Here is a 570481-nt window from a genome sequence, read left to right as displayed (position 1 = left end):
AATTTTGGGGAAACAGACCTATATTATAGCTCCATGGCTCCTCCTGTTTGCCAGGTTCAATGTGGTTCTACTTAAATTCCCATGGTCTAAGGCACTATTCTGTTGCTGTGAAGAGACCCCATGACCAAGGCGATGTTTTTTTTTTGTTTGTTTGAATTTTCTTTTTCATTCATTAATTTATTTATTTACTTTACATCCTGATTGAAGCTTCCCCTCCCTCCCCTCATTCCAATCTCTCCCTCTCTCCTTTCCTTTCTCATGCCCCCTCCCTTTCTCCTCAGAAAAAGGGAGACGTTCCCTGAGATATCAAACCGCCTTGGCATATCAAGTTGTAGTAGGATTGGATGCATCTTTTTCTATTGAGGTTTGTAAAAGAAAGCTTACATTTAATTGAGGACTTGCTTAGAGTTTCAGAGGGTTAGTCCATTATCATCAAAGCAAGGAGGCAGGCATGGTGCTAGAGACAAAGCTGAATGCTATATCCTGATCCACAGGCAGCAGGCAGAGGAGCCAGCACTGGGCCTGGCCTGCCTGGGCTTTTAAAACCTGAAAGTCAAGAGCCAGAGGTGGAGCATGCCTTTAATCCTAACACTCAGGAGGCAGAGGTAGGTGGATCTCTGAATTCAAAACCAGCCTGGTACACAGAGCAAGTTCCAGGACAAACAGGGCTACACTGAGAAATCCTGTCTCGAACCCCCTACACCCTCCCCCCCCCAAAAAAACCCACAAATCCCACCCCCAGTGTCATATCTCCTCCGCCAAACACACATACTCCAAAACGACCTAGCCTTCTAATCCTTCCAAAGGGTTAATAGCTTGAGAACCAAGCCTTCAAAATTATGACCCTATGGCATTCTTATTCAATGCACCACATGCATGAAGAATTTTGTCATTGTTTGTCTTATTTATGGTGCTGTCGACCAAACCCCCGACCTCAGGCTTGGCAAGCAAGTGTTCTGTCCCTTCTCATAAAGAATTTTGATTAGCTCAGTACAGATTATGCATTGATTCTTAGGTGTCTTAGTTTCTCTACCCCTCCCCCTATGCCCTACCACACACACACACACACACACACACACACACACACACACACCAACTGCTCTGCCCACAGACAATGTCAGGGAACAGGTGAAACAAATCTTTTATAATTTACTCCTTTCCGCACAATAATAGCAAGAGTGTTTGAAGGAAGAGGAAGAGAATGCACATGGATGTTAACGCCAGGATACGCAGTGTCTTGGCACTCAATGAGGTGCCTCTAGATAAGCTGTGTTAGTGTGATAGCTTTAGAAAAATGTAGAAGTTCTTGCACATCAATGTTTACCACATCACTATTCACAGTAGCTAAGTTATGGAGCCAACAGAACTGCCTGTCAACAGAGGAACAGATAAAAACAATGTAGCATATACACAAGGAATTGCATTTGGCCATAAAGAAAAATGAAGTTACGCTATTTCAAGGCAAATGACTGCGACTGAAGGTAATTAAGCCAGTTTCAGGAGGTATGGCATATGCTTTCTTCAGTTGTTGATTCTAGATTTTATGAAGATACATAAAATCATGTATGTACAGATGACTGAAACTGTCTAGGGAAATATAAGGGACTAAGAGGTGGGAGGGGAGAAGGAAAGGGGAATGGGGTTATGCTTGAAGCATATTATATGCTTGCGTGAAAGCGGCCTTTTATAGCTCCTCTTAATATGATAATAAAAGCAAAGAAGGAGAAAGTCAGAATTTCAAGTCTCATCTCAGAGTTAATGAATTACATTTGCCGTTTACTAACTCTTCTGAAGGTTCAGATATACAACAAAGCTGGAAAAATCACTTACTTCATCATTATACTGTGCATTAAGGCCACATAATCAACCCCCTTCCCAGACACATACACTGCCACCACAATCACCATCATCACCACCAACCACTACCACCACCACCACCATCACCATCATCACAACCAACCACCACCATCATCATCACCACCAACCTCCACCACCACCACCATGACCATCATCCCCATCATCACAACCAACCACCACCACCATCATCATCACCACCAACCTCCACCACCACCACCATCACCATCATCACAACCAACCACCACCATCATCATCATCACCACCAACCTCCACCACCACCACCATCACCATCATCACAACCAACCACCACCATCATCATCATCACCACCAACCTCCACCACCACCACCATGACCATCATCACCATCCTCACCACCATCATCATCACCACCAACCTCCACCACCACCACCATGACCATCATCACCATCCTCACCACCATCACGACCACCACCACGGCTTCTCAATTCTTGATCTTCATCTTGTCTCAGCTGAATATTTTGCACATTTTGAACTTTGACCACACCCAGAACGTCAGCCTGTCTGCAGTAAGTGAAGACAGACCACTGGTAAGCCTTACCAGCTTTCTCACTCTTACAGGTCTCTCTCTGGTCCTTTGGTCTCTGGCTTTCCTGATGGAGCCACACGATGTTCACTTTCTTCTGATTGAGATTCCGTGTTCTTTCACTGTACTTCCTCTTATTACATATCTTCATTTCCTTTTTCCATTTGTTTTACTACATGTGTGCAAAAAGTCTCCTGAGACGTTACCCTGGCTTCTTAGCACTTGTGGCCAGACGTTTAATGAAGATGGGGAGCTTAGGACTCCCCACTGGACTGCCAGCTTCAACTGTGTGTTTAAAGATACATGAAATCCTGTGGTGCCTAGGCAACCCTTTCTTACATCTATCCAGATGGGAAAAAAACACAACCCTCACCTCAAAGGGATTAAAAGATAATTTACTCTAGGGTCAAATTTGGGTCCCCATGGCCTAGCAACATGGATATGTTACCCCAAATTCTATGTTCCAGTATGGAAGCAGTTTTAGGAAAGTCTATAGTTTTACAAAACAAAGAATAGAAAGTCATTATCCTCTGATATACCCATTGGTGGGCAAGCGCACGCACATACACACACACACACACACACACACACACACACACACACACACACACCACACGGGGGGGGGGGGGGGGGAAATAGTTCAACTTTTCCTTGCTTCTAAGGTATAAGCTGAGTGTTTAGAACAATAGTCCCTTCAGGAATTCTGTTTAATTTCCTTAGAAGGTGCATCATGTTCCTAGTTAGCTTCAGCTGTCAAATTGATACCAATCTAGAACCTCTTGGGAAAAGGGAACCTCAACTAAAGAACTGCCCAGATAAGAATGGCCTTTGGCCATGTCTATGAGGCACTTTCACAATTGCTAATTGATATAGGAGAGCCCAATACACTGACTGAGGTGCTAGCCCTTAGCAGGTAAACCGAGGCTGTGTTTAAAAAACAATAGATGAGCAAGCCTGAGGGAGCAAGCCTGTAACTAGTCTTCCTTCACGCTCATGTTTCAGTTCCTGCTTCTCAGTTCCTGTTTGAGTTCCTGCTGTGACTTCCCTCCATGATGAAGCGTGAGAGGGAAGTGAAAGCCAAATAAACCATTTCCTCCCCACCCCCAAATTGGTGTTGGTCTGAACAGAGGAAGAGAAGCAAGCCAGGGCGATCAGGAAAGTGTCTTCTTTGATGATAAAAATGCTGTCTGAGGAGAACTGCCTCCTAGATGCTTTCCTGGAAGGACATGATGTCTGGACACGATTTCAACATCTTATGACCATGATAGACTGCCAAGGGTATCCCAGGGAAGACAGCCAGTCTAAAACTGTGACCTGAATTTTTCCTCTGGCTTATAGGTTTGTGGTGTGGTTATGTGTTTCCATGCATTTGTGTGTGCATGCGTGGTGTGTGTGTGTGTGTGTGTGTGTGTGTGTACTGTAGTGTAGGAGGGTCCCTCTTAGGTAAGTCATCTTTATTTTGGTATTCCTACTAATACAGCTACAAACATTGATATTTTTAAAGTCAAAACTTTTTTAACAAGATGTGTACAGTGAGTACTACCGACATCTACTTCCTAGCTTTCCATACTTACCTCAGTTCACTAGAATCAGCTGTATGTGCACAGTCCCATAAGTATTCTCCCATGAGAAATCCAGGAAAAACGCCAATCCCAGGGGGCATTTTTAAAAAGGCCTTCTCATGTCTAGACTCTTGGCAGCACTTGGCATTAACGTTTAGTGTGATCTTATAATCTTCTCTGTACATCTCTTTAATGTCATCCCTCAGGGCTCCAGTCTGCAGCTTTTTACTCTTTTCACTACATACTTTGCAAAGTTAATGATTAATACACAAAATAAGCTTGGACCCCAGCAGCTTGCCAGGAGCCATACAGTTTGTAAACCACTTTTAGAAATCAATACAAATAACTATTAACTTCAGGTGAGACTTAGGTTTCTGTTTTCATTGTACCGTAGAGCTGTCTTGGTAGGAAGCAATGGCTCTGGCAAGACATTTACTAGCCTGAGGCCGCACATCAGACCTATGAAATCAGAATTTCTGGAGATAACACTCAAACATCAGTATTGTTAAAAGTTCCCCAAATGCTTCTGATTTGTGGCCAAAATCGAGAGTCACTGACTAAAGCTGGCCTCTTGCTGACTGCAGATCCCCAGGTCATCCTCTGGCAAGGTGCTAGCATAAACGTTTAAGTTAACAGACGGAATCATGGTGAACCCTACTTATCTTGGACCATTTTCATGTCAACGTGACATATACTGGAGTCTTCTGAGAAGAGAGAATCTCAGTTGAAAAGAAAGCCTCCATAAGATCTGGCTGTAGGTAAGCCTGTAGGACATTTACTTAATTAGTGATTGATGTGGGAGGGCCCAGCCCAATGTGGGTGCCACCACCTCTCAGTTATAATTCAGGCTAAGCAAGCCAGGAAGCAGCATTCTTACATGGCCTCTGCATCAGCTCCTGCCTCCAGGTTCCTGCCCAGATTGATTTTCTGCCCCAACTTCTTTTGATGGTGAATTATGAAGTGGAATCCAAGAAAAATAAGCCCTATCCATACCAAGGAAAGTTATGCTTTTGATCGTGCTATTATATCACAATAACAGAAACCGTAAGATGGTACCTTTCTCTTACTTAGTTGACAAGAGTCTTTTTTTCAGTGCTAATATTAGGTAAGTGCTCAATTCCTTTTCTGTATCTCTAGTGACCTAATTTTTATTTTTGTGAAACTATCAAATACTAATTACCCCATAGAATTTTGTGAAAATTTAAAAAAGAACCTACCTGCATATAGTTAACACTGTAAATTATGCAAATGATGTGTGCATCTAGTAAAATAAGCCTATGTCCACTATAACAAGATGGAGAACATTTCATTTAGTGTTATAGGGGAAACATAAACACAGTGCAAAATTATTAAGTTTTAGGTCTAAATATCAAAAAAATGAGCTCAAGATGAACTATAGGAGGATTTCTGGGGGTTAGATACAAGCCAGCATTTCTCTGAAGCTTGTGAAATCATTTCCCATCTGCCAAAAAAGAGTCATTTCTCTTACCTGGCAGAAAGGACATGTGATTGTCGGTGGTGCCTATCAGCCTACCAAAGTCCATGCTGGCCTCCAGGCCCCCTCAGTGTCACATAAGTACCTATTAAGCATTTCAAAGTCCACATTAACACCCTGGTCCATTCCTCCCCACAGCTACTCATCTTCCTTATAATCCACATGATGTGTCCATGCATTTCTCTCTACTCCCACTGTGACTATCCCCTCTTCTCCACACCCCCTCCCTTCTCTGCCTGCCCTCTCTCCCCCCCTTCTCTACTCCTTTCCTCCCCCCTTTCTCTCCTCTCTCTCTCTCTCTCTCTCTCTCTCTCTCTCTCTCTCTCTCTCTCTCTCTCTCCCAACTCTCCAGATGCCTCTGTATATTTTCTCTCCCTTACAATAAAAACCTTCCCCCAATAATGAAGTGGTCATGCTGGCAGTTTCTTTACTGTACCCCCTCACACACAAGTCATGCATGCATATTCTGACATAGCAAAAACACGTTTAGTCTGTGCTATTTGTTCATGGCATAGAGCTCCCAAATGCCTCCAAATTCCAGGTCCATATAAGGCCTTCTGTTCTAAGCAGCTGTCTCCCAGTGGGGGCATAGGTAGCATCAGGATGAGGGCTGGTCACCAGAAAAACACCTGGTCGTGGTTACAAGTGTGCAACTCCGAGGAGGAAGTAGTAAAAGATCACACTTGCATGACGAAGCCTCCATAAAAGCCCTAAAAGAAGTTCTGCATCAAGGCTAGCATGTGCCCAGCATAGCTGTTCGCCCAGCTCCACAGAGGCAGGCGTTCTGCATTCTCGCCCCTTCCAGACTTCACACTAAGTATGTCTTCTTCATGAAGCCATTCATCTGTGTCACATCACATGCCCCATCTGTAGTCAAGGGCGAAAGTACTGAGAAACTGAAACTGAAGTGAAGACAAGGGGGGTTCTCAAAGTCATTCCAAGAAGAGAAACAAACAGGGTGAAAGAAAAACTCAGAATTTAACATCTATCAGTAAAAGTTACCCTGGGTCGGGGAGGAACAAGTGACCACATGAAATCTGTCCTCTTTTAAATTTTTTATCATTGTGTTTTGGTGGTGGTGGTGGTGTGTTTTGGTTTTTTGAGACAGGTTCTTATATGGCCCAGGCTGGCTCTAAACTCACCATGTAGTTGAAGGTGAACTTGAGTTTCTGGTTCCCCTGCCTCCACCTCCCTAGCTAGAATTGCAAGCATGGGCGTCCACTCCCAGAGTTATGTGGTGGCACTAGGGATAAAGCCCAGGACTTCATGAACGCTAGACAAAGACTCTCCCAACTGAGCTACGACTCCAGCCGACCGCAGGTAATCTTGACTGGTGACTGAACTGTGTCAAACAGCAGGAAGGATTTTGGCAGGATCACACTCAAAGCAGTTGTGAAGAAGCGAATGCTCTGCCCTGCTCTGATGCTGGTGTGGAAGGGTGCAAGGAATTCACACCTGGAGAAGTGCCTGAGGTTTGCTGAACTGCTCTTTCTCACCAACCTGCTGTGTCTCCCCACAAAGCAACACTGTCTCAGAGTGTTTCTGCACTGATTAAGACTTACACAGCCTCACTCAGTGGACCCCAAGAAATAAAATAATAGAATGCAGTCTAGGAGAACTGAATGACAGACACAGTAAGTATAGAAATTGAAGAACCTGTGCACACACCTTCTGCGTGCCCCTGACAGGCAGGCGGGCAGGGCCTGGGAGCCTCCTGATAACCTTGCAAGTAAGGCAACTACTTTTGGAAAAAACAACTCCGTCATTTGTATTGGTTTTCAATGCTAGTAGTCAAGCCTGTCACATGCTAGCCAAGTGCTCTACCAGCAGCTCAGTAGCTAGGAGATTCCAATCTGCTTTGCCCTGCAAGGCTCTGGTTGGGTGAGAGTTTCCTTCTCTGTAAGAAGAAAGGTTATAGATTAACTGGCCAGATCTAAAGTGTGCTGCCGTGCCATGAGAATAGAGGGACTACTTTTTTGATAATGTGTATGGTACAGAGGGTATGACAAACCCTTTCTCCAGCATCTGCAAACATGGGCATCTTAGAAAACAGCAGCACATGTAACAAGGCTAAAGTTCAGTGGTCCTCTGTGAACTATACTTCAGACTCTACTGGAGCTGCTGTTTCTCTCTGAAGCAGATGGACAGTAAGAACTACAATCCTGAACAGCTCTCAGAGTAAGGAAAGCCCCCTCTCTCCCAGGGCAGTTGTGCGAATTAAGTCAAATGTAGAAGGTAAGCTGTGGTTTTATACTCTGAATTGCTAGTCACCAGAACAGCCACAATGGGCGAAAAGTAATTTTTTATTTTTTTGAATGACTGGGTTAGTCAGCATTATTTCTGACAATGCACATAAAATCCACATGCACTAATTACAGTGTCAAATGCTGAAGTTTGCATAGAAAAGCTAAATTTTTTAAAATGTGTTCACTGAAGCCAGTCCTTTTGTCAGCCATATTGGAAAGACACAGCCCTGTACTATGTCAGCAATATGTCACTCCTAGGACATGTCACTTGGGGTAATGTAGGTCCTGGACTATGCTACAGAAAAGTTTCAGGACTAGTCAGAGTAAAGCAACTTAAACATGGGCATTGACACACATACACACACACACACACACACACAAAAGGAAGGACACAGCCAAGGCCTCTTGTGTAGGCCTCTTGTGAAGGGTGTAGGCTTCTTGTTCAGAGAATGGAATTTTAAAGTTGAAAATTAAGCAAACTAAAATGGCGAGTTTTGTAATTGCGATTGTAAGGTTGTTTTTGTGAGGCATGTTGTTTACATTTAAGGATGAGAGAAGAAGGCATATACATCAAACACAAGGCCCAAACCATTCTGGGTCTAAGTGAGCAGGATTCATCTAATATTTGGGAAAGAGGACATTGCCATCTTGGCTTTATCAATTGTCTTCAAGGTCTTTTTACTCTTAGCCTCTGGGAAAAGCAACTTGTATCTCTTAGGTTGAAGGACTTTCTCCTCTTTCTATCCTGTCCTACTATCAGCTATGGCCAAATAGGCTCTTGAGCAGACCAATTAGAGAAACTCCCTTCCCCTCCTCCCTCCTCCCTCCCCCCTTCCTCTCTCCTGCACTCTGTGTTGAGGGGTGTTTAAAGTCACTTTCAAAAGCAATTTCCCCATTACAATTTGATGCTTTGTACTGAAGCACAGCACGACACAGCGAAGCCCAAACCTGACAGCCTTGCTGTAAGCAACTGTCCCTTCCCACATAGTCACTCTCTAAACAGACACAACAATGGAGCAGTCCCAAGTCTTTTCTTAGAATAACGCCACCAGCCTATTTTTAGGATGACATGGGAATACAATCTTGTTGCTTAAAAACCAACGTTCATAGTGAAATATAAATGAATATGAAGAATAAATGGTACTGCTTACCATATTGTCATGTTCAACTGGGTCAAAATGCACAGAATAAGTGTCTGCACAGTGCTCAGCTCTAAGTGGGACATCTGCATCACATCTCCTGCCCCTAAGGCTCGAAGGGAGAGGTGGAGAGACTAAGGAAAACTACTGCAGAGTCTTCTAAGCATGACAGGCTGCTACACTCACAAACACAGCATCTGCGGCTGCCTGCAGATGACCCAGTGGGCAATGTAGCTCAATGATTTTGTAAGTGTAGAGATACAACAAAGTAGTACCTGGGAAGTTGGCTCTGTGGGTACTCAAACACGAGGACCTGAGTTCTGATTCTTAGCATCCATATAAAAAGTAAGTTGTGTGTGGCGTGAAATACTTATAATCTCATTGAGGAGGCAGAGGCAGGAAGGAGTTTCCTTGGATTTCATTGGCCATGCCACCCAGTCTAGCTAATGAACTCCAGGTTTAGTGAAAGATCCTGCTCCAAAACTTAAAGTGGAGGGATATGACTTTCTCACGTACTCTGGTGCCTCACATTTGACCATGTCCCCTGGAGGGGGAGACCTGGTGGCACTCAGAGGAAGGACAGCAGGTTACCAAGAAAGAGACTTGATACCCTATGAGCATATACAGGGAGAGGTAATCCCCCTCAGGAACAGTCATAGGGGAGGGGAATAAGGGGAAAAAGGGAGGGAGGGAAGAATGAGAGGATACAAAGGATGGGATAACCATTGAGATGTAACAAGAATAAATTAATAAAAAAAATAATTCAGTTGAAAAAAACTTAAAGTGAAGAGCAATAGTGGAAGACACCTGCTATTCTGGCCTCCATACTTGCACATACAGATGCATAAACACAAACACATACATGCACAAGCATACACACATGCACAGATAAATACAGAAAAGTAAAACAAAGAAACCCAGAGTAAAAACTCAGTATTTTGCCTTCGTTACTAATGACTTCTTGGATAAGGGTAAATAAAGCATAAGACAGGTTCAAGGCCAATTTGTTCCCTCTTAAGAACCACCTTTGAGAGGCTTTTAATTCTTTTTTTAAAAACATTTTTAAAAGATTTATTTATTATGTATACAGTATACACCTGCAGGCCAGAAGAGGGCACCAGATCTCATTCTAGATGGTTGTGAGCCATAGTGTGGTTGCTGGGAACTGAACTCAGGACCTCTGGAAGAGCAGACAGTGCTCGTAACCTCTGAACCATCTCTCCAGCCCCTGAGAAGCATTTAATTCTTAAGGATGATATGAAGGTTGGAAAGTAAAACATAAAGATAGCTTAGTGGTTAATGTAGACCTGTAGTTCCTTGTGCTCACACATGAGCACTAGGGAGACCAGGAGTGTCAAACATGTGCTATCATCTCTCCAAAGGGAGAGATGTATAACCTGTTTTCCACCCAGAAGGCTCTGAGCAAAAGTAGTTAATAGCCTGGTGACTTCTGCCCTATCTGTGTGGCCAGTACATACCAGGTCCACCTCTATCTTGTTCAACTCTGTCAGTGCGGTCATCACAAGCACTGTTACCTTGAACCTGCTTTCTCAGCTAATCTGCAGAACCTATCTTTCTGGAAGGCAGCACTTGTACTCGACAAGAGTTTTGTTGCAGGATATTTGATCACACTGTGATACCTGAGAGTATGTTGTTCACTGGAAAAACAGGTTTCTAATTGTGGTGTGGCTCAGCCCTAAGCACGCACCTTTAATCCAAGAGCTTTCTGTTTGAATAGTATAAACAGGACTAAAGTCAACCAGAGATCAGGAGGCAGAACAAGCAACCAGTGGTCAGGGAGTGAACACAGGAAAGAACCACAGAGAGTAAGAGGAAGTCAGGAAGATGAATAGAGAGATGCAAAGAAAGTGGAAGAGAGGGAAATCCAGTTGAGGGGTTTTTTGACACAGCATGGGAAAGGGTCTTCTTTTGGGATGTTGGCTGAGTAGGAAGGTCAGCTGGGTGCTTTCTCTGCCTGAGCTAGCAGGCTTTCACCCCAGCATCTGGCTCCTGAGTCTGAAATTTGGTTAAAAACAACAGAGTTTCAATACAGTCATGTCTTAAGCTTTGTTGTACACATGATATGAAGTGGACTGTCACCAGGAAACTTTCTGTCCAATTTGTCTGTGCTTAAATATGCCTAAAATAAAGTCCCCAATGTCAGACTCTTGAACTTTGAACCAGCACCAGAAACTAAGTTGTATGGAACCAGCAACTTCCTTCTTGCCTTTCAAGGACTGACACTCTGCTGGCTGTGGTGTTTGCAGAACCTCTACCCGAACCCACCCCACATACACAGGTTAAGGGCATGTACTACTTTTGCAGAAGAGAATTTAGTTCTCAGCACCCATATCAGGTACAACAGGTTACAATTACCTGTAACTCCACCTCCTGTGGAGCTGAGTCCCTCTTCTGACTTCTACAGGAGCAACCCTCCTACACACACACATACACACACACACACACACACACACACACACACACACACACACACACAATCTTAAAAGAAACTATCTTCTAATTTGTCCAACGGCATAAAATTTTTTTTCTTAAGTTATTTGTCTTCTGAGCAGTGAAAATATTAGCACCACTCCCTGTGCCCCTACAGTGAGAGCAAACATCTGTTCCTGAGCTTTATTCAGAGAAAAGGTATTAGCGCTGAGAATACAGGTGGGGAGAAACCCCATCTTTACTACCCAGCAGGCTGTTTTCTCATCCTATTCTTAAGACCCACATGAGCACCATCTCTAAATCTCTAAAGTAAACAACTTCTACCAACAGGTCTGCTGACAAAAGACCTGCCATCCCAGACCTGTGATTGTGGCTGTGAGAGGAAATGTACTGACAGGGTAGAAGTTGCAATGGAAGAATGCTTGCCTACCCTATGTGCAACCTTGAGTTCAATCTCCAGTCCGTCTAGCCCTCCCAATAAAGGGGTTCTGCAGTGGGAGAGAAAGACTGGCCTCAGTTCTAATGCATTATGATGTAGGGATTTAGAGCAAAGGAGCAGAATGGAGCTCCGTGAATTGAAATTCCCCAAGTAGTATTATCAGGAGTCAATAGATTAAACAGCTACAAACTGGGATAGATTCTTGCTGAGGAGAGACCAAGGTGCTCAGACATTACCCAGGTTTGGCAGAGAGACCCAACCAGTGAGGAGCTTAGATATCTAAGGTTGAAGATTTTTAAACTAGGAAGCAGAATTTTTCGTTAGAATTCAGTTTTACAAAGAAATACACAGATGGATGTGGGAGAAAGTTCACGAGCCTGAGTAAAGTTTTGTGAAACATCAAAACTTTGTTAACAGTGATAGATGGACTATTTAAATCCTCCCAGAATTCATATGGTAAAGATGCAATCCCAAGTGTGATTCTATTTGAAAAGGTGGCCTTTAGGTCGATTGACTCATGATGGCGGACCCTTCTTGAGATTATCTCTCTGCCATGGAGGATACAGCAAAGCAGCCATCTATTGAGCTAGGAAGGGGCCCTCACTAGAGTCTAATCCTGCTGCCACCCTGATTACAGGTTTCAGCCTCCAGAACTGTGAGGAAGATGTTCATGTGGCTGAATATACAACAAGAAGGAGCAAACCAGCTCCATATATCAGTACACCAACAAAGATGACTCTCACAGGCCTAACAGGCAGCAATAGCAACCCAACAGGGCACAAATTTGGTGGATTTGGTGCTGGATACCTCAGTGCCCAGTCTGAATCTCCTCAGGCCCCACACGAGCCCAACTTCCAGTGAGTTTCTGTTGCTAAATCCTGTGCAAGTGCTCAAGGGAAAGTTAGAGGTGCTGGAGACTACAGATGAAGAGGGAGAGAGAGCCTGTAGCTTCTTCCCCACTTGGGCTGCATGACTCTAAGGCTTAGGTTCTACTTTGCCTCTCAGAACCGCTTGATGTGGCGTAGCCACCCCCTGTGGCACCTTCTTTGATATCTACCCTGTTCTTGGCCTGTCCTTTCTTATCTCTGTTCCCTACTCTCCTCCAAGATTACTGTGACTCATTAACACAAATGAACCACTTGCAATAGAACGCCCCTCCAGAGGCTCTAAAGCCAGGCCTCTGCATGTGTAAGATGTGCAAAACATAAGAAGACTGGCAACATACTATAAAGAGGAGACGGATAGCTCAAGGCCACAGAAGCGAGAGCTAGACTGTCTGGATTTACATCTAAGGGCTGTAGGGTTTTGAGTTGGTCACCTAACCTTTCTGAGCCTTATTTCCTCACCTACTGAGTAGGGATTATAATAATACTATTTGCCTCATGCGATCGTTGTAAAGCTTGGGGTTAACATATGTGAAGGACTTAGATTGTGCTCCCACAAGAGAAGGGCAGCCCCCTGCTGTGGCAGCGAGGCTATTGCTGTAGAGGATACCTACGTCATATACAATGGCATACGCACACTGCACATGCAATCTCACCACAAGTGAACCATTAGCACAACAGTTCAAATTGTGGTCAATTCAGGAAGTGGAGGAATGGGCCAGACCCAGGGAGGAACATAGGAGAATCTCAAAGACATTACTTATATTCTATTTTTTAAATCCTACTTATAAATTTAAGAAGTATATTGTTTTGTTGGTATGTTTCATAATCAATACAAGTTATACATTTGTACACACAAACATTTCACAATTTTTGTAAGTCTGGGGGGAAAATGAAGTCTCCATTTGAGTACTTTCAACTGTGCGAGCACTTTGCTAGAGTGCTCTGCTCTCCGCTCTCCTCTGCCTCAGCTATAGTTGGCCTCCCAACCCCAGGAGGCCCTGGCCTCCCTACCCTGCTGTGATGGATGACTCCCTAGGGAAAGCATTAATTAGGACACTTGTCTCCTAATTTCCTTGGAGCCACAGTTCCTTGGAACCCAAATCTTGGCACATTTTCATAGGATGTTGGCAACCTTGGGCTGTTGACGTTAACAATCTTGTACCTTAAAATCTGCACAACACTTAACAACATTAGTATTCATTTATTTATTTATAAGAGAAAATGATAGCTTGTGGAAAACATATATTCATACCACCGTTTTGCCATAGACACAGCTATCCTAGTGCATTTTCTTATGATCCATTCCCCCTCTTACCTTGAGGGTACTCATCTCCACCTCCTCCACCGACTGCCTAAGGTTTTCAGTGCTTCTACTCCTTATTCGGGGCACTGAGACGGATAGAGTCCACTGTGCCGTGTGAGGGCAGGGATTTCTGATAGCAAGATTAAGACTAGCTACTCTGGGATAGAGGTCCATTTCAAGTCCATTTACCCATGCTTGCAAACAGGCCTCCCCTTTCTCCCCAATGGCAGACCCTCAGGATAGTGTGCCTTAGCTAACTAGAATTGCGCTGCCCTCTCATATACTTTATCCATCACAAGAACCTTGGTTTTCTTTCAGGATTGTCTTAAGGGTGCGTTAATTTAGCATGATGAAGTCAGTGAGAAGCTGATGACTAAAATTTTAAGAATGGACACTAGACGGGATACAATAGTGCGTGGCATTTACCAGCAGTATTTTTTCATGACATTTTGTTCCCAGTGTGTTTGTATACAGCAGTGCATATGATATTTACCGACTGAGACAACACTGCAATTCATGCCCATGTGTAGAGCTGCACCAGTGGGAGCCAGCTGATCTTTGACCTCTTATGGATGGGTTAAGTTGTAATGTAACATTTTTATTTTTTAAATAAAGTCAGGTCAAGGGTTTCAATGACTGAGGGCCAGTGAGTGAGATCACTCAGTGGGTAACTGCCCGCTTCTATGCCTGGTATTGAGTTCAATCCCCGGGACCTGGGCAATGGAAGGAGAGCATTGACTCCCACAAGGGTTCTCTGACTTCTACATGGGCATTTTGTCACATTACTGTGTGTATGTGTGTGTGTGTGTGTACTGTATTAATATACATAATATGATATGTAATATGTATTACAATAAATAAATTTTCCTGAATTCTCTTTATACCTGCCACCCACCACAGCCTCCTTCCTTGACTGTCCTGCTGCCATCCCCACTTTCCATTCCCCCTTTGTTGTGTACCCACACCCACACTTATAAACACACATACAACACTGTGAGGATCTGTGTATGGGAGAAACCGTAGTTGCTGAGTTACCCTGCTTAATATATTTTGCATATCTATCTATTTCTTTTGCAAATGTCATTAAAATTTTTACAGCGAGATAAATTTCAATTGCGTATGTATACCACGTCTTCATTGTCCAACTTGTCTACTGTCAGATACCTAAGCTGGTTCCATTTTCTTACTATAATAAAATAAACATGAATACAAGCCCTTTGGGCATATGTTCAGGAGATATATCCGGGTCATAAGGTAATCCTAATTTTAATGTTTTTAGGACACTTTATACTGGTTTCCATGGATGTAGTAGATCAGACTCCTAGCCATCTGTAAGGGTTCCTCTTTCTCCACATCCTTACCAGCATTTGTTATCTCTTTTCTTAATGATAGCATTTGACTGGGGTGAGATAGAGTCTCAAAGTATTTTTAAGTTGCATTTTTTTCTGGTGGCTAAGAATGTTGAACATTTTAAAAGTATTTAATTGACTATTACATTTCTTCGTTTGTTGACCATTGTCTGTTAACCATTCTTGTCTGTTAACCATTATAATTTTTGAATTTTCTTTAAGTGTTTCTCAGCCATTTGATATTCCTCTGTTGAGAATTGTCTGTTTAGCTCTGAACCCCATTTCTTAGTTGGGTTATTTGGTTTGGTAGTGTTTAATTTCTTGAGTTCTTTATAGATTTTGGATATTAGTTCTTTGTCAGATGTAGGGTTGGTGAAGATCTTTTCCCAGTCTGTAGGCTGTCTCTTTGCTCTGTTGACAGTGTCTTCAAATCAAAATGACTCTGAGATTCCATCTTACACCCATCACAATGGCTAAGATCAAAAATTCAAGTGACAGCACATGCTGGCAAGGATGTAGAGAAAGGGAAACACTCCTTCATTGCTGGTGGGAGGGAAAACTTGTACAACCACTTTGGAAATCTAGCATTTTCTCAGAAAATTAGGAATAGGGCTACCTCACGACACAGCTATTCCACTCCTTGTAATATACCTGAAGGATATTCTACCACACAACAAGGACATTGCTCAACTATGTTCATAGCAGCCTTATTCATAATATCCAGAATCTGGAAACAACCTAGATGTCCCTCAGTCGAAGAAGGATAAAAAAAAAAAACCTGTGGTACATTTACACAATGGAATACTACTCAGCTATTAAAACCAAGGAAATCTTGAAATTTGCAGGAAATGGATGGAGCTAGAAAAGATCATTCTGAGAGAGGGAGAGAGGTAACACAGACCCAGAAAGATACACATGGTATATACTCACTTATAATTGGACACTAGCCCAATATGATGTCCTCTGAGAGTCTTCACTTAGTGGGGGATTGGGGCAGACGCTGGGACTTCCTATTGGAACTCCAGCCGAGAGACATATGGGAGAATGAGGAAGTAGAAGGATCCAGAGGATCCTGGAACTCTACAAGAAGACCATCAAGGCTGGCAGATCTGGATCCAGTAGGGCCTGCACAAACTACTGTACCACCCAAGGACAATGCATGCAATAAGCCTGGACCCCCTATTCAGATCTGGCCAATGGACAGTGCATTCTCTACAGCTGCACAGTTGTGTGGAGAGCAGGGATTGGCTCTGACATGAACTCTAGTGCCCCTGATTTGATCGCTTCCCCTTAGTGGGAAGGCCTGGTGGCACTCAGAGGAAGGGGAAGCCGACTACCCAGATGAGACCTGATAGGCTGTGATCATACGGTGGAGCATGAGGTCCCCTTCTGTCACAGGTCTAGGGGAGGGGAATAGGGTGTAAGAGGGAGGGGAGGGAGGGGGAACAGGAAGATACAAGTGAGGGGATAACAATTGAGATGTACTCTGAATAAATTATTTAAGTAAAAAAATTTAAACCCATTATAATTTTTAATGATTACATATGTGTCAATATGCTGGGATTCATACAACTCTTGCTTTTCTCTTCTCCGTTACTCCAAAGGAATATAATCCATACCTATACGTTCTGTCAATTCTGTACCCTGATGATGTATTTCTCCTCATCTGACATACAAGCTCACGCCCACACTCTCCATCGTTTAGATCAGAGGGCTAGAAGGGGGGTAGAGTGAATGGCTAGGAACATATGCTGTGCTAGACTGCCGGGTGAGATGCTGACTGCCCCGTGCTCTGGGCATGTGACTAGATTACCTGCTAGCTCTGCACCTCAGCAGCCCTTTGTCTATTAAGATCATGATAACAAGAGTGGCTCTCTTGTAGGATTGCTTGCAAAATTCAAATGAATTATTTTATATACAGTATTAGACATGTGCTTGGGATACAGTCAATGCTTAATGAAATGTAAATGACTGTTATGTAGGTTGTGTCCACCTGTGATGCAAGAAACATTTTTGTAGTGAAGTCTTTGGAAAACAGACTTTATTAAATCTACTTGTAGAAGTGTCATTGCTATGCTCTAAGCGGATGGAAGTAACTTTAAAAGGCTTTATTTTGGCTCATAGTTCAGAGAAACGTTCCTCGTGGTAGGGAAAGCAGTATGACAGCAGTTTCAGGTCACATCTATCCACACTCGGGAAGCAAAGAACAATGGCCGCTTATCCTAAGCTTGCTCCCCCTCTGTTCAGTCTGGAACTCCAGCCTACAGAATAGTGCCACCCACACACAGAATGGGTCTCCCCGCCTTCCGTAACTGAATCTAGATGGTCTTTCACAGACACGCTCATAGGCTTGTCTCTTCAGGAGGTTTAGGTTCTGCTAAGTTGACAATCATGGTGGGGGTTATGTGTCTTTTTAAGCTTTAAAAGAATTTTGTTAAATTACCTATTTGGCAGATTCTTCATGTGTGACCATTTCCCACTTAGCCTTTGTAGATCTTTAATCTCCTGCTCTGTCAAACACAAACCCTACACAGCTACCGCCAATGCAGACTTGAATGAAACAGATTCACACCACAGCAGAGCTCTCCAGTGATTCCGTAGCACACTTATCCAGCAGCTGCAAGAGAGGAGGCATCAGAATGAGCTGCTCCCTCCTCTGCTTTTCAAGGGCCTTGTGGCATCCTTCCAAGAATTCGATAATTGCGCAAGGGCATTTACGTTTCTATCCTTCTTATGATTGCTTTTCTCTGTTGCTCCTATGTTAAAATGTTCTTCTTCTCAAAGAAAAGGGAGAATCTTCATATTTCATAGATTTCATATACATCTATGGTTCTAAAGGGGCTTGCTCTTTCATATTCAGGGAGTATTCATAAGATACCAACTGTGTGCCAGGCATGAGGAATGGAAAATTTATATATACTAAGAATAAAACATTTCCTCTTGGGCCATGAAGTTAGCAGTCAAAAGAAAAGAACATAGTGAGGGATGATGCTTTGGAGCAGGATCCGAATCCCAGATTCCAGGTAGAAGGGAGTATAATGAGAGTCCCATCTTCTCCACTTAAGCTGGTACCCTGCAGGGCTACAACTCCCACTGTAAATGTAAACCAGAAACAGCTGGCTTCTCCAGGGAGACACAAGGAAGAACGATTGTTCCAAACCACGATGTCAGCTGAAGGAAAGGAAAAGCAAAAGCAGGAAGAACTTACAGTCTTGACATGCCCTTGGCAATGGGATCTGAGCCTCAAAATGGCATCACTAAGGTTTGCTGGGTGTAAGTCTGATTCTAGGGGAGCACTTGCTGATATCCCCTAATACTTGTGTCCCCAGAACAAAGACTTGGACCAGGGACACATGCATAATTATAGAAATAGACACCTTAATTATATAAAAGAATTCCATTCCCTGGGCCCTCAGCTTTGCAACCTTCTGTAAGTCATTTATGCAGCATCGCCTTCTCCCACATTTGAGTATCGCAGGCTCTTCTTGTGCATGTTCTCCTCCTCACGTGTAGCCCTTGAGGGGAGAGGTTACCAATATTTCTGCCAGCTGGATTTTTTTAAAAAAAATATTGATGCCTCTTTTCCCATGCCCTACTTTTCTACCACAAAGACACGAAAAACACTCAGAGCCGGAATTCAAAGTGGCTCTGGTTAGCAGTGCCCTCAGGCTTCTGGCAGGTAAACATACATCCTCCTGGGAAGACTATATCTTAAATTCAGGCCTCTATGAAACCCCAAATATAAAGTTTCAAGAACTGTCAAAGACTTACAACACTTACTAGCCACAAATGAGAACAGGAAATGGACAGACACCAGGCACCAGACTGCCCACCACCCATTTCCCTGCCTTGAGGAGCAGGGGAATCCCCAAGCCAGTGCCTGCAGATGGAGAATCTAGATCTTCTGCCCCTTAGTGAGAGAGACTAAAGCTTTGGATTGTATCACCAGCCAAGTTGGTGTGGGTACAATAACATCTTTGGCTGTGCAGATCCTTGAAGAGTTTCCTGTGTAACTCAGTTTAGCATGAGCCCTGGTAGCCAAGGGATGGCTGTTACCAACACTACCCTAACCTCTGGCAGCACAGTGGGAAGGCAGACACCATAGCAAAAGGCAGTAAGCATGTAACTTTACCTCAGAACTTATCACCAGACTGGTGAGACCTAACACTGAGCAGCCCAAACACTCGTCCCACCTGCAGAGGAAGTCTCTAGGAAAACCCTCATGTCAAATGTAGACTTGAGGCTTCAGTAGATCGGCTTTCTATGTGAGACAATATCACCTGTGGCCACTGTGGGAGCATGGGACACAAATCCATCTCAGCAGTAGGAAGACCAAGTTGCACTGGTCTTGGTGGGCTGTAATATCAGGTGTGACATAGCACAGATAGCTACCCTTGTGACATAGGAGGCCGGGCTGCTCCATCTATTGTGATGCAGAAGTAGGCATTCTCCAACAGTGCTTACCCAGCCCCAGGAAGAGCCTTCTGGTGCCCACTTGTGGCTTTGGACTACCTTTTTTTAGGTGGTCTGCCAGCTTCTGCTGATTAATATACTCTTTATCTGTGACAAGTCTGGGCTTGGTTAATCCTCTAGTGCTGTGACAGCACACTAAAAGACGTACAGAAAACCAGGATTTAGGGTACCACCTACAGGTGAAATGGGGAAAGAAAACAAGCAGGCTGCTTAGGTTTTCTGGAAACACAGGGAATACACAAAGGCAAGCTTAAATACTTAACAATTCTGTGTCCTGATCTACTATACAGGTAGCATCAAGACCATTCAAAGGAGTTGGGAGCAGTGGATGTTGTTTGGGTGGGTGTTGCCTGCCTTCTGGTACTCTAGTGGAAGGGTGTCCGTAACTCCAAGAGCTAGGAAGGTATCCCAGCCCTGAAGTGGGACAGTGTCCTGAGGGTATCCTGAGGCACTGGAGTCCAGGAACCTCACAACTCTGGGGTGGGACAGTGTCCCGAGGGTACCCTGAGGCATGAAAGCCCACGAACCTCACAGCTCCGAGAGGAAGCCTCCTCAACAGAGACGATGCAGCTCCCATGGGAGGTTGCCCCAAACCCTGAGGAGCTGAGGAACCTTGGAGCCTGGGCTCTACTCCTTCTTCATTTCTTCTCCAAGGAGAAAGTCATAGCATGCAGTAAATCTCTTAAAGGAGATTTACTGGCGGGGGGGGGGGGGAGAACAAATCCAGGAGTAGCAGCCTCTGCTCCTGGGAGAAGAACTGGACAGACACAGCCTTATATAGGGTCTCTTAGGGGGCGGAGCTTTCTGCGGCAGGGATTTCCAGAGTGTGGATTGGTGGGATTTCAAACCTGAGCTGGGGGAAGCTCAGGGATTGGTGAGGTTTTATCCAGACTTCTCATCCTAAATTAGCATAACCTTGGATGAGTCCTACTGAGGGGCTGGAGACGGCAGTATGGAGGGGAGTGGGCCGCTGGAGCTTTCTCAGGCAGAGGTCTGGCCAATATTCTGTCTTGAGGGGTAATAAAGTGTTACAATGTTCCCAAAATTTACACAGAGTCCACTGTAAAAGCAGTGGGCTGAAGCAGAAAAGGTCATTGTCATCATGGACAGCTCCTATGGTAGAGGCAGCAGGCTTTCTGAGGCAGAAAAGGTGTCAGGTTTTCATAGAGTGGTCAGCTGAGGCAGGAATAGTCACCACGGACAGCTCCCACTGATGGGCTGACAGGAGCTGCTCCCATTTTTACAATTTTAATTAATTTATTCAGGTAAGTGAAGACTTTCATGGGACATGCCCCTTAGGCTAGTGTCCAATTATAAGTGAGTATATACCATTTGAACCTTTCTGCTTCTGGGTTAACTCACTCATTGTGATCATTTCTAGTTCTATCCATTTGTCCACAAACTTCAGGAATTCCTTGTTTTTAATAGCTGAGTAGTATTCCATAGTGTAAATGTACCACAGTTTCATTATCCATTCTTATACTGAGGGACACTTAGGCTGTTTCCAGGTTCTGGCTATTATGAACAAGGCCACTATGAACATGGTTGAGCATATGTCCTTGTTGTGTGCTGGAGCATCTTCTGGGTATATTCCAAGGAGTAAGGACATCCTATTGGGACTCTAGGTGAGAAAAGTATGGGAGAATGGGGAAACAGAAGGATCCAGAGGGTCCTAGAAACCTACAAGAAGAACATTATGATGGGCGGATCTGGGCCCAGGGGTTCGACTCAAACTATGGCACCAATCAAAGACAATATGTGCAGTAAACATCGAACCTGTACCCACATGGCATACAGGCATACACACAGACAATATACCCATATATAAAATAATTTTAAAGGGAAAATTAGAATTACCATATGATCCAAAAATCATACTATTGGGTAATATAGCCAAAGAAAATAAAATCAATGTGTTGAAGAGACATCTGAACTTCCATGATTGCAGTACTATTCTGGAAATTGGGGATGAAGGGACAGAAATAGTCTCCAAGTGATAAAAAGATAAGAAAAATGGTTCATTTGTATATGTAATACTATCAAACCCTAAAAGTGAAATTCTGTCATTTAAGACATAGATATAATCAGGTGACTTTACATCAAGTGAGGTAAGCCAGGCAGAGAAACACAAATGCTGCACTCAAGGACAATATAAAATGTTGGAAGAAGTTGAGAATTAGAATAGTGGTTACCACAGCCTTTGGTGACATACTATTTAATTACTGCGGTGACCAAAAGCATGACAACAGGCAACTTGGGAAGGAAGGATGAGCTGATCTGTTTGTTTTTGTTTGGCTCATAGTGTGAGGCCCATCATGGCAGGCAATGCAAGACGGCAAGAGCGTAAGACTGATGGTTAGGAAGCAGACACCAGTGAACAATGGTGCTCATCTGCCTTCTTCCTTTTTCTCCTGTATTTTTATTAAGTCCAAGTCCCAGACTGTGTGATGGAGCTACTCACATTTGGGATGAGTCATACCTCCTTAGTTAAGCACCTCTGAGAACACCCTTATGATATACCCAGCAGCGTGTCTCTTACAGTGTTCCAAATTCAAACAATGTGACAGCATGATTAACCACCACAGGAGACAGAATGGGTAAGGAGAGAGAGGTCACTGGGTACCGAGTTACAGTTGGACAGGAGCAAGGCATCCTGGTGTCACTGCACAGTAAGACAATAACAGATAATGATAATGTACAACACAGTTCAAAAAGCCAGAGGAAGGGGTTTTAAAAGTTCTCATCGTCATAAGTAAAGCATAACTATTTAAGGACACAGGTATATCTAGCCTGATGTAAATATCAGTCCATGTACCCATTTACAAAAACAGCACGCCACACCCCACATATAAGTACAAGTCTTAGATTCTGTGTTTTAGTTAGGAATAAAATTAATATAGAAACACTGTCAGACAAATATCAAGTAAAGTCATAATGTTAAGAAAGTTGAGAAACTTGCCTAAGAATGCCACTGTGTATCAGAGCCATCCTCGTTCTGAAATCAGGTCTGCAAGATACTAAAGACTTTTAGTTTCTTTTCAATATTATTCTTAATTAATTAATAATAGCATTGTGTACATGCCTTCTCCAGCTTTGACAATGCTTAAATCTTCACAAGGCCATACAATAAGTTTGGTAACACTGAAGCATCATTCACAACGTTTCCATATCCCTCTCCCCCCCTACCAAACCTCAGAGCTGTGTGATGCCCCTGGCATTGTCTTGTCATTCTTCTGCCACTTGCTTCCCCCCTTTAATAACGTTTTGTAAGACTTATCTCTATATATTCATGGACTACATTTATTTTGTTTAACTAGTATATTGCATTCTATTATTTGAAAACTATACTGTAATCCATTTATTTACTTTTCAGCTAATGGAAATTTAGGTTATCTTATATGTTGAATGTATGTGTGTGTGTGGGGGGTCTCTTTGCGATATACCAAGGACAGGAAGGAATAAGCCTCTTAAACCTTACTAAATATATTCAAGTGGCTATCTAAAATGGTCAAGTGGTCTCTGTTCATCAGAACAAATTTGTCCTTAACAGTGTTTAGTACAGACATCCAAAGTCCATACTTATCACAACGAATGCTTGTGCACACTTGTGCCAGTCATTGATACTTTAGACATTTTTTGTTTGTTTGTTACCATTACAGGTTTGAAGCTGTCTTATATCCAACTGTGTGGTAGCTATTGGGCCCTCTCTTTAGTGACTTTCTTGTGCAAAGCCTTTGTGGATGTTGTTCTTGATCTCTGTCCTTTTCCTTATTAATCTGCAGCGTTCCGCTACTATATTTAGGGTACCGGTTTTTGTGGGTAATAAGTGCTGTGGGTAGCTTCCCCATTCCTTAATACGTCTTTCTCATTCTGTTTTACTCCAGTGGTTTTTGGTTTCTTAGCTTTACTATAGAACGAACCATTATAAACTTGGGCTAAAAGGGAGCAATGGTGCCAGTGAAACACAAGACAGCACTTGAAAACTAGCTCAGGCTGCTTAACATTAGAAATGTTTTTGCCCGGTGGTGGCACACACCTTTAATCCTAGCACTTGGGAGGCAGAGGCAGGTGGATTGCTGTGAGTTCGCGGCCAGCCTGGTCTACAAAGTGAGTCCAGGACATTCAAGGCTACACAGAGAAGCTCTGTCTCGAAAAAACAAAATAAATAAGTAAATAAGTAAATAAATAAATAAATATAAAAATAAAATTTTGCCCCACCTTATTGTCTAGAAGTGTACATAGGCATTGTGATAAGCCTGAATATTGGAATTATTCTGCGAATGGAAGAAGAAAACTGGTGCAAAAAGGAGCCTCTGAAAGGGAAAATTTTTAATTAGCATTAAAGCAACCAGAACAGCAGAGCTCTCTAACTCATAAGTGCAGGTCGACAGGTATGCTAGCCCAAGGTCCCTGATGATAAGTCACAAAGAATGCGGAGATAGAAGACAAAGGCCTATTGAGTGTTCCAGGGACTGGCTGGCCATAAAAGATAGGGAGAATACACAAGGACAAATTCCTGAGAGAAACAGGTACCGGACATGGTTGAGTGAGTAATGAGCCAAGACCCCTCATCCGATCTTATGGTGTCTGCTTAATCCCTCCCTTGAGGCCCGCACACAATGTTCCAGGTTTGAGTTTAACCAGATGTGTCGTTAGCTCAGATAAACATCTACCCTCAGGTTCCAAGAAAGACAGAAACCAAGGACTGTACCCATGTGATTAAGTCTGAGCTTACCCCAGATCTGCCTATGCAATTTGCTGATGTTCAAATGTTTAAAACAACCAATCGTGTGTGGCCGCGCCAAAACTTCCCACTCCCCCCGACCCTTGCCCATATAAACCCCTAACCCCTGGGCTTCTGGGTCGACCCCTCTGTCTCCTGCGTGAGATACGTGTCGACCCGGAGCTCCGCCAATAAACTGTCTCATGTGTTTACAGCAAGACGGTCGTTTGTGTGTCTTTGGGTGCGCGCCATCCTGAGGCTTGAGTGAGGGTCTCCCTTCGGGGGTCTTTCACCTCCATCACCTGAAAGTATGAAGGGTGTGAATATTCATCCCACTACTCAGCACCAGCTGCCTTTCTTGCATGCTCCTCTCATACGAAGGGCAACTTGGTCCTGTCACTCTGTCCCTTTCAAAGCCTCTGTCCCCTGCACCGTGGCCCCATCTCTAGACAGCATCCTGGCGAATCTCTTTGGAGGTAGCTTTTCTTCTTTTAGGGTCTACTTTTTCCTGAGTCTGAGAGGAGACGTTGATCGCTCTGTAACACCTCCCTTTGCTTCGGTCTGATCTGACAGCTCTAGGCATATCTATCTGCCTTTGTCTTGTGATAATCCTTGTTTTAGGGTTTTACCTGTTGGGAAGAGACACCATGACAATAGCAACGCTTATAAGGGAAATTTTTTAACTGAGGCAGGCTTACTGTGTCAGAGGTTTATTCCATTATCATCATGGTGGAAAACAGTGGGATGCAGGCAGACATGGTGCTGAAGAAGCGGAGTGTTCTAAATCTGCAGGCAGCAGGAAGAAAGAGAAACGCTTGCATTGAGCATTTCAAATTTCAAAGCCACCACACTCCCCCCCATCCCACCCCACCCTGGTGATACACTTCCTCCAACAAGGCCACACCCACTTTAACAAGGCCATACCTCCTATCCAAATATTTGAGCCTATGGGGCTATTCCTATTCAAGCCACCACAATTTTCTTACTCGAGGCAGCATGAATGTGGCTCTTACTCTCTAGTTGCTTTAAAGATGGTTTATACAAAGCTTGATATCGAGACTTTATTGCTGGCAAATCCTTTAAAACAATAACTAGGTTGTTTTCATTTGCCGAATCAAGATGATTCATGTTGGTTTTGTGTTCTGGCCTGTGCTGAATGTCACACAGTCCTCAAGATTTCAGAGCATCCAAGAAGAGACTTGATACCCTATGAGCATATACAGGGGAGGAAGTCCCCCTTAGTCACAGTCATAGGGGAGGGGAGTAAGGGGAAAATAGGAGGGAAGGAGAAATAGGAGGATACAAGGGATGGGATAACAATTGAGATGTAATATGAATAAATTAATAAAAAAAAGATTTCAGAGCATCAGTTCTACTTGCTGACATCCACCTACCGCCATGATGAATAATCATTTTCACTTAAAGGTTTTGGAGGCTTCATTTCAAGAGGGTCCTTGAAAGAAGGTAAACAGCACAATGAGAGAAGAAAACACACCTGGTGAAGACTCAACTTTGTCAATCAGTCCAGTTCCAAGTACACAACAAAGCTTAAGGTGTGACTACCAAGAAACTCTTTTACAAAGCATACGTGACCATGGCGGTGGGTTCTATAGGTAAAAAGCCTAGACTCCAATGTGGTCTCTGATCCATAGCACAGGTCAGCAGGCCCTCAAGTACATGTGGCATTTCCCCTAAGGGTGGGCAATGGTTTGGGATAATCATTCTGAGGGATTGGCTGCGGCTGCCTCCACAGATAGCAAAAAGGTCACCAGGTCATTAGCAACCTCCACTCTCAGCCTTTAGATGGAGTGCAGGGATTTGATTTTGTCTCTTGGTTCTCTTAGTGCTTCTGTGAGTACAAGGACCTCTGTGACCCCACTATCTTTTGATGCACAGGAGTTTTAATTTTGACACGATTCACTAATCTTTTCCTTAGGGTTTGCTCTTTATGTGCTTTATTTTTAAAAGCACTTTGTTATTGTTGGTGTTCAAGATCCCACGATGCCCTTTCACACTTGACTCGGACTTTCAATTTTGCCTTCTGCATTGGCCTTTAGCCTATCTGGAATATGTGTTTAGCTTTGATGTGAAGTGCAGATCTCATTTTATTTATCTCACAGAAGTACCCAACTGCCCGTTCTTCCTCCATGCTCAACCATGTTCATAGCTGCCTTATTCATAATAGCCAGAACTTGGAAACAACCTACGTGTCCCTCTATAGAAGAATGGATAAAGAAACTGTGGTACATTTACACTATGGAATACTACTCAGCTATTAAAAACAAGGAATTTCCAAAATTTGTGGACAAATGGATTGAACTAGAAATTGTCATAATGAGTGAGTTCACACAGAAGCAAAAAGAGCTAAATGGTATATACTCACTTATATCGAGACACTAGTCCAAGGTGTACGTCCCCATGAAAAACTGTACCTACCAGAATAGTGGGTAAGAGGGGAGGACATCCTATTGAAACTGTAGGTGTGAGAAGCCTGTGAGAAAGAGGAAATGGAAGGACCCAGTGGGTCCTGGAAAACTACAGGCGAGTCTGGGCCCTGGGGCCCTCCGCAAACTGTGGCAACAGCCAAGGAAAAAATAGGCAGTAAAAACCTTGAACCCCTACCCGGACTAGCTGATGGACATTCTCCACTGTTGAGTGGAGAAGGAGATCTAACTTTCACACAAACTCTGGTGCCCCATATTTGAACATGTCCCTTGGACGGAGATGCCTGGTGGCACTCAGAGGAAAGATAATAGGTCACCAAGGAGAGACTTGATACCGTATGAGCATATTCAGGGGGAGGAGGTCCCCCTCAGACACAGACTTAGGGGAGGGGAGGGGAGTAGGGGGGAAGTGGGAGGAAGGGAGGAGTGGGAGGATACATGGGATGGGCTAACAACTGAGATGTAATATGTATAAATTAATAAAAATGTATTAAAAAAAAAAAAAAGAAAAGGAATGACTCACAACCTCAGCCACAGCCAGGACAATTATCAGAATTTGGGTGAAATGATTACTAAGCTCCCAGCAACTGCAAGGACAGCACAGCCAGAGGACAGCTTGCTCCATATGGAACAGGGAACTGAGTAAAGCACCCTGACTTACATGGAGAGGAACAGGGAACTGAGTAAAGTACCGTGACTTACATGGCGAGGTGCTTTTAATTTTCTGCACTGTTGTTCACTTTGTCAAAAATTCAAGGGCTATTGGCCCTTCGCAGGTAGTGCAGTGGACAGTGGTTAATACAGAAACTCACAACTGGTCAAAGTACAGAGAATAAGTATCTGAGAAGTGTTCTACCAAAAATGGGACATCTATATCATAGTCCCTCCCTGCAAAGCTCAGGGACCATCCCAGAAGAGGACACAGAACGACAGTAAGAACCAGAGCTTGTGGGGAGGGGCGGTCCATATATGGTGGGTTTGGCAGAAGCATTACATGTAGGAAAAGTAAATCCACAACCAGAATAAGTATCTATTCCAGTGAGTACAAATTATTGTCCTTCCCATGGAGGAAGCAGTTCAGTGCAGCCAAGCAACCACCAGGATGCTGGCTGGTCATCCCAGGAATGGTACCGTACCTGAGGCTCAGTGTTACTCTATGCTCTTGACATGTCTGCACTCAGTAGCAGTTGTAGCCAAGTCAACCTTGGTGAGTGGCAGTCCATGCTGTCTAGTTGTCTAATCCCCATCTCTGCTACCATGGCCACTTTGATCATGGGGCCAATGGGCAATGGCAGGAATACATAGGGAAAGAGGATGACGGGTCATCCTATCTACTTGATTATTGAACTCCTCCTCAGCGAAGTCATCTTTTGATGAGCATTTACATGGGACGCAAGTATCTTCACATCCTTCACCCATTTTCAGAGATCTATCCACATACTTCTTCCTCAGATGTTTTTCTCACCAATTTTCCAATCATGTTCTTTCCAAGCCCTGGCCACCCAATCAATCCACTCACTAGAGCCCACAGTGAATAATCACACATTTGGCCATCTCTTCCTTCAAATGAAATGTGTGACCATGTATAGTGCCCAGAAGTCTGACCACTGTGAAGATTTCCCTTCATTGGTTGTCTTTCAGGGTTGTCTCAGAAAGGGATTTTAATGCTGTAGCTGTCTACTCCTAGGTGGTGCCTGTGTATCATTCAGAACCATCAATAAACCAGGCTGTAGTTTTCTCTTCCTCAGTCAACCAACCATAGAATTATACATGACTCCTTAGTGGAGACTCTAAAAGCTAGAAGGGTGTTGGCAGATGTCTCACAGATTCTAAGAGACAACAGATGTCATCCCTGACTATTATACCCAGCAAAATTTTTAATCATCATAAATGGAGAAAACAAGAAATTACATAACAAAACCTAATTTAAACAATATCTCTCCACAAACCTAGCCCTAAAGAACATACTAGAAGGAAAATGCAAGCTCAAGGAGGTTAACTATACCCAAGAAAACACACGAAATAAATAAATACATTCACACCATCAAATCCAACAGAAGGAACGAACACACACACACACACACACACACACACACACACACACACACACACACTACCATCACCAACATCAAAATAATAGGAATTAACAATCATTGATCATTTGTCATGACCCCTCTAGTGGAGTTTGTGTGACAAATATTATACAGGCCTGAGGCAACGATCCCCAAAAAAGGGGAGAGTCTCCTGGACTGGGGCTGGTGTTTCTGTCAGGAGAAATTGAATCTCAGGTTTTTTTCTCATTGTGTTGGAATCTATTTTTTTTTTCTTCTTAACTCTACTTCACTCCCATGTCAGGACTTCTCAGGCCTAACCACGGTCGCTAGGAGATGACCCTAACTCGAGACTGCAGCCAGGGGCTGTTAAGGGCTGGAGTAGTTCTGCTTCACTTCCATTTATTAAAAGAAACATGATTAGAAATTAATCATTAGTTAATGAGTTATATTATGGCTTATCAGGAAAGGGAACTAAAGGAAAAAAACTGTCTTGGCACACAGGTGCTGGGCACAAGTTTCGTTAGGGAAAGAACATTGACCCTGGACAAAGGAAGCACATGTATTTGATATCAAGCCAGTAACTTCAAAGTGATGACATCTTTGCTGTGTGTTCTGTACCCTGTATTGTTACACTCAAAGTTGTAATTCAGAATATGACAACACAATGACTTTGCACTCTCTACCTGTACTATGTATGCTTGATTGCTCACACACTTCCTTCAATCTGCTCTGCAGGAAAATGTAACCTCAAGCCCCCCTGCTTTTGAAATATATGTTTAAAAACTTAGACTGCTTAGCTTCAAAATACACTCAGACGCAAACTCATCTCTGTGGTTGTGTCTGTTTGTCACCGCCTTATCTTTGTCCCAAGGACCTATCCCCAACTGAGCTGGTCCGTGACATTCATTAACATCTCTTAACATCAATGGACTCAATTCCTCAATAAAAAGACACAGGCTGACAGAACGGATTAATACACAGGAGTCACCATTCTGCTGCATACAAAAACACACCTCAACATCAAAGATAAACATTACCTCAGAGTAAAGGACTGGAAAACAATTTTACTAGCAAATGGCCCCAAGAAGCAAGCTAGTAGAAGCCATTTCAACCAAAATTAATCAAAGAGATGGGGAAGGACATTTCATACTCATCAAAATTATGTCTCAGTTCTGAATATCTACGTCCAGAATGCAATGGTACCCATATCTGTAAAAGAAGCATTGCTAAAGTTTAAATCACATATCAAACCCCACATAATTAATAGTGGGAGAGTTCAACACCCCACTGTCACCAATAGACAGGTCGTCCAGATGTAACCTGAACAGAGAAATAACAGAACTAACAGGCATTATGACTCAATTGGACCTCACAGATATCTACAGAACATTTCTGTAAAATTTAAGGTTTCTTTTCTGTGCCTGCTATAGCTCCCAAATAATGCCATGGAGACCTCTTACATAATAAGATTCAAGCACTATACCTGGGCAGATACTTATTGCCTATTCCAACCTGACTATGCTAGCCTGGCCTACTTCTCAGCCACATGTCCCATTACTTGCTATTTATCTCACCCTGGCTGTTCCTGCTCCATCCACGTCCTCATGGAGACCCCTCTCATGGCAGCTTTCTCCTTTCTCTCCTTTACCTAGGACCCCCCTCAATGGGATTGGACATTCTGCCTTAACTCTCCTCCTACCTAGCTATATGCAGTTCAGCTCTTTAACCAATCAGAGGTGATGGAGAACTATTTTTACACAACACTGAGACAGGAGATGCTTCAGCAATAAGGACAATGCCAACTTCCAGACCGCATCCAGATTTCTAGGTACAGACATCAGCATTTGAATACACAGCGCACAAAACCATCCCCAACACATTGCACCTAAACACAAAAGAATATGCCTTCTTCTCAACACCTCACAGAACTGTCTACAAAGTTCACAATATACTCAGCCACAAAGCAAGTCTCAACAGATACAAGAAAATTGATATAACCCCCCGCATCCTATCAAACCACCATGGATTAAAGTTGGACTTCAACAACAACAGAAGAAACAGAAAACCTACAAGCTAATGAAAACTGAACAACTCTCTACTCAATGACCACTGGGTCAATGAAGAAATAAAGAAATTAAAGACTTCCCAGAATTCAATGAAAATGAATGCACAAAATACCAAACTTATGGGACACAATGAAAGCGGTGTTAATAGGAAAGTTCATAGTACTAAACGCCTTCATAAAGAAATTAGTGAAATTTCATACGAGTGACTATCATCACACCTGAAAGCTCTAGAACAAAAAGAAGCAAACACAACCAAGAGGAGTAGACAGTAGGAAATAATCAAACTCAGGGCTCAAATACAAAGAACCAAGAAAACAAAGAGCTAATTCTTTGAAAAAAAAAATCAACAAGCTAGAGAAACCATTAGGCAAACTAGCCAAAATGTAGAGGGGGAATAGCAAAATTAACAAAATCAGAACTAAAAAGGGGGATATAATAACAGACACTGAGGAAATCCAAAGAATCATTAGATCTTACATCAAAAACCTGTACTCCACAAAATTGGAAAATCTAAAATAAATGGACAGTTTTCTCGATAGATACCAATTACCAAAGTTAAATCAAGATCAAGTAAACAATTTAAATAGACCTATAAACCCTGATGAAATAGAAGCAGTCATTAAAATCTCCAAACCAAAAAAAAGCTCAGGGCCAGATAGTTTTAGCAAAGAATTCTACCAGACCATCAAAGAAAAGCTGAAACCAATACCCCTCAAACTATTCCACAAAATAGAGACTGGAAAAACATTGCCAAATTCACTTTTTGAGGTCTTCAGGGAGGAATCATATAAAGGGAAGTAGGTGAGGTGCTTCCTGTAGGCAGGAGGAAATTTAACAGTGCCCAGTGTAAGGAGAAGAGTTCTGCGAATAGGGAATGACAAAATAGAAGAGATTTGCAATCCAATGACGGTAGAAAGAGTCCCCAAACAGTGGGAGCAAATGCAGAAGGTGGTCAGATGAAGGAGTGACCTCAGAAAGCAGACAGCCACCTTAAAGAGGACAGGCAGTCATGGAAGTAAGGTAGACAGACCTGCTGGGCTTGTCCTACAAAGACTGAAGCCTAGAGCCCATGAGCAAGGATATACCCAAACCCCGAGCAAACAGACCCATTGTTAGTTTACGGTTCTGGATCCTTAACGGAGTTTCTGCTTTTCTCCTCTTCATTTTCAGCACCTGCAAACTGGAGGTAAGAGAAGAGCACATAGAGGTGGCTGGTTCTATAGGATGTATTCAATGTATAGGATCATGTTCCATTGCTTCATATAGGTCATGCTCCCTACTCTGGGTCGGATGCGTGATAAATGACATCCTCCCAGCTCTGCCTTTGCTTTCATGAGATGACTAATAACCGTTAATGTATTTCATAGCAACTGATTATGGTTTTCCTTAAAAGGCAAACTAAGATAGAACCTTAAGGAAATTGTAGAAGAAACAGCAGTGATGATGCTAGGAAGGCAAGTGGCAGAGTGGAAAGAGCAGAGATGTGAGAGTTTACTGCAGCTGGCATTGGAGTCCTAGTTCTGAAACCTGTCTTTTTGGGCTACTTTCTGATTGTTCTCTATTTTTAAAGTATTAGGTTAGCAGCATCTCCCTTACAGGATTAAGTAACACATACACACCCACAGTGTACAACTGAAATCAAAATGGTCCCATAGTGGCCAATAACATTAAGTTGTTCGGAGCAGTTCTTAGTTTTTTTCCATAAATATTCATTCAAAGAATTCCAACTACTCCATTAAAAAAGCAGAGATTATTAATGCAAGCTAAGAAGAAGCCTTCATTAAGTGCCAACCAACTGAGTTTGTCATTTAATAAAAAAGAGTTTGAGCAGCAGAAACAATAGCACAGGAAACAACCATACACCCGTACCACATGAACTCAGCACGCATGTGTTTGCTTGAAGACATCTTAATTGGACTGTAGACTGATGATGTGGCTGAGCATTTGCTTCCCACAGAGAAAGTACCAGGTTGCATCCTCACCATGGCCAGAAATAGACCTTTCTCTTCGACTGTATAACCAGCACCTCCTTTAATTGGAAAGATGACATCTTTGCTTCCATTTCTAGCTGTCAGTGTCAACTATTACACCTATTATAGAAGTCTTCCCTTGGGTTCTTCCACTGGAAGCATAAGTTGATTTCATTTAAAGTGAAAACATAAATTCACAGGTATTTGTGAACATGAAGAAGATCCATGATTTTCTTATTCAAGAGATATTTACAAGAAACTTGGTTATAGTCTTTTTCTTTAGCTGTTAGGATTGAATTCTACAACAGCTTACTGGCTTCAACCTGGTAACTATACTGCATCTTCACCATCTCTATTAACCTCAGAAAGGGAGCAGAATAATGTGAATTCATTTTCCTCAGCTCTCAGTAAACCCAAGAGCCTTTTCAAGCCCCCAATGTTAGGGACACAGCTGCTTCATCACTTTCATTTCTGGGAATAATTTTAGTGTGTGAAAGTGGGGCATGTTCTTTTTTGGCAAATTAATGAGTCAAATCATTCTCCACGTAACCATTGCTAATGCCACGAAGAGAAATATGTTTGGGTTCACTCTGGACTGAGACACTGATTTAGGGATCCTCCCCCCAAGTAGAGTTAGAAAATCTGATTGTTTAATTTTAATCAACACAGAACTACTTTGCTCCCCCCATTTTTTTATTCCCCCAAATAGGAATGTGGCATGATTTAAGTTTTAAATTACATAAAACAGTCATCCAGGAGTGGGTTTCATTGGCAGTTTACACCTACTAGAATTCAGTGTTATTGCAAATGTTTTCTATTTCATTTTTAATATGTTCAGTCCTTGGCTCAAAGAGATACAACTTCAATCTGCCTAGCAAACTAATTTATAACTTTTGCTCTTTTAGATACGGAATAAATTTGTACTTCAATTGATGCATTTTCAATTCACATTTTAATTTCTCCTTGCTTCAACTAACTGAGCATTCATTCCTTTTTATCTTTAACATCAAAACAGCATCACGGTCCTTCCTTCCCTAGTGGGCAGTGTATTTAACAAGCCTGAAGGTTGAATGTTTCTAATGAACCTGGAAATACTTTTGCATTCCCATACAATGACACCCAGAACGTACAAAAAGAGCTCAGTAAAAGCACCACATGAGTTTCAGAATACCAACAGTGGCCTTGGAAGCACTTTCAAACTTCAACCTGTGTTTGGCAAAGATTTATTAAGAGCACACTTCTTACATCATGTTACAAATGAAGTAAATTTTCCTGAAATATAAAATAAGGTTACTTTTTTGGTTTAGTTTTCCAGGGAAGGAAGGGAGATTTTAGTGGCTTGTTTACATTTTATTTATCATGGGTGTGACTGTTACAGAATGTGTGTAGACAGCAGAGGACCACTTGGAAGGGTAAGTAATCTTCTCCCTCCATGTGTGAATGCAGGGATTGAATTCAGGTTTGGTAGCAAATACTTCTATCCATTGGGCCATCTTGCAAGCATTGGAATTTTGATTATTAATTGTACGTAGTAAAGGTTGATGAATTAATGGCAAAGGCACAGATCAAATATATCCCTTTAAGTTTTTCTCAATGATCCCATCAGTCTGTATGTCAAGTGCAGAGTCACAATCCAGTAAATCATATGGGTTTGGGTGGGGCCTTTAATTCATTGATCAGTATAACTATTAAAGATCTGCAAAAGACACACAGAAGGAGCAGGCCATCTGGACCTCTAACTTGAAGCCAGAATTCTGGATGGTAGCCAAGGAACACTGAAGATTTCCAGCAACCTCTGGAAAGTTAGAAGATAGCAAGGGATCAGTTCTCCTGCACAGTCATCAGAACGGACCAAGCACAGTGACTCCATGAGCTAGGATGTGAAGCCTCTGATGTGCTACATTTCCCTTGGTGAAGCTGCCCATTTGTGAACTTTGTACTGCCAGTCCTAGCACACGGTTACACTGGAATAGCCACATGCTGCTTTTCGTTTCTAGTGTTAGGAAAAGCGTTAGTGTATTTGCCTCTGCCTTCATCCTGTAACCTAGGGTCTCACCAGAGTAAGACGAGCAGCAAGGCCTATTAACAGTCTGTCATGGTGGTCTCTGATTGATCATAGTAATGAGGAGCCCAGTGGATTTTTGGTCCTAAGATATCTCCCTTTGGATGGGATATGCACTGAAGAAAAGATCTGGATTAACGTGTCCCCTAATGTTTCAGCATGCTAGAGGGAGACGGAGGGGGAAAGGGAGAGGGAAGGAAGAGGGAGGAGGAGGAGAGAGAGAGAACTGTGAGTATGTGAATGTGTGTGTGTGTGAGTGTGTATGTGTGTTGCTTTGTTTCCTTCTAAAGAACCAGTAATGACTTAACATGGAAGTTATGCACTTTCTAATCAGCACTGTCATCTACCTTCAAGTCTGTTTATGGAGCCACAGTTGATTAGAGGATTTGATTGAGAACCTTATGTCTCATCAAAGCAAGGGCCTCCTGATGGATTCACTGATGAATTCTACCAGATATTTAAAGGACTAACTACAGTGCTTCTCAACTATCCCATAAAATAGAAAGGTATGTAATGCTACCAAAATTGTCAAAGGATGAAACCAGCATTGCCTTTGGTATCAAGTATTGCCTTAATTCCAAAACCAGATAAGACACAGGAAAAAAAGAAAAGGAAATTACATCCAATCTCCTTAATGAACAAAGGTACAAAATTCTTAATAAAATACTTGCAAATGTAATTTAACAGTAGTAGTTAGAATTTCTATTAATGTGATAAAGTACCATGACCAAAATTGACTTGGGGCGGAAAGGGTTTATTTCAGCTTATAGCTTATTAATCCACCACTGAGGAAATCTGAGGCAGGAACTAGAAGAGAAATCATGAAGGAGTGCTGCTTACTGACTGGTTCCTTATGACTTGCTCAGCCTGTTGTAAGACCCAGGAACAGTGGCCTAAAGGTGGCACCACTATTAGTGGGCTGGGCCTTCCCACATCAAACATTCATCAAGAAGATGTCACCCAGGCTTGTCTAAAGGCCAAGCTGATGGGAGCATTCTCTTACCTGAGGTTTTCTCCTTTCAAATGGCTCTAGCTTCTGTCAAGTTGACACAAAACTAGCCAGCACCGACTACATCAAAAGATATGATTCCCCATGATCAAACCAGCTTCATTCGGAAATGCAGAAATGCCTCAACCAATAAATGTAGTATATCCACAGACAGACTAAAGGAAGCAGTCACATGATTATCTCAATATACGCAGAAAAGCTTTTGACAGAATCTAATATTTCTTCATGAAAAAAATCCCAAAGAGACTATGAATGGAAGGAATACCTTAATGTTAGGGAGGTGAAGAGAGAGGATTAGAAATTCAAGGCCACCCTTCCCAGCATAGCAAGTTCAAGGCCAGTCTGGGCTACACACGACCTTCTCTGAAAAATAATGAAGTTCTGCCATTCACAGGGAAATGGACACAACTAGAGATAACCACATTAATCAAATTAAGTCGAGCTCAGAAAGACACACATTGTTTTTCCCATTTGTGGTGTCCAGATTTTTACCCAGATATATAAAAATTACAAATATCTATATAAATAAAAAGTAGAAATAACATTGTCCAGGGGAACCAAAAGGACTAACAGGATGAGGGATGGAGGAAATGAGGGAAGGTGGGTATGGGGAGAGTATGCTCAAAGTACATTTTATATATATATATATATATATATATATATATATATATATATATTATATATACATATATATATCTTTTATAAATAAAGCACCATTTACAGTAAATATAAAAACAACTCAAAAGATTACAAACATTCACAGTAGATTTTCATGAGTCTCAGCAGCTATATAATCATTAACTACAAAATACAGTAATTATAACAAAACAATACTAGGAATATCATAGAAAATCACTTTGATTTATACATTATGATTGTTGATATAATATTAATAGTATAATTTTGATATATAATACACACTATTGTGAAGAAAATGTGAGTTTTGGATTAAAAAAACTAAACAAATATATAAAAAGCGTTAATACAAAAAAGTGAGGGTGTCCTCATAGGGACATTTGCTAGCATGCAGTACCCATGTGCACCAGAAGATGTCACTTCATCACAGCCAGCACTTGAAAGAGAATTTCCTCTTTAAACTTTCAGTTTTCTAAAATCACTTTACAACTTGATCGAAACACTCCCTTATCTTCTCTCCTTAAAGTCCCACCCTCACACCCTTCCCCCATTCCCTACCCCCTTATCCTCAGAGAAGGGGAGCCCCCCCCCCCGCAAGGGTACCAACCCACCCTGGTACATCAAGTGGCAGGAGGGACTAGGCTCGTCCTCTGCCACTGACGCTAGACAAGCCATCCCAGCTATGTGAAAGGGATCCAAAGGGAGGCAACAGAGTCAGAGTCAGCTCCGGCTCTAATCATTAGGGGACACATATGAAGAAAAAGCTGCACATCTGCTACATCTGTGTAAAGGGCCTAGTTTCAGGCCACGCATGCTTTGGTTGGTGGTTCAGTCTCTATGAGCCCCTTGGGCCCAGTTTAGTTTATGCTATAGGTCTTCTTGTGGTGTCTTTGACTCCTCCAGCTCCCTCAATCCTTCCCCAGCCTCTCCCACAAGACTCCCTGAGCTCCTCTAGTGTTCGGCTGTGGGTCTCAGCATCTGTTTCCATCAGCTGTTGGATGAAGCCTCTCAGAAGACAGTTATGCTAGGCTGCTGTCTATGAGCATAGCAGAGTATTATTAAATACTGTCAAGGGTTGGCTCTCTGTCCCATGGGGTGCGTTGCAGGTTGGGACAGTCATTGGTTGGCCACTCTCTTGATCTCTGCTCCATCTTTATCTATGTATTACTTGTAGACAAGACAAATTTGGGATGTTGTGGGTCGGTTGGTGTCCCCTTGTCTCCAGCGGACTTGGCTTGGCTACAGGACTTGGCCAATTCAGGATCCATGTCCACTCACTTGTAGAAGTCTCAGTTAGGGTCACCCCCATAGTCTTTCCCATCCCAGAGATACCCCACCACTGATTTCTGTTCTCTCTCCCAGCTTCCCCCCAACTCCCAGTTCCCTTCCTCTATCTACTCCAGATGTCTATTTTATTTTCCCTTCTGAATGAGGTTCAAGCATCCTCCCTTGGCCTCTCCTTGTTACTTGGCTTCTTTGGGTCTGTGGATTGTAGCATGGTTATCCTGTACTTTAGGGCTAAAACCCACTTATAAATGATAAGTTGATATTCTTTTTTTTTAAATTAAAAATATTTTCTCAAACAATGCTTGGGTCTAAGTACACAGAAAACAGGAAAAAGTTTGCACTAAACTCAGAAGGGCAGCTGCATGTATGAAATTTATGGGAGCTGGTTGAAGAATGAGTAAAGACTTGGAAAAGGAAAAGGGATTCTGACAGCAAGCATAAGACCTGAACAAAACCAAGCCAGACAGAACATCACATATGAGGAAGATGGTCACAGTGTTCCACTTGAGATGAGACACTAATAGCAATTTATAGCCATTGGGAGAGGGAGATTCAATTTTCTTCATGGGCGAACCCCAAGATTGTATCTGTGCTTCAGTGAAGGTCCTACACCCATCAGATACTGGCAGTGCTGAGTGGACTTGCGAGGTGAGAACAACAATTAAAATAGAAAACTGGAGAGATAGCTAAGAGGTTAAGAGGTCCAAAGAGCCTGAGTTCAATTCCCAGCAACTACAGGGTGGCTCACAACAATCTATAATGAGATCTGGTGCCCTCTTCTGGTGGGCAGGTGTACATGCAGACAGAGCACTATACATAATAAACAAACAAACAAACAAACAAATAAATATTTAAACAAACCAAAACCACAGAGTTAGAAAGAAATAGTAAGAGTGTTGGTTCTCTCCTTGCACCATGTGGATCCTGGGGGTTGAACTCGGGTCTTATAGCTTGGTGGCAGGTGCCTTTCCCCACTGAGGTATCTTTTTTCTTCCCCAAAATAATGTTTTTATTGATTCTTTGGAAACTTCATCTTATACACCCAATCATACTCACCTCATAGTTCTTCCATGATTGCTCTATATTTGTGACCCCCCTGCAAAATAAAAAATAATACACCCCCCCCCAAAAAAAAAACACACCAAGTCCAATTTGTGTTGACTACACAGTCACAGGATCATGGTCAAATTTCCAGTAGCCTGACCCCAAAGAAAACTGAGTCCTTCCCCATCTCCACTCCAGCCAGAGCCATCAGTTCTAGAGAGCTGCACCTCAGCATCCTGGCACACTATAAAAAGTTCTCTTTGGTGGCATCCTTTTTAGGCTGTTGCTTTTTTGGGGAGGGGGGAGGTGGGTGTTGTCACAGTAGCCTTCCCAGTCCCTCTTTCTCATTGTGTCCCTATGAGTCATCGCTATCACTGCCAAAGTAGCTTCCTTGCTCTTTACACTCAGCTGGAGCTCAGGCCATGATTTTTCCTCATGGCTTACGGCGACAGCACAGACCATGAATATGGCTCTCAGTCACATTAGGACCGCAGACCCAGGCAACACCCTCGGCATTTTGTTTGAGAACAAGAATTAGGTGTGAGAAGCTCATTTAGACTGGGCTTAAGGGCAAGTGCAAGGGGCTAGAATAGCCTGTTGTCTCCAGCTTGCAATTTCTCTATTCCAAACTCCCATGTGGCAGAAAGTCGCTTACCCATAAATGTCAGAAGCTCTTTCAATAAGTTTTGTGTACAGTGATGTCACACTCTTCACACCAGGATGCTTGGCCTACTCATTCCCATATGGACTTTCCATTGCTTGTATTTGTTCCTTTGTTCAAAAGTTTTCCATCAGATATTGCCTTTTTTCTTCTTCTTCTTCTAAATCTTTACTCCTTCGACCAGCTCCTATCATTTTAAAACAAAATGTCATAATATTTTTGCCTATGCCACTCCTGGGTGATCTCTTAAATATCTATTATCTATGACTTTCTTATAGAATAAAGGAGCTATAACATGATATAATGTTTGCTTTTATTGCATTTATGACATTTTATTTATATGTATCTTGTACATTTATACAAACTATTAGTCTACTGGCATCATTTATTGTTATGTTCCAAAACATTTACTGAATTCCTCATATGTATCATATATTATCTTATAAATTAGTGTGTACATGGAAATTAATATTTTAAATATATTGCAAAATATAAAGTAAGATGTTAGTCTAGTGGCTATTTGTATATTTCCTAGAGAATTACATTAGAAAATGTTAATATTCCTGGAAACTCTACATGACTGTCAGTATTTCTCAGGCTTCACATGTTGGGGCATGGCAATATGATGTGTGACAAATTCTTACTAACAGAATATGAGAAAGAGTAATGCCTCATTCTGCTTGGAAGCAAGGTAGAGATTATAGCTCCACGGTTCAAATGAAAACCTGTGAAACAGAGCTTTTAAATCACAAGAAAGCTGTCTTAGTGCACACTTTAGGGGATTAGCACCAAAGACCATGAGACCTGTATCACATTGTGACATGAGCGGCCATTCTTCACTGTGTGAAAGTCATCGAGATTTCCAGCTTTGCTAGTTCCTGAAACATGCTCTTTCCATCCTGATTATTGCAGAACACTGATTTCACTTGTGTACACTGATAAGAAAATAGATTGTTAAAGCTGTTTGAGCCACATTAAAAGCATTTTTTTTGAGAATTTCATATATAAGTGCTCTAAGTCAGCTTCCTCTTAACACACAATACAGCAGTTTCCACACCCAAGTGCATAATTTCATAGTGTTACTACCCAGGTGCATGTTCTCTCTCTGTGTCTCTGTCTCTGTCTCTGTCTCTGTCTCTGTCTCTGTCTCTGTCTCTGTCTCTGTCTCTCTCTCTCTCTCTCTCTCTCTCTCTCTCTCTCTCTCTCTCTCTCCCTCTCTCTCTCCATATACAAACATATGGAAACTTTCCAAAAGGAGCAGGAGATAGTGTATGTTTTGCTTTCTTTACAGATACGTCCATTGTTGTAGGAAACTCAGGCTTAGAGAATGAACCTGTCAAAATTCTTTGAAAATATGAAGTGAATATCTGACATCAAAGAGAGTGCTTCAGAGAAATGGGACAGAGTACAGTGACTTTGCCAGCAGGACTGATGTGGTGAAGGCCATAGTGAATACAAGTGACAGGAACAAACAAAAGCGTGTGCTCAACCGTGACAAAGTTTCACTCAGATTATATTTTTCCTTCAGGCTTTTATAACTGCATGGAAACTATCCATGCAGAGAAAAAAAAACCCACATGCTTCTTTAACCTATTGCCTTGTTGTACTCCAGACAGAGAAAAACAACTCTTTGACCTGCTTATCTGCTCACAAAGATTAGCGTTCAAGCCCTGGTCTGTGCAAACTAAAAACAAAGTGGCTGTTGGTGCTTCCGATGGACTTTGTAGCTGGTGGCTATCCAGCAAGGTCATCACTACTATTACTGGATGAACTCTCTAATTGTTAAATACATATCGAAACATTAATAGGTTCTTAGGAAGCTTCTGGAAAGAGAACGAACAAAACAGAAGAGCCTTTGCTCTGGACAGTGATGCTGTCTGCACTAAGGAAGGGCTCCCTACTGCTGAGGCTGCGCTGCAGAGGCAGTTCTTAGCCTCTGTGTGTGTTTAGACTCTGTCAGCTCTAAGAAGGCGCTGAGGGTGTGTGGCGGGTAAGGTAGAGATCCAATAGGACGCTACAGGAAGAAGGCATATGTCCTCCTTCCCACTCATTAAGACTCTTCAAATACCAGACGGCAAGGAATTTCACAGTCCCCCTGGGGCCCATCTGATAAAGCTTCTTTCTTAACCCTGTTTCAAAACTTGGGAAAAGCATACGTATGTAGGACACACTATTGCCTTAGCATGCCCTGGAGACAGCATGGAGGTAAAACTGAAGCTCTGGCAATGGTCACCCTGGTTACTAATGAATAACCTGTACTAAGATGCTAAGGAGACTTGACGTTCTTTCTAAAGAGCATAAATACCAAGACAGGGAGAGTGATTGCATCCAGAAGGGCTTAACTATTTTTTTGTTTTAATTTATAACATAGGAACCATTGTGAGAAGTAAATAACTTAAGATGTTCCCCAATACTGGAACTTATTTTCATCACTCACACAGCATCAGTAAAATTATTCACACTAGCCATCTGTTACTGATATTATTGCCTCTAAAGTTCAGAGCATCTGTACGATAAAGTGCTCCAACTGAGTGAGATCTAACATCAGATCTGTTACTTAAAAAAACCTGACCTGGGAATAAGAAAGGGTCAGATAGAAGACATGAGAAACTATCACTGGTTATAGGAAGCCACCAAGTGTAGGGAAGTTTCTCACATGGCAGCAGTCACTGAACAGTTTGGGAAAAGGCTAAAGCGAGGAACCAGCTCCTAAGTCATTTAAGCTTGTACTGAAGAAAAGTGAGCCTAGGCTAGATTTTTCTCTAAACTTGTTTGAATATATTCTTGGGACAGGCAGCACAGTGTGGAGTCACTCTAACAGCCTTACCGCTGTGTGTTGGCCATAGGTCCAAAGGACAGGGAGTGTGTTGGTCAGTTTTCTAGCACTGTAACCATTACCCGAGGTGATCAACAGGAAAGGGCAAAGGTATGGAGCAGTTTTGGAGGATTTGGTGCAGGGTCAATGAAGTCATTGCTTTGGGTCCCGTAGGAAGGCAGCATACCAGGATGGGAGCACGGGCAGAGAGCTGTTCATACTGTGGCGCTGAAGCAGCCGAGAGACCGTTCAGGGTCACAGCCCCAAATGTCCTTTGTCCACTAGGCTCTGTTTCTTAAGCACTCCATCACCTTCTAATAATGCCATGGCTGGGGACCCGGCCTTTAACACAGGGGCCTCGGGAAAACACTTTACATCTTAGAAAGTATAGCAGAAAACGACTAAGTAAAGTATTTCCCAAGATATCTCAACTCTAAATAAAGAACTACAGGCCACTGAGCGCAGCAGGGAGTGGGGGAGGTGGCCCTCCCCAGGGAGGAAACTTTGAAGAATCCTTTGGTTGGTCAGTACCAGACCATCAGCCCTGAAAACATACATACAAATTAACACTACATGAGTAGGGCTTGTTTTGTTTTGTTTTGTTTTTTGAGATGGGGTTTCTGTGTGTAACAGCCCTGGCTGTCCTAGAACTCACTCTATAGACCAGGCTGGCCTAGAACTCACAGAGATCCACCTGCCTCTGCCTCCCAAGTGCTGGGATTAAAGGCATGCGGCAGCACTGCCCAGCCAATAACACTATATGGACTCAGCAGGCTACACTGGAATATGTGTGTGTATACAAATATACATATGCATGCAGTAACAACTGATGAAAAAGAGGCCATGAATTTGAAGCAGATGGGGGGGATATACAAGAGGTTATGGGGGAGAAAACTGAAGAGAGAAATGTTGCAATTAAAATACACCCTCAAAATTAAACAGCAACAAAAACTATTTCCATCCTTCTTCGTCACATTCCTGGCAAGCCTGGTGACAACTGTCCCCTTGACAAACGTGGTCCTCACTCATGCTAGGCAAGCACTCCACAGATAAGCTCTAACCCAAGTCTTCTTCTGATTTTTGAGCCAGGGTCCCATTAAGTTGCCCAGAATGGCCTCCAACTCACTCTGTAGCCCAGGCAAACCATGACTTAACAATCCTGCTCCGGCTCCCAAGTAGCTTGGAATAGAGATCTGCACCACCAAGCCTTTTTGGGTCCAAATACTCTTTGAAGCACAAAACCAGAACTTCAGGTTCTGAGCCAAGCGCTTTAATGAGTAGCTATCTAGATTATCACTGCGTTAACAGCATGTTTTGGTAGGCAGGGGCTTCATTCTACTGGAACACTTCACCATCATTATCCACACGGCTACTTCCCAGGACCCTGTGGCTAAACAGTGGCACGGTCCTCAATTCCACTGTTCCTCCTGTATAAGAATTTTAAAACATTAATCCTATAACTCAAACAAGGATCTTATTTCTGAAAATCCAAGTTTGGGGTTTAAACATTTCAAGCAAGTTCTGACACTTTTCTTGGCTAACAAACTGGATCTCAGAAGTAAGCTGGCCACATGACCACACACAAACATACACATACACAAATATATACATAAACACAACCTGCAGCCGTACAGGAAAATACAGAAAAGTTATGTCAGTCAAACCAGAGCACTGAGAAAGTTATGAATAAAGAACAGATTAATATTAAAGCCACCTATTGTTGGAGCTTGCTTCCTGTTGCTCTGATAAACACCATGAGCTAAAGCAACCTGGGAAGAAAACGATGTCCCACCCAGCAGGAACCTGGAGCTAGGAACTGAAGTGGAGAGGAACACAGCAGAGAAAGCAGGGAACAGTGCTTTCTGGCTTATCTCCATGGCCTCCTCAGCTTGCTTTCTTATACCACCCAGGACCACTTGCTTAGGGATGGGAATGCCCACAGTGGGCTTGGTCCTCCCACTTCAATTAGCAATCAAAAGATGCCCAGAGACATGTGCCCAATGCCACGCTCACTGGCCAGTTCACTGGAAGCAGTTCATCAATTGAGATTTCTAGATTGGTCTAGGCCTGTGTCATGTTGGCAAAACCTAACCAACACACCTATAATCCAATTCGAAGGACATTAACACAGCATGGGCTGAGGTCATAGGGGTCAGTCAGCTGGCTATGCAGTTTCAACCAGGTTTCTTTCTATAGGCACAACAGACTCATGGAAAGGGAGTGTTGCTGTCCCGGCTGTAAGTGACCAACTTAGGAATCATGTGCCCTTTTGTTTAGACCATGCACCCTATTGGAAGTCTACCACCTGGCCTTACCAATCCAGATTCTTCCAGGAAGGACCCACCATACCTACCAGTCCCCTACGCACAGAAAAAACACATAAAAGAAACCCCATGAGTCATTGCTATCATTTATCAGTGTAGACTACTGAACAGAAATCACCTGGAGACCTTGTCAAACAGGATTTGACTCAGCACTTCAGGCTTGCTTGAAAGTGTAACAAGCACAGAGATAGCCCAGACACCAACTCACCGACTCCTGACACACACGTTCAATAGGAAAGGCCCAGCATGTTCTAAATCAGCTTAAAATGAAAAACAACAAAAATTCATAAATTTAAAAATGAAAAAAAAGGTTACTCGTAAACCCTTTACCCTCTCCCCTCCTTTATTATAATTTTATTTGATCAGATCTTGGGTACAACCAGAAGTTTCTTTGATCACTGCCCCTCTTTCTGAGACGTCCCCTCCCAAGGTTCATCTGATACAATGTTTCCAACTTTGAATGGCGTTCTTTTGCATTCTTATTACAACATTTGTAATTAGTTTCCAATTTGTTTTGGAGTTAGCCTAGCTCCTCTGGAAGTCTATAACCTGTCAGAACACGACATTCCTCTTGTGCACTCATTACTAAAAGCTGCCACAGCCACAGAACTGGTGCAAAGCAAATTGCATTTACTTGGCTCGCTGAGTAGAAATCCAAATAATAAGGCCCTATTCATCCACCCTGGGTGTCACTGGAGAAACAAAAGCAATGCAGGGGTGGGCGATCTAGAAACTAGAGGACAGTTTCAAGTCACAGCACATGTGATTAATTGGAAAGGAAAAAGAAAAAAGAAAAGAAAAGAAAAGAAGAAAAAAAAAACCAACCAGGAGGTAGCTGAGGACAATTTGTGCGCAGACAAGCTCTTTAAGATGTGTGTGGCAAGGACAGGCAGAGGGGCTTGTTCGGATTTCCAGGCTCCCGTGTAGTGTTAAGCAGGAGTAGCCCCAGAGAGCAGCCGAGACTGCTGCCCCGTGTCCCTTCTTGCCAGCGGGTGCAACAGACAAAGCCATCTGTGGAGGGCAAGCCCCAGGGCTTGGGAGACAACCAAATGAGACAGGAATATGGGAAAGTTACTTCCTTTCTTCCGCCCATGCAAGAAGGAAGACAGCTTTTTCCTCCTAGGGGCTATTAATAAGAGGATTGTGAGAGACGTTATAAAGATTAAGTCATATAGGGATGGTGTAGCAGTTCTTCGGTTTGGCATTCACACTATTGTACCCTACTGGGTATATTGCAGTGGCCACCAGGCACCTATGGCAGTCTTGAGGACTGCTGTGTAACTAATTTCTCCAAATTGAAACATTTTCTCCTGGAGAGAAGAGAGGACATCATCTAAAAAAACAAACAAACAAAAAAACAAAACAAAAAAACCAGGAAGTAAATAAAGCTTAGAGGTTCTGGAAGTTCAGAAAGTTGTAAGACTCACAAGGCCCAACTGCAAGGTTATGTGAGCATGGAGCAATTGCTACAGAACAGGTGACTCTTCCGTGGGATTACCTGCAAGACTGGCAGGGAGGTTCTAGGAGGTCAGCTTCTGTGAGTTGTCAGCCACGTTGAGGGGGGGATCTTTTGATCAGCTGCCTTTGAGTCAACCATGCCCATGTAAGCAATCCCGTCACACAGCCTTCATTACTCAGCTAGACATGGGTGAAATCACTTCTTTGATCTGTTTGTGAGTGTCCTGTCTAGGCTAGCTAGATGTGTGTTTCGTTCATATAGCCCAGGAAATGATGGGGTGAATCCCTTGTCTAGAAGTGTGTATGGAGGTGGTCTGCTGGCCGTGAGAGGTGCGTGCGCCTTACTCATAGAACAGTCACAATCACACGGATTGAAGACAGGAGAAGAAAAAAAAAAAGGCCTCAATCAGATTGGCCTGTGGCCAGATCTGTGAGACTGTCTCGAATAGTGATTGAGTGGGAGTGTCCGGTCTGCTGTGTGTGGTGCCACCCTCAGGAAGGTGGGCATGGGCTGTGTAAGTAGCTGAATATGAGCCTGGGGGCGAGCCAGTGAGCAGCTTTTCTCCACAACTCCCGCCTCTTCTGCTTGAGCTCCTGTCCTGGCTTCCCTCACTGACGAGCTGTGACCTGCAGCTATAAGTCAAATAAACCCTTTCCTTGACCTCCACTGACTTTTGGTCATGGCTTATCACAGTAACAGAGAGCAAACTAGGAACCTGTTGTAGTTTTTGTTTGTTTGTTTGAGAAAGGCTGACATCAAAAATCTTCCTGGTAGAAAGCATATAATTCACCAGGCTACCAAAGCTAATTCTTATGAATGCTATACCTAGCCCATGGTGGTGGCTCAGGTAGGCAATTGTGTTGACATCTTTGCCCATTTTATTATGAACTGACTGACTTGAACTTACTTGTTCTTGTTAGTAATCGACAAAGAGAAACTAAGTTATAACCACCCTTGACATTTCCGTTGCCATGGAAACAACATCTTGGGTTGGCTGTGTTAGAAGATAATGACCTTTCAAAGAGACAGTCAATGTTGGGCCTTTACTTTGGTCCTACTTCACTGTGACTGGTATGCTTTCAAAAGAAGATGTTATGACCTAGAGACATACTCAGAGAAGCTGGCCATGTGGCAACGCTGTGGAAAAGCCACAAAGAATGACTTCAGAAGAAACCAAACCAACAGACACTTAGCTTTTAGACTTGCAGCCTCCAGACTACTTGTGGCTAACACGGATGTCTGTGGTGTTTTGTCATGGTGGCTTAAGGGCACTGATGTGGGCAGTGGGCTTTGTATCTCAATCACATAGAGATAATTACAATATCTCTATGTAATTAAATATCAAAGTGAATATTTATTCTTTTCAGTGTTAATGATCTTCTATGTCATTTTCCTATCTTTTGGGGGCAAAAGTTCAGGAGAATGATCATTATTTCTCTATATTTCAAAAAGATTCCCCCTGGACTTTGGACACCTAAACTCAGACATGGCAATGTAAGCTGGAACTAACTAAAGCTAAGTAAAATTGGATTTTGTAGAATAACTTGCCATAAGCAGATAGAGTGAATGAGAAATCAACTGAGGGTGAGATGAATTCTCATGTGGCTCTAAAATGTGCCAACATCCTTCTGTGAACTTCCAAGGTGAGAGCTATAAGAATATGAACATTACTTCAATTTAGACTAGAAGAAAGAATGTAATGATAACATTTTCATGAGGTAGAAAAAGAAAGAGAAGAACAAACAGAAATCTCTGTAGGGGCTGCAGCACATGCAGCACGAATGTGAGAAAGGTTCACCATCTCGGTGGAGACTGAACTGTCAGATGGAGTTCAACAACCTCACCTGTGTGTGACCACTAGGATGGAATGCACATGCTGAAATGCTGAAAAGACGAAGGACAGAAGCTGCTCTGCCACTGTGGTAGCATCCAATTATGCTGTCTCAGATGCTACAGGGAAGACATTAGTAAAGCCTTTTAGAAGGTCACTTTAGGAATACAACCAAACCAACAGTAGGCAGCTGCAAGCTCTTATGCCCATGGAAACAGTCATCTCCAGCCTTATTAGAACTCTGGAAACAACAAGCACTGCATAAATGCGAGCCAACTTCAAACCTCCAGTAAAACCGGGGTAGTGTTACCAACCTCTCTCGCTCAGTGACACTTTTGAGGACAGCAGCTCACATCTCCACTGTGAGATCTTCAGAGAGAACAGAGCAGATGTTATTCACTAGTTTCTCTGACTTGCCCGGGGGCTGCCTGAAGGACTGAGGTAGCATGTTTTCCCTCCTCTGCTTTCCTAATTTGAAACTTACCTAGGCTAGAAAAGGGCTTTGCTCAGAACACCAAAGAGTAAGAAACCTACAGCAGCCTAGGGCAAGGTTGTGCTTGAAAACCACAGTGGACCACTTCAGGACTGGGAGGAAAAGTCCTGGAGAGAATTTCTTTGGAAAATGGGGCATTTAGAAAGTGAATTCAGAGCCAGCCATGTTGGGGTATGACATTAATATCATTATTGGGAGGGGTCGAGGCAAGGGAATCAGTGGCAGTTCCAGGCCAGCCTTGGCTGCATGACACCCTGTCTCCTCCTCCTCCTCCTCCTCTTCCTCCTCATCTCATCCTCATTTTCCTCCTCATCCTCATCATCAAGCAACAACAACAACAAAACTGTAAGTTCAATTAGTTTCCCTTTACTCAGAGGAAGTCAGGAAGAAACACACATGGTCAGGACAAGAATTACGTTAAGCGCAGAACTGAAGGCTTCACATCAGCAAATTCCTAAGTCTCAGAGTTGAGGATGAGTCCCAATAGAGAGCCTAATTGGAAAAACTAAGACAGGAGCCCCCTCTCTCTTTCTCTTCCTCCTCCTCCTCCTCCTATCTTCCTCCCTCCTTTTCTAGGTAAGCAAAGAAATTTATGTCCTCAACTCTACACCAAGAACTACGAGCAATGAAGGAATGCTGAGATTGGGAGAAAATAGCCTTCCACAGAGAATGGTACGCTGATTGGTTACCCAATACCAAACGGTCAGCCCTGAAACAAATGTGAGTAGGTTAAACAGACTAACAGGCTGCATTTCTGTGTTTAGGAATACATCTCAACATTTAGCATAGGATATAAAACCAGCATAAAAACACCAAAGTAAGTCTTCTTGACTTGACTTTGGAAATAAACCATCAGATATGACACCAAAAGCATAAAGAAAAAAAGTCAGTGTAAGGAAAGAAAAGAAAAGCCAGCAACTAGACTTCCATCCAGGAAGAATTTAGTTCCCAGTCAGGTGAGACCAGTAAGAGGTGGCACCTGTAAGAGAGGCACTTAGTAGGAGGCCACTAGGGGCTCTTCCCACAGTAGGGATTAAGCAGTTCTTGTGAAATGATTTAAAGGAGCCAGGTTGACTTTTCCCCATGTCTTCTGGTCTCACTGTCATGCTTCTGTCAAGATGCCATTTGTCATGATGTGATACTCATGGACCCAAGAGGGCCCAAGCAAAGAGGGCCAAGCTTTTCGAAAGTTTAGTCTCAAAAACTGGAACTATGGTACATGGCAGCAGGTATTTCATTTTAGAAACAGAAAGTGTATTTATATAATAGGCAGTGTGTGTTGGGGAGATCTTAGACGACAAATATGATAATGATTTAATATCTATAAAATGAAATATATGTTTATATATGGAACAAAACAATGATATCAGTGATAGAAAGGAAAAGAAAAAAAGAGAGTTGGAAAGAGGTAGAAAAATGGTCAGCATGTCCCCTGGAGGGGGAGACCTGGTGGCACTCAGAGGAAGGACAGCAGGTTACCAAAAAGAGACTTGATACCCTATGAGCATATACAGGGGGAGGTAATCCCCCTCAGGCACAGTCATAGGTGAGGGGAGTAAGGGGAAAATGGGAGGGAGGGAAGAATGGGAGGATACAAGGGATGGGATAACCATTGAGATGTAACAAGAATAAATCAATAAAAAAAGGAAAAAATATCTGTATGCACAATAAATATTTGTGAAGTTACTCTAAAAAAAAAAGAAAGAAAAGAAAAATGGTCAGAAAGATGGCTAAATCTTAGGTTTTCTTCAAATTAACTCAGAATGAAAACTAGATATAAAACATAAGATCATAACATTTATAGGGATGAAAAGGGGAAAAAAATCTCCAGAGGCTACAACTTGAGTATTTTGGTGATAGATACTAAAATATGATCTTTAAAAAGAACATCTGATAAATTGAACCAGATCAAAATGTTAAAATTCTGTTCTACAACAGACTTTATTAAGACATACAAAGCCTGGAGATGTAGCTCAGTCGTACATGGCTTGCCTGGCATGCATAAGGCCATGCGTTTAATTCTTAGTATTACAAAAGAGGAATAATAATTTTTTAAATAAATAAACAAGATGATGAAAAGGCAAATACAAGAAATGCTTCTAGATCATGTATCTGAGAAGCTGTTGTAAACAGAATTTATAAAGGCTTAGAACTGTAGCTCAGGGTTGGGGTGTGCACCTAACACACAGGAGGCCCTCTGTTCATCCTCAGGACTACATCCACCCACACAGAGGAGTACAAAGAATCCTCAAGACTGAATAAGCAAAAGACAAAAACCTCCTGAGGAAGAAGCACAGTTCACAGGAGACATTTTGCTAAGAGAATACACAGATGGCAAACGTAATATTAACCATACTCATAAAGGAAACACAAGTGCAGATAGTAGCAAAACCACTAAAATACCTCAAAAAATAGTCAAAATTTTGAATACCAAAAGGGGTGGACACAAAACAGAACCCAGAAAACACAAAATCAGAAATTATAATATATAAGCAAAAGACCTGAAGAGAAAAGAAAAAAAAAAAAGTCCGGGCAAAGCATCATGAGACAATGAGGTTTCCAAAAATATCAGTGAGATATGTCTGTGTGTGTGTTTGTGTGTGTGTGTCTCTGTGTGTGTGTGTGTGTGTGTGTGTTTGTGTGTGTGTGTGTGTATGTGTGTGTGTGTGTGTGTGTGTGTGTGTGTGTGTGTGTGCATGCGCATGTGCATGCACTAGTGTGTTGGCCATCTACTGCTGGGTATGGTCTTCACCCTGAAGTGTCATTGTATACGCAGTGAGATTCCACTGGAGAAAACAAGTTTTTCCTTTGCAAGTGGATGGCAACTGGAGATAGATTACTGGTTAGGGAGAGATCTTGTGCACTTCCTCCTCTTAGTCCTTGGACCATATCAGGCACTGGCTTGCTGCCATAGTGTCTGTGAGTTCATATGAGCATCTGTCTCACAGTGTCTAGAGAACACTGCTTCCTTGGTGCCCTCCATCCCCTCTGGCTTCTACAGTCTTCCTTACTCCCCTTCCCTAAGGGGAGGGGTTTGAGGAAGACATTCCATTTAGGACTGAGTGTTCCAAGGTCAAAGAGAGGCTTCTTGGTTGAGGGATAAGAGCTACACTCACCTGTGGGTATAAAGGATGTAATTTAGAACGTAGTAAAGAACTGTGTTGATCTAGCAAGTGTCAGTAATAGTGTCTCTTCTAAGATCCATGGCCTCTATGGTTGACAAGGTTTGGCATCCATGATTCTCCTGCTGTTGAGTTGCCTTGGGTCCAATTAGACAGCTTTGGTTACAGCCAATATATGAGTGCCACTTTTGCACCTTTAGGGATATCCTGCCATGCTGGCCATCGCTGTGGTTCAGAGGCATCTCATCTATATAGTACTATTGATTGCTTCTCTCCTTTGGCAGCTTGCTCAGTGCTTTCTAGTATTATGGAATGTGGGCTGCCAAAAGGAAGGTTGGGGGTGAGATCCAGACTGAATCATCTGAGTCCTGTGTTCTAAGTTTAGACAACAATTTTTAAAAGAACAGAGTCATATACATAATAAATAGACCAGAGATCATAAGGAGCTGTGCGAGGCAGGCAGAAGAAAAGCAGAAGGGAAATTACTCTATCAGAGATGGCACAAGGGCATTCCTCCTGGTGACAAAAGAGTCCCGTACCTTGGCTGCAGTGGTGGTTATACAAACATATAACATGATGAGAGCACACAGAACTATATGGTCACGTTGGTTTGATGGCAGTGTCCTGGTATGGACATGTACTGTGGATATGTGAAATGTGACTACTAGAATCTAGGGAAAAGGTCCTTCTTGTGTGGCTCAAGTGAATCTGTGTTTATCGTAAACTAAACACTTTCATGCTTGCCTCAGCAGATAAAGTTTAATCGACTTCAAAATTACACAAGCCAGTAACAGCCTATAAAGCAATAGAACATAGACTAAAAACCGTAAGATTAGGAAACACATCTGGTGAACTCTAGCAAATATTCAAGGTAAAAAAAAAAAGCCTTGTTTTATTCTAACTTGTAGAGAACAGACAAACAGAAAGTAAAGTCCATCTCATTTTATAAGGACAGCATAGGCTGGAGACAAAACTCTTGAAAAAAAAATGCTGCTGAAAATTAAGACTGCAGGGCAATGTAATCATGAACATAAATAAAAACTTCAAAGCAAATTTAGCAAACTAAATGCAGCAATGTGTAGGATGGTTACATAGTGACCCAAGGACGAGAAGTAGAAATTGGAAACAGCTCCTCATGCCTGCCATTTCTTTCCCGCGTTAGACTTCGATAAGTGTGCTTTGTACTCTCTACAGATGGCAGCATTTCCTGATTCCGATCCACTTTAATCATATTCTTAGTCCTTTGTTAAGAACCTTAGAAGTGAGGATGGCAGCAAGAAAGACAGACAGAGGACACGGCGTGAGAAACAGAGGGCTGAAGAGGGACCCTGGTGAAAATAGAGGTGGAGAGTCAGGGCACAACAATCGAGGTCAAAGTGATGCAACTTCTATTTTATGCTAACCTTTGTAACAACACCTGGCACAGGTAGGCACTCAACAGAAAAATGCAGCCTGATTTGTATAAAACAATCCTGAATAAAATTTCACAGATACCAGGACAATTGTATGGGAGATGAAGTATTAGTCAGTTCTCAGGGAAGACACAAAGGGATAGAGATTGAGAACTAAATAAGTGAACATGAAGGAGATGATTTCCAAGGTATCCTACAGGGATAATGTCTTATTATGATGTGTACTTAGTGTTCAATTTTCCTTAAGTTTCAAATGTTGTACAACTTATGGTCCAGCCATTTGTCTAACTTAAAATCTACTGTATCTCTTTTCAAAAATAATTTGTATCAGTAGGCAATGTGAGATATGAATAATAATATTAAAATCATCAAGCATGTTAGTATTATCTGAAAAAGTAAAAACCAAAATAAAGGTAGAAATAAACGGGGTCTTTCAGGATGATTGAAGTTGAGAGTGACCAGCAAGTCAGGCTCCTTGATTAGTATTATCTTCATGTACTTTTCCTCAAAAACCCACAATCTTTTCAGAGATCTATGCCTTAAGGTCTCATGAATGAGCAGAGTCCCCAAAACCCACTATATTTTATTCCCTGACCCCCATTGGCTTTTCACTAGATCATAATGCAAAAATGTATTCTGTCCAGCTTCCATAGTTCCCACAGCCTTCCGGTCTCAACACTGTTTAAGTTTGAGGTTTAAAGTCTTGTCTGAGAGTCATGGCAATATCTGAACTGCAGCCCCTATAAAATCAAAATCCAAAAGAAAAAGTAGATGACATACTCCTAACATACAAATGTCACGGACTATACACTATCATTCCCAAAGGGATCATAGCGAGAAACTGCTGAACCAAAGTAAGACCAAAACCCAGCTGGGCAAACTCCAAACTTTGCATCTCCATGTCTGACGTCAAAAGGCTCTTTAGATCTCCAAATCCCTTCAGCTTTGTCAATTGCAACACACTTATTTCTCTTGGGCTGGTTCTGCTTCCTGTTAATAGCTCTTCTCAGCATGTCTCCCACAAATCTGGCATCATCAACATTTTGACATCTCCAAAGCAACCCAGGCTTCACCTTCACAGCTTCACACAATGTCCTCTAGGCCTCCATGTAGGGACACCACTTACACACGCCTTTCCCCAGCAGTTTTCCTTAGTCATGGAGGGAAATTGTATAACTCCTTCCTTGTATCCTTGACGCTAGTGCCAGGACCACATGACTGAAGCTGCCAAGTTCTGCTGCTTGCTAGGGCTGGAACATACATTTCAAATATGTGTTTCATACATGTTCAAATGCATTTTCAGTAGCTTTCTGGTTTGATGGTTTCCTTAACTGCCTAAGCTTGGTTATCCTAGAACTCAAACTGTAGATGAGACAGGCCCCTACTAGAGCTGGAAGCCATGCCTCAATTGTTTCAGTTTTCTGTTTTGATTGTTTCCTTCACTGCTTAAGCCTTTCTCTAATTCTTTTTCATAAGTTGGAAGCTTAGCTGGGCTGGGGTCTTTCCCTGAGGTCACCACTCCCTTTATTTCATTTAGCATCAAGCTTTATTATAAAAAAAACTTTTTTTTTTTATCTCCTTGAGCATTGGACATGGCTCCACTACACTTTCTGGGTCTCCTTTTCCCCCTCACATTGTGTACTTTTCCTTGCTCAGCTTGCTCCTTTTCATTACGGATCCGCAGAAGTTACCACTAACAACCATACATCACAATCCATACTAGGCTGTCTTGAAATCTCTGCTGTCAAAAGTCACTAATCCAAAAACTCTTCAATCTAGCCTCAGGCAGATATCTAAGAGAATAGTAGAAAACAGGCACATTCTTTACCCAAAGATGACAAGAATGGATTCTAGCCCACTTACTAGACTCCTCCCCATCGCCCTCAGTGCCAGTCTCTGCCATGCTTCTACTAGTATGGCCCATTAAGCCCCAACTAAAGCATCCAGCAGCTCTTCAAGCACAGAGTTCCAAACTCTTCCTCACTCCTTCAACAAACATCATGGTCAGACTTGTCACAACAAAATCCAAGTCCCTAGTACCAACTTCTGTCTTAGTCACTGTTCTATTCATGTGAACAGATACCATAACCAATACAATTCTTATAAAAAAAAAAAGAAAGAAAGCATTTAACTGAGGCTGGCTTCAATTTCAGAGGCCTGGCTCATTCTCATCATGGTAGAGAGTATGACGACGGCAGGCAGGTGTGGTGCTAGAAAGGCAAAGGCAGGGAAAACACTGGCTCTGGCGCCCCCAATGACACTTTCTCCAACAAGGCCATACCTCTGAATCCTTCTTTAATAGTGCCTCTCTTCTGATGATTACACATTCAAATATATAGGCCTCTGAGGGATGTTTTTCAAGCCACCAAAACAGAGGCTTAAAACAGCATGCATTTTTATTTGTTTCATTATAAGAGATCAGAAACTAAAAGCCAGTGTTAAAGGCCTAAAGTCAATGTTAACAGTGTTTCATTCTCTCTGAAGCCTCAGGATGATCCTTATACAGCTTTTAGAAGTCACCTGCCTTCCTTGTCATGGGGCACCCTCCCATCATCAAAGCCAATAACCACATCACTGCAGTATGTTTGGCTTTATGTCAGTCTCTAGGCTTTGACTCTGCAATAGCCACTCTTGGTTGTCTTCCCTGGGAAGAGAGAATCTCATTTGAGAAATTATCTCTATGAGATTAGCTGTCTATGGACTATCTTTTTGATTGCTAAATGATGGAGGAGGGCCTAGCCTACTGTGGACAGTGCCACCCCTGGACAACAGATCCTGATTGTTCAATGCATCTAGTTGAGTAGAAGCAGAAAACAAACCAGGAAGCACTGGACCTACACGGTCTCTTTCAGTTCCTGTCTACAAGTTCCTGTCTTGAGTTCCTGTCTTGGTTTCCTACCATGATGGACTGTAATCTGTAAGCCAAATAAATCCTTTTCTCCTAAAGTTGCTTTTGGTCAGTGTTTTTATCACAACAGCAGAGAAGCAACGTAGGCCAGGCTCAGTTAAGCACAAGTATTAACCAATCCATTAACTTCATAATTTGTGAAAAACTTCTGCTACTGTAGATTACTACTCTGTTGACTTCCACAAACGACTAAAACCTTAGCCTTTGTACCAACTAGCTACCATGATATTCCCATGGTTTACAGGGCCAGCTGCTCGTTGCCAGGCTGCTACTGCTGCCCAATGCCCCTTTCCACTGTGTATCATACACAGAATTAACATAGGCAAAGCCTGCTTATGGACAGAGATTCCACGCATGGGCACTGCATTGTTGCCTGTCCATATGAGCACTGCAATTTAAGAAAGGGAGCAAGGCTGGGAGGTTACATTTAACACAAATACATCGAGTATTCTAATGAAAGCTGTAGCCCCTGTTTGAGCATTACCAATAATTCAAACAAACAAGCTTCAGAGGAACCATGGACCTTCACAAATGCTTTACAGTTTCCGATTCCCTCCCCTCGCTCTATCTTTCTGTATCTCTCCGATTGTTTATCTCTCTGTGTCTCTATCTCTGTATACATCTATTTGTACTTTTCTTATGGGAAGTTTCATAACTTCCAACATATTTTAACATATTCTTGTTATAATTTTGAAACAGCAACACACAATGTTAAATACATATATTTGAACTTCTTATATGAAAAGCCTTTTCTTTCTTATTCAAGGAATAAAACATGAAATTAAATATGAGTATATAATATATGCATTCTACTATGTAAGACACTGGTGGATATATTCTCCCAATGAAAACCATTTTTGACTTGGTTAGGGATAGCAGACAGGCAGGCAGGCAGGCAGACACACACGCATAAACACACACACACACACACACACACACACACACACACACACACACACACACACACACACCCTAGACTGTATACTTTAATTCTGGGATGCTAGAATTTTTAAATGAAATAGAATACACACACACACACACACACACAGTCTTCTGTGGTAAAAGAATGGCTACAAATCCTACCTGCCATTTTAATTTATTTTTTTTTAAGACAAAAGTTTCTCTGTGTAGCTGTGGCTGTCCTGGACTCACTTTGTACACCGATCTGGCTTTGAACTCAAGGCAATCCTCCTGCCTCTGCCTCCCTAGTGCTGAGATTAAAGGCATGTGCTACCATGCCTGGCTCCATTTTTATTATTTACACAAATTATTTAAGACCCATAGACAGGGATATCTTGGTTCTGGCCCCTTCTCTATCACTTTTTGGTTGTATAATTATAGAAAAGTCTTTTAATATTTTTGGGATCCTGATGATTGAATCTTTATAGGGATGATGGCACATAATCTTTCTGAAAGCAGGATACAGGACTATATGATATGCTGAGACCCCTGATATAAATATATATGTACATATAGTATGTATTTGTGTGATTTATACACACATGAATATCTGTGTATAAATTATGCAGTTGGAAAATGCAGAAGAGTGAAAAGAATAAAATATTCCATACCCAGAGACAGTAAGTCTTACCTGGTATTTTTATTCACATGGAAAAGTCCAAGCAACACCAATTTAGTTCGGCACTGTCATACATACGTGGGGTGTGATTGTAATAAAATGACACATAGGCTGAGTACAGCACATGCCTGTAGCCCCAGCTACTTGGAAAGCTGAAGAAAGAGAACCACTGCGCCCTTGAGCTTAAACTCTGCCTGGCAACATAGCATCATGCTGGCTCTTAAAATTAAGTTGGATATGCCCTACACTAAATTTCATTTAGAAGTAAAGATTAATACAAAGGATAGCATGAAGTGTGTAACTAATGACAAAACATAAATTTAACATGCATATTTATATAAGGAAAATGTCAAATATATCATTTATAGGAGCTATACATTTGCATAGTGTGATTATTATGTTTTAATATGAATGTTCCACCATAAAATACAATAAAGAATCTCTTTGGGTTGCCAACTTCTTTGGGCTGTCATATCCATGGAAACATAAAACTGGAAAATTCAGAATTGACTTATTGTTCGTGTCCTTTTTATCACTATAATGCATGCCAAAGACCAATGCTCAATAAATGTTTATTTGTATGACCTTTTCCCTTTTCAGCTAATGAAACAAAAAGAAAGAAAATAGGAAAAAGGGAAGTAAGGAAGAAAGGAAAGAGTAAAAGAAAGAAAAGATAAACAGAAATGACCTTTGTACACACTAAAGCAGAGTCCAAAGTACTTGGAATGCTAACAGACTCTGACTTGTGGCAGCCAATGCTAACTTGTGTATCAACTTACCTCATCATAGCTAGTGGTTGTCCCAGTTAGCCAACATCAGTAGCACAGGGACTCAAGGACAAATAGCAGCTGTGATGTGTCATAAAGATTACCAAAAGGAAAGATCTGTGAAAAAGCAGGTCTTGTAGACAGGTTGTATCTGATAAGGAGAAGGAAGAAGACGAAACAATGAGAGATTTTGTTCACATTTGTTCATAGGGAAGGGGCAGGAAATACAGGAGATGTTGGCATTGCTTTGCTTTCTAAGGGACTCTTCTCAGTTCTCTATGGTTAAAGTGTCAATCATTTTCTCACTGCTATGCTTTGGGTGTGCTTTAGAAGCTTACTTGTACTTGGTTCCCAGTACAGCACTATTCATAGCAGGGCCTTTGAGAAGTGACTGGGTCATAGGATCATTAATCATTAATGCATTAACCCACTGATGAGCTCATGGTTGAGTAAATATTTAAGAGGATAGAAACTTGGGGTGGGAGTAGCATGAGACACCAAGCACTGTCTGTGACCCCTTACTTCCTCTCTCTTCCTGACCACTGTGAGTAGCTTCACTTCATCATGAGCTCCCTCTCATGAGCTCATTACAGGCTCAGAAACAGTCAAGTGACCATCAACTGAAGCCCCTGAAACCTTGAACCAAAATAATTACTTCATTATGCATTTTCTCAGGCATTCTATCACAGCATCACAGTAGTAGTGACTCCATGTACACTCCATTTTCCTTTGTGATTTCTGTCCTGTGGGGGATATGTTACAGTGACCTCTGCTATAGGAAGTTCACTAGGTATTTCTCAACTATAGAGTATAATAGATATGGACAAATGCACTGGAGTTTACCTAAGGTAAATGACTGAATTATTTAGTGTGAAAGCTCATGTATAAGTAGAAGAACTAGAGTTCTAGACCTGTCTATGACTACTTCAACTATGCTACCCTGTCTCATCCTCATTCCTACTATTGATGATGATGGTTATGATAATGATCAATTAGAATTGTCTTGCTGTGGAATCTAGAGACTCTCCAAGGTATCTCTGAAATCTACTTACATCAATTCAATCAGGCATGTGGTTCATGCTTATAATTTTAGCACTTGAGAGGCTGAGGCAGGAGGATTACAAATTTGAAGGCATCCTAGACTGTATAGTAAGACATTGTCTCACAAAATAAAATCAAGCCCCCCCCCAAAAAAAAACAAATCATCAAAGCAAAATGATGAACTAAAGCCTGAATGGTTTTGTGCAGATAAGTCTCAAAACCCAGAAAAGGCACAGGAAATAGCTCAGGGATTTGCAATACTTTATATGCAACATATTAATTTTAATGACACAAGAATACAGCCAGGTGTGGTGGCACATGCCTTTAATCCCAGCACTCGGGAGGCAGAGGCAGGCAGATAACTGTGAGTTGGAGGCCAGCTTGGTCTACAAAGTTAGTCCAAGAGAGCCAAGGCTAAACAGAGAAATCTTGTATCGAAAAACAAACAAAAACCCAAACAACAACAATCCATGCAGGAATACAATGTAAATGTTGATACATTGTTGTGCAAACTCAAAATTAGAACAGTGGCTTCATGTTTTCTTATTGCTTCATGTATATAGCCTTGGATATAGCCCTAGATGGGCCTTGAGGTCCTTATCCTCTTATCTTGAACTCCTGAGTACTGGGATTAGGCATTCACCACCAGACTTAGCTTATTTATTTTTAAACAGGATCTCAGGCTAATTTACAGCTTCCCCCACAGCCCAGCTTGTGTAAAAGTAACTTATCTGCCAGATTTAAGTGTCCTCTTGGAGGCTTACTGCTAAATAAGCTACCCTTTCTAAAGCTTTTTCTGAACTCTTGCTGGCTGCTTCAACTCTGTTGTTCTGGCTCAAAACTCCCCTCCAAGCTGACTGATTCAAACTGGCTTCTCTCTGCTTCTCCTAAACTGCTCTGCTTCAGAATTCCATGAACTAAACTGTGTTGAACTGCACTAACTCATCTAAACTCAACTGTACTCAACTGAACTGCACCACACTGCCTATACTATACTATACTGAACTCTACTGTACTGTCTTCTCTACTCTGTCTCTCTCTACTGTACCTGACTTTCCTGTCTCAAGTCTACTGAACTGCTCTTAAGTAGCTTTTCTTTCCTGTCCTCGTGAGAGTTGGAAATATTCTACCTCTGACTCATTCTGTCAAATCTTTCTCTGATTTGTCACTTTGTCTGTCCCCCAATTAGATGCCAATGTTTGGTATTAAAGGTATCAACTAAGGCATGTCTGTACTCCAGCCAGATCACATAGACCTAGAAGGTCTTTAGATATGATTCCTTGCCAGAGCAGCCACATTGCTGGATTGAAATTCCTCTACAGGCTTGCAACCAAATTCACAATTCTCAGTCTCCAGAGTGTTGATAGTATAGGCCTATACTCCCCTGTGTAATTCCTTAGGCTTCTTTGATGTTGTTAGTGTTTCAAGACAATTTTATTTTCATTGACTTAAGAGCAAGTCATTTGAAGTTTTGTCATAAAAATTCACGATGTAAAATTTCTATTTCTCTGAAAAATTTTAGAAAGAGTCATTATATTTCCCCTTTAATGTGTGGTTAAATGTAATGCTTCCTCAAAAATATTTTGTGTCAAATAGTAAACATAGCACTAAATATCTAACATGGGGAACTGGGGAGATGCTTTAGTGCTTTGTAAAAGCGCCTGTGCAAGCATAATGATCCCATGTATATGCTGGCTGAGCACAGGAGCCTCCCTACAATTCTAGTTTCAGAAGACAGACTGGGATTTTCTAGGGCAGGTGGCTAGTGAGACCAACTTTATTAGCGATCTCTGGGTTTGAATGAGACACTGCTTCAATGAATAAGATGGAAGAGTAATTGAAGATGATTCCAAACCTCGGGCCCCCACTTACACACACACAAGCATTTGCATGTGTACCCACACAAGTGTGTTCACACACTGAAAAAAGCATTCATCTCTCTCTCTCTCTCTCTCTCTCTCTCTCTCTCTCTCTCTCTCTCTCTCTCTCTCTCTCTCTCACACACACACACACACACACACACATACACACACACAGACACAATGTAAAACAAAACAAAAAACCCAAACCAAACAAACAAAAATCCCATAGACTCATTCATAAATATGTTTTCCAAAATATGGGTAAAGGCATCTTTCAATGTTTTTCACTTTCCTGAAATGACCCACATTACCCGAATATAATTTCTACAGGGCCACAGTCCTGTGCAATCCCTGCTCATGGTCTACCAAGTGCCAGTAGCACTTATTCTCCCATCAGTGGAATAATCAATAGTTTTCAGGCATATCAAATGTTCTGTAATGGACAAAATGACCCCTTTGGTAGCCATACCCAGGACATCAGTTAAGCTGTTTTATAACAGGATTTTAGTTAACAAGATAAGCTTGCATTATACCTTATGGACTCATGGAGCTTTCTCTTATAGTTCCTACATCACTTACTTTTGGAAATTCAAGTTTGCTCCAACTGAACTTAAAGAACAGGGGAACTGTCTTCACTTTAAAAAAAAAGGGGGGGGGAGCAACTTTATACCCTAAGGTATAGGGAATGCATTACTCCTGAGGCTGAGTTTCAGCTATGAAAGTATTAAAGTCTAGGAATCAAAGCCCCCTTAGGCTCACTGAAGTAACACACACAGTTAAAATTAAACACCTCATGCTAACATGGGATGTCCCATTTTTCCTATGTAAACTGTCATTTTCCTATGTGCCCAGTCTGTCTCCTCCTTATCCTGGGGCAGTCCTTTGTCCTACTCTGGGACAAATATCCCTTCCCCCTGTCCCTTGTTCCTTCCCCTTTCCCTTTCCTCTCTATCTCCTATCTTTGTCTCTTATTCCCTGCCCTTTGTGCTGAGAACTTAGTCTTGGGGGTCCTGGGCCAACAATGTTTCATTAAAATATCAGCAGCAAGTTATGAAGTAGGAATGAAAATCATTTTATGCTTGGAGCCACTGCAACACAGGGAAAGGCCAAGCATTAGGAAGGTGGAGAACAGCTGGTCTATGCCTACTGTGTATCCCATGTGCAAGCGGACTTGATATAGCCCAAAGGAAATAAAGTAAAACAATAGCAAAATAGAGAAGAAAAAAAAATTGGAGATGATATAAGAAAATGCCCCATGCTCATGGATCAGCAGGATTAGCACAGTAAACATGGCCATCTTACCAAAGGCAATAGCAATCTACAATTCTATGCATTTCCCCATCAAATACCAACACAATTTTCAGACCATGAAAGAACAATTATAAACCTCATATGGAAAAACAAAAAACTAAAAATAGCTAAAAACAATCCTATATAATAAAAAAACTTTTGGATGTATCTCCATTCTTGATTTCAAGCTATACTACAGAGCAATAGTAATAAAAACTGCATGGTACTGGCCTCAAAATAGACTGGTTGATCAATGGAATCAAACCAAAGACGCAGAAATTTGCCAAAACCATATAATGAGAAAAAAAAAGCATCTTCAAAAAATGGTGCTTGTCTAACTGGATGTCAGTGGATTGCACTGGAGACAACTTCCATGAAGAGAATACTAACAGCTTAAGTACTAAGATTAGCATTGATATAATTAATATATAGCACCTCTTGAAACCAAGAAGTTTCAGTAAGGCAATAGTTCAATAGAAGAAAATGGCAGTCTACAGATTGGGAAAAGATCTTTATCAACCCTAAATCTGACAAAGGACTAATATCCAACATATATAAAGAACTCAATAAATTAAACATCAACAAACCAAATAATCCAATTAAAATGGGGTACAGAGCCAAACAGAAAAATTTCAACAAAGGAATATCAAATAGCCAAGAAGCAATTAAAGATATGTTCAATATCCTTGGTCATCAGGGAAATGCAAATCAAAATGACTCTGGGATTCTATCCTACACTCATCAGAATGGCAAAGATCGAAAACTCAAGTGATAGCACATGTAGGAGAGAATGTTAAGAAATGGGAACACTGCTCCATTGCTGGTGGGAGTACAAACTTGCACAACCACTCTGGAAAACAACCTGGTGCTTTATCAGAAAATTGGGAATATCTCTACCTCAAGACTCAACTATACCACTCCTGGGCATATACCCAAAAGATGCTTCACCATACAACAAGGACACTTGCTCAACTATGTTCATAGCAGCTTTATTTGTAATAGCCAGTATCTGGAAACAACCTAGATGTCCCTCAACTGAAGAATGGATAAAGAAACCGTGGTACATTTACATAATGGAATATTACTCAGTTAATAAAAACAAGGAAATCTTGGCATTTGCCGACAAATGGATGGAACTAGAAAAGATCATCCTGAGTGAGGTAACCCAGACCCAGAAAGACATATATAGTATGTAGTCAACTATAAGCAGATTTTAGCCATATAGGACAAGATAAACATACTATAATGCACAGATCTAAAGAAGATAAATAACGAGGAGGACCCACAGGAGGATGCTTAAATCTCACTCAGAAGGGGAAACAGGATAAACAGCAGTAGTGGCTTAAGAGAGGGAATGAGAAAAGAAAGGGAGTCAGGAGAGAGGTGAGGGTGGATATCAGACCTGGGAAGAATGGGGGCGGGAGAACAGAGGAGAAGAAAACAATGGCCAGGGGCATCTCTGTGACAAGCTGGATACTTAATACAGGCTAGGCTTGTGAAAGACTCTGAGACTCCTAGTAGCAGGAGTCATGGAGACGGAAGACAACACCCTCTAAATAGACAGGACTCACAGGGGAACACCAACCCACCCACAAAAACCTCAAGGCAACATTTACCCTTCCTATAAGATATGCAGGAATAAAGATAGAACAGAGATCGCGAGAATGTCCAACCAATTCTTGGACCAACCTGAGACACACTCTATGGGAGACAGACAGCCCCTGACTCTATTAAGGATATGCTGCTATGCTTGCAGACAGGAGCCTAGTCTCTGTCCTCTAAGAGGCTCCACCCAGCTGAGGATCAAAACAGATCCTAAGACTCACAGCCAAACATTGGGGAAGCACAGGGAGTCATGGAAAAGTCAGTGTAAGGATATAAGGACCAGGAGGGGACAAGAGCTCCACAAGAAGACCAACTAACCAGGGCACAGAGGGGATTGTGGAGATTGAAGCACCAAGAACCATGCATGAACTGGACCTAGGCCCCCTACACAGATGTAGCCGATGGGTAGCTCAGGCTTCATGTGGGTCCTCTAGTAAGGGGAGCTGGGGCGTCTCTAACATAGACTCTGTTGCCTCCTTTTTGATCACTTCCCCCTGCCAGGGCTGCCTCACCAAGCCACAGGGGAAGAGGATGCACTCAGTCCTGATGCAACTTGATGTGCTGAAGTGGGTGGGACTTCCCTTTTCTGAGCAATAGAGGAGAGGTAAAGGGGGGGAACAGGAAGGGAGGGTGGGATTGGGAGGAGAAGAGGGAGGGAGATATGATGGGAAATAAAACCAAAAAGAAAAAGAAAAGTTAACCAGGGCTGGAGAGCTGGCTCAGTGAGCGTTTGTTGTTGCAAAGGACCTGGGTTTGACTCCCAGAACCCACATAAGGGCTCACCACCTCCTCAAGCACCAGCACATGTGGTACATAGACACATATGAAGGCAAGACACTCATACATATAAAATAGTAAAAATAAAATTTAAAAAATGTAACTAGTGACCAGACAGGAAATCTTTTCAAACAAGGTATTGGTATTAAATTAACCTCAGTAAAATTATATCTCATTTGTGCACATTTCAAGGCCCTCACATGTTAGAACAATATGTTGAAGATGAACTTGACATGGCAGAATGAGGGGAAATTGGACTGGATTTCACAAACATGGAATGATGGGACTGCAGACCTTACACCGTGTCTGTGCACCTCTGCCATGTAAGAGACACTGTCAAAAATAAAAGCTATCATAAGCAATACAGCTCTAGAGCTCTATAAAAATGGTTTTCTGTCTCTGGTTCAGAGCATACATCAGCAAGTGTGTGTGTGTGTGTGTGTGTGTGTGTGTGTGTGTGTGTGTGTTGCATCTCCTGAGGAAGTCTACCACACAACCATTCTCTCCTCCTACTATCTGGGTCCCAGACATTGAACTCAGATTATTAGTCTTGGCATCAAGAATACTTCCTCACCAGCTGAGAATTCTAGCCAGCCCTTTACATTGTTTTAAAGTTATATGACTTGGGCCTGGAGAGATGGCTCAGTGTTTAGGTACACTTGATGCTCATGCAGAGAACCTATATGCACCTATATGACGGTGCACAACCATTTGTAACTCCAGTTCCAGGGCATCCAACAGCCTCTTTTGGCCCTGTTTGGGCACCAGATGCACATGGTTCATGTATGTACATCCCTACACAAAACACTCATGCCCATGAAGTAAAATAGATCTACTTAACTTTAGGGATGGCTCTATCCCATCTTATGGCTGATGTAAGAATCCTTACTACAGGGTTTTACGAAAGTACTGGGTAATTAAAAACTTAACAATTTTAGTTACATTAAACGTAAGGGGAAAAAAACTAACAACAACTTAGAGATGGTATAAGTTGTTTGAGGTGCATGAAAGAATATTTCTGTGACTTGATGTGTTCCTCAAATTTCACCTGTTGTAAACTCAAATTCCTTTATTACAGCACACCAGGTAATGAGTCATCCAGTGAGTGCTTTGAAAGGAGGCTCTTTCTTTCTTTTTGTTCTGCTTCCCCATTGTGATGTCTTGCACTGTCTTGAGTCTCTGAAAAGTTCCCACTAGCACAAAGGCTCTCTGTAGAAGACTCCAGAAGTGTAAAGAATAAATTATTCTTCACAAATAACTCAATCTGCAGTTCTCACTACTAATAATAGAAAACAGACCAAGACAAATATGATGCCTTCTCCACTTAATCAGGGTTTCTTTTGGGATAAGGATTATTTTCTGATATTGTAGTGACAGAAAACAAAGAAAAAATGATGCTTAAGTATCCAGAAGTTTTTAAAAAATAATTGAATAGCCTCAATATACTTAAGAGAAAACATTCATGCATTTTTTTGTTTGTTTGTTTTTTGAGACAGGGTTTCTCTGTGTAGCCTTGGCTGTCCTGGACTCGCTCTGTAGACCAGGCTGGCCTTGAACTCACAGCAATCCGCATGCCTCTGCCTCTTGAGTGCTGAGATTAAAGGCGTGTGCCACCACACCCGGCTTCATGCATTTTTAATATACAAAGGATAGTATGAAATATAAGGCATGAGAGCCAGGCGTGGTGGTACACGCCTTTAATTCCAGCACCAGGGGGGGGGGCAGAGGCAGGTGGATTGCTATGAGTTTGAGGCCAGCCTGGTCTGTATACAAAGTGAGTTCAGGACAGCCAAGACACACAGAGAAACCTGGTCTCAAAAAAAAACTAAATAAATAAATAAATAGGAGGCATGAAACAAGTTATACTACAAAATCTAAGAAGATGAAATATTTGTCTTAGTCAATGTTTAATTGCTATGAAGACAAATAAATGTCCAAGGCAACTCTTATTAAAGCATTTGAGGGGAAGGTAAGACAGGGGTTCTCTGGGTAGCTCTGGCTGTCCTGGAACTTGTTCTGTAGGTCAGAGTCGCTTCAAACACAGACTGCCACCTGCCTCTGCCTTCCCAGTTCTGCAACTAAAGGCTTGAACCACCACATGCAGCTAAAAAGAAAACATTTAATTGAGGGGCTTGTTTACAGTTCCAAAGGTTTGGTCTGTTGTCCTCATGGCAGGAAGCATGGCAACAGGCTGGGCAAGCACAGTGCTGGAGAAGTAGCTGAGAGCCGCATCCTGACCCGCAGAAATAGAAGGAGATTGTGGCTTTGGCACTGACATTTGAAAACGCAAAGCCCACCCCAAATGACGCACTTCCTGTAACAAGGCCACGCCTCCCGGTCCTTCTCTAATAGTGCGACTCCCTCATGACTAAGCAGCCAGATAAGTGAGTCTGTGGGAGCCATTCTTAGTGAAACCACCACAGGCTACTAGCTGAGGATAAAGCTTCAAGGCACATATCTTGACTAGCATGTCTGAGGTGCTAGATTTCATCTCTAGCACAGGAACAAATTACCAGAAAGATGACAGATTGTAATCACAATTAATAGCTGAAACTTTTCTGAGTGCAGCATGATAAACTGGAATTGTCCATATCGCTACAACTTATGTTAATTTAAAAGACATACATAAAACTTGAGAGAGTATTACTAAAGTGTAAGATTATGCAGGTCTGAGAGAGAACGGCAGGTAGCACACACCTATAGCTCCAGTTACTTGAGGACTGAGGACAGAGGATCGCTTTTGAGCTCATGAGTCTGAAAATGGCATAATCAACAGAGTCAGACTATCTTACAACAAGATAAACAACACAAAAGTCAGGTTCGAATGTTGGCAAAGAAGATGTACTGTAATTAGGCAGGCAACCCACAGTTCCATGGGTGACTGTTTGCTGAGATGATTTTCAAAGTTAGATTTATAATAATGTCATATTCCTAGATATAAAATGATTATTAACATGAAGGTAAATGCATAAAGTTGATATGGCAGCAGTTACTCTTTAACCAGCTATTTCCCCAAATAATCATATAGAGAGACTGTAACGTATAAATTAGCCTTGAGCACAATACTGGGCAATTATTACTCCATCCTAAACCTCCCAGCTAGTCTAGCTTGGTCCCAGCCAATACCCCCATAATACTTGCCTTTGTATGTGTGTGTGTGTGTGTGTGTGTGTGTGTGTGTGTGTGTGTGTGTGTCCTTTCTTGGTCCAGCTCTCTTCTGCTGATGCTTCTTGGACCTCTCCTCATGGTTCAATTTCCCACTTCTCTATTTCTCCTCCCCTATATAGATCGCTTGTCCCACCCTATTTTCTCTATTACTCCATATTGCTCGGTTAACATTTTGTTGGCAAGTCAGAGAATGAATAAGGAGCAATGTTTAAACAAGCTTGAGACAGGAGATTGTAAAGGGGGCGTGGTTTTCCTCCCACCCCTTAGCTCCTATAATTATGACTCATGAGACTCACTAAATATTATACAAATACCTAGGCCATAGAGCTAGGCCTTTCTCTGACTATCTCATACCTTAAAATAGCCCACTTACTCTGATTTACATTCTGCCACGAGGCTGGTTACCTGAGCTCAGGCACTGTTGCCTTCATCTTCCTCATATCTTGCCTGCTAAATCATGAGCCTGTCTCTGTCCCAGAATCCCTTCTGCCTGCTGGAAGTCCCACATATTTCCTGCCTAAGCTATAGACCACAGGGCTTTTAATTGATAGGTGTTATAATACACAAGAGATTCCTTCTACAGGAGTTTCTTAGAATAAAAATAACAAAGCCATGTCTGGATGGAAACCAGATAGTGGTTTCAGATAGAAAAATCAGCATTTGAATCAGGTAAGCCATACACAATGCACAATAACATTATTCCAATACCAAGGAACATATGAATTGTTGACTAGCCTCTACTATGTTTAAATATACGGATGATCACTGTATGTGAGAAGGGTAAACCACAGTTATTTCAACTGAAGCAAACACAACCCTGGAACATTGCATGTTGGTCTGGTGATAGATATGTATTTGAATGCTAAATGCTGGCCCCCAGGATCTGGTTGCAATCCAGATGAGCACATTCTCATGTACACCAGGTGATGTTGTATAAACCTCGCTCCCCAATTTAAAGTTTGTTGGTTAACACAAGTAGGGGACAGACTATAGCTGGGCAGGAGAGAATTAAGTGCAGCTCAGGTTCCCAGGCTTGGGGTCAGATAAGGACGAGGAGGTGGGAGGAAAAGAGGAACAGGAGAGAAAGCCGGAGAGAAGGAAGTTGGCAAGGAGCAGTATTGACCATGAGCACTTGGCCATGAGGGCTGGGCTGATGGAACAGAAGCAGCCCAGGCAGTAACAATTATGGCAAGTAACTTAGGGTGTGTAGGTGGGAAATAGCAAAATAGCTAGAGGGTTGATACCTGCCCAGTTATGGTGCTTTAATGCTTATTTGACTAAAAGGTCTCTGTCTTGATCATTTGGGAACTAGCCAGGGTAGAGAAGCCCTCCATAGTCTATGTCCCTTCCAGGACACTGGAATCTGTTTGAGGATAAATAGATATAATCTTCATTAATTTTTTAGGATATCTATATGTACTGGGATAGTACTTAGATCATATAAGTTTGGATATTATGCAACATATGGAGGATGAACGAGATGCTATTAATACATATTCTTACCAGTCTTTACATTGTAAATACTTTTATCTTTATAGTAATTACGTAAATGAAGATATATCTGGGTAATAGTGAGGGAAAAAAAGAACACTTACAGCTCACTGAGCAGACTAGATTATCTTCCCAGAAGCATAATGCACCCAAAAAAGTCAATATTTATATTCAATATGAAAAATAAATATTATATTCTGGAGTCTCTTGCTACATTGTAAAATGCTGTGTCTTGGGAAGGTAATGGATCCTGAATAACTAACAGCTTTCAAAGAGGAAAAAAATGTGGAGGTCTCAGACAAACTGTGTTGGATAAGAATTGGCACATGTGTGAATCAAATACATCTGGGAGCCCATACACAGTCTCTAACATTTTAGGGGTTTGTTTTGTTTTGTTTTTGTTTTTGTTTTTTGCTTGTTTTCCAAGACAGGGTTTCTCTGTGAAGCCTTGGCTGTCCTGGACTTGCTTTGTAGACCAGGCTGGCCTCGAACTCACAGCAATCCACCTGCCTCTGCCTCCCAAGTGCTGGGATTGAAGGTGTGTGCCACCATGCCTGGCTGACTCTAACATTTTTAGAATAATGTTTTTGGGCCAAAGGGATCACTGGGCAAAGAAGAGTTTTTTTATCAGGTGGTCCTGGGACAAATGTAATTTCTACACACAAAAATAGATTTGTACCACTGTTTCTCTCTCTCTCTCTCTCTCTCTCTCTCTCTCTCTCTCTCTCTCTCTCTCTCTCTCTCTTACACACACACACACACACACACACACACACACACACACACACACACACAACTATAAACACAGAAAATCAAAAGCTGGCAATGTTTACCTGATGGGTGGATAAGCAGTATATAGTATATCCATACATACAACATGGTATCATTTGGCCTGGGAAAATAAAGAAATACTGTTACAGGCTAAAACACAGATGAATCAAACACATTCATCCTCAAAACCCTTCCCACTTCCCAAGGTTTCTATGTCCCTATTTCATACAAAATAAACAGCCTAGCATCATCTGTTTTTTTATCAAAGATCATCTGATATTCATAATTTATTCTGGGGAAGGAAGGGCTCCCCTTCTCCCCAGAGAATTCTTCTCTGGACCCCTGGAGCTTGGCTGCTGGTCAGTCAGCCATGTGTTGCTGGCCACTGTGCGCTTCCACCATTTACCAGTGTGTCAGCATGGCTCGCTGGACTCTGCTCCTGTTGGACACAGAATGACAACATGGCAAGAAGGAACCTCAAGAGAAAAATTAATTACCTTCATCACATTGGCCCATGCCCCTCATTTTCTGGATTGATGACTTCCTGGGCAGATAGTTCTGAGATGCTAAGAGAGCAAGCTGAGCAAGCCTCAAGGAGCAAGCCAGGAAGTAGTAGAGTTCTTCCATGACCTCTGCTTCAGTTCCTGCCTTGGCTTCTCGTAATTGCAGACTAGGATGTGGAGGGGGTGAGCCACATAAGTCCTTCCTTCCTCAAGTTGGTTTTTCAAAGAGGCTAATAACCCCCAAATCTCCAGGTGAGCTGAGAAGCTTTGAACAGGAAGGGTAGCATACTGCTAATAGCTTCTGCAGGCCAGGATCTGGGGTGCTCCAGATAAGATAAACACAACCTCCGCTGCTATCTGCAACTTTGAGACAGTAAAGGAACAGAGCAGGAGAGACCTCTACCCTTCACTGTTCTAGACATAGGACCATTAACTTCTGTAGAGGTCTGTCTCGTCTCCTTCCATGTTGTGTCCGTCAACCCTGTTCTAAAAGAAGAGGTCAGTGTTTAATAACAGGAACTGATAGAATATTAATAGAGACTGCATAATTATAGATATAATTAAAACATTTATTTATACATTTTAAAGGAGTATTTTTGATATGTAAGTTACATCTCAATACAGCTGTAAAAATTTAAATACTCCGGTTAAGCAGTAAGGAACTTGTCTGGGGTATGAAAAGGTCACAATTAAGCTACACTTCTCCTAGGAGTTGGGAGGCAGACTTCGACATACAACAATATCAGTAATGGCAATCAAAATCTACCACTACTGTTAAGTGAGCCTATCTGTATGAAACAGTATGCATGTGTTCTTGGTAGGGAGGAATAATTTTTCGGAGGTCCCAGTCAAACACCACAGCTAATTCTTAGCATACTTTAGTTTGCTGTTGGCTGTTCCTCAAAATAACAACACCTATGCTCTCCTCTCTCATTAAGAGTTAGAAAATGTATTTCTTCAACATGCTTATTTTAGATAAATTTAAGTTAGGGATCTATCCCATAGATTATGGCTACACTCCATTACTTATTAAATTTACAAGTCTTATCAGGAAGCTAGCTATGGAGATAGAAATAAGAACTTAGAATATTCTTATAATTTTTTGTAGTCAACTATACCCATTTTTGTCTGCAAAGGCCTTTTAAATTTGTAGTACATTGAGAAAGAGCTACACTGAAGCGACTCTAGCCAGCCCAAACATGGCAAACATGGCTCTGGCAGGCCTTGCTCTTCTCCCCCCATGCCCCCCTTTCCTTCTGCCTTGTTAAAAACCGTTAGATTCCATTACTAAAGCTCCTCACCAAGGTCTCTTCCCTTATCCTCCTCCTGAGGCTGACTAGCAAGGCCCAGCTATCAAAGTATTGAAGTCCAGCATTCAAAAGCCCCCTTTGGCCCAGCTAATTAACATGCCCAGTTAAAATTAAACAGTGCATCCCAACACAGGGTTCCCCCCTTCACCTTTGTTTTCCTACGTGCCATGTCTGCCTCCTCTCTATCCAGAGGCAGTCCTTTGCCATCCGTGGTTCATGTATCCCCCACTTTCTCCTCCTGACCCCATCCCCCTTGCCCCACCCCTACACAGATACCCCTCCCCCTCCCTCACTTAATTCCCTTCCCCTTCTCCCTCCTCCTCTATCTCCTGTCTTTGTCTCTTATTCTCTGTCCTTTGTCCCTCTGGGCCAAATAAATGTCCTTTGTGCTGAGAACTGGGTCTTGGGGGTCCTGGACAGATTCAAGTCCCTCCATACACTGTACTACAAGTGAAGGATTTTTTGTGGAAATGTTAAAAACTTACAATCATCACTAGTCAATTTTAAGTCTCAGGACAATTTGTTTGACATACTCCAAATGCCTGAACATCTTCCTCACCAATGAAGACATGTCTATCCCATGTTAAGAAACCCAAGTTTGTTCAGTTAATCTGAGTGCTACATAACTTGAAATTTGACATTAAAATATTTATGATACTTTGGAAGAAAGTATTTTGAAGAATCTGCTTGTCCATTTTTTTTACATAGATTATCATTTTCCTCACATACTCCATGTTTCACTCATTTTCTTCAGTCCCACAATTTTCCCTTTCTGAAAAGCCACAATCTTTATATAAACATTTTGTTTCTATTTAATGAGACCAGGAAGAAGAGAAAAGTCAAGTGGGGCTAGGATGTAGCTCATGGGTAGAGACCCTGTAAAAAGGCCTGGGTTGATCCCATTACTAAACACACTAAAATGGAGGAGGTGAGTGATCCTCAATTCTTTCCTACTAGCAAACATCCAATATGCATAAACTCTTAAAGAGGTGCCAAATTTTTTTACAAAACAAAAAGTACACTGAAGTTTTCTGAGAAACCTAATCAGTTTAAGAACTTTATCTTCAGAGGAAGGGTAGCAGGCTACCAAGAAGAGACTTGATACCCTATGAGCATATACAGGGGGAGAAGGACCCCCTCAGTCACAGTCATAGGGGAGGGGAGTAAGGGGAAAATGGGAGGGAGGGAGGAATGGGAGGATACAAGGGACGGGATAACAACTGAGGTGTAATATGATAAATTAATAAAAGATATTTTTAAAAAAGAACTCTATCTTGTAAACAATATTTAACGTTATCCAGAACGTACCTTGAGGAAAATAAAGTTCTTTAACACACTGTGACTTTTGACAAGCTTAGAGAGATGGTTCAGCTTGATTATGTAACACTTCTATTAAGCTATACAGACATGAATCACATTACTAATTCTGAAGAAAACTCAAGACTATTCACACCAAGTCCTTCAATGACACTTGCCTCAACTCCGTTCAGGGCAGTCTGTACTACCAAAAGGAAATCGAAAAGTCTGTGGGTTTTGATATACTAATTTGAAATGAGTTCTTTAAACCGTGTTGGATAACTAGGCTAGAGCATTCAAAATATTTTTCCTTCCACAAAAACCAAGAAGTGGTAGAAATAAACAGTGTATGTAACATTTAAATTGTAACAATTTATCACGGGAGCTAAACAAAGCATGCATTGACTTACGACACTAAATTAATAGTCTTTCTCTGGAACTTGCCCAGCTCCACTCTGGATTAAAAAATTCAGATCAGCCTCAAGTTTGGAATATCCCTAGAGACTCCAACGGCTTATAGCAGCAGAGGGCAGGGAGCTGGCGAAATCTTACTCTCAAAGAAGGCTACGAGGCCAAACCGGATCTGTTCGCCTGCTATTCTCCTGCCAGCACACAGGGTAAACAATAAAATGCCTCTGCAAGGCTCTGGTATAAATTCTTGCTTGGGCTCTGCAAAGGAGGCTCGCTGGGAGCGACTTGAGGAAAGAACACAGAGCCAAACCGCGAAGAGTTTAGGTGAAAAGCAGGCTGAGCCCTGGGAGTCATTACCCATCCACAGGGCTGTGCCCTGCGTGGGCGGAGCTTCCTACATCTGCCTGGACCAACCTCCTGCTGCATCCGGCAGGAAGCTGCTGTAGCTGGACTGCAGAGCACTAATCGGATTTTCTGCTCACGTTCTCGGGATCTGCAGCCAAGAATACAACCAGAGCCTGGGAAGCTGGCGGGGGCGGGACCAGGTCGCTGGCTGCAAGCCTGGACAGCCCACTCTCTCCAGCGCGGGGTGGGACCCTCGAGGCTTTCCGTCCAATCCCATTCCCTGACGCGCGTAGGGCGGGACCTTCCAGGCTTTCCAGCCAATCCTGTTTCCTAACCGCGCGTAGGGCGGGACCCTCGCGGCTTTCCGTCCTTGTTGGGCTTCGGGGCAGCATAGGGCTGGCAGGCCGACCCGGCAGGCTACCGAGCGGGGAGGGCAAGACCAGGTGCTGGAGGTGAGGATTCGAGTGCACACTGCACACTCTCCTTCCCCTCCCACAGCGGCGAGGGGTACTGCAGTTGCGCGGAGCCCAACTGAGTTCTGTGCACAGACGAACCCCCGTTCTTGGCGTGGGCGTGATGTCCCCAGGCATCTCGAGGTGTCCCCAAGTTGCGCCACCTTGCTAGAGTGTCGGGGTGCTTGATCGGTTGGTTGGGCTTGTGTGTGCATGTTTCTTGGTTTTTCTCCATTTGTCCTCATCCACTGTGCGGAGCTGCCCTTAGGTTGGTGGGTAGAGTTTCTGAACTTTGCTTCTAATGCCACATCTCTGCGGTGCCCTTCCGGTGCCTGTGCCCCTTGGGTCGATCTACTAGGCTGCTTGGAACATGGCTAGCTCTATAGTAATTATAGCAGATGACCATTCTCTGTGTGTTTCCAGCCTCTTTCACTATCCGTTTCCCCCTCTTTCTGATCTTACTTGAGCGCATTTCTTCCTTCCCACAGTCACCAGTTGTTCAGGTCCCCGTGGTTTCAAAACAGAATTGTTCAAGCAGGCTCCTGGCAGTCCTGAGCACTTCGTCTTGGTTTACTGGTATGTGACACTCCTGTTTGTTTACTTACTCTTCCTGGTTCTCTCTTCCACTTCCCTTGAGTTCACATTCCCTTACTTCCTGGAAATCCACTCTAATGAAATCCATTGTATGCTATTGGAATTATTTAGCTTGGTCTATATGGCTGAAAACTTAAAAGACAACTCTTCTAGAACCTGTTATTACCTCTTGCAGAGTTTGAGCACCGCATCAGGCATAAAATTAGTTCTCTTGTTGGCTTTGTGGAGTCTTATTAAGTGACAAAGACGTGCAGAGAGAACAGCTTGACGGAGCTCGCTTGTGTTAGTTCCGTATTGCTGTCACAGCAGATAACCACAAGCTTAGCCACTAAATGAACACAGACTCCGAGCTTCTGGAGATCTGAAGTGAGAGTGAGCTTAGCTGCTCGCCCTACGCGGAATCTCAAAAGGAGAGATCAAGCTTTCTGTTACCAGTTATTTTCTGTAGCTTTCAGGGGAGAATACTTTTTCAGATTCATTCAAGTTGGCAGAATTTAATTCCTGCTCACTTGCAGTAGGGTTAAGGGTCCTGGGTCCTGTTTCCCTATTAGCAGCGTTTGTCTCTGAGTCCATTAAGGTCATGGATGTAGACATAGAGGCGGCAGCAGCATCTCCGCCCCAAGCACTCAAATTAGGCTAGGTCCTCCCTATTTTAAGCTCTTTTTTCTTTTCTTTTTTCTTTTTTTTTTTTTTTAGGTGAAACCCAACTGTAACTATAGGGGTAATGATCTCCTATCATAATGACAACTTCTGGGGGCCTTTCTAGTAGATAGGAGTTGAGGTCATCACAGCAATTCTGCCTACTATAGTCCATAATTAGTTGTTACAGGATGATTTGTTTTTCTGGCATGCTTTTTTAGGACATTAAAAATGACTAATTTATATGCTTATACATTCAAAGATAAAGAGATTCAATTAAAGTTACCTGCCTAGAGCTGAGCGGGTGTTGGTGGCACATAACTTTAATGCCAGCACCAGGGGAGTCAGAGGCAGATGGAACCCACGTGAACTCAGCCAAGCCTGATTTCCAATAGCTAATCCCAGGCCTGCCAGGGTTATATAGTGCGATATAATGTCTCAACAACAACCAGACAAACAAACAAACAAACAAGTTTTGAGGCTGGGTGAGATGGGGCATTAGATATACCTGCAGCCAAGCACACAAGGTAACCCAAGTATGATCCCTAGGACCCACACAGTAAAAGAGAACAAGCTCCTGCACGTTGTCCTTTGGCTTCCATGGGTGTGCTATGGCAGCCCACCACAAAAAAAAAAAAAAAAAAAAAAAAAAAAAAAAAATCCTAGGAGCAAATGGCTAAACAGTGGCTGAGTCTATATTTGGGACCAAGAACGACATTTCCATTAGGTCCAAAGCTGTTTGTCAATATTCAAATGAGATGTCAGTGAAACTGTTTTTAAAAAATAAAGGAAGAGGCAGGACTTTGAGGTCCTGTGGACTGTCTGACTGTATTAGTGGAATAGACTAACCTCTTCTCTGGCAACAAAGCCAACAATAAAATGGTATTAGTAAAACAAGAGCAGCTTTATTGTTGCTGTTTAGTCTCACTATATGATTCAACTTGACCTTTAACCCCCTGGGCTCCAGCATTCTTTCTGCTCCTGTAACTAGGCACCTGGGCCGCCTCCTCTCTCTGTTGTCCTTTCCTTTCTCATTTGGAAGTAGGACTGCAGGGCTAGAAAGGTGATTCTGACAAAATGGCTCTGTAAGTGGGTCCAAGGTACTTGTTCCGGGTGGCAGCCACCTGGTCAGCACTGAGAGGAGATAAAGAGCAGGCAAAACGTATGCAGAGCATTTGAGAGCTATGACCCAGGAGGTGACAAGTCCAGAGGGCAGGAGAAATAGAGTGAGGTCGTGATATATACAGCAAAAATTCTAGATTTTGTTAAGAACGGGGGAAAGGTATTAGCCAAGATAACCTGCCGTGCCTTTGTTTCTGACAGTCTTAACTTTTATAACATGAGTATATGTTTTACTTAACTTTGCTATTTTAAAATAGGATGTGAAAGGGCAGAAGTTTTCAATCAATATGAATTTATTGTTCTCTTAGTGTTTTTATATGGAATTTATAGATAATTCAGAAGTCTTTTTTTTTTAATTAAATACCAATATACCCTATTCATATATGGCCAGGTTAGCTTGATTTTTGATGAAAATTACCACAATGTAGAAAATATGCAAAATTGGCTTATGATCCTCAAAGCCAATGTGATTAGGTCCCATGCCGTCTGCACAGTTTTAAGTCACATCAGCTTGTCAATTCTTAGTGTCTATACTATTTTATGGCCCATTCTTCCACGCCTCTGCATATGCTTTACAGAGTTTCTCAGACTATAATATTGTTCTACTAATCCAATCCTACCCGCCCAGCAAGACTCTCTTAGGGTTCCCTGATGCCCTGTAATGTTGCCTTGTAAGAGGGGAGATGATAAGATAACACATCTGTGTCTGAGTACCAAGCATGACCTCTTACACCTTTGTATATGTAAAGTGACAGAGAGCGTTACCTTGAAGGGTACCGTGAAGGTTAGGGAGTAAGTACGTTTCCTATAACACACTGCCGCTATCTGGTGCTGGATGATGATGGCTGCCGGTCCTACAGACGATGCTTTGATTGCTAGCCTGCTAAATTTACATTTTTAATATTAAAGTTGGTTTTCTTAATCTGGCAAGTTTACAAATAATGAGGTTAAACTTGTGACTGATCTCTCTCTCTCTCTCTCTCTCTTCCCCTCTTTTCTTTTAGTTTTCCTACTGCCATTATATCATGGAAAATCAATTGGCTAAATCAATTGAAGAACGAACATTTCAGTACCAGGACTCCCTGCCATCATTGCCTGTTCCTTCACTTGAAGAATCATTAAAAAAATACCTTGAATCAGGTATGTCCACAACCTTCTAGTGTAGATTAATATTGTTAGTAGCAAAGAAACGATGTTGATGAGGGTCTAAAAGCTGATGCCTCTAGGCTCACCTTAAAATATGCAAAGCCTTTAAAGATGCTTTTCCCCCCATAGTTTGAAAAGTCAGATAGTATTAATAGGCCTGCAGTGCAAACCTAAATCCTTATCTCTGTCAGCTTGTACAGTACCCTCTTAGGGCAAAGATTGTGAAATCATCTCTGTTTCTTTTCCTATCACCATATTCTAAATAATCTTATAGTTCCTGGATCTTGTAATTGTAGATATTGTAAGTTAATCCCTTAAAATAGTTGTGTAGTTTGCTCCCTAACGTCTGCCCTGAGCATATGTACAATCCTTCATATCCAAATTTCCACTCTCGTTCTTACTATTCATATATAAAATCACTTTAATCAGTAGCCACCTGATTTCAATACATCTTTAATTCGCCTGGCCATTTAGGGCTTAGAGCAATGGTTCACAACCTTCCTAATGCTGCGACCCATGCTGTCCCTTATGTTATGGTGACCCTCAGCCATCAAATTATTTTTGTTCCTACTTTATAACTGTAATTTTGCTACTGTTATGACCCATAATATAAATAGCTGTGTTTTTCAGTGGTCTTAAGTGACCCATGTGAAAGGGCCATTCGACTCCCAAAGGGGTTGTTGCAGCCCCAGAGGTTGAGAACTGCTGGTTTAGAGCCGTATAGTGTTCATAAATGAGACAGTCATTTTACTTTACTACCTGTTGGCAGCATTTCCTTTTTCTTTTTCATTGCTTAATCTTTTCCCTTTTGTATTCATAATGTATTCCTAAGCACTTGAATAAGTGAACACACATGGATACAGTAAGGCATTATAAATCGGGTCAGTTTTATTCCCTCTTTAAAAAGTGCTTTGCGGAGCTGTCTTTCCCCATTCTTCCCTTTCTGCCTCTGTCTCCCCCCTCTTTTCTCAATGAGGGGGGACTTGTGTGAGCTTGCTACATAGCTGCTGTGCAGGGCGCTCATTTGCCAGCATTCACTTCTCTCCTGCGTTCTCTCTTTCTTAGTCTACTTTCTTACATTGCTTCGCCCTTGTAGGTGCCCTCAAAAGAATATTTGGCAAGGCAAAAAGAGCTAAATGCTTTTACTTGATTGTTTAGCTGAGTGTACAATTCTGAATTGGGTTTGCTTGAAGAATTTTGAAGGCCTTGTTTGGGCCTTACGGGAATTATAGTGCCATTCTGATTTTGGGGTCCCTCCCACTAAAGATCATAGTGCCTCCTATCTCATCTCCTTCTCAACTTCATGTACCTTTTAAAGTTATTTAACTAATGCACAGATTCCTTTAGTGCTGTCTGTATGAGTATGTGTCTCCCAGTAGGGCATGGGGAGCCAACTAGATGCTACACCCTTAAACAAAGGTAGCTCTCCATCCGCAGCTTCTCCTCCACCAGGGGTGAAGCTGTGGGAGCTACTCCCCGCTGCGTGCTGGAATTCACTCTCTCGATCTTGTTGCTGAGTTCATGAGTGCGTCAGCGATGCCCTGTCCAGAAGACAGCATCTCACAGCACTCCTTTCTACGCTCCTGCGCTGGTACTCACTCCAGCTCCTCTTTCTTGGTTCCTGAATCTTGGTGCGGGAATTGAGAGAGATGTCCTATCTACAGCTGAACACTCAGTCACTCACTCTTACACTTCAAACAGTAGTGAGTGCATGCGTAAACTGCTACCCACTACAGTAAGATGCTTCTCTAACCAAGGTAGGAAACAGCACAAATCTATGAATATAGTTAGAAGTAACTGTGACAATATGATTATTTTGGAGACCATCAGTAGGTTCTCTTCCCTAGGGCTTAAAATTTATCAATGGCTTTTAATTATATTCACAGGATGAGGCATAAATTTTGTCTCCTGGGATATAAAGCGGGTGGTTGTTACCCCATAAACAGTCTTGCCTCTATTGCAACAGTGGTTACAATGTTGCCTCATAGCTTGATAGTGTAGCACACAAATCCCAACACTGGCTACGCTATTGATGTCTTTTATTCTTCATCAGACTACATGGCCCCTTCCTGCAATATGCAAGCTAGACAGCAGCAGGAGGAGAGTTTCCTGGTCAGTTCATTGATTTCTCTGTGCCCTGCAGCCAAAATGTGTGCTGTTCTTAGTAATAAGATCATATTATCTAGTCATTGTGAGCAATAAAAAAAACCAATGGTAATAGCCTGTGTTGTTTTGGGTGCCTCTCTGACCAGTAATTCACTGGGAGGAAACTCGCACCTTGAGCTGAGCTTTTCATTTAATAGCCAAGGTTTAAGAAATCAGAGCACATGGTACCTTCAGACACGAAGGGAAAACGAAGGGAACAGCATCGTACACTCATGTATGGCACCTTTGGTCAAACGCCCCCTTTTAAAATGTACGTTTGCTTGGGTTTCAAGTTAGTGAGGGTTCACAAATCCTTCGTTTTGGTTAACCCACTGGTCTATGCCTCCTTCCTTCTACCCCATACCATCCTACTTAAACCCTTCACTCCAGTGTTCCTTCCACACCCCAGCACACCATGTGTGTTCTATCCTTGTATTTTTTTTACTTAGATTGCAAAACCATAGGTTCCTACATGGTTTCCTCGTGCGTACTTCAGTTGGTTACTTCCTCCCTTGGTCTCTTATCCTGTGCACCTAACTCCATTTGAGTGACTCAGACTGGTTTCCATTTCTGTTACTTTTCTTCTTTAATCCCCCCTTTAGCACTTTATAACCCTAATTTCCATTACACCCTGAATCACTGAGATCCCTTAGGTTCTTTCTGACCCTGTAAAGATCGTGACTCGTCATTGGGGTCATCAAAGCAGCAAAACCCCCACAACAATCCCAAGGTGCATGCCGATTAGCTGCCTTTTAACACAGTGCCCTGTGTCTCGGTGAGGAGGGTGTCGCACTGCCTCTCTCGTGCTAGCCTCATTGCTGTCACTTCCACCTCGTTTGCCCCCTCACCTTTGTTCAGTTTCTTGAGCTCCAAGACTTTAGGTGTCAGGTGTAGGACGGATCGAATTTGTGCTTTTTCTTATGCCCCTTCAGTCAATCAAACCCTGGTCCTCATGCTAAAAAGTAGCTATCACCTCAGCCCTGCTTTTCAAATGCCTTCTTTTTCTTTCTTTCTTTTTTTTTTTCTACTTTCATCTGAGAATACTACTTTATTTTAAATTCACGGATTATTGACTGCTTTTTGAGTATTCATGTTATTTATTATCTGAGTACAGCTATTTTTATATTGGATTTTATATCGTTCTAGATAAGATTTTAAAGGGACAAATATGAAACAAAATGAATATATTAATTTGATTTCTAACAAACTTTAGAAACTTTTTTTAAGTAGCAAAGTATTTTGCCGTTAGCCATCCTAAATACATATTACATTGCATATGTAGGTGTCATGGTTCTAATTTGAACATTAATGGAAAAATGCTTTGCTTTCTTCTATTTGTGGTTAAATGGGACTTACTTTCTATTGCAGTAATAGCTACATACTGGCTTCACCTCTTGAACTATCATCTAGAATAATTTGGAGATAATCTCAGATTATTCTGACTGCTTTGTACAATATCTATTGTTTTATTTCTTCTTGGAAAAATAATATTTTGCATTGTAGTTTTCATGTTGCAAACTGAAACCTTATTGTGTGCTAGTCATGCTTAGATTTGTATAAAAATGATTGATATAGAGACACTTATTTCTAAATAATCCTTTTTTTATAGTAAAACCATTTGCAAATGAAGAAGAATATAAGAAAACTGAAGAAATAGTTCAAAAGTTTCAATATGGAGTTGGTAAACAGTTACATCAGAAATTACTTGAAAAGGCTAAAGGAAAAAGAAACTGGGTATTTATTTTATATGCTTAAAATTGAAAACTTGATATTTAAAGGAGAATTTAAAATGTACATCTTTTTTTATTTAACTAATTTATTCAGATTACATCTCACTTTTTATCCCCTCACTTGTATCTCCCATTCTCCCCTCCCTCCCTATAAAATGTAGATCTCTTTTGTGTTTAAATTACTGCTATAAAATGCTTGGAGTCATTGTAATTATGGTCACAAAAGAATGATTTACTTAATTGCAAAGCATTTATTTTATAAGTGAGCTTTTTTCTTACCTAAGAATGTGTTAAAATGCAGGTTTCCTGGAATCAGTAATTTTTGACTCAATAAGTCCATAAAGGGCCCAGAAAGCCTTATTTTAATTCCTCTGAGTGGTATATGTTTTGGCTAATACTGGTGATAGGACCCAGGGCTATGCATGCTCAGCAGGCTCTCTACCACTGGCCATATAATCACCAGTCCATGCAGCTCTGGTGCAGGGGATCCATAGACTGTGTTCACTTTCCAGGCCACTAGGTGGCATAAGCGTATCTAAACCGAGCATGTGAGACGTGGGAAGTAGGTGGCCTCACTGAGACTGAAGGAGAAGCATTCTTTCCTGACTCCTTTAGCTCAACCATTTTTCCAGGACATGAGTTACAGGGTAACTTTTCATAATTAGGAAGCATTGCTTTAGTTGAAAAGTAATCATGGTACCTTACAACTTTAAAGAGAAAAAGGTCAGATTTTTTTTTCATGAGGCATTGACCCTGATGATGAAAATAGTAACACTGCCTGCTTCCAGATTCCTTTATTCCTAATTTTGAGATTTTAATTAAAATGAGGGTAAAGGTAAAAGAAGTTGTTGTTCCGCTTGTATTTGATTACTCGGGTTGTTTTCTGGGTTACTAACTACAGTTTGTACCATCAATTAAAAACAAACAAACCAAAAAACAAAAAACAACTCCAGGTAATCTGATACTATCTACATACTTAGGTAAGACACTCAGTTACTTGCTGTGAAATGGGGCGCATAAAAAGGACTGTCAGAGAAAAGTAAAAATTACTTAGAAGCACACTGAAGGGCCTTGTATTTCTAACTAGAAGTTCATTCAGGGTTTTGTTCGTCTTGTTTTGTTTTGCTGAAGGAACATTATACACAGCTTAATCACTGTCTCATTAAAAGATGCTTCAGTGAATGTCTGTTATGCTCTAGGAATCACATCAGTACCTTGTTGGTAATAGGGAGGGTTGGAAAGTAGGATTTGTTAGTGGGGTTAAACCAACTAATGTTTATGAGTGTATAGTTCCAAAAGTGAGAAGGAGGAAGGAAGGGAAGTTATCACAGTAACATTGTAATTACCTGTGATGACTTAAAATGTGGAACCGACGTAGCATGCTCTCTTTACTTGCTAGCAGTTGCATACTCAAATATCTTGAAGAACAAATCATCTTAATTTCTTTTAGCTGGAAGAATGGTGGCTCAATGTTGTCTACCTAGATGTGCGTATACCGTCCCAACTGAACGTGAACTTTGTGGGTCCTTCTCCCCACTTTGAGCACTACTGGCCTGCCAAGGAAGGCACTCAGTTAGAAAGAGGAAGTATAATTCTTTGGCATAACTTGAACTTCTGGCAGCAGCTAAGAAGGTAAGAGTGCTAAGGACCCTGGCATAGGGGCTGAGCCATGAAGTTACGGGCACTAAGGGTCCTTGCATGTGCTGGGCTGTGAACATAAGCGCACTAAGGGCCTGGCACAGGCTGAGCCGTGGGCTTGCCTGATGCTGTCGCTCCAGCTCAATTACTTGGGGGGGGGGAGAATAATAGTTTTCATGGCTTGATAGCAAGTTTTATCCATGACTTTTTAATTAAAATGCTTTTTTTACTAGGGAAAAATTTCCTGTACATAAATCTGGAAATGCTCCTCTAGACATGCACCAATTCCGAATGTTGTTTTCTACTTGCAAGATTCCGGGAATTACTAGAGATTCGATTGTGAATTGTTTTAAGACTGGTAAGTCAAAACATTGGACATAGTTGGGAGTTTTTGTTTTGTTTATTTGTTTTCTTTTTTTGAAAGGCATTGACATTTGGGTAGTTTTGCTGTGATTTCTAAGATACTATTTTAAACAGTTAGCTTTTCATAACTTCAACAGAGACTTCCTATGAAACTATCTTTCTCCCATTACTAGTTCAGTGCTGTTCGTGATGAGTTTAGCTTGTAGCTACGTGTAATCCAAGGCATCATTTCCTTCACCAGAACCTTTATTTCTACTCCTCAGCAAAGTCTTTTCCTACAGACATGGCCCAGACCCTGCTGGGTCAGAACTCCATTACCTGGGATGTTGCGGTTTCCTCTATGATTTGGAGCACCTACATCCATCAGTGGTCCACTTGGGCTGCTTTTGTATCCACATTGTAATACACCATCTTATGGACCTGCTGTTCTGTACAGCTGTGCTCTTCCTTCTCCTGTGGACCTGTAATATCTTGCTACAATTGCCAATTTATTATTGTACTAAAGACAGGACTGTTTCTTGCCTTGTTCTAAGTGAACTCCTTTTTTCCCCTGAAGGAATTATATTTCCATTTATTTGCATTAAGGCAAGATTAGTTCTGCTTGTTTCTGATGCCTTGCTTCCATAAGTACTTGTACCTTCCCCTTCTCAGGAAAAAAATGACAAAGTATATTAACGAACTCCTCTGTTTTACCTCATGAAGCAAGGACTTGAGAGTTCCTCACTTTGCCTCCTCCTTGGAGCGAAAGTAAATCCCTTAGCCAAATCTATATCTCTCTCTGAGTAAATGGAGAGAATCTGCAGGCAGAATCGACGTTTACTTAAGCTGCCCAAACTGTTTTACCTCTGTCCTCCTAAGACTGGAGCAGGTGGGAATAGTACCTTGTTACTTTTCTAACTTGTGTGAAAATGCCTTGAGTATGGTTTTATGCCACATGGGGAAAGTAAAGTCAATTATTTTGCTGTGGTAACTTTGTACAAGGTGAGGGAAAGATGGCATTCTTTTTATCCTTCCTGCTCTGTATGTCGCATGTCTTGTTCTTTTTGTTTAGCTTTCTTTCCCATGCACAGAAAAGATTCAGGTCGAGTATCCTAAGATAATTAAGCCGTCTATTTGCTGACAATTACTTCATAAAAACTCACATAACCAGAATGATCAGCCTATCTATGGTAGGGAGAATAATAGTCCTATAAAGATGCCACATCCCAATCTCTGGTGAGGAGGAGTTAAGGTTGTTGGCCTGGAGGAGATGAGGTAATGCTGAACTAATTACATGGATCAAAGAATTACACGGGTTCTTAGAAGAAAAACAGGTGGCAGCACAGGCAGGTTGTGGTCTTCCCTTGCTGGCTTTGAAGCTGGAAGAAGGGGAGCTGAGGAAGGAAACAGACCCTCTCTAGAGCCTTCAGAAGGAACAGAGCCCACTGTCCTTCTGCCATGGAAAAGCATACTTTAGATTTATCCTTCACACACCTAAGATGATATGTTTGTGGTGTTTCAAGTCACTCATGGCAATTTTTTCAGCAGCCATAAAATATTCACCCAAATATTTGCCCAGTCTGTTTTCTTGTATAGCACAGCTCTGTACTTCACATTCCATTTTTAATGTAGATGATTAAGACGCTGGGGTGTAGCTCAGTGGTAGAGCACTTGTCTCGCACATATGAAGCCCTGAGCTCAACCCACGTGGCCACGGACAAAACAAACCTTAAGACAACCCTGAGTTTGTATGTGTTAGAGCCTACTTTCTGTTTGTTCATTTCCTTCTCCACTGCCTTACCAGCTTTTTGTTTTAGTAGGATGCTCCAATCTGTGTTATCTTTTATACTAAAAGAAAAAAAATAACTCTTTTTTTTTCCTGCAAGTGTCACATCATGGTCAAAACCAGTATGACGCATGAAGGTGCAAGCCTGTAATGTGAGACAGGTTGGGAGTCCAAGGCAAGCCGGGGGTGCATAATAGAACCTGCCTCAAAAACAGCCAAGCAACCAGCCTTATATCTATGTTGCTTGTTCTCGCTTGAACTATTATTACCTACTAGCTGATGTGGTTACGCTAATTCTCTCCACTGATCCCATTCCTGTAGCCCTTCTTAAAGTACTGCTCAAATCATACAACCCCTGTCCTGTGAAAAGCCTTCCATTAGCTTCCTTTCCATCATACTTAACCCTGAAAGCCCTTTCTGAGTCCCAGATGGTCCAGCTCAGCCTGACCTATCCCTCTGTACCCAGTCTCTATTGATGCGTCACTGTCCTTTTTTGCATTTAGCAATCAGTTGGCTTTCGTCCTAGTATCTTTACAGTTTCCATTCCCTCTGTCTGGTCCTCTCTCTGCAGATTTCCCGTGGCTCATTTTCTCATTTCATTCAGATCTCTTTTCACATTTCCCTGTAAGTTTATTTTGAGGTACCACACACTTGTTATACACTCTTCCAACTATTTTTTTGATTAAATAGACATCAGGTTTATTCTCTTATTTTCCTTTCATGCCCTATGTTTTGGAAACGATGCCGGGGAATCTGTGGTAAATGTGAAAGGATCTGGGGATGTTTGAAGGAGTCAGAGAGAAGAAATGGCTTGGAAAATCCTCAGGAGCTAAAATATTTACCTCCCCAATACTGAAGAAGTAGGGTATAAAAGCAGTAATGGCATTACCAAGAGATAGTCTTTCCTCATAGTAGATAAATAGATGTCAAGAAATCATGTGCATTGAATAAATTCCAACCCATAAACTTTGTTCCAGTGGTACTGTGTGTCTCATCTTTCATCCCTTTGCACTTTCCTGTCCTAGAGACAAGGAGCAAGGACATAGACTGGGAAAATTCCTGCCCTTGATGCTCAGGCATATAATGATTTTCTCTACAGAAACATTTCATTGGGGAATCATTGCTAGATAGTGCTGCAGTTAAACCATCCCCCGTTCAAGTACTAAATTCTCAGGCCCAGCATTTTAACCCTCCTCTACTTTGTGACTAGATGAGAAATTGGGAAGGTTCAGGGTCCTATAGCTGTAGTTGGCAATTAAATTATCCAATGAGAAATTAACTTTCAAGTAATCTCAAGGAGGCTGAATGAAGATGATGCTCCAACATTATAGAGAGTTTTGGGAGAATGCTCAGGTAGCAAACTGTCTCTGTCATCTTCTCCTTTGGGAAGCTTCTAACCTGCACTTCCTGTATACTCAGGTAATTAATTTTATTCCTTCTGAAGTCTCTGATGGGGTTAAAGACCAGATAGTTTAGTTTTACAGTTAAGCTTAGTTGTTTAAGGGTTAAGATGTTTTTAGGTCTAGATTAAGATGTTTTAAATTGATAGAGATGAGATATGATAGGTACTGATTTACATTCAGAATTTTAGATGCACCAAGATAGGAATGCTGCCAAATACAAATAGCCAAAACACTAAGGATAACATTTATATGATTCCTGATTGTGTCATGGTTCTTCTTGCTGTAGGCAGTTTATTGTATATATGTGTAATAATATAAAGGTATATGTAAAAAAATTTTAAAAATCTCAAAGAGAAACTTTTTCTCTCAAGTGGTTCTTCCAGGATTCCTCAGACCCCCTTCTTTCTTTCCCATTCTCTCAACTACAACTTAAAAACTCTCATAGCACTCTGGTGTTTCTCACCATACACAAATACTTGAAACTTAAGGAGCTGAAGATTCACATGGGCAAATTTCAAGAGCTCTGTATTTATAGCCTAGTAAGAGAGATTCTGTTAATGTATGGTATCTTCCTTGAGGTTGTAGCGATCACACTTGGTCTCAGGCGTGACAGGCAAGCAATCTACCACTGAGCTACAACTATAGCTGTGCGGTTTTTCTTAAATTGTGTTTTCAGATAAATATAAACATAAAAGTTGTATATTGTACATATTAAAGGACTACCATATGATGTCAGTACATTTCTATATTGTAAAGTCAAGTAAAGTGTGCCCGTCTCCTCAAGCATCTGTCACTCTTTATGGTGGGCTGAAAGTTCTTCTGTCCATCTTTTGGAATACACAGTCCACGGCTGTGTGTCTGCTTACCTTGCTGCGAACGAGCACACCAGGTTTTATTTTCTGATCGTAGCTTCCTGCTCAGGGACCGTCTCCTCATCCTCCCCTCTTCCGTGAGCACTTTGTCCAGGTGATACACTTTATGTATCACATATGATCTGATAAATATTGGAGGAATGGTATTCTCTTAGCTGAACATAGCTGCACTAAGTCGTGTGTTCTCTGTGTCCTCTTCCAGAGAGTGAAGGGCAGTCTCCTACCCACATCGCCGTGCTGTGCCGAGGCCGAGCGTTTGTCTTTGATGCACTGCATGAAGGGTGCTTGCTCACCCCACCAGAGCTTCTCAGGTCTTTAAACTACCTTTTAAAGAAATTATGCATCTCTAATCAATTAATTTTGTTCTTTGAAATTCTTTTACACATATAGAATGTATTTTTATTCTTCTGCCCTTGCTTTCACTTCTCTCTTTGCATCCCTAACATCTCTTCTTTTCCTATACAACTCGCTTTCCCACATTCATAACTATTTGATTTGTTGTGACTCACGGAGTTTGACCAGGACTGTCTCATCACAGGTCAGCAGAGGACACACAAGTAAAGACCCTGAGACTGTATTGCTTGGGAGTGTTTCTGGGACCTTCCCCAACAGCAGCTCCTATGGAAGTATCCACACCTCTCACTAGGACTTTTAGTTAGTGACCTGTTGCTTCTAGAGCCAGCATTATGTAGCTTGTGGGGTATCTCTCTTCAAATTTGTTTTTGTGTTTTTAATTTGGATACAAGGTAGTAGACTTCCATGGCTTTTTCATACCTGCTTTTAAAAAATAGCTATATCTTTTGAAATTAAGACACAAGTGTGTTATCTTCCCCCTTCCCTTTTCTCTCTCTCTGACCTCTTCCCATGCGTACCCACACTCCCTTGCTCTCTTTTAAATCTATGGCCTCTATTTCTTTAATTGTTCACACGTGCACACACATGCATATGTACACACACATGTGCATGCACTCACACACACAGCCAATATCATGTGGTCAGCCCTGAAATTATTTGCATACCTGTTTTGTTTTAGTTAACCGGCCCTCTCGTGTCCCCTGCATTCCTGTTTAAACCTTCGTGGTCATTCCAGCAGGAGGGTCAGGATTTAAGGCATTCAGGATCATGCTGGCCTTAGCCAGCTCCTGATGTACTTGAGCTGTCTGAGGAGACCCTCAGACCACTGTGTTAGGTCCCTTAGGCCTCAAGCTTCTGCTTGGGTTTTTAAAAATAGGTGTTGAGAACTTTCTTTAAAATGACACTAAGTTATAAAATAAGAGTTTCATACATGCTTTTCTTAAAAGAAGTTAATTTTTCAATTTTACTTGGAAAAATGAAAATATTATATATACTATCAATCCCATCTCCCTACTCTATCCAGAATTAATTACTATTATTAGTTTAGTGTGTCCCATCCTTCCAGATCAATTGAAGTAAATTTACTTGCACTGTTTACTATTATTATGTGCCTTTTTACGGTATTACACAAAGTTTCAAAGCATAAAGAGACCCAGTCACCTGGGTCTCAACAGCTTAGCTCCTAACTGCAGTTATGAATATCATCACATTTTCAACTATATCTTATTTTTATTGGCTTATAAAGAATTGGGTTTCATTTTGATAGTTTTCAAGCACAATTAGCTTTTGCTTCTCTTTCCCAATCTTTCTTTTTCATTCCCCATTCTACAAAGTGAGTCCAGGACAGCCAAGGCTACACAGAGAAACCCTGTCTCCAAAAACAAACAAACAAACAAAAAACAAACAAACAAACCAAACAACAACAATATACATCACCACACAGGTGATTACTCAAAATAGAGTGATGAAATAGGCTACTGGGAAAACCGTTATACAAGACTTAGGTGTCTGAGTTATACTCAGAGGACTTGGCAAGTCACGGGCTGTGATTCAGGAACTGCCGTGGGCAAGGACAGGTGCCCAACATGGTTTTATAAATAAGCAGGCTGGCTGGTGTATGAATGCTGTAGTGCTCTGTACATGAGAGCGCCATCTTGGATTGGTGTTTTCTGCACAGGATAGGACGAGGCTGACTTGCCCTTCTGCTTATCAAAGCCAACCCTTAATTAGATAAACAGCCTTTAATTTGAATGTTATCCAGCTTATTAAACCTTTCCACATGAGCTTTATTTTTGTATTCTTTAATTTTTTTTTAATCCTCTGAAGTAAGCAGGGAGAGAGGCAAGGCAAGCTCTCTCATAGATGCAGGTGGTTTGATGAAGAAATCATGTATTTACAGAATACTATCAGTTTGAAAACAGAGCTGGATGGTGGTAGCGCACACCTTTAATCTCAGCACTTGGGAGGCAGAGGCAGGTGGATCTTTTGAGTTTGAAGCGAGCATGGTCTACAGAGTGAGTTCCAGGACAGCCAGGACTATGTAGAGAGACCCCATCTCAAAAAAGCAAGAGAGAGAGAGAGAGACAGAGAGAGAGAGAGACAGAGAGAAATTTTTGTTGCGGGTAAATTGTTTCTGCATTAGTGTTAAAATACAAATAAACAGAAGAGACTGTGCCCATCATTTCTGAATGATGAAATCACAAATAAAGAATGCAACTGCCGCTGTTTATTAACCATTTATTTAGCAACAGTAATCTTTTGTGTAATCCCTGGATATTTTAAAGTTGTAGCTTCTTATCACGTGATATGAAAAAGAAGGGCAAAAACTAAAGCTCTGTTGATTGTTGACTAATGAAAGTGTCTTCACATGCAAACCCTATTATTCACCTACTATATGTTTAAAGATAGATGAAACACTTTCTCCTCACCCAGTGGAATCTTTAAACAACATGAGCTTCTTCCCGCCCCCCTTATTTAGTCTTTTTTTGAGAAATGAGGTATTGTCCAGACTGTCCTGGAATTACAGTCCCTGTGCCACCATACATAGCTAAGTCTTTAAAGTAATATTGTCAGCGCTAATACAATGATACTTTATTAAACCATTCAAAATTGGCTACGTGATACTTCCTTTCTGGATAAAACAAATAATAATTGAGCATACAGTAAGTTCTCTGGTTTTATATATGTGCACACAACTTTTAATTACAAGTACATAGTAGCTGTAAGATTACCAAAGTACTTTTTCAGGTTCTCCCATTGAGAAGGTATTTATTTATCTGAACCCTGGAAATATACATTTCAATGTTTAAATTATATCATTTAAGTTTACTTTTAAATATATTATATTGTCCAATATACTTTTGTTATAAACAGAATACATAATCACTATATATATATATATATATATATATATATATATATATATACACACATACACACACATATTTGGTGTGTGTGTGTGTGTGTGTGTGTGTGTGTGTGTACAGGCTTCTGTAGCTCCTATGGGTCCTGTCCATGCTCTTTTTGAGTATGTTTTTCTTTAATTTTCTATAAGACAACTGACGCATATTCACAAGAAATGCTGCAGTGAACCTGCTGGACCCAGTATAGCAGCGTTAACTAGTGAGGAGCGAACGCGATGGGCAAAGGTAATAATTTATGCTGTTCTTTTTGTATGCTTATTTTATTTTTTGTTTTTATTCTTTGAGAATTTTAAATAGTATATTTATATCATATTCTTTCTCATCCCTCAACTCCGCCCAGATTCTCTTCCCCCTTTCCACCTGCCCAACTTTATGGGTTTTTTCTCTCTTAAAAATGAAAACAAGGGGCTAGAGAGATGGCTCAGGGGTTAAGAACACTGACTGCTCTCCCAGAGGACCTGGGTTCAATTCCCAGCACCCGCATGGCAGCTCACAACTGTCTGTAATTCCTGTTCCAGAGAATCAGACTCCTTCATATAGACATGAGCAGTCAAAACACCAGTGTACATAAAATAAAAGTAAGTCCATTATACAAAAATTAAAAAGCCACCAACAACAGAGTCACATTTGTGTTTGCCAACTACTTCTGAGCACGAGGCCTGCATGGAGTGTGGTTGACCCACTCCATTGGAGACAATGGATTTCCCTCTCCCAGAAGTTAACCTTGGTGCATAGCTTGGTTGAGGTGGGCCTTTGTGCCCCCTTCCCCGCCATCATGCTGGGACTTTGGTCTGGCTTGAGCCTGTGCAGGTCTTGTGCATGCTGCCACAGTCTCTGTGAGCTCGTATGTGCATCTGCTTTGATGTATCTGGAAATTGCTGTTTCCTTAAAATTGTTCAGTATCTCTGGCTCTTACAGAGTTTCTGCCTCCTCTTCTGCACAGACCCGAGCCTTGAGGGGAGGGTGATAGAGACGTCCATTCAGGGCCGAGCATTGCCGAGGCTCTCCCTCTGTACACTGTCTTGTCATTGATCTGTGATAGTTACAGTCTTTTGCTGCTCTTAATAAACCTTTTCTAACAAACCCTTGACATTTTCTAGATTTTTTATATTTAAGTTGTAATATTTAATAATCTCATTGCCCTTTAGGCAAGAGAATATCTGATTGGTCTTGATCCGGAGAACTTGACTTTATTAGAAAAAATTCAAACCAGTTTATTTGTGTATTCTATGGAAGACACCAGTCCATATGTAACTCCAGAAGATTACTCCCAGGTAACTGTCCTGTTATGTTATCTTCTTACCCAGGGCTCTGGGGGACTCTTATTATCTGTTGAACATGAGAAGCCTTTTTCTTTTTTTAATCAGAGTCTTAGAATTTTTCTCATCTAGGAACTGCATTATGTATCAAATTGAAACCCATACATTGTGAATAGTGCTCTGTAAATACTTGATGTTTAAGTCTGTTTAGATGTATTTTGAACCTTGTTTATAGAAGTGTGACTATTATCTGCATACATGTTAGTGTTTTCTAACCTTTTCTATCAATTACACACATAGAATATTTGTATGGTACACGGAGGCAACTTACCTTGTCTCCACAGCTGATATAAGACTCTGCCTATAGCCCACACCAGTGAACCTGCACCAATTGGGGTGGGGGTCTATCTTAAGAATTTTATCACCCTTGCAAGTAATCGGTCATATCATTCAGTTTTATTGCATACACTGACTGTTTAAGTCCATTTAAGTACAAATGTGGCTTATTTATATTTCTTTATTTTCCAACCCTAGATAATGCTTTTACCTCCTGAGAAACATAGTCGCCATATTACTAAAGTCTTGTCTTTTGGAAGAATTTGTTATTTCATATTACATTCATCAGTATTAGATTATAGGGGAGGAAAATCCAGTGGTAAAAACCTTGTAGTTAAAAAAAAACAAAAACAAATTTTTAGCTATATTTTAGAGAGGAGGGAATACTTGAAGTGCCATGTAAGGAATAGTTGAGTGTTATTCTAACCATAGTCTATACTTGGAAACACACAGAGTGTAGCTCACTATAGTTAATACATACACACACACACACACACACACACACACACACGCGCGCGCGCGCACACACACGCACATGCAGGCATGCACACACACACGCACGTGCGCGCGCACACACACGCACATGCACATGCACATGCAGGCATGCACACACACACATGCACACACACACATGCACACACATTTAATTGAACTCTCATAAAACAGTGACTATGTTTACTATCTGTCATGTACTCTACTATTTCTACTTTGCTTTATTGTGTGTAAGGAATATTATTCTGCTGTGAATTGTATCATGGCTCATTAGTATGCCAAGACCTATAGTTTGAAAAAAATTGTCTAAGTAGCATATGAGTTGTTAAGATATTTTACTTTTAACTCATTCTGCTTTTAATTATATGTATGTTCTGGGAACATTAATGAATAATGCATTAACATTTTATTTTCTGGTTAGATTTTCATGTCTTGAGATTTGAGAAATAGCTGAAGCCAGACCCAGAATTATTATCTGTTGAATCTTAACAAAACTACCACTTTATTAAATTTGGTTATTTAAAAATAAAAAGTAAAATGATATGTAATCTTAAGCCTACTAATAAACCAATGTCAAAACATTTTTAATTTGGAAAAATAAAATGTCTTATAGATTTTCGAAATGCTTCTTGGTGGAGATCCAGGAGTACGCTGGGGTGACAAATCCTATAATTTGGTTTCCTTTGCTAATGGAATATTTGGCTGTTGTTGTGATGTGAGTATGTTGTTTAAAAGGGTGCTAACCCTCCTCTTTAATTTATTACATTAACTCGAGAGTAATAAACTACAAATACTTGTATCATACTGTGGTGTACTGTAAGTAAACACCTCTTTAGTTTTATGTTGTTATAATGAAAAGTTTTGGTCTGAATTGTCCATGAAAACAGAACATAGGTTAACTTCTTCTGTTGTAGGCCAATAGTTTGGAGCATGTCTGCAGAAAGTATTTTGAATGTCATTTTTGTGTGAAGTAAATTCTTAAAACTTATGGTTATCAAGTAGTTCTCCCCAGGGAAGAGCACACCAACTGTCTTTTCAGTAACAAATGGTCATCCCTGAAACATACAAGTGACATTATATAGACTAAGTAGGTTATAGTTAGAAATACATATATATGTATGTATGTGGATGTATACGTATATACATACATACATATATATGTGCAGATATCAGCCGTTAATTAAAAAGAGGCCCTGAATTTCAAAGAAAGAAAGGAAAGGCATATGGGAAGATTTGGAAGGAGGAAAGAGAAGAGGAAATGATGTAATTATAATCTGAAAAGGAAAGGAAAAAAGACCAGTGAAGAAATTGAAAACCTATTTTCTTGCTAAAATTCACATCCTAACTTGAAAGATACCATCTGGGGTTATATACTTGTTATTTGTTTAGCATAAGGACTACATAGCTGTTTTCCTAAAATGATTGGATGTTTGGATCACTAGACTATGAATAATAAAAGGTCTAAAGATTGCTACCATTTTACCATTCTAAAAACAAAACAAAAACGAGTGCTTTCCTTGTCCCTCCTTTTTCGTTTCCCATGGACTTGACCAGCTCTGTCCTCCATTTGTAAGGAAAAGAAACAAAAGAAAAATGCAAAGCCTCAGGCTTGCAGTGGGCATTTGTCTGTTTCAGGGGTGTGTGGATCAGATTGAACAAAGGCTTTGTGTGTATTCCCGGCAAGAGGTCTACACTGCATTACATCCCCGATCTAGTCAGTGGCTTTATTGATCATAACTTACTCAGTTTTGTCTGATGAAATTTCCTCTGGTGTTAGCTTAAAAAGATGTTGGTGTAGTTATATTCTTAGATGTGGATAACACAGATATAGAGTGTCTAAATATTTTCACTATAAAGATAGTTCCTTGTTTTTGCTATGGGGCTGTTTTTCAGGTGGACTGCCTGATGTGGTTATCGCACTTACAGCTTTAGGGTCACTGTAGCTCTCCTAGCTGTGTGACTCCAATAACAAACATGTCAGGAAATAACCAACCTGTTCCAGTAGCTCCAGAAAAGGTCCTGAAGTACTTCTCATTGTCTGTTATTGGCTTGTGTGAGACACAGTCCTTAGGACTATGTGTGCTCTCAATAGTCTGGCCTAGGCCAGTTGGAGTCTCATGGGCAGAATTGTCTCCATCAGCTTCATACAGAGGGATATGGTGCCTAAAGAATGGTGAAGTTGCTTATCCCAGAGGTAGGTGGAGATAAAGGAACACAGCCCATCTCTCCCACAGTTGCTTAACATTTCCAGCTATTTCTGCAATATCTAAGCATGTATGTGGGTCTGTACCCAGTGGTACTGCTTTCTAGCACTTAGTGGTTGTCTCTCAGCTAAAGGTGTTCGTGCTCATCTTAATTGCCATAGTCTAGCGTTCTCACCTGTTTACTACACTGTTCTTATAATTCCAGAATATTCTCACATGACACAGGGTGCACCTTCTCCAACTCCCAGCAACTTCTCTAGATTGTGTTTACTGTTACACATCCAAAATTCCAAGAGTGCTCCTATGTGCTTTCAGCTTTGAACACTTGTGTTCATTTTTCCCTTGTCCGGAAAAGAAGCGGATCTTATTTGGTAGGACAGAATTGTATCATTAGGAAGCCAACTACTGGAAGGTGGGCATGCCTTAGTCATTAAAAGTGAAGAAAGGAAAAAAAATGTCAGGTCATATTTTAATTGATACAAACGCCACGGAATCTTGTGTTCCCATTTCAGCATGCTCCTTATGATGCAATGGTTATGGTGAACGTTGCCCATTATGTTGATGAGAGACTCTTAGAAACTGAAGGAAGATGGAAGGTATGTCAGAACAGGCCCAGCATCTTTTTCTGCTAGTGTTGTTTTTCCCCCGCAGATATATTTAAAGTCTTCTCTTTTCAGGGTTCAGAAAAAGTCCGGGATATACCACTTCCAGAGGAGCTGGTTTTCACTGTGGATGAGAAAATACTAAATGATGTCTACCAAGCCAAAGCGCAGCACCTCAAAGGGGTAAGCTCAGTATTCCTTGTACATTAGTAATGTGTTCTCTGCCAGCTGCCATGGATGAAGAGGTGGCTACTACCCAAGCAGGCATCACAAAACATTTTAAAAGTATAACCTCAATACTTTTAATTCTTTATGTCTGATTATTAATGCAAATAATAATTTCATTCGCTTTGAACTTTCAGTTTGAGCTTTCCGTGGTTTTTTACTGCTCTTGTTTAATTTTCTGTTAGGTGTCTGATGTACAGATAGCATCATATGCTTTCACACCTTTTGGCAAAAAGCTCACTAAGAAGGAAGCACTTCACCCTGATACGTTTATTCAGCTTGCACTTCAGCTCGCCTATTACAGACTTCATGGACGGTAAACCATTTCTTCTCCTTGTTCATACCTCATTTCCTAGGGTGTGTGTTTCACAGGCCCATTGCTTCCTAACTCCGTCGTGGGTTCTCTCACCTTTCCTTTTCTTTGGGGGTCTCATCAGTTTAGTAGAACCCCGTCCGTGATAGTTGTGTGCGTTTATCCCATTGATTCCTTGTCACAACCGTTTGGTATTCTGAAGGATCCACTTTCTAAGAACGCTTTACCATGTGAAAGCATTGTGCACATTGCTGCCTTGTAAACAGTCCCTACTGTTCTGTAGAATGTCATTTTCCCTCTTCAGCACATCCTTTGACCCACACAGTTACATTTTGATCCAGTATAGTTTCTTTTTCTTTTGGTGCTTATCAGCAAAATCAAACAAATCCAAAGCAGTGACGATTTTCCTATTTTCTTCTAAGCTTTTAAAGCTGTTAGTTCTCACTGTAGGTCTTTCTTCACACCATGTAAGGAAAGAGTCTATATGTTAGGATTCTTCACGGAGTCAGTCTATTTTGTGTAGGCCTGGGCAGTTAAGGGATGACCCTAGCCTGGAAATGGCCTTAACATGGTTACAGAGGCAGTGAGGTCCCATCCTGAAACAGCAAGTTGTTGCTGTGATTCCATGTCAGGACACATTCTTGCAAAAGGAGGCAAACGACATGTCCAAGTCCAGACAAATTCTAAAGGCCCAAAGACAGGAGCTCCAGTGTCCAAGGGCAGGAAAAGACAGATGCTCCAGCTCCTATGGTGATATTTTCTATCCTCTGAGTGGAGCCTGATTCCACCTGTGCTCTCAATACATGAGGTGATGCCCCCAACCCATAGCAAGGGCAAACTTTCTCCTGCACACAGCCACTAATGTCATCTGAAAACACCCTCGCCTTCTGGGCATGTGCTCTTCCAAGGATGTTAGTACATGAAATTAATTAGCATGGGGCCATGCCTTTTCCAGTGGAGATCCATGCTCGGTGGCACTGTGGGAGACACTGTGCTTTCCCTGGTTGCATGGGCTTTGTACCACTTTTAAAACTCAGTTGGCCTGCATGCCTACCTTTTTTTTTTTTTTAATTAAAGGCTTTGTTATAAATTTGTAAGCTGAAAAGGTGATTTGTTAAATATTGCCCTTCTTTACAGGATTATTCTTTCTATTTTGGATTTCTTAAAATTGTGTGTAAATTTTAGAATGAATTTTTCCACTTTTACAAAAAAACAATATTGAGATTTGCATGTAGTTTTTAAGCTACTTTTAGTTGTACTGCCACCTAGAATGTAGATTTAAGTCTTCACTTTTTTTTTCACCAGTATTTACTTTTGAGTGTCCAGTCCTATTCAGTTCTTTACTTTTAATCTTGATAATTTTACTTTTCTTAAGTGGACTGGTTTTCTAAATTTCTGTTCATCACAAATGTGAAGAAGAAATATAGTTGATTTTTTTTCTGTTGATTTTATACCCTCAGATGTCATGGTATTAGCTCTCACCAAATTTTGGGGGAAAGTTCAAGACAGAGTTTCTCTGTGTAGCGTTGGCTGTCCTGGAGCTCACTCTGTAGACCAGACTTGCCTCGAACTCACAGAGATCTGGTTGCTTCTGCCTCCCGAGTGCTGGGATTAAAGGCATGCGCCGCTGCTGCCACCACCACCATCACCACCTGGCTGCTCTCACCATTTTTTCAAGCAAACTTTTTTTGGGGTTTTCTAGATATGAAGTCAGCTGCTCTTTGACGAGTGGTGGTTTTCTTTATTTCCAGCTTGGGTGCTTTCCTTTCTTTCTCATGATGTGTGGTGCAGATGGAGGTGGAAAAGTAGATATCCTCTCCTCCTTGTGTTAGCTGGATTTTCATATATACCCTTATGATGCTGAGGAGCAGGCCTTTCGAGTACACACTGTTTTCAAATGCTTTTCTGTATGGACTGAGTGACATGGATGGGCCTCTTTGTGACCTTGGCCGCTCCCATCCTGTCTGTGTCACCCTGGCTACCACAGACACCATGGAATGCCTTGTTCAGTGTCTTTGCCTTACTAGTAACTTCCTGCTCAATTCTGCAGTCTTTCTGTTCATGAATCTTAAGAAATATCAAATTCCTTAAGAGAAGAAAATAGCAATAAACAACTTCTCTAACTCAAACTATTTTTATCTTCTCTCCATATGTTGGTCTGTAAGCCCTGGCTTTCTTGACAAGTTGGCAAAGCTGTGAGCAACCTTAAAAAAAAAACCCCACTTTTCTTACTTCTGTAAGATTGGCTTGCTGCACACTGACTCATTACAACCAGCATTGTAGATGTCAGACAGCATGCCTGTGTGAGCGTCCACATGTCACACTTGGTTGGTCTGTCTTTATATATTTAAGCATAAAAATTTTATTCCTTGTCTTCCTTCTATTGCATTTCACTTAATGAAGAAAGTGGGTCATTTCTGTGTACTTTTGGTGGTTTCCTGAATCCCCTGTGTTCTCTAGTGTGAGGCTCTGTCTCTTCACTCTCTGTGTAGCCCACTCCATAGGGCCATTCCCACCATGGTAGTTGGCTTTTTCAGAGCAAGGAAGTAAAAAAGAGAACTCTCTTCGTACCCTAAGAGCCCTTTACTTGTGCTGTATTCCCTGGAGGTCACTAACTCCAGTCCACACTCAGCATGTGCCAAAGCATGACTAGCAGGAAGCACAGGCCACTGGGGCCGTCTGGGAGAACGCCTAGCATAGCCTGTGATGCATACAACCTGAACACAGCTGAGCCTTTGAAAACAGCGTATGGTAGCTGTGGTGGTGGCGCACCTGTAATCCCAGCTCAGGGGGTGGGGCGGGGGTGGGAGGGTGGGGGGGGGGGTGGGGGGTGGGCAGTGGCAGGTGGATCGCTGTGAGTTTGAGGCCAGCCTGGTTTACAAAGCAAGTTCCAGGACAGCCACGGCTACACAGAGAAAACCTGTCTCAAAAACAAAACTAAAAGAGAGGAAGGAAGGAAGGAAGGAAGGAAGGAAGGAAGGAAGGAAGGAAGGAAGGAAAAGAAAATAGCCTATATTATCAGACTGTTTTCTTTCTTTTGGTTTTGAAAACAGCCTTTGTTGAAAGTCTCAATTCTGGACTGATTTGTAGGCTTAGTCTGTGATCAGAAAATTGCTTTACTATGTAACTGTATTTGAAACATTAGACCATTTTCTTATGGTACTCTTAAAATTGTTTTAGCCCTGGTTCCTGCTATGAAACAGCTATGACAAGATATTTTTACCATGGCCGAACAGAGACTGTGCGATCCTGTACTGTAGAGGCCATCAGGTGGTGCCAATCCATGGAGGACCCCGCTACCAGTGTGAGTATTGGAAAGAAAAAATGCACAGGATTGGCCTTGAGTTAGTTTGCTTCTGTTCCCTGGTTCATTTTAACGCATTTTCCCCCTTAAGTTTGCCAAGTATTAATTTGCCACTGAAGTATGTACCCAGGCAGAATAGGCAGCAGATCTGAAAAGCCCATTTGTGTCATTTTCTAAGGCAGAAGTCTTCAGCACCGAGTTTTTCAGCATTGTTGCTCTCCCTCTAGACCAACATCAGTACAGTGCAGAGCTTTCCACACCTTTAGCAGGAGGCTTTCCATCATGTAGCTGGATGTCTAGTTCTTTGAAGTTACTAGGACCAGAGGTGGTGAATGTGTTTTCTTTTGAATGTTTTTAAGTATTTAGACAACAGTGTGTTTCTTCCCTGTTATTTTGAATTTTTGTCTGTTTAATTTGTAGAGACATAATTTACACAGGGGTTATTTTTGCAGTTATGTTTTAATTTTGAGATTCCAATTGGCTTACTAATATTATAAGTATCTCAGAGCAGTTACAGCACTGTTCTTTCCAATTCTAGGAAGGAAGAAAACAAAACAAAACAAAACCCCAATGCTTTTGGGGCAGGAAAGGCAATGGGATTAAGGAAAGGCAGATGTATAACCCTGAGTTCTACCCAGGAATCTTCTCTCTTATTCCCCGTTATCCCAATTCTAACACAATGAGTCTAGTTGCCTTTTTTGATGTTTATTTAGGTTTTAAACAGTTATTGACTTGATTTACATATTTGTTTTCAAAATTACTGTTTTCATTCTTGACACAGCTCCTCGAACGGCAGCAAAAGATGTTACAAGCTTTTGCGAAGCATAATAAAATGATGAAAGATTGTTCAAATGGAAAAGGTACTTAAGCTTGAATTGTTCTTGTTAAAAAAAAATCTTTCATTGGAAGCTCTTTTTCTGACTTCAGGTTTGGGATTTCATTGCAGGATTTGACCGTCACCTTTTAGGTCTCTTGCTCATAGCAAAAGAGGAAGGTCTCCCTGTCCCAGAGCTGTTTGAGGACCCACTCTTTTCCAGAAGGTAACCTGGGGGAGTGGTCCATCATGGGCACCGTGGGGGTCTCTCTGGGCTAGTGGTCCATCATAGGCACCACATGGTTCTCTCTGGGGGAGTGTGGTCCATCATGGGCACCACATGGTTCTCTCTGGAGGAGTGGTCCATCATGGGTACCACGTGGTTCTCTCTGGTGGTGTGGTCCGTCATGGGCACCACATGGGTTTTTTTTGTTTGTTTGATTTTTGTTTGGTTGTTAAAGAAATGCAGCATCTGCAGTCTAATAACATCTTTTCTTTGTTCCACACAGTGGAGGAGGCGGCAATTTTGTTCTCTCAACAAGTCTGGTTGGTTACTTACGAGTGCAGGGAGTTGTGGTTCCCATGGTCCACCATGGGTACGGGTTTTTCTACCATATCAGAGATGACAGGTGAGCCCACTCCCCTTGATTCCCAGGGTAGAGTAAGAACTGTGACACATGCATTCAGTAGTGTTCCACACGGTGACTTGACTCATGTTTCCTGTCCTTTACTACAGAAGTAGACCCTCTGTCACCTGGGTATTTAACATGCATTGATATTTCTCTACTCTGCTCTTGAGATTCTTGTAAAATCACTCTATGGGGACATTTGTGTGGACATTTCAGGATGTTTCAATTGCCATGTCATCATCTGTGAAACCTGCACATTTAAAAAAATACAAGATATTTTTGGCAAGTTAGGATTCATAACAGTATGTGTCTCTTCATATGCGTGTGTCTCCTCTGCAGACTGGAGTCAGGCTTAGGGCACTTCATGTGAGGTGCAGAAACTGGGTAATAGTATATGTAGACATTGGCATTTCAGTTGCCAGGATTTTGTTTCCATGCATTTCCTTCTGGATAACTGCATTAGCTGCTTTGTTGTTGTATGATGTGTGCACAGTTAGTCATATAAATGACACTTGTCACTGTTGGCCACTGAAAGCCTGGATTGTATAGCACAGTAGGATTCAGTTTGTGCACACTGATATACTAATTAAAACTTACACAACAAGTTACACATGGATCTTGAAATTTTTTCACAAAAGAGTTCAAGGATCAAAATAATAATTGAGTGTAGATAAACATCTTTACATATTCCCTGAGAAACAATAGGTTCTGTTGACACCCAGTCACCTGAGGCTGCTTGTGGCCTAATTGTCCTAGGGTTTGTCTAATCCATTAAGGCAAGGATTCCAATGCATTGTGTAAGCGTATGTAACTGGGGCTTTGTCTTCTTGTGTCAAGTTATATATACCTAACATCATCAAGAATCCACATTTTATGTGTGAGCAGCCAGATGGAACATCCACATTTCAACCTAAAACCTATGGCGTTGACCATTTGTGTGTTGTGTATTTCGCAGGTTTGTGGTGGCGTGTTCAGCCTGGAGATCATGTCCGGAGACTGATGCAGAAAAGCTAGTTCGGATGACTTTTCATGCTTTCCACGATATGATGCAGCTGATGAACACTGCTCATCTTTAGAGAGATTTCAGAAACTTGGTACGGAGAGTAGGATCGTGGTACTACGCAGGACGAATGTTGACTTAATGGAAACTTGTTAAATGTAGGATTAGTACATGCTCTCTAGGTTCAATCTGCCTTAGAAGACAGAGACATCTTAAAGCCTCCTGTGTTGCAGCGACAATGCAAAATCAGACTGAGTGAATCCAGAACTATGCAGTGTTTAACATAAGCCTCAACAATGCAAATTTGTATATTTTAACAATGCAAATCCTACCCTAATGTTAAAATATCTTTGTTGGCACATGTATAGGTTGCAAGTCCTCTGTGGACATAATGATAGAGTCTACTTTCTAAGCACTTTAATATTTTCTTATCGCCAGAGGGTAAAAAGCACATGGTTAGATGCTAATTTCCCTGACATCAGTGCCTTCCACACCCAGCACAGAACACAAGCCTATTTATTAGGCTTTGTGGGAAAAACACTACTATTCCGTAGTGATCTAAAATAGCTCCTTTGAACAGACAAAAGAATCAAGTTGTATTGGAAATTTTTACACTAACACAGAAAACAATCTTAGCAAAACTCATTAAGATACATTTAACTCATTTTGTGACTAAAATTAAGGCACTTCCATTTAAACCTAATTGTTAGAGCTGGTGACTTTCAAAGGGTTAAATGTCAAATGTGGCTCTCAGGACTTCACAGTGGTTTCACATCACTGTTCCAGTTTGTGGCTTATATTCTCAAAGAATAAATGTCCAGAATCCTGTAGCTTCTCAGCTTATGTTGGGGGGTGATATTCCTGTTTGTTTTCTTTGCATTTTCTCATGTCAGCTAAATATTATGTAATAAACCACTTACAACTTAGTGTCTGTGTTGAAGAGATGGCTCAGAGATTAAGAGTACTGGCGGCTCTCCAGAGGACCCAGGTTCAGTTCTGTGTGGATGGCAACCCTGAAACACTTGGAAAAGTCAGATGTGTGTAGTGCATCCTTTGAAGTGAATGTGAGACCTTTCCAATCATCAAGAAAGAAAAGGGGAAATCCTCCCTTTGGAAGGGGATCTCACATCTTGTAGTGTGTGCCCAGGGTGCTACAGATGGAAGCCATCTTTGGAAACGAAGTATTTTGGACTGGTTTAGAGGTCCTCTCTGAGATTACAGATAGTACTGGCTTGCGTTAGCTACCTGTGACTCCCAACCTGGCACGGCAGAATGTGAGAAGTCGGAGATAGGGCACTTGTCATCTGAGACCAAGGATATGATCAGCAGTTGACAGAACTGGCCGGGGTTAGGACTGGAGAAAGGTGTCCCACTTCCCTCACTGTGCTGCCATCTGTGCCCCGCCTGCAGGTGCCTGCTCAGGGAGAATTAAACAACTCAGTAGCTCCAGCTGTTGCCCTGACAGAAATGCAGAGCTTTAGAAAGGAGGGTGTTCCCACAGCTGTTATTTTATATTTTGTTTTGATATGGGGGCGCATTTTGTTTGTTTGTTTGTTTGTTTTTGAAATGGGGGTCTCTCTGTGTAGTCCTAGCTATCCAGGAATTCACATATGTAGACTAGGCTGGCCTTGAACTCATGGGGGTCCACCTACCTCTGCCTCCTGAGTACTGAGGTTAAAGGCATGTACCATCACAGCTTGCTCCAAAGCAGTCTTCCTCAGCTCTAGCCAAGCCCCGCTGTTAGAAGGCCAGTACCACGAATGGAGCACAGAACCACAGTTCTTTCTTGCAGGATATCTGGTCAAACTGTGAACCCTGAGACTGTCTTCTTTACTGTGTTCTTTTCTAGTTGTGGTATGGCTCATCCCTAGCACACACCTTTAATTAAGAGTTTTCTGTTTGAATGTTGTAGACAGGATTAAATAAAGCCAACCATAGGCCATGATGCTAAGCAAGCAACCAGCTGACAGTGAGTGACCATAGGAGAGAACCATAGAGACTGAGAGGATGCACAGGGCATAGAAGGGAGGGACATTAAGTTTGAGGGCGTTTTGCGATGGTGTGGGAAAGGAGGCTACCCTTTTCCTTCTGGGATGCTGGCTGAGGAGGATGGTCTGCTGGGTGCTTTCTCTGCCTCTCTGAGCTAGCAAGTTTTCACCCCAGCCTCTGGCTCCTGAATCTTTATTGGTAAAATTAAAAAGATTGAGATTTTGTTAAAAACAACAGTTCATGCTGCTGCTGCTGCTGCTGCTGCTGCTGCTGCTGCTGCTGCTGCTGCTGCTGCTGCTGTACCTTAAGTATCTAACTGATAGGGTAAGAAGAACATGGTTTCCACTACTTCTCTGACTGTAGGGGTGTCTGAGGAGCCATAACCAGCTTTACAGCTCCCACCTCTCTTATTTCTTGATGCCTGCTACAACTGAAGGAGTCAAAGGTGGAAGAAAGCCCTAGCTCCCACCACCACTCTGCCAACACACTGGCCCGACAGGGCTGAGTGGAACAGGGCCCATATCAGCCATAGCCCTGCTCCTGGATGTACGCTGCCACGTCAGAGACGAACCCCACAGTGCCTCCTGCTACATGCACAGTTCTTGCTGCATCTCCACCATGCATTTCAACAAACTGTACTGTCAGGACGGACAAGCACTGCTGGGGGCGGGGTGCAGTGTTTCTTGTCACCGCCACATTCCATTAAACTCTTCCTGCATCCATGCCACTGACTGACTCGTCAGAGGAGAAGTGCTGCAGTAGCTTCACCACGCCGGAGGCGGCCAATAGCAGAGGCCCTTGCTAGTAGCAGAGGTGGCACAACTGTGCTAGAGGAAATGTCCCATTGTTCAGAGAGTCCATCACTAACACTGTAAGGCTAGCCACACAATGGGCCCTTATAGCCAGAACCTGTTCCACACTTCCCAGGACTCCACCAAGGTAAACACTCTGCCCTCAGATCGAACACAGCTAAAGAAGCCATATGAGCTAAGACTATGGTACCCACCTGGAATTAAAGCCAGCACTACAGCAAATCAACACCCCAATATACATTTTCAGGAGTCAGCTGCTAATGGCAGCCGATGAAGGAGATACTTCATCTACCAGGTGTACAAATCTCGAAGCGGCTGTGAAAGAAACAGCGGAAGCAAGGCAGTGTGGTTCCAAAGGAAAGCAAGGGTAGGACAATATTCAAGGGGACTTAGAGGGACAAAATACCTGGTAAAGGGATGGAGACTGGGGAGATAGTGACGCACTTGTCATGCAGCAGCAGAAGTTCAGTGCTATGTAAAAAGCCAAGGGTAGCAGCATGCGCTCCCCAGAGCTGGAGACGTGGAAAAGCAGAACCCTGGGCCTTGCTGGGTAGTGGCCCTAGTGTACCTGGTGAGCTCCAGACCAATAAAATCCCATCTAAAAGGGGAAAAAAGGAGGAAAGAGCATTGAGCAACACCAGAAGTTAATATCTGGTGTTCTGTTGAGTGACTTTTCCTGGAGATGTGTGAAAACATGTTTGTTCACTGCAGACAGGGCACTGATAACAAAAAATGTACCCAAGTTAACGTGTTAAATAAGTGAGTTTGTGGGGTTTTTGTTTGTTTTTACAAGACTTTGGATAAGAAGCTATTTACATATACATATATGTGTATATATACATGTGTGTATGTCTCAAACACAGCAAAAGCAGTGAAAAGCCCACGGAAGCATATGATGGCTCAGCAAAGCTGTGTCCCTGGAACACTCTGTGTGACTTGCTATGAATCTTAGTGATTTAAGTGAATCTAGTCAGAGATTCATTTTCCTACAAAAATAATTACTGCTTACATAAACCTGAGGAGGGGCCTTGGACATCTCTCAAATTCAAGGAGCGTCCTGAGATTTCTAAGTTTGCTTACTTTCTGAGTCTTCTAGGTTTCATTTAGTTCCTGAGTGTTAATAAGCCCCCCCACACAATGCAATGTTTTAATCGCTGTACACATCTTGTTCATGTATGTATACAAACATATACAAAGATAATTTAAAGAAATATTTATAATGCTCAATAAAGTATAGACAGTAACATGAAATTAGGAAGGCAATGTGTGATATGAATGAGAAATTCAGCAGAGAGGTTAAAAAAAAAAGCCTGAAACCTCAAAGCATTCAGTGAGTTAAATAAAAATGTACTGTTGAAAATGGCCACAGACTAGATCAAGAAGAAGGAACAATATCTGAACTTGGAGATGGGTTTTTAAAGAAGCCTAGCAAGAGGAGTGAAGTTTAGAGGAGGAAGAGGAAGGAAGGAAAAACACAATGAATAAACAAAGACTTGATAAGATTTAAAACATTGGGCATTGTGAAGCAAACACCTACATTTCCAGAATAACTAAAGGTGAAAACAGAAGTGAATGGCAGAGAAGGACCTATTGAATTAAGTCATAACAAAAGAGTTCTAATTAGGAGATGTATGAACATTCATGTATAGGAAGGAAGATTATAGGAAACCAAATATATATGGCCAGAAAAGATGTTCAAGCAAGGCATACTGTATTAAAATTGCCACAAGTGTAAAAGAAATAACAACAAATTACAACATTTGTTAAAGTCACGTGAGGATACTTCTGTTATATTAACATTTCTCAGCAGAATCTCTTTTAGCCAGGAGATAATGGGATATCGCACTGTAAATCCTGAAAGAAAACTGTCAGCCAGGAATGTCATAGCTGCAGCTTTGTGTAATTCAGTGGTAGCACTTGCCTAGCATGTACTGTATAGCACTATACTCGGGAAGGGTAGACGTGGTATAAAGGAGAAATAAAGTCCTATCACAATGAAAACTAGAGAATTCGTGACTGCAGGAGCCATCTTACAAAGAATACTTAGTGGAGTCCTGCAACCAGAATTGAACAATAATTACCATCATGAAAGCATGTGGAGTATAAATCCCACCAGAAGAGTAGATGCACGAGAGAGAGAGAGAGAGAGAGAGAGAGAGAGAGAGAGAGAGAGAGAGAGAGAGACAGAGAGAGAGAGAGAGAGAGGAAGGGAGGGAGGGAGGGAGAGAAACGTACGTCTTGGGGGCTGGAGAGAGGTTCAGGGCATGGGCCACCTTTTTAGAGGACCCAAGATCAGTTCCCAGCACCCACATAGTAGGTGATAATCTGTAACTCCAGACCCAGAAGTCTGACAACATTTCTTGGACTCCAAAGGCACCAGAAAAGAATGTGGTGCACAGGCACACATGGAGGCAAAACAAACATATGCATCAAATAAAAATTAAATTAAAAATTAAATATGTAAACATTTTTAATACAATAAACACTAGACTAAGCCAGGCATGGTGGTACACGCCTTTAATTCCAGCACTTTGGAAGCAGAGACAGGTGGATAGCTGCCAGTTCGAAGCCAGCCTGGTCTACAAAGTTAGTCCAGGATAGGCAAGGCTACACAGAAAAACTCTGTCTCAAAAAACCAAATAAATAAATAAATAAATATTTGACGATAAAAAGGGAAATCTGGGAAAAGGAACAGGGCATATTCAAAACAAGTAAAAAGGGTAAAAAAGAAGTCCTACATATCAGTAATAACCCTGAATGTAAATGAAGGGATGTTTCTAATTCAGAGGCATACATAGGATAAATTGATTAGAAATACAAAAGAAAAAAAGCACAGGCAGGGAAACTAACTGCAGATCTTCACTCTTCCTCTACTCCTCCAAATCCACTCCTTCAGTCTCATCCCTGCTCTTCAAGAGACCACCTGCTAAGGCTTCCCTTCACCTTCTTCCTCCATCCCCAGTGGATCACATGATGGATGGTCCCGCCCGTCTTCGCTCCTCACACCCACTGCCTTATCTCAGACCCTGACTCTAGCAGGCATTCCCTGGGGAGCTGCAGGCCACTCCAGCTAGTAGAGCAGGCAGGCTGCTAGATCTTCGCTCTCCCTTCTCTTCTCCAAGTCTGCTCCCTGAGTCTCTTCTCCAAATCTATAACAGACTACCCGCTTCGGCCTCTCCTTACTCTTGGACCCCAAGTAGATCATGCCGGAACACCTGCTTTCCTCCCTCTCTCCGGCTCTGATAGCGCACCCCAATTCTTAATAGTCAACTCCCAATATAACACATTTTACCTGGAAACCAACCCCCATCCCAGGTATATACCTCTCAGGATATGCCTCTCAGAATTCCCTACTAGAGAACACACAGACACCACACTCTTTTAAGATCCAGGGAGGACAACAAAACACCCACTCTACAAAGGCAAGGCCAGCGATCAGTACCTAGAATTACAATCATCCCAAACTCAGATGCTGAGACTCCAGTGTAAAACCACAGTAGCAGCCAGGACAATATGTCACCACTAGAGCCCAGCAACCCTACCACAGCAGCCCCCAAGTACTGCAACATAACCGAAGCACAAGAAAAAGGCCTTAAAATAGCCTTTGTGAATTTGAGAGCTGCTCTTAAAGAGGAAATGAATAAATAAATCTGTTAAAGAAATATGTGAAAACACGAACAGTGAAAGGAAATTAATAAAAAACAAGACCTGAAAGTAGAAATAGAATCAATAAAAAGAACTCAAACTGAGGGAAATCTGGAAATGAGAAACTTAGGAATTTGAACAGGAACCACTAAGGCAAGCCTCACCACAAGAGAATCTCAGGCACTGGGGACATGAAAGAGGAAATGGTTATATCATAAATCCTGGCACACCTGTTGGGTACAGTGTGTGAAGGTGCATCTCTGTATCTTCAGTTGCTGATTGCTAAATTGGCAGAAAGCTAAGCAATAGCCAGATCTTGGTATTGTTACTTCTGTGGCCCATCACTAGTCTGTAGAATTTATTTATATTATGTAAATATTCCTCCTTCCTCCTTGTCTATTGGCTGTAATAAAGAGCTGATGGTCAATAGCTGGACAGGAAGTAGAGGGTAGAACTTCTGGGAGAAAGTGACTATGGGAGAAAGAAAGCAAAGATGAAAGGTTGGCCAGAGGGACACATAGGTGACCCTATGGAAGTGAACAGGAGGTCCACACAGCTTCTCAGTGGAGACTCTAAAAGACAGAAAGTCCTGGAGAGATGACTTTCAGACTCTGAGAGACCACAGATGCCAGCTCACAATACTGTACCCAGCAAAAATTTCAATCACAATAGATGGAAAAAATAAAATATTCCATGACTATATATCTACAAATCTAGCCATACATGAAGCACTTAGATGGACACTCCAACGTAAAGAGGTTAACCATACCTAAGAAAACACATACACACAATTCCAGACCAGCAAATCAACAGAGGAAACACATGCACACACATACACATACCCAACTACAACAAAGTAAAATTACAGTGTGATGGCTGTTCTTGGTTGTCAACTTGATTGTATCTGGAACTAACTGAAACCCAAATGACCGGGCATACCTGTGAATGACTTTATTTTTTCCTTAAGTAAAACATTTGAAGTGGTAAGACCCACTTCTAATCTAAATCTTTTAGGTGGGATGATACACCTTTTATCTGGAACACACACACACACACACACACACACACACACACACACACACACACACACCTGCTAGCAGCCTATGTATAGAAGACATGGAAGAAGGAAGCTCTCACTTTCTTTGCCTGCTTGCTCTCACCCTTGCTAGCAAGTCCGTTCCTTCACTGGCATTAGAACCTGCTTCTTTGGGATTCCATCATAAACATCCAACCTTGTAGAAAGAAAAACGCATGGATACTTGGACCTTCCATTGGTAGACAACCATTGCTGGACTAACTTGACCACAGCCTATAAGAAGTACATATATATATTCATATATATATGAATGTGTGTGTGCATGGTTTTTTTTTTTCTTTCTTCTTTCTCACCAGCTCACAAATAGTTAACAAGCTCAGAGGCCTTAGCTGCCTGGCAGCTCTGTGCTGCCACTTTCTGAGTTAAAGAGCTGCAAGCTTTAAGTAATTAAGTTTTTCACTATGCAGAGAAAATTCTGCAGAGTAATTAATGTGGCCGACTCTGCTTACACCTTTCCAGTTTTCCCCCTGCCCTGTCAAATCTGGACTTCGGCAGAGACAGGTTTCAGCAAAGGAGAAGGAAAAGAGTCAGAGACTGTGGCTGGGATCATCTCAGAGGAATGGCTTTAGCAAGCAGGATGTCTCTTTATTTATACACATTCTACAAAAGAGGCAAATCTATTATTTAAAAAGAAATACAGATCATATTACTTTGTCCCTTGGCAAGTTTCCAAGTAGAAAGAATAGGTATTACCAACCTCAAGTCATTTTAGACTACAGAAGTATTTGTGACATATGACGTTCTATTCTCCAGGAAAGTGAGACATGAAAACAGACAGAAAAATATCTGAACCAGTCTAGGCAAGTTTGCAAGCCTTGAGAAATGCATAGTGGTTTAAGTATAACTTGTGAGTTAATCTAGCCCAAAAGTTTGAGGGCTCTCCCAGGCTGCAGGCTGACTTAGTCTATTCATTTGCTTTCTTTGATTTTTGTTTTGTTTTGTTTTGTTTTGTTTTGTTTTAGTTAAAATACCTCACTGTAACTTAATGTGAGCCAGTCTTCTTATGACAGGCAAATTCTTATATTAACTTTATATCATATATATATGTATGATATTTATATCATATATATATATGTATGATATTTATATCATATATATATATATATATATATATATATATATATATAATCAAAGGTTGTCTTAGGCAAACTAACTTTGTTGTTAAGTTTATTTTTTCCTAGGGGCAATGTCATGTAGACTACATATAGGAGGTAGCCTGTAATCTGATCTATTGCCACATCAACCATTTCTGAGTTTGCTTAGAGGGAACTATGCCAAGAGAACTCTGGGGCTATCCAACATTCTTGTGCTTTTCACAATCTCCATGGTAAGGAATATTCCCAAGTAGGGCCAGATCAGGTTACCTCTTTGAGTGCAGAGATAGTTTTCTGGGGAAAAGACATAAATGAATCATAATGTAAAATGTCTCCCACAAATGCAACATGTAGACATCAGAAAGCCAAAGTGACAGACAGAACAATGGTGAAAACATCACTTGGCTCAGCATTGATGGACTGTGTCAAACAGCTGGCTTCATGGCTCTCGCAGCTTTCATTAGTCACGGCTGGGCCACTCTCCCAGATTCAGAAAAACAAATATGGTATGGTATATATTCACTTATATATGGATATTAGCTGTTAGGTCAATGATAACTAAGCTATAATCCATAAAAGCACAGGGGGTAGGTATAGGTACGAAGTAGAGGTACAGATAGATCTCATTAGGGAAGAGAAATAGGATAGTTAAGGACTGATGTGGGGAGCTGAGAGGAGGATCAAGTAGGGAAGAGGAGGAAAGAGGGGAATAGGTATTATCAACCATAGGTATGGAAGAAGGAAGATAAAATTAAGATTCCTTTGGAGGATAGTGTGGAAACTTAATAAAATAGACTCTTTCTAAAATATATACAGATATAAAGATGATCTAAATTTAATTGCCAATTGATGGGGGAGGCCATTGCAACTGGCCATCTTTTGTCATGTGATTCAGCACATCTAATTGAGTTGTTGGCAAAAGGGGTCCCTTGGGAATCGCCAAGCAACCCAGGCTGTTGCCAAGACTATAGGTTGTTCTCCACAAACTGAAGGCAAGACCTCATTGCTGAAGAAAACACGGACACGACTCATTGAGCATGGAAAAGTCAAATTGGTGCTCACGTAGAACATCCACCACTACATTATAGAGTTTTTGGTACAGAAAGGTACTTTGCACACTACCTAAAAAGAAATATAAACACCAAGTCAACCACAAACCCATCTATTTACAGTGATGTCCTGCCTTCAAGACGTTCTAGGGGCAGTGGTGGCACAAAGCTTGTTGGAGTAATCAGCCAACATCTGATTTGACTTAAAGCCTATTTCATGAGATGGAATACATACTAGACACTGCTTGGGTGACCAAGAAACTGAGACTAGATAGCCCAGGGACCTAGGCTAAGACCAAAGTCTACACAGAAATAAAATAACTCCTAATGACGTTCTACTATTCTCATAGATCAGTACCTTGCTCAACATCATCAGAGAAGCTTCCTTTTAAAGCAAGTGTGAACAAATATAGAGACCCACAGCCTGATATTATTCAGGGAGTTATAAACCTTGGACCACTCAGCCTTAATTCAATCAAATCTCTCTTCTCAGGGCTCAGGGAACCCTGTGGAAGAGGAGACAGAAAGAGTGCACAGGCCAGAAATAATGGAGGCCTCTAAAAAACAAGGCCTTCTAAATTAACATGAGCAAAGCTTATATGAACTCATAGAAACTGAAGCAGCATGCACAGGGCTGGCATGGGTTTGTACCAGGCCCTTTTTATGTATGGTATGGCTTCCTGCTTAGTGATTTTTATGGGATTCCTGAGTGTGTAAATGACTGGTCTTTGTTTCTTTATGCCTTCTTTTGGAATCTTTTCCCTCTGTTTGTTTGTTTGTTTTGTCCAATTCCAATGTATTAGTTTTTGTTTTGTCTTTTTAAAAAATATATATATTTATCCTTTAAAAGCCTATTTGTTTTCTAATAAGAGTCAGAAAGGAAGTAGATCTGGATTAGAGGTGGGGAGGAACTGGGGGTAATAAAGGGATAGGAAACCCTAATCAGGATATATTATGTGAGGGAAAACAAATCTATTTCAAGTAAAAGAAAAATCACACCCTCAATATTCACCAATATGATGCTTGTAAGAAATTGACCAGTAAAGCTACACAGAGAGACTGAAAGACAAAGGATAAAAAAAAATATGATATTCCAAACAAATGCAAGCAGAAAAGGCTATATTTACATCAGAAAATGCTGACTAAAAATGCTGTAAGAGACAGTTCCCACATATTAAAACTAACCAACTGTGTAAAAAATGAATTATTACAATACTTCATACATCTAGAAGACCAGGTTTTATAAAACTAACACTATTAGACCAAAACTGAAAGGGAGGGTTCCATTACAATAGGAAAAGGAATGTCAACAGAACAATTTCATTAATGGACCAATCAGCAGTTGCAGCATACCCATTATTACAACTGCATATGGAACTTCCTCAAGAATGGACCATATTTAGAGCCATAAAACAGGTCTTAAATTGAAGTCCTTTTCTTTTCTTGATCACAAAGGAATATAGTTAAGTCAATCACAAAAAATACTAGTAGTTACACAAATACATAGAGTCTGAGTGGTACACTTCTGAAAAGAGCAAATTATAGAGAAAGTCAGAAAGGAAATTTGAAGTTTCTTGAAATAAATGAAAATGGAAATAAAACAGACCAACATTTATGAGATATGGCAAAAGAAGTGTGGAGAGGAAATTTTATAGCAATTACTGTAGATCTCACATAAACTACCCAATCCATCTTAAGGACCCAGAAAAGCAAGAAGTAGTCAAAATCAGAGTTAGTAAAAATAAATTTGAGAACCAATCTAGAGAAATAAAGATACAGAGCAGTAAGAGGTCAGTTAAGCAGAGTTGGTTTTTCCAAAGGACAACTAACATCGACAAGCCTTTGTTTAGCCAGATTAAAAAAGGAAGGCATAAGAGACACAAACAAAGTCACAGGTGAAAATAACACAAAAATCGGAGGATGATCAGGATTATTAAAAGCAAATGCTAAGGAATTAGAAAAAAAATCTAAAAAAAAAAAAAAACCAAGACAAAATCTTGATGCATATAACTTACTAACTTTGAACCAAGAGGACATGGAAAAAAATTGAACAGATCAAAAATATTCCTTCACTACAGTATCATCAACACAGTCAAGGCATGTTTGCACATCCAGCGCCACACGGAATGGGGGAAAAGTAAAACTATTATTTATGAGAAGGAAAAGGGGTATCCACTCTCACCACTCATGGTCAATACAGTGCCAGAAGTTTTAACCAGGGCAAACAGACCAAAGAAATAGCCATTAAAAACAGCACAGATGGGGAAGGACTTCACAAGCCCCACCCCCACCTCTAACTCAGGAATTTTTGGGAAGTCAGTGCCGTCTGGGAGATGGAGAGTCAGTGTTTTGGAGAAGTGTGGTGGATTGACAAGACCCCCCGTGGATGAATCACACAGGAGCAGAACAACTCAAACTTGACAGGTTATTAAAAATGAGGGCAGTGGGGATGGAGATGGGATGGGGATGGAGGTGAGGATGGGGATGGAGGTGAGGATGGGGATGGAGGTGAGGATGGGGATGGAGGTGAGGATGGGGATGGAGGTGAGGATGGGGATGGAGGTGAGGATGGGGATGGAGGTGAGGATGGGGATGGAGGTGAGGATGGGGATGGAGATGGGATGGGGATGGAGGTGAGGATGGGGATGGAGATGGGATGGGGATGGAGGTGAGGATGGGGATGGAGGTGAGGATGGGGATGGAGGTGAGGATGGGGATGGAGGTGAGGATGGGGATGGAGGTGAGGATGGGGATGGAGGTGAGGATGGGGATGGAGGTGAGGATGGGGATAGAGATGGGATGGGGATGGAGGTGAGGATGGGGATGGAGGTGAGGATGGGGATGGAGATGGGATGGGGATGGAGGTGAGGATGGGGATGGAGATGGGATGGGGATGGAGGTGAGGATGGGGATGGAGGTGAGGATGGGGATGGAGGTGAGGATGGGGATGGAGGTGAGGATGGGGATGGAGGTGAGGATGGGGATGGAGGTGAGGATGGGGATGGAGGTGAGGATGGGGATGGAGGTGAGGATGGGGATAGAGATGGGATGGGGATGGAGGTGAGGATGGGGATGGAGGTGAGGATGGGGATGGAGATGGGATGGGGATGGAGGTGAGGATGGGGATGGAGGTGAGGATGGGGATGGAGGTGAGGATGGGGATGGAGGTGAGGATGGGGATGGAGGTGAGGATGGGGATGGAGGTGAGGATGGGGATGGAGGTGAGGATGGGGATGGAGGTGAGGATGGGGATGGAGATGGGATGGGGATGGAGGTGAGGATGGGGAAGGAGGTGAGGATGGGGATGGAGGTGAGGATGGGGATGGAGGTGAGGATGGGGATGGAGGTGAGGATGGGGATGGAGGTGAGGATGGGGATGGAGGTGAGGATGGGGATGGAGGTGAGGATGGGGATGGAGGTGAGGATGGGGATGGAGGTGAGGATGGGGATGGAGGTGAGGATGGGGATGGAGGTGAGGATGGGGATGGAGGTGAGGATGGGGATGGAGGTGAGGATGGGGATGGAGATGGGATGGGGATGGAGGTGAGGATGGGGAAGGAGGTGAGGATGGGGATGGAGGTGAGGATGGGGATGGAGGTGAGGATGGGGATGGAGGTGAGGATGGGGATGGAGGTGAGGATGGGGAAGGAGGTGAGGATGGGGATGGAGGTGAGGATGGGGATGGAGGTGAGGATGGGGATGGAGGTGAGGATGGGGATGGAGGTGAGGATGGGGATGGAGGTGAGGATGGGTCTGGGAGTTAGGGAGAGAAGTGGGGGGGGGGTGGTAATATGATCCAAGTACATGGACATTCCCAAAGAATAACAACACAATTAAAAATAGAAATTTGGCACCAGAGTTCATGTCTAAGTCAGTCCGTGCTCTCCACATAACAGTGGAGAATGTCCTATCCATTGGCTAGATCAGAGTAGGGGTTCGATGTTTACTACTTGTACTGGTCTTGGATAGTGCTTGGTCATAGACCTAGGGGGAGGGGAATAGGGTGAAAGCAGGAGGGAGGGAGGAATGGGAGGATATAAGTGATGGGATTAAAAATTGAGTTGTAATCTGAATAAATTAATAAAATAAATACACAAATTTGGAAACTCAAAAAAAAATTGACAAACAAATTATCCTATTATCAGGCAATAAATTCTATGCAGAGAAAATCCCAAAGCTTTACCCAAAGCCTGTTAGAACTGACAAATGAATTCAGTCAATGTCAGGGCACAATTGTCAACATGCAGAATCCAGTAGCCTTTTTATCTGTGAAGACTGAATATCATAGAAAAAAACCCATTGACAACAGCCTCATAAAAACTAAACTGAACCAAGGAAATAACAGAGTATGCTTATGGAATTATGAAACACTAAGAGTATCCACCTTCATGAATTAAAAAAAACATTTTTTTAAAGTCTATATAAACCAAATTAGTATGTTTTTAGTGTGGTCCCCACCACAAGCCCAATAATATTATTTACTTTAACTAATAGACATAAGCAAGGACTTTCTGAAAAAAGACTCTACCTATATCGGAAATAAATTTAGGTACTGACAAATAGGGTTAAATGAAATTTAAAAAGACTCATGAAGAATAAAGGGAACAATTATCAGTGTGGAGAGATAGCCAACAAAATGTCAAATTTATGTATTCAACAAGATATTAATATCTATTATCTCCATATAATTTCAAAACTTAAACACAATAAAACTCCCAAATTAATGAATTAATAAAATGAAGAGACAATTCTAAAGGAGGAAACACAAAAAACCAATGAATATTTGAAAAATCTTACATCTTTACTCATCAGGGAAATATAAATTAAAAGCAGATTGAAGCACTAGGCGTGGTGGCATATATCTTTATTCCCAGCACTTAGAGGCAGAGGCAAGTGGATCTTTGGGAATCCCAGGCCATCCAGGGTTACAGGGCTACACAGTGAGACCCTGTCTTGAAAAGAAGAAAGCCCTACTGCCATTGAAGCTGGCTGTTACAGTTGACACATACCTATAATTCAGCATTCTCTGGGATTATAAGTTCAAGGCTATCCTAGGCTAACAATAAGTTCTAGGCCAGCCTGTACTACATGAGACCCCTCACCACCAACAAACTAAACTACACTGGTATGCCATCTCACCCTGCTCAGTGCGCAGTCATCAGGAAGGCAGAGAATAAAGGATGACAAAGATCTACCTCTACAAGGAGACCTTGTGCATTGTTGGTGGAGATGTACACTGGTATAGCCACAACGGAAATCAGTATGGAGGGTTCTCGTAAAGCTAAAAGAAGAACTCCAATACAGTCCAGCAATAGCACTCCTAGGCATACGCCCAGAAGATTCTAAGTCCACAAACAGCACACCACGGAGAGGCTATGTCCAAATTTGTAGTCATACTCTTCTTTTGGTTAAGACATAAAATCATTGTAGGGGTTCATCAACCAATGAAAGGATAAAGAAATCATGGTGTGTATACACAATGAACCTGCCTTCAGCTCTAAAGAATAAAGTGGTGATATCTGTAGGAAAATGAACAGAACTGGGAATCATTAAAAAAATAATAAAGCTGAAAATAAATATTGTTTGCATTCTCTCACATACTGTTTCTAAAATTCCTTCCCTGAGGGAGACAGAAATAACACCTACTCCTTCTCCTAATATCGATCGCAGTTTCAAACTGAGATATGATTTCATCAAAGTTCACACAGGAGAACCAATAAATTAGAGTTACTTACAGAGCAAGCAAGTGAGGTGTTGCAGGCAGGTGCACCATTGACCCTAAAGCAGTCTCCCTAAAAAGTTTGCATCCAGCAGGGCTGATAGCTTCCCCATGGCCGTGTAGATGGAGCTCCCTCCCTTCATCTCTTTCACCTGTATCCCTTAGCCCCTCCCCCAAGACAAGGGGCAATTAGGGCAGAATTGCATACAACTCTGTTGGGAGGCTGGACAGACAGGTAAGGATCTCATGACCCTTCTCGACCCTTCTGTGTTGGTTTGTTTTTAACGTTAACTCAACACAGGTTAGAGTCATAGAAGAGGGCACTTCGGCTGAGAAAATGCCCTCCATTAGATTGGCCTGTGAACAAGCCTGGGGTGCATTTTCTTGATTGATAATTGGTGCGGGATGGTCCAGGTCACTGTGGGCAGTTCCTCCCTTCCACAGGTTGTTCTCAATGCTACAAGGAAGTAGGCTAAGCAAGCCGCAAAGGGCAAGCCAATAAGCAGCACCCGTCCCCCACGGCTTATGCTTCAGTTCCTGTCTCCAGGTTCCTCCCTGGAGTTCCTTTGATGATAGGCTTTGATGTAGAACTCTAAGCTTGAAATAAACCCTTTCCTCCCAAGGTTGAACAGTCAACAGCACCAGCTGTGACAGGCCTGAAGATAGTCCTACAGCACACATGCGGAATCCAAGTAGGTGTGACTACGTGTGTAGGTTATGAAGATAGGAAGCAGAAGTTGTGAAAAGGGCATGAAGAAGTTTCTAGCAAGGTAGAAGGTCGTTGAATATATGAAATGAAAGAAGAAAAGCCTATCTAGAGAGAAGAAGCAGAGGGTCACGGCATTTCTCATAGCAATAGAAAAGTCAGAAATGTAGCACTCCGGATATGCCCATGAAGATAAAAGCAAGGGGACCATTCATGTACTGCCGGTAGAAATATATTTCACTATTAAGAGGACAGGATAGATGTTACTCAAAAAGATGACACAAGAATCATCATGTGATGCAGCTAACCCACTTCTGAGTGTATACCCATGGAGTGGGAGCCAGCATGTCTGATGGTCCATCTTGGTTGCCAGTTGACACATCTGGGAGGAGGAGCCTCAAGCGAGGGATTGCCTCCTCCATCGGATTGGTGAGTGGGCATGACTGTGTGGCATTTGCTTGATCGATGATTGCTGTGGCCCAGCCAGTGTGGGTGGGACTATCCCTGACCAGGTGGGCCCATAGGCTTAGTAAACCATGGAGAGCCAAGCAGTAGGCAGCATTCCTCCATAGCTTCTGTTTCAGGTCCTGCCTCCAGGTTTCTGCCTTGGCAGAAAAAGCAAATGAAAAGCAAATGAGACAGCATGCAAAATATATACCCATGCGTCTGTGTTCCCCTCATCATACTGAGAACAGCTAAGATATACAGTCAGCCTAGATGTCCATCAATAGTTAAATGCATAAAGAAATGTGCTATGTTTAATAGTGGAATATTATTGAGTCATAAAGAAGAATGGAAGAAAGCCGGGCACGCAGCTCAGTGCTGGAATGCATGCCTACCCTAAGTCTGATCTCTAGTAGCATAAGGGGCAGGGGTGGAACGCCAGGAAAATGAAGTCATTATTTGCAGCAATATGGATGGAATGAGTAGATGTTAAGCAAACTAAGCCAGACAGAAAGATGAGTGCTACATTCCCCACTTATGTGAAGCTGAGACCTGACCACCTGCACATAGTATAGCAGCTACTAAAGACCGGGAAGGGATTGTGAGGTGCTGGAAAAAGGTGGTTGGTCCTGCCAGTGCATAGTCCAAGTACAACACCACACTGAACCCCGTTAATATGTAAGATCAAGTATGTTAACAAAAATAGGCATTCGGAGAGTGAATTTAATTTTCTTCTGTCCTCGGAAACTCATTCTCAAGCACCCTGTCACATACCTACCTATTCAGAACCATGGAACTTGTCCTAGTTTGGGATTTCTATTAATCCTTCCCATGTGTGTATGTGCCTGAGCTTTGCTCATCTCTGTGAGTGATGTTGGTAGCTCAGGGAGAGAAAGCCACACTGTTGTTCTTATATTTTGTCAAGGCAGATGTTGCTTCCAACTCTCCAGTTTCAGATGCCGGAGCACAAGCATCAAGGTGTTTGCTTCAAGCTGATGTGGAACGAGATAGCTCTATATTTTGTAACTTCAACGAGAAACTTCTTTTACACGTCATAAAGTGTAAAATGATTTGAATTTATTTTTAAAAATATACGGTAACAAGAGTTTATAAGTTCTGCGTGCCAGCCTGAATGTTGACCATTGAGGAATAGATGCCTTTCTGTGCCAGCAGCTGCTGGTGGGTGCCGTGCTCCTTGATCTTGCCATTCTCAATCACCACGATCAAGTCTGCGTTCTGGATGGTGGACAGGCGGTGCGCGATCACGATGCAGGTGCGGCCTTCCCTGGCTTTGTCCAGGGCCTCCTGGACAACCTGTTGAAAGCCCAACAAGAGCGTTGTACTGAGACTGCAGTAACAAGTGTGACTATTTGATGACATTTAAAACTTTACCACCCTCATAACATCAACTGTCATTCCTTTTCTAATCTCTTTGAATGTGGCTTTATGTGTATTTTACATAGCTGCCACCTTAATTACATCACTGTTTTGCTTTGTAATTATAACAGAAACAGGCTTTTATGATACAAATGACCCTCACAAGTATTTAAACTTTCTTTTTTATTTTTTGTTTTTTTTTAAATTTTATTAATTTATTCAGATTACAAGTCACTTGTTACCCCATCACTTGTATTCTTCCATTCCTCCCTCCCTCTCACCTTCACCCTATTCCCCTCCCCTAGGTCTATGACCGAGGGGGACCTCCTACCCCACTATATGGTCATAGGCTATCAAGTCTCATCTTGGTAGCCTGTTTACTCTTTCTTTGAGTGCCACCAGGCCTCCCCACCAAAGGGAGGTGGGTCAAATATGGAGCACCAGAGTTCTAATTACTATGTCATCTTATTAAGTTCCTTTTTTTTTTTTTTTGCCCTTTTCAGTTTTTCATTACAGCTACTGTACAAAAATTGTGATTTTTTTTTTTTGCAGCTTTCCCCCTTTGAGTGCTTCTTTTATATTTAGAAAATGGATGTGCATTTGTAGAAAAATTGGAATCATGCGTTCTATTACTTCAAAATAATCACATCTAAATCTAGTGTTCGCTTTTCTCGTCCCTGTTTCTGCTAGGTTAGTAAGACAGGTGGAGGCAGACCTTTTCGCTCTCAGTATCCAGAGCCGATGTGGCTTCGTCCAGCAGCAGGACCCGAGGCTGTCTGATGAGGGCACGAGCGATAGCGATCCTCTGTTTCTGGCCTCCTGACAGCTGAGTCCCCTTGTCCCCTACTCTTGTTTCATATTTCTGAAAGTTAATCATCAATAAAGGTAATATAAATCAAAGCTAGTCATTTTTACAAGGAAAAAAATTAAACTGACAGATATTTCTATAGTGAGATGTTTGTGTTTTTAGCAATTTATTTTCAGGTCCAGAGACTGTCTTCCTCAAAATTGAACTAGAGCATGTGCCTTTAGTTTTCAACAGTATTCTGTCACAATAAGTTGAATTATTTCACATTCCTGCAATGCACATTAATGCCATTTATCTGATTTCAGTGGAATCACAGCTTAGACTTACAAAGATTCTTTTTTCTTTGTTCTTTTTCAATTTGAAGTAGCCACATGACCCATGTAGAAACTAGCTTACTCTCTTTTAATAGTTTAATAATCAATATCTACTTAAATGTTAATTAAGTATCATGTAACGGAATACAAAAGAAAAGGGAAGAATGTGAGAATAAGATGGAAGGAAGATTTTTAAACGAGGAGATGAATAAAGGAAAGACATTTTTGCGTATTTTAGGAGGCTGAATTTTTTTTGGGGGGGGGGGAGCCCAGGATGGCAGATATGTATTTAGTTGGCATCTCTGCAAAGCTCAGGGTGATCTACATCACATGAATTCATCTCTTGAGGCCCAGTATCAAAATCAAGGAAGAAGGTCAAGATTTAAAGTTTTTCTGTTCACAGTCACCACTACTTGCTTAAGGTCAGTGCCTAAGCACCACAGGTTAGTCAGGCAGTCAGCACTTAAAGTTTTAAAGTCATTTATGTGAACTCACTTCTAATTCCCAGCATAAAAGAACAGAAATACATAACTAAGCACTTCTGCAGTTGGCTCTTGAGTTCTGAATGAATTTGTAAAATGAATTGCCTCTACCATCACCCTAATGGAAGTCATCTCGCCATCATTATGTATGGTTCAAATTACACGGTGTACAGAAGGAACCACACACACGAAGGTAAGATGTAGAACAAGCAGACTCTTAAAACAGAGACCATCTTTCGGACAGGAATGTACAGACTTCATGACAGAGTTGACATCGGAAGCAAGGTGCGTGAAAGGAGAATAAACTCACTAAGATGAAAAATACTGCTCTGTAAAGTATCTGCTTGAAAGAAAAAAAAAACAAATTATAAACTGAAGAAAATATAAAATATTTATCTAAAGGTCATTAATAAAAGACTCAAAGATCAATAGTTTTTTAAAAAGGAGTAGAAATTTGTAAAAAAAAAAAAAAATAGACATATCACCAAAGAGGTTATATAGTTACAAATACATATTAAATGACAGGGAACCTCACTTTACCTTTAGGAAATGCATATGAGGACCACTGTTATATACCTTACATTCCTATCAAAATGTTACAAATAAAAATCTCATAAGCGGCCAGGCAGTGATGGCGCATGCCATTAATCCCAGCACTTGGGAGGCAGAGACAGGCAGATCACTGTGAGTTTCATATTAGCCTGGTCTAAAAAGCGAGTCCAGGATAGTCAAGGCTACACAGAGAAACCGTGTCTTGAAAAACCAAAAAAAAAATTAAAAATTAAAAATTAAAAAAATCTCATAAGCATGCTAAATGCTGTCAAGTCTGCATCCCTCACACACGGCTGGGAGGGCTGTAAATGGTGGCTTACAGGAAGCCATTTGGTGGATGGTTTTGTGAAACAAACATACAATTGTTTTATGTATCAATGATTGTAGTCTTGAGTGTTTATTCCAGAAATATTTGAACATATAAGATATCAACACTCAAGAACTTATAACCTTATAACCTTACATTTAGATGAGTTTCTTCAGGAGAAAGGTAGCCTTGTGGTTCAGCCATGCGTGACATGCCATTCAGCAAATAAAAGAAGATGGCGGATAAGTACTTCGGATAGAAGCTGAGTAAGAACCTGGCTTACAGGTTCCCACATTATGTGTCTATAGTATCCCTACAATGGCAAGTGATGTGAATTGAGAATAGATTAGTATTGCCAGAGCTGTGGAGACTGAAGTGGGAGAAAGGAAATATAAATGTAAAGATGGTAGCCCCAGAGATCTTCCTGGGATGGAAATGCTCTGTATGTTTAGCGTCAGTACAAGAATGTGCACCTGCACTGCAGCTGCACAGAAACACACGCGAACACACACGCGCACACACGCACACACACACACACACAAATGTGAGTAAACTGGTCTGGATGACATCAGTAGAGTATCTCTGTCAGCATCCTGGTTGCTGTTGTATTATAGTTCTGAAAGAGACTTATCATTAGAGGAGACTAGATAAAGGATATATAAAATCTCTGCATTCCATACAACTGTGTGTGAACCTATAAGAGTCTCAAACCCAAAAGTTTAATTTGGGGTGGGGGAAGTAGCATATGGATGTCACTAAACTGTAGTTCACATGTAGTCCAGATCACTAATGTGAGACCTGAGGGAAGGCACTTTGAACTTAATCTTACCTCATTGGTTTCTCACTACATGAAGGTGATGAAACATCCTGTCATCAAGGCCACTGTCTGCCCCAAAGCAACCATGTTGATACATCACCCCAAGTTCTTCATTCCAAGACCATTGGAAGAACTCTGAGAATTGCCTCAGGGATAAAAGAGCCTGCCTTGATTTCAGCTAAGAAGTTCAAGTTAACTCACTTGGGGCAGTGTCTCAATGAAGGGGTGGATGTTGGCTGCCATGGCTGCCCTCACAATCTCATCCTGGGACACGACCCGGCTGTTGTCACCATAGGCGATGTTCTCTGCGATGCTGCAGTCAAACAGGATGGGCTCTTGGGACACAATGCCAAGTTGAGCTCGGAGCCACTGGACATTGAGTTTCTTTGCTTCTTGACCATCTAGGAGCTAAAGAACAGAAATCCACAAATTATTAGGGCTTTAAAAGAAAAAGGCAACAATCCTAAATAGCAAGCAATGGAACTGTGCAGTGGACTGTTGAAGTGTATACCAGCAGTTATGACATGCCAAGCCTTGCGTCTAATATCAACATGCTGAAGAGAGCATGGCTAACAGAGTGACTCTTATGACAAGCCTCTCTTATTATTGACTAGATGGGAAAAATGTAACACTGTTGGCCATATCTTTCAACATGTCTTATGTCTCCACCTGTCCTCCACCAGGCATCTGCACCATCTGCCATACAGAAGTGTGCATCAAAATGTGACACTCAGATCTGTTGTCCCTAGAATGACCTTATTCCTTCAACTTGACCCTCCTGGCTGCCCTAGGCATACCAGGAAAGGAAAGGAGCTGATCGGTAATACAGCCCTAGGTTCTGCAAGTTGGTTGCTGTTCTTTCAGTCTATGAAAACCACCAGCTTTAAACTCCCCCCGTATTTTTATGTATGTGTGTGCATGTAGGTGTCTACATGATTCTGCATGTACACGTGCATATATCTTCACATGCATGTGCTAGAAGTTGATGTTCTGTATTTTCCTCAATCATTTTATTCACCTTAGTTTCCGAACCAGGGTCTCTCACTGAACCTGCAGCTCAGTCATCTGGCCAGATTGGCTGGCCAGAGAGCTTCAGAAATCTGTCTCTGCCTCTCTAGTGTGGGATTACAGACAAAAACCTCTATACCAGACTTTTTAAACTTATTTTTCATTACAAGTTTTTGTATACAATATATTTTGATAGTATACTTTCCCTTCCCTAACTCCTCGCAGCCATCCAGTCTCCCTAGCTACCCAACTTCATGTCCATTCAAATGCATGATCTCTTGAAAAACCAAACAAGTAAGGTTAAAAAAGTGAAAATCACAAAACCCAGTCAGACAAAAACAAAACAAAAAAATGCATACATGACAAAACAGAAAGCATGGCATCTGTTTTGTGTTAGCCAAGTACTTCTGGGCATGAGGTAGGTCCTAAGGATTGAACATAGGTCCCCGTGTTTGAACAGCAAGCACTTTGCCAACTGAGCCATCTCTCTAGGCCCAGATTCCACACGTTGACAATATCAGTTCGAGGCAGAGCCTTACTCAAAGAGGACAGCTAGATACCACAAACCCATGACAACAGCAAAATGTGAATGAGCTGGAGGTGGAGGGCCAATCTCAGAAAGCCTAGAGTTCAAGGTTAGAGAAACTAGGCAAAGCAAAAGGCAATGAGGCAAGAGTAAGTGGGCACATGCCTATTCTGAGAGTCTATGTTGAACTCAGCAAGTCTGTGATCGACTTTGCGTTTACACTTCTCCTTCTGAGAGGTGCCAGTCTTCAACTTCACCCTCTTCTCTTTTTCTCACAATTAGTGGAAAGCAAAGAAGAGGTCTGTGGAAAGGGAAGAGCTATAGAGAGCAGAGCGAGTTTTACTGGAAGTTACGTTTCTGTTTGTTTACTGTGGGTGAAGGATGCGCTCCCCTTCCTGCCTCCAGAAGCTAGCACAGGTTTGTTAAGAAGACTGGACTGGGATCCCAGCCCACAACTCCAAGAGCAGCTCCCTCCTATATTGGAGGTCACTCTAGTACCCAGAACCCCAAGTAACATACTGCCCACTGCCTGCTAACACTCCTTAGAGCCTCCTCCCCCACCTCAGGTACAGCTGTCTTGTTGTACTCAAACAAATGAAACCTATCCTAAGTACTGCCATTTTGTTTTTAGACTCCATTTTGATCATTGTGAAATTAAGTTCAAGTTCCTGGGCGCTTGGGGGAGCTGAGGACTTTCCACACAGCTGGCCAACTTCCTCCTAATTCTTCTTTTGTTTTCCCAAACGTAATGATTGTTGCTAACTCTGAAAGAACAAGTGATTATGATTGATAGAAAATTCTAACTGAGGCTGGAGAGATGGCTGAGCTGTTAAGAGTACTAACTACTCTTCCAAATGACCCGGGTTCAATTCCCAGCAGCCACATGGTAGCTCACAACTCCCTGAACTCCAAAATCTGACACCCTCACACAGCTATACATGCAGGTAAAACACTAATGCACATAAAATAAAAATAAATTTTAAAAAATTGTAACTGTATCTTGGCACAGATGCTTGTGGGGTTTGTGATTTTTTTTTTACTTAAATAATTACTAAGATGATACAGTCAGCTCCCAAGGCTATACTGTTTTAAGTTTCTACTGCCTAATTCAAACAAAGATCTTGCTTTACATGGACTCTTATGCCTGCTTTGTTTTGGATTTTCAGGCCCCAACAGTCTCCAACATTACCCCACAACCTTGGCTCCATATCCCAGCCCACAACTCCAGCAGAAGCCCCTGCTCTAACAGAAGTTAAGCTGGAACCCAGAACCCCAGAGACCACACTGGTACCTGGAAGCCCAGAGACCATATTAGTATCCAGAACCCCAGAAGGCCCATGCTCTGCCAGAGTCAACAGCCAGTTCTCAGAATCCCAGAATCCCAAAGGCAATGCTGATACCCAAAATCACAGAGGTCCCACAGGCCACCAAAACACCAATGGAGATAGCATACTAGACCTGAGGACTCACCTGTCACCAGAACCATAGACCACCCAGGCCAGAAGATCAGAGAGGAAACAGAAGCCAAGGGAAAAAGCATCCATCCAACAAAGATAAACTCAGATATCAGCACCTAAACCTACAAAACCCTTAAATCCTAGGTGACTAGAAGCCAGCATAAAACACACTCAACAACAGTGAAAGCAATAAGGCCCTGCCAGAGCCCAGCTATCCTAGCCCGGATATTCCAACTCAGTTGAAGCACAAGAAAATGACCTTAAATTGTTTTATGAAGATGATCAAGGAAATGAATAAATCCCTTTTTGAAATCCAGGAAAGGCTGGGCAGTGGTAAAATATGCCTTTGGTCCCAGCAATTGGGAGGCAGAGGCAGGCAGATCTTCAAGTTTGAGGCCAGTCTGGTCTACAGAGTGATTACAGGACAGCCAGGGATATACAAATAAACAATTGGAGGAAATGCATAAATCTCTTCTTTAAAACTCCAAGAAAAAACAAACTGGTGAAGGAAATGAATAAAACTGTTCAAGACCTGAAAATGGAAGTAAAAACAACAAAGCAAACACACACTAAGGGAATCCTGGCGATGGAAAATCCTAGGCAAGAGAACAGAAACTACAGACACAAGCCTCACCAACAGAATATAAGAGATGGAAGAGAGAATCTCAGGCATAAAGATATGATAGAAGAAATTGACACATTGGTCAAAGAAAATGTTAAATCTAAAAAATTCCTGACACAAAACATACAGGAAGTCTAGGACATTATGAAAATACAAAACCTAGGAATAATAGGAATAGAAGAAGGAAAAGAATCCCACCTTACTTAAAGACCCATAAAATATTTTAACAATATCATAGAATAGAATTTTCCTACCTACAAGCATGGCATGTTTATAAAGTGTAAGAAGCTTACAGAACACCAAATAAAATGGAGCAGAAAAGAAAGTCTCCCCCCACAATAATAATCAAAATACTAAATATACAGAACAAAAAAATAACGTTAAAAGTGGCAAGGGGAAAAGACCAGTGAACATATAAAGGCAGACATACTAGAATTACACCTGACTTCTCAACAGAGACTCTAAAAGCCAGAAAGGTCTAGGCAGATGTCTTGCATCCTCTAAAAGAACATGGATGCCAACCTAGACAACTATACCCAGCAAAGCTTTCAATCACTATAGATGGTGAAACAAGATATTCCATGGCAGAGTCATATTTAAAGAACACCTATCCTCAAACCCAGCCCTATAGAAGGTACTAGAAAGAAAACTACACCCATGAAAATACAAGAAATAATATTACACCAGCAAACCCAAAAGAAATGAAACACACACGGACACACACACACACACACACACACACACACACACACACACACACCACACACACACACACACACACACACACACTACCACTACATGTAAAAGCAACAAAGTAACAGAAATTAACAATCAAAAGTATCAGCAGCACTATACTGCTGCTGCTGTATAAAAATGACAAATGGGCTGAGAAAGAAATTAGGGAAACAACACCCTTTACAGTAGCCACAAATTTAAAAAAATCTTGGAGCAACTCAACAAAGCAAGTGAAAGACCTGTATGACAAAAACTTCAAGTCTCTGAAGAAAGAAACTGAGTAAGATCTTAGCTAATGGAAAGATCTTCCATGCTCATGGGTTGGTAGAACTAACATAGTAAAAACGGCCATCTTACCAAAATCAACCTACAGATTCAATACAATTCCTACCTAAATGCTAACATAATTCTTTACAGACCTTGAAAGAACAGTATTCAACTTCACATAGAAAAAACAAAAAACCAAGGGTAGATAAAACAATCTTGTGCCTTAAAAGAACTTCTGAAGGTATCCCCATCCCTGATTTCTAGCTGTACTACAGATGTACAACAACAAAAGCCACATGGTACTGGCATAAAAATAGACAGGTTGATCAATAGACTCAAATCAAAGAACCAGACATAAATGTACACACCTATGGACATCTGATTTTTGATAAAGAAGCCAAAATACAATGGAAAAAGAAAGCAACATCAGTAAATGTTGCTGGTCTAACTGGATGTTAGTTTGTAGAAAAACGCAAATAGAACTATTTCTATACCCTGCACAAAACTTAAGTCCAAGTGCATCAAAGACCTCAACATAAAACTGGATACACTAAACCTGATAGAAGAGAAAGTGGGGCATAGCCTTGAACTCATTCGCACAGGAGACAACTGAACAGAATACCAATAGTGTAGGCACAAAGATCAACAATTAATAAATGGAACCTCATGAAACTGAAAAGCTTCTGTAAGGCAAACGACACAGTTAATAGCACAAAATGACAGCCTACAGAATGGGAAAAGTTTTTTTTACCAACTCCACATGACAGAGGTCTAATATCCAATAATACACACATATATGTTCACATATGTCCATATAGCCATATGTTCATTGAATATATACTCAACTATGTTCATAGTAGCTTTATTCACAATAGCCAGAAACACGAAACAACCTAAATGTTCCCCAACAAAAGAATTAAAGAAAATAAGGTACATTTACAGAATGGAATATTACTTAGCTACTAAAAACAATGAAATCATGAAATTTGCTGGCAAATAGAACTAGAAAAGACCATCCTGAGTGATGTAACCCAGACTCAGACAAACAAACATGGTCTGTACTCACTTATAAGTGGATATTAGATGTAAAGTAAAGGATAATCATGCTATAATCCAAAGACCCAGAGAGGCTAAGTAACAAGGAGGCATCAAAATGGTGTCACAAATCTCCCTGAGATGGGGAAGTAGAATAGATATTGTAGGTGGACTAGGGGTAAGTGGATACAGGAACAGGAGGGATAAGGCAGGGGAAGGATGGAGGGAGAGAGTTCTTGGACTGAAATTGGGGGCATTTCAGGGTCAAGGTAGAAACCTAGTGCAATAGAAACTCCCATGAATCTACAAGGGTGAGCCTACTAACACTCCTAGTAATGAGGGATACACAGCCTAAGCCAGCCATCTTCTATAACCGGAAGGTAGAGGGACTGGGACACCAACCCAGATACAAAATTTTGATCTGTAATTTGTTCTGTTTGCAAGATATGCTGGAGTAAAGGTGGCACAGCAATTGGGTGAGTTGCCAACCAATGACTGGCACAGCTTGAAACACATGCCATGGAGGGCCAGGACCTAGAGGCTGGATAGCCCAGAGACCTACAATAGAAACAAACACAACCAACCCCCCCTAAAAGTCAATGAAATGCTTCCAAATGATACTCTGCTGTACTCATAGATTGGTGCCTAGCCCAATTGTCATCAGAGAGGCTTCAAAGACCCATAGCCAAACATTAGGTAGAACTTGGAAATCCTATGGAAAGGGCAGATAAAGGAGTGTAGGAGTCAGAGGTATCAATGACCCCACAGGAAAACCCACAGAATCAACTAACCAGGGCTCATAGGGGCTAACAGAGACTGCACACCAGTCAGGGAGCTTGCATTGGTCCGACCTAAGTCCTCTGCACAAATGTTATGGCTGTGTAGTTTAGTCTTCTTGTGGGACTCCTAAGAGTTTGAGCAGAGGTTATCTCTGACCCTTTTGCCCACTTTTGGGCCCCCTTTTCTCCTACTGGGTTGCCTTGGCCAGCCTTGATATAAGAGGAGGTGTTTAGTCTTATTAAAACCTGATATGCCATGTTTGACTGATATCCCTGGGAGGCTGCCCTTCTCTGAAGGGAAACTGAGGAGGAGGAGTTTAAGGGTTAGATGGGAGGTGTGGGGGAGGGGACTGGGGGGAGAGGAAGGAGGCGAAACTGTGGTTGGGATATAATATATGACATAATTAATTAATTAAGAAAAGATTGGACTGGGACAAAAGGCTCATCAGAGGCCAGAGATCAATCCTATGTTGGTATCTTTAGTGTAATACTTTCTGATATTATGCCTCAATGGCCGCATATATTTGATAGAGGTGCCAGTGTAGCATTTATAGGCTGTGGTTATTGCACCATATAGGATTTTGGTCCTTCATTCAACTGTTAGTCTGATCACATGAAACACAACCTTGCATCAATTTACTAAGAAAGCGTGCTCACCACTCTCCCGGCCATGGGGTCGTAGAACCGCTCGAGCAGCTGGACCACTGTGCTCTTCCCGCAGCCACTGCTGCCCACCAGGGCCAGCGTCTGTCCCTTCTTCACCTCGAGGCTCAGCCCCTGAAGCACTGGGACGTTGGGCCGAGTGGGGTAGTTGAACACGACGTCATTAAACATCACACTTCCTTCAAACTTATCCTAAAAAATTTTTTAAAATAATTTTTTTATTAAATTGATCTCACAATCATTGGAGATAAAGGTATTATTTTAAAATCTTTCCCAAGAACAATAGTAGTGAAATATGAAATGCCCATTTGGTATAGCGCTGGCACCAGTTCACACTGAGAGCAATTCCATTATGAGAGAAGATGAAATATGAGTATAGATTAGACCAAAAGTTACTACAAAGACAGGTTATTGAAACTCACTTTCTGATTTGTGTAAAATAAATGCTGAGCCAAGGGCTCCAAGGCTTAAGAAAAGCTGCAGCTGTGTCTAAAGCTACATCGCTAACTGCATCATTGAGACTAAATAATATGCATGTATAAATGACTAAGCTATTATCAAAGTTATTTGGATTCATTTCTTGTTTGTAAAGTTCTGTTAAAATTTTTAAATGCCGTAAAAGCGGTGAGATGCTAGCCACGGAAATATCACAACTAAACTGAGAGCACGATCCGTTGTGTCGCTGTGGTCTAACAGAAAGAAAGCCTTTAGGACAGAGCTCAGTCATCCAGCCAGAGAACACTTACAGGCCACAGCCCTTCTCTACTGTAGCTGTCAATCAGAGGTTGTCTTTCGAACAGGCTGAATAAGTGTGCGGCCGACAGCTTGGCTTTTGCATAGTCCGGAGCAAATGAACTGGCATGTCCTAGAGCGACTGCACCAAGCACAATTGCTGAAAACACCCTGGACGGAAGTAGAGGGGTCCAAATCAGCTCCGTGGTGTTCAAAGTGCAAAGGCAAACGGTTAACTAATATTAACATGTCCTTCCCCAAGCCCACATACATTTCTGTGACATTCCAGTAACAACAACAACAATTTAGAAGGATGCGAGACCCACGGTCACAGGCTGGTTTTTCTCGGATCACTTTTGGCAGTAGAAGGTCCGGTTCTGAGAGTTAATGTGACCTTCCAAAGGTTTCCACTCTCCTGATTGGCTTATTGTAGAATCTGATTTGCCATCTCAACTCGTCTTAGTTGCCAGGTTGCCCTTCTTAAGACTGAAAAAAACCTGAAGCCCAAAGTACCTAACGGGTTCAATGATTGGCAGAGTGAGTGAGTGGCACTTAGTTTAGAGGCCTGCATCCCAGCTTGTGGTTTGGTCAAGCCACATATGATAACAATCACTGTAGTTTATAATTTTTTTTTAAAAAAGGTCACATACCCTTTGCTTTGCTTTGTTTTTTTTTTTTTAATGATTTATTTATTATGTTTACAGTATGCATCAGATCACATTATAGATGGTTGTGAGCCACCATGTGGTTGCTGGAAATTGAACTCAGGACCTCTGGAACAGCAGTCAGTGCTCTTAACTGCTGAGCCATCTCTCCAGCCCGAGTTTATCATTTTTATTAGATATACATTTACAGACTATTTCATCTAACACATTCAGAGTATACATTCTTAGCAGTTCATGGAGCTCTCTCTAAGATAGACCACTATCACATTAAAAAAGCTGAAATCTTTTCTGATCACAAAAGGAGATGACAACAACGAAAGACATTTTAAAAGGTTGATGAAGTCAGAAATAAAATATCAATTTCCTGAAATAGATGAAACTGGAAACACAGCCTACTAAAACTTGGGAGCTTGCAGAAAACTAATACCAGGAAGAAACTATATAGCAGTGAGTGCCAACATCAAAAGAAGAAAGATTTCAAATAAACAACCTAAAAAATGCATCCCAAGGACTTAGAGAAGAGTAATGTCTAGGGCAAGGGCCAATGGGAAAAAACATGTGCCACACATAAGCCTGAAAGAGAGAACACGATTTGCAAAGTAGAGCCCCAATCTCCTGACCTCCATGCGTGTCCATACGTGGGGCAAATACATAATCACACACACTCTCTCTTTTCCTCTCTGTGTCTGTCTGTCTGTCTGTCTCTCCCTCCCTCTCTCTCTCTCCTCTCTCATCCTCCTCCCTCCTCTCTTTCTAACACATATATACACTAAACAAGAATAAAAGAAATTTTAAAAGGAAAAGCGGGAACAGAACAAAACAAAACTTCAAAGATCAGAAAATGAACAAGAAACAAAATCAGTACAAAAGATAAATGAGACAGAGTTAGTCCTTCAATAAAATTTAAAGAAAATAAGAAACCTTGAACTAGATTAGCCAGAAAAAAAAAATAGAAGACCTACATAAATAAAATCCGAGACAAAAAGCTACAAACTCATCTAATTCTTAATAGCAACAAAAATAAATAAGTAAATAACATTAGATTAAATTTGTCCAAAGAATGGAAAGGCTGTAATGAAAACACTGATTATAGAAATTGAAGAGAATAAGAAAAGGAAAATTCTTCCATCTTCATGGATTAGAAGTATGTTGTGTAAAGCTCATGTCACCCAAAGCAATCTACAGATTTAATGCAGCCAGTCTACACTGAAATACTAATGACATTATTCACAGAACTATACAAAAATCTTTAAAATTGTATGGAATCATACACAGAAAAAATGGAATACAATCTTGCGCAAAAGGAATAAAGCTAGACACATCATAATACTTGGTTTTGAGACAAACTACAGGGCCACAGTAACCAAGTCAACATCATAGTGGCATAAGAATAGACACATAAACCAGGAGAATACAGCAGATATCCCAGAAATAACCCCACGCATCTATACCCAGTGGCTTTTCAACAAAAGCACCAACAGACAACAGAAAAGGGTAGCCCCCATAATAAATAACTCAGGCAACACTGGGTGTCCACATATATAAGACAGACACTTGACCCCTGCCTCTCACCTAGTTAGTGGAAAGAGTAGATTTGCCAACTTTAGTCAGACATTCCCATCCCATTGTCAAGGCTATGTTTGCGTTAGAGAAATGTAACAAGCTATTTAACCTAACCCTGTTTTGAGTCTGCTATCTTCAACAACATCCTAATTACATTCATACAACTTTCTCTGCTTACATTCTGTCCTGGAGGGGTTCACATATACAACCATCTCGTGCTTTGCAGTCAGCCTCATCAGCCTGATAAACATGAGACCACCAGGATGATGAAATTGCTCGGTATAGTGACCAGATCAGATTTCTGTGCCTACCAGAGTAATGGCTCCGGGAAACTGAACTCCGTGATCTCATCTTTGGACAGTTGTTCTTTTCTTATGCCACATGTTTGCATAAGCCTATCAAACCCTTATTATAGAATTAGTGTAATGTAATATTAATATTTTCAAAGCTACTTACAGAATGACGTCTTTAAAGCGCATATGTCCATTCACAATTAGGTAAGCACCAAATCGAAAACAGCCAGCATAGGAAAAATACATAAACGCCTGTGAGATGCTAAAAGTGATGCCATAGATGTGTGCCTTTTGCACTGAATTCCTGAAAAACAAATTATGTATTCAAAATTAACATTATTCAGTTTCTCTTGCCCCCTGTCTAGCTGGCCAAGCAAGCTGAGTCTGCTCAACCTGGGCTAAATTCCTATCTTAAAAGATGATAGGTTAAACCAGGTGTGGTGGAGCAGGCCTTTAATCCAAGCACTCGGGAGGCAGAGGCAAGTGGATCGCTGTGAGTTCAAGGCCAGCCTGGTCTACAAAGTTAGTCCAGGACAGCCAAGGCTAACACAGAGAGACCCTGTCTCAAAAAAAAAAATAACAAAACAAAACAAAACAAAACAACAACAAAGTTTAAGAGGAAACTAGATTTGACTTAGGGATGTCTCTCTTTTCCTGTATCTTTCTTTTGTAGGTAAGGAGATAGGAGCTGAAAAGAAAGGGAGATACAGAAATATAGAGAGAGGATAGAATAAAAGGTAGATTATTGAATCTACTCCTCATCTCAAGGCCTTAATTTTTACAAATAATGTTATTTTTAATTCAATGGTATTAAATTTTGTATATTGATGCAAATCATGGTCATATCAAAACTAGTGTAATTTTATCACAAGAATATATATCCTAGGTCTAATAGATATGATTCTATTGATATATAAGGTAAAATAGTTAAATAATATCTTCAAAAGCCTCAGAGACCTACAGAATACGGCATTTTAAAATGCTTTTATTATTCTACAGATTCTTTGACAACAAGACAAGCTAACTCCTGGCAACACCCAGCCTGCCTCAGGGAAGATGATGAATATCAAGAACCTCCTTATGGAGATGGCTTCAAGTGTGGCAAACCAGCCATTGAGCAAATGTCCTCATTTCTGCCACAGACAGAATTCTTCCTAAGAATGGGCAAGTTTAGATGCAGGCAGAGTCTATGGCCAAACTCTGCCAAGACCGAGTAAGCAAGTCCTCAATAGTTCCTGCCTCACAAATATGTCTGTCAGATATATTGGGCCAGAAGGCTGAAGATGATGCTCCAACGTTATAGAGAGTGTTGGGTGACTGTTCAGGCAGTAAACTGTCTCAATACTTTTTTCATTTCAGAAGCTGATAACCTGCACTTCTGGTTCACTCAGATATTTAAGTTTTATTCCTTTTCAAATCTCTGATGGGTTTGAAAACCAGATAGTTTAGTCTTTCCATTAAGTTTAGTAGGTTAAGGGTTAAGATGTTTTTAGATTAAGACAGATGTTTTAAGTTAATAGAGATGAGATATGATAGATATTAATCTCCATTCAGAAACTTAGACCCAACAAGATAGGAAAGATGTTTACTTCAAGTTTGCCGAATACAAACAGCCAAATTTCTATGAATGTAACATTTATATAATTCCTGATTGTCTCACGGTTCTTCCTGCTGTATGTAGTTTATTTTATCCCTGTGCAATAACATAAATGTATATGATAAAAAGAAACATAACAAAAATTATTACAAAAAGAATAAGGTAAGTCAGTGGATCTCTGACTCATACAATGAAATAGTCTCTATGATGAAAAGTTGTTTTGAGAACTAAATGCAGTAAACAACACAAATATCCATCATAGTACCTAGCACACTGTGCATGCTCAAAACATAACTGCTATTGTACATTATTTAATAGTAATTCAGATATTCAAATCATAATATATAATAATTGTGTCAAAATACCTAGGATGCCTTCATTGAAAATAGCATTTGTATTACTGTATACAACATATTCACATGTTATTATCATGGGTCCTGTAAATAGCTATAGTTACATGTTAAAACTCATTTCCATTTCACAAAAGTTGGATAATTGATGTCTGAGGTCCTCCAAGCTAAATCCTTGCTAGCCCCGTACACATTTTGCTTTACATTATTTCTAATTAGAACTGTTGCTACATTTTATTAAATTTCTATATTTACTCTCAATAATTTCCTTAGTTGTAAATCAGGAGGTTCTTGGCAAAGAAAATTCATTGTATTGCTGGTTTGGGTAGTATCATGGTGTATATACTGTGTATACTTGTAGGCTGTGACCATGGTGTTTTGCTGATTTTGATAATGTCACTTGTATACTGTGGCCATAGTGTTTTGCTGATTTGTTTAGTGGAACCTGTATACTGTGATTTGGGCATTAACTTAAATACTGTGACTAAGAAGCTATACTTAATATCATGAAACCATTTTCAGTCTTCAAATTATGATCAAATCAATAATTTTTTGAACTTCATTTTTTGAAGTTCAAAATATACCATAAAGTAATGGGCAAGTGGTGCACACTTAAATCAGCCTACATACTAAAGCAAATGAAGGTTTGGACAAGTCCTTCAGAGAATGCTCATGCTTAGCCATCCAGCTGGGTTACACCACCGTGACTGAGTTGTCATGCAGCGCTCGATAATTCTTGGCCCTCAGAGACCTAATCTCACTATATTAACAAGAGAAATGAATAAGTGAATGCTAAGACTTGATGAGATAATTATTGGAGAAAGGGCATGATCCTTGTTCAGAGCAGAAATTTCTAAGTGTTTAGGGAAGAGTAGCACAGCCCTGGGAAAGCAGTAGGCAGCAATCCTGGTTATTACCTGTAAGGCCCATGCAATTTTTCAACATACATTGACTCAAATTTTCTTTCTTGGGTCAAGGATACAACGGTCCGAATATTTTCTATCACCTCTGTTGCAATCTATAACAGAAAGATCTTCATTAGAGATTGTATGTTTATTTCTGAAATGAAAGGGTCTGTCAGATATACTCTAAGTGTTAAAGTCCCTCAAATAAAATCAAAAGGCAGACTATGTTCTTTAAGACCAGATCTCTAACAAAACCGGCCTTCGGGCTGTGCACAGAAGAGTAGTTAAGTCTGGGTGCTCATGGAGGCTGACAACTGAGAGCCAGAATGGAACATATAGCCCTGCCCTCAAGCAGTCATGTGTCTGGATTTAATCTCGGCCCTTTACTGACCTTGCTTTTTTCATAGGGTAGGCTCTAGAAGATCTGATTAAGCAATGTTTCCTGTGGGTCCATTGGAAACAATGGTCATTTTTACCCTGGGCGCACCCCTTCTTAAACAAGCTGTCTACTCACAAGCAGAAAGGAGACTCCAGCTGGAAATGGTATGACCCTGCTTTATATTGATTCCTATTTACATGCAGGGAACATGCTTGATCCTGCTTAATCAGACCTGGTTTCCTGGAGCTGGGGGAAGTACCTGCCTTGCAACAGGATTCAGAAGGAGAGCCAGAATTTGGGGAGCAAATATGCAGATTGGTAGGCGAGGAGTGAAACAGATGTGCAGAAAGGGTTAAAGAAAACACAGCTTATGGGCCCGAGAGAGAGAGACATATATACAGAGAGACTCAGAGATAATATAGCCTGTGGGCCTGATGGACAGACAGCAAGCACACTGTTACTTGCGCTTGAAATACATCCTTTGTCAAACTGCTTTAACCCAAGGCAACCAGAAAGTTAGTTGTTTTGTTTTTTTAATTCTTATATCCAAGCCACCCCTTGAGCACGGTCTGTGTGTGACTAGTCTAAATCATGTCAGCAGCTGGAGCATCAAATCTTAAATTTTATGTTTTCATTTCATTAGCTTTAACACTTGTATTTCAGCTCCCCATTGGAAGTAAGTAAAAGACAGATAGTAATATGACAGTAAGTAAAAGACAGTAGGTAATAGGACAGATAGCAGAAGCAGATAAAATGTTGTCACATTGAAGGACACAATTTCCTTTAGCCTCAGGGTAACCCTGTGAGGTAGTATTACTGCTGTGTTCATAGATAAGGAAATAAGGTGCAGAGGTAGTTCCCCACAGGCCTGAAGCCTCAGAATTAACTCAGAGCACAAGGACTGCCAGGCCACTTAATACCATGCTGCTCTGTCTATTTTGAGATTTTGCACAAGGAGAAACAAGTTGTAAACAAGTTTACTATCAACCCTTAATGTTCTGGTCATGGATTAACTTTGGGGTCTAGACTCCTAAGCTCAGTAAACTGGGTCTAGTCAAGATCATCATGATTTGAGTTTGTTATTTGGGTTAAAAGGGATGAGCTGGTGTAACTAATTATTAGGCTGTGCATATATTAATGTTGTATTTAGAGGACTGTATTACAAGTATAAATATGATATGGCTATAATCTTATTGTGCTTTCCCTATACTACTGCACAACAGCAGATGCTCTTATTAATAAGCTATCCTTGGAAAATTGAAATGTGACTATCCCAATTTCTGATATATTTTATCCATTAATAAAAATTCATACCCAAGTAAAAGGGCATTGCTTTTTCAACAAGGGATGGGGAGGAAATTACCCAACGCCTTCTTTGAGCCCAGTCTCACTATGCTGCTCCATGGGGTGGAATTCAATGTAGACCCCCATTGGTCTTAAACTGGCAGCAATCCACCTTCATCTGCTTTGTAAGTACCAGGATCATGAGCTACTTACTACATCACATCAGAAATTTTAAGTTTGTAGAAAAAAAAACCTGAACTATGATTAAATTGTTGGAGATTAAGATTTTTGTAATCCCTCACATTTCTCAAACCTAGCATTAGCTGTATTATAAAGCCATTCATCCTTTGATCCCTGAGATGAAAGCTTTAGGAAGTTTATGAAGCAGCCTGGACAACATCAGGATAGCGTCTCATTTCACCAAGGTAGAAAGGCCATTGGAACTGGGAGAGTTCTCTCCGGTATCATATGGTATGAACAGAAGGCCAAACCAAGAATAAGAGCTTTTATGTATTTGACACACTACTCAATGCTCACTGCCTTGCTACTGTCAAGTAATGTCAATGCTAATTTCATTGCTATCAAAATATTAACTCTCAGCTGGGTGCAGTGGTGCATGGGAGGTAGAGGCAGGTAGATCTCTGTGAGTTTAAGGCCAGCCTGGTTCTACAAAGAGAGTTCAGGTCAGCCAGGGGTACACAGAGAAACTGTCTCTCAGTGGAGTCGTGATCACTATGTTGGGTACAATCAAGATGTTTTTATTTGTGTAATTTGTCTACAGAAAGTTTATTTTCATTCTGACAACTTTCTCTTAAGGAATGCGGAAGGACTAAAAGATGGTGGCGGAGGAAACAAAGCTACCGCTTTTGGTGTTGGGGGGGGGTGTTGTTTCTTTGGTTGATTGGTTGGTTGATTTGTTGTTGGTACCATTGTTTTTGAAGGCTATGGCACCCAGAGAGAAGAAAACACCACCCTATGGTACCTAAAGACAGTCCATAAGGGAGTGTTCTGCAAGTGGTAAACTTGAGAACAAAGTCCAGGACCCACAACACACATGTTCCCAGGGAACTCCATGGGGCGGCAGCCATGGCCACTTACAGGGGGAAGTCACAGATCTCAGCGGACAGAACCTGTTTAGGGGAAACATGCCTCTCTGCAGGCCTGGTCTTGGCTTTGTTGTTTATTTGTTTGTTCTTGTTTGTTTGCAAGTTTTATTTTGTGATAGTGTACTGCTATGCAGCCCAGAATGGCCTTGAAGCAATGGCAATTCTCTTGCCTCTAACTCTTGAATGATAAGCGTACAAGCATGCGCCCCCACAACCGCATTTAATCTTACCCTTTCATGCCAGCCACACCTAGGTAGTCATTAACACCAAAGCCTGCTTCCTCCCTCTTAAGGTGAAGACACTGTCTCTTCTATCCCAACACACACACACACACACACACACACACACACACACACACATACACACACATACCATACCACACTACACACACATACATACACATACAAATACACACACACAAATACACACACACACACACACACACACACACACACACACACACCATACCACACTACACACATACGGCTATAATGAAAGTGTCCATAAGAGAATTATAAGGCTGCTGCTGTAGGAACCATCTGCTTTATCTCTTAATTTCTCATTAAAGGGTGATATTTACATCCACAAAAACGGATATGTCCACAAACACAGTCTATGCCTCACCATTTGAATGTATGTGCATTGCAAAGCAAATGCTTACATAACTACTGAGAGCATAAAGTGAGGGCTTTGGCTTAGACTTACTTCCTGTCCACATCTCTACATTTGCAAACCTGAAGGGTCTGGCTCAGCAGGTCAGAGTTCTTGCTCTGAAAGCGCAAGGACCTCAGTTCAGTTCTGCAACATGCATGTAAGAAGACTGCCGTCCCATCAAGAGGTCATCTACCACGGAAATGGCAGAACGTGTTAAAAGACTATACTGTGTGGCTCTAGGGTCTTAGTCACTTGGCAAGAGTGTGTACATGAGTGTGTGCATACACACACACACATACACATGCACACACACACACACACACACACACACACAAATAAATGAGGTAGTAATATCATCTGCCTCATGGGATGATATTAAGAATAAGTTCCTATATGTATCACATTGTCACACAGTCTCAATTTTCACTACACATTAGAACCACTAAATAAGTAATTCCTGCCATCTGGTGGCTGCTAACTTTAACAATAAAATAACAGCGGGGGTGGAGGGCAAGTACAGACAAGCTTCAGATCTTGAATAATTCACTTCTATCTTCTGCTTTAAAACTCTTATTGGTAAAAATAATAACATTTGTTCTATCAATGACATCGGGATATGAGGTCAAGGTGAAAAGTATTTGGGCAGTTTAGAAGATCTTTATAAAAAGTTCAGTCCGGAGTAGAAGTTTTACATGAACCATCTCATTTTCAAGTTCCAGATATTATCAATACAGTAAAACAATTTGTACAGATTGGAAATGATCAGTTGTAGTAAAAGAGTATAATGTGACAATTCAAGCAAGGCAGGTCTACAAGCGGCACTTCTGTTGCCTGAAGTCCACTCAGCTCACCTTTCCAGCAGCCTCCAGCTCTTTTTTATCTCTCTTGGCATTTCCAGCCAGCATTTTCATTTCAACAATCCCTGACACAGCAATGAATGGAACAACTGATAAGAGCAAAAGCGTCAATTGCCAGCCGTAGATAAATGATATAATAATACCGGTTCCAAGGTTGGCTGTGTTCTGTGCAATTAAAGCCAACCTGGTTCCCGTGGCCTGCAAGAGAAAAAGAACGGGGCAGCTGGATGAGATGCCAAAGCCTACGGGTTCCAGGTTTGGGCTTTCTATTCAGACTGTGGGGTTCCACTCTCTCAAGAGACCCTCGGCTTGTGCCTAACTCACAAGGCTCAGCAGGTTTTGCTCCCATCCCTCCAGGCCATGTACTCTATAGGCTACTGTAGAGATTAGCTGTAAGAACACACACTTATCAGAAGGAGAACCGAGCCCCAACCCCAGTGGCTTAAATACCCACTTGGATCAATTGTTCAGGCAGAAATTTACACTCTCCTGAAAACCATGCTACAAAGTAGTCACCTCCAAAACCCACTATGGTTCAATTAATTGTTTGTACAGTTCAGAAAACCAGGACCTCTGTCATGGACATTGCTGTGAACTCTCTGGTGTGCCCCTTCCCTTAGGTCCAGAGGGTGGACCTAAGCTGGTCAGAGAACAGCCTTCTCTTGAGATAGTTACTGGCTAAGGCTTGGACATGTGACCTACGAGCTACATCAAGAGTTATGGAAGAGGTAGAGATGTGTGTCCTTCCCGCTCCTTGTACACTCCAGGTAAGCTATCCACCACTGAGCTATGCACCACCCAACCCCGCCCAATACCAGCTGAGAAGAGCATCTCAGTAGATGGAGAGCAAGGCCATGCTTGCTTCATTAAGGAAATGACTAGCAGGGGTCAGTCTACATACTCCTTGGACTTGTGCAGCATCTGTGGCGAGTCTTGTAGAAAGGGCACCAGTGCTGTTTTTGTGATCGTCAAACCAGCTCATGTCCTGTGGAATTAAACACATGCTGAAATTAGCTCACAATTAGAACCAACAGAAATAAAACAGTCTCTCAGTGCTACAGAGAGGAGAAATAGCCACCCTGAGCATGGCTATTAAAATTCAGCGGAGACCTACTGTACAGAGTGGTGGTCCAGGCACAACCCTGAGCACCACACTGCAGACACACTAGGTCACATGTCCTGACTGCTCCCTGTAGGAGGAGTTCTCTAATCAGAGGGAGGAATTGTGCCAGCTCCACCCAAGGCTGGGCTCCTGTGGGTGTTCTATCTACTAAATTGCCACAACTTGCACTTGTCACAACCTGCATTGCAGACACCTTGGCCCCCTTGGGTGTCATCTCTCATTAAGAGATAGGCCTTCCTCATATACTGTAAACACAGAAATTAAATGTTGAGTCCTTGCTATGATTTTGTTTTTATTTTTTCTACACAAAGACTTTCAAAGTATCTTAGATTTGATATTAATTATAAATACTTACTGGTAGTATCTTTTACTTTCATATAAAGTTATTTCCCCCAGATAGCAGGAGCTTTAAAAGTCCTCAAAAGAACTCATCAATTCATATGTGCTCAAAATATGGTGCTTGCTGTGTGCCCAGTGTGAACAGGGATGTAACCAATCCAAGTCAACTGGCTTTCTTTAGTATCTTTTTTTTTTTAAGGTGGAACATAGGTTTACACATTTCCCATGCACCCTACCCCAGAATGTGGCCTTATATAATAAGTAAAGTTGCAATAAGTTAACAAGTGAATTAATGTGAAAACAGAGTTCAAGGTAAAACATAACTCAGTTTGCAGCATTTGGGAAAACCGAGTTAGATGTTTGCCTGTGACAAACATGGGTGCTACCAAACACCTTCCCCTTTGAACAAAGGCACCCTAGGGTCTCCAAAGACTGGGCAGTGCCCAGATCCAAAGAACAGATACAAGCACTGGAAATAAGTGTACACATGGAGGCAGGTAGTTGCAGAATAAACCAAAGAGCTTTTGAAAACCCATTGCCCGTGGAAAAAAAAAAACCTTGAGAAGTCATTGGCTATTTCAGGACTAGGACCAATTTGTAGGACTCCAGCCATTCTATGCATGGAAGTCTTGGAGGGGAAATACGAGCACTGGCATGCCAACAGCAGCAGGCAGAGTACAAAATTTAAACCCCAGGCACCATGTTCAGTGCACTCACCTGCCTCAGCATCGCTTTAAAGGCCATGGACCGCAGCCGCGTGGTGAGGATCTCGCCAGCTTTCCCAAATGTGAAGCCCTGGGGGAGAGCAAAAGGCTCAGATTCCTTCTGAGTCTCATTACTTTCCTGGCCCAGCTACATACATTCACCCTGATTTTACTCTATCTGGATGTTGCCCGGCTATTCAAACAACAAGCCAGTAAAATGCGAGTGCTGCTGAGCCACTGCTGAGGGTTGGAACTGTAACAATGAAAACGTCTTGTGACTGTCTCATCTTGGCTCCTCCTTTCAATAACTTTCAAGGGCAGAATCCCATTAACCGAGATACTGTATCGGACTAGAATATTTTTGTATGTTCCTAACACTCTCAGTATAATAAAAAACAGGACAAAATTCTACACGGGGACACATTTTGGCCACTGTCCTGTAGGAAGAACAAAAAGGCGTCTTTCCTCTCAAACTCCAACTGAGCCCCATGTGCTCCCGGATTAGGCAACAATTAGGCTTCACTTCCTCTCCAAGTCTCCTCGCCAGACAGTTTCCCTCTCCTTGACAACTGTATCCAAGCTGGAGAGTAGCCCAGATGTCCAGAGCTGCCTTGCTTCTGGGGGCACGTAGGATGGTTGGGTTCCAGGAATGCTATGAGTGTTTGGGGCAGACAGGGCAGGGTGCTTGCGAGTGTATGCTGCTGAACTTCCTGACTAAGCAGGGAATGGGTGTGTGGGGTGCAGCTGCCCCAAAGGTTCCTTATCTAGCATGTCTGTCTTGGCCTGCCTTTGCCGGAGAGCTGCCGCATGCTGCCACGTTGCTCCTTCTGTAGCTTCTGGAATTCCACTGCCTGATGAGCCTAGGCTTGAAGTGGCTTCCAGCTCCATAGGGAAAGAAGGGGAAGCATGCTGGGTGGCTCCTTTCACTTTGCTGGCACTCTGGACTGTCTTTGAGCAGTCCGTCATGCCACTGGATTGACATGGCTTGGTGAAAGCTTAATCAGGTAGAGAAGAAAAGCAGGCACCAAACTCTTCTTCCTCTTTCTTTGTTTGAGGCAGGATCTCACTGTGTAGTTCAGGCTAGTCTCTAACTTGGGATCCTCCTGCCTTAGATTTCCGAGTGCAGGGATTACAGATATGTAGCACCTGCCTGGCTTTGACTAGCTTTTTCTGGCCAGGTCTATAATATATGAATGCAAGTGTATGTTGTTTCTAATAGTTCATCAATTAGGAATAAGAAAGTTCTACGGTACTTGATATTGGAAAAAGCAACCACAAAGTGAATGTTATTCTACTGTTTTAGGTTTTTTTTTTTTTTTCAATTTGCAACCAATGAGCCCAAGTTTTCTTCCATGGGAGTGACCTTCTGCTAACGATGCACTTGTAGTGTGCACAGTTGCAGTTTCCTGGTGAAGGACTCTGTTCTTTAACAAGCCTTGACTCCACTGGCTCCTCAGCTCATTTCAGTGTGAGGATTTGGAAGTTTGCTTAGGTCTTTCTTAATTTCCCTATTCACAGACTTGAAGGGCAATCATCACTGCTTACCTGAAGGAAGAAAGTAAAGAAAGAAATGACTCCAAGGCCCAGTAAGAGCAGCGAGAACCTGTTGCACTTTTGCTGCTTTACTGCATCATCTCCAGGGCCAAAGACCTAGAAGAGAGAGTTAAAATACCCATGTGGTGGCTGGATCCACCTTGCTCATCCCTACCAGAGACAGTGGCTTGAGGGTCACATCTGTGAGAGTAGCTCTTGAATGGGTGGCTTTTCCAAATTGTCATACAATACAACCAGCAGACAAATGACCATTTTTAACCCCTATTAAGTGTACAGTTCAATGCGTCACATATATGCATCTTGTCACATAGCCTCTCTTCCCCTCCATTGCCAGCATGTTTTCATGATGCCAACAAGCAAGTTTTTATTCCCCCTCTTCATAGGCCCCAGAAAGCAGCATGTATGACTTTGGGGATTACAGATCATAGCTAGGCTGAGGACAGCAATGGGCTGTGATACGTCTCCTCCTCTTCCTCTGTCTCTAGTCCCAGTTCTCAACCTTTCCTTCCTGGGGCTTGCTCTGACCAGCCTTCTCCTCTCCTCCATCACCATGCCCTGCTTTAAAACACCTATTTGCACTTGACACACTATTTTTGCTCCTGTGTTTTGTGCGTTACCCCCAAAAGAAATGGACTTTTGTAGACACAACTTAGCTTGTTTTGTGAACTATATATCTAGGGCCTGAACTCTAGAAGAAGAAGAAGAAGAAGAAGAAGAAGAAGAAGAAGAAGAAGAAGAAGAAGAAGAAGAAGAAGAAGAAGAAGAAGAAGAAGAAGAAGCCAATACAATAAGTTCAGAGGGTCCATTCTAATTTTTCATTGTTTGTTTATGGTCTTAATGTAGATCAATGCCAAGCATCATGAGGCAAATACATTTTAGCATGTTGGAGGATAATTTGTTCTTATCCAGCAAGTTTCTCCAATAATAACAGAGGATGGATAACATATTTACAAAACATAAAGACAGGTATTTTGAATATCTTTGTATATATATATATATACATATATATATATATATTTAATGATTGGATAGTATGGATTTTCTTTCTTAGTAGCAGCCTCCCACAGTCTGGAGAGAATTGCTAACCACCATTTTTGAGGCTGTACAACTGAGAAGACACTCTGAAACAACCTCACATGGCTACCTATGTGCTCCCAATCCTCAAACACACTTTGAAACAGGTTTATTTTGTATATAAAGAAACCACAGGGCAGATGGAAAGTATCCCTCCTGATCTTGCCGACCCATTCAATGTGGAGGCCTGCCCGTGCCTGGAAACCTGGACTTTCTCCTCCATCCTGACCTCTCAGGTCTGTGGTCCTGTGAGCAAAGTGCCAGTCCCTCTCTAAACAAATAAGAACCGCCCCCTGGCATGGGTTTCACCCAAGTGATGACAATTAATTAGAGAGCCTTCTCCTTTGATTTTCATACTTTGTAAGTTCACTGATGTTGTAACAGGATGCTTCAAGGGCTATTCATTTTCTCTTATAATGAGTGCGACCATAAAATGGAACCAAGAACTTTGTCTTTGTTTAATTTGAAGCTACTTAACCCTAGAATTGTTGTGGCTGGGTGGAGCAGTAGCTGATGGACTATTTCCATTCAGGGTGCCATGGGATGTTTTTAAACTTACAGCTATCATCTCTGACAGGATGATGGAGAATGCCGGCTGGAGAGCCCCATTGGCAATGGCACATACTGTTCCCACCACAAAGTAGGGCCACTCTGTTTTATTCAGTTTTAAGACCTTCAGAAAAGACACCGGTGGCACATTTGCATCCTAGAAAATATAAATATCAGAACAAACTGGAGACATAGACATTTGTTGTTGCAGAACAGAGAAGGCATGACTATTATCCTCAAATATTTTTCAAACTAAATACAAAAAGTACTGTCCTTGACTAGAGAATAAAAGACAGAGTCTACTGATGACATAGTGCTGAGCATGAACCTTATACGCAGGTGAATATTTCCATGGTGTGTAAGTCTGGTCCACAGGTTGTGAGGCAGCAGGATCCCAGTTTTGGCTCTGGGCATGCACAGCTCTGGGTCCATGTGACAGTCATGGCTAGGCCATATGAGCTGAACTGTAGTTTTCCCATCACAGTATAACTCTATGGCCCTTCCTTTCTAACAACGATGCTATCAGCATCAAACTAGGCAATAGACACAAACAGATGGATCCACATCCTCTCAAATGGAGAACAGCATCATTATCATTAACCAAAGAACTGTGGGCTTGGCCTCCTTATTCTTCCCAATGCTGCCAAATTGATCACAACCTTTCTCTTATCTTCATATTGCTGATACTGGGACTAATTTTGAATTAGCTTTGTTATCTCTGGAAAACAAAGGTGAATGTAATATTTGATTTTAAAATTAAGCATGTCAGCACAAGACTGTATTTTATCTGCTTTCCCTTGGAAATACATTTTTTTTAAATTGGCATTCATTCAATCCAATGTCAAATACATTAAGAAATTAGGTTTCCAAAGAAACCTAATTTGGCCCACAGTAAGAACCACGTACTAGTCAATGCCAAGGATTACAACAGCAAAGCTCTAAGGCAAAGGCTTTGCTGGAATGAGGAACAACTTACAAGCTCACTGGTTTCAACATCGAGCCTGTTCTGATGTGCTCTTGAATTCTTAAGACTTTTCTTCGTAGAATTCCTAAATATGCGTGATTTCCAGCCATTTGGGGCCATGCCTCCAGCAGCCTTTTCTTCATTTAGTTCAACTTCAAATTCTTCGGACAGGATCTGGCTTCCTGATGTCTGAATGATAGATAAGACATTAAACACTGTGTGCTACATGTGTGTGTATATGCATATATGTGCATATGTGTATACCTGTATATGTGTCTAGATGGACACAATCTCCAAGGTTAGAATAAAGCAGCAATGTGTGTATGCATGTATGTGTACATGTGTGTGCATATGTGTATGCATGTATATGTGTCTAGATGCATACAATCTCCAAGGTTAGAATACTAAAGCAACTATGAATATTACATCTATCAAAATTTTTGCCAAGTTAAATTAATCCAGGCTGAGGTCTGGGAACGAAGAAACAGCACTAAATTGAGCATCCAGTGAACCCTCAAGGTTGCCATGGTTCCATCCTCCATCTCTCCAAAAGAACCAACTAGAAACTGGGAGGATAAAACAAAAATCAGAAGTAGGCATAGGGAGGGAACCAAGGAAGAAACACTCACAGGCCCCAAGAGCCCTAGAACTAGTAGACTAGGCAAGCCCTATTCACTTAACAGGATGATATCAAGGTGCAATGTGGCTAAGTTGGCAGCACTGCCGAGAAGTAGTTCTTTATTGTCACTAACTTTGAAAATGTATCAAGCTTTCTTGGGAGAAAAGGCCTAGAGAATACACTACAGAGAGTTTAGAGCAATCTGGTTGGCTCCCAGCCAAAGTCTTTGTAGTAGTATGAGGTCATTCTTATGGGTGAAACAGAAGTGGGGCAGGTAAGGACAATGGGATATTTCACTTGAGACTCGCACATGTCATCATGTTGCCTTGCTAATAATCATGCCGAAGTGAAAGCGCAATGTCTTCGTTTCTTTCTTGGTTGCTGTAAGCAGGTGACTAGAGCAACTTAAGGGAGAAAGAATGGCTTTAATTGGCTAGCAATCCCACATTACAATCCATTCCAGCCAAAGCTTGAGGAAACAACTACAGTGCATTGACAGTCAAGAAGCAGAGAGCAATAACACAAGGCCCAGCTTCCCACCCACAGTTAAGGTGGGTCTCCTCGTATCATTAATGAAATCAAGATAATTTCCCATGGCCATGTCCCAGAGGCCTATCTCCTTGTGGCCTAGATTCTGTCAAGGTGACAATTAACATTACCCATTATAATCGCATATATTTTAAAGCAGGAAGTGATAGAGTCTTTATATAAAACAGAATAATAAAATTTTCTAACAATTTACTCTTTTAGGGATTTGAAAGTTTCAATAACTATTTTGTATCAGGTGCTTTGAAAAACAATAACAGCTCAATGACATATGAACCAAATAATGAACCCATCCTTTAAAAACCATCAGTGGCTTTGCAGTGTACTCAGACATTTGTGTCATTTTTTTTTCCTTTTGGGGATATATATAAGATATTTGTAATATATCAACATATGTGTTTTATTTGACATATTGCACATATTTATTGGGCTCAATGTAGTACTTTGTGTATGTGTGTGTGGGTGTGTGTGAAAAGTGTGTGTGGAAATGTGTGTGTGCCTGGCAGAAGATCTGAGTGAAGGCCAGGTTATAATCTCAGATTTTCTTCCTCAGGTGCTATCCACCTTTTAACTCTTTCTATTTTTGAAAGAGGGTCCCTTATTGGTCTAGGCTAGACCGTGTAACCAGAAGTTCCTAAGGATGCACCTGTCTTCCCCAGGACCAGGACTACATGTGTACATGCCATCATGCCTGGCTCTTTTTCATACCCAAGAACAAAGTTAGGTCTTCTTGTGTAGAAGGTAAGCATACTGCTGGCAAATATACTGTCCCTGGCTACCAGTGCACTCTCTCAGCATGTGACTATGCTCAATATGACTGATAAGCGTAAGTAAATGGCATATTGATCACCTCAAACATTATCATTTTTATTGGAAAGATTCAAAGTCCTCTCTCCTTGTGCCGGGGATATAGCTCAGTGGTAGAACGTTTGCCTTGCAAGAATAAGGCCCTGGTTTCAGTCCTTACAACTGAAAAAGAGCTATTCTGAAGCACTTAACCCACTGTTGTCAGTCATATTACCCTGCTGTACTCTAAAGAATTGGTCATTCCTCCCCTCTGCCTGCACCTCTGTCAACCATCTCCCCTACACTCTCCACCACACCCCAGTCTCTACAAACCTTCGTTCTATTTTCTTCTTCTGGAAGAGCAACATCTTAGCTTGTACATGTTAATGCCAGGTACTTGTTTCTTAAACTTAAAAGCAATGGCTGAAAGTAGGTTTGCTATTCCAAATGTAAGACTGATGCTCAGCAGGCTGGGACTTGTCAGAAAACTCAGGGAATTGATGCCATTTTAAGACTTGTGCTTGTCCTAGCAGTGTTTGAATAGGAAATATGAAAACTGAAACAAACTAAGTCTCTAGAGAAACTAAGTTATAAGATAGTTTCTAGAGAAATAAATCATAAGAAACACATTTCTTATAACTACTGCTGAGAAATTGAATTAATAATATTTTATGATGTGTATCTGCAATGTCAAGGGAGGAAATCTGAAATACACATTTACAAACTTCTTACAATGTCAAAGCAAATACACGTAGTTTAACATTTATGAACTATAGTCATAGGAAAGTTTTAGGTTACATACTCTGCAAGTTTGCTAAAATGATAGTGCACAATATGAAACAGATTTTTTTTTTAGTGACTAGATCAAGCAATTTCTAAAAACCGACTATTCACCTCCTAAAGCTATAAATGTTGCCTCTTGCGTTACCAGGTTTGTTTACAAAGCACTTATAAATTGCACCCTTCTCCTAGCCACAGTAGATTTCTTTCTCCTTCTGCTGGGATGGCCTTATAGTTCGGACACATTCCCCAGACAGTCAATAATCACTGCTCTAATGAATACATTAACTGTGATCTTTGTACATGCCTTTCCTCCCCTGAGCCTTTTACTCTTTCCCAGCTTCTGAATTAAGTAGGACTTCAGTTTGAATGCCCCATTCTAGTCATGATTACCCTATGTGACATTAGCTGTCATCTATTTCGATAGTTTAAAGACTGCCTTATCAGCAGTCCGGACGACAGAGAAAACCATCCCTGATGTGCCAGTACCTGCATATTAACAAGTTTGAAGTAGACTCCTTCCTTCTTCATTAGCTCACTGTGGCTCCCTTGCTCCACAATGACTCCATCCTCAAACCCAGCGATGACATCTGCGTTTCGGACTGTAGACAATCTGTGAGCTATCACAATGGTGGTTCGTCCTTCTCTGGCCTAAAGAGGAAAAGGACAAATCTGTGGTACATTGGGATTATGGCGCTAGCACACTGACAATCAACAGCACAATTAAGCCTTGGGCAGATGCTGCTTGCAAGCAGGTGACAGGGACACTCCATATTTCTGTGTGCTTAAAGCACAGGCTCCACTCTTTTATGAAAGACAAAAGTCACATTTAAGTTCCATACCAGGGAGGTCAACCCTTTCAATATGAAGGCAGATTACTCTGGAAGCCTATGGTGGTATCTGATACTCAAGAAAGAGTAAAAGAAAAAAAAGAAAGAAAAAAAGAAAGAAAGAAAGAAAGAAAGAAAGAAAGAAAGAAAAAGGTAAAGATTTGACCTGATAAGTATCTTCACGTTTGTATGATGAGCCCTAACTCTGAGCTGTGTGGTGCACCAGAGATGATGGCATAAGCATTTTATGAAGGTCATTGTGAAGATATAAATGTAGTTTTTAATTGCCAGATGTAATTGGTAAATAAACCTCTCATAAAGGCTGGTTCAACTTAACTATTCTGGCTCAAACTCTTCTCTAAGTTGACTGATTCAATCTGGCTTCTCTCAGCTTCTGATTGAATTGCTCTGCTTGGCCTCAAACTAACTCTGGCAATTTGTTCTAATTTTCTAGGTCCTTCTTATTCTATGGCTTCAACTGCCTTTTCTAACCTGCACTGACGTGTATGAATTCACATACAAACTCAACTTCACACTGCACTGACTCCCAGCTGACTCTCCCTGCAGGGCTCTTAAGCAGCTTCTCTTTTCTGTGCTGTTCCCATGAGAGTTGGGTGTATCCTATCTCTGCCTCATTCTGTCAAATTTTTTTGATTCATCACTTTGTCTGTCCCTCAACTGGATGTAATTTTTAAACATGGATGCTTCCTTCTACAAACTCATTTTACCTTAAAGGTGTATACTAAGGATGTATCTATATTCCAGCCAGAGGGATTACGGGTGTGTGGCATGCCTGTATGGCATTCCAGACCTAGGTCTTTGGATGCGATCCCTTGCCAGAGCAGCCCTGTTGCTGGATTCAAATTCCTCCACATGAAATGACAGTCTTTTTCAGAGCATAATATTGACATAATTCCAATGGACTATAAGGCGTCGTGTAGATGTATCAGAATAGTAGAAATTAGAGCTCAAAGATCCTCAGAATCTCTGTCTCTAGAGTGAGACCAATATTGTTGCCTTTTATATTCTGCCCCACATGGCTTTTATAGATGTTAAAATCAGATCCCCCCTCTAAGTCTTCAATGACATCACATGATGGCTTGATAGATTTAATGAACATTTAAACCCTGGATTATGCCCACTAAATTATTAATGTTATATCAGTATCAGTGGCCACATTTTCTGTTACTCATTAGCCCTATTTGACCAACAGTTCCTTAAAAACTAATGCGAACATCATAAGACTAGTCATAATTTAGCTTAAGTAACTAGACTATAAATAAAAATAACAGGCTAGATTCATAATAACTAAAGAAGCAGTAACAATGTAAATGCTCATCAGTTGAAAATGGCTAACCAAATGCGGGATGTCCATACAATCGGAATGTTAGTGAGCTATGTAAAGGAATGAAGTTTGATGTCAGTTACAACATTGATGAAGCTTGAAATTTCTGTGCTACATGAAAAAGGACAGCAACAAAGGCCAGCAAGATGGTGCAGCTTGTAAGGTTATTTGCTATGCAAGCCTGGTGATACGCACTGGATTCTGGGAATCAACATAAAGTGGAAGGAGAAAACTGACTCCACGAAGTTGTCCTCTGACCTCTACACAAGCGCTGTGGCATATGTTCCCCATATATATATACACACACAACAACAACAACAACAACAACAACAACAACAACAACAACAGGCCACACACTGCATGACTCTATTTATATAAAATGTCTAGAACCAACAAAGTCCCAGAGACAGAAGAAGCTTAGATCTGGAAAGGACTAACTGAGAGTGACAACAGAAGTAGTTGGCTAGTTTCTTTTGGTGGTGGGGGGGAATGAAAATTTTCTGGAATTAGATACTATTGATGATTGCACAACCCAATGAGTATACTAAATTTTTTCTTTTCTTTTGTTTGGTGATTATAATCCTGCTTTATTTTTATTTAATTCTGAATTTCAAAGCTTTTAAGGGGGAGTGGTTATAGTCACCCTAAGGAGTAGGTACATTACTTAGATACAATTGTTAATGATACATTACATTTACAAATAATGATGGCATTATTGCCACAATATATGGTCTCTTGTACTATTTTTAAACTGGACCAGTGTTTAGGTAATCAGGCTTATATGTGTATGTATATACACTTATATATATGTGTATGAATATATATGTATTTCCATGTATATTTCAATATAAGTACTTGTCTTTTTACTGACTTAAAAAATTAATAGCCTGGTAATGGTGGCACATGCCTTTAATTCCAGCACTCGGGAAGCAGAGGCAGGTAGATCACTGTGAGTTCAAGGCCAGCCTGGTCTACAAAGTGAGTCCAGGACAGTCAAGGCTACACAGAGAAACCCTGTCTCAAAAAACAAAAAGCAACAAAAAATTTAATAAATACACAAAATAGCTTAAAATTTAGAATGAAGTACAGCAAAGAACACTATTCCATCACCAAAAATTGTTATAGAAATACTTAAAACTACACATTTAAAAATTAATATCATTGCATATTTTAGGATAATTGATTTTGTCAAACATAAATGTGCAAGTAAGAAAAACCTGCATGGCACCTCCCACAATCCTGGGTCTAGGTTCACTGTAGCATGGTGGAAGCCAGTGAAGAGCATTGACCTCTCTCTCTGAAGCAAGTGCAATAGCCCAGGAGAAATCAATACATCCCAAGAGATGACCTCATTTGCCACAGGGGATTTATTTCTCAACCTAGATTCCCAAAGAACTGGCAAAAATTTTACAAAACATCCCGATGTGCTGCCCACCCCCTACCCTGCATGCTGGGTACCCTCTCCAGTACTGACCTTATCCAAAGCAGCCTGCACCTCAGCTTCACTTTCAGTGTCCAAGGCTGAGGTGGCCTCGTCCAGCAGGAGGATCTTGGGGTTGCGGACCAGTGCGCGAGCAATGGCGATTCTCTGTTTCTGCCCTCCACTCAGCTGTGCTCCTCTGTCACCAACCAGGGTGTCAAATTTCTAGACAGAAAACCCAGAAGAGCTCTTGAAATACATTCATTCATTCAGCTTTACAGTATTGGGGATCAAACTCACCCAGGGCCTTGAATATGCGTGGCAAGCCCTCTAGCACTGAGCTATATGTCAGTCTTCTCAAAGTATTTTAAGTAGGAATGCATAGAGTGTTGTAGAAATAAATGAAAATAACTGAAGCCTTGACTCTTATGGTGTGTCATCAATTATAATAAACACTGAACTGTAATTACCAACACATATCCTATATGGTCTTATATAATTTACATACAGAATAGAGTCTGCCATCCTTACCTGAATAACTTAAGGGATTTATTCGGCAAGGTTGAAAAAAAATTGTACCCAAACTTTAGTTAGCCTTCAAAGCAAGAACTCAATCCCCTGTGTTTCAACTCTGATTTTAAAGGATGCTTTACCTGTGGTAACTTCATGATGAACTCATATGCATTGGCTTCTTTGACAGCTTTCTTTATCTCATCCATGGTTACATTCCCACGGCCATAGCGGATATTTTCAGCAATTGTGGTTGAAAACAGCACTGGCTCCTGACTCACCACGCCAATGATTTCCCGCAGATACCTAACATTAAAGGTCCGGATGTCCTTCCCATCAATGCTAATCTGAAAGAAAGGAAGGTTTCCTAGTCAGTACTTACTGATAGTGGATTCATTCAGGAGTTAGAAATAACAATTAACCAGTAATATGCAGGAATAAAATGAAGCACCCTTACTTTTCCCTGATATTTTCATATATACAGCCTTTTCAAGCTTGGATCATTGGATGAGCACACACGGGATGGACCTAGATACCTTACACATATGTAGCAGCTGTACAGTGTGGTCATCACATGGGTCCCCTAACAATGGGAGTGGGAGCTGTCTCTGACTCTCTCTTACCTGCCCTTGGATCACTTCCCTCTAGCTGGGTTGCCTTGTCTGGCTTCAGTGGAAGAACGTGCACCTAGTCTGACTGTGACTTGAGATGCTAGGGTAGGTTGGTACCACTAGGGGCCTCCCCTTCTCTGAGAAGGAGATGAGGAAATGGGTGGGGGGAGGGCAAGGGGAGTGAGAGTGGGACTAGAATGAGAGGAGGGACGGGGCGAGGATCAGGCTATAGAGTGATAAATAAATAAATAAATAAATAAATAAATAAATAAATAAATGGAAAAAGGGGATGGATCATTGGTTATCTACCATAAGAAATTTTAGATATGTAGTTGTCACAGTTATAATTTTAGATATGTAATTATTTGTCATAGCTTTTTAAAAAAATGATCCAAGGCCTTCTAGATACTCAGGGAAGTGCTCTCCCGTGGTATTACACCTCCAGCCCCAGTTATGTTTTAGGCATGCCGCTGTTTTTAGTTACCAATGTTAAACTTAAATGTCTCCCTACTTATCTATGTAGGCATAAGGTTATTGTGTAATCCAAATGCTGCTTTCTGTACCTCTCCCTGTGTCTGGTTGCAATCCTTGTTCTGAGAATTTCCTGTCTAAATAGTGTATAAACTCTGCTCTCCATTTATCCCTCTGATATGTCAATAAAGCAGCTTATAGCCAATCGATGGGCAGGGGAGAGAAGAGGGCTGGACTTCCCGCCAGCCAGTGGAGGAGTTAGGGGAACAAGTAGGGGATTCAGCCAGGGGTAGAGGTTCAAAGAAAAACCAGAGGAGGGGGCTGGAGCTGAGGAAAGCTACAAAGTGCATCTATCACTGGGATGCTTTCTGGGAGTAAAACAAAATAGCATAGAGGGTTAAGAACAGACTTTAACTGCTCAGATTGCATTGTGGAAATAAGCTAAGAGAAACAAACACTCTTTTATGAAAACAACGTCAACAAATAGTGCCCAACATGGGGCTTGGAATAATGGAAAATCTGGGCTCTAATGCTGTAGAAGCAGGGCATGGAGAAATGAATATACTGTTTCAGGATATGACCGAAAGGTTTCCAGAGGCTTCTGCCACTGCGTTCTCTTTCGCTTTACTCGCAGAGAGGAGTCTCAGGTTTTGCTTCATTTTTTAAAATGTTGGGAGAATGACTAAGTAATTGGAAAAAGTTGTCAGTGGATGTCACTAAATTCTCTCCTTTTGGAAAGGGTTGCAGAGTTAGCTGTGCAACTAGAGAGTTTGCGGGTAGAAGTTGAAGTACTTGGAAAACAAAAAGTGATGTCAGTAAAGGGAGAACTCCTGGAGAGCTGGAGTTTCCCATGATTGCCACTCAGCCCTGCTCCTTGAACTTGTGTTAAGTTCCCACATCCCCTGGAAAGGCTGGGAAGAGATTACCACCATTAACTTCCCCAGTAGCCACCAAAAGCCTCAAATATAAAAATGCTCAGTGCTTTAATTGTGGCAAATTCAGTCATTTGAAAAGAAATTGTGTCCAAACTGCTAAAAAGCGTCAGAGCTCAATATGGCCAATGCATTAAATCTGAGAAATATGGTATGTTCCACCAGAGACGTGAACAAGCCATATCTGGCAACACTGGGTTCTCGGCAAGAATGTTTAAGGTTCCCTGAGTCTGTAGACGATGTGATTAAGGGGTCGTCTAACTAGTGAATGTTCGTCCAAGAGACACATAGAAGGTAACTTCTTGCCATTAGGAAGCAGCTTTGGAGTCCTAGGTCAAGGCTCAACAGCAAAAAGTACGAACCATTCCAGATAGGAGCAGCCCAGAGTTATCAAGTTATAAAAAAACAATAACACAAACAACAACAATAGCAAGTCTCATTCATATGAAAAGAAAGGTCCTTTTTTAAGCAGAAAAGGGGGAGCGTTGTGGAACTTTAGTTTATATGTAAACATGTTTTTGTTTTAATCCAAGGTATGAGATATGGGGGCTGCTTCAGTTTGTCCACAGCTGATAACTGCCTGAGATCTTTGTCAGCTGGGAACTACAGTTATGTGGGGGCCTGGTCTTTGTCAATGGGGATAAAAGCCAGATCCAAAGGGAGACTGGGGGCTCAGAGAAAGAAGAAGGCTGCTGGTGTTTCCCTCTGCTGCTCCTGGCTGCTGTTGGTGGAGTGTGATGAAAAGTTGGAGATATCCTGGAAAGAGAATTGGACTTGCTGTCGCAAAGAGCCCGCTGACCCTGAACAGCAGGAAGCAGCTAAGGAAAACTACACTCCCTCTCCCCACTAACCTTCTTTCCCCCCTACCTAGTGCTGGGATGTTGGAAGGAATTGGGGTGGAGAAGGGAGAAAGAGATTTAAGGAACCCAAAATAAAAATAGATTTTAAAAAATATGCCAACATATCTAGTCCACATATATTTAGATGATATATCTAAATATGGTGTTTTGCTATGCTCAACACACCATAATCTACTTTATCATTTCTTAACTTTTGGACAGTTTTGGTTTTTTAATCATTATAAAAGCAAAGAATCATTAAGTTGAAGGGCATGGTTTATTTTTCTTCCTTAATATCAATTGCTTTACTGTAAATGACTGGTGTTTGCAGGGCATTTATTCCTTGATGAATAAAAGCTAAAACGAATAAAAACTCCTTATAAGTAATTTAATACATCTGCTTTATTGTACCTTACTAGACCCGAGACCCAATGCTTTTTTTTCCTAATTAATAGATATGGGTCATCAGTTTATCTTTATGAAACTGATCACTCTTTGATTAAGTTTGTTCACTGGATATTTAGTACATGCATACATACATGCGCACACACACACACACACACACACACACACACACACACACACTGCATTCTGTATATTTTCACTCCCAATCCACTCTTATCTTCCTCTCAGCCCTGTCAAATCTCCCCCCTTCCTATAAATCCTTTCTCTAGTTCATGTCTTTTTACTGCTTTTTGGCCCACCAAAGCCATCTATATGACTATGGGTTTGGAACGATCCATTAGAGTCTAGTGGGATTATGGGGGATAGGGGTATACAAGAAAAGAAATGCCTGCCCCTCTCCCAGAATCCACCAGAGTCAATCATTTAAGCTGACCATTCTCAAAAATATTTCATAAATTTATATGTATCCTCCCTTTAAAAATTGTTGTAATATGAATAAATTAATAATATATATATATATATATATATTTAAAAATTGTTTAAGAATTTTGTATATTGTGTTTTTACACCCACCTTCTTGCCCCAGCTCCTCCCAGGTTCACTACCTTTCCACACCCATCAACTCTGTGTCCCCATGGAGTCCAGTCTTACCTGTGTTTACTACACACTCTTGGATGTGATCATCCACTGGAGCGTGGAAGACCTACTAGGGCCCATAAAGAAGAATAACTCTCCTGTCCTCTCTCTCTCTCTCTCTCTCTCTCTCTCTCTCATATTTTTTTCTCAAATTATTTTCTTGTTCATATCCTATAACAAGCAGGGTTGCTTCCATAGATTTACATTACTTTCTTAATTACTAAACTGTTAAGTGATGGAGGAGGGCCCGGCACATTGTGGGTATTTCCATTCCCTGAGAAGGTGGTCCTGGGCTACAAAATGTAGCTGAGCATGGTCCAGAGGGCCAGCAAGTAAACCTCCTCCATGACTTCTGTTCCAAGCTCCTGTGTGAGTTGCTGTTCTAACTCAGTGATGGGCTGGAGCCTGTAAGTATAAAAGCCAAAGAAGCTCTCTCCTCCCCTGAGTTGCTTTTGGTTATGATGTTTGTCAAGGCAACAGAAAGAAAGCTAAGACCTTTAGTGAGGTTGTATTTTCTAGCTGTTGACTAACGGGACAACCGAAGAAGAATACAAACTGTAAGTTCATGCTGTTAATTTAAGATTGCAATAATTCTGATCACTCTTCTCTATATAAGAGAATACATTTCTTAGGAAATATGTTCTGAAGTATACATATGTTTAGAATACATACACAAAGGGGAATAAGGCAAGTGGGTCAGAATAAAAACAAACAGTAGATCCAAGTGAAGGGTATGTGTGTTCTCCGCAAAGAACATTCTGATTTATTCTCACCCTCCATATTCCTTTAAGAGATTCAGACTTCTCTGTGGCTATGCCATTCCTTCTTTTAGGCATCCCAAAGTGAATGAAAACAACCATTTTGTTGGATTTATTAGCAGTTTTAAATTATCTGTGACCCCTATTACCAGGATGTTAAGAATAACTATGTGGGATTCGTTTGGTCAAATGCCCTGGGAGCAATCTTCTGTCTTTGAGTGACAGGAGAGTACTCTTTAGCCCCTGTTGTTTTCAAGGCTGCTATTGAAGGCATTTTTTTCCACCAGCCCCCCCTCCAAAAAACATGTTTTATCCCCATGCATAGCAACATGGTAAGCTCTTGCCAAAATCAGACTCACATACAGATGTGTTAGGAAGAAAACATTTTCTAAGAGCCTATTCCTGCTCAGCCTCCCGTGTGGGGAGCTTGGTTCTGCCCACTTACCGTACCCTCTGTGGGGTCATAGAGCCTCTGCAGTAGCTGCACGGTGGTGCTTTTCCCACAGCCACTGTTGCCAACCAGGGCCACCGTCTGTCCGCTCTGCACCTTCAGGCTGAGGCCCTTCAAGATCTGCGGGGGAAAGTGAGGAAGAGCACACTTCACAACAAAGCTCCAAGAAAGGAATAGCCCAATTCTACTTAGAGCTTGAGAAAAGAGTGTCAGGCAGATGAGACTTCACTGAGACAATTAGGGATCAACTTAAGCTAGGACCGGAGTATGGCTGACAGTACCTTGATATTAGCCCGAGACGGATAGGAGAAGTGAACGTCACTGAACTCCACATTTCCTTTGATGCTGTCTGGTTTGTGTCCTCTCTCTGAAAAACTGTCAATTTTAGGATTCTAAATAAAACAAAATTCAATGACTATTTTATCAAAGAATAAGCAATTGTATTTTTAAGGAATAGGGTTCATCAAATTCTAAAAATAGAGCCTGGAGTAACATAATCTCCTTCCTGTGAGCAAACACACAATAAAGATGTAGTGTGTGTGTGTGTGTGTGTGTGTGTGTGTGTGTGTGTGTATTTCACTGAGACTTGGGAATAATCATTTTATTTCGTGCAACATTTCCCTTCCAGTGTTTGGCATATATTTGCAGATTTTCTATGCATATTTCTACAAATAACAAAGTGTATTGGATCAGTCCCAACACCACAATGACTCCCTCAGCTTTCAGATAATCAAAGACTTACATGATCAATAATGTCAAAGATCACATAAGCTGCTCCTCTCGCATTGGCAAAGGCATCAATACAGGGGGCAGCCTGCCCCACACTGAAAGCCCCAATGAGGATTGAGAAGAAGACCTGAGCAAAAGAGCACATGAGAAGCAAATAGGAATGGAACATCATCATCTGAGTGAAAGCTTGCTTAAAATATAATTTAGGAAGGACCAAATTTAGGATTCATTGAACACTTGGTATCCTTTGTTTCTTTTTTTTTTTTTTTTTTTTTTTTAAAGTAGACAAGACAAAGATTTATGCAGAAATTCATAGCAGAGTCATTTACAGTAGCCCAAAACAGAAAACAGTTCAAACATCTACAACAAATGACTAAGTTAACAAGCCTGGTACATCTGTACAATTCAATATTACACAGGAAAACAGAGAAATGGAAATAGTCTATCGACATGAGCAGCCACAAGGCAATCTTGAAATAGTTTTGATGAGATACATACAGACTAAAAAGCATCAATAATGCTATGTACATAAGTTCTAGAATATAAACACAGATCGGTAGTACCAGGCGTGACATGTGGCCTGAGTGCAATAAGAACGCTCCATATGTTGTAGACATGCTTACATCTGGGGCGTACAAATGGCTTGCCAAGGGAAGCATGCATTAAAAACTTTAAAACTTTCTGTGTAGGAGTGTATTACATATCTAACATATCTTTTTTTTTTTTTATTATTATTAATTTATTCTTGTTACATCTCAATGGTTATCTCGTCCCTTGTATCCTCCCATTCTTCCCTCCCTCCCATTTTCCCCTTATTCCCCTCCCCTATGACAGATCCTGAGGGGGATTACCTCCCCCTCTATATGATCATAGGGTATCAAGTCTCTTCTTGGTAACCTGCTGTCCTTCCTCTGAGTGCCACCAGGTCTCCCCATCCAGGGGACATGGTCAGAGGTGTGGCACCAGAGTGTGTGAGAACGTAATATCCCACTCTCCACTTTACTGTGGAGAGTGTTCTGTCCATTGTCTAGATCTGGGTAGGGGTTTAAGGTTTACCGCCTGTATTGTCCTTGTCTGGTGCCTAGTTTGAGTGGGACCCCTGTGCCCAAATCTGCCTATCATAATGTTCTACTTGTAGGCTCCTAGGACCCTCTGGGTCCTTCTACTTTGCCTTTCTCTCATGAATCTCACATCTAGAGTCCCACTAGAATGTCCTCTCCTCTGTCTCTGTTTCCTGGTAAGTGAAGGCTTTCGTGGGACATGCCCGTTGGGCTAATATGCAGATATAAGTGAGTATATACCATTTGAGTCTTTCTGCTTCTGAGTTAACTCACTCATTATGATCATTTCTAGCTCAATCCATTTATCCACAAATTGAGAAATAATATGTGTGCATCTTTGTGAGCACATTTTGGTAATGTGATACATATGTATCATTAGTGTGATAAGCACTTCTATCATCTTGATAGCAAATAAAAATTGCTTCAGTAAAGAGCAAGGTTTATTAAGTTAATATAGCATTGAATTACCTAAATGTGTTTTTCAGCATCAAAAATAAGTTTTGTTTAGTCTGACAAACTGTTTGTTGCTTCCCCGCCCCCGATCATATGGCTATTAGTCATAAAGCTATCCAAAGCCCACTTCACTGGCTCTGAAGCTAATGCCACTAGACACAGTATGTCCCCATTAGTCTTTCATTCGGTTCTGTGTCATTTTCTCTTACTCTGCAAGGGATTGCACAAAATGTTCAATAGGAAACATGATAGATTTTGACTCCAGGAGTTTTCCTTTAAAAGGCTATTACAGATTTATATATGGGCATAAGAACAAAATTTTACATAAAATATTTAACACTTCACTTTATATTTTAAAAGCAGAGCATCGTCCTGTATCCCAAGATGGACTGGGCCTTATTATATCGTGCAGACTGGCCTGGAACTTCCAATAAGCATCCTATTCTCAAGCCCCAGACTTCTGTGCTGGGATTAAAGGCGTGCCTGACTAAGCCTGGTCAGTTCACCCATTTATAGAACTCAAAGCTATTCTGGTTGTTCTATTCTGCAGCACACAAAACAACACATTTCACATCTTTTTCATTGGAAAATAAACTCGCATATAAATCCAAGCATATAGTTTCAGGAAAGCCAATCAAGAGCATACATAACTTAAGAAAAAATATAGGAGAAATTACTCTTTTCCCTCCAGGCATTGTAAAACTTCTACACATGGCTTATGTTCTTTGAAACAATAGTGGTGTTCATGTTTACAAAACCCAAATGCATCAAATTATCTATCTCTTATCTCCATATAAATATGGAGCAGTGAGAAAAAAATTCTCCACCAAAGTATATGTTAAAATGTTAGTTGACAAAGTCTCAACCCTTTGTGTAGGGGGGGCTTGCCAGTTCCCTTTATTTTGGAAATTATTTTCAGCCTTGTGACACGGATGTTTATGTCCTCATGCTGCAAATGTGGGCAAATTCATCATGCAAGGTTAATGGTAAAGTCAAGATGCCACCTCCCTTATTTATAAAATGTCAGAAAGAAATGAGGAAGTGAAAAAACGTGGTGAATTGCCACCATGGCAGCCAGAGAAAAGAGGGATGGGAGGGGGGGAGACTCAGGGGGAGGGGAGACTCCGGGTGGGGGGGGGGAGACTCAGCTGTTACTGATGCCCTTGCTTCAGTGAGGGCTTGGTAAGCACTGTAGGGCACACTGGGTGGCTCAAGTTTCCTTATGGAGAAAGTTCAAAGACCAAATTACATTTAGGACTCTCATTTTGAAAAGGAAAGTGAAGGTTTTGAAACTTTTCTGTTTAAATGATTTGTACTGACCAACCCCAACATGGGAAGATGGTCACAATATGTTACTGCTTTATAGAAAAGATTACCAAAGATCTACATATTATAAGCTTAGTTTGGGAAGAGAAAAACATGCATATCTGAAAAACATATACCAAAAATTACCATCAAGTACACATGGATTCTTAATTTAAATTTTAAAAGTTTTTATTTTAATCTTTAGTATGATTAGAATAGGTTATTTTCATAATCATACCATGAGGGAATCTTCATTTTCACACAGACAAATGAACTACCATACATTTTCTTTTATATTTTAAAAAGTTGGTACTTTCATGTGGTGTGAATTGAATGATCTTTTACACAATAACCTATGAATGATAGGTCATGTCTCCTCTCATCTATAATATGTGCAAACTATCTCCTACAGTTAAATCTCACCAGGAGAATAACAGCAATTCCAATGTGCACTATTCTATTCGTGTTTTTCCACTTTTGTTTCCCTTGCATTCATGTGTATTTCCTCAGTGGTCAAACCCCATGCTGTTATCATGCCCCCTCTAACCACTAAGACTTGACTTGCATGTTCCAGAAAGCACAGCAGAGATAAAAAACCTACAGTCACAACTTTCTCCACCAAAAGGAGTGTGTAAGAAGAGTATACAGGCACTGGAAAATGGCTCAGGGTTAAGAGTGCAGACTGCTCCTGCCAGCGCCTGAGTTTAGGTCCTTGTACCTATATCAGGTGGCTCACAGCCTTCCAATTTTCCAGCTCCAGGGGGAATCCTAAACCCCTGGCCTCCACAGGCACCTTCATTCAAACCCCGTCCCCCACCAATACACAAACCCTTAAAATAAGACTAAGACTACATATTTTTTTTTAAAAGAAAGAAAATGGGTGGAAAATAAATTCAGATTTCTTTTACTTTTAGAGGTATTACTTACTGTCATTGCATTCCCAATAGTATATTCTTTTGAGATAACCAGAGTGGATCCATACCAGAAGGCCAGTGCATAGGATGCGTATATTAACAGGAAGGCAATGCCCATGGACATGTTTGCCGAGATAGCCTTTTTGATTCCAATTTTTTTGGCATTTTCTAAATGTTTCTGATACCTACCAGAAAATGAAGAGGGAGCTGTTAAAATGAGAATAACACTTTACAACCTGAGCCACAATCACCCTCTATTCAGTGGGGGTGGGGGTGGGGTTTAAGGATGAAAGCCATGAAGGGAACACACTCTTGGGGAGCCCCAGTATCTTAGGAACTAACCCTGGTCAGGATTAGTGCCTGCTCCTGACTGGATCGGCTCATCTCCCTTGAATTCTACCACACCAACTAGTGTTCCCATGGCTGTCCCAGAATTTAAGCCTCACTCCTAGGATGCAGAGCATCTTGCTGTTACCAGTCAGGATTAAGGTAGAGGAACAAAAACAACCAACCCCAGATGGCACTCCTGGACTGTTTAATGGTTACATTCTTAACTCATGTTTTCCTCTCTTAGAGGAAAATCTTCCCTAGATTTCTGGAGAAGGGACAAAAAAATTCTACGTGTTCTCATATGCAAGCCATGGGTTTCTTGTTTTGACCTTTTAAAAGTCAGGCTGTCTTCAATCTCCAAGCTAGGTATAAGGTTAGAAAGTGGTTCTTACAAGAGATATGGGTCTTCCCCCATTTTTCTTTGTGTCAGTTTCATTGTCTGAGAAATGAAGGAAAGAGCTCTACTAACAAATGCCTATTTAGGAGGACAATCATGAGGCTGACGAGTAATTATGAAGTGTAGTTAGTATACTGACAGGTACATGGTTGGCAAACTTGATAACTTTTGTTCCTGTTACCCATATCCTACTAGAATACCATCTCTTCTTATATTGTGTTAATCCTATTACCACTCTAATTTTGAATAATATTTGAAGTTCATATTGCTGACTTCCAATACACACACACACACACACACACATACACACACACACACACACACATACACACACACACACACACACACACACACACACACATCTTCAGAATGACTTTAACAAACTAAAATAGTTTTTATACCAAGTTAAATTAATTATCCTTTTCCATGCTAGGTTCAAACAGTGTAGAAATTTCAATGTTGGCTCCCTAAAATTACAGAAATGAATCTTAATGGGTTTACAATGAGACTCTGGGGGGGGGGGGAAATTATCGTATAAATTAAGAATATTTCTTTTTATCAAAACTCCCCAGCAACGTCACTATATTTTTAGTCCAACCAAATGAGGCATGGGAATTCATTAGTGTTTCATTTTGGGCGGGCGGTTTGTTTTTTGTTTTTGAATGTATGCTGCCACACAAAAAGTCTTTTCTAAACGCCTTCAAGCACCCAGCTCTTTACAGCACTTTTCTCCACTGTGAGTGCTGCATTCAGCAAGCAGAGCTGTGTCTGAGGAGGCAGCCAGAGTGCCACAGCCAACACTGTAATTACTGTAATTACTGCTGGGTGGCAGAGCATCCAGGTACATGCAGCGGCAAGATTGACAGGTGCCCCAGTGTGACGCAATGCTCCAGTGAGAATGGGCATGCTGTAATTACCTTCACTTGGGTAGTGGAGCAGCATGATTACACTGACATCCTGAGGTCCAACTGAGGGTTAGTGTGGTCTGTGTGGACTATTGTGTACAGGAAGCAGCAGTGAGAAAGAAAAAAGGAAGAGGTTAGAGAACCAGAAACATGGTGGCTTTGGAGAGGGATCAAGAACAGGAAAACAGAAAATGAAATGGAAGAGACTGCAAAAAAAAGTCGCATTTAATATTGGAAACTTTGTGGCGAATTCTCAGACACTGTGTTTCAAAGAGATGTGGGTACCAAAAGTCTCACATGTAAAGAAGATATTTATAGCGGGCCATCATTCACTTATATTGGGGGAAACTGTTTTAATGAGACGTTGATTTATCCCCAAACTCATTGAGATACACGTACTAAGTATGTATAGCCCTTTATCAATTCTTTCTCAATGAAATTGCTTCTCTTTGTTTGTGTTGTTGTGAGTTTTTTTTTTAATCGTTTGCCCATGTCCATGGAGGTGGGCTCAAAGCCAGGGGGGAAGCTCTGTCCTGTTCTTATAGAGACTCGTACAGCCCTACCAAAAAAAAAAAGCCTGGGTATGGCTAGGAGATCCACATCTCAGGTTTTCCTCTTCTGGATTCTACTTCATAGTCACTAAGGGAGTGGAAAAGTGAAAAGTGTCTTGAAACTGTACTTCCGTACAGTTGGTATCCTTTGGAGCCCTGCATATTTCCCTTTGTGCATTTAAAAACATTACTCTGAGAGGCAAGCCCTTAGGTATCATCAGGGCTCTAGTGAAGTTTGTAGAACACATAAGGTTTTGAGAACCCCTAGTTCAGGCCTGACAAGCCTCAGCCAGCAGTAAAGGGGGCTTGTAGCATGTGGGGGTGACTATTAGGAAAGAGAAGGAGTGAACATGTACCACAAAAGGGTGAACAAAACGGGTTAAAATGGATTCTTTGAACCATCAGACAAAGAAACTTCCTGACCTTTCTAGCTCTTTGTTCTGGCCCCCAAAAGCTATCACGGTCCTGATGGCTCCCAGGGCCTCTTCTGCCACAGCCCCTGCTTTTGCGTAGGCAGCTAGTTCTTTGTCACTAAATGTTGAGAGTATCTGTGCAAAAGAGAAACAGTCATGAGTTTTGCACCGAGAGCAAGGATAAAAGGCAGTCTGCACAATGCTCTAACGCCATTGCCCCATCCAAACCCTATGCTTTGCTGCATCAAAGGCAGATCCCAAAGTGCACTTCCTATAAAGATGAGATCTGAGCTACCCCAGTCGTCAGGGAAAGGAAAACCAAATGTAATTCTAGAAGCAGTGTATTTGGGAATCACATGAAGATCCATAGCTCTCCTACCTTTCATCTGTCAACTATGAAGTTAGATAAAATAAAACTTCACACCTTGAAGTGATTAACTACACTTTTCCTCCATCATGTCATAATGTGTATTGTGTGTAGCATGTACAAATAGTCATATATGTAAAGGTGTGAGAAAAAGTAATAATAAAAATTGTTTTAATACTCTATCTTATTTCATATTGAGTGTCCACCTTTCTTAAAGATAGTCTCTCACTGGCTTAGAGCTAACTAATTAGCCTAGACTAGTTCAACAGCCATCCCCAAAGGCCTGCCTATCTCTCCCTCTCCAGCACTGAACTTATAAACTGGTAACATCAAACCTGGGAATTTGAAAATTTAGATTCTGGGGATCTAATTCAAATCTTTATTCTTACAGCTATCTCCCCAGGCCTATGTCACATTTTTTAATCATGATGAAAATAATACTTTCAAACTTATTAATTATAATTATACTAGATAATATAATGGTTAAACAAGATGGTGCAGGGGAAAAAAATAAACAAAAGAGTTACAAGTAGTTAACCAAGTGAGTCATCAATCTCAGATTGTACAAAAATAGCCAGTAAAATTGCTCAGCTCTGGAATATTGGCTTAGGAAAATGTGATTTTATATGTATGTATTTTATATACATGTAAAATGTATAGAATGCAAAGTGATTGTCATGGTGAACAATACCCCTGTCCCATTTAAAACTTACAGTTGTTCAATCATTTGGAAGACGATTGTTTAAAATTGAATTTTCTTTTCATTTTTGTGGTTTTTTGAGATGGGTTTCTCAGTGTAGCCTTGGCTGTCCTGGACTCACTTTGTAGACCAGGCTGGCCTCGAACTCATAGGAATCTGCCTACCTCTGCCTCCTGAGTGCTGGGATTATAGGTGTGCACCACCATGCCCGGCTCAAAATTGTATTTTTAAAATAAAAATATAACCATACATGTCATTTTGTAGACCACATCAGGAGGTTTACTCAAAGAAGTTACAGTGAAACTATGAACAGTGGTTAAGGCAGGAACCCTAGTGTTTGGAATCGCAAAAAATATTAATTTCCTGTTAAAACTCTATGTGAATGAAATGCTTCTTGGCCTGGCTTCCACTGACCCTGAGCATGTATCTGAATGGGCCATAGCAAAGCATGTACAAAGCAGCCGTCTCCATGGGTAAGCAGGCATGAGGAAGTCCAGGGTTCACACACCTTAGCCCAAACAGCTGCGGAGAGCCCCAGGATGGGGCTGATGGCCATGATCACGAGGGTGAGCTTCCATCCTCTGAGGAACCCCACTATGAAGCCTGCAAAAAACGTGGCTATTGCTTGAAAGAACATTCCAACCTTGTCACCAATTCCTTCACTGATTTTGGAGATGTCACTAAAAAAAGATCACACTTAAGTGGTTACAGGCAGGTGGTCTTCTGTCAAAAGGTGAAGTAGACATTTAATAAACGCATAGACAAAAAAATAAATAAATAAACGCATAGACAAGGAACACATGCCCGTCCTACTGCAAGCCTCTTTTAGAGTCCTAGCCTACTGGATATTTTCCCATGAAAATACTACACAAAGAAAACTCAGGATTAGTTTGTGCTTCTAAGAAGTTAATGCTGCTGAAGCTGATACTATGAAAATAGTTAATCCTATTACAGAAGGATTAACACTGTGGACACAAATCACTTTGTTTATGAGAAGGAATTAGGAAAGGTATTATAACAGTAAGAGGACATTCACAGCCAAAAAAGTCTTATTCTTAATTTGAACATATTTCTCCAGAATATATAGATAGATAGATAGATAGATATCCTTCCCTACTTCCTTCCTTTCCATTCCTTTCTTTTCCCTCTTCCTTTCCTCATGAGACCAGACCTTGCTATGTAGCCATGGCTTGCTTTGAATCTTTGACATTCTCTCTTAGCATGCCATGCCTGGGCTCTCCTGGACTGCTGGCGTTAGAGCTGTGGACTATGACAACTGGCACTTGAAACTATAATAAGCACTGTGTTGATGTGAAAAAAAGTGAAATCCAGATTTTTTTTTCTTCCATTTAGGAGTGTTCCATTGGTAAAGTGTATACACAGATATATCAAATTCTAAAAAGTCCACACTTCAGAACCTACCCCTGGCTCTAAGCATCTCATATAAGGAGGTGTACCACCTGTGTCCTTGTTCGTGTCTTCACTACCAGCATGACCGCGGGAAGAAAGAAAGTCCTGCAGCATTACCTCAGCTCACACTTTCCCATGGCTGCCGTTCATTTCAGAGTGAAAGCTAAAGCCCTTGGTAAGGCATGAGGGCCCTAAAGGCCTGACCTCATCTGCTCATGGGCCTGAACGCCAGTCAGGAAAAGTTTATCATCTATCTCCCCTGCTGGAACAAAATGCCACAAAAGACAGAGCTGCGTGCTTTGTTTGCTCATATTCTAAGCCCCTAGGAGGATACTTAGCATGTTATAGGCCTTCAATATTTGTTAAATAAGTAAAACACCAGCACTTACTAAAGCCAGTCTCTTTGCAATCAAGGCAACCATTTGCTTTTCCATTCAACCATCTTTATTTGGGGTCTAGCACCTGTCAGGCCTGTAGTAAGCTCCATGAGAGATAAATTGGCCATGTATAAAACATGCACTTAGTCCTCAAATGGACCTACTAAATAATAGCATAAATGGAGGCTATGTTGTGGCATAAGCTATAGAGGCTTCTAGAAAGGACTATCAGATATATACTCAATTCCTTTCTAGTGCCTAGAGTAGTAATTTAATGTTGTTTCAAATCTTCCTTCCGTCGACAATTTTCCCACAATGCTTCATTTCCTCATCAAAGTATGATATTAAGAATATACTTACTCCGTCAGCCGTGTGTTGAGTTCAGTGGTGCCCTTGATGTCAAACCAGCCTATTTCTTGTCGGAGGATGGCATGAAAAAAATTTTGCCTGATTTTCTTTATTTGTCGGCCAGCCGCCAAAGTCCAGAATGAAACTTGGATATAGGCAGCAAGAAGAACTCCACCACCTAGTCCAGAGTAGTAGTATGCGTATCTGGAAAATAATTTGGGAAGGCGCTTTCATCTATTTGTTAGATTTTGAGGCAGGGTCTCCTTGTGTAGCTCAGGATTGCCTTGAACTCCTTCTGTAGCCCAGCTTGATACTGGCCTCTGACCTTTCTGCCTCACCTTCCCAAGGCTGGGATACCAGACATACACCTCCATGCCAGCTAGACAGGCTCTTGGGAAAGAAATTCAGAATTGGAAATTAATTCAATTTGCTAAATAGATCATAGACATAGAGGACACTATCGCAAATACACATCCTTTTTTTTCTCTCTCTCTTCTAAATGGCAGAATGAATGCTCTGTAATAGAAGATCTGTTTGCCTGAAATATGGTACAATGAAAACAGCAAACTATTGTTATTAACTACATAAAAATGGTATCAATGTGTCATTTTAAATTGATGACAATTTGTTATCACAGTAGCCTGGGCTTGCATACCAATATTGAAAATATTTCTACCACTGCCACACAACAAATAGCAGTAAACATACCACACGTGTAAAATGGTCCTTTGTGTAAAATTTTTCATATTTTTAATTTAAAAAGCCAAATTATCCTATTTAGCAGGCTTAAATTTTTCAATTAATTTTATAAAAACTTAATAAATTCCAATGGATTTGAGACAAAAATGTAACTAATTGAGTAGTAGACAGTGTCTTTAAAAAGAATAAATTCCATTTCAAGAATCCAAAATCTACCTTTAATCTAATTTTGCAAACTATTTTCAATTAGCCTTTCAGACCCGTTTCAGTGTGCAGGAAGCTCTGTTTAGTCAGTAAAGGCAATTAGTATGCAACCATATACAAACATTGTGCTACAGGCTTTGAGGTTTCTGTCCGGAAGACTGGAAGGGACATGGATGTCATCAATGACTGTGCTGAAATCAAAGTGAGAAAACGGGAATAAAGACAGTAGCAAACTGAGTTTTGTTGATTTTATTCAAAATAATAATTCACATGCAAGTGAAGGGCCAGAAGGGAAGCAGCCTTCTTGAAACTGGAGGCTGAGGCACAAATGATGAGAGCAGGGGGCGCTCAGGAAAGAAATGGCATATTTTATATATTCTCATAACTCTGTCATATGAGATAAGTTCTAAATGGAGTGTTAAAAGTAGTGCACAATATGTACATAAACATAAATTACCTAGTCATTTCTTCTTCCAGAATTCTTCCTGGATTTATCATTGACAATGAAAAATTCACTAAGTAAAAACAAAACAAAACAAAACATTTTTAAAACCAGGGACTATTAATAGGAATTCATAGATTTTTTTAAAAAAAATTCTGTTAAGAATGTAACTACGTGAATAATATATAAAAGAAGTTGCAGTTCCGTTTCTCAAAGACAGCTTTTTTTTTTTTTTTTTTTTTTTTTTTTTTTTTTTTTTTTTGACGCTCAGTGGTACTTTTTCTGTTTATGGAAACACAGATTCAAGTGCTTAGGTCCAGAGTGGGGAGACCAGCACTCTTGGTTCGAACCCATGCCCACACTCTTGGACCTGTGGCAAGGCAGCTTCCTAAGGCAGAGTGGAATGGGTGATCAGAGGTAGACACCCAGAGGGGCCACACAGTGCCCTGAAGGCAGAGGAGCCCAAAGGAAATTGTCAGAACGGAAACTATGAGATTTGGTGGTCACCGCTATTTTCTTAGTGATTCAAAAGACTTGCTTTTGTAATTTTTATTTTTATACTTTTTTTTTCTTACATGCTTCCCAGTGACAAAAGTAAGTGAAGTGTCAGATTATGTCCATTGCAAAAGAAGAAAATTATACACAGGGAGAAAGCCCAACTGAATGGCTCAAAAATAAGCCACAGGATGTCTGGTAATTAGTCAAGCCCTACAATGCATCTTGCTTATTAACGGCACCGGGTATAATGGGTGTGTGCGGTTTAGGCAACATTAATTGAAAGGAATCATACTAATTAATGTGAGCTAATGTGATAAAAATGTCAGCAAGACTTACTTAGTTGTCATGTTTAAATGACAATAACTATTCATTGAATATTTGTTCCATGCCAGGCTCTGTTCTGAACACTTTACATGCATTCACTTAACTTTCATAACAACATTATGAGGTAAGAATATTTCACAAAGTTTGGAAAATTTTATGGAAAAGGAAACTGAAGCAGAGAGAAATAAACATGTCTAAGTCACATAGCCAGCACGTAGCCAATCTGCTGTAGGCCTGGGCAGTGTGCCCTTTGCTTTCACATTACACACTGCTGATCGATCTGTGTGGTCATGACTTATTTTCGCTTAACACACACACACACATATACACACAATGAAGGGAAAAGGTAAGCACCATCTATTTACAGAATTTATGAAATAACGGGATAAAACGTCCCTGAAGCATTGGGGGGCAAGCAGAAAGCAGGAACTTTCCACTCTCCTGGGTCCTGGGAGACGAAAGGCTCTTCTTCTTCCTCTATCTGTTTAGCCTGTGCAAATGGCCCAGGGTCATGTTTTCTTGCTGCTGTGTGTAGCTGTGTGCCCTTCTTTTCTTTCTCCAGAGGAAGATAAAAGGTTCAAATTTGTTTCAAACTCAAACCGTGTTAGGGTCAATTGCCAAGAGGGCAGTGAGAGTGCAGCCCTGATCGCTGCATTTTCCCCCTGCTGATGTGAAAGGCTTCTGATTAGTTATTGACTCTTTGGGGGAATCCCTCCCCCTCTTTTATTTTTAATTGCCCTTCTGATCAGGTCATTTCAGTTCTGTGTGCCCTTCCCCTTCCTGAATGCTTAACATGGAGAATTGGACTGTGTCTGCAATGAGAGGCAGATACGCTGCTCTGAAGCCATGGGATTTGTAGAAATCACCAGGCATTTCTTTCCCCGAATTTAGAAATTAGGTGAAATCTTGCTTTTTCATCTGATCCAATCCCTACCTGAAACCTTTTAAAAATCTCTCTGCAAGGCAGGGTGGAACAACTCAAATGGACTCCCCCTCCCCTGGGATTGTGACTCTATGAGCATTTCACATCCTACCTGCTACTTCCCGAGAGGCCCAGGACAGGAAGGTCAACGTAATTATGGGGGGAAACTTAGCCTCAGGCCTGCCAGCAGGGCCACTGTCCCAGGTGCCTGGACACAATCAGACACATGTCAGGGGATTGCAAGTTTCCAAAGAGCCTGGACCTGGTGCTGCCAGATGCCACTTAGTGTGCATTAAAAACAGCCCCAGTCGATCACTTGGTTCGGTCTTCTAGAAGCTATTAGGAACTCCAAAACCAAAATGCTTTCCATAACTTATGCAAGCCCAATTACACCAGTCCATCTCACTGATTTAGAATGACAAGTCTTTTTAAAGTATCGCAGCTGACCCTATTGTAACAGGAAGGAGACCTGTTGCCTGACACCTTCCCTAACACCGAAATGAGGAGCACTGGAAAGTGCATGGTTTTCATTTTAAAGAGATCCCATAAAATTCACCCCTCTATAAGCAGTGAAACAAAATTAGACTGGTTGTGTCATTTCCAAGTTCTTGACTACTTCCCCCCACATTCACTGATCATTTATCATGCACTAGATGCCGTCCATGGGTAACCAATTTGATTCCATCAGTCAATCCAATGTCATCTTTCAAACGTTATTTTAAAGTAGAAAAGACCATGGTGGTTAAGCAATTTGGCCAAGATCACCCAGCCGTTGAGAGAAGGAATGAACAATAAATAGAGATATTAAGGAATAACGAATGCATGCTAGACTCTAAAAGTAAACTGATGCTCACTTTTCTAGAGTCTACCTAGGAATTCCTTTATCATAATTCCTTTGGCATTGTCCAGCATCAAAACAAATGGTGTTTGTTCAGGCAGCTTGGCCATTATGGACAGTTAATTCAACTCAGGGGTCAAACACGCTTTGTTGTCTCTTCCACAAAACAATGCAAGAGCATGCAAACCACGGTCATCTCCCCACAGAATTTTCCAGATTATTATAGTCACATAGAATTGTCCCTAACAATAACAGACTCTTTGATTCTCGACAGATGAACTCTTTTCTATGACTCTGTTTTAAGGTTTTGGATGATTAAAATGTGTATTCATAGCTTGTGCACAACCAAACCATTGTGAGAGAACAATCTTGTCATGAAGTAGCTTCACTCTGCTGACAAGGACAGCTCTGTTCACAGTGAGTCATTGTCAGAGCCTTTTGTAATTTAAACCTTTTCCTCTCTAACTGCTCCATCTAACTTGGCTTCCATTAAGTCGAGTTGCCCAAAAATCCAGCAGTTCTAAATAATACACTTAAGAAAAATCTCTTATTTGATGAGCTAAGACATCGGCTAAGCACCCAACCCCAGTGATTTTTAGCTCAATTCTGCATTGCTAAACATAGCAGTGGAAACTCTAAAATTGGAGTGAGTTCACCGACGGCTTTGTTTTTCTCCAAAGAGAATGTAGTATGAGAATATTACTTTCACAACATTAATTATTAGGAAGTAGTTATTAGAAATTAGAAGATTAAGTATTTGAAATTCATCACTTAAGGGACTTCCCGCTGCAAAGCCTCCATGACAGGCAGCGTAGGCCGTGACCGTGAGGCTTCAGAGAGTCAAGGGTCAAAACCTTAGCACTGATAATTGAGGATACTGTGACATAACTGTGAACTCTCTAGAGCTTACCACCCCAAGAAGAGAGAACTTGAATTTGGCCCTTAGCACAAAGTAGCTGCCTTCCACATTCAGCTTCAATGCCACTGAACTGCATAATTAGTTACAAGTGGAAAAATAAGCAAACTGCTCCAAAGAAGCAAGTAGTTAAATTATTCTAGAAAAAACAAAAACCAGAAGCAAATTCATTCATGCTAAGTGAATGCATTGTTTTAAGTTCATTATTTCAAAGGTAATTGTGATAAAAAATACACATAGAGTGAAAAGTACCATCTGATAATCTTAAGTATAAAGTTTAATAGTGTTAAATATTGTCATATTTTTGTCCAACCACTCTTCTGAACTGTTTTTACCTGGCAAAGTTACCTTAGGCCCACTAAATAGTAGCTCCCTGTGTCTCTCTCCCCTAGTCCCTAGTAAATAACATTCTACTTCCTATTTTTATAAATTTAACTACTCTAGAGAATCCATAGAAGTGGGTAATAAATATCCATCATTTATCCTTTAGTTTAACTTAGCTAATGTCCTCAAAGTACATCCATGCTGTATCTTGCATCTAACTTTCCCCCTTTTAAAGGCTGAACAACATTCCATTGTATTTATTCACCACATTAATCTGATTTTTAAAAACCTTAAGTAGAAGTCAATTTTTGGGGTTGATATATTCCATTATGGCTACTACACTGGTATGCATATGTCTCTCTCTCTCTCTCTCTCTCTCTCTCTCTCTCTCTCTCTTTCTCTCTCTGTGTGTGTGTGTGTGTGTGTGTGTGTGTGTGAGAGAGAGAGAGAGAGAGAGAGAGAGAGAGAGAGAGACAAATATGTAACAGTTGTAAGTTAATATAAAATTGTAATAAAGACCTTCTATGAGTAAAAGGAAAACAAACAGAAAATTTTTATCTCTTACACTTCTTTAAATACTTTTAGTTTTTATTTTTATTTATTTATATCTTTTGTTTGTTTGTTTTGAGACAGGGTTTCTCTGTATATTCCTGGCTGTCCTGTTATTCATTATGTAGACCAGGCTGACCTCAAACTCATAACGATCTACCTGCCCCTGCATCCTAAGTACTGGTACAAAAGGCATGTGCCATCACATCGGGATCCATATTTTTTATACAGGTTTATTTTTAGTTCATATACATGTTTTTTTGGCCGCATGTGTATGTCTATGCATCACAAACATGCAGTGCTCTTGGAGGACTCTGGCAAGCTGCCATGTGTGTTCTGGGGCCTGAACCCAGGTCCGATAGAAGAACAACCAATGTTCTTCATTGATGAACCATCTTTCCAGCCCCTACTAAGACCTTGTCCTATTTCAACATATCTAGACCCTAGTAAAACTATCTTGTTCTATTTCAACTTATCTTTACAGTACATGTGTTAAGGTTTTTGGTCAAGTATTAGAAATCCAAATCCATCTGAAACAGTTTTTCTCACAGAGAAAGCATAATTCTTTCCCTTGGAGGAAGTATACATGGCCATGATTACAGCTGCAATGGTAGAAAGATGTGGTTTGGAAGTCTGTCTCAGCACAAGTAGCATACTATGGATACATTCACTGGGTTTATGAAAGGCATTATATTTATCAGCATTAATGTAAACTTATCTTTTGTATTAACCAAGCAATCACATTTTCCTTATGGAGTTCCACTGATGCCTTTTAATGGAAATTAAGCATGTAGTTCTCAATCAGTGGACTATGAAAATGCATATAATGATATCCAAATGGTGGAGTTTATTTTACTTAGTTACATTTGCAATGAAAACTTGCTTTCCTTCATTTTTTTTATTCTATCACCTACGCACCAATAAAGCTTTACTTTATTTTTTTTCCAACCTAGATCCTTATAGTCTCTTGGAAGAACACAGCCTTTGGGCTTTGGATATGCCATGGGAATATTTCTATATTAAATTTAACTAATATGAAAATAGGTGTGTCTATCTGCTCCTTACCATAGTGATGTTGCTGGGACTCTTTTTTAGGTGACATGGACCCATGTAACTCTATTCCCTTAGATCCCTACTGAAGTCATTGCTATTTAGCAAAATGTCACATTCAGTTCTAATTAGTCTGGTTGGTCCAAAACATCAAAAACAGAAAATAGATATTTTAAAAATGAGATTGGGCAAGAGAGAAAAAGGTAAAACTCAAAAAGAAGCCTACAAAGGCTACTGCATCTAAGAAGGGTTGCTGGGCTACCAGATGTGTTTCAGAAACACTTCTGTCACCACTGGAGGACAGACACTGCATAGTGATGCTACAGTCCCACAGAGTTTCTTTTCCTTCCTTATAGCTTTAAAAGTCAAACACCACATATGTACTTTTTCAAGATTTAAATGAGCACTTAAGAAATTTTATAAATATTTCACAACTCCCTTTGAGGTATTTAGGGTCACCTAGATACCTAAATCAATAAATAAACAGATGACGCAGATTAAAACCAGTTTCTAATACCTTTCACCCAGTTAGATAAATACAAGGTATTTTTTTAAAAAGGAAAAGAAACAATTACCTGGCAAGGAAAAGTTTCCAGTATTATCTACAAACTTATCTGTCATTTCTCCAAAGACTATCATCATGAGCGGAAGACCTGATCCATGAGCTATGGCCATGACGGTGCCCAGAAACATAAACAATTTATCCTTCCAGTCAGAGTACCGGAACTGAGAAAAGGAAATAAAATAAGATTCCATTTAATAATTTATGCTTTGAGGATTTCTGTTTCAAGTTAGTGCTAATATCACAGTTGCAAATGTGCTTATCTTACAGAATATGAATTGTAATCCAGATCATTATCAGATTAATTTCATGATTTTATGTACACATAAAGAAATCAATCTAATTCTACTTAATTTGTATTTAACTTGGGTGAATTATTACAATATAATCAAGGTAATAAAGATTTGGTTCTATTTAGAAATACTGTGTAATCTCTCAGAGGTTGTGTGTAGTGAGTTAAGGTAAGCTGGGGGCAGAATTAAGTTCACACACACACACACACACACACACACACACACACACATCCTTTAGAACAGTGCATACACAGAATGCTATTTCAGTAGAATTAAAATGAGAAACAAGCAGACCTTCTCAGTTCGAGGCCAGATCCCTTTGAAAGGGTGAAATCAACCTTTAAAGACAATTCAGTAACGAAGAGCTCATAAACACAAAACAAACAAAGAAACAACTTTATGGAGTATCTGTCTGTGGGCTTTAGGGAAGTCTTGCTCATGAAGAGTTTTGAAGAACAACAGAGAATCAACTGGAAAAGAGTAGGAACTTGGGATTTTAAGCTTGCAATGAAAGATGGCTTAGAAATACACAGCAGACTTCCTGAAGATCATGTTACAGGCGAGGAGAAACTATCAAAACTTTGGGATTTAGGGTTACCTATGCTCAGCAGGATGGGTACCAATTAATTATCCCAGTGAAGTATACAACTCCTAATTATTAATCACATACCACATCAGAAGACCATAATTACTGTCCTTTCCATTTTCTCCAATTTGCACATTTTGTTCAATAGTTTTGATTGAGTGCCCTATGGATTTCTTTTTGTTCTTTCTCCTCTGTCTTCTAAATGTTATGTTTCTATTTTCAGCTTCCTCGCCATCTCTCATGAAGTTTTTAAAAACTTCATACTCTGTTCATTCCTCCCTCAAATCTCCCTTTTGGAGAAAAGAAACAGTTATCTGAAGAGTACACAGTGAGTCAGGGTGGTGGAGCGGCAGCTTTGAAGGTTGAGGCTGACTCACACTGGTTAAAACCCGTGAGGCTGAGAGGTTGGAAGCACACAACGGGGACAGGGTACGTGAGCAAACTGTTCTCAAAGAGCTTCAGAGTTCATAGCGGGCCAAGGGCAGCAGGGGCAGATTTCACTATCAAACACACAGGGCAAAGGAAGAGGAAATGAAGAGTCAGAACTAGGAAGAGCTAGGAATTTAAAAAAAAAAAAAAAAAAGGCAGTGCTGAACATCACGCGCAAATGGAAAAGAGATCCTACCTAACTGCTACCAAAAGACCCATGTCCTCAAGGCCCATCGTTAGTGGCTTCTAAGTGAAGCTAGTTAGAACACTGGATCTTTCAACTTCCCTTCAGAGCACATGGTCACATTTTCCTGTGATATTCTTTCTCTCAGTGGACATTATGTGACATTGAAGAAGGCTTTAGGTGCTTCTTATGTTAGTTGAATTACATTTAAGTTTCTGAGGCCAAATTTAAAGTTAGGTGACTTTTCCAAGTAAATCTAGATTAGTTTTCAGCGAGCTTTTTCAATAAAACAAAACATTTCCAATCCTATTATGCCAGTTTTGTCTTGAAGTGTTTCCACACACACACACAAAAAAAATGTACTCAGATAAAAGATAGTGATTGAACTTAAATTCAGTTTCAATGGAAATTACTAAATGCAAACAAAAATGCCTATTACTTTACTTTGCAGTATACATTTTTTTCTATTTTCTGTAGGAAAAAGATTCTAAGCTGACATTAAAACTACATGTTATCTCATGATCTATTTCATGATCTGCAGCACTAAATCAAATTCTTTACCTAGGCTGGTGAGACTGCTGCATAGGGAACAGCAGCTGGCCCTCAAGACTGACAACCTGTGTTTGATTCCTGGACCCAACAGGTTTGAAAGAAGAGAACTGACTGCTGAACATTGTAACTTGACTGGCACACATTGTCCCTCAGCATTATACACCCACAGTCACATACATCAGACACACGCCATGGTAAGATCCTGGCCCATTGTCTATAACAAAGCAATATAGCATAAACATAAGTACACACGAAGATAAAAACTGAATAAAAATTTACTCTCACTGAAACTTTTTAAACAAAAATAAAAGGTAGAGGAAAAGAGTACGATCAGGGCCTTGGGCTGACATGAGGAATTGTCTAAGGATGTGCAGATGTTTTGATGCCTTTTCACTCATTTGCTTTCTAAATTGATGGCTTCAATTAACATGTACCTAATTCACTTTTGTTTTGTCTTTGTGTTTTTAACTGTCAAAGGCTTGAAACACATCACATTCACCCTAAGGAAGCACTTTCCTGACCTGCCTCTCTGAGACACATTACAGACAAAAAAGGATTTGATTTCTTCCACATGTTGGCTTGCCTTGTACCCTCAGAAAACACTGGAAATGGGCTGAAGCAGAATCAGAATCCAAGATCATGATGTCAAGTTTAACTAATTTCCTAGTAAGCAAATTGCATTTGTAGATTTCTTGTTTAAGTTGTTTTTTTCCCCAACATTTAAACATGTTTTTGCAGGGTGGGGTCCAGACAGGTTTTTATGAAGCAAGGTGTTTTCTTGAAGTCAGTGAGTTGGTTTCCATGGTATTTCTAAAACTTCCTCTTTGTTTTTATCTCCTGATAGTGGTGAGCTCACAGGCAGCTTAGCCCACCTCCATCATCATCTACCTTGTGATTTGAGGCAATTGTTTACAATTAGCCAACCACAGGTAGATCAGGGAGCATCCAGTGCCGCCTAAGACAGACAGACTTAGAGTACTTGCCCACAGGCTCTTGACTCAAGTCCCCAAATCTGAATGAAAGGCAGAATTATTTTCATTTAGTGTTCCACAGCTTACCAGTGCCAATGGTCCAATTAAGTTCACTTTCTTCTTTTTTTCCCTGCCTTGGTTGCTGTAAAATATAAGTGTTCAAATGTAAAACTGTTACGAACAATCAATTGAACATAAATCTTAGTAGCTACGGTTTCGAATCATAACATTTTTAAATACAAGAAGACTACCATTGTCAAAAGTATCTGGCTTCACAAATACTGCAGGACAGCAATCAAGTTCAAAGGTAACTGTCCAAGGTACTACAAGGACATATGTTTAAACAAGAAAAGTCACCAGTCTTACAGAGCTAATCCACAGAGAGAAGATACCTATATTAATAATGTTTACCAAGTCACTTAAATTATTATTTTCTAAGACAAGTACAAATTTATCTACTGTTACTGTTCTTGTGGTGAGTAGGTTTAGGAAATACTGTTTTTCTGCATTTAAAATACATTTAATTTTTTCTCCTCATTTTTCTTGCTACATTCCCACTAGAAGAGCCTCCTGTGTAAGCTCCCCACTTCATTTCTTTTATATTTGATTTAGTGTATTGGCAACCTATGGCCAATACAATCATTTGAAAACTCAATCTACTTCTCTGTTTGGGCAATAACAATGGCTCCACTTCTCAGAGTGAAATCAAAAGCTTTATGTTGGCTGCTGAGTCCATACACATATGCGGTGTGAGCACATTAGCGACCACATCTCCCTCTCCCTGCCTTCCTCTACATAGAGGGGCACACCCACCTTCTCTCCTGTTTTGTGATGACAACAAATACAGTTCCAACATCTTGCTCTGAATTATTGCTGCCAGGAAGATGTTCCCCCAAATACCCATTGGTTTCTCTACTCATTTCCTTCTACTCTTTTCTCAACAATTGGCTTCAAAATAAGCCCTAAGCTAACCACCCTATTTTAAATGGAAAAATAGCTCTTCTGTGTTCTCCTAATTTTCTCAATCTTCATTAACTTTTCTTCACATTTGGCACCTTTCAACTGATGGACACTTGTCACTAAATATGTAAAAAAGAATGTGCCACGGGCTATATAGCCTGTTTGGAAGAAGCATGTTAACCAACCCTTAGTTTGCATAACATACGTGGGTGCAGCTTTCCTTGAATGTACAGTCTTTGATATGATCATATAAATATTAGTCTGACATTTCATTTCACAATTTTACAATATCAAATTAGCCTTAACTTTCTGTGTTTCTGTTTTGAGCTGTTTCCTTAACTCCAACCATGGGCTGTGAGCTTTCCCTGAGCTCTTCCCTGGCCCCAAGTGTTACTCCACCCTTTGCAGAGACTGCTCCTTCTAATACTAGTCAGTCCGCTCAGTCAGTATAATACATAAATAGCCTTCTTCATGAAAATGCCACCTATTAATAGATTCACAGTCATCCCCAGTATAAATTGCCAGATAACAAAACCACATTTTTCTATTAGAAGTAACATCATCTGTAAGTTTTTTTTTTATAACTCTGTAATGGGCAAACCTAAATTTTCTGTGAATAAATACCACGATTCTGAAAATGAATAGAGCCAAACAAATTAACAGAAGTAATGCTCCAGTTTAAGCATCAGATAGGCACTTTTTTTTTCCAGTTGGCTAATCAGGCCTCTTGCAGCTTGAGGAGCAACTACAGAACTGATAAATTTGTCCCGCTAGATGACAACTCCACGACTCATGTCAGTTCCGGGTGGCCTAGCATGAACTCAGAGACTGTAATAACCTCATAAACTATTTGAAGCTGAAGATGAAAATGATTCACTATGCCCACAATGAAAGAGGAAACACACACACACACACACACACACACACACACACGACTGGGCCCTTCTGCTGACAAATGCTTGTACGTGTGTGCTTCACTGGGCCTGGAGGGGAACAAAACTGGAGCCAGGGAGGAAGAAAGATCCGCTGACAGAGGAAGTGTCGCGCGGGCTCCGCTCTTGCACTTGGACAAAAACTGATTTGGAAGCAGAAGATAGGGAAGATTGAGGCTGCTCTCTATGTCAGCCCCTGCCCCGCCCCCCTCGCCCCCCCCCCCCGCCCCTCCACCAGAGAGAAGAAATGGGGAAAAAGAGTCTACAGACAGGAGGAGGGGAAGGACTGGGACAAGGGAAGAAGTGGAGGTCTTGCTTCGCTACCCTAGCGCAAAAGCACAGCCATCAACAGCTGGTGTCTGAAGTTCTACCAACTAGAGTAGCCAGATGATGGCTAAAGAGAGTTATCTGCAAACGTTTAATATATATATATAAAACAACAAATGTTACACCACTCCAATATTCATCAAATCACCCGTGCCGCGGGGAGGGAAGCACTTTTGAAGACATTCTCTTCTCTCTGAACTCCTTCCAAAATGAGCCTGGGAGACATTCCTCAAGGCCACTTAAGACTTCTTCCAAAAGGCCGAGGCATCAAGCGATTTTCTCAACTTCTTTCCAGGACTCAGGTATAAGGGAAAAGCCAATAGCTACAGGACCCTGTATACCTGATGCTGCCTAGTTCAAAGTCGCCCTCCACTGTTCCTGGGCGCCGCGCCGTTCCGTTCCTTGCTGCCTCAAGATCCATCTCAGCCTGGGGAGAAACCATAGCCTCAGGTCCAAGTGCACAAGGCCCAGCTCCTGGGAGAGGGGAACCACCAGGCTCCTGCAGACCCCCGCCCAAGGAGCAGAGCCAAGCGCACCGGTTGGAGCCGCTCCCCGGCTGGTCCCACTGCAGCAGCCCTCCTGCCTCCCGGGTCTCCCGTTGCGAACTCCCTCACCTGGACTTCGCGCGCGTGTTTGCCGCAGCCGGTAGCGTGCAGACCTGGACTTTGCTCGCCCGGGCTTGTCCCCGCCTCCTACACGCGTCCAGCGCCAGCGACGCCTCCCGCTGCAGCGGGGGGCGAGGGCCCGGGCCCGCAGGAGAGCTCCCGCAAGCCCGCTGCCTCTGCAGGCCCCAGCGCCACCAGCACGTCGCCCTCGCCGCCAGGGGCGCGCGCGTCTCCGTGCCGCCCACCCGGGCAAGCTGCCAGGCGCCCGCAGCGCAGCGCCAGCTGCTGCCGATAAGCCCGCGCGATGCCTCGCCTGGAAGGCCACGGCCCCTAAAAGTGACTGTCACACCTCCCGTACGCCGAGTTTTCTTTTAGAATACACTGGGGAGGCGGTTTCCACAGGTTCAACGATCAGGGGCTCTGAGAAGCCAGTAAGGGTAGCAAGGTCGCCACTCCATGCTCAACAGCAGTCTATGGCACCAAACCCAACTGGCATCCCAGATGCTGAGGATTAAGCAGGTCTAGCCACCATAGGCTCCTTGGAGAAGAGAGACACCGCTGGTGTCCCCCACGGGGGAAAGACGCTTACAGACACAGAACTTGAGGGCTAAGAGGAATTTAAGTGATTCCTGAATTAAAATTTCTAGGTTTTGTTTTCACACGTGAAGAGATCTGTGTTCAGAGCAGGTTAAGTCATGCCCTGCTCACGTTCCACCCCGACACTGCCTGTTTAATATAGGCACCAAGGCAAAACCATTGACTGGCCTGCCCTAGTTCCCGGTTCTAATCTCAGACTCGCCTCTATGCCACAATGTCTCTGCTCCTAGCGCCTATGAGAATATGGCCTCCTTAACATTTTCATTGATTTCTCCACTCTACCCAAAATGAAGGCGCTAAACAAGACAGTAAATGCATCGCGGCCTTCCAAGCGAGCTTCACAGAGAATTCTGTGGACAATGTTTATTTCTCTAGGTTTCAGTTTCTTAAGGAGTCTGTCTTCCTTTTCTGAATGAGATTCAAGCGGGCGTGAGAGGGCATCACTTGAAACAACCTGGAGACCGGCTCCAGGGCAGGCTACAGGGAGGGGATGGGGGTGTCTCTAGCTCCGCCTCCTAGCAGTGGGGAATATGAGACTGAGGAAGCCTGGCAGGACCTATAGCGGTGGGAGGGGAAACACCAATCTACCTACAAAACCTTCGAACCAAAATTTACCCTGCCTACAAGATGTGCAGAGATAAAGATACTGAGGGAGGGACCAAGCAATGCCTGGCCCAACCTGAGACCCACTCCACGGAAGAGAGCCAAGCTCTGACACTATTAATGATACTCTGCTACGTTTACAGACAGGAGCCTAATTTAACCATTCTCTGAAAGGTTCCCCCGCAGCAGCTGATCGAATCAGATGTTGAGACTCACAGCTAAGCATTAGGCAGAGCTTGGGAAGTGCTGTGGAAAAGTTGGGGGAGGGGGGAAGCATAGAAGGACCCGGAGGGAAGAAGAATGCTACCAGAAGACCGACTGAGTCAACTAACCTTGACCCCCATAGGGGCTTACAGAAACAGAAGCACTAACCAAAGAGCATGTGTGGACTGGACCTAGGCACTATACACATATGTAACCGATGGGCAGTTTGATCTTCATGTTGGTCCCCTAGTAAGTTGAGCAGGTGCTGCCTATGACCTGCTTTCAATCACTTCTCCCTGACCTTGCCTGCCCTCAGTGGATGAGGAGGAGCTCAGTCCTGATGCTACGTGATGTGCTTGGGGTGGGTTGGTGTTGTTGTGGCTCCCTTTCTGAGGACAAGGGGAGGACGGATGGGGGGGAAGAGGGTGGGAGGAAGGGACTGGGAGGAGAGGAGGGAGGAGCTTTGATAGAGATGTAAAATGAATATATAAATTATAAATAAATAATAAATGAAAGAGTCTGTCTCTTGCTAGGTTGCGGTGAAAGTACTGAGTGTCGTTGTAAAAACACAGCGCCTGTTCAATAAGTGGCTTGCTTTTCTCCTAGTCCAGTAGCTGAATTAGCCGCTGGGGTCTTGTTCATTCTGTGTGGCATTAGCACAGCAGCTGTCTCACTGCTTTCCAGACAACCTTGAAAGAGTGTGGAGTAGAAGAGTTGTCACAAAGACCCTGAAGGGTCTATGGAAAGCACCCAGTCTCATCTGATCTTGGAAGCTAAGCAGGGTCTGGCCTGGTTAGTACTTGGATGGAGCCAAAGACCCTGAAGGAATTTCCACTCTGCCATTTACTGGTTGGTGGTTGGCTTTGGGGGGGGGGGTTATTTAAGCCTCAATTGAATCTCAACGTCCATTAAAATAGGGATGTTAATAAGATTGGAGAAAGTGTGTGTAAAGAGTCCTCCACACTTAATAAATGGCGACTACTTAGAGGGGGCAGACAAGAGGAGAGGAGAGGAAGGGCCTGCAATACAACCACCCGGGTGTGCTGGGTATCGCTGTCTGGCCTGGATTGTAAAGATATATCGGGAGTTGATTGCAACTCTGAAAAAGTCACGAGTGTGCAGCTGAACTTCCAGTCTACCCCAACCACAAGACATTTTTCTGATGGAGTAGAGGCCTTCTCTTGCCAGCCTACCCCGCCCTTCAGATTAGTATTGTACGATATCCTGAGGCTAAAGCAATTAGCACTGCTAAATCTGAGAGGGGATTTTTTTTTTTTGGTAACTGGAGGACATTACAAACTTCAGTAGTGTCTAAGGGATGATACACACTTGTCAATCTCCATGAAAATCTGAGGGCGTAAGAACAAAATGTTTGTAGGAGTAGGAGGAGTCTGAATTAAAACATAAATGAAAACTGGAAGGAATGAGGTGGATTGCTTCGCCTGTCTGCCCGACTCAGCCCACACAGTGTCCTTGCAAGGGGTACCCTGTGCTCTGCGTGAGCACCGAAGCTGGAGGTAGGTCTGCAGTGTCTACAGGGAAGGAGGATCAGCCCCCATGGCTATGCTTAACTATTTGTTCAAAATAAAAATCCATACCATCCAACACCCCAATAGCCCTATTATAGAAAAAATTAAAATTATTTAAAATATACTTATTTAAATGTAAAGGGGCATTGAGAAACATCTAAAACAGATTCATGGGACATTTTGGATAATAACCTAGGCAATGATAACATATCCTAATGTAACAGATGCATGGGTGTAGGTCACCACATTGCTGGTGAGACTATGAACTAGGGAAGCCACTTTGGAAATCAGCCTAGAGGCTTCTTTAATGACTAGAAATAGAACTTCCATATGAGCCAGCTACCCTACTCCTGAATATACACACAACAAACTTTATATCCTATTACAGAGATACTCGCCCAGCCACGATCATTGCTGCTTTATTTACGACAGCTGGGAAATGGAATCAAACTAGATGTCTGTTTTAGTTAGGGTTTCTATTGATGTGATAAAACTCTGTGACCATCATCCAAGGAAGCAGAGGCAAGAACGGATGCAGAGGCCATGGAGAAGGGCTGCTTCCTGGCTTCCTCCCCAGGCCTTGTTCAGTCTGCTTTCTTATATACCCCCCAAGCCTACCAGCCCAGGGGTAGCACCACCCGTGATGGGCTGGCCCCTCCCACATTAGTCAGTCATCAAGAAAGTGAGCTACAGATTTCCCTACAGACAAATCTTGTGTTTGCATTTTTCTTCCCCTTCACAAATGATTCTAGTTTGGGTCAAGTTGAAGGAAACAAACAAACAAACAAACAAACAAAACCTAAACCTAAACCTAAACCCTAGGATAATGCCCATCAACAGATGAATAAATAAGAAGAATATGGTGCTTATACACAATGTAACATTACTTAGCTGTAAAGAAAAAAATGAAAATTTCCAGAAAACAGATAGAACTAGAAAAAAACAACACTTGAGTAACTAAAACTCAAGCCAACAGATGCTACATCTTCTACTACTGCACAGATCCTAGCTTCAGATCTTGGCTTTTGTGTTTCTAACCAGGAGTATGAATGTAAGCAAGTGTAGAATGGGGCCTTTGGAGTCATGGTAAGGGACGTGGAATACTGGGACCCAAAGACTTAAGCGGGGAAAATCATGGGTATATGGGGAAAAATCCAGAAATAAAGGAGGGGGGACTGCTTTAAAGGAAGGGAATATGATAAGCCATATAGTGAATGGTTAACCAAAATCCAGGGTCTATGAAAAAGTCTTATAGAAACCCATTAGTTAGTAATTTCAAAATACAGTTTCTACAAAGAGTTCAAGCAGTATCACCCTGCATGGGCTCACAATGTCACTCCCAGAATGTGGCTTATTAGATGGAAATCACAGTACAAGGCAAAGAATAGCTTCCTATGAGTTACTGGTCAGGGGAGTGCCAGAAGTCTCTAAAACAATATAAGCTGCTGTCATTGATTTCCCACGGTCATCCACCGTAACTATATTGTAAGACCCTATTGCTTGAAGACATCACACACTTTGGCTGCAGGAAATAGAGAAACCAGTCTCAAGTCAACCTGCAAATTCTCTCCCTGCTGGCTAGTTTCCACAGCGTCAGAAGGTTCTATACAGGAGAGAAAAGACACAGAGGGTCTTACCTAGCACTGGACCCCGCATGCCACAAGACAGACATGATGGGCAGGATGTGCTCACTGGTGCAATGGCGGCATGGCTGTTATGGGGAACTGCTTCCTGGTCAAATTTAAAGTCTGTTTCACAGGAGGGAATTTTGTATCTGAGGCTATGACCTGGTTAAAAGCCTATGGCCGGAGAGATCATAGGCTCTATCTAGGGTAGAGCCCGTTATTATTTTTTTCTAAATGGTCAAGGTGTCAAACTAGATTCTGAATGCTTATGCTTATACACATAGACCTCGGCTGCTCACTACCGTGGTCAGAAAAGCTTATTTTTACCATGAACAGCAGTCAACGGATTGATGCATAGTTGGTCAAAGTGCTGAGAATAAGGAACTGAGGATTGAGCACTAAACAGGACATTTATATTGACAATGCACCCCTCAAGGCTCAAGAACATCACAAAAAAGGAGGTGGAAAGAATGTTAGGCTGAAAGACAGAGAGGAGTGTTGTGAAATGCTGTCTTTTGGACATGACGTGGCTATGGCATTCACAAACTCACAGCTGTTGTGGTTACCTGTACAAGAACTATACAAAATCTAGCCAGCCCAAATTTCCAGCACAGATGGAGTAGATGACCTTACTGAAGAGCTATTGGCAGTGGGTAGTTTCTGGGGAGGAGGATGACCGTTTTTGAAGATGTGGTCTCTAGTAGGTTTCCTATGTTCCAGTGCATAGTTTCACATTCATGCAGATATGGATATTACTAACCTGACTTATTGGAATATAATATTAGGCCTAAAGGTGGGAGAGTGCTTAGGGGGACATTGAGGAAGTTGGAAGGAGGAAATCGTGGTAGATGTAATTGTGTACATGTATGGAATTCTCAAAAGTATAATAAAAAGGAAATCAGTCAAGAAATGAATTGTATAAACATATACACTGTGGTTGGCTGATGTGTGCACTCAGTTATATCACTGTGGTCATCTGAAATCCAGAAACAAGGCACTGGAGAGAGGCCCCAGCAGTTAAGAGTACAGACTGCTCTTACAGAAGACCTGAGTTTGGCTCCCACAACCTATTCCAGACAGCACACAACAGCCTGTAACTCCAGGTCCAGAGAGATACAACACAGCTGGCCTCCATGGGCACTTGTACTTACAAGCATCTACCTACACACAGGCACACACACACACACACACACACACACACACACACACACAAACACACACACACACCATAAAAATAATGTAGAAAATAAACTTTTGAACTACTGTGACAGACAGAACACTTCCAGAAATATCTTGCTGGGTATACATACAACTCACCCAAAAAGTCAAGGTCCTGAGAAACTTTATCTTTTACAAATGCAGATACTTAAAGAGGAGAACTCCAAAGTACGTGGTGCATGTGATAATGCTCTTTAAATGTTCAAAAGATACCTAGCAGTCTCTAAGCACTGTATATAATTTCTGTGTCAATGTGTGGAATGGTTAAAATAAATATGTAACAACGGGCAGTAAGGAGAAAGAATTAATAAAAAGTTTGAAAACTAAAAATACTCCTTAAGAAACCTAAAGACAAGAATAATGCTGAAGTTTAAATAATAACAACAAATAAAATGGCAGAAGTTAAAAACAAAAAAGAACTTTTGACTTTCAGGAGTTTAACATTTGTACTTTAATCTCTCAGGATCCTGATTGGGCCTGGGGGGGGGGCAGGGGAAGGGGGGCTTAGGATCATGGTGTTCAGGAAAGTGTCTTTTAGGATTATGGTCAGCACCAGTTCATCGCATCCCAGATAATTTAGGGACTATTTCTGCATTTGTTTGATAACAAGAAACACTCTGTCTGATAAGTCCCTCCAGTAACTCACGTGTCAATTAGAACCCGAATATGTACTGTATTTAAATCTTAAAGACAAACTGTATTTCTCTTTTGTATTACACATACACATGTGTGTGCCAGTGGATGCACACCTTGGTTTTGAGATGGGACCTGAGGCTCACCTGTGTGACTAGGCTGATTGGTCAGCAAGCTCCACAGATCTGCCTTTTTCCACCTTCCAAGAACTGGGTAATGAACGTGCTACACAGGTACTGCTGATTGAACTAAGATCCCTATACTTGCATACAATGTCTTTTCCTGACTGAGCTCTCTCTCCTGCCCTCTAAATTTTTCCTTATGCCAAAGATATTTAGACACTTGTTCACTGATGCTGGAGATTGGCATTGATATCTTTCGTATAATCTGCTGTCTTTTTTTTTTTGTATTTTTGCTTTTTATTGTTTCTTTGTGAGTTTCACACCATGTACCACAGTCCCACTTATCCCCCCATCCCCCTGTATCTGCCCTCTGCCCTTGCACACCCCCCCCCAAATAAAAAACACACAAACAAAAGAAATAAAACAAAGCATAGAAAACATCACCATCGTGGCAGCTGTGGGATGCCGCAGTGTGTCCACAGTGTATCTCTCTGTCCACACACCTTCATTTGCAAATGATCATTGCAATGAATCATTGCTCTGGTTCAAGGTCTCTGACCTCTGTGAAACCATCAATATTGGCTCCTCACCAGAACTTCTCCCAGTTATCCTCTTGTTGCCCTGTGTCCTGGAGATCCCGAAGCTTTGCATCAGCAGTACTGGTCCTTTCACGGGCCTTAACTGTTCACAGATGATGTAGATTTTTGGGGTGGGCCAACCCAAAGTCCTGGATCTGGGCCTGCATGGTAACTGAACTGGTCAGCCTAACAACTCTCCCATATCCCCTACCACCAGGGCTAGCTTTCCAGTACTGCTCAGGCCAGGCCACCCAGTGCCACCAGCAGCAGGAGGCAGGGTCAGCTCTCCTCCTGTCACGCCTTTAGGGCTGGTTCACCCACACCCATGCCTCCAAAGACAGTTCAAGTCTGCCTCCCAGTCAAGGCACAGGGCCCACTTTCCCAAGTGGGGCTGGCTCACCTGTGCCTTCGCCATCAGGGCCAGTTCCACTGTGATGCCCAGATGAGGTCCAGGCTCTCCTGCCATTGAAGAGCAAGGCCAGCTCTCCTGACTACAAAGGGGGAAGGGCTAGGAGAAAGGACATTACCCCCACATCCATGCCACCTCATGCTACAGGGCCATATGCTGCTGCTAATGAGAGTTGGGGCCAGCTCTCCAAAGCACATAGACAGTGAGGGGTAAAGGCCAGGTCTGCACAGCCCCTGGGCAAACATTTGGTGGCAGGCTGCATAGCCATGGACCCAGATATGACCTACATAGTGAGGTGTCAAACAGTCCTCTGGGTGTCTGCAGCCCACGTGCGTGACATGGTGGGCAGGCCTATGGATGTCTTCCTCCTCCACTACTGCATGGCATGGAGACAAGTGGGCCTCTGTGTGTCTACGGCCCACCCGCGCATGTGCTGTGTCGCGTGACTGTCAGCAGCAGGTGTCCAGATGTCTCCTGACTTTACTTTTAATCTCCACTGCCATCAATCAGCTCAGCCCTGGGATAATGTGATGACTTCCTTGTCATTGACCTCAGCACGGCAGCAAGAGGTCCCAGCCCAAGGCAAGTCAAGATAATCTGCTGTCTTACTGTTTCTATTTGTCCTGTGGATATTTTCCTTTTCTATCTAATTTATTTTAAAGATTTATTTATTATTTATACAGTATTCTGCCTCCACGTCACCAGATCTCATTATAGATGGTTGTGAGCCACCAAGTGGTTGCTGGGAATTGAACTCAGGACCTTTGGAAGAACAGCCAGTGTTCTTAACCTCTGAGCCATCTCTCCAGCCCCTCTATCTAAATTTTTAATCTCCTTCAGATAAATGATTTTATTTCTACTGTTTTATTTAGTAGTTGCCACCTTCCACAGGATTATAACAGGCACAGTTGACTAATCATTGTGCTTTCTTCTTCCCAGATAAAGCCTGGAATCTAGACCTCTCAGGCCCACTTACTCCACCGACAACTTTGACACTAAGTACCACCATGCACTTTAATCTTATCTGTGTATTTGTGGCTCCTGGAATGTCATCACATCATGAGTTGATAATTTTGGTTTTCTATGTGTATGTACCATGTTCTTTCCTCTGACTTCTTCATATCTCAACACTACTGTCCTGACCATTTTCTAATGCATCCACGCTTGACATACGTTAGCCATCTTGGACAGTTTCCTTTCCAGCTAAAGAACACTCTTATGCTTTTTTTTTTTAAGTTGGTGTTAAATTTTCTCAGCTTTTTTGCCCTGAAAATTCATTTCACTTTTAGTTTGAAAAATTATAGGACATATGGGAGCCTTGGTTTACTGCATATGAAAACTTGCCATGCAACTACCACAATCAAGACAGTGCGTTCTGGAGGGAGAAAAACAAGTAAAGGAAAAGAGCTTATGACTGGTGTGGCTGGACTCTGATCCAGGCTGCATTCTTAGCTGCTCTTTGTCGTTGTTGTTGCTGCTGTTGCTGTGTTGCTTTGGTTTGGTTTTTGGTTTTTAGAGATAGGGTTTCTCAGGGTAGCCCTGGCTGTCCCGGAACTCACTTTATAGACCAGGTTGGTCTCGAACTCACAGATCCATGTGTCTCTGCCTCTCAGGTGCTGAGTGCTGGGATTACAGGTGTGCCCAACAACAACTGGATCGTTAGCCACTTTTCTTCAATTCACTCTACATCCTAGTCATAGGCCCTTTGCTCCTCTCCTCCCAGACCCACCCTTCCTCCCTTCCCCCTCCCTGCTCCTTATGGTCACTTTTGTTTTATCAGCGTAATACTGTGATTCAGTAGAATGCAAAGGCAGGGTGAGAATGATGGAGGTCTGAGCCAATAGATGGCAGGAAACAACTTCCATCCACCCCAGTTCATCTCTTTTTTTTTTTTTTAACTATAGCCTGGAAGCAAAGAAGAGGATAAAAGAGATTTGTCAGATAGTTAACCATGTTCTTTCTCTAATGCAGCCTCCAACCCATTCACCTTTGCACCTTCCCTGTTCCTTGTGCCCTGCTCTCCTTCATAATTGAGGCTGCAAACAGCCACAATCCCCTTGTTCTCTCTGCTTATATTAGTGAAGCCACAACCCTGGAAAGTTCCAATTATCCACTACTATCTCCTACCGTGCAGCACCCTCTGTCTGAAAAGCACAAACTACTTGACTGGTCTTGCCAAGGATTTCATTGGTTCTATACTGTATTCTTACCATACTCACACTTTACACCTATTGCCAACTCCGTGGCCTCTAGACTCACAATGATAAAATTTGTTTTCTGTGTCATTCACTGACGCATCCCAACAACCACAAATGTTTCCTTAGTTCATCCACTCTAGCACTGGGAAGTTGTTTCCTGCCATCTCTTTGCTCAGACCTCCATCACTCTTACCCTGTCATTTCGTTCTACTGAATCATAGTGTTTCTTTCTTTTAAAAAAAAAGATTTATTTATTTATTATGTATACAGTGTTCTGCCTGTTTGTACACCTGCAGGCCAGAAGAGGACATCAGATGACATTAAAGATGGATGTGAGCCACCATGTGGTTGCTGGGAATTGAACTCAGGACCTCTGGAAGAGCAGTCAGTGCTCTTAACCCCTGAGCCATCTCTCCAGCCCCATCATAGTGTTTCTTATTGCACTGATAAAAACAAAAGTGACCATAGGGACATTCACCCTCTCACCATGGCTGTACTCACTCGGTCTCTTCCCAGGGAGAGTGTGTCTCTAAGTGAGTTGATCACACAGTCATCTTCCTTTGCATTTTTACACCTCCAAGTCCATCCTTCTCACTATTTTAAGGAGTTCTTATGCCGAAGTAGATGTCAAGGGTCACTTACCTTATCACCTCTGCACCTCATTTCTTTTAACATACACATGTGCATACTTCTTCCATCTTAAAAAGCTCTGTTGGCTCTCTTCTTTCACAGGGTACCCTCGCATTTCTCTCCCCTTTGAAGGCAGACTTCTTGAAAGAGATCTGCCATGACCTCTATTTCCTGTCCTCTTGTTCTTTATTAGATCCAATCTAAACAGGAATTTGACCCTCTAACCCTAGTGAAACTATTCACATCAGGGTCACTGATAGCCTCTACGTTGCTAAATCGAAAGGCCTTAGTTCAGTGGTTCTCAAGCTGTGGGTCGCAACCCCTTTGGAGACTACACATCAGATATCCTGCATACCAGATGTTTGCATTATGATTCATAATAGTAGAAAATTAGAGTTACAAAGTTGCAACAAAATAATTTTGTGGTTGGGGGTCACCACAACATTAGGAACTGTATTAAAGGCTCTCAGCATTAGGATGGTTGAGAACCTCTACTACCTTAGTCCGTTTTGTACTTAAGAAATTCAAATATTTGATGACTTGGTCATAGTCTAGTCCTGATTCACATTTCTGGATTACAGGATGCCATCCATTTTTTGTGCTTTCCTAGCCATTTTTTTTTATCAGTCTTTGCAGCCTTGACTTTTCATAGTTTTTATTTTGTATTATTTTTGAGATTATAATAACTACAAGATTTCTCCCTTCCCTTTCTTCCTTCTAAACCTATACCCCTTTCCTCCCCTCTTCAAAATCATGGCCTATCTTTTCACTAACTGTTATTGTGTGCATATGTGTATATGTATAAACATTTATTTCTAAATACAATTTCTTCAGTCCATATAGTACTATCCATATGTATGTTTTCAGGCATGACTGTTTGGCACTGAAAAACAAAATGGTGTGTTCTTCCCCAGGAAGGACTCCTTTCCCACTCTCAGCTTTCCTTGGTCACCTACAGTTCTTTGTGTAGTGTTGAGGGCTTGTGGACTTTTCTCTGTCCACTGACATACACACCAGTAGACACACCAGTTCCCTCTAGCTCAAATTTTCTCTGTCCATGGCATGTTCACTGATGTCATCTTCAACTCACCCTTGGGTAGTCATGTTGGGGACACTAATAGTTATTTCTGATATTGCTAGGAGGCACAGTCTCACAGAAATTCCCTGATCCTCTGACTCTTAGAGTCTTTCTGCCCCTGCTTTAGGACCCCTGAGCGTTAGGACCAGGAATGTTTTGTAGATGTATCCATTGGGAGTGGGCTCCACATCTCTGCACTTTGATTGCATGTGGTTTTCTGTAGTCATCTCTGCTGGAGCACAGGAAATGGAACCTTGCAGAAGCTTAGAGGACAGATGCTGCCAAGGTATGGGTGGCCAGACTAGACTGGGGCACTAGCTGTGGGCCCTAGTCCAGATACAAAGGGCTGTGGACAGATGAAGATTAAATGGTAGGGGGACTCTCCAGGCTAGCTTGTGGAGGAACGCATGGGAAGTCTCAGTATGGGATGAGGTGGCCATTTTTTGTTATTCTTGTTTGTTTGTTTGTTTGTTTGTTTGTTTGTTTTTTGGTTTTTAATTTCTGAGGTGGAATGGGGTGCTTCAAAGCTCACTTCTTGGTGTCTTAGTCTCTCCATTCTCGCATTATTTGTCATCTCACTCTCATAGTTTCATTCATATCCAAGAATTTGTCATTGTTATTTTTTGTGCTAGATCCCCTTCCCAGATTCTTTTTGTGTTCAAAGCATCCTGGATGATTGTGTTGAATGTTTAGTGGCATCTCAAATCTAACATGCTCACTTGAGTCCTAATTCCTAAGTCCCTCCAGTGGGCCTCTCCTCCTCAGCTGGCAGTTCTGGTTTTCTAGTTGTCAACACAATTAGAGTCACTTATCTTTCTATTTCTTCAATGCCCTACAATCAGTCTGTTTGGAATTGTGTTGATTTTCCTTTAAAATATACCCCAAATTTGAACCCTTCCCCGTAAGTCCAATTCTACCACCACCACACAAACCATCTCTAACCTGAGTTGCCATGAGAGCTTAATTGTTCCTCTGCATTGGTATCCACCCCATCTCTGTCTCTATCCTCTTTCCAAAGAAGGACTGATCATCTTGTGAAAACCCACACCAGAGTCTCTGTTCAGAGGTCCACAGCTCCAGCTGTGACTAAAACATAGGGTTTTTTATACAAGAAAAATAAAGTGAATTAAGTCTGTTAGAAGAAGAAGAAGAAGAAGAAGAAGAAGAAGAAGAAGAAGAAGAAGGAGAAGGAGAAGGAGAAGGAGAAGGAGAAGGAGAAGGAGAAGAAGAAGAAGAAGAAGAAGAAGAAGAAAAAAAAGAATAAAGGCCTGACATGCAGTGATTTAAGAGGTGAATCTGCTTGTGTTGCTCCGCCCCTTGCAACTCTGCGTTAGCCCAGTTCACTAGTCATAACCCTCAGTGCTTTGCCCTCTCCCTGACTTTTCTGACCTCTTCTTCTTGTTCTTCCTTCCTTGCCTAACTCTGCCCTAGCCGCACTTGCATTTTTGATTTTCCTTAAATAAGAGAGGCAGTAGACGCACCAGTTCCCTCTGCCTCAAATTCTCTTTCCCTGGTAGTCACATGCTTCACACTTTCACTTCCTACAAGTCACATCTCAGTTATCATCTTTGCAGTAACAGCAGCCCTGTTTCCACTTTAGAAGCTGAATTCCACAGTCTTTAGTCTCTCAGTGCTGCCATCTCCACTTGGTTTGATTAATTGCTGCCTAAAATATAGCTTATGACTTTATTAGGCTTCTTGCTGTCATTATCTCCATAGTGGGTAAGATTCACATAAACAAAGGTAATTTTGTTTCATTCATGGAGACATCCAGCAATCTCACACATACTGTTTCCTAACTAAGATTTAGAACGAGAAGATATAAAGACAACGAGGTGTCACGCCAGTATCCAAACCACCCAGGCTTATATGGTGCCGTATAGTATAATCACACAATGTATATAATCTTATCTGAATCTCAACTTTTAAAAAATGTTTAAATAAGGAAAGATCTAGTGTGTTTTCAGCCTAGAGTGGGAAAACAGGGACTCCAAAAGAGTATGTTAATCTTATGCAGTTAGTATCTGATGCAATTGGGGCTCTACCTCTGGCCACATGACTCCAACTTATTCTTTTATGTCCCTGGGAAAGACCACCAACATGTTTTTCTTCTTCTTCTTCTTCTTCTTCTTCTTCTTCTTCTTCTTCTTCTTCTTCTTCTTCTTCTTCTCCTTCTTCTTCTTTTAGTGGTCTCTTAGTATAAAGAAGATTCATGTGTGAAATAAATAAGTATTTTCATTTATACAATAAATATTTATATTACAAGTAAGAATTTCCTATAAGTCAAGGTCAACAGAAACAAACTAGGTTTACCAAAATATTTTTAAATTTCCATAATATTGTCAAATACAACAATAATCACTTTCTATGAAGAGGGTGCCATTGATTTTATTCTAGTCCTGCAGGCACACATGCAGGCAGAATACTGTATAAATAATCAATCAATCAATCAATCAATCAATAAATAAATATTTGGCAGCACTTGGGAGGCAGAAGCAGGTGGATTTCTGTGAGTTAGAGGCTAGCCTGGTCCACAAAGTGAGTCTAGCATAGCCAAGGCTACACAGAGAAACCCTGTCTCGAAAAACAAAACAAGCAAGCAAACAAACAAACAAACAAAAACCTGGGTCTGGCATGCTCCAGAAATGTCCGTGTTTTAAAGGCCTGGTCTCGATAGGGACACTTTGGAGAAGTGCCAGAATCTTTCAGGGGTGGAACTTAGTGGAAGATCTGCAGGTCATTAGGGGACATTGTGAAGGGACTGTGGGGCCACAATGCCTTCCTCTTCCTCTTTGCTCACTAACCGGTTATATAAGCAGCTTTGCTCTGCCACACACTCCTGCTGGGATGTGATGCTCCACCACAGGTACATGATGCTCTGAGGACCACCAAAGCTGTGGGGTACCTCACTTCTCATCCGCTCACCTTACTTGCCTGCTCCTGCCTAGATCCTTTGGGTAGACAGCAGGGGCTTTTGCCTCTGCCTGTTGTCATTTCTGAATTACTTCCTCCTTCAGCTGGGGTCGATGAGGCAACAAACCAACAAATCAGGAACTCGCTACCGTGTTGTTGTTCTTCGGGTGGCAAGACCTTTGGCCAGTCTGCCTTATTATCTCCAGTTTTCAGTCTTCTTCATTTTTTTTTTTTTTAGATGTACCATTCAGTATTTTTAGTTGTACTTAGCAGGATAAAGAGAAAACAACAGGCCTGCCTTGCTTCCCCAGAAGTTAGTACCAAATTTCTTAAGGGAGGGTGGGGTGGGGTGGGGTGTGTGATTTATTTTGCCCATGGTACCGGAAGGTTCAGTCCGAGGTGGCTTGACCCCATGCACTTGGGCAGAAGCTGGTGGTGGTGAGAGGGTCGGGTGCAGAGTAACTTCTTCACCTCATGGCGAATAGAAAGCAGGAGAAAGGCAGGGACTGGGAACAGGTGTGATCATCGGAGGCGTGGACTGGTGGCCTGCCTTTACCAGGTAGCCCCATCTAAGGTTTCTATATCTCCCAAGAGCACCACCAGCCAGGAAGCAACTGGTTAGCCCATGAGCCTGTAGGGAAGGTTTAATTACTCAAACCATAATGATCTGTCCCTGGCCCCCCAAAAGATGCACAGTCTTCTAACAATGCAAAACTCATTTGATCCATCTCTCAGAGAACCGATACTCTTAGCAGTTCCAACATTTCTCAAAAGCCTTTCAATTCTTTCCTCTTGTGCTCGACTGTGAGCTTCTTTAGAAAAGTAAACATTGTAAGCTGCCTGATTGTTGTAAGCACTGATATATGTTACTCTTTCACTTCATGCACATTTCTGAAATTTCCAAAAGAAAAGAAACAGCCCTAAAGACAGATGGAGGTCAGGAATTAAGCCTGGAAGAGAGCAGGTGTGACCTTAGTTTGTCAGAGGCAAAGGCTGATAAGAGTCGGTAGCTGTGGTGGTTTGAATGAGAACCGCCCCTAATAGTCTCATCTATTCAAACCCTTGGTTCCCAGGTGGTGGCACTGTGTGAAAAGGGTACTGGAATTATAGGCTGTGTGTGTGTCTATTTGTGCATGCATGTGTGTGTGTGCACATGTATATGTGTGCATTAGTGCATGCATGAATGAGTGTGTGTGAGTGCATGTGTGTGCGTGTGTGTGTGTGCACGAGTGCATGCGCCTGTGTATGTGTTTGTATGTGTGCATTAGTTCATGCAAACATTAGTATGTATGCATGTGTGTGTGTGTGTGTGTGTGTGTGTGTGTGTGTGTGTGTGATGCATATATGGAGGTCAGAGGAAGCTTGGCTCTCATCTTCCAAGATGTTTGAGACAGGGTCTCTTGGTTGTTTTCCACTCTGGTAGTCTCTAAGGAAGAAAGAAATGTCGTACTCAAGTTTGGTCATTCCAGCAGGGTTCAGTGATAGAAGTGTTCACAATAAAATAGACAAAACACAGGCAAGAGTGGGACCTCCATAATGGATAGTGAACTCTCTTAAGGCACAGAAAGTTTTGGGGAGGAGCATTGCCTCTCTAGACTAACATGGGGCATAGGGGACAGTTACTAGAATCTGTCTTTACGTCAGAACTGCCTTGAGAAGCGCCATGTGCCCTACCTATCTCTTGAGCTCTCCTTCAGCTGATCCCAGGTCAGCCTAGGCAATTTAGTGACAGTCTCAACATGAAATCTGAAAAGGGATGGGGATGTAGCTCTACGGTAGACCCTTTGCCTACTATGCTGGAGACCTTGGTTTCAATTCCCTCCTCCATAAAGGTTTTAATTATTTCTTTCAGAATTAAGTATATGAAAAGACTAATTCATAAGTAGAGATTATTGAAAAACATACACCAGTACTTTGTGTTTAGCCTCTTATCCATTTAAACACTCCTTTTCAATATTCTTACTGAAATCTTTAAACTTTGCTTTTTTAGGGCCAATGAGATAATTCACCCTGAGGATCAGAGTTGAGACCCCAGTACTCATAAGGTAGAAGGAGAGAACTGACTCTTACAAGTTATCCGTCCTCTGACCTCCACATGTGTGCTTTGGCACATGTGCAACACACACACACACACACACACACACACACACACACACACACACACACACACACCATTTTAAAATCCAAAGTTAGTTTGCTTCCTCTCTACTTTAACTGACCATCTCTATTTTCCTTCTCCCTCCAGGCTTTGCCTCTGCTCAGGAACCTGGGCTCCCTGATTCCAAATGTTTTAGCCTAATGTGGTTGAATATTGCAGCTACAGGGATTTTTTTTTTCAGACACGCAGGTAGTATCATCCATAGCTCGGTTGAAACTGGTACTTTCTCAAAACAACATGGAAAAAATCCATGGGTAAATTCTGCCTGAGTCATCTGTTTAAACTATAAAGAGTGGGAGTAATGGGGTCATTGCCCATGCTGACCAAGACTTTTTCCCCAGTCATGCTTATATTGACCCTGTGCCCAACAAAAGTATGACTTAACCCCCCAGAGACCAAGCTGAGGGTGGCAGCATGTATCTCCTAGGAGTTGTGTGTGTGTGTGTGTGTGTGTGTGTGTGTGTGTGTGTGTGTGTGTAGTGTAGTGTATATGTAAATTATCTGTGCATACTACTAAATTCATAAGGATATTTTCAAGTTAGCATATGATATAGTCTGGTCACGTTCACCCTAGCCTCCCATTTGTCGCTCTTCCCCACTCCTCTCAGACCCCTCCTTCCCCTAAACAGCTTTGCACAAGACCCAGTGGAAGAGCAACAGTGAGCTCTTCTGGGAATGCAAACATTTTCATACTCAAATTCTAAACTGGTCTAGACATAGAAATAAAATAGTTCTGCATCAGATAACTGTTATTCCTTTTCAGGCTCCCAGTGAAAGCTCTCTTGCCCCCTGCCTCCCTAAACAAAATGGTCTGGCACCTGCCCAGGATCCCAGCCTGTGTGTGTCTGTCCACTTGCGGAGACTGAAACTCTAAGGATACGGACCCCCAGCACAGGCCACTCACAAGCTCAACAGTACAGTCAGCTTTTCAGAGTTACTCTTCTCACTCTGTTTTGGAACTAGGGCAAGAGTTTTTCTTTTTAAAATGTATTTATTATAATTTATTCACATTACATCCCGATGGCTATCCCCTCACTTTTATCTTCCAGTTCCCACTCTCCCCTCTTCTGCCCTATTCCCCTCCCCTAGACCTGTGGCAGCGGGGAGGAGGAGGGGCTCTTCCCCTATCTGATCACAGTCTATCAGGTCAAGTGGCAGTGATCAAATCCCAGTCGCCAGAGCTCATGTCAGAGCTCTGACAAGACTTTCATTTTTATCTCTACAATATAAAAACTCAAGAAATAAAATGTTACTGGATGGGGAGACCTGGTGGCACTCAGAGGAAGGACAGCAGGCTACCAAGAAGAGACTTGATACCCTATGAGCATATACAGGGGGAGGAGGTCCCCCTCAGTCACAGTCATAGGGGAGGGGAGTAAAGGGGCAATGGGAGGGAGGGAGGAATGGGAGGATACAAGGGATAGGATAACCATTGAGATGTAATATGAATAAATTAATAAAATACATTTTTAAGATGTTACCTGTACAGACATTTAAACTGTGCCTTCTGTTTTTAAACCCTAGCGCACAGATATCTGCAGAAACAGGGCTGTTCTCATGTGAGGCAGCTCTCGGCACCCTCCCACTTCCAAGAGAACCACACCGCAAACACAAATGATGAAAATCTCTCCAGTACACCAGCCCTGCAGACACAGGCACCACCGGATCCAGCCGCACATCCAACACCCCAAAGGACACTCACCCTGAATATCACTTCTGTTTCTCCCCTTCCAGGTGATTTTCCGGTGCTGCTCCCGCCCCCACCCCTCCACTGTCTGTCTGACAACTATGAGCTTTGTTCTCCATGAAGCTTTTTGTTTTGTTTTATGGTCTATTTAGTATGCTCTAGGTTTTTTTTTTTAAGAGTAGTTTTAGATTTATACAACAAAATTGTGTGGAAAGCTCAGAGCTTTCCTATAAGCCCTCTGGAAAGTTGTCTTCTGATCTCCATACAGATGCTGTGGCATGTATATCACCCACAATAATAACAATAATAATAATAATAATAATAATAATAATAATAATAATAAATAATTCAATAAATTCAAGCTTTAAAATTTTCCCCACCAGAAAATATTTGTTACCACTGATGAACTGACATGGACACACCACAATCACCTGAAGTCTGCACTTTACAGTACTTTTCCAATAAGGACCGTTTTTCATATTGTACATTCTATGAATCTGGGGGAATCTACAATGATATCTAGCTACCAATACAGTGTCTTATAGAATAATTTCACTGCCCTGAAAACATCTTTGATGTTTTCTCTACCCAGTCTTCTTTCCTGCTCATACCTGACAACAGTGGTCTTTATGTCTGTGGCTTTGCCTTACCAGCATGCTATTCATGAGAAACCTACTGTGTGCAGTGCCTCAGCTGTCTTCTTTCTCTTGGTTTGCATTTGAGTCTCCTCCTTATTTTTCCATGAGTCGTGTCTTCTTAGTGCTCCATAAAATCTCACTGAGTGGACATAAATAGTTAATTTATCCAGTGCCCTTCTGAAGAGTAGCTTGGTTACTCAGGAAACCTTGGAACTCTCATGGCACTCCCAGAAGTGATTTCTCTTTTCAGCATCCCACTTCTCCCCACAGGCTCACATCTTGACACCAACACATCACTAACTCTTAAGATGCAAGCACCTTCTCTTGCATTCCATAAGGCATCTAAAATAACTACTACATTACTTAATACCGAATAAAACCTTACTTTCATCCAAAAGAACAGGGTGTTTGTTTTGTTTGTTTTGTTTTTTGTTTGTTTGTTTCTTTTTTTGAACAAGGTCTCTCTGTGTAGCCTTGGCTGTCCTGGACTCACTTTGTAGACCAGGCTGGCCTCAAACTCACAAGGATCCACCAGCCTCTGCCTCCTGAGAGCTGAGATTAAAGACATGAGCCACCACGTCTGGCTCGAGAACAGTATTTTTGAAGCCCAAGAAAACTATGGACTAAGAGGCAGTCAACGCTTATTTTTGCTGTGTTTTACATAATGGGCTATTGTTCTAAGTGCTTTTGTTATATATCATATATATAGTATTATATTTAACAATTCAGTAAAGTAGCCAGTAAAATAAAAATTTTGGGGGGGATCAGTGGGAAAATAGGGTCCTTGAGAAATAAGTAACTTGTCCAAGGAACCACAAGCTAACGAACTTCTGGACCAAACAGAAACTCAGGTTTCTCTGACTGTAGAGCCTAGGTCTTCTCTGCCACCAAGTAACAATCAATGAGAGGGAAATATTGAAATTTGGCTGTTCACAGAGAAAGAGAAAACTTTCCGGTTTCAACTCAAAGGTCACTTGTGCTCCACACTGGCTCTTTTGAAAGAGTCCAGCTGAAAACATTTCATCATTCATCTTTGCCCCAGAGCAGAGGTTTCTCTTTGCTATTCTACTTTCTCCAAGGACAGAGAGAGGTCATTCACCTTAGTGTTTGACAGTCCAAGTGGAACATAGTAATTCCATTGTGGAAATGTCCCAACACAATCATTTGTCTAATTGCTTTTTTTCCCTCCCAGAATATCTTTTTGTATCGTTCAACAAATATTTATACTGAGAATTTTTGGTGTGTCCAGTGTTGGTGGAACTATCAGGCACAACATACTTCAGCCACCTGCCAGGATCCTGATAGTCTCAAGATTTCTTTTGATGACCAGGAGAGTGAATTGAATGACACACAGAACCTTCTGATTCTGGAGACTCGGTGGCTTGAAAGGGATGCTGTTTATGATCCCTTGTAGTTCAGGTCTTGTCTCAGAAACCTGTGGGCAGGTACCAACTGAGGCTGCAGCCTCCTGAGGACGTGACAGGCCTGCTACTATGGCTGGCATGTGATGCTGGCTAAGCTCCAAGGACTCTGTAATGTCAAATCATGTAGCCAGTTCACAGGACTTTGGCTTCTCCTGGGAAGGGGGCTTGGTTTAGAAAGCAAGGGACCGCCATTACAGCTTGGGATCTTGTCTTCAATTTAAAATAATTCTTCACTCTTACATCATCAGGCAGGCCTTACAGGGTGAAAAAGGTCCCTGCATCTCATGCCATGTTGATCTTTAAGTGCTACCTCAGGTGCTATTTCCTGTCTGGAGCTCTCTCCTTCCTGCCTCTTCTGACCTTCTTCCTCCCTCTTCTGACCTCCTTTCTGCCTCTTCTGACCTTCTTCCTCCCTCCTCCTTTTCCTACCTCTTCTAACAGAAGTCAGGCTCCTTTTTGATAGTTCAGCCCTAATTATTAAACTCACCAAAACTTTTACACTTTCCATCTGTCATCTTATTTCTTTTTCTTAACTTAAAAAATTGTAATAAATACAGATCTTACATGGATTCACCGTGGGTCAGCTTGTCCCAGTGATGATCTCTGATAACTGTAGTTCAAAGTCAAACCCAGAACACTGACACTGGCACCAAACTGTGCAGCATTTATCTGATTTCTTTCTCTTTTTTAATCTTTTTTTTTTAAATCTGATTTCTTAAGAGTGAGATGACCTAGAGTCTCAGGGGGATGTCCTCACATCTATCCCAATCTCCTGATAAGTGAAGACTTTCGTGGGACATGCCTTTTGGGCTAGTGCCCAATTATGAGTATATACCATGGGTGTCTTTCTGCTTCGGGGTTAACTCACTCAATATGATCATTTCTAGTTCCCCATATTTGACCACCTCTCCTTGGTGGGGAGGCCTGGTGGCACTCACAAAAAGAATAAGCAGACTACCAAGATGATAATGGGGAACAGGTCCCCCTTGGTCTTAGACCTAGGGGAGGAAAATAGGGTGAAAGCAGGAGGGAGGAAGGAACAGGAGGATACAGTGATGGGATAACAATTGAGTTGTAATCTGAATAAATTAATTAAATTTAAAAGAAGAGTGAGATGACATGCATACACATGTCTCTAGAAAGGCTTTCCTTTATCTTAAAAACTTAGAAACAGGCTTTTCTCCTCCATCCTGGTTAGTGAGTAAGGCTGAGCCACAGGTCCGACAGTAACAGTGGTTCCTCTATCTCTTTCTGTGTCTGTGTTTCTCTCTGTTTCTGTGTCCCTGCCCCCTTTCCTGCACGCACACACATGCAGGAACACACACACACACACACACACACACACACACACACACACACACATCTGTGCAGGCAGGCAAAATTATATGGATTCAGGTAAGCATGTCTTGTGTTAATTTCTGGAAAAACTAACACAAGGGCAGATACAAAGGAGACCACAATTTGGTGCTTCCTGCATCCCTGCTGTATGCCCCGGGGGTTGCCAACCTCAGGAGCACAGTGATGAAAGGTGATCCTCCCTTCCAAAGGTCTGCAAGCCCAGGCACCAGGCTTCTGAGCTGAGTAAGCAAAAATAGATTTTTATAAAAAGGACTTTTTATTGGGATCTGAGGACAAATGGCTGCTTTGTATATCAGAACAGGTTGAAGCCCAAATTGGCTGGAATTCCGAGGCTGATGCTGGGGAGTCTGACAGAGGGCCACCGTTGTTCAGACTTGGCCATCACTGGATAGCTTTTGAGATGAGCAAGGAAAATCAGGAAGCCCGGGGTAGAAAAGGAATGAACTCAACAGATGGCACACACTGGAACCATCTGAATTTAATGAGTGTCCTGAGGGCCTGTGTTAGTCAGGGGTCTCTAGACAAACAGAACGTAGAGAAAGAATCTACAAGTGTATATAGGAAGAAGACTTATTAGAGTGGCCTACAGGCTGAGGTCTAGCTAGTCCAACAATGGCTCCTCACAGAAAGTCCAAGAATCTACTAGTTGTTCAGCCAACAAGACTGGATGTCTCAGCTGGTCTTAAGTACATTCTGGAACAATCCTAAAGAAGCAATCCCTAATGCCAGTGAAGCAAGAGTGAGGGCAAGCAAAGAGCAGAAGCTTCTTCTTTCCTTGTCCTCTACACAGACTGCCACGAGAAGGCGTGGCCCGGATTTAGGGTAAGCCTTCCTACCTCCAATGATCCACTTAACTACCACAAGTGTGCCTAGGGACTTGGGTTTTCAGTTAATTCCAGATGTAGTTGACAACCGTGAATAGCTATCACAGAGGCACATTTCAAATACCCATGACCATGTGAATGAGTTCTTTCTCTGCTGAAAGAGTCTCTCAGCTCTGTCAGTCACAGCAACTTCTAAGCTAGTCTTTATCTCACTGCCATCAGTCTATTCCTCAAAAAAAAATTATATATATATGAAGTGTGTGTGTGTGTAGTATTTGGGGAAGTTGTGCTCTTTTTGTCTCTTTTGTTTACTCTCTGGTCTTTGCTTCACTCTACTAATTTTGTGTCCTCATTTTCCAGGTTCTGGATGTGCACTGTTGGGTTGCATTGTGGGATTCTGCTCATTGCTCCTGCCCTTCCTCTCCCCGCTTCTCCAGTGTTTGGGGTTGAAACCAGGGACGCAAGCATCCTAGGTGAGTTCTCTCACCGCTGAATGGCATCCGCAGCCCCCAAGTTTCCCTCTTACCTGCTTCTGTTTATGCCATAAATTTTGGGTGGTTATGCGTCCATTCCTATTTTCTTTAATTTTTTTTTTTATAATCTGTTTCTCATTCAAAAGAGTGTTTGTGTAGTCTCCGTGCATTTACACTGTCAAAGGCTTCCTTTATTGATTTCCAGTTGCATTTCATTTTGGTCAGAAAACATAACTGTTCTTACTTCATTAAAGTGTTGATGTACTTTTAGAAACTATTTTTATTTTGGGCTCCTTACATCTCTTTCTCTCTATTCCTCCTCAATCCTTTCCAAAATCCCAACAACAGGTAGGAGAGAAAGAAGGTTAGTGGATAGAAGGGGCATCATTTTTCTTAGCTACTTCCTGCTGTTTGGGGTCATTGGGTTCCTTGGGGCCAAGTCCAATACTTGTTGGAGGGTATCTTGAACTTCTTGTCAAACTGCATCAACAGCAACTAGGAGCAGGGTGGGGGGACGGGACACACCAGCAGCCTTCTTTCTCAGAGCCCCCAGTCTCTCTCTCTCTCTCTCTCTCTCTCTCTCTCTCTCTCTCTCTCTCTCTCTCTCTCTCTCTCTCTCTCTGGGTCTGGCTTTTATCCCCACTGACAAAGACCACACCCCCGCACAAGGTAGTTCCCAGCTGACAAAGATCACAAGCCCTCTCATGAGGCAGTTCTCACCTATCCCCATATCCCACTCCTGGGATTAAAGCAAAAACATGTTTACATATAACCTAAAACTTCCACAACATTAAAGTTTACTGGGATTTGCTTTACTGCATAATATAAGAAACACTCATGAAAATATTCCATATGCTGATGGAGTTTATTCTGCACCCATTTGATGAACAGTTCAGTAAACACCTGTCAGTCTCTTCTGGTCTATAGTGTAGCTAACTCCAAGGTGTTTCTTGGCCAGTTTTTTTATTTTGGGTTTAGGCTGATGTGGCCACTAACATAGGGTGTTGAAGTCACTCATTATTATTTATTAGATATCCTCTCTCTTTATATATCTAATAATATTTGTTTCCTATCACTGCGTTAGGTAAACATAATTTTAAGTTGTCATGTCTCATCATTTGGCCCCTGGCGTGTTACCTAGTGACCCTCCTTGTCCGCTGTAGTCTGTCTTTATGTCTGTTTTATACACGTGTGCATAGCCCTGGGGGCTTTTGGTGACTATTTGTGTAGAATGTCTTTGTCCGCTCTTACATTTTCAGGCTGTGGTTCTTTATGCATGAAGTGAGTTTCTTGTAGGGAACACCTTCTTGGCCCTCTTTGTTGAACTGGTTTGTGTCTTTTACTTGTGGTAATTTAGTCATTTACATTCAAGGTTAGAAACGACATAATGAATATACTCCTGCTTAGTTGATTCTTTGGGCCATGTGATGTATGAGACAATAAAACATTACTTGTCGTTTTGTTGATTAAAAAATTTTAATCTCTTATCTTTCTCTCTCCCTTCTCCCCTCTCTTCCTCTCTCACTGAGACAAGATCTCACTGTGTAGCCCAGGGTGCTTGCGAACTCATGATTCTCCTGCCTCAGATTCCTGAAATCTGGAGTTTCAGATTTACGCCACCGTACCTGGTTAAGTAGCTCCCAGGCATTTAGTCTCAGGAGGATCTTGTAAGGCCTGCCTGGGGGAGATGGACTCACTCTGCACGGGCTTGTCTTGGGTCTGTATTTTTATTTCATATCTTCTTGGCCCGCAATGATTCCTCTAAGTATCTGCAGATACTGGGTGATGGGCAGGGCTTGGCTTAATCCTTAGATATGGCTTCAGCCTTTCACTTCTGCTTCTTTGTAGCCTATGTGTCTGGCAGTTTGACCAATAAACTGTGGGCTAGATCTCTTTTTGCCTGTCTACCTATAGTGCTCCTGGGTATATCTAAGAAAAGAGAAAATTTCAATAGTTGTTTTATCTGGTAGGCTTTCTGTGGCTGTCCCCTTTCCTTTATCTTTACGTACTGTAAAAAGCAAAAATGCACTCCTTAAGGAAGAGTGGGCTCAACAGAACAGCCATGGCCTTGGTCCTGCCAGGCTTACATCTCTTCTCTCACCCCCAACCCGGGGTGGACACTTCCAGGAGAGGGATGTGCTTTTCTTGGAAGCCCATCTTACTCAGAATTCAGTTTGTTATAAATTGATATATAAGATGTGTAGGAATTTAAGAACTTCTAAAATTGAAAAAAAAATCACTAGGATGAAGGGTAAGAGCACTGTGCACATGTTCCCCTGATGTGGATGTTCCTGAAGCTTGCCTACCACTGCCACCTATTGCTCTTTGTCTTGTTTTGTCCCCGTCACCAAATATCCATTTATATTGCTCCATGAGTCCCGAGCTGATAGTGACCACCACTTATTATTCTTCATATCCTGTTTGGGGGCTCTTTTGTTAGTCCTTTCTTAGCTAACCTGACTAACAATAATGCAAGCTCACCCATCCACCCTCTCCTCTGGAGCAATCACAATACATCCTCCAGGAAGCTTTCTGAACTGGGCTATAATCCTGTCCCTCCCAACCTTGAGGAAGTTACTGGTGTCTACAACTATGGTGTCTCTGGGACTCTCTTACTCCCCCTCTTCCCTCATGTGGGGCCTTAGCTGAAGAACAAGGAACACACACGTTGTTGGCATGCTTTCTCCTACCCCACAAGGCCTCTGCCCTAGGTCTCTGTGCTGTGCAGCTTCTCCCTTACTGTCACTGTCACTCTGACAAGCACCACTCACCCCAATATGCAGCTATTTTTTTTTATACTCCGCTCCCTTGTAGAGTTGAGACAAGTGCTATGTACTCACTTGGCTATCTGGTCTGCTCTCCAATTTAGTTTTGTAAAAGACTGTATAGCTATTCCAATTTGTGACTGCAATGAAAACCTAATGCTTTTTATTTCCTTCTAAAGAAGTCTATTATGTTAAGATAAATTTGTTCTCTGTAAATGTTGTTTTTATCTCCTCAGATAGGGGATGAGATGAGAGCTGTATCCAAGCTTTATGAATACGTGGCTTGAGTTGAGCCTAGAGTGTTTCTGTCTAACTATCCTTAGGCCTAGGCCTGGAAGCGTCTAGCCTCCGTACAATTTAATCTTCTGCAAGCCCAGACCTTGAAGGCTTCAGCTTCCAGCCTCTGTCTGCTAACCTGGGCCTTGAATGTTTTTAGCCTCTGAGACTGACTGCTGAATAAACTCACCCTTTCTAGTTCATTGTGAACTCTGGCTGGCTGGTTCAACTCAGCTGTTCTGGCTCAAAACTCCTCTCTAAGTTGACTGATTCAAACTGGGTACTCCTTACTTTTCATTAAATCGCTTTGCTTGGAAAAGCTGCTTCTGAACCCTATGAACTGCACAAACTCAACTGCACCAAACTGTACTGTACTCCAGAACTTTACTGTACAGTCTCCACAAACTCTCCTGCTCTTTCTGTGCTGCTCTTAAGTAGCTCCTCTTTCCCATCTGTTCTCTTGGCAGTTGGGTATATCCTATTCTGTCAAATCTTTCTCTGATTCATCACTTTGTCTGCCACTCAATTAGACATCACTGTTTGGGAATAAAGGTTTGGCCTCTTTATAGTCCAGCCAGAGAGATCCAGGGTGAGTATTCTAGCCATATCACACAGATCTAGACATCTGGATGTGAACCTTTGCTAGAGTAACCATGTTGGTGAGTCATAATTCCTCTACAGTTTTCTCAGTTTTTTGAGTATCCCAGAAACTTGTTCTGCATCTTGAATGGCCTCAAACCCATGATCCCCCTGCCTCAGCCTCTGGAGTGCTAGAATTGCAGGTGTGTGATGCTCAACTATTGTTAAAGTTACAATTTTATATACTAATATATGTTAAAGCTAACGGTTTTCAGTATTATAGGTTATGGTTCAGCAGCATCATTTTATGTCTCTTAACTAAATTTCAAGAACTGATCTTGCTATACTGAAGCATATGCTTATTAAAAACACTTGTTATATTGTTAATATTTAAGTTTTGATCAATAAAAGATAGTTAATACATGTCACAGTAAATTTATCTGGAAGTTACGAAGCAAGTCAGCTTTTTTTTCCCCACCTTTTTCTTTTTTAGGTTTTTGGGGTTTTTTGTTTTGGTTTGTTTTTTTGTTTTTTTGTTTGTGTTTTGGTTTGGTTTGGGTTTTTTGTTTGTTTTTTTGAAACAAGGTTTATCTGTATAGCTCTAGCTGTCCTGGAACTTGCTCTGTAGACCAGGTTTAACTTGCACTTTTTTAAATTATTGAAATTGTATGCATTTTTTGCCATGTACTTCTTGTTGGGAATGACTCAATCATATCATTTGCTCATAGATTTCTTTCTTTGTATGAGGACTTTATATATTGAAGATACCAATCACCTCTAATAGATATGGCTTCAGCGCTTGTGATTCTCACTTGCATTTACAGTTTTAGGGTTAAGCTTTTTGTGATGTTTTCTTGCTTTCATGTTTGTATCATGATGGACTGAAAATCATGGCACATTTTAAACATCTCCGATCAGGAAGGGTCAGCTTTGGAAGACAGCAATTACTGGAAACAGTGTTATCAGAGAGTAACTAAAGTTATAAACTTAATTACTGGAATCATTGAAAAGCTATTTATAATGCATACTTTATAACTGTACCTCACTCCACTTCCCACAGCTGCCTACTTCTCTGTGCGCTGAGTTTGAGAGCCACCAGTAACGGCAATGTAAAAATCAGCACACAAGCCCAAGAAGCAGTGAAACAGGTGACTTTGTGAGGCTCCCTGTGAGAAGACACCACCAACAGGAATTACTTAATTTACTTAACCATCCCACTAAACACTGAGTCTTAAATCCACTTTTCTGAAAGCTGACATTATTCACAACACTCTATTTAAAAGAGTATATAAATTCATACACACGACAGACAAGACAACTCCAGTTATTTGAAAATTTAGTTTTATAGGCACTTAGGGAATAGTTCAGTACTTTTTACAGTCTTTATAATTATTTAACAGGGCTGGAAAGAAGGTCCAGTCATTAAGGGCTAGGCTCACAACCAAAAAAATGTAATTATTTAACAAAGTGTGGTGGAAATTAAAAATTGAGACAAAATTGCAAATTTTTTAAAATCACATACTGCAATTAAAAGCGCTGCCCCCATTTAATGATGTTTTTTCCCCCCGCTTTCAGTTCATTTAATTGCAAAGTCTCTGAAAGTTCTTTCTCATCTTGATGAAATTATCTTTAAAGGTGCTCACCTTTTAACTTTGGTTAAGAGCTGTATTTAAACACCAATACTAAAAATATCTAGCACCTCAAATAGTCACAGCTCACAAGCGCTTTGCTCCAGCCTGGATCATTGAGAAATAGATGCCTTTCTGTGCCAGCAGCTGCTGGTGGGTGCCGTGCTCCTTGATCTTGCCGTTCTCAATCACCACGATCAAGTCTGCGTTCTGGATGGTGGACAGGCGGTGCGCAATCACGATGCAGGTGCGGCCTTCCCTGGCTTTGTCCAGGGCCTCCTGGACAACCTGTTTCACAATCACACAAAAGAGTTAACGGTAAAAACGGGCAGTCTTCTTCCTGCAGATGTCCCTCCGTAACCAGACCCAGAATTTATCTACGATGTCCTTCTTGAATTGTGTTGTCAGAAAAGGCAAATGGAAACCATGCTGATTCTATCATCTGATTGAAGTCAGAATGACTGACCTCAAGAAAACAAAGGGCATCATGTGCTGGCAGGGGGGAGGAGAAAGGAGACCCTTTATGCATGGCTGATGTGGATGTGGAAAGTCTACTATGGAGTTTGGTGTGAAAGATCCTCAAAACAGACAGAAATATAATCAGCTGCACCTGAGCCTGGGTATGTAGCCGAAGGTTCTAAGTCACAATACCAGAGATATTTGCATATCTGCGCTTACACACTGTTTATAACAGCTACCATACGGACCCAGGTTAGACGCACATGAAAGATGAATAAATAAAGAAAATGTGGACCATACACACAATGGAGTTTTATTTGGCCAAAAGGGAGAATTAAAACTTGCCATTTGAAGGTAAGAGGAATTGGACATATCATGTTAAAAGAATAAGGCAGACTCAAAGAAAACCAGTGTCACGTGTTTTCCTCATATGCAGAATTTATATTTAAATGCATATGTGATATAAAAGTAGAAGGGAGATTATGTGGTGGTTGTAAAGGGCCACAGAGAGAAGAGGGAAATTACAGAAGACACCGAGGTGTTAAAAAAGACAAAATGTCACATGTTTTCTTTCTAGGTGTAACAACTACTATATGTTTTACACACACACACACATACACACACACACACACACACACGTATCTAGTGTGAAAGTACAAAGGAAGCTATTTGGTGGGATGATAGATGGAGGAAGGTAGTTGGAGGTAAATATGAGCAAATTAATGATAAAATATATAAAATATAATAAAATCCATTATTTTGTACAAACATGTAAAACACTGTCAACAGTGGTATAAATGAACTATAACATAAAGTATAGAGACTGAGGGAATCTATGACATCAGAAAAAAAGTGAATAACTTTAGATTAGTTCTGAGATGGGAGACAACTAATATTGAGATAAGGGCGGTATAGCTAGTCCATCCAACCATGTAAAAATGCTCAGGTGCCTTGCCACACAACGTCCCCAGAGGCGGCCCTCAGCTCTACAGTGCATTCAGGAAATTGGAGCAGAAGCCAAAGCCACCACAGCAGGTAGAAAACATCTGTTGACTATCTATCTGCCTTTCAGATAGCTCAACTCTTAACCTTTCTCAGGCTGGAAGGTCACCACCAGGCTCCAGCCTCGTCTCCCCTTCAGCCCTTCATGGGCTGCTGCAGAGATGCTGCCTGCAGGAGCAGACGGCTGCCACAAGCGGCTTGTAGGCAGAGCACCATGGAACAAGAAGGGCCCATGACTAATCTGCCTCTTACCACTAAAGGTCCCCTATGTCCCAGCTGCAGACATGTTTAAACTCCACTGGGAGCCAGCATCACCAACAGCCAGCTGTCTGGAGCAGCGTTCTCTACTAAGACAGAGGTAGAACCCCACATAAATCCTTACCTTTTCGCTTTCCGTATCCAGAGCGGATGTTGCTTCATCCAGAAGCAAAATACGAGGCTGTCTGACAAGGGCGCGGGCGATGGCGATGCGCTGCTTCTGCCCACCCGACAGCTGAGTTCCTTTGTCTCCTACTCTGGTGTTGTATTTCTGTGAACAGAACTTGGTTGTTATGAAAATAGAGCAGCTGGCAAAGTGCAAACACAGTCTGATCACAATAGATCGGATAATTAGGTAAATTTAGTTTCAGAGGCTAAAGACGTGTTCACGGAAAGCTAGACAAATCAGGAAAAAGCTCTAATTGGTAGGTTTAATCTTTCTTTTTGAAAACAGATATTTGAGCCCCCAAATTATATACTTTACTATAAACAAGCCCAACTTTCTCTGTTTACGTTGTGGACAAATGGATTGAACTAGAAATGATCATAATGAGTGAACTAACCCAGAAGCAGAGAGACTCAAATGGTATATACTCACTTATAAGTGGACACTAGCCCAAGGGGCAGGTCTCATGAAAGTCTTCACTTACCAGGAAAGTGGGATAGAGGTGAGGACATCCTATTGGGACTCTAGGTGAGAAAAATATAGGAGATAGGGAAATAGATGGATCCAGAGGTTCCTAAAACCTACAAGAAGAACATTATGATGGGCAGATCTGGGCCCAGGGGTTCTGTTCGATCTAAGGCACCAACCAAGGACAATACATGTAGTCATTATCAAACCCCTACCCAGATCTAGGCAAGGGACAGAACATTCTCCACAGTTAAGTGGAGACTGGGGACTGACTTTCACAGGAACTCTGGTGCCCCATATTTGGCCATGTCCTCTTGATGGGGAGGCCCGATGGCACTCAGAGGAAGGATAGCAGACTACCAAGAAGAGACTTGATACCCTAGCATCATATTCAGGGGGAGGAGGTCCCCCTCAGTCACAGTCATAGGGAAGGGGAATGGGGTGAAAGCAGGAGGGAGGGAGGAATGGGAGGATGCATGGGATGGGATAGCAAATGAGATGTAATATGAATTATTTTATTTTTCAATAAAAATGTATTTAAATAAAAAATGAATATGGCAATTCCATTATCTTCCATCTCCTGGTTCCATTGTATTTGTAACAAAGATTGACAGGAAGAAAGGAAATGATTTGAATAGCTGCTCACAATAACAGAACCATCCTGTCACCAGCAGGTGATACCCTCTGCATGATTTTAAATCCTTAGGGTATTAGATTTCTTTGTGTGTTCTTATTAAATTATCTCTAACTTTTAAATGATTTTAACACACTGAGGAAGCCCACTAAGCTTACAAAAGATCCTTCTTTATCCAAGCCTAGAACTTTGCAAAACCACTCCCCTGCCATACTCCACAGCAGAGAACCGTCACAAACTATTATATACAGTGTCCAAGACATGGGCTACGAGATTGCGTAACATCAGGAAGCAGAGGAGGACGTGACAGCACATGTATTTGTAGGCCTGTGGCAGGCTAGAATCAATCACACACACAGAGCTGGTTCTTGTGACTTTGACCGTAAAATCCATGCTCTATATAAGGGCACCATTTTTATTTACTTTATTTGGCAATTCCAGTTCTACGGTGGGCAGAACAAGGTTTGAATTTGTGGAGAAGAGGGGCTCTGGTGAGGATGGAAAGATGTTTGGGACAGGCTCTCTGGATCTACTGTTGCCCCAGAATCCAGCGCTCTGATGGGTCCTGCCCAAGGTGAGCGCAAGGCTAGCAGACCTCCCTGATCAGTGATCCTTGGGAAGCAGAGAAGATGGTGCTGTTAACTCTGTAAGGAGGAGAAGGACACTAGCTATGACAGAGTAAGGCTGAGTCTAGGACTAACCACCCCAAAGCAGATACTTAGACCACAGGGCTTCTGACAGAGTAATGGATCAGGAGTCCAGAAAAGCAGGTCCTGTGGGAGAGACAGTTACCCTACTGTGTTTTCTATTCTGTATCACTCTCACCTGGGCATTAAATTACAAATTGCTGTCCTTGACCGGACAGGTTATTTTGTTTGGTTTGTTTTCCTTCAGAAGAGATTGAAGAATCTGCATTTCTAACAACTTCTAAGGTGAGGATTCAGGCCTCAACATGCAGTGAATCTGATTAATAAAGGGGTCTGAGGCTTGTACTTTTGAGTATTTCAGCCTCAAAAGTCAATCCCTGTGGCTGCACCACACTGAGAAGAGGAAGGGAACAAACCTCCTCCCAGGTCATGTGTTCAGGAAGAGCAGTTATCTGTGGAGGGCCCACATGACAAGAGATAACTTGGGAAGAGTTAGGGCCACTTGACCTCGCCATCCTTTCCCACGAGGCCTCAGCCTTCCTGGCTGGTTGTAGGCTAGTAAATCTTATTTTATAGAGGGCATCTCCTGCCGTATGTAACTCAACTAGTGACAATGGAAGGAGGTATCTTATTTGCTGGAAAGATGGCTCAGTGGTTAAGCTCTTCCAGAGTATCCATGTCAATTTCCAGCAAATACATGGTAGCTCACAACTGTCTGTAACTCCAGGACCACGATGTCTGATGTCTTCTTCTGCCTTTTGTGGACACCAGACCTGAATGTGGTGTACAGGCATGCATGCAGACAAAACACCCACACACATAAAAGAAAAACAATAAAATTTAAATAACCCAAAGGGCTTAAGATAGAAGCTTGTAGAAGAGCTACAACAGGATGGATGAAACAGAATGGAGATCGGGGGTAGGTGGTGAGGTCTGCTTCTCTGGGAGAATCAGGAGACACAGATATGGACTCCTGGCCCTTCACTCAGATTTGGAAGACGAGGACTATGCCCCTGAAGGGGTGACGCCTCCAGCCCGGAAGCCATAGGCCTCCTCCTGGGCAGTTCCTGGATGAATGTAATACTTTGCTCCTTCCTCAAAAGGACTCACAGGATCTGACAGGCAAGGGAAATGTGGCCCAGATCTGTATATACATGTGGATATGTTTAGCTGCTAATTTTCCTTTGGTAATCTTAACTTAGAGAGAGACTTACATCAGGCAGTGAGTCGATGAACTGGTGGATGTTGGCCTCTTTGGCCGCCTGCACGATCTCATCCTGGGACACGACCCGGCTGTTGTCTCCATAGGCGATGTTCTCTGCGATGCTGCAGTCAAACAGGATGGGCTCTTGGGACACGATGCCCAGGTGTTGTCGGAGCCACTGGACATTGAGTTGCTTTATTTCTTTGCCATCTAGAACCTGAAAGCAAGGGCTCACAGATCAGCTTCGGGACCAGCACGATTCAGATTTAGCACAATCACCACCATTATGTCATAGTTCATGACTGACTATGGGGTTGCCATGAGATGAACGATGCTTTGCTTAGGTTACTTTGGATTTTTAAGGTTTGTTCAGGACTACCGTAACTGCAGACTTTGGCAAAAATACCCATTTCTCATGATTTAACTGTGGCTTTTGATTTACGCAGTGATAACAGAAAATTAGCCTTCCATCCAAAATATCTATGTCCCGATCCCTCGAAATTGTGACTATATTTTGTCAAAAAGGCATTAAAGTAGCATGTTGAATTAGAGCTACCAATCAGCTAACTCTGAAACACCATGACTTTCCTGCTTACCTTGGTGTAGCCAATGAGCTCCTGAGGTTCTTAACTGTGGAAGGGGGGGGCAGAGGCAGGCTATTCTGATATGTGCCACGTGACACGAAAAGACTTGGCCAGCTACTACTAGCTTCAGAGATGGACAAAGGGGCCACGACCCAGGGTAGATCTTTGCCACAGGAATGCATTGCTACCTGTAAGGCTGGCACAGTTACATGGATAGAAGGCAAACCATGACCTTGATGGTCCATTTGCCATAGGAACTACTCTATGCATCCACTCGCATGGCTTTCTAAACATTTTAAGGATGAAGAGAAGGAGTAAAAAGCATGAAAGTACGTGACAGGCATCGGGTGCCAGTCTACTACGCCAACTCTAAGGCAGCCGAGGTAGAACACTGAAAGGTCAAGTCATCCTTATGTATATTCCAAGTTCTAGGCCAGTGTGAACTATGTAGCAAAACAAGCACACAAGAGCCAGGTGTGATGGCGCACGCCTTTAATCCCAGCACTCGGGAGGCAGAAGCAGGCGAATCGCTGTGAGTTCAAGACCAGCCTGGTCTACAAAGTGAGTCCAGGATAGCCAAGGCTACACAGAGAAACCCTGTCTCGAAAAACCAAAAACAAACAAACAAACAAACAAAAACCAAGCACACAGGCAAAGAATTTATATAAGCTATGTGACTGATCCTGTGAGACCAAGAGAAGAGTGTTTTCTTTTTGTTTTGTTTTGGTTGTTTTTTTGTTTCTGTTTTGTTTTGTTTTGTTTTGTTTTGAGACAAGGACTCTCTGTGTAGTCTTGGCTGTCCTGAACTCAAATTTGTAGACCAGGCTGACCTCAAACCCACAGGATCCACCTGCCTTGGCCTCCCAAGTGCTGGGATTATAGGCGTAAGCCAATGCACCCAGCTAGAAAGAATGCAATTTACAGGTGGAAATTTGAAGAAATAAGCCTTAAAGAAATGTATTCTATGTCTATATCCCTGGAAGCAAACACATATTATCATCTCACAGAGACACAGGCAAGTCTGAATAGTGCCAGTAAATCTTAAGGACTTTGTACATTTCACCCTAATTATAACTGTAAAACATACAAGGTTTGGGAACTATTTAAACCCATATTGGCCACATAATCCTTCCTCTAATAAACACACATTTGGAAGCCCAGAAAGTAAAATGTATTCAAGCATAGCTTCTGTGGTAGAGGCACCTCAGTGGTCTGATGGGAGACCCAGGAATTCAAGGAATTCATGAAAATGGCTCACAAGATGCAAGGCCAAGTAGAGACCTATCAAAGGCCTGTTACAGCTACCGCTCGCTAGGGCAGTGATTAAATGCTGCGTATGTGTATTGAATGCATACGTACTCTGAAAGAAAGTAAACATATCAAGCACTGACAACATTTTAAGTTCTCTGATAAGCACAATGCACACACTCTGGCACTTATCTTCACAACTCTTAGGTGAACACTGTGACCTCTATCCAAAGGGGACAAAAACCAAACCAAACCAAAAGCCATTGTGGCATGTGGCAATAGACTGGAGAGAGAAGAAAGACAAGGCCAGAAGCAGACTCAAGTTCATAGGCAGATTTGGGCTCAGGGGTCCTGCTCAAACTAAGGCACCAGCCAAGGACAATACAGGCCATAAACCTTAAACCCCTACCCAGATCTAGCCAATGGACAGAACACTCTCCACAGTAGAGTGGAGAGTGGGATATGACTTTCTCACATACTCTGGTGCCTCACCTTTGACCATGTCCCCTGGAGGGGGAGACCTGGTGGCACTCAGAGGAAGGACAGCAGGTTACCAAGAGGAGACTTGATACCCTATGAACATATACAGGGGGAGGTAATCCCCCTCAGGAACAGTCATAGGGGAGGGGAATAAGGGGAAAATGGGAGGGAGGGAAGAATGGGAGGATACAAGGGATGGGATAACCATTGAGATGTAACCAGAATAAATTAATAAAGGAGAAAAAAAAGCTAGGCTGCTAGGATTTCCAAGTACCTGGAAATTCTGGGACTGGAACAGCATTCCGGGTGGGAGGCAGAGAGGTGGCTGTTATGAATAGCACTTCAACAAACATGGTGTCAGGGGGCTGGGGATGATAGAAGGCTCGCTCAGCCAGTACGAAGCTCTAGATCTACCTCCAACACAGCAGGAAACAAGTGTCATGGTGTGTACCTGTATTCTCAGCCCGTATTCTCAACACTCTTTAGGTGGAGGCAGGAGGATCTCAGAGCCAGTGTGGAATACATGAGACCCTGTCTTAAGGACCCTGTCCTTAAGAAAGAAGGACTGGAGAGATGGCTTAGCTCTTGCTGCTTGGTCGTGAAGACTAGTGGTCAGATCCCAGCATCCATGTGACAGGCCAGGAGTTCCACAAACTCCTTCAACTCCAGCTTCAAGGAACTTTCTGGTCTCTGTGTACACAGACCCCCTCCCCCAGTGTGTACATAAACTCACACAGATGTGCGCGCGCACACACACACACACACACAAATAACTAAAAAATAAACATTAAAAACTCAAGGCTATGGAGTTATACTTAAATATTCACCTTTGTACCCAACTTTAAACTCTAAGATATATTTTCTTTAAAAACAATCCCTACAGCTGGGCGCAGAGGCAGAGGCAGTGGTTCTCTATGAGTTTGAGGCCAGCCTGGTCTACAGAGTGAGTTCCAGGACACTCAAGGCTACACAAAGAAACCCTGTTTCAAAAAACAAAAACAAAAACAAAAGACCATACCCAGAATTAGTTAAAACCCAAGTGGTATGCACCTATGAGGGATTTTTAAAATTAAATCATTTTAAGTTGGAAGACTCCTTTAAAATTGTATTTATTTATTTATTGGTTTTTGAGACAGGGTTTCTCTGTGTAACCCTGGCTGTCTTAGACTCACTTTGTAGACCAGGAAGGCCTCAAACTCAAAGAAATCTGCCTGCCTCTGCCTCCTGAGTGCTGAGATTAAAGGCAGATTAAAGGGATTTAATCCAAATCTTTTGAGATAGGCTGATCCACCTTTAATCTGAGCCACACCTTCTGGTGTCAGCCTACAGAAAGAACATGGATGAAGGAGGCTTTTGCTCTGTGTCTTCTTGGAATCTCTCTTGCTGGCAAGAGCACTCCTTTACTGGAGTTAGAGCCTAGTTCTTCGGGATTCCGACATGCACTAAAGACCAGCATTGATGGACTTAACAACTATTGGATTCTCCGACTTCCTATTGTAAAACAACCATTGTTGGACTAGCTAGACTACAGCCTATAAACCATTCTGAAAATTCCATATATATATATTCTATCGGTTCTGTGGTCCTGTTCCTCTAGAGAAGCTTGACTACAAACACACACACACACACACACACACACACACACACACACACACACAAATAAATTAAAAATAAATCTTTTTCAAATCCTAAAACTATGTAACCCACAAGTTGCACAAACTTGGATCCTTTCCTCTTTAGAATCCTGAAACTTGACATTCCAGGATTGTCCACAATCTCAAATATACCTGTCCATAGTTCCCAAACTATGGTTAGCACCATAGCTATGTAAGAATATTTAAAAAAAAAAAAAGTCCCAGGCCCTGGCCATCTTGAGTGATCTTGGGTGGCTGTGTCCTTATTAGCTTTCTTCTCGGACATTGCAATATACACTGGTGTTTGAAAGCCACCACCTCAGGCCCAGGTCTTGCAAAGCTTATTGTCAACCATTTCCTGATGCCAGGGTGGTCTTCTAAGACAACTTCTCTTTTTCAGTTCTAGACCAAATGATGCTCAAATGCACAGTCCTTCTTCCAAATGATGCTCAAATGCACAGTCCTTCTTCCCTGGCAGTGAGAAATTACTCCTAATTACCTATTAACACTAACAGAGTCACTAAGGGTCACTAATTGATACTTAAAAACAAACCTTGACACATTAATTAATGGGGGGAACTTCTGCAAGGAGGCTGGCTGCCATGAACCACAGGCTGGCATTTTGAGGCTCCAGTACAATTCAGAGAAGAAGATAATGAATATTCCCGTGATGAACAAGACTGCACTAGCCTCACTGCACTTGGAAAGTGTTGTCTTGAGACATCACTGTATTATTTAATCAGTCTTTACTTTCATTTGTGTGTGTGTGTGTCTACCTTTACATATTAAGGAACAAAAAGGTGGGGGCTAGAGAGATGGCTCAGTGGTTAAGAACACTCACTGCTCTTCGGAAAGTCCTGAGTTCAATGCCCAGCAACCACCAGCTCACAAGTGCCTGATGCCCTCTGCTGGCGTGAAGATGTACACGCATGCAAAGTTACCCATATACATGAAATACATAAATAAAGAAGTCTTAAGAAAGAAGTCTTAAGAAAAGAAAAAGAAAGGAACAAAAAGGCTCAAGCCCTTCCCTGACTCCCTGTTTCTGAAAGCAAGCTTGATTCCATCTGTGAAAGTTACTGGGTAAAATCTGGGAGGCAGACACGGGCTCTCAATCAGCAGGAGGAGGCTGCTGGTGTTGTGGAGGCTGGGAGTTCCTCCGACATCTGGAACAGCTATAACATTGTCATAACACCCTGAAACTTCCTGATCCCAGACTGCAGCTGCAGTGATTAGATCTGAACCCCATGGGGAGCCTTCCTTTTGCTCTTACAATGAGTAAGCACCTACCTCCTTTTATTAAATCTCATTTTCCTGAAATATTTGAGAGAGGTTTCTGTTTCCTATAATGAACTGACATGATTCTTATTTATATTTTTGATTATGCACTGCTAACATTGATGCTTTTATAGAATCATCATCATTCTGCATGCTTTTCTCGTGTAATGAGTTTACCATTCACTAAAGTTACAGTAAAGAACTTCCTCTGCATGGAGCTCTGTCATTGTTTCCTCCCTTAAGAAATCACCAACTGAGACAAGAGACCACCTCGAAGGCAGCTGGGTTCACATTAAGCCATGCTAAATGCGATGGGGGAATAACTATCCTTTTAGTGATAATATATTTTGTCCTTCCCAGAATCTCAGCTCCTGGTGCTGTTGCATCAAGGCTGACCTTTTAACTCAAAAAATGTATAACTTTCCCTTTTTCCTCATTTATAATTGTTTCTCAAATACTAGCCAGGAACCTAAGTATGTTTTCTCTTGTACTTTGGGTTTTTTCACTCTTTCTATACAGCGACCCACCTCTCCTGTGGTGGTACATGCCTTTAATCCCAAATAATGACGGCAAATTTAGTTTGTAGAAGGAAGCACCTATGTTTGAAAGCTATGTCTAATTGAGTGGCAGAAAACATGACAAACCAGGAAAAGATTTGACAGAATAGGATACGCCCAACTCTCATGAGGAGAGAGAGAAAAGGTAGTTAATAGTAATAATAATAATATCCAGGTATTTGAATGATAAACTAAAATGATCTGAATACAAAAGCGTGCTCACCACTGTCCCGGCCATGGGGTCGTAGAACCGCTCGAGCAGCTGGACCACTGTGCTCTTCCCGCAGCCACTGCTGCCCACCAGGGCCAGCGTCTGTCCCTTCTTCACCTCGAGGCTCAGCCCCTGAAGCACTGGGATGTTGGGCCGGGTCGGGTAGTTGAACACGACTCCATTAAATTTCACATTTCCTTCTAACTGATTCTGGGATAAGAATAGCAGTGGTCAATTGATTGTGGCAACATTGAAAACATAGAGTAGAGTTGACCCTAGCTACCTCCAGCTGCCAGGTGAGACAGATCAAGAGGACCCGCCTTTCCCTGGGTGCTGGGGCGATTCTTAAACACTGTTAAATACTATTAAGTACCGGTAGCTCTGTGCGGAGTGCTCACTAAGTCTTTACTGCACACACCCTTTTAATCCCTTCCACAAATGAGCTGTTCAACAGGTCCTTATCTTGTTATCTGACTTCCTTGAGCAGAAGGCTGTCAGTTAAGCAGCCCCTTTGGCAGCTGCATGAACTGCCCTCGTGCCGTTTGGGCTGCACTGAACATATCCTGGATCGCTGAAGAGAGTGGTACTGCTTGCTGCACAGAGCACACTCTCAATGGTGGTGGTGGTGGGGAGCACTATTTCCACCCGTGACTATTACAAACAGTTTGCTGTGGAAGTCACAATGATCTCCAGCAAGCATTTTCACCCAGGACAGCAGGGGGGCACTGGTGGCCCAGCAGAAGAGCTGCAATTAGTGCAATTAGTGTCAATATAGGACTGATATATAGGTCTTTGCTTGCTACTTTTCCTTTATGTCATCAAACAGACTGGACTGAGATGACCACAGGTAGAAGAGACAGCAGCAGCAACAGGGGAGCAATGGCTGCCATGTCAGTGAACGATAACTTAAGAGTCCTAGAGAAAGACCTGGGTGGGCAGTAGAGGGAGGGATGATAAGGATTGTGACACCCTATAGATGAGAAGCTCTAGACTCCAGTTGTAGGAAGAACTGCAAAGCTTCAAGGACCAAAGTCCTGAGAGCCTCGGATCAATCAATGCCTGTTATGGGAGCTAAGGGTCCTGATGCTGGAGTTCTGCCCAACAGCTGCTGCGATGCTCAGCAAGTGCTGCCAGCTGCTACTGCTCACTGCTGTTGGCCAGTGAGAATTTTAATAGTTTCACACTATCAGGGCCGTTGGTCATTACAAGCCTAGAACAACAAGCCCCTAACACAGCCCCTAGCAGCCACAGTCTCTGTTTCTAAAGTCTGGAGCAATAGGCTCCCCAAGTCTCAAAGCTCAGAGCCGGCTAGTTCAGTACACTATGACTCAGGCACTCAGGGGCTTAGGATGCCTAAAACTGAGAGTTCTAACTGTTGTGCGTATGCGTTCTATCCATGGAGAGCCAAAAGACCACAGTCAGGTGGTTACGAACAAGTGTCGTGAAATCCTGCTATGAACTTTGAGATGGAGTTTACCTTCATTACATAAACCTAGAATCTAATAAATAGAATCAATGCCACAGCCAGCAAGATGTTTCAGTGGGTAGGGACCTTACTACTGGGCCTGATGACCTGAGTTCAATCCTCCGACCTCCACCTGTGCACTGTGGCAAGTGAGCCGCCACATGCACCATATAATTAAATAAAAATCAAATTAGTATCCAAATATAAGTGAGTATATATCATTTGCCTCTTTCTGCTTCTGGGTTAACTCACTCATTATGGTCATTTCTAGTTCAACCCATTTGTCCACAAATTTCAGGAATTCCTTGTTTTTAATAGCTGGGTAGTATTCTATAGATACCCTATGAGCATATACAGGGGGAGGTAATCCCCCTCAGTCACAGTCATAGGAGAGGGGAGTAAGGGGAAAGTGGGAGGGAGGGAGGAATGGGAGGATACAAAGGATGGGATAACAATTTAGATGTAATACAAATAAATTAATAAAATATATTTTAAAACAACCAAAATAAAATAAACTTCCTTTAAAGTAAAAAAAAAAAAAAAATGAAATTAGAAGAAAAACCTCCAAAAAGAGAATCAGTGCATCTAGGTGGAAGTGTTAACACCATCTGAATGCACAAATGCACTAAAGCTTTTCCTCCAGATTTTGCCCATAAAGAGGACAATACTCTTATCTCTCTATAACTCTCACGTACTGGATTTTAAAGATACATTAGTAGTTAATGAAATAAACCCAAGGTCCAGGCAATTTTATATCACAATCAACATATGAAAAAGCACAGACTTTACTAAGTTTCTTCTTCAACTGCTTTCATCCATGGGGTTAGCAGGTCACAGGGCAAAAGAACAAACTCACGGGCTTCAGGCCGTCCTCGCTGTAGCTGTCAATCTCAGGGACTTTCTCAATGAGCCTGATGATATGCGATGCTGCAACTTTGGCTTTCGCATAGTCAGGAGCAAATGAGCTGGCATTCCCAGCTGCCATGGCACCGAAGACAACAGCAGAAAATACCCTGAAAACAACAATAACAACAACAACAGTAAAAACCAGGCATGCTTTCATGGCTGCTGTGGAAGCAAGCTGCCAGTTCTACACTGAGGAGCAGGACACATAGAGAAAAAATCAAACAGAGGACCTACGAAGACAGCACCACAGTCCCTCCCTGAGTCAGCCGAGGTCTGAAGCTTCTCACCACCTACTTTACCCCACCGGTAAAGCCTCAGGTACACAAAAGAGAAAGGGCAGCAGCCAGGAGCTGGCCTGATCCTCCCAAGGTCTGGTTATCTAAGGAAGAGAGAATGACTTTCCCTGCAGTCCTCAGTCGCCTTTGGGTTCTCTGCTTTACTGACAGTGGGAACCCTTTAACAAGAAGCCACCTGGCTTCCCTAAGGACTCCTCTTTTCCTGGAATGGATTAGAATTGCTGGACCAAGGGCTGTGGGTTTCAGGCAGGAATGGAAGGATGCCCTCACCTGCTCCTCCCTAGGCAGCCCAGATCTCAGAGGCCATGCCTGAGGTCTCCCCCTCTTTGTCCCTTGCCACATGCCAACATCGGGCAGCTGTGACAAACTGCTCACACTCTGTGTCAAAATACTATCATAAGAGTGTTCCATGTCCCTTTATGTATTCAAGAGTTTGTTTAAAATTGAAAACAACAACAACAACAAATTTCTTTTTTTGATCAGTATTAAACAGAGCAGAGTGCTGCCTACCTGCCCTGATTACAGCACTAATGGGCATGATTTAGTATCTTCAAGTCAACATCATTTGTACTTATCTGAACAATAATAATGACTTACATTACTTTTTAATTGACATATTTTATGGTTTAGGGAAGAACAGAAAGGTGTTGTGATTGGATATGAAGTGTGTTCCCCATCCCCAGACTCATGTATTTGAACATGTGGTCCCCAGCTGGTGGCCTTGTACAGGAAGGTTGTGTTATTTTAGGAATTGGAACCTTGCAGGAGGAAGTGGGCTACTGGGGACAGATCTTGAAGTTTTACATCCTGTCCTAACTTCCTGTTCACTCTGTCTCCTGACTGCTGATGCAATGTGACCAGCTGGCCTTGCCCACATTCCCACTACCATGCTTTCCCTGTCACGATGGAACGTGCTCCCTCAAACTCTAAGTCCAGATAACCCTTTTTCCTTTAAGTTGCTTTTGTCAGGGTGTTTTTATCACAGCAACAGCCAAAGTAAGTAATACATCCAAAGAGCAAAGTGAGCTACTTAAAGATCTCCTTTTTTAGATACTCTTCTTATTTTTAATGAGCACATATTCAAAGAGTGACTCACTGTTATTGGAAAGGAGAGTGAAAGCAACAACAATTACACAACTGGAAAGAACAACCTCAAGTAATTATAAAACAAAGCAAAACAAAAAAATTTTTAAATGAAACACTCTTTCTTAAAATGCATACCAGTGTGACTGGTTACAAACTAGTAGACTCTTTCATCTCTCTTTGACCTTTGCAAATACTTCTGTTTAAAAGATAGAGATGGCTCAGAGGTTAAGAGCACTGACTGCTCTTCCAGAGGTCCCGAGTTCAATTCCCAGCAACCACCTGGTGGCTCACAACTATCTACAATGTGATCTAATGCCCTCTTCTGGTGTGCAGGTGTACATGCAGGCAGAACATGGTGTACATAATAAGTAAGTAAATCTTTAAAAAAATAAAAAGATAGTGTGATTTCCAACCCTTTGAATCTGGGTTTGCCTTATGACTTATTCTGTCAACAAAATAGAGCAGAGTCACTGTTGTCATTGGGTGTCTGGATTCGGAGGTCCCGTATGCTTAGTATGCTTCTTAATTTTCCTTTGTATAGTCTCTCTCTCTCCTTGCTCCTCCCCCGCCCGTTGCTCCTTCCCACTACTACAAAGCTGCTGCAAGATAAAGCACACCCAAGGGCAGCTCCTCTGCCTACTAGCCAACTATCCTGTAACGCAGAAGTAAGGTTAGATGAGAGCTTGAGTGCCCAACTCACATCAGTACAACTGACTTGTGCCCAAAGAAATCCATGTCACTGTGGCTTAGTGGCTGGTTGTGGGAATGGCATTGTATTCTCACAAAGCCTATGAACTATGTGACAACAATCTCTTTTTTTTCCTTTTTAAATTTTTTTGTATTTTATTAATTTATTCAGATTACAACTAAATTGTTATCCCATCGCTTGTATCCTCCAACCTTTCCACTTTCACCCTATTTCCCTCCCCTAGGTCTATGACCAAGGGGGACCTCCTCCCCCACTATATGGTCATAGGCTATCAAGTCTCATCTTGGTAGCCTGTTTATTCTTTCTTTGAGTGCCATCAGGCCTCCCCACCAAGGGGAGGTGGTCAAATATGGACAGGACACTCTCCACAGTTATGTGGAGAGCACAGACTGACTTAGACATGAACTCCAGTGACAAAAAAAAAAAAATCTTCTTGCATATCATGTCATGCAGCTGCCACGATGCATCTGCATTTGTGACATGGCTATCACAGCACAGACCTAAAAGGACCTTAAAGATAACAAGCCTAATTGTCAATGCTTATACCTAGACACTTGCCCTGAATCGCCCTGCATTCTCTGTTTTAATGGGTACCATGTCTGATTCAGTCGATTGCTAAACTATTTTACAAACAGGGGAAACCTTCATCTTCTTTACCTGTCACGCACTAGAATATTCTTTCAAGGCCTGTTGCTTTGTTGGTAGCTCCTTCTCTGCCTTTCTTCACATGCATTTTATTCTGTCATAGTAAACAGTGAGCCTTGAACTGGCACAATACCCGAGAGGATTCCAGAACACTGGAATCTATCATTTCCTTTTTTGGGGGGACTCTATACACACAGTAAAGGAATAAACTGCAATATTAAAAACTAAAACCAAAAAGGACACAAGGATGGTTAATTTTCCTCATATATTGTTTAAATGCGTTGGGGTCTTTTTAAAATGGGCACTTTTCACAAGGTTCCTCTGGCCCTTACTAATTCAAAGATGGATTTTATATCTAAGATTTTAAATCTAAGACTGGTGTGTCAGTAAATGTCCTTGGTTCAAAGGCTTGGAATAAAGCATTATATCAAATAATTATCTATTTAAGAATCCAATACTTACAACATAACATTTTCAAAAGTCATGATTTGATGCACCACCAAGTAGGCACCAAACCGGAAACAAGCAGCATAGGAAAAATACATCATGGCCTGGGTGAAGGAGAATGTGATCCCAAAAATATTCGCTTTCCTCAAAGCATTCCTGGAAAGGAGACAGCCCAAGTTCAGTCCACTTCATTCCTCAGTCATTCAAGTAGCTTACTGTGGGTTGGCAGTGAGGCCCGCAATAGGACAGATGCTATGGACGCTGGCTGCAAAGATGCAGCCTGATCCCCGTTTGCTTAGCTGTGTGACGTTAGGAAACTGCCTCATCTCAGAGACTGTCTTCAGTCTCAGTCTCCATCTTCAATGTAGGATCATTACATCTCAGTGGGTTGGTGCAAAATGACTGGGCCTGCCACCCTGAGAAGAGCCTGTTTGACATTAACAAGCATACAACAGAGGTGTCCTGCACAGTAGGCCACCACCTGACACCCACCCAACACACTTGAAAAGATAGAAAAGTTGTTCTTCAATCCTGGCCACTCGGCACCTTCTGAGATGGCCTCAGGGTTGCTCCATACTTTGCAATTAAAACCACACCCTCATACCTGTCCAGAACACCTGACAGCGCATGATGTTCCGAGCTGAGCTCTTGCTGCCTCAGGGTTAAAATAAACTAGTAACCAATCATTTTAAAGGTCAACTAACCAATTATGTTTGTACTAAATTCTGCTTCTGTAAGAGTATAAAAGACCCAAGCTTTGCTTAGTCAGGGTCTCTAGCTCAATAGACCTTGGTAGACCCCATCACAATGGATCGATAAAGCATCTCTTGCTGTTTGTATCGGACTGGACTCTCGTGTCTCATTGGGATCCGGGAAGTAGGACCTAACCCCCAGGTCTTACACACTCAAGCTCTGTGTGACAGGAGCAGGCATGTCCTTCCTCGTGGGGCTCTACATGAATTGCTTATTATCAGTGCAGTGGAGGGACTTAATGGGAGTTCACTGTGGGAAGAAAAAGCACTTAAGTGTCTGGAGCCAGGGGATTACAAAGGATTAACATGCCAGGAATTTCTGACAACAAGGATCTTGGGTGTGCAGATGTGGGCAGGAAGAGGGTGTGGATGAGCAGCCCTTTGACCTTCCTGCTCCTGTTTAAACCCACCAACTTTGTTCAGGTCTTTGCTACTCACTGGGATTTCAGATGGAAACTTTTCCCAGAAATAGAGAAAAAAAAAAACCACTTTTCCCATGCTTATGGCAAAGCGGCTTGGGTGCCCTTCAGTAAGGCCCAGTTCTTCCTTGTCCTAGAGAAGAAGCTGAGACTCAGTGTTGGCCTTGATCGTGCCCTGCTCACCTTTCAGAGCCCTCATGGACTCTGCTGAGCCAAGGGAGAAGACCAGGTCTCCCCAGGAAAGAAAGGAATAGAAAATGTCCCCAGGAGACTCCTCTGTGTCCCACAACACCCCCAATTTCATGTTTCATAGAGAACCTTCACCCCAAAAACAGCAAATAGCAGGGTCATTATCCCAACCGGACACCAGAGGCATTAACCTTTGTCCTCTTCCCTCCCTCCCATGTGTCACCAGGCTTCAGTGGCTTTATGTCACGGATGCCCTTGACTAAGCTCAGGTCTCTCTTGATAATCCCAGGTGTTCGTTCTAGTACCTGCTTCACGTGTGCTCTACCTTTTGGCAAAAGCAATCCTGAGAACTGGAGTCCCGCTTGGAAATGCCTCAGAGCCCTGGCCTATTCTTCATGGCTTCTTACCTGTATGGTATCTGCAGGCTATGGGCATACATATCTTCAAACTTCTGCTCCCGGGTCAAGGAGACGACGGTGCGGAAGTTTTCTATTGCTTCAGTGGCAATCTGCAAAAAGACAGGCACAAGATCCAACAGGCGGTTAATTTGAATTCTATAAGCCACATTAATACAAGGAATTTAGTATAGTGATTTAGCATTTAATATTATCGACGAGCATCTTCTCTACTGAAAAGAATATTAAGTAACTTCCCAAACTGGACTTCCGAACTGTAAAAGAGACCAAGTTACCTCCACCTCCAACCCCCATGCCCTAGAGAGAGTAAAGCTGACAGATTGCCTAAAGCCACAGTCCTTAATCAGCTTTAAAAAAAAAAAAAAAAGTAACTCAAGAGTCCTGTATGTCCTTTATGGTGCTCTTCCTTCTACAATGGACATAGTCTTTCCCCCTCCTCACTCCCCCCGCCCCCCGCCGAATTTCTTTGTATAGCCCTGGTTGTTTTGGACTCACTTTGTAGACCAGACTGGCCTCGAACTCACAGATATCCACCTGTCTCTGCTTCCCCAAGTGCTGGGATTTCAAGCATACATCACCATGCTAGGCTAAAATGGACATATTCTAACCTTACAATTATTTTAGTTTGCTTCCTTGTTGATTTGAGACAGGTAAATAAATGCAAAATAAGCAAGACTGGCTTAAAATTCAAGCATTTTCCACTTCAGTCTGAGTATGTTGATACTGCCATGCACCATAATACCTGGCTTTACATATGTTTTAAAATGTAATAGTTTTCTCATTATAAGCTCTATTGTTTTAAAACAAGGTATCTAGAATATGTAACAATATAAAAAGTTATATATTATAATTTTACACATTAACTTAAACAATTGCTTCCCACCCCGTGGCATACACATCTTTAATAACAAAATACATTCTGAATTCTACATTGTTTTTCGATAAAAATAGAGAGCATTTCCCAAGGTTATTACATACATGCAGTGTGGTGCAATACACAGTCCTGACATTGTAGCCCTTGAAGTATTTTCATTCTGATTAAAATCAGCATCTCTATAATTGTCTTTGCATGTGAGCTTTTATCGATATTAAATAATTAGGAAAATTCATGAAAGTAAAAACACTAAGTCAAAGAGAGCAAATGCTGTTTGTCATTAACAAATATTAATTGTACAAATTAACAGGGTTCACTGGAACTTCCATATAGTCCCGTATCGTATCTATTTACTCTTCCACTCTCTCTCCTTAGCCCTTCTCAGTCCCAGACAGTTCTCTTCTCTCACCTTTTAAGACGCTCTACCCACGAAACAAAACACATGCTGTTTGCTTTGTCTCAATTCTACTTTCCTGTGAAAGGCAGAATTTTATTTTCCCTTGCGGCTGAATAATATTCAGTGGTACACACATGCCATATTTTAACCAGTTTTCTCTTTCCGTATCTTGGCTGTAGAAGATGAATTTGCATATTGACTCTGAAAATCATTTCCCAATTCATGGACACAGGAGGCCGTTCTTCCTTGCATCATCTTCAACTTCCTTCCTCAGTTCTCACAGTGTAGAGTTAAAACCCTTAGGAATTAGGGTTGCTGGGGACTTCGTTGTCATAGCTATTAGGAAGGAGACTCCTAACTTGTCTTAGTGAGGTGTCGGTTGGTTGTATTGACTGTACGTGCTTCTCTACTGAATCCATCAGTTCTGGTGATCCTTCAGCAGTCTCTTCCTGTTTAATATATGTGGATAGCAGGACTTCACTTCCTCTCTTTATAATTGTTCTCATGTGTGATCTCTTTATTAAAATTGGGCAGTAGGGGCATTACGTATCTTACCCCTGATTTTAAAGAAATGATTTCAGCTTTTTCTCCAGTCACTCTATTAGCTATATATTTGCCATGCACAACCTCTAGTGTGCTAAAGTGTGATCCTTCTGTCAAGATGGGGTGTTTTCTCCACCGCTGTGATCTCCTCGGATAACTATGTGTTTACTCGTGTATCTCGGCTTTCAATTGTGCTATTGAGCTTTTCTTGGACCCTACGGATGATTCCAACTCTACTATGGTGCACTGTTCCTGTTCTGATTTCTTGAGGCAGCATCTCACTAGGCAACCTAGGGTATCTTTCACACATTAGCCAGGCTGGCAACTAGCACTCTTCCTGCCTGTCTTGCGCATGTCAAGAACACAAGCCTTTACTGTGCCTGTCAGCGTGTTCACTTTGCATATATTGTGTGAAAGTTTTTGCATCTGTTACTGTATGGTTTTCTGGGGCTTGTGTTGTTCTGTGGGGGGGGGTTGTTTTTGGTACTGTTTTTTGTTTGTTTTGGTTTGGTTTTGCTGGTTGGTCCTTAATGGGCTTTCGTAGCTGGCTAATGTTAGCTTCTTAGCTTCATAGACCGAGTTTGGAGTTTATTCCCTTTCTCATTTGATGTAGTGCAGACTTTTTTGTTGGAAACTTATCACCATTCAATCTCATGTTTTAATTGTACTTAGTTTCTTAAATTCCTTAGATTCAATTTTTAAGTCATTTTTGTCCAGAAATTATTCTATTTCTTCGAAAATTGCTATAAGCATTTCCCCCTAAAAATATGCCCCAATGTGGCTGGAGAAACGGCTCAGCAGTTAAGTGCATGTATTGCTCTTCCAGAGGCCCCAAATTCAACTCCCAACAATCACATAAGGTGGCTCACAACCACCTGTATCTCCAGCTCCAGGGGTATTTGACACCTCTGGCCTCTTTGCCATTTGTATTCATGTGCATAAAGCTGACACAGACATGAAATATATATATTTAAAGTTATAAAACATTTACAAATTAAAAAAAAAATTAAAAGCCACTAATGATCCTTCAAGTTTTCAGCAGTTTTAGACATATTCTTTCCTTTTTAAGTTCTATTTATTTGGACCTTCTCTTTTGGTTAATCGAGTGTTCAGCAATCTGATCTCCTCAAAAAAACTAGCTCTTTGTTTACTTAGCCCCTTAATGGTTTATTTTTATGTATGTGAGTATGTATGTCATGTGTGTGCAGGCACCTCTAAGGGCCAGAAAAGGGTTTTGGATCTCCTGGAGCTGGAGTTCCAGGCAGTTGTGAGCTGTCTGATGTCAAGGCTGGGAACCAAATTTGGGTCCTTTGGACAGGAAGTAAATGCTCTTACCCAAGGAGCCATCTTTCCTCATTGGTCCTTTATGGTTCTCTTTCAATCATTTGTGTCCTGATCCTCGTGCTTTGCTTTTGGCTTGGTTTGTTCTCCTTCCTACAGGACCTTGAATGCATCGCTAGGCTGAGATCTCTTTATGGTGTAGGAACTCACTGCCATAACCACTCTTCTTAGCATTGCTTTTGGCAGTTTCTCCTGCTGTGATCAGAGAATACCAACTTGTTAGTTCTTTTAAATCTACATAATGTACAGGAGTGAGTGAGATAGTCAGTTCACACACTTCTCTTGCATCGAAGGCCCAAATCTCCTTTTGGGTCCAGTAGCAGTAAAGTCAGATGCTCTGATACTTGGCACATATGAACTTTTCTTTTGATGAATTATCCCTTTAATAATAATCTTTTGTATTCTGAATTTTCCTTAAATTCTATTATGTTGGCTTTGAGTGTGGCTAAACTTTCTTGGTTTCAGATTCCATTTGCTTGGACTATTGCCTTTCATCCTTTCACTTGCAGATTGTATATTTTCTTTCTTTCTTTTCTTTTCTTATTCTTTTTTTAAAACATATTGTTGCATCTTGCTTCTAAATCAATTCATCTGGTCTGTGTCCTTTGTTTTGTTTTTTTGTTTTGTTTTGTTTCAAGACAGGGTTTCTCTGTGTAGCCTTGGCTGTTCTGGACTTGCTTTGTAGACCAGGCTGGCCTTGAACTCAGAGATTCACCTACCTCTGCCTCCCTGAATACTGGGGTTACAGGCATGCACCACGGTGTCCTGCCCAGTCTGTGTCTTTTAATTGTAGAAATAAGACCATTTACATTTAGAGTTATTATTGAAAGACATATACTAAGATATGTAATTTTCTTCTTGTTACATCTTTGCGTCCTCTTATTCATCTTTAAAGTTTGATGGCGTACTGTGTTGCTGTTTGATTCCTTGCTAATTTTTATTAACTATTCTTGAGGAATGACAGATACAATCTCCCCAAGTTGTCACCCGATGGTGCTTTAATGACATATAGCCTCTAACATGGATATTTGTTCAGTACATACATTCTTTGCCACGTTTTGTAGTGTGGGTAAAAGAATGTGGAGATGGTAAGAACAGAAATATCCCCAATGAGATGTCAGTCTCTCAGCCATGAGATGAACTACCACCCTCATTCTTTTCATCTGTAGAATGAAAGGAATGAACAGAAGTTCTCTAACATTGCTTTAACTCTAAAATTATAGGACATAAAGAGAAATTCCTCTTATTAGTTCAGATACTCTTCTCTCAGGCTCTTTCATGGGTCAGAATGGAATTTAATAAGGATACATCTAATTAAGCTATAATAATTTATAGAATACCCCCCAAAATATGAAATCTCCTTATTTCACTGAATCCTATACAAATAATTGAAGTTTGAAAAAGAAATTTAAAAAGAAATCATCTTATTGTATACATGTGGTTTTTGCCTGCATATATGTCTATGTACCACTTGCATGCAGTGTCCATGGAAGCCAGGAGAGGGCATCAGATCCCCTGAAAGTGGAGTTAGAGATGTTGAAAGTTACTGCTGTGTGGAGGCCAGGAATCGAACCACCCCTCTGGAAGAAGCTCATTCACAGAGACACTCAGTGGGCACCTCCGGCATGGCTGCCTCTTCCCAAGCTGATTTCTGCTCAATATTCTAAGTCCCAATTTGATGCTACCTTTGTTTGCCCTCTCAGTCTAACACCAGTCATTTCTGCTATATGTTTTGAATACCTTTTTTGATGATGCTTTGCTAACTATCTGTCGCTCCTGTCTATCTACCATTTGCTATTGCTCTTTTACTTTGGCTTCCTAGCTGTACTCTTTATAAACTCGTCTACATTTGAAGGAATGGCTGTAGCAGATCATTTCCCGGATGTTCAGCACACACACACACACACACACACACACACACACACACACACACACCTTTTCACTTTACTTGTAATCTCAGCACTGGAGGAGATACAAGGCTCCGTGGGTTTGCTGGCCAGTCAGCCTAGCCTAACCAGTGGGCTCTAGGGCCCAGTGAGGGACTCTGACTCAAAGATAAGGCAGATGACTCCTGATAAATAACCCCTGAGGCTGACCTCTGACCTCCCCATTCATATACACAGGCACCCAAACTCACATACAATTGCATACTCACACCAAATATATATGAGTTTTTAAAAAATGCTGAAAGTAAGGAAAATAAGATGTTAAAGAATTTATTCAGACAATCTCTGTTTAGATACTTTAAAATATTTTTAATTATAAAAGTTCAAATTAATAAACAGAAGAGCTTTTCTGGGTTAGAAAGACCACTGAACAAACCATAACAATGTGTGAGTGAAAACAACACGGTCAAGTTCAGTGAATGTTTGAAAGACTTTCTGCACATCATTTTCTAAGGCAAGGGTGCTGGGCTGTGATGTCGTGTCTGTAAATGTCATGTTTTTTCAATCTGTTTATTGCTGATGAGAATGAGAGTTTGCTGCACAGACTTTTCACAGAACAATCTCTTCATTTCAAAGCACAACAAAGCAATTAGGAAAAGCCTTACAGCGTCATTCTCCACAGGTTTTAAAGACTAAGTAATCTTGCAAACAAAGAGCTTTTAGTTGAAAGACTAAAGATAGTACGATTTCTTTTGCAAAGTATCATTCACTAAATAGTTTTGAAGAAAAGAAAGTGCATGATTTTTGGGGGAAAAAAGGAAGCCTCTTCACTATCCTTCTGCCTTCAAAAAAATTCAAGTTTGATTATGGCTTTCAATTTTGAAGAAAAAAATGACATCTTTTCAATAAATGTTCCTTAGTCCATAATAACATTACTGACCACTGCCAAGCACAAGGCTTCAACACGGTGAAGCTTATGAGCATGTTCTGACATCATAGACAGAAAGGGAAGAGCAGACCCTTCCTTCACAGACACCATGAATGAGGCTCTGATGTCAAACATAAGGAACATGAACAGCCTGTGACATCATACTGTCACTGTACAAGAAGGCCTTGACATTACATTGTTGGGATACGAACAGCCTTAACATCACACACTTGAGAATACATGTTCTGTGAAATTACACAGAACTGCTTAGAAAGCTCGAGCTTACCTCATTCCTTTAGAGGCAAATCATCAGAGATGGTTGTCCTTCATGGAGCTTATGTTTTAGCAGGGAAGATACGCCATTCATTAATAAAGAAATAAAACAGAAATGCCAGAGGCTGAGCTAAGGCATGCATTCAGGGAGTGCCAATAGCCTCTGAAAATACAATTCAGAAACCCGAATGATGTGAAGGAGCCATCCATGAGATCCAAGGGAATCAGAAACGGGTGTGATAGGAACTGCACCAAGCCCCTGGTGGTCACAGCAGTGTAGATAATGAAGTTGGAGGGCAAGAAAAGCACAGAGTTGTCAAGGATGAGGCCACATCTGGCTTGTAGCCAAGAGAAAGCTTGGAGTGCATGCAACTTGGTAGAAGCCACTGAAAGATTTCAAGTATAGGTTAGCATGATCTGGTTTGTAGCTAGCAGACAGGAGGATAGATTTTGTGTGAAGAATATAGGAGGATAAGTCTAAAAGGGCCACGCTGGTGGGACATCCATTACCTTGTGACTTTGGACAAGATGGAGGATCTCTCTAAACTTTGGCCTTTCTCATTGCTCCAGTAGGGATAATTACTGACAGCATTAAGTAAGAGAATACACACACAGTCCCTAAGATGATGGCGACTAGCCAATAACAAATGGTAACCTGAGAATTATATGAATTTGGTTGGTTTTTAATATTAAGTAGGATATTAACCATACCATAGTTTGTGCTCTATGCTCCCTCTGAGGAGCCTGACCATGACTCAGAAGGTCTGGCACAGATACATGCATCCATTTCCATCTATACCCCCTTCCTCCTGCAGCCGATGCCTGATTCTTAGCCTTCATCATCTTTCTACTAACACTCTAAGACACTTCAAGCACTTTAGGACTATATAACAATAATGCTTTTCTTCAAATGAAAAGTCTTCACCACAGAATAAAAAAACCCAATGGTTAATTCAAGTCATTAACTCAGGAAGAGTTAATGGGACTAATGTTGACTGAGCCAGAACTGAGGACTGAGGGTATTCACACTGTGAAGGTTGACCCCAGAAACAATGGAATAGAGGCAAGAAAGCTGGCCATAAGTATTCCTCTCAAAGCAACTCCAGGGAAGCAGGCTGAGGAATATTGGTGATGACTACTTTCTGGGGCCTTCCTCATCACTCATGTCAGTGAGGTGCATGGCTAGGAGACAAAGTACCAAATACACACCTACTGGGAACCCACCGCCCATGGACCAGGCCTTAAGTCTTGGGGATTTGGAATGTCCATCAATAGATACATCCCTAGCAGATACTGGGCTGACTTGGGGCGGGGTGCAGGGGGGGGCAGCCCTGTTCTGAACCATCATTTCCACAGAGATCATGTGATACCCAACTATGCTCCACCATGACAGAGGTTGAATTCCTAGATAAGTGGAGTACCCCTCACTAAGTCTGGATCCTGCCTCTGGGAGTAACTGGCTCTAAGCCATGATGGGCATAGCCTAGGTTTCCATCAGTTTCACCTGAAAAAAAAAATGAGGTTTTAACAGAACATACCTGGCAGGATCACGGCAAGAAATAAAACATTTGCCAGGAAAACCAATAAATGTCACAGAAGCATTTGTTAAGCTGCAGGGAAAAAACTGAGCTATGTGCACATGACATACAGGATCACGTGTAGGAGAACAGATGTGGCAGGGAGGAGGAGGCATGACAAAGGGCACAGGGCGGTAATCTAAAATGGAAAGAATAAATACTCTTAGGACTTTTCCCCGTAATGAAGGTTCCCAATCACGCATTAAAAAAAAAAAAATGAGTCTGCATTCCTGAACACGAGGATGGTTTAGAGAAAGAAAGACAGAAAAACAGAGAAGGGAGAAAGAGAGAGAGAGAGAGAGAGAGAGAGAGAGAGAGAGAGAGAGAGAGAGAGAGAGAAGGAGGTGGGGGGAGAAAAGAATGGAAGGAAAGGCCTGGTTGGAACCCAGGAGGAAGTGGAAGCAATGGCCTGACACCAGAAAAGCTGTGAAGAGCAGCTGTCAGTTCTCCGGGCGCGAGGGGTGGCCACCCACTCTTCTTCAGTTAAGAATCTGCAGGAAACTAAAGCTTTATTGGAGACCGGTTAGAAACACACCCTCAGCGCACAGCGCAGCCAGCAGCAGGGAACTGCCGAACAGCACCACCCAGAGTTCTAAGAACTGCCCTCAGTTTGACTCACCTTCCCAGAAACCTCTAGTTCTTTCTTGTCTTTCAGAGCGTGACCAGACAACAGTTTCAGCTCAATAACTCCACCCACTACAATGAGCGGTACAATCACTACAAGTAAAAGTGTCAGCTGCCAGCCATAGACTAAGGCTATGACGATCCCTGTCCCCAGATTGGCTACATTCTGGGTAATGACCGCAAGCCTGGAGCCCAGAGCCTGAAAAACACAACAAAGCAGAGACATATTTTTATACTAACTGTAAAATACACGTGTTTATGTACTCTCAAGAATAAGGACAACTTACTCTCATGCAAACACAGTCTTTATCATCTCACAGTTACTAAGGTACTGTTTACTTTGAAGGTCACTGTCTTTCTAAAAAATGACGATTTTCCTGATTTCTACATAAATGTGAAAAATCGATCAATAATCCAGGATGCAATTGGCTTCTCTCTCTGTTCTGCTTTTGTTCTCAGTGTGTTTGTGTGGTCCATGTACGTGAGCACGCTGGAATACTCCCCCACGGGGGCTAGAGCAGGATGGGACATGTCTTCCTCTACCGCTCTCTGCCTTGCTGTTTTTACCCAGGGTCTCTCATCAAGCATGAGCTTGCTCACGCGCCCCTAGGGTCCACCCGTCTCTGTCCCTCCCTCCTAGACAGTCCCCTAACCCCATGTCCTCTACTCATCCCTTTTCACTTTTTGATAGTCTGACCTCCAAGCAGACTGTATGAGGGCAAAAGTCTTGTCTGTCACATGAAACACATAATTATAGCTGGGTGTGGTGGCTCATACCTTTAATTCTAGCACTTGGGAGGCAGAGGCAGGGGGGTCACTGTCAGTTCCAGGACAGCCTGGTCTACAAAGAGCTCAGGACAGCCAAGGGCTACACAGGGAAATGCTGATTTGAAAAACAAAAAACAAACAAAAAGAAATACATTAATTATGTTTCTTTCTTTCTTTCTTTCTTTCTTTCTTTCTTTCTTTCTTTCACTTTTTAAAGACAGGGTTTCTTTTATAGTCCTGGCTGTCCAGAACTCACTTTGTAGACCTGGTTGGCCTCGAACTCACAGAGATCCACCTGTCTCTGCCTCCCAAGTGCATAATTATGTCTTATTTGTATGTTTTTGTTCTATTCAACTTGTCATAAGTCTTTAGTGTTGGATTTATTCATACTAAAAAAAGATAAATATGAAAATAGTTCTTGAGATTTATAAACCGTTGAAGAATTTTCCAACTGCGTGTTGGTTTCATAGTCCAATCTATTTTAGCAGAAGCCCCGTCTGTAACCTGAAACATGGTCTGTATAGTTCTGTCAAACAGGAAGCCTGAAAGATAGAGACTGATACAAAGGCTCAGGGCTGCGGAGGATACAACAGCAATCACGTATGTTGGAGTTTTTTCACATCATCTTCTTGAAGAATATTGCTATGAAGTGATGGGTGCAAAAGAAACTGTGACTTCAGCCAGAAATCACAGTCGGATGGTTTGAGTTACTTCTTCTGTGTAGGCAGTAAATTTTAATATGTGGTTTTGTTTCGTACAATCATTTTAAGGAACATTTTCTTCCTTCTGCTCTGAATACCTAGAAACACCATGACATGAAGTACTTGCCACTCAAGTAAAACTGTACTGTCTGCTGGTTAACTGAGCAGTGAAGGGGACTGATCCTGTGAGGTCTGTTGTTGATATATCCTCTACTAGTGACCCTGGCCCCTCAGGTCATCATCATGGGAACAACAATGTGCAAAATGGTCCCTTTTCTAATAACTACTTTCAGCGCACCTTATTAATAGTATGGAAAAACAGCAATAACAAAGGAATGCTTTGATGTTATATACTATGCATGCAATATATATTTAATTTTATATCTTTGCTAAAATACATGTGATATCCTGCTGAGTTAAATGGATATTTACATCTCTTTTCCTTGCAGCCCCTATTTACGTTTTCTTAAAGATACTCACTAATATCTATAATGAGAAAATCAGGCTGTAGATCAAAATGGAGTAACACATCCACCCAGAGGAAGCACATACCCCTTTAACATTGGCAGCATCACTGGCGAGCCTGGTGGTCAACGTGCCAGTGCTGTTTCTATGATCATCAAACCAGCTTATATCCTGTAACACAGAAAGCATCTTTTAATCTTAATGGCCTATTTATGAAACTTCTAGGTCTAGGAGAAAGTGACAGAGTCAGCTGTCATATAGCCCCTGCACTTAGCATCCAGAACTTAATGTTCAATAGACAGAAGAGAAAGGTAATATATAAACACATAACTGGAATATTTTATTTGTTAATTTATGTAGAAAAATCTCCTTGTTGCTAGCATAACTAAGTATTAAACAGTGAGAAGTAACACCATTGCTCTCATCATAAAGCCTCAGATCTCAGGACAGAAGGCACAAGTAAACATATTTACACCATCTAGATGGTAATTAACACAGTGGACAAAAACATATCAAAGAAGGACAAAAAAGTAAGGGGCGAGGTAGAGAAGGGGCAGAGAAGGCAGCAGACCTTTCTAAGGGGCCATGTGAGCAGACGTGCAAATGAAGGAGATAAAAGCACCTAAGAGAAAGAAAATGTGGCATGTGCAGAGGCCCTGAGGCCAACGCACATTCAATCTCTTTTTTAAAAATATTTTATTAATTTATTCATATTACATCTCAATTGTTAGCCCATCCCTTGTATCCTCTCATTCCTCCCGCTTACCCCCTACTCCCCTCCCCTATGACTGTGACTGAGGGGGACCTCTTCCCCTTGTATATGCTCATAGAGTTTCAAGTCTCTTCTTGGTAGTCTGCTATCCTTCCTCTGCATACCACCAGGCCTCTCCATCAATGGGACATGGTCAAAAATGGGGCACCAGAGTTCATGTGAAAGTCAGTCCCCACTCTCCACTCAGTGGTGGAGAATGTCCTGTCCATTAGCTAGATCTGGGTAGGGGTTCGAAGTTTACTGCCTGTATTGTCCTTGGCTGGTGTCATAGTTTGAGCAGGACCCCTGGGCCCAGATCCACCTGTCATAATGTTCTTCTTGTAGGTTTCTAGGACCCTCTGAATCCTTCTATTTCCCCATTCTCCCATGCTTCTCTCACCTAGAGTCCCAATAGGATGTCCTCCTCTCTGACCCACTTTCCTGGTAAGTGAAAACTTTCCTGGGACAGGCCCCTTGGGCTAGTGTCTAGATATAAGTGAGTATATACCATTTGACTGTTTCTGCTTCTGGGTGAACTCACTCATTATGATCATTTCTAGTTCAGTCCATTTGTCCACAAATTTCGGGAATTCCTTGTTTTTAATAGCTGAGTAGTATTCCATAGTGTAAATGTACCACAGTTTCTGATCCAGTTGGGGTCTTGGATAATACATTCAATGTCTTAACAAAAGCTAGCAGGCTGTGGTAGCCTAAGCCAAACAAACACTGTTTATCTCTCAACAAACTTCTTCCTCCAAATTACTTTGTCCTACTGGGCATGTTCCCCTGAGCCTCTCTTCCACAACCATTGTGCAGCTGAGTCTTGGAGACACCATGTCGTGCCATTGCTTATTACTAGGTGTGGATGGGCGATGTACACTGGGCATCCCTTTGGCTGCTGGACAGACTACAGCCCTTTCCCCTGCTAGATACATGCTGCATCCACACTGGGATGAGGATGGCGGTAGGGAAACCAGCCAGGAGGCTGATCAACAATGGCTGGAGAGGCATAGAGGGTAGGTATGGAGAAAGCCTGCTAAAGAAAGGGAAGGCAAAAGCTCAAGTCTGGAAATATGGGAGTGTGAGGCTTCATCAGTATCAAAGGAGAGAAGCTCAATACACAAATAGTTCACTCTAGTCAGCGTAGCATAAATTAACGAGGTTAAAAAATCAAAAACATCTGGGTGGTGGTGGCACACACCTTTAATCCCAGTACTCGGGAAGCAGAGGCATATGGATCACTGTGAGTTTGAGGCCAACCTGGTCTACAAAGTGAGGTCAGGACAGCCAAGGCTACACAGAGAAACCCTGTCTTGAAAAACCAACCCCTCCCAAAAAGCAATGCATATTAAAATGATGTTCATTATTAAAAGGTTATATTCTTTATAATATCTCATATCTTAAAGCAAGTAGAAGAAAGACTGTGGTTATGAAGTATGAATTTATGTCTGTCACAAAAACTCTGGTCTTTATAAATATCTGAATCAATGATGTTCAAAGGAATAACTGACTTTCATAAAGCATACGTAACAAAAGTCACCGGAGCACCATGATTCACTATAGCCTGTATCGATGCACCTTTTAGTACATCTTACTAAAGTGTTCCCCCACTGGAGCATGACATCCTTGAAGGCAGGGGCCATTCAGATCAGAACACCTTGCAATGCTTAATACTATACTTTGTAAACGGTGGCTTCCATATGTTTGCACTTCTGAATGGTTTCTCGAAAGGGCATCGCAGACGCCATCCACTCGGCTCTTGAAGACCAGTGGACCTGGGGGTTGGCCTGGAGGCCAGTGGGGTAAGGAGCATCTGGTGATTTACCAAGGTCTACCACGAGAGGGTAAGTAGTATCCTAGTGTTGGACATGATTAGACAGAAAGCCCGAGGTTAGAGACCCACCATAAAATGAAGGGCTTCCTCACACATCAGACTTAGTCCTGGCTGTAAGCGCCTGGAGCCAGCAAGTCTCATTTACCTTTTGAAGTGTTGGTGGGAAGACTGGGAAAGGCCTGTGGGATCAAAAACAGCTGAGCAGGGAACTGGGGTGATGACTTGAAAGTCAAAGCACATTCTGCTCTTGCAGAGTCTGGCTCACAGCACGAGTGTTAGCGGCACACAACAACCTATAACTTTACTCCCAGGGGATCTGAAGCCCTTTTTGACCTCTGCAGGCACCTACTTTCATGTGCACATCCCCCCCCCCACTCCCATATACACATAATTTTTGAAAACTCTTAAAACAACAAAACAACAGCCAGGGATATGTGACTGGCCTCTGCTGCTTCTGACTGGGCTCCAGTGCCTCAGGCTTGCCTGGGGCTAGGATGCTTGAACATCTTCTTATTCAATAGAAATGACTAGTGGTCATAAAATCTCTAAAGTCATACACAGATTTATCACAATTACTAAAAAACAAAAACAAAAACAAAACCCCCAAAACAACAACAACAACAAAAACCTCAAACAAACCAAAAATCTTTCACCTTGGCTGCCCCGGGAAACCTTTCCCAAATCCTACTTCTTTAAGGAAAATATCCACACTGTCTGTTTTTTTGTTTTTTGTTTTTTTCTTTTTAAAATTTTTTTTCACACTGTCTGTTTTGTGCATTGAAGGTACAAAGTATGTGATGCACTCTGTTCTATAATGTTACTGCAGTCTCCCTAAAGAAACTAGGCTAGGGGAGGAATGCTGAGCCAGGGCGATGATGTTGGATTTGTGGAATGAAAGGCATGGAGGGTATCTCTTGAAGGCAAGAGTCATGACAGAGTATCCTAGGTCCACAGGAGAAAGAAGGGAAAGAGTAGAGAATGAGGAAAATTGAAGATTACTTCAACTTCTATGGTCTTTCAATGCTGGACCAAAAGGCTGGAGGAGAAACTAAGTCTGGAGACTCCATTTGTCTCAAGCCCATCTGATTCCTTGTGCACAGCCGCAGCAGACAGACTGCAGATAGACCCACTGCCCACATCTACAGACATTTTACCAGCCTCTCCAGATGATGCCGAGAACCCAGCAGAGACTCTAGCTAAGAAACATAACAGAGCTCCTACAATCTGTGCCTGAGGAGCACGTGACAGAAGGCGTACTCACCCCAGGGTGCAACCCTCAACATCCATACCTGCCTCAGCATGGATCTGAAGACCATGTATCGCAGCCGCTTGGTGAGGATCTCTCCAGCTTTGCCAAATGTGAAACCCTAAGAGGAACGAGGACACGTCACACGGAGACTGGCCAGGGACTGGGACAGCAATCCCACAGCAGGAAGGGGGAATATATGATGACATATGACATCACACAGCCTCCATTCCTGGGTGGGCTGCATTGTTGTCACTATTGCGCCAGGCATGTAGCTGCAGTGGTAGAGGGCTAGCAGAGGCTCGTTTTGACAGTAACCCCATGGCTCCCAGTTGGTGAAAGGGGGTCCAGAAGTGTACTACAAATGCATTTATGTGCCCTACCCACCTCATCTCTGCTCCCAGCCCTACTTATCTCCCCAACTGGTCAACAGAAATCACTTAGAGAGCTAGTGTTTTACCAAAGGCAGGGGCACTCTAACAAGCTGTGTGGTGGTTTCAATAGGTGTGGCTCCCATAGACTCATATATTTGAATGCGTGGCCCATGAGGAGTGGCACTGTTAGAGTAGATGTGGCCTTGTTGGAGGCAGTGTGTCACTGTGGGTGCTGGCTCTGAAGTCTCCTATGATCAAGCTCTGCCCAGTGTGGCACACAGTCTCCTCCTGGCTGTGGATCAAGATGGACAACTCTCGGCTCTTCCAGCACCATGTCTGCTGGCATGCCGCCATGTTTTTCACCATACTAATCAAACTTCTGAAACCGTAAGCCAGCCCCAATTAAATGTTTCCTTTTATAAGAGTTGCCATGATTGTGCTGTCTCTTCACAGCAATAAAGCCCTAAGAACAAGCTGTAGACATAAATTATTAGTTAACTGGAACATGTGTGAGACAGAAAAGACATGCACTGTTAATGACTTCACAAGAACCTAACGTGAAATCTGAGAAAAATCATTTACAGTCACCCATCTGTCTCTCACTGAGGTCCCTGCCTGACTCTCAGATAAGGGTCTGGGCATTCTATCCTTTTCCAGCCTGGACTGGAAATCCATTGAGGTCCAGGGATCCACTGGCTGTTTCTCAGGGTGGTCTAGAGGTCTTCCCAGACTCAGTTTCCCCAACCTAGCCAGACTGGGAGGGAATGGCTTTCACACCTCGTGCTTCCTTATGCCAACTGCCAAAGCAGGTGTGACCAGCTCCAAGCTGCCTCCAGCCCAGTCTCTTACCCATTCTTTTACTAATTTTTGGTTTTTATTTCCAACAGTGTTCAGTGTCTTGTCTACTAAAATATTAACACATGTCCAGAATGTGGTAACTAGAGGCTGGAGAGATGGCTCAGTACTTAGGAGCACTGGCTGCTCTTCCAGAGGACTCTGGTTCCATTCCCAGCACCTACATGGTAGTTCATCACCATCCGTAACCACAGTTCCAGGGAACTGATCGCCCTCTCCTGGCTTCCGCTGGCACCAGGCATGCCCATGGTGCACAGACATATACGTGGGCAAAACCAAATACACACAACAGAAAATTTGAAATTTAAAAAAAGCCCAGAGTTTCAGCTACAATATTTCCTGTGGGCAATCACTGACTCATCGGCTAGGAGGTGACTTCCTAATGCTGTTCATAGAACTGGACTTGCTCACTTGGTCATCTCTTCTCTTAATCATCATGAGGCCATATTTTGCCATATTTTGGAGAAGGAGAGCTGAGGCAAAGACAGCTGAAATGACTCATTTTACCATCGACACATACTTGGCTGGACGCGCAAATGACAGAAAGACCTGGGCCTCACCCCAGAGTCCATACCGCGTGCCTTTCCGCACTACATTATGAGAACATTTCATTTCTTTTGCAATTGAATTTGAGTGGTATGATTTTTCAAACTGCAAAAAGTACTAAGGGTATGTCCTACACACTGTGCTCCTGCTTCCTTAATGACTGGTTTTCGTGATTCTATTTTCATGATTGTCTTGTCATTGAAATGCTTCTTTCTGTGCAGCAAGAGCAGAGTGAGAAATGTCTCAACATCTTTTTAACTTAGTATGATACGCTTGCAGAGTTCTCTTAGTCTGTTTTCTTGTTTTTTGCTTCCCGCCCCCCCCCCCGACCCCCAACACAGGAAGACATTTCTCTAAATGCTAGATTGGCCGGCAATACATACCTCCAAACTTATCCTCAGGGCTCCCATTCTCACGTTTCTATCTTTATTCTAATCCTTGCAGCTCACTGGCCAATCCCTAACTATGATTAGGTCAAGGGTCATACTTGGGGGAAAAGGTAGAGAGGAGAAGGAAAGCGGGTGAGAGGAGGCAAAGCCACAGACTGCTACAGCCCAGGCAAGGGAGGGGGACCCACACGAACAGGGAAATTACACACAACGTTCACAAGTCTTCCAAAGCGAATGCAGACATGATGTAGGAACTTACCTGAAAGAAAAATGTAACAAAAGAAACCATCCCCAGGACCAGAAAAAACAGTGAAAAGAAGTTACAATTCTGTCGCTTGGTCTCGGGGTCATCATCTCTTGTAAAGACCTGTGACAAAATATTTGAGAGTTCTTAGCTCTATCGCTGAGGAGAGCGTTCTGCACGAAGCCCAGTCCCCGTCTCACACAGTTTGGGGGACAAGATAGACTTTGTATACTGGAACAGGGTTGGCTTCCAGAATGCCGACCGCCAAGGCATCTGGATTCCACCTACCTTCAAGATGGAGGCGGTCTGCCATTCACAGATTCATCCAATATTTGGTGTGGTGTGGTGATAGTGGTGGGCTGCCTGGCTTTCCATATAGATTAATGCATGCACCCACTAATGGAATGAATTCTCTCCACGTAAGGAAGAGTACTGTTCAACAACTCTGTTTTACTCTGTGGAGATCTCAAAGTGTCCCGAGCTGTCTGGGCTGACTATTAGGGACTGGATAATCTATCGGGGATCTCAACTCTATAGAAAATGGAGTCTGCCCCTCTCAGCAGCCATTGTGGAGGCCTTGTGAAATGTCCCTCACCCACATGAAAATGATGTAAATAAAGTACTCTTGTAAGAAATTCTCAAATAAATTTAAATGAAAATATTAGCTTTCCTCTTACAAATGTTTTTCTGGCTTATTATCAATGGTACAAATAGAAGCAATTTATTCACTTTTTTTTTTTTTTTTTTGAGATAGGGTTTCTCTGTGTAGCTGTCCTGGACTCACTTTGTACATCAGGCTGGCCTCGAACTCACAGAGATCCACCAGCCTCTGCCTCCTGAGTACTGGGGTGTGACACCACCACCTGGCTATTCACTCTTATCAATAAACAAACAAATATACACAAAACGGACATCAATACTTACCCCCACAATCCTTGAAAATACTATAGAAAACGCTGGCTGTGTGCATCCATTTACAACAGCACAAAGTACACCAACAACTAAATAAGGCCATTCTGTTATATTTAGCTTTAGGATCCGCCAAAAGGAAACAAGAGGCACATCTTCAACCTAGGAAACATATACATCACAACAAAACAGTTTATAACATTGGTAACTTGGGGGCTAGAGAAAGGCTCAGCAGTTGAGGGCACTTGCGGTCTTCCAGAGGGTCCATCTTCTATTCCCAGCACCAAAAAGGCAATTCATAGTTGTCTGTAACTCTAGGGGATCTGATTCTGGCCTTTAGGGACAACACACGCAGCTGGTACACAGACAAACATGCAGTCAAAATAATCAGTACACATAGAGGTATTATTTAAAATTTGATAATTAAATTTGTCCTCTATAGCTCTATCCATACATATTACCATTAATGAGTATGATGCTATTTCTTATTGACTGGTAGTACTATTTCTGAAGCCAACTCTGACAAGTTTCATTTTTAAAAAAATGATGATGTTACTAATACTCTTAGCTTAGATTTCAGGAAACAAGAATATTTACAATTAGGAACAAACAGAATAGAAAATTTAATACTGGCAGATCCACCAGAGTCTCACTCTTTTTAAAACTTACTAAATTGCCCAAACATATAATAATCTGATATTACTGACACCTGAGGTTATAAAGACTATGTGTTTCTAACGCTCATAAGCATACTCTTGTCAGGCTATGTGTTTATTTAAATCTATTATGACTGGGTACTAGCTCTACCTACCTGTTTAGAATCTTTATGTGTGTTAAAAGTACAATGCATACAAGGAAGGGCTGTGTACTGCTCGCTATAGTAGACAAGATGAGGGGTGAGATATGTACCTTATTGGTAAGGTGCCCAGCTAGCATGTATGAGGCCCTAGCACCACAACAAAACAAAACAAAACAAAACAAAAACCATATTTTTAAACTAATTCCTTAAGATTTTGCCAACATTTCTGACTTTAGAAATTCCTGATGATGATGGCTATTGACAGGGCCTGAATGACCCAGGAGAGAAGCCTCGGAGTGTCACGGCGGGAGATTCCAGATTAAGATCTGGTTAACTGATGTGAGAATACTTAGCTGTGGAGCTGGCTAAACCGAACACAGGCATTCATCACTCTCCTGTTCCCTGACTATGGTGCCATCGCCCTCAACTGCCCTCTCAAACTGTGAGAGGCGACAAACCCTCCCTTCCTCCCTAAAACTGCTTTGGTGACATATTCTCGTTACAGCCACAAGGCCATTAGCTAATATGGACCACCACAGTTTCGATGGTTTCCTCACATAAATTCAACATTTAGAAAACTGCATGTGCATTCTTATTCCTAAATTCTAAACTGACTGTAAAATGCTATGATTTGGGTTTCAGAAATACCCAAGGAAATAAGATAGAAGGATTCTAAACAGTTATACCTCGGTTTCCCTCCTACCCTAGTACAAACTCACTCAACTAACAGAGCCACAAGGAGAGGGGTGGGAGAATTTATAACTAAGACTATGGCCACATCCATACCAGGGACTCTTTCGTGCTAACTCTTCTCTCTTGGTCTTGCTGTCCATGGGTAATTCTGCAAATTGATCTCCTTATTAAAGGAGACTTTGATTCTCCTGAAGTCAGTTCAGAGGCATCAGTGTCACTTTGGGAGTCAAAAGCTTCATTTCCTGGTTCAATTTCATTTCCTCTAGTCTAAAACAAACAAGAAACACAGAAAATTTGTCAGGTATGGTTGAACAAGGCAGATGATTCGCTGAGCATCAGAGTTAAGGAAAATAATGAAATGTTTCATGTTACTGTGGGAAAAGATGAAGTTAAGCTGTTATGCTTTCTCATGTTATGTATTTGCAATGAAAGCCACAGAATGAAAAAGACCGCCACCAAATAAAATAGCTCTTATGTAGTCATCGCTATGCCACTTTGTCAACTGTACACAAACCTAGACATGGCTAGGGAGAAGGGATCTTACTTAAGAGAAATGCCCCCATAAGACTGGCTTTTTGTTTGTTTGTTTGTTTGTTTGTTTGTTGTTTTTGTTTTGTTTTGTTTTTCGAGACAGGGATTCTCTGTGTAGCCTTGGCTGTCCTAGGCTCTCTTTGTAGACAAGGCTGGCCTTGAACTTGCAGTGATCTGCCTGCCTCTGGCTCCCAAGTGCTGGGATTAAAAGCATGAGCCACCATGCCCAGCATAAGACTGGCTTTTAAGCAAGTCTGTGGGGATATTTTCTTGATTTATGATTGAAGTGGGAGGGCTGGCCCATGGTGGGTGGTGCCACCCATGGGTAGGTGGCCCTGGGTTGTATAACAAAGGAGACTGAGCAAGCCAGAGAGAGCAAGCCAGTAAGCAGCATCCCTCCATGGCCTCTACATCAGCTCCTGCCCTGAGTTCCTGGCCTGATGTCCCTGGATGATGGATTGACCATAGGATGAAATATTCCCTTTCCTCCCCAAGTTGTGTTTGTTCGTGGCATTCTATCATAGTAACAGAAAGCTAAGTAAAACTTTTTTTTTCTGGGGCATTCAGTCAAGTTTGCTTGGAACCCGTATTATCAACGGCAGTGTGGTATATTCCAAGATATGAGCCACATCTGTCATTTAAAATTTCCTAACAGTCACATGTAAAAATAGATAAACATCAACTTTAATTATATCTAACAAGTCTAAGATATTAACACGTAATAATAAAAACAAACTATAGGGATGTTTATACTTGGCCTTTAGAATCCCAGTGTTCATTTTGTACTTCAAACATTCCAAAATCCAAACGTGTGTGTGTGTGTGTGTGTGTGTGTGTGTGTGTGTGTGTGTGTGTATTGGTTTTTTAAGACAAGATCTCTGTGTTAGCATTGGCTGTCCTGGACTTGCTTTGTAGACCAGGTTGGCCTCGAACTCACAGAGATTCACCTGCTTCTGCCTCCCAAGTTCTGGGATTAAAGGCATGCGTCACCATGCCCGGCCCCCTAGCCAATATTTAAACACTCAGTATCCACATGTGGCTAGCAGCTACTACCAGAGGTACCTCATCTCTCAATCTCATTAAACGTCAATTATCCCTTCTTAAGCTTCTCTCTTTCCTAGAAAAAGTAACATAGAACACTGGCCTGGTCCTGACTATCCAAGCACTTTTCATGATTTTCAAGATAATCAAATCAAATGTATCTACAGCACTAACTGGGCCACATCATGTTATCACCAAGGTAGACCAGGACATTTCTAGAGTGCCACTGTACCTGTGTCATGACAAGTTTGAAGTAAATGCCCTTCTCTCTCATGAGCTCATCGTGACTTCCTTGCTCCACAATGACACCACCATCAAACCCAGCAATGACGTCGGCGTTACGAACTGTAGACAAGCGGTGGGCTATCACAATGGTGGTCCGGCCTTCTCTAGCCTGGAGGGAGAGAAGCCTGGCTCTTTTTACATGAATAATTATAGCACAAACTCAGTCATCCATCTTATGTTCACTACATGCCAGGGCTTCAACATTACAAAACTGGTAAAGCTGCAGAAAACAGTCCATGATTTCAATAATTGCTGCTGCAGCCAAGGAGCTATTCATATCTGATAGATGTGGTTGAAGAAAAATCAGTTGAATTCAATGGAGTAAAACTCAGTGCATTAATCACACAGTCATCCAACATAAAGGACATGGTGTTGGTTTGTTGTTTGTTTCTTTGTTTGTTTGTTTGAAAAGAGAGAGAACATGAAGCTGGTGGGTAGGAAGGTGAGGGAAAATCTGGGAGGAGTTGGGGTTGAGTGTACTCACTTATGAGTAGATATTAACCCAACATACATGTCTTCTGAGAGACTCCACCCATGGGAGGAGCAGGACAGATGCTAGGGCTCACTACTGGACTCTGGGTGGAGTGCTGAGAGTGGTGTGGAAAAGTGGGGGGATGGAAAGACTCAGAGTGTTCAGGAACCCCACCAGGAGAGCATCAAGGTTGGAGGATCTCGACTCAGCAGGGGGGAGCTGTACCAACCAAGGACAATGTATGCAATAAACCTAGACCCCCCTGTTCAGATCTAGCCAATGGACAGCGCATTCCCCACGGTTGTAAGGAGAGTGGGGACTGACTCTGACATGAACCCTGGTGCCCCTGAACTGACTACTTCCCCTTGGTGAGAAGGTCCAGCGGCACAAAAAGGAAGGAGAAGCAGGCTATCTGATGAGGCCTGATAGGCTGTGGTCAGAGGGTGGGGGAAGAGGTTCTCTTCTCTCAGAGGTGTAGGGGAGGGGAATAGGGCAGAGAAGGGAGGGAGGGTGGGAGTGAGAAGATATAAGTGGAGGGATAATATTTGGGATCTAATCTGAATAGATTATAACAAATTAAAAAGGAAAAAGAAAAAAAAAAGGGGAAAATATAATCAAAGCTGGGCATGGTGGTGCATGCCTTTAATCCCAGTACTTGAGCCATCTTTGAGTTCAAGGCCAGCCTCAAAACAAAACAAAAAACAAAGAATATAATCAAAATATATAGTATGGAATTCTCAAAGAAAAATAAATAAATAACTATTTTTTATAAGTAGGGTGCTCAGAGAAGCAAACAGACAAAGACACTGAGACTCATAGACCAACTAGTGTTGCCAAATCAGTGAGTTCCAGACTCAGTAAGGAGAGACACTATCTCAAAAAATAAGATGGAAATGAATTAAGGAATATAACCCATACATATGTACACTTGTTCAAGTGCGCCCATACATGCATATGCACACACACACACACACACACACACACACACACACACAAACACACATGCGGGCAGGGGTGTGTGTCTGTAGATAATTGAATACTATTATTCCTGTAGTTCAGACTATTTTAAGTATAGCTCACAGACCTTATCCAGAGCGGCCTGAACCACGGCTTCACTTTCTGTGTCCAAGGCTGACGTGGCCTCATCCAACAAAAGGATCTTGGGGTTGCGGACCAGTGCACGAGCAATGGCGATTCTCTGTTTCTGACCTCCACTCAGCTGAGCCCCTCTCTCACCAACCAGGGTTTCAAATTTCTACAGTTAAACAAACAGGCAAAAAACAAAAAAAGTATGGCAAAGCAACAATCTACCTCAGTTCACATTCTGAACTGGGAAGTAACCATCACCAATGCTGTCACTTTTGCTAGGGAGAGGGCTGTAAAACCCACAGTAAATGGATTTCCCTGCTAAGGAAGTTCTTCCAACTAAGACAAGTTTCCTTCCTTCACATGACGTGCATTAGGCCAGAGCTCTGCTCTCTGAGCCTGGGGTGACAGAGGTCAGGCACAACTCACATGGGGCAGTTTCATGATAAAGTCATAGGCGTTGGCTTCCTTCACGGCTTTCTCAATCTCATCCATGGTGACGTTTTCTCGGCCATAGCGAATGTTTTCAGCGATCGTGGTGGCAAACAGCACAGGCTCCTGACTCACCACGCCAATGATTTCCCGCAGATACCTCACATTGATGGTCCTGATGTCCTGTCCGTCGATACTGACCTGAAACAGCACGTGTGGGGTTCACACTTTACAAGCATGCTGTCGGAAAGATGGGCAGTGGTAACTGCTGCTGGCTGCATGCCCACTCACCACGCCCTCTGTGGGGTCGTAGAGCCTCTGCAGTAGCTGCACAGTGGTGCTTTTCCCACAGCCACTGTTGCCAACCAGGGCCACCGTCTGTCCGCTCTTCACCTTCAGGCTGAGGCCCTTCAAGATCTGCCAAGACATTATACATAAGTCAGAATGAAGATAAATGTGGCTTTATCTTTGTGCAATTTAAATATCAGTCAGAAGTCATGGTTGGCATACTGTGTCTTTGTGGACTCTAGGCAACATTCTCTCTGGATGGGGTCGGATGAATTTAGGAGATCTGCTGAGAAAGCAGAGATGGCCAAAGGGATAGTTGCTGTTTCCCGGATATTTGTGTGCTAATCTAATATATACGCTGTTCTTTTGTTACAGATTGTCCCAATGGTAGGTCACAGAATAAAAAAAAAAAAGATTAAATAATTAAAAAAAAATCTACCAAAGCAAGTGAAAAGTAAACGCTAGGCCAATTCCCAGGACAGATCAACACCTATAAGTTCTAGGAGCTGAATGCTGAGTTCAATACTGAGTTTAAATATATAAAACATAGGTCATCATTTTCCTTTGTTTTATAATATCTAAAGGAGCACCTCTACTCAACAGATTGCTGAGCCATAAATTTATTGTTTCTCACCATACCTTAACTTTACTTCGAGATGGGTAGCTGAAGTGAACGTTCTTAAATTCTAAATTTCCCATTATAGTGTCTGGTTTGTGTCCCTTTGTGGAGAAGCTGTCGATGCTCGGCTCCTAAGCGGAAGGATGGTGTAAAAATCACTAGGTTACAGTAACTACCTTGCAGTGCAGCTTTGTGGAGAGAGGAAGCAATAATGAAAGTAATGCAATCAGAAAAGTCTTTTAAGCAGATGGCTAAACAGGCAGGTCAGACTTACATTATCGATGATCTTGAAGATCTCGTAGGCGGCCCCTCTTGCGTTTGCATAGGCTTCTATGTTCGGGGCTAAATGTCCAATACTAAAAGTCCCCAGTAACACAGAGAAGAAGATCTGAGGAAGTGGACCAAAGCACGCGTTACTTAGCGCTCAAGCACAGTAAGTTCTCATGTTTCCGTTTGCTTCTAACAAAACCAATTTCATTTCAAAATGACAAGAATAACATAATATTAAGTACTGAAAATAGTTTAAGTTGGTGGCTAAGAGAGTCGAGTTCAAATCCTGGTAATCAGCTACGTTTAACCACTCCACTATATATGTATTACACTGTAGTCAACAAAAGTAAAATAGTCCCTGGAGGTGACAGGAGATATACAAGAAAACCAACAGAGCCAACTAAACAGGGCCCAGAGGGGCCTATTGAGACTGAAGGACCAGCCAAGGACCATTCATGGACTGGACCTAGGACCCCAAGACAGATCCAGCCGATGGGCATCTCAGACTTTCTGTGGGTCCTCCAGTAATGGGAGCAGGAGATGTCTCTGACATGGACTCTGTTGCCAGCTTTTTGGTCACTTCCCACTGGGAGGACTGTCTTGCTAGGCAACAAGAGAAGAGGACGTGCTGAGTCCTGATGTGACTTGATGAGCCAGGATGGGTGGGAAGGGGGGATCCCTGTTTCTGAGGAACAGGGAAGGAGGAATGGGGGACAGAGAGGGAGAGGAAGACTGAAAGGAGAGGAGGGATGGAGCTAAGGCCAGGATGTAAAATGAATAAATAAATAATACATAAATTTAAAAAAAGTAAAATAGTCATGATTTTTCGATTTAGATGAAATAAAAGACAATCAATGTAAATTTAAGTTCAAACAATGTGCTTAGAATTTGGAATTTAGTCTTACTTGCTTCATCACTCAAGAGCATAATTTCCATATAATCATTATATTAAATAGAAAAATTTCCCAAAGATTCAGCATTTTAACCTAGATCTTCACAAGAATAAAATGAAATAAACACAAGAAGACCAGGTCACTAGCTGGATTTGTGGTCTACATCTTCAGGACATTGTCTTCAAATCTTTGACCTTCAAGTTGACCTGCTCTGTCTATGATGCACTGGGTGCTACTGCCTTGCAAATGCTCTCCCAATTATAAAGCACACACTTTAGACATGACTCGGTACCCCCAGGTCACCTCCCTATGTTGTGTTCTTTTTGGAATCTAATGAGCAGGAAAAGGTGGCCATGGTCATGAACTCAACGTACTTGTGCTTGGGACAGGAGAAAAGCCCACTTATCACAGACTGAGCTTGGTTTATAAATTATTCCATTGTCCTCAGATGAAAGAAAATAGCACCTTGCACTTATGCACAGTCCTACAACGCAGAAAACCTCTAAACAGAACGTTCTGTTGCGAGGAGCAACAATTGACGTTCTACAAATTTGTGAGGCATGCCAGCTGGAATTCAAAAGCTTTTTTTTTTTTTTTTTTACTATTTATTTCATTTCTGAACAGTAAATCGGAAAGTAAGAGAAGCGCCTAGGACAAAAGGTGTCAGAACAAGACCATGCTGTTAAATGGAAGCTTCTAGCAGAGAAGGGCTGGTGTTAATGGTATTTAGGCTGCGGGTCTGGGACTTGCCTTTTTAAAAAACACTTCTTGAAGCCTTCAGAGACTAAATTTTTGCTGGACCATGCAACCAAGTTAATCATAGGCCTCGAAACCATTTAACAGGCATCCTGTTTCCCTATAATGTATTCATTCAAGTTTAAGTATAACCTGGTTTTAAGAAAGCAATGCAACCAACGACCTAGCCATGCCTTGGACTTCAGATGTACGTAGCTTTCACAACCTTTGCTAAACGCATAGCGTTAATCTGAAAATATCTTCTTTTCTATACTCCTGACTCAGAAGAGTGTATGTACATGTGTGTGTGCTATGGCAACTTGCTTAAGAAACAGGCAATAAATTGAAAGTAACTTTAAAGAAAACAAGTATCCACCATAAATATTGGAAATAACTCGTGGGTATCGCTTGATAACATCCGCTTGCAGCTTTTGAGTGCTATTTGAGGTCAGTAAAATAGCATCTTCCCTTGTAAAACTCTATTAAATTTTTCGGCGAAAAAGAATCCCTCATTTATTTCCAATCCTATGTTTTCTGTGCTGTTCAGTGAATATAGAGCAAAGTTCCTTGTACAGACAGACAGACTGACACCTGACCACAAATAACAAGACAGAAGACACAGGCAGAGAGTGGAGAATTCCAATTTGGGTCATTCATTCACCCCATAAGCTCATATATTTGAATGCTTAGTCACCAGGGAGTGGAACTCTTTAGTAACATTAAAAGGATTAGGAGGTGTGGGCTCCTTTGGCCTTGTTGGAGAAAGTCTGTCACTAGGGGTGGGCTTTAAGCTTTCAAAAGCATGGTTGGCGCTCTCTCTCTCTCTCTCTCTCTCTCTCTCTCTCTCTCTCTCTCTCTCTCTCTCTCCCTCCCTCCCTCCCTCCCTCTCTCTCTCTCTTTGTCTCCTCTCCCTCTCTCTCTCTCTTTTTCCCCCTCTCTCCCTCCCTGCCTCCCTCCCTCCCTTTCTCGCTCCCTCCCTCCCTCCCTTGGGATCAGAATGTAGCTCTCAACTACTCCAGAACCATGTCTTGTGCCACCGTGCTCCCCACCATGATGATAATGGACTAAACCTCTAAAACTATAAGCTAGGTCCAATTAAATGCCTTCTTTTATAAGAGTTGCCTTGGTCATGGTGTCTCTTCACAGCAATAGTACAGTGTCTAAGACATTGGTTTATAATGCTCCAAGATGAAAACTATTATTATTATTACTATTATTATTATTATTATTATTAACACAACACTGACACGTGAAGAATGGGTTTTTAAAAGATATCTTTAGAAAAAAACAACAACATTGATTTTTTTTTTTTTGGATCCATCTAATTTCCTTGCCACTCTCCAATCTAGTGAATGTTTGAATGAGTATTTCTTTGTTTAATAGTTTTTCAAAACATATTCTTCTAAGGTCAAATTAAAACCACTCAATTTAATTGTCATTTTAATGAATCCTTTTATAAATTACATATGACTTACAGTAAGCACTTGCCCAATAGAATATTCGTTTGAGAGGACCAGGGAGGTCCCGTACCAGAACGCTAGTGCATATGATGCATAGACCAATAGGTAGGCAATACCTATGGAAATGTTGGCCGTGATAGCTTTCTTTATTCCAATCTTTTTAGCTTCTTCTAAATTTTTATTGTACCTGGAAGAAAAAACCAGAAATCATAAAATATACTCCATTCACAAATGTTAAGGTATGTCATAAGTGACTAGAGTAATTGGGACACATCCAGCCCTGTATATGCATGTGATTTCTCCTTTTCTCCATACATTGCCCCGGTGCATGTACTATTATTACCATTTTATTTCTTTGTTGAAGAGAAAACTGAGGGTTTTACCTTTTCTGGCCTTACTAATGATGAAATGATCAAAAATATCAAAAGTACATATTGTTGCACACACAAGAAAAAAGCTGGTCATATCAGCTCTCTGCTTATAATCCTAACACTGGGGGGGGGGGGGTGCTGAAGCAGGAGGTTTGCAAGTTCAAGGCCAGCATGTCCTACTTGGGGGGAGGGGAGGAGAGAAAGAAAAAGTCAGGGTAACGAGGCAGAAGAAGGCGGAAGAATGAAGAATTTAGAAAAAGGGAAAGAAAGGAGAGGATGAAGAAAAAAGAAGAGGTGGGAGAAAAGAGAAAGAGCAAATAGTTAATGAACTGAAGATGTGGTGCTAGAGAATCTTAGCCTAAGAAACGAATTGAAAGGTCTGGACCTTAAGGAAGCTTTAAGGACAGCTTGCTCCCTTTGGGGTGCTAGAAGGAACAACTGGGCAATTACACACACTTTGGAAAGTGTGACATGTTAAAGCATGTTTTTGACATGTAAATAAGTACTAAATGGGCCTAGAGCCACCACCCCATAAACCCAAGTAAAGGAACAGAGCTCCTGGCCAGATAGGGCTACACAGCAAAAAAAAAGCAGTATACTTTATCTTGTTTCTATAAATATGTGAATTTTAAAAAGGCTGACCTTGCAGGTTACCAAGAAGAGACTTGATACCCTATGAGCATATACAGGAGGAAGAGGTCCTCCTCAGTCACAGTCATAGGGGAGGGGAGTAAGGGGAAAATGGGAGGGAGGGAGGAATGGGAGGATACAAGGGATGGGATAACAATTGAGATATAATATGAATAAATTAATAAAATATTTCTTAAAATGCCTGATCTATAAAAATAATTTTGGCTTATGAATATATAGTAGGTACAGGCCCAGGAAAATGCAGGCATCCTATGATACTGGGGACCCAGAGTGGCCTTGGGGGTGAGGCAGTAAGAAACTGCAGGCTCTAAGAGAAGTGCAGCCTGGATCAGACTTAAATTACATGGAAGAGCCAAACTGTGGAACAGCAGTCTGCCAGCAAACTGGGGACATGCAGGCTTAATTTGACTAAGCTACCAAACCTACTAGTTCTCTTTCCTAGCTGAACAAACTGATAGGAAGGGCACTCCTAAGGAGTGACAGAAGCCACTACACCCCAATTAAAAATGCTAGGTTACCCTCAGCAAAGAGAGGAGACTCAGAAAACAAAAACAAAAACAAAAACAAACTTCTGCTAACAAACTAACTCCAGGTGGACAATCCCCAACTCAAAAACAAAACTTAGATGAAAAAACAGGATAACATGTATCCTCCAAAAACTACCAGTTCTCATGAGACGTTATGGTGACTTAGCCAAAAGCCTAAACAAAGATTTATATGACTCTAATCACATTCACAGAACTCAAGGAGAACATGAATGCACTCAAAGAGCATACAAGCTGCTGAATGAAATATGGAAGCCAATTCAAGATATGAATATAGAATTCAATAATGACAGGAATACTGAAGGAAAATCAAACCAAAATGATGCTTAAAACATGAAACTCAGTAAGTCAAATCAAAAGCTAGTGGGAAGCCTTACTTAGTAAGAGACTAGATAACATGGAGCACAGTCTAACATGACTTGAATCAAGGTAAAAGAATTGCATCGTCAAGCCAAGGACAATGGTAAATATTTAAAAACGTATAAACAGAACATGCAAGAACCTTGAAATATCATGAGAAGATCAAGTCTATGAATGATGGGCATAGAATGAAAAGAACACCATGCCAAAGGTTCAGAAAATATTTTCAACAAAAACCATGGAAGAAATTTTGCCACATCTAGGAGAACATGTCTATCTAGGTACAAGACATATACAGAATGCCTAAGAGACAGGACCAGAAAAGAAACTCCCCATGTTATGTTACAGTTAAGACACAAAAAGCCACAGGAAGGAAGGAAGGAAGGAAGGAAGGAAGGAAGGAAGGAAGGAAGGAAGGACTGAATGCTGCAGAAGAAAAGGGCCAAATCACAAACAAAGGCAGGCCAGTCAGAACAACAGTTGATTTCTCAATTGAAAAAAAAAATTAAAACCAGAAGGACTTAAAGTGATATAGCTCAGATTCTGAAAGAGCATTGCTAATAACCAAGGCTATTATATCCAGAAAAACTGCATGCAATAGTTAAAAGAGCAACAAACATTTTCCATGACAAAGCAGTCTAAACGTTAAGACTTGCAAGTCTGAAGCCGCTAGAGAAAAAAGCGGGGTGTAACATTTAGGTTAGTAAGGACTTTCAGAATAGGACTGTTGTCACTCAGGAAGGAAGCCAACAGTCATCAAACAGGACTCCTGGGATGTCAAAATTTTCTCTATGCAGAAGGAAACACATTTAAAAAACATAGGAGGAGGAAAAAGAGAACCTGTTAGGCCTAAGGAAACTATTCCGACTACTGAATTAAACGCATTCACAGTTGTGGTTAAATTTCTATTTCAAACAAAACAGTTTCCTCCCGCATCTGATATTTTGAGGGGTAAGTAGATTTTTCAAGATAGGGTTTCTCTGTGTAGCCATGGTAGTCCTGGAACTTGCTTTGTAGACCAGGCTACCCTGGAACTCACAGAGATCCGCCTGCCTCTTCCTCCCAAGTGCGGGGGAATTAAAGGCGTGCGCCACCACACCTGGCTTGAGAGGTTGGTTGGAGAGATTGATTATTTCAGATGTAGAAGCTTTGTGAAGAAATATCGCACAACATACTGAGGCCTTTGCCACCTTGGGAGATTTAAAGGCGTCATCTATCGGAGACCTCATCTCTACCTTCGCTATGGGAAACATTCTCATCTCTCAGGTCTCAGGCTTGTTGAAATCCAATCTAAGAGATATTCCCTTCCCACATTTAAATGCGCTCTCCTCATCTCTTATCAAAGCATGGTTTTAAAGATTATGTATGTATGCTGGGGGGGAGGATGTATACATATAAGCAAAGATGCTCCTGGAGGTCCCCCTACAAAAAAAGGCATCAGATCTCCCAGAGATGGAGTTCCAGGTGGTTGAGCCCATAAGATTTCAGGTCCTCCATAAGAACAGCATGCCCTCTTTAATCACTAAGCCGTCATTCCAGCCCTATCAAAGCATATTCCAATGTCTCTCTAAAGAGTCTCTGGGACTCTCAAGAGTCTTTCACTTCTAGCCGGGTGTGGTGGCGCACGCCTTTAGTCCCAGTACTTGGGAGGCAGAGGCAGGTGGATCTCTGTGAGTTCGGGGCCAGCCTGGTCTACACAGTGAGTCCAGGACAGCCAAGGCTAAACAGAGAAGCCCTGTCTCAATGCCCCCTCCCAAAAAAATGAGTCTTTCACTTCTTAAACTTTGTCTGTGTAGCTGTTACTTCCTTATTCGTAGTTTCTGTACCATCCTCTCCTTCTCTAAAAATGAAAACACAGGCTCTCAAACGTTTCAATGCAAAAAACCAAACAGAACATATGAGTGCCCTTCTTCTAAGGCATGTCTTAGGAAAGCATAAACAGGATTGCAACTTTTCAGAATATTAGCAACAACACAGAATTTTTAATTCCTAGGGAAAAAAAAACTAAAAACAAAACCCAAACCCAAACCTCTGAAGTTCTTTTTTTTCTCCTCCAAACGCGATCACTGTTCTGATGGCGGCCAAGACTTCCTCAGCGACACCTCCAGCCTTCGCATATGCCTGGAGCTCCTTATTAGTAAATGAAGTCAGTACCTGTCAAAGTGTGATCTTGTATCATGTTAGGACATCTAACAACTCTACCTTTTGCAAAGTAAAAAATTAACAGATATAAGTGAGTATATACCATTTGAGTCTCTCTGCTTCTGGGTTAGCTCACTCATTATGATCACTTCTAGTTCAATCCATTTGTCCACAGATTTTGGAAATTCCTTGTTTTTAATAGCTGAGTAGTATTCCATAGTGTAAATGTACCACAGTTTCTTTATCCATTCTTCTACTGAGGGACACTTAGGCTGTTTCCATGTTCTGGCTATTATGAATAAGGCTACTATGAACATGGAAGGGGCAGGTCTCATGAAAGTCTTCACTTACCAGGAAAGTGGGATAGAGGTGAGGACATCCTATTGGGACTCTAGGTGAGAAAAATATAGGAGATAGGGAAATAGATGGATCCAGAGGGTCCTAGAAACCTACAAGAAGAACACTATGATGGGCAGATCTGGGCCCAGGGGTTCTGCTCGATCTAAGGCACCAACCAAGGACAATAAGTGCAGTCATCATCAAACCCCTACCTGGATCTAGGCAAGGGACAGAACATTCTCCACAGTTAAGTGGAGACGGGGGACTGACTTTCACAGGAACTCTGATGCCCCATATTTGGCCATGTCCTCTTGATGGGGAGGCCCGATGGCACTCGGAGGAAGGATAGCAGACTACCAAGAAGAGACTTGATACCCTAGCATCATATTCAGGGGGTGGAGGTCCCCCTCAGTCACAGTCATAGGGAAGGGGAATGGGGTGAAAGCAGGAGGGAGGGAGGAATGGGAGGATGCATGGGATGGGATAGCAAATGAGATGTAATATGAATTATTTTATTTTTCAATAAAAAATGTGTTTAAATAAAAAATAAGTAAATAAATAAATTAACAGATATAAAAATGTTGCTTGTACATTAACCATTATGAAGAACAAGATCTTTGGATGGCAGGCATCTGTAGTTTCTCTAACTACCCCAATGTCTGGGCAAGGAAAAGAATCCTGGACACAAAAGGACTCCAGGGTCAAGTGCCTGATGTACCTGGGACCCTTCTGTCCTTCCTATTGCTTTGCGTGGATCTTTTAAATGAGCCAACAACTGAGAATCTAAGACCTGTGCAGAGCAGGGAGTAGAATAAAGGTCCCAGTAACAGAAGCAATGTGGAGCTCTTAAAGATTAAATTGCACTCTCTTTTCTGTATCTACCTACAAGGTACCCTAAAACATCTTAAATAAACTATTAAATGCTGAAGAAGAATTTGAGCCTTAACTTGTTCAGTGCTCTACTAAGCAGGCAAATCAATTAAGAAAAATAAAAGCTTTTAGGTTGGCAGAGGCTGGCAAGATGGCTCATCAGGTAAAGTGCAACTCAAGCCTACCAACCTGATGTTGTTGCTCCCTGGAAAGTGACAGTAAGTCCTGCAAAAATCACTGGGGAGTGGGTTAGACATGGGAGGGCCACTTGTATCTCTGACACTTCCCAGTGAATACAGCGCTATCCCCTCCTGAGCAGAGATCTTTTCCGGCTCAGCATGTCTTTTCTATAAAAGTGGGGAATGAGCTGTGAGGTTCCCTTTCCACAGATACTACCTCAGTGGGGCTGGGTCACATTATCCTGATGATTGTTAAGTTCAAAACTGAGTACCAAACTCATGATAGGGGTTGTTGTGGTTAAAAGACGCTGTCTAGAGTCTGGGGAGGGCTCTGAGATGTGGATTCACCTACCTTTGCCCACATAGCAGATGACAATCCAATAAGAGGGCTGACAGCCAAAATCACAAGGGTAAGCTTCCAACCACTTATAAATCCTACTAGAAATCCAGTTAAAAATGTTGTTATGGACTGAAAGAACATTCCAATTTTGTCACCAATCCCATCGTTGATTTTGGAGACATCACTAAAGGAGAAAGAGATAATGTTATAAGTAATGTCAGATTTGCAAACATAGCATTTATCCAGTTTTATATTGTATCATCAAGTCTGGTGTAAAGTAATACGTCTAGAATCTTTGTATATATACATTTTACTTGGCGGGCTGTCAGTTTCCAGTAGGAGACTTGTCATTAACAGTTTTCTGTGGCCCACGTGGACTTAGAATATGAACATAGGATGTTTAAGACTATTCACTGTGAAATTTCAAACTGCTCAGAGATTCTGCTACGTGCATATGGCGCTGTCCTGTATGAACACAATCTGAAATTATCGTGTCCTCTGTGAAGCAGGGGGTGACAGACAGAAGCTCCTTCCTTCTTTCCACTGCTGTCCAAGGGCCCTGGCAGGACCATGCTCAGTGGGGCTGGACAGGCCACACTGCTGCTCCCCTGCTGTGTTGACTTTCAGTGTTTCTTGACTGGGCCAGTCTAATCCCTCATTCAGTGTCAGGCAAGCAGGACCCCCCCCCATACCCCGTCAGGGTACTACAGACAAGAAGCTGTATAAGACACAGGCGCTGCTCACAAGGGCTTTACTCTGCTCAGTGATGCACTGACACTCCTAACAGAGCTGGTGTATCTACTTTACAGCACTAAGAACAAGACCAAACCAGACCCCAGCGTAAAAGTAGGTACTCACTCTGTGAGCCGGGTGTTGAGCTCCCCAACATCGTGCACGTCAAACCAGCCTATCTCCTGGTTCATTATAGCATGAAAAAACTTCTGCCTAATTTTGTGTATTTGTCTTCCAGCTGCCAGGCACCAAAATGAGACCTGAATGTAGGCGACTACAAGCACACCGGCACCGATCCCCGTGTAATAGTAGGCGTACCTGGAAAACAAGAGCGCTGTGCATGCTGTTTTCTAATCAGTCCTCCCTAAACACAATGCAGTCCTGTTTCTTTAGTTTCCTGGGTATCCCCCCAATTCTTAACAAACAAGAAGCGGTTGTAAGGCATTGAAATGGTCAGAACCCCCCTGTGCCTGCACTAAGGTAGAGAATTGGCTGACAGTGGTTGCTGTAGTGGGGCAAATAAACCCCAGCTCTTCCCTCCACTGCCTTGGAAACGCAGGCAGGCTGTTCTACATCCTATGCCCTGACTTCCCAGCGGTGCTTGGGCCACTTCCTTGCCTATACTAAGCACGCAGAGGACATAGTTTCTATGCTTGGTGAGCCAGCCATCAGGTAAGGCCTGCTATTCGGGGCAGTACTTATCACATCAGCACCATGTCTTGCCCTACAGGTCGTCTGCTCATCAAGGGACATAAGTGACAGAGCTTGTCTGAAAGTGGAACCCAGAGATGGGGGTCAGTCTGTGGCTGGTAAGACAGCTGAAAACTGAAAATATTTGTAAGTCATCTGCCCAATTGGTCATGATTACCTACCCTAAAATGTTTTTAAGAAATCAAAGAGTGGCCCTTCTAATTTAAATTGAGACAATGAAAAACTAAAGCCCTCAAATTAAACTAAGAAAAACAGAGCATTGATGCTGCCTTGTTCTGAGTCTTCACATTCACGAACGCAAATCAGTCTTGGAAGTCTCCATTCTGTTAATGTTTACACTAAAGGCAAACCTTCCAAAATGAAAGGCAGGGTACAGATTTCCCCATTAAAAAAAAAAAAAGTTCTACTTGTTATCTTCTGAAAAATGCAGTGTGTTACAGGGAAACATCAAAATGCTTACTTAAAAGAAAGAGTGATGTGATGTTCACAGTTCTGTGCCCAACCTACCAGGAATCCTGCTAACATCTCACGCCCTATTACAGCTTAGAGCTTGCAAAGAGATAATGTGCAGCTAGAATACTCTCATTAATAGATGAGTCTATAATTAATTATTTTTCATGTGCTAATGATATAGCAAAAATAACCCCATTTAATCATTGTATGCTATGGTTAGGGAACATATAAGCTGTTTATTGTTATTTATTTGTTCACTTATTTATATTTTTTAGGTTTTTTTTTAAACAAGGTCTTGCTACATAGCCCAGGCTGGCCTCAATCTCACAAGCCTCCTATCAATACCGTCATGGTTTTAAAATGTGCCCGCAATTCCTTAGTAACGTTTTTTTTTTGTTTTTTTGTTTTTTTGTTTTTTGGCATTTTATTTTTTTTTCTTTTTCTTTTTTTATTAATTTATTCTTGTTACATCTCAATGGTTATCCCTTCCCTTGTATCCTCCCGTTCTTCCCTCCCTCCCATTTTCCCCTTACTCCCCTCCCCTATGACTGTTCCTGAGGGGGATTACCTCCCCCTCTATATGTTCATAGGGTATCAAGTCTCTTCTTGGTAACCTGCTGTCCTTCCTCTGAGTGCCATCAGGTCTCCCCCTCCAGGGGATATGGTCAAAGGTGAGGCACCAGAGTATGTGAGAAAGTAATATCCCACTCTCCACTCTACTGTGGAGAGTGTTCCGTCCATTGGCTAGATCTGGGTAGGGGTTTAAGGTTTACCGCCTGTATTGTCCTTGGCTGGTGCCTTAGTTTGAGCGGGACCCCTATGCCCAAATCTGCCTATCATAATGTTCTACTTGTAGGCTTCTAGGACCCTCTGGGTCCTTCTACTTTGCCTTTCTCCCATGATTCTCTCATCTAGAATCCCACTAGAATGTCCTCTCCTCTGTCTCAGTTTCCTGGTAAGTGAAGGCTTTAGTGGGACATGCCCCTTGGGCTAATATGCAGATATAAGTGAGTATATACCATTTGAGTCTTTCTGCTTCTGGGTTAACTCACTCATTATGATCATTTCTAGCTCAATCCATTTATCCACAAATTTCGGGAAGTCCTTGTTTTTAATAGTTGAATAGTATTCCATAGTGTATATGTACCACAGTTTCTTTATCCATTCTTCTATTGAGGGACACTTCGGCTGTTTCCATGTTCTGGCTATTATGAATAAGGCTGCTATGAACATGGTTGAGCAAATTTTCTTGTTGTGTGCTGGGGCATCTTCTGGATATATTCCAAGGAGTGGAATAGCTGGGAGTAACGTATTTTAAACAATCAAGATATTGCTGTTATCTGGACCTTGTTGCTTAAACCTGTATTCTTAGCCCTTGGAAGTCAGAGGCAGAATGAATATTACAAACTTGAGAGTGGCGTAGACTACACAGTGAAGTCAGAGCATGTCTCACAAAAGTGAGGGGAGGGGAGACATGTAGTTGTCTCAATATAAAACAGTTGCCTCTACACAAAGGTATTCAGAGTATTTGCTTCTTATCTTTCAAATATAATTAAGTGTCTTTACTTCTTTTAAGCATGTCAAACCATTCATAGAATAATGTAGAATCACATTGTCTGAATATTGTCATAAATCTTGGCAGAATTGTTTAACGATATTCTGAGAAAAAACTTCAAAGAGTATAAATCATTATAAATCATTAACAAAATGTTTCCCCCAAGATAAGCCAAGGTCAAAATTAAATATTTATTTATTTATTTCATTACTTAGAATTAGATGCCAAGTTTAAAATTTTCCTGTTAGCCACGCACAGTGGCACACATCTGTAATTCCAGTACTTAGGGAGGCAGAGGCAGGCGCCTCTCTGTGAGTTCAAGTCCAGCCTGATCTACAAAGTCTAGGACCACAAAGAAAAAAAAATCTTCCTGCTGGCCGATCTTATTATCCCATTACTAGGGAAACTATCAGATGCAAACTAATAATTCATGAGAGTGAAAATTTTTATAGATGGTTATAATGGATTAATGCAGAAAAATATAGTGAAAGAAAATGTTGACTTACATGGCCATGTCTTCCTCCAGACTGCTGTTGCTGAGGGTCTGGGTAGTGCTGATGTTACCTAGATAACCAGAAAATAGAGCTGGTCTATTGATGCTTCTTTGGTCTCCAACAAAAATAAGCATAGTCAAGTTAACCAAGCTCATTTCACTTGAAATTTTACACCAAAAAGCAGGATTCAAGTGATTCAGTTAAATCTGGTTCAGTTTCAACTCAAGCTTTATTGACATCCACTCAAACCCTTCCCTGCTGGCCATGCAGAGCCACACACAGCCTACATGCAACGATGCTAACTTTCAAGAAGAAACCCATGGTGGCAAATAAATACCACTGCAACTGGACACCTGGGCACACACTTAACCACTAACACCGCATTTCTCTACCTTGTTACTTCAAAATTATCCTAAAGAATATTACACTATCCATTTTTAGGAACAGCTAGTAGTGTGAACCAAATACTTGAGAAACCTCAAAACTTTAATCATTCACATAAACATAAATAACTGCTGTGCAATATTTTTGTGCATATATTGTCAAATTTACAGATATATCCAATATATGTGTGTGTATATCAATACATAAAATATTAAAAAGAAACTGTGAATCTTAATCTATACTCAGTACCAATTTTTCTTGCCAGTGTATGCTTATATTAATTTAAATATGCATGCATTTTAGTTGTTTCCAACATCATACTGTTACAAACAATGCTGCAGACTGGGAACATCCCTCAGTGAGAGTATATTTACCTAGCCAACACTATGCCCTGCGTTTGATGCAGCATCATATAAACAGACAAATAACACTGCATAAGCATACATATCTATGAATATATAGTAAATATTACATGGAAAATTATCATAACTAAGACTGCTGAGTCAACAAAAGTCACACTTCAAATCTTATAGTCACTGCAAAAATATTAGATTATAGTAAGCGTGGAACTCAATCAGAGGCACGAGAAACAAAGAAAAGGATGATTTGCAATGTGAGCAACGTAAGACAAGTGAGTTTTGGGTTCCCTTGACCTTTCTCCATCCCCCATGCAGGACTTAACCCCTGTTCAACATGTATTGCCCAGTCTCTAGTCCTATCTCTTGCCAATCTATTGTCATTTCTTTAATTTCCTGAATGCCATTTAGACTTCTGTGTGTCCTGCCAATATCAGCACAACACATGTAGAATGCCAGCAGCCTTTATCTAGGTTTCCCTGCAGACAGGCATTTGGTTCACATGGAGAAGTGAGTTGAGAGCCTACAAAAGAATCCTGCTGGTGAACCTTTGTCACAATTCCGCCCCCCTCTTTAACTCCCCCCCCCCATGCATAAATAAGTGTGGTAGAGCTAGCAAATTCCCTGTCCCGGTCATCAGAGTCTGAGGGAAATGCTGGACAGATTTTAATACCCAGCTAAAGAGACATAAGAGTAGAATCTTAGAAAATCAGACTCTACAATAAAAAAGTGAGACCACACCTATGCTGAGACCAAGCAGGGCATCAGAAGAGCTAGCACAGGGACAGTGACAGCAGCAGCAAAGGATGGGCCTATGTAAGTCTACACAGCTGTCTGGCAATTGTGTAAGGCCCTCCAGAGTCTGGGCCTTCTTGGGCAATTAATAAACAAGGAAGCTCTGTAGTCTAGGACACAGCAATCACAAAATGGGTATAGTGCTAACTCAGGATAAGCAGAAACCAAAGAAGTGGACTCGGACCCATGAACAAAGCATTAACAGTTCCAAAGTGATACAAATTAGTTTGGATATTTATTTGCCTATTTCTGGGGTAAGGAATCATAGTGTTTATCTTAGACTTAAGAGTTCAAATATCGGGGCCAGGCGTGATGGTGCACATCTTTAATCCCAGCACTTGGGAGGCAGAGGCAGGTGGATCACTGTGAGTTCAAGGTCAGCCTGGTCTACAAAGCAAGTCCAGGACAGCCAAGGCAACACAGAGGAACCCGGTCTCAAAAAAAAAAAAAAAAAAGAGTTCAACTATCGGGCTGGAGAGACTGCTCTTCCAGAGGTCTTGAGCTCAATTCCCAGCAAGGACATACTGGCTCACAACCATCTATAAAATGGAATCTGATGCCCTTTTCTGCCATGCAGGCACATATGCAAATAGAGAATTCATAAATCTTAAAAAAAAAAAAAAAAGAGCTCAAGTGTCAGGCTAGGCATGTCTCTCAGTGGGAGACCACTTGCCTAGTATCTGTGAGGCCATTGATTCAATTCTCAGCAATTCAAACATGAGTTTAAATGATGCACAAAGCCAGAGGTTTGGTCTCTACTATCAAATGTAAGATGTCCAGGAATGAGGAGGTGGCTCAGGAGTCAGGAGTGCTAACCATTCTTGCAGAAGACCCAATGTCAGTTCCTAGAACCCACATTTGTGTGGCTCACATATAGTAGCATCCTGCAACTATAACTCTATAGGATCCAGTGGCCTCTTCTGGCCTCAGTAGGTAATTGGAACAATGTCCACCTGAATGTCACTCACATACACCCATATAATGAAAAATGAACCTTTAAAAAAATGAAGGAGCCTTGTAAGCTATGTGTAGCAGTAAATTATTAAGGGTACTTTCATATAGGCATTGCCAACATTTAAAAAATTTTTTTTCATTTTTGAGATTATAGCATAATTATATCATTTCCTTTCCCTTCCCTCTGTCCAAACCCTCCCATATACTACTTGCTGTCTTTAAAGTTCATGGCCTGTTTTCTCATTAACTGTAGTTACACACACACACATACACACACACACACACACACACACACACACACACACACTCCTAAATACCTAACTGGGCCCGCCAACACATTTACTGAGTCTGAACTGAACTGTACGTCCTCCAGTAACTTAAGTGAACTCAGTCTCTGGATGACCAACAGTGACCTAAAAATTGCAGCTCGGAGCTAGTGACCTGTCTCCAAGTCGGGGATGTTTGTGTTAGACAGAGACAACGTATTTCAGCAGCTCACTCATTTCTTCATTCTCCCAGGGTGCTGTTTTACATCTTCCCTTATGAGCTAGCTTCTTGCTTCAGACTTTACTGAAAAAAAGTAAATTCTAATAGCCCCCCAAGTTTGGCTTCCTGTGGTTCCAGCTTCCGGCAGGGAATCATGAAACTGTACCACCGTACAGCATCACAAGGAGGATCAGGAGGACCCAGGAAGATGTTAGAGAGAGAACGAATAGGAACAAGCACTGAAAAACTTTTAACACAGTGCGCTGTTATACTTGTTCTATTAATTATTGTCATTAATCTCTTATTGTGCTTAATTTATAAATTAAACTTTACCGCTGGTATGCACGTATTAGAAATACATTGTAAATATATGCAGAGCTCAGTATGCTCTGTGCTTTCAGCCATCCACAGGACAGTCTTTAAAAATGTCCCTGGCAGACAGGAGAAGCAGCAGAAAACATACACTGTTTCCCCCTGTTGCTGTAGCTGAGCTGTCCTTGCTATTACCCTGAGTAAGCATTTCCTCCTGATCATTGGATCTTGTCTTTCCTCGAGGATCTCTCTAAATCTTTCCACTCTCTTTCAGTATCACTTTCCACTTTCTTATTTCCTAAGAACAAAAGCATTACTTTTCCCATCCTAAAACACTCCTCTCTCTCCCTCTACACCTGCCATCTCTCACTTCCTTGCTGTCTCCCTTTCTCTCATAAACAACTGTTCTCAGCCCTCGGTTCTCTACTCCTAGATGGATCTGCTTTCAGACCAGCCAACCCATGACACCATCCAAAACTGCCTAGATGTTTCTCCTTTCCTCTTTTTCAACTGAGAGTAACTGTGTCCTTCCAGTTTCTTAGGCTAAAAGTATTAGCCATGCTAAACTCCTCACACTTACAGCCAGGGACGTCATCCTGAACTCTCTTACACTCACAGCCAATGACGTCATCTTGAACTCTCTTACACTCACAGCCAGGGACATCATCCTGAACTCTCTTACACTCAGAGCCAATGATGTCATCCTGAACTCTCTTACACTCACAGCCATGGGCTCTTGTGAGCTTCACAGGTCACTGTAACAGTCCTGGTTAGATTTCTGCACTTCCTCCTGAAGCTTTCAAAGACATTCCTGACTTCATAGGGTCCCTCCTTTTCTACATATGGCTGCCAGCACTTCTCTTGGGTATTCTCATAAACATTATCTTCTCAAACTCATTAGCACCATGAGCTGGCACTCCTACCCACCACCTATTACAGCACAAAGCACAAGTGCTGTGCCCTGCGAATGGTACAGTAAGTGAATGTTATTGCAAAATTCCAATAAAATCAGTACTGCAAATCATCCTTACTTTGATTAGTAACATTGGGTGGAATACTGGCTCCTGCTTTTGTAAAAGTATCTGTCATGTGTCCAAACACCAGCATCAGGAGGGGAAGTGACACTCCATGGACGACAGCAGCCAGAGTTCCCAGGACCATGCACAGCTTGTCGAGCCAATCTGCATAGCGAAACTAGGAGAAAGCAGAGAATGCATGCGCACAGTGAGCGCATGAGCCATGGATGGGGCTTCAAAAGAGAGTCCAGAACCAGACACAGTTTAGACTGTCACTGACACTGTCTAACAACAAGCTACCCTCTCCCTTTGCTGAATTTCGGCAATAATCTCACCAAGGGCCATACTGATTCTTTTTAAATTATTTGTATTTTTACCTGTGTGTGTGTGTGTGTGTGTGTGTGTGTGTGTGTGTGTGTGTATGCGTGTCCATATGTGTATGTATGGGCACATGATGTTGGTGTCAGCAAAGGGTAGAAGAAAGCACAGGCTCCCATGGAGCTGGAGTTACACAGGTGGTGCAGAGCTGCCTGATGTGGGTGCTGGCAACTGAAACTCCAGTGTGTTCTCTAAGAGCAGCAAGTGCACTTAACAGCTGAGCCATTTCTCTAGTTGCCATGGAGTAATTTTTCAGAGTGAAGTCCATGTGTCTTCCCATTCATGATACCTGGTGAGAATTTTTAGAGTTTCTAAAAAGATGGTAGCAGAAAAATCATATTTTGAAAAGATAAAAAATCACTTATTCAGTGATGGCTAATATTAACAGACCATTAGAATGGAATTACAATCACTGAGGACAGCGTCTCCAGATTTAACTGAGGAGAGAGAAGACACGTCTGATTTTAGTAGTGAGTAATCCGCCATGCTACTGTGGGTACACATGACTTTGGTTAAACCTGCCAGGAGTTCAGAGCCTTGAAAGAGGCCATGTTATCAAGCATGGTGGTATACCAGGGTAATCCCAGCATGTGGGAGGCTCAGGAGTGTGAAGCCAATTTGTCCTATATATACAGCAAGACCCTACCTCAAACAACAGTAAAAGATCACATGGAATACATCAAGTTTCCTCTACCTAGTTGGCAATGAGCGTCAAGAAGAAAAATATAGTAAAAGATCACTAGCAACATGACTAATTTGGAAAAGACTAAAATCTAAGCCAGGTAGAGGAGGCTGCTGTGGCTTGGTACATGACACATTGTGAATGGCATTCCTCTGAAAAACTAACTAAATCCAATCAATTAACCTTTACCTCCACATTTCCACTCCTCATAAGAAAGCCCCGTAAAATCTCTATTTTTGAGGGAGGTATTTTAAATAATGAATACATCTCAAACTCACCATCCCAAATATGCCAACAACAGGTTTCTTTTCTTTCTTCTCCTTTTTACTGAGGAACACAATGAAAGGATTATACAATGCTACAAAAACTTTAAAGTTATGAAACTAATGACAACTAAGACAAAGATGTCTACACAGTACTCATTAAAACAGTCTGATATCATTTATGAAGTATAAGCACAGATGTTCATACATTTTAGACACCTAAATGTATGATTATCATTGGGTGCTGTGTTGCTATTCTCAACTCTTTACACTGGGGTACACATGTGTTCTCATGAGTATGTGCAGGGCACAGCACAAACATGCAATGGTGCATGTATGGAGGCGGCAGAAACCTTGGGTGTCACTCTTGCCTTCTACACTGTTAGGGACAAGGTCTCTCGTTATTCAGCACTGGGTGTGCCTAGCTAGCTGGACCACAAGCTTCCGGGGATTCTCCTGTCTGGACTTGACATTTCTCCAACAGAGTGCAGGGATTACAGACGTGCGTTACCAGGTCTGGCTTTACGTGGGTTCCTGGAGACAAAAGCTTGGCTCCTCCAGCTTATGCAGCAAGTGCTTCTCCCACAGGGCTACTGCCTTCACGCAGGGGCTGGGATTTGTATTGTGCAGGTATTGGGCTTTCTTGTGTGCTACATATTACCTAATTTGTATGATGATTACACACATCTACGCATCTTCTGCAAGTAAAATACTAAACATTAAGAAGAGAAAACAGCTGGGCGGTGGTGGCACACGCCTTTAATCCCAGCACTTGGGAGGCAGAGACAGGTGGATCGCTGTGAGTTCAAGGCCAGCCTGGTCTACAAAGTGAGTCCAGGACAGCCAAGGCTACACAGAGAAACCTTGTCTCAAAAAATAAACAAGCAAACAAACAAAAAAAAAAAAAAAAGAAGAGAAAACTGAGTTTTCTATTTCTTTCCTTTTTTGATTAATTTTAGTCTTAATTAGGACATCATGGCTGGCCATGGCAAAGCATATTTATAATTCTAGTACTATGATGGCTAAGGCAGGAGGATTACAAGTTATAGGAAAAGCTGGGCTACACAGTGGTATCTATTAAAAATAAATAAATCATGTTCCACAATTAATCACTTCTTAGTAAATCTAGGTGTAGTTTAACTACTACTTAGGTATGTACACATGCATATATTTACTGGCACTCTGGATAGTGTTTGTTTGTTTGTTTATTAAAAAATTTTAAATTTACATTCCAATTGCAGCTTCCTCTCCCTTCTCTCCTCCCCTTCTCCCCCTCCCATCCTCCGTTCCTCCTCAGAAAAAGGGAGGCCTCCCATGGATGTGGACCAGCCTTGGCATATCAAGGTACAGTAGGACTAGGCGCATCTTCTCCTATTGTGGCTAGACATCACCCCCTAGTTAGTGGAAAGTGATCCAAAGGTGGACAGCAAAGTCAGAGGCAGCCCCTGCTCCTGTTGTTACAAATCTCACATGAAGATCAAGCTGCACAACTGTTACATATGTGCAGGGCGCCACAGTCTGTCCCATTCAGGCTCTCTGGCTGGCACTTCAGTCTCTGTGGGCCCCTATGTATGGGCCCACATTGGTTGATTGTATGTTTTCTTGTGGTGCCCTTGAGCCCTCTGGTTCCTTCAATCCTTCCTCCCCCCCCCCCTTCTACAGGTGGACAGTATTTGTAATCACTCTCTTTACTCCAGGCAGAGCAGTAAAAAAGCTGTCCTCACACATAAAAAGGTCAACTCGTGTTCAAAGTTGCAAGTCAAATAGCTCAGCTTCATAGCTCTACACCGCATTTGTCACATGTTACTGCCAGCATGGGTGGGAAGCCAACTGTATCAAACCAGTCTTATGAAACACTATTTTAGAGAGAACATTGTTTTGAAATAGACTTTTAAGTTCAAAAGCATATATATATTTTTTTTTTTCATGCACTGTATAAAGTCAGAATACAGCTTTAAAGGGAAAAAAAATCCAGTTTGTAGTGGTATGACATGGACACAAACACACAACCTCAGGACAGGTCCCGTGCTGGTGGTCTATAGCTTAGCTTCAGTGTCCTTAGAGCTGGGATGCAGAGAGACAGCCACGAATCATTTTAGCTCTGTGCCTTTTCCTTATGTTTTCTTTCTCTGACACTGACGCTACTTGGAAGAAGTTGAGACATTCCAGGCATGAGCTAAATAACACATAATTCATTAAGAGCTCTGAAGAAGGCACACTGTTGGCCTTTGACAGATAAAAACCATGAAGGAGAGCTACTTTAACTTGTCCCAGGTGCTGCTACTGGAGCAGCAAGCTGTGAGGTAGGAGATGCAGCGTTCCGAGACTGCCTGAAGAAACACTTCCTGCCAGGATGTAGCTTGGTGGTACAGCACTCGCCTGGCACTGGCCTAGATACACAGTTCCGTAGAACACTTGTCTAGCGTGCACATGGCCCTAGGTTCAATGCCCAGTACAGAAGGGGAAAAGGTGCTATCTATAACGCACATCTAGAAAACTCCTATAACATGACTATCAATTTTGTCTTTTTAAGCACTGTTTCTGAGCTGATGGGTGTTTCGCGTTACCTACTAGGAGTGAGAACTGGTGGCAATGTTCATTCTCCCTCCCAGAACTAGGGCTTACAAAACACTTAAGGACTCGCCCAGGCAAACATCTAGAGTTGATTTTCAGAACTGCAGAAATAAAGGAGAAAAAAAGATCAGAGCTGGTGAGTAGCTTAATTAGAGCTACTAAGAATTTCTCTACTTTGAAGTCATGACGATAATAAACTGAAGATAGGTGTAGAATCAAACCAATTTTTTTTCTTTACCTGCGCTTTTGCTTTTGTACACAACATGTGTAAGAGTGATGGTGTACACATTCCAGCTTTTAGGAAAGAGAGGACACAGCACAATCTACAAGTCCAGGCCAGCCTGGCCTACACAGTGAGCTTGTTACAGCCTCCACCTTACTATACAGCAAGACCCTATCTCAAGAACAAGTCCTCTGTTCACACAGGTGCACATGTGTGTATGTGTGAGCATAGTCCACTAAGCTACTATGCTAAGCAACTATCTTCTAAAACGTTCCGCTTGTTGGACATATGTGATTCAATCTGACCACAAATAGGACATGAATATGGAATATAAAAATATGGATTTAGAGTGGAGGAGCATGTCATTGTATTCTTTTTGGCATTTTGGGGGGGGGGCCTTTTTTTTCTGAGACAGGGTTTCTCTGTGAAGCCTTGGCTGTCTTGGATTTGCTTTGTACACCAATCAAAGCAGTTTGAGTTGGCCTCAAACTCACAGTGATCTGCCTGCCTCTGCCTTCCCAAGTGCTGGATTACAGGTGTGTGCCACTGCACCTGGCTATTCATAATTTTTATTCCATATAAAAACTACTATATCTGGGATACCAATGCTCTCCCAAACTTGATTTCTTTACTTTCTAATGCTAACAGGGGGTAATATAAAACTACAAATGTGTCTCACAATATATTTCTCTTAGATAGCGCCAGCCTAGAAGCCTGGCTGGGCCAGAGAAAACGTTTTGCTTTGTTTTGTTGTTTGTTGTTGTTGTTGTTGTTATTGTTGTTTTGCAAGCACAGTCTCCTCAAATCCCACCACATACTGACTAACTTCACAGCCACAGCCTGTGCCACCATCAGTGGAGGTACGTCCGATCATATGGTGAAGGTGCTCAGAGCAAAAGAGCAAACTCTCACCCCGGGAAGGGACAGCCTCCTTTCTGAATGGCTCTGGACCCATTGACAACCCTTGACTGATGGCTAGACACCGTGCTTTCCAGTGTGATAGCTGCGTTTTTCTGTAGAGCAGCTCCCTTTGTTGGCCGAAACTCTCACTGCTTTCCTCCTCTCAAAATGTTAGTGGGTCTTTACTGTACCATAAACATCTCTGAATCCGTTACAGCAGTTACTTTCTTTGAAATTCACACGGCCACAACACTGGCTAGTAGAAAGCCTCCCAGCTTGCTCCTGTGTCTGGTTTGTGGTTTTGAACTTTCCTTTTTAACGCTTTATTTATTGTGCATGGATGTATGCACAATGGTAGAGAGGCTCATGTGCCAAGGCAATTGCCTGTGGAGGTTAGGATCAACTTTCAACTTGCACTTGGTTTCTGATTCTACTATTACAGGTTCTGGAAACAGAATGCAAAGCCAGGCTTGTCGGGCTCGGAAGGAGGCACTTTGGACCACCTCGTTGGGGTCCTCATATGTCATCTGACCATGCCATCAAATCCTGATTCCTTTTTTGTTAGGACCAGATACTCCAGGCTCTCTTGGTATTTGCTCTGTCTTAGATCTGGCGGTTCTATAAAGTGTCCCTTTCTCTAACAGAAAGCACCAAGAGTACTTATCTCTAATGTCCTTTTCTGTGGACTGAAAATGAACAGCTAACAACATATGACTCCGTATTGCTTCTTATTAATTTATTTGTGTACTTATTCATTTATTTTTATGTATATGAGAATTCTATCTGCATGGGAATTGAACTCAGGACCTCTGGAAGAGCAGATAGTGTTCCTAACCTCTGTGCCATCTCTCCAGCCGTGAGCTTCTTATTCTAATTTCGTATTTTTAAACATAAAATTTATTTTCACTTTGTTCTTGCCTTCCTTACACTGAAAACTTGGTTCCTAATAATATTAATATATTTACCAATTCCTATTATCTTAGTTTACAATTTTCTATAAACAATGAACATAATGAGTTAAATTTTTAATTTCCTGTCACAGGTAGTCCACTATAATAAATATATACTGAAAATAATTACTTTCTCTTAGCAATTACATTTTTAGTTTTTCCTAACTTAAGTATAATCAGCCTAAAACAATCTAAAAGTAGTTTTGTTCTGCATCACCTGTGTTGCCACATTCTGTGTTTGTGTGATTGTTTATCAGAAGATAATGGGCCACAGCAGAGAGCCCAGGCAGCATATGGCTCAGGTGCATGAGCGATCAACAGTGCTCATAAAGCTGAGGTCATAAAACTAAACGGATGTGAGCCGGTCTAGAGGCTGAACAGGAGCCTCTTTCTGTCACAGTCTCAAGGACTGCTCCAAGCAGAGCAGTTCCTTCTAAGGGCTGGGTTACATTTTTGAAGGCTGAAATAACAACCACTAATCATTTAGTGCAGTGCTGGAGGCTACAAACTAATTGCTCAAACATACAGGGCATGTAAAGTATGAAAGTGAAACGATCCGGCTACCTCTTTTGGCCCATCTTCGAGAGGTTCTTGTCTGCTCTTCCGTTAAGGTCCTCTTCAAGCTCCATCACGTCCTGGGGAGAAACCACAGTTCAGCCAGATACATGGCCGCGGGGTCCAGAGCCTAAACAGACCTCATTGCCAGTGCCACTAGGAGCCCAGTGGTGTGGAGAAGCCCTGTCTCGATGCTCCAGAGGCTGGGCTTGGAGGTAACTCATCCCGGGGATCCCGGGGAGCTCCTAGAGGATCACGCACGTGTAACGGGTGCTGGGCTCTGGGTCCCGCCGCCCCGCCCTGTAGGGTACCCTTCGCCCCAGCGAGCTCCTCCGCGGGCCGGTGACTGGGAACTCGGCAGCAGGATCCACTTGCGGGGCGGCTGGCGCCAAAAACACCGGCTTGAGGGGAGGGGGCTGGTACTCCTGGAGCGACTTCCACTTGGTCCCCACGGACTTCTGAGGCCCTTGCCACCCGGACCAGGCTCAGACATCCGGAGCACCGGACCCTTCCTGAGAACTGCTCACCTCACGTGTCTCAACCTTCGGCTTTCCTTCTCAGAGTCCGCCAAGGCGTAGAATTTGAAAGAAGTGACTCTGAGTGTAGCGAAGCCTGGGAGGATGGGGAGCAGCGGCCTCAGCCTCTAGTAGCTTCAAGAGCCGCTGCGGGGAAGGAGCCAGAGGGCTTCCTCAGGCCGGGGTAGTAATGCAGACGCCAGCCACCGCCCTGCTGCCCCGCAGCCAATCAGCCTGGTAGGCGGGATTGGGCAAGCAGGCTGGAGAGGTTGCGAAACAGGAGGCGCTTCCAGGCTTTCCTGAGTTTTTGCGAAAAGCACTGGAATCCCCAATGAGACATTTTCATAGGCATGTCTCCGCGTGTCCAGGTAAGTCTCTATATAGAAGCGTATATTCCTGCATAGTGCACAGTTGGATCCCTGCTGAGTCATACTTGAAAGGACACTCTCCCTGTTGTAGCGACCAGGGTACCTTGCTTATTCTGTAAAGTTCCCTTCCTTCCAACAGCATGTCTTTCTTTTTGTGCTTTTAAGGCTGGTAGAAATTTGTCTGTGGAAGTCTTTCTTTAGTGAGTTTGGCATTTTTGTAATGTATATCTATTTAGTTTTTTTGGTTTCGGCGATAGCCCTATACAATGAGGCATGTCGGGGGTAGAAATGATATTTTAAAGTACATAGTATTTTCAACTGTTAACTCTGGAATCAATGTTCGTGGTTTTCCCCAGGGCATATCAAGGCCTTAAATTTCCTGGAACGCTGACAGATGCCGGTATTTGAGAGTAACAGGCCTTTCTCCATTTAGTTGTGCCTGACTGAGACCTTACATGCTAGCAACTCAGTAGAGGGAAAACGGTGACCTGAGACAGAGTTCCTTGTCTCAAAGCAGCTAAGCACTGCCCGCCTAGGCAGAGACCTCTGTTTCTTATACCTAGCTCTCTCCATTCTCACAGATACCAAGAAGTAGCTACAGTTGTTTTTAGTTAACTCGTTTATGGAGTGAGCTGAGCTCTCCTTCCTGAACAAGATGGAGGTTTTACTTGGTCTGTTAATAATCAGCTGCGTTGGGAATAAGAATATATGACAGGGCGTCTGTGCCTTACCTGCTCCTCAAGGACTTCCGGATGGGGAGGGGACGGTTTGTCATCCTCACTGGCCTGACCCATCTTTCCTCTCATCTGTTTAGTGAGGTTATCTCATATCCAACTACAAACCATCGGATTCGTCTTCTCAGCACTGCAGGCTTGGCTTAGCCCCAGCATCCATTTTCACCTCAACACGTGTGCAACTTGCAGTTTCCCCTCACGATCTACAAGGAGCTAGCTCCTTCGAGAGAATTGTTAAACATAACACTTTAGGATATTGTTACTTTATATCACCAACAACAGGGACAGGGGCAAGGCTTTCAACCCTTCCTCCCCAGGGGCTTGAAGAGTTCCCTTTCAAATTGGGCAAAACTGAGATTTGTAGCTTCTACGAAGAAAAGAATTTCCGCAACAGCCAATAAGAAGCAAGGATGGAGCTGGGCGAGGTGGTGCATGCCTGTAATCCCAGCACTCTGGGAGGCAGAGGCAGGCAGATAGATCCTTTGTGAGTTTGAGGCCAGCCTGGTCTACAAAGAGAGTCCAGGACAGCCAAGGCTACACAGAGAAACCCTGTATCAAACAAAACAAAACAACAACAAAAGAAGCAAGATTTATTAAGCACACCACCAAAGGTGCTTTGAAAGAGTCCTAGTAAATCACACTGACACTAAGATGAGCTTCTCAAATTCATCACATTGTAAAGAATTTCCTTGTTTAAACAAAAATTGGAAGAAAGTTTATGAGCTAATGATTAGATTTAGGAATGACAGGAGAGTGCTAGAAATGCAGTCATACAACAGTTTGACCTCAACCTGGTTTTACTCTCATTGGCAAAATGTCACTGTAGTTTTCCTCGCATTCTGTCCTGACTTACTTTAACTTATAATGTTTTTAGTACATTGGTTGAGCTTTGGCTGTGCCCTGCTCTAAGTTACACCACGTTGTGTACCAGAGAATTTTTTTCCCAGCAGCTTCTGGTTACTTTTTTTTTTAGGATGAAAGATGTACCAAGATGTGCCTTGGTAGACTCACACCCTCGCCTGTAGCTTTCTCCTAAAAGCAGACCCATAGCAAAGTAAATGGCAGTGTAGAAACAGTGTAGGACATAGTAAAAATCTCATGGAGAAAACCAGGCCCACACACAGGAGGAAAGGGTGCAGCCCCCTCACCTGGTTCCCATAAAAAGGAGCACCTGACACAGCCATGGAAACACCAGAGAACTCACAACTGTCCCAAAAGCTTTACTTAAGCTTGGTCCCTGCTGTTCAGGTCTGTTTACCCAGGTTCATCTGTCTAGAACTGTCAGCCTCCTCAACAAGTTGCTTCTGGGCCATAATCCTGAGACTGCTGCCTGGCTCTATTGTTTCAGCAGCTACAGCAGCAAACTTTCAGCCTCACTTGTTTCCATACTCTCTCAGAGACTCTTTTTTTTTTCCCCCAAGATCCTGGAACACAATAGAGCAGGTTGGCCTTGAACTCAGAGATCTGCCTGCTTCTGCCTCCCGGAGTGCTGGGATTAAAGGCATGCACCACCACTGCCTGGCTTCTCAGAGACTCTTAAATACCCCAGTTCTGCTTCTTTAGCCCCTTTGACAATCTTTGTAGCCACCATAGCCTCCTGTCACCTACACAATATATATCTATGTCTACATAGACATAGTGTAATTCTCTGTGTTGCATGGGTGCTGTTGTATCACTGTGTGTAATCCTAAGTGTGCCCTTAAAATAGTACAGGTGTGCTAATTAGTTTTATATCAACTTGACACAAGCTAGAGTCATAAGACAGGAAAGAGCCTTAATTAAGAAATTGTTTCCACAAGATGGGGCTGTTGGCCAGCCTGTAGGGCATTTTCTTAATGAATGGTTGTGTGTGGTGCCATCCCTGGTCTGGTAGTCCTGGGCTTTATAAGAAAACAAGCAGAGCAAGTCAGTGTACCTCCATGGGCTGTACATCAGCTCCTGCCTCCAGGTTCCTGCCCTGTTTGAGCTCCAGTCCTGACTTCTTCCAAAGATGAACAGTGGTGTGGAAGTGTAAGCCAGATAAACCCTTTCCTCCTCAAGCTGCTTTTGGGCATGATGTTTCATCACAGTGATAGTAACCCTAACTAAGACGTTTACCATTCTATTATGTATGTATGTGTATGTATGTATATATATAATATATATTATAGTACATATAATATATTGCATACATAATATTCTCCATGTATGTTATATAGAGTTTCTTTGACACGCTGACATTAAAATATAGCTATCCGGTATGGTGGAGTCAGAACAACAGAAAGCCCTAGGCCCTGCTACTCCCACACTAGTCTTTGACTCTCTTCGAAACTTGCCCATTCCTTGAACAGTGGCTGCTCATTGAACTTCATTGATCTTCAGTGAAGTCCAGCCACTCCTGCTTCTACTTTATGTGAAGCGTCCTTCCCCCACAATCTGCACCTTCCTGCCATTCAGCTTTATGAAGTCGTTTCACCAACCTGTCGGGTCATCTTCCAGCACTAAAAAGATGTATCTCCGCTACCCTCCATCCTCTTCAGACGTATGATAATAGTAATAACTAATATTTATTAACCACGAGTCAGGTATGAAAAACTGAAGGGATCGGCTCTAATCATCTTCATTCTGTTCTTTGAGTGGCCAAACAAGCACACTCCCATCTCAGGCCAGCGCCACTCACCGGAGCTTCAGCGTGAGACTCTTCCTCCTCCTCCTCCTCCTCCTCCATTGCGTCAGTTGTACAGTACGCATCATTCCTCCTTTAAAAAAATTTTTTTTAATTTAATTTTATTTTTAGAGCTTCACTCAAATGTCATGCTACCTTCTCCATAGCCCCTGCAATGTCTTGCACACAGAATGCGCTCACAAATATGCATTAGGTGAATGAGGGAAAGCGGCGAGTATGTTCCCTTAGCCAAATGTAGCCTAGGGATAAAGTTATATGCAGGCCTTTGCGGTAAGAAGACATTGCTCTTTCTTTTGAATATTTCTTAAAATTTTCAAAATATTTCACGTTATGATTTTTGGGGTCCTCTGTCAGTTACTTTTGCGAAGCTGTGGCCAGTGTACTTGAGAGAACAAGTTAAAAGGTGTAGTCATTTAGGGGAGTGACAGGGCAGAGTCATTCATAGCTTGGGGCTACACAGCAGAGAAAAGGTTATACAGGAAGAAGCCATGGCAAGAGACAGTCCCCAAGAACATGTACCCAGTGATCTACTTTTTTCCACCCAGGGCCTACTTCCTACTTTCCACTCCCTCCCCAAAAAAAAAAAAAAAAAAAAAAAAAAAAAAAAAAAAAAAGACACTGTAAGTTAGGAGTCATTAGTCAGAGGTCTTAAAATGAATCCTGTCTAGAAAAACCCTCACTGACACACCCAGAGGTATGCTTCACTGATCTCCTAGTTCTTTCAAAGTCCAACTGAGTCAAGGGTTAAGAGAAAACATCACGGGGTGTTGCTTCATAAATACAGGCTTCCGTTCAGTCTGTGTCCTATACAAACAAAGTCTTGCTACATGCTAAATACTGTGCTGAATTGCAGTGGGTCTTGTGTCTGTCTAGAAATTGCAGACTGAGAGCTAAGTTCAATATTGCTAGGATTGTGTCTCCTGTTTACTGCTCAGTTTCGCCGTGTGGAAGTGTATGTAGTTTCCAGCGATAGGGGTTCTATGAATACTATTGTAAAGCTAGCTGTCTTATTTTCCTTGAATCTGTTTGATGTCCAAAACAACCTGCTGGGGCACACTGTCCCACGGCACCTTAAACAAAACTGTACGCAAACGGTATCCACCAAATAACTCAATTTTAAATCTTGTCCATGTAAAAAATCTCATCAACTAAGTGTCTTCCAGTGCATTGAGCATATCAGAGGGAAGACGCCAGTCTTTTAGCTATACTTTCTAACTCCTATTGCCTCTGAACAGAATGCGCAAATGCACCTATCCAGCCTCGCTTTGTGGCCCACTTTGACACTGACGTTCTTCCCTGGTTCAGCCTCCTGAGTAGCTGGGACAAGTTGTGTATGGACAACGCACCTGCCACAAAGCCACCTTAACTCTAATTCTTTGCTTTTAATTTCTATAAATATATTGGTAATACATTTACTATAAATAATTATTGTTATTATCTTTTTCGTTTTAAAGACAGAGTCTCATTGTATAGTTCTGGCTGTAGTGAAAGTCACTATGTAGACCAGGCTGGGCTCAAACTTACAGAGATCTGCATGCCTCTGCCTCTCAAGTGCTGAGATAAAAGGCATGTGCCACCATGCCTGGCTGCTTTTTTTTTTTTTTAATAGAAATTTGAGAGCTTTAAAATTCTGTCATTGCTAGAAAACCTATTCTAGTCTATTACCTAACCAGTTTGATTTACAAATCTACTGTGAAGAATTCGCAGGCCATAATTGTATCTTGTAAATGTATACTGAGATAAATACTCCTATCCTAACTCTCCTTGGTCTTTCAGTTATTTAGTGGGTGCATACATGTTCATATGCACATATACATGTGAATGCACAGTCTCCCACTGACCTGCACCAATCTAGCTGGAGTGGCTGGCCATTGAACTCTGGAGAGCTCTGTATTTCTGCCTCCTCAGTGCTGGGCTTACAGGCATAGCTCTTTAAGAAGATGCGCAGAGGGATCCAAACTCGGATTCTCACACTTGTGCTGCAAACACTCCATCAACTGTGCCAGCTCCCTGGCCCCCTCTGAGTACTTATTAACAACAAATGTACAGAGAGCAAAACGCTTTTCTGTACCGCTTTGCTTTAATTCTTCCGGACGCTCTTCTTCTCGTGAGCCTTTTGTCGTAAATCTGCATCTCTCCCCTTTATCTCTAATTGATTCATTCTCCCACTCACTTCGGGATCCTTTGTTCCCTGGTTAGAGTCCAGATTGAATTCTGAATTCAGGATGTATACTGTGAGGAGGAATAAAAAAATTGTCTTGATGAACTTCCCGGCTTGATCTAGAAAAGACTACAAGAAGATCCCACTGCAAAGAGAAACACAAGTGTTTTCCTTGTGTGCGTGATAGGGGCTGCTAGGTAGGAAGGCAAGAAATAAAGGGTCCTGGAAAGACAATGGCTTCTTAGGCATCATTTGAGACACGCTTGCTTCTTGAAACCAATGCCTTAATCTGAGGTAGTAATACCCTGGCCGACAGGAAATTAAAATTAAACAAACAAACAAAAAAAACCCTAAAAAGGAGGCAGAGTTTCAAATGCCATGGTGAAAGAGCTCAGCGCTGCTTATGACTCATTTCCACGTGCTGTCCTTCCCTTGTCAGGAACAAGCCTGGAGTAGCCTTTTAGCCCGGAGCGAAGCTACGCAGTGTGCTTGAGCCTAAAGGTAAGTTAAAGATGAACCAAGGAGAAGGACTTTAAACTGTCCACAAAGGCTAAACTCCTGATAGTAAATACCGTTAAATCTTCATTCCTGCCAAAAGCTAACAAAACTAAAGGTATTCAAATAACAAAATATGCTGTTAGTTAATCCTCCCTGGCCACAACACTGAAAGGTAAACCAATGACAATAAACTGTCTTAATTCCTTCCTGTCTTGGACACATGCTGAATTCTTGGCCAAAAAGGACAACATTTAGCTGACTACAAGGCTAAACCAAATAGTCATAAAGTTACACATGTTGTCTTTTGGCCAAAAAGGCAGGAGATGCTTTCACACACTGGCCCATGTTGCTCTGAGAGGAGGGCAGTAAAACATGCCAGAGGTGGAATCCTGAGGCACCAGATTCTTTCTTTTTCCTGGTGTGTCCACTTTGATCTCTCTCTCTCTCTCTCTCTCTCTCTCTCTCTCTCTCTCTCTCTCTCTCTCTCTCTCTCTCTCCCTCTCCCTCTCCCTCTCTCTCTCTCCCCTCTCTCTCTTTCCGAGACACAGTTTCTCTATGTTATCTTGTCTGTCCTGAACTGGCTTTGTAGACCAGGCTGGCCTCGAACTCAAAGTGATCCACCTGCCTCTGCCTGCTGAGTGCTGGGATGAAAGGCATGCACCACCATGCCTGGCTCCACCTTGATTTCTAAGTAGTATCTTTCTACTTGAACTCTTATGAAAGGGCTCACTCTCTTCTTCCTTTCTCCATCTCCCTAGTCCCAAAGCTGTCCAAGGCTCAGGCTTGCCTGTCCTGTTGTTTCCTCTAATTCCAAAAATTCTGTGTGGTGTTTTAAGCTCCTCTGACAATGAGACCAAGAACCTGTAAAGAGGAATTTGTGCATTCCAGAGACATTAAGGTTAGGTCGCAAACCGGAGACAAACAGCTGCAGTGCCTACCTAACATATCACAGTGGCGCTTGCGGCTAGGATTTCCCAGCATCCTTCAGTCCCTATCTGTTATAGAGGATGGCTGGCGTACCACACCTCCAACCACTCTGGTTACCTGACCTTTTGGTCTATGTTTTCTCCTTTTGGCTCAGACAGTCCCCTTTCCCTTCCGCCCTCTCCTCACATGGTCCAGCTCAAGGACACGTTCACTTTGAAATCTCCCAGATGTCCCTGCCTCTGACTGTATTCTCTTTTATCTACAATAAACTCCTGCACCGTACCTAGGAGCAATTGCCCTTCATTTTTCATTTCCTTCTTTCATACATCTGGTGCTGAAACCCAAGACCAGTCATAACCTTCCTTTTTATTTTGATTGTTTTCATTCAGTTATGTATTTCATAATGAAGACTTCTCCCGTTTATAAGTAACTGATTATTATGTGCGATGGACGTAAAAATGACTACAGCGATACAGAATTACCACCTCAACTCTTATTAGAAAGCATAGGATAACTTTGAAGGCCTTGGTCTTCAGTACAGTGGTAGGCATGATCAGTACTTTAAACGCATCGTCAAGCTTCTGTCGGAGGCATCCCTTAAAGTCAAGTCTATCTTGTGTGGCTGCTAGCTGCCCTGTCAAAGTAGCAAGCTGTCCATGGTGACCCTGAGATAATATTTGTTGGCATGTGTTTAGAGCATAGGTTTCCTTGATGGGCGGCTCTCAACATCCCCTAAAAGAAATAGTGAAGTGTCTTCTCTTTTGCTCAGTTGTTGAGCAGGCTCCGGGTCACATGTTTATAAGCTGTTTGTGTGTAGTGTGCGGCCCTCTGTGACTTCTCCCATTCATGCCCTTTGAGGGAAGAATTCCCTTTCTTTCCAAGGGACTGGGGATCAGGTATTGAGTCCCAGGTGCTAGGGCATTCCACTGCTCTTGTTTTGTTGCCCACCCACCCTTAATAAGGATTTCACCATGTGGCCTTTTTCCTGCTGTCTATTTCCTGTGTCACCCACAGCCACCACCTCCGAGGCAGTTCCACACAGTTTCTGTTTCATGCTATGGAGGGTCTGACCTGTAGAGGAATGTTAATTCAGAACATGGCTGCTCTGGCAACAGATCACCTCCAAAGACCTTCTAGGTCTGTGTGATGTGGCTCGAATGTAGACACACTGGGCAGTAGTGGCACGCTCCTTCTATCCCAAGAGACAGAGGCAAGCAGATCTCTTAATTTCAAGGCCAGCTTGGTATAGAGCAAGTTTCAGGTAAAGAAAAGCTTAGGTCCAGGTGTGGTGGTACATGTCCTTAATCCCAAACAATGAAGGTAAAGGTAGTTTGTAGAAGGAAGCTCCCATGTTTGAAAGTGATGCCTAATTGAGTGGCAGGAACAAATGATGAATCAAAGGAAGATTTGACAGACTATGGTACACCCAACTCTCAGGAGAAGGGAGAGTAAAGGGAAGCTACTTAAGGAAGCAACACAGAGAATGAGGGAGAGAGAAGTCAGTTTTCCCAGGACAGTGGTAGAGACAGGTTACAGCAAGAGAACCAGCTGGACAAAGGTGAAGACAGAATGAGGAGCCAGAAGATTAGAACATGTTGCCAAAGTTAGCATGAGGCCAAACAGAGAAATTAAGTCAGAAGCTGAGAGAAGCCAGTTTGATCAGTCCGGAGAAGAGTTTGGACCACAACAAGAGAGTTGAACCATTGAACCAACCAGCCAAAGCTCTGAAGGAACAAGAAAGCGTGAGCTTACTCAGCAGTGAGGCTCAGAGGCTGGAAACATTCTAGGCCTAGGTTAGATTGTATGGCGGCTAGAAACTTCCAGGACTAGAGCCCAGGTTAATCAATGCCTCTGTTTCTTCATCTTCCCCACCGTCCTTCAGAATATGTTTTTCATTGTGACGTGCGTGTGTGCGTGAGTGCGTGTGTGCGTGCGTGCGTGTGTGCGTGCGTGCGTGCGTGCGTGTGTGTTCCCATGAGTGTAGCTCTGTGTGGATATGGAGGCTCACGTTACTTTCCTCAATCCCTCTCCATTCTCTCTCTCAGGGTCTCTCACTAAACCCAGAACCCCAGGGATGCCTTGTTGCTGCCTCCCAGTTGCCAGGATTATAGATTTTTGCTATTTCTACCCAAATTTACGTGGGTGCTGGAGATCTAAACCCTGATCCTCAAGTTTGTATGGCAAGCACTTTATCCAGCAAGCCATTTTCTCGGCTAGCAAAATTTGGGCCTCACTGAATGGGGAAAAAAAAAAGACAACCCAGAATGAAGCTGAGAAGGAAAACTTGTAGTGTTCCTGTTTTTCAGTTTGGTCATTCAACAATGGGTAACGTGCTCTCATTAGGACTGAAGTCACTCAGTTGTGAAATGACATGTGAATGCATGATGGCCTTGTACCTGAGTGCCTCAGTTCTGACTGTTTGCTTGCATTGCTTTTGGTTAATAAGCTAATGAGTTGTTTAGTTAAGTATTTTGACTCCAGATAAAATACTGAGTTCGTTTATATGTGGGATTAGTCAATACAGTCCGGTGATTACTTCTAAAGGGAAATTTAACTTTACATTTAAGGAAAATTAATTTTACATCCAATAACAATTTGATTGGACCAATTCTATTTAATCATTCTCTTTATGGCCAAATATTTTGATGTCACAAAGCAGCACTAGAGAATTTCAGGCAATGAAGTTAGAGACCATGTTCAGATAGGTCTTGATTGGTTACATCTGATTTTTACAATTGTGATGGTGGGGATGGGAAACCTGGGTAGAGTGGTGAAGGAGCCCGTGAAGCATCCTGGGACTCAGACTCTGGAGACCAGATTCAAGGCACAGACCTAACCTTATTGTGCAGCATATAAGCCTTTATGCGATTGGCGGGCCAATCAGACCATCCTGTGCTAGCCTCAAGCACCAATTAGCTATCAGTCAGGTTGGTGTAACTACAAGGAAATGTGGGTGCAAGGTCACCTCAGGAGGCTTCCATAAAGAAGGGGGAAGCAGTCACTTCCCTATTCTCAGATCCATTTTGAGCCTTCACTGGTGCGCCAGGAGTCCCCACTAGATCAGCACTGTGCACAGTGGATCAGAATTGTTCAAGGAGCCATAGGAGCTGGTGACGCCTCACTCGCCGTTTTCTATGGGCCTCCATAAGGCTTCTCTGACACTCACCACATGTGATAAGTCATGGAATATTTTATTTTACATCTGTGTTAGGAATTCATTCATCCACTTAATAATATTAGGCCCTGCTAGATTTCGTGTGCTAGATTTTAGAGTCCACGGTATGTAAGATACTAAAACCTCTCTTTAGGTATATTCAATGTCACACTAGGAAGACAGGCAGAAACATAGTAAGCGATTCAGTGTGTTTGAAGGTGCAGAGTGAATTCTAGTGTCAAATTTGAGGGAGGGGACTGGCAGCAGCAGATAGAGAAAGAGTCCAATTTTAAATAGCATGATCAGGGAGACTTCACCGAGGAAGTGGCATTTAAACAAGATTGAACAGAGCTGGAGATAGTTGTAGAGTGGTGCAGGCAAGTCTTGGAAGCCTACGAATATAGAGACGTTTAACCTTGTTTAACATGGTTTCTACTATAGGATGTTTCCCAAATACCAGTGTTTCCAGACTGATAGATGTTGAGGCTTGGGAAAGGAAAGGGAGGCCATCTTATGTAGTCCCTGAGATGCTGAAGAACTTGACCAATGCTACACAGCCAGGTAGAAAGATGGCTGTGTTAACAACACAAGTTTTCTGTCTTGGAGCTTGCTGTCTTTCCTGTCAAATTGAAAAGGGGGTTCTAGGGGCTGGAGAGATGGATCAGAGGTTAAGAGCACTGCCTGCCCTTCCAAAGGTCCTGATTTCAATTCCCAGCAACCACAGGGTGGCTCACAACCATTTATAGTGTGATCTGATGCCCTCTTCTGGCGTGCAGGTGTACATACAGGCAAAACACTGATTATGTAATCAATCAATCAATCAATCTTTTAAAAGGAGAAAAAGGGCATCCTAATGCCTATATTTCAGATGCCATGGATACATGGCAGTAGTCTTGTTCTCTAGCTGTGTGTTTTCTTTCAGTTGTTTTCCTTGGCATCAGTACCCCCAGTGACTTATTCTGTTTCTGTCAAATATTTGGCTGCACTATTTTGTTTAACATACGATGCGTGGACTTATGCTTATGTGTTCCTGCTAATTTCCAGAGTGATTGATTATGGTATGCATGTATTCTTTTCCAGGAGCCAGCTTTAGGTTACACTGTCCATTTTCTTTTTCTTTTCTTTTTTTTTTTTAGAAATTTATTATAATTTATTCATATTACATCCCAGTTGTTATCCCCTCACTTTTAAAATGTGGAATCGTAACTCTACATGAAATACATTATTTTATTCCTAGTCAACTATGAGTGACCATGGCTAGGGGCATGAAATCAAGTTATTCTTAATGACATATCCCACTGTGAAAGAGATTATGTAGACTTTTATGGGTATAGGACAAAAAGAAAGTCATAAATAAATATATGTACAAATTCTGCTGGTGGGAATATTAGTTAAGTTTTGGGTACTAAAGTACAACACTCTTAGCTTTCAGGATGGTGGAAACTAGAGGTCGGCTAAGCCTAGGGATATATTCTGAAGACTGTACCAGTTACAGGACTAACAGGGTTTAGACAAAAGTGGTATAGTAAATTATGAAGAACCTGGATAGCCCCCAATAATTTTGGCTTTTGCCCAAGATTCTCTTTATCCATAATCACAGCATTCCAGTCAGCTATGGGCAAGCAGTCTGCAGGAGCTTTATTTACTATAGTTGTAATATTTTTAAGGAACTTTACAAGTGCACCGTGTTTACACTGGTTCCACTGTGTATTCAGAGGTCAAAGGCTTTCCCTGAAGTTAGGAAAGGGAGTGTCTAGGACCTGACAAGATGAGGCCTTATAGGCAGGGAGGTACTCTTTGGGAGAGTAAAGAAAGGAGGAAGAGAAGGAAAGAGACAGGCAGAGAGGGTGAGGGAGAGGGAAAGGAGCAAAGGTGTCAGGAGGAGCTCGCCACGAGGACAGAGGAATCCAGAAGAAGCAGCCAAGGCAAGACTGAGATGGCAAGTGATGGGTTGGGCACATGGCTGGGAAGTAGCCAGACTAGCATAATTGGATTAGAATTATAGTGCTTAAAGCTTACTGAATAAGTCTAGTTGGTCTCTGTGTCAATTATTTGGGAACTAGAGAGGGTATTAGAAAAGGCCCGACTAAAAACCTTAATTCAACACAGTAGGGCATACAACAGAACGCTACTTGACAAAAAGAAAAAAGAAAAAGAAAAAGAAACACCTGTTAAAAAATTCTGGCTCTGAAGGCTATTACACTATTCATTTATGTATCATAGATTTTATATAGATACATGCCAGTTTATATGTAAATATACATAATAGTAGATACAAACTGTGTAGAAACTCTAAGAATCCTAACATGATGGGGAAGGAGAAAGAAGGGCGGAGGGGTAGGAAATACGACCAAAATGCTAGCATAGCAGTGTGTAGGCCCCCTTGGGAAACTTCTATACTGACTCACCTTCAAAATGTCATTTCCTTTGGTAGCCACTAAAATTTTCAGCAGGAAAGAAGTCTCTGAAGTTATTCTTTGTGCTTTACTCACGGACCCCACAAGGTGAACAAGTGCCTGCAGAGAATGCTGCCCGCTGCCTGCTGTCTAGTCCCACGGGCTGGTGAGAGCTTCGAACTTCATCTAGTAGGCTTAGCATAGCCAGAAGCACTTCAGCCCGCTTTCAACATCTTTGAGGCAAGCAAGCCACAGCATACACTAGCTGCTGCTACCAGGGGTTTTCCTGTTTACCATTGTCCCTCCTTGAAGGGTGACTACACACTGAGCATGCTCAATACTGTATACTTTGAATTGAGTATGCAGCGCAGTGTGCCAGACCTCAAACATTTTCCCATAGGATTGTGTGTTGAGTTTTACTCCAGAAAGGCACAGCTCTTGGAATAGCCACAGGGGTGTGTGAGTGTGTGTGTGTGTGTGTGTGTGTGTGTGTGTGTGTGTGTGTGTGTGTGTGTGCTTTTTATTGAATTTTTGTGAATTTCACATTATGCATTCCCATTTCCCTGTGCCCCTCCAACTCCACCCTCTACCCTTGCAATGTTCACCCAAAAAGAAAAGAAAAGAAACCCCCCCCAAAAAAAAACCCAAACATACAAACAAATCTCCCTATGGAAACTGCAGTGTGTCCCACAGTATACCCTTTTTTGCCCAAACAGCTTTACTTTTAAATGTACATTGCAGTGAGTCATTGGTCTGGTTCGAGGCCTCTGGCTTTCGCTGTACTATCAGTACTGGATTCTCACCTGGACTCCTCTAGGCTATCCTGTTGTTGCCCTGTGTCATGGAGACCCTGCAGCTTTGGCTCTGCAGGACTGGCCCCTCCACTGCTCCAGCAGTTCACAGATGCTCCAGCTGTTGGGATGGGCCAGCGCAAAGCCAAAGGGCCATTTTCACCGGCTGAAGGTGACACATCTTTCTCCATTTTTAAGCTACATTTCTTTTTAATGTATAAATTTATCTTGTTACACACGAGTAAAATAAACTACATACAACACGAAGAACCACGAGGCAATCAGAAATTATATAAATGTTACATTCATAGTGCTTTGGTTATTTTTATTTGGCAAACCTGAAGTAGATATCTTTCCTATCTTGTTGGGTCTAAATTTCAGAATGAAGATCAATATCTATCATATCTCATCTCTATTAACTTAAAATATCTATCTTAATCTAAAAAAATCTTAATCCCTAACCTACTAAGCTTAAGTAAAGACTTCAACCAATCAAGGGGACAAGTTAGCTAGAGAGTGAAGTCACTCATGGCTTTTTATTAAGAACAGATCAAACTGTCACAATGCACTTTGTCATTTAACATGTAGTTCTATATAAAGGTTCCTGTAGTGATTTGTTAGATGCGGCCCCCACGGACTCCTGTGTTTGATTGCTCAGCCCTTAGGGAGTGACACTATGAGGAGATGTGGTCTTATTGAAGTAGGTGTACATTGTTGTTTCTTTTCAAAATACACTCAGGTAAAAACAAACAAACAAACAAACAACAACCACAAAAACCTCCCCAAATTGTCCAAGCCCTTTAGTTCTGTAGTAGAGCTTTCTTTCCTATTTGAGAACCACAGTACACACTTGAGGTAGGGAGAGAGAAGTCACCTCTGAGTGAAAAATCCTACCAGCACACTGAGTAACTAGAACTCAGTGACCTGGAGAGTTGGAATGTTACAGCTCCAGGAGCAATTCATCCCGACCTACCTTTAGTCCTTCATGTTCTTTCATTGTTCATTTCTGTGTCTGACCTAACATTCTTTAAGGTAAACTAACTGGTAAAACTTTTTGTAGTATATTAACTTAGCTGCTCACCAGCCTCTACCAGCCCAAAAGCTAAGAATGCCGCCCAAGAGCACCTCACATTTCTGTAAGAGCTTCCCCCTCTTTACCGTATCTCAACTGCTTAATGTCCCCACCAGTGCATATGAAATTTGCCTCACCTTCTGACTTTCTTTTGTCCTCTGATCGTTAAAAGTTCATGTGACCTTCCCATGTTAGATCCCATGTTAGAACATGTTATTCAGACAATGGCTCTTCCTGTTTGGCTGATAAATAAACTATTTTTTTATTCCCATCTACTATGTATAAAAATAGTTCTTTTATTTTGAAAATCTATCTAGGTTTTTGTGAAACTTATGTTCAGTCATGTTTGTGTGTCCTGTGTGTTTTAGGGGTACATGCATGCCATACCTGCATACGGAGGTCAAAGATATCCTAAGGGATTCAGCTCTTTCTTCCCCTCATGTGGGGTCTGGGGATCGTTGAACTTGGGTGGCCTTCAATTTTGGTGAGAAACGCCCTTATCCACTGAGCCGTCTTCCTGGACCCACATGTAGGTTTTAATTTTCAGCGATAAGAACACAGTGTGTCTTCCAAGTCCAGGGGGAAATTTTTGATGCAACTATGCCCAGGTAACTGTATATTTTTCTCTTCTGTTTTAAGTTTGGTCCTTTGTTTATAGATGATAAATTTATATCATTTGTATTTAGAGTTTATTATAGATTTATTTACCACATATAGATGAAATTCAGAAACCTTATCAAAAGCATCTTCCCTTGCTAGAAGCCTTGGGCTTTTCTCTATCCCTTCCATCCATCTGCTCCCATCTTTCCTTCCTTCCTTCCTTCCTACCTTCCTTCCTTTCTTCCTTTCTTCTTAACTTCCTTTCTTTTATTAAGACGGTGTTTCATGTAGCCAAAGTTGGCCTCAAACTCAAACTATATAGATGAAGGTGACTTTAAACTTCTAATCTTCCTGCCCACTCTGCATGGAGAAACCTGCATTTTTTTCATTTTAAAAAGTCAAGATCTGGATATAATAAAATAAATATCAGTATTGGAGGTCTGTCATTTTTTGTTTGGATTTTTACTTATTTTTATTTTATGTGTATGGGATTTTGTGTATATGTGTCTGTGCACCCCATTTGTGCACTGCCCACAGAGGCCAGAAAGGGTATTGGATCTCCTGGGACTGGAGTTAACAAATGGTTGTGAGCCACCATGTGGGTGCTGCAAACTGAACTGGCACCTACTAGAAGGGTAGCTAGTGCCCCTAACCTCGGGACACTGTAACCCCAGAAGCCTTGTTCTTATTTATTGACCTCTACAAAGTTGGCTTCTGGTAAACTGTCTGTGGGGTTGATTATAATATTTAATAACCTTTCTTTGCTTGCTTTTCATTTTGATCCAACGATTCTAAATGATTTTTCTCTACTTACGCAATAACTGCAATGGGATAGAGGAGTAGTCTCCACTGATAAAAATCAAAACATTTCTTGGACACTTGAAATTCATGAGCAACCTTGCCCTCAAAGTGTCATACCAAATAGTGATAAAAGTCAAGACGGATGGTTTCTGAGTGAGCAGTGCATGGTCTCACATGAAGCAAGCTGCATTGTTTAAGAGAGAAGCAGCTCAGGGACTGATAATCATTGCTGCTGGTTTTGTCTTTCAGCTTTCTTACTTTCCTTCCTGACTCTTCTGTTACGGTATTCGGTTCACTAAGGAGGAAGCTCTGAGCACCTTGTTCACTTCTACAGGCCCCCAAACTTGGGTAACCTACTCAGAGCACAAGGCTGCAGGGTGTCCAGCCCTCCAGGGGTTAGCCGAGGCAGAACTGGGAGCATTCTGAAAACAATCCAAGCAGTCGGCTTTTTGCCTCTGATCTCAATGTGCAATGTGCAAATTCCACATTGCAGGCCTATCTTCCTCTTAACTTCGCTAGAAAGACAAGTCTGAGCACCATGTCTTTCCGTGACACTCAGCTGTCTAAAATACCTGTTGTATGATGCAACAGCTGGGGACCCTGGCTCCATTATGACGTGAGGAATGGCAGCTCCAGTGTCTTCTGCCTTCCTGCACTGGACTTTGCTTGTACTCTACTCTGCTGGGAGTGCTGTTCTCCACGTCCTCTCCAGGAATATCTACTCACCGAGTCTTTCCCCCTCCTGGGCCCACATAAAGCCAGTTACCATGAGGCCTATGTAAGAAACGAAGGTGATCACCGTGTCATTCCACCATGGCAGAACTTCCTAAGAAACAGCAAATCACAGCCACGTCAGGTTTCCTGGCTTTAATTTACTGAGCATTCCTGATTTCACTTGGTGTTCATAGCAACCACAGGTTCTGTCATTCTAATCTTAATTGCTAATATTGATTATTGAATGTCTCTCTGGGTCACAGATAGTTTCGGTATCTGTTTAAAGTGTTCTGCATACCATGGACAGGAGAAAACATGTTTGAGACAAAACCTGGGACAGTTAGAGGTCCTTTTCAGAGAAAAAATGTCATAGGCAAGTGTCCTCATGTCTGGCTATACCATGGGTCAATGTGCCCATCACATCTGAGCCTTAGGGAACTGTTTTCTTATAGTCCCAATTGAAGAGGTTGCATCCACTGTGACTGGTGTGATATCACAGGTGACATGATTCTTTTTCTTTTTTTAGGGGGGTGCACCAAACTGAATTATCAGTTTGTGCTTTATAATGTGCTGGCAGACAGTGACTGTTTACTTGCATAAACAGGGCGGTTTTTGGTTGTTTTGTTTTGTTTTGTTTGAGACAGGTTCTTGCTATGTAGCCCTGGCTGTCCTAGACCTCACTATGTACACTAGGCTGGCCCCAAACTCATAGAGACCTGCCTGCCTCGCAAGTGCTAGAATTAAAGGCATCTGCCACTACACTTGTTATTCTCTTTCTTTTTGCCTTTCTTTTTCTTTCTTTCTCTTTTTCTTTTTTTAAGAGGGAGACTTGCTGTGTAGTATGCACTCAGTACACCAGTGTCTATTTTGACTTATGAGTCTCCTGCATGTCCCGGCTGAGCACCAAGATTAAGGGGCTTGCATGCCACCATAGCCAATGATTGATTATTCTTACTGATGGAATTTGGGGTCACTCTGCCAGGTTCTGAAGTTGTTACCCTTAATTGTGTCTTACTTGTCCTAATGACTCATTTATGTAATACAGTAAAATCATTGCAATTTTATTAATGCTTATTGAGTATCTAACTAGATGTCTCTCTGTGTTCAGTGTACTATACAAAGGACTACTTATCTTGGAAATCAGTAAAAAATAAACTGAAACTATGTTTAAAAAATAATATGTACATTATAAAGATATATTTTGAACAAATGAATGGATTTTCTATGTGAATTTAGAATGACTTAGGAAATGTAGAGGATTTAAAAAGCCCAGTCATAATGCCAATCTGGAGCCCAGATGGGTGTTCTAAAGCCTACCAGCAATATGAGAGGAGGGAAAAGATATCATAAAGGCACACCTTTGACCTCATCTAAATTTGGTATGGTTATCACCAGAATCTCTTAGGCTCTCTTTGAAGGAAACAGTGCCAAAGGGATTCTAGTGTTTTTAAAGAAGAAAAGCTATTCCAGAATTATCTCAGAGCATTCTGAAACCGAGCAATAGGGAATACTAGGTCTACTAAATAGTAAGGAAAATTGTGAGACTTTAGTCAGTATGTATTAGCTCAGTACTTACTATCTCTGCACACTCAAATATATCCATATATTTACTGTCTGGTAAGTCAATGGCAAGACACAAATTGCATAGTACTAGTATCACATAACTATTGGCCATTTGCCTCAATTAGGCCTTTGTCAGATGACTCACATGAAGTTCTATAAAGATCAAATATGAAAGTGACAAAAAGAAAAATAAACATCCTGCTGATGCTGTATGTTTGATGTCCATCACTTAGATCTATACAAAGCTTTTCCAAGCACTCTGAAACTGGCAACAGTACAAGTCAAGACAAAAATGTGACTGCACGCAAACCTGAGGTTTTTGCAGTGATGAAAACATAGATATGCAAATGACAGTAACAAACCAGGAAAGAATATGTTGGTGACATACTCCGGCTAGAATCAAATTTTCAAGAAATATCTTGAAATAAATGTTTGTGTTGGGAGTCAGGTCAACTCAAGACTTTCTAGTGGCCCTGATGACAGGACAATGGGAACATTAAATTCTGTGTCTTTGTCCAGTAGCAGATGCGGCAAGGTCCTATGTGAGCTGGAGCCAGGGCCTTGAGGGAGTCAAGGTTGTGGTTTCTGGCGATGCAGCCCCTCCCCCCTGGGCTATGGTTATCAGTTCTAACACTGCGATGTCTGATGTCTGAGGTACCCTGTGTTCTCTTTGCCAACATTGTCTGACCCAGGTCTCTGCTGACCTTGGCCATTTCCCCCTTCAAATAGTATGTAAAAATCTGTGTGCATAATAGATGTATTTGGCAGTAGTAGTACACACCTTTAATTCCAGCACTTAGGATACAGAGGCAGGCAGATCTCTAAGTTCAAGGCCAGCCCCCTACAGAGTGAGTTCAAGGACAGTCAGGGCTACACACACGCGCACACACACACACACACACACACACACACACACACACACACACACTACTTGGCATAAATCCTTAGCTTATGTAAGACCTCCTGGTCCAAGGTATCCATCTTCTTTCTTCCTCTCCCTCTTGAGACCTTACTGTTGAGAACCATTATTCCTGTGGGTTCTGGTCAGATGTTATTATCTTCGTATACTTATGGTTTTTGAGCAGAAGAAATCATTTGTAATAGCCCACCTGTTTTATTAGCAGCTTCACCAAACATCAAATGATTCCATCCATTTCTAGCAACCTCTGCAAAAAGTTGCCGCTGGCGCCCACCTTGCCTTATGGAAGATCAGTAGCAAGCAGGCTGAGACCAGCACAGGTGTGAGTAGTGGTCATGTCATCACCTCCGTACCAGCTGGGATATGCTTAAGGTAGTACAGCGCAGAACCTGAAGGATTCCTTGTTGAGTAGGAATACTCGGGCTACTGGGCAGCTCCCCACCAACGTCCATCACCCTTCCCAGTTATTGCTTGAAACAGTGTCCCACCCCCACCCTCCGCCCGGCATTCCTCTCTCGAAGCCATTGTGAATCTAAGTGAGAGTGGAGGCTGGGGAAATGCTGTTCAGATTGTTGCTTTTCTGTTACCCATGAATTGGGTAATACCTGGGCAAAGTCAAATATTACCTCTAGATGTTAAGAAGAACCAGCTGCGTGGTGAGATTTATAACTCTTTTGTTTGTGTTACTTCTCATGTGTGCAGGGTGCTTGTGGAAGCCAGGGGACAACCACTGGATGTCATTTCTCAGGAGCATTTCCACCTTGTTTTGTTTTGTTTTGTTTACTTAGGGCTCACAGGCCTCTCTCCTCTACCTCTCTCCCCCGGCCAATGCTGGGAGTACAAGCACATTCCCTCATACTGCCTTTTTATGTGGCTGCTGAGACTGAACCGAATCCTTATTCTTGTTGGGCAAGCACATTACCAACTGAACTGTCTCTCCCCAGCCCTACTGTGGTACTTCTTAAGGCACATTAATGTAGCAACTAATGGGTTTAACTGTAGAATGTGTGTGTGTGTGTGTGTGTGTATGTGTGTGTATACATATATATGATAATATATATAAGCATATAGAAATATGTTATATATTCTATTATAAAATATATTTATATAAATATATTACATATAAACATTTGTGTATATTATATATCCTGTATTGTTCACATATAAAAATAAATATTATATATTAAATATATTATAGAAATATTATATATATCTTGTATTGTTCACACTGACCCCCTAACCTCTACCCTTTCCCAACCACCATTCCCTTTCCTTTCCTCTCAGCCACTAATAATCCCCTTTCCACTGTTAGGGTTTTTTTGGGTGTTTTTTGTTTTTGTTTTTTTTTTTGTCTTCTCTATAGTTTCACATCCTATGAGCTGTCCTCAGATCATAAGACGGGGTCAGATCCCCTGGAACTGGAGTTATGGATAGTTGGGGGCCATCATGTGGGTTCTGGGAACAGAAGCCAGGCCTTCTGCAGGAGAGACAAGTGTTCTTGACCACTGACTCATCTCTCCAGCCCTAGTAATGGTATTCAGCGTCTTCATGTTGTGTTACAGGTGCATCACATGGCGTTTCACAGCCCCAGTCAGTTGTTCTCTGCATTTTGACTAGTTGTAGAGGCTAGCCCTCATTGTTTGTGAACGTTCTATGCATGTCGTCAACTGAGGAAAGCAACCAACAACCTTACCCAGCTGTAAACCAATAAATCACAACGAGGACAAGTGTGGCAAGATGTCCCCGTGAAGGCTAGGGGTCTTGTCACTGTTCCTTTCTTTTCTTTCTTTCTTTCTTTCTTTCTTTTTCTTTTTTTTTTTTTTTTGAGAAGTATCTATTCAGATTATTTGTCAGTTTTTGAAATTGGATTACTTGGTTTCTTGTTGCTTTTTTGTGATCTGTATAATCTGGATTGGTAACAGTCTGTCAAATAGAAAATAATTGCAGGCCTGGCATGGTGGTGCACGCCTTTAATCCCAGGACTTGGAAGAGGCAGGAAGATCTCTGTAAAGTAAAGGCCAGACTGGTTTACAAAAATGAGTCCATGACAGCCAAGGTTGTACAGAGAAATCCTGGGGGGAGAGAGAGAGAGAGAGAGAGAGAGAGAGAGAGAGAGAGAGAGAGGGAGAGAGATGGAGAGAGATGGAGAGAGATTGATTGATTTTGCTTCCATGGTGTAGGTTGTATTTCTATTGGGCTGTTTTTTTTTTTTTTTGATGTGAAAAAGCTTTTTAATTAGATATAGTAGTGTTGATTAATGTTATGGTTACTGAGCTACTGGCATCACACCCAGGAAGTTGCTGTCTGTGCCAACATGTTAAAGTGCTTCCCCGATGCTTTATTCAAGCAGACTTAAAGTTTGAGGTGCTTGTTGCATTAAATAGTCTTTTATCTATTTGGAACTGAATTTGTGACAGACAGAAGTCCAGTCGTTCGCACGCATGACCAGTTTTCACATATCCATTTGCTGAAGGGCCTCTCTTTTCTCGAAAGGATGTTTTGTGCACTTTGCTTAAGAGTCAGCTGGCTGAGGTTCCATAGATTGGTTCCTGAGACCTTTTTTCTGCTCCAATGGTCTATGTGTTTGTTTTTATGCTAGTACCACGGTGTTTTTGTTACCGTGGTCTGGAACACGCCTTGTAATCAGGTATTGTAATACTTCCAGATTTATTCTTTTTGTTCAAGATCATAATGGTTAGTTCATGTCTTTTGTGTTTACATATGTGGTTTTAAATATGTTTAATATTTTGTATTTATTGACCATTTGGACTTCTTTGAGAATTCTTTATTTTGTGTGCCCATTTGTTGACTGTTTTGTGTGTGTGTGTGTGTGTGTGTGTGTGTGTGTGTGTGTATAATTTTGTGTTCTTTATAAATTCTAGTATAACATAGTTCCTAAAAGATATTAGTCCTCAGCCAGGTGGTGGTGGCACCCACCTTTAATCCCAGTACTTGGGAGGCAGAGGCTGTGGATCACTGTGAGTTCAAGGCCAGCCTGGTCTACAAAGTGAGTCTAGGACAGTCAAGGCTAAACAGAGAAACCCTGTCTCGAAAAACAAAACAAAACAACAACAACAACAACAAAAAGATATTAGTCTTGTGTCACATGCCTACCTGGAAAAGACCATTTTCTTACCCTTTAGGATGACTTTTTACTTTGTTGAGTGTTTCTTTGACTGTGAAGAAATGCTTTAACTGCATGCAATCCTATTCATCAGTTCTCATGGTAACTATCTGTATTGCGGAGTCCACTTCGGCATGCCCCTGACCTATGCTTCTATCTCAAAGTGTTCTGTGTTTATTTGCCTCTAGCAACTTTAAAGTCTCAGGCGTTATATTCAAACCTCTTTGGTCCAGAGCACCAGAGAGAGAGATCCACGGTCATTACACTGTGGAAAGCCAGTTCTCCAGGAACCACTTATTAGAGAGACTGCCTTTTGCCCAACTTGTGTTTTTGATACCTATGGGAACAGTCGCATCAGATACCTGCATGAGTTTATTTCTGGGTATTCCTCTGTATCCCATTGGTCCACATTGCCTGTTTGCATCAATACATGCTCTTTTGTTAGTATGTTTATACGGTAGGACTTGGACTAAGGGATTATGAAACCTCCAGCATTGTTATTTCTGCACCTGTTATGGCTATGGGGGGGGGGTCTCTGGGTTTCCATATGAGTTTTTTATATTTCCATGAAGAATGTCACTGAATGTTTTTATTTTTTTTTTACATCTCCATTTATATTATTACACATATATACAATAAACTACCTACAGCAAGAAGAACCATGAAAAAAAAAACAGAAATTATCGAATTTCGCTACACTTAAGATTTGGAGCACATTGAGCCTGTGGGCCACTTTTGATGAGACAGCATCTCCACCACATGAATTCAGATGGCCCACGCGCAGGGGTGGCTTCTCCTCTTCTAGAGTTTTCTTCAGGGTTTCTAAGTTTTCATCATAGCGTCATTCGCTTCCTTGATTAGCTCTATTCCTAGGTATTATATTTTGCATGTTTATTTATTTATTTTGAGACTATTGTGAATGAGACTGTTTCCCTGATTTTTCTCAGCATGTTCCTTACTTGTGTATAGAAGAGCTATTGATCTACGGATAATACTTATCATATCTAAGCATTTTCTGCTAGAGTCCTTACGATCTTTATTTACAAGAGGCTCTTATTTGCAATTAGGGATTTTTTTTAATTTCTTCCTTTTGAAAATGTTTTATTAGCATATATTAAATATATATAATAGTGAGTTTCACTGTGGTATTTTCATACATGTACATCACATCCTTCAACCATATTCATCCAGGTATGCTCTTTCGTCCCATTCTCACTCCTTTTAATACCCTTCATCTTCCTGGCTAGTGCTCCTTTAGTGTGTGTGTGTGTGTGTGTATGTGTGTGTGTGTGTGTGTGTGTGTGTGTGTGAGCGCGGACGCACGCGAGTGCGTGCGTGCATGCGTGTATGTGTGTGTGTGTACACACAAATACATGTATGGTGTTTGTATGAGTGCATATGTGTATATACTTGCCCACACAGGACAGTGTAGAGGCTGGACTCACTCTGATATCAAGATGTCCTCATTTGCTTTTCCTCTTATTTTTGGGACAATTCTCTCACTGAACATGGAGCTCCCTAGTGTGGCTAGGCTGGCCGGCCACTGAGCCTGCAAGCTCTACCTGTTTCTGCCTCTAGCACTGGCATTACAGATGCATACCATCATACCTTGTTGCTTACATAGGTGCTTGGGATCTGAACTCAGGTACTCTGTGTACCAGGCACTTTACCCACAGAGTGACCCCACACACAATAGACTAATTTTTAAAAGCTAAAATTATGTACAATATTTCAGTTGGTAGAATATATAAGTCCACAGGCATGTTGAACAAGATAACTCAAAGAATATGAATGTTCAGTTTCACTATATATATATTTTTTATACAAACATTTCAGTAATTTTTGACGCACACATAATTTGTTTAGTGAAGAAATCGGTTATAGTTACAAATGAGAAAGTATAAATAAAAGTATATATTATCAAGCATTTCCTTTTCATTCTTTTATGAATTTTACAGTGCAATATAGACCATGACTCTCCATTTGATGATGTATCTGTTTCTGTTCCTTCTAGTCTTCGAAGTCTCTGAGGATTCCACACCAGAATAAATGCTTTCCACTGTGACAGGAAATAGATAACCGGCTATTCTAAGAGTAGTGCTTTCTTTTTCACTTTGATTAAATGCCACATATTAATACAAATATTAAAAATATTTAGCATCTTACATGGTCACAGTTCATGAGCGCTTTGCTCCAGCCTGCACACTGACCATTGAGAAATAGATGCCTTTCTGCGCCAGCAGCTGCTGGTGGGTGCCGTGCTCCTTGATCTTGCCGTTCTCAATCACCACGATCAAGTCTGCGTTCTGGATGGTGGACAGGCGGTGCGCGATCACGATGCAGGTGCGGCCTTCCCTGGCTTTGTCCAGGGCCTCCTGGACAACCTGTTTCACAATCGCACAAAAGAATTAAGGATAAAAACAGTCCTCTTCCCAGGGTTTCGTAACAAGCCCAGGAATTTGTACATTCTGCCTTTCAACAGTCATGGTGGTGATAAAGCGGAGATTAGAAACCACGGTATCTGTCACAGCAGAGAAGTCAGCCTCACTTTGGAGGGATCCTGTGACAGACATAATCTAATATTGAGATAAGGGCGGTAAATCGAGTCCATCCAACCATGTAAAAACGCTCAGGTGCCTTGCCACACAACATCCCCAGAGGCGGCCCTCAGCTCTACAATGCATTCAGGAAACTGGAGCAGAAGTCAAAACCACCAACCTTTCTCAGGCTGGAAAGTCACCACCAGGCTCCAGCCTCGTCTCCCCTTCAGCCCTTCATGGGCTGCTGCAGTGATGCTGCCTGCAGGAGCAGATGGCTGCCACAAGCGGCTTGTAGGCAGAGCACCATGGAACAAGAAGGGCCCATGACTAATCTGCCTCTTACCACTAAAGGTCTCCCATGTCCCAGCTGCAGACATGTTTAAACTCCACTGGGAGCCAGCATCCCCAACAGCCAGCTGTCTGGAGCAGCGTTCTCTACTAAGGCAGAGGTAGAACCCCACATAAATCCTTACCTTTTCGCTTTCCGTATCCAGAGCGGATGTTGCTTCATCCAGAAGTAAAATATGAGGCTGTCTGACGAGGGCGCGAGCGATGGCGATGCGCTGCTTCTGCCCACCCGACAGCTGAGTTCCTTTGTCTCCTACTCTGGTGTTGTATTTCTGTGAACAGAATTTGGTTGTTATGAAAATAGAGCAGCTGGCAAAGTGCAAACACAGTCTGATCACAGAATATATAATTTTCTAACACACATAATCACATAATATAGAACACGAGTTTAAAATCCAAGTATAAAAATCAAATCTATGACTCAATATATATATTATAAACAATAACTAGAAAACTCAGGCCTACAAGCTAAAATGGGCTCATAGGAAAAAACAACATGGTAGATTTATTATCCCTGTTAAATGATTACATCTTCCTGAGGGATCAAACCGGGTCATCTTGTTAACCCTCACTTTCTTTTAATAGGGCCTCACTATATATCTCAGAACAGTCTCGCACTTCCTACATAGACCAGGCTGGCCTTGAAATGCCACCCACCACCCCCTGGGTCAGTCTTAACAAGTGGTAAGGTGACAGATGAGTGCTATTGTGCCTGACTTTATCTTCTTTCTGGAAAACAGATACCTTAAAACCATGTTCTATAGTGTGCATTGACCAAAATGATGAAAGTCGGAATACTGCAGTGGTGTTAACTTTCATCCTCTGGCTTCATTACATTTAAGACAAGATAGGCAGGAAATTTAAAACAGCTGCACATTACTATCAAAGCTGCAATCAATGCCCTGTTTAGTATTTTAAAGTGAAAAAAGAAAGACATTCTTAGGGTGTTAGCATTTCAATCTTTGATTTTATGAACTATCGCCAACAATTAAATGATTTTAATGGATATTAAGGAATTATGCTTTAATATTTAACTTTGTCAGTGGTGGCACATGCCTTTAATCCCAGCACTTGGGATGCAAAGGCAGGAGGATCTCTGCGAGTTCAAGGCCAGCCTGGTCTACAGAGAGAGAGTTCCAGGACAGCTAGAGTTGTTACACAGAGAAACCCTGTCTCGAAAAACAAAACAAACAGACAAACAATTAACTTTGAAAAGTCAAGTATTCCTCAAAACCATTGGTTTCACATTCCATTCAAAGATCTTCCTATGCTGTCTCCTGCAGTAGGCAGTTATTACTGTCAATATGACATGCAGAGACAGAGATTACAGGGTATACACAGGATATGGGGACATGTAAAATGAAGAAGCAGTATTTTCCTATTTTTGAGGCCTTAAGACAAAAGCAAACAAAAAAAATGTAAGATTATAGACAAAATGTGGGCTCTCTGATTTTTGGGTGTTTTTTGTTTTTTGGTTTTTTGGTTTTGGGGGGATTTTTTGAGGCAGGGTCTATCTTTGTAGCCTTGGCTGTCCTGGACTCGCTTTGTAGACCAGGCTGGCCTCGAACTCACAGAGATAAACCTGCCTCTGCCTCCTGAGTGCTGGGATTAAAGGTGTACCCCACCACGCCCAGCCGTGGATTCTGATTTTTATCCCTGAATTTTGACTGTTAAGTACATGTTCTCTATACTCCTTTTTGTTGGTGTGTGTGTGTGTGTGTGTGTGCACGTGGACACACAGGCTGTGTACGTTGGGAACTGTGTGCCTTTTTTCTTGAGATGGGATTTCTCCCGGGGATCTAGGGCTCACTGGTTATGCTGGCTGTAGGTGAAGTGTAAGGGATCCTCCCGTGTGTGCCTTCTCAGGGCTGGGAGTATAAGCACGTACCCCAGCTTGTTCTGCATGGGTGCTAAGGATTGAACTCGGGGCCTCATGGTTATACTTCAGGCATTTTAATGGCTGAACTATCTCTCTAGTTTCTGGATACTCTTTTTATTTGCTACATTTGATGCCCTAGTACTGTGGTGGCAGAACAAGGTTCCCATTTGTATAGAAGGCCCCCGTGAGGACCGGGCAGATGGCTGATACAGGTTCCATCTCTAAGCTGCACCTCCCTCAGAATCCAGGTGCTGTGCTGTGTTCCACGGAATGTGAGTGCAGCACTGTCAGACCACAGGGATTCACAGTGACCCTTGTAGGGCCTCTAAGGACAGGGTTAACCCTGTAGGGAGGAGGAAACAAGCTATGGCAAAATAAGCCAATTTCGAGGTCCAGTCACTCAGAAGGGGATGCTTAGAGAACACAGGGCAAAAATCATGATGTCCACAGAGGCTCTCTGAGTAAGAAAATATCAACATCCTTAGGTGGGTCCTTGAGGACAAGATCTATTTAAGAGACAGAGAGAGAGAGAGAGAGAAAATCTCAGGCCCTGGACACTGCTGCCAAATTCTTCTTCAGCAGGGCTAGGGTGGGGTCTGGTAAGTTGTACTCCTGACAGCCTCCAAGGTGATGCTGACCTACATTCAGGCTTTTAGAGTCAGTGACTCTTACTAGTAAAGAGTGACTGGTTTCCTCAAAAAGAGTTAATCATTCATGGTTGAACTACGCTGAGGAGAGGAAGGGGACAGGCCTCCTCTGAGGTGATATGCTTGAGAGCAGCAGGTGCCAGCCTTGACTGACAGGTTAGTTTGTTTGTTTGTTTGTTTGTTTGTTTGTTTTTTCATTCAGAAGAGCTAATACAGGGATTGAAGAATCTGCATTTCTAACAACTTCTAAGGTAAGGACTCAGGCCTCAACACGCAGTGAATCTGATTAATAAAGGGGTCTGAGGCTTGTACTTTGAGTATTTCAGCCTCAAAGGTCAATCCCTGTGGCTGCACCACACTGAGAAGAGGAAGGGAACAGACCTCCTCCCAGGTCATGTGTTCAGGAGGAGCAGTTACCTGTGGAGGGCCCACATGACAAGAGATAACTTGGGAAGAGTTAGGGCCACTTGACCTCGCCATCCTTGCCCAGGAGGCCTCAGCCTTCCTGGCTGGTTGGAGGCTATTAAATCTTATTTTGCAGAGGGCATCTCCTGCCGTATGTAACTCAACTAGTGACAATGGAAGGAGGTATCTTATTTGCTGGAGAGATGGCTCAGTGGTTAAAAGCTCTGGCTGCATGATAGCACAGGCCTGTAATCCCAGCCCTCAGGGAGGCAGAGGCAGGTGGATCGCTGTGAGGTTGAGGCCAGCCTGGTCCACAAAGAGTCCAGGATAGCCAAGGCCAGACAGAGAAACCCTGTCGAGTTTGGGTCACCCGGTGTTGTCATGCTTGCCTGGCATTTTATCATGAGCACTTCCTGTAATAGTGAGCATAACTAATGATAATGGGAGAGTGCATATTATTTATGTAAGACACAGTTTAAAAAATAAGCCCTAAGATGGTGTACAAGAAGGTGAGGGGTCCAATTTATCTAATTTACAGGAAGAACTCAGAGAAGTCTTTAGGACAAATAGCTCAAGGGAGATTTTGATAGACAACTCTATGGTAGCTGGGCACCATACAATGGATAGCATCGGAATTATAGATTGTATAATGCCATAACCATCCTACTGACTTGACTCTATTCATAGCACCTTCTTTCTTGGACCTTTGAGGAAAACTGCGGATGACCATGCCTGGTCCCTCTCCAGCGGCAGTGAAGCCACAGTGGGAATTAGATGCTGGGACCCTTTACGTGGGAAAAGACGCTCAGACATATCCCTGGGCCTGACACGCGTGGATCTTCAAGCTTACAAACTAAACAGCTGTTGCAGTCCTCAAAGTTCCTGTCTTTTATACTTGAGGATGTCTAATATTCTGTTCCTTCCTCACAGTGATGGGTCAGGGTAAGCATAACCCCTCACAGAAGCCTCTATGCTAGGAAAGATATATTTTGGTTGCTAATTTCTCTTTACCTTTGGGCAAGCAGACTTCTAAGTTTCTGATGACAGGCCTAGGGGTATGTAGCGCATACCCGTGGTAGAACACTTGTCCTGGGTTTCATCCCCAGAATGGGGGTGGTAAGCATTAAAGGGACTGCCGTCTACTGAGTCCAAGGTACATACGTCAGGCAGTGAGTCGATGAACTGGTGGATGTTGGCCTCTTTGGCCGCCTTCACGATCTCATCCTGGGACACGACCCGGCTGTTGTCTCCATAGGCGATGTTCTCTGCGATGCTGCAGTCAAACAGGATGGGCTCTTGGGACACGATGCCCAGGTGTTGTCGGAGCCACTGGACATTGAGTTGCTTTATTTCTTTGCCATCTAGAACCTGAAAGTGAGGGCTCACAGATCAGCTTCGGGACCAACACAATTCAGATTTGGAAAAGTTACTAAAATTTTTGGGTTACTCTGAGATGAAAGAAAAGGCTCTCTGGTTAATATTTTAGTTGACATTACATAATTTGCTATATTCTCCTATGTATGTATTAATGCAGTTGACTCTGGCTTGCCTCTCACTGCCTCTACAACTCTCATGCCCAACACCTAAGGTAGTTTCTCACGGGCTCTTAAAGTTTTGTTGAATATGGAATCCTGATTGTTTCCTCACTATTTTAGCTGAGGAAATAAAAGGGCATCCCTCCATATTCTGTCCACTTTCCAAATATGTCCACTTCACTTTGGGAATCCTGCTTGTTTGGTTGTGCCATGGAAGATGTCCTCTGTGACAGTAGAATTGTCTTATCCTGACCATGAAAATGCTCTTAACCACTTCCCGGAACTGCCTCCCATTCCTACTGCTGTTCTTCCTTACCTCCTTTTCCCTGGATTTTCTTCACAATCCACACCCACTTAAATCTCTACATCCCTCTCTAACCATCCTCAAACCTGCTAAACTGTTTGTGCTTCATCGAGAGGAAAGTGGCAGAAATAGCCCACAGATTGCCATATTGTATAATGACTTCTCAGTCCTCCTTCATCCTTGCAAACCGTTTGTTGTTGTTGTTGAAATGTGCCCTAATCTTGACGTTTCGTCCCATTTCCTTCTCCCGCAACTCTCTTTATCATGTTTTGCCAGCTCTTACACTGTCAGCCGAAATCTCACCATGGCAAGGGAGATAGGTGGTCAAAGGCTGGTTGCAGCAGAGAACAGAGGGGCGGCATGTTGAAAGTGAAGCTGGATAAATTGGCTAGTGCAGTGGGCATAGACTGGACAGCAAACCTGGGCTGTCAGGTTATCCAACTGAGGCTCTTGTGTAAAGGCTCAAAAAAACAAAACAAAACAAAACAAAAAAAAACCGGCCTATGTTCAAGGATTAAATAATATATCCTGCCATTTGAATGAATAAAAACCTGAAATGATCTGAATACAAAAGCGTGCTCACCACTGTCCCGGCCATGGGGTCGTAGAACCGCTCGAGCAGCTGGACCACTGTGCTCTTCCCGCAGCCACTGCTGCCCACCAGGGCCAGCGTCTGTCCCTTCTTCACCTCGAGGTTCAGCCCCTGAAGCACTGGGATGTCGGGCCGGGTGGGGTAGTTGAACACGACTCCGTTAAATTTCACATTTCCTTCCAAGGAACTCTAAAATGAAGACAGTAACATTTAGTTTGGTTGCAACAATATTGAAAACATAGGATGTAGTGGTAACTGCTAGTGCCTGGTGTCAGAAGTGAGCTTCTGTCATGGCTAAGCTTCATTTCAAATCTCTGGAATTAAGTCTAAAGAGATGATAGTTTTACAGTATGAATTCTTAATACAACATGAATGTACTCTCCTAGATTAGCATAAGTATATGCACAAAAGCCTAATGAACTAAATTTCCACTTAACACTGGGCAGTCTTCTCCCTGTAACTTTGTTTTATAAATGTAATGGATGTTAATATATAGTACTAACATTTATTCAAAAGTTCAAACCAACTCATCTAGATTTTATCAACAGCATATAATTTTTTTTAAATTAAAGCACAAATTCATGTGTTTTCATCGAGAAGTTAGAGATAGATCATACACTGACAACATCAAACTCACAGGCTTCAGGCCGTCCTCGCTGTAGCTGTCAATCTCAGGGACTTTCTCAATGAGCCTGATGATATGCGACGCTGACACTTTGGCTTTCGCATAGTCAGGAGCGAATGAACTGACCTGCCCAACTGCCATGGCACCAAAGACAATCGCTGAGAATACTCTGGAAAAGAAAAGACAATCGTGTGCAGACTGTGATAGCTACAGTGTTAACAACAATGTGGCACTTCTATAAGGAAGGAGAGTTGCAATTCTAAAGCAAAAGGAACCCATTCTATCACAGTTTCACCTTGGCGTGACAGATAGTGCAAAAATTGCCCCTTTTCACCTCTTCTGTAACCCTCAACTTCTTACAATATGACCTTTGCTTAAGCTTCTAGAAAGTACACATTTGTCTTCCACTTTTTGAACCTGCGGTGGCCTCGTGACATGGCTTCATGCACAGGATGTGGTTGGAATCATTGCTTCCAGTTCCAAGCCTATGACTCAGCAAATGTTTTCTGCCCTTATATTTTTCATTCTGGCCAATGAGTCTGTAACTGACCTCAGACAACAGTGACCACAACAGAGATCTACCATGCCCAACCCAGATAAAGAGAACTGACCCAGAGACCTCAAGCAGAAATGAATGTTTATAGTTCCATGTCACTGACGTTTAGTTGCTGATCATTACATAGCATAACTGTGGCAACTGTCAATCCATACAGTGTTGTTGATATCCTTAGAAGTCATGTGAGCCAAACAATAAAGAGAATATTTTTTAAATATATGGCTATGATGCCATGTTTAAGAAGCCACTGCATTCTTTTGGGGTTTTTTGTTTTGTTTTGTTTGTTTAGTTGGTTGGGTGTTTTGAGACAGGGTTTCTCTGTGTAGCTTTGGCTGTCCTGGACTCACTTTGTAGACCAGGCTGGCCTCGAACTCACAGAGATCTGCCTGCCTCTAGATTAAAGGCATGGGCCACCACACCTGGCCTACCACTGCACTCTTAAACTATGACATGGGACTCAATAAGTGCAGTACCTTCAAAAATCTTGTAGTAAAAAGTAAGCAAAAGGAGGATGAAACCAGTGTTCCAGTTCTAGGCGTGTCTGACTTTGATTTTGGGCAAATTGCACATAAAACATGTATGTTAGGAGGTGAATATTTTTAATCTTGAGTTAACTACAGTGCAAGGATAAAGTAATACTTAAGTAGGGTAGAAATGGTGTATTAGCACATTATACAGCCAAGCCTATCTGGTTTGGGTTGCAATGCAAACTGTAACAGCACTAACTATACTGAACTGTTAGAGGGAAGTCTTGCCTGGCCTTTTACCACTGGGAAGCTCAGGGGTGCACAGATCATCTTAACTGCAAAGCTGCATTTGGTGACATTAGCAGTGTGACTTTTTTTTTCAGGTTTGTCTTCCAGTGACCAAAGTATAACTTCTAATGTCTGCAGAAGGATAGAAGGAAAATCCTAATCTGGAGCTTCCACTGTCATTTAAAAATTTCTTCAGCTTCTGAGGAACTAGGAGTTAGTCAGACCCCTGACAAGCAAACAAACAAGAAAAGGGGCCACTGATAAATAATAACCATGGTAAACCTCTGGCTTCCTCCTTACCCTCCCTCTCCTGGCAACAGAGGCCTCTTCCAGCTGACCAGTGCAAGCTGATCAGCTATGCTCAAGGCTGGTCCTGACATGTTTATGCAGAGCTGTGGGCTTTAGCAATGCTTTGTTTGTCTATGCTGACTAATCAGAAAGGATGGAAGAGGAATTTTTGCAAGGTCACCCATAATACTTTAAAAATAACAGCCCTCTAGGAGAGCGTTCTCCCCCCCCCCGCCCCGTGTTTGTGTGTGTGTGTGTGTGTGTGTGTGTGTCTGTGTGTGTCTGTGTGTGTCTGTGTATCTCAGGTTTGGTAGGAGTCGGTACATCACCCACCTCTTAGCTACCCTGTCAGAAAGCTTTTTTTTTTTTTTTTGGTTCTTCGAGACAGGGTTTCTCTGTGTAGCCCTGGCTGTCCTGTACTTACTTTGTAGACCAGGCTGGCCTTGAACTCACAGTGACCCACCTGCCCCTGCCTCCCAAGTGCTGGGATTAAAGGCGTGCGCCACCAGGCCTTTTAAGGAGCTTGATGAACATAAGACTTGTTGCCTCTGAGCTGAATCTATCTGTCTAGGTAGATTGGAAGGTCAGGCATGAGTGAGTCAGCACAGGGCAGAACAGTTTCCTATGGAATGTGGAGTAGCAAGGGCACCATATGGACACTCAGAGGCGAAGCGCCACTCTCTTAATCACCAAATGTTCTGTAAGACACTTCACCATACAATTTCTCATCCTAGATTTACTTTCAAGGCTCAGTTATAAATATGAACACAATACTTACAGCAGAACATTTTCAAAAGTCATGATTTGATGCGCCACCAAGTAGGCACCAAACCGGAAACAAGCAGCATAGGAAAAATACATCATGGCCTGGGTGAAGGAGAATGTGATCCCAAAGATATTCGCTTTCCTCAAAGCATTCCTGGAAAGGAGACAGCCCAAGTTCAGTCCACTTCATTCCTCAGTCATTCAAGTAGCTTACTGTGGGTTGGCAGTGAGGCCCGCAATAGGACAGATGCTATGGACGCTGGCTGCAAAGATGCAGCCTGATCCCCGTTTGCTTAGCTGTGTGAAGTTAGGAAACTGCCTCACCTCAGAGACTGTCTTAAGTCTCAGTCTCCATCTTCAATGTAGGATCATTACATCTCAGTGGGTTGGTGCAAAATGACTGGGCCTGCCACCCTGAGAAGAGCCTGTTTGACATTAACAAGCACACAACAGAGGTGTCCTGCACGGTAGGCCACCTCCTGACACCCACCCAACACACTCAAGCTGTGTATGACAGGAGCAGGCATGTCCTTGCACGTGGGGCTCTACATGAGTTGCTTATTATCAGTGCAGTGGAGGGACTTAATGGGAGTTCACTGTGGGAAGAAAAAGCACTTAAGTGTCTGGAGCCAGGGGAGGCTTTACAAAGAATTAACATGCCAGGAATTTCTGACAACAAGGATCTTGGGTGTGCAGATGTGGGCAGGAAGAGGGTGTGGATGAGCAGCCCTTTGACCTTCCTGCTCCTGTTTAAACCCACCAGCTTTGTTCAGGTCTTTGCCACTCACTGGGATTTCAAATGGAAACTTTTCCCAGAAAAAGAGAAAAAAATAAAACCACTTTTCCCATGCTTATGGCAAAGCGACTTGGGTGCCCTTCAGTAAGGCCCAGTTCTTCCTTGTCCTAGAGAAGAAGCTGAGACTCAGTGTTGGCCTTGATCGTGTCCTGCTCACCTTTCAGAGCCCTCATGGACACTGCTGGGCCAAGGGAGAAGACCAGGTCTCCCCAGGAAAGAAAGGAATAGAAAATTTCCCCAGGAGACTCCTCTGTGTCCCACAATACCCCCAATTTCATGTTTCATAGAGAACCTTCACCCCAAACACAGCAAATAGCAGGGTCATTATCCCAACCGGACACCAGAGGCATTAACCTTTGTCCTCTTCCCTCCCTCCCATGTGTCACCAGGCTTCAGTGGCTTTATGTCACGGATGCCCCTGACTAAGCTCAGGTCTCTCTTGATAATCTCAGGTGTTTGTTCTAGTACCTGCTTCACGTGTGCTCTACCTTTTGGCAAAAGCAATCCTGAGAACTGGAGTCCTGCTTGGAAATGCCTCAGAGCCCTGGCCTATTCTTCATGGCTTCTTACCTGTATGGTATCTGCAGGCTATGGGCATACATATCTTCAAACTTCTGCTCCCGGGTCAAGGAGACAACAGTGCGGAAGTTTTCTATTGCTTCAGTGGCAATCTATAAAAAAAACCAACCATTATCAGGGAAGTAACTGAATTCTACAATTAGTAACATCAAGCTATTATAATTTATTGCTCATGTATCATTTACACTATTAATAGCTATCTTCTGCATAAAGAATGATGACTTATGAAATTGAATTTTAGATCCCTTAAGAGACCAAATAATTTTGTCTTGCCTTCTGTACAGAAAGACGATCTAAGACCCAAAACCATGAAGCATTTGTCTAAAGCGACACAGCACGTTATATCTTTTTAAGAAGTCTGTCTTCTGTGTAGGTGATATTTTTTCAAAGATTTATTTATTTATTATATATACAGTGTTCTGCCTGCATGGGAGAAGAGGGTATCAAATCTCACTATAGATGGTTGTGAACCATCATGTGGCTGCTGGAGATTGAATTCAGGAACTTTAGAAGAGCAGACAGTGCTCTTAACCTCTGAACCATCTCTACAGCCCCCATAAAGGTAATATTTAAGTAAAATTTATTGTTACTGTTTTGAAAATGTGCTACTTAATCCTTTTTCTCTGTGTAGCTGTCATTCATGATAACTCAGAACTATTTGAAAGATCTTCAAAGAGTAATGGAGATGAGCAATAATTACGCAGAAGTGTATTTTACAAAGTAGCTTTTGTGCTTTTCTAAAGGTATGCATCTTTAACAAAATGGAGACTAAATTGTGTATTTTGTTTATCCCTTTTCAAAAGTATTTTTCAAGCTCATTTAATATACTTTAATAATGAGTTTTTAATGGCTACCTAACATTGTGGCCAGACATCACTAACAATAGCTTCAATTCTTTTATTAAAAATAACATTGTGAGAGCCAGGCGTGGTGACACACACCTTTAATCCCAGCAGTCAGGAGGCAGAGGCAGGCTGATTTCTGTGAGTTTGAGGCCAGCCTGGTCTACAAAAAGAGTCTAGGACAGCTAGGGCTTTTTGTAACAGAGAAACACTGTCTCAAAAAACCAACAAAACAAAACAAAGCATTGTGATAAATATATCTTCCTACATAAAGATTTGCTCATAACAAATTATTTTCTTACAAAAAAATGAAACTATGAGGTAGAGAGGAGTAATGCATTTTAATGAGTATTGTGTATAACCCTCTCTCCTGGAATCATTCTGTAGACCAGTCTGGCCTCGAACTCACAGAGATCTGCCTGCCTCTGTTTCTACCTCTACAGTGCTGGGATTAAAGCCACCACTGCCATTGAGGCTGTTTTGTTTTGTTTTGTTTTCTAAGACAGTGTTTCCCTGTGTAGCCCTGACTGTCCAGGAATCACTGTAGACCAGGCTGGCCTCCACCTCAGAGATCTACCTGCCTCTGCCTCCTGAGTATAGAGATTAAAGGTGGGCACCACCACTGCTCAGAGAATAACTGTCTTTTAATGAACATGATGTGATCAGGTTTTTTTTCAAGAGAGTTTCTAATATTTAGTTGTGTTCTAACTGAATTTACTGCCACCAAGGCTGCTTAGCTAGGACAATAAAGCCATCACCAGCTGTTGCTTCTTTGTAAAGGATGTGGAAAGCATCAAGAACATCTAGGCCACACAAAAGGATTCCTGCCTGTACCAGACATGGGACTGGAACTACCACTGCCTCTCTTTAACTTATCTGAAAGGAGGAATATGGAGCAGAATGTCTCTAAAGTCTTTTTTTAAATTGGATGTCTCCAGAAATGAAAGTTACTGGTGAAGATATTGTGCCTGTTTGTGGCGATTTCACTGATGAAAACGTATTCTAGTAAAGAAGACACATTGTAGTTACCTGCTGTAGTTTGTTACTTAAAAGCCATATATGTGAATCTCATTTATATTTCACTGATCTAACACAATTTCTCTTACTTCAGTGATAACAAATATTTAATAATTAAGTCAGTTTTGAAGACCAGTTTTTTTTTTTAAAAAACCTACTGGAAGAAAAAAATGAAGAAATTTCTTAAACCACTTATTTTAAAAATTAAAACTACTTTTTCTCTGATCTAGCCCACAAAGAAAGTAATTAGGAAGGAAATATTTTATAAACTTTGCACTTTTAAAGAATAATATGTACTAATCTTAGAAAACTCTCAAAGAAGTTAGAAGAAATAGTCACCTTTAATAAAACTCCCAAAGACAATCTTCATTTACACATATTAAAATCACTTTTAATTATAGGGTTCCATAAACAGAAGAGGTTTTCTAAATCAGTAACAATATTATAAAAATGATGGCTATGGCTGGGAACCTGGCTCAGTGGTTAGGGATGCTTGCTTTACAGGCAAGAGGACCTGTGTTTGAATTGTCATCACACACATAAACAACCACACAAACAACAACAAACCAGGCATGGTCATGCGTGCCTGTAATCCCAGTGCTGGGGGACAGAAGGAGGCAATCCAGGAGTTTACTGGCCAGTCAGTTTAGCAAAAATGACAGACGAGGTTCAGTGAAAGATGAACCTTGTATCAAAGATAAAGTGGACAGTGATAGAGCAGAACACCTGAAGTCACTCCCTGGCTTCAACTGGCATGCACACAGGCATGCATACTGCCACGCATGTGCACACAATGTATAACTAACACACATACACACACACACACACATGTGCACACAATGTATAACACACACACACTAGTGCACGCACACACAATAAATAGATAAATAGCTTTATCTGTCAATTGTAGTGTGAGGTTGTAAGGAAATATTTCCTATGCTTCATTTTCTAAGGAAGAGACTGCCTTGCTCGTGAGGGGTTCATAGCGTACCTACAGCCCAATTCAAGTGAGAGCGTGGGACACAGAGCTTGCATATTACGATGACAACAGTCACTCCACAGTGCGACCTCCTTCCCTCGATGCCCAGCGAGGCAATTAGGAAATGCTTTAAGTTGCAGCCACATCCTCACAACTTCAATAAAAACTCAGTCACCAGTAGCAAGAAGGAAGTTTAGGTTCAAAGAAGAGTAAATGACGTCGCTTCCTTTGAAGGGGCAGTGAGCCGAGTTGTTGTGAAGAAAGGGAAATGTGTTTCTGTTTCTCAGAAACAAACTTATACTTCTCTCTGCCCCAAATAAACTTATGTTTGGTTAGAACTTAATAACAAAAAGATAAATACATAGACTACACAAAACTACTCATTGGCCCATAAAAACGTGTTAGAACGCTGTCAAGCCCAGATCATAGGCACAGTAGAGTTTATCTGTGTGTTCCGACATCACAAAGCCAGGAAATGAGCAGGACCTCACATCTGCTCTGAGATCCCAAACCCAAAGCACTCTGCCAAGTGTGCTGTGGTATGTATCCCCTGGTTATGGCCAATATTACTTGGGCCAGCCCATAGCCGGACCCCAGGCTAGCTAGACAGTTTGTTGGGACCTCCTCACCAGAAGTTGAACTCTACAGACCCTGGCTGGGAAATACAAAAGCTAGTCAGGGCATTTCCCTGAAAGAATTGATGACAACAGAGCAACAAATCTGAGAACACACAGAGAGACAAAGTGTCCTCAGTGTCTCCGAGACCTTGCTCAACTTTCACATCACTACAGTGCCTCGCTTACAGACACCTGGCCTGCTGGAAGCCACAGCCCTCTCACCTGCCTGGATACCTACTCAGGATTTTGTCACCTGCAATGCCAGTGGGCAGCCCTGTTCTGACCTCTCATGACTGCAGAGATCATGTGCTATCTGATGTTCTACCATGACAGACCCTGGACTCCTAGCTAACAGATGCACCACTGTCTTGAGTTTGAACCCTGCCTCCCAGAGTGATTGGCTCTGAGGCAAGGAGGCACAGTGTTGCATGTCCCTCAGCATCTCCTGAAAAATGAGGTCACAGCAGAACATACCTGACAGAGAGTCAGTGTAAAGAGCAAAGCGTTTCCCAGGAAACCAAGTAAACACCACATAAGTCTTTGTTGAGCTATGAGAAAGGAAAAAAAAATAGCTGAGTGTACAGAACAAACAGGATGAGGGGAGGAAAAGCAGATGTGGGAGGAAGGGAGGAGGCACGATAAAGGGGAAAAGGGAGAGGTGGCAGAGGGCGTGTGCTGTCTGCAGAGGAAGCAGGTCTAGGGGCCAGAGCAGGGATGAAAAATGGCGTGATGTACCAGAGCAATCCAAACCGACTGGATTAAGTCATCTAAAATGGAGAGAACAAGTGCACTTGGGACTGTTCCACACTGAATCTCCCCAATTATTCATAATAAAATGGGCTCACTTTCTTGATAACAGGGGTGGCTTTAATCTTGCTTGAAAGAAACAAGGACAGCAAGAGGTAGGGGGAGTATACTGGCTTATTTCAATTTGACACAAGGTAGAGCCATCAGGAGAGAGCCTCAATTGAGATAATGCTGTCCTAATATCCGGCTGTAGGCCAGTCTGTAGGGCATTTTCTTACTGATTGATGGGGGGAGGGCCAGCTCACTGTGGGTGGTGCCACACCTAGGCTGGTGGTCCTCGGTTCCACAAGGAAGCAGGCTAAGCAAGCCAGTAAGCAGCACCCCTCCAGAATAGAGTACCATGCCACACTCTGATGGGCTCTACATCAGACTCCTCCTCCCAAGGTCCTGGCCTGCCTTCACTGCTTTTGATAATAAACTAGTGTATGAAACTGTGAGTGACATAAACCGCCTCCTCCCCAAATTGCTTTGTTAATGGATGTTCATGGGTGTTTGTTAATGTCGACACACTAGAAACCATTACTAAGACAGAGGGAAAAAAGAGGTAAAAAGAAAAAAAAAGAGGGAGGGGGGCTGGATTAGAAGAAAGGAATATGGAGACAGTGGCCTGAAATAAACAAGCCCCCTGAAAAGCAGGTCTCGGTATTTGAAACTAAGGATATGCTTCCTTCTTTCCTCCAAATTCTAATCTTGAGATAAGTATAATAGATGCTGCCCAAAAGGTGGCTATTAAAATATTGTCATGGAATAAGGCGATAACTGTTGGTAAAGTACATGCTTGAAAGCACAAGGACCTGACTTTGACCTCCAGAACTCAGGTAAAAACATCTCAGCTATGTTTGGTGGCATGTGCCTGTAATCCTAGTGCTGGAGGCACAGGGATGGGTGAGGAGGCCATATCTCAAAAAACAAAGTGGACCCCACGTGAGAAATAGAGCCCAGGGGGGTTCTCTGACCTTCATACAACATGCACATACACATGCACATACATGTACACACACACACACACACACACACACACACACACACACACACCAACATTGTTAGAGCACAGTTAGTCACAGAACATAAGAATGCATCCCTGAAAAGAATGTTTTTCTACTTAGGCAACCAGTCGTACTTAGTATAACTCACCTTCCCAGAACCTTCTAGTTCCTTCTTATCTCTCAGTGCTTGTCCTGATAACATTTTCATTTCAACCACTCCTGCTATTGCAATGATGGGCACAATTGCTAACAGTAAAAGTGTCAACTGCCAGCCGTAGACTAGGGATATGATAATTCCTGTTCCAAGATTTGCTACATTCTGGGTGATGATAGCAAGCCTAGACCCTGTAGCCTGAAAAAGAAGAGAAGAGTAGAGACACAGTTTATATTTTAAAATATGATCAAGTATATTTTTAAGGCTCATTTTCATGAAAATCTTCTCATTTTTGGATTAAAAGGAAAGATGTGCCTGTACAAAGTTTTTTTGTTTCTAAAATGAAGATTTCTATGATTTACAAATGGAGAATAATACATATTTCTCTTCATAATCTTTCAATACCCAGAAAAATCTTTATGCACAAAAGCATGACAACTAAAGCAAAACAGAATGGCAAGGATCTAACAATTACATTAAATTGGGAATGGCAGTTATTTAGGTATAAAACTGCCTATAATTTAAGATAGATGTGTATTAATGAAGTTGTCCAAATATGGCCAGGTGTAGTGGTGCATGCCTTTAATCCCAGTACTCGGGAGGCAGAGGCAGGCACATTGCTGTGAGTTCGAGACCAGCCTGGTCTACAAAAGTGAGTCCAGGATAACCAGGACTACACAGAGAAAACCTGTCTCGAAAAACAAAAAACAAAAACAAACAACAACAACAAAAAAGATGTCCAAATATATTTGGGCCTATTTGAGACATGGTTTACTGTAAGCAGAGCCTTTGGGTAGTGTGCTGGGCTGGGGGGGGGGGGGCTAATGGTGTGTGACTCTCATTCCTATGCCGTGATTCCCAACTTGAAACCTGCAGTTAATCTAGTGAGTTTAGCACACCTTCATGTTGTACAGTCCACACCTCTTCTACTCAGGACTGCTCTGGTACCTCATATGATCTCATATGTCTGCTCTGGCCTCCAGACCCACTGTCTCTGCAAATAGCACACATCCTTTGGCAATCTTAATTTTTTTTTTCACTTGAGCAAGACTGGCTGGCCTCAGTAAAGATTATGATGTGTACTCTAGGCTGGCCATTGGCCATCTATGTCACTTTGCACAAATATCTCCTAACTCCAAAACTGAGCAGACTCACTGATTAGTAGCCAAAGCCTCTTCTCCATTCTGAATTCTAGCCCCATCTCACAGCATTTATTACCTGACATAACTAGTAGACGGGGACTTAGTGGGCGGGGGAAAGTACCACAACTCCCAGCAGCCTTTATGCTCTTTAAATTTTCAGCAGGGAACTGAAACAGGGCTTAAAGTGATAGCACAGATACTACACCATAGCTGTCGTTTATGGTGTAATCTCCACATTTATGATCAAGTGACCCTTTGCTAAACTGGGCACTGGGCAAGGTCAAAGAGTGCAGGAGTCTGAAAAGCCAGCTCTCTGTTTGCATGTTTCTCGTGTGAAAGTGAAAGTAAAAGGAAGCAACCCAGGGGGAACCTGCCTCACAGGGATGCACCAAGGTGCTCCCTTTGTCAGCATCTACAATCCTCCACAGAACTCATTCCCCACAAAAGCCACTGAGGGACAGAAGCACGCAGGGAATCTCCCACAGGCTCAGTGGAGACAGGGCCGTGGCTTGTAAGCTTTTAGGCATTTGCATGTCTTCCTTTGCACCACAAAAAATAATTAATATGGTTCCAGAAATGATACATTCCTTGATTATAGGAAAAGTGAAATATGTATTTTAATCAAACAATTTTGATATATATATATATATATTTTTTTTCTGAGACAGGGTTTCTCTGTGCAGCCTTGACAGTCCTGGACTCACACTGTAAACCAGGCTAGCCTCGGAACTCACAGAGATCCGCCTGCCTCTGCCTGCCTGCTGGAATTAAAGGCAAGTGCCACCATGCCCAGCCAACTTTGATAATTTAAAATATACAAAAAAAAAAAAAAAGAGAGAGAGAGAGAAAGTAAAATTTTCTCTTTCCCATCTATTACCCCATGGCTCTTTCCTATTTTTCAAAAGGGCAAAGGGTTCATAGCCATGTGTCTATCTGTGGTCTTTCTCTCTCCCCCTGTTTCTGAAGCCCACTCCTATCAGGCTTTCTTTCCCACCACACCTGACAGTCCGTGAGACAACAATACAGTGTGCGAATGTGCAACCACCTACACTCCATGTTGCTCCCTCCCCAAAACACTTTCTCAGTTTCACTTCCCGGACACCACTCTTCTGCTTCCTGAACCTCTGACTCTCCCTGTTCTCATCGTCACATCCCTGAGACCTCAGGACTCAAGACTCGCTCTCCACATAAGATGTCTTGGCCATCTTTTCATGTCTTTAAAAACTACCATCTCACCTAAAAAAAAAATCTTCAGGTGAGTATTTCCATATCAGACTTCTCTGCTAGACTCTAGACACACAGCATGCCCTGCCTTTCTGACATGTCCAGCTAGCCATCCAGTGTAGCCTTCATGACTAAGTCACACACTAACCTCTCAATTCTCCCCAGTCCTCATCCTCCAACAGAACTCCAATTTCATTAAAGAACAACTTCATTTATTGTCACTTGTGCAGGTCAACCATCTTACTCATCAATCTCATCTCTCAAATCCATCTTCTAATCTAACCAACAAATTCTGTAGGCTATACCTATAAAATGTATCCAGAATCAGCTATCTCTTTTAGTATCCACCCTAGGAGACTTCTCCGAGACTATTGCAATAAATTTTCTACCTCTATTCTTGCCCCTTCCAGCTCTTATTCACATAATGGCCACATAACTCCCACTTTTAAAACTTAACAGTGGGTTCCTATCTGATTCCTAATACGATGCTGACCACAGAATATGACTCTTCCTTTCCCTTTCACCTAGTGTTTCTTAACTCCATGCCATGAGATGTATGCATGGTCTAACCTCAGGTTAGATGTGTGCGTGGTCTAACCTCAGCTTCTTTATACTTGCTCTCCTAACTGCAACACTCCTTCAGGGGCATACCTCAGGCCTCTTGCTCATATCACATCACTGAAGCTGTTCTTCTTTAAATGAGGCAGACCTTGGTCCTAAATCCTCCCTCCAAACCCCACCCACGTTACCTTTTGACAATATGATTTATTGTGTAGATTCCACAGCAACTAAACAAATGTCTGTTTGAGGAAGCTCAAAATTACTTTATTTAGTGTCCATTTGTTCTCTTAAGTTTTATACACTTGACTCTATCTCGTGGGTTTTGTTATTTGTTTGCTTTAAGCAGAGAGCCACATGTTTTTCTTTTCTTTTCTTTTTTTCTGAGGTAGAGTTTCTTTGTGTAGTCATGGCTGTCCTGGACTCGCTTTGTAGACCAGGCTGGCCTCACACTGCCTCTGCCTGCCGAGTGCTGGGAGTAAAGGCGTGCACCACCACGCCTGGCTCTGTTTTTCATTTTCTTCAATGTACTTTTAGGAACATTCTCTTTGTTTCTTACTAGACTGTAATATCCCTTAAGTTTTAGATAACAACTACACTCCTTTTTTTCTCCCCACATCAATTATAAACACTCACTGAACATTGGAAACAGTGATTCTGGCGGGTGTGCCAAGGGCACTTCCGTTCCTAAGTAACCATTCTTTCAAATTTATCTTCATGTTATTGGCACAGCAAACAAAATTTGTAACTATACATTATATTGTATATAATCTTTGATTTTTAACATATTTGCTGTAAAGATTCAATACATTTGTAGGATAGAATGTGTGGTAATTTGAATGATAAATGTCCCCCCAAAGGCTCAGGCATTTGAGCACTGTCCCCAGCTGGTGGTGCTGTCTGGAGAGGCTATGGTAGGAACATCCTTGCTGGAGGAAGTATGTCACTGGGGGCAGGCTCTGAGAGTTTAAAGCCTCACCCCACTTCCAGTTCACTCTCTCTGCTTTGTGCCTGCAATTTAAGATGTGATCTCTCAGGTTCCTGTCCCTACTACCATGACTGCCACTTGCTTTACTCTTAACCCTCTGGAACTTTATAACTCTTCCTTTTATAAGTTGCTATGGTGTTTTAACCACAGCAATAGAAAAGTAATAAATACAGATAACTAGTTACAGTTTCTTTAAAACAGTGACCACTAACACCTTATCAAGAAGTCGGGCTTAGGCTAAGCCTAAAGCAGAATTAAGATGAATAGTCACAGAAAGAAAGCACGTACCCCTTTAACTTGAGCAGCATCATTGGCGAGCCTGGTGGTCAGTGCTCCAGTGGTGTTTCTAGGGTTATCAAACCAGCTCACATCCTGTGACACAAAGAGATTTATAAACTTGAAGTCCTACTTATGAGACTTCAGCCCCAGGAGGAAGGTGACAGAGACACTTTTGTTTAGCATTCACATCCTCTGCATTTAGCATTCAGGATGTAACAGTCAACAGACAAGAAAGGGATTAAAAACAAACAAAAAAAATAGACTATTTCATCTGTCTTAGTCTCAACTTTGTTTAGAGCCTGACTCTAAGTGTTGAGCAGTGAACACTGATGACAATAATGTTGGTGTCTTCAAGACTTCCTTCTAGAGTTGGAAGGCACACAGAAGTAAGCACACACTAGCTCAGGCAGTAATAAACATGATGGGGAAAAAGAGCAGGGTAAGAAGGACAAGGATGTGGGAAAGGTTTTACAGAGCAGGGAAGAGACAGGGAAGCCCTTCCAAGGCAACATGTGGGCAGGGACCAAAATGGAGGAAAGGAAATGAATGAAAGTATCTAAGAGGAGAAAGATACAATATTTGCAGAGGCCCTGCGGCCAATGCACATTTGATCTGCTCTCACAGGAGCGAAAAGGCTTTATATCCTGTAGGTAGCCTGATTTGTCTGACTGGGGCTCCTCTAAGCCTTTGGTCCTCAACCTTTGTGTGGTTACTTGCAATGCCCTGAAAATGACCTCTGTGATGTGGGCGAGGATGATTACCCACGTGGCCTTTGGCAACTGTAAAGACTATATAGACTTTTCCTTAAAGATCCCGGCTGCCTCTAGATTGGGATGTGGATGGAGGTAATGAAAATAGCTAGGAGGCTGATTGGGACATCAAACAAAGATGGGGGTCATCAAGCTTTGAGTCTGAACAGCTGGCAGATGGCTATAAAGAGTACATATGAGGTAAGCCTACTGGGGAAAGGAAAGTAAGAAGTTGAGGTTTGGAAATAGTAAAGTGTGAAACATTTATTAATATCAGAAAAGATAAACCAGCAGAGAGTTACCTCTTGTCAGGGCAGAATAAATGAACTGATTTAAAACAAATTTTAAAAACTAGATTAAAATGTACGTACCATATAATAAGGGATTTTATCTGTAAAGCTTCTTATATTTTCATATTTTACATTTATTGATGATTGATTGCATGTGTGTGGTTGCATGACCTTGCCTTGGCACATGTATGGAGGTCAGAGGACAATTTGTGGGAGTTGGCTGTGTCCTCCCACCTTGAATAATGACATTATCTTTTTATTTTGAAAAGCTGGAAAACGAAGGGCTATAACTCATTACAGTCTACATCAATGGACTTTTTAGTAAGTACCAGTTCCCCCACTGGAATGTAACATCCTTGAAGAAAGAGGCCATTCAGATTTCAACACCTTGCAGAACTTAGTACTATTCTTTATAAACAGTGGCTTTGAATCACCTTCTCTACTGAGTTTGTACTGTTCATACTTATCATTCACTCAGTTCTAAAAGTATGATGGACCTGGTAGTCGGCCTGGAGGCTGATGGGTATCGCAGCATTCGGTGTTGTACCAAGTTCAACTTTGAGATTGTCTAAGTAGAGTCTAGGTTATAAATATGGCTTAAGAGCATGTGATCCCAGAATTTGTGAGATGGAGGTCAACATTATGCTCAGCTACATTGTGAGTTTGAGGTAAATGGGTACAAATGACCCTACCTTTAAAAAAAACCAAGAAGATGGATATGGTTTGACAGGTGAGTCCAAGAAGAGGGACTCCTATAAAACAGTGCTTTCTCATCCATCGGGTTCTGTTTCAAGTGTGACTATCATTAGCTTGTTATTTGTATAAAGACACCACTATCTAACTATGTCTATAAATACATATGTGATTGTAGCCTGAGCGGAAAAGGACTGTTTTCTGAAAATTTGAACACAAGAAACTGATATTTCTCACTAGTTTTTTTTTTCAGTGTTGGGGACTGAAATGGGGCACTAATGATTCTAGGCTCTACCTCTGTGTGATATCCCAGTCTTGTGGGGCAGCTTTCAGGCGTATCCAACCTGTTACCCATGACTTTCATGCATCAGAGGATGCTATTAATGTGATCCAATAGGTTTATAAACAACAATATCATGTTATAACGTAAAAAAAAGTTGGAGATCTCTATATCAGGAGCATCATTTTTTGTAGGCAACTAATAATTTTAAAGGGGAAGTTTTAAGGTTACATACAACATTTTCATGGTTGCTAAAGTTTCCCACTTTGAATGGGACTGCTAGCAATATTGTCAGTGGTTAGGGACCTGAATGTACAGAATGTAATAGGTACTCATATTAAGTCATGGCAGCAAATAGCACTGTAACTAGGGTTACTATTTTAGTCTTGCCTCAACAAAGAATCTCGACGGTGGGAGTGGGCCATGAAAGGGAATCTGAATTGGGCAAGAAGAGTACAAAAGATCTCCAGCTACAGAGAGTCATGACAGAATGTTCCAAGTACACAGGAGAAAGAAGGCAACAGAGGCCACAGAGGCATAGAAGATCCCTTCTAACACTTTGGAATAAGATAAAGTATAGAGGACCACGTCTGCTTCCATTGCTGAGATTTAAAGAAAACAAAGGCTAGCGGAGAATCATTAGAAGACACATTTGACTCAACACAGCCTAGTTCCTAAAGCCAGCCTGCAGCAAATAGACAGCAGGACGTTTCTAAATGGAAGCTGAGGGTGACCAACCAAGGTTCTCAGCCTAAGCAACCTACAACCTGAGCTCCTACAATCTGTGCCTGAGGAGCACGTGAGAGAAGGCGTACTCACCCCAGGGTGCAACCCTCAACAGCCATCATACCTGTCTCAGCATGGATTTGAAGACCATGTATCGCAGCCGCTTGGTGAGGATCTCTCCAGCTTTGCCAAAAGTGAAGCCCTAAGAGGAACGAGGACACGTCACACGGAGACTGGCCAGGGACTGGGGCAGCAATCGCACAGCAGGAAGGGGGAATATATGATGACATATGACATCTGAATCAAAGCCCATGAGAGTCCTGAGCAGGGGAGACCTCCTGCCCTCACTGAGCTCCCCGCCTGGTTCTCAGGTGGCCAGTTAGGCATTCCACTGTTTCCAGCACTGGGCTGTTTACACATTGGAAGTCCATGGATCCGCTGACTGCTCTTAATGTGGGTTTGCCGTCATGGCAGACCCAGACTTGCCACCACAGCTAGACTGTGAGGGAACTGCATTCACTCCTTGTATGTCACCATCCCGACTGTCAAAGCAAGAGTAACCAGCTTAAAGCTGCCTCCCTTCCAACCTCATCTCATTTTCGAAAACTCATGGTATTCTTACAGACACGCAGTGTCCCATTTATTCTACCAAGGCCAAGTCTCACAATGAATATTTTAGTTATTTAGTGAAAAAGCATTCTTTCCTTGCTTCTATTCCAATACTGTTAAGAATAATGACTTTTCTGTTAAACTAACTATATTAGAATATGTTAAATAAAGAAACCAATTTAGTTTTAGCTAAGAGTATTTATATGAGGGCTAACTGTTAAGATATTAGTATATATTTAGAATGTGTTTAACTTAAAAACCTGTTTAGTTTTAGCTAAAAATTACATGTGGACTGATTTCCGATGTATTCAGTAAGTGATTATTTACATCTTTACTTAATAAGCAATTACATAATACCTCATAGCAGCCTGAATATTTGGTCACACACGTTCTCTTATTTATGAAGAAGCATTATTTTCCTCATTTTACAGATAAGGAAACTGAGGCCATAAATTACTGGACACATAACCATGTATATGTGCAAGAGATTTGGATCTAACACCAAAGTCCATACTGCTGCCTTCTCACACTACACTGCACAAGCATGATCTGCAGACAGCAAGATGCCTTGTACATGTTTCTTAGGATTTTGGCGATTGTCGTTTTTCCATTATTGAGGGTATTTTTTTTTCCTTTTGTGAGAGCCAAATGATAAGCTTTTGAAAACCTTTTTAAATCAATGTGACCTGTTGGGCAGTTTCATTTGTTCTTTGTTTGTTTTGGAATACAGGAAGTACATTTCTCTGACCATCCAAACTGAAGTCCAGGGCTTACCCCAAAGCCCATACTTGAGTACCCACTTTCCATTTGCATAGTAGACAGAACAATCTGTTCAATGTGACTACATCATCGTTTCCATTTGGGGCATGGTTGGTTTGGAAGGCGAGGATAGAGTCACAGGATAAAAAAGCAATCTGGTTATCACTGACCATGGTGAAAAAGGAATGACTTTGTGATAAGAACAATTACATATATCTATAGACCACCTGGGTAGATGAAGTGACAATAAGTCACTTACCTGAAGAAAAAATGTGATAAAAGAAATGATCCCAAGTATCAGAAACAATAAGGAAAACAAGTTGCTATCTCGCCGTTGGGTTTCAGGGTCCGTATCTCTCGTAAAAACCTATGAGAAAATATTGAAGGGTAGTTAGTTCATCACTAAGAAAGCATCCCACATCTGCATCGTTTCACACACTACACACTTTAGGGACTGGTAGCGCCCTTGTCAACACTGGACTGGGAGTGGTTTCTGGAATAAAGGCAGCCCCAGTGCACCTGCATTCGGCCTTTGTTGGGGGAGGGGTAGCTTCATTCACAAATTCATCCAACATTCCCTGTTCCCATGTTCCCCTTAGAGGAGCAGGTGTCATACCTCTTTTTTTTTTTTCATACTGCTTTGTAATAAAGAAATGCAAAAAAAATACTCTCCTTTTGGTTTTCTTGGTAACAGACTATATCTCAAGTCATTTCTTCATGTGTGTTGCTCAGGGGTGAGTCCATGTGTATGGAGGCTGGAGGAGGACAAACTAGTGTGTGGCTGCTCGGGAGAATTTCACTCTGTGTTTTAGATTTACTTATTTTATTTTTACATGTATAAGGTTTTGCCTGTTTGTATGTTTGTACATCCTGTTTGTGCCTGGTTCTCATGGAGGTCAGAAGAGGGTTCAGATCCCCTGGAACTGGAGTTACAGATGAATATGAACCACCACGTGGGTGCCCTGGAAGAACGGCAATGGCTCCTAACCACTGAGCCGATCTCCAGCCCCTCCACCTTGTTTTGTAAGATGCTATTTCTCGCTGAGCTAGGGCTGGCCAATAGGCTAGAGTGAGTGGTCCATGAGCCTGGGGCATCCTCTTAGCTCCATCTCTCCAGCACTGGGATTACAAGTGTGCACCATACCTGGCTTTGTACACTGGTGTTGGGCATCAAACACAGGACTGCATGCACAGCAAGCATTTTGCTGAGCCATCTCTATCTCTATGGCCCCAACTCAACTATGTGGACATTTTAACTTATTTCAGGAGAGACTATGTTCATGCCTTCTTGCATAAAGTACGTTGAGAGGAGGTATCATTTATTCATCCATTCATTCATTCAACCTTTCGAAAGGTACCTTTGCAAGTATATTCTGTAGGAGTCACAGTCAGAAAGCCAGGTGGCAGAGCTGGAGAGATAGCTCCAAGGTTAAGAGCACTGACTGCTCTTCCAGAGGTCCTGAGTTCAATTCCCAGCAACCACATGGTAGCTCACAACCATCTATAATGTGATCTAATGCCCTCTCCTGGCCTGCAGGCATACATGCAGGCAGAGCACTGTATACATAATAATAAATAAGTAATCTTTAAAAAGAAGAAGAATAAGAATAAGAAGAAGAAGAAGAAGAAGAAGAAGAAGAAGAAGACAAAGAAGAAGAAGAAAGAAAGAAAGAAAGGAAGGAAGAAAGGAAGAAAGCCAGGTGGCAATGACAGCCAACTGATTGAGGCCTCACATGGAAACCTTTCCAGAGATGATTAGTAGTGCTAAAAAGATGTTTGTGGCAGAAATAACTCACAGCATAATCACTCAACAGGGAAAGAAAACACACCTCTCCTTCTATGGGTCAAACCTGTTTTTCAGAAACAGAAAACTTTGTTTCATAAAAAATGAAAAAGTTTTCAGGAGAGAGATCAGAAAACCGATCAACTATTCTTGATCAGTCATTTCAACATTCCACTGTGTGCCAGGCACGATCCTTCCATCTGGGAATGTCTGTTGTCCGACTTTCACCACTTTACAGAGAGAAGGTGAAGCAGAGGCATACATTACTGTACTCAAGAGAGCCAGAAAGAGATGAGGCAAGGACAGAAACCCAAGCCGTCCAACCCAGAACCCACTATTTGCAACAACGCAGATGGCTGCCTGTCTATCTGCTATCACTGAGCGCTAATGTGCTGCTCATCAATCACTAGATGTATCTCTGCAGGAAGAAGGAAGGAAGCCTAAGTGCCATTGTTGGGTTTTGTTGTTGTTGTTTAAAAAAACAGGCAACACCATTTCTAACTTAATTACCCTTACTTACAACAGAAACCATTTGATCCTCTTACACTTTACACAATATGTTTGCTGGCCTGTGTTCTACAATGTATTCAATTGAATCAAATGTTTTGCCTTCTTTGTAGTATTTTCATAGCATATAAAAATACCTTGCACAAGTTGGGTAATGAATATTTTTCTTGAATGGCATATTAAACATGAGGATTAATCTAGCACAATATAGGGAGACAAGAGGACATGGACTTTTATTTGTACAATGAAAAGTGTTTGGTTTATGCTTCTTATAGTGATCTATTTCTTTCTGAAAAATAATTTAGCAAATATGTCCTCAGTGTGATTTTTGATGATCTGTATTGTCCCTAAACCAGGAACCTGACTGCTTAGACTTTAACTGTTATTTAAGTGCTGCCATTAAATTAGGTAGACTCAGAATGCTCTCTTCCAGCTTCTGGGAGCTTGTTATATCTGCATATGATGTCTCCCCACAAAAGGCTCATCTGGTGAGTCCTATTCCTCAGCTGGTGGATCTGCTTATTGACAGGTGATTGGACTATAAGTGCCCAGGCCTCATCAATGGATGGATTCACTATCTGTGCATTATAGGTAGGGCCTTGCTGGAGAAAGTAGATCACATCACAGTGAGTGAAGAATTCTTGAAAATATATGCCTTTTCCTTGTTCCTTTCTATCTTTCTTATGTTTCCTGGATGCTATGAGAGGTGCAGCTTCTGCCACATGCTCCTATCTCAATGATGTATTACCCCAGGCTCACAACAATGGGTCCAGCTGACCTTAGACTGAAACCTGGGAAACCGTGAGCAAATTCTACCTGGGCCACACTGCAAGCTCAAGACGAACCCAGAAAACTTAGCAAGATCCTTGTCTCTAAATCAAAATAATAAAGGGCAATGGATGTGCTCAATGGTGCAACACTTGTCTAGAATATGTGAGAACATGTATTCAATTCTGTAACATGGAAAAAGACAGAACCCCTCAAGAGTATGTCTCAGTGATGAAAAGCTGAACTAATGTAGAGCTACTTCCTTCTTTCTGAGACTTAGGAAGTGAGTGTAGTGTGTGGGCTTGTCATGTGCTGGCCAGTGTGTATGTTACCCAACAGGTCATTCTCAATTCACTCTGACAAACATAAAAGTCCCTGTGCAGGTCAGTTAGGTAACAGCTCAGGGTTGACAAGTATGAAAGACTGAGTTCCCCGGTTCCATTGACTATGTCAGCAAGTGGGTCCCCAGGGCTCTAGGATAAAAACCATTAGGGACCTAGATAGAAACTAACACAAATGATGTTGACAAAATTGTCCTTCTCATAAACCAAACTTCAATTATATTTGCAACCAAGCTGGTTTCATGTGAAGGGAAATATATTATATTATATTATATTATATTATATTATATTATATTAATATGATGTATATATGTATATATAACTTAAGATAATGCATTCATTTTCTAGTTAAGACTTGCAAGTAAATGTAAAACCTGATATAATCACTTACCCCTACAACTTTTGAAAATATTATGGAAAAAGCTGGTTGCAAACCTCCATTTATTATGGCACAAAATACACCAACCACAAAATAAGGCCATTCAGTGGAATTCAACTTTAGGATTCGCCAAAAGGAAGCTGGAGATACATCTTCATCCTAGAAAACATATATCACAAGAAGATTTTTTGTTTGTTTGTTTGTTTTGAGATTATCACTGATTTTACTGTGTAGAATTTTTCCATGGGAACAAATGTTGTTTCTTATGTTGTTGAGGCAGGGTCTCATTTATTTCAGGCTGGCTTCAAATAAACTGGCTTGAATATCTAATCTTTCTGTCCTCACCATCCAATTGTTAGGCTTATAAAAGGGGTACAAGTTTTTAAAATAAATATTTATCCTATTTTTATTCCTTATCAATTGATGGCTCTTTGGCTTCAAATACAATGATAACACATTGTTATTGGGGGTTTTTTCTGTTTGTTTGTTTTGCTTTTTGAGACAGGGTCTCTTTGTATAGCCTTAGCTGTCCTGGACTTGCTTTGTAGACCAGGCCGGCCTCAAACTCACAGGGATCCACCTGCTTCTGCCTCCTGAGTGCTGGGAATAAAGGCGTGCACCACCACACCCAGCTCCCTTTAGTTTTTAAGAAAAGAATGATGCAGCAGGCGTGGTGTAATCCCAGGACTCAGGGTGACAGAGGCAGGCAGATCTCTGTGAGTTCAAGGCTATTCTAGTCCACAAAGCAAATCCAGGACAGCCAAAACTTCACAGAGAAACAGTCTCAAAAAGCCAAAAAAAAAAGAAAAAAAAAAGAAAAAGAAAAAAGAAAGAAAGAAAGAAAGAAAAGACAAGACAAATATTTCATTCTTGGCATTCAGCAGATGACAAGAATATTGATCCATAAGGATAATCAAACTAGAAATATTAATACTTAAAGACCTATTATAGGATCTTCATATTCTAAGCTCTATTTTTAAACATCTTGGTATTAATTCTTATTCTTAAACCTAAACTGACTACAGAACATTGCCATTTTGGTTTCTGGAACACTCTAGAGACCAGGATGAAAGAATTATAGAAAATACGCTGTAGCTCCCATTTCTTCCGCACACTCGACTGCGGAGGCTCATGGGAAGAATGGAGGATGTAGTATTACATCCTTGTCCGTACCACAGCATCTTTGGTACTAAGCTTCCTGTCTTGGTCATGTGGTCCACGGATGCTTTTGCGAGTTGATCTTCTTCTAATGAGACTGGATCCCGAATCTCTTGAAGACATGTCTAAATTATCAAGTTCATTTTTAGATTCACAAGCTTCATTTCCTAATTCAATTTGATTTCCTGCAGTCTAAAATAAATAAGAAATATGGACAGTTTAAGCTCAAACAATGGAAATTAGTCATTGAAAATACATATCAAGAAAAATATTGAATTACTTAAATCACAGAAAGGAGTTAAATTAAGCTACTATTCCTTCTTGTATGATATGTTGGGAGGAAAAAACTCTAAATATCAAGAATTCTTGGTGACTACGTTGAAATAAAATAACACCCCTTCTGTGTATCTCCTCTAGTCATTTCTTTCCTGGGAATATGTGGCTCAAACAACTTTCTTTTGAACCAGTGTGTGAACAGCAACTCAAAAAAAGAATGAAATACAGAGCCGGGCGTGGTGGCGCACGCCTTTAGCCCTAGAACTTGGGAGGCAGAGGCAGGTGGATCTCTTGTGAGTTTGAGGCCAGCCTGGTCTACAAAGTGAGTCCAGGACAGCCAGAGCTACACAAAGAACCCCTGTTTCAAAACAAAACAAAACAAAAAAATTAATTAATTCATTTTTAAAAAAGACAAAGAAGTAAAGCAGAAATGAAGCTGAAACACAACCATAATTCCTTCCAGGCCTCCGGATTATTAGAACAGGAGGTCCTCTCAGCCATGACTGGGCACTCAGGTGGGAGAGAGAGAGAGAGTTAAACAGAAATAATACAAGTCATGGAGATTTACATACCACTTAGCCCTAAAATGAAGCTTCCCTTTAAGGCATAGAGAGGAGCTTCGTTATGAATGAGAGAAAGATGCAGAGAGAGATAGGGAAAGGATGAGGGAAGGGGAAGGGAGGACAGGAAGGAGGAGGGGCACTGGAACCCAAGAGCCATGAGAGGGATGGCAGGGAGGAGTCGCTTCAGAGGGCAGCCTTCAAGGTACCTCCCCAGCAGTCCCCCTGAGGAGTCTTGGACCAATCCAAAACACAAAAGAAAGGACTGAGTTTTCATAAGCATTTATAAGTGGCAGGAAGTTTCACATCACATGATTTGGTTCAACATACTGTATGTGATAAAAAGCGTGAAGGAGCCACGTGCCATAAATTGAGATTCATGAAGTCACGATTCAGTTCTCCTCAACTCTGTGTCCTGGAGAGAGCAAGTGGGCAGCGTGGCTGGAGTCAAGCTATGGGGTCACACACAAAGGTTCAGGCCCACGTCCTAAAAATCCCTACGGACACCTCTTCTACGTTTCAAGGTTATCCAATCAAGTAACATTGAGCTATAAATTAACAGTAGTAATAGCTTATCATCAAGGTAAACTAGGACATTTCTAGAGTGCCACTGTACCTGTGTCATGACAAGTTTGAAGTAAATGCCCTTCTCTCTCATGAGCTCATCGTGACTTCCTTGCTCCACAATGACACCACCATCAAACCCAGCAATGACGTCGGCATTACGAACTGTAGACAAGCGGTGGGCTATCACAATGGTGGTCCGGCCTTCTCTAGCCTGGAGGGAGAGAAGCCTGGCTCTTTTTACATGAATAATTACAGCACAAACTCAACTTATTTTCACTGAGTACAGCGTCTTTGAACACTGTAAAAAAAAAAATCAATAAAGATATTATCTGGCTTTAATAAAGACATAATGAACTTATAATAGTGTAAAATGGTATTCTATTGCAATAAATACAAGAACAAATATGCTTACATATTAATATAACCCATGCCTCTAAGTATTTTACTTAACACCCTATAGTGATAATGCAGAGTTGATCAAAAACCCTAGAGCTGACATTCACCGGATAAAAGACATCTGTATGAGAGGCTGTACTGGTGTGTACCAACTAGTGATCAGCTAAGAATTACACCACTGACTTCATGGGTAACCAAGACACCAACCAGCATGGAAGAGCAAAGCTTAGACTTCAGTTTTCCACTGGCATGAATGAAATCCAGGACTTTATCCAGTCTCTGAACCCGTGTAAGGTTGATTTCATTCATGTGTGAAGCAGAGGTACAGTGACCACTTCTTAGAGCAGCTGTGATGAGTAAATACTGCAATAAAGGGCTTAATACAGTAACTTTAAATAAATGCTCAATAAATGCTACAAGAATTATAGGTAAAATTGATGAGTTATGTAAATATTTTCTAATGTCTAGTTTCATCTTTAATCAATATGGAATTGATAACTAGAGAACTAGGTAACAGATAACTAGAACTTGTTGCGATTTCTTTAACCTTTGTACCTTTCCTAATGTTTATGATTTCTCCCACTCTATAGTTCTGCATTAATAAGCAATAAAACTACACACACACACACACACACACACACACACACACACACACACACACACACACACACACGCACACAGTGGGCTGCAGATATTAAGGTTAAATAGAAGTGGAGAAACAAGTGGAAAATTCTAATGAGAAGAAATACATGCTAGAATAATTATGTAGTAATAAGTAGAAACTAGAGAATAAATGGACTAATTCTTTGGATAGTTTTATGCATGTGAAATTTCCCCCCAAGTTTATACCGTAAAGAAAATTAATCTTAAATAGAAACATTTATCATTGGTTTTATCTGTGTAATTTCCTATAAATTTATCTGTTAATTTTATTCTATGTTCTACTGTGGAAAAATAAGGAAGGAGACACAAGGATGTCAACTCACAGACAAGCAGAATAATGAGGGAAAACGTAGTCAAAATTCCATTTGCTTCCAGTTCATAGAGTGTTTGGTACACTGCTTCTCCTCCCTGAACTCTATTAAGCTCATTGACAGGATGCTTAAAGGAACACAAACTGCTACTTTATTAGAAGGGAAGAGCCACAGAAAACAAGAGCCTACCTTTGCGATCTCCTGGGACAGACAGCTCAACTTTAAAGGACCTTTGCTTAGAAAGTCTACACACTCCTGATCCTCACAGAGCTGGCCATCACATGCTGAGACAACAGGGCTAGACAGTGATCTAATTAATGAGGAAGCCCTAACAAGACTCACAGGAAGATCATACTCTGTCATACTCAATGTCATTTCATGGACCAGAAGGTTTCCAGCACCGTCACTCGGTGCAGGTGCACCCTCTCCTGGAGAAAGGATTTTCAACTCCATATTCTTCAAGTGGCAGTAAGTGACTTACTTCTGTTTGTATTTTCTTTTTGTTGACAATACTATAAACTCTTTAAAGCCAGATTAAGAGGGATATTTCTCTTTTCAATTCCATAGTCATGAAGTGGCATTAAGTGACTGCTACTTATTTTCTTTTGGTTGGAAGGAAGGAAGGAAGGAAGGAAGGAAGGAGGAAGGAAGGAAGGAAAGAAGCAAGCAAGCAAGCAGAGCTGGAGAGATGGCCCAGTAGTTGGGTGCTTATTGCTCTTGCAAGAGTTCAGTCCCCAGCACCCACATCTGGTGGCTTATAACTACCATTGACTCTCTAGCTTCAGGAGACCTAACATCCTCTTCTGACACCTGCATACACATGTGCATACATACACACACACACACACACAGAGACAGAGAGAGAGAGGGGAGAGAGAGAGAGAGAGAGAGAGAGAGAGAGAGAGAGAGAGAGAGATGAGAGAGAGAGAGAGAGAGAGAGAGAGAGAGAGAGAGAGAGAGAGAGAGAAAGGATAATTTTAAAAAATAGAAGCCTGGTATTTTTTCCTTAGTAATAGATAAGAGAAACTATCAATTTTTTTCTTTTCCAAGACCAAGATTAACAAGAAAAAACAATGGAATGTTATTTTGCTTTCAAATTACATATTAGGAAGTAGGGCTCACAGACCTTATCCAGAGCGGCCTGAACCACGGCTTCACTTTCTGTGTCCAAGGCTGATGTGGCCTCATCCAACAAAAGGATCTTGGGGTTGCGGACCAGTGCACGAGCAATGGCGATTCTCTGTTTCTGACCTCCACTCAGCTGAGCCCCTCTCTCACCAACCAGGGTTTCAAATTTCTACAGTTAAACAAACAGGCAAAAAACAAAAAAAGTATGGCAAAGCAACAATCTACCTCAGTTCACATTCTGAACTGGGAAGTAACCATCACCAACGCTGTCACTTTTGCTAGGGAGAGGGCTGTAAAACCCACGGTAAATGGATTTCCCTGCTAAGGAAGTTCTTCCAACTAAGACAAGTTTCCTTCATTCACATTACACACATTAAGCCAGAGCTCTGCTCTCTGAGCCTGGGGTGACAGAGGTCAGGCACAACTCACATGGGGCAGTTTCATGATAAAGTCATAGGCGTTGGCTTCCTTCACGGCTTTCTCAATCTCATCCATGGTGACGTTTTCTCGGCCATAGCGAATGTTTTCAGCGATCGTGGTGGCAAACAGCACAGGCTCCTGACTCACCACGCCAATGATTTCCCGCAGATACCTCACATTGATGGTCCTGATGTCCTGTCCGTCGATACTGACCTGAAACAGCACGTGTGGGGTTCACACTTTACAAGCATGCTGTCGGAAAGATGGGCAGTGGTAACTGCTGCTGGCTGCATGCCCACTCACCACGCCCTCTGTGGGGTCGTAGAGCCTCTGCAGTAGCTGCACAGTGGTGCTTTTCCCACAGCCACTGTTGCCAACCAGGGCCACCGTCTGTCCACTCTTCACCTTCAGGTTGAGGCCCTTCAAGATCTGCCAAGACAAGCGAGAAGTTAACGCTAGGCCATTTTCCAGGTAGAGATGCATTTAGATTATATGAGCTGTCTTCTCGATTCAATAGCATCCTTGATTTTATATACTATCTCCTCTATTAGGAACTTTTCATCTAATAGAAAAGTGCCACCGTACCTGAACTTCTTTTCGAGATGGGTAACTGAAGTGAATATTTTTGAATTCCAGGTTTCCTTGAATGTTGTCTGGTTTGTGCCCACTCGCTGAGAAGCTGTCAATATTGGGCTTCTATACAGATGAAAGCGACAGGAGATCACTAAGGGACAGTAACTGGAATACCCTGTACTAGCTGGGTAAGTGGGCAGGTCAGACTCACATTATCAATTATATTGAAGACTTCATAAGCAGCTCCTCTTGCGTTGGCGAAGGCTTCAATGTTTGGAGATGCCTGCCCAACACTGAACGCCCCGATCAACACAGCAAAGAAGACCTGAGCAACGAATAGGAAGAAAGGCCTCTGTGTTACTTAATCTTTGCCAGAATTTGCTCATCTTTCTTCCAATAAGACTAACTACATTTTTAAATGTCAAGGCAACCTAATAATATGGGAGTGTTTATAAAAGCTTAAAATTTCATAAGTATAAGTTTCAAATATCACCACAAAAATGTAAAATGAAGTTACTGTGATCAATTAGGTTAATCACTCCACATTGTATACATGTATCAAAACATCACACTATATTTCTTAAAGATTAATGTATGTTTTCAACTGAAAACATAAAAATCTAAAATGTGAAAACATTTTTAACTTTCAGTAATTTCAGTTAGTCTACCATGCAGAATTAATTTTACTCTTTAATGAAGCTGTGACATAAAGCTCTATATGAGTATTATAATAGAACATTTTCTATTTACTCAATGACTAATAATTTTTATTTAGGTCATAAGGACCTTGAAATGGAAATAAACACTACAGCTCAAGTTAGAAGACTAAGGTCCAAATCCTGATTAATATTAACCAACTATATATCTGTAGGACATTCTCCCAGAATATTGTCTTTATTTCATGTGCAAAACCGTATAAAACTGTATTTATTTTCTCTAACAGTTGTATCAGATGATGGTGGTTATGAAAATATTTTATGTTATAAGCATACAACCAGGGGATGATTCTTTTTTAAGATTTATTTATTTTATAATAGTCTACCTGCAGGCCAGAAGGTACCAGATCTCATTATAGATGGTTATGAGCCACCATGTGGTTGCTGGGAAACTCAGGACCTTTGGAAGACCAGTCAGTGCTCTTAAACTCTGACTCATCTCTCCAGTCCCCAAGAGATGATTCTTTATGGGGTTAAATCTCTCTTCCTAGCACCATTCCCCAAGCTTTGGATTGTTTTGATCAAAATGCTCGTCAGTAACTTTGACTTTGTCTACTTATGTTGGCAGCTGATGAGGACTAATATCACCATCCATTTGGTTCTCATCACTCAGGAGTTATGGTGCCTAATGATTTGCATGGAAGGGGCTTTTCTGGGTGAGTCTGCACTCCGTTAATCATCAGTCTCTACCACCCTAACAGTCTGGACCCACGATTCCTGTCACACATTTAGCAGAAGACTTGAAGAGTACTGATGAACGCGCAAACCTTTCTGCTAGTATATGGTGCTGTTGGAACTTGAACCCATTGGATCTGATATCAATTCCTTCCGTCTCCACTCTGAATGCTTCCAGATTATGAAGCAGCTTTAGGCTCCACGAATACTAAATCTAAACTGCTTATTCCTAGAGCTAGGACTATAGCTCAGTGGTACAAACATATACTAGGCAATCTTCAGTAAAAGTAAAATAAAATCAGCTTCTCTATATCAAAATCAAGCAGTTTGTATCGCGTTACAACTTGGGCTTATCTAGGTTCACCATCAAAAAAACAAAACAAAAGCTATCTTTGTAAAAATCCTCCCCTACCTAAACATCCTCACATATACTAGATATACCACAGTTCAAACAATAGTAACAACGACAAAAAACAAACAAACAAAAGAAAACAAAAAAACAAGGAGTAATTATGAAATTTGTGTTACAAATCTGAATCCTGAGAAAGGGAACTATTTTAAGGAACTGAAAGAATTATGGTCTGTTGCTAACTGTTTCCTGTGGTTAGCCTAAGAAAAAGAAACAAAATGAATCTTCTAACAAGATGCATATTTAGCTTGGCTGCAAATAATTTCAATGTCTTAAAACAAAATGTCAAGGGTAAAGTTTTTGTTTTACATAAATTCTAAAATGTGGGAAGTATTTATGGTAGTCAACACTGACTGTCAGTTTGGCAGTATCTATAATCACCTAGAATACCCTACCCACTGAAGGCTCTAACCCATTTGAAAGGAGAAAGTTTGAGCAGAAAATGCTAAACAGTTCCCTGCCCAAAACTAACCTAGGGAAGTGTTTCTCTTAAGGCATGAAAGGTCAGTGATCCAAGGACACTGACTATACCTGGCAACAGAACTTGGTAGCATCATCTACATGGCTTTACAGGCATGAGAGATGCAATAGTGGTTGAGGGGGTTGTAGAGGCTTATGATGAGGTTTCAGAAAGTCACTGAGACAAAGCAGTGTGTAGCAAGTTTGGGTTCCTATTAAGGAGTCCTTGGAAGAGCATTTGTGAAGCTTGAAGGTGAAGCCTAATTTGCAATGGAGACTCCAGAATAGTGAAAATGCCAGGACTGTTAGATAGAGCTAGCTCAAGACTCTATGAGTACCATAGAGAACAAAGCTGGAGGGATTGGACTACCCAAGCCTTTTGGCATCAAGATGATTCCATCTGGAGTCCCAGATGCCTTACATAGCAATGAAGGGTTTAGTATCTTCTCTGTTTGGTCTCAGTCAGGTAATCTTTCCTTGTGCTGTTTCCATTCCTCCTTTTTGGAATACGAGTGTTTATTCTGTGCCACTATATTTAGAATACATAATTTAATCTGATGTTATACGGGCTCACTTGAAAGACTACCTGAGTCTCAGAAGAAACTACTGTATTTATAGTTTTGGACAGACACTGTTGGAACTAAAAAAGACTACTGAAGCTTTTGGACTGAATGTCTTTTGTATTATGGGATGGCCATGAGCATATAAAGACAAGAGAGGAAATGATATGGTTGAAAAGTGATGTTTGTGTGATCAAGTTGACAAGGGAAAGAATTGAGATGGTTAATACTGTCGCCTTGATGGGATTTAGAATTCAATAAAATTTGAGTGATTTAAATTCAACTGTACATTCTTCTACTTGTGTTGCAAATCGTAAACTAGAAAATAAAAGTGAAAAATACAAAGAAATAATCCCATCAAATGAAAATTCATCTGCAGAAGTGGGTAATGTTAGCATTTAGGCTACAACAGTGGTTGTAAGACAAACCCTACAATGACATATATGGGACCTGGAACTCCTGATGAAAATGATGGTAATATTAATATTTAGGTTACAGTAGAAATTGTACAAAAGATCTACTTAAAAAAACAAAAATTGATGCATTTAATTTCCTTTCAACTCTCTAAGCTAATAATACATGTCTCTAGTACTTTTTTTTTCAGAGCTGAGCAAGCGCTCTACCAATGAGCTAAATCCCGAACCCCTCTAATAATTAATACATATTCAAAGTATATATTTTTCTTTTCTTTTTTTTTTTTTTTTTTTTTTTTTTTTTTGGTTTTTGAGACAAGGTTTCTCTGTGTAGCCTTGGCTGTCCTACACTCACTTTGTAGACCAGGCTGGCCTCGAACTCACAGCGATCCGCCTGCCTCTGCCTCCCAAGTGCTGGGATTAAAGGCATGCACTACCACACTCAGCTCCAAAGTATATATTTTTCAACATCATTAAATTCCATTAGAACTTTTAATGATCCATTTCCCTCTCTGTTGTTGTTTTTGTTTATTTATTTGATTATTTATTATACAGTGTTTTGCCTGCATGTACACCTGCATCCTAGAAGAGGGCACCAGATCTCATTATAGACAGTTGTGAACCACCATGTGGTTGCTGGGAATTAAACTCAGGACTTTTGGAAGAGCAGCCTCTTAACCTCTGAGCCATCTCTCCAGCACCAATTTCCTTTTTTATTCATGTCCGACTTACAGTGAGCACTTGTCCAATAGTGTATTCTTTTGAGATGACCAAGGAAGTCCCATACCAGAATGCCAGAGCATAGGAGGCATAGATGAGCAGAAAGGCTGCACCTATGGAGATGTTAGCTGTGATCGCTTTCTTTATTCCAAGCCTTTTAGCATCTTCTAAATTGTTATTGTACCTGGGAGAAAGAAGAAAATAAGTATGTAGACTTATAAACCTTATGAGAGTGGGTTAGTGTAGCATGATTGTTATTGACTAGATTATTCTCCACGGTTGTGGGGAGAGCAGGGACTGCCTCTGACATGAACTCTGGTGCCCCAGATTTGATCACTTCCCCTTGGTTGGGAGGCCCAGTGGCACACAGAGGAAGGGGAAACAGGCTATCGGTATGAGACTGATAGGCTATGGTCATATTTTGGGGGAAGAGGTCCCCTTCTGTCAGAGGTCTAGGGGAGGGGGAAAGGACAGAAGAGGGAGGAAGGTGAAAATAGGAAGATATAAGGGAGGGGATAACATTTGGGATGTAATCTGAATAAATTATAATGAATTTTAAAAACTTTTAAAGAATGCACCCATATATTTCCTCCATGTATTGTCACTGTGCTATGTCATTCCTATCGAATCCTCTTTTTGTACAAAATGATATTGAGGGAGAGAAGAGAGTATTTTACTTGTGTGAGTCTTCTAAAAGTTATTTTTATGTAAGCTTTAGCACCAGTGAAATTAGTGAGGCAATATTAGCTAACTTCTAGACTATGTATTATTTCATACGTAAAAAGAAGATATGAAAAACAATTATTTTTGCCTTAAAATATATTTGGTTTTGGTTTTGGTTTTGGATTTGGAGACAGGGTTCCCTGTGTATTCTCGGCTGCCCTAGATCTCACTCTTGCAGACCAGTCTGGCCTCAAACTCACAAAGATCCGTCTGCCTCTGCCTCCCAAGTGCTGGGATGAAAGACATGTGCCACCACTATCTGGGTTATAATCTATGTTCTTTTAAAATTAATTAAATTAATTAATGAAAGAGATTCAATGTTAGAAAACCCTGAACACAAGGTCATTAGAGCTCTACCATTGAGGGAAGCTTTCAAAAAGTTTGCTTCCTACTTTGCTTCTAGGATTATTGGAATGACCAATTACAGGATAACACATGTAAGAGTGTATTTAAAGCTTTGAAATGCTGTGCAATATTTTTACATTTAAATTAGCTATGGAAATTATCTTTCCTCCATAGTCGTTTTAAAAGCACTGACCTATTAAAAATACTTGGCTTAAGGATATAGAGTAGTCTATTATGATCTTTTCTACTTTGTCCATTTGGCCCATGCATCCCTTCTAACATTTGTTATGCTATGGGTGCCTGCTGTTGAGTAATAGGGTGTAGGCTGGTAGAATATAATATACAAAGCCTTATGGCAGCAAAGACAGAGAAAAAAGTCAGCCTATCAACAGCCTTGTAACTTACTCATGGCACTAGTTTTGGAGAATACCTTAAGACCTCTTAGAGCAGTGGTTCTTAACCTTCCTGATGCTGTGACCCATTAATACAGTTGTTCATGTTGCGGTGACCCACGACAGTAGAATTATTTCATTCCTACTTCACAACTGTATTTTTGCTACTGTTAAGAATCGTAAATACCTGATATGCAATTCCTGTGAAAAAGTCCTTTGACTCCTCCTCCAAAGGGGTCATGACCCACAGATTGAGAACCACAGTCTTAAGAGCAATACAAAGAAAAGGAAGCAAAACCAAGAAAGCAAACAGCAACCCCATACAGTGTGGTTTCCATTAATAGAGACTCTTCCCTCTAGGTCAAACAACTTAGCGTTTATTCTCAATCTACAATTCAAGTACTTTTGGCCCCCAGGAAGTGGACAAATAAAGTTAAAGGAGAATGTACAAAGCTTTATTTTCATCTGAGTGCTATATAGCAAACCATTCTGCTCAAGAAATAAAGCTCATGGGGACCAGAGTTAAAAGAAAAGGAGAGAACTCTGCAAATGCAGATACGAAAGAAAATACCAGGGAAATAGGATGGTTATTCTTTTATAGTACTCTGTTTTTATATCTTTTTGTTGACTTAGGTTCTTGAGAAAAGGTCTCACTGTGAAGCTAGCCTGGAACTCACTATTATCCTGCCTTTACCTCCCAAATGCTGGGATTATAGGGTGTGTGCCACCACACCCAAACCTTTACAGTCTTTATTTGAACTCCCAGAAGAACCACAAGAGTCTTCATTGTCTTGCAGAAAGTATCTTACAATTTTTAAAGTAGGAGAATATATTTCCACATGGAAATCATATTTGGGGGTCTTTGAACCATTAAATACACAATTATATGAATACTATACACTATCAGTTTTCTTTGAAATTTTCATTTAATTAGCAGGCACATCAAAAGTTTAAATCCTGTCCAGAGTATGAATTATTGCTTGCCCTGGTGACTACTTTTTTTTTTTTTGTCTAGTTACTTCACCGAGATTGTAAGAACACAGCACAGTATTTACATAAGAATCACATCTACTAAAGACTAAATCCAGAGAGAATTTTATAGTGGTGAAATATGGATAGCCTCAAGTTACCAGTTATAATCTTTGAGCAAAAAATTATTTTTAAGAAACATATTTTAGTTAAATGTGTGTGTCTCAAGTTAGAAGCTGACCTAAAATAAATTTAATAATTCAGTTGGCATATATTTTACATGACAACATTACAGAACTTAAAGACTTATTATTCATGCTGTATCATCTCCTTTATTCCAGTTCTTGCTTACCGAGGCTAATGCTGAAACCATTTCACTGATAGTATGGTGTCCTATGCAGCCAGAGGAAACATTTGCAAAGGAAAAATCAACAAGGAAAAAAAATCCATTTAGATAGCAGATACATACTAGATAGATGCCAATACCAGATAGATACAGATAAATGAAAATAAGGGGGTAGAAGAGGAAAGAAACATAAACAATACTACATTTACATAAGTCTTCTTAAAAACTAGTTTTTGTCATTCATATCAAGCCAGACATTAAATCATGCATTCATTAGAGGCTATAGTAGGGAGATGATAATTAAAAAATAGGAGTGCATAATTAACAAAACAGAGCTTAGAAAATATTCTTACTTATTATGAAGAGACTTGTTAATTGTGCAGGTAGCTATTTATATAATTGTACCACAATTAATTTTGGTTGAGCAATTAGAAATCAGGACAGGAAAACATTTACAAGACGCAAGTGAGAAAAACACGCATATAGATTTTGGGTATGGAAGTATTCTTTGATAGGATCTTACTACACCAGCTTAGGCTGTCCTGGAACTCAGGATCTTCCTGCCTCAACTCCCCCTAATGCTACAATGATAGGCGCATGCCACCATACTCAGCAAAAAAAAAAAAGCTTTGTAAACTGAGAACAATGATATCCTATTGGTTAAATATATCCATAGTTATGGTTAAATTTCTATTTCAAGAGTGCTAAATTCCTCATGCACCAGCTATTTTGAAGAGAAAGTCAGACAAAGACTGATTTTGAAAGCACATGAGAACTAGAAAGAAAACCAAAATATTATATTTGTTCTAATAATAATCTGGGGCAAGCAGGATGGCTCTGTTGCTACCAAACTTGATGACTTGAGTTTGATCCAGGCAACCCCATTGTGGAAGGAGAACCAACTCCTGCAAGTTGTTCTGTGACTACGGTGTGCACCCATATGTATATCCATGCACACACCAAAAGAATCCAACGCACACACACATGCGCATGTGCGCGCGCGCGCACACACATACACACACACACATGGGAGAGGGAGAGGGAGAGGGAGAGGGAGAGAGAGAGAGAGAGAGAGAGAGAGAGAGAGAGAGAGAGAGAGAGAGAATAAATTGAAAAAATATCTTTTAAATTAAGTTCCAACTCCCAAAATCTACTAAGCTCCCACGCTCTCTTGTCTCTACACCTGGATCAGACTAACATAATCCCCTGACATGACTCACGACGTCAGCCCTCCTGCTGGCTTCTGTGCGCTCACCCTTCTCATGAATATTCTCATCCCCTCATCTTACCAGGTCCAGATAGAGAAGCAGCTCTATAAACCCCGTGGATGGCCACTCCCCCATTTCACACCTTCGGAACTCAGCCATACCCTTGTAATAAAGTCCCCTCTCTTCTCTACAGCGCCCACATCCTGACTGCACCCCAAATCTCTCTCACTGACGTGAGCTCTAGGCTCACATGCCTTGCAATATACAAAATACATCAAAGCTTTTGCCACCTCAGGGACTTTGGTAGATTCTTCTCCCAACCCATTCTATACTCTACTTTTGAAGACGTTTCTCACCTCAGGTCTTAGCCTAGATGAAACCTTCTTCAAGAGAGATTCTTTGACCACTATAATTAAAAATTTCCTACCTTAGAACACTTATTTGATCTTTTTGGAGCATTTTAAAAGTATAATTTAATGTTGCTCCATTGTGTACCCCTTTGACTCTCTTATAACATTTTGTCTCCAAACCATACAACCTCCAACTGATATACTAAATTTTTTGCTCCTTTATTGTTGTCTATGTGCTTTCTCCCCTCTCATATAAATTTATACTTCACGAGTATATGGGCTACATTTGGTGGAAAGCCATCTCATCATTAAAGAGGACTTCCTGTTGTACTTGCCAATCATATTTTAAAATAAAATAGAAAAAAATCTTTCAGATGTAAGAAGAATACAAGTCCAATGGCAGGTTTTCCAGAATGTAACTAATGCTGTACTATGTATGTAGTGACTTATTTATGAAATGAGAAAAGTATCACCATTAACATTGTCACCTTAAGTGGCATGTGGGAATGACAGGATTAGTGTTTCTATTTGAAAATTTCAAACCTGTCGAGTTCCTTCTTTTGTCCTCCAAATGCGATCACCGTTCTGATGGCGGCCAAGACTTCCTCAGCGACAGCTCCAGCCTTTGCATATGCCTGGAGCTCTTTATCAGTAAACGAGGATAATATCTGTTTAAAAATGCAACTTCAGATTACTAAAAAATTAACACTTGTAAATACATAAATGCTGGTTGAATATTAATACATACATGTGAAGAATTAAAATCTTTCAATTTGTCTTTGACCATGATAGTCTATTAATATATATATGATATATACAGCTAATGCACATATATGTGCATATATATATATATATATATATATATATATATATATATATATCCACTATGTAAGACATCTCAAGTTCTTTTTCTTAAAAAAAATTTTTTGACAACCAAGCTGCATAACAAATTAGGCAAACCATAAAATTTCATTGTGTAAAATTTCATTGACCTTTATCAAAACAGCAATTGGAGCTTTGGGAGATGTTAATTTTCAGTAAAGAAAACATATTCCACAATCAAATCATAAGCCATTATAGAAAATGGGCTTTACAGTCAGAACATGTGGTTTTCCAAGCAACTCTTAGTGATAACCCTGGTTCAGAAGTGTTAAGGGGGGAGGCTAGAAGAATGCAGATGACTAAGCCACGGCTTCTTCTACTGGTGATGCCTACAGAAGCAGCACATTCATCTAGCAGGGATGTTGTTGTTGTTGTTTTGTTTTGTTTGTTTTTGTTTTTCAACAATGCTCTTTGGTCTGTCTGTTTGATTCTTGAGCATTTATTAAGAAGCATTCCTAGTTCCTCAGACACATAAGATCCTATTTTTATTTCTCAATTTTAAAGGGAAATAGGTACCACCACCACCACCATCCCCCAGGAAATCTGACAGGTTAAGTAATTAGGTAGTAAGTGAAATACCCAGGATTCAAGTCTGAATCCATGTGGCATTAAAGCCTGTATTAACAACTACTGGAGAGAATCTCTGAAATGTGTGAACTGTTATGGCAGCTGGATCAACTGGCATGGGAAAAGGACTAAGGTTACCATTTGGACCAGGAACGACAAAGTGGTCAACCATCTAAGCACTCTGCACAGCCACTTCACAGAGTCCTGATTTAACAGCATAACCTCCTTTCATTATGTACTTATGGACATTTGTTCTTATTATGTAAGTCAGAAGAATTGATTCCTTCTTGCAGTAGAAGAATCAAAGTCTTTTTTATTTTGAAAGTGCTTATCTGTCTTCATTGACGCCTGAAACAAATCCCACTGGCTATCCAGACCTTGAAGACTTCTCAAAGCCATCCTCTTAGGGCTGCCCGGCACTAATGAATCTGTCAGTGTTCTGGGTCTGGGTTAGGCGGCTCAGCACCATCGCTGAGTGAGCAGGATTGCAGACTGCAGGGGGCTCACATGACAACGCTCCAGCAAAACTTCTCCACTTCTCTTTCTTCCCTGTGGTGCTCACAAAGGAGGCCGCCAACAACAGGGACTACTAATATTATTTACCGAGGCGTTAAAATGTGCTGTTTTAATTTATTAATCTATCCAAAATATTTCTGAATTCGACAAATCTTTTGTCCACCTATGACCTTCCATAATTATATGCGGACATAAATATGAAAAAAAATCTATATTAAGTTGTTTCCTCACAAGAGGTCATGTCTGTTAAAGAAAAAGAAATTTCCCAGGGAACTCCATGGAAAGGGAGGCAGAAAGAGTGTAAGAGCTAGAGCGAATAGAGGGCACCAGGAGAACAAGGCCCTTTCAATTAACTGAGAAAAGCTCGTGTGAACCCACGGAGCCTGAAGCCGCACACACAGGGCCGGCATGAGTCTGTACAATGGCTTCCAGTTTCGTGTTTTTATAGGATTCCTGAGTGTGTGGACTAGTGGATCTCTGTTTCTTGTGCCTTCTCTGCATTCTTTTCCTTCCGTTTGTCTGTTTTGTCCAATTCCAATGGGTTCAATTTTACCGTATTATATCCCTTAGCAGCCTGCTTGTTTCCTAATGACAGTCAGAAAGGATCTGGAAGGGCGGGGAGGTGGGGAGGAACTGGGAGGAGCCGAGGGAGGGGAACCCATAATCAGCATATGTTATGTGAGCATCCGAAAACAAAATCAACTGGACAATATTTATTTCCATATTAATTGGGGAAGATGCTCTTTCACCATTCCAGTATTTATAGTTATCTGAATGGCCTCTACAGAATTAAAGTGACATTCTTCTATTCTTAACATCTGAGAGTTGAGATCAGTGAGTTCAAGATACTGTCAAGTGTTTGTTCTGTTAGATGACATCGTCATTTATTTTCCTTAGTGTATAGTAGATGACATGGGTCTTCAAGCTAAACTAAATCTCACTGGGTCATAATTTGTAATTCTTTTTTTACTGCTGGGTTTAGCTTGCTATTAGTCAAATACCCCAAGACAGGGATTTTCCCCCCTTTTCTGGTTTAACACACACACACACACACACACACACACACACCAAACAAACAAAACAAAAACAAACAAAAGGAACTTCCATATGTGTTTAGCCTTATGTACCCTGTCATGGATTTCTTTGATTGTATCCTGCTTGGGTCTAGCATCTGATTATTATGCTTGTCAGCCACTGGGTATTCAAGTCATCCTAAAGCTCTGCTCTCTGCCTCTTCTGAGACTCACAATGATGATACGAATCTTTATTACTGTCTCACATGACCCTGAGGCTCCCCTCATTTTCTGTCTTTCAGATTCACTGATTCTGAATATTCTATATTCTACTCTATAATTTCCATTTGCATCAGCTGAAAGAAACCATATAGCATGACTTCTTTTACTATTCTATCTCTCAGTTCTTTGTTGTCATTTTTTTCTTTTTAATAATTACCAATTTTTAGCTGGTAAGTTTTTGGTATTGTCTCAAAGGATTTTATTAATAATGAAACATTTTATGGTAGTTATTTAAAAATTGTAGACTGCTAATTCCAATATCTTATTTACCTTTCTGTGTGGACCAATTAAGTATGTGGGGGGTGGTACGTGTGCCCAGTTCTGGACATGACAGGGGGCTTTCTTTTACATACTAGACATTTGTCTATATTAGGGAACCAGGATGCACAACATTTTTGGTTTGGGTTTTCTTGCTGTTGTCATTGTTTTGGTTCTTGGAGACAGTGTGCCCTGTCTGTTCTGGACTCACTTTGTAGACCAGGCTGGCCTTGAACTCACAGAGATCCACTTGCCTATGCCTCCCTGAGGGCTGGTATTAAAGGTGTGCACCAACATGCCCAGCTATGCATCATTTTTAATATAATCCAAACCCAAGATTAAGAATTATACATAAAAGACATTGAAGAAGATATCAGAAGATGGAAAGATCTCCCATGTTCTTGGATTGGTAGGATTAACATAGTAAAAAATGGCCATCCTACCAAAAGCAATATATAGATTCAATGCAATTCCTATAAAATGCCAACACAATTCTTTACAGACCTTGAAAGAACAATTCTCAACTTCATTTGGCAAACAAAAAGTTCCCAAATAGTTAAGACAAACCTATATAATAAAAGATCTTCTGGAGGTATCTCCATCCCAGATCTCATGCTCTACTATAGAGCAACAATAATAAAAACACCATGGTACTGGCACAGAAACACACAGGTAGATCAATGGAACTAAATCAAAGACCCAGAAATAAACCCACACACGTATGGACACTTGATTTTTTTACAAAGAAGTCAAAACCATACAATGAAAAAGAGATAGCATCTTCAGCAAATAATGCTGGTCTAACTGGATGTCTACATGTATAAAAATGCAAGTAGACCTTTATTTATCACCCTGCACTAAACTAAAGTCCAAGTGGATTAAAGATCTCAACATAAAAGCAGACACACTAAATCTGTTAGAAAAAAAAATAGGAAAGAACCTTGAACTCATTGGCACAGGAGACAACTTCCTGAACAGAACACCAATAGCTCAGGCTCTCAGATCAACAATTAATAAATGGGACCTCATGAAATTGAAAAGTTTCTGTAAGGCAAAGGACACTGTCAACAGAACAAAACAACCGCCTACAGACTGGGAAAAGATCTTCACCAACCCTACATCTGACCGAAGGCTAATATCCAAATATACAAAAAACTCAAGAAATTAAACACCACCAAACCCAAATAATCAAATTAAAAACTGGGGTAAAGAACTAAACAGAGAATTCAACAGAGGAATATTGAATAGCCAAGAAACACTTAAATAAATTTTCAACCTCGTTAGTCATCAGGGAAATGCAAATCAAAATGACACTGAGATTCCATCTTACAACTATCAGAATGACTAAGATCAAAAACTCAAGTGATAACACATGCTGGTGAGGATGTAGGGGAAGAGGAACACTCCTCCATTACTGGGGAGTACAAACTTGTTCAACCACTTTGGAAATCAATCAGGTGCCTTCTCAGAAAATTGGAAATAGTTCTATCTCAAGACCCAGCTATAACACTCCTCGGCATATACCCGAAAGATGCTCCACCATACAACAAGGGAATTTGCTCAACTATGTTCATAGCAGCTTTATTCATAATAGGCAGAATCTGAAAACAACCTAAGTGTCCCTCAACCGAAGAATGGATAAAGAAACTGTGGTACATTTACATGATAGAATACTACTCAGCTATTAAAAACAAGGAAATCTTGAAATTTGCAGGCAAATGGATGGAACTAGAAAAGATTATCCTGAGTGAGGCAACCCAGACTCAGAAAGACAGGCATGTTATATACTCACTTATAAGTGCTTATTAGCCAAATAATACAGGATAACCACACTATAATACACAGACCTAAAGAAACTAAATAACAAGGATGGCCCTAGGGTGAATGCTTAACTCTCATTCAGAAGGGCAAACAGAATAGACACTAGAAGAAGTTGAAGAGAAGAGACAGGAAGGGAGCCCACCATAGAGTTCCTCTGAAAGACTCCACCCAACAGAGGATCCAAGTAGATGCTGAAACACACATCCAAACTCTGGGGTGGAGCACAGGGAGTCTTATGGAAAAGTTTGGGAATAGGTGGACCTGGAAGGGACAGGAGCTCCACAAGGAGACTAATGGAGCCAACAAATCCAGGTATAGGAGGGGGCTGCTGCAGAGACTGATGCTCCAACTAAGGACAGTGCATGGTGAGGACCTAGACCCTCTGCTCAGATGTAGTAGATAGGCAGCACAGTCTCCTTGTGGGTCCCATAATGTGAGAAGTAGGGATTACTTCAGACATGGACTCTGGCCCCCACACATTGATCACTTCCCCTTGGCAGGACAGCCATTCAGGTCACAGAGGAAGAAAATACAGGCAGTCCAGATGAGACTTGATAGACTGAGGTCAGATGTTAAGGGAGCAGGGCTCCCCCTTTTTGAGGGCTAGGGGGCGGAGGGAGAGGATGAGAGACGGAGGGTGGGATCGGGAGGCAATGAGGGAGGGGGCTAAAATCGGATATAAAGTGAACAAATTAAAAATAAAAATTAAAAAGAGAAAGATACATAAAATCATATCCAAAGATTATCAAAGAGCAGAGATTAAAATAAAAGTCTCATCAGACAGCCAAGGGCTCTCTTTATTAAATAAATAGTATCAGAAGCACTGCAAGATTAGTTAATAAAAAATTAAGCTCTGGCCTGTTTTCCCAACATAGTTAGAGTAGATATAAATATACTTTAGTTTTTTATTAAGTTCTGTTGTGAAAATTTTTCACCTAATTTGTTCAATGTTTTACTAAACAGAAAAATCAATTAAGAAAAAGGAACTTTGCCAGCTTTCAGGTAGCTAATAACCACCAAAACCACCATTTCCATCATTTTTCTCTGAGTAACAAATTAACAGTGTTCAGGCCTTCAGTTACTATGCCTGTGAAGTGAGCTAATGGTTATACTTCAGATATATCTGGTGAACGTAACAGATGCTTAATAAAAGAGTTACTGTTTACAACAACAAAACAACATCCACCAGGCAGGGAAATGTTCCAAACGCTTCTCACCATTACATCATGACTTCTGTGTTAGGCTTCAAGTTGGTTGGACTTTGGTTTTTTTTTTTTTAATCTTTAGCTAAATGTAATCTCACAAAAATCTGTATGCTGGGCCAATCTCTCCATCACATAGCTACACTTGTATCAAATGATTTTATAAAATGAATTGCATGCTGACCCAGACATGAAAAATGAACTACAAAATTGTTAGAGGTATGTGGATGGGGCTTCTGTGTCTCTATGATACAGAATAACATGACTGGAGGGTACAGATTTACATCTGTCTGTAGCTAGATAGTACTTCTATAACGTGTGTGTGTGTGTGTGTGTGTGTGTGTGTGTGTGTGTGTGTGTGTGTGTGTAGAACCATTTGCAACTCTGAAAAATATTAAAAATCAATTTATAGAACAAACAAAATCTATATGCATACAAAACATCATGACTGAAAATTGAATGAGGCATTTGGCGACCACTGAAGTTGAATTTCTACTTTCTATAAGAAATTGGCAGTGTCAGATTTAGTGGTTGTGGTGGTTTGACTGGGAATGGCCCTCGTGAGCTCATATATTTGAATACTTGGTACCTGGTTGGTGAAACTGTTTTGGGAATGATTAGGAGGGTGGCCTTGTTGGAGGAGGTGTATCACTGGGGGTAGGTTTTAAGGTTTAAACAGCCTATGCCATTCCCAGTTAGCTCTTGTCTCACTGCTCTGCCTTGCGTTTATAGATAAAGCTGGAGCTCTCAGCTACTGCCCCAGTGCTGGGCCTGCTTGCTAGCCTGCAGCTATGGGCTCTGCCGTGATAGTAGCAGACTAACCCTCTGAACCCGTATACAAGCCCCAACTCCTTCCTATATCTTTTTGTCACTGTGTCTCATCACAACAATAGAAAGTAACTAAGACTGCTATTTACAGATCTTATGGATTCAGCGTATCTTTTCCCATGAAGGTGAAAGGTGAGCTTAAGATTTCCTTCCTTCTTTACAAATAGTCACATGGCCAAGGACAGCATGAAGTACTATCGGGCTAGCTCAGCTCATCCTGCTGAGATTTGAACAAGAAGTGTGAAATCATGTATGAAATTCATAGTCAGGGTTATTGTGGCTACAAGACTCCTCTGTGGATCATGGAAAATTGTTTAAAATCTGGACTCACAGGCTTTACCTACCTTTGCCCAAATACCAGCTGACAGTCCAAGAACAGGGCTGATGGCCAAAATCACAAGGGTCAGCTTCCAGCCACGAGTAAATCCTATTATAAAACCACCAAAAAATGTTGCCATTGCCTGAAAGAACATTCCAATTTTGTCACCAATTCCTTCGTTAATTTTGGAGACATCACTAAAAGAAGAAAGAAATCGTGTTACACATAATGTCAGAATCGCAAATACAGGATATTTCTCCTGAGCCTAGTTTTGTTCTGTTAAGAGGGAGTGAACTAATTTGTGCCTAGGATCTCTGTATATGCCTGGTCCTTTTGAGGAATGGTGATGGGGGAAGGCTGTCTGCTTCCTGTCAGAGATTTGTCATTAACAGTTTTCTGTGGCCCACGTGGCCTTAGAATATAAACATGGTAGCCTGCTAGCCTTCCTCTGAGTGCCACCGGGTCTCCCCATCCAGGAGATGTGGTCAAATATGGGGCACCAGAGTTCCGCATGAGCATATACGGTAGAGGAAGTCCCCCTCAGTCACAGTCATAGGGGAGGGGAGTAAGAGGAAAATGGGAGGGAGGGAGGAATGGGAGGATACAAGGGATGGGATAACCATTTAGATATAATATGAATAAATTAATAAAATTAAAAAATAATAATAACTATAAAATTTTTAAAAAAAGAATGCAAACATGGCATGTTTAAGACTATTCACTGTGAAATTTCAAACTGCTCAGAGATTCTGCTGCGTGTATATAGTGCTGTCCTGTATGAACACAATCTGAAATTATCTTGTCCTCTGTGAAGCAGGGGGTGACAGACAGAAGCTCCTTCCTTCTTTCCACTGCTGTCCAAGGGCCCTGGCAGGACCATGCTCAGTGGGGCTGGACAGGCCACACTGCTGCTCCCCTGCTGTGTTGACTTTCAGTGTTTCTTGACTGGGCCAGTCTAATCCCTCATTCAGTGTCAGGCAAGCAGGACCCGCCCCCCAAGCCCACCCCCCCCATACCCCGTCAGGGTACTACAGACAAGAAGCTGTGTAAGGCACAGGTGCTGCGCACAAGGGCTTTACTCTGCTCAGTGATGCACTGACACTCCTAACAGAGCTGGTGTATCTACTTTACAGCACTAAGAACAAGACCAAACCAGACCCCAGCGTAAAAGTAGGTACTCACTCTGTGAGCCGGGTGTTGAGCTCCCCAACATCGTGCACGTCAAACCAGCCTATCTCCTGGTTCATTATAGCATGAAAAAACTTCTGCCTAATTTTGTGTATTTGTCTTCCAGCTGCCAGGCACCAAAATGAGACCTGAATGAAGGCGACTACAAGCACACCGGCACCGATCCCCGTGTAATAGTAGGCGTACCTGGAAAACAAGAGCGCTGTGCATGCTGTTTTCTAATCAGTCCTCCCTAAACACAACGCAGTCTTATTTCTTTAGTTTCCTGGGTATCCCCCCAATTCTTAACAAACAAGAAGCGGTTCTAAGGAGCAGGGGTATAATGATCAGCATCCCCCTATGTCTGCGGCAATACAGAAGAATGGCTTTGGGGCAAATACCAGTTCTTCCCCTAACTACCCTGTAAAGTCAGGCAAGATGTTTAATAACCTAAGCATCTCCAGTTATGTATTATGGAGATAAGAGTAGTAATACAAACATCTGAAATGTACTCGGGCCAGTGCCTGGTGCACTATAATTACTCAGCGAGTACCAACAATTTCGAATGACTGTTAGTGTACTGGCTCCTCACTTGAGGTTGTAGTGTATTCTCGCCTACTTTTGTTACATCAGCATCATCTGATGAAGCCTTTGTAGTGGTCGCTGTACCTTGGGAGAGGGAAAGGCATGATGGAACTTGCTAGAAAGTATAACCCAGAGGTGGAGGTGGTCCCTTGCTCTTTTCAACTATTAGTTTTGCAGAGCTTGGAAGATGAATAACAACTGAAATTTTATAGTGCCTCCATGTTTATTTCCCCAAATGGCTACTGAGAACTAACTTAAAGTGCTCAATAAATCAAATAATTTTCCTCCCAGTTTAAACACTTAACCACATCTTTTAGAAAAGTTGAACAAGTGTATCCTTGCTGTGTCTCTACAGCTAAAAGTGCTATGGCTTCACTAAGCAGTCCATATTTAGGTTAAATAGAAACCCTGTTTCTTGTTGTTATTGGTTTTTCTGGTACATGGAATGGAACCTAGCGTTTCATCCATGCTAGGAAAATGCTATGCCACTGAACCACACTTTTTTCAAGTGAAGATGCACTACCATTTGGTATATCCTAAAATGTTCTTTGAATAAAAATTCTCATGCCATAAAACACATAAGCTAGCCTCTTATGTCATGTCCACAATTCCAAGAACAACCTATAAGAATACTGCTAAGTAAGTCAATCATCCCTCAAGCTGCATCCTATAAGGTGTACTCGTTAAAGAAGATGTAATTGGAATAAATTTTAGTTAACATATAACTCTATAATTAACTATTGTCCAAGTGATAATGTGAGAAAGAGTTCAAAGCAAGTTCCATTTAATAAGTTAACCTTGTACATGGTGATATACTAGTGAACTTTAATGTAATACATTTTAGCCATTTAAGATAACAGAGTTTTTCCCTGTATTAAAAATATGCCTCCTCATAGTAATATTTATAATCATTTTATTTTCATCTTTCAAAATGTAATTGTGCCTCTACTTTCTTCAAAACTATTAGAGAAATCATAGTAAAATACAGATTCATTATCACCTAACTCACCAACACATACCTTTGGACAGCTATTACACTGCTATCGCACAGACTAATTGTCAATAAGCATAAATCATTAACAAAATAAAAAGTCTTCCCATGTGAGTTAAGGCCAGAGTAATTATATTTCTTCTGGGATATTGTATTTTACCGTTTAGAATTAGATGTGGAAATAAAAGAATTTCTGTTAGCTTATCTTAGCATTATATGAAGACTGGAAACAGCCAGTAAGCAGGCTAATGACTAGGAAACTATTGAAAATAATTATTGTAAATTCAAATATATCTAAATGGCTACATTAAACTTCTCCTATTTCCATGTATATGGCTTTTTATCTTTTCAATTGTGTACTTAAGCTTAATTGAGGATCAACCTTAACTTAGTAATTTTTATGGTATAAACATTTTGCTTTAAAAATCTATAATGTATCCTCCTTAAAAACTAGTAATGATAGTCTCAAATATTATAATTTTGTTATTATAATGTATAACTATATAAATGCAGAAAACATAATAAAAATAAGGGTAATGTGTAATTACGTGGTCATTTCATCCTCCAGTTTGGCAAAGATCTCTGAACTGTTATTGTAGAAATCTAGAAAAACAGAAAACAAATATAAACCTTTCATGTTGCTTCAGCTTACGTTAAAATTAAGCATACAGAAAAAAAACGAAACTTATTATGAAAAAAAAAAAGAGCTCTAACTGACTCAGGTTAATTTGTGTTGAAGCATTTTGACATCTATTCAAATACCACCCTGTTGATTGTGTACAACATACAAGCAAAATTTAGTGATGTGTATTTGCCAGAAGAAACACACGGTGATAATTATTACTATACTTAACTCTCAGGTGCACAATAAAAATCTGATAATGCAGTTCTCTACATTTGTGTGGTACTCTGTCCATTTGAGAACGGATCTCATGTAACCTAGGTTGGCCTCAAACTCACTTCTACCTTTGACCCTTCTGCCTCTGTGAACTGGGACTGCAGGAATACACCACCACACTCAGTGTCTATGTGGTGCTGCAGATTGAACCGAACACACAAGCACAGGCCCTGATGCATGCTGGGCAAGCACTCTACCAACTCAGCTACACTCCAGCCCACATTTTGACACTATTATTTTTATTGAGAAGCTATTACATATAATATGTGTGTCTAATAAATTTTAGACTTTTACAAATGCAATTAACAAGTGTAAGAAATTAGGTTAAAACATTGACAAGCACCATCTAATATTAAGAAATACTGACTTTGAACTAGGTATGGCTTAAACTCTTTCATAACTTTACTACCCCTATAAACACAAATTACCACTGCTCTATATTTTCACATGTTCTATTTTTAGGTCTTTCAAGTATACATGTAGAAACATGTATAAATATATACATATACTTAATTTCTTTTAAAACTGAATCTCAATGTCAATTGAGATTTTTGTTGTCTGCAAGACTTTTCCGTTTCAAGCAATGATGGATATACAGTGGTATAATATGTAGATATTTATGGTGAATATTTTATAGAGGAATTAACACAATTAAGACTTTAGAGGAACATTTTAAACCTCACAGCCACTGCAAAAAAGTTACAGCATTTCAAATAGTTCTGAGGATGAATCTGATTTGACAGGTGTGGAAAAATAAATAAAAACCACTGTTGGCAAACTAAGCAGAATGTACTGAAAGTCTGTCGCATATCTGAGGAAGGAGCATCCCAATTTGGATGGGGTATGAGAGTGTGTGGTGTGGATGGAGGAAGGGGATAGAAGTTGGAAACATAGTCTGAACCAGGCTACTATGGGGTATAAAAACAGACTGGATACATTCAATAGCTGTGAAGTAAAGTGGATATAATCAGACGTGTGACCAGAGGATTTAGCATTCAGCAATGTGAACTTTTAAGAATGAAATCTAAGAGGTTTCAGCACTTACAAGAATATAGGGAAAGAAGGTCTGAACTGGATGAGGAGGGTGGGGGAGTGAGTACAAGGCTCAAAAAGGAAGAAGCTATAGGACCTTCCAACAGCGGGAATATGAATAAAGAGTAAAAACAAAACTGACCAAGACCGTGAGCCCAAACACCTGAAAAATGCTAGTTTCAAGTAGGAAACCTGAAAGAGGGGGTCTGGAAAATTTAAGGAAGGTTACTACCTTAATGTTGAAAATTTTATTTTGTAGCAGCTGTGCCATTTAAGTGAAGATGTCTACTAAGTGTCTTGAATGTGCCTTCCTAGTTCTGGATGGAGTTCATACTCTCTCTCTCTCTCTCTCTCTCTCTCTCTCTCTCTCTCTCTCTCTCTCTCTCACACACACACACACACACACACACACACACACACACACACACAAACTCACACATATGCGCACACACATGTATGTATGTATGTATGTATGTATGTGTGTGTGTGTGTGTGTGTATACACTAAGGAATCGTATGCTAGAAACCACAGGTAAATTTGGGAGAGAAAAAAGCCATCACTTCTTAGCTGTAAAAGCAAGATGTCACACAGAAAGAAAATATCAGGCCAAGCCTAGACACTTAGGGAAAACTGAAGGGGTCTGACAGAATAAGGGAGCAGCTCAGAGATGAGACAGCAAAGGCAAGCAAAGTTAGGGCTACTTCTCCCATGAAGAAGAACAGTCCATCTTAAAGACTAAAGCTTTAAGTTAAAAATTTTTTCCTGATGATGACATGGGAGCAGGAGAGTGGGCCCTGCCCTGAGGACACACGAGGAGGTGAGCCAGCCTTGCTATGATGACATGGGAGCGGGAGAGCGGGCCCTGCCCTGAGGACAAGGGAGCAGGCCCTAATCCAGGACTCTGAGTGGATCTCACACCAACATCTACCCCATGTATGATCTACTGGAACATATGAAGGGGTTGGCCCTGCAGATTCAAAGAATCACCTTGACACACAGCAACAATGGGATATCCAACAGCAGTCCCAGTGAGGATCCGGTAACAATAGTGTAGGCCTCAAACCAGATCCATGACTCGTAGCAATGAACATTTGAAAGTAAACATATGTGGACAAAAGGCTATACTGCATGATACACTACAGCTTCTGTGACAAATTTTTGTTTGTTTTATTTTACTGCAGGGAGGAGAAGGATTTTGGTACATGATGTGTAAATCATAGACATTCAATAAAAGTAAAAGAAAATTCCTGTTCTAATTTTTCAAAGATAAAACAAGATATTAAATCACTCGGTGAAGATTTTTCACAAAAGTCAATCTTGGGAAAAAATACTTATTGTGAATTTTATATCTTCTTTAGTAGGCCAGGAAATGTTTCTAGTTTTTTTTTTTTTAATCACAAAGGTCTATCATTGTTAATTCGAGACAAATGTCCCTAAGTCTAACAAAATATGTTTTTCCTTAGTATGATTACAGGTTGAATATACCACATCTGAATACTCCTTATATAAAACGCTTAGGACTAGAAGTATTTCTGGCTTCAGAATTTCTCAGTCTGAAACAATTCTATCTGTGTTCCTAACACCACCACTAATCTGAAAGTCTTACATCCAAACCGAGGCCTGATGTTCAAAAAGTTTCAGACTTTAGGACAATTTTAGAGGTGTTAAGTCTGTGCTATTATTTTTAATTTTATCAAAAGAATTTATACAAATGCTCTTCAGCTATTGTGACTTCTGAATCTTGAGTTATTTTTTAGACAGTTTGAAAAGAATAAAAACTCAGGGTCGTGCCGGGCGGTGGTGGCGCACGCCTTTAATCCCAGCACTCGGGAGGCAGAGGCAGGCGGATCGCTGTGAGTTCGAGGCCAGCCTGGTCTACAAAGTGAGTCCAGGATGGCCAAGGCTACACAGAGAAACCCTGTCTCGAAAAACCAAAAAAAAAAAAAAAAAAAAAAAAAAAACTCAGGGTCAAAATTGGCTCTTGCTCACATCTGCAATTACGCCATATAGTTAGTATCAAGGACTTCTGGCCAAAACAACAGCAACAATGAAGCACACTTGGACAGTGTCATTTGTGTGGGGGGTGTGAAGGGGGCAGGGGGGGGGGGAGAAAAGCCAGCAATTCTCTAGGTTATAATAGTTCTCTCAGCTATTGGCGTAATTGGAGGCCAAAGCCAAACTTTGAGTATCAGGGCCTTGACTACCGTGTTGTCTTCTGGCTGCTGCAACCCGTCCTCCTTACTCTCACTCTCCGACCTCATCTCTCCTTCACTGGTTCTCTACACTCTTCCCTCTTTCCTATATCCTAGTGTCTCCCAGAGTTCCACAAACCATGCCAGGGTGAGCAGAGCCATTTCTACAGCTTCTGTCACTTCAAAGTCTGTATCTGGAGACGTCGAAACCTGTCTCATCTCCTGTTAATGCTCTGGATCCCCAACAGATTTTTTTTTTATGTTTTACTGTTTGATAAATTCATATATGGGGATAACCTGTTTGATAATTTCATATAAGGAGAAAATGTGTTTTCATCAACCCTGTCCCATTTTCTCCTCTCTAATTTCTTCCTTATTCCTCCTAGCACTCTTCTTCTAACTTCATGTGCTCTTTTTAAAAAGCCACTGAGCACACTTTGTGCCTCCTGTAGGACCATCTACTGTAACATAAGTAGCCTCTAGAGGCTCACAGTCCCAGCGAAGCCTGACTCTCCCTACCCAGAAGCTATGAGTTACGTACTGTTCTTCAGCTGGGGTGGGACTTGGTGGGCCCCTCGCATATCTGTTGGGATTTTTTTTACTGTCTTCATCTTACGTAGTTCTTGAGCATGTAGTCAGACTGCACTATCCTCGATTGTAACAAAACCTTCCTAACTTCTTCCACCCAGATCATGACGTTCATGTTGTCATCACAACTCAACTTTGGAAATAACAATATAATCCTTATATTTCATTTAAAATCTTCAGTGATAGTTCACACTACAAAAAAGGTTAAAAATCTGTGACATATAACTATATTTATCAATTTGAAATCTTTCCACACTCTACACTATGCAGTAGAAGTATCTTTTTGAAACTTTCACCATGATCTTCTAGATTTTTTTTAACTCCATATCTTTCTTCTCATTGTAGGAGCTATGGAACTATTCAATCACTGTTGCAGCAGAGACCTGCTGCCATAAAAAACAAACAAACAGGACACATGTAGGTTTCTTGTTGCCTTTTGTGTGTCTAGACCCTATTCCCTTAAAGGCTGGGATGGAAAATGACCAAAGCCAAATATCATTTAAATTCCTGGGACAAAGCTTCACTTTTTATGACTCAAAAATATTTTCTTCATGCCTTAAAAAGACAGAAGTGAACTAATTTCCATTTTAAAAAACTCATGTGACAATATGTGGAGAACTGGACAAAACCAGGCAGGAGTAGGAGCATGTCAAGGAGTTAGGAAGATAGACCTGTGTATAAAAAAACACCTTGGACTTGAACTACACCTGGGGTTAAGGCTGGACTCTCAAGGCTGGAGCTTAGCATTGAAAGGAGTAGTAGAAGAACAGGCTGTCAGCAAGAGACACCAGCTCTGGACTCCTTTCTATTCCTTTTGATTTGGGCTCTCTTTGAGACACTTTTCCTGGTGAGTTTTCATGGCGGTTGTCACTTACCTATAGGGTATTCTGATTGAAAAGGCATAGTAAACCATAGACATATATGATGCACAGGCCCCTTCTAGCTCTAAAACATTATGATTCCAGATTTCCAAGTATTCTTGAACAGAGAGCTCCATCAACCACAAGCAAGAGGAACTGGACCATTTGTTGAGATCATCTACCTCCCAAGCATCTTTCTAGATGGTAGTGTGCCCTCAGCCCAGCAGGCTTATTGCCAGTGATACAATGATCCAACAGCCATAATCTTCCACCCGTGCTGCTTTCCCCTCTAAACACTTGTGCCTGTTGGCTGCCCTGCCGGCTGCTCTGACTCTGCCACTTTCATAATGGCACTGGTCCTACCATCAAGACCTAATCATGCTCCAAAGCCATTGCCTCGCAAGACCTGTTCACTAAGGATTAGAATGTCCTCATTAGTTTTGGAAGACATAAGTGCTCAGACCTTAGCACTGCCGATCCTTACATCTGAATTGGCTTAGTAAGGAGGAGGACTTCTGTCAGAAGAGACCACTTGTGTCCTTAAAGGGTCAGAAACAATTCATGTCTGGGTGATGGAGAAGTAATAGAAGCAATAAAAGCCATAATAGAATTGGAAAGAAGACTACTAAGTAAAATATTAGTGGTATGGTTTGGTCAAAACATAAAGTGTCCTCTGAAAATGTCTCAGGTTTTGTTGGCGGAAATGAATGGATCATGATAGCCCTAACCTGAGCTGTGGATTAATCTGCAACAGTCATTGGGATCATTCATGCCTTTGAAGAGTTATCTTGGCCTCCTCCTCCTCCTCATGTGTGTGTGTGTGTGTGTGTGTGTGTGTGTGTGTGTGTGCGCGCGCGCACGCGCGCGTCCCTCCACCCGACACCATGGGGTGAACAGACCATCTACCACATGCCCTCTTCCTAACATAATTTCTACTTTTCCTCAGTTCTAAAGCAACTGTTTCAACTTTGAATAAAATCTTTGAAACTGTAGGTAGAAATAAATTGGAAAATCCCTTCCCTTATTTAAGTTCTTTCTCTCAGGTGTTTGCCACAGGAAGAAAAGCCGATGGATATATTAGGCTCAATTTATTGTTGCTCATAAGAAGTCAGTTCTTCCAACCTCAAGAAGTTATGTGAGACTCTCATACCAAACTGGGGCAAATTTCAACACTTGACTAATTTCTTTATTGAAACTAAGTTCCACCACTGTCCCTTTGTACTGTGTGCACAGCAGAGTTAGGTACACCTCTCACCCTGTTAGAGCCATGCTTGTATTCAGACTTCACAAACCACTGGGTAAGGTTTTGTCTGCCGAGCTACCAGAGAACCCTGAGACATGGAAGTACTTCACTACAAGCTAATGAGACAGCCAACTCTACAGCTTGCTATAAAATATAGCGTTTACAGGAACTAAAGAGTTGAGAAAGCATTGAGGACTTTCCTTGGGTGAATATTTCAAAGGAGATATGACAGTTCAGTGTTGACACAGGATATTTTTACAAGATATCTGAATATCATAAAGGCAAGGGGAAAGCAAAATAATTTTTACATTACTCAAACAATACACAAAAATTCCCTGTTCAAGTCATTTTTTTTGTATGAACAGAATTGAAGTAGCCCAATGTCAGGTAAGCTATGGGTTCTTTGGGATGACAAAGAAATAGTTTCCAGGACCCATGACAAGTACCAAAGACTCCAAAAATGTCCCTATTGATGTTTTATGACTATTTCTAGAAAAATGAATTCATTGCATGAACCAGAGACTTAAAATTCAGATGTTGACATGCAAAGCCCTGGGTTTAATCGCTGGCATCAAATAAAAAGAAAATTCCAAATGTTGATGGGTCACTGTAAGCCAAAAAGTATCTATGTGTTTCTGAGTACTAAGAATTGAACCCTGGGAGTCATGCCTGGTAGGTGAACACTCTACCACTGGGCCACAGCCTCATCCCTTCTTAACATTTTTCCCACCTGTGCAGAAACTGAGCCATAAGCCTTTAAGAAGTTTCATTTAACTTAGTTCATTCGATCTCTGCTTGACCAGGGTGTCTTCGGATTTAAGAGTGATACTATTAACCTGTCTATGGTGGAAGTAATACCCCACTCAAGTATGTACCATACAAATTCCTTCAATAGACCATTCACTTTCTTGTTTTCATCTCATTTCTTATGAAACAGGTTTCTTACTTTCAACATCATGAGAAAATTGAATTGCAAGACCCTCCTCACCACATTTAGACTTTTTGTGGTTTCAGTTTCCTGAAGTCAACCATGAGACTGTAATATCTCACGTCATTACAAGAGGAAGGGGGTGAGAACAGCACAGTAAGGTATTTTGGGAAAGAGAGAGAGACCACATTCACATAGCTTTGAATGTAGCATATTGTTATATTTATTCTATTATTGTTCTCGTTAATCTCTTACTGTGAATTATAAATTAAACGTTATCATGGATATGTATGCATATGAAAAATATAATATATGCAGACATCTGTACTTTGCATAGTTCTGTGTCCATTGGAAGAAGTCACTGGCAAATGAAAGGATCTGCTGTCATCAGAACTTTCTCACAGTCCACCTCCACCTTTGGACTCTGACATTAATTATTCTCTACTGCTTCCTGGTTTTGAGGATGAACTGTTGCATCTAGCTTATGCAAACATCCACTCCTGCACACTGGATCTGATCCTTTCTCACAAATCCTTTCTAACAAATCTCTTTACACTTTTCTTGGCTCCCTTTCTCCATTGCTAGATTTGTTCCCAGAGAGCCCAACCTAGAACAATGTACTAAACACAGTTGCTGGCGGTTACTGCCAATGAAATCCACTGCACTTCCTTCTCTCTCACCTTGAGAACAAGTATGCTCTTCTAGATTCTCAGGTTAAATCCTTAAGGATCATTCTAGACTCTTCTCTTACATGAATAGTCAATCTACCACAGCCTCTCACAACTGCCCCCCCCTTCCCATTCATGGACCTGAGGAGATTCCTATACTTCTTCCTGAAGCTTTCTTGGAAATATCTGACATCAGAGACCCCCTCGCTATTTCTACATGTCTCTGTCAGCACTTGCACTGGTTGTTCTAAGGCTTGTACCATCTTCTCAAGCTCACTACAAGGATGAGAGGAGTCCACACTCTTCACCACCTAGACCATTGAATGTTGGCTTGTATCCTTCTTAAGACCCCACAAATAATTACTTTAGATGAGTGATTTTTGTAACTTTCTGTCACAACTGGTACCATAGACAAATACTTACTTCCACTAGTATAGTTTGGCAGGCTGTTTCCTACGTTTGCAAAGCTATCTGTCATGTCTCCAAACACCAGCATCATAAGCGGGAGCGCAACTCCATGGATAATGGCAGCCAGAGTTCCCACCAGCATGTACAACTTGTCCAGCCAACCTGCATAGCGAAACTACAAAGAGGAGAAAATAAAGCATGGACATCAGTATGTTTTCATAAATATTTTCCTCTACATCCAAAACCTCTCTCAAATTCAAATATTTTGTCAGATGCCTCGCTACTAGTCTAAGATACCCTCTTGCCTTTAGCTCTTTGCTCTCTATCCTTTTACTACAATAACTTAATAAAAAGTGGGCATTTGACTCATTTATTGAGCTCTGTCTTAATTCTTTATATTGGAGTAGTGTGTCTTCTCCTTTTACACAAGAGAATTATAAAGGTTGTTAATGAGATGATAGCAAAGATATCATAACTACTTTTCTAGTTTCTAAGGCTAGAGGCCACTTTTTATTTCATGGAAAAACCCAAAACACTACCCCACCACACACCCGAAGACACCATGGAAGAAACATTTCACTACTTCTTAAAATTGTCTTTGTTTGTTTGGTTTGGGTTTTGGGTTATTGGGTTTTTGTTTTGTTTTGTTTTTTGTTTGTTTGTTTGTTTTGAGACTGGGTTTCCATGGCTTTAAATTTGTCTTTGACTAAAGATCTGTTGCACAGTGGAGTTGTTATATATGCAAAATAATTTCCAAATAATTCAGGAAAGAAAAATGATTAATTGGATGAATATTTCCTAAGAACATTTTCCTTAAGGCTAAAATATGATCATAATGAATGACTAATGCAGATTAGCACCAAGTCTCTAACCATAGGCAAGATCCAGGAGGAAAAAGAAGGCTTATCTGAATCAAAAAAAAAAAATGATGGGAGGAAGAATAACGTAAGAAAGGGGAAGTAAGCCCAGGGCCCATCTAGAGGACAAGTCATTCTTCTAAATGACTCAAGAAACTGGTGAGGAGCTGAAAGAAAAAAGTACAATAAAATGAAAAGAGAAAGTACCAAGCTAACTGCAAGAGTCTGTAGACAATCCCTAAGAAAAGTGGTTGTCATATGATGTACCATTTAGCTACAGGTAGCATGTTTATAATTATAGGAGGAAAACTAGGTTAAAAGTCTAGGCAGGAAATGAAAGAAACTGAAGACCAGGGATCAGGCAATGGGGTGAGGGTCTATGGACAAAGTTGGAAGCAGGTGGATGTCATGTGTATACATGCAGCTGCAGGCAAAATCTTTTTAATACAGGGAGGATATTGGGTAAAAAGGCAGCTCTGTACAGGAAATGTAAACCAAAGTGAAGATCAGGGATCTGGGAATATAAAAACGCAGAAACAGAAACCAAAATTTTAGAGCTTATATCTACTTCGAAGGAGTCAGAAGCAATACTAAAGTTATGCACTAAGTATTAAGTGAGTTACATGCATACTAAGTGAGGATAAGCATTGAAATGACATGTGGAGAAACAAGGAGTGAAAGAGCTCTGGGCACTCCATATAGCAGGAGCCTAAACAAAGACAATTTTAATGAAACAATTAGTGAAGCTAAGGCATGGTGTAAAATAAGATCTAACATTATAGTTCCTAGGTATTTGTCTTTAAATTATATCTTGCTACTAAAAATGGAATCAAATGAGATTAAGTGTAGGTTAATGACATAACTTTCAAAACATCATCTTTTTTTTTTTTTTTTTTTACAAACTATACCCCTAAGGATAGAATAGTGTCTGGGTATACTTCATGTTTGATTGGACTACAGTCTAAAGGTTTCCAATGTATTCTTTATTTTGTTTGAGCAACTATCTTCTTCCTTAAAAAAAAATAGAGAAAGGAAACAATAGGCAGAAAGTATCTTCTTTTAAATAATCTGTTGAACACACCAAGCATCAGATTCTTCAGAATAGGAATAAAAAGTAATTGATAGGCAGAAATATCACTCATCACCACTATCCTAAGTATTCTACCTCCAGAACTTCTCATTGGCTAAAATCAAAACAAGGGAGGTGATGCGTGCAAATACTTCCTGACTGTTTCACTCAATGACAGAAGCAAGCCAGCATAAATACCACAGACCCCTAACTTCAGAAAGCTTAAAGAGCAGAGGGAAGGCAAAGAAAAAGTGCAGGCAGTGTGCATTCTCAGTGCTCTGGCAGCGAGTATAAAGAACAAACATAAAACTGAGCCAACGGTCACTCTCTCCTCTGTGGAACTCCCTCATAGAATGAGGGGTGCTTCCTCCTGGTTTTGAAGGAACAGCGACGTTCAGAAGCAAGATGGAAGGCATTGTAGCCAGAACGAAAGGCAAGCAGAAGCAAGAAAGAGTCAAATGGGCTTTGAGAAGATTAGGGTTGCTCAAGTTAGAGGTTTGAGATATGAAAGCACAAATACAAAGCATATTAACTAATAGGCACCCTTTATGGAGACGGGGGGGGGGGGAAACTGGAAGTCAAGTGTTTGACAGGATGGAGAGCAGAGAAGTCTGCTGAGTGTTGTTTGTGTTCTTATGCAGGAGGTAAAACACTCACCATCTGAGTCAGAGTTTTATAGTGGCAGTCATGGGAATGAGTTAAAGCATAAAGAAAGAGTAAAAGGGTGTGTGGAATAAAGACAAATCTGGACACAAAGCAACAGAGATAGAATGTTGACTTTTCTTGACCTTGGGATGAAAAGAGGAATAGAAAAGGTAACGAGCAGGTTGTGATGCCAATGGAGCTATTTCACAATATCCTATGTCTACAGGTAAGCCAGATAAACAGACAAGTAATATAAACATAGGAAGTAAACTGGGATAATATCCTACAAAATAAAGGAAGTAGTTATTTCGGTAACCTGGCAAAGGGCATCATCTGTAGAAAACAAAATTAGTAAGTGAAGCAAGATAGTCCCATAATGCCCTATGATTCGTTTTATTGCTATGGGAGTGGTATACAAACTGTCAGCATTTTAAACAAGTGATCAGAGAGCACCACAAATAAAAGGGGAATACCTTGACATTTGATATTTTTAGAGTCATGAGTCATAAAAGATACAACATTCCTCTATGTAATTTCACTTTTTTTAAAACTAAAAGTGTTTCATCTGAATGCACTAAAACATTTAGATGTTTTATTATTTTAAGAAAGTATTGTTTATTTTGCTAAATAGGGTAAATATCTTTTATAGGAAAAGTTTTACAGGAAACACTTTGAAATTCGTAAAATGAGATGGCTATATATGAAACACCTTGAAAGCTGTGGGTGTTGCTGAAACCTGACATGGCAATGTGTTAACAATTATTAGCAATACATGATGGGTATGTGAGTGTGGAGTTTCCTATTCCATCCTTTTATGTTTGAAATTTTACGGAGTAAAACCTGGCAAAGATAATATGGTTTCCAAAACAGAGAGATGTATTTCTATTCATCTCAGACAGGAATGAGTGAGCTGAGAATGAGTACAGACACAGATATTTTTCTAGTGATAGGAACAGAAAGATGAGTCAGCTTTCTCTTGTTTCTTTGTGACCTGAAAGAAAGGGTGAGGTCCGAGGAAAGCAGTCACATACAACTTACAGTGTTGAGTTAGACGAGTGCCTCCATCACCTGTGTCAAATTTATAATTAATTAGGAAAGAGATGGGGGTGGGCAACTAGAGGCCCTCTTAGTAGCCTTCACTCTGGCAAGGAATATTTCAAAAGATGGTGTATACAAGTGTAGGAGCCAGAAGCCTAGGAAATCTGTTAGGATGTTGCCTCCTACAAATCACTGGGAAACTTTACTCACGGTAACTCAGGAAGACTCGTCGAAACAAGGCCCTAACAAGGACAACACCAATAAAGATGCTAACATGGATGGAGAAAATCTCATAAAGCTTTGCCCCCTGGAAAAGAACACCAGGCAACTAACAACTGTGGAGAACGGGAGAATTAGTCTTTATTAGGTATGAACCCCAAGTTGGTTATCCAAAGCCAAGTGATCAGTCCTGAAACAATATACATCCAAACAACACTGCGTGGACTCAGCGGGTTGTACTTGTATATTGATGCATAGATAATCAAGTAAAAGGAGGCCAGGAATACCTGGAGGTGGCAAAGAGAATGGGAGGGGGTGTGTGCGATGTAATTATATTATAATTTAAAATTTTTGAGCCTCAGTTTTGGTACTTATAAAATGAAAAATTAATACAGCTGTTGCAAAGATTACAATGTAATGCAGAAAACTTTTATCAAGAAAGTAGTATGAAACATAAATGGCCCATTACTACAGTTGGTTTGCAAACATAAAAATATGGATTTTCAGGCCCTTCCAGTCAAAGGATGAGAAGACAAAGTTGTAATATTTCAGGTATAACATAAGACTGGATAAAGGTATTAACTATAGTTGAAGGCCTTTTAAATAAAAAGGAAATGAAAAGTGTATGGCTAGAGGCTGGTAGAAAAGGCAGAGAAGGTAAACCATGAACACAAAATGAAAGTAACTGGCATTGAAAGCTGAAGGTGAAATCATCGCAGGAAAAAAGTAGAAAGCACAGGCAGGACAGTACCTTAGATGATACTGACAGTGTGGATAGAAATGTGCGGACCCCCAGTGGCACTCACAGGAAGGATAGCAGGCTATCAAGAAGAGACTTAATACCCTATGATCATATAGAGGGGGAGGAGGTCCCCCTCAGTCATAGACATAAGGGAGGGGAATAGGGTGAAAGCAGGAGGGAGGGAAGAACGGGAGGTTACAAGGGATGGGATAACAATTTAGATGTAATATGAATAAATTAATAAAAAATAACTAAATTTTTAAAAATAAAATAAGAAAAAAGAAATGTGACCTCGCTGTAGCCCCTGAGTTGGAGAGGAAGATCAGTGAATTCATCCACTCATCAACATTTTAAATGTGTTTAACGAGATAGAATAAGGTTCTCATTTGGTTCTAAGTATTGGCAATAATAGTGGCTAACAGAGGTTGCTTGTCTGTAGAAAGCTTACACTTCACGCAATTGGTAATAAGGATGAGACATGGTCAATATGCACTCTGTATCCAGGGACCTATTAAGGCTCTAGGCACTGTTCTAGACCCTAGAGGAGCAACAGTGAGCCAAACATTAAATCACTCCACTCATGAGCACACACTGAGGGCGAGGAGGAGTGTGAGGAGTGAGGAAGTGGTTAAGCATTTAGAGGATGAAACTTCAGACTCAGATGGTGACCGACAGGGTCAGTGAGTTTAGACTGGCTGGTCAGGACACATCTCTCTGAAACGATGCAGTTCATCATGTGGGGATCTCTAAAAAAAGCATTCAGGTAGGAAGAGCACAAACGAAGATGCTTATGTAGACACAAGCTTGGTATATGTTAAAGAACAGACACTATGATAAGAAAAGAGTGGGGAGAAGATTTGTCTGTAATTGATTCATAAATAAGAGAGGTCATAGCATAAGTGGCATGTATATTAGAAACAGCTTAGTTTTCACTCCAAATTTCCCCATAAGCAGAAAAAAACATTATTACAACCCTTAAGTAGGGAAGAAAAGCAGCACAACACTTGAAGGAACAGACTGAAACAATCTCACATGACTCTGGCAGGTAGGTCTTGAGAAGTACAAAATCAGACACTGAATGCTAGAAGAGAATAAAAGCTTGCTAGGAATGAGAGACAAAGGAATGTCACTCTTCATGTGCGCAGTCTAACCCTGGGATGCTGCCTGTGAATACACTTTCTGACATGGTAAAACACAGTGCAGATGTTAGGCATATGGGGAAGATCATCCTGGGACATCCAGGTAATCATCCAGGTAATCCACTGTAATCATAAAGATGCTTCAAAGAGGCAAGTAAGTGCTCAGAGGCTACAGTGATACAAGGAGGAGACACAGGAATTCAAGGACCACTCCCCCCCCCCTCCAGGAACTCAAAATGGGAAGGAAACAGATTCTTACAAAGAACCTCCAGGATGAATGCAATCCTCCTGACACCTTGATTTTAGTTCACCCCAGCACTACAAGAAGATAAATTTGTGGCAGTTTACTGTCTAAATCACTGTCTAAGGTACTAAGTAACTAATGGCATTTTCTGTCAAAAAGAGAGATAATTTAAAAAGAGCAAACTTTTCTTAGAAGGAATCAGAAGCTCTAATTGAAACTGATAGACTTGAACTCATGACTTTATAGACAGAAGCCATCATAGGAAAAGAGAACCAAGGTCCTCACCCATAAGTATGACTTACAAAGGCAGAGTGTGGGTGGGGGTGTTATAACTGAGTAAAAGAAAACAGAGTCTGGGCTGATAAGGCTACTGAAATAGAAGGATGTCTGGAGCATAGGTAAGTGAAACTGACCAAGGAGGAGTACTATCAAATGGTAAGGAATATCCTTGTAAATGGATAGAAGAGAGAGAAACGAGAAAGCATTTTGCATGAAGATCAAAAATACTTTGAAAAAAATGTCTATATAGAAGCAGATGGGTGCCAACAGCATCGATGATTCAGGGCATAAAGGATTGGGAAACTCCCAAAGGGAAAAAGTGACACAAGAAGCCAAAGAGGTGGGAGAAAATCACACTGTGTCATCACAGAAAGAATTTGGCAAGGGCAGCTTCAAGGTCAGACAGAGCTTTCAAATGTCCAACTGAATTGAGTAAGTGGTAGGGGTAGAAACCACATTCCAAAACCTTCAAGCTAATTGGCAACAAAGATTGAAGAGACTTGCCAATAGAGTAAAACTCCATTCAGAGTGACTGGGGATATGGAAGAAAAAAGATGGTAATAACTATGCAGGCACTAGAGAAGGCAGAAGAGGTGGGAACCATTGTTCAAGTAAGTGATGTGTTGGGAGAACTGGGCTGGGTGTGGTGGAGAACACCTACACTCTCATTACTTCTACTAAGGTGGAAGGAATATGTTAGTTTCAAGGCAGTGGTGGCTTACACAGCAAGACTTTGTCTAAAGAAAAAAAAAACCACCACACCAAAACTGAGTATCTTTAATACGAAAAACAGGAGGGAACAGATCCAAGTTTGGGCAGGTTTGTAAGATTATTACTGTTATAAAGGTCAAGGAGTGGTTATTCATATAATAGCAAAAGTCACAGGATGAGTAAGAAAATCAGGAGTGGGAAGAAGACACTAAGGCAGGTGGCAAAGTCTTCAATGACCAGATGGGCATAAGATAACAGCATTAACAAAGAACTCTTCAGATTCAGGGAGGTTATATTTTAACCAGTCATAAGCTATCATAAACAGTCATAGGTTGGGTTGGTTTTTTTTTTTTTTTGAGACAGGGTTTCTCTGTGTAGCTCTCTGTAGAATAGGCTGGCCTCCAGCTCACAGAGATCTGCCTCCCAAGTGCTGAGATTAAAGGCATGTGCCACCACCATCCAACTCAACTACAATTTTTCAAATGAATAGTTTACTTGCATATGTAGGCAAAAGCTGGGCCTTCCATTATAGCAGCTATGTGACCCTGAATTGTAGTACACTACTTAACTTCTTAGTGTGCATTTTGCCCAGCTATGCATAAGGGCAAGAGAAGGTCAAACATCACAGATTAAAAATGAAAGAATGCTTATAAAGTACTGGCAAAGGACAGCTTCCTGACACCGACAGTTGCCATCTGTTTAGAACTAGGATGCACAAGATAGAAAGCTTAGGGTTAAACCTGCCACAAAATACTAACAGTGTGTAAACCTTGAGGAGCTAACTTTGTAGGAATGGTAGTCAAGTTTCCTTGCTGCTTTCCCACTTGATTTCAAGTTTATTCTGTTTATGTTTTGCTAAGTACTAAAGTGAGCCCTGACATAAAATGTAAAGTAGTGTAAAATTTTGAATGAGTTATTCACTTGGTAACTATTCTCTCAAGACTGCTAAGGTTTCCTAGTAAACATAAATTAACTCTGGGAGCAGAAAGAGTCCAAAAATGATTAGGAAGACTGCTCAGCGTATGTAATAGTTGTGTAGCTTAGTCTTCACGTGGGACTCCTAATGTGGGAGCAGGGGCAGCCTCTGACTCTGCTGCCAGCCTTTGTACAACTTGATATGCCATGGCTGTTAGAGAGAGAAAGCGAATAGACTGCTTGGATGGTTGGTACTTGGTTGGCATCTGGAATGTGGATCTGGGGAGGTTCCATCAGTGCAACTGGCAAATGTGGCCAAGTCACAGCGTGGATTATGCTAAATGACTGGCGTTCCTAAGAGTCTACAATTTGGGTACCTGCTGGGTAGAAAGTTCCTTAATGATCACCATCAGTGGGAACCTTGGCCCCATCCCTGAAGCACTCCACTGGCAGACAGCATTCCCCTCTGCTGTTACAGCATCTTGCTGGCAAATGGATGTCTGGGTGGGTAATACTGGAAGCTTGTGGCTGATTTCTTCTGAACCTCACTTCATGTGACTTTTGCCATTACTGATTTTGATTTGCACTCTTTTTCTGTAATAAATCTTGGCTGCAGCTTTTCAGAGAGGTAGCATTGTAGCTAAAGTTTTTTTCTGAGATTTATTATTGTTAACTGAATGCCCAATCTTAGCTGTGAGTGTTGGTAACATCCTGAGTTCTGAGTCTCCGTACTAAGTCACTGGACTCAGAGTTCTTTGAAATCCCCAATACACATGTTTTACTCTTGCCTAGAAAGTATTAATATGCATTGTAATTGTATTAGAATTGTACGCTAAAACCTCCTGATCAGATCCCTGTAACCATAGTTTTTATACAGAGGCTAGGGGTCCAGTTTTCTACCTCAACTCTTTGGGACAAGAGAAAGGCATCTGTATTGGCTAATTTTTGCTGTCAACTGAGAAGAGGGAACCGAAATCAAAGAACTGCCTCCATCAGATTGGCCTATGGGCATATCTATAGGGCATATCTATACCTACGGCAGGAGGTACCATCCCTAGATGGGTGGGCCTGGGCAGTATAAACAAAGCATTGTGAGCCTAAGAGAAAGCAGGTAAGCTACTTCCAACCATGACTTCACTTAGTGATGGGCTCTGACTTGCAATGTGAAATAAATCCTTTCCTCCGCATGCTGATTTCCATCAGTGTAACTAGAACAACACCCAAGTACAGCAGTTGCTCAAAGGCTTAGAATACATTCCCTTTATCTTCAACTTACTAGGTATCGGGGTGCAAGAAAAAGCTTGTCCTGTTTCTTCTGTAAAGCTGTAATAAAAGTGTGAACCTCAAAAAATGCTTAGGTATTAAATACGTTTGTATGGTAAGTAATTATAACAATGTCTGACACATATTGTTAGACATGTGGGATTATTATCTCTCTCTCTCTCTCTCTCTCTCTCTCTCTCTCTCTCTCTCTTTCTCTCTCTCTCTCTCTCTCTCTCTGTGTGTGTGTGTGTGTGTGTGTGTGTGTGTGTGTGTGTGTGTGTGTGTCTCACTTTTGGTGCAGCTTGAATTGAGTACTGAGAAGAGTAACTCTACACAGTAGTTAGGGTACATTTTCTGAAATATAAAAATCTCAAGTCTTTAAAAAATTATAACCTATAAACAATAAGTAAACTACAGGCATAAAGCTGCAACTCTCTGGCAGTGGATTCATGGCATGCACAAAAGCCCTGCGTGGATCCCTGGCACCAAACCAAACCAAACAGGAAAACAACAAGACAGAACTATGTTGGTATCAAGGTAACGACATAAATTAAACTTCAAGAATAAATCCAACTTTAACATAAAAGTTTCCTCTCACGCAAGAGTATAAGAATGAAATCTTTAAAAAGAAAAAATAAAATCTAAAACAAAAAGCTGTCATTGGGTGCTTCAAGAGTTTTGTCTGTGCTGACCTGTGCAGCATGCCTGCAATCCTAGCACCCTGGAGGTGGGTCTGTGCTGACCTGTGCAGCATGCCTGCAATCCTAGCACCCTAGAGGTGGGTCTGTGCTGACCTGTGCAGCATGCCTGCAATCACAGCACCCTGGGGGTGGGTCTGTGCTGACCTGTGCAGCATGCCTGCAATCCTAGCACCCTGGAGGTGGGTCTGTGCTGACCTGTGCAGCATGCCTGCAATCCTAGTGCTCTAGAGGTGGGTCTGTGCTGACCTGTGCAGCATGCCTGCAATCCTAGCACCCTGGAGGTGGGTCTGTGCTGACCTGTGCAGCATGCCTGCAATCCTAGTGCTCTAGAGGTGAAGACAAGGGGATCTGGAATGTGAGGACATCGCTAACTACACAGGAAGTTAGAGGCCAGAATACATGAGTCCTTTACTCAAAAATCAAACCACTACCAACAGTATTGACAAAGACAAGAAGAAGACTAGAGACGTGTAACAAAGGAACCACAGCAAGAACAAATGAGGTCAAAGGAAGATGCAGATTGTCTAAGAAAATCGAAGTCCTTGGTGCAAGTCATGGAACTGTTCTCCTACCTAAATCTATCTCTATATGGAATGTACAAGCATGCACTTTACATGGCACTTTTCCAGCCCTCCACACTTCATAACATGACTAGTGTGAAGTGAGTGACTTGTAAAGATTAGGGCTCAATTGATAGAACATTCTCCCCAGTTCCAGTGCCTGGAACAGTTCATATAAATTTATATGGACCGTTAGAAAATAGGAAGTGCTGGTGGAAAAAGATCATTAAAAAACAAAACAACAATAAAAAAACACACCTATAAAATTCTTGTCACATTCCAAGCAAGTTTAAAGAAAAGCTTCCAAACAATCAGCATGGAACCAGAAAACTAAATACTTATATAATTGTTTCAAGTTCTACATTTTCAATTGTTCAGCCCAGAATAATGGTATACACTAAATCATAGTAATGGATAATCCATTGCTACCTTTTATTATTATAAGTACTTGGGACTTTGACCCTGCCAAGATGCTAAGGGACTTTTAAAATGCCATGCAATGAACCCATCTCTCATATCCAGATTTCAAAGATCATGACAAGGAAAGGCCTAAGGCCATGGATCAAAGAGACATAACTCATAAGGACAATACAGAAATCTGGGCAGGAAGCGATGCCTGCTAAGTTGTGATTCATTTGTCAAGTTACAAACCATCTTTGTTTGAAGGTAGGAGAACTCTAATCAGTTAGTTTTACCGCCTCATTACTATAGTCTCTGAGAAAATACTGTAGCAGGTGAATTATCTCTTTTCTAGGGGACAGAAGGAGGAGTTAAGTTTGAAAGTAGTAGATTAAAAGCTCACCATTGTAAGCACACTGACGGCTGGTTTCTTTTCTTTCTTCTCCTTTTTACTGAAAATACAGCAGAATAATTACACGAAACTTTAAAAATTATTCAAATCCTTGCAATTACTAAATCAATTTATAGAGTTTTTATTAAATGACAATCAAAATCCATGTCGATATTAGTCAATAAAACATACTTGTATGATACTTACAAGGTTTAAATGTAAATATGTTTGCATATATCTTAGAAATCTACCTAGGTGGTTCTAGAAGAGAATTGGGGTTTTTTTTTCCGTTTTTTGAGACAGTGTTTCTCTGTGTAGCCTTGGCTGTCCTGGACTCACTTTGTAGATCTGGCTAGCCTCGAACTCACAGTGATTCGCCTGCCTCTGCCTCCCAAGTGAGAATTGGGCTTTTTATATATTCTTTGTACCTTAGACATCTCTTAACTTTCCGCACACACACTTTTTACAATGAGAAAAACACTCTCTAAAAGGAATGTTTTGCATTTTTGTTCTAAGTACAAAATCATCTATGCTTTTAGGATTGGCCATCTTGATTATCATCTGAGTAATTGTGTCAACATGACATCCTATATATAGACTGAATGTTTTTCTTAACCATTCCTCTTCCTAATAAAGGCCCGTGATGATCAGATGCTGAACACAAGCAGCCTAAGAAATGGAGTAATTAAATCACCCTGTGAGGAAATCTAATTGTGAAAGGGTATCTGCAGCACTAACAACCATTACAGAAAGAAATACAATCTAGAAAAGATGCTCTACGAGGACTCAAAAAGCTGTCCTTAGACGAAAAGGTCAATTCTTATTTTGAACCCAGATTCAAACGACTCCCTAATCCATTTCACTCCATGTGACTGCCACGTAGGATGTAATAGCATACTAACCATCACAAGCCTTATTTTCCTTGTGTAGAAACAATGCTTAAAAAAGAAAGGCCTTACTTTTACATGCATTTTTAAGTTCAAAAAGTAAATTCAGATTCTGCTGACTAAATAACATTTAAGCAAAATCAACATTCAATACCTTTCACAACCGCTCTCCAGTTTTGTTTTTTGGTTTTTTTGTTTGTTTGTTTTTGTTTTTGTTTTGTTTTGTTTTTTTCAGATGCTCACTGAATTTGGACCTCTTTTATTTGGCTAGATTAGTTGGTCATTACCCTTAGGATCCCAAGCTTTTTAAATGTGGATTTTTGTGGCATGACAAGGTCGCATGACAAGTGTTTCACAGACAGAATCATCTTCTCAGGACTAACACAACCAGCCTAAGAAACGGAGTAATTAAATCACCTTTTTCTAAAGAAGAAGGTCAGAGGTGACTTGCATTTGGCTTGATGTTACATGGACAATGGACATACTATACATGAACATCTTCAGGTTTGGGTTCGCCCTATTCTCAGAAAACATGCACTCAGTATCCCAGAAACCAGATGAGAAGAGAGCAATAACCACACATGCTCGAAGCTTTTTATGCTTCCGTTCTCTAAAATGGATACTACTTGGAGTTGTTGTAATAATATCCCAGGCACTAAGTAAGCATTTCCCCACACAGTTTGTAAACAATTCCGAGGGAAGCAAACTTCATCTTTCTTTCAGGAATGAGAAAACTGCAGAAGAGTGGAGTCCCACAGCTGGGACAAAAACCCAAGATTTAAACTCCCTGTAACAGGAATAACATCCAACCTGTAAGACGCATCCTCGGACTTTGAAGATATTGTACAGCATGAAAATGTACTTTTGTGCCAGCTCTCACTCAGGCCTACTGGATTGTTCTCTACTCCCATCATCACAAACGATTTTTACAGAGCAACTTATCAAACATCATTTCAGAGCACTTGTGTAGAGCTTAGGGCCTTGGTTTTGAACCGTAATAGCACAAAACAAACAAACAGACCTCTCAACAAATCACGTCTGTGAAGGACGTATAGAACACACATTCCATGGCGGTTATTATTATTAATCCAGTGGTGATGAGGAGCCCCCTGAGAACTGCTCAAAAACAAAATTCTGTGTGAAGAAGAATCTGTAGGGAAAGCTGGCACCCAAACGAGGATCTGTGGAGGACTGGCCGCCCCATTCCCCTCCACACAGCCTCATACCTACGCAAACGTCTAAGTGCCTGTTAGTTCTTTATACTATTTTTTAAGGCAAAAAATTAGGCTCCACTATGTGTCTTCTTTGCTCATGTAAAGGTTTTGTTATTGAAATATGAAATAACAGGAAAACGTGAAGGCTAGTATATAATTCACCTGGATTCATGAACTACAACATTTGACATTTATCCAGACAAAGAGTACATGCGATCAGTTGTTAAGATTCTGCCAAACTATTAAGCTGCAAACACCATCCTACTCATCTATTCCACTATGATTATCATGTCTAAGCAATGAAGCTCAATGTGGAGATTATTTAAGCTCTAACCCACCAAGTTCCCAAGTGTGCTCTTTGTCTATTTTCTTTACCGAACTCCGATTTAGTCTGAGCTCGTATGGCGGATTTGCTGGTTAGGTTTCTTTAGTAGCTCTTAATCTATAAATCCCCCTTTTGTTGTGACACTGGCTTTTCTGAAGGGACAAAACTGTCCCGTGGTTGAATCTGCTTCAGGCTGAGCACAGACGGAGGTGTGTGGTGGTGAGCAAAGGCTTACAAGCCAGATCTGCCACGGGGAGTGCTTAGTTCTCCTCTCGGTCCTGGTGGACTGAAATGAATCTTAAAGCCGTAAGTCAGCACACTTTGACATGCTTGATGGGTCCATAGGGTTACCTCTGCTTTCGGTCTCAGATGCTATCTGATGTTATTCTTACCTTGTGATCTGCTTGCTTAATACATCCCCAAAGACTTCAGGTTATAGTCACAGGAATGTTAGGTCAGACACAGAGGTAGGTTGAAAATAAGGGTATTATGGGGGCCTGAGATTGCCTATGACAATTTTTAAGTAGGTTCTAGATCTGCAACATTCCTACCTCTCTCTACCATTGAAGTTAATCACACTTGTAATCAGCCATTGTAGAATTTTAAATGTAAGCTGTAGCTTCTTTCTTTCTATGGTAATACAGCCATTTTATATAGAAACAGTCATTGAGAGCTAAACAAAATTGAATTTGGGCCTCTTTTCTTTCTGCCGCAAACATGTGACATCTTACAGAGGTAGTTATTTTATCAGAAGCAAGATAATAGATCACAGCAGAGAGCCCAGGCAGCATATGGCTCAGGTGCATGAGCGATCAACAGTGCTCATAAAGCTGAGGTCATAAAACTAAATGGATGTGAGCAATGGCCGCTCTAGAGGCTGAACAGGAGTCTCTGTCACACACATCTGAAGGACTGCTCCAAGCAGAGCAGTTCCTTCTAAGGGCTGGGTTACACTTCTGAAGACTGAAATAACAACCACTAATCTTTTAGTGCAGTGCTGGAGGCTACAAACTAATTGCTCAAATGTATATAACAGGGCACGTAAAGTATGAAAGTGAAACAATCCGGCTACCTCTTTTTGTCCATCTTCGAGAAGTTCTTGTCTGCTCTTCCGTTAAGGTCCTCTTCAAGCTCCATCACGACCTGGGGAGAAACCACAGTTCAGCTAAATACATGGCCGCGGGGCCCAAAGCTTAAACAGACCTCAGCGCTACTAGGAGCCCAGTGAGAAGGAGCTCTGCCCCATGCTCCCGGGGCTGGCCTGGAGGTAACTCATCCCGGCGATTCCGGGAGCTCCTGGATCACCCCGCCAGCACCGGGTGCTGGGCCTGGATCCGGCTGCCCCGCCCTGCAGGGTCCCCTCCGCCCCAGCGCGCTCCTCCCCAGGCCAGCGACTGGGAGCTGGGCAGCAGGATCCACTTGCGGGGCTGGCGCCGAAAACACTGGCTTGGGGTGGGAGGTGCTGTTCCTGGAGCTCCCAAAACGACTTTGAGCTGTCGCCACTTAGTCCCCACGGACTTCCAAGGCCCCTGCCGCCCGGACTAGGCTCAGACATCCGGAGCACCGGACCCCTCCTGGGAACTACTCACCTCACGTGTGTACCTCGGGCTTTCCTTCGTAGAGTCCGCCAAGGTGCAGAATTTGGAAGAAGTGGCTCTAACTGTAGTGGAGCCTGGGAGGATGGAAGCAGCTGCTCCTGGAAACCGCTGTTTGGCTGTGCCGGGGTTTTCTGAGGGCAGAGGAGTAAACTTCGTGGGCTCAACCTACGCCCAGGCGCAGTCCCGCCCAGCCAGTGAGTTTGACCAGGAGGTTAAACCAGCTCCCGGCCCAGCTTGACTCAAGGAATATTGCTGGAGAAATTGCGAAACAGGTTGGATTTCTACGCGAAATGGGCAGTCTGGTTTACCCTCGCAAATGTCGAGTCAACAAACGCACATCCCGGAATCATCAGAGACACACTTGTAAGAGTCGCATCTCTACATGGTCACGCACTTGTCTATATATAGAGTTGTGAGTTTGTAGATCTGCACTTGGCCTTCTACACGTGACAAAGGTAAAAGACGCATTCTAGGCAGGACAACTAATAGTCAATTAAACTGACTTAAACTAAATAGCCAGTTAAATTTACCCTGCCCATCAGTAAATTCCCCTTCTTTGAAGAACTCTTGAAAAGGCTAAGAGAACCCCTGTGCAGGAGCTTTTCTTCAGTGTTTCAGTTTGTCAGTTATATCGGCTTATACCTTTTATTTAATAAAAAGAAAGAAAGAAAGAAAGAAAGAAAGAAAGAAAGAAAGAAAGAAAGAAAGAAAGAAAGCAGGCAATTTCCAGTATGTAAATGAAGCGTTTTGATGTAGAAATTGTATTTTTAAATATGTAGTATTTTGAAGTTTTAGCTATCAAACCAATGTCCATATTCCTCCAGGGCATTTGGAATTCTTACAGTTCAATCTGGATTGTAAACGTAACTTTTTACATATTACTTTAGTCAGTGTTTCTTTTTGTGTTTACATTTCATATGCTTCCTGAGATTTTCTTCAAACAGACCAAAAGTAAATGGAGTCTTCCCAATTCAGATTCACAGAGCAATTTTAACCCCTCTGAACATTTCACTCTTTTGTAAAACGTAGCTGTTTTGTAACCTCTAATTTTTATTATCTGACTTACACCTATTGCCTCTGGACTTGCTGCAAGTATTGAGAAACAGAAAATCCTGTCATTGTTTCTGCATAATGTGAAAACATAACTTCTCCCTTTGATATTTTTTTCTACCTTTTACCCCAAAATGTACTTGATCTGACTCTTTTGGAAGAGGACATGTAATTGATTTTATGTTTTGTTTGTTTTCTAACAATGCTATAGACTTTCTAACAAGTCACTAGTGTTTTTGGGGGGGTCGGGGGGCGATGTTTGTTTTCCTGTTTTCTAATTGACTGTGCTCATGCATAGCACCTGGCATTTCTGTCTTGTTTTTGCTTCTGCTATTTCAGTACTCTTCCAACTCTGGAGACCGTGTTTCTCACATATTTGGTTCTGTACGCACTTGAAGGAGCAAGAGTAACTAACATTTCTTTAGCACGGGTCATATATGAGAAACTGCACCAAGCACTTGAAAAGAATAAACTCATTTAATCCTCACAGGAACCGATGACATTGCTACTATTACTGTTATTCTTCTTTCCCAGTAGATGAAACAGGTCCACATTTTTTTGCCAAAAACCCCCACAGCTTGTGAGCATCAGACTCAGGACTTGAAAGTCTCCTCATAGCTATCCCACCCTTTTCTTTCCTTCTTTCCTGTGGGGGGTGGGGTGGGTGGATGGGCAGTGTTTCCATATGTATTTCCAAACTGGTCTTGAACTTCAGTGTCCCAATCTAAGTCTCTGGAATGCTGGGATTACAGGCATGCACCAGTACACCTTCACCCTTGGCCACCGTACACTGTAGAGCGTGACCTCAACGCATTGCTTCCATTTTGAGTCTCATGAAACTTTTCACCTTATGACTCGACTTTAGAAAAGCTACACTGCCCCGCTGCTGACAACCATGTCACGTCTAAGAACTTACTAGGTTATGAGGACTGTAGCATAGTACTTCTCTCTACTCACCTTCTGCCTCACTTCTTTTAACCATCTCCCCCAGCACATCAATGCTCCTTTCATTTCAGCTGATTCCCTGCTTCTCTCAGATGACTTGCTGCGGCGGCGGCGGCTGCTGTTTTCACTCTACGCTTTTCTAAATCTCTCTGTATTGAAGACGTGGACCCAATGCAGTTGGATTCAGAGGTTGGGCTTCGGGGAAGTGGTTGGATCGTGGGGCTTGGACCTAATGAATGGATTGGTTCACTGAAGGCTTCCTACGCCAGTGGGCTACTGTGACTAAACTGAAATTTAAAAGGTAGGACTTAGTTCAAGGGAGGTCTTTGGGGGGTCTGTCCTCTGGAGTTATGTTTTGTCCTAGTGTCCCTCCACTGCCCCTCTTCGCTTCCTAACTGCCATGGTATGAGCAGCCATGATGCTCCACTTCCCTAGCCTATGGACTGACATCTCTGGAATCGCCAATCAAAACAGACCTTTTCTCTTTTGAATTTGTTTCTCTGAGATCACAATGATGGAAAATCAGCAGGTTTTCTCCTAAGATTTCTAAATTTTCAGGTTCTTCTTCTAACAACCCTCTTGTAAATTGTGTCTCTTTCCTACATTTCTATAAGAATTTTCTCTGCTTCTCTGAGCTCGTCTATTTATCTACCTTAAATCCAAATCTAATACATCCTGAAAGAGGGACCAAAATTCACCTTGATGAACTTACTTGACCGGAGGCAGAGAAAGACTATAATGCGATCCTAGTGCAAAACAAATGATTCACTTGTGCTAACAATAAAAGGTCCACAATATTACAGTGTCCACCCATTTATGTGTAACTGATTTTTATGTGTGAAGGATGTGACTAAGTGACAAGGACACTGACGACTGCACCTAAGCTCAGGTGAGACTGCTTATTAAAATCCTGCATTAGAAAAATAGCAACTCTTGGGTTGGCAAGACTTCTCAGTGGGTAAAGGCACTTTCCATGAAGGCTGACAATGTGAGTTGAATTCCCAGAACACACAAGAACAGCTCCCCCATATTGTCGCCTGACCTCTATGCACATGCACACAAACAAATAAATAAATGTAATTTTTTAGTTTAAAAAATATATAAGCTTTTAAATTTGGTAATTTCCCAAATGGCTGCTCTGCTACCAGTAGGCCTATAACGTGACCGTCATAGGTCAGGGAAAATGGTGATAACAATAAAAGAAAACTTTAAAATTAAGAGATTTATTAGTGTGCTCTAGGCAGAAATGATTTCTACTCTCCACCTACTCATTAGCTTTTACTTTCAATTTGCCGCTTACTCGTACTTCATATGAGAATGGGTTTCTGTTTTTTGGGACACGCGTAAGGATTAGATATCTTCTTATTAAAATAATACCATGAGGCCAGCTGCGGCCTACTGAGCTTGGACTAGTAGGCGACCTGCCTGCACTGTCTTCACGGTGGTTTGCGGGATTCTCTTTCCGCCAAACATCTCCTCCGAGATCCTTTGGTGTTCTCTCTCAAACTCCATTAGTGACTCCTCCTCCTGAGGAGGCCACTGTCTTCTAAACCTTTTGAGTGAGTGACTTTTAAGTGACTGACCAATCAAAGATAGAACAAAGGAGTAAGGATTTGTGGGGTTTTTTTTGGGGGGGGGGTAGAAGAATGGGTGAGAGCAATGTGGGCTAAGGAAGGCCTCTTCCCGTTTCATTACTTATTGCTGGGTAGCTCTCAACAAAAGTTTGTTTTTAGTGGTGGAACTTAGATGAAGTTTTAAATTTTTAAACTTTTTTTTAAGTTTTCCTACATTAAAAGTGTATTTTTTGATAGTGGAAATGGTAAAACTTATGTTTTAAAAAATTAAGCAGATGAATAAAGCAAAGGGCCAGAATCTTAGCCTTTGTTTCTCAAGACAGTTTGCTCATTATTAAAGCTCATTCATATTTGGGGAAGGTGAAAATTAATGGGCTAAATTAAAAATTGACACTGAAAATTCCTAGGACTCTTTTTTTTTGTAGAGATTTTTCATATATGTGAAAATTTTCCTCATCATATTTCTAAGCAGAGAAAGGGGATAGGGAGAAAAATGAACCAGAACTAGAGATGCACTTGAGATAGGATGGCTGAGGCAGCCGGATGTCTGCTTTGGTTTGACTGCCAACTGTTCATATAACGTGGATACAGTTTCTTCCCAAGCTGATGGCTTCCTATCAACCCCCAAAGACTTAATGAGAAGATCAAAGACCTGAAGCTAACTTTCCAGAGTATGCGCTGTATAGACCCACATGCAGAAGATAAGAGTACAGGAGATCAATTGTGGACTTAATGATCAGACCTTGGGAGAGTTTTCCTTTCTCAGTTGGAATTACACTTCTTTTATGCTAAATGAACATGCAGCACATGTAGTAAGTTAGGTAACCTTAGAGACTACATTCCGTTAATGGCATTACTTTATGTTTTAAAACATACCCAAGCAAATAGATGAACTTTAGCAGAGGAGTTATTTTGTTATTGATCCTTTACTTAATATTATTGATTATTATATAGTGAGCACTTGGTTAGATGCAGATGACACAAACAAGCGCAAATACCTTTATACTGTTTGTGGGGCGAGGAGCTGGGAGCTGAAAAATCATTAGGGTAATCTTAGCATATGGGCCAAGTGCTTGGTTTTTACTTTTCCAAATCAAACCAAACTTATTCATCTAAGTTACCACTATCCATTCCAGAGTAAATACTCAAGGGAATTGCATGCCTATCGACATCAGTGTTGTCTGCCAAAAGAAGGTGATGTAAGCTTCTTTTTTTTTTAAATATGTTTTCAGAGTCTACTGAAATACACCTTCAGTTGAGTGATGCCAATAGTAAAACTTGCCTTTTTCTAAAGATATAGAAGCAAGAGAGAATTTAGCGTGGTACTAGAAACTATGGATGTTAGTATCAAACTGGGTCTCTGGTCTCTGGTCTCTGGCTGTCTCAAACTCCTTGGTTCTGTTGATCCTTGTACCTTGGTTTCTGGAGTAGTTTGGGCAACTGGCAAAAGACTAGGTAAGTTATGGTTATTCAACACTGGGAAAATTATTTTTTGAAACTCAAATTCTCCATTTGTAAAATAACTCATTGAATAAAAAACCAGTTGTTTAGTACCTGAATGATTCAGCTCTCAGGTGGTTGCTGTGCTGTTGCCATTGGTAATATACTAGTGATTAATTTCATTAAGAGTTTCAATTCAAAATGAGATATGAGCTGGGCATGGTTGTGTACACTTGTAACATTTAGGAGGTAAACTCAAGATCAGTAGCTCAAAGGCAGCAATGCAGGGGTGCACACCTTTAATGCCAACACTCAGGAAGCAGAGGTGGGCAAATCTCTGAGTTTGAGGACAGCCTGCTCTACAGAGTGAGGTCCATGACAGCAAGGGCTACCCAGAGAAACCCTGTCTCGAAAAACCAAACCAAACCAACAATAACAAGAGCAACAAGCCACAACCAGCTCAAAGGCAGCCTGGGATACATAAAGGACCATGCCTCAAAACTCATGATAAATAAAATAATATAGTGTTCTTACACCCTTAGTAAATATGTTCGAAAGGCACGTTCCTTAGACATCCAATTCATATTCAGTAGTAGCAGTCCTAGTGCATCCTATTTCTTTCTTACCTTGGTTTATAGCCAAACCTTTTACCCTCAGACATCAGCACTAAGAAATGCCTGATATAAATATAACATTATCTCTAAAGGTTTTTTTTTTTTAAACTCTTGGCAGAGTTCATGAAAAGCATCATTTCCTGTTTAGTTTTTTCAATTGCTTTATGATTCATAGACTTTGAACTTGCCTAATCTCAAACGAACTTTCTCTTGAGAACAAGGTTAATTCAGTTCAACGAGTCAGTGTTCATTAATTTTTTTCCAGTTTTTCTGTTATTTTGAATGATATAACTATTAAAAATATGCTTCCATAAGTTAAAAATATTCTATAATGTGGATTCATTGTTGCTTATATCTCATTTTAAAATGGAAACTTGTTAGTAAATACTTTTTTTTTTTCAGTTTGTATAAGGACTTTACTCATTCGTTCAACAATGCTAACAACTGAGTACCTCCTAGATTTTATTCACTGTCCTTGAGAGCACAGTATCTAATGACAAGCAAACAGAAACCTCTTCTTGGGTGTTTTGGTTACTATGTCTAGGCAGTGAGACTAAAGTTTACTAAGTGTTTCAGTATGTTCAAAGGTAGAAAGTGTTCTGAGGACAAATGGAAAAGGGGAGGAGACTGATGGCAGTAGGTGGAGGAAGATACCAGACTTAATAGTACGGTCAAAGGAGACCTCACTGAAGAAGTGACATTTAACCAAGATAGGAAAGAGCTGGGGACAGTTTTGAGTGGTGTAGTTACGATCTTGGAAATCTTCAAAAATGAACTCTTAACCCTGTTTAACATGGATTCTACTATAGGATGTTTCTCACATACCAGAGTTTCTAGATGTTTCAGTTTGGAAAAGAATGGAGAGGTCATCCTATGCAGTTCTGCATTACACTGACTCTCTGAATTGTTAAAGAACCGATGCTACCCAATCAAGAGAGGAAAAACAGCTAGGTTAGCAACCTAGGTTTTCTGTCTTAGAGCTTGCTGCTCTAATGGGCAGATTTCAGCCTGGCAAATGTGGGATATGTTTTGGAAGGACAGGGCAGTCCCATTCTGCGGTTGTTTCCTTTTCAAGTTTCTCTCGTCTTGGCTTTACTCTTGCCACTGACCAGACAAGCCAGCCCATTTTCCTTGCCGTGCCTCAGGATCCCCTAGAAAGGCTGTCAGTACCAGAAGGTAGACCATAAGGCAGATAATCTATTCATTCTTCCAATGTCTGCCTCCGTGTACCTAAGATTCCAACTCTGGACAACAATGGTCAGAAGTTTAATGCACAATACTTTAAAAGAATGAAAGAAAAGCCAGGCATGGTGGCACATGCCTATAATCCCAGCGCTTGGGAGGCAGAAGCAGGCAGATAGACGTAAGTTTGAGGCCAGCCTGGTCTACAATGTAAGTGCAGGACAGCCAAGGCTACACAGAGAAACCCTGTCTTGAAAAATGGTATTTAAAAAAAAGAAAGAAAGAGTGAAAGAAATGTTCCTCATTACAAGTAGCTATTTTATTCTAGTGATAAATTATCTCTAAAATATATGAAATAATATTATCATAGAAAATGAAGGATGATGTTAACTACAGTACTCTAAAATAAATTATAAAACTTTTCACTTATCCTGTGACGTTCCTGACATCATAAATAAATTCTGATTCTTATCTTTCAAAGAGGGGAATTCTGTAAATCTGCGAAACATCTGGATGTGAAGTCTCTACTGTTTGACAATGTTCTACAACTTTGTTGCTACTGTAGCCCTACTTACTGCACATTAAGCTGCCGTGTGTTTATGTAGGAAGAAGCTATAGTATACAGTTGATACTGTACTATCACATTAAACTTTGTTCCTTGTATTTTACTTGACCGCTGTAGAGTATAGTCTCATAGTTCTCTTCAAACCTAGCATGCTGTCTGTATTGCCATGCCACCATACGGCAAGAACAATTATTCTAGAGTCAAGTTTTCCTCTTTCGCCATCAACCTGTTCTTCTTTAAAACAATTCGATGTAGAAGTTATGTTATATGGGGCTGGAGAGATGCCTCAGCTGGGGGTGCTTGCTGTGCGAGCATGAGGACCTGTGTTTGGTCCCCAGTACTCCTGTAAGAAAGTTAAGTGATGAGTGGGCACCTGCCATCCTTGGCTTGGGAAGCAAAGATAAGCTCTAGGAGTTGGTGGCCTGCTGGTCTACCTGAATCAGGAAGCGTCAGGTAGCGTCCGTGAAAGACTCTGTCTCCAGAAATAAGGTGGAGAACAATTTAGGAAACCACCGAACACTGACCTCTGGATTTTACATGTATACCCAAACCAATGTACCCACCTTGACCTCTGGATTCTACACATGTGCCCCTAGAACACATGCCCGTATGTGTGCACTGCCCACAAATTTGTAATTCTGCGATCCATTTCTTTAGCTACTTCTTAATGGTTCCTCAGCTTCCTAATCAGAGTTGAGTTTTTTTTTTTTTTTGTTTGGTTGGTTTTTTTTTTTTTTTTTTTCATTTATAACATGGCATTTCAGTGCAGGACCATCCGGAGTTTTGACACTTTTCCTCAGATCATTTAAGGTTATTTTAATTTGAATGAAAATGTCCCCCATAAGTGCATAAGGAGTGGTATTATTGGAAGTACAAATGATAATTTCATAATTAAAGTACTCTAATAGATGAAATGTCATTTCCTATAGGTCAAGATAGTTACAGTAGGAATGCCCTTGCTGGAGGAAATGTGCTATTAAGAGTGTGGGCTTTGAGGTTTCAGAAGCTTAAGCCAGGCCTAGTGGCTTGCTATCTCTTCCTGCTGTCTGCTGATCCTGATGGAGACCATGTCTGCCTGTTTGCCACCATGCTTCCCACTGTGATGACAACTATGAGGACCAAACCTCTGAACTACAGCTCCAGGTAAATGTTTTCCTTTATAAGAGTTGCCATGGTTATGATGTCTCTTTACAGCAATAACACCCTAAAACAAAATTGTAGTTCGAAATGTATCACTTCTTGTTATGAAGACACTTTAAATTTTCTGCATCAACATGCCAAGGAAAGCTATTTGTATCGTGAAGACTTCAACCTATCATGAACAAGCAGTTATTATTCTCAAAAGTAAAATTTGGCCTTCCACAATTAATAAACTATTGTATATTAAAACAATTTGATCAGCAGGTTCTGAGTTAGTTACTGGATGACTCAACACTCCAGGTGGCCTTGGGGCATGGTAAGATTGGTAATTAAATTCAGAAAGATGTTGTCATAGTCTCGAAATGGAATGTATTACTAGCAGTCTGGGAGCAAGGGCATGGACCTTACTCTCGGTGTCAGTGTTGTACAGTGTTATATAGTCCTTGATGTTCTGTGAAATATAAACTGAGAAAATGTCTGGTGTGCTGATTCATGATTGTGAAGTACTGTATCTCAGCCGGATGTCTACCTAAAGACATATCATGACTGACAGAGCAGGTGGAGACATAGGCAAACTATCACATTTATATTGGGTGGAAATGCATATGTGTTATCTAGTTGCACAAAGGGCAATCACTTGCTGCCACGGGCATAAAGGTACTTTGGGTAAAGGCACATCTCACATGGATGAATCTCTAGGATATACTAAAAACACCAAAAAACAACTAAGTTTTTAAGGCTGATCAGTCCAGAATCTGTTTGACTTAGACTTCTGTTAGGTTTTTTTTTTTCTTTCTTTCTTTCAACATATACTGATCCTGAATGTTTGTTCCTGGCAATTATATGTCTTAAGAAGTTCTGGAGTATTTCCATTAAGATTCATTATATGTAAATTTAAAACTCAAATATTCAAGGAAAGTACAATTTCTGGTTCACTAGGCAAACTTTACCTTCGCTGTTTGAAACAGAGAACAATTTCTTTCAATGGATTCAATCCTCAAAAAATTCCAAGTGTGTATACTTTTATCTTTTATTTTGGCTCTTTTGTAGTACATTTCCAGAAATGGCTATATTATTATTATAAAAATGCCTTGCCTCAAATATAAAGTCTAAGTTTTCTTAGTAACTCAACATCTATAAAAAGAAAATTACCAATGTAGAAAGGTTTCTTCTTTTCTAAGATCTTATGAAATTTAATTTTTATAACTTATTCCAAGGTTCATAGTAATATTTAATATCTTTTCTTTCCTTTATCTTCATTTTGACCAAACAATTCTAAATAATCTTACTTTGTAAAGCTAAGTTTCTGCCCCAAATGAAAAACCTAATAAATGAAAAATAAAGTGTGATGCTTATGTTTTACAGATAACAGCATTTCTTAGTTTATGACATTTCAAGGTTCATGAGTGACCTTGCATCACAAAATATTAGAATAAAGATATTTAAGGTATTTGTTGAATAAAGAGAGTGTTGCAGTCTAACATAAAACATACTAAGATGTGTTAAGATTCAGACATTTTGGTCTTTTTATTTTTGCTTATTTGTTTCTTATCTGTCACACTATAACTTGATAAAGAAAGTTCAGTACCCTCTCCAATTTTATAAGCCTCAAAAATCTATGCACACAGTACAGGCCTTCATAATCACTGGCTGATTTAAGGTGTAGAGTATGTCTAGGTGACTGAAGGTAACAGAGGCCTAGGAATTATGTAGGTAAATATAGAAAGTTTTCTAGAACAATCTACCCTTACCTGTTATTTCAATCCCTTCTCATTCAAAACTAAGCCTCGCTTACATTACTAGAAGGACTAATTTGACCATAAGATATTCCAGTGACATCAAGCCTAAAAGGCACTTTGAACTCTTTTGCATGATAATGGCTCCTGAATTTTGGGTTCTATTTCCTGTTACTGTGGTAGGGTACCCAAGACCCAGGGAAAAGAAAAAGAAAGACTAGCATGTAGGCCAGTCTATACATAAACTTGATCATATATCTTTTGTAAATCTTTCCTTGCTTAGTAAGCCATCCCAGAGACCTTAAAGGAAGGACAGAGGTCACCACATAGTTTAGTGTCTTGCTATACCCCCCCAAAGGGCCTTATCTTCCTTAAAATCTAAAGGCACCCACATTTAATCTCAGCACTTAGAAGGCAGAGGCTGGTGGATCTATGGGAATTCTAGGCCAGTTTGGTCTACAGAGTCAGTCCAGGACAGGCAGGGCTCTTGTTACATAGAGAAACCTTCTCAAAAAACCAAAGCAAACCAAACAAAAACAAAACAAAAACTTGAAGGTTTAAAAATAAACAATAAAATAAAGCATATACAGGGGACAAAGAATCAAGAGTTATCTGCCCAACCAGCTCCGTTACCCTCTGCGCTTCTTTGTGAATGTTGGTTGTACTCTTTGCTTGAAGTGGTGCTTTTCTTATGTCCACAGGTGAGCATCCTACTCAAGAAATCCTTTTTCTTTTAAACCTCCTATGATACCCATCTAAAGCCAGTAGTTCCCTCTTTCCCACTTTTTCTTTCTCTTTTTCTTTTTATTTGTTCACTTTACATCCTGATTGTAGTGACCTCCTAGCCCCACCCTCCTTCCTTCATCCCTCCCCTCTCTTCCTCCCCTGAGAAAGGGGAAGCCTATCATCTGGCCCCAGCCTATCAAGTCTCCTCTGGCCTGCCTGTAATCCTCTTCCTCTGTGGCCTGGCAAGGCTGTCCTGCCAGGAGAAAGTGAGCTCCAGAGTCCATGTCAGAAGTAGGCCCTATTCCCCATATTATGGGACTTTTTTGTGCTTTTTCTTTTTAAAAAGAGTCTCAAGTTAAAGATGACCTTGAATTTCTGATCCTCCTGCCTCTATCTCCTGAGTCAGGGCTGGGAGCACAGGAGTGTGCTACCACACCTGGTTAATAAATCTTAAATCCACGCCTTATGCATTCTAGGCAGGCAAGTACTCTACCAACTGGGCCACAGCCTTGCCCTTGTCAGTGTTTTTAAATTATTGATGCCAGTGTTTGTGTTTCTCACCTGTCTACCAAAAATTCAATGGGTGAAAGTATTTTATTCATTTGTGTAATCCCAATGTAATACGTGCATGATAAATGATGAGTATGTAAAGTAAAAGACGAAAAATTGGAAAAGAAAAATCAATGCTCATTTCACTGACTTCAGAACAGTAAACGAACACTTATTATGTGTCAAGTATATTTAGCACATTAATGAACAAGGCATGTATTATTCCCTTTAGGAGTTTAAAAATTAGTAAGTAAATATAAAAAGTAAATAAATACATGTTTGAAATATATATTGAGATGGAGATAAGTGCTATGGAGACAAAGCAATAAAGGAAAATAAGGACAGCCCTATTGTTATTTATCTTCCCTTCCCCAACTAAAGCTTCCTCCTTCCCATATCATCTTTCGAATCACTTGTACTCTGCTACTTCTCTCTACACTGTCCCCTGCCATGGTCTCGTTCTGTCTTCCTGGATTCTGCAGTTGCTTCAAGATATGTAATCACATCACAGGATTTATATGCAGGAACTGCAGATAAAAGAGGCCATGCAGCAGTCTTTGTGGATCTGAGTTACCTCAGTCAGTATACTCTTTTCTAGCTCCATCCATTTACATTAGAAAGTCCTTTCCTGTACCTATGTTCTGTAGGGCAATACCTAAATTTTCTTCTGGTAGTTTCACTTTTCACACTTATATCCATTTGGAGTTACTTTTTTGGTGCAAGGTGATAGATATCTGGGATGACAATGTTTCCTCCAAGAGCTACAGACTACCTGATAAACCCCTAAAACCAAGCATGAGAAACCTCCTTCTGAGATGTTGGTCAGAGTTGTCCAAGAGATTCCCAATAGTCTATTATAGACTATTGCTGTTGCCATGGTTAGCTCTCAAGAATGAAAGTAAGTCCCTATTTCTGAAGATACCATGAACTTTGGACACAGGACCCTGTAGATCTGAAAGGCTGCCCTGGAAGCCTCCTTCCTAAAGACTACCTTTCACGGTACATGGAGGGCAGCAGCCAATAGGTCTACCTAGCTATGATGCCTGTGAGCTACAACAGTGACTAACATGACACAATAACCTTAAGGATGTGATAGCAGCACATATACCATGGCAGTAACCAGCAGCTTAGAAAAGGTAATGATGCCTAGTACCAGGAAGCTAGCCAATTACCTGAGGCTATTGCAGTCAAGACTCCTGGAGAAAAGCCTACAACTACCACTTTACTAAATCAGTATATTCCTAGCTACATTTTCAGCATTTACCATGATACTCACAAAGTGTAAGTCTCACCCCTCATTAAAGACACACACACATCTTTCTGTAACAGCTTTAGATCATTGCAGAAAATCACAAATGATCAAAATGCCAAGAACAGTGACTCTGTGATACCCAGATCTACCTGATAAATCTACAATACAACTAAGGCTTGGGGATCATAGCTTAAGAGGGGGTAGAAAGACTGGATGGGCTAGAAGAGCAGGGTGTTTGCTCTAAAATTGCATCTCCTAGAAATGTCAGAGAAGCTATACCCATGAAATATCATCAACATGGCGGCCTAAACAAGGATGATGCCAATAGGCCTGCAAACATAAAAGAGGCCTTAACCCTACACAAAGAGCTACAAGCAACTAAGGAATGCTGAGACCAAGAGAAATACACTTTCCCAGGGAAGAGGTCCCCAACTAAATGTCCGATATCAAGGGATCAGTTCTGAAATCATATACATGTAAGTAGCATTATAAACATTGAAAAGGTTGTACTCATATACTTTGAAACACACACACACACACACACACACACACACACACACACACACACTTAAAGAAATAGAGGCCAAGAATTTGAGAGTGAGCCGGGGGATACATTGGGAGGGTTGAAGGGAGGAAAAGGAGGCAGAAATTATGTAATTATATTTTAATTTTAAAAATAAAAGGAATCCAGAAAAAAAAGATGTTTGTAATTTAAATTGTGTGACACAGTATGTGAACTTCTGGAAATAAAAGAATGAGCCCCGCTGGTATCTAGACTAGACAGCTCTAAGGCCCTGAGGCAAGAGCATCCTAGTCATATTCAAGGATGAGTGGAAAGCCAACATAGATGGAGCAGAGTAACCAAGGAGAAAGAAGGAGCAAGAGATGGTACTGGAGAAGGGATGTGTTGTTAAATTCTGTGGAGCCTGGTCAATCCTAGCAAGGACTATGAGTTTAACTCTGAAGGAGAGAGAAAACACAGCCTCAGAAGCAGAGAAATAACATAATCTAACCACTATGCTGCACTGCCCTCACATGCGACCCAATACAAGTTGCAAATCTATGTAATAGTTGTTAAGGTAGCCTATTAATAAAACACAATCAAAGGAGGGAAGTGAGGGAGAAGTCATGTCAGAATCTCCCTCTTGGAAACTTGGCAGGGATTAATTAATTAATTTTATGCTGGAAGATGATTTGTGAATATAAATTATAAAAAGTAAAGATCTACAAAACCATTCAGACTGGTGGTAATGGAAATCAAAGAAGTAAACAAAACTACGTTTATTTTTTTAATTGAAAAAGAAAGAGCCTAACAATTATCCCCATGTCATGCTTTGTTAATAAGTATGTTATAGTAAATTAACTAGCAAATGAATACTATGAACTAGTAAATTAGGATGTTGGCCATTGATGTATGAATGTAACAAGTTTTGAAGAAAGCAGATATTCTCCCTCTCTCTCTCTCTCTCTCTCTCTCTCTCTCTCTCTCTCTCGTGTGTGTGTGTGTGTGTGTGTGTGTGTGTGTGTGTGTGTGTGTGTGTGTAATTCAGAGGCTGATGTTAGGATGCTTTTCCTGTATTGCTTTATCTTGGTTTTTGAGACAGGATCTCTTTCTAAACCTAAAGATTGCTTTCTTGGCTAAATTAGCTGGCTAGCTAGAGCCCCTGAGCTCTGCTTGTCTCTCCTCAAGGCCTCCAGGGTTGAGGTTCCTGGCATGCACTTGGTAAGTGGTGCTAAACTATATAAGAAAGCAAACCAGTAGGCAGCATTCCTCCCTGCACCTGTTTTGGTTCCAGCCTCTAGCTTCCTGCCTTGGCTTCTCTAACGAACTATGACCTGGGATATGTAAGCCAAACAAATCCTTTCCTCTCCAAGTTGCTTTGGGCCTTGGTGTTTTATCACACCAATAGAAGCCCTAACTAAGATAATTAGTAAGGAAGTTTACTGACATCTGCTGGCTTTGTGGTATTTTTTAAATCATTCAAGGTCTTACGTGTTAGCTATAGGTCACTTAAGTAAAAACTAAAGCATAAGCAGGATAATTTGTACCCAGGCATTCCTGTTAAAAATTAGTCTTTAGATCCAGGATATAGGTACAGATCATACAGTTTTAGCTATCGGGAAGGCTGACACATCAGGATCTTTTGAACATCCTGTCTAGCAAAACAAACAGACCTCAGCTATACAGGAAATTACTGTCTTTTCTGAAACTTACTGTGGGTTTTTTTTTTTAATAATAATAAAAAAAATGGCCCAGGATTCTAAAGCTTTGATGAGATACATGTCAAATGGAAATTCTCACACACTGGAAGGCCAGCAGAGTTTTTAGCACAACTTGGTCTGCTATGTGACTGCTATCAGGAAACTACTCAGGCTTTAGAGTTAAGAAATAGTTTTTATCCACAGACAAATGACAACAACAGAACCAACCCAAACCAAACCCCTCAGGTCATTAGTGAAACCCTAGTGAAGTTTTGCATTTGAATACTGCCAAACCATGTGGACAGCACTCTGCACTGGGTGTTTCAGCCACTATCCACAACAGCCAGGGTGACCATTTCAAAACTCACGTCTGATCTTGTCAATCACTTCTTTCCAACTATCTCGAAGACTCCTTGGTGCTCCTAGGATGGTGATGGAATGCTTAATGTGATCAGCAAGCCTGCACGCAAAGCAAACCCTAGCTTCTTTTTTAGCCTTGTGATCACCACCCTCCCTACCTCTGAGCTGCAGGCATATTAACTTCAGGCACTGTATTTCCTCTAGCCACAGGCCATTTGCAAATTCATTTTGCCTGGATGCTTCCTCTCACAAGCGCTTTCTTAGTTCATTCTTTTCTTCTTCTTTAACCTCGGCTCAATCATTAGATCCTTCCCTGCCACCCCAGTGGGGCCAAGGTTTGTTAAACTTCAAAAGCATCCAGATAGTAACAGCTCAACTGACATCTGGATTTCAACCTCAGCAGATTCTGAGCAGCAAGCCAACCTGAGTTGTATGTGGCTGACTTCTGACCTATTGACTCTTCAGCTAATAGATGCGTGTGTGTAAGATACTAAGCTGGTGAAAACTAACAACCATAATGTGCAGCCTTCCAAAATTGGCCCTGAAATATTTCAGAAGATAATAACATTATTGTCAAGGCCAAGTTTGTGAGCCATGAGCCAGGCTGAAGTAAATATCAGACCTTTGACAAGATCTGAATGATGACTCCATATTCAATTTTCTTTAATTATATTCACGTGTTGACTGAGGTAAATATACTTGGCTAAATCTATAAGTTGATTGATGTAATTAGCCAGGTTTTGGACACCAGTCAGAGATTTTGGTAGCTATAAGTTTATGTATAGATACATATACAAACATATGTACATATATATATAAATAAATTAGCCCTAGGACTTCAAGGCATAATCATTACTATCATATTTACACATTTAAGATTTTATATATACCAAATTTACTGTGATATAATAAATTAATGCTAAAATAAAATTTTATTCTCTTGATTTTTATAGATCTCATAAGAATTTTCTTAAAAATCATTTTAAAGTAACAATGTCTCATTACAATTAAATCAGCATTTTCTTGTATCATGTCTGAAAATCTCATTTAGAAATTGATATTATTAGTTTCTGTGGTGTTCTGAATGAAAATGGCACCCATAGACTCATAGACACATTATTGGAGGCATGGCCTTGTTGGAGTAGGTGTGGCCTTTCTGGAAGGAGTATGTGACTGTGGCGGATGAGCTTTGAGGCTTCAGAAGCTCAAATCAGGCCTAGTGGCTCACAGTTAACTGTTGCCTGTTGACCCAAAATGTAGAACTCTCAACTATCTCTCTCCAGCACCATGTCTGTCTATGTCCCATATGTTTCCCACCATGATGATAACGAATTAAAACTTTGTACTGTAAGCCAATCTCAATTAAGTGTTTTCCTTTATAAGAGGTGCCATGGTCATGGTATTTCTTTACAGCAATAGAAACCCCAACTAGAACAGTTTTCCTAGTATTTTTAAAAACACGGTTACATAGGTAAACTATGCTTCTAAGAATAAAACATAAATTATGGTATGTTTAGTAATCTCTGACTGAAGGATTTTTATGTGTTATATTTGTAATTTTATTTCTTTTGATGATGATGAGACTATTGGGGATTATGGTATACAAGTAAGAATGTTGTAAATATTAGCATCATAAAATCCCAATTGGCTGGATTTAGCATCTATGTTTTCAAAATGTGTTTCTTATTTTTAGCGTGTATGTGTGTAAAAGTATGGTTTGTATGGATGTGTATGTGTGTGTACACGCACTTGGAGATCAGAGGTCAAAGTCTGGGTATACAGATATCTGTAGTTCCTCAGAAGCCTTCTATTTTTTTGTTTTGTTTTGTTTTCAACAGAAGTCTTTCATTGGTCTAAGTTTTGCCAATCAGCCTAGGTTGGCTGGCCATCAAGCCTTAGGGATCTGGCTGTCTCCACCTCCCCAGTGTTGAGTTTACAAGGATGCCATTAAACCGGCTTTTAAAAAATGAGTTCTGGGCATTGAACTCAAATCTTTTGAAACATTTTACAGACTGAATTATTTTGCTATAGTGAATCTTTTAATGTATTTAAATACTATGCAAATATTCAAGTAGCAAATTGAAATGCTTACCAAAAGAAGTTAAAAAATAGTATGAAAACTCATTAAAGTTCTATAGCAGGAGTATACCATATACTAGACATAATTGATTTTTAATCTCTTTCATTTCTTGTTTCCAGATTAGTAATCTGGAAAACACTTAGAATATCACTCAAAGTAAGTGAGGGGGAAAATCTTATCAAATGAGGCCCCCAAGTGGCAGTTTATTGATAAATGTCCATGCAAAGGTAAATGACTTCTTATGGTAAGTACTGTGTCAATTGAACTCACTAAAAACAATGAAAGTTAACATTGTAGACAGATTATTTAAAGTGGAATTTTAGTGTTTTCAGGCAGAAATGCGAAGTTACATAATATGAATAACATGACCGTGCGCTTGACGGCACAAAGCCAACCTTGTTTTTGGTTTTAAAAATGACTGCTCACTTTCAACTTCTTTATATATGCCTTTATATATTCCATATCTACCAAACCAGGTTGCCTACAACTTAACTTCACATATCTTCCTCTTCTTTATATCCTTTAAAGACAGGCTCTTACTATGAAGCCCAGTGTTCAGTTTGCATCTGAAATGTTCCTCCAGAGGCACAGGTCTCAAATGTTTTGTCTCCACCTGGTGGCTTTATTTTGGAAGGCTGTAGAAACTTTGGGCAGTAGGACCTACATGGAGGGGTCAAGTCACTGAAAGAAGGTCCTGGAGTTGTCTTATCCCTGACGGATTTCCTGTCACTCTACGTCCTCTCAGACTTGATGTCAACTTCAGTGCTCTCCTATAGTCCGCCAGGCCATGAAAGTTCTGAAACAGGAACTCAAACGGACCCTTCCTCTCCCAGACTGTCTACGTCAGATGTTTTGGTCACAACAACACAACAGCAGTTCACAAAGCAAGGTGTTCCTTTTACCTCAGTCATTAGAATTCTGGGATTGCAAAGGAGGTATACCACCATCCTTTGCTCTAGTTTTTTTTTTTAAATAATTAATGGCTTTTATGCATTTCCTTAGGCATTTATAATCTCAGGTTTAAAAAATTATCTCTAATTTGAGTTCTATTTGTCATTGCTAGTATAAATATTTTGCTAAGACTGTCTGCACAGCCAGTGCATCTGTTTGCTGATGGCTGGTTGTGAAGTCATATGATTAGGCTAGCAAAAGATAGGTTGTAGCTCCTAGAAGGGGAACCTCCCAACAAGCATCTATGTCAGGTGAACGGAGAACAAGTATTTGACAACACGTCCACCGGCAAATCACATACCTGTCTATGAGGAAATTTCATCTGCTTTTATTCATGTGAAAGATAAAGTTTAGAGTCTGTTATCTTATTATATAAATGTATATTTACCGAAGTAGCTTAGTTATATATTTTCCTACATGTATTTTTATTTGTTTATTTTTGGTTTTTCGGGACATGGTTTCTTTGGGTAGCCTTGGCTGTCCTGGACTCCCTTTGTAGACCAGGCTGGCCTCGAACTCACAATGATCCTCCTGCCTCTGCCTCCCAAGTGCTGGGATTAAAGGCGTATGCAACCACTATATTTTTTATTTTAACATAATTATATTTAATAGTCTAAAAAGGTGAGATTTTTGTTCTGATGACTTCAGATTTTCAAAATTTAAAAATATCTTAAGTCTGGACATACTAGTTTGTTTGGGTTTGTTTTGTTTTGTTTTGTTTTGTTTTGTTTTTCAAGACAGGGTCTCTCTGTGTAGTCTTGGCTGTTCTGGACTCACAGAGATCCACCAGCCTCTGCCTCCTGAGTGCTGGGATTCAAGGCATGACCACCATACCCAGTGCTGGACATACTAGTTTAAAGGCAAGTGAACTGTAGTCTAAGGTGAGTGCCAGAGATCCGGGCCGAGCCAGGAGCCTCCCACAGGTAAGGCCAGAGAAATAGAGACTCTGCAAAGTGGCCCTTCCAAGCAGTGTTTCAGGACTCCAAGGCAGCATTTCCCTCCACCCTGTGATCAAACGTCCCTCAGGCTCACTAGCTGCTCTGCAGTTCAGATCTCTGTCCTGGAGAACTCTAGGCTGGACACTCACTCAACACTCTATGGTCAGCTGGGTCTCAGGCTGTGCTGGAGATTGAGGAGGGAGGATGAAGTGGGAGGATGAGGCGAGGAGAATCAAGAAATTCAGACCCTAATCAGACTCACGTGAAGTGAAATGCCACGGGCATGTTGCCTGATGCCATTGTGTCGCTGCTGTCTGTCAGGCTCGAAGAGGGCTTGGGACAAAAGGAACTGCTTCTGAAACCTACTGAAGCGCAGGGACCAGGAAATCTGTCATGAAATTTTGAGACTCAGCCTTGTCAGCGTGGCTTCGGACCGGAGTCGCTGTGGATCCGGCGCACCGAAACTGGCTTTCCACAACCCACACCAAGCCACCCGCGGCTTCGCCCCGTGCACACTGACGCTGCACGAGCCCGGCCAGGGAATCTGACAGCAGCCCACGCGCCAGGGCGGGGCTTAAGCGAGCGACTTTAAAGGCTCCCGGGGCGGCGGGTCCCGCCCCCGCCTCCCACCATTGGCTGTCTCTGGAGAAGCCTTGTTCCCATTGGTGCAGGGGGCAGGGCTCCCTCAGCAGTCCCACCCAACTGGAAGACTGACGTGCGGGGCCGGCAGGCGGGCTCGCCCGTGCGCAAGCTAGTGCGGCGTCCCCAGGGAAGCAGCGCTGTGCTGGGCTCCGAACCCGCACGCGCTTCTCCCGTGGACGGCGGCGGCGCGCGCGCGAGGGCGGAGGTGGCTCGTGCGTGCGTGTGTGTGTGTTGGTGTTGGGGGGGGGGGTGAGTGTGCGCGCGCGCGCGTGTGTGTGTGTGAGTGTGCACGCGCGTGGAACCTGGGTACCGGGCGCGGGTGCCCCACTGCCTTCCACACCCTGCCTACCTCGCGGCTCCTCCCTCGCTCCCTCGGGCCGCGGGAGGATGCCACACTGAGAGCGAAGGCCGCGAGACCCAGGTGTGCTAGGCTTGCGGGACCGCTGGAGACAAAGGGGGCGCGGAGTTGAGCCCGCCATGGCCTCCCGGAGCCTGGCGGGCCTGAGCGGGAGCCGCGGCAGCGGCGGCGGCGGTAAGAAGAGCCTCAGCGCCCGCAATGCTGCGGTGGAGAGGAGGAACCTGATCACCGTGTGCAGGTGCGCGGCTGCGGGCGCCGGGGAGAGGGAGGTCCCGGGGCTAGGCTGCTGCGGCCCGCACCCCTGCCCTCCCCGCGCCACTCGTATCCACGGCCGAGCGGGGACCCCGCAGGAGGTCCGGGGGCGCTGCGCTCCACGAGGCCGTGGACTAGCCCTCGGGTCTGGACCTCCCCAGTTAGAGGCGCCTTGGCCAGGGCCGGGGCGGAGCCGGGGAGGATCTGTTTTGAAGGTGCGGTCTAGTGTCTGAGTAGAAGAGGGCGGAGGAAGAGTAGCATCCTGCTGCTGCTGTAGTAGTTACCTAGATAGCTCTGTTGCCCCCCCCCCCCCAATCCAAGTGCTTTCTCTTGTTTTCTCTTGTTGGCGTATATTTTCACTCCCTTCATTCCGCCCATATGTGTATCGGGTATTTCAGTCTTGTCAACTACAGTGCCAGTGCTGCTTGCGGAACTGTGGAAGTCTCCTAGTCCTCCAGTCCGTCCTTTATTCAAAGATCTGCATTTATTTTTTAAACATGCTTCCTGATTGTAAATGTATCCCTTCCTCTAGGAAATATAGAAATAAATCATCACTATCTACAAGTCTAGAATTCAGAAAAAAAAACTGGTTTTGAACAGGCCTATATATTTTCTTTAATATAAAGAAATTCTAGACATCCGTTTCTTAGTAACCACTCAGAGCCAATAAGTTCTGTTAAAATTACTTTGTTCCATCATACTGTTTAATCGTCAACCAGCGATAATTCTCTAGTTATCGGGTAAGTGATGAAACCTTTCCCTCCTTTACGATTCATGTCTGTATTTAATTTTTCTTCCCTGTGTAAAAGCGTGGCTAGCATCTTAAGCAGATTGCAGATATATGTAGTAGGAGTTACATTCAATATTTAAGAAACTTAAGTTGAACTGTAATGAATGCTCATCTATCAGGAAGACCTTTGCTCACAGTTTGCTTTGTAAGTGGTAAAATAAGATGGACTATATTTTATTATTTGTGCCCTGTAGAAGACAAGTTTTTGGGACAACTTACATTGTTTAAATCGAGGCAAATTTCCAAGTTAGATACATAGAAAAATAAGCTACGTGGATAGTTACAGATATTAAAATGAATTAATTTTTTAAAGAAATGAGGATAGTTTCAAAGCCAGTTTCAACCTAAACTGTGCTTCTTGAGTCATTATGTTCCAGCAGACTCAAACTTCCTAATGATTTGACGTTAGAAGTTGGAAGAGGTTGAACGAGTGGAAATGTAGCTGAGCTCATCAGAACTGGTGTCGTCATTTTCTAGTGTCTTTAATATCAACTCCCCGTTTTCTTCCATTGTTTTGTCATCTATGCAGTCATGTTGGACTAGATCATTGTGAATTTCAAGTGATGGACTTAAAATGAGTAATAACCATCAAGCAATGTGTGATCCTATTTGCTTTTTAATGTTTCCCAATATGAGCACAGTCGAAAAATATGGGAGAAAATATAGCAGCTAGATAAGCCACATGCATTTTTCTTTAAACAAACATTTGAATCGTGCCCTCGTTTTGTGATTCTTGATTGATGTTGATTGATGTTCTGGGAAAACTGAAATTTATAAAACTAGAATAAGCAAAACCAATCCCCCAGTACATTTGGGGAGTGCAGTTCTCAAGACAGAGTTTTTCTGTGTAGCCTTGTTTGTCCTAGACTCACTTTGTAGACCAGGCTGGCTTTGAACTCACAGAGATCCAACTGCCTCTGCTCTGAGTTCTGGAATTACAGGCATGTACCACCGTGCCCAGCTTACATCTTGTTTTTGGTTTTTGTTTTTACGCTTATACAGTAATGCTTTTTCCTTCCCTTAAAAAGCTAGGTATAGCTTCAGTTTAGGTTCATTGCCATATCTTAAAACTGTGCAATTCTATAGATTTAATGGCATATACAAGTACAATATTGTTACTGTTTTGAATTTTGGAGTTAGGCTGTTTGATTATATAGGATGGTCAGGAAAAGAGCTTAATTAAATTTGAGTTCATTATGATTTGGGGTGTGTGTGTGTGTGTGTGTGTGTGTGTGTGTGTGTGTGTAATTCAACTTAAGAGATAAAAATATGTATTATGTATTCTAAAACCATTGTAAAGTACTTAGTGAATAAAGTTTTAGCATGTTTTTCCATAGTTTGTACTTAAGATAAAGTAGGTCATTTGAGAACTCTAAATTTTCCACACTCAATTCCAGAATATTTATATATTCATTTTAGCTACTCTATTTTGTACACAGAATCTTTATTATTTAGAACTTTAAAAATTTGAGGTACTTTTTCCCACATTTCTTCCCTCCCTCTTTTCTGATACATGGCCTTACTGTGTAGCCTTAACTGGCTCGGAACTTGCTATGTAGATTGGGCTGAGATCTGCCTGCCTCTGCCTCCTGAGAACTGGGATTACAGTCATAAACTTTATGCTGGGCCTGCCTTGGGTTTTTTAAACTTGAATTTTCATCCATACAGTTTCAGGTGTTAGTCATTTTTCTCTTGTTTTTAAGCTTATGTATCTTTCAAAGATTTTTATTTATTTTTATTTTATTTATGGGTGTTCTCCTTACATGTGTGTCTGTGCACCATGCGTGTGCATTGCCTTCTGAGACCAGACGATGTATCAGATGCCCTGGAACTGGAGTTACAAAGAGATGTGAGCTGCCACCTGGGTGCTGGAAATCAAACCCAAGAGCCTGTGCTCTTAATGACCAAGCCATCTCTACAGCCCAGCTTATGTCTTTTTACGCTGATTTATTTCTTTGACCTTAGTCCTATTGGCAAATACGATTAAAATCTAATTCACCTCTCAGCTTATAGAATTATAATAATATTGCATAAAATACTAAATATACATGTTTAACTATTAGAGTACACACTTTAAAACACTTGTCAAACTTTTAAGTCAGTAGGTGTGCTGGCTAGTTTTACATCAACTTGACACAGGCTGGAGTCATCAGAGGGAAAAGAGCCTCATTTGAGAAAATACCTCCATAAGATTCAGCTGAAGACAAGCCTATAGGGCATTTTCTCAGTTAGTGATTGATGGAGGAGGGCCTGGTCCATTATGGATGGTAACATTGCTGGTAGTCCTGGGTTCTATAAGAAAACAGGCTGAGCCGGGTGTGGTTGCACACAGCATTAATCCTAGCACTCAAGAGGCAGAGACTGGCAGATCTCTGTGAGTTCAAGGTCAGCCTGGTCTACAAAACAAGGACAGGACAGTCAAGGCTACACAAAGAAACCCTGTCTCAAAAAACCAAAAATCAAACAAACAAATAAAGAAAAGAAAACAGGCTGAGCAAGCCAGTAAGCAGCACCCCTCCATGGCCTCTGCTTTAGCTCTAGGTGCCTGCCCTGCTTGAGTTCCTATCCTGACTTCCTTTGATGATAAACAGTCGTGTGGAAGTGTAAGCCAGATAGGCCCTCTCCTCCCTAACTTGCTTTTTGGGTCATGATGTTTCATCGCAGCAATACAAGTTCTAACTAAGACAGTAGTTGAAAGGAACTTCACATGCAAAAATCAGTTTTCCTCTCTTGTGGATAAAAAAGGCAAGGGTGATTTAAGAAAATGGCACACAATAAGCTAAGCAGGATAGAAACAAATGATAATTTCATAATTAAAATAATGTCATTTTCTATAGGTCAAGATAGTATTTCAGAATACTAGTATTATTTCAAATTAAAACAGCCCCTCATTTAAACTGTGGTCAAGGAATAAAGATCTCATATTTTATATGTAACTAATACCTGCTCTGAGCTTAAAATTCTTCCCTCAGGTATACTGCTTCAGTTAGCACTTGCAATGGAATATAATCTACTATATAATGAAGCTCATAATTTAAATGTTCATATTTAGCACATGATAAACAGTATTTAGACAGTTTACATAAATTCACAGAAAAGAGGTTGTACATTTTGCTACCTTTTTTTCCCCTAGAATATATGGATAACACAATTTGGTAACTATTGGTGTCTGTTCTGTGAATCTGTGTCTATGAATACATGCACTGTGCAGTAGGTCTCCATGGAGACTATTGAGGTACCTTAGTACGTCTTGCTAAATGGCCCCATAAGACTTGTGTGGGGTTTTGTTTTTGCTGCCTGTTGTTTCTTCTTATTGACTTGGCTGTTGTTGTTTTTTAAGGTGTGCTTCCAGAAGCCCTTTTTTGTTACACTTCACATTTGGCTTGCTGACTATGGTTGTGAACTAGCAAAGGAGATAAGTAAATTTGTGTCCAGAGGCACAAGTTAACTGGAGAACGTTAACAGGCTTAGCATTTTAGATATTGAATAATCAGGGGAGGGGAAATGTCTCACTCTGCTTCAACTTGGTAGGAGTTCAAACATAGGTATGTGAACACTTACTAAATATATTGACAATAATATATCCTTTATACACTGCAACTTATTCTTTGTTGCTGCTTGCTTGAGTATGCCTTACAAGAGTGATCATTCCTTGGAATGATGAATATCAAAAGTTACTCAAATAATTTTATGTGTAGTAGGGCATTAGTCAACATTTTTTGGTCAGTCCATAGCACTGTAGAGCTCCTGAGTGTACAGAATGAAGTGCTCCACACTCTTATATTTCCAACCACTCTTACCCAGTTATATACTGATCCTTCAGTCGTCATTGAGAGTTAAGATAGGAAGCAATCTAGAGACTCTTCTTGATGCTGTTATCAGGAACAGTGTGTATCATAAAATAGCTTATTTTCTGAAGACTTCTGTCTTGTTTCAGTGTCAACAGTGGCCTGATTCTAGGCATTTGGTTTATTTACATTATTGGGCACATGAGTATGTAATTTACAACTTTATCTTTGTCTTAGATAGCTGATAGTGTTACGTCTGTGGCCAGTTTCTAATTCATATATAAACATTGTGGTGATTCATTCAGCTCCACTATACGTTTACTTTTCAAATATAATTTTTGTATGTATATGTGTACATGTTTTTGTGCATGCAGGTGTATGTGGTGGACCTCAGGCGTCATTCCTCAGGCACTATCAGGGACTATCAATGGCCAAGTAAGGTCACCAAGTAAGGTAGACTGGTTGACAAGTGAGCGTTAGGGATTCTTCTGCCTCTCCCTCCCCAGCCCTTGAATTACAAATACACAACATCATGCCTGTGATGTTTGCTTGTTTGTTTGTTTGTTTGTTTGTTTGTTTTATGACTGTGGAGATTGAATTTAGGTCCCATTGCTTGCAAGAACTTTCTGACAGATATCTCCTCAGCCAGTGAAACTGTATTGACTTAAAATATGCATGTTAAAAAGTGTACATAGCATAAACATACTGCCCAAAACATTTTTTTCTCCATTTATGACTTTTCCCACCCTACAGTGTGAAGAGAAGTTCTTAATTATAAAGGCACCTATAGGTTTCCTTCAGGGTTAATACTAACCAGCTTAGCAAATCTGCTTGACCTCCCAAGTAATCAAGTAATCTCCTGTTTCTTTCTAAAGCTTCGTTGTTTTGTTTTTTACATTTATATCAGCAGTCTATCTGTACGTTATTTGTATTTGTGTTGTTAAGTATGGGGGCCAGGATTAAATATTGTCCTTAAAAAGTCAGCTGACGTAGTACCACTTACTGAAAAGAGCATATTTTGTGTACTACTTTCAAGTGTTACTTCTGTCTTAACTCACAAGACAATTCTGCCTCTGTTTCTTTATCTATTTCGTTAATGTACTTGTTTCTTCTTGAAATAATATTATACTCTCTTAATAACTATTGATTTATAATATGTCATACTATTTGATAATAAAGTTATCTATTTTTATATTTAAAGACCGTTCTACCCTAGCCTTTCACCAGCTAAATTGTGGGATCTACTTACCAGTTTCCATGAAAAGCAATATGAATGTTTAAAAACTGTACCAGTTTTAATATGTGTAACATATATTTTGGTCATTTTATGCACCCACATTACACTCTCTTGTCCCTCTCACATTCCTCACTGCACACGTTTTACCCAGGAAATTCCTTTGTAATTATATGTCATATAATTACAATTATAATATTTTTCTTGCTTTGTTTTATTGTGAGTTTGGTTGGGATTACTTCCATAAGTATCGATGGGATGCTATTTACTGGAACATGGGAATCTTAACAGTGGCAACTGTGGTGAAGAATACGACACCCCCTCTTCCAGCAACCATTGACTATCAAAGGAATCTGGGATTTTCTTTATGCTTGTACTGATTCTACAAATCAGTTTTTGGGTAAACTTTCATCTATATAATATTAATATGCATCATTCAATGATCATAGTAAATGCTTTCATGTATTTAAATATTCTCTTCTCAGAAATAGGCATTAGTTTAAATATATAAGCATTATAAAGGTCTTATCAAATGTATTCGTATATACTGGATATAGTTTTATTTTACTATAACCAAAATCATTCTGTTTCCCTCCTTTTTTGATGTTATTAAGACATAAAATTGGTCTTTAAGCATGGTAGCCTTGAATATATGATCTTAGCTAGATGTCTTTATTAATTCTATCAGATTTTCTACAGGTTTAAGAAGCTTGATCAAAAGTCATACATGCATGTTTTATTTCTTCATTTTTCAATCTTTATCCCTTTCACTTCTTGTCTTATTACTTATTACATTGGCTAGGATCCCTAACACAGTGTTACAAAAAACATTAAGGCTTTTATGACTTATGTGGGAGTTTGCAGCCGATTTTTCTGTTTCTCTACTATTTCTAGATACCTGGGAATTTTAATCATAAGTAGATACCAAATACTATTGTGTCTTTTTTTTTTTTCTGAATAAGGTTAACCTGATGGCCACCCCCTTTTTATTGTTCATGTAATGAATTCTGCTGTTTGACTTTTACATGTCAGACTACATGGAATAAAGCACATTTGGATAGGGTTATATTTTTTGAGCTTTCTTTGCATTCATCTGAGTTAATATTTGATTTTTTTATATATATTTACTCATGGAAGAGTTCATTAAATACTTATGCTTTCTTGTTATAGTTTCATCTACTTTTTATCAAGATTACCTTGGTTTTTTTTTTTTTGTTTGTTTGTTTGTTTGTTATTGCTATTTTGTCTTGTTCTACATAGGTTTTATAAGAGCGACACTATTTCCTTCTTTAATACAGAGGGCAGTTCACCCGGTAGCAATCTTTGTAGAAATAAAAAAAAAATTCTTTGGGAAAATTATTAACAGTTTCACTTTATTTAGTACATGTTAACAATGAAAACTTCTGGTGTCTTTTCATCAGTTTTATTAATTTTTTCAGGGAATACAGTTTTTATATCACCATACTTACTGATATCCTTATAATGCCTTCTTAATGTTTGTCTTTTTGAGGCAGGTGCTTGCTGTGCCTGTACCCTAGGCACCCTAAACTCAGGCGCCACCTGCTGCAGCATCTACTGAGTGCAGAGTGCTGATTCCTTCTGAGTGCCTAAACATCCCTAGAGATTGTCCACTTTTAATCCTGAAATCCTTGTCTTCCTCACTGTTTCCTAACTAGGGCTTAGAAATGGTATTGATTGTTTTTCAAAGAATTATTTTTGGATTTTGCTAATTTTCTCTGTCTAATCATGAGTTATTTTTAAAATGGATGCTTTAATTTTCAGGTAAAGTTCTTGTAGTTATCTTTTACTTATGTTTTAAACGTAATTCCACTCTGTAAAGACTACATTCTGAAAGACTTCAAGCTTTTGAATTTTGTGATTGTTGATTTATAACTTAACACATGGCTAGTTTCTATCAGTGTTTCTCAGGTATTTGTATGTTCTGTTGATTGCTTGTTCTATACATGCCTCTTATGGCTAGTATGTTGTATCATTCGTGTCTTGCCTATTTTTACTTATTTTCTTTGGGACAGGGTTTCTCTGTGTAGCCCAGGATATCCTGGAATTTACTCTGTAGATCAGGCTGGCCTTGAACTCACAGAGATCTGTCTGCCTCTGTCTACTGACTGCTGGGATCAAAGTCTACCTAGTAATATAAAAGAGAGGTGATACAGTACCTGAGTTTAGATCTGTCTGTTTTTCCATTTTGTTATTATACATACAGAATTGTGATTTTAGTGTGTTTATAACTGTGATTCTTCCTTGTTGCTGAATGTCTTGTTCACCACGATATATCCCTTTATATCTCCAACAAAGCTACGTCTTTCAAGGCTATTTCGTCAGTTGTTAAAATTTTCAAATTGGCTGCAGTTATTATTTGTATATCTTTCTCTATACTTTTACTTTTTCTGATAGTTATGCTTAAAATTTTCTTGTAGGACAAGAGAATTTTATTTTGCTTTGTTTTTCTAGTGTGGTATAGGGCCTCAAGTGAGCTAGATGAATGTTCCATTTCTGAGTTTCATGAACAGCATACAATTAAATGTTGTATTTTATCCAGTTTGGAAGTTTTTATTTAGGATTCTTAGCTTACTTATGTTTAATATTATTATATTTTTATTTTAATTTTCTAACATTTATTTTACACTTTTATATATTAGTAAAGTACTTTTATAGTCCCATTTGTCTGCTCTTTTAGCCTGTATCAGAGTGTTACTTACATATTATTTTACCTTTCCCATGACTATATTTAATTTCCATTCCTTCAGAATGAATATTAAAACAATTTAAACTTTTAATACATTTTATAAACACTACAAAACATGTCTGCCTAACATCAGAAGAAATACATTTACTTAATTTTTGAATAAGATAGCAGACTAGATGCCTCTCCATGAACTCCATAAAAGAAAAGTCAGAGTAAAGTCAGAGTGGTAAAGGAGAAGCTATAGCCTGAGTAGAAACAGAAATAAAGAACACTGAGAAAAAAAAAAAGTAGTGATGGGGCAGCTTAAAACACACACACACACACACACACAGAGAGAGACAGAGAGAGAGAGAGAGAGAGAGAGAGGGAGGGAGACAGAATGGTGGTGTCCATAGCTCCAGCCCGACCTGGAGAGGAGAGCAAAGCAGGGAAACTCTGGGGAAAACAGACTGTGCCAATTGTAGCCACAGAATAAGCCCACAGTTCTCGAAAGCCTTAAATCTATGGTATGTTTCTGTAGAAGGGAGAGGGGTTGGTGTGACAGTGACCCCTATGGAGGCCAGCACTAGAAATTGATATATATAACTCAGTGTGATAACCAGACACTACACCATCTTCTAAGAAGACCTCTTCCTTGAGAATGAGCTTCTTTGGGGACCTGAAAACAGTGAACAATCATAGGTCTGCAGGCCTTGGTCAGCAGTTTGATTGAGAGACTGCTGTAAGAGGCAATCTTAGAAAAAGAGACAGCTTGGACAGGGATCTTTCCCTCATAGCAGCTCCAACCCCATTCCAACCAGTTTTAGCACCAGAGAGTTCAGACTGAAGGGCAAGGTGGTCAGTAGCTCCACCCTCCATGTCAAAGATTAGCACAATATTCTGTAGATTACTGTGGAGAGTGAGAGCTCTGAGCCTGTGCCCAGTGACTGCTTCCCTCCAAAGCTGCCTCCCTGCTACTTGTTTGCTTTGAGGAAGACCTGTGAGCCCATGTCCAGTGGGTTGGCCAATTTCCCACTGAAGGAGGTGAGACTAGCTCTTAGTTAGAATTTCTGTTGCTGTGAAGAAACACCATGACTGTGGCAACTCCTGTAAAGGAAAGCATTTAATTGGGGCTGGCTGACAGTTCAGAGGTTCAGGCCACTATTGTCATGGTGAGAAACATGGCATGTAGGCAGGCATGAAGCTGGAGAGGTAGTAGAGAGTTCTACATTTGGGTCAACAGGCAACATTTAAATAACTGTGAGCCACTAGGCCAGATTCACACTTCTGAAACCTCAAAGCCCATCCCCCACAGCAAGATACGTCCTCCAGAAAGGCCACACCTACTCCAACAAGGCCACACCTCCTGTAATACATCTTTGAGTCTGTGGGTACCATTCTCGTCCAGACTACCATGTTCTACTTCCTGGTCTCTGTAGGCTTGTAGCCATATCATAACACAAAGTGCATTTAGTCCAACTTCAAAAGTCTCCATAGTCCACCACAGTCTCAACAGTGTGTAAAAGTCTCCAGTTGATCATGTGGGTGCTGGGAACCTAACCTATGCCCTCTGCAAGAGCAGCAAGTGCTTTTAACTGCTGAACCATTGTCCCTTTAAAGATATAGCCTAGGCTGGCCACAATTTATGTTTAATAAAAGAAAAGAAAAGAAAAAGTCTCCAGTTGAAAGTTTCTGGAGACTCGAGGCAATCTCTTAACTCTAACTCCCTGTAAATCAAGATGAAAAAGCAGATGACATACTTTGAACTCATAGTTGCACAGGATACGCATTACCACTTTAAAACGGAGGAAAGGGAGCACAGTGAGGAAATACTGGACCAAAGCAAGATGGAAAACCAGCTAGGCAAGCTGCAAACTCTGCATCTCCATGTCCCACATCAAGGTGCTCTTCAGCTCTCCAGCTCCTTTCATCTTTGTTAACTGCAACATACTTCTGTGTCTTGGGCTGGTTCCACTCCCTGTTAGCAGATTTCCTAGGCAGGTGTCCCATGGCTGTGGCATCTCTAACATCCTGAGCTCTCCAGGCAGCACCTTCAAGCTTTATGCAATAGCCTCTCTGGGCCTCCATGCGGGGGGTACCCTTGGCACATGCTTGGCCTCAGCAGCTTTCCTTAGTCCCTGAGGGAGATTCCATAACCCTGTTCTTGTATCCTTGACTGTAAAGCCATGTGGCTGAAGCTGCCAAGTTCTGCCGTTTGCTGTGACTGGAACATGGCCCCCTCATTCAATTACGCTTTTAACCAGCTTTCTGTTTTCTATGGTTTCTTTCACCGCCTAAGTTTGGCTGTCCTGGAAACCAGGCTGGCCTCCAACTCAGAGAACTGCATGCTCCTGCTTTTTCCTAGGTGCTGGAATTAAAGGCATGGACTACAACGCCTAGCCCTAAACATTTCTTTAATTCTTTTTCGCAATTTGTAAGCTTAGCTGTGTGGGATCTTTCCCTGAGGGCACCACTCCCTTTATTCCATTTAGCATTAGGCTTTTCTTTAAACTTTTTTTTTTTTTTAATTGAACACTGGATGTAGCTCCTTTTCTTTCTGGTGCTCCTTTTGTCCTCCAACTGTACATATTTTGTTTTTTCCTGGCTCAATTTGATCTTTTCCATAAGAGATCTGCATAAGAGTAACCACTAATAGCCACAGGACAAAGTCAGTACTAGACTGTTTTGAAATCTCCTCTGCCAATGCCATAAATCAAAACTCTTCAACTTAGTCCTAGGCAGATTTTTTTAGACAAGGGAAGAAAGTAGCCATGTTCGTCAGATATCACAAGGACAGTCTCTAGGCCACTTACTAACATTCTTCTGAAACCTCTTGAGCTGAGCCGTCATGTTACTCCCAGCACCACTATCTTTCCTGCTTCTACTACTATGGCCCATTTAGTCCCGCTTAAGGCATCCAACTACTTTCCTAATCCTAAACCCCAAAATCCACTTTCCACTAGCAAGCAACATAGTCAACCTGCCACTAATACCCCAGGCCCTGGAACCAACTTCATTCTTGGTCAATGTTCTATTGCCGTGAAGAGAAACCATGGCTGTGACGACTCCTATAAAGCAGCCATTTAGTTGGGGCTGGCTTACAGTCCAGAGATCTAGTCCATTCTCCTCACGGGAAGCCTGGCAGTATGGGGGCTGACATGGCGCTGGAGAAGTAGCTGAGAGTTCTACATCTGGCGCATAGCAGGAGGAGAGAGACTAGTGGCAGTAGCTTGGGCTTTTGAAACCTCACCCCACCCCCTACAGCCCCCACAAACAATTTCTCCAACATGGTGACACTTCCTAATAATGCCACTCCCTGGTGACCACACATTCAAAACAACAATTCCTATTAAAACCACTGCAGGGACACACAGAGGTAGAACAGTAGATTCCATTTGTAACCCCTCACCTTTGATCTGGTGAATTCCAATGGAGGACGCAGAAGCTTCTCAAAAAAAAAATGTTAAACATTTTTTGTTTTTTGCTATTTTTTACATTTTATTGTTTTTTCTTTATTTTTGAAAGGTTTACTTTTGTTTATTTAATGTATATGAGACAAACAGGTACACACACACACACACACACACACACACACACAGTGCCTGTGAAGGTCAGAGGAGAGCTTTCCAGAGTCCTTTCTCACTCTCATCTTCGTTCTGAGGCCTGGTCTCTAGTTTCTGGCTGATTCTCCTGTCTCAGCCACCCATCCATCCTTCCTTAGGAGTGCTAGGGCTAGGATTACATAGATGAACCACCACATCTGGTGGGTTTGCGTAGGTTTAGTGTGTTCTGGGGATCCAACATAGGTGTCAGGATTGTGTGGCTAGGACCTTTTGCCTGCTGAGCTATCTTGCTGACGCCTTTCACCGTGTTTTAAAAATACCATGTTTTATGGGAGCTGGAAGATGTCTCAGTGGTTAAGGGCATTTACTGCTCTTGCACAGGATATAGGTTCAGTTCTCAGCAGCCACGTGGCAGCTCATAACTGCCTGGAACTCCAGTTCTAGGGATCTCATACTCACTTCTGGCCTCCATGGGTACCCAGCATTCATATACATAAAACACAAAGTCTTTTAAAATGTTGTACGCATTATCCTTTTATTTATGTGCTTTTTCTTATTTTTTGATTTCTGGTTCCTTGTCTTCACATTTGTTTCCTTTTCTTTTTCTTTTATTTAATGCTACTTTCTTTTTTCCCCTTTCCTAACTTTCAGTTGACCCTATTCTTTTATTGTTAATACTTTTACATTTATTACATTTTTAACTTTATAGTGCACATTAATTTTTTCTACTTTTCTGTGGTTATTAGTATCATACTGGCTGTAATAAATAGATTAAATTTTTTGTGTGAGTGATATTATGTACAGTGTATGCTTACATGTGTCAGGTGCACGTGGAGGACAGAGAAGGATGTGAAGTGCTCTGTTCTACCATTGTCCACTTCATTCCCTTGGGGCAAGGCATCCTACAGAACCTGGAATTAGACTGGGCTCCAGTAAGCCCCAGAATCCCTCTGCCTTTGTCTTTCCTGGCACAGGGGTGAGAGGCCCAGCTTTCAACGTGGGTGTTGAGATCCAAACTCAGGCTCTTATATGTGAGCTGTGCTACTTAGCTATCTCTCCAGCTACTTAAGATTTTTTAAATTTTCTTTTAATTTTTGAAATTATAATTACATCATTTTCCCCCTTCCCTTTCTTCCCTTTGACCTCTCCCATGGAACACCCTTGCTCTCTCTGAAATTCATGGCCTTTTTCCTTTGGTTGTTGTGCTACACACACACACACACATACACACACACACACACACACACACACACATTCACGCATGCATGCACAGACACCCCTAAATACATAAATACAATCTGCTCCATCCATATAACATTACTTGTATGTATATGGTCTCAGGGTTGATCACTTGGTATTGGTTTTCTTTTATTTTGAGTCTGAGTTTATTTTGGTGACTGTTAATGGTAGTTTGTTTTCTCCACTTTAAGTGGTACAAAGGATTGAGGCCTCGAAAGCATACTCATTTAGGAGAAGAGAAACCTATCCAAATAGACTCGTGGAAACACAGGAAATATAAATATAACAAGACTACTCGAGTAGTTCAAAGCTCTTCAAGAATTGAATCTAAATATATAGTAATGAAAAATTGACAACTTGAAAGTCTGATTTAAAACAAGCAATTAGCTCAAAAGATTTACATAATCAGATGAATAAAGAAATCAATGCAGAACTTATGATAATTTCAGCAACAAAGATGAGAAATACAACACTCTAAATGATAAAGATAAGGAGATATGTTTGGAATATTTGTGTCTGTATTACAACAAGAGCTATTTAAAAGCCATAAGCAGAAGATGGAGAGATGGCTGCTATTGGAGAGGACCTGGGCTTGATTCCTAGCACCCACATTTGTTAAACAATTGTCTGTAACTCCAGTTTCAAGGTGTCTTCTTCTGACCTTCTCAAGTATGAGGGGAAATGCAGTGCATTTCCATATGTATAGGTAAAACGTCCATGTACATAAAATAAAAATAAATCTTAAAAAGATCAGTAACAGTCAAATGATTGAGTTTAACATGTACATTATAGTCTATATCTCTGCTTAAATACATGGAAAGTATTTTTTCATTTAAATGGCAGAGAATTCTTACATTATTACTTAAAGAGAAAAAGCAAATGTCTGACTTCTTAAAAAAATAAATGTCTGGTATAAAATATAAAAAAGAAAAATTAGACTTATTTGAACAAATATCTCCAGGTATTACTTATTATTATTTGTACTTAGTGTTTTATATTTGCTGCAATTTGTATCTTATCGCTTTGTAGGTTCACATAAATGTAGGGGTATAGTGTTCATATGTGCATGTGCGTATGGCGGTCAGAAGTTGAAGCCAAGTATTTCTTTTATTGCTGTCCATCTTTAAAAACTTAATAGAGACAAAAATCTCTCACAGAACCTGGGGCTTATTAGTTTGGTTAGACTGGTCAGCAAGCGCGAGAGGTCTTCTTGTCTCTGGGATACAGGGATGCACTACCATGCCCAGGTTTCACGTGGGTACTGAGGATGGAACTCAGGTCTTTGTGTTTGTGTGGAAACCCACCAAGCCATCTCTCAGCACCTCTATCATCTCTCTTGACAGCCATTTCCTTGTTAACTATTTGAAGATGGAAATTATTTTTTACAAGAGAGGATATAGTTGCTCTGCTTATATGGAATCCAGTAAATTTGCTGTGAAATGGTAGGCAAAAACCCTCTTGTCTTTGAATTTGAGCATTCTTTATTAATAGTGTCAGTCTTGGCCTAGTGATGGCTCACATGGTGATGGTACTTACGGCCAGGAGAGAAATAGAGAAAGCTTATCAAACTGTCAAAGGTGAAGCTAAATACTAATCCAGCTTCTTGGTGAAATATACCTCGTTATCACTATTTGAAAATACATTCAGTTTGCTTCATGGTGTGTATTGCTGTTTCAAATGACATACTTTTCTAAGTCAGTAGTTTTTCTCTTACCTTGAAGAATGTCCTTGCAGAGTCAGCTTTCTTATTCCATTCTTCCTAATAAAAATTAGAGAAAAACATTTAGAAATTTTCTTCTGCTCAAGGCAGCAATAGGAGTAAAGGTTTCACAGCTTTCTTTTTCATTTTAGAAACCTTCACATTTAATTCAGCTGCAGAAACCGATAGTACTTATGTTATTATTTTTATTTTATATGTATACCTGTTTTGCCTTCATGTATGTATGTGCGCTACATGTTCTGGAGGCACACTTAAGTTAAACACACAAAGAGTCATAAGGCTCAGACCTGCATATGAGAGAGAACAAATAGCATGTGTCTTTTGGGTCTGGGTAACCTCACTTGGTGTAAGTTTTTTACCAGTTTCATCTATTTACCTTTGAATTTTATAATTTCATTTTCTTTATACATGGATAAAATAAAATGCTCATCCCAGAAGTAATGTGTTGTTAAACAAAACCCCCAGTGCCAGGTGTGAGATACCAAGTCTTTGCTATCTACTTATTTTCCCAGCAGAACTAGTTACTGACGATATCATATGCAAGATGCAAGGCTTAGACAAATTAAGCTAAAACTTAGCTGGAAGCGTTCTACTGCCTAGTTTTTATAGAGTTGAATGGTGGTGTGCAGGCAGCTAGAGAAATAAGGCATCAGTGGACTTACCTACCTGTGAACGCTATGAACTATATACCAACCTGCCAGGCAAGGTTGTTGTAATAATGGCGCAGCTCTTATGGGGATAACCAATCTCTGCCTGACCGAATCTGAGGCCTGTTCCACAAGAAACAATCCATGCATAGTTTTACAAATCCAGTTTTAAAAGAAGCAAACTTACTACTGTTTCTTAGCTAAATTGACAACATTAAACTGCCTTCTGAGTACACTCACAGACAGGCTACACTTGGCCTTAATTAGAGAAGCAGTTTCTTTGCAGTGAATAAAGGTAAATGTAGAGAAGATGTCTGTGTAAGATGCTAAGAGGAAAGGACAGCTGAGGGCTCAGCCCTAAGCAACATTTATAACACTCCCTTAAGGCCCTGGTAACATTGCAGGAGAGGGTTCCAAAAGAAATGTTAGAGCTAGAAGGGGAGAGGGAAGGGAGGTGAAGTGCTATTTTCTAAGTGTGGAGTGGCCATGACGATCATGAAGTCACATCAGTTACACCTACTAGCATTGGTCATGTACAACTAACAGCTTCTAGCATAGGAAGCTTTGTATATAATTGTGTGCCCACCAACTCTAATGGACTCTGGAAAGACATTTATAGGGAATAAGAGAGGCTGACAAGGGTGGGAAAGAAATAAGAGAGGTATTAATAAGGAAAAAGATAAATTGCTGCTGTCCAGGAAGATCAAGATAAGCACCTCAAGCAACTTAGCAGAGGTGCATGTGTTAATGTCACTGGGAAAGTGGTTGTGATAAAAAAAAAAAAAAAAAGATGTCCCAAAAGAAGTGACCCTGACCATATACTTTTGTTTTGTTTTGTTTTTCTGAGATAGGGTTTCCTGGGTAGCCCCGGCTGTCCTGGACTCACTTTGTGGTTCAGGCTGGCCTCGCCTGCCTCTGCCTCCTAAGTGCTGGAATTAATAGATTGCGCCACCATGCCCGGCCCTGACCAAACACTTAATATTAAAGGATCTGTCAGAGATGTTTCATGAAGTAAGGGATGCAAGGTGGGAAGTTGTCACCAATTACAACAGTTTTAAGACTGACAAGATATGTGACTTCATCTGGTTGACACTAGATTTTTGTGGTGAGTGAAAGGTACTAACTGGGACAGATTGGTGAGACCTAGCTTTTTTTTGATAGGTGCTCATGAAAGATGCCAACAACAGCTTTGCCACATCAGTTTCCAAACTTTTATCATCAGCAAACACTGTAACAACCGTGTCTCTCCTCCATGGAAAGGGAATCCACTTAATTATTGCTGAAGAGAAGAGACTGGTGGGCAAACTGAATGGCTAGCCTCTCGGTGACATGTGGAAGAGGTGATTCTACTCCTTATGTTAAGTCTATAGCATATACTTAGAAGTGTTTGCATAATAATATTTGAGAGAAAGAGCTTGATTGGCTAAAAATGCTGAGAATTGATTCAAATTCGGGATGGAGTGGAATAGTTTTCCAATGTTACACAAGGAGAAGACTGAGACAACCATTCATTCCACTCTTGATGTTTTGTAAGAAAGTAAAGAACTTTAACTCCCAATATTTCTAACGTTTTAAGTTATACAATTCCATACTAAGCTATTTTACTTTTTCATTTTTCTATATTATAATTAGTTAGAGCTTTAAATAATTTGAAAAAACAAACATGTACAAAGATCCAGAAAATGTAACTTTTTTCCACTAAGGTGATTTTTGGGGGGGGGTTCTACTTTATCTTAGCTAGAGTTATAAGAAAACAGCATGGCCAAAGAAACTCAGGGAGTAAAAAGTGTTTATTTCAGCTGATAGTTTATCACAGTCCACCACTGAAGTCAGGACAGGAACTTAAACAAAGTAGGAACCTGGAAGTAAAAATTGATGCAGAGGCCATGGAGGAATGATGCTTACTGACTTGCTACCTGCTACTTATGGCTTTCTTTCTTTCTTTTTTCTTTTTTCTTTTTTCTTTTTTCTTTTTTTCTTTTTTGAGTGTGATTTTTCAAGACAGGATTTCTCTGTGTAGCCTTGGCTGTTCTAGACTCGCTTTGTAGACCAGGCTGGCCTCAAACTCACAGTGATCCGCCTGCCTCTGCCTCCCGAGTGCTGGGATTAAAGACATGTGCCACCACCACCCGGCATGTCTTGCTTTCTTATAGCACCCAAGACCACAAGTCCAGCGGTGGCCTCACCCATAATGGAGTGGGCCCTCACATCAGTCCGTCAGTTTACCACATGTCAAGTCATTTGTAAAGGTGAATGGCATATACAGATCGTCAGTAAAGTCTACTCCTACATTACCTGGCCAAGAAAAGAAAAGAAAAGAAAATGATCCATAGGCTAGTCTGTTGGGGGCATCTTCTCAATTGAGACTCCCTCTTCTAAAATGACTCCGTTATGTGTCAACTGACATAAAACTAGCCTGAACATTCTTATAATCATTTTTGCAGCTTCCTGCCACTGTGCTGAGGACAACATTTATTTTTAAATGTGCCGTTTAATTTTTTTAAAACATGGAAGTATAAGTGGCATTTTCTATTTAATTATTTTACTTTTTGAGATAATAATTTAATTACATCATTTTCAACTTCCCTTTCCTCCTTCCAATTCCTGCCCTATACCATTCCTTGATCTTTTTCAAACTTATGGCCATTTTAAGTTAAAAATATTGTAAATTTAAAATACATTTACATTGCTTTACTATTGTTATATTAAAACTCCGTGACTGGGGTAACTTATAAAAGAGTTTATTTGGGCGTATGACTCCAGAGGGGTGAACCCATAATGGCAGGGGGGAGGCTTGGCAGCACAGCTGGAAGCTCAGGAACGTAAAGCAGCAGGAAGAGAGCTAACGTGAAATGTGTGGAGTTTTAAATTCTCATGGGCCACCTTCAGTAGCCTGTTTCCTGCAGCAAGGCCACACTTCCTAGGCCTTTTCAGACAGCTCCACCAACTGGAGACCAGTTTCTCACATGCCTGAGACTAGGGATATCTTACTCCAACCACCACCTATACCTACATAATAAATTACTACAGCCTTGTCTATTCTTCAAAACTGCTCAGAGCATCTACAGTTTGACAAAGCCACCTAGCACTGTTCAATAGTGAACGCTAGTGGACATGGGCACTGGCTGGTAAGTGTGATGACCTGAGTTAGTTCACAGGACTCAGATTGGTAGAAGGAGAAAACTGACTTGTTCAAGTCGTCCTCTGACCTCACAGGTATGTACGCACACATACACAAACACAAATAAATAATTGTAATAAAAAATTAGATATTTAATGTAATTTATTGATACTATACTGAAAGTAAAACACAATAATCATATCTATGTGCTTTTTATTATTATTTTTTTTTAAGGTAAAAATTATGTCTAATGTTTGTAAGTCAGAATTTCTTGTAGCATAAAATACTAAGTTATAATTGTATCATATTTAGATTCTAATTCAACAGCTGTAATGTAAAGACAGAAAGCTCTCCCAAAGTCTTACTGTAAGCAAAAGGTAGTATCTTAGTCCTTTTAGCATGCTCTGACAAACTGCCATCATACTGAGTAATTTGTGAAAAAACAAATTTATTGTTTAAATCGTCAAGAAGCCAGGAGAGCTGGTATACTACAGGGTCTGTTCTCATGTTTGGTGCCTTTTATGACAGAAGAGAGTCAAGTTTCCTTGGGCCTCTTCTACAAAGACACTAATATAATAGAAGAGTGCTCCTTACTTCTTTAAGACCGAGCCTGTTGATGCTCATTTCCTAGGCTTCCTTAGCAATGCAGGACCTTGGAGGACACCAGCATTCAAGGGCAGCAGTAGCTATGCACATGAAAGGCTGTTTTCTGTAAAATTCAACTTACAGAGCATATTGAATAAACATGATGTTCAGGATTCTTTTCTGAAAACCTCTCATTTTCACACTTACGTGAATGGGTTTACTCTCTGTAAAGCCAACAATAATCTTTTTTTTTTTTTTTATAGATTTTCTGTGAAGACCCTGATTGATCGGTCTTGCTTTGAAACAATTGATGATTCTTCTCCTGAATTTAATAATTTTGCAGCTGTTCTGGAGCAAATTCTAAGTCACCGGCTAAAAGGTAACAACTTTATTGTATTATTTATTCTTCCTGACAAAATCCTTGTAAGAAGACAAACTTTTAGAAAATTTACAGGCTGATGTTGTTTAGGTAGCAATCATGCTACACATTAAAAAACTCCATAAATCAGATTTCATAATATCTGATCTTTGGATATGTGTCATTCAGAATAAATCTATATTCTCCTATTTACACTTATTTCTAGAACACATTGTAAATGTTGAGTGTGGATGTGGTGTCCCATGCCTTTAATCTTGGCACTTAAGAAACAGATGCAGATGGATTTCTGTGAGTTCAGAGTCAGCCTAGTCTATGCGGTGAGTCCCAGGTGAAGTGAGATTATATAATATGACCTTGTCTCAAAACAAAATACAAGTCTGGAGATATCGAGGTTGCTCTGCAGCTAAGAGCACTTGTTCCTCCCATAGAGAACTGGGGTTTGATTCCCAGCATTCATATGGTGACTTAAAATCATCTATAACTCCGCTTCCAGGTGTCTGACAGGCATGTCCATGGTGCAGGTACATGCACGCAGACAAACATTCATAAAGTAAAATAATTAAATCTAAAAATGTTAATTTTTAATCTAAAATGTATATTCATTGCCATATACAAGAACAAAGTCACTTTCCCCAAGTTTTTACATTTATATCTTAGGTGCTAGCATATCCCAAGCTAACTTACTGGTTTTTAGCATTAAATTAATGTGTTTATTCTCAATATACTTCTTTAAATTAGATACAGTTGAAAAACTTAGCAATAAGTATCTTAAAATAAGTATGATTTTAGACTTTGTTTCTCTTAAACCAGTAAGCATATTTATAACTGTTATTCTTTTAAAACTTGAAAGGCAGCAGAGTAGTTACTGGTAACTGCCCTTGCTCAAGTAGACCCCACCCATGTGTAGTCAAGCAACCGTGATTAAATGCAGTGTATTCATGACTCACAAAACAAAGCAAAACCCCAAAACAGGAAAGTAGGAGAAAGGATTCATCGGAAAGGAATAAAAGAGAGTGGGATATGATCAAAACATAGATGGGTGGAATTGTGAAGTATAAGTCATTTTTAAAGGGTTTATGGGAAACATTGTCTCTGAATTCACATTTTTTAAAATTAAAAGTTAAAATTTAAAGCAGAAGCAGGTGAATCTCTATGAGGTCAAAGCCAGCCTGGTCTACATAGTGAATTCCAGGACATTGAAACCTCCATAAGGAGACCCTGTCTCAAAACAGATAGTATCTAAAGTATAACTAATGAAAACCAAAAATTGTATAATGTAAGTCTCAATAACAACAATTAACAGGTCTATTTCCTCAATTCCATTATCTGGTCTTCCAAAGAACACTTGGTTACTAAAGGCTTTGCTTTAGTTTTTACTTTTAAAAAAATGGTCTTAATGGTATAGTTTTAAGTTTGCAAAGGTAATTTGCCTTGATAGTTTACAAGAACTTTCAAGTGCACTTTGATTGTTAATTCTCTTCTATACTTTTTAATGCTGACAAAATATGTTTTATGAAAATGAATAATATAGATGTATTTTGAAATATTGTTGGAATTGTTACTTGTGTGATAATCATATTTTTATTCGACCAGTAGACATGTGTTGTGCCTCAGCAAAGTACAGATAATGAATATTCAGAACTGACTCTAGATAATCAGATTGGGTCTTGCTATTTCTGAGAAATACTGTTGATGTACCCATATAAGTTTGGGTGCCATAGGTAAGAAAGCTAACAAAGTTGAGGAATTGTTCAGTGGAAGGGTGGCAGGTGCATGGCCCTTGGAGCATTTTCCAGTGCCACAAAACAACCAGAACAGAAATCTTGTGGACATATGAGATATTTCAGGGTTAAGTTGAAGGTCAATAATTCAAAGCATGCTTTTAAAGGTGTTACTATAAATGACCTATGTGGTTGCTGTGGTTGTTAATAGATATGGATCACAAAGTGATTTTTGAGAAGAAATATTTGAAAGCCTCAAGAGCCTAGGAATTTCATATTTTCCTATTCCTAAGAATATAATATAATACATTTATTTTGTATTTTGAGGGATTATATATTTTATTGTACATTATAAATAGTAAGTTAACATTTAGTTTTAACTGAAGTGCTCAATGTTTTTATATAAGTACAAATTAAAAGCATCTTATAAGATTTACTTTTATTAAACTACTACTACTTTTTAAAATAAAGAGCATTTGGCTAATACATTAAAATTTTCTCAGAGAAAGATAAATAGCTCCCTCAGACATAGTGTAGGCTGTGCTGCCACAGGTAAGGTGAAGAGCTGACAAAATTGTCTACTTCTAATTCATTTTAAAAGACTCATAATTGGAGAAAAGGAGGCTTTAAAAATCTGACATGAATCTTATTTGCACTAATCATTTAATCAAGTGATGGTCTTATTTTTTCTAGAATATAGTTGGGAAGGAAGAATTCATCAGAGAATATTAAAAATAGGAAGACCTGAGTTGTTTCTTCAGTTCAGTACCATTCAAACTTCAATCATTTTAAAGCATAAGTTGAACACAATAGCTCCCGTCTGTAATCCCAGGGGTTGTAAATCCTTTAGAGGCTGAGGCCAGAGCACTGTGAGGGTGAGGCCAGCCTGAGCTGTATAGTAAGACACTTCTTCGTCTGACTTTATATTGTCTATTCAAGATACTGCAGAAGCTACACACCTAAGTGTCTGCTGACGTTAAGCTTTCAGCCTTCTCAGCAGTTACTGCGTTCTCACCATGTGTTTCTGTGTGCTGCTGCAGTCAGGACACGAGACCAGAAGTTGAGAAGAAGGAATCTGTTCTAGTCTAGTGACAAACCACACTCAGTACTTTCTTTTCTTAACTTTCCTTCCTTCCTTCCTTTCTTCCTTTTTTCCTTCCCTCCTTTCTTTCCTTCCTTCATTCCTTTCTTCATTCCTTCATTCCTCTCTCCTTCTTTTCTTCCTTCTTTTTGACAGCTCTGTAGCCCTGCTGTCCTAGAACTCCCTTTATTGACCAAGCCGAACTCCCAGCTCATAGAAATCAATCTCCTTCTGCCTCCCATGTGCTGGAATTTAAAGGTGTGCACTGCCACACCAAGCCCACACTCAGTCATATTTCTAATTGGGGACTTACAGCCTTTTGTTTGAACACATCTGATCTCTGGGAACCTGTAAGGCAGTTCATCACATTTTTGGACAGTTCAAGTAGTTAGAAAATTCTTATTTATGTGAGACCAGTAAGATAGCTCAGGAGGCAGAGGTGTTTCAACCAAGCACGACTACTCCTCTGATTCTAGTGACCTACATAGTAGAAGGAAAAAAAGAAACCCTTCTTCTATAGGTTGGCCTCTGAATTCTACACATGTGCTGTGACACACAACACAAACATACACTCACACACATACACAGACACACAAATGAAATAGAATTTTAAAAAAGAAAAAGAAAAATCTTACACATGCCAAACCAATATATCTCATTGTGCTTTGACATTTTTCTGCTAAGTGTTCAAATGTGAGCTTAATAAACTCTTACAAGCTTACTATTATAACATGTTTTCTCTCAGGTGCTTTTCTCACTCCCAGAAAGATAGCTGTGTTTAGTCCCTTCAGGCTTCTGGAATGAATATAGTATTGTTACTCATGCGCATCATTGATCTATCTGTCACTATTCCTCCTGGACTTTAGTGTTGGACTGTGTAACACTTGACTATTCAGTATTCAGATAGTCTAAGTCTTATGTTATTCAAAACAAGATTCTACTAGTGTTTTAAATTTCCCACACCACACATTCAGTTCATATCCAAATTAAACTCAAAGTATAACTCCAAGGCTTTCTTAACAACTATGTCTTTTATGTTTTATGTCTCTGAGTAAATCAGAGCGAGATGAAGTTTCTTGGGAATAAATGCAGAATCTCAGTTATTTTCCTATTGATTATATTTCTATTCTGTAAAACACTGGAGACAATTTACAAAAGGAACAGTTTATCTGGGCTTGTGGCTCCAGAGGAGTAAGAGCCCATCATGGCTTGGAGACACACCAGCAGGTAGGCACAGCAGCAGGAACAGGAAGCTGAAGGCTCACATCCGGAACCACAAGCCAGGAGCAGAGAGAGAGAAATAAAACCTAGAAGTAGTGTGGGGCTTAAGCTATCAAAGCCTGTTCCAGTGACATACGTCTTCCTGGAAGGCCATGCCTCCTAAACAAGGCCAGCATCAGGGGACCAAGTATGCAAATGCTTGAGACAATGGGGCTTTGTCAAGGCACCACATGCAGTTTTATTCACCTTGTCATCTACTTCAGAAACAGACAAGCTGGCTATAAAGTTGCAAATATTGTCACGCCTTACTTAGTACTCGAGTTGTGTTCTAAGAAGTACACTGTCAGGCAATTTTGCCACTGTACAAGTCATAAAGTGTACTTCCACAAACTGAGAGGACTATATAGTCTGCGGGACTTGCCTCTTATATGTGGTCCATGGTTGACTGAAACCTTGTTACATGACATTTATTGTAAATGAAAAGCTATATCTTATGTTTGTAGATTAGAGTATTAAATATTAATAAACTATACCTTCCGCCCCAAACTACAAATTCTAGCAAGTTTCTATACCATTGGTTCTCGATCTGTGAGTCGTGACCCCTTCGAGGATTGAATGACTTTTCACAAGGGTCTCATATCAGATATCCTATCTATTAAATGTTTTCATCATGATTATTAATGGTAGAAATTTATAGTTATAAAGTACAATGAAATAATTTTATGGTTGAAGCCACCACAATATGAGGAACTGTATTAGAGGGTCATAACATTAGGAAGACTGATAACTACTGTTCTATGCAATGATATTTTTCATAGATCTAGAAAAATCCTAAAATTTATATACCATTCCTAAATCGCTGAATATCTAAAGTTGTTGTGAGCAAAAGGAACAAATCTGGAGACTCTCTGAACCAAAATATATTACAGCCTGTAGAAGAAGAAAATGTGCAGCCCTCACATCCTCTGCAAAAAACAATCTGAAATGAATTAAATATTTAAATGTAAGACTTGAAACTATAAACCTGCCAGAAGAAAACATAAAAGAAAGTCTTTACGACACTAACATGGGTAGTGGTATTTTAGATATAAACCCAATAGCCAAGATACCCATGTTAGATTATGGGAAATTTAAAAAATTTCTGTATAGCAAATGAAAGAAACCACAGAATGGAGAGATAGATTGCAAAAAGGGATGAAATATTTGTACATTATACTATAGAATGAACTAAAATAATTTAGAAAATAACCAGATTTTTAAAAAATGGCAGTGCTTCAGGCTATACCTCAGTGATAGTGTGCTTGCCTATTGTTTTTAAAAACCTCTGATTTATAGCACTAAAGAATGAATCATTACAAATGAACAATTAAAAAATTTAAAAGATCTGAATATACATTTTCTCCAAAGAAGACATACAAATGTACAATAAATATATGAAAAGATCTTCAATACCACAAAATATCAGGGAAATGCAAATCAAAACCACAATGAAATATTTCACTGGATGTAACAAGTACTGGCAAAGGGGTATGGAAAAAGAAGTACATTCATTCTATTGGTGAGAGTGTGGGTTAGTACAGCCATTATAGAAAACACTGTGAGGACCTTAAAACAGTCAACAATAGAGTTTATGATGTAGCAATCTCATTGTTGGATATATGTCTAAAAGCAATGAGATAAATATGAGAAGGAAATAGCTTTGTCCTTATGTTATTTGCAGCATTTTTCACATTTCAAAGGTATAGAATCAATATAAATATCTTTCTATGGACAAATTGATAAAGAAATTGTATCCTGTGTATTTAATGGAATAGTATTCAACCTTAAAGAACTAGGAAATCCTGTCATTAGCAGCAATTTTGGTGAACCTAGAGAACAACATTGTAACTGCTAAGTGAAATAATTTAGAAACATAAAGGCAATTGCTGCAGGGAATCTGACACCTTTTTCTGAACTCTGTGGGCACCTGCAGTCACATGTAGATAAATACCTGCACATAATTCAAGAATAATTTTAAAAACCTTTAATATGCACAGTAAAAAAGGAAACTGCATGCCTTAGTATCCTTCATGATTATAGACATTAGAATCTTTAATAAAGTTTGAAGAACTCACACTCTAGAATAGAAGGACATTTTACTGTTGACATTTTTGTCTTATTTTATTTTAAAGGTATTTTGTATTCAGCTCTAGCACACTTACCTTTTTGATGGATACTTTATCACTATAGCTCAGAAAACTAATAAGATTATCAGTTATTTTCCTTTTCTTCTAAAGAGTCAATGTAATCTCAGTTTCAGGCTTTTTTTTTTTTTTAGACAAAATGATAATGATTCTAAGGTTTATATGATGAGGGAAACTAAGTAGAATAGGCCAAGTGGTTTTGCACAAGAAAGTCAAAGCCAGTGATTCAACCTATCTGATTTCAGAATTTAGTATCATGATAATAGCAGAGTGCCAATGGAATCTTACACACAGATCCAGTGAGTGAATAGTAAATTGATAAATAACCCCATTAAAAATATTGACTTTCTTTTGTATGTGCAGGCCATTCAGTAGAGAAGTTATAAACTTTAACAGGCAATGCTAGAACAATGAATTGACAAGAAAAAAATAAAAAATAATTTAAGAGCCAGTGTCATGGTGCATGCCTTTAATCCCAGCACTTGGGAGACAAAGTCAAGCAGATCTCTGAATTCCAAGCTAGCCTGGTCTACAGAATGAGTTCCAGGGCAGCTATGGATACATAGAGAAAAAAAGGAGTTTATATCCATAGCTAACACTATCCACCAATTTATCCACCATCCATCTGTCCATTTGTTCATCTATCCATCATCTATCTAACTATCCGCCTATCTCAAATAAGGGAAAATGAACAAGTTTAAAACTCAAACAAAATCAGCATAATATTCAGTATAGCAGAACTGCAATGGTGGTAAAAATACATTGTAAATAACAACAACAACAGCAACTACAAACCCCAAGTAAGCCATTTTGTCTCTGAAAAGGCAAAGTTAAGGCAATAAGAAAAGCCTATTAAGACTTTAGGTGAGAGAAGCCTGGGAGAATGAGGCAATAGAAGGATCCAGAGGGTCCTGGAAACCTACAAGAGGAACTTTATGACAGGCAGATCTGGGTCCTGGGGTCCTCCTCAAACTATGGCACCAGCCAAGGAAAATATAGGCAGTAAACTTCGAACCCCTACCCAAACTAGCCGATGGACAGGACATTCTCCACCGTTAGGTGGAGAAGATCTGACTTTCACACAAACTCTGGTGCCCCATCTCTGACCACGTCCCCTGGATGGGGAGGCCTGGTGGCACTCAGAGGAAGGATAGCAAGTTACCAAGAAGAGACTCGATATCCTAAGAGCATATATGGGGGGGGGAGGTCCCCATCAGTCACAGACATAGCGGAGGGGAGTAAGGGGGAAGCGGGAGGGAGGGAGGAATGGGAGGATACAAGGGATGGGCTAACAATTGAGATGTAATATGAATAAAAAAAAAGAAAAGAAAAACTAAATAAAGAGAAAAATGGATGGAAAAGAAAAAAAAAAGCCACAGACCAGGGGGCATGTGTATACTTTATATATTTGAAGAAGGGTTTATATTCAGAATATCCAAAGACTTAGATAAAGTGTAGTTGTTAGTAATGTACAATGATTACAACAGAATTAATTTATGAAATGAAAATATAACTAAACTAGATAAAATAAATGAAACTGTACATGCTTGTGTGAAAATGACATAATTAGATCAGCTAAAAATACACAAAGAGACACTGTCAAGAGAAAAAGCGACAGCCTACAGACTGGGAAAAGATCTTCACCAACCCTTCATCTGACAAAGGTTTAATATCCAAAATATATAAAGAACTCAAGAAATTAAACACCACAAAACCAAACAACCCAATTGCAAAATGGGGCTTGGAACTAAACAGAGAATTCTCAACAGAGGAATATCAAATGGCCGAGAAACACTTAAAGAAATGCTCATCCTCGTTAGGCATCAGAGAAATGCAAATCAAAATGACATTGAGATTCCACCTTAGGCCCATCAGAATGGCTAAGATCAAAAACTCAAATGACACCACATGTTGGCGAGGATGTGGAGAGAGAGGAACACTCCTTCACTGCTGGTGGGAATGCAAACTAGTACAACCACTTTGGAAAGCTATCTGGCGTTTTCTCAGAAAAATGGGAATAGGGCTTCCTCAAGACCCAGCTATCCCACTCCTTGGAATATACCCAGAAAATGCCCTAACACACAACAGGGACATATGCTCAACCATGTTCATAGCTGCTTTATACATAATAGCCAGAACATGGAAACAGCCTAAATGTCCCTCAGTAGAAGAATGGACTAAGAAACTGTGGTATATTTACACTATGGAGTACTACTCAGCTATTAAAAACAAGGAATTCCCGAAATTTGTGGACAAATGGATTGACCTAGAAATTATCATAATGAGTGAGTTCACCCAGAAGCAAAAAGAGACAAACGGTATATACTCACTTATATCAAAACACTAGTCCAAGGGATACGTCCCATGAAAAACTTTACTTACCAAGAAAGTGGGTCAGAGGAGAGGACATCCTATTGAGAATTTTGGCGAGAGTAGCATGGAAGAATGGGGAAATAGTAGGACCCACAGGGTCCTGGAAACCTACAAGAAGAACTTTATGACAGGCAGATCTGGGTCCTGGGGTCCTCCTCAAACTAAGGCACCAGCCAAGGAAAAATAGGCAGTAAACTTCGAACCCCTACCAAGACCTAGCCGACGAACACGATATTCTCCACCGTTGAGTGGAGAGTGAGATCTGACTCTCACACGAACTCTGGTGCCCCTTTTCTGACCACGTCCCCTGGATGGGGAGGCCTGATGGCACTCAGAGGAAGGATAGCAAGTTACCAAGAAGAGACTCGATATTCTAAGAGCATATATAGAGGGGGGAGGTCTCCCTCAATCACAGACATAGGGGAGGGGAGAAGGGGGGAAGTGGGAGGGAGGGAAGAATGGGAGGAAACGGGAAGGGCTAACAATCAAGATGTAATATGAATAAATTAATAAAAAATGGTAAAAAAAATACACAAAGTTGAGCAGCTCATACACACACACACGCGCGCGCGCGCGCACACACACACACACACACACACACACACACACACACTGGGAGAGAGGACAGGGGGGAGACAAACAGCATGTAAACATGTGAAAAGATGCTGTCAAAGTCATTATTAGAGAAATAAAATTGGTCTGAGGAGCTGAGCACTGGGGGGCACATGCCTTTAATATCAGTACTTGGGAGGAAGAGGCAGGTAGACCTCTGTGAGTTCAAGGCCAGCCTGGTCTACATAATGAGTTCAGGACAGCCAGGGCTACACACAGAGAACCTGTTTCAAAAAATATATAAAATAAAAATTTTGTTCTGAAGGTGTCTCAGGAGGCACAGGCAGAAGTCTGTTTGGGAAAGCGAGCACTCTAAAGAGAAAATGAAATAGGTCCGTGACACAGTGAAGTAGCAGGTCACTAAGTTCCGCATTGTAGATTTTAATGAAATTTTTATGAATATTTTTAAAGTGAGCAGCATATCCATGTGGATGTGACAGACTATGCCTCCCTTTTAGGGCATTTATTCTTTTGGTCCTAGAGAAAAGTACACAAGAAAGGTTCCGAAACCACACCTTAAGGGATATTCTAATGGATATCACGTTTTTCAAGGCCACAGACTCTTTATGAGAGCACATGTGTGGGAAAGGGCCATGGCACCTTCGGTTATTTATATAGAGGAACACTGTTTTGCAGTCCCAAGGATGTTCAACCACAGAGGAGCAGTCTGACAGTTACAAGGCACAGTGACAAGATAGTGCTGTTGTTTTCTCAGTTGCCTCATGTCTAACTCCTCTTAGCGACGGTTCAAGGTCTCAGGGCTGATCTTAAAACTGACATTTTTTTATTTGGAAAACTGAGGTTTTACAGTGAGCACTAGGGTCAGAGTTTTATAATAGACTCTCAGGGTCCACCAGCAGGGGGCAGAATTTAAGTTGGTTGTAGGAATCCCTCTCCCAGCTCTGCTTTCATGTCTGACTTCCACCTAACAAAACCGTGGCAGGCTTCCTCTGTACACTTACCAAATTCTGAGAGATGTATGAAGAGAAGCTAGAACTGTCATGTAGTATTGCTTATATAAAATACTATATACCCTCTTTAAGAAAATTCATGAATTTTTTTATAAAGATAAATAAATTTTTGCTTCCCAGAAATCCACGGCCTTTACTCAAGAGACATGAAAACCTATGTTTATACAAAAATCTATTTAAAGCAGCTTTATTTATACTTGTCAAAAACGAGAAGCAACTTAGCTATCTTCCACATGATAAGTGGCTAGCTATCATATACAATAGGAAAAAAACTCTCAGTAATAGAAAATATATTTCTATTTACAACATGCATGAATGTCAAATGAATTATGATAAATATGTTAAACAAAATTCCCTCATAGGGAGGATCCTGGGTTTTCATTATAATATGTGCTATTAGAGCTTTTTTATCTCCAGTTACCTTAGAAGGCAGGTAGTTTGTCACAGTGCGGTAGGGTAGGTCCCAAGGACCGTCATTTGCTGTGACCGCTCTAGGTTTTTCTTGGCTAAATGTTACTTGTTTCCTCTACTTTGGAAGTGAGTCATCGCCTTCTCTGGAGAAGATACCTCCACTTGGTTACTGTGCATGTGCTTTCTGGGTTTTCATTCCATTTTAAACCTGCCAATATTGTTCGCAGATTCATCTACTTTTTTTTTTTATTCTATTTATTTTCATTGTTCAGCAACCCATCTAGGTGTGGTTGAGATTACAAAGATTAATAATACCTTCTATTTCTTGACATTTGGATTTGAAGGGTATAAAGAAGTTTTAGCAGTGTTGTATAGTTGAGTCATGTTGCTATAAAAATATTAATAATTGTGATGTAACGCAAAGGCATTAGTAATCTCTGCCTGGTTTGGGGAAAGTGTCACATGGGAAAGAGGTGCAGCAGTGGCTTACAGGAAAATGCAGTTTAATTTTTAAAATGCCCCAGGTTGGCCTTGAAGTCATAGAGATCCATCTGCTTCTGGCTCCCAAGGGCTGGGCTTAAAGGCGTGCGCCATCACAGCCTGGCTTGTAGCTTTGCTCTTTAATGAGTTGGTAAGATAAAACAAATAACAATAACCAAAAAATGTACTAGTAAAGTGGTCAGAAATAGTCTTCTAAAATTCAACTGGGTGATATCATAGTTGAATTTATTAAAGATAACAGAAACTATCTTTAACCTTTTCATGTTTCCGACTGTACCAGGTATATTTCAGCATAGACAACATTGCCTGGCTGTCCCTGTATAGGGGCCGGCTTCTCCTAGTGTGTGACTAGTCAGCTCCACAGTTTACTGGGAAACTATTCAGTGAGGCCTACTCCATTCACACTATTTAAAAGTATGAATCACCTCTCGATCTCTTACCATCCCATTTTTTTCCTCTGCATCATTTTTTTAAGCCTATCTAATACATTGTATGATTTACTCAATATTATTTATTGTCCTTTTTTCAGGGCTAATAGCTTTGGCTCTGTATTGATGTGTTCCAAATATGTTACAATGAGGTGGTGGATATTCAGTGGAAATTTGTTGGAAAATTGAACCTTTATGCAGAAGCAATAATCTCCACTCTCCCCTTTTCCCATTTGTATTTGAATTCAGACACTTAAAAAGAGCCAAAAGTGCTGTGATTTGACACTGCATAATTTCTGTAATTCAGCTGAACTGTTCTGATACCTAAGGTTTGGCCTCAACCTCAAAGTCCTTCCTGACTTAGATGGGAAATAGTCACCTCCCTATGGCCGCCTTTTGAAGTGAATATAAACACTGTTAGAAACAATAGGTAAGGAAAAACCTGTCCGTCTGACTTTTGCGTTTTCTTTGTTCATTTCTGAAGGCTTTCCAACTTTTGATTCCTGGTTTGCACATCAAATGAGGCTTGCATTGTTTCTGTAGTAACATGAACACAAGCCATCCAATAAGAACCCCTAGACTCAAGCCAAAACATGATGCCAGCGATAAGAAACTACTCCAGTTGCCAGGATTTGGTGTTTAGACAACCGACAAGGCCACTCGGAGAAACCCTTTTAAGTTATGTGCTTGGAAATATAAGAAAGCCTCAACAGATTTTTAATTAAAAATCATCATTTAACTAATTTCTGAAGCATAGGGTTTTTATGTTTAATGGCAAATTTTATTTAATGTCTTCTATCTTACAGAAAATAAAGTAACTATTCATATGTCCTAGTAAATCTAAGTTTTAGTTGTATGGCTGTAGGTTCTAAAAATAGAAACCCTTAGTTTCTAAGTCAGCTATAGAGAAAAGGGTTAGTTGACTAGAAAAATAAGAATCACTAAGTTTCTGTGCTTTTCCCTTATTATTTTTAATCTCTATTCTGTTCCTGTGCTTTCTTTATTCTTCAGTTCAGAGCCCTCATCATTTCTTGTTTTTCTGATGCTTTTTGAATAGACTCTTCTCAGTGAAATGTTACTCTGTTTCTCTCATGGACTGCCTGAGCTTCCTTACGTTTCTGCTAAAAGGGGAAGAAGGAAAAGTTAGAAGGGGAAAAGGACAAAAGCTGTCATGATTCTTAGCCTTTTCCTCTACAGACCTTCATCTTTTGGGGCACTCATCTCTTCATTACATTTTTTGTCTTCCCACCATTCACAAAAAGGGTACACTATTCAAATATTCAAAGTTGTAATACTAATGAAAATGTTCAGAATCATAAAATGTGACTGCAAAATGACAACATTATATTTATCACTATATGTACTCATGACATAAAATGGACTGTTTTAACTAAACTATGCTTTTCACTGGATTTCAGTATATTTGCAGTTATGCAACTGTCACTGGTACCTACCTCCAGCATATTTTTATCAGTTCTAAAAACAGCTTCTACCCGTTATGTTGTCATCTGACTTTCTCCACCTTCACTCAGTCTCTGGAAATCATTAAACTATGTTCTGTATCGATGTGCTTATGTAATCTAGACATTTCATAAAATACGTGTCCTTTGTATTTGGTTTTGTGTATAATTTCTTTGACTTAGTGTAATGTTTTCAATCCATGTTATTGTGTATAATGACTTTATTCTTTTTTGTGATTGAGTGATAGTACATTAGTTGGACATACTCCTTCCATGTAGCCATTCATTAGTTAATAGACATTTGCATTACTTATATGTTTTTGTTCTTATAAATAATGCTCTTAGAAGTATCTATGTACAAGTTTTTGTTTTTGCACATTGTCTATTCTTCTGAATATTATTTCTCTTTTATTTTTGACCAGTATATAATATTTATTGTACGAACTATCAGCAGTTGATTTCTTCTAAGAGTTCCTTTCCATGGACATGCTGTGTGTTAGTGAAATTTATTTTTACATAATACTTTAATTTCTTTAAAGTTGTTTTATAATAACAGTAGCTAATAAATTATTGGACGTGGTTATTAAAAACAGTATTTATAAAATATGAATTTTAATCTTCTTAAATTGGCTACTAAAAAGGCTTTTACCAACAATAATGTATCTGATTACTATTTTATGATATTTCATTTTCTTTTTATTGTTTTTATTTGACTTTTTATTTGTTGGGGAACTAAATTTTTTTAATTTATTTTTTTTATTAATTTATTCTTGTTACATCTCAATGGTTATCCCATCCCTTGTATCCTCCCATTCTTCCCCTTATTCCCCTCCCCTATGACTGTTCCTGAGGGAGATTACCTCCCCCTGTATATGCTCATAGGGTATCAAGTCTCTTCTCCATAACCTGCTGTCCTTCCTCTGAGTGCCACCAGGTCTCCCCCTCCAGGGGACATGGTCAAAGGTGAGGCACCAGAGTATGTGAGAAAGTCATATCCCACTCTCCACTCTACTGTGGAGAATGTTCTGACCATTGGCTAGATCTGGGTAGGGGTTTAAGGTTTACGGCCTGTCTTGTCCTTGGCTGGTGCCTTAGTTTGAGCGGGACCCCTGGGCCCCAATCTGCCTATCTTAATGTTCTACTTGTAGGTTTCTAGGACCCTCTGGATCCTTCTACTTTGCCATTCTCCCATGCTTCTCTCATCTAGAGTCCCAATAGGATATCCTCCCCTCTGTCCCACGAAAGCCTTCACTTACCAGGAAACTGGGGAACTAAATTTATATAGCACTTAAAGTTTAAAATTCTGAAATAGAGCCCTCGCATATTAAGCACTTGTTTTTATTTAGATTATGTGATTGGTGTAGTACTAAGTGTGTGTGTGTGTGTGTGTGTGTGTGTGTGTGTGTGTGTGTAGTGAAAAGTAAAAACCTTATCTCAAATATTTGTATTTGTTAAGAGATAGAGATAAAAGGCCATTATACTTTTGCATCTAGATTAAGAAGTCAGTTTAATCTATGCATTTTAAATGTACTTGAAGAGAAGGGTTTTTTTGCTTTTAATGGTTTTAATTTTAAAACCCTGGGGAAAAAATTTAAGTTTATTTTACAGGAATGCGACTTTTAAAATCCCCAACAAATCACAGAATTCAAAATATAGATGTACTCTACCATGTAATACAATTTAGGGGGCTTTATCATTAAATGATGGTCTCTAGTAGTACTCCATGTTTATATTTATTTATTTGTAGCCTTTTGATTTTTAACCATAATCACTGGATCCAGGTCAAAAGCACATTAAATACTTATAACAAAATCATACAATAAAATTACCCCATTCTAAAGATGCCTATCGAGTGGCCAGCGGTAGTACACACTTTTACTCCCAATACACAGGAGGCAAAGGCGGGTGACTCTCTGTGAGTTCAAAGCCAACCTCTTCAGCAGAGTGAGTTCTAGGACAGTCAAGGCTACACAGAGAAACCCAGTCTTTAAAAACAAAACAAAATGCCTATCAGGGTACAGGAAGCATACAGAGCCCAAAATAGACAAGACCAGAAGAGAAATCCCCCCACGACATACAGTAATTAATAAAATATTGCAAACCAAATTCAAGAAGTCATCAAAAAGATCATCAACCGCAATCAAGTTGGCTTCACCCCAGAGATTCAGGAATGGTTCAACATATAGGAATCAACCAATGTAATCTACCATATAAACAGACAGAAAGACAAAACATACATGATCATCTCATTAGAGATAGAAAAGGCCTTTGGCAAAATCCAGCATCCTTTATGGTAAAAATCCTGGAAAAAATAGAAGTACAAGGGACAGACCTAAAAATAATAAATGCAGTTTAGAGCAAGCCCACAGCCAGCATCAACTGAAGCAGAGAGAAATTCAAAGCATTTCCACTGACATTAGGATGTCCATTCTACCCATACACATCCAATATAACACTGGAAGCCTTAGCTAAAGCAGTAAGACAGCTGAAAAAGATAAAGGGATGCAAGTAGGAAATGAAGAAGTCACAGTATCTTTATTTGCAGTTGATACGGTTTTATACATAAAAGATCTTAAAAACTTTACCTGGAAGCTTCTACAGTTGATAAACACTTTCAACAATGTAGCAAGATACAAAAATAAGTAGTCTTCACACACACACACACACACACACACACACACACACACACGTGCACACATTTGTGGCATATATATTGTGAAAGAAGTCAGGGAAATATTGCCCTTCACAATAGCAACAACAGCAACAAATCTTGGAATAACTCTAACCAATCAAGTAAAAGATTTGCATAGTAAAATCTTAAACACACTGAAGAAAGAAATTGAAGAAGACAACAGAAGGTGTAATGATCTCACTGATTTCAGCTTGAACTACAGAGCTATAGTAATAAAATAGCATAATATTGGCATACAAACAGATGTGTTGACCAGTGGAATTGAATTGAAGATCAAGATGTAAGTCCAGACAACCCAAGGACACCTGATTTTTGACAAGCCAAAAATACACACTGGAGAAAAGCCAGAAACTTCAAAAAAATGGTGCTGGACAGTTGATGATTGCATGTAAAAGAATCCAAATATATGCACATTTATCACAGTGAACAAAACTCCAAATGGACATCAACGTAAGACAAGATATTCTGAATGTGATAGAAAAAAAAGTGGAGAATAATCTTAAACTCATTGATACAGAAAAGGACTTTGTGAGCATGACACTGATAGCATAGGCTCTAAGGTCAACAATCAATAAATGGGACTTCATGAAGCTAAAGTCATTTTTTTTATGTCAAAGGACACCATCATGAGAGCAAAGTAACAGCCTACAGAATATGATAAGATCATTATCAATCATATATCTGATGTGTGGTTTGTATCTAACATATATAAAGATTTAGATAGCCTGAATATCAAGAAAACAGATTATTCAAATTAAAAATGGATTACAGAACTAAGCAGAGTTCTCAAAAGACAAAACACAAATGGAAGGGGAATACTTAAAGAAATGTTCAACATCCTTTGTCATCATGGAGATGAAAATTAAAACTACTTTGAAATTTCATCTTACAACAGTCATAATTGCCAAGATCAATAAAACAAATGACAGTATATTCTGGAGAAACATGGGGAATGGGAAACAGTCCTTGTGGCTGAGAATGCAAACTTATATAGCCACAATGGAAATCAGTGCAGCAGCACCTCTAAAAGTGTGCATTGATCTACCTCAAGATACAACTATACCGCTCCTTGGCATATACCAAAGGTCTCTATCCACTTTTACAGACTTATTTACTAATCTATGGTCATCACTGAACTATTTATAATAGCTGGAAATTGGAAACAGCCTAACAGCCTAAGTGTCCATCAAGTGATGAATAGATAATGAAAATGGGATTTGTTTAATACAATGGAAAATGAAATTATGATATCTCAGGTAAGTGGATGGATCTAGAAAATAATTATGCTGATTGAGCAAATACAGACCCAAATGACAAATACTGTATGTTCCCTCTAAAATGTAGATGTTAACTTTTAAGCTTCTCGTATGTGTGCAAGAATCTGACCACAAACCAGGTACCTAGTAATGAACCTGTGGAAGGAGAAGATCACCAAAGAAAAGGGAAATAGAATATATATTGTGTTTTTTTGATGTCATTAAATTTTAATATAGTTAAGAGAAAAACAGGAACAATATCTTTGTGAGTAAATCATTGACATTGTAATGTAGTGTTTGAAGAAAATAATAAAATAGATAGAAGTATCATTTTAGTTATATTTGAAGTGTCCTGTGAAACCTTGATTTAAGTATATTTGTACATCAGGTAATGTCTTTAAGACATATGGCACATATACTTATTTGTCTAAATCATCTCGTTTCTATCATGAAAAATTGCTTGGCAGATAGAAGTCAAACAATTGTACAATAAAATTATCATTGTCCTCAGATCACATACTCTTTATATTATAGAAGTCCCAAGAGACTCCACTTACAAAAGACACTGAAACAAGTAAACACACACAGTAAAGTCCCAGTATACAACAACAACATGCAAAAAAGCAACTGAATTTAAAAACAGTTAAAGTGGATTTTCTGAAAAATTTAAACAGAGTTCTATTTTCTATAGCATTAAAAAGAATAAGATACATGAGGCTAAACAATCAAATAGGTGAAGGACTTGAACAGTACTAAAGAGGGCTCAATTAAAAGAGAAGGTACTATATATATATAGTTTAAAACATAGTATTCAAAGTAATTACAGATTTAAGTCTTTGTCAAAATTACAATGATACACAAGTAGATAAAATAATTCTAATATTTATACAGAGCCACAAAAGATCACATTATCTTGCAAATAGCTGGAGGCATCACATGGTATGGTTAAAAATATAAATGCAAGTGGTGGTGATACACGCCTTTAATCCCAGCACTTAGGAGGCAGAGGCAGGCAGATCTCAGAGTTCTAGGTCTGCTCTACAGAGTGAGTTCTAGGACAGTTAGGACTACACAGAAAGATCCTGTCTCAAAAAAATCAATTTATATGTATTACAATATATATAATCAATATAATTTATATATACTACAAAGCTATACTTATTCAAATATTATGTTCTTACATAAAGCCAGAGGTACAGACTGAAACAAAACAGAAATCCTAGAAGTAACCTCAAACATATCTAACCAGTAATTAAACAGTGATGTCAGTATCATACAATGGAGGCCATGTTTTCAACATCTTGTATTAGAAAAATATGTGTCCACAGAGAAAATAATGAAATTAGATATGTTTTCTTTAACATATACAAAGATCCACAAAAATATATTAAAGCTCTGATGCTGTCAAACTCCTTGAAGAAAACGTAGAAGAAAAATCTTTTCAAAATTGGCCTTACCATTGACATCTCAGATTGACTCTCAAAGCAGGGACATCAAAAGTGAAAGCAGGCAATTGGGGAGTAGAGCATATTATAAAGCAATAAGTGAACTTGTAGGAAAAGTATTTATAGTATTTAGTAAGGTCCTGGTCCACAAAATATAAAAGGAACTCATAAAACTCTGATGAAAATCCAACAGACTGATCTAAAAATAGAAATAGAGGCTGAGTAGACATGTTACGGAGAGAAAATATGGGGGCTAAAATCATAGGATTAAGTGTAGAGGGGATATGAGAGCAGGGTAAAGGAGAAAATATGGGTAGGGGCAGCTAACACTAAAGATTATTTGAAAAAACTTAGAGAAACCTACTACTGTAGAAAGCTTCCTAAAATATATATGCATATATGAAAGCCATCTTCATGAAGTTACCAGTGTCCCCAACTAGACATTGTTTGCCACCAAGGAAAACTCCAAGTGCCAGGAATTGATTACATCTTATTGAGTCATTGGCCAAAGGTGTCCTATGGAACCCTCCAAATATCACAGACTATTGCCAAGGCTACTGGTTGCTCTTCACAACGTGGTGTTAAGACTCTGCTGCTGAAGGCAACAACTATGTATGTAATCAAACACAGAGAAGTCCAGCTGCACCTAACGAGGAGCTTCATCCCTGCTAATATTCATAGTGCTGGAAGGTAGTCTGTACACTTTACACGATGAGAGTAGAAAGGTAATCATCAAGAGAACCTAAATATAACCCATATGACCTGCAACCTGAAACTGCTTGAGAAATAATACTGGTAAAATAGTGGCACAGATGTTATGGAAGTAACCAACCCCCGTTTGGATTTAAGGCTTACTCCACGAGATGGACTTCCTTTGCTAAAGTGGTCAAGAACCTGAGCCTAGATAGGGTATAACCCTAAGAGAAAGCTAGTACTATTATTCTGCCAAATGAACATATCAGTAAAATGACTCCTAATGAAATACTGCTGGATAGATCCTTGCTCAACCCTCATCAGAAAAGCTTCTTTTTCAGTAGATAGGAGTGAACACAGAGACCCACACCTGAACAGTATGCCAAGAGTGACAGACTTTGGAATAATCAGTCCTAAAAGAGATGCCTTCATCAGACCCCTCCCCTCAGGGTCCAGGGATCTGCACATCTATTTTCACTATTTACAAGAGGAAAGCAGGTTTCCCAAGGATTTAAATGTTATGTGAGGAAGTCCTAGATATATTGTTTCCTTATACTCCCTTACCCCTTCTTTGTGGGGCTGTCAATGAGCATTCAAAACCAACAGCAAAACCAACTAACTGATTCTCCTCCATCAGTCAGACACGTGAAGCTAGGTAAAATAAGTAAATGCTTGGTTGTGGCAGTCTCTGAACCTCTCTTTCCATCCATAAAAGAAAACATTGTTGAAACATGTCTACAGATAACATGGAATCCAGTGATTTTTTTTTTTGAGACAGGGTTTCTCTGTGTAGCCTTGGCTGTCCTGGGCTCGCTTTGTAGACCAGGCTGGCCTCGAACTCACAGAGAGCCACCTCTGTCTTCCTACTGCTGCGATTACAGGCATGTGCCACCACATCCAGCAAGTTAAATATATATCTTATTTTGTTTTCGAGACAGGGTTTCTCTGTATAATTTGGCTGTCTTAGAACTCAGTTTGTAAAACATGCTGGCCTCAAACTCACAGAGATCTGCCTATTTCTGCCTCCCAAGTGTTGGGACTAAAGGTGTGTATCACTAGTGCATGGCTTGTAAATATGTGTTTTAAACCAAACATCTCCCCATGACCTCTTGTAGTAAAGTAAAAATAGTGACCACAGTATGAGAATAATAACTAGTGTACTAACAGAGTCATAAATTGAGTGTTATAATAGATCAGAAAGTTTCATCATTTTATCCGATAGATTGATTAAGCTTTGGCATAAGCCTAGTTAAGTTATAGATTATTTTCTTTTAGTGATATTTCATGATTATTATTATTACTTTAGTATGTATTTGGGTCTACAAATAATAAACAACATAGCAAATCTTTTAGGATAGAGATGATATGAGAATGGCTTTAACGTTAATAATTTACCTTATCATTTTTGAGGAGAAGCATTCTATTCTGATTTCCATTTTAATGTTAGAACATTTTTATAACTGTAGTTTGATGTAGCTGTGAAGTCTCTCAGGTATGTTTCCAATTTTAGTATTTGTAAACTGTTATATCTGAGGTAAGATACATGTGATGCCACTGTATAAATCTTCCTTTGATTTTTTTCATGAAATATTACTGTGTTTGCTTGTTGTGTGCTTTAATAAAGGATCTAGTTATTTGGAAAGGTGTCAGACAGTCTTCTATGGGGGATTTCAATGTTTGCTTATCGGAGAAGGAAATGTCATTTGTTTGGAATATGATTTAAGAAATTTGGCCTTGGAGTTTTCCCATAGAGCCAAGCTAGAATTTTTAAAAAACAAGTTGGCCAAAATTTAAGATATTTTGCCAAATGATTGTTAAACTATATAGACTGAGCAGGTTAATTTGAAAGACAGCAAAGACAGTGTGGATATGGCAGAGTTTGGAGGGAGGAAAGGGAATGGGGGAATGATGTAATGGTATTATCATCTCAAAAACTAAAAAGATTATTTTAAAAAGTCATCTGAAAGGAATTTTTTAATTGGAAGTAATAGCAAATAAATGTCTATTTCATAGAGGAGTTTACCTTGTGTTGTTGTTAAACTGATGAATGTGTTGTTTGACACTAGAATGCCATTTTCAACGTTTAGGAAAAAACACTTAACTGTAACATGCTGAGGCAGAAATGGGACACTGCTATTTCAAACTGTATTTGCTTATAATTTGAAGAAATTTTAAACCTCAAGATGAGTATTTCTTTTTAAAGTTAAAAATTTTTGAGCCAGATAGTTCAAACATAACCTTTCTTAGTCAATTCTACAAATTCTGAGCTGAAAAGTGAGCAAATTCATTCAGGCTCTTGCTCCTTTTAGAGCCTGTACGTTTGTTGCCTTAGGAAAGAGTGATGCTGGTACAGGCACAAGGGAGCACTCGCTGTCGTACTGTGAAGACTTGCAGCATCCAGCCCCCATAGCAGACCAGCCGAACCAACCAGCTTAGTTTTGTTGCTAGACGTGGGTCTTACATTCATCTTAATTGGGCTCCTTTTATTATAGAAAAGTGTTTATTTCTTCAGGGTTATATGTACCTTCTTGTTTGGACTAATCAGTGTAGAATTAATCACTTAATGGTAGGTCTCTTAAATATCTATGTGTTGCTGTTTTGAATAATTATTTTTTAAAAGAGATTTCCTAAGGGCTCAGATGACTGGTTCATCTCCAATATGCTGATGATGTCTCCTGCCACTGAGCTGCACAGGAACATGGAGCTGTCTTACTGGAGAGGGCTGTATCAGCTAAGTCACCTTTCCTGGTACATTGCGTGGGTTGTGCTAAACTTTCAGTTTTGTTTCTTTAAATCCAGAGGAGACACATGTCTTACACTAAGTTTTAAAATTAAAACCTTGTTTTAAGCTAATTGACATGAAATATGTCTTTTTTCCCCCATTTGATCATGTGTATTTTATTGTTTCCTTTCTTTAATCCTGGTTTTATTAGTTGTACATACTGTGCTGTTACATTCATTAGAACTCACAGTGATAACAGTCAAATTATTGTTTCTGAACATCTTAAGTGCTATATAATAATACTTGATGGTATTCAAACTGTAGGGTCAGAGAAACTGCAAGAATTTTCTAGTCACTTAACAAAACATACATGAGTTCTATCAACAATAACTGCTTTGCCATCTATTAAACTCTACTGGGAGTAGGTGTCTTAGTTTTTTTTTTTCCTCTCCATGTTAGAATGAGTAGCTTTATTTAGCTTTCAGTATCTTATTCATTTCCTACTATATGCAAATGTATGTTGAATCTATGAAATATAATCTAATCTTTTAAAAAATATATTTAACTAGAAAATGGTTATTTTTTAAAGATTAGAGTTGGACAAGTAATAAAATATAAAAAGCAAGTTTTGTTCATTTTCTCACTATGGATTTCCAAAAGTAATCATTCTAAGCAGTTACTTTTGTCTTATGACCTGTATGTATAGCTATAATCACCACAGAAAAAAATTATGTTTTGGTTCTTTTTGTCTTGTGGGGGTTTTTTTGTTTGTTTGGTTGGGTGTTTTTTTTTTTTCTTTTTTTAGACAGGTTTCTCTGTGTAGACCTGGCTATCCTGGAACTCTCTTTATAGACCAGGCTGGCCTCAAATTCACAGAGATTTACCTACCTCTGCCTCTCAAGTGCTGGAATTAAAGGCATGCCATAAACACCCAGTCCAAGTTTTATTTCTTTAGTACTGACATTTATGTGGCCTCCAGTTTTACAACATTCTAAGTCAGTCTGTCAACAAAGAAATGCACAAACAGGACCTCGCTGTGCAGCCCAGGCTAGCTCTGAACTGTCACTGCAGCTCAGGCTGGCCTCGGACTCTCTTGCCTCAGCTTCCAGAATCCTGGGATTACAGGCCTGTGTCATGACCCTAGATAACCAGTATTGAAACGTTATGCTATCAATGATGCTGACAGGAAAACACAATCTTGGCACTCTGTTTGGATAAGCAGCAAAATTAGTAGATTAAAAAATGCCTATTACCAGCAATTTCATTGTCAGCTTCTTAATGAAACTGGTTACTTAATTATTTTGTTTTAGAAAATAAAATTAATTTTGTTATATGTATTCTTCAGATATTTTATGTTTATACTTATAATTGGAAGCAGATATATACACTCATCAAGAACTTTAAAAAGATAACTCTTGTTAATGACAGCATTTCTTTTCTTTAGAATAAAAATTTCAATATATATTAGTCTGGTCATTCTTAAAGAAAATGAAAATATCATCACACTGGTTATCATGTGAGTGATAATTTCATGAATGCTAGATACATACTTCCATTAAGAGTTAATCCATGTATAGTATTTTAAAATATATGAAATAACAAATTGGACATGTCTCATATCTAAATTTAACTATTTTTCTAGTTTTAGAAATCCTTTAGATAAAATTTGAGGGTGTATCAATAGATCCCTAAGCTCTTTGGGGCTCTAGCAAGGCATGCTTCTGAGTGCAAAGAGTTTCTTTTCTTCAGCTAAGAGCCTCACTTTAGGAAGAAGGTGGGTGCTGCTATCTAGTTTGCTGAGTTGGTTAAAATTTCATAAAGATGCCACTGGTTTATTTAAGGTCATTTGAGTCATGATAACATGCCGCTCCATGAATTGGTTCTCAGTTTATTGTCCAGGAAATCTTTTTTTTTTTTTTAAATAAAGGCAAGTCATTGTAGTTCCTGCAGCCTACTCATTGTATCAGTGATTAGGGCTGAGTGTCAGCTCTGGGTTTTCTACATTGTTGTTTCTCTTCTCAAATGGCACTCTCACCTCCTCTGCTCTTCAAAGCTTCCAGGTTATTTTTATTATTTTCCTCAGCCATGTGAAACTCATGAACTTATAAGGAGGTCTGTAACTGCATTATTAAAAAGCAACCTAGGAGCCGGGCGGTGGTGGCGCACGCCTTTAATCCCAGCACTCCACAGGCAGAGGCAGGCGGATCGCTGTGAGTTCGAGGACAGCCTGGTCTACAAAGAGTCCAGGACAGCCAAGGCTACACAGAGAAACCCTGTCTCGAAAAACTAAAAAGAAAACAAAACGAAAAAGCAAGCAAGCTAGGTCCTACGCAAAATTGTGAGCCTCTTGAATATTTCCTTACAAAGGAAGTGCTACTTGAGTACAGCCATCTATGCTTCCTCTTCCTCCGTGGTCACCCGTCTGAACTCCCTCTTTAGGTGAATCCAGTATTGCCGTTCTTTGCCCGCTTCTCTATCGTCTGTTTCCCATACTTCCCTGTTAGGGAGATTGAAGAGCAAAGAGAAACTTGACAGGAATCTGCCACCTGTGCCTCTTGACTTAATAGAATAATCTTAAACACTCGGAGGCAAAGAAAGTTGGCTAAGATTAGAAACATTGTGAGGACACTTAGGTGGATGCAGAAAAACAGGTTCATTAGAAGGTAAAAATTTAAAGCTTCTTTAGATTCTAAGGAAGTCATAAAGAAGACTGAACTCTGTACCCTATTCCTACTTTGCTTTGTGGTGTAAGAACTTACTTCCCTTCATTGTGTATGGTAGCAGGAATACAGTGGTGATAGTTAACACTTACACAGTACTTAATGTGAACAGCTCTGTGTTACTTGTTGCATATGCAGGGTATGCTGTGTGACTCTCAGCAGTGCTGTCACCTTACAGAAGCATCTCAGAGGAAGTCAAAATATTTGCTCAATGTCACATAGCTAGAAAGTGATCTTACTTTTTAAATTTTTATTCATTTATTCAGATTACAAGTCAGTTGTTATCCCATCACTTGTATCCTCCCATTCCTCCCTCCCTCCCGCTTTCACCCTATTCCCCTCCTGTAGGTCTATGACCAAGGGGGACCTCTTCCCCCTCTATATGGTCATAGGCTATCAAGTCTCATCTTGGTAGCCTGCTTATTCTTTCTTTGAGTGCGCTCGAGCCTCCCCATCCAGAGGAGGTGATCAAACATGGGGCACCAGAGTTCATGTCAGAGTCAGTCCCCGCTCTCCACATAACTGTGGAGAATGTCCTGACCATTGGGTAGATCAGAGTAGGGGTTCAATGTTTACAATTATATTGTCCTTGATTAGTACAATAGTTTGAGCAGAGCCCCCTGGGCCCTGATCCACCTGTCACGATGTTCTTTTTGTAGGTTAGAAAGTGACCTTATTAAGATCCACCTGTCCCACTGGACTTTGGTGGCGCTCACCTTAATCCTAGTACTCCAGAAGCATACACAAGCAGATCTCTGAGTTCAAGGCTAGCCTGGTCAACAGAGTGAGTTTCAGGACAGCTAGGGCTACACAGAGAAACACTGTCTTAGAAAACAACAACAACAAAAAACAATCCACCTGTCTCAAAAGCCTTCCGGCCTTCTTTGCCTCCTGGTATCATGCTTCAGATGGCTGACAAGATGGCATGAAATGTTCCTAAAAGACACATGGAAACAGTAGTATACACGAGCTTCTTAAACTCAAAGCATAGGGTGTAGATGAAGGAAAAAAGGAGATGAGGAAAGACTGAGGATGAAGAAGATTATGAATATTTCAGCAGGTTTCTATATGTTGGTTAGTAAGATTAGCTTTTTAAAGAGACACTGACTAGCCATTTGCATAAAACTCATAGGTGCCTTTCTATTCATGTTTACATATAATAAGAATGAGCCTGTGTAGAATAAGCGCAAGTAGAGCCCTTTCTGATATTCTGAGGCCCTAGTTCTGATTGCCAGAAGCTCGTGCACACACACACACACACACACACACACACACACACACACAAAGTGATTAGGACAGGATGTGTTGATAGTAGGACTAACTTTAAAAATCACACATGGTTTACTAGGAAAAGGGGAGAAACATTGTAAAAGTCATGGATACAGAATTAAAATTTTTAGAATTTCTGCTAGTTGGTTTTTGCTTGAGCGCTCCTCTAAGTCTTGAAGGACAGCAGGTTACCGAGAAGAGACTTGATACCCTATGAGCATATACAGGGGGAGGGAATTCCCCCCCCCCAACAGTCATAGGGGAGAGGAATAAGGGGAAAATGGGAGGGAGGGAAGAATGGGAGGATACAAGGGATGGGATAACCATTGAGATGTAACAAGAATAAATTAATTTAAAAAAAAAGAAACTGAACTATCAAAATGTTAAAAAAAAAAAGAAATGAGTTTATTGTTATTTTATTTTATTACAGCTTTTTATTTTAATTTATTATAATTTATTCCGATTACATTCCGATTGTTATCCCCTCGCTCTTATCTTTCCAGCCCCCCTCCCTCCCTCTCCCACCCTATTCCCCTCCCCTAGACCTCTGACAGAGGGGACCTCTTCCCCCACTATATGGCCATAGCATATCAGGTCTCATCCGGATAGCCTGCATCCCCCTCCTCTGTGTGCCCACCAGTCCTTCCCACCAGGGGAAGAGATCAAATCAGGGGCACCAGAGTTCATGTCAGAGGCAAGAATTTATTTTTTAAATAAACCATCCAATTTGGTAGCCATGGTTGAAGTTACTCAAATATCTTAGACATTAGACTCCAAATATCAATTTATAGCACAACACCTGGAGAGAAATAATTGCTAGGGGAGAGAAGAGCTTAGACAAATACCTAAATCCAAATAAAGAATCACATATTTAACATGTAAAATCAAATGTTTCTATAGTAAGATTAAACAACTTTCCTGGGTAAGATTAGTATTTCCAGGAAACCAAAGTGTGAATATTTTTCTCAGACTCCACGTAAAAATGCTAATTGTATATAATCATGTACACAGAATACGAAATAGACTGAATGGGTTGTATTTCTGTTACACATTTATATATTGTGTGGGTAAGTGTAACAATAATAACAAGACAAAAGAATCTATCACTTTGAAGCTCAGGGTCATGGAGGGGGTTGGCCGTGGGAAAGGAAAGGGGAAAAGTAATGTAATTATATTTTATTTAAAATTAAAAGTAAACACACAGTTAAAATATTAAGTATACAGAGAGGCTTACATGTACCTGTTAGTCAGAGTACTACTATTAGTACTCAGAGAATTATTAATAGTGACACAAGATACACCAAGGAGAATGTCTTTTCACATACAGAGATGTAATTATCCAAATGTAAAAAATGGGGTTGGATAGATCAGTGCCTTGCTCTGCCATCATCGGAGAAGCTTCCTCCTGCAGCAGATGGAACAAATACAGGGGCCCACAGCCAGACATACAGGCAGAGAGAGAACTTGGAACACCTGGTCCTAAATGAGATGTACCATCAAATCCCTCCATTCGGGGCTCAGGGAACCTTGCATAAAAGAAGGCAGAAACAGCGTAAGAGCCAACAGGGATGGAGGCACTAAGAAAACAAGCTCCTCTAAAACAAGCTCCTCTAAACCAGCAGGATCAGGCAGCATGCTCAGGGCCTGCACAGGTGTGCACCAGGTTCTTATGTATATATTTTATTGCTCTCAATTTAATGTTTTTATAGGATTCCTGAGTATATGAATGAGTGGGTCTCTGTTTCTTGTCAATTCTCTTGGGCTCTTTTCCTTCAGCATGTTGGTTTATCCTATTCTAATGGGTTGGTTTTTTTGTTTTATCTTACTGTATTTTCTTTTATTATTATCCCTTAAAAGCCTGTTTGTTTTCTTTTTTCTTAAGATTTTATTTATTTATGCTTATGTATATGAAAACTATCTGCATGTACACCTGAAGGCCAGAAGAGGGCATCAGATCTCATTATAGATGGTTGTGAGCCACCAGGTAGTTGCTGGGAATTGAACTCAGGACCTCTGAAAGAGCAGTCAGTGCTCCAAACCACCGAGCCATCTCTCTAGCCCCAGCCTGTCTGTTTTCTAATGAGAGACAGACAGGGGATGGATCTAGATGGGAGGAGAGAGCCGAGAGTAGGAGGAGGGAAAACCATAATCCGGATAAATTATGTGAGAACAAAAATATTTTCAATAAAAGGGAAAAGGGAAAGGACATAGTTAAATGCAAATAAACAAACAAATAAAATAAAAGCACCCTTAAAATTAGGATGGTAAGCCGGGCGTGGTGGCGCACGCCTTTAATCCCAGCACTTGGGAGGCAGAGGCAGGCGGATCGCTGTGAGTTCGAGGCTAGCCTGGTCAACAAAGCAAGTCCAGGACAGCCAAGGCTACACAGAGAGACCCTGTATCAAAAAACAAAAAACAAAAAAATAAAACAAAAATAAGGATGGTATATACCTGGGTTTTTCGCACATTAGTGACTAAATGATAGCAAATGAATGACTGTGAGAGAATTTTGCAGGTAGAAGATGGGTAGGAGATTATAGCTCCAGAGAGTGGGGAATGTTAATTGATTTTATTTGCTTACAGGATCAATCACCAACTGTCTCATGATTTTAAATATAACCTTATAAAAAGAAACAAAATATTTGTTATCATGTATTTTCTGTTCTTTCAAAGTAGGAAGGAGGTTAGAATCCAGCTAGACTGTGTGAATCAGTGCTTACCTACCATCCGGGAAGGCAGGCAAAGCTTCCTGTGTGCCCTGAAAACCTTAGACAATAAGATATTTTTAGTATCCAGTTCCTTTCCGTTTCATGTGAATAACTATGGTTCAGAGTTACTACGTCAGTTTTCAAAAGTGACACTAGTAAATACAGAACGGTACTAAATTTAAGATTTTTGTGATACCTCGATCAGTGTCCTTTGCTTTACTAGCACACTGTGTCAACATTTACTATTTGTTCAAAATTTACTATGTGTTCAGAATTTACTGTTGCTGCCTTTTGAGTTTTCTGGGCTAGTTTTGTTTATTATATGTTACAATTTATCTCCTGAAGGTCAAGTAACCTGGTTTGGTTATGAAAGTCCTCGCAGCTTCTGGGACTATATCAGAGTGGCTTGCCGGAAAGTCTCACAAAACTGTATCTGCAGCATTGAAAATATGGAAAATGTCAGTTCCTCCAGAGCGAAGGTGAGACTTACTAATATGTAGCCTGTCTAATCTGATTAGAAGTTATTTTATCTGAACCCAAAATATTGAAACTTTGTATTGAAAAAAGTGTCTTATTTTTGTCAGAATTTGCACATTACCCAAGTTGATATACTTTAGAGGTTTTTTTTCCTTTCATTTTTATTTCATTGTATGTACTTATTTTGTAATACTTTTTGTTTAATCATCACTCTTCATCTACTGAATAGCTGAAGATATGAGCCTACTCGCTACAATTTTCCTTTTATGAAGCATTTAAACATATATTCAATGTGTGCGAATGTGTAACATGACTGTGCGTGCCTGTGCATGCCTGCAGTCTCAGCACTAGGGAGGTTGAGGCAAGATGGAGGGTTGAGGGAGTGAGGCCAGCTTGGGAGACACAGTGAGTTCCAGCCAGCCTAGGTTTTATAATAAGCTAGAAAATATTTCTATAGCATATTGATATGCTAAGGTCACTTCAGTAAAGACACATGTAATTGTAGTGTGAGCTGACGTAGGCACATTTTTATTGCAGAGGAATTAACAAAGTGTAGCTTAGGGGCTGGAGAAAGAAATCTGTCACTTAAGGACGTAAAGACCTGAATTTGACCCTCAGAATCTACACAGAAGCCAAGCATGGCAGTGTAGCCTGGATCTCTGCTCTGAGGATGCTGGGATAAGTCATCAACCCAGTGAGAGACCTTGTCTCAGAAATCACCAGGGACAGCTCCTGAGGAATAATGCTCAAGATTATCCTTTGGCTTCCACAGGCACTCACACATATGTGCACACAAATACACTCAGTTATGAGTGATGGAATAACTGACACTATTTGTTACTGGTGGTCAGGCTTCTAAGCAAAAATTAAACTGTTGGAAAACTTGCGTTCACTGCTTTAAGGTTACTAAAGGGTTTCCTGATAGCATTGATGTATCAGGAAATATATTTTTAGATTGTTTAGTAGAATTAATATTTGTAGTCCTGCCTTACGTATTTTCCAGATGACCAATTCATAGAATTACAAAAAGCAGGCATGAATGAATGATCAATTCAAAGTTTAAGATAAGCCTAAGAACTTAATGTAATAAAGTATAAACGTTCATTGTTTTAGTTACATACTGCACATTACATCTAACTTTTTGAAATTATCATTTGATGAAGGTGGTTTGTGTGTGTGTGTGTGTGTGTTTGTGTTGTACATGTTGCATTCTGACGTATAGATGTGTACGTACACATTTGTGAATGCACATGCAGAAGCCACAGCAGAATGTTCCATGTCTTCTTTCTTCACCCATTACCATGTTGCCAAAACTGGATGGCTGCTGGCTTGGGCCAGCTTGCTGGCTCATGAGCTAGAGAACCGCTGGACCTGGCTAACCCTGTCCCCAGCGCTGGTGTTGCAGGCCTGCACATCATTATGTGGTTTAGGTACTCATGCTTGCAGGACAAGAGCTATTGCCATTGAGCCATCAAACCTTCCCTGTTTGCTGAGTTTTAGAATGTTAGGTTCAGTAAATTTTAATAGATACAGTCTCCTAACTTTTAAATGAGGTCCTTCATCATGTTTAAAATTTGTAAAAACAAACAAACAAAAAAACCTTTTTAAAAGGTCTGAAGCCCTGATGCAAAGTATCTTAACCTTAATTTAGAAGATATTTTTGCCAGGCGGTGGTGGTGCATGCTTTTAATCCCAGCACTTGGGAGGCAGAGGCAGGCGGATCACTGTGAGTTCAAGGCCAGCCTGGTCTACAAAGTGACTTCTGGACAGTCAAGGACACACAGAGGAAGCCTGTCTGTAAATATATATATATATATATATATATATATATATATATATATATATATATATATACACACACACACACATATATATTATGTTTTATGGGCTGTCATAAGCAGAAATATAAAGATTTACAGTTTAAAGATCAAGTCATGCCTTAGTTCATTATTTTAGCATTTTAAAATTGAAGTACTTCAGATGATTTTGTATCAGCTTTGCTTCCATGCTTTGTCTGTGGCTTAGGAATGATATCTCAGTTTCTTTATGTTAAAAGATTAGTTGTATTGGGGTTGAACCAAATGTATACAAGCAAATTTGTGGCACATAAGTTTACTCACTTTCTTTGGGTATTTTCACTGCCTGCCTGGGATTGAATCTGCTCTTACTAAAATGCTTAAGCCTTCTTTCTACCTCCATTTTTATTGTAAATAGATTTTTTTCACGTAATATATTCTGATTAAGATTTCCCTTGACCCTAGGCCTCCCAGTTCCTCCGCTCATCCCCTCCCATCAGCATCTACACCCTTTCTGTCTCCCTGTAGAACACAAACAGGCGTCTAAGAAATAATAATAAGGGAAGATAAAACAAAATGAGCAATTTAGAATAGGACAGAACAAACATAATAGGAAGCACAAGAAACATGTGTAGACGCAGAGGCACACGTGTCTACACACACAGGGGTCTGTGGAGGCACAGATCTGCAGAGGCACACGTATCTACACACACAGGGGTCTGCAGAGGCACATATGGCCACACACACAGGGGTCTGCGGAGGCACATATGTCCACATACACAAGGGTCTGCAGAAGCACATATGGCCACACACACAGGGGTCTGTGGAGGCACAGATCTGCAGAGGCACACGTGTCTACACACACAGGGGTCTGCGGAGGCACATATGGCCACACACACAGGGGTCTGCAGAGGCACATATGGCCACACATACAGGGGTCTGCGGAGGCACATATGGCCACACACACAGGGGTCTGCAGAGGCACATATGGCCACACACACAGGGGTCTACAGAGGCACATATGGCCACACACACAGGGGTCTACAGAGGCACATATGGCCACACACACAGGGGTCTGTTGACTCAAAACTGGAAACCACAATATATACACAAAGGACTTGCACTTAAGTCCTCAGCTTCTCGCTTTTCTATGAGAAAATGTGTTTTAGAATCAATCATTTTTATAAAGAAGATCTACAAGGATAATCAAACCTTTCAAACACATCAGTTTCCCAGTGTTACCTTCCTCTAGGCCTCCTAATGATATCTGAGTTGAAAAAACCATGTCTGGTATTCACTCGGATTCAGCTAAGTGCACTTACGTGAGGGGAAAGAATTCTCCAGGAAGCTCAATTGCTCGTCTAGTAGAGGAAATAATAACACTGGCATCATGTATTCAGTAGTCTTCTAAATATTAAATGTCAGTGTTGGGTGACGTTTGAAATTGAACATTACTTCTTCACATTTTAGTAGTTTTAATTTGAAGCCAAAATAAATATTGTTGAATATCTAAATGACTTTCAAAATGTAATAAATAGCAGAGGTAGTTGGGCTTTAACTGGGGATTTTACAGAAACAGAATTCCCCATCTGGTGGCAAATCAGAAGATTAGAAATTTAAATCTTGTGAGAGATTAGATTCCTAGGTGCCTGGAATAAGGTTGAGAACCAGAACATGAAAATACTTGTAGCATGTGCAAGTTGAAAGTAAGCACTACCAATAACCATGAGGAAAAAAAGAGGGACATTGCTTGCCAACCTACAAGTAGAGACTGTCAGGAACTTGAATGTAGATTTTCCCCCAGTGGACCCCATTCTGTGTAACCCTAAAGAGAAATACCCTGATGTCCTCCCAAACTTCTGAGTAATGTGAGATGCTGAGTCAGTGTACGTTTAAGCCTCTACATTTGTAATTTACTTCATAGCAGTAGAAAACTAATACAATTTTCCACAAAATCTAGTTTCCGCCCCCCTCCTGGTTGTGTATAAGCAGAGCTTATTGCTGTTCTTTCCCCGCCACAGCAGTGTGCTGTGTGCTATGGCTGCACACAGAGAGTACTGTTTAGGGTAAGTAAGTTTCTCACAACAGTTGAATGAAAAATATTCACAAATTCTCAGCATTGTATTACAAAGGTTAAGTCATCCTTAGAAACACAGTGATTTACTACTTGAAGTGCTTTCTGAATCTGGGCTACTCTTTTTCTACTGGATGATGAAATCCCCAAGTTCAAGTAAATAGAGGAAATTTTAAGTTAGAAATATGTAACCATAGTGTAAGCATACAGAATCATGGAGAAGGAAAACAAGTTTGTGCTACAACATTTTTAAGTCCTTCTGAAGGATTACTGCTTAGGTCACTTGCACTGGTCTTGATTCAGTGGCCTGTCCATTGTGGCAGAACTGAAAACCAAGGAAGAGGGCCCTCTCTCTAATCTATTCCTATTGGCCCTTTTTATTTGAGAAATTGTTTAAGGGAAATCACATGCACGGATGGACCTATACAGAGTCCAGCTTGGTAACAAGATAATTAATAACTTTTTTTAAAAAAAAAGTCTAACTTTCTAGTTTTCAAATTTAAACTAAGAGACGTGATTACAAGTATTGTAAACACCTTTAATGGGCTGTAATAATGTGTACACATCTGGTTTGTCCTCATATGCAGAAAGTAACTTAGAAGACAAACATTAGGAACACAACACCTTAATTCAAAGGGCTCTTCAGAATGAGCCTTATTCAAAGAGAGAGAGCTTTATTATCACAAGGGCCACAGTGCAGCCCGGAAGTTGAAAAGCACTAGTAGAGACAGAGCATCATACTATAGGTCGGATGATGGGGCCTGGAAGTGAAAGAGCCCTTCCTTCATATTCCAAGAGAAGCTATGTTAGGAGAGAGAGCCACCATGTAGACATGACGGACACCTGAAGGGAGAGACAGTCCAGAAAAGGGGGCTGTAGCTTCATGTCACATTATCTAACTTACCCTGGCCTACACCCCAGTGAACATGCACTAGGTAGAGCCCTATACTTACTTACCTTGCAGCTACTAGGGAAAGAGGCCGTAAAGCCACAGATCAACATGCTCTCTTTTCAGCCCTGTATGTCAGAGAGAAGGGGGTGGGTTGGGAAGGATGAGGAGGGGGGATGGTCTCATGTCTGGGAGAGAGGGGAGCAATTAGATGATCTGGGAGCCAGCATTAAGCAGCAGATAAAACAGCTGAGTGAAGATTTTCACCTTCTGTAGAAATGAGAGGTTAAAGTTCTGGGGAAACTAGGTAGGGTGTTCTGTAAACACTCCACACTGGTTATTTGAGGCCAAAAAGGGTTTATTCTTAGGGTAGAGACAGTTCAGAAGGATTGTCAAAAATGCCTAAAAGTGGTGCCTTTCTGTATGACTCTAAGGGGAAAAAAAAATCAACTGTGGAGAAAGGAAGCCTCTGAGTGCTGCAAGTTACTATGAACAGTATCTGTTATTCAATCAAGTCAAGCATATCAACAAAGAACATCAAGCTAGGTGTACATGCCTATAATCTCAACACTCAGGAAGCTGAGAAAAGAGGGCCAGTCCCAAGTTCAAGGCCAGCTTGGGCTCCATACAAAAACTGTCTCAAATCTCATTGCCCCCGCCAAAAGAAAAAAGAAAGATAACTGATACCAAGAACAACTGCAAAAGAAACAAAACTATGGGTGATAAATATGATAAATTCTTAAGCCGTTACAATGGGTTAAAAATAGAAGCAAAGATGAGCACTAGGAATCTGGACGTTTTAAAAGTGCTAGATATAAAGGTAGAATTCTCATCAAACACACATAGGACTTACACAGGCATTAACCGTTTGCTGAGCCATAATTAACCTCAATGACCTCCAAAGGTCTGGGATCATATAAAGTAGGTTCTTTAAACACGGAAGGTAAGCTGAACTCAGTAATGACAAAACAGCAAGATGATTGTATGGGTGAAAATTTGAAGGACCTCTAAGTATCTCATAGGTGAAAGAGGAAGTCATAATCAAAATTGAAATAGAATTGAATAACAACAATGAAAATATAACACATAAAAACTTGCTTCAAGGAAAATAGACTCAAGTAAGTTTTGTGTATGTTTGAATAACAGTAAGTGATAGAGATCAGTGGTCACAGATTTCATTTAACTGCCCTCACTAGATACGTAAACCCCTGTCAGCGTGCCATCCAGCTGCCTTCACTAGATACGTAAACCCCTGTCAGCGTGCCATCCAGCTGCCTTCACTAGATACGTAAACCCCTGTCAGCGTGCCATCCAGCTGCCCTCACTAGATACATAAACCCCTGTCAGCGTGCCATCAAGCTGATGCTTATTAGATCCCAATATGGGCAGCGGCGGAGAGGAGTGGGGAGGTAACTGCTAAAATTATGTTTCAAGTATAAGTTACTGTGCTTAAGAGATCCATAAAGCAAACAAAGAGCCTCTGACTTGTAAGCCCCACTTGGCCAAGGACAGATCCTGGAGTGCAGGGGGATGTTGTTCTTGTAGGATAACGCGCCATGTGTTTTTACTTCTGTAAACAAGCTTGGTCGCCCCAACTGCACAGGATATGCTTGATCATATATAGGTGGGAGGCATGCGGGAAGGAAGAACAAGGGAATGTATGTTTGCCCTGCTTGGATGAACTGGAGAAATACATAGCCTTATCGACTTTGCCTTTATAAGCCCCTGACTAATGTAATTTGGTACCATACTCTGGGAATCCTGGGTATAGGCTTGGCCGATGTCCTTTAATAAATCTTGCTTCAGATTTGGCTCAAAAAAAAAAAAAAAAAGATTTCATTTAACAAGCCACCATGTTAAGTAGTGACTGTAAGAAGGAAAGAATGAAGAGCAGCACATCTCGCTGAAGCCATTTATTCTAGAATAGAAAACTACAAGCTGTGGGTCCTTTTTGATGATTGGTGTAATTAGTATATTTCAGCAAATCTCTTTAAGAAGTAGAACAGAGCCGGGCGTAGTGGCGCACGCCTTTAATCCCAGCACTCAGGAGGCAGAGGCAGGCGGATCGCTGTGAGTTCGAGGCCAGCCTGGTCTACAAAGTGAGTCCAGGACAGCCAAGGCTACAGAGAGACCCTGTCTCAAAAAACCAAAAAAAAAAAAAAAAGTAGAACAGATTATAAAATATCACGAATGAAGACAACACCAATCCCACATAGCCTGAAGACCACAGGTTCTCATTGAGATTTGTAGCAATAACAAATTTACAGTTATAAAGTAGCGACAAAATAATTTTATGGTTGGGGCAACCATGACATGACAAACTGTATTAAAGGGTTACAACATTAGCAAGGCTGAGAACCACTGTTGTAGAGAGGAAAAATCCTGTGAGGATATATTATTAGTAACTTCACACTGATGAGGTTGCAAAAATGACAGAAGTGGGAATTTTTTTTGTAAAAAATAATCACATAATCTGAAACAAATAGAGGATATTTGAATATCATAATAATTAAACTGAACTTTAACTAAAATATATTCTTACATGTAGATTCATTTTTACTTTGATGGGAATTTATATACAATTTAAAGACTGTTTTATAGTTCACAGGCAACAGTCTTGTGTCAAATGTATCAAGGAATATATCTTTACTGTGTGGTGTCTTTTTTCTCCTTTAAATGATGATATCTCATTTTCTGGACAAGAAAAGAAGGTAGAGTTTATAGATCAGTCTGTTTGATAATGAAAGGAGGGGTTTTTTTTCCCTCTACTAATTGCATTTTTTTTTTGTTTCATCATATAATAAAGTAGGGATGGTATTATAACCCAAATTCATACAGTTCTTATGGGATTATTTTAGACTCTTTGAACAGAGTCTAGCACATAGCAATTATGTCCTAAAGAACTATTGTTTACGTCATGATTTTTTTTTTAAATCCCTGTAACATTGCTTCAAGATTTCTATGTCTTGGAGGCCAATGGCCTTCAAAAATCTTGTCTGTTTTTTTATTCTTAAAAAAAGTTATTTTATTGAAAGAAAATAAATCATTAAAATTAGCACACTTTGTTACCACTACAGAGAGTTCCATACACATGCAAGGACAGGAAATTAAGTGCAGCCCAGCTCTGTGTAAACTGGAATTAATAAATCAGGAAGCAGGGCTTTCCCCCACATGGCTTATCTAGCCATGGCACAGTCTCCTGTGCTTAATTTTCTCTGGAATGCACCTTTCTTTGTTTCTGTACTTGCGACAGTGCAGCCTTTCGATTCTACAACCCACTACTAGTTTATGTGTCTGTTAGACTAAGTTTCTGGTGCGGCTCCTGGGACTGTTGGGCAGCTAGCAGCTGCCTTTTCCTTCCTCTGTTTCAGTCAGCCCCACCTACTGTGGGTTCCTCTAGTCTTACTCAGAAGGAACAATGGACCGAGTAGAGAGCAAGCTGATAGTCAGTGTAGTGGGGAAGTTGGCTTCCTGGCAGCATTGCTGTTTATCACTACCTAGATTGCTTCCATTCTTACCCACAGATGTGCTAAATTCATTATACCTGTGGACATGTTCATGATTTTGTCCTAGCCCAGCGGTTGAGCATAGTGTGTATTGATTATGCACCTTGATTCCCACTGCCATTTCAGTGCTTTTGTTTTCTGTGTTATTCACTTGTCATGAATTTTCCTAGAGGTTTGGGAAGGACTAGGTAGAAATGAAAGTAAATGAAATTTTATATTCTTTCTTCATATACTTTTCCTTAAATTCTTTCAGTCTGAATAGGCTATAAAAAGGGGGTGGGGAAGTGGCCCAGTGGTGACGTGCTTGCTCCAGATGCATGGTGATCTGAATTCGGATCTCCAGCACCCACATAAAAACCCTGGTGTGGTGGCTCTGGTCTCACTCTGTGTCAGAGACATCAGGGGTTAGAGCAGAGACAGGGGGATCCCAGGTCTCGCTGTCCAGTCAGTCTAGCCAAGACAGCCAGATGAGCACCAGCTTCCATGAGAGACCTTGTCTCAAGGGGTTGCAGGCAAGGATGCAGAGCAATAGACAAAGATACGCAGAATTAAATTCTGACCCCTACACATACATAGATACAGGCAAGTGCAAACACACACACACACACACACACACACACACACACACACACACACACACACACACACACACACACATCCCTATCAGGAATATTTTAGAGTAATATGACTAGCTAATGCCTGGCGTGGTGGCACACACCTTTAACCTCAGCTCTTGGAGGCAGAGGCAGGTGGATCTCTGTGAGTCTCCGGCCAGCCTGGTCTACAAAGTGAGTCCAGGCCAGCCAGGGCTCTGTTACACAGAGAAACTCTGTCTCAAAACAAACAAACAAACATGAAACACTATTTAATGTCAACTAGTAAAAGGTGTTAACGTTTTGTAGTATTGCTTTTATCTGTGACTCTGTGCTGAAATATGCTGACATCTGAGTTGAGGGGTTTTTTTTTGGGGGGGGGCATATTGGTAAAACCAGAACCTGATCATACTAAGCAAATGCTCTGTCACTGAGATACATCCCAGTCCCAGGCTTGTTGTTGTTTTCTTAAACAGTCTTTTGTAACTCTTGTTTGTTTGTTGTTTGTTTTGAGACAGGGTTTCTCTGTGTAGCCCTGGCTGTCCTGACTCACTCTGTAGACCAGGCTGGCCAAGAACTCACAGAGATCCACCTGCCTCTGCCTCCCTGAGTGCGGGGATTAAAGTCCTGAGCCACTACCTCCAGCCTTTTGTACCATGTTTTAAATTGAGGAGAAAAGCTCCAAACTTAGTAGCTCATTATTTGGGCTTATGATGAAATATAATTTACTGTCAGTATAAAAATTTCTTCTTGGGGTATATGTAGAATTTTTTTTCAAACAAGTGTTGTTGGAGTGATTACTGAGCGACTCTATTTCATGTGTTTTATAAGCGGATTTATTTTAACTAGCATGTTGGCTTTGGTTATTAAAGTAGAAGTTTAGATAAATGTACTACATGGTTCAAAATACATCTCTAAGCCAAGTAGCTCATTTTTATCAGAGGACATAGCAATAGTCTGACATGTCATATATCTTCTGAAAAACAAAATATATACTTGATATAATCAAAGTTTTCTGTTGTATCTTCTTACATATTTTTCTTGGTCATTCTTTATTTGAATTATTTATTCCTTATTGTTAATATGCATATACTTGACAGTATATAGAAAGTATTTATTAAAGTTTCTTATTTGATCCTTTCTTGTTCCTCTTAGGGTAGAGCCTGGATCAGAGTAGCACTCATGGAAAAACATTTGTCTGAATACATCTCTACAGCTTTGAGAGACTTCAAAACAACCAGGTTTAAAAGTCCTTTCAATTTTCTAATATTTATGACTTGAAATTCAGAATAAAAAGGTAGTCTGAAGTTCTCAACTTTCAGGTCGTCTGTTTTTCTTACTGTTCAGATAAATCTATTGTCTTCTCAGGAAAGTGTAATTTGTCACCTGAATATACATTTGAGTTACTGATTTGTATAAAGGTACACGTGGTGCCTGGAATGTCTTTTCTCTGAGTCATTCTGATTATCAATCTTTCAGTGCTTGAAGCTTAATTCTCCCCACTTACTTTCCTCTGACAAATTTGAAGGAAGTTCTAAGTATGAAACTCTTAGATATTTGGTCTCTTTCCCCAAAAATAGTGCTTTCTTATGTCTGCTTGGGAAGACTACAAGTAGATCATTTATTTGTTTCCTTCATGTACAGAATTAATGGTGACTTTGTTGTTCTTTTCAGTGAACTCTTTGTAGATATTATTTTTCTAAAGTTATGTAGATTTAAGGAATGGCCTATTTTCTTCTCTGTAAAAATGAAGACCTCATTGCTTTTTGATTGGTGGTGAAAAGATTCCGACTAGGACAGCAGTCATGAGTACTTAGTTCTTGTCTGGTGATCTACACTTGCCGCTGGTGATGGTACTACTGTCCCCATGTCAGAAGTATGTGTGCATAAGCAGCAGGCCTTTTCCCTTCTCACAGACAGTTCTACTGGCTCGGGTTGCCTTAGCACCTCTAAGTGACTACACGTATTTAACCTCATTCTTATTTCTGAAAAGGATGGTAAAATGGCAGCTATAAGTCGGTTTTGATAAAGATTAAGTATAAAGAAGTCATGAATCTGGAAATTCCATTTCCATGTCCTGGTGCAGTGTTTAACATTCTAGATTTTAAGAACCTGCACGTGTGTTATAGCATCCTTTTAGCTAGCTAACTAGTACAGTTCTTTACTGAGAAGACTTTGTCTTTATAGACAATAAATAAAAACAGTAAGCTTTTACTTTGGCAGATAAAAAGAAAAAATTATTATGATAGTAAATTTAATCAGGAGAAAATGTTTTAGCTATGAAAGTATTTTAATAAGATAAATATGATATGTATTTATTGAGGATCATTTTACCAACTTGATACTCTTGCATATATCTAGAGCTGTGTAGTAATATGATGATAAACTCTTAGACCTTTGAAATGAACCTGACAAAATGAAGTATTTATCATCACAAGGAGACAAACTTAATTATAAAAACAAATATTGGGGATACAAATACTTTGTAAATAAAACTAGAGCACAGTATCAGAATCTAATACACTAAACCAAAAAATTCTAAATTAAAACCAAGCTTACATAATTATCTCTTATGTAATTATATTTCATCTTTTCTAAGTAAACACTGAAATATCTCTCTCTAGGTGTTAGTCCTGCTTTTTAGTTGAAATGACTGGGTGTGGTAGAAATAATTTTTGAATAGATTGTTTTTGGAACAAATAGTTTAAGTATTATAAGGAAACATCTTAGCCTTGTCTTACATCTAGCCCTATTCTGATGAAAAAGGAAACGATTCAGCTCTAAGCACAAAAGTCTCTGAAATGAGAAGTCTTGCAATAATACACAGATATTTTCTATTCAAAACATAAATGTGGCTGAGTGTATATTATACATGCATGTATGTATGTAACATAAACATATCTACCCTAACAAAGCTGCCTAAGTGTGAATACAGAGGCTTCAGGATTCACAAGAAGGAAAGTAAGCACAAAGATATTTCAGAATATTCTTCTTAGATGCCGTCTAGTAAATGTAAAAACCCAGGACATTGGTTTTTTTTTTTTTCTATTTAATGCTGCTGTTTTTACTGAAATAAACTTTTTAATTATAAGTAACTTTGAGTTTAAATCCCTGGCCAAACAAAGACTTTTGGAAGAGTGAGTTTGTAAAGCCTAAGAAAAGCACTGGAGAGAATAGCTGTATATTACCTTTTGTCTGGACGCTTCCTGGCACAAGTGCTGTAGAAGAGATTAGTCCTTTAAGAATCCCGAGAGTATCTGAATCAAGTGGATTTCTTCTCAGACAAAGAGAAATGATAGTCTTTAAAATAGTGACACCGTGTTTACCCCAGTGCAGGGGAGGAGCTAGGACAGGCAACTTTGAAGCCTTGGTCTGTGGCTATCCAAGGATCACTGTGGGTGGAGGAAGGGTGGGGAGCTGAAGTTCACATTCTTGGAGTCCATAACTGCCTTCAAAGTATTAAAGAATTCCGGGTGAGCTTCTTGCTGAGGTGGAAAGGGTCTTGAGGAGCAACTGAAAAAAAAAAAATGAATAAAAACTTGAAGTGTTTTGTGATTCAGGAATCTGTGTGTTACCTAGAGACAGCTAGAATTAGGAAGTGATGGAGTAGAATGTAAGATTTTTTTTTTTAAGCAGAAAATTGCTTTGATCGCATTCTGGGAAAATCTCAAGTGAAAAGTGAATTTAAAGCTGAATTCATTTACTCAAAGTTTAATTTCTGTGTACCCACTGACTAAAACGTAATTAAGACTCTTTCCACCATGTTTGCGCCTGTGGAGGCCTGCTGGGAACAGGACTTCTAAAACACAACTATGTCTGGAAGGCTGTGGTGCAGGGCCGTTTTTGCTGCCTGTGAGTGAGGTCTCCAGAACCAAAGAGAGCACACAGCTCTTCTTAAAATTGAAGGTGTTTATGCCCAGGGCAAAACTGGATTCTACTTAGGCAAGAGATGTACTTATGTGTAAAAAGCAAAAAACAACACAGTGACTCCTGGAGGCAAACCAAACAAAACCAGAGTGATCTGGGGAAAAGTAACTGGGTCCATGGAAACAGTGGCATGGCTCCTGCCAAATTCCAAAGCAACCTTCCTGCAAAGGCCGTTGGACACAGAATCCCTGTGATACTGTACCCTTCCCGGATTTAAACTAATGAAAAGAAATTAAATAAAAGTGGCTGGAGGGGGGAAGTAATTAGGAACATTAACCTAAACCTTTATAAATGTGTTATTTGAAGCAATATTGAAAATATTTTGGTGAAGGTTTTAAGTAATAAATATTGGCAATAATAGATTTGGAAAATAGAAAGATAAAAGTGGCTTTACGGAAACCTACATTTAGCTGCTTCAGTGTTTAATTTATAATGACAAATTATGCTATAAATAAATGTCAGTTTTTACAATATTTTGGTATTAATAAGGCAAGGAACAAAGTATAAAGTAAAACATTGTATTTTCCTAAGCTAAAGGTGGTGCTCTCAATTTTAGAAAAGTAGATAGACTAGTAATAAATTGCTAAATCTAAGAACCAAGAAAAAGTCTTAGAGTCTATAAATATGCTAAGTGTTTACATTACAGTTATCCTTCAATATATAGGAATTTGTTCTCTATGGTTTCTATTACTCATTGACTGGGAAATCCCAGAAGTGATTCATACATTTTATACAACTTTTGTTGCACGCTGTTGTTAGGAGCTTCTGTAATCTGTTGTTGCTGCTAATCTCTTAGTGTGACATCTTCATAAGTTAAGCGCTACCATGGCGTGAGTGTAGAGAAGAGGCATAGTGTACCAGTTGCTCCTGGGCTTGTTTGGAGAATCTTATAGTACGTTGAGAATGTTATAAGTCAAAACCACATTTAATACCCCAGCATAGTCTATTGTGCTCTAATATTCTCAAAACTTTTATGCAAGCCCACGGTTGGGCAAGTACAACAGCAAGTCTGCTTTTATATAGAGTAACCATGTGATGACATGACTAACTGGGAGCTACAGCTCACTGCTGCTGCTCTGGGCAAGATAAAACCTCAAAATCTGAAGTACAATTATTGATGAATGTCCACTGTTTTCTCAGTACCTTTTAAGTTAAAAAAAAATTGGAGGCCAAACTTAGCATATTGACTGTTAATACATGTTTTGATATTATCTACAATTTCAGGCATTCAGTGGGTATCTTGGGTTTTTTTTTCATAGATGAGGAAAGTTCCTGTATTAAGATGAAAAAATAAACATTATCAAAAGTTGCTGTTAGATTGGCCTACCTCAGGACTTATAAAAAAAACTCCAAGTAGATCAGACTTAAATGTAAAAGTAATGCTTGTTTGAAAAGTAAAATGGCCCCAGCACTTGGGAGGCAGAGGCAGGCGGATAGCTATGAGTTCGAGGCCAGCCTGGACTATAAAGTGAGTCCAGGACAGCCAAGGCTACACAGAGAAACCCTGTCTTAAAAAAAACCAAAAAAAAAAAAAAAAAGTAAAATGGCATAGCCACTTTCAAAACCTTCTGTCACAGACCTAGGGGAGGGAAATAGGGTGAAAGAGGAAGGGAGGGAGGAACAGGGGGATACAAGTGAAGGGTTAACAATTCAGATGTAAGCTGAATAAATTAATAAAAATAAAAATTTTAAAATATTTAAAATAAAAAGAAAACAGTCTTCTGTTTCTCAAAAATTTTAATGTAAAATTATCATAAGACCTATCATATGATTCCTAAAAGTGGATTATGTGAATGTGTTTTACCTATATATCTATGAATATATATAAAATTGATAGCACAGCAATAAAAATGTACATGCATCTATTTCCAGCAGCATACGAATCATGCAGCATTATGAATAATAATAGCCAAAGGAGAAAATAACCCAAATGTCTGCCACATGATAAAGAAACAAAATATATTGTATCCTCTTTTTCACCCACAAAAATGGTTGGAGTACTGAAACATATTACAAAATAGATAAACCTTGGCAACATGCAAAGCCATTTACAGAAGGCAAGGTAGTGTATAATTTCATTACTTGAAATGTCCGGGATAGATAAATAAATGCATAGGAACAGGAGTAAGGTTAGTGGTCTATATGTACTGGGATTGGGAGAATCGTTGGCAGAGGATTTGGAAATGGTGGGTAACTAATACCAGGTGCTGTGCTTTCTAGTAAAACTGTTTCTGTGGCATGATGCCTTATGTATGTACAAAGATCAAGAAATAATAATAAACTGGTTATCAATATTTATAACTTAGTCCTTCAATAGACACCATCAAGGGATTAAACAGAAGACCATAGACACTAGCATCTTGTGGGAAGAGGGAACTCAATTGAGAAAATTCTTCTTTCACACTGCCCTGTAGGAAAACTGTGGGGCCATGTTGTTTATTAATGACTGATGTGGAAGGACCTGCCCCATGTGGGCAGTGCCATCCCTCACCAGGGGGTCCTTGGGTGCATAAGAAAGTAAACTGAGCAAGCCAGGGAAGAAAGCCAGTAAGCAGCAGTCCTCCATGGCCTCTGCACCAGTTCCTGCCTCCAGGGCCTGGCCTTGGTTTCCCTTAGTGGACTGTAAGATGGCATATGTAAGCCAAATAAAGCCTTTTCTCTCCAAGCTGCCTTGGTCATGGTGTTTACAACAGCAGCTGAAACCAGACTAAGACAGGTACCATGATAGGTGATCTTCATTGTCTATTTTATAATCACCACGGAAACACACTTCTAAATGTGTCTCTGGGGATGTTTTCAGAAAATTTTAACTGTGAGGAAAGATACATGGTAAAAGTGGGCAGCACCGTTTTGAGCCAGAGTCCTGACCCTAATAAGGACAGAGAACAGTACACCCGCTTCCATATCTCTCTGCCTCCTGAATGTGCGTGCCGTATGACCAACAGCCTGGCAATCCTGCCACCATGCCTTCTCCATGATGTAGACTGTACCACCAGGCCGTGGCTCTAAATAAACCTTCCCTGCAGTAAGGGGCTTGTTGAGAGAAAAGTAACCTATGGAGGTCCAATGTTTCCTGTGGTGCAGTATGAAAATGTGTTATGAAAAATGGAGCTGATAAGTATAGAACCAATTAAACTATATTGTAAGTGTAATTTTATGGGTTAATTTGTAATGAGTACACTAACTGCTTTTAGAAGGTTAAAAATTTATTGAAGTCATATGGATATGAAATATTACAGGTTTTTATGAATTCTGAAAACATTATGAAATGATGTAGCCTTGTGTTCTACTCTAGTATTATTTTTATTTAACAGTTTCATTTAAATTGGAATATGTAGGATACTATGTTGAAATAAGTATGTATTGTGAGAGTGGGGACTAACTTTCACACGAACTCTGGTGCCCATATTTGACCATGTCCCCTGGAGGGGGAGACCTGGTGGCACTCAGAGGAAGGATAGCAGGTTACCAAGAAGAGACTTGATACCCTATGAGCATATACAGGGGAAGGAGGTCCCCCTCAGGCACAGTCATAGGGGAGGGGAGTAGGGGGAAAGCGGGAGGGAGGGAGGAATGGGAGGATACAAGGGATGGGATAACAATTGAGATGTAATATGAATAATTTAATAAAATATTTTTTAAAATGTATTGTGGAACAGGCTAAAGTTTGTAATTACTCTTTCTCAGTATTTTCTATCTTATTTTCTTAAAAACCCAAAATAGCACTGTTCTCTTGACTCCAAGCTTCATTATCTTTTTTTCTCTATTCATGTTCCTTTTTTCTTTTTCAGAAATTTTACTGCTTCTATTGGCTTTAAATATTGTCTGTATCATCCTGAGACTACATTTAAATCTCCAGATAAATAGTTCAAATCTGTGTTTCCCTCCTTCCTATACCACTGTTCACCCTTATCAAATGATTTCATTATGTACAAATAAGTTAGACAAGTTGGGAATGTAAAATTCACATTAGAATTCTCTTTTTTCCCCTCTGTCCATTAGCAAGTCTTGTTGATCTTATCTTAAATTTATTTGGAATCTCTCTCTTTACCTCATGAGACTCTTAAAGTAATCTAGACCGCCTTCATTCCCAGAATACATTTTTACCTATTAGCCTCCAATCTCAGCTTTTTGTTTGTCCCCACCAGGATCCATACACATGCTGACCTATCTTGAAAGTCACAGATCTTGTCAGTTTTTTCATAGAATATTTAAATGGTTGCTATTGCCTTAGCCAGCATGTTTCAATTATATTTCTTGACAGCTTTCCTGGTTTTATTGCTGTCTGTCTGGAGGAACCTATAATGAGTTACTAAACGTCTCTGGAGGATAATATGTAATAGCAAAGTTAAAGAAAACTACTTGAATAAGTAGTTATAATTATACCCTATGCTCAAAAATTATAGCTCACTATTATTGAAAACCTCTCACAGCCTACAAAACCTTCTGCAATTCGATTTATGTAGACCTAAGTTTCCATCAAATGCTTGAACATACCATTTTTCAATGACTCCAAAATTAGAATCTCATCTTTCTCTCTCTCAAGAAACTATTTATTTACTTTGTAGTACTTATTATCATCCGTAATTGTCATTTTCCCGTCTGTTGCCTATCAGTTCACTGAGACTTTGTGTACTTTGTGTTCCAGAGAGAAGGGGCTGTCTAGTTTGTTTGCCATTATAAATGCAGTAAGCCACATAGTTCTTGTCACATAGAAGGATTTGTTATATGCTAAAATAATTAATGAACTTCACATTCTTAAGAACTTTGTAAGCTTATGTTGTATCCATGTTTCTCATTCATTTTAACTCTAAACCTAATATGATGTTAAGGTTATTTTACAAGACTGTTTGTTTCTCACTATCTCTCTTAAACCCAGCTATCACACAAATAACTGGGACTCTTATATTTGTTTAATAACAAGCTTCACAGCGCAAGAACTGAGGAGTTATTACTTTATTCTTAACCCTCTAAGCTAATCTGGTTGCCTGCCAATGTACATACCAGATATACTTTCAATTTGTAGCTTTCCCTGGCTCCAGCTCCTTCTCCTGATAGTTTTTGGACTTCAGCCATGGCAGAAGTCCCTACTTCCTCCTCTAACTCCCCTTCCACTGGCTGTCAGGAAGTCCAGCCCTATTCTCTCCTCTGCTCAGTGACTGGCTTTAAGTTGCTTTATTGGCATATCAGAGGACAATTGGGGGGCAGAGTTTATACATTGAGACAGAACAAGGCTTGCAACCATATATGGGGGTACAGAAATTAGCATTTGAATTATACAATAACCTTATGCCTACAATATGATGCTTATTTATAATACTATCCTGAAAGATTTTTCTCTCATGTGTTCCTTATAATTCCCTATGTACAAATTAAATTGGAATCAAGAAAGAGGATGTCCATAACAAAATTTCCTCACTGTATAAGCTTCCTCATATTTTAATAATGTACTTTCAGAATAAAACTTATTATCTTTACAAAAGGGTAATTTTTTTATTATTAATTTATTCTTGTTACATCTCAATGGTTATCCCATCCCTTGTATCCTCCCATTCTTCCCTCCCTCCCATTTTCCCCTTACTCCCCTCCCCTATGACTGTTCCTCCCCCTCTATATGTTCATAGGGTATCAAGTCTCCTCTTGGTAACCTGCTGTCCTTCCTCTGAGTGCCATCAGGTCTCCCCCTCCAGGGGACATGGTCAAAGGTGAGGCACCAGAGTATGTGAGAAAGTCATATCCCACTCTCCATTCTACTGTGGAGAGTGTTCCGTCCATTGGCTAGATCTGGGTAGAGGTTTAAGGTTTACCGCCTGTATTGTCCTTGGCTGGTGCCTTAGTTTGAGCGGGACCCCTGTGCCAAAATCTGCCTATCATAATGTTCTACTTGTAGGCTTCTAGGACCCTCTGGGTCCTTCTACTTTGCCTTTCTCCCATGATTCTCTCATCTAGAATCCCACTAGAATGTCCTCTCCTCTGTCTCAGTTTCCTAGTAAGTGAAGGCTTTCGTGGGACATGCCCTTTGGGCTAATATGCAGATATAAGTGAGTATATACCATTTGAGTCTTTCTGCTTCTGGGTTAACTCACTCATTATGATCATTTCTAGCTCAATCCATTTATCCACAAATTTCGGGAAGTCCTTGTTTTTAATAGCTGAATAGTATTCCATAGTGTATATGTACCACAGTTTCTTTATCCATTCTTCTATTGAGGGACACTTCGGCTGTTTCCATGTTCTAGCAATCTACAGATTCAATGCAATCCCTATCAAAATACCTACACAATTTTTTAAAGACATTGAAAGTTCAATTCTGAACTTCATATGGAAAAACAAAAGGGTAATTTTAAGCTTGATTTTGTACTGAACTATTTCCATCCTACCAACAGGATATTTGTTTCCCTCCTGAAAGGTCTTTTTTTTTTTTTTTGGAAAGGTCTTAAAAGAGGTTTACAGAATGAACACTCAGATGACATTATAAGGACTCATCTCAGAGCTTACTTGTATGTGATGAGTAAAAAGTATAAGGTGCTATCCACTGTTAGTCACCAACATTATTTAGCCAACATATAAATGAATTTAATGCTTGTAATAAAAATACAAATCACAATAATATGAAAAGTTGATTGTAAAATTTTATTGCATCTAAAATATTGAACAATACCCAATGATATACTCTTTTCTTTGTGTAGAAGTTTTATGTATTTTACCTCAGTATTTTAAATATTTATCTTCTTGGAATTCAGTCCACTGTTTTTGTTAGTGTTCTCAAGAAAATATTTTCTCTAGAACAAAAAATACTGCTAACCAAGGAGTGGTTTCGTAGTGTATGCTTACTTTATACTTGGCTTTTCTACTGTGCTACATTAGCCAGCTTTGCTTTTACAATCCTTCTATAAGGCAGTATTAAATGGTTGAAATTTTATGATCTCTTGAAGTCTTGGAAAGTGATGATACAAATTTTATTAAGAAGACAAATATTAATTTCCTTCTACATCTAAGTGACTAATGTTTTAAACTACATGATAAATGTATGATTCAGAGTAGGTCAGTTCCCTGTGTTTTACTACATCAGACTTATACATTTTCTGAAATTTTTTCTCATGCAAAAACAGTAACGGAAAATTGCAACCATGACAGGCAAGCTTCTTAAGGAGTCTTCCTTATATTTGTCCTCTTGGTGCAATGTTACAATTGAATTATGGTTTGGCTGGAATAATTTACTTAACATTTAGCAAGCATTTCACTTATTGTCTTAAAACACCATTAGCTTTAAAGATTGGCTTATTTAGTAGTTAGTAGAAATAAATCCTCCCATTCCATTAAAATAAAGTATATGCATGCAAATGTAAGAGATCCATAGACTCAGATAAACAGTTCCCTAAAACCAATTAACTTTTGTTTTGATATTCTTCAGCATCCATTAATGCAGTGTCGACACTAGGGAATAAGTAGAATATTATTTTTTGACTCTTAAAACTATAATTCCAAACTATGGTTGGCTCAAGATGTGTATTTTAAAATGGACTTTTCAGGGCTGGAAAGATGATTCAGTGGTTAAGAGCACTGGTTGCTCTTCCAGAGGGCCTAGGTTCAATATCCAGCACCTGCATCGTGGCTCACACCCATCTATAACTCTAGTTTTAGGGGATTTGATGCTTTCTTCTGACCTCCAAGAACCTAAGGCACACAAGTGGTCCACAAAGATATATTGATAAACAAAACACTCACACATAAAACGAAGATAAATAGGTCTTTAAAAACAGTATTTATAAGAAAATAAATGGCAGTTGGGTGATTCCCAATATTAAATAATTAGAATACTGAATAATTTAATTTATCATTATAATTAATATAATATAATTATTATTTGTTACTGTTCCGTAGAATTTAATATCTGGAATCACTGAAAAGGAGGTGGTATAAAGTAAGAGCCAGGAGTAAAAGGTAGCAGGACACAAAGGAGATAGTAAATTAGGTATGGGGGGGGGGGTTCCCAAGTATGATCTACAATTCAGCTTTCAGAAGCATGAGTGAATGCTGTGCTTTCATTGACCTGTTTTGTATAAAGTGATAGCTGTAAGAGACAATCAAGCAAAAATGTTTTTTACTTTACAATGGTTAAGATAAAGAGACGAGTGAGAGGGGAGGGTAGAGTCTGCAAATATGTGGACACCAATCTGCAGAAACTGACTCATCAGGACGGTACGCAGAAGGGCAAATGAGAAGGGCTGCCCCGGGAAGATCACATCTGGGCTACAGGCCTCTTGAATATGAATGTTGTCTACTGACAGGGTATAGTATAAAGAAATCTTTGCAGATTAGACCCATGTCTTGGGTTGTATGGGACACCATATCAACTGAGTATTTATGTAAATTAGAATGTTGTTGGCCTGTTCACTTCTGAGTGAAAGGGCTTTGGGTGTTACTTTGATATTGTCATGGTTTTCCCAAGTACATGGCAAAGAAATCTGCACCTTTAGTGAATGACAGTGATTATGAAGCAGTCTTTCCTAAACTATTGGAAACCAGTGTTAGGGGCATTCTCACCCATATGTTTGCATTTCTATAAAAACATGTCTGCTCCTAGTCATTTTCATAGCAGATTATGGGCTTTGAGTATGATGATGTCTAACAAATTAATGCTATATCTATGTATATACAAAGATCAATTTATATATATTTAATACCTTTACATTTATTATTCAATTAATATATTAAATTCCAGTTATTAGATTCCAATTTATTTTATAAATTCCATTAATATTTTAAGGGACAAAATAAATAGTTCTAGATGAAATGGCATAATCCATGTGTGGTGTGTGTGTGTTTATATATGTGTGTGCATGTATATCATTGTATTCACCTCTTTATTACCTTTTATTATAACCTCCTTTCCAAATACTCTTCTTTATGCTTTCATGCCTCTCCTTTATAGACATCATATATGAAGACCATACATATATATGAGAGAAATATAAATTCATTTGAAAGAAAAAATGCACTGTTTGAGTCTGATTTATTTAGCACAATAATTTTAATTCCTTGCATTTTTTTAAAAGAACATATTTTGCTTAAAGAAAACTCTGTTGTTTTCATTTCCTCTCTGATGCTTTGATAAATGACATGACCAAAAGCAGCTGGGCTGGGGCTGTGTGGCCTGCACTTCCAAGTCACACTCTGTCGTTGCAGGAAGTCGAGGCAAGAACTCAAGGGGAAGCCTGAAACAGAAACCATGTAGGGACACTCCTTGCTGGCTGCTCAATCATGGGCTCATGATTAGCTGGCTTTCTTATACAGCCCAGGACTGCTTGACTAGGAATGATGCCACCCAGAGTAGGCAGGGCCCTTCTGCACCAATTAATAGTCAATAGAGTTTCCATAGACATGTTCATAGGCCAGTCTCATCCAGGCAATTCCTCAGTTGAGACTTTCCTCTCAGATTACTACAGTTTATGTCAAACTGTATATTAAAGCTGACTAGGACACTATATATACATATATATATATATATATATATATATATATATATATATATATATATATATATATATAATGGGAGTGCAATACTTCAAGTAGACATCTTATACTACCAAGTGAAAGCTACAGTGTCAGGAATGCATTATACCTTGACCCATAGATCACCCCACTAAGCATCACAGGCTATTTTGAAGGCTATTGGTTAGTCTTCATAACTTGATGGCAAGAGCCCATTGCTGAAGATACAACTTACCTGCGCCATTGAATGTGGAGATATTGAGCTGGTGCCCTCATTCGAATCTACTATTGATAAATGTTCATGGTACTGGGGGAAAAATAATCAATTTTTCCAGTTTCAACCCCTGTGACCTATAACCCCTGTGTCTTCCTGTGAGATACACTGGTACAGTGGTAGCACAAATGTTAGAAGAATAACCAGCCTCTTTTGTCATGAGCTTATTTTATGGTTCTTAAACTGTGAAAGGCATTTTGTTTCTTTGCAAGGCATCAACGTTATTGCTTTGGTATCATCACACAAACTGTTAAATGATTGTTTTTTATTTGTAGCTGGAACATATCAATGATAGACATGATACTTTGCATACCTACAGTTTGCTAAAACAGTCAAATCTTTTAGGAGTTGTTTTCCAGATTGTAGGGTTTTTTTCTTTTAATTAAAAGAGGAGAAACATTAAGAGTATAGTTCTTTTACAAGTCTTTAACATACTCTGATTAAAAAATAAAAATAAAAAGTAGGAACAAAATCCGATACATTTTTAAAAATCTAAGTGTCTCTTTTGTGGAATACTTTCATGGAGTTTATAGATAAAATGTCACTGATTTCATTAATCATTGTTTGACTGGAAGTTTTACTTTTTCTCCTTTTATGTAAATCAGTAAGAGCAATTCTCAGAAGGTGCAAGGACACACATAATGTTTGTTCCCGGCTTGCCCCTCAGGGATGTGTGTAGTTGCACACCTGTCAGAGTGTAAATGGTTGGCTCCTTGTGAGCTGCTATAACATGATTAAAATGTCTTTAAATATTTTTGTTTTAAAATAATTTATATGATTTAAATATTTGATTTATTTGATTTAAAATAATCAAAAAGTTATATGATTTAGTAGAAATAATCCAGAGAACTGAGTGGCCTACTTGAGCAGTTGATAAATAAAAAATTCAGCAAATTGTTTGGACCTTTAATAGCTGGTAAATTTCTTAATATTTTCAAAAGACACATTTAGTAAGCACTAACCAGGACAGGGTGCTTTCTACGCACCTGCACAGCCAGACTTGGTGCTCACACTTCTGTTACAGAATGGGTAGTTTCTTTTTCATATATAGGCATCTTGATAACCATCTGTTCTAGATTCACAGTATTAACGTTACCATAGATGTAAAAACACCAGTTTTTCTAGGTTGCAAACTTGGCTCTTAGAATTGCAGAAAGATAAAACTTCTTCTTCCAACCAATATCTACACAGTTTAGAAAACAGATCCTTAAAAATTAAGCCTGAATTTGCCACCTCTCACTTGAAATTTATATTATTTCATATTAAGGAAATTTCTGGACATCCAGTGCCCATTGAGATACTACTTTAGAGATTATTCTTCCAGAGAGTGAAAAAAAAAATTTAACCATTTCATTTAGGGTAATTAGTTTGGATGTTTTCAGTTGTTTTTATTTTGGGATCTAAACATCTTTGAGACTAGGGTGGTTCATTTTTTTAAAATATTAATTCAATAAAATTAAGCTCTTGCTATGGCTGTGATTTCTGTAGGTCAAATGGCGGTTGGTGCTTAGTGCTCATGTATTCACTCGTTGCGTTTCTCAGGAGGTTTTATGAAGATGGAGCCATTGTCTTGGGTGAAGAAGCGAATATGCTTGCTGGCATGCTGCTTGGACTCAATGCCATCGACTTCAGGTACTCGGTGTCCAACTAAATGAGCCCAGTTTTTACATGGTTGTACCCAATGGTTTCTACTCATGATTTTTCTCCCATTTTTCTAAGTAAAGCGTGGCTAGACTTTGATATTTGGTTTATATTGCTTTCAGATCAATTAGTTTTAAATGCTCCTGGAAGAAAGAAAATAAGATGGTTTCAAACTTAGCGAGCCTGCTCTCTGACAGGAAAGGGAGGAGTGGACGGGCTCCTTTCCTCTCCACACTGCACGTCCTCTGCCAGCCCCATGTGTTCTTCCTCCTCGTAGAGTTTAATAAGTTCAGTCAGTAATAATCACGCCACTCCGCTAAACTCCACTTACACTATCACGCCACTCCACCAAACGTTACACTATCTTGAAATTTCTTCTGTCATGGAAATCAGCCCATTACCTTAAAATTTGGTCTCACAAAAGTTCTCAGAATGTGAGCCAAACGCAGCCAGATTTTTTTTGCCAAAATGTTCATGATAGAATCTTTGTTCTTCTCTGAACCTCATTAGCTGGGCCTGTACTGTCTGAGTTTCTCTGAATGGCAATTACCAGGTTACATTGCTGCCTTCCAGGATTCCATTGAAACAGCCTATTCAGCTCTGCTTGCAACATTTAATGGCCTTTCCAGCCCAAATTACCAAAAATGTTCCACGTTCCTCCTATATGATAATGTCCTAAAACTACACAGTTTGGATGACCACGATAATGACCCCATTTCTGGTACTGTTTATGGATCAGCTTCTCTGTTGCTGTGATAAAATCCCCTGACAAACAGTTTGAAGGAGAAGGAGTTTGCTTTGGTTTTTCGTTTCAGAGGATTAGAATCCATCACAACATAGCAAGTAGGGAAGACAGGCAGGGTGGCAGGAACAGGAAACTGGCAGATCGCCTTGTGTTCCACTCAGAAAGCAGAGCAAGAAGAGCAAGTGGGGCCAAGCTACAACCTCAGGGCCCTCACTCACTCACTCACAAATTCTTTCAGCAAGACTCCACCTCCTAAAAATTCCATAAGCCTCACAAACAGTGCCATTGGCAGGGGAACAAGCATTCAAAATGGCCTTTAGGGACACAACGTGTGTGTGTGTGTGTGTGTGTGTGTGTGTGTGTGTGTGTGTGTGTGTACACACACATGTGGTCTGGGAACAATTTTATGGAGTTTTTCTTTCCTTCCTCCTTCATGTCAGTTCCAGGGATTGAACTACAGTCACCAGGCTTTTGCAGCAGTGTCTTTGCCTCCCTACGGAGGCATCTCACTACTTATTGTTCAGACTCCCTGTGATTGAGTGAAAGCTAGTATCTTAACACACGTTAGTAATGTTTGTGAAAATGAGGCAAAGCTCATGCTACTTTAATTTTGTTCTTACTCAAGCCTGAAAAAGTAAATGCATGCTCTTTGCATAAGTATGTTAAAAGGAATATTTTAGCAGTCAAACTTTGAAACAAAATTAGCAGAGTGAGTTCATAGGTGATTTTTTTCCCCTCTGAAATATTTTTCATAAGTGTTTCTACATTTGTATTTTTGGAGAATGTGGCTGTTGTTGTTGTTGTTGTTGTTGTTGTTGTTGTTGTTGTTTTGGGATAACTGGTATGCATCACTACACCAAAATCTAGGAGATGTATTTTTAACAATAGTAATCATAAAACCAAGCAGCCTTTTATCTTTTTGTATGTGTTATAGAAGAGTAGAGGTTGCTGGATTAGGGGGTCAAGCGGCTTCGATCTCCCTTGCTGGCCTTGTGCGCAAGCTGTTTAATCATTCCCGGAGCCTTGTGGTCTCAAAAGAGGACAATTAGAGATTAAAGGATCTTCAGCACCTCTTGGGAATCTAAAATTCAAGGTTTTCATTTATTCAGGTAGTTTAGAAAATTCTTTTTTGCTAATCAATCAAACCTTTCTAGGGGACATACGGTGTCACCTGATAGTTTGTATTGAAACATGGAAAACAAATCTTCTTTTAAACATCCTCTGGTGATATTCTGAATGTCCTGTAAAAATCAGCATAGTGCCAAATTGAAATATGAGGTTTAGATTTGTGGTGTTTTGAATAGGGTCCCCATAGGCTCATCTGTTTGAATGCTCAGTCACCAGGGAGGGGAGCAGTTTGAAATGATTACAAGGATTAGGAGGTGAGGCTTTGCTGGAATAGGTGCCACCTTGTTGGAGGTAGTGTTTTGAGGTTTCCAATCCCATGCCACGCCTAGTCTCTCTCTCTCTGCTTGTGGATCAAGAAGTAGCTCTCAGCTGCTTCTTCAGCAGCACACCTGCCTACCACCTTGCTCCTACCATGATGACAATGGACTAACCCACTGAAACTGTAAGCAAGCCTCCCATTAACTGCTCTCTGTTTTTAAAGTTGCTATGGACATGCTGTCTTTATGGGAATAGAACAGTGATTACAAGAGATTGATTTCTCAGTAAAATTTATTTTTGCTCTATGAAACATATAATAATATATTAATTCATCGTATAATACTTGTCATTGGTGTTGAAAATATAATATTTAAGTTACTTATTTGTAACAAGTAACCAATTATGAAATAAATCCCATGCGGTTGGAAGTTTATGTAGTAATATGAATGTTTATTGTCTGCTTTCCCAGCTTCTGCCTAAAGGGAGAAGGATTGGATGGCACCTTCCCTGCTGTAATAGACTATACGCCATATTTGAAGTTTGAGCAAAGGTACCTACCGTTTTGAAATGTCGTTGAAATCTTAATTGTAATTTAATGCTTTGAACAATTTTATCTGATTTAAACTTTATATGCGACATTTATTTCTTACTAGAAATTATTTGCTAGAACTAGGGAAATGGCTTAGTGAATTCCCAAGTTAAGATCACTAAAACTCAGGTAAAAGAAAGCCATGGGCAGTTTGGACTTGAGGTGCCAGGGTGGGTTAGTACACATAGGAGACCTTCCCCTTCATAGAGGAGAAGGAGAAAGGAGAATGCGGGGAGCACTGTGTGTGGGGGGGGGGGGTCTGTACAGAGTAAAGGATGTAAAGGATCAATTAATGGGAAAGTAACATAAATAACCAGACACACAGAGAGATAAGTATAGGAAAATTCTCACTGGAATTAAAAGCAAATAATAACATACCAATTTTTGCACAGTTATATGTTTTCTGTGATGGAAGTTCATCATTGTTGTTTACTTCTCTTGTTAAACCAAAATGAACTGCGGGTTGTTGTGTCCCAGCCCGTGGGAAAAATTGAATCAGGGTTCACCTGAAAGAGGGAGTGGGGATTGAAAGTAGGATACAGAGACCCGAGAAATAACGAATCAAGTCAGGACATTTCTGATCAAGATTCACTTTAATGCCCGACTAGTAAGAATATAGAGAGAGCAAGGTCAATAGGATCTATTCTTATCTCACTCACCCTAGCCCCCGGGCAAGAATGCAATAGCCTGAATTGCTCCCTGTAGGACTTCCTAGTTCTCTGAGTAGTTCCCTGTAAGAACTTCCTTGATCCTCTGGGTGGTTCCAAGTTGGGACTTCCCTACCTCTTTCAAAGGTAAATAGTCCAAGGATAGCCTAGAACACAAGACCTTGTAAGGCAAAGGTCAGCAACTCAAAGGTCACAGCATGCACAGGATTTCTGACATGGCAGAATTTGGCATGGCTCCCCACAGTGGGTAAATTTTGTCATTACATTTTATTCTCTAAAGTGCTATTCTATTTTTTAAAATAAAATGTATTGGTTAAAATTTGTAGCTTGAAGGGACATTATAAATATCCAAACTAACATTGAGAGCGTGGTTTGATGTTATGTCCAGTTAATATGCTATTGTTAAACTATAAAATATCTATAACAAAATAAAGAAACAAAACTTTACAGAAAAAAAAGAAAGAAAAGAAAGCCATGGGTATATAACCTTAGCTATGGGCACTGAAAGACAGGTGGCTTTAACATGTGCTTCCTCAGAATTAATGGCAGGCCAGTCCAGCTAAACTAGTGAGCTATGGATTCAATAAAGAGACCTAGCCTCAAAAATTATAGAGAGAGCCATAGAGAAAGATACCCTAAGTTGACCTTTGATATTTGTACCTGTACACACACTCACACACACACACACACACACACACACACACACACACACACACACACACACACACGGGTAGGAAGACACTAAGAGATTATTAGTGAGCACCACCTCTAATTGCATTTTACATATTTATGAAAATATACAATTTTTATATTAATCTCAGTATATAGCTTATATATAAATGTCTATTTATATTGCTACAGTAATTGTAAAAGAATAATCACTATTCATGCCCTTAAATAATTCACTGAAACCTCAGAATTATAGTCCATTAGATTGTGTTCCATTTTGTAGAAATAAGTTTTACTACCACTTTTAAATTTTTAGTTATTTTAGTATTGCTGTTAGCTTAATAGTATTGCCTAATAAATGTTTTTTTTTTTTTTTGCTTATAGTTATTTTGAAAGTACTATCCTGCTTTCACAATGAATAAAGACACAGATACCTGATATATATTACAATAGCCTTATCACCTGGGGCATGGCAGATATTAACCCCCTAAACTACCTTCTGTTATCTCTCATCCTCAATCCCATGCTGTCTGTTCTAGCAGTTTCTATCTGGACTACCTCCCATCCGTAACCCCCACATACCTGCTAATGTTGTTCCTATGGGCCATTCTTTCCATTTGGAACTTCACAGTTCCTCCCCTGGGCCCATGCGGCTCTTTCCTGTCCCATGGCGAAGCTCTTCCTTCTCCCTCCCCCTGTACCTGTCTTTCTTCTTCCCAAGATCCTTCTTTCTCCAAAACCCACAAGCTTTTGCTCTGCCCCTTCCTTCTGCCCTTCTGGGCATAGGCCTTTTATTCAGCCAATCAGGGAGGCAAGGTTATATAGCAGTAAGTTAAAAGAAAACAAGCAGACATCAAGGGAGCAACATAGTTAACAATCAATCACAAAGCACCAGACAATGCTGTTACAATTTAGGTAAATGTATTTATAAAAAATTATTTAACAATTAAGCATACTACTGGTATGGATAACAATGTTGTGGAAGAATTGTGGATTCTTTTTTGGGGGGGGTGGTTTGGTTTTTTAAGATTTATTTATTTATTGTGTATACAGCGTTCTGCCTGCACGTTAGAGCCAGAATGGAACACCAGATCTCACTATAGATGGTTGTGAGCCACCATGTGGTTGCTGGGAATTGAACTCAGAATCTTTGGAAGAGCAGCCAGTGCTCTTAACCCTGGAGCCATCTTTCCAGCCCCTCTTTTTTTTTTCTTTAAATGAGATATAATAGAAGACACAAAATACCTTTGTGAAATTAACCAATTTACTGAGTTCACAGAGCTAGTAAATGGCTGTCTATTTTTTTTGAACATATACATTTATATTATTACACATGTTGAATTTTGTATATTGATGCAAATCATGCTCGTGTCAACAAACTAGTCTAATTTTATCACAAGAATATATACTCTAGGTTTAATAGATATAATTATATAGATATATGAAGTAAAATAGTTAAATAAGGTCTTCAAAAACCTCAGAGACCTACAGAATATGGCATTTAAAGATGTTTTTATTATTCTAAAGATTCTTTGACAAGACAAGTTAACTCCTGGCAACACCCAGCCTGCCTCAAAGAAGAAGATGAGCATTAAAGAAACTCTTTACAGAGTTGGCTTCAAATGTGGCAAACAAGCCACTGGGCAAAATGTCCTGGTTTCTGCCATAGACAGAATTCTGCCTAAAAATGGGCAAGTTTAGATGCAGGTTGAGTCAACAGCCAAACTCTGCCAAGAAAGGGTAAGCAAGTCCTCAATAGTTCTGCTTCACAAATATGTCTGTCAGATGTATTGGGCCAGCAGGCTGAAGATGATGCTCCAATCTTAAAGAGAGTGTTGGCTGACTGTTCAGGCAGTAAACTGTCTCAGCCTTTTTTTTTTTTTTTTTTTTTTTTTGGAAGCTGCTAACCTGCACTCTGGGTTCACTCAGGTATTTAAGTTTTATCCCTTCTCAAGTCTCTGATGGGTTTGAAGTCCAGATAGTTTAGTGTTTCAATTAAGCTTAGTAGGTTAGGGGTTAAGATGTTTTTAGATCAAGATAGATGTTTTAAGTTAACAGAGATGAGATATGATGGATATTAAATCTCCATTCAGAAATTTAGACCCAATAAGATAGGAAAGATGTTTACTTCAAGTTTGCCAAATACAAATGGCCAAATCACTATGAATGTAACACTTATATAAATCCTGATTGTCTCATGGTTCGTCTGCTGTATGTGGTTTATTGTACTCATGTGAATTCTGGATTCTTAAAAATTCACTGAAAATTAATTAGGTAAAATCTGTAGATTTTTTTTTTTGAGTTTCATTGAAAAACGATCTTGTGAATAGCATGAAAATCTATTATACTTAAATGTTATAGTCAAGCCAAAGTTATAAAGAGCTCTGTAAATTATGTATATATGTAATATAGCTACATAAGCATCCAAGACATATATGTTGCATATTAATCCAAGAAAGGTCTTCTCTCTCTCTCTCTCTCTCTCTCTCTCTCTCTCTCTCTCTCTCTCTCTCTCTCTCTTTCTCTCTCTCTCTAGCTCTCTTGCTCTTTTTCTTTTTTTTGAGACTACAAAGTGTCTCTGTAGTCTTGGCTGTCCTGGACTCACTATGTACACCAGGCTGTACTTACAGGATAACTTACAGGAATCCACCTGCCTCTGCTTCCTGAGTTCTGGGATTAAAGGCGTATGCCACTGTGCCCAGCTTTAAATGACAATTTCTTAAATGTTAGGTGTGTGTGTACATGCGTGCATGTGTATGTGCGTGTGTGTGTAAAACCTTTGAAATTTCTGAAACTACAGTTCCTGACTCTAAGAAAACCACCAGCTAGTAAGAGAGTTCAAGTAAAAATATTTGTGACTTTTTCTGGGCACATGTGATGACAGACCAGAGCAATTATTTTACCTAAGAGTAGCTTGGTGAGGTGCTAAGTTCTGTGGGGGTTAGTTACAGGAATATGCGTGAGGGATCTCTATTTCTTCCAGGTGGCTTGGCTGGTCTCTGCCTCTTCCGTGTGATTTCTGTGCTCTAAACTTGTAGGCAGCTCAGCTTCTTTGAGAGGCTTGTTAGGCTTGTCCCTGATTCTAGGCATCTTGGCTGAACTGTATTGCAGGTAGCTCAGCCTGTCTCTAGTTCTTTCAGATGGCCTGGCTGGTCTGAGCCTCTTCTAAACAGCCTGTCTCATCTAAGAATGTTCTCATCAATCCATACTGCTTATATTATGCTTGGGGAGGGAGGAGCTTGGTGAATCTGGTCAGTTTCAGAGACTTCCTGAAGCTAGGGAGTTGTGTACGTGCTACGCTTTATGAACTTCCTCACTCAGTGGAATGTTGCCTTTTTCCTTAGAACATCCGGGAGTTTCACTTCCCTTTTAACATCCTGTGTCTTAAGGAGTTTCCTTCTAAGATACAAGGCTTTACTCTCCGAAGAAAGCACTGTACAATACCTAGCTAATTGTTTCCTTTGGTATAGAATCTCTTTATTTTATGATGTTCCAGTTGTCAACAGTTGGCATTATTTCCTGTGCAACTTGCAACTATTCAGGGGTACTTGCTGTATCTTAATGTGTTTCCTCTAAGAGTTTTAGGACTTTGGGTATTTATTAAAGTCTCCAATTTCTTGGAATTGATTTATTTACAGGGTTCCAGTTTCATACTCTACATATGTATTTTCCAGCAACATTTGTTGAATAAACGGTCATTTAAATATATGTACTTTTGATATCTTTGTCAAAAATCAGATGGCTATAGATGGCTTATATTCTCCCTTGTATTCTGTTGCACTACATTTGTACCACTGTCGTGCGTTTTACTACTGTGATTCAATAATATACCTTGAAATTAAATATGGTAGTAATGTCAGCATTATATTTTTGCTTAGGATTGCTTTGGCTATCAAGGATCTTTTGTGCATCTGTATGAAATTTAAGATATTTTTGTTCTATTTCTGTAAAGAATGGTTTTGAAATTTTGATTGAGGTTGATAAATTGCTTTTGTTAATGTAGTCATTTTCATAATATTAATTCTCCAATTCCTCTTCAATTACTCTCTTTAGTATAGAAAAGCTTTCATTATAGACTCCTTTTACTTCCCTTTTTCTTGTTTTGAGGCAATCGTGAGTAACATTATTCCCTTAATTTTTTTCAGTGTGTTTGTCCAAAGTGGATGAAAATTTCCAGTGTAAATAGCCCCTCATTCATGCCATGTACATAGGCCATATAAACTCATTTTTTCATCAAGGTGGACTTTGGTCTAAGTGTACTTTGATATGTTGTTTGTACCCTATCTGGGGTGAATAATGCCTATTCATGTCTTCTCAGGAGAAACAAACACAAAAGTTTGTTATATTAAGAGTTTTCTGATGGTATCTTCAGAGTACCTTCTGTAAATACATATCTTGAACGTCTTACTTTCTTATTTCTATCCCTTTTATTTGCTTTTCTGGCCTTACTGTTATATGCAGGACTTCAAGCACTATATTGATTGAATGGAGAAAGCCTATCTCCATGGGCCCGTGAATGTTCTTTAGTTCTGTAGTCATTGAGGTTGGATTGTTGGTAGATGTGGTAGTGCCAATGAAAAATGTCCTGTGAGCTCACATATCTGAATAATTAGTCCCAAGTGGGCGACACTACTAGTGAGGTCACTGGAACCTTTAGGAGAGAGAGATCTTGCAGGAGGATGTACTGGGAAGGGCTTTGATGATTTATAGCCTTACCCCACCTCCAGTTCTCTCCACTTCACATTTATGTTTGAAGATACTATCTCTCAGCTTCCTGCCCACCCACCTGTTGTCATGCCTTCCTTGCGATTATGGACTATTTGACTCTTAAACCATAAGCCCAAACAAACTTTTCCTTCTGTAAGTTGCTTCTGATAATGGTATTTTATCACCACAGCAGAAAAATAACAAGCACAGAAGTCGGCACTAGGGAGAAGAAGCTGGCTGTGTTGTTTTGGGGGGTGAATGTGGAAGACTTTGAAACCTCAGACTAGAAAAGCTGTTCAGTGCTGTAAACAGAACTAATAGGCCATTCTAGTAGGGGCGCTCCTAACAGATGGTAAGGATAACACAGAACGTGGAGCTCTGGCCCTTGAGAATTCAAAGAGGGGCCTCAGTTAGCAGCTATGCCTGGGGCCATCTGTCTGATATTTAGCAGAGTCTAGCTGCCTTCTCCTCCTGTTCTAAGAACTTGCTTGAGGATAAATTTAAAACTAATGGGCTATCTTTTGGTGAAGGACATTTCAAGGGCACATAACACTGAGTCAGTGGTATGGTTATTACTGATGCCTCTTCCACAGCTCTACAGTGAGAAAGAGCAAGAGGCCAGAAAGAAATACAAAATATATAGCTTGGAATGAGAACGAGCACCAGGAAACTTTTTTTTTTCTAGCAAAGCTATGTGCTGAGACAGAAGCTGTCATTGTTAAGGAGCTAACCACCATTAAATCAAGGCCTCCTGCTCTGCACTAGGACAGTAATGGGAAGGGTGTTCTCGGGACAGAACCGTACCCAGCTAAGCTTCCAACTTGTGAAAAGAGAAAGCCTAAAGTGTTTCTTCTTCCTAGAAAGCAATTGTTTCAGCATACAAGTGCTGCTGCTGACAGTGTTTCAGGGGCAAGGGTCCATCCCAAGTTGTCACTGGAACTTTGCAGTGTCATTCTCATGGTGCTGGCTGTGGAGACATGAAAGATACAAAAGTAAAGGGTTCTCTATTCTTTCTATGTGGGTTCCCAGAGCCACTGAGACCAGGCAGTGTGTGGCAGTGCTAGTGTCACTGTCAGAAGACTATCCTGAGGTACCATTGTGTGAAGCCTGGGTTTCAGTGGAGATCTCAGTACTTGGGAGATGCCTGAGCTGTGAAACATCCGCCAAGGAGAGCTGCATACAGAGAGTGGAGCTAATAGAGATGTGTGACCCAGTCAGCAAAGCTGGAGGGACTGTGCCATGTAACCCCTTTGGTAGAAGACATGGAGATAGAGGATTTAATGTTTACCCTGCTGGGTTTTGGTTATCCTGTGCTCGTTTTTCCTCATTATGCCCTTGTGCCTTTGGAATGGAAATGTTCTGTGCTGTTGTGTGCTGGAAGCATATGATTGATTTCTCATTCAACAGGGGACTCATAGTTAAGAGATTACTTTGGGTCTCAGAAGAGGCTTTGAACTTTTAAACAGTGTTGGGACTGTGAAAGACTGTAGGCACTTTTAAAGTTGAACTAAATGCATTTTTCATTATGATATGACTATCAGACTGGAAGGCACAAGGAGTGGAGTGTGGTGGTTTGAATGAGATATGTATTTATGTATTTGGACACTTGGTCCCTAGTTAGTGGGGCTGTTTGTTTAGTTTTGGGGGGTTGCAGGTAGGGAGATATGGGACCTTTATAAGGAAGAGCCTTTTTGAAAGAAGTATGTCGCTAAAGCAGGGTGTTGTAGTCTGAGTGAAAATGGCTCCCACAGACTCCTAGGGAGTGGCATTGTTGGAGGTGTGGCCTTCTTGGAGTAGGTTTGACCTTGCTGGAGGAAGTGTATCACTGGGGAAGCGCTTTAAGGTTTCAGAAGCTCAAGCTATGCCTCGTGGCTCACTGTCTACTCCTGCTGCCTGCCAATCCAGATGTAGGCCTCTCAGCCACCTCTCCAGCACCATGGCTGCCTGCTTACCACCATGATCCCTGCCATGACAATAAACTAAACCTCTGAACTGTAAGGCAGCCACAGTTAAATGTTTCCCTCATAAGAGTTGTCATGGTCATGGTGTCTCATCTCAGCAATAAAACCCTAAGACACAGGGCTTTCAGAGCTTATGGCCTTGTCCTATTTCCAGTTTACTCTCCTTGTTCTGCCTCATGTTTGTGATTGAAGATGTGCTTTCTGCTCCCAGCTCCTGCCACACCACCCCTGTCATCGTGGACTCCTCTGCCAGGACTGCAAGCCAAATACACTTCAGTCTTAAGTTGTTTCTGGTCATGGTATTACCGCAGCAACAGAAAAGTAACTAACAGAATTGAATTTTTTTAAATTACCTTTTTAGTGGAAGTATTATCAACGTCCAATGTTGTAGCTGTATTGAGATTGTCATTTTCTCTGCTAGACTGGCATTCAGGGCACCAGGGTAGATATCCAGTGTTCCAGCAAGGTAGAAAAGGTAATGGTGGCTATGTACATTGAAAGAGCAATGGTAGGGGCCGTGGCAAGGGGAGGTGAGGCAGTCTCTGCTAAAGATGGAGTGAAAAGAGAAATAAAGAAATAGCAGTCAGTTCCAGTTCACAGAGACCCCCAGAAACGTGGGGTTTCCCTCCATTCTTTGAAAAGGCCTATCAAAAGGGAAAGGGGAAAAGGAAAGAATAGGCAGGAAAGGAATGAAAGAGAAAACACAAAGGAGGGAGCTCAGAGAGAGGCGGAGGGGGAGAGAGAAAGAAGGAACGGAGTGTGGCTGTTAAACTGTCACTGACTATTACATAAGGGGGAATAAGTGGAAAGAGAGACCTAGATGGACGTCAGACTGTGAGGACAGGGTAGCCTGCCCCTTCACCTTAGTTTCAGATCTCTTGCTTCTTCCCGGGCTTCCAGATGCCAGCCACACCCCTCCCTGCTCAAGACTGGCAGTCCGTGAATGGTTTCCTCACAGGTCAACTCACAGATGCCGGTCACACCTCTGGGTGGTGTGTTCAGAGCATAGTTGAGAACGCCCTGCCCACCTCAGAGCTGCTGTTCGTAGGGTTGAGTCAAGGGTGTTAGTCCTGGGTTCACGGGAAAGGCTGTGATTGCTGCCCCACCCTGGTAAGATCCTTCCATGAGTCTGTTGATATGCTGCAGCCTTTGCGCCAGATTTCTCCCTCACTGCTTCTTACTCAGTTTCTTCCCCTCAAACTAGAAGGATCTGGTAGGCCCAGCTTTAGTGTACGGTCCTGGGACATTTCCACTGGTTTTCCTCAAACTGCACTTCACAGAGGGTCTCTGGCCACCACTGGCAATCTCTTTACAGTGTCCCATACATGGCTGCTCTATCTTTTTTCTGGCATGGAGATGCCTATGAGCCCCTTGCCAGTGCTGCTGCTGCCAGGTACCTTCTCACAGAAATGTCTGCCGCTGAAAGCTCCCTGTACCTTTCCTTAGTCTCACTCCTTTAAGCCTTAAGCTACCTCCTCACAGTAGAGGAGAGACTTCCCAAATTGAGTCCAAGGATCTTAACTTTTAAAGGACATCTAGAGTGGTTACTTTCTCATTCTTACGGCTAAATATATGACTTGAGCAAAGAGGCATAGATGTATGTGGCTCTCAGTTTCAGAAGGGTCAACAATTGGTTGTTTAGTGTCAAACTCTTGGGCAGAACCTCATGGTGACAGAGCCAGTTCTCACCAAAAAGCAGAGGGGGGTGGGGAGAGAGAGAGAGACAGACAGGCAGACAGACAGAGACAGAGAGAATATCATTACTAACAAGGGTGGCCTAGAACTCACTCTCACCATGGGTTGGCCTCAAACTCAACATCTTCCTGTGTCAGGCTCCTAAGTAGTGTAATTACAGGCTGTGCCACCACATGTGGTTTTAGGTTTCTTTGTGCTGATTTTCAAAAGTTATTTTACACTTTGTGTGTTTGTGTGTGTGTGTGTGTGTGTGTGTGTGTGTGTGTGCACGCATGCATGCATGCACACATAGCATGCATGTGAGCATGTGGTATGTCTGTCTGTGTGTGATTATGTGACTGTGTATGTCACAGCATGTATATGGAGGACAACAAGCCACAGTCAGTTCTCTTCCACTGTGTGAGCCATAGGGATTACATGCAGGTTCAGGCTCTGCATCAAGTGCCTTTATCCACTGAGCCATCTTGCCGGCCTCAGTTACTACTTTTAAGCAGAAAGATAACAGCATTTTATCATATTTTTATTTAAATGTGATTATTTTGTAAAGAGCTACGTTTCCACATACAGAAGTACTGAGTTAATGTGTGATTACATAGGCTGTTAAACATCCTTTTCTGCCCTATTCATTCTCTGCCTCCTTGCTCCTCTTTGTATGGTTAATGGATCAATTTCTGTGTAATATCAGCCCTTGACCTGTGGGCTACATCTGATCTTCTCTCTTCTAGTAATGTCTTTGTCCCAGCCATTGTTCCCTCTCCCTAATTATCCTTTTTTTCTAGACCCTCCTGTACTTCACAGCTATAAAGACATACTAGAAAGCAAGCTCCCTTACTACCCAGTCACGACCCAGATCAGTTCTGATGATCCAGAAATGTAGACATTTTTCTCCACCAGCACATAAGTCTGCAGCAGACACCAGATGAGTGCCGTATAGTTCAGCTGAATTCCTGCACTGTCCCCCTCCTTCCGTCTCTGTGAAACACTCCTTCCTCCAAGTTGATAACATCTGAAATGGGATCTTATCAGACACGTAGGTCAGAGAATTGCCTGGTGACCGGTTCTAAGAGAAAAGGCTAGGAAGGGTTGAGGTGTAACTAGCTCCTACTGCCTGCTTTAAGGAAGAGATGTTCTGTGACAAATGAACAGAGTGAAAGTGAGAGATACAGGGACATAGGGGGAGGGAGAGGAGGACAGACAGACGGACACGCTTGGTTCTGTTTTCTGAGATTTCCAGTGTCCTAGGACGAGAATCCAGCCTTTCATCTTTCTTGCTCTGAAGCTGTTCCAAAGCTGCTTCAGGAGCCAAGGACAAAAGGCCAAATAACATTAACCTTATTGTTCTAATCACTTAGGAAAAAAACAAGGACTATGGGAGTTATAAGCCAGTAACTATGGATGAAAATAAGTAAACGAGTAGGAGATTTGGAGCACCTTCCTCCCAGGTACAGAGCTGTTTTCATGAGGCTCCAAGTTTGTCAATCCAAAAACTCACCAAGCCCAGCCTATCACAAGAGTATAAACATAAGGGTATTAATTGTTCCCTTCATGAAGATCAGAAAAATATTCCTGAGCCTTACTTGCTTCTGTTCAGCATCCCCTCCTTTCATTACAGCAGTTTCTCAAACCATTTGCTGTATTTAAGCTTTAATACCCACCTCCAAAACCCACTGTTGTCGATATCAGCAGTGCTGTGTTTTGCCACATGTATCTAGGATTTGGTGACGTGCTATTCTCCTCACAGATCAGCAGTTGCCCATGTGTGTTCTTTCTCTCTTCCTTTATTGCTTTGTCCTTATCTCCCCACGATTGATTCACGCCTCATCCCTGGACCATCTTCTCTTGCGATATTCTGACTCTAGGTAGTTTCTTATTCAGTCTCTTAGCTCCGCATGCTGCATACACTGCTCCTTTGTAGGTGTGTGTTTTCACCTACGATGCTACATAATCTCCAGACCTACCCACATAGCTGCTGACTGGACACTTTCTGACTTAGAATAAATACCTCATTCCACCTTTGGCTACTGTACTTCATTCTTGAGGGAACACCAGAGTATTCTTTTGAATTATCAGTCATTATTTTATGCCTCATTAGACATCTCTGCTAACTTCTTTCAGAGAAACACAAAGTAAAATGCCAAAATCTTTGGTTGGTCTGGTTCCTACAACATCAGTGACGTCATCTGCTGCCGCTGGCCCTTCCCACTGAGCTCCAGAGTGGGTCTTGGCTCTTGTGCACTCTAGGCATGCCTGCCCGTTGGTGTCTGAGTCTGTCCCCTCAACCCAGGAATGCAGTCTCGCAGTGATTTTTTTTTTTTTTACCATTTTTTAGATTAATCACAGGAGACAAGAGAGTAAGTAGACCAACAGTCTGTGTGCCAAAAAGAACGGAAAGAACTTTTCCTCTCAATTATGTCATTATTCTCTATGAAAACCCAAGACCTTTATAAAAAGCCACCACCAACATTTTCCAACTACAGTTAGAATGAGGTCAAAGGTAAACTTGGGGAAGTAGTGGCTTATTTGTTATCAGTTAAAATAAGTCTTAGAAATGGAAACAGGAAATGGAGCTCCATTAACAACAAGGGTTAGCACGCTGTGGTGTCAGAACACACTCGTGGCTTATATTAAAGCCTTGCTGAATACCACCTTACTCATGAAGCCTGCACTGATCTGCCCACCTAAACCAGCATCCCACCCACCCTGTGTGCCCTTCCCCCCAGCTCCTCTTCATACTACGTGTTTTGCTTAATGCTGGCTATATTGTTTTCCTGTTTCCCACTACTGGAATAGAAAACTGCCAAAAAGCCAGTGAAGTTTTAAGAATTTTTATTCCAGTTTATATTACACGTTGAGAATATAGACCACACGTACCTGTATTTTCCCTTTCCTCACTGCTGCCCCTCACTTTTGTCTCACTTCTTTCTTACCTTACACAGTTTTATTTATGTTTCCATATATGTACACATGATTTTCTTGAAACCACAGATGAGAGAAACCATTTCAGTATTTGTCTCTGAGACTGGCTTAATTAGCTTAGTATGATGCTCTCCGGTTGCAGCCGCTTTCCTGCCATGAAGAAGGAAAAGGATTTTGTTTTGCTTCACTCGTGCATGCTCAGTGCCTAGGACAGTGCTTAGCACAAACGTGCAGTAGCTATGCTTTGAGAACTAAATAATGGATCTTCTAGACTTGTTCTGGTGTTTATTTAAAAGATTAAAAATATTTATTTGAAGGAGATAATACTTAGAGACATTTCATCAAAGCTTACCAGGTTAAATATGTTATAGTTTGTTTTTTATTTGCCATATGTCTACATATATTAAACTTAAATTTTATTAATAAAGAAATTGAATAAAATCACTTCCTTCCATTTAATAATTGTAAAAAGCAAAGTATTGTTATTAAATGAAAAAAATCTTTTTGTATTAACATTCCATTAATTCTTCAATATTAATTACTAAAATACTTTGTTCTTTAAAATACTTATATTGAGATTGTTCCAGATCCTCAATTTTAAATTCTTAAATATAATTTCTACCAAAATATTTGAATAATTTCTGTATCTTTAAACTAAAAACATACCTTAAATAATTATAGCTTATTAACTATACTGTACCAAAACTTACAGACTCTCCCAGAGTTGCCATCAACTTATACTCTATTTAAATTTTTTATCCACTTATGTTTATATTTTATAATATAATTACATCATTTTTCTTCCTTTCCTCCCTCTAGCCCCTCTCATGTCCTATTTTTTATTTCCCACTCATTCAACTTACTTCAAAATTTGTAGCTTTGGACATTAAATCATTGAAAGAGACTAAGATGTCAAGAGTCTACTAATAACACCATTTCTTATTAGAGTGACCTTGAATGAACTACGTAATCTCTTTTTAATTTTTGTGGATGAATATTTCTTTAAATAATTTGCTAATGGTACATGATATGTTTTTTAATAGAATTAATGGTAAAATGTTAAGATATATATGTAATGCTTCAATAAATAGAAAACACTGTGGACTTTAAGTATTTCTTCTCTTCCCTGTCCTTAGAAAGAATTTTATCATCATCCTTCCTTTTCTACTTTTGTAGATAATCATTTCCTGAATACTTAAGAAATTAAACATTTGTACTTTAACATCCTTACATAATTATCTTCCTAATTGTTAATATTGTATTATATTGTATTGAATTAATATTGTATTGAAGAAGGATCCACTTTGTTTTCTTTTTTTAATATTAGTATTTAAATTTCTTAATAACATTTATCTATTTATTTATCATTTATCTATCTTGTTGTCAGTCCCTGAGGTTGGGGAGAAAAGAGAAGAAAGTGCAGTGACTTAGGTCATGGCACTTGCATGGAAGTCATAGGATGTACGGTTGTCCTCTTCCAATGTGAGAGTCCTGCAGCGGGAACTCAGGTTAGCAGGTTTGGTGGCAAGTTCCTTTACCTGCTGAACCATCTCAACACCCTGATTGTATTTTTTTTTTTAACTCTTATTGTCCAGCAAGTTCTGTGCCACCTTTGCCTTAGTACATTTTGCAGGCAGAACAAATTGCAAATGAACAGTTTTGTGGCTGAGTTGGTGTCCCAATCCCCTCCACCGGATGCCTTGCCTGATTGTATTTTTAATGTAAGTTTACTTTTCAAATTAATGCATATGATCCAAGGAAAACTGCTCATTGGTAAATCTTGTTCTCAGACTTCACTGATTAATGAAAAGTGATAATTTTAGAGAGTGATTTGTAAAAGATTATGAGTTTAACACATGTAGTTATCTTGTGATTCTGTGGAAGTAATACTATAGAATACATACCTAAATATACAGAAACAAGGAGAATAAAAAAGTGGTTATTGCTTGGTAACTGATACAAACACTATTAGTTGGAAGCTTACTAAGTTCTAAGTCTTGTACTAGCTGTTGAGGAGAAAGTTGTGAACGACACAAACAAAAATCTGATCTCTACTCTTCTTTACGTGGTAGAATATTTATGGTATTTGTGGCAGCAAATGTTATGTCATAATCATTACACGACCTCTAAAAATTTACATAACTCATAATACTGTAGTTATGCTCTGTGTGTGTGTGTGTGTGCGTGTGTGTTTTATATGAGCATGTGTGTGCCACAATGTGGAAATCAGAGAACAACTTTCAGAAGTGAGTTCTATCCTTCCACCATGAGTCCAGGGAATCTAACAGGTCATTAGGCTTGCAAAAGGAAGTAGTTTTACCATCTGAACCATCACAACAGCATTGCCAAAATGTTTTTGTAATATTTTAAAAATATGTTTTAGATTCACTCTAAATGTTGGTTTTACATAGTAGTCTGTCTTCTAGAAGGAATTTCAGCTTCTGCATACTGAACATTGACATGCTTTTAAATGAGGTCTGGTTGTTGTTTGCAAGACAGGGTTTCTCTGTGTAGCCTTGGCTGTCCTGGACTCACTTTGTAGACCAGGCTGGCCTCGAACTCACAGCCATTTCCCTGAGAGCTGGAATTACTTGCATGCGCCACCATGCCCAGATGAAGTCTATTATTTTTGTTTGTTATGGGGTTTTGGGTTTTCTTTTTTTTTTTTTTTTCTTTTTTTCTTTCTTTCTTTTTCTCTTCCCCCTTTATTCCTTCACATATAACTCCCTTTTTCTTTTCTCTTCCTCTCTCATCTTCTTGTTCCTGTTCTCTCTTTCCTTACAGGGTCCTCAGGTGTGGCTCAGGCTGGCCTTGCCTCCTCAGTGCTAGGATTTACATCCATATACCACTAGGATCAGCTTGGACAGGATTTCACTGTGTGTAACGACTCAGGCTGGCCTTGCTTCCTAGGCTCAAGTTATCCTGGTGCCATTGTGTCAGCCTGTTTTGAGCTCTTGACTTTTTTCACTGTGTGTTCAGATTGGTTGTTGCAGCCTTTTCCTCTGTATCAGCTCCTCCTCCTCCTCCTCTCCCTTTTCCTCCTCCTCCTCCTCCTCCTCCTCCTCCTCCTCCTCCTCCTCCATCTTGCTTCTGCTTTGTCATACCTGGAGATTATCAGTTACCACAGCTACAGTCCCACTTTACTACCTGCTGCTAACAAGCTCACACTTTGAAATAAACATCGTAGAAGAGTGTTTATAACATAATCCATTTACTCTGTTTCTCTTTCCTTTTATTTTCTGAAGCTGGTGATTGAGCGTAGGTCCTCATGAATATTAGCAAGTGCTCATTCACTCAGTTATGTCTCCAGCCTGTGCACTACTTTTTACATCCTTTATTATATTCCATTTTATGTATTTTATTTAGTTTTTATGTACATGTGTTTTTCTTTTATTTTTTATTATGCACTCATGAGTGAAATTGACTTTTCCTTTCTTATAATATTGCCTTGTGAAATAAAGTAATATTGATGGTATATACCATGAAAGATTTCTTTGTTATCTCAAGCTTTATTGAAATTTTTAAAAAATCTTGAACATTTGATAAAATTTAGCCTAGAAAACATTTTATAGCATGGTTGTGGAAATGGTTTTTGATTACGTCTTTTATTTTGAGATTATAATATAATTATACCATTTCTCCCTTCCTTGTCCTCCCTCCAGGGTCTCCCATATAACACTCCTTGCTATCTTTGAAATTAGCAGCCTTTCCTCTTTTTTCATTAATTGTTGTTACGTTTACATATGTATATGTACATACATAGATATTTCTAAATAAAACTTGCTCAGCCTGTATAATGTTACACATATGTAGCACATATGTTATCCATTTGTTATTGGATAAGCACTCAGTATGCCCTTCTCTGAAGTAGAATATTTCTCTATGAAATTTTTTTTAAATTACGGATTTTTATAGTTCATAGTCATACGAATGTTCAAATTTTCTAGTTCTTACTGATTCTATGAGTAAATTAATAATTCTGTCTCTATTAGTAAATTTGGTTGTACATTTTCAAAAATTGTGTATTATGTTTGAAAGAACTCTCTTTCTGATATCTCTTAATACTCTCTTTAACTGGGAACTGCTGAGGAGTGACTGGTTCATTTGCACTTGCTGCCTTCTATCTGATAAAGCTAAGCTGCCCGTGTATGACTTTGTTGTAGCCACAGTCATTAGCTGGTTGTAGAGCATGGATAAGCTGTGGCTGCCTAGGGCAATAAAAGAATCCCACTAGAAAGCCATTCCCACTTATCTGGGGTTTCCCATTCTCTCTGAGAATCTTTTTTCTTCTTTGGGCATCCTCATGGGTTTTATGTTAATGCTTCGGATTCGTAAACCTCACTTTAAGTGTAGTGATCTAGACTTGGCTTTGTGACCAGGGAGTCAACAGAACATATTAGCTTACCATTTTATCAAAACACTTGTCTTTAAAGTAGATTGTTATAATCCTATCTCTGCTAGTATTTTCGTGTTTGCTATCAGTGCTTACAAAACAGAAGTGTTAATTCTAAGGACCAAATTGAGACATGCCATGTCACTTTCTTCTTTCTGCCTTTGACCTTCCCAGCTCTGATAGTATTAGCAGTGATGAGGAGGAGCTCAGGACTTTCGGGAGCAGTGACAGTGACAGCAGCACTCCAGAGAACGTGGGGCCTCCTCTTATCATGGATGATAACAGCTGGTTCAACAAGTGCAAGAGAGTAAGGCAAAAATATCAACTCACCCTGGAGCAGAAGGTATTTGTCAGTTGTGAAAAATCACTCCATTTGCCTGTATATTTTGTTTCTGGACTTTCACTACTCAGAGATCTTTTAACTAAAGAATATTATGTACTCGTTGCTACCTCACCTTTATTTCTGAACTGAAATCTCATTTAAAAATAAAGAGAGATACGAGACAGCAGGTTAGAGCTGCCCAGCAGAAACCCACTAAAAGACTCAAAGCAACTGAGGAGGCTAGGCATGGTGGTACAACCCTGTAATCTCAGCACTTAGGAGAAGACAGCAGGATGACAGTTGAGGGCTAGCTTAGGCTATGAAGCAAGACCCTGTTTTAGTAAAACCAAGGGCTGAGTAGGGATAACTTAATGGTAGAGCATTTGCGTTGCATTCACAAAGCACTGCATTAGATCCCTGGCACCACAAAACAGCAACAACAGTAACACCCTCGGGGAGAAGCTATGCAGAGATGTGACTGTAGGAAAACAGTGACGCGCAGCAGCATCGTACACATCGCTTGGAGAAAACCGTGCATTTTGATAGTGGGATAATTTGCCAGCATTGGTTGTATAAGAAGTTCCAAGTGAAGGAGGAGGAGACTCAGTGAGCACAGCTGGACACCAGCACTGTGCAGAAGTGCAGCGAGAACACAGTGACCCAGGCTGAACAGGGTGACTTGGCACTGGAGAATTTCTCTGCACTTTCCAGCATATGTTTGCGAAGCTGTTTTGAAAAAGTCTTGTCTGAGCTTGCTGCTCTGGGAATCAAAGTGCCCTGCACCCTGTTTCCAGGAATTGACAGTTAACATGATTGGGCTGACTGAGCTAGAGCCTGGTCGTCTGGGAGATTCTGTGAAGTAAACTGAGGAAGAGTTCAGTTCCAGGTGAAACCTGTCTGTGACAGGGAGGGGGACTGAGTACAGTTCCCCTGTAAGACTGTCAGCTGATTCTGCTCTGCTCAACAGATAAGTCTTGACGTACCATGGGCCTTGGTAATGAGTGGCAGAATCCATACTGCCCCAACCCTGTTGTGACTTACAACCTCCTAGCCTCTCACAACCCTCTGAGTGGCCACCACAGATAGTGCTAGGGACCCTGATGCCCTATAGCATCATCTGCGGCCCCTGTCACCCCATGGGGTATGCAAAGCAAGTGTCCCCAGAATAAACCTGCAGGGGCTGTGTGCTAGCTCCAGATCTTCCTCTGGAGCACATGACTAAGAAGCATGGAACGAACCTGGTCGCAAAGAGGGACAGTGGCATCCGCTCCTCTGTCCACACAGCCCATCACTTCAGTAGAGAGGAAATTTTCATTTTAAAAGTTTTACTTTTTGTTTTTTTATTTATTTGTGTGTGCATGCGTGCACCTTAGTGCACACACACAAATGCAAATGCCACAGCATGCATGTGGAGATCAGAGGAGAGCTTTTGGGAGAAGGTTCTCTCTTTCCATGGGTTCCAGGGATTGAACATAAGTGAGCAAGCTTGAGCAACATGCACTTTCACTTGCTTATTTATCCCTCTAGTCTTTCTAACCTGATTGCTTGTAAGCTAATAGATCAACTCATTGATGAGGTTCAGTTCCTCATAATCCAAAATTCCCTGAGCAGGCCCATGTCAGGGACCTGTCTTCAGTAAATGAGCCCTTGAATGACATTCTATACTGAAACTACAATAATGTGAAAAATACCCATCTCAGCAGGTGCTCATGCACAAAACTCAACATACAAACAGAAGATATTCGTGCAAAGGGGCATGATTCCTTGAAAATGCCATAACTTTATTGAACTGATTTCAGAGATATCAAAGTGAGAGGAATACCAAAGAATTTTAAAGGAATGTTCTTAAACATTGCCTAATCAATCTCCTCCTCCTCCTCTTCGTCCTCCTCCTTTTTGGAGGGATGGTCACAGAGGGGGGCTCAGGCCTGGGAGGACTTGGTAAAACAGTGTGATTGGGCTACATGATGTGAAATTCCCAAATAATCAATAAAAATATTATGTTGAGGGACAATACAGTAACTTATGGTTTATAATTGTGTTTTCTACATACTTTAGTAAGTCTATTGCTTTTGGTGTTATTTTGGTATAAGTCTGAGTATAGAAGCTATTTCTAGTTTTTACTGAATTCTTTCTCATTAAATTGTAAGTACTTAATGAGCAGTCATAGTTTGACATGAATTTAATCTCAGTGCTCAGGAGACTGAGACAGGGGTATCACATACATGTTTGAACCCACCTTGGGCTACATAGTGAATTCCAAGTTATCATGGTCTATGTAGTGAGACCCTTGTCTCTAATAGTAATGATACTTTGAAAAAGAACCAAACACATTTCTTTGGAATGAGAATTTTGATAAGACCTTTTAAAATGAAGTTAAAAGCTTCACCAATAGAAAGGATGAAGCAAAAGAAAAAAATGTCAAGGCTTAAAGACACATACACACACACACACACATATATATATATATGTAGGTATGTATATAGGTATGTATATATGTATGTATGTGATCTCTGGAACATCATTAAAAACCAAAGGTTGATAGATCTGTAGGGGGTATGTATATAGATATAGAAAGAGATAGATATAGAGACCCACTAAACATAAGTATATGCTGATTAGACACAGAAAAGAGGCTAACAATATAGAAACTCTTTTAGTGAATGAGTAAAAAGTTTTCCAAAACTTAGGAAATACGTGGACATCCAGATAGAGGAGGTATTTATGACACAAATAGACATGGCCAGAGACTAACCTCTTTGTGAAGTAGTTGAGCTTCCAAAAACAGCAACAACGGATATGAAAACCTGAAGGGGAAGGAAGCCTCAACTCACATTTAAACACAAACCTGTCAGAATAGCAAGAAACTTTTCTCAGAGCCAGGAGGGCACAGAGTAGTGTATGTGACATATGGAAGAAAGATAACCGTAATTCCTGTGCCTCTCAAAGTTAACATTCAGAGAAATAGACTTTCCAAAATAACCATAAGCTGAGGTATTTCATGACCAAAGAACCAGCACTAGAGAAGATAATTAGGGAGGCTTGTATGTAGCTCAGATGGTAGAATGATTGCTTGGTGTTCACAAAGTTAGAGTAGGAGGAAAGGTGGACGTATGCATGTGTATAAATATGTCAGTGAAACCCACCAATGAAAACAATTAATATTTGTTAGTAATTTATATAAAAATAGCAGACAGGTGTTAGGAGAGGTTTCTGTTAAACGTTTCTTAATTTTATGTTAGAAAATGAGACTTTCCTTTGAGAATATATATTTTAATTTATATATTTAAGATATTAAATCCTGTGAACAATTTTATGAAATATTATTTATGAAAATGCTTTGATTGCTTAGCACAAAGATGTATCCCTTTTTTAACATAATATTTTTATTGACTATTTTGGAATTTTGATATAATATACCCCAATCATACTCATTTCCCAGTCCTCTTCGGTCTGCCCCCTCACCCTAGTAACCTCTATCCCAAAAGGGAAAAAAATGAAAAAAAAAAAAACCTAAAACTAAAACCCTACAAGTCCGATTTGTGTTGCCCAGTACTCTTTGGAGCATGGTCAAACTCCTAGTGGCCAGCTCCTTCAAGAAAACCAAGTCTTTCCCCACCCACACACCTGCCAGAAGCCGTCAGTTATGGAGAGCTACACTTCAGCATCCTTAGCACAGTGATTTAGAGTTCTGCTCAATGGCTTCCTGTCTAGACCATTACTTTTATGGGGTGGGTTGGGGATAGGGGTTTTCCCAGGAGCCTTCGTGACTCCCCTTCCCAGCGGTGAGTCTGCAGTCATCAATACCACTGCAAAGTAGCTTCCTTGCCCTTTACAGTCAGCAGGAGCATGGAGCATGGATTCCCCATGACAGCACCAACCATGAACATTCACATGAGCCCCAGCATTAGCATGTGCCATAGACCTCAACATGGTCTGCAGTAGCAGGACATCAGCACAGCCCTCTGCCACAGCCATTGACATCATCTTGGCCCTTGATGGCAGCATGGACCTCAGACACCAATATGGTCTTTGGCAGCAGTCTGGCCCATGGACATCAACAAGGCTTCAGAGAGCTTCAGAGATATAGAAATAGGAAGGGAGGGAGGGACAGACAGACAGACAGGCTGGCTGACTAACTTCTGGTATTAACAAGAAATCAGAGTTAGATTTTCTATTCTAGAAATCTGAATGACAAACAGAACACAAGTTTTAACAGTTTCATGCAGATATTTCTTTCAAAACCATAAAAAGACCTGAAAACAGCAAGAAGAGTTCAGGAGTTAACACCATCCCAGGCACTACACTGCAGGTTGAAGACAAGGGTGTGACTGTTAAACTTCAGGTAGTTGTGTTTTAATAGCCTTGGGGGAGGGGCACCTGCAGAGACAGGCCCATTATCATGGGGTGACAGGGGGTTTAACACATGGTTCCTGCAGAGAACATTGAGAAACGATGCCAGTTTCTCTAGGTAAACATTATCATGGCCAACTTAATGTAATCAACATGACATCACTCAGGGTAGAACTGGGAAGAGCTGTACAGCAGAGCACCACTGTGTAGTCTTCTGCAGATAGATGAAATAAATGTGGATGTACATAAAACATAGGTAAGAATGAAATAATCATAAAGTAATGGGGTTTGAGTAATTGCTTTGCTTTTACACAGTTCACTTAACTCTAAGTTTATGTGATTTAATTTTTAATAATAGCAATTATTAAATTAATAGCTGACTGAGAAAATGTCTGAGGTTTAACAGTTTGCTCTCAAGAGTCCTGACAAGCTGGATGCTGCCCCCCACTAAGAGGATGACAGAAAAGGAAAGCTAAAGCAGGCTACAGCAACCCTTGAAGCTTAAATTATACTAAAAGACATTTTTGTAACATGCATGCTTATTCCCAAAGTTAACACTTATGAATTGTGATTAGAAGAAAAGATATAGAGTGTTCAACTTGCAAACTGATAATGGAGAAGGAATTAGGAAAACTTGATTAATACAATGGGAAGTCAGCTGGGATGTGATTTGGTTGGTAGAGTGCTTTCTTTACATTCACTAGGCCCTGACTTCCAGCCACAGCTCTTCACACATGGTAATCCTAGCATTAGGGAAGGGAGGCAGGAGGATCGGGATTTCACCACCCTGAGGGTTCCACAGCCTTTCCAAACAGCACCACCAAATGGGGATCAGGTGTTGAAAGACATGAGCCTAAGGGGACACAGCAAATTCAAACTGTAATAGCAACACAAAGTTCATTATTACCTGCATATGTCACTTACTTAGATTAAAAAAGAAAACTTCTAAAGTATAGGGCAAAAGAAGCAAATAGAAATGAATATAACTGAAAACAATGCAAATTAATAGTTATAAATGGCACTTATCCAGTCCATTTGTAGGACTTAGAAAAGAATGAAGTTAGGGAGATACTTACCTAAAATGTAGGCAGAGAACAAACAATTCAAAGGAAGAGAAATAAAATAATTGATATGGACAAAATTTTAAAAAGTGAGATTAGCAGAGCCAAATGGTGATTATTTACCACATCCAATGAAACGGAAAAATCGACAGCAGACAGTTTGTTCTAAAAAGTTAGCCTCTTCTAGCCTTCATGGATACCAGGTAAGGACATATATGCATGCAGTCAAAACACTCATCCATATACATAAATAAAAAAAGTTAAATAATTAAAAATACAGCTTTAGTGACTAAAGAGGTCTCAGCGGTTAAAAATGTCTGCTACTCTTGCAGAGGATCCAGGTTCAGTTGCCAGCACCCACATCAAACAGCGCACGGCCACCTATAATCCTAGTTCGAGGGGATCTAATGTCTTCTGGCCTCTCTGGGGAACCTGCATGCACAAGTGTACACATAAACTCACTCAGAAACATCTATATACATATAAATTCAGCATTTATTTATTTTTTAAATAAATAAAATATCCTAAGATGCATCAGGACCACCGGGCAGGATGGGAGCTCCAAGCTGCCAAAAGCAGCTCTTGTTCTGTGGTTTGTGGGTTCTGACCCTCATAGTCTGTGGTCTGAGATGAGCCAGGAGTGGTGGCACACTTAATCCCAGCACTCAGGAGGGAGAGGCAGGCAGATCTCTTGAGTTCCAGGACAGCCTGGTCTACTGAGCCAGTTCCATGACAGCCAGGGCTACACAGAGAAACCCTGTCTCAAAAAGCAAGAAGAAAACCTCAGTGAGGACTTAGGAACCTCCCAAATTTAATCTCAGTGACAGGAACAATAATCCTAGCATAGAAGAACAGTAGATGGGTTAATAACACTGAAAAGCAGGAATGACTGGCTTATCAGGGTAATACATTTGAATTGGTCCTTAAAGGAGATGTGCTTGGTGCAGGCTTGCTTAAAGGAAAGAAAGCTGAATTTTATTTGCTCAGAAGTGTACAGCTCTCAGATGTTTCTCATTAATAGTAGCAAAGTAAAACACTGTGGATCCAGTGACTTGGGAGACCCAGTTCTTTGCACCACATTTCAAAACTACCTACTTAAAGTAGTGCATGCTGTAACAGTTTATTGCAAAAAAAGTGAAAGGCATCAAGACTTTAGGTCCATCCAGAGTCATAAACGCACAGAAAAGTTTCTTTGTATCATGAAAGGAAATTTTGATGACCTTTGAGGAGGCAGCTATTTTGCAATTTTCTGAAACTCCTGCTTCCCAAAGATAAACGTGAGGAGATGCATTCTTTTTGTGAAGAAGACTCACAGCTTTCTCAGAAAGGAAATTGCAAAGATACAGGAGTGTGTGGCTGAATACTAAAACTGCAGAGATACAGGAGTGTGCGGCCCACTACGGAAAGTGAAAAGAGACAAGAGTATGCCGCTGCATTCTGTATTAAGCAGACCTTCCTTCCAGAATTAGAAGAGCAAAAATATATTGAAGCGAAACTCAGAGACTTTGACTTTGTCTGATGAGTTTGACAAGGGTGCGAGAGATCACAGACGTGTGATATTAGGGAGCATTTGGTGTCCAAAGCTCCAGAAAAGTCCAAAGCATTAAAGACAAGGTGGAAGGAGGTTGTAGAGGTTGCTTGATGGTCAGAGTACTTCCTGCTCTTCTAGACTGCCTCTGGGTTCAGCTCCCAGCACCCACATTGCAGCCACAGCCCTCTGAAACTCCAGTTCCAGGGAATCTGGAACCTTCTTCTGACCTCCAAAGGCATATATATGGTGCACAAACATTCATGTAGACAAAACACTAACACAAATAAAAAGATAAAAATAAAGATTTAAAAATAAATAAATGGCAATATGGAAAGAAAAGCAAATGACTATATTGATTCTTCAATAGTAAAAGAAATTAACATTTTAAAAATAGCTCTTTTTTTTTCCTCATTCTTGTTTTGCATCTTCTGTTTTGGTCCACATTTCTAAAGTGTTTACACATTACCTTGAACTAGTCTTGAAAACATCTGTCGATAAGACCTCTATCTAACATGTGGGAAGGAACTCACAGAGATCCGCCGGCCCTGCCTCCGTGAGTGCTGGGATTATAGGCGTGCACCACCACTCCCAGCTGGGAAGGAATTCTTAGTTCGCAGTGGCCTATATGGGGCATGCCTAAAGAGGTATACGGAAAAAAAAAAAGACACTATAAGTCATAGCTTGGTCATGAATCTTTTGTGGCCTCAGTGAGAAGAGGGTTAAACAGGTGACTTCTTCAGTACCTCGTCATTACACTGTGCTCCAGCTACCAGAGAACTTTGCTTTTGCTAGTAACTAGTAACTACGCGAGAAAGTTGATAGCTGGCTGAAAGAAGGAAGCAGCAGAAAACAAAATCAAAACAACAACAACAACAACAAAATTGACAACTTTGGTCTTTGGTCTAATTGACGTCTTCGGTCTAGAGAAAGAAACTGTTTCTGTTTCCAAAATAAATCTTTTCAGTGAGCAAGGCCCTGGTAGTGCTATGCAATTAACCAGGGAGTTCATCAGGGGCAGATGTTGAGCAAAAGGAGCAGATCCCAATGTGTACCCAGAGGTGAAGTCGTATTTTCAGACTCGTGGGTTTTAAGCCGGTTTGTTATCAATAAAGTTCGTTTTGGAACCTGTCTTGTGCCCACTGCTTAATTAACTTAATAGCTCCTGTAAGCATCAAATACACAGTGCCTGACAGTCCAGGAGAAACCAGTACTTGCTGTGAAGTTGTCTGCCTTCCATGTCTTCCTAAGGACCAGGATCTGGAGTTGGCAGTTTGTGTATGGAAAGGGTAAATTAGAGTATTATTATTTGTAATTAGATATCCATGGCCTTAGAAACCCTGTGTTTGTTGTCATAAAGTCCAACTTAAGTCCTTTGCATTAAATAATCCCTTTACTCTGCAACAGGAAGGAATTGGCAGGCGGTGAAAGGTCAGTGTCGCCTGGGAATATAAAACTAGACCCTGTCTCCCACTCCATCCCTACCCCAGTGGCATTAAAGAATGCAGAGTACATATCAGCCTGCCATATTCAGCTAAAATCAATTGTCAGTAATATTTTATGATGTTTCTTTATAAAACAGATGGAAACAGTGCTGAATGTAGGCAGCACTTACCTTAAGATATCAGAAGTTTTGCAGTTGACCTTCTCCCTGTGACACTGTATTTCCAGGGCTATCTTGAAGAACTCCTACGGCTTCGTGAGAACCAGCTTTCTGAATCTGTCTCTCAGAATAAAATACTGCTTCAGAGGATTGAAGACTCTGACCTGGCCCACAAGCTGGAGAAAGAACAGTTAGAATACATCATTGTGGAGCTCCAGGATCAGCTGTAAGTGAGATCTTTTTATAAGAACTCTGACAATACGTAGATATCGACATGGAACGTGCCTTGCTTTGCACTCTCTTTAAGCTAATTCTGTTCCTTACCAGAAAAGTAATCTGTTTCCATGTGGAAAAATCATAAAGCACAAGAATAAAATTAAAATCAGCTTCAACTTTCAATGCAGTGTACATTCTAAACGTATGCATGTATGTATGATGCAGGGCCAGGCAGCAAACTTACTGAGGCTTGTTCTCGGCCCTTAAGCATTTATGTAGTCACATTAACTATTGATTGACTGCAAAAAGGTTATACCATTAGACCATTATCACTCAAGGGCAATCTTGATGGATGAAACCAATATCAGGCTGTGCACAATTTAATGCAGTCTTCTTTTTAAAATTTGTATAGCAAGCAATTTTTTAGATGAACGAAGCTGTGGTACATGGAGCTGCATTCTGGTCTGCGCTCCATCACCTGTCACTGTTGAACGCACTCACACTAATTCTACCATTTTGTTAAACTTATATGTGTATTGTTAATAGTGAAAAATCTCCACATAGTAATTTTTACTCTTAAAGGATAATTTTTAAGTATTATGAGACTTCCAGAAAAATTATAAGGATTAGTTCATAGAATTTTCATAATTATTTTCCAAGATTCATCAGATTTTAACATTTGCCTTGGAATTCTCTACCTCCTCTCACACAGACATGTAGATGTACTTAACCACGTAGATGTTGTATGCATTATCATACCTCTTTGTGCCTTCTGCTTCTGTGTGTCGCATATTTACTGAAAATGAGGATATTCTTCTATATAACCAATGTTCATAAATCAGTTTTAGAAGGTCAAAATAATTAAATACTTTCATCTTCTCCATCATTCATATTTCAATTTCATCAATGGTACTAAAAATGTCCCTCAGTGCCATTTTGTTTCTTTGTCACCAGATCCAATTGAAGGTCATATTTTCTATTTTGTTCAGGTTTTCAAAACTTAGAGCAGTTTCTCAGTTTATCTCACATGAGATTGATACTGATAAGAAATGCAGGCCAGGGGCTTTATTGCATTTACTTTGTTTGTTTTTGCTTTCATGAACTTAGCCATTTGTTTTACTAAACTATAACATAAGTTAACTTTGTCTTCAGAGTTTAACACCCAAAAGTGGGTGAACTCTGTTGGCTCTTTATTAGTGATATAAATTTTAATGAGTTAAACAAATATTCTGAAATGTTTTGCCTTCTTTAGTTGCTGCTGTTTCCCGTTGTAGTTCATGCATAAGCTATGACATTCTGCAACCAATAAACATGACAAATGGCTTTCATTGCACTTTTTTGCTTAATATTTGCTTATTCAGTGGTGGGGTTTTTGTTTGGTGGGTTTTTGGTTTTTGTTGATTGGTTTTGTTTGTTTGGCTGGTTGGTTGGTTTTTCATTTGTTGTTTGATACAGTCTCATTGAGTAGCCTTGGTTGTTCTGAAGTTCACTATGTGGAACAGGCTGGCCTAGGACTCAAAAAGATCCTCCTGCCTCCTGCTCCCACGTGCTGAAAAAGATGTACACCACACCTGGCAGGAAATGGCATTTAAAATTTAAAAAAAAAAAAAAAAGGAAAAGGAAGGAAGGAAGGAAGGAAAGAAAAATCTGTTGGTAAACAAACAAACCCACAGTATTTTCTAGGAGTGTGTGTGTTGGTAAATACAGCTCTTGTCCACTCTTGGTTCCTATTCCGTCCAGTAATGCAGAGGGTTGTGTTGTGTCACTTCAGAGCGGGTTAGCCTTCCCATAGGCCCTAGCTTCTGCTAAACTGCATGAAACAGCACGACCAAAGTAACAGAGACTAGTGGGGCTTCCTTTACAATCAAAAGACTTTCCTTTTTTAAGTAATTCTCACAGTTTATCTAGGTATTTTCATCATACACTCAGTTATTCTGAGCAGAACTGATAGCACTGAGAGGCTGAGGAGAGGGATCATGAGGCTGAGCCCATCCTGGTCTATTGTATAGGAAGACATTGTCTTTTAAAAATGAATACAAATAAAATAAAAGCTAGCTTTGCTTTATTAAAATGTTTTCAATTGAATTTTATATTTTTTTTACTTTTTATAATTTATTCTACCATTTTATTAGTTTGAAAAAAATAAGTCACCAGTGTTATAGTCTTAGTGTAGTAAAACAAAACTGTTATTGATCCTTTTTTTTTTTTTTGCAAAGGAACTTTACAGTTAACACATTTAAAGATGCTTTTAACCCAAACAGCATTAATAAAGCAAAATAAAAAGTTGTGTGTAAAGTTGTAGAGGTGACTTAGTGGTTAAGAGCATTGGCTACTCCTGAGGGCACCCAGGTCCCATTCCCAGCACCTACGTGGTGCCTCACGGCCATTTACAATTCTAGTTCCGGGGGATCTCATGCCTATTTCTGTCCTCCATGGGCACCAGGCACGGGTGTGGCACAGAGACATACATGCAAGCCAGACCTCCATACACATAAAGTAAAGTAAACATTTTAACTGTATCTATTGATTTCTAAAAAATGGACTGTTTTCTATTGAAGTAATAGCTGTAACCTCTAGGTTATTTTAAGCTGCCTCACAAAATTCCTTTGCACAAAGCTACTTTAAAAGGCAATGAGCAGGAGAATGAGATAATTCTTACATGAATATTGTCATTTTACTACTTAATGCTAACTGGATTTAAGATGCAGAATAGTGCATTTTTACAGCTAGAGGAGAAAGTGAGCAACCACCCATTCCATATTGCTGATGGCCTTTATCCGTAGTCATGAAGTCTGTATCAGACCTGAATACTAGAGTCACTATTGTTTCTTCTGACAAGGTAAAGGCAGCCATGAGAAGATAAGACATTTAAATGCATCAATGTAAAACACAGAAGAGGGGTATTAAGAGGTGCAATGCTGTCTCTGCTTGGATTGAGTGTCTTCATAGTGATTTGAATCCTTTACCACTCTTAAGACTTTTAAACATGTCTTAATGTATGAAATTTAAATTACTATTATTCTTAGATTATGTCCTTAAATGCTTCATTTTGTAGTTCTGGAAACACTGTAAATTAGTCATGCATATAGTACAAGAGCATTTTGAAGATTGCTTACAGATCAGGACTGTCTTAGCCTAATAGCTCTGTCCTTGCCCACAGTAACCTTGGTCTGAGTTAATATCTTGAAGCTACTAGTCCTTCACCACCAAAAATAAGGATAGTATTCACTTGATGGATTATTAAGAATATTAAGACAAGCCACAGTAACAGAGATAGGTTGTTAACAGCCACAGACTCTGGGGTAGAAGATTTGCCATTTAAACATTCATGAAGCATATGCTGCAAACCTTAGGGATAGAGAGCCACAGAGCACTATGTACAATTTGAAATTTTCATCTTACTTAACACCAATAACCACTGTGCCGTCTCTATAGAGTCTAAACAATATAGACAAAAAATCACCCACTGTTGAGTCTACAGCAGGGAGGTCATACAAGAGCCGCATTTCTGTGGATCACAGTAAATAGTGATGGTATCATCCATCAGCCAACACAATATAAGTCAGTGATCCTATACTTCCTGGTTCACAGCTTAGAGTGAGTGGTGCAGGTACTAACAAGAGAGTGCAATGGCATCATCACGGCCTACTTAAAAATGGAAGTTATGGTGGATCCTAATAATTCTGGTCATGTATATGTTTAGCAGATAACACTTGTTTACCTTATAATCAGGCTAATATTAGTTGCATACTCCGTTGTTCATATTAGAAAGATATTGAGAAAATACAGTGAGAACTAGAGAAATGGCTCAGTTGGTGAAGTTGTGGACCTCAGTTTGATCCCATGTGAAAAAGCCAGGTGCTATGACACATACTTGTCACCTCAACACTGAGAAGGGAAGGCAGAGCCAAGCTAGTCCCTGGAGCTTGCTGGCCAGCCAGTCCAACCTATCTGGAAATCTACAGGCCAGAGACAGAAGCTGTTTGAAAAATAAAAATGTCTTGTGGGACTCCTAATAGTGTTAGTGTGGCTTTCTCTAAGTCCTTTTTGCTTGCTTTTGGGTTCCTTTTCTTCCTACTGGGTTGTCTTGTGCAGCCTTAATATGAGGGCAGGTGCCTGATGCCTGCCCTAGTCTCGGTTCAACTTGATGTGCGTGTTTGCTTGATATCCCTGGAAGGCATGCCCTTTTCTGAAGGGAAATAGTGGAGGAGTAGATGGTGAAGGAACTGGTAAAGGGGGAGGGAGGGGAAACTGTGCTCAGGATATAATATCTGATAGAAGGAGAAAATTAATTAATCAATTTGAAAGTAATTCTAAAATAAAATAAAAATGATGGGGCATAGATACAGAAGTATGCACACAGACATACACACGCGCGCGTGCGCGCACACACACACACATACACACACACAAAGAAAACAGAAAAAAGAAAATGCAGTCAGACTAGAAATGTAAACCATGCTGTATTAAATTTTTTTTAATACTGATGGGAAATTGATAGGATAACAAAGTATAAAATATAGCCATTTGAAGTGAATGCTAGTCCATTGCCTTTATGTATGATCTAGTCCATTAAGGTACAAATTCCTCTATCATTATATGTTCATCTTATAACATATTTTATTTCCACGTAATTTGCAAGATTAATGCATTTAGAAGAATCATTAGGTTATATTTTGGGGCACAGGATGTGTAAACATGCCATTGATAGCAGTGATAACTAGAGAATGAGGACAGAACTAAAGAAGAGTTCCTTTGCATTAATGAAGTTAAGTGATATAAATTCAAATTAGAGTATCATAACCTTAAAATGTTAAATATAATATTTATAGTAACCCAAGAATAAATAAAATATACACAAAAGAAATGTAAACATTGTTTTACAAAAACGTGAAACAAAGCAGAAAATGAGAAACAGAAAGCTTGTAGCCATTGAAAATGAATACTAAAGTGATCCAAGTCTCTGTTATTTACAGTTACACACTTAATCTCTCTTTGTTTGTTCCTTTGTTGTTTGGGGTTTTTTTGTTTTGTTTTTGTTTGGTTGATTTGTTGGGTTTTTGTTTTGGGTTTTTTGTTTGTTTGTTTGTTTTTAGAGACAGTGTTTCTCTGTGTAGCCTTGGCTATTCTGGACTTTCTTTGTAGACTATGCTGGCCTGAAACTCACAGAGACCCACCTGCCTCAGCCTCCCCAAGTGCTGGGATTATGGGTTTGTGCCACTGTGCCCGGCAACAGTTAAAAACTATTAAAAGACATTGGAAGCATAGGTTAAAAGAGTTTGCAGTGACTGTACAGGGAGCAAACTGTCTCTGTCATCTTCTCATTTGGAAAGCTACTAAAGTACACTCCTGGTATACTCAAGTAATCAATTTTATTCCTTCTCAAGTCACTGATAGGGTTGAAGATCAGATAGTTTAGTTTTACAATTAAGCTTAGTTGTTTAGGGGTTAAGATGTTTTTATATCTAGATGGATGTTTTAAATTGATAATGATGAGATATGATAGATATTGATTTATATTCCAAATTTTAGATACACCAAGATAGAAAACGTTTTCTCCAAGGCTGCCAAATACAAATAGCCAAAACACTAAAAATGTGACATTTATATAATTCCTGATTGTGTCATGGTTCTTCTTGCTATAGGTAGTTTATTGTACATATGTGTAATAATATAAATGTATATGTAAAAAATAAAAATGTTTAATTAAAAAACAGAAATCATGTGGGAGATAAAAATAAGAGACTATCTTCAGATTCAAAGACAAAAAAGTGGAAAGGATAACATGGATCCATTAATTAGTGAAAATTAATTAAAGTAATTAAAAGAGAACAGATATAATTGCACAAATATAGTTTTAAAGCTGCAAAGTTATAATGCTCCTTGAAACACATGTTAATAAAAGCTCAAATCGTTACATATTAATTAATAGAGCATCAAATTTTATGAGAAAAATGAACAGAATTGAAGGCAAAAATAATAAAAATTTGAGAATTCACCACCATTCTGAGCAATGACTAGAACATCCAGAAACAAGACAAGAAAGGGACTAGAGTATTTAAGGGACACATTAAGCCAATTAACATTGTACCAAGCACATGCACGCTAAGGCCCATCAGCATTCCATGATACGCCATATGTGAGAACACAGTTCTTAGTAGGGTTTAAAACATAGCAACATATCTTCTCTGATGAATAAGAAACCACAATGTGATTTATCCATACAACAGAATATTGTCTAGCTTAAAATAGATGGAAATTTTGTGATATGCCACAACAGGGATGAAGTTTAAGGACATAATACATGCTAAATGAAAAAAAAATCATTCACCAAAAGATTGATTCCACTTGTGTGAGTGTATTAATCACTTTTCCCTTTGCAGTGTCCAAATAACTGACAAGAAGCAGCTTCTTTGATGAAGGGTTTTGTTTTGTATTTTAAGAAATGATGTGCTCTATCATGGCAGTGATGGTGTTAAGGGAATTATACCCTAAAAGATAGAGGTGTAAAATAGGATTTCCTGATAGGACTCTATTTGCGGAGGAATTAAGACAAATGATTAACAAATGGAACTGCGTAAAACTAAAAAGCCAAGGAAGCACTCATGACCAATTAAAGAAACCTACAACATGAGGTATCTTTGCCAGCTGTATATCTGACAGAATACGCCAGCTCCTTTAATCCCAGCACTCAGGTGGCAGAGGAAGGTGGCTCACTGTGAATTCCTAATCAGCAAGTTCCTAGGGCAGGGAGAGAAAATCATCATTACTATATAATGGATAGATATATTATCTCAGTAGAGCAAAGAGGATAGGGCCTGGTGGTGCAGGGGTTGTAAGGCCAGCTGCTCTGCAGGCTGAGGCAAGGGGATGATAAATTCCATTTGCTTAGTCTGCTGAGTAAGTTCAAGGCTAGCCTGGGCAACACAATGAGACCTTGTCTCAACATAAAGAGTTAAAAGATGGCTGAGGCTCAAGCACAGTGCTCGCCTACCATGTGCCAGGCCAAGGGTCACTCAACCAGCACCACAACCAGCAGAAAAGAGGAAAGAGCAGGCAGTCAGAGGACGGTGCTGGGTTTCCCATCCTGTGAATGTGCTGAGTGTCACTGGGCTGTGTAGTTAGAACTGATATGATGTTCTATATTATGTGCATTTTACTGTGAAATCATTTCTTAAATTTAAAAGTACCATTTAGAGTCCAGTGCTATTAGTATTTTGATTAAGAAAGTGTCCGGTGTTTATAAAAGAGTAAAAGTAATAAGTCCAGTTAGCCAGACTGGTCATTTTTGTTTTTTCTTTCTTTTTTTTTTTTTTTTCATTTTTGTTTTCTAAACTGTTTCTGAGGCAAATTATGTTTTTCATTCCCACATTCTTAGTATACTCTTTAAAACTAAACATTTTCTCATATAATCACACCCAGTAAAATAAGAAGCATTTCTTTTTTATCATCCAATCTTCATTAATAATCAAATCTGTGTAATTTCATTAAAAAATCTTTTCTATAGTGTACTTTACAGAATCAGAACCCACTCTAGACTATCTTACATGATGGCACAGTTTTTCTTATATTTCTGTTAGATAGCCCCTCTGTGTTCCTTATTCTAAGCACCTGGCTTCATTAGCAGTGTCTCTGGATGGATCGTGAAGCTCCAGCCCAGGCTCAGAATCTGATTTTTAACAAGGTTGCCCAGGGGGCTAAATGACTCATTAAGGTTTGAGGTGCGTTCTATAAAGTAGATCCTTTATGTCCAGACTAGTGAGGCCCAGTTCCGGTTGTTCCAAGTCACAAATATGGAAAGAGCTTTAGAAGGAATGGAGGCCAGGAGAGATTAAGAATATCACAATAAGCCAAATGTATGCTGTAATTAACCAGACGTATGTTTAAATAGATGATAGGGTAGTTTAAAAAAAAAACAGATAAATAACGGTTTGGCGGTGGTAAAAAAAAAAAAAAAGTAGAGAGACATTGATGGCTTGCATTAATGTCAAAAAACAAAAAACAAAAATACTAAAAGTAAACAAGTGCTTGTTTAACTTACTAACATTTAGCTTCTAAAATCACTAAGATCTGGTCCTCTCTATTCTCTCTACCATCCTGTTTCTCCCTATTCCTTTATCCCCTTTGATTTCTTCTTTATTTCTGATATAGCTTTTTAATATAAACCCTTTATTATGTGTAATGGAACTGAAATAACAAGACAAAACACCATGCATGGACTGAGACATACCAGTTGTTGCTTTAATTGATGAGAGGTGGAACTCAGTCACATGTATACAAAAAAGTTTCCCTGGCATTTCTGATATGTGTTCAGGGTGGAAAATTGCCCTCGAGGGTCTTGTGTAAATTTTAGTTGAGATTTTTTAGGCAAGAATGTTTTATAGTTAGTTTGTACTTCAGTTCATATCGTGGCATATTGGGATGCACAATGACTGTCTCAGTTTTAGGGATGATAAGAATGAACAGTGGATTCAGATGGTGACAACCTGACTTCATGTCAGCCTTTCATCTGATGGCTCAAGCCATGGCTGTGCAGTACCTAAAGCAATACATTCATTGATTAATTGGAGTTTGTACAGTGGTGCTACCTAACTGTTATTTCTTCCATACTTACTGGCTAGAATTGCACATAAAGGCTCTTTATTCACTGGTTGAGGCTCTTTGGTTTTTAAAAAAACATTCTATGGATAAAGATATATTAATTCACATTATTCTTGTTTGTATTAAGTATTTGTCTTTTTAATGCTCATTCATTCATTTGGTAAATATCAGTTTAAAAAAATATGTCAAGCCGAGGTCTAGAAGCTGATGAAAGAGTAAGTAAAACAGTGTCTCCCTTCACAGTTTCCATTTGCTCAGAGCAGGGACTAACAGTAATTAGGCTGTATGTGGCCAGTGGTTCTGTTTCTCTCCCGTGGTAGAAATTCCTAATGAAGTTACTTCATCTGGATGACTTTCTCTTCCTTTGAACTTCAGCCCTTTTTACTGAGATGCCCTACATCAAATACATAAAACTTTGCATTACTGTAGTTTTAATATGTTAGATTCTTTAATTTCATAAAGGTTATATTCCAAGGTTTTTTTTCCAGTGTGCCATGTCTCAGACCATTCAAATACACCAAGAATTGTAGCACATCAGACAAGTAATAGGTGGAAAATCAGAGGTTTGCTGTGGGGCTGTCTCAGTTCATTTTCTGGTGCTTTTACGGAATACCTGAACTGTAATATGTAAGGAACACAGTTTTAGAGCCATGAAGCCAAAAAGTGTGGCACCAGCATGTGATGAAGGTCCTTCTTGTGCTGTCACAAGCAGTAGAAGACAAAAGGACATGAGTAAGGCCAAGTAAGAGACCTAAGTCCAACCTCAAGTCCTTGTTAGTCTGTGAGTGAATTAATTGGCATTAGTATGTGACAGTGGGATCCTCACGGCTTGAACACCTCCCAAAAGCTATCATCTGCAGCACTTTTGCCTTTGGGAGTGAGTTTCCAGTAAATGCTTTTGAATAGATGCATTAAAAAAAGAATAGCCAGTCCTGGTGCAATTTCATACTTATCTTTGAAACTTATATCTTGTCTCCCATGATTTAAGTATATTTTATTATCAGAATTAAAGGTTGTTTCGTGTCTTGGACCCTTTGGACTTTTTATTAGTACTTGGAGCCACAGATGATACCTCCCTAGGTGCCAAAGATCATAAGCATTACAATATTTATCCAACAGATAAAAGTATGAGTTCTTCATGAACACAAACATGGCCTCTGATCTGAGAAAACAGCAAATCGAAAGGAAGACCTCTTAGAATTCTTAGAATAAATCACAGTGGCCAAATAAGATGTCTGAACATCTTCATGGAAGAATCAGAAAGTGAAATAGTGGATAAAACTTGGATTTTTAAAAAGGGGTGTGTGTGTGTGTGTGTGTGTGTGTGTGTGTGTGTGTGTGTGTGTGTGTGTGTGTGTGTGTGTACACGTACGTACCTGTGTGAGTCCATGCCACAGTACTGTATTGCCCTCAGAGGCCAGAAAAGGGCATTGTATCTCCTGGAGTTAGATTACAGTTTATGGTGAGCCACACATTTGGGTTCTGGGAAACAAAGTTGAGTCCTCTAGAAGATTAAAAAGTACTTGTAACCACCAAGCTGTCTTTCCAGCTTTAGAATTTGGATATTTTTAAAATATAGTTGAGATTTGAATAATGTTTAAAGAGCATAGACAAGGAGATGATAATGTTTCAATACTTACATAACTTAGATTTTGGACATACTTCCATCATGCAGGGATTTTGTACTTAACTTGCCTCTGGGGATCACTACTTTAAGCTCATGTGTGTCAGAATATGGTTACACTTGATGGAATTAATTTAGCTTAAAATACACATAAAGAAGTTCTTTCTTTAGTGATAGTTTAATCTTTATGTTCCTTAAGACTGAATTTTGTTATTTTGAGGGATAAATTCCTAAATAATTCCTATTAAAAATCAAAAGAGAAAAGAGCTCTTATTTTTTTTATTTTATTAATTTATTCAGATTACAACTCAATTGTTATCCCAGCACTTTTATCCTCCCATTCCTCCCTCCCTCCCGCTTTCACCCTATTCCCCTCCTGTAGGTCTATGACCGAGGGGGACCTCCTCCCCCTCTATATGGTCATAGGCTACCAAGTCTCATCTTGGTAGCCTGCTTATCCTTTCTTTGAGTTCCCTCACGCTTCCCCACCCAGAGGAGGTGGTCAGATATGGGGCACTAGAGTTCATGTCAGAAGTCCCCACTCTCCACATAACTATGAAGAATGTCCTGTCCATTGGGTAGATCAGAGTAGGAGTTCAATGTTTACTACATGTATTGTCCTTGGCTAGTGCAATAGTTTAAGCATACACCCCTTATCCCTGATCCACCTGTCACGATGTTCTTCTTGTAGGTTTCTAGGGCGCTCTGGGTCCTTCTATTTCCCCAACTCCTATATTTGTCTTACCTAGAGTTCCAATGGAAGGTCCTCACATCTATCCCAATCTCCTGGTAAGTGAAGACTTTTGTGGGACATGTCTTTTGGGCTAGTGCCCAATTATAAGTGAGTATATACCATGTGAGTCTTTCTGCTTCTGGGTTAACTCACTCAGTATGATTATTTCTAATTCCATCCATTTGTCCACAAATTTCAGGAATTCATTGTTTTTAGTAGCTGAGTAGTATTCCATAGTGTAAATGTACTACAGTTTCTTTATCCATTCTTCTATTGAGGGACACTTAGGCTGTGTCTAGGTTCTGGCTATTATGAATAAGGCTGCTATGAACGTGGTTGAACATATGTCCTTGTTGTGTAGTGGAGTACTTTTTGGATATATTCCAAGGAGTGGAATAGCTGGGTCTTGAGGAAGCACTATTCCCAGTTTTCTGAGAAAGCATCATATAGATTTCCAAAGTGGTTGTGCAAGTTTGCATTCCCACCAGCAATGAAGGAGTGTCCCTCTTTCTCCACATCCTCGCCAGCATGTGGTGTCACTTGAATTTTTCATCTTAGCCATTCTGATGGGTGTAAGATGGAATCTCAGAGTTGTTTTGATGTGCATTTCTCTGACGACTACAGATGTTGAGCATTTCTTTAAGTGTTTCTCAGCCAATTGATATTCCTCTGTTGAGAATTCTCTGTTTAGTTCTGAGCTCCGTTTCTCAATTGGGTTATTTGGTTTGGTGGTGTTTAATTTCTTGAGTTCTTTATATATTTTGGATATTAGACCTTTGTCAGAGGTAGGGTTGGTGAAATCTTTTCCCAGTCTATAGTAGGCTGTTGCTTTGTTCTGTTGACAGTGTCTCCTGCCTTAACAGAAGCTTCTCAGCCTCATGAGGTCCCATTTATTAACTGTTGACCTTAAAGTCTGGGCTGTGGGTGTTCTGTTCAGGAAGTTGTCTCCTGTGCCAATGTGTTTTAGGCTCTTCCCCACTTTTTCTTCTAACCGATTTAGTGTGTCTGGTTTTATGTTGAAGTCTTTAATCCACTTGGACTTGAGTTTTGTGCATGGTGATAAATATGGTCTAATTGCATTTTTTACATGTAGACATCCAGTTAGACCAGCACTATTTGTTGAAGATGCTATCCTTTATCCATTGAATAAATTTGGCTTCTTTGTCAAAAATCAAGTGACTATATGTGTGTGGATTCATTTCTGGGTCTTTAATTCGATTCCATTGATCCACCAGCCTATTGCTGTGCCAGTACCTTGCAGTTTTAATTACTATTGCTCTATAGTACAGCTTGATATTGAGTATGGAGATTCCTCCTGAGGATCTTTTATTGTATAAGATTGTTTTAGCTATTCTGGGTTTTTTGTTTTTCCATATGAAGTTGAGAATTGGTCTTTTAATGCCTTTTTTAAAATTGTATAGGTATTTTGAAAGAGATTGCATTGAATCTGTAAATTGCTTTTAGTAAGATGGCCATTTTTACTATGTTAATTCTACCAATCCACAAATAAGGGAGATCTTTCCAATTTCTGATGTCATCTTCAATCTCTTTCTTCAGAGATTTAAAGTGAAAAGAGAGGTTGGGGATTTAGCTCAGGGGTAGAGCGCTTGCCTAGCAAGCGCAAGGCCTTGGGTTCGGTCCTCAGGTCTGGAAAAAGTAAAAAAGGTACATGCAGCCAGGCGTGGTAGTGGCACACGCCTTTAATCCCAGCACTGGGGAGGCAGAGGCAGGTGGATTGCTGTGAGTTCGAGGCCACCCTGGTCTACACTGCGAGTCCAGGACAGCCAGGGCTACACAGAGAAACCCTCTCAAAAAACAAAAACAAAACAAAACAAAAAAAAAATAAAGTGAAAAGAGCTCCTATTAATGTAGAGATAAATACCACAGAAAAGTTTTCAAAGTTAACTGATAAATATATTATTGTTTCTGGGCAATGGTGGTATACACATTTAACCCCAGTACTTGGGAGACAGAGGCCAGTAGATTCCTGAGTTCGAGGACAGTCTGGCCTACAGAACAGTCAGTACCAAACAGAGAAACCCTGTCCCAAAAAGCCAAAACAAACTAAAGCCAACCAAACAAAACACAAATGAAAAAATATATTATTATTAGTTGGTAAAATAATCTTCTTCAAAGAAACTTTCTGTAAAATCTTTCCCTTTGTGTGAGAGTGATAAATTGATATATTTCTGTCTTGTAGACTGATTCTACATCTTGGTCTGCTGACTAATTTTCAACACTAATTTTAGTGAGTTCAACTAATTTTTAAGTAAAATGTGAAATATTGAGTATGTATCTTTAGTCAGTGATTTAACATGAGTGAATAACAATTATTTGGTGATTTAAAGCAAAGTCACTTTGAGGCTGGACACAAATAAGAAAAAATGTACCCCACAGCCCACAGAATCAACTGATCAGGACTCAAGTGGCCTCACAGAAGTCTGGGAGCCTGCATGGGGCTAACCTAGGTGCTCCGCGTACGTGTTATGGTTGTGTAGCTCGGGGTTCTTGTGGGACTCCTAACAGTGGGATGGAGGCTGTCTCTGACTCTTTCCCCTGCCTTTGGGCCCTCTTCCTCCTACTGGGTTGCCTCCAGGCTTGATGTCAGAATATGTGCCTGGTCTTATTGTAGCATGTTATATTGTATTTGGTTGGTGTCCCTGCAAGGCCTCCTCTTTTCTGAGGGGTGGTGAAGCAGTGGGGGATAGGGGAAGAGGAAGAAGGGGAAACTACAGTCAGGATGTAATATATGAGAGAAGACTAAATAAAAAGAAAAAATTCAAAAAAGAAGGAAAAATGTTCTTGTTTCTCTAGACTTATATGAATCACTCTGAAAATGTCTTGCTATAAACATGGTATCATTTGAAGGTAAATGATGAGATTGTTTGGTTTGAAATAAACTGTAGTTAATTTACAGTAGAATTTACTAGAAAGCTATCTGCCGTTTGCAGGATAGTAGAGTGGAGAAGCGGGTCTGGAGAGAGGTCAGCTGGAAGTCGGGACTGTAAGAAGTACTCTGCTGACTTTGGTCAGGGCCCCGCTGCTTGAGCACATAAATAGCCCTGCTTATTTGTCACTCGAGTTAGATTCTTGTCAAGATCTAAGACATAGCATGGGCTTTTTAATCTAACTAAACTCATTTGCCTGTTTTGTGGTGTATTCAAGAGGGGAAACCTAGCCACTGGCTACTATGTAAGTACTCTCTAGGAACCTATCTGTTCCTTAGTAGTAGGGCAAATGCCAGGATTTCCTGTTTTTGAGAAATGAGCATTTCTTGAGAAAAATGGTAGATGCTGTATGAACCAAACTGTGTCTGTTGCACATACTGAAGTCTCTTCTCTCATTTCAAAGGACCAATCAGCTATGAGTGGAAATGGGTATCATTAGGATTAGGACCTTTAGACAAAGGTCTAAAGATAACACTGAGGGCCAGTGAGATGGCTCAGTTGGTAAAGGGACTTTACCAGATGACCAAACCTCATGACCTTAGTTTCCTACAACACACATGGTAGAAGGACAGAACCAACTCCTATAAGTTATCCTTATACCCTCATATACCAATTTACTAAATAAATAAGTAAATTTAAGATAATTCCTTAATTTGCTTTCAGGCAAAAGTTTTCTATGGTTAACTTATGCTGCAACCTTTGTGAAATGAGTTAAATCTGTTTTATGAGGCCCAAAGTTGCTTCACTGTGCAAAAAGAAACTCTATTTTAAATTGAAAATTGTAGCTGGGCAGTGGTGGTGCACACCTTGAATCTCAGCACTTGGGAGGCAGAGGCAGAAGGATCTCTGAGAGTTCAAGGCCAGCCTGGTCTATAGAGTGAGTTCCAGGATGATCAAGTCTACACAAAGAAACTCTGTCTCAAAAAACCAAAATATTAATTAATAGGAAGTTGTGTTGGTACTCATTCTTAGCAAAGTCTGCCAGTGTCAGTTATTTACAGATGCACAGTTGTATGTCTTGCACCCTGGTGTGAGAATTCCCTGAGATATACTCATGGCTTTGAAGTTAGGTTTTCCATTTATATTCACTAGAAACCTCCAAGGGAAGGAATGTGTAATAGAGAAAAATTTACTATGAAAACCCAACATAACAGCATTATATTGTGGTGGATTACCAGGCCAATAATCCTTATTTCTTCTTTTTCTAACAATCTTTAAAACGTCTATAAAGTTTTGTTTTCAGTAAGTAAACAATGTTAAGACACCCTGGAAGTTTTTAAATTAATTTTACATCCTTTTTCAGTGAAAGAATTGTGGCAACTGTCCAGAAAAAAACTTACCTTTTAGTTTAATATTATGAGATAAAATTCAGTGTCTGCATTAGATGATTTATAGATAGATAGATAGATAGATAGATAGATAGATAGATAGATAGATAGATAGTGTGTGTGTATGTAGAACACATATTTTAACAGTTATTATATACTGTATACAATGAAAAATATTCCTTAGCCCACTAGAGACATTAAGCATGGTTATTTTGTAGACCCATGGTTAGCTGTCACAGGCTGTGCTAGCTGATTGTCCTTTGTTTAGGACTGTGCTACCAGCAGCTCACTGACTCCTCTCCTGCATCCAGGACTGTTAATAGAAGGTATCCATCACTTCCCTGACTGACTTGATCACCCAGAATCTTCACACACAACAAAGGTCATAGGCCTCTGTTTGAGAATGCATGGTGCCCAGATGTTGTTTAAGGTTTCTAGAGCTATGGCAAGACCTTTGCTTTTAAATTTCCTTTAATCAATTCAGATGTTGCATTAGTCTTACAACAATAGTCAGTTGGTTCATATAAATTGAAATTTTGCCAAAACTTGAATTCCTTTGCAAGTTGTTTTCTATCCAGTAACAATTCTATAAGAAAAAGTTGGTGAAATATTTCCAGTTGACTATAGCATTTAGTACAACTGCCACTGATTTAATTATTTTTATGAAACTTTATTAATAGTCATTTCTGTCAAAAACAGTTTTAGAGGTCTGGAAAGGTGGCTCAGCAGTTAAAAGCAGCAGTTTAAAAAACTGGTAGAGGACTTGAGTTTAGTTCCCACCATCCGCGTGAGGCAGCTCCAGGGGATCTGATGCCCTCCTCTGTCCTCCAAAGGCTCTGTATTTACATGCACAAAACACACAAAGACACACACATACAGATATGATTAAATATTTTTAATTAAAAGAAAAAATAAACAAAACTTCAAAACAAAAATATTCTTTAAAAATGTATTGCGTGGATTTTAAATTCTTTATATATTTCTATTTTTTAATTTGATTTGTCTCATCTTTTTACTTAAGTTACTTAAGTTATTCTGTTTTCAAACCAGGAGATCGTAGATGTGGAACCTGATTTTGAGCTAACATCTGATAGTCTCATATCTAGGATCCCATTGCTTTCGGTTTAGGTTTAAAGTACTGTTGGACCCTTCAATCCTTTGGTGGCACCTCCATGGAGAAGACAGAAAGTCTGATTTTTAGTAGTATTGGTTGACGGTAGCCAGCGGAAAAGCTCTGAAAAGCACACACTGCAGGAGATGAAGCAGTGAGCCCCAGCCAGCTCTGCTGTGGATCCGCCCCGTCTATTGACAGACCATTTATAAACCATTACTTTGGGGACTAAATACCAGTTAGCTTCCTCTACCATTGGGAGAAAAAAATAAAACAGTAAAGACAAAAGCACTCACCATCTTAATATCCACAGGACTGTGCTAAAGAATAATGATTTAAGATCACGACAAGAGTTAACTGCCCACCTCACCAACCAGTGGCCTTCCCCAGGAGCTCTGGATGTCAATGCTGTTGCCTTGGATACCTTGCTTTACCGAAAACACAATAAACAGTGGTATGAGTAAGTGTAATGTTTTTTTCCAACTAATTACACATTTAGCTGTACCAAAACATGTGGCTATCCACTCTGGCATTTCAGTTGTTTTTCTGAACTTATTATTAGCCAAGATCGGTTTTGGGACTGCTTTGATAAGGTTCCCTTAAAAAGCGAATGTCCGAACATTTGAAGCCAAGGCACCCTGGGGAAGCAAAATATCTGAAGAATTCCTAGGTAATAGTGTCAGACCAGCTATCTCCTGTTCTGTTCTATTTCCAGTCAGTCCTTTAATTGTATCTATAAACTTGCTTTCATCAGAAATCTATTTTTAAATTTCAGCTTTAGGATATACTAGCCTGGAATTAATTTTCCAGATAGCTTTTTTAAAAGATACCATTTAGCTTCTTTCAGTCTGTGTATTGTAGTGTGGTTATCCTGTATTATGTGGTTAATATCCACTTACAAGTGAGTATATACCAATGGTGTCTTTCTGGGTCTGGGTTATCTGGCTCAGGATGATCTTTTCTAGGTCTATCCATTTGCCTGCAAATTTCAAGATTTCCTTGTTTTTAATAGCTGAGTAGTATTCCATTGTATAAATGTACCACAGTTTCTTTATCCATTCTTTGGTTAAGTGACATCTAGGTTGTATCCAGATTCTGGCTATTACAAATAAGGCTACTATGAACATAGTTGAACAAATGTCCTTGTTGTATCTTTTGGGTCTATACTCAAGAGTGATATGGCTGGGTCTTGAGGTAGAACTATTTCCAATTTTCTGAGAAATTGCCATATTGATTTCCAAAGTGATTGTACAAATTTGCACTCCCACCAGCAATGGAGGAGTGTTCCCCTTTCTCCACATCCTTGCCAGCATGTGCTGTCACTTGAGTTTTTTATATTAGTCATTCTGATAGGTGTAAGATGGAATCTCAGAGTCGTTTTGATTTCCGTACTCTGTGGTGACTAGGGACATTGAGCATTTCTTTAAGTATTTCTCAGCCGTTTGATATTCCTCTGTTGAGAATTCTCTGTTTAGTTCAGTACCTTATTTTTTAATTGGATTATTTGGTTTAGTGGTTTTTAGTTTCTTGAGTTCCTTATATATATTTAACCCTATCAGATGTAGGGTTGGTGAATATCTTTTTCTAGTCTGTAGGCTGTTGTTTTGTTCTGTTGACAGTGTCCTTTGCCTTACAGAAGCTTTTCAGTTTCTTTAGGTCCCATTTATTAATTGTTGATCTTAGAGCCTGAGCTGTTGGTGTCTGTTCAGGAAGTTGTCTTCTGTACCAATGAGTTCAAGCCTCTTCCCCAATTTTTCTTCTAACAGATTTAGTGTGTCTGGTTTTATGTTGAGATCTTTAATCCACTTGGACTTGAGTTTTGTGCAGGGTGATAAATAATGGTCTGTTTGAATTTTCCTACATGTAGACATCCAGTTAGACCAGCACCATTTGTTGAAGATGCTATCTGTTTTCTATTGTATTGTTTTGGCTTCTCTGTCAAAAGCCAAGTATCTATAGGTGTGTGGGTTTATTTTGGGGTCTTTGATTCAATTTCCTTGATCCACCTGTCTGTTTCTATGCCAGTACCATGCAGTTTATCTTACTGTTGCTGGGTAGTACAGCTTGAGATCAGGGATGGAGATACCTACAGAAAATCTTTTTTTTTTAGTATAGAATTGTGTTAGCTTTTCTGGGCTTTTTGTTTTTTCATATGAAGTTGATAATTGTTCTTTCAAGTTCTGTAAAAAAAAAAATTGTGTTTGCATTTTGATGGGAATTGCATTGAATCTGTAGATTGCTTTTGGTAGGATGGCCATTTTTTTTTTAACCAGTCAGAAACCTTTTATTGGACACTAGTTGTCAGGATATAAAGAGTCCGCCACAGTGGAATTCCTCATGGGCGGGGCTGTCAGGCATGCGTGCCCTCCGTGGTGACCCCTCAGTGGTACTTCCATCGCCACTCGTGTTTGAGCTCCTTGTAAGAAATGCAGTAGCTGAAAACCACATAGGCTGCCAGCACCATGGTGATCCCCGAGATGCTGCCTTTCCAAACATTAATGTACTTGCTGTAGTACCAGTCATAACCTCCCCGGAAGGCTCCTGCAATCCCACTGGGGGTGAAATTCCGCATCAGGATCCAGCTTGGCAGCTCTCCAAGTTTAACCTCCATGAGCTTCTTGTCCTTCGGTGGCACGAGCGACGAGGATGGCCATTTTCACTATGTTAATCCTACTGATCCACGAGCATGGGAGATCTTTCCATCTTCTGATATCTTCTCTAATTTCTTTCTTCAGATTGGTAGTCTTTTTCATACAAGGCTTTCACTTGCTTGGTTAGAGTTACACCAGCGTACTTTATATTGTTTGTGGCTATTGTGAAGGGTGTTGTTTCCCTAATTTCTTTCCCAGACTGTTTGTCTTCTGTATAAAGGAGGGCGACTGCTGAGGAAGGAGGGATGGAACTAGGAGGCGATGAGAGAGGGGGCTACAATTGGCATGTAAAGTGAACAAATTAAAAATAAAAAGTAAAAATATGAAGGAAAAAGATACTATAGTCTATCTCCTAAAAGTATATAAAAGTTTAAAGTTCTCTGGATTTGAATTTTGTTCATCTTGACCAACCTAATTTTTAGAAGCTATATAATATAGTCACTCAACTTTTGGGCCATAGCTTCTTTGTCCTAATGTTCAGACTTCTATTTGGTCAGAATGTCTCAGTTTTGAATGAGCTGAAAAATCATTTTGAAAATCAAATCATATTAGCGTCTTTTGGACTTTAACACTTTTCCATTTTAATCATTGGTTTCCACTATATTTTTTCTGCAATTAAATTTCTAACTTTTCTCCCTAATATTCTTCTCTCCCAGCCCATTTTATTTTTATCTTTTCCATTTCTGTTTACTCTTTTTTTCCTCCCTCCCTCTCTCCCTTCCTTCCTTTGTCTGCTCTTCTTTAGAGTTCCTGTGCTTAGAGGTCCATGGCAGTAACACATTCCTACCTGTGTTTCTTATGCTGCCCTGTTAGGTAATGAGTCGCCTTATATTTCTGGCTGGCTGGCATTCATCTTGGTTTTCTGCTTCTTGACTCAAACAGACATGTTTTAGCAAACACATAACTTCCATATTCTTTTATGATGTTGCTTATCAAAGACAGGATTCAAATCAGATTTGACCTTCTGTTATTAAAAGTAGGACTAGAAACGAGCTTTTTCTTGTCTCATTGATTGTTAGAGACAAGTACAGGTGAGCAGACTTTGGAATAAATCAGAAAAGTTCTTTTCATCTAGTAAAGTATTTCTTAGTATGACTCAAGGTGTTGGCTTTGGGCCTCTCATAGATTAGCACAGAGTTCCTTTATACACACACACACACAGATGATTGTGTGTGTGTGTGTGTGTGTGTGTGTGTGTGTGTGTGTGTGTGTGTGTGTGTGTTTACAGCAGCTCTATCCTATACCAAGTATAACTTTACCTTTCTGAATCGATAAATCAATATTTGAATTTCAAATTTACGATTAAGACGTAATTTATAGAAATATATTGTATATTTTATATGTGACCCATGAGAGGCTCTTCAGTTTGCAGAGATAAGCAGGGGATATGGCTTGGTTGATAAATTACTTCATGTTCAAATGTGAGGACCCAAATTGGGATCCCCTCACCCATATAAAAAGCCAGTGGTGGTTCATACCTGTAATCTTAACACTGGAGAGGCAAAGATGGAAGATCTTAGAACCCACAGACCAGCTAGTTTTGTTCAATCCAAGAGCTCCAGGTTTAGTGAGAGACCTTGCCTCAAAAATATGCATGTGAACCTAGAGGTACATAAACACATAAATATATATACATGCATGTGTCATGCACACATGCTTACTATTGTGACAGGAGTGGTGGGCAGAGCTCAGTCATTTGTTGAATGTGGCAGCATGAGGACCTAGTTTCCATGTTTAAAAAAACCTGGATGTGGTGGCCAGTACTTGTAATCCCAATCTTGGGGAAAGAGAATCAAATAGATCCTTGGGTCTCACTGGCCGGCCAACTAGCCCAGCCTAATTGGTAAGCCTTTAGGTCCTTTTTCAAAAACAAGGTGGACAACTCTTGTGGAGTAGTATCCAAAGTTGGCCTCAGACCACCAACCACGTGCACCTATGTGCACCCATGATACACACACACACACACACACACACACACACACACACACACACACACGGTAACTACATTAAATCTGCTAAGTTACAGTGTTTTCTTTCCAATATCCACATCATTGTAAAAAGATAAGAAAAATAAAGGAGGTAAAATATTTTAGCCAGATGTCTACTCTTACCTGCCCACAAATATACCTATTGAGGAGTTAATAAAGAACCCGAAGTGTGTCATGTATACACACACACACACACACTCTCTCTCTCTCTCTCTCTCTCTCTCTCTCTCTCTCTCTCTCTCTCTCGCTCTCTCTCTCGCTCTCTCTCTCTCTGCATGTGTAATGGTAACTTATTTACAAAGCAATATTGCAACACTCCAAGTGATTTTGGTCTTCACAAACACAAGGGAACAGCCTTGTTCCCCTGTTCAGCATGAGCTCAGAGTGTGTATGTCTTGACACCCATATCCGCTGAGGAAGGAAAGTACTCTTTTCTAATATTATCCTGTGAACTTGACTTGCCCTCATATGTTCTTACTATTTTTAGATGTCCCTGCTATTCCTCAGCAAAATGTGTTCAGGTGTGGTATAGCACGGAGGAATCTGATCCAGGAGTTCAAATTCAGTGGTTGTCAGTAGCCACTGCTAACTGATTTTTGTGTGACCGTGAGTGATGCTTCCTTCCCTTAACTTTCTCTTTCTATATTTACAATACCAAGAGTAGGGCCTGTCTAACGGTCTAGTGCATCATCCTGCATGTACTAGCTTCTCAGTGAGCATCAATAGCTGGTGTGATTTATTTTCTTTATTTAGTCTTACATATAAAAAGAAGTATGTGCCTATCTCACATTCCAAGGCCTGCTTTCTGAATCTTACAGAAATTCCATTCATTCTAAGTAGTTCCGAATGAATATGCAATTCCCACTACCTCATTTAAACATGGAAGTCCAGAATTTCAGGTTAGGGAGCTTTCTATAAATCGTGTTTAAAAGTAAGCAAAGCTTTTCGCCATTTACCAGAGCCTACACATAATGTGGGGGCGTGGCTAGGTCTCGCTCTTTTGATAGCTGGGCCTACAGCTCAGTAGTTTTGGTTTAGTAAATTTCTCCTGCGAGGGAGGTACAATGCCTAGAGATCCGTGTGATTGTCCTACCAGCTAGCCTAAGGTGTATTCAAGAAGAGTGTCAGAAGCAAGACTTAGGACAAGTTAGGCCTAACAGCGCTTATTTGAGCTACCAGCACATTTGTGAATCAGGCAGCACTCAGAACAAATTCACCCCACCCAGCTGCAGAAGCCGTAGCTTTACGAAGGGAGCAAAGAGCAGAGTAGACGCATCTTTGGATTCGTTGTGCTTAAGCATGAACCTCACTTGGGCATAGAGAGAGGAGGCACTGGTCTTATGTAGGGGTGATGTGAAAAGTTGTCCCCCTGGGGTTGGCTGAAGCTTGCCTTGTTGTTACTAAAAAGCATGGGCCTAAGTTAGGTTTCAGCTTGAACAGGAACGGACTGTTACACTTCGTTACTAGAAAGGCCTCTGACTTACGGCCTCCTGCTTAGTTAATTCACAAATAGTTCTGATTTAATTAACTTGTTGGTCTTGTTTTTATTTTTACATTGAGCTACTGGATAACTGGGTTAAGATCTGTAACCACAGAAAAACCCTTCCCACGACAGAAGAGCTGCCTTTTGTTTTTATTACTTGTACTTTAAATATACTGCTTCTAGCTCATTTCTTCATTAAGTGGTCATAGCAACATAAGCCCTGCTAGATGTTAAATCATTTTCTTTATTTCAGACTTGGCAGTGTGGTAAAATTGATAAAGCCAGGGGTGGTGAGTGGCACACACGTTTAGTTCCAGCACTTGGGAGGCAGAGGCAGGTGGAGCTCTGTGAATTGAGACTGGCTCTGGGCCAGCCAATCTTGCATAGTGTCTCCAGGAAAAAAAAATGGTACAGACATTAAGTTCACAGTAAAAACTCAACAAGAACTAAGTATTCTAGGTGTGTTTTCTTAATACATAATACAATAAGTGTTTACTTTTTGTTTCCTGTAAGTTTTGTTTTACTGCCCTCTTTAGAAGTGAAGTCTGTGTCACCTGAGCTCAGTATCTGTTACTACATCTTGTTACAGTATTGCCTACCTCACTCCTTCTTTTTTATTTTTAAGTTTTAATTTATTCACTTTACAACCCAATTGTAGCCCCCTCCCTCATCTCCTCCCACTCCCACTCTCTTCCTCCCTCCCCCCTCCCCCCTCCCCTAGTCCTCAGAAAGGGAGAGCCCTTCTCCCCTGTCATCTGACTGCAGCTTATCAAGTCTCATCTGGACCTCCTGTATCCTCTTCCTCTGTGTCCTGGCAACACCACCCCATTGGGGGGAAGTGATCAACAAGTGGGCACCAGAGTCCGTGTCAAAGGCAGCCCCCACTCCCCATATTATGGCCCCACAAGGAGACTGTGCTGCCTACCTACTACATGTGAGCAGCGGGTCTAGGTCCTCACCATGCACGGGCCTTGTTGGTGCATCAGTCTCTGCAAGTCTCCCTTCCCTCCCCTCCCCTGCCCAGATTTGTTGGCTCCATTGGTCTCCTTGTGGAGCTCCCATCTCACTGATTCTTATACCAAAAGCTCATATTCATCAGCATCGTGTTTCTATTTTCTTCTTAAACTTTTTAAACATTTCTTTATATATTTAGGATTTATTTAGCTTGTGTGGGTGTGGGTGTGGGTGTGGGTGTGGGAGGCAATTCTCTCTTCCCACCAGGCAGCTCCCTGGGATCAAGCTCAGGTTTTCAGACTTAGTGGTAAGCACCTTTACCTGCTCAGCCACATTTACCCACCCCCTCTTAAGATATTTTTTAACCTTAAATGTATCATTGGCTCTCAATTTGGCTGCCACTCAGATTGCAAAATTACGAGAGTCCTGACTTCATATGCTTTTCATGATCTAATTAGTTTTTCAGTCTCTCTCAAGAGCTCTTACTTTACATGTTTTAGGATTCTTCCCATGTGTGTTTTTTTCAAATATTTGTGCAGTTATGATCTCTAAGGCACTGAGGCTGCAAAAATATTTCAGAATTTCTATGTTGAGACTCAACCTAACATATATGGATTGTTCCCCATCAAGTTTTCCCCGAATCCCTATGTTAATTTGAGTAGATTTCATAGACTGTAGATACTCTGCTATAGTAGATGACAATTGTATTTTTATAAATGTAGTATTATTTTTTGTGTGCGTTGTATACATGTATGTTGGTGTGAGGGTGCCAGATCTTCTGGAACTACAGTTATAAACAGTTGTGAGCTGCCATGTGGGTGCTGGGAATTGAACCTGGATCCTCTGGAAGAGCAGCCAATGCTGTTAACAGCTGAGCATCTCTCCAGCCCTGACAACTGTATTATTAAATATATCCCTATGAAAAGCAAGAATTTAAAATAGCTTCTCTGTCTCCATGTGCATGCCTATGCCTGTGAATATCATGCATATGTTTTCTTTTCCTTTTTTCTTTATTCTTCTCCATACAGTACATCCCAACCACAGCCTACTCTCTTTCTAATCTTCCCAGCCCGCCCACACACACGCCTTCCTTCTTCCCGAAATCCACTGTTCTTCCATTTCCCTTCAGAAATGGAGGTTTTCCTGGGATATCAACCATACATGGAAAAATAAGATACAATAAGAGTGGCACAAACCCTTATATAACGGCTGCAGGAGGCAACCTTGTAGAAGGAAAAGAGTCCCAAGAGCAGGCAAAAAAGCCAGGGACACCTCTTCCCCATTCCCACTGTTAGGAGTCCCACAAAAACCCAAGCTAAACAACCAAAATGGATATGCAAAGGACCTAGTGCAGACCCACGCAGGCTCTATGCTTTGCCCTTCAATCTCTGTGAGCCCCTATGAGCCCTGCTTAGTTGATTGTGTGGGTCATTTCTCCTGGTGTCCTTTATTTACCCTACGATCCCTACCCCTCTTCCACTGGGTTCCTCAAGGTCCACCAAATGTATGGCTGTGGCTCTCTACATCTGCTCCTATCAGCTGCAGAAAGCCTCTCTGATGACAATTGGGCCAGGCAACCCAATCTATGAGTATAGCAGAACATCATTAGGAGTCATTTTATGGACTTTGGTTCCTGTTGTTGTTGTTGTTGTTTCTATCATGTTTGGTGTTACCCTTAAGTCTCTGGCCTATCCACCTTTCAGTTCCTGGCCGTCTAGGCACTGTCAGGCATGGGCCTCAAGTTAGACCATTGGTTGGCCACTCCCACAATCTCTGAGCCACCAGAGCCCCAGCACATCATGCAGGCAGGACAAGTTGTAAGTCAAAGGTTTTGTGGCTTCATTGGTGTCCCAGTCCCGCCACTGAAGGCTTGGCTGGTTCATGTTCCATATCCTCCGTTACTAGGAGTCCTTCCTAGGGTCACCCTCATAAGTTCCAGGAGGTTCCCACTGCACTGGATTTCTACATCACCCCCAAATGCCCTACAGTCCCAGTCGTCTCTTTCCATACACACACTCTCTCTCTCTGTGTGTACCACCCTCCAGACCACATGCAGAGTCTGTTCTATTTCCCCTTCCCAGGGAGATCCATGGCGCCCCTTGCGCCCTCCTTGTTACTTAGTCTTTGGATTGTAGTGATCACGCCCATGATTTTTTTCTTCCTGCGGATAATATTCATTCCCCTCTGCGCATCATACAGTGACTACCAGATAATAGGAATTACTGACTATAGAACACACTTTGAGCAAATATATAATGTAAAACAATATTGTTATTTGTGATCATTGACTGAGATAGGACTGCCTATGACATATGATACCATTCTTTTTTTTTTTTGGTTTTTTTTTTTTTTTTTTGAGACAGGGTTTCTCTGTGTAGCCTTGGCTATCCTGGACTCGCTTTGTAGACCGCTGGCCTTGAACTCACAGTGAATGATACCATTCTTACGAGCTTAGATTATATATAACATACTGACAGGTATTAAACTACAAGTCTTTGTGTTGTCAGAATATATGCTTCTTGCCGTTTTGGGTTCTCACTTTTGTGAAAGTAAACTACTTACATTTTAAAAGTTCTGTTCTGAAAAACAATACGGATTAGCTTATATATCTCTGTGTAGATTTAAATCTCATGATGGTAGAGTAAGGTACTGCCACTGATGACTCATGGATAAAGTGTTTAATTTCAGGTGAAGTGTTTGTTGTTTTAAAGCATTATGACTTCTAAATTCTGTTTCACTATAAGAAATCCTTTTCATTTGATTAAGTAGCAACTATCAACTCAAGGATAGTTACTGTGAAGAATTAGAGAAAAAGGCAGAACAAGAGTTTGGATTTGCTATGTGGGAAGCTCATCGGGCGTGTTATTCTCAGGACCTCCTTCAAAGTTTCCTCCCTTTAGGAAGCTGCAGGCCTGCAGATTATTGCAAATATGTGCTGCCAAGCTCCATGATTACAGTACTCAATAAAGCCCTGTGTTTTGCTTATGAGTATTTTTAAATGTTTCTGCATATAATTTTTAATTTAAAAATATTAACACATTTCCTATAATGAAAAGTGTCAGAAACTCATCTTAAGTCAACAGTTTAAAAGCAAGAATTCTGTATGCTGAACATAGAAAATAATTTGTGAAGAAATGTCTAAATTTATTCAGTAGAGTCTTGTGTTCTAAGGCTAGGAAAATAGCTTAGTGAGTAAACGTGCTTGCTTGGTGTGTAAGCGTGATGGCCGAGTTTGAATCCCCAGCACTCACACTGAAATCTGGACATGGCACATTGTAACCCAAGCACAGGGTGGGGCTGGATTTCAAGTGCCAGCTTTGCTGAAACAGCGAGTCCCCATTTCAGGGAGAATCCCAGTCTCAGGTAAGGTAAAGAGGCCTATAGAGAAATGCATGTAAAGGCCTGCTCTGTGCTTGTATGTGCACAGGTACATACACACACACACACACACACACACACACACACACACACACACATACACACACAAATAAAAACAAAAACAAAAAAACCTCAAAAACACATGTTTTTAACATCCTCTGTACCTAAGAAAATATAATTTTAATGAAAACCAAGTAAAATTTACAGGGATAGAATCATTAAATACAATTCTCAGGGTCTGTCTCAGCAAATGAAACTGCTTTTTGAGAAGATCTAATAAAATAAGAAGGCAGGCCTTTCCTTCTGATGCTATGGTGGAGGTGACAGTAGTTAGGGGAACAGTTTGGTCCAAAGGAAAACTGCTATAATTGTTTACTCTATGTGTGACCCTGTTTCCTTTCAACAGAATAGAAGTATCAGTAATCTAACTTCCTAAGGTACTTTTAAGTATTGAATAAACTTTTGTATGTCTACATATGCTCATACATATATATGTTTATAATGTAAGTGTATAGCATTGTGTTTTAGCATGTACCATGTGCTTTATAAGTATTAGGTTTTACTTTATTGTATAGCATGGAGCTTATAAAAGCATTGTCTGCTATATCAGAAATAACCTGATATAAAAGTATAATTAAGAATTTTTATACACAAACATTTGAGAAGTCATATTATGAATTGAGACTACTGTTTGCATTGTAAGTTAGTAAAGTCATTCTGCCTTCTCATTCTTCATTTCTGAGAGAGAAAAATGGATTCCTGATAAATGTACTCCATCACTATGGCAGCCTATAAAATTTTATCTTAATAAGATTAATGAGAAATAAATACCAACCAACTTAAAGTAATTATTATTTTAGTAAACTTATTGATCTCTGCCTTTTGTTGTTATTATTGTTTTGTTTGTTATTATTAATGTGATTTTCATTCAAGTTGTTATTAAATTAATATACAATCTACTTTTAGTAAAGAAATATTTTTCCATTTCCTCCTTGTTCTAGTTAAGAGTCCTGGCTAGCATAATATCTGGACATAAGTACTCAAAACTTTTTCTTTGAGACAGGGTCTTGCTGTATAGCTGTAGTTGAGCATGCTTTGTAGACCAGGCTGCTTTGAACTCACAGAAATCTACTTGCTTCTGTCTTCCAAGTGCTGAAATTAAAGGCAATGTGCCACTATACCCAGCATTTTAAAATATTTTAATATATGTACGTTTACCAGATATGACCAGGGTGAACCTGGTCATATACATACAGGTTATATACATACAGACAATTACAAAAGGCATCATTTAATTCATATGTGCTTTCCTGTAAATATTATTATAAAATAAATATCTGTGGATTTTATGTAGGATATGACTACCTTATGAAAGACTTTCAGCTTGAAAACCCTATTTTTCTTAGTCCACTTTCATTCATACATGATGCTCAATTCTAATTTTTACATGAACTGCGAAGGGCACCAAACCTGAATATATTTTTTTGTTGGCCAAATCCTGAAAACTAAATTTGAGGAAAGATTAATAATAAGCTTTTGTTGACTTTTCATTTCTAACTGAAGTATCCTCTGATATAATTATTTTTAGTAATTAGCATTAATTCAAAGGGCCTTAAAACACCAATTGGGTGAGGGAAGGGGATTAATTATCTTGATGGTATGTTAGCACAGTAGATATCTATGAGTCAACATTTCTAAACTTTTAAATTACAAGGATGTAGGATACTGTTTTGTTGCAAAGCAGTTGTCAGTGAGTATCTCAGGGCACTGAAGAACTCCTAAGTGCTTGAGACAATAGGTCACTATTAAATTAAGCATTGGCTTCTTCTCCTCTTCCTCCTCCTCCTCTTCCTTTTCTTCTTTTTTTTTTTTTGAGTTTTTTTTTTGGGGGGGGGTTTTCAAGACAGAGTTTATCTGTGTAGCCTTGGCTGTCCTGGACTTGCAGTGTAGACCAGGCTGTTCTTTTTTGTTATTGTTACTTTTTGGTTTTTTGTTTTGTTTTGAGACAGGGTTTCACTGTGTAGCCTTGGCTGTCCTAGACTTGCGACTTACGTTTGCTTCTATAATGGCAGCATTCTTTAGGCTTTCTGCTCCTATTTTAAAACTATAATAACCCAACCAAAAGTTTCTGTTTTAATTATCTGGACAATAGATAATCAATTTGGTAGCACTAATTTGCTCGAAAAATTATTACTCTTTTCTGTTTTTCAGTGAACAAAATAGATAAGCTTTCAAAGTAGGTAGGGAGGAAAGTACAATGGAAATCACACAGATACCATGATAAAGGCAAAATTTAGGGAAGATGTGAGAAAATTAGCCACAATTTTAATGCAGTATAAATGTACTGAGTACTATCAAAAGATGATCTCTTTTGTAAGAAGAAATTTTTTAAAAAATTTTTTTATCCTTACTTTCAGGAAAAGTTACCAAAGCCTTGACCAGTTATCAGCAGAAGTTAGCCTTTCTCAGGCCTCACTGGATCCCAGCCACTCACAAGAAGGAGACGGGAAACAAGAGTCCTTGAATTTCATCTGTGAAGGTAAGTGTGCTAGCTGCTTTCATGCCAACTCCGCACAAGCTAAAGTCATTTGAGAGGAGAGAACCGCAATTAAGTTGTGCCAGGGTGGGTGGGTACCGATGGGGGCGGGGCTTCCCTTCTCTGAGTAGAAGAGGAGGGAGGGGGCTGTAAAGTGATTAAATAAAGTAATTAATAAGAAAAATGCCTATGTAAGTTTGGGCAGTAGGGAAACCTATAGGGCATTTTCTTAAACAGTGACTGGTGGGGAAGGTCCAGCCCATTGTGGGTGGTGCCATCCCCGGGCTTGTGGTCCTGGGTCTTATAAAGAAGGAGGCTGAGCAAGCCAGGAAGCAGCACTCCTCCATGGCCTCTGCATCAGCTGCTGCCTCCAGGCTCCTGCCCTGTTGGAGTTCCTGCCCTGACTTCCTTCAGTCAGGATGAACTATGATGTGGAAGTGTAAGCCAAAGAAACCCTTTCGTCCCCAAATTGCTTTTGGTCATGAGGTATCATCACAGCAATAGAAACCCTGACTAAGACAGCAAGGAAACGGCTTTGGTATTTGTGAGTAGATTTACTTATTGTTATTTAAGAACAAAGTATTCTTTTGTAGCCCATACTAGCTTTAAACTTGTAGTCCCTTTGACTCTGCCTCTGGAGTCTGGTATTACAGACATGTCCTCCACACGTGCACACATGCAAATAAATAAATATTAGGCATAATTAAATTGTATTTATTATTAACTAATAGATTGTGTTCATTGACATTTTATACATGTTTTAATGTGCTCTGGCTACCCCTTCAGCCTCTCCTTTTCCTCCCAGACCTGCAAGCCCCTCCTCTTCCTTACAAATGTTTTCCCATATTCATTACTCTTGTTTTGTGTCCCACAGACTTTAACTAGGGCTTTCTGTGTGACCCTGTTATTCATCAGAGCCCGGTGTGCTCACCAGGGGCGATATAACTGGATGCTACACCTCTTCTCCTCAGAATCCAGTAGTAGCTAATAGATCAACAATAAGTGCTTGAGCTCCTTCCTCACTGACTGTTAGGGTGTCCCGGCCTGTGTGGTTGCAGTGCCAGCAGACACAATTGCTCAGAGTCTGCCATTGCTTTGACGATGGTGTGCTTAGAAGCTGGCATTTCACAGACCTTCTCTCTACTTTCTGGTTCTTATACACTTCCTGCTCCCCCTCTGTAACTGTACCTGGCCCTTTAAGGGCTGCTATAAATGTCTTCATCAGAGATGAGCCCTTACCTCTTTTTATTCTCAACATCTTGTACTATTGCAGATCTCAGCATCACTCCCATTCACTGTAAGGAGGTTTCTCTCAGTAGGCCTGAGAGTTGCCTTTGTCTATGTAGTCTCTCCAGAGTAGACGACATATCGTAGAAAATTTTAAGTGTATAATTATTTTGTTATTAACTTCTAAGTATGCCATTATTTTGGATTATATTATACACTAAATTATTTTCTCAATTTGTTTTTATTTCTGATCTTTCATTGCTTGTTTTAGATTTTTAAGCATCCATTTTTAAAAAATTACTCTTTTTCCTTATCTTCTTGTTAAAAGGAATAAAAATGACTTCAGTTGCTTATAGTTTCCCCAGCATCGTTTATTTATTGTTTAGGCAGGGTCTCACACCACTCCGGCTGCTGAGAGCTCACCCCAGCACTCAGACTGGTCAGGAAGGCTTAATTCGAGTGCTTCTTCGTGGCCCGCTCTTTATTGGGGATGTTTAGTGGAAGGAGACGCTACCGCCTCCTGAACGTTGTCTTTTCACACCCTCTGTGGCGCTCGAGCACACACACACACACACACACACACACACACACACTCTCTCTCTCTCTCTCTCTCTCTCTCTCTCTCTCTCTCACACACACACACACACACACACACACACACACACACACAAAACAAAGCTGTGATTAAAACTCGGATCCAGTACACAGGAGACACTGAGTAAATAGGCAGCAAGTGAATAACGTCTGATCAGGATACGCTTGTCTCTAGTGCACTTCGTCCTGTGTGCACAGGCTTCCCGCCGTCTCTCACCTGCCACACTTCCTGTTACTAGTTGAGTATTCTTTTCTCGTTATTGGATGATTAAGTGTGAACATGTTCTCAAAACAAAGGGTAAGCATGGTGGTGCACTTAGGAGGGAAAGGTGGGAGAGCTCTGAATTTGAGGTCACCCTGGTCTACCTAGTGAGCTCCGGTACACCTAAGGTGACATAAAGAGTCCTATCTTAATAAATAAGTATGTAAATAAAAAGTAAACTTTCCATTTTGTCTCAAAAGTGCATTATCTCAAACTTCTGTACCAAGCGCTAAGAGAAGCACACATACCTAATGCTTTTAAAGGTGATGTTAAAACTGCTGATGGTAACCTGCTATCCTTCCTCTGAATGCCATCAGGTCTCCCCCTCCAAGAGACTTGATACCCTATGAGCACATACAGGGGGAGGAAATCCCCCTCAGGAACAGTCATAGGGGAGGGGAATAAGGGGAAAATGGGAGGGAGGGAAGAATGGGAGGATACAAGGGATGGGATAACCATTGAGATGTAACAAGAATAAATTAATAAAAATAAATCTTAAAAAAACAAAACAAAGCAAAAAACTGCTGAACGGTGAAGTGTGTTTCACTGCATGGCTATGTTTTCACCACCTTAGAAGCTATGGGAGAGTCCTGTGTTTTTATGGTCTTCGTGTGGTTCTTGAAGACCCTTACTTTTGTGTGATTTTATCTTAACTTCCAGGTAAAGAAGATACCCCCTCACTGCTTGGTCTTTGTGGGTCGCTAACGTCAGTGGCAAGCTACAAGTCCCTAACAAGCCTAAAATCCAATGACTGCCTTGCCAGCCCCACCACGGAGATGACAAGTCCAGGCCTGACTCCATCCTGAAGGACTGCATAAAAACCCAAAGTCTCTGTATTGTAAATATTCTGTTTACATAAGTTTTGGCTGCCAGAGGGATCTTTGAAATTTTATATTCTGGTACATGCGTGGCATTTTGTTGTTTGGAGATTTCAGTCCTGCCCATGTAAAGTTCTGAGGGAAAAGCATAGTAGTCCTGCTATTTTTCTTTTTTAAAATCTCACATTTGTCACTGAGGATGTTTAAGATTGAATAGGCTTTTTAAAAATCTTACAAAGATTGTCTGAATCCATTATAAACTGTACACAGTTGCTATTCAACTGATTTTTATATATTTGTTCAAAGGTGTCTTGGTGTCCAGAGACCAGGTCCAGGTTTTATTCCAGACACTTAAGCTTAGTTTTTGTTTTTGTTTTTGTTTTTGTTTTCTTCACTCCTTCATTTGGCGGTTAGATTTGCACAAAAGACAACTAACAAATTTCATTAAATATTTCCTAAGCTCTGGTGTCTACGCAATATGCTTGTACAGAGGAAGGCTCTCAGCTGCAGCAGCACAGTGGCTCTTTTAGTTTTTCTTTTATCATTTATCATTTCGTACCAACTTTTAGCATTTCATAAATTTTGTAGAAATACGCCTTTTTAGGCAGTTGATAACTTAATTTGTAAGGTATATAGGAAAAGCATTTTATATCTAAGAAAACAAATACATTTCTTAGAATTATTTTCCCAAGATTTTCTTTTAAAGTTATCAGTTTTCAAATATGATCAGGTGTGCCTGAGAAGCTGGAAACATTTCAAAATGTAGGACATGTTGGGAATGTGTTACTTACATTAGAAGTTTCAAGTTTAATTAAGGATTCGATTAGCTTTTAAGTGAGGACCTCCTGAGTGACCAGCTTTCTGACTGTGAGTATGTGTCTGAACTACAGTGCTCTTTTTTCCTCTGTGTACAGCAGTGGATTATATCTCGATGTCTCACAGCCATTACCGTTATGCCATGACCTCATTTTCAAACTGATATTAGTGTTTTCAAAATCCTATATGTTCATAGGAAAACTGGTTTTCTTTAAATAGCCATGTTTCAGATCTTTTTGTAGCCTTTGAAACAGCTACCTGTGTCCCTAAAAATTCCACCATATTGAAAATGAAAATGTATGAAGTATATTTTCAATAGTAATTTGAGGAAAAACAAGTGTGCCAAAGAAGTTTTATATGCTGTTTACATGAAGAAGTCACAATATTAATTGGAAACTTCATGTGGTATTTTTGTTTGTTAATTTTATATTTTAACCTAGCAGCTATGACATGTAAGAAGCGTATTCCTCCTTTTAAAAAAGCTGTCTGAGGAGAGCTGAACTCACTCGCTCATTCCTTGTGTCCAAAGTGTAGGGGTGGGAGGTTCTCAGAAATGCTTGGAGCTTAGTCTCATAATGTGGAATATAAAGCAATCAATAGTAGTGTGGCCAGTCTTCCATGTGAAGCAGTTCAGATGTCATTTCAGGGGCAGACGAGGCCTGGAAGCTTGTGATTGATGGGGATTGGATGGGTCGGAACACACTGAGAGCTTCTTCCTGTAGCTGAAGGATTAGAGATGAAGGCTTTAATACTTCTGCAAATGCTTACATTCTGGAGAAACAGCACCTCCATCTGCTCTGAATTAAGTACACCATATTAAGAATACAGTGTCCAAAGCCACTTTTAATTAGTGTGAAGGACAGCAGATGAGGACAGCGGGGCCTGCAGGAGGACTCATCAGGAGAACTTTGGGAATTTTAGGCTGGTCGTGGGAGCCTCTACTTCCCTAGGAACCATCACAATATTTAGTGCTTTATCATCACGACCTGCTCTCACCTGACATTTATGATTCTTTCATATATTAAAGCCTTGTTGAGATCTTTTCATACATTTTTATAAGGTAGAAGGGAATACAAGGTTCCCACGTTGGTACACTTTTTCAGATTTGTCTGGTAGAAACACTAGTTTGTGCACGTATCCGTGCTGCAACCCCGCAGGCTGAGAAATGACACCTGGGAGTCATGGCTCCCCCTCCGTACTTGGAGCCCTTGATATAAAGTTCATCTGCTACTGTGAAATCCAAGTTTCTACATTTCGCTTCCAACTTGATGCAGTTTGTAAATGTTTGCATGAGTAAACAGTGTATGTCTCAACCTTTAATTTTCAGTGGTAGTGTTTCTTTTTCAGAACTCCACAAAGAATGCTGACTTATGTCTATCTTTCCATGTACATTTTGTTGCCTTGATGTACTATATTTGTTGCATGTATATTAAAGATTTTTTTAACCATATGGTAATGGGCTTTTTCCTTGAAAATAAAAAGTTACCTGATTCAAGTGTTCACTGAACTTCTATTTCAGCAAATATGGTAAATATTGGGGGCTAATTATGTATAAAATACTAATGAATATGCTTTGAATAAATCCTTTTATTCAGTTCAAATTATATATGTATTTTAAAAATAGTCTTTATAGACAATGTGACATTTTGAATTATTGACTACATATAGGACAATGGTCCCATATAATTATAATGAAGTTGACATTTTCCTTCCCTTAGTGACGTCAAAAGTCTCCTAAAATGAAGCTGACAAAAATTCTAATATACTCTAAATGCATTATAATTCAAGAACTAAAGAGTAGAAGAAAAGATAAGGAAAGTTAAATCAGTGGTTTTTAGGCAAAACCCTAATGAAATTATAGTCATGGCTTGGAAATATGTTGACATGTTGCCATCGTGTGGCCATGTGATGTAATTAAAATTTGGATTTGCCTGCTCTACTAAAGATAAGGTTAAAATTCATGGAATATGGGGCAGATTTCTCATTTATCCCCTCTAGGACATTTTTGGAACTTTCCAGAAGCTCCAAGACTAATGTGGACTCAGGGATCCCACCAAAGACCTATTCTCATCACAGTATGCAGCAGGCTGTGTAGCTGCATGAGTGTGCTCCTGACTTCCCCTGGGTGTTGTAACATGCTAGGCAAGGCAGACAGGAGCTGACTGGCTTTGTTTGTTGGTTGGTTTTTTTCTGCCAAACTCTGGCCTAAACTGTGTATGGGCTCTTTTCCTTGTCCTAAGCAGCAAGCAGTGGACCTCAGAGTCCAATGACATGCTTTAGCAACCTGGCAAAGTGTTCTTTCAGTAATATGAATTATAAATCAAATGGTGTTTTCTTGAATTCAGTTTGCAGGTATTTTCTGAAGATTTTTGGATTTTTGTTCATTTAGGATATAGGTCTATAGTTTTCTTTTTTGTTATGTCTTTATACAGTTTAGATATCAGGATAATTGTGGCTTCATAAAATGAGTTCAGTAGTGTTCTGTCTTTTACAACTTTATGGAAAAGTTTGAGATGTCTTATACTAGTCCTTTGAAGATCTAGTAGAATCTAGTGAATAGAATATTTTTAAAAATCATATAAAAGGTGTCTGAATCCTTTGTAAACTATACATAGTTTTGGGTTGTTGTTGTTTTGGTGGTGGTGGGTTTTTGTTTTGTTTATTTGTTTGTTTTTTGAGTCAGGGTCTCATCTAGCATTGGCTCTCCTGGCTGGAACTGGACACTGGAGACCAGGCTGGCCTCAAACTCACAGAGATCCTCCTGCCTCTGCCTCCTGAGTGCCACCCCTCCCTCTGTCCCCACCTCTGCCTTCAACTGATGTTTATGTATTTGTTCTAATGTGCACTGGTGTCCAGAGACCATTTACAGGTTTCATTCCAGAATCTTAAGCTTTAGTGTTTCCTTTACTCCTTTATTTTGGTGCTTAAATACACACAAAAGACAACTAACTAGTGTCACAAAGTGTTTCTTAAATTCTGATGTCTGTGTGATAAGCTAGTACAGGGGAAGGCTCAATTTGCCTAGATTTTAATCCAGATGTTTTTGTTACTGCATCACTTCTATTAATTGTTGTACACTGTTTATTTTATCTTGGATTAATTTTTGTACATTATATACATCTAAACATTCATTTAAACATTCCTTTTAGATTTTCCCAATTTAACAGAATAATATTTTAAAGATATCTCCTAGTAATTTCATTTGTATCTATATTAATGGCTCTTTTTTCATGTCTAATTTTATTAATCTAAGTCTTTCATTCTTTTGGCAAATTTAGCTAATCTTACTTTAGTGATCAAAGAACTACCTTGTTTTGTTGGTTCTTTGTAATTTTTTCATTTCCATCTCATTAAGTTCTACCCTGATTTAATTATTTCTTTCAACCTGATTTTGGGTTCAGTCTTTCTGTTTTTTGTTTTGTTGTTTTGGGAGGTTTGTTTGTTTGTTTGTTTGTTTGTTTGTTTGTTTTCAAGTCCCTCAGATGTATCGTTAAGTTTTTGTTGTGGTTTCATTTTCTTTTATTTCTAGGACTATTAGACTCCCTTTCTGGTCTCTTCAGTGGCCAATACCCATCATTCCATGGTGCATTCAGTCTCCCTGAGTATGACAGTCTCTCCTTCCTCTTGATGATGACTTGTAGTTTTAGGCTGCTCAGATAGACTGCAGCTTTTTCAGTTTCCCTCTTTAAGACCTGGAGGCTAGGTCCTACTTTTCAGAGCCCAATGAGATGCGAGAGTCCAGTCTGATGGAAGTAACAGGGGATGGTTTATTGATCCGTTGCAATGGGGTCTACCAAGCTCTATTGAGCTGGAGACCCAAAATAAGTAAGGCTTGGGTCATTTATATCCTTACAGAAGCAGAATTGGTGGCTAAGTAGAGTTGTTGGACCATATTGGTTCTTAAGAATGCCCTTTAAAATGAATGGCTGCTTGTTATTTTATCCCTGAGGGAGCAAGAGCTCAGCTTGGGACATCATGTGCTGTCAGGTGTTCAGGACAGGTATGAGGAGGTATGAGGGTGTGGCTTTTCTCGAAAAGTATAGAACAACCCTGAGGCCATCTCGGAAGGTACTGAGTGGCCAGGGTTGAAAAACAACTTTTCTATCTTTTCACCTCCTGAACTCACTTTGTAGACAAGGCTGGCCTTGAACTCATAGAGATCCACTTGCCTCTCTCTCTGCATCTGCCTGGGATCACAGTCATGTGCCACTGTTCCCACCATTTCTTAAGATGTGTTTTCTCTGTATATATCATCTATTTTAGGTAAAGTTTCATGGGCAATGAGAAAAATGTGCATACCTCAGTGTTCAGGTGGAATGTTAGCGAGATGTCTGTTAAATCCATCCGATGGGTGATCTCATTCAATTCATTTGTTCAGTTTACTTTTTGTCTGGATGATCTATTCATTGATTAGAATGGGTTACCACAACCCCCACTAGTCTGTTTGATGAAATCAGAGGCACCCACCATTGATGTGTATATGTTTAGAACTATAATGTCTTCTTGGTGAATTGTTCACTTAATCAGTAAAAAGTGACCTTTATTTATCTCTTCTGACTGGGTTTGACTTAAAGTCTATTTTGCTGCATATTAAAACAGTGACTACTATTTGACTCCTAGTTTCATTTGCCTGGAATACATTTTCCACTTGTCCCCCTAAAGTAGCGTCTGCCTTATTTGTCTTTTATGATGAATGAAATAGGGTTGCAGGACACACGTGTATACACACACACACACACACACACACACACACACACGATGTGCTTTGCATTTTAATACACTCTATTAATCTGTGTCTTTTCAGTAGGGGAATTGAGACCATTTTTTTTTTCAAGGACAGGGTTCTCTATGTAGACCTGGATGTCCTGAAACTCACTGTGTAGACCAGGCTGGTCTCAAACTCACAGAGATCTGCCTCCCAAGAGCTGGGATTAAAGGCCTGCGCCACCGATGCCCAACTGAGACCATTAATATTTAGAGCGATTGTTGACTGATACGTATTTATGTCCTGACATCTTGTTGATTTTGTAGAATTTGGTGCTAATATTCCTTTCTTGCTTAACTATCCTTCTGAAGTGGTTTGCACGCCCTGGTGGGTGTGTTTGTCTTTCTATTCAGTCCAAAGAATTCCTTAAGGTATCTTCCCCAGAGCTGGTTTACTGAGTTTCTTCAGCCTGGTTTTTTGTCATGGAAAGTTTCCTTTCTCTCTCACCATACCAGTATGGTCATAGATGTGGTCAGTGGTTTCCTTTAAAACTTGAAAGACTTCATACCCAAGTCTCTGTTCAGACACTGGTTCTGAAGGCCCTGTATTCACTTTCAATATAGTTTCTGTTTTCTAAAATCCCCATCAATATATTCTCTTTGTTCTGAATTTTTAATTACACTAGGATGAGAAATTCTTTTCTTGAATTGTCTACTTTCTCTTTTATATGTCTTCAAAATACCTGGTCCTGTGTCTGTAGAGGCATCCCTTTGTCCAAAATTAGGAAATTTTCTACTATGATTTGGTTTAAATGACTTTTGGCCTTTGGAAAGGAATTCTTCACATTTTTAGATTCTTAGATTTGGTCTTTTCACTGTGTCCCACATACCTTAATGTCTTTGACCTGTTGGAATGGCCCAGTCCCTCTACCTTGTCTTTAAGCTCAGGTATCCTGACCTCCCCTTGATCTGTTGTGTTGGTAAGGCTGTCCATGGGATTTTTTTTATTTAACTCAGTGTTTTCCATTCCAGCAGTCGGTTTGGTTGATCTTCAGTACTGTCGTCTCCTTAGAGTTCCTTCATAGCGCCTGTTGCCTTATGCATTCCACTCTTGGGATTTTTTTTTCAAGAGTTTGTTTTAGTCTTGAGTTCTTTGGACACTTACAGTCTTTCTAAGTTATTTCTCTGGGATTGCATCTAACTCACTTCCCTGGAGGCCGTTGCTATGGAACTGGTACATTTTGAAGGTGTTGAGGTGCCTTAGTTTTCCTATTACTTGTGCTTTTGCTCACCTGGAGAGTGTGGAGAGAATGTAACCTTGCCTTAGGGGAGAGAGAGAGAGAGAGAGAGAGAGAGAGAGAGAGAGAGAGAGAGAGAGTGTGTGTGTGTGTGTGTGTGTGTGTGTGTGTGTGTGTGTGTGTGTGTGTGTGTTTGGGGAATCGGAGTGAGAGTTGGAGGATGTGGCAGCGGGTGGCAACCCGGGTGGGTTCCTCCAGGTTCGGTTGATGCAGCTTCTGTGGGGTAGAGGACCTGCTAGACTCCTGAGGTTTACACCAGGGGGTTTGTCCCGGAGAACTGATACCCAGAAGGTTCCATTCTTGTTCTCTTTAGTCTCCTTTCCCTCCTGTTTAGGGCAGTGGAGTTGTAAGGGAGGTATGTTCCTTTAATAAATTACTAATAAAGGAGATTCACTAAGGAATCAGAGCCAACAGGAGTGAGGTTCTTGTTTGGATCCATTTAATTCTTCTTTATTTTAACTCACTCTTATGCTCTCAGCATACGGTTTCATGCTGTGTACAAGGCACTAAGTTAGCCCCACGGGGTGGGATGCATGGGGCTGGAACCTCAGGTATCAGTGGCTTTGCTAGAGGGACAGGCAGTGCTACCACCTTCTGAGCAAGCAGTGCTCCCTCCCCAAGACCCTCCCTCAGGAGTCAGGTGAGAACTGAAACCCTGTGGACACAGCTTATTGAGACAATGAGCAGAGATGAAGCCTCATGTGTTTGCTGGTTTCACCAGGGCACAGGATGAGACAGGAGCCTCTGAGCATGCTGTGTTTACCAGGGAGATGTGCAGGACAAGCCTCCTACGAATGCAATACTCACAGAATGATCATGCTATGCTAACTGAGGTGATGGATGGGGCTGATTAAATATCTCTTCTCTACTTTTTACCTTGTCTCATCTCAAAGAGAGTAGGAGTTGGTTTATTCTGGAGGGAATTAGATGCAGGCTGCCCTAATTGCCATTTCCAGTGTGGTAACGTTGCAGAAGCAGTTGTTACAGATGGGTCAGCCTCCCTGGCCTTCACCTCCACAGTACTCTCTTAAGCAGGCAGAGCAGTAAAGCAGGCAGCTGAAAGGTTACTTTTAGAAAGCAGGGAAGCAGAAATGCACCAGTTAGGGGAAAGGTGAGTTGAGCGGTGACCTTGACCCTACCAGCTATGTGGCTTATTGTCCTCTCTCCCAGCTTTTTCTTTTCTCTTGTGCCTCTTCTGCAGGCAGCACCTCTAAGAAAGAGGCATATTTTTCTTGGAAGTGTATTTTATCCAAAATTTAGTCTGCTCTCAGTAGCTGTAAAAGGTGCAGTAATATGAATAGCTTTGAGTTCCAGTAAAATTGAAGTGTTCACTAGGCAAAACTGTGTGTGCTCTTTAGAGAGAGAGTCTTGAAATTGCTTAGACATGACCTAGCTTGCATGGACCATTATCACCTGTTGTTGTTTGTATCCTGTGTTGGGGGCCCTGAGTTGGCCCATCTGAACCTCATTACAACCACCAGTGCTGTCCCTGTGCCAGGCACTGGTCAGTCACCACCATTAACTTTACATCATTCTTTATGTTGTTTGTGGAGAGTGGGCTGTTGATAGCTGACCTCCTGCCTGCCAGTACTGGCTTCCTAAGTTTCTATAGCTGCATGACAAAAAAGAAGATATAAATGAAAACATTTTTAAAATACATTTGTAGAAACAGCAGATTATGGCAAAGGGAGAAAAATCTCTACTGTAGGTTTTAGATTCTATATGACAATATTCTTAGCCTTCGGGTTGGTATAAGCTAGTGATGTGTTAAACTAATACATTCTATACGGTCACAAGGATAAAGCATGGATGGGCAGTTCATTACTATGACTAATACTAACCCAAGATAATTTGCTCTCCTACTGGTTAGGATTTGGGGTTTTTGTTGTTTTCTCCTCTCCTCTCCTTTCCCCTCCCTCCCTCCCTCCCTCCCTCCCTCTCTCCCTCCCCCCCCTCTCTCTCTCTCTTTTTATATGTTTATCAACTTGATACAAAATAAGGTCTTCATGGGATAAGTGTACCATTCAATTGGCCAGTAGGCAAGTCTATAGGAGGTGCATATTCTTGATTAATGATTGATGTAAGTAGTCCCACTCTGTGGACAATGTTAACCCCTGTACAGGTCCTGGGGTGTTTAAGAATGCCCCTCGCCATCTGTGGCAGGTAAGAGAGCTGGTCCTAGGATCATGAGAGCAGGAGAGGTGTCCATGCCTGTCACCGACTGCAACACTTAGGAGAGTGGGTCCTGCACCTCACATTAACAACACAATAGAGCTGGCCCTCTTGGTGTGGGCACAGATGAGCCAGCCCAGAGGTCAGGTGAGCAGGAGAGCAGCCTTTGACCTCTGTTGACTACTGGAGAACTCACCCTGGTGAGTGTGGGAAAGCTGGCAGGCTGACAAACTCAGCTACCACCAAAGTCCAGATCCAGGGCTTTGAGCCAGCCTTCCCCACCATCTACCCCATATATGAACTTGAGAAGCATGGGAAGGGGCTGGTCCTACAGATCCAAAGCTGCAGGATCTCCATGACACAGGGCAACAAGATATCTGAAAGGAGTCCCAATGAGGTTCCAGTATTGATAGAAGCCAGAGGCAAGTAAAGAAGTGTGTCACAATAAGCTTCCACAACAAAAATTATTTTTTCTTCTTGGTAGGGAGGTAGCAAAGGACAGATATAAAGTGATGAGGAGATGAGTGAAATTAGGGTGCATATTGTGAAATTCACACCAAAAAAATCAGTTAAAAGATTAGAAAACAACAAGCAAACAAAACAGGCTGACAAGCTGTAAGGAGTAGGTCAGTATGCAGCATTCCTCCATGGCTTCTGCTTCAGTTCGTGACTCCAGATTCCTGCCTTGGGTACCTTTCCTGGCTTCCCTTCATGATAGACAGTGATTGGATGTGTAGGCCATATAAACCGCTTTTCTCCAAAAGTTGCTTTGGGTCATGGTGCTTTATCATAGCAATGACTCTGGATCTGCAATGTCCCAACTCACCACAGCCACAAAGTTCTAATCAGTCTTGCAGAGTCTCTAACATAAGTATGGCTTTTTTCTGGTACCCATTACTAAATTTTTGGCTTATGTATATATGTGTGCTATGAACACATATATGCATGTTCACATGTGAGAGTACATGTATGTGCAAGTACATGGACACATTATTGCATATGCATGTGAAGGCACATTACAGTGGGTGTTGTATTAGTTACTTGTCCTTTCTATGAAACAAAAATCACAACCAAGTTAATGTATAGAAGAAAGACTATGGTTTCCATGGTTAGGGTCTATGACAGTGGCTTCAAGGTGACAACCAGAAGACATGGCAGTTAGAGCAACAGCTGAGAACTCACATCTTAAAGCACAAGCAGAGAGAGCAAACTAGAAAGGGCATGAGTCTTTAAATTCTCAAAGCTTGGCCCCAGTGACATAGTTCCTCCAGCGAGGCCACACCTACACCTACCCAGCCTATGCCGCCAAGTGGGGACCAAGTGTTCCAATGCCAGAGGCTAAGGGGACATTTAGCATTCAGACTGCCACAGGTGTCTTCCTTGATTACTTTCCACTTTGTTGTTGTTTGTTTTGGGGGTTTTGTTTGTTTGTTTGTTTGTTTGTTTGTTTGAGACAGGGTTTCTCTGTGTTAGCTTTGGCTGTCCTGTACTCACTTTGTAGACCAGGCTGGCCTCGAACTCACAGCAATCCGCCTGCCTTTGCCTCCCGAGTGCTGGGATTAAAGGCATGTACCACCATGCCTAGCGAGTCAGGTTTTTGGGGTTTGTTTTTGTTTTTATTTTTTTGATGGCTCATGAGCTTGTTAATTCTGGTTAGTGTAGCTAGAATTATCCAAAGGAACCTCTGTGCTTACCTTCCATGTGCTTGGGTTACAGGCTCTGGTCCTCACATTTGTGTGGGGTCTACTTGTCCACTGAACACCCCCCCCCCCCCCCCCCCGCCAAGCCCCAACTCATCTTTAGCGAGCATATTGGATGGTGGCTTAAAACATTTGCCTTAAAGGGCAGCTCAAGATGGAGGTGAGGCCCTTGCCCTAAAACTCTGGGCATTCATAGACAACTGCTGTCATTGCGGGGAGAGGGTATAATCTTGTGAAGATCATAGTTTCATGGGGATGTTGATAAAGATGTTGCTGGGATCACAGGTGTCTTTAGGCGCTGGACAATATACAAGGCAATAAGCTTTCGGGCACCTTTTGGCATCTGAACTAAGACACTGTAAACATTGAAGGCAAGACATCTACAGGAGAGAGCTGCAGAAATGCCAGGCTTTTGTCCTGCTTGTAGTTAATTTCTGGGACCAAGTGAGGAGTCAGTGCCTTCTGGCAAAAATCAATGTCTGTGTACTCAATACGATATGAGACTGTTGGGGGTGTGGCTGAGAATGACAGAAACTATCTCAGTTTAATCAGGAGCCTAGAAAACTCAAGGGCCACCAAAGCACAAGGGTATCAGTAGCTTTAGAGTTCTTGCCTCAAGAATTCAAAGAATTACATTCATAGGGTACAGAAGGTGATGTCTAGGGAGAAGCTGAGATGGGAGCAAGTGAGGGAGCGGAAGTCCCATCTTGCAGGAGAGTTCCTAGGAAATAGGATGCTATTGGGCCGCCAGTCTGGGGCCTTTGAAGGACTTATGGCAGAAACTTGAGTGAAGTTGGGGAGAGGGATGGGCTGGTCGTCCCAGGTGGCCCAGGTGTCCAGGTGCCTCCTCTCAGCATTGGAAGCATTGATAGTTACAGCCTTTAGGAGAGGAGCTCATGTAGGAGGTAACAGCAGGGCCAGAGCTCTGCTGGCATTCCTGGCCTGCAGCTGCTTTGGGGCCCCTGCCCTCCTTGTCCATTTCCTATGTCCTGTACTAATCTGCTCTTTGATCCATTTATGCCACTCTCCTGCTTCAGAACCTGGCAACCCACAGACAGCTACTTGTTCATAAAGGTTAAGTCTGCAGGTAAAGCAGGCAGAGATGCTTTCTTTTCCCTACTCTTTCAGAACTATGTGCTAACATCAGTAATCCAGTAAGAACGCAAGCTGTGGGCATAGTGGCACTGGCCTGTAATTCTCCAACTTGTTGGACTAAAGTCGGGTCATAGCAACACAGTCCTGAGCTATGTATCCCTGTCTCATGCTGTGCTCTACTCTAAGCCACGCCACAGCATAGAGAACAGTGATTTGTCAGGCAGCATTGCCATAGGAGACACCCTCTACACACAGCCTTTGACCCCACTTTGGAGGAGAGTGACTACAGCCCTGCATAGACGTAGAACTGTGCCATCTGCTAGGTGCCACCCAGCCAGCAATGCCTGATTGTTGGAGGATCGTTTTGTGCACTGAAATCAAATAGGTTTGATGATTTCTGTACCCAGATATCTGGTTGCAGTCTGGACTTTGTCATTGTCCTTTTTTATGAAGCATTTCCTGTCTTGGTGTTATGTAAAAATTGTTCTCTGTCACCTTCTAATTGTTTGATAAAGAGCTGACTAGCCAATAGCTGGGCAGGAGAAGTAAGGCAGGACTACTCATCCTACAGAGAGAGGGGAAGTTTCAGGTGGAGACTGGGAGAGTCCCTATCAGGGACTAAGATGGCAGATAACAGGCCACATGGCTGGGAAATAGGCCAGGCCAATATTATTGGATTAGAATAGCTATTGTACCTGAAACTTATAATAAAATTAACAAATCCCCATGTCATTACTCAGAGCAAGGGTGGGCATAGAAAGCCATACATTTTCACTCGATGAATTAATCCTTCCTAGGAATTGTAAGGAAGGGGAGCTGGAATGTCCCCAAGCCTATGTCCTAGCCAATCAGTTTAAAATGCTTTATCTAGCTAGATACAATGTACTTGGAAATCCCTTGTTTAACTCATCAAAGTGATGTAAGACTGTTCTCTCCTTGTTTTCTACACCTGGTTACCTGGTTGTTACCTGGTTACAGTTTTTCCTATAAAAATCCTGCCTTACAAATAGACCAGTATCCCAGTTTGGCTCCCAAGTCCATTCTGTGGCCCTGACTAGTCTGTCTTTGTTCAGCGTTCGGTAAACTTTCTTCAGTGTGAGTCTGGTGTCCAAGTGCTCAGTGCAGGCTCTTCTCAAGCCCTAACACTGTAACCCCTGTATATGCATAAGGATTATAATATATTTACTTCATGCTGTGTGACATGAACTGTAACACTAGTAACCAATAAATGAATGCACTTGCATTTGCCTCAGCCAGTATTAGCTATAATTAGCCTATATTTACCAACATAAGTAAGTTAGATAGTAAACTGCTCTCATTGAAACCACTAGACCTGACATTATACAAAAACAACAAAGTATTGATCTGGGTTTTTAGCCTAGAAACTCAAATATAAATTAAAATAGCATTTGCCTCGTTTCTAAGATGCAAGGGTTTGGCATTTCAGTTGAGTGTATTTGAAACTCTTTATTGATTGATTAATTTATTTTTTCTTTCATTTATTTATTTATTTATTTGGCCATTTGAAACAGGATTTCTCTGTTTAACAGAGCCCTGGCTATCTTGGACTCACATTTGTAGAACAGGATAGCTTTGAGAGGAGGAAATGATAAAGAACATTTCTGAAGGCAGGCGGTGGCACACACCTTTAATCCCAGCACTTGGGAGGCAGAGGCAGGTGAATCTCTGTGAGGTCAAGGCCAGCCTGGTCTACAAAGTGAGTCCAGGACAGCCAAGGCTACACAGAGAAACCACATCTCGAAAAACAAAAAACAAAACAAAAAAAGAACATTTCTGCAATGTTCTGAATTTAATTATTAGTGTTGGAGGTGGAAGGACGTAGAGATAAAGTTAGCCAGTTAAATTCTCGTAGGCAAAGCCAACAAAAGAGCGTTTGTGTCTTGTTGGCTTAAATCCCAGCTGGACACCAGGCTGCCAGGCCCTGTCTCATATGGCAAGGTGTTTCTGTTGGTGGCAATGTAACCTATATCAGCTTTTTAATCTCTGTAACAAATACCCCAACAGGACAATTGAAAAGGAAGGACTACTCATTTGGGATCAAGTTGTCGGTCCATAATTAGCAGGTCAATTTCTTGCAGCCTATCCAGTGACGAAACACCTAAGTGGTAGAGTTTTCAGAACGTTTGTCACCAAGAGTGACACCCCCATCATGACATGCCTCACCGTGTGCAGCCTCTACTGAAGTGAAGTGGTAGTTATGCTAAGGTCACCGATTTCATTACATAGCCAGGTAGATTAGCTCAGGTTCTCTAAAGTTACAGAACTTATGGAATGAATCTCTCCCTCTTTCTATCTATATAGACTATATACATTTATGTACATATAATATATATTCCCACATATGTGTTTATGTGTATACACATATATGTGTATTATATATATACATATATATAAATACATAATATGGATTTACTAGAATGATTTACAAGGTTGGAATTAAGGTTGATCTTGTCACATGAACAATCTGATCAGAAGTGGCTCTTCCCATTTCAGATGATTTAATTAAAAAAAAATCCTTCACAAGTGTCTCCAGTTATTTGTGTTTTAGTTAATTCCAGATGTTGAAAACTGATAATAACTATCACAAGTCCACCCCATGTGTACCTGAAACCCAATCATATCTTCTTATGCCATGCTTAATATCCAAATGAAAACAACCATGTACAATCACAAGTGCATCATAACTGTCCTTTGAGAGACAATTCTTCTAGTATCTCAAACTTAAAGATGATAAACACTGATAGTCTCTTAATTGATGTTATATCACATGATAAATAGAAAAGGTGACACAAGTATCTGTACAAACACATTCCTAAGGAACATTTACGTCAATTATAATCTCCTCCTTTCTGTAACCGGTCATGTGGTCTTGGCAGCTGTTTACACCTACTATTACGCACTCTGTGTTTCCTCCACCTTCAAAAAGCACCTCAGCAAGTCTTAGAGGAGTGACTCACACCTTCATTCCTGTTGGTCTGTGCCCTTCGTCATCCTGCATGGATTAGGTTGTTGTAGTTCCCCATTCTTAGTAAGACCAAGAGATGCTCTAAAGGATCTCCTGCACTCCAGACATAATCTTTGTTACCTCTATTGTGGAGAGAAAAGTCAATCTCCCCTTGAAAATCAGGATCAGTCACCCTCCTAACACTTTTATTCCTTTCTCAGCCTGTTGGCTTAAGGGCATCAGAAGCCTGAAGTGGCCAGAGGGAAGTCTGAGCTTCCAGTTCAGTGGGATGTTTGTTGTGGCTCCTAGCAGAGTCACTGTCTGTTCTGAAACTGGAACTTCTCTGTCAGCGGAACTTAAGGTCATGAACAGGAAGCAAAAAAAAAAAAAAAAAACCTTCCCTAGGCCTAGGGGTGATAATGAGCGGATTCCTGTACTATTCCCTTGATTCCTGGTTCTGGGAGAAACCGTACCATAGAGTGGGCACTGATTCAAAGCATATGGTGCTTTCTGGAGAACCCTGCCCCAAGTCCTCCAGGATACTATCAAATAATTGGATCTGTAACTGTGTCTTCAAAAGGCTAGTTCACCTTTCTATCAGACCAGTTGCTTCAGGATGGTGGGGAAAATGGTAAGACCAAGGGAATCCATGACTGAATGCCCACTGCTGCACTTCTCTGACTGTGAAATGAGTTCCTTGCTTAGAAGTAATACTGTGTGGAATACCATGGCGGTCGATAAGGCATTCTGTAAGTCCTCATTTTGGTGGTTTTGGCAGAAGCATTGTGTACAGGAAAGGCAAATCTGAACCAGATCAAGGATCTCCTCCAGTAAGGCAAAGCCTTGTCCTTTTCACAGAGGAAGTGGTCCAATGTAGTCAACCTGTCACCAGGTCACTGGCTCTTCACTCCTGAGAGATAGTGCCATATCTGGGGCTCAGTGTTCATCTCAGCTGTTGGCACATCTTACACCAGCAGCAGCTACAGCCTGGTCAGCCTTGATGAGTGAAAGTCCATGTTGTCCAGCCCATGCATAGTCCTGTCTCTGCTACCATGACCACTTTGTTCGTGGTTAGAAAGACAGGAATGGCTGGGAAAGAGGCTGACTGTCCACAGGATGGGTCATCTTATCTACTTGGTTATTGAACTCCTCCTCAGCTGAAGTCACCTTTTGATGAGCACTTACATGGGAACACAGTACCTTTCCATCCTTCACCTATTTAGAGAGATCTCTCCACATACATCTTCCCCAGATAGCTTTCTTACCAATTTTTCAATCATGTTCCTTTCAAGTCCCTGGCCATCTAGCCAATCCATTCGCTGCAGCCCATGGATCTGTGAACAATTGCCACACATGGCCATTTCTCCTTCCAAACAAAATGTATGACTGTGTGTATTGTCTGAAGTTCTACAGACTGTGATGATTTCCCTTAGCTAGTGTCTTTCAGGACTGTCCCATAAATGGGTTATAATGCTGCAGCTATAATGGGCTGTAGTGCCTGCAAAACATTCAGAACCATTCCGCAAAGCAGGCTGCAGTCTTCTCTTCCTCAGTCAACCTATCATAGGGCACAGCCCACGAAGCTAGAGGTGCAGGCTTAGCAGCAGACAGCATTATAACAGGAGTAGAAACCAGTGGCATTTGGGCAACTTCTTTGGGTAACATGTTTTTGCCTTCAAAAATCTGCTCAAGCCCAATCGTGTTTTGATCCTTACAATAATAGATCGATGCTGTGCACATCCTACTTCATGGGCCCGAGATTCCCTTGTCATGATCTATTGGAGCTTTTCTTTTATTTGATAATTTTCCCAATTATTCAGATCAAACAAAAATGTAGTAGGCTTCTTATCTATTTCATGCCTGGAAACACCATGACTGACCAGCCAGTACCAAATGCAGCATGCCTACTTGGGAAGTACACTTTCTGCCTCCCCTCTAGGAGCCTGCTTTGCCTTAAATGTGGTTATAGGTCTGGAGGCAGCTGTTGGTGGGTGCTAAGGGAAAACAGTATTGTCTTACCTGGTTTCTCCTTCAGAGAAAGTCACTGCTAGCTTAGCAGGCAATGAAGGATGACTTTCCTCAGTCAAAGGCAGAAGAGGCACTATTTCATGCGGCGAGGGTGAGAATACTTCTGTTGAGGACGGAGAGATCGCTTCTGCAAGTGCAATAACCCATTGAGAATCTGAAGGTTCAGGGCTGGAGAGATGGCTCAGAGGTTAAGAGCACTGTCTGTTCCTCCACAGGTCCTGAGTTCAATTCCCAGCAACCACATGGCAGTTCACAACCATCTGTAATAGAATCTGATTACCTATTTTGGTGTGCATGAAAACAGAGCACTCATATACATAAAACAAATAAATAAATCTTTTTAAAAAGAGAATCTGAGGGTTCGAATCTCTCTACTTCAATAGGACCAAACACATTCCCATGCCAAGTTACAGGATTCCATTCTTTACCAATTAACGACCTTACCTTAACCACCAACACCTTCCCCTCCCAGGCTGGGACCCAATTTTCATTTAATTCAGCCAACCTTATAACAAGGACTTTGGTTTGATTTTCTTCAACTTGAGTCCAGTGGCTGCTGAAGAGGTGCTCTTCCAGGGCACACCAAGAAGCCTTTAGCCTGCTTATGTGCATCTGCAGTCAATTCTAATGCTGATTTCATTCTTGTCCTTCACCGTATTCTGAGATGATAGAGGTTGCTTAGTTTTATTACAGAGCTCATTGTTTTCCTTCATCCATTTATCCAGAAATGCTAGGAGAACCCGACCAACGGCGTCGTCTTCCTTGTCTTTCCACAAGCTAAGTTTTATAAACAGAGACACTAAATTGGTGAGTCAGGGTAATCAGATGCATTTGTCTCCTGATGTTTGTAAAATAGTTCACATCTGGAATCTTCTTTCAGTACTCCCCGAGACCTCAGGAGACGCTTCAGCAATTGTAGGTGTTGGCAAATTAGAAAGCCTATTCCAGATTCCCAACAAATTCCATCCTTAAATTTCTATTGCTTTAAAATTGCTTCTGCTACCAAAATCTGTATTAGTCAGGGTTCTCAAGAATAACAGAACTTATAGAATGAATCTATATATATATATATTCATATAGGAAGGGGATTTATTACAGTGACTTACAGACTGTGGTCAAGCTAATTGAACAAGCATTGCCTGCAGGGAACGAAAAAGTTAGCCTGACCTAGCTGCCTTGACAGGTATGTGTCACAGGTTTTTTAGGTTAGAGTTCATGGGTCCTGGGGCACAACGTGTCTTCCTGTTCTGAGAGACCAATGCACTTCCTCAGGCCACCTTGTGTTTCTGTGTTCCCTTAATAGTCAAGGAAGCATGGAAGCTTGGCAGGACAATTGTTCTCAAGACATTAATCTTGTGTATCCTATATAACAGGCAAACTTCTTCTATCCATGCAACTACAACTATATTAATTCTGGAAATTGCCATTATATATGTGTTTGTGTGTGTGCGTGCACACATGTGCACGCATGTGTGTGTTATACTATTATTATATATTATGATAAAAGTATAAAAATTGCTCTCAATAAAATTGTCTCAATAAAAATGCTGTTTTAATTTAAACCAGCCTGGTTTAATTTCTTGCAGCCATATCAGGTGACCTCAGCCTAGAAAGTTAGAACAGGCACTTCCAGCTGCCTGTGAATGGAAGATTCAAGAATCCAGTAATTGTTTTGTCCATGAGGATAGATGTCTTCAGTATATGCTAGAATCACAAGGAAGATGGCTCTAATACTTGCTAGAAAGACTGAGAACAAGCAGGCAATGAGAGCTTTCATCTTCCATGTCCTTATATAGTCCTCAAGTAGAAGGTGTGGTCCACACTAAAAGTCGATCTTCCCACCTCAAAAGATCTGGATTAGCACATATGTCAGCGTTGTGTAGTTTGATCTTCTGTGGGACTCCCAACAGTGGGAGCTGGGGCTCTCTCTGACCCTGTTGACTGCCTTTGGGACCCTTTACCCCTACTGGGTTGCCTTATCTAGCCTTAATAGAATAGGAAGTGCCTAGTCTTACTGCAACTTGCTATGCCATGGCTTGTTGGCATCCATCAAGGCTGTCCCTTTTCCGAAGAGAAATGGAGGAAGAGTAAGTAGGCTGGGGAAGAGGGGAGGTGGGGAGGAGGGACTGGGGGAGAGTTGAGAGGGGGAACTATGGTTGGGTTGTAAAAAAAATAAAATTAAATTAAAAGAAAAACAAAAAAAAAGTCTCAATTAAAGGTTTATCTTCCCACCTCAAAATCCAGATTAGGAATGTGTCTTCCCTCTTCAAATGATTGAATTAAGAAGAAAAAAAATCCCTCATAGGTGTGTGTGGCCAGTCATTTGGGTTTTAGTTAACTCCAGGTGTAGTCAAGTTTGCAACCAAAAATAGCCATCACAGCAGGTAACAAGGGGGGAGCAATTTAAAAGGAAGAGGCAATAGAATGCATGTGATATGAAAAGAAAAAGCAGAGCAATGGAACAAGATGGATTAAATGAAGTTGGCGTGCTAGGGCAGAGGAGGGAATGTGAGGAGGGATAGCACTGAATGACCTTTGAAAATGTCACAGGGAGACCTGTTACTGTATACACCACTAGTGTAGAAACTTCTTTTAAAAGCACACGCATGCGCGCACACACACACACACACACACACACACACACACACACACACACACACACATTTAAACGGAGTTTCTACAGGACAATTCCTCCTCTAGATGTCATAGGCCATCAAATACAAGGCTCAGTACTAGGAGTGGGTTACCTCAATTTGTTGGTCTGTGGGCCTCATAAGATACCTTCGTCCACACATTGCAGGTCATTGCCACTGAGCATGTTTACCCTCCCGAACTTGATGTTAAGACCCTGTTACTAGATACTAGATATGACATATCACAGCACATGAAGAAATCAAGCTGATACTAACCTGGAAGATTTGTAACTACTGGAGTGCATTTATAGTGCTGGAAGTTTCTATGCATGCTAATGCAGTAGAAAAGCAATCAAGTGTTCTGCTAGCTATTAACACCAAGAGCTACAATAATAGCTATATCCTGGCAAGATATGTCACTGGTGCAATAGTGGCTAAAATGCTATGCGAATGACTAACTACTTTTTGGTTGTATTTAAAGCTTATTTTACAAGAGAAAACTCTAGCCTGTTACCCTTAACTGGATCAAACTAGCTGGCTATGTCATAGTCCCTAAGGGGGAAGATAACACTGTTATGCTAACTGAACTTAGAATAACACCCCCACCCTCAGATTAGCACATCTCTCAAACCTCATCAGATTCTTTTGGCAGTAGATGGCAATTAATAGAGAGATCCATTAGTGTCTGCAAGCTCAGCCTACACACGTGTTCTTCCCATGTGCTTGGTTGCTGTCATCTGAATGTGAAGTGTTCCTTCGTGGCTCCTGTGTGAACACCCAGCGCACAGGTGCCAGCCTTATTTTAGAAGTTGTAAGTCGCGTGGGTGGGGCTTCAGGTTTGATAGCTTGGCACCGATTCTTGTCACTTTCCTGACTGGCACTACAGTGTAACCAGCCTGCTTCACACTCTTGCTGCCACCATGATAAGCCACAGTGGACGCTTCTCTCCTGTTGCTTCTTCTCAGGGATTTGGGCACCACAGCTATACTGGTGGTGATTATAAACACACAGGGTCCGAAGCTTACTGTGTCAAATAATGTGAAAGCTAAGGATAGCTATTCAAGCCAATAATGGTTCTATTACTTTATAAGGCAAGCTTTTGGAGAAAATGGAAAGAGCAATATTTATTTCATGGACTAAATTTATTCAAATACTCCTATAATACAAAAAAAGTTAGTTTTAAAGTGTTAATGCCCTTTAATCTCAGCACTTGAGAGGCAGAGGCAGGCGGATCTCTGTGAGTTAGAGGCCAGCCTGGTCTACAAAGTGAGTTCAGGAGTCAGGGCTACACAGAGAAACTATCTCAAAAACTAAACAAACAGGAAAAAAGTGTTAATGCTTCTTGAGTTAAATGTAAAGAAAAATCTCTTTCTCTCTCTCTCTCTCTCTATATATATATGTGTGTGTGTGTTTATGTATATATATGTATGTATGTATTACATATAATTATTGTGTTTGGATGTTTTGCTTGCATGCATGTATGTATATGCATGTGTATGTTATTTATATATGCAAACATATATGTATGTATATGTTACATATAATTATTGTGTATGATGTTTTACATGCATGTATGTATGCGCACCATGTATGTGCAGTGGCTGTAGAAGCTAAACAGAGGAAGCCAGACTGAGCAGTGGACTGGTTACAACTTGAGGCTACAGAAAGCTGTGAACCACCATGTGGGTGCTGGGAATTGAACCCAAGTCCTGTGGATGAGCAGCCAATGCTCTTGACCTGAGCCATCTTCTCAGTTCCAATCGCGTCTTTTTAGCCAGCTACACTGCACGACATGTGTTGGAAACAATACTGGAAAATTAGATATCTTTAACTTATTTTGTCATAATAATTTTTTGCAAGTGCAATATTGAATATGGGGGGACTTTCTGCATATTAACAGGTAACACTATTTTAAATATGTTTCTGTGTTCAGTTCCCTGCTTTTTTCTAACAATACGAAGAAATATAACAAAACTATGGTAAAATTAATTTTAATAATAAACTTTCATGTATGTATTTCATAACATTATATAGTGATTATATATGAAAACTATTGCAGAGAACAATGGTACTTTTAAGCAAGCACAAATATTTTAATGAAAAAGAGAACATCACAAATACATATATGGACATATTACAATTTTAATGTAAATCAACACAGGATTATAATGTAAAATACCACGGTACAATAACCTCTGTATCATTTATTTTGATGAAACATACAAACACTTTCTACTATGATGCATTTGTTCTCCTACCAACACTAGAGATCATTGTCACCAGAATACATTATGCTGTTGGGGCAGGGAGGGGTATTTCATAGGATACACACAGAATGTAATAAAGTGCTTTTTGCTTTACCAAGATAAGGAAAACAGAATAGTATTTCTTGCATTGCCATTACTTCTTTATTTATCTGTTTATCTATCATCTGTGCTGGAGATCAAACTTAAGTCTCATATTCCAAAGACAAGTGTTCTACCCCTGAGCTACATTCCAACCATACTTTAAAATCTCACTCCTGGCTCAGTGGGTAAAGGCACGTGCTGCTAAGCCTGGCCTCCTGGGTTCAAATCCCAAGACCTACATGGTGGAAGGTGAGAACTAAATCCTGAACATTCCCACTGACATTCATACATATAGACAAACACAGAAAATAAATAAATGTAATTTTTTAAAAACCTCATTCCTACCTAAGGTGATAAATATATCCATGTGTTTTGTGTACATTTCATACAAACATCCTGAAGGCAATTTATGTTTCGATGTGCCTGCATTCTGTATGCTGTCACTTGAGGGAAGGGAGGTGTGGGTTTTCCACTGGAGCAAGCATCACATAGAAGAGTTGAAACTTTGGAGCATTTAATATTTTGGTCTTTTTAGATTAGGGAATATTGATTTTATTAGAAAAAGTTGCAGAACTGACCTAAAGAACGCTACAAACAAACACTGACACTTGGAAGATAAGCTAGTTAAAAAGGAGAGGCCATGCCTATGCCCAAGCTGTGTGTTTTCACTACTCTAAGTACAGCATGTTTTTCTACTGCAGAGTCAAATCTGAGTGAATATACATTTACTATCACCAGTGAAAATATACCCACAACAGAAACATTAGTTTGGTTTTTTTGTTTCTCTGTTTGTTTTTTGTTTTGGTTTGTCTGAGACAAGGTTTCTCTGTGTAGCCTTGGCTGTCCTAGACTCACTTTGTAGACCAGGCTGGCCTTGAACTTGCAGCAGTCCACCTGACTCTGCCTCCAAGTGCTAGGATTAAAGGCGTGTGCCACCATGCCCAGCCCAGGAACATTAGTTAAAGGTCGTGAATCACTAAAAATATCAATCATTTACACCATGTAAATGGTTATATTTTGGTGTACACAGATAAAGTGGCTACAGTGAAATTCTAAGCTTTACGAGGCCTTAGAGCAATTATAGGAGCGAGGGCACTCAACGCACCTGAGGAAGTTCACCAACCGGTGCCCCGTGACAACTCCTTCCACACTCTACCCAAACGCTAACGTGTGTGAAGTCAATGTGCGTAAGACTTAATTCTCTAGACTGTATCACTCAGTATACAATCAGCATGTGCGGGGCACCCACACTCACAGCGGTATCTCGCTCTGAAACAGGCAACGCTGCGTGCGCTCAGGACCTTTCTTTATCTGCTAAGGAGTAACTTTTGCAAGAGAACTGCTAAATGATTGCAGTTTCTGTATCATGTTTTTAAAAATCTGAAAAAAATTAAAAGTAGGATTGTGATTTAGAGGTAGATTAGGAATTATTACTCATTGAAACTATAGTGAAGACAGGTAATGCAGCCTGTTAGAGGGTAATGTTGGAAAGACCCGTCTCGCACACAGATCTGGTTGTTATCTCAAGTCAAAGTCCATCACGAGCATTACTGCCTTTCAACATTTTGTTTCTGGAAAAAAGCCTTTCCAAATTCATATGTGCTGATCATAATGGCACAAGCAGGGGCAATTTTAACTAAACGAGGAATCAGACCTGAAAAGAAAAGAAGAAAAAAAATTTTTTTACCTAATTTTTTAAAATGTAGCATTTGGCTTCAAAACCACCAAATTAAATAAATTGCAATATCAAATTCTATATCATAAATAGGCAGCAAAGATTAGATCAAACTGCTCAATGCCAACTTCAAGTTTTTCCTTGTAACAACATTTACTTTAACTTATAATAATATACCAGGACAGCCAGGGCTACCCAGAGAAACTATGTCTCGAAAAACAAAGCAAACAAACAAAAACCTTATTATAACAATATAAAATGTAACCCATCAGTTTTTCCAAGAAGTTAATTGTATAAGGAGATTTAAAACTAAGAATTATGTCCAACGATGGTTAAGCGAGGATCTTTACCTGTAAACAACCCAGAAAATCCATTTTCAGCAACAATGTTCTTCATTATAGCCCAGGTTGACATATGCAAAGGCACAGGAACTATAAATGGCAAAGGGAAAAAAAATCATCATAAAACTCAAGTCAATAATTTGTACTACAGAGCTGTCCTAGCTACTGTTGTATTGCTGTGAAGGGACACCATGACCAAGACACCTCTTGTTTAAAAAAAAAAAAAGTACTCAATTGGGGGCTGGCTTATAGTTTTGGAGACACAGTCCATGACCATCACAACAGGCATGGCGCTGGAGCAGTAGCTGAGAGCTAACACTGGGCCTGGCCTAGGCTTTTTAAATCTCAAAGCCCACCCCCAGTGAAGTACCTCTGCTCACAGGCCACGCCTCTTAATCCTTCCCAAATGGTTCCACTAACTGGGACCAAACATTCAAATATATGCATCTATAGAGACCAGTCTATTCAAACCCTCACAGGATCATATTAAATAATGGTGCTTATTACCTTTGGTAATGTATTATTTCACTATAATAAGAAAAGATTTGTTTATCTAGGAGTTATTTTCAATCCTTTTTGTTTCATTATGCTCAAATACGGTCTGACTTTATAGCCTAGCCTGACCTACTATCTGCTCTCTAGCGAAGGTTAGCCTCAAGCTCACACTCTTCCTGCCTCAGCTTCCTGAGTGCTGGGGTACACATGTGAGCCCCAAGATCCAAGTTCACTTTTTAATGCTTGGCTTCCTTAAAAAGAAGGCAGCGCTACATGCACACATGCATGCACCTGTAAGCAAACAAGGAGGGTTGCTTAAAAATCAGGACTTTACTGTTCAAACTTTCTTTGATGTCAAAAGTCTTTAACAATGAATAATGGAGATTTAGAAAACCCACCTAATATATCTAATTTTCATTTCTATTTTATTATCCAAAGTTTATCAGAAGAAAAATACTTTCTCCCCTAAGAATGATCCTGCAGACAGGTCATCCTCCCTCCCTAATCATGCTCTGCTTCATTCGCAGCCTTTCTAATTAGATCTGTACTGGTTCCTTCAAGTGACAGGTATAAGCAGCAGTATCATCTCAGTTATTTCTACTCAAGTAAGGGGGGAATGTTTAAAAACTTTGCTGAAAGGGGATGCCACTACACCCAAATATAAAGCCTATAGATAACTGTGCACAAACTGACAGGATAAAACTATGATTACCACCCAGGCTTTGTTAGTGGCCAACATATTAGAGGAAACTTGGTATTTAATAAGTCAAACATAAAGCCATTCAGATTAATTTACAGAGGTTCTCTATAAACTTTTCTTTAACACTATAAAGCCAACTTTATGCAAAAATAATCAGGCTTGTTATAGCATGGTGCTTCTTTTTTTTTTTTTTTCCTTCTCTCCCTTGCTCTTCGAAGGATCTCAGCTACTCATACGCTAGGACCCTCAACTCATGCTGCTGCTCCTGCGCAAACACGGGGGTTACAGGCAGCCCTGCTAGACTAAGACCAAAATAAACCGTGGTGTGCGCGGCAGGAGGCTGGGAGAATAAACCGTGGAGTGCGTGGCAGGAGGCTGGGAGAAGTAGTTTCTCTCTAGAGAAGGTTTAAAAAGAAAGGTGAAGAAACAGGTAGGGAAAAGAGTAAGAATAAGGAAGCTAAACATTAACTTCATGAGAAAAAGTTCCTCAGTGGTTCCCTGCCATCTTTTTGGACAAAGTCTACTATGCAGCTCTACATGGCCATTTTTGTTCTGTATTTTTAGCTTTTTATTTTTTTTAAGATTTATTTATTTATTCTTATGTATAGAGTACATGTACACCTGCAGGCCAGAAGAGGGCATCAGATCACATTCTAGATGGTTTTGAGCCACCATGTTGTTGCTGGGAATTGAACTGAGGACCTTTGGAAGAACAGGCGGTGCTCTTAACCTCTGAGCCATCTCTCCAGCCCTGATTTGTCCATTACAATTTCATTGGTTTATTTCAAAGAGTGCTTACATAGTGAATAAATATAAACTTGAAATAGATTTGGAAACAAACTATGAGAAAAATTATAACAACTTAGCTTTTCATGATACAGTAGTTGTTTGTTTTTGTTTTTCTTCTTCACAGCAGTTAAGAGACTTAAAAGAACAGCACAAAAACAAGCTTTAAGATTCCCAAAATTGGTGGGTGGTGGAAGCGCACGTCCTTAATCCCAGCACTCAGGAGGCAGAGGCAGGTGGATCTTTGTCAGTTTGAGGCCAGCCTGGTCTATATAGTGAGTTCCAGGACAGCCAGGGCTACACAGAGAAATCCTGTTTCAAAAACCAACCACCCAAAAAACAAACCTCCAAAACACAAACAAAGAACAATTAAAACTTTCTTAGTAGTTTTCTAGGCATTGCATTCTAACAGTACGTCCTTATCAATTTCATTAAAGTGAAATAAGATCTAAGAGAAACAAGAGCATTTCCTGATTTTATGTATTCTTAACAAAATCACACAAGACAAACAAACAATGGCAACTTAGAATGCTTTAAGACAAACTCACGTTTACTACTTTCACATGTCCAAAGTTGTGTCTGTTTCTGTGTTTTCACCACATCAAATGGTAAAGTTGCAACAGCTGCAAACTATCAAAAAGTAAATTTAGATGCTTAATCTTGTAAAAATATTTCTAAAGCTTATTAGCACATTATTTAATATGGGTAATGACAAAAATCACACTGAAATTTAAAATAAACTAGATATAAAGGTTTTAATAATGAAAGCATCTTACATATCAAGTATTCATAAAAACAAACAAACAAAAACGCTACAAAGTAAACTGCCTCAGAAAAGCACCTGTTTTCTTTCCTGAGACCACATGACTGCCAATGGCATCTGTGGCTTTCAAACCAGTGTTCACAACTTCTGATTCTCATGTGCGTGCGTGCGTGCTTGCGTGCATGCGTGCGTGCGTACGTGCGTGTATGCGCGCATGTGCCCAAGAGGGCAGGGGGAGGTCTCACACACCTCAGTCTTGCCTTCAATTCAACTGTGTAGCCAAGGACTACCTTGAAGTCCTGACACTCCAGCCTGGACTGCCAAGTGCTAGGATTACTGGCATGAGCCTCTACACTCAGCTTTGTAAATATATTGTAAAGTAGAAATTCTCCAGTATGTACTTAGCATATAAAAATTTCCAGCAAACATTTTTCAAATAAATATAAAAATTAAATTTACAAGTTAATGAAAATGTACTTCGAAGTTTGTTTCTATACACATTTTAATGGCTTTTAATATGTGTGTGTGTGTGTGTGTGTGTGTGTGTGTGTGTGTGTGTGTGTATAGTTGCAATGGTTCAAAAATCACATTTTCTAAGCTCTTCTCTTAGTAAAATAATTTAACAGCTTTTTCCATCCTGCCTTAAGTGAGATCTAAAAAGATAATTAAATTCCTTTAAGAATGTTCTAAGCCAGGCGTGGTGGCGCACGCCTGTAATCCCACCACTCTGGGAGGCAGAGGCAGGTGGATCACTGTGAGTTGAAGGCCAGCCTGGTCTACAGAGCGAGTCCAGGATAGCCAAGGCTACACAGAGAAACCCAGTCTCAAAAAAACAAAAACAAAAAAAGAAAAAAAGAAAGAAAGAAAGAAAGAAAGAAAGAAAAGAATGTTCTCATAATATCCATATATTTCTGTTTCCTAGCTCACATTTGAATAATACATTCATAAAATGCCTCTTAAACTCACGTTTTATTCATCTTAACAATGCATTGCTCTTGCAATCAGTTGCAAAGATTGCAGATACTATGAAACACATTGTCATTTTCTTATCTCCATAATCAGCATGTAGAGAACAGAGGCTGCTATCATATGTTCTAAGTAACAGTTAAAACAGTTCTGTTTGTGGCATCATCACATTCATGTGCTTTTCCACTGCACAGACAAATCTTTAAGTGAAAATTGTTAATGCTACCAATAATCCCTAAATTAAAAATAATGTTTTCTATGTTAAGTAGCAACATTAAACTGGAAACCATCCCATTGCTACATGGCTGGTGCATATTATTCAATGCTAATTATTTTTACCTCTGTGCTTATTACCTGCTTGCTAAACTGACCGACAGTAGATCTGACTGTTGTTTTTCTAATTTCTGCACCTACATTTTATTACAGGTTTCTGACACGTTATTCTAACTTTTCTGCAGCTTCCCACCTCTTACTTGTTTTGTTTTGAAGACAAAGGATGCCATCATGTAGTCAGTTCAATCTGGCCCCGAACCAAGAGGTGGATCCTGCTCCCACCTCTCAGGCACTGAGGGCTGACACATTAATTCTGGAAGTATGTGGATCTAAGGAAACTCTTTCTGGCCCAAGATGTAAGGAGATGAATCTGCACCCGTTGGAGGGTAAGGAAGGATGAGCTTCCTCTTACTCTAAAACGGTCCTTTGTGGTTCTTGTGTTCTGGTTTCAATGGCTCTTAAAATTCCTTTAGAAATTTCTGAATAGCCAAAATGTTTCCAAAGAACCAAATCAGTGTCTGTCAGATCTGATGGTACATATTAGATAAAGTCCATGACTCCTAGGTAACCATATCTACCAGCATTTACTGAACTAATGTGCTCTGGAAGAAAAAAGTGCTTCGTCACACACAATCATGATGACGCTGCAATTATCTAATTCAACACCAATGTGTGCAGAATAAAAATATAGTTTTACAATAATTTATTTCCTGAAAAGTGTGCTTTCAATATACATGAAATGCTAGGTAAGATCCTGTTCTGTTTTAATACTAATTAGCAATTTTCTGGAATATTAACAACAACAACAACAGAAAACAAAATAAAACAAAACAAAACTTACAGAACCAGACAATGCCCCTGAAGTAAAGTTGATCATAAATGTCGGTTCATATAAACCAGACTTCTCACACAACCACTTCTTTAAAATTTCATAGTTATACCAGTACATTGCTATAAAACAGAGAACGAAATGAGCACAAATTTAGAAAGAAAAAAAAAACCCATAGACTTTATAGAAAAAAAAGCTATGACATTAAAATCAAAGTAAAATAGGAACTCTACCTTTGATACACTGTCCTTTATGTTTAAAACGAGGGGTTATTAGAAGAGGAGACTGAAATTCTAAGAAATATTTTAACAGTCTCTTAAGAAAACTGCAACTTTTACATCAATATAGCTAGAATATAAATAAAACACCTGACAGGGCAAGTAGGAGAAGGACAGGTAAAGGGAGATCTACTGACAAGAACCAAGACAAAGACAAAGCACACTGAAACAGAGGGCCATAGGAGGCCACGCTGTGGCTAGAGTAAGTATTCCAGAAATAGAAGGGTATTTAATATGATTCATGTTACATACTGTATTAATAAAAACAGAGAGTGCCTACTTATGATAGAAACATTTGATAAAATCACACTTCCATCCAAAACAAAGTCAAATTTCTTGGAAATATAGAGATGAAACAGTGTTTCTGATAAAAGATTTGTGCTAAAAGCGACTACTAATACATAGGAGGGAAAAAGTTTAGCATAGATAAAAATTAAAGCATTGAAGTCCTAATATACATTATCTATAAAGAAGCTCAAAAAATATTTAGGCTAATTAGAGTTTATTCATTTTTTAAAGGTGGCTAGACATCAGATAATAGGCAAAACTCAATTGCAGTTATACTGTCCATACATTTTACAAAACATGTTATAAAAATACAGGCTTCAAAAGAACCAGCAAGGGGACACCACCGACCTAGCACATACTATGTCCCTGGTACACTCCCCAACACCCACAAACTAACAAATGCTACAAAAGCCTAGAAAGTTAAGTTTATCTATAAAATATATAAAAAGACTAAAATACGTAACATTTATGAAAAAAATTTAAATAGGTACCTGAACATATTTTTAACACATATGTGTCATTCTTAGAAAAGAAGAAAAAAGCAAACTCAAGATTTTCTTTGTACAATGTACTAGTGATTTGGACAGTATTATTGGCATATTAATGTGATACAAATTAACTAGTAAGACAAAATTCATCCATAAGTGAAAATCTCTTTACCAACTAAAGTAACTCAATGATGTTGACAATGACCTATATGTTAGGTCATATCCCCAAACCAATTATCTCTAAACAAATGGCCAATGAAATAATGCCAACCTTTGTGAGTAATCACTGAAATGCAAATCAGAGTGAGACACTTTAAATGACTATATAAACACAATTTAGGGACCTTGACAAAGAACAGCTCATGAAAGTATAAGGCAGCAGAAAATGTCATACTTGATAATACACGTATACATCCATATAATCACTTAGAAGAAAATTTACTACAATTGTTTACCACATTGTAGGTGTGTCAACACGTGGAAGTCTGAAAACACCTCACAGGAATTGGGTCTCTCCTACTCTGTGGATCCTGGAGACTGATCTCAGGTCATGCGTTTTGACAGCAAGCACTACTGAGCCATCGCCCTGGTCCTGGTTTTGTTCCTTCTGCCATTTTAGAACCCTTTACTGTATGTGCCTGCTTATATGTCTGCGTGCCTGGTGCCAACAGCGGTCAGAAGAGGGTGTCGGGTCTGGAAGTGGAGTTAGGATGGTTGTGAGCTGCCATGGGGGCTCTGGGAAACAACCCAGGCCTTCAAGAAGAGCAAACGTGGCAAGGCAAGGGCTCTTCAGTGTTGAGCTATCTCTTCAGTCTTGTTTTTCAGGGATTTTGTTTGTTTGTTTGTTTTTTTGTTTTTTTCATACTGTGTAGTCTACCCTGGCCTCAATCTCATGGTGGTCCTCAGGTCTCAGTCTCTCAAGAGTTGCTCTAACAGACAGGAGGAAGTGTGCCAACACCTGGTTATAAGACTTTAAAAAAAAAAAAAAAGGTCACTTTTAATTCTAACACTTGAAGGGCAGGGGCAGGCAGACATTTGAGGCCAGTTTGGTCGATATATCAAGTTCCAGTCCAGTTAGGGCTACATAGAGGGACCTTGTCTCAAAAAAACAAACAAAACAAAAGCCCACTTTTAACCAGCAAAACTAAAAATATACTTAAGATACTTAGATGGATCAGAGAGTCCAACATGGGAAAACTGTTGATAGGTTCACTAAGAAACAGTATACAGTTTTTTCATAGCAGTACTACTTTAGACATATATGGAGTGGTTTGAATAGGAACGGTTCACATAGACGCTGTGTGAATGCGTGGCCTACAGAGAGTGGCACTGTTAGGAGGAAGTGTGTCACCGCGGCTGGGCTTTGAGGTCTTTTATGTTCAGGTCTGGCCAATGTGATAGTCTCCTTGCTGTCTGCAGATTGCGATGCAGAATCTCAGCTCCTTCTCCAGCACCATGTGCTTGCCTTGCTTCTTGCCATGCTAAGAAGAGACTAACCCTCTGAAACAGTAAGCCAGCCCCGGGGAAGTGTTTTCTGTTACTAGAGTTGCTGTGTTCATGGTGTCTCTTCACAGCAACAAAAAACACTAAGACAATGCGCAAGAGTAAAAGGAAAGAAAATAGTTACCTACCAAACTGTAAAATTTTTGAGTAGAAGGAAGATGGTTTTCAAGATCAAAACTAGACAATAAATTTTTAAGTGTAACACATTGGAAAACATTCTATAATCAAATAAGATGATAAAATGATGGCTCAGTGGGTTGAGGAACTTGCTGCTTTGTCTGGAAACCTGGGTGTTAAATCCAGAGCCCACAGGGTAGAAGGAGAGAACCAACTCTTATACTTTCATGAACATTTTCAAAAAGCTAGTATGGAGGTTACCACTGGGGTTAGGGTGTTGGGCAGCAGTGCACTGGTACATCAACGGCTTCACGACCTAACACATCACAGATCCAAGCCCATATGGCAACACGGCAAGTCACAGGAGTTCATTTTGTAAAAAAAACCTGTGTTTCTATTTGTTTGTTTTCTTTTTCTTTTCTTTCTTTCATTTTTTTGTTTGTTTTGTTTTGTTTTGTTTTGTTTCTGAGACAGGGTTTCTCTGTGTAGCCTTGGCTGTCCTGGACTCTCTTTGTAGACCAGGCTGTCCTCGAACTCACAGTGATCTGCCTTGCCTCTGCCTCCTGAGTGCTGGGATTAAAGGCATGTGCCACCACGCCCAGCAAATCTGTTTCTTTTTAATTTAACAAAATGTATTTTAAAAGTCAGGTGGCATAGGAGCCTATGATTATGTTTCTATAGTATGACTGAACACAATCACCTATTTGATTTATAGTAGTCATTTATTTATTTATTTATTTATTTATGTTTGTGGTTTTTCCAGCAAGGTTTCTCTGTGTCACCTTGGCTGTCCTGGACTCGCTTTGTAGACTATGCTGGCCTCCAGCTTATAGTGATCTGCCTGCCTCTGCCCCTGAAGTGCTTGGGATTACAGGCAAGCACTACCACACCCACCTATAGTAGTCTTTTACAGAATATTTACTTAATGGGAAATTTTTATTTTTAATTACTAAAAAAGTAGAGTTCAGTTCATTTAAAGATGGTCTTAAGTACATTTTAATTTGTATTTTACTTGCTTTTATTGATTATGATTTATTTAGTATAATATTGGGGTAGTTTATATTATCTGAGTATGAATACACACTAATGAATGCTTAGCAGCAACTAAACACAAGAAAAAACATAAAGACCTGAATTAGAAACTGTTCAATCAATAAAAGCTTGTGAAGATCTGAAATCTGAATAATGAACTACAAATCTGTGGTCAGCGCAGAAAAAAAAATTACTCTAACTATAAAGCATTTAAAACCTAGTAAAATTAATAAATGACTTAAGAATCAGCCACCGAGAATGAGTAGCTACTAATAAGACAAATCCCACCTGAGAAAGGCACGTCTCTAAGAATAGTAGGAGCCCAGCCCTTCCAAAGGGAAATCCAACCATCTTCAGACACTTTCACGCTCACAAACCGACGCAGCTCCTTGTATGAAAACTTCTTCGACTGTATCTTAGTTCTGATCAATTCTAATGGACTTATCACTGTTACTGCACCAACTGACAGAAACAGAACACAAACAGCCAAATCACAGCTGATGGGAGAAAAACTTTGTTTCATTATTTCAACCCCCCCCCAACACACACTAATTATACACTCAAGTTTCCTGCATAATTTGGAGAAATTGCAGGGGTCAGGCACACCAGGAGTGTGATGAGTGTGCCTTACCTTGGGAAAGTCACCTTTCATCACAGTAGCTTTACTGCAGTTTAAGTCTATGTTTTGTATTTTTAAAAAATTTAATTAGCTACAGGTCTCCTTGTAACATCTACATACAGACTTTGTTTTGGTTGATTTCTGTCCCCTCCCCCATCTCCGGACGGAGCCTTTCCTCCTTTCCTCCTGCCCCTCCTTTCCTCCTTTCCTCCTGCCCCTCCTGCCCCCAGCATCCTCCCTTTCTACACTAACATCTCACATGTTACCCTCACTTTCATTATGTCTGCAAAGAGTAAAATAGAATAGCTAATGAGTCAACAGATTTTTTTTTCCTCATAATTGTGTCAAAACAAATATATGCCTTTCTCTTGGTTTCAACTCTTCAAGGTTAATACTGGAAATGCTCAAGTCAACCAGAGAAAAATTTAAAACCCCAGTCAGTGCCTGCAAATAAACAACTCCTTCTCCTCCTCTTTGGCTTTTGATGGAGGGTCTCACTATGTAGCCCTGGCTGGCACAGAACTCTCTGCACAGAACCAGGCCTTCCGAGATCACCGCCTCTGTCTTCCAGGTGCTGGGCTTATCATGCGCTACCGAGCCCAGCATAAACCTACTTAACGGAGAACGTCCAGCGCAGAGGCAACCTACCTTCCGACTAAGCTCTGAATCCCAGAGTTTAAAAGAAATGTGAGTAAAGCTTTAGCCTGAGGCATGCATGCGTTCAGATATATTGGAAAGAAGATAAGATTCATTCTGACATCACTTCTTAACAGCTGTGTCAGATTCAATGAAAACGAGCTAGTCCTGTCACCTTCTGACGGCAATCACCTACTTACTGCATCACTCCTGGAGTAAAGGCATCAATCACACCAGTTTTCTGTACATTACACAGATTTTCTGTAAATAGCAGAGCTTAGATGTTCTCAGTAGAAATCTAAATAAAAACAAGCTCATTACTTACATCTGGCGACAATCCCAGCAACTATTGGTATTCGGGTTTCATTTTCTCCTAATTTAGCTCTCAGAAAAGCACTTAATTGTTCATAGCAGGTAAAATAAATAACTGTGGCAGGAATTGCCATCACGCTGTTAGAAATACATACAAAATATGTTCAGAATTATCAAGACGCCTCAACTATAGTGTTAAGTTCAAATACTACAAGTTTTTGTATGGGATCAACTAAAAATTATAATTACCCCATCAGAGGACTCTGTGTGTGTGTGTATACCCTGCGTGTACATGTGTAGGTTTGCACAAAAGCATGCACAAAGAGGCAGGGCCAGAGGTGGGTGTCTTGTTCAGTTGCTTTCCACCTTATTTTTTTTGAGATAGGGTCTCTCACTGATGATTAAATTGCCCGGCCAGCAAGCAGCAGAGTCATTCCTGTCCCTGATTAGAGGCACTCACCGATGTACCTGACATTGTAAAGTGGGTGCTGGGGTTCACATCAGGGATCCTCAGGTTTCCATGAAAAGCACTCTACCACCATTTGAGCTATCTTTCCAACCTCAATTTTCTTAAAAGCTCAAGAACAAATGTAAAACAGTTTTAAACCACAGCTCATATATCACAGCTGCTCGTAAGTAGACATAAGTTACAATTACACCATCAGGATTACAAACATTAATTATAAGGGAACTCTGATGACAGTTAAAGTGAAAATATCACAGGGAATTATTAATTAAACTGAAATAAAAATTCCAGGTACCAGCACGTCATATGTAATAAGAAATCATTTTATGTTTATGGTGTATTATAACTGTCACAGTGACAGCCCATAGCTTGGAATGCTTGTGTTCCATGTTAAGAATTTAGAAATAGGGCTGAAGCCAGAGCTGTCACTAACATTATCGTCTAAGGCACTAAAATATGTGCCTCAAATATGCCTCAAGACTGAGTAACCCCGCACAGGAAAGTCAAGAGGACGTGAAGCGGACGAGCCAAAACAGCTACAGGAGTTTTTACATTCATTTTTTTGAATATCATTCATTTACAAATTTGTACTTAGTAGAGATCTAGAATTGGATATATAAACATTCAACATACCTTAGTTTTAGTACAAAAAAAAAAGAAAACCACCAAATTATTTATTTCCAAACAAAAAACTATGCAGACAGTGGGCTTGGCTGCTTACATTTCCTGTAACACGTTCATGACAGCCTATCTGTATGCTAACCTTAAGCCACTGGAATGTTCCTGAGGACAGTGCTTTAGCTCTGTCAGAGGCTCTCAGACAATTTGTCTAGACTTATTATGCAAATGGCGTTGACTTGTGACATACAGTTACTATTTTCTTTCTGGGATATGATTTTTTTTTCAATTACAAAGGCAGAATGTTCCATGCAGCCAACAAGCAATAAAAACTGTACATTTTGAAACTCAGGCGAGTTTTCCAAGGCAGAAACACTTCACACCGCAGCTACTTGTTGGCAGAGTAAGTACATCCTGTGCTGTGCCAGGAAAGGAATCTTAGGAAGTGGTAAGTCGCCTTCTGATGGGTTTCCCCTTACCAATTATTCTTGGTATGCTCTAATCATAATGGACCAGAGTCCTTCTAGAACATCAAATGTACAATTGTGAAACTCATACGACAATACTTTGGGAAACTAAAGAGTTCTAACATTAAAATGCAAGACTTTGTTCCACCATGATCACAACCATACATAATAGGAAACACAGTAAAATTCAACTTACAGAGTAGGAGGGAGGCCACTCCACAGGGATTTAATGCCCTCATTTCGAAGAATTTTTAAAAAAGCATCCTAAAATAAAAACAAGAAAGGTAAACAAAATATATATTAAAGCTGATAAAAACTTATAATAACTAACTGGTAATTTGAATATTTTAAACATTAATTTATTGGATTTATGAATACCCATTCTTAAAAAACGAGAGACAATTTCACATACATAACATGGAATGTTTCCAGACAGTATTTCTATAGACTGAAGTCTCCATTACTTGTTTTGGCTTTTTGTTTTGTTTTTTTAACTTGTTATACTTGGTTTCTATCTAATAAGCATTTGAGTGGTTGGAGGGATAGCTCAGCAGTTAACGGTTGTTATTCTACAGGACCTGAGTTCAGATCCTAATACACATTTTAAGTGGCTTACAACTGCCTCTAAGTACAGCTCCAGAGGATCTGATGTCCTTTTCTAGCCACCTGTGGGCATAGACTCACACAGACACATATACATAAAATAAAAAATTCTTATAAAATTACTATAAAAAAGAAGTACAATACTGATCAGAGAAACTCTTCTAAGTATGAAATCTGAGAAAGTGTCATTTAAAGACCACTGTCCGTAGTATCTGGAGAGGAGTCAAAAGCAATCAGAAACGAAAAACAAACTCTTACAACCTAATAATAAATACTTTTTAAAAATGACAAACAATAGAATAGAAATTTCACCATGAAAAATATGTTCAACATCATTAATCATTGTGGAGGTAAAAAACAGGACCACTTTGAACATACTAGGCAGATTAAAATAAAGACACACTAATTGCAGGTGTGCATGCCTATAACCCCAGCTACCTGTGGGGCTCAGCCAAGAAGATTAAAATCGAAGGCCAGCCAAGGCAACAACATATGGAAACCTCCTCCTTGGAATGAAGAAAAGAAGGAAGAAAAAAGAATGGGAAGGAAGGAGGAAAGAAACAGAAAATAGGTCCTAGTGAGGACTGGAGAAATTGGAAGCCTCATATACTGCTTATGGGAAAAGAAAATGGTATACTCACTTTGAAAAACAGTTTGGCAGTTTCTCAAACTAATGCCATATAACCCAAAAATTCAATTCTGGATATAAATGCAAGAGATATCAAAATACATGTTCACATAAAAATTTAAATGTTCATAGTTGCATCATTCACTTTCCAAAGTGGAAATAACCTAAATGTCCATCAACTAATAAATAGAGAAATAAAACAAAGTATATTCATAAAATTATATAATATAAGCCGGGCATGGTGGCGCATGCCTATAATCCCAGCACTCGGGAGGCAGAGGCAGGTGGATCGCTGTGAGTTCGAGGCCAGCCTGGTCTACAAAGTGAGTCCAGGACAGCCAAGGCTACACAGAGAGACCTTGTCTCGAAAAACCAAAAAAAAAAAAAAATATATATATATATAATATATAGGACTAAAAATATATGGACATAAATCATGACACTGGTGCACCTTAAAATACTGTGTTAAGAACAGAAGC

General features: G+C 40.7%; 8 protein-coding genes, 3 long non-coding RNA genes and 1 pseudogene across 21 annotated transcripts in view; 6 read left to right on the top strand and 6 right to left on the bottom strand.

Annotated features, from left to right (window-relative positions):
- Positions 1 to 16956: 16956 nt before the first annotated feature.
- Positions 16957 to 74581, bottom strand: LOC311598872 (uncharacterized protein). Its single transcript, XM_084784396.1, has 6 exons — positions 73555 to 74581; positions 70931 to 71422; positions 70496 to 70554; positions 25880 to 25938; positions 25184 to 25271; positions 16957 to 17906 (listed from the first exon to the last, which is right to left on the bottom strand). Exons 2-5 carry the CDS (start codon positions 71058 to 71060, stop codon positions 25196 to 25198), a joined length of 324 nt encoding a protein of 107 aa, XP_084640522.1. The 5' UTR covers positions 71061 to 71422; positions 73555 to 74581; the 3' UTR covers positions 16957 to 17906; positions 25184 to 25195.
- A 103-nt stretch (positions 74582 to 74684) lies between these two features.
- Positions 74685 to 103549, top strand: CROT (carnitine O-octanoyltransferase). 2 transcript variants are annotated; one of them, XM_084784389.1, is made up of 17 exons: positions 74685 to 74750; positions 78110 to 78245; positions 82006 to 82130; positions 83577 to 83758; positions 83998 to 84122; positions 88370 to 88478; positions 91577 to 91670; positions 92594 to 92719; positions 94146 to 94247; positions 96249 to 96332; positions 96414 to 96521; positions 96749 to 96879; positions 100057 to 100180; positions 100962 to 101040; positions 101127 to 101220; positions 101504 to 101623; positions 102579 to 103549. In XM_084784389.1, the coding sequence occupies exons 2-17, from the start codon at positions 78131 to 78133 to the stop codon at positions 102697 to 102699; spliced, it is 1839 nt and encodes a 612-aa protein (XP_084640515.1). In that variant the 5' UTR covers positions 74685 to 74750; positions 78110 to 78130; the 3' UTR covers positions 102700 to 103549. The 2 variants fall into 2 exon arrangements, with proteins under 2 accessions (XP_084640515.1, XP_084640514.1); XM_084784388.1 differs by lacking the exon at positions 74685 to 74750 and adding an exon at positions 75226 to 75326.
- LOC311598874 lies at positions 94269 to 94829 on the top strand. The gene is made up of 2 exons (XR_014779686.1): positions 94269 to 94652; positions 94699 to 94829. It is a non-coding gene; the product is annotated as an uncharacterized lncRNA (long non-coding RNA).
- A 16418-nt stretch (positions 103550 to 119967) lies between the features above and the next one.
- On the bottom strand, positions 119968 to 183131 carry LOC311599506 (phosphatidylcholine translocator ABCB4). Of its 3 annotated transcripts, XM_084785422.1 has the most exons (28): positions 182994 to 183131; positions 182721 to 182806; positions 180248 to 180302; positions 177159 to 177309; positions 171178 to 171235; positions 169830 to 170021; positions 168191 to 168362; positions 166626 to 166750; positions 164033 to 164204; positions 160300 to 160413; positions 159839 to 159949; positions 159552 to 159677; positions 154598 to 154801; positions 153999 to 154169; positions 150839 to 151000; positions 147631 to 147807; positions 146665 to 146811; positions 145023 to 145127; positions 143491 to 143568; positions 142213 to 142296; positions 141306 to 141509; positions 137044 to 137144; positions 134343 to 134483; positions 131673 to 131829; positions 130921 to 131118; positions 124036 to 124242; positions 121270 to 121416; positions 119972 to 120491 (listed from the first exon to the last, which is right to left on the bottom strand). In XM_084785422.1, the coding sequence occupies exons 2-28, from the start codon at positions 182798 to 182800 to the stop codon at positions 120285 to 120287; spliced, it is 3846 nt and encodes a 1281-aa protein (XP_084641548.1). In that variant the 5' UTR covers positions 182801 to 182806; positions 182994 to 183131; the 3' UTR covers positions 119972 to 120284. The 3 variants fall into 3 exon arrangements, with proteins under 3 accessions (XP_084641549.1, XP_084641548.1, XP_084641550.1); XM_084785423.1 differs by lacking the exon at positions 182721 to 182806 and having other exon boundaries at positions 119968 to 120491; positions 182994 to 183062; XM_084785424.1 differs by lacking the exons at positions 171178 to 171235; positions 177159 to 177309; positions 180248 to 180302; positions 182721 to 182806; positions 182994 to 183131 and having other exon boundaries at positions 119987 to 120491; positions 168191 to 168285; positions 169830 to 169967.
- A 27697-nt stretch (positions 183132 to 210828) lies between these two features.
- LOC311599508 (ATP-dependent translocase ABCB1) lies at positions 210829 to 277674 on the bottom strand. Its single transcript, XM_084785429.1, has 28 exons — positions 277519 to 277674; positions 277001 to 277071; positions 271805 to 271853; positions 270482 to 270644; positions 266176 to 266233; positions 263077 to 263268; positions 262231 to 262402; positions 260378 to 260502; positions 256437 to 256608; positions 253338 to 253451; positions 253084 to 253194; positions 252448 to 252573; positions 252154 to 252357; positions 251723 to 251893; positions 250114 to 250275; positions 248403 to 248576; positions 246833 to 246979; positions 245924 to 246031; positions 243544 to 243621; positions 239757 to 239840; positions 237731 to 237934; positions 229284 to 229384; positions 227532 to 227672; positions 224284 to 224440; positions 221975 to 222172; positions 215981 to 216187; positions 212976 to 213122; positions 210829 to 211420 (listed from the first exon to the last, which is right to left on the bottom strand). The coding sequence occupies exons 2-28, from the start codon at positions 277063 to 277065 to the stop codon at positions 211220 to 211222; spliced, it is 3831 nt and encodes a 1276-aa protein (XP_084641555.1). The 5' UTR covers positions 277066 to 277071; positions 277519 to 277674; the 3' UTR covers positions 210829 to 211219.
- A 99-nt stretch (positions 277675 to 277773) lies between these two features.
- Positions 277774 to 290646, top strand: LOC311599515. The gene is made up of 3 exons (XR_014779921.1): positions 277774 to 277874; positions 283874 to 283935; positions 290448 to 290646. It is a non-coding gene; the product is annotated as an uncharacterized lncRNA (long non-coding RNA).
- An 11141-nt stretch (positions 290647 to 301787) lies between these two features.
- Positions 301788 to 460304, bottom strand: LOC311599507 (ATP-dependent translocase ABCB1). Of its 4 annotated transcripts, XM_084785428.1 has the most exons (31): positions 460164 to 460304; positions 414436 to 414480; positions 378857 to 378996; positions 378340 to 378410; positions 374854 to 374902; positions 363685 to 363844; positions 355401 to 355455; positions 353292 to 353483; positions 352135 to 352306; positions 344965 to 345089; positions 340101 to 340272; positions 336348 to 336461; positions 336149 to 336259; positions 335867 to 335992; positions 335573 to 335776; positions 335142 to 335312; positions 332695 to 332856; positions 331258 to 331434; positions 330097 to 330243; positions 326566 to 326673; positions 325063 to 325140; positions 322210 to 322293; positions 318004 to 318207; positions 312599 to 312699; positions 311246 to 311386; positions 308881 to 309037; positions 308235 to 308432; positions 306974 to 307180; positions 303007 to 303153; positions 302160 to 302377; positions 301788 to 302052 (listed from the first exon to the last, which is right to left on the bottom strand). In XM_084785428.1, the coding sequence occupies exons 4-30, from the start codon at positions 378402 to 378404 to the stop codon at positions 302171 to 302173; spliced, it is 3834 nt and encodes a 1277-aa protein (XP_084641554.1). In that variant the 5' UTR covers positions 378405 to 378410; positions 378857 to 378996; positions 414436 to 414480; positions 460164 to 460304; the 3' UTR covers positions 301788 to 302052; positions 302160 to 302170. The 4 variants fall into 4 exon arrangements, with proteins under 4 accessions (XP_084641554.1, XP_084641551.1, XP_084641552.1 ...); XM_084785425.1 differs by having other exon boundaries at positions 301788 to 302377; XM_084785426.1 differs by lacking the exons at positions 414436 to 414480; positions 460164 to 460304 and adding an exon at positions 398432 to 398450 and having other exon boundaries at positions 301788 to 302377.
- Positions 351034 to 353491, top strand: LOC311599514. Its single transcript, XR_014779920.1, has 3 exons — positions 351034 to 351181; positions 351882 to 351922; positions 353404 to 353491. It is a non-coding gene; the product is annotated as an uncharacterized lncRNA (long non-coding RNA).
- RUNDC3B (RUN domain containing 3B) lies at positions 398940 to 535626 on the top strand. 3 transcript variants are annotated; one of them, XM_084785453.1, is made up of 11 exons: positions 398940 to 399407; positions 419058 to 419173; positions 447986 to 448119; positions 458131 to 458216; positions 472214 to 472303; positions 474913 to 474993; positions 492216 to 492384; positions 500977 to 501134; positions 517783 to 517929; positions 530341 to 530462; positions 533203 to 535626. In XM_084785453.1, exons 1-11 carry the CDS (start codon positions 399289 to 399291, stop codon positions 533346 to 533348), a joined length of 1368 nt encoding a protein of 455 aa, XP_084641579.1. In that variant the 5' UTR covers positions 398940 to 399288; the 3' UTR covers positions 533349 to 535626. The 3 variants fall into 3 exon arrangements, with proteins under 3 accessions (XP_084641579.1, XP_084641578.1, XP_084641580.1); XM_084785452.1 differs by lacking the exon at positions 517783 to 517929 and having other exon boundaries at positions 399139 to 399407; XM_084785454.1 differs by lacking the exons at positions 398940 to 399407; positions 419058 to 419173 and adding an exon at positions 442586 to 442717.
- LOC311599846 (large ribosomal subunit protein eL33-like) lies at positions 460788 to 461202 on the top strand (annotated as a pseudogene). The gene has a single exon. The product of its transcript is annotated as a large ribosomal subunit protein eL33-like (transcript).
- LOC311599033 (ATP synthase subunit f, mitochondrial-like) lies at positions 519727 to 520119 on the bottom strand (the record flags this gene model as incomplete). The annotated part of the gene is made up of 1 exon (XM_084784721.1): positions 519727 to 520119. A coding segment is annotated over one exon (270 nt), but the record flags the coding sequence as incomplete, so codon positions are not given.
- Positions 535627 to 554840: 19214 nt separating the features above from the next.
- The window catches only part of SLC25A40 (solute carrier family 25 member 40), a 28233-nt gene continuing 12592 nt past the window's right edge, over positions 554841 to 570481 (bottom strand). For both annotated transcript variants that reach the window (XM_084785455.1, XM_084785456.1), the window contains 7 exons: positions 568968 to 569035; positions 567234 to 567358; positions 565942 to 566115; positions 561960 to 562069; positions 559665 to 559746; positions 557145 to 557225; positions 554841 to 556773 (listed from right to left, as the gene is read on the bottom strand). In XM_084785455.1, coding sequence (XP_084641581.1) covers positions 556667 to 556773; positions 557145 to 557225; positions 559665 to 559746; positions 561960 to 562069; positions 565942 to 566115; positions 567234 to 567358; positions 568968 to 569035 — 747 coding nt within the window. In that variant the 3' untranslated portion in view covers positions 554841 to 556666. The remainder of the gene's footprint in view (positions 556774 to 557144; positions 557226 to 559664; positions 559747 to 561959; positions 562070 to 565941; positions 566116 to 567233; positions 567359 to 568967; positions 569036 to 570481) is intronic.

Source organism: Acomys minous (genome assembly GCF_964271855.1).
Source record: "Acomys minous genome assembly, chromosome: 6".
Classification (NCBI taxonomy): domain Eukaryota; kingdom Metazoa; phylum Chordata; class Mammalia; order Rodentia; family Muridae; genus Acomys; species Acomys minous.
Note: the sequence above shows the minus strand (reverse complement) of the source record. Positions and strands in the feature narration are given on the sequence as shown.

Coding starts and splice junctions, on each gene's coding strand:
- LOC311598872 (XM_084784396.1), bottom strand. CDS start 71,060: ATGGAAGAACTCTACTACTTCCTGGCTTGCTCCTTGAGGCTTGCTCAG. Junction 25,939..70,495: donor ACTGCTTATCCACCCATCAG/GTAAACATTGCC, acceptor CCTTCTTTCAAG/GACCCTCTTGAAATGAAGCC. Junction 25,272..25,879: donor AATGATTATTCATCATGGCG/GTAGGTGGATGT, acceptor TGCTGCCTGCAG/ATTTAGAACACTCCGCTTCT.
- CROT (XM_084784389.1), top strand. CDS start 78,131: ATGGAAAATCAATTGGCTAAATCAATTGAAGAACGAACATTTCAGTAC. Junction 78,246..82,005: donor AAAAAAATACCTTGAATCAG/GTATGTCCACAA, acceptor CTTTTTTTATAG/TAAAACCATTTGCAAATGAA. Junction 82,131..83,576: donor CTAAAGGAAAAAGAAACTGG/GTATTTATTTTA, acceptor AATTTCTTTTAG/CTGGAAGAATGGTGGCTCAA.
- LOC311599506 (XM_084785422.1), bottom strand. CDS start 182,800: ATGGATCTTGAGGCAGCAAGGAACGGAACGGCGCGGCGCCCAGGAACA. Junction 170,022..171,177: donor CTGGAAGAAGAAATGACTAG/GTAATTTATGTT, acceptor ATTATTTTCCAG/ATACGCATACTACTACTCTG. Junction 141,510..142,212: donor ATGCTGCACAAGTCCAAGGA/GTATGTAGACTG, acceptor TTTCTCTTGCAG/GCCACGGGAACCAGGTTGGC.
- LOC311599508 (XM_084785429.1), bottom strand. CDS start 277,065: ATGGAGCTTGAAGAGGACCTTAACGGAAGAGCAGACAAGAACCTCTCG. Junction 270,645..271,804: donor TTGTTGGCATATTTGGGATG/GTGAGTTTGAGA, acceptor GCTTTCTCCTAG/TTTCGCTATGCAGATTGGCT. Junction 246,032..246,832: donor TATTTTCAAGGATTGTGGGG/GTAAGTATTGAT, acceptor ATTTTGTCACAG/GTCTTTACAAGAGATGATGA.
- LOC311599507 (XM_084785425.1), bottom strand. CDS start 378,404: ATGGAGCTTGAAGAGGACCTTAACGGAAGAGCAGACAAGAACTTCTCG. Junction 363,845..374,853: donor CCGTCAGTGTGCTTACAATG/GTGAGCTTTTAA, acceptor TCCTCTTTGTAG/TTTCGCTATGCAGGTTGGCT. Junction 308,433..308,880: donor GCGAGGACGGCCTGAAGCCT/GTGAGTTTGATG, acceptor TCTTCATTTTAG/AGTTCCTTGGAAGGAAATGT.
- RUNDC3B (XM_084785453.1), top strand. CDS start 399,289: ATGGCCTCCCGGAGCCTGGCGGGCCTGAGCGGGAGCCGCGGCAGCGGC. Junction 458,217..472,213: donor AGAGACTTCAAAACAACCAG/GTTTAAAAGTCC, acceptor TGCGTTTCTCAG/GAGGTTTTATGAAGATGGAG. Junction 517,930..530,340: donor CACAATAAACAGTGGTATGA/GTAAGTGTAATG, acceptor CCTTACTTTCAG/GAAAAGTTACCAAAGCCTTG.